Raw genomic sequence first — 576716 nt, forward strand, 5'->3', positions numbered from 1 at the left:
AAACAAGCAAGTGACAAGTCTGGGTCTGGACTTGGTCAAACTTCTTGTGCTGCCATTCTTGAGGGTGAAAAGGAGAACCTAAAACAGTGTTAGAAATCTTCAAACAATATTCAGCATGCTCAAGGCCCCTGGTTCACTCCCCAGCACTGCAAAAAAAGAGGCAGGTGAGAAATCTTCAAACAATAAATTTTTTAGCTCAATAGGCCACTGAGGATGGGATGCCATCATTCACCCATCAGAATGGAGAAAACTAAAAAGACTGAAAATACCCAGTGCAGGCGGAAACGTAAAACAATTGGAACTGAGTGGAGACTGGTGAACCATTTTGGGAAACTGGCCCTTTTTCACGTGATTCCACTCCCATGGTATATTTAAAACAAATTAATGTTCACGTCCACAAAAGACTTGTACGAGAATATACATGGTGACATTACATTAGTCTAACAGTTTGGATTTGTTCCATGTGTCTCCTTTTTTTAGAATGAGTGACTTCCCAGGACATAATTTGCTCAAGGTGGAGTTCAGAGTACAAGAGGGCAGAGGAAATTTCCCTTGTCTCTGAAGCCTCATGCAGAACTGACACATGATCACGTCTGTCCTCTTTCTATTGACCGAAGCAGGACACATGGTAAAGCATTTACTGAACATTGAGCACAGACCTGACTTTCTCTGCATTTTAATCTTCTTGACAATGCATCAAGATGGCCACAATTATTATTCACTTTTATAGGGAATTAAACTGAAACAATTTTTTGAAGGTCACAATACTAGTAAAGAGTGGGATTCCAGGGCCCCTCATATTGACCCAGGAGTTAAAAGATCCTAGATCCAACTTTTAATTCACTGTAGAGGCATCACAAAAGTCTGTGACATAAATTTCTGAGTGACTAGAACAAGTCACTTAACTGATCCAACCTTCAATTTCTTCTTGTGTAAATTAAGAGTTATACTTGATTGATCTTTAATCTCATTGCCAGGTATAAATTGAATGCCAAGATTCTGTGAACTTTTACCATTACCCTGATAAGAGGTGTGAGTGGATAATGTGCTACCTCTGACTTTAGTGTGAGCAGCCATGTTCTTGGAAGTCACGATGAGATGGTGAAACCTTTCAATGCAGAATAGATACCAATTTAATTCCCATTTTTTTAAATATTGTTTTTAAATATTGAAGTTTGAATTTTGGGTAATCCTAAAAACACTAGGAAAAAGTAATTCATTGTAGAATTAAATTCTTCTGTTAATGCAAGATTTTCTTCAATTTGTAACTGAAAATTACAATTCCCATGGAAGCATTATTATGCTACTGGCACCTGAGTACTATCCTCTGCACTTTGTACCTTCCCCACAGGAAAAAAGTAGAGTAAGGTCGATATCCAGTAGAGCTGCCTCTGGATAGTCAAAACAGACAAATCTCATTCCCATAAGAGCAAAAGCAAGTATTGAAATTGCTTCACCTATCATTACTTAAAATAACCTAACATTTTTTGAGGATTTTTTCCAAATATACTTCTCTGATCTCCTCAAATGGACTTGCAGACCTAGAAAACAAAGATGCTTGCTTCATCAAGCAGTGATTTCAGTACATTTGTTACTATATTGTTTTGTAAAACCGGATGGATGGATGGATGGATTCATGGATGAGTGGGTGGACAGATAGCTGGATGGACAGGTGGGTGGATGGTTGGATAGGCAGATGGACAGACAAACATATATGCTAACACACACTGTACCTCTTTAAGGAGCATTCTTTCCACCTCACTCCATTCCTTTCACTCAACTGACTTTTAGTCACATGTTGGTTCTCAGCTCAAGTATTGCTTTCTCAAGGAAGCTTCTGTTAATCCCCACTCAAGGTTAACTTTCTTCATTTTTGTCTTGCAATAGTACAGTATTCCTTCCTTCAGAAAATTAATATTGTGCAGCCATGTATTCATCAGTATGATCAAACAGATTTTTAATGTTCACCTCATTTAGGCTATAAATTTCATGACCACAAGGACCATGTATGAGATTTTAAAAATGAATAAATCAATGGTTAGGCAAATGTATGAACAGCTGGTTATGAACTTATAACTTGGTTACAAAGATGTTTCTACCATAAACATAGACTTGTAGTATTTAAGAAAAGAAGGATGCTTCAGATTCAAAAGGCACTCATAGAATAAAAGGGTCTTAATTTGAGGCACCTTTGGTTCAGCTCTCTACATACATAGGAATAACTGCATTGTAAAGATATTTGACATATAAACAGAATAACTTAAGGGAGATTTGATTTTTGGAAATAAATGTTTAATTCCTTGGGAAATGTTATTTGCTATGATATACTAAAACTGTGAGATGTTTAATTTAGTTCACATGAGTGCACATTTTATTCTAAGGGACTATTTTACACATGGTTTTTCAATTAATCAGTTTAGAGGTCTACCCAGCACAATGCAATGTATACACACACACACACACACACACACACACACACACACATATATATATATTCAATATACAAAATGAATAATGTGAAAAACATTTTCATCAGTAAAATCATTTAAACTATAGAAAAATCATTTACTATATAAGAGGACTTTAAGGTAAATTTTATAAAACAAAGAATATTGTAAACTTCAGACTATTTGACCTCGAATCTGTTATTTTGTAAATCAAGATTTTTAATCTAAACATTCTGAAAATGAGTCACACATACAAAGGTGTCTCCAGTACTGGATTTTGCAATGGAGAGATTTCTTATGAAAATGACAGGAGCATTTTATTATCACGCAGATTTGAGGATTAAGTTCGTTCTCTGGTATATTCCAGAAGTCATACAGAGACAAACTTCAAATTCCTCCCTTCTTCTGTTCCCTTCTCAGATTAGTGCTGGCTGATGTCAAGATTCTGTTCTGATGCTGTCTCAATTATTAGCCTGAGCCTTACACCTGACACCATAGTCCTTACCTATTTTGGTTGGGATTTTTTTTTTTTTTTTTTTTTTTTTTTTTGGTGGGAGTTTTAGAGACAGGGTCTCACTGAGTTGCTTAGGGCCTTACTAAATTGCTGAGGCTAGCTTTGAACTTGCAATCCCCCTGCCTCAGCCTCCAGAGATGCTGGGATTACAGGCATGCACAGGTCCTTATCTATCTACATATGCCTATGAGGACAGCTCTTACAGCACCTGAGGCAGTCTAAAGAATTAGCTCATCAGCTATTCCTCCAACCTGATGCCAGACAGATAACTATAATATGGAAGAAAAATAATGTGGCAACACCACCAGTCGTTGCTCACCATCTCCCTTGCTAGCAAAGTGCAGAGTGTCCAGGCAGCATTGTGCCCAATTCCAGAAGCAGACTCAGGGTTGATCCACAAGCTACGCATGTCAGTCTTCTTCTCTTTTGCCAGTGATGAGTCTAGGAAGGGAATGTGAGTCAGTTTTGACCAGAGATGTGAAGAGAAGGCACTTGGGGGTTGACAGGAAGGACTTTCCTCCTGAATGGACAGAGGGCTGGAAGGACATTCTTTTTCATCCATACCCTTCTTCCCTTTGTATTTGAGACACTGTCACATGAGGACATGACTCTTTGAGCACCGAGAAAAGAAGTTTCACCAACACGTGCATGTTAGCAGAATATAAAGGCCAAATGTCTAATCTTTAATGTTTTCAAGCCACTGTGCCAACCCTGAGACTGTACATCCAGGTAAGTGAACTATAGATACCTTTGTGATTTAAGGCACTGCTAATCCAGTTCTCTGTTACTTGAAACCAAATGCAAATAATTATATAGTCAGTGTCCTACATCAGCATGGCACTTCATGTTCTTCAAAGTACTTTTACATCCTTTGTCACATGTAAGCCTGCCAACAATCTGGGGAGATATATTGCAACTACTAGTATCCCTCATTTTTACACATAGAGAAGTCAAGACATAGAAAGAACTGGTCCTGTGTAAAACACCATAAGAATTAGAACTGATTCAAGATGCTTTGCTTTAGTTCAGGAGATGCAGACGGTGGTCCACAAGCCAAAGTCGTGGCCAGCAAATTAAGAATATATTTCTGCATTCTTAAATAGTTGAAAAAATATTGAAAGAACATTATTGCAGGGCACACAAAGATGAACCGAAATTCACCTTTTAGTGTCCTTACTAAAGATTCGTTGGAATACAGCTGTGCTCATTCCTTTACATATTGCCAATGTCTGCTTTGGTGCTGCAACTGCACAGAATGGCTGTGACCACTATGTGGCCCAAAAGCCTAAAATATCTGCTATCTGGACCTTTATAGCAAAGACTTACAATTCCCTGCTTTAACCTTGTCATGCCCATTCAAACAACTCATGCTCATATAGAGCTGTTAGGCTACCATCTTTTATACCCTAGCAGGGTGAGCTGAGATTTGGTTTGCTGATGGTCAGTTTTTCTTTTTTTCATCCTCTACAACCTACTGACAGTATCATAATCCTCACACTACCCCGAGAGAAGCAGGGAAACATCTTGACTGTTAATCTGACTTGAATTCTTCCCTCTGTAAATTCCAGAACACATCTGTTTGAGACAATGTTTTGATGAAACAGTTCCTCAATCAAAAAGAAAAATCTACCATCCCATGAGTTTATTCTTCTCTGAGACTTGCCACCATACAAATGAAAATGAACTGTGCTAAATCTGGTGTAAAACCTCCAAAAGAACTTCCAGGGAGATCATAGTCTACCATATTATGCAAACCAAGATTATGCAGACAAAACAAAGCAGATAAAACAAATCACTTTATTTCTTAGTTGTCTTCTTGTTTTGATTTGTAACATAATATTTAATGAACAGTGGATTTTACTGGATGAGAAAATATATGTACACACATTTAATAAAGTACCTACTACATTTTGTGCTTGTTAAAAATTAGTTGAAGGCTAAGAATGTGGCTCAGTGGTAGAAAGCTTGCCTAGCAGGAATGAGGCCCTTGATTTGATCCCCAACACCACAAAAACAAACAAACAAACAAATTAGTTGAAACTGAAAGTCCACAAACCATGAGGAAGAGTATTTTCAAACCACATAATTGTTAAAATAGAAAAAAAATTGTATCTATAGCACATAAAGGCTAGGAGTTGGCAATCTACTAAAATTCAACTGAAAATATTTTTTTTCACATTTTTGTGGCTCTAGTTTAAACCACTTCATAGAACCCCCAAAATATGTCTTGAAAGATACAATGCCAGCTTTATTCCAGAGCAAGCCAACATGGTTTTGCACAGTTTATAAAACTTTGTGTTGTTGTAAAACAGAAACAACATGCTGGTCTGTAAAGATTCCTTTAAGAGTCTTAAATTAAAATTATACTCACCCCACTATCATCATCAAATGGAGAGCATGGATTCTCCAAGATAAAAGGTTCTTTTTAGGATTTCAGAATTCCTGGCTCCCTGTCACCTGGAGAACTCAATGTTCTGAGTTTATCTGCTCCCTCTGCTGCCTGGTTCCATGGTAATTACCAGGCTCCTGGAACTAGTATGACATCTCATGTGATAGAAGAACACAGCAAAGAAATAAACACAAACAGCTGCATTAATTCCAGCAGCTTTCAAACCTTGCACAAGCTGGGGAAAGTTGCTGAATCAAAAGGGAACCAAATCAGGGGGAGAAGCTCTCAAAATATCCAAGCAAAGAGTCTAAGGCTGCATCCAAGAGGCCCAGCCAACCGCAAGAAAAGGAACTGTAAAATGTGCAGATTTAAAAAAAAAAAATAATTGTTGAAAATGTTCTTTCTTTCCTAGACAAAAGCTTATTTTAATGACTACACTCTCTGAAAGAATTGATAGGAAACTGGTAATAGTGTTACCAGGGAAGTGAAGGTTTAAAGAAGGCATGAGAGAAAGAAACGTTTATTATTGAAAACACCTGAGCATTTATTTTAATTTTTTGTCTTAGTTATAGATGCACACAATATCTTTGTTTTATTTTTATTTATTTTATGTGGTACTGAGGATTTAACCCAGTGCCTCCACATGTGCCAGGCAAGCACTCTACCACTGAGCCATGACCGCAACACCCACCTTTGCATTTTTTGAAAGATGACAGGTGTATCTATGTACTAGCCAAAGAATTGCATGAATTGATTGTGTTTTTAAGATTATATATACACATCAAACACAAGCTTAAACCGAAGTTAGTAAAAACACAACTGCTAGAAATTATCATCTATGGGACAGACACTAAGGAGGCAACACTGGAGGATGTGGCTTCTCCCCTTACAGAACAGTTTGTTCAATAGCGCCATGGCTGCGCAATCATTTGCCTACAGTAAGCACAAGATACAGGAATACAAAGGAAGGATACCCAAAAAGCATGTGGATATATAGGGCCAAATGTAGGTTACAGCTTCCTACTAGTCACCTGAAAACATCATTCCCTTATCACAGCCATGTTAATGATAGTTCAGCATTGGGAGTTTCTCTTTTGGAATCCATGTATAAGCTATATCAGTTATCTATTATCATAACAGTGCTGCATAACAACTGCAAAGTTCCAGCAACATAGGACAAGTATTTATTATTCATCTATCTAGAATGGCTAGCAAAGCAGCTCTGCTGATCTTTACTAGATTCACTTGCATGTCTGGGGCAGGGTGAGGAGTGTCAGTGGCCTCTCAGTTTATCTAACTGACCTTAGTTGTGAAAAGTGGAGCAAAACCGCTCAGTTCCACGCATGTCTCAACCTCCAGCAGGCTAACCCAGGCAGGCATGGTCTCATGGCAATGGGCGAGGTTTGAAAGAGCAATTTGGAGCATGTTAACCTCATGGGTCTTAAACTGGTCTACACTCACTACTACCCTGTTCTACTGGCCAAAACAAGCACAATGCCTGTTCAGTTTCATGGGACAGGGAAATAGACACTGTCATTTTAGCAAGAACTGCAGTCACAGTCAAAGAACATGGATGCAAGAAAGAATGAAGAATTAGTCCATCACTGCAATTCACCGAACCAGAAGAGCAGGCTCTAAATTACCTTCTCTTGGTTTTAACTCATCTCTTTCACTAGAATTGTTTTCAGATAGTTTGGCCCTGAAAAGCCAGATAATTGCTCCTCCTGGATGTATGGATGCTCCACATACCCTTTAATGAACCTCAGCAACTGCTCACACAGCGACTCATGAGTTGGATAAATGAACAACTATGTTTGCATGTTATAATAGTACTTTGAAAGATAGCTGACTATTAAGATATGCAGATAGTCTCCTCTGATGATCAGTTTGAAATGGATGTCACATTCTAAGAAAGCATCCTGAGTTCGTAATTAAAAAAAAAATGATTCATTATATGTAGGACACATTCTTACTATTCAACATTGTAGAGCAGATACTTATATTTACCTTACTTTTACTTTACTTTTTGACTCCAATTTCTAAAATGCATTTCCCAATCTTTTACCCATTATTTTTCAAATAATGAAGTCATTCCACAAATATGCTATGCCCTAACCTCATACGGGGTATATTATGGACTGATTTTTCATTGGCTACAGAATGACTCTGGAAAGGGTAACAATGACCTACCTCACAGAATTGTTCTGAGGAGTTACATGATAGATTCCTTGAAAAATAGTCTGCAAATGTGCTTTGTATAATATTAATTCTTTACATTTCTAGAGCCGGCTTTTTCTCAAAAGACTTCAAGCACTTCACATATGGTTAGCCAGATCCTCCCAGAGTGTAAATTATGCCCCAGGAGTAAGTTAATTGCTTGGCAGGAGGCATTAACTCTTTCAGGTCACTAGAGTTCCACTGTAGGAGGGCAGTGATTTGCCAAATAGGACCCAAGTGGCAGCAAAGAATATGTGCAATATAAATTATTCCCAGGGAGTAATTCTGGAACTCAGAAAATCTGGTTTATTTTCTCATCTATTCACATAGTATCCCAGTGAGGGAGGACAAAAGGAGCAAGAAAGAAAAAAAAAAAAGTGGAAAATAGGTGAGGCTGGGGATGCTAGAAATTTCCCAAGCTCCCACAGCTTGTCAAAGGCAGGGCTCCAACTCAAATTGCTTGATCGTTCAGCACGACTTCTTCCCAATTGGTGCTTCAGGGTCGCTCTCAACTCGAAATTTCTGCCGAACAGGCCTGGGACTAGGGTGAGGTGAGGTGCCTAGGATTCAAACTTAGGGATGCTGGTCATGGCCCTGCTGCAAATTTAGCAAGGGAATGATTAGCTTGAAGCACTCAAGGGTCCACAAAATCCACACTAACTTTAACCACTTGCTTCTATTAAATCCATTAATATTGACAAGGATTCACTAATGGATTAGTTTTCCCACGCTGAGGAAAGTGAACAAGGTAACATCGGAAGGGGTGTGAGAATAGAAAGGAAAGACCTTCCTATTGTTCTGTTGCCATAATTTGAAATGGGCAATAGTTCATCTATTTCAGTAAGGGGAAGACAGTCTAGATTGAAATCAGTTTATTGTGCAATTAGTACATGGCAAAGATGTCCCTTGGACATTTTGGCTTGAAGGTTCAAATACTGACTCCTTATTCCAGAATCAGTTATTCCCAATGGCAGTATCTCTACTACCACTTGTGAATTCCAATTCTTGAAAAAGGGCCCCCAAAGCTTTGCAATAGGCACTAAATGTTCTGCAAAGGAATCAGGACACAGGCATCTTGATTCTCCACTCAAATCCTCTCTTTCCTCTTCCTCCTCCTCTGCACTTTTGTGATTTTGTCTAAAAATCAATCACAAAATATAATAGCCTTTTAAACAGATTTTTAAAAATATATATTTAGTGCTCTGCTCTCCCTGGGAGGCTTGCTACGTTCCAAAAGGGAGCAGTCAACTTCTTTTCAAACCTGCTCCCCATTTGGCCTGACAGCAACCTCTGCCACCAATAAAAATTCCAGTTCACTTTTCTCTGAATTTGGATTCACTTATTGCTTCAATAAATTATACTAAATCACAGTCTCAAAGAAAGATGACACCACACCCTTCCATAGGCTCCCTCACTCTCTCTCTCTCTCTCTCTCACACACATACACACACACACCAGTGAAGTAGTTTGATCCCACATTTACTTGGATGGTAAGGGTGTGTCATTTACAAAGTGACCTTGGATAAATCACTAAACTACTCTGCCTTTGCTCTACTGGCAACGAGGAGACTGGACTAGAAGTCTCAGGTCCCTTCCAGCTCCAAAATTTCATAATTCCATTAGACCATTTGCATAGTTAAAAAATCTGCAGTAAACAATGCTCTCACCTGATTGAAATTTTATTTCTGGAAAAGAGGAGTCTCATAAAGCAATCTCAAGAAACAAAAACAAAATTAGTGGATAATTAGACTATCTGATCCTTAAGAAGAAACTGCTAGAAATCATTGTTAACTACCATGCCAATAGCAGGCATGATTAATTCTGAAAAAGTATTTGCTACAAAGAATTTGTCTCTTCTCGCTGCAGTGCAAAAAGGCCATTACAGTGCCTTTTCACCCTTTCGTCCCCCACCCTTTCTTTTATAAGTGATCTGAAGGCAAATTTATCTTCTCTTCACGAGTAATAGTATCATTGGTGAAAATGGCTGTTAAAGAGCAAGCAAGCATGGAACAAATCCCTACCCAATAAAGCAGAGACTTTGAAAAGGAAATTGCCCTGCTTAAGTGATGGATTCTGTTTCAGTTGTCATGACCCAAGATTATGAGGGAGTCCAGGGATTCAGGTCCTGCCCTTATAGGCAAAGCAGCTGCAAAGCCCCACTGGGAGCTTGCTGGGGACTTTGCAAATGGCCCACCCCACCACCTCCAAAGGCTGCAGCCCACCAGAGCCATGCATGACACTTTGAGGCTATGGAATTATTTTTGGTCATTTTATTTCTTTGCCACTTCATGTTCATGTTTTCTCTTCCCAGGGACTGTAAGATCTTGGAGCACAAGGGCCCCAACTATTTAGACATCTTTCAGTTAGAGAATCATGAGAAATTCCAATGAAGACTATGACACAGGTGAAATAGGAAATGGAGAGGGACTGGGAAACTCTTTTCTCCAGGAAGAGATAGGAGGTCTGAATTACACTTGCTCTGTCCCAACCTCAGGCAGGGTTTTCTAAGTGAAAAGCTGAGATGTGGAGATGAGGTCAAAATTCTAGCTGCTGTTGTCCTTGCTTTGTCAGAAGACACTCTGCTGTTGAGCCAAAGCAGTGCTGTGAATTGTTCCCTTCAGGACTTGGCCAAGGAGCCACTTCGAATCACACTCATCTTTGTGTCCTTGAGAAGATGGAGCCTCAGAGCTGTGAGGGTCCCCACTTTCAACTTTTGGGATTGTGGCAATTGTGACAGCAAGCCATCACCTTGTTCCCAAGACACCAAGTACTTGCTTCTTATTTACCCATGTTTGAGACATGACTTCAAAAAGAACTTTTTCTGCATTCACCTGCACATTAAAATCTTGAAAATAAATGTTCTTTCAAAACATTTGAAGCAAAACATTTAAAGCAAAGAAATGTTTGCTTTAATTCTAAATTAAATTTTATGGTTTCCTTTATATTACTGTTGAAGATGATTAGTATTTCAAAATGAATTTATGTTTATGTTTTCGAAGAGTCTGAGTCAAGACTCCATTGAAATATAGCGAGTTTCTTAGTTTTGCTTTCAAAAGGAACCATAAAAGGATTACACCCTTTGAGAAAAAATAAACTAACAAATAAACTTAAGAAGCATTTAAAATTTATCAGCTCCTGGGCTCCACCCCTCAAGAGATGCTGACTTAATTGTCCTGGATAGGGTCAAGATCTGGATACTTTTAGTCATCTCCCCAGAGTTTCAGGGGCCATGTGAACATCAGACTATAGTACATGGGCACCTCATGTATACTTCTGTGAAGAGTATATATCACTTTATACGGTACCAAGGTTATTTGTGTATATGTCTTCCTCTCCTTATAGACAGTAAGCTTATGCAGGGCTAGGAGTCATATCTTAGTCATCTGAGTCTTACAGTGGACATGGGCTGTTAAAACTCCAAGTGCCTGCCATTAACACAGATCATTAACACAGAACAGCCATTGTGAAGAGAAGGTGGGAAGGAAATTTCCCAAGAAATGAGGGCCAGGTTCTGTACCCTGTGATACCAACAACCTGAACATAGATGATTGGTCCAGAAATAGGTCCCTGACCTAAGGTCTGCCACCTACACAGTGACCAGCCACCTCTAAGGAGGCCCAATACAAAAGTTCAGCCCAACTCCAGCACTTGGTGAGTGCCCAGTGGGGCCAATTAGATCCTTTCACTAAAGGAGTTTAAATGTGAGATCAACAGAGAGCTGAGCAGTTGGTAGCAGGAGCAGAAGCCAAAGGACGCCCAGAGAAAAACAGGGAGAGAGAGGAGCTGAATTACCTTGGTGGTTAAGCCTGTTAGTAGGGCCAGCAGATGCCTGCCGCTGAGGGGGCAGCGAGATAACCCAGTCCCAGAGCCGTATCCTGAATGACCTTCCAGTTCCTGAACTTCAATCCAGTTTTCGTGAGGCCTGGCCCGGTGGCCTTTCCGGAAGGCTTTTCGGAGACACGTGGCTGAGTGGTGGAGATTCCGGTCAGCCTTCCTTCCACAGTAAACTCCCCATCACTCAAGGTTAAGTCAGTGTATCTTCTCCTTGCAACCCCCCAAAACCCAATCACCACAATTCCCAGGGTCAAGCCTTTGGCCAGTACACAGCTAGTACTAAATAATTGCAGGTGTCTGGACAGCTTGACCATTCCAGCAAAAAGTCTACTTAAAATGAAGAAATCATTCACGATAAAAACACTGATTAGGGCTGTCTTCAAATTCCAAAAACAATGACAAATTGGGATGAGTATATCAAGTTTAGTCTGTCCTCCCACTTCCAATTCCATTTACACTGCTACCACAGATCTATCAAAGAAGGAAAAGCCACCTTTCACAGAACTGCGAAAAGCATCCTGATTTCAGGTAAGGTATGTTTGGATGACTTGATTTTTACTTCACTTAATCTTAAATCACAGTAATGTTGGTGAGAACAATTTCCCGCCCACACTAGCTTCACTCTCAGACCTCCAAAGCAGCTCATCTTTGACTTTTAAGAAGTTTAATGTGATCCCCTGGAAAAACACACACAGTCACACACACACATTTCCCCTATCTATTGTCTGCATCAGCAACCTGAAGAATGCATACTGCCCAACAACCGGATGAGTCATAAAATAAAAGATACCTGGATGTAAACTGAGCCTGTTTACATTTTCCAGGTCCTTAACTAATAAAATAAAAGAAGTCCCACTGAATTCAGGTCCAGTCACTTCCGGAAAACAGGATTCTGCTTAGCCAAGACATCCCTTATTTAGTTCATTATTTTCCATGTGAATGGAACGTATTTATGGTAATAGCCATGTACAGGGTGTGTAAGGACTTGCCCTCCTCCTGTCCTCTACAAAGGAAGGCTCCTGGCTGCTTCTGGTGGTAAGCTAACCAACAAAAGGAATGCCGAAAAGGTCTCACCTCTCCCATTCAGAGCTCTGAAATGGGGGCTGCATCTCTGCTCGCTGGTAACTCAGCACCCAACGGGGTACTTGCTTAGGTTTCCCATCAGCATTTTCGAAAATCTGGATAAACGCAGGTTTTGCCCAACCTCCCCTGACCTCTTCTTGATAAAGTGATCTTATGCCTCTGGAATTGGGATTTTGAATGTATGTGCCTACCCCATGTCTGGTATTATATTACAACAGCATGAAAATGGAGCCTAGGACTGAGGAGCCGGCCAGCCTCAGAAGCCTTCTTCATTGCCTGCCATGTAATACATGATATGCAAAGCCTCTGACTTCAGCCAGCAGATATTTGGAGACTGTGTTGGCCCTAGCATGGGGACTAAACTAATGTGTGTTTAGGTCAGAAAGCGAATCAGAAAAGCCAGTGGAGGGCACGTCACGGAGAGAGAGTCCTATAAATGCATCCCAATCGCAGCGTCCCCTGGCAAACACTCGGCTTCCCTCCCTGGGCCGCTCCACATCTCTCCTTCTTGGTGCTAGGAGAACTCCGGCAGACAGCTCCTTGTCTTGCCGCTGCCTTCTGCCCTGCGGAAAAGAGAGAAGGCAAGACAGCCGAAGAGGAAGGAACGCCTTCGACAGGCGCGAGGAAAGCCCAGTGTAGCCCTCCACCTGGCAGAGCGCGGGGCACACAGGCGAAGCCCGGCGCGGGTGCAGCCGCCAAGTTCCGATTGCCCCCTTCGGTTGTTCCGAGCCGAGCTCCGCACATTCCTCCGGATCTGCCCCGCGAGGAGAAGGCGCGAGCCCGGCGGCGTCTCCACGCGCTCAGCGCTCTCCCTGAACCCCGGGGAGGGGCGCCTCGCGTCACCCACTCGCACCCCGCTCGCCGGCCTCCCAAGCTCCGGCGCCTCCGCGCTGCTCTCCTCTCCCTCCCCCACCGCCGGGCCCGCCGCAGCCTCCCGACCCCTCCCCGCCTTGGGCCCCGAGCCTCCCCTCCCCCACCCCGGCCCCCCGGCCCGGGCTCCCGACGACCAGCCTGCGCTCCTGGCGCCCTCATGTCTTCAAGGGACTGCCCGCGCGGGTTGACGTGGTGTCTGATTCGGATCTCCAGGCAAGACCTCAGCTCCCGCCGCAGCATCAGACAGGCCGGTCTCATACTCCCAGCCACTGCGCCCCGAGGAGGCGCAGAGTGCGCTGGCTGCCGCTGAGCCGCCGGCAGTGCCAGGGGCCGGTGCAGCCCCAGCCAAGAGCGCCGCGCGCGCAGCGGTGTCACCCCTCACCCAAGGAAGGGGCGGCTGCTCAGACTTCGGCTTCTGGGGGTGCGGGAGACCTGCGGAGGAGGTGTCGGCGGCCCTCGCCCTTCTGGCGGCGGCGGCGGCGGCGGCTGGAACCTTGGCCGCCGCCTCCTGCGTTCCCTCGCTGCCCCGCGCGACCCCAGGATTTCGAACTCTTGCCCCCGACCTGTTGGGCGGGGCTTCGCCCTCCTGCCCTCGGCCCGGATGGGTGTCTTGGCTGGGACTCGGGCCACCTGGAGTTAATGTCCACCTGGGGGTCTGCGGAGACCGGATCCGAGGTAAGCTGGGTGGGGGAAGTCTGGGGTGGAGGGGGTGAGTCTGTCTGCGGACACGGCTGGATGCAGAGTGCTTAGGACAGAAGGGCGCGGCTGGACCCCAGAGCTTGCAGTAAGAATGGAAAGTAGACTAGAGGGAGCGGAGGCTCCGGGTGGACTGAGAACAGAGAAGTTGAACGGTGGAGAGGCTGGCCTTGCGGAGGGGCGGGATCACTTTTCCACGTGGGCAAAGATCTGTGGAGCCCCTGATGCCCCTGGGCCCCGAAATGCTTGAAAGGGGAAGTTCCCCTCCCCAACTTGACAGGGCGCTCCTCTGTCACGTCCCGGAACGAAGTGGGGCTTGGGTCATCTTCGAACCCGCCGTAGCCAAAATGTCTTTTCCAGAAGTGCAGCTGCAGAGATATTTACTATTGCCCAGAATGTAACTTACTATTGAGCTTGTTTGAGTCTGTTCCTAGAGAAAGCTCAGGCCTCGGGAGGGACTGCTGCAAAGGTCCCGAGAACCTAAAAATAGAGGGCTCACCTCCTCCGGGCGATGTCTCGCAAAACTACATTCCTCGCCTTTTTCGTGGCCCATTTGCTTGCACTTTCCTAATGCCCTCACTCGGATCGAGGTTAGGAAAGCGGCTCCGTGGACAGTCCGGGCTTCAGGGCTCGGTCTCGAGCAACCCTCGGGGCTCCTCAAGGTCTCCACTAGGCCAGGGAGAGGATTATTTCCATGCCCTTTTCTCCTCCGGTGCCCTGTGCCTCCTTCCCGATAATACCCTCCACTACTTTGCACCACCTGGGGTTTGACTCCGCGGAGGTTTGGTTTTTCAGCCCCACCCAGTGAAAAGGAACCCTCAACCGGGCTGGAACGGACTTTCACCGGCTCCCTCCAGCCTCCTGGCGCCTCACTGATTTCCGCCCGTGGCAGAATCCGCCTGCAGAGCCTTTGCGCGCGCCCCGGGAGGGCTGTCCAGCCGGGAGCTCGCCACGTTTGTGCTCACTGGCGGGGACAAATACAACTCTCCCAGCCCCGGCTGTAGATATGTTAGAGCGCAATAGACTCTTCCTCCCCATTTTGAATATATACCTAAGTGTTTCAAGGGAAAGATGCGACTTCCACCCCCCTGCGCGGACGACCTCCCGCAAAGCTCTGAAAGTGAGATCCGCTGGGTTTCCTTCTTTCCCCGAGCAAGTCTCACTGTTTCACTGCACCTCCGTTTTGGTGGGGAGGTGTCGTCTTTCCGACAAGTGCAAGTGTCGGGTATGCAGGAAGCCCACCACGTCCTTTAGCCGACTCCTGCAAGAGAGCCAAGTGCTCTCGGAACCCTCTCCCAGCTTGCTTGCCAGAAGAGTCCCACATTATTTTTCCTTCCTTCGTCTTGGGCCCTGCAGTTAAGAGAAGAATAAATCCTCCATCAGTCTAGGATACTAGACAAGAGGAAGAAAAGCTATTGCTTTCAGTAATTTCTGTCCCTGCCCCCCAAAGAAAACCCCCGAGTCTGTAGCGAGCTCCTTTCCCCGCCCCACCGCCTCCTTTTTCTCTTCCTGAGACCTGGATCTTGAAGGCAAAGCCCAAACAAACCTCCCAGCCTGCCAGCACAAGAAAGTGCGGGGGCACTGGCGGCGGGAGCGCTCGCCCGCTGCAGAGCTGTCTCGGTGACAAGGAGAAGCGGGTGTCTAAAAGCAGGTTGCCAAGAAACCACTTCAGATGAAGTGGGAAGACCGAAACTAGGGAGAGAGAATGGAGGGGTAGGAGACTGTAAAGCAGGGATGCTTGTAAGAACATCCACGGGTTCCCGGGCTAATTCGGATTTGGGAGGTTTGTAGAGGGAGTGGTTGTTCTCCGGTTTTGTACTTAAAATGACAACGCAGCCTCCCGGCCGCGTGGGCACTACGAAACTCGGGCGGTTTCTGGTGCCCCCTGGTGCCGGGAACTCAGAATCGACGAGCGGCCGCTTCTACAGACACTCCTTAAGCATTCCTGGGCGTCTTCTACACCCCAGGCCAGGGAACCCCTGGAGGGCAGGCGTCCGCGGCGTGCTCTTTTTGCCCTACGGGGTGCATTGGTCCAGGACCTAGAGTTGGTGGAGCCTGGTAATCACGAGAGTGTGGTGTCACCTGGCGGAGCCGACGTGGGGGTGGGGCAGGGGGAAGCCTGGTTCCCACACGTGGCAACTTAAGCTGTTCTCACGCATTGCAAAGGCCGATGATTGCAGAGGAAACACGTGCAGCAGATGTAGATGAGTTTTGGGAAAGCGACAAAGAGACAAGAGGTGGCGCTGGGTGGGGCCCAAAGGGACTCTGAGAAGAACGTCCCGCCCCTGTGCGCGGATTCCCCAGACCTCCCCGCCCCAATTCTGCCGCCCAGCAAATATGGGCTCCGATTGTAACCGGCCCCTGCGGCACTCAGAGGGGAAAATATACCCGGTCGGGTGAGAGGAGGAAGCTCTTTCGGGGCACTTGCAGCACCCGCCCGAGGGCGGGAACTGGGAGCCTCCTCCAGCGAGGCGGGGAGTATTCCACTGTTTCTTTTGCTATCTTCTCCACACTTCTAATCAAGGATCTCCACATCCAATTTTAAAAGCCCTCCATCAGCCAAGGGGGGGTGAAAGGAAAACCCTCTTAATGCGGAAGGGAAATCTGGTGCCTTTTCCTGCTGGCGGGCACCACGATTTGGGATGGCGCATTAGCCCCGCTCCTCCCTGCTTCTCGCGACCGCCAGCCATTTCTCACGCACCCGGGAGCTGGCAGAGCTGACACCAAGGGTTGGGAGGTCTCGCCTTCCCCGGGTCCCCGCTGCCAAAGCGCCTCTCTGAGCTCATTTTGCACGGCCTGGTAGTTTTCCTGGGCCTGCGCTTTTTACCGGGTTTGCCAGCCAGCCCACGCAACAAGAAGTGCAGGGAGTTCTGGTCCGAGTTCTTAGTCCCTACACACACAGTCCTGGAGCCCAACAGCTGCACAGAGAACAGAGGCTCAAAGGATGGAAAATGCATTCATCTTCGCAGCGGTGGGAGGTGGAGGCCGGAATTCAACGCTTCTCTGGGGGCCGGGACTGGAGTTCTTGATAGAGATTGGGGCGGGGGCGGGTTCGGGGGCGGGGGTGTCCTGGAAGGAAGGCGGGCACACTAATTGAAAGGTAGGATGCTGAGGTTTTTTTACATTCACCTGGAAAATGTCTTCCCCTCTCCCATGGAAAAAATTCAAGGAAGTTTTCCGAAGAATTCGTTTTATTGGGGAATGCAGGGATAGGAAATGATCTACTGTAGGAATCTCAGAGTTTAAGAATTCTCTGCACTCACTAGTGCCCTGGGGCCTAGGACACTGGGATTAGGAAGGGACAGGGTAATCGTACACCGTGGTGCCTCTGTCTCTCCGCGCTTCTTCTTTGGGTGGGGCTTAGCCCCAAGTTTACAGTGTCTTTTTCTCACTCACCCCGGACCGTGTGGCCCTCCTTTCTGAGAGTGTGAGGACTGAAGAGTCAAAAGGAGTCTCTTCGCTAGGAGCCGATTCCCCCACCCCCACGTAGTCATATTCTGGGCCTTCTGGAGCTGGTGCCCGCCTCCGAGAACTTGCGTCCCGGACTGGGTTCTGAAGTGGACGCGTAAGAGGGGCACAGAGAGCTAGGGACTCTTCTCCGATGGGGAGCGATTAGGGCCAGAATCTCGGAAAGCTGCAATAATAAAATAAGTAGTTCTCGCTTATACTAGGGAGGATCTAAGACAAATTCGATTCCTCTAGAACGTTTATTGAGCGCTTACTTTATGCCCTGCTGAACCTTTTCATGTGTTATTTAATTTTCATAACCTTAAGAGGTGGAACTGGTATTTTAAGACAAGTCGATGCTTTGGAAGTTAAGTAATTTAACCAGATATTTTCATACAAGCCAAAAGTCTCCAAGTGCCTACTAACTTGTTCCTGCGACCAAACATTTATTTAGGTAGGAAGATTGAAGCGTGGGCGGCGGTGAGTGAGTGGTCGCCCCCCGTCGGCTACCTTAGAGGAGAATCACAACCCGGGCAGACGGGTGCGCTTCATTTTATTCCCAAAGGGAAAGGCTTGTTGCTTGCTTAGTTTAAGAACTGGCTCCGAGGGCCTGGGAGAGCTATCAGGCTGGGAGGAAAGGTTTTTAAGACTGAGGCCAAGGACACAGAACTGCCCCAGGAATTGGGGTGGGGGGTGTCGCGCGCCAGCACATAGGACAGACGGGAAATCCCCGTGTCTCTGTGTTGGAAGGTTTACCGGCGGGAACAACGGTAAACCTGCTCGGAAAATCTAGCCCCTGGGACAGGGTGGCGGAGGAGAAGGTCAACTGTGGCCTGGACCCCGAGTGCAAGCTGCACCTGGGACGCATCTGGGAGAGGGAACGAGCGCGGCACTCGGAAAGAGGACTTGGGACTTCCAGGGAAACGCTGGCGAGGAGGATGGTGACGAGTTCGGAGCGGGGCGCAGGGACAGGCGGGGATGCCGCGCCCTGGGTAGCGCCGGGCCCTTGGCGCCGTAGCCTAACTTGCATTCTGCGGTTCTCTCCCCGGCCGCCCGCCTCACCCGCGCAGGTGCAGCTGCCGGACGGGACTCTAAGATGAAGTTATGGGATGTCGTGGCTGTCTGCCTGGTGCTGCTCCACACCGCGTCCGCCTTCCCGCTGCCCGCCGGTAAGAGGCCTCCCGAGGCGCCCGCCGAAGACCGCTCCCTTGGCCGCCGCCGCGCGCCCTTCGCGCTGAGCAGTGACTGTAAGAACCGTTCCCTCCCCGCCCAGGGGCCGCTAGCGGACCCCTGGCACCCCTTCCTGCCGCACGCACGCACCCCAAGCCAACCAGAAAGGCTGTGTGCCTCCTGACCCGCCGGCGAAGCCGGATGGGCGCTGAAGCCCTTAGGGGTGAGTGGGCCCACAGCTGCCCCAAGGCCCTGGACGCCTTGCCCGTTAAGACGCAGTGATGTTTGCCCAGCACCGAGGGTATCCAGTGTTCTCTGTCATTCCGATGAACAAATATTCTCCCCACCACCACCACCACCACCACGGAACACACACAAGCTGTCTCCTCTCCTCCCCCATTATGTATACACCCCCCCCTCTTCCCCCCCCCCCCCCCCCCATTCCATAGCCCTTTTATCTGTGCCGGGCCGCCCTTAATTCTGAAATCTATTGAACTTACATCCTTAACTGCGCCTGCAAAGGAGAGGTCAGGTTTTCACAAGACCCAGCCAGAAAGAGAAAATACAGAGGAGCCTAGATTTCCAGAGCAAGCATCTGGGTAGTGTCAAATGTGTTCAGAAAAGTTCCCGTTCTAAAAAGACAAGGGTAAATAGTGCAGGCTGGGTCTAAGAGAAGCTGGAGTTCACACTACATGTGTAGTATGTGTAGTTCTCTCTCTCTCTCTCTCTCTCTCCCTTTCTCTCTCTGCTAACTCTTAAGAAAAAAACTGGTCATTCTTACTAAAAGGACTGTGATTTGCCGCTCAAAAATTAGCATGTTCTAGAGGCAAGTCAATTTGGGCATGTCAACTATGGTTTGATATAATTTACCTTCCTCTCTTCAGCAGTGTATCTGTTGCATAGAATGAGGTATGCTGATTACAACTTGTAGACATTGTTGGGGATGTATGTGGGTAACAAGGTTGGCAACAGAAAATTTAACACAACTCCAAAATAAAGCGATAGGGAATGTGTGCAGCCAAGTTGGCACACTGGCTGCTCCTCTTGCCCCTCAGTTATCCCTCTAGCTGTTTTGCTCTTGGAGTATACTGTGTTCATACACAAGTCAGCCTTCTGCTGAGAATCTCTACACACATCTGGTGGCCTCGGGCTAGGAAATACTCTCATGAGATGTGACATGTTTTTAATACCTAATTACAACAACAAAAGCATCTTCCTGCACAAGTTCCAAGAAAAACCAAAACAAGTGCATTTTTAAAAAGGCAAAATAGGACTTCCAGAAGTGATTTAAGATTATAGGAAGGGACTGATGCCTTGAAATTCAAGTACCTATTTTGAGTTTCCATCAGTTATAAGCATAAACTTATCCTCAAAGGCTTTCATTTCAATCCCAAATTTAGTGTCTCCAATAAAAAATAAATTTAAAATGCCCTTCCTGCCATTGTCTTCAGAGCAGTAGGCAATGAGAGCTGCAGATCAAACCCAGGGCCTCATACAGTCTAAGCAAGTGCTTTACCACATCACTCCATCCCCATTCCTACTTAAGTTTACTAAATTTTGTCTGTGCTTCCAGCTCACTCCATGATTTTGAACAAGTTAGTTACTTTAGCATCTGATGAATAGTTTACAACTGTACCATAGAGTTAGGACTTTCTACTCCAAAATGCCATGAGATTTGCCCCTCGATCCTCATACCTCTGTCCTAACTGTCCTTTGGCAAGAGACTTATAAGAAAAGACTGAAATTGCATGGGGAACTAAAGTCTGATGCTGTACCTCACCTCAGGAGATTCTGACTTAATTGGTTTAGGGCATCTGGACTTTACAGTGCTCCCCAAGTAGGTCTATTGCACAGCCGGGGTTGAGTCACTATAGCATGACAATACCCTAAGACATTCTGTGGGTCATAATAGGTACAACCAGCCACAGAGCAAGCAAATTAGCATCACTCCCACCAATAGTAGGCAAGAGGGCTTGATATGTGACAGGGGATTACTTCCTGTTTCCCAAACTGTTGTTAAATCATCAGTGGACAAGAATCTGACCCCTATATTTATATTCAAACCAACAGAACACACCCAGTTCTATTTTCTCTATGGGAAAACCCAATAGATCCTAGAGGAAGCTGGACAGTAATGTTCCTAAAGAGAAACTGACTGCATTCTAAGCCAAATTGACTTTTTTCCAGGTACATTCAATGCAGTAGCAAGCTGTCAGTGCAGGGAAGGCAAAATAATGACAGTGTGCAGACTGAACACCCAACCAGTGTCAACACGCCCTGTCACAGTGCTGACATTTATATCCTGCACTGTACATGGTGCAACTGGTTAAGGCTTAAAAAAAATACATTTAGTAATTGCATTTCATTTGAAAATAGAAAGTACCATAAATTCTGGTCCTTCTAGTTCTCTTTAGATGCTCGAAACTTTGAGCAAAAGAACTTTCATCACGTTAACTGTTATTATGCACTTTCCAAAGGGCAATGGAACCATTTCCATTCCCACACTTACCCTTAAGACTGCACGTGTTTTCTCCATTCAATGCAAATGAAACATCCAGAATTCTATTTCTACATATTTTAAACTAACCAAATAGAATTCATAATTGGCTAACTTGCTTGGCTATAAAGAAAATGGCCCATGGCTGCCTCCTGTAGCAACTTCTAAGTTGTATATACTTAAGGACTTGTGATATGCCTCTTGGGACATCCAGGACTTTTCTCTTTAGCTACCTTGTTCATTTGTTTTTCTTTCTGCTAGTATCTTCTCCAGAAGGAGATTAGAGCAGTTGTGAGGAATCTATCTACAAGGTGACACTCACAGGTGTTACAATATTTTTAAGTATTTGAGCTGTTTCTTGTTCTGAGATCTAAAGATAAAGCAACTTGGCCATGGCACCAGAGGTTCATGATGGCATGAGGCAGGACTGCTGAAGCTGAAGTCAGAGTTTCCCCCAAACCTCTGAAATGTACTTTATGAGAGGAAGACCTTCAACCAATGACTAAATCCTGAATTTCTTAATGTTAGTTCATTGTAGCTTTATTATATATCTCAATTCTAAATCTGTTTTACAACTGAAAGCTTAAAGTACATGTAGTTTAAAAAAATTGCTATCTAAACACACATTCATTTAGCAAATAGTTCCTGTGTGCCTGTGTGTGCCAATTACTCTCGAGGTGCAGGGAGTACCTTGGTATATCTAAGACTCAAGTCCCTGTCCTTGTGGAACACACTTTCCAGTAAATGTACATGTGTGGGTCACATGAAACCAACATGAAGGAAACTTGGATTTGTCAAGTGGGCTTAATTTTTTATGCAACTGGAAACCAGCCAAAAGAGACATTGAGCATTGTTTTGTTAAATTGTAATTACCAGTAATTCCTTGTAATATGATGGAATTATATTTCACCAATTTCAAAGCAAGTCATGAAACTTCCCATAGAAACAGTCTTTTAGTCAAGCTATCAAGTTCTCAGATTTGTAAACCATGATGCAAGTAAACTGTAATTCACAAGATTACCAGTTGACGTCTCTGTCCTGGTTGACCTATTCCATAATCTATAGGAGAGCACACAGCAAGAAATCAGGGGATTCAAAGAAAGAACACAAATTAGCACATTCAGCTCAGACTAGAATTTCTATTCCAGCCTTGCTACTTAACCAGACTTAACATCTCTTAAACCATGATCTCCCATCTGTAAAGTAGGGTTAACATTAAACGAGCTATTGCTTTGGAATGCTTGCACTCCATATCATAGTTGTTTGCCACACTGCCACTTCCAGTGGCCCCCTCCCCAGGCACCCAAGGAACTCCCTTCTGCCACAGCTTCTGCCAGGACATCACTCTAAAAGATGAAATTTTACATAGACTAACTTAGGAGGGACTATGTGAGAGCTACTTTGGTTCCCTTGGTTGGTTTGTTGGGTGGCCTGCCTATGTGCTGGCCATGGGTCAGTTGTCCTTGGCCTTTCCAAGGTTTCACAAATCCATCCCTTCCCCAGTTGTAGAACCTGCTTCCCACCAGACTCCCATGCTCCTGTGAGAGAACCCCTTCTGCCCCTGGGAAGAAGTGGGCCAGGCAGAGTAAGATCCTTCTGTGTGAGTGGTAAGCAGGTTGTGAGCTGGAAGCTCCCTTATTGAGAGGGAGCATTTCCGTTTTAATTGATCCCAACTGGACATTGAATGGAGAATGTTTTTGTAAACCCAGGGAAGGGAGGGACTTCTAGTAAATGGTCAGTCCCCCACACAGCTGAAGAAGCTTCTGGTGCTGGATACATGTTCATCTTTCAAATTCAATGTTATAAGATGCAGAATTTTGAATAAATAAATACCATTCATCATTGCTTCCCATTGCTTTGGGACTGTGTGGAGGAACAAAAACTATACTAATTACATAAGCTGGAAAGGGGCTCTAGAATTAAGAAACTGCACACCAGACTTTTTTAGGAGGCACTGATCCCTTATTGAGATCTGAGACCAGCACCTCCCTCTGGCCCCAGTTTGGAGACCTATTTCAAACCATTGCTATTTAGAGAATTGCACTGTAGGCCCATTTTGAACTGGCCAGTTCAAATACACCTGTTAATACACACCCTTACACTAGCCCAGCAGCCCAAGCAATGTGCTCCAAAGAGTCTGCTTTTGCTGACAAAAATGAAGGGTATCTGGTATTTTTCCCTCCTAACGTTCTTTTTACCTTTTTTTTTTTTTTTTTTTTTTTTTTTTTTAGCCCTCACGGCCTTCACTTGATGAAAATACTTATTCTGTAATTAATCACTTGAGCCCAATCAAGAAGCAGTTATTAAATACCTGTCAGGTGCTGGGTGCTGGGCAGCACCAAAAAAGCAACATAGTAAATGTGAATAGCTTGTGATGGAGTTGTGAACTATAGATAGGCAGACGGCCGGATGGACAGATGGGTAGACAGTGTCAGTTGGACAGACAGATGTGTCTATCCCAAGGGGTTCACCATAGCTAAAGTCATGGCAAGAATTCCTAGCAATGAGGCCAGTGGAAAGCAGGAAAGAATGCATGGAAAAGGGAGAATTCTCCAGCAGGTACTTGAAGATGGGTATTGAGAAGGGAAAGGTCAAGGGGACATTCCAGACTAGGGAACAGAATGGGAATATTTGTGACCATGATATGGGGAAGGTATAGGTATCAGCTACAAGGACAGACCAGCGTCCAATACTGGGAGAGGCATTGAGAAGTGGTAGGAACGGTAAGCTATCTTGACAGGTGATGATGAGATACCGTAAAATCCAGGAAAAACGAGGGTTTGCTCTCTTTTCTCTGGCGGTGGAGAACCTTTGAGCAGGCAGGCAATAGCAAGTAGGATCTTGCTTCAGAGCTGTCTTGCAAAAATGTTAAGTGGGGTCTATAGCATAGGCCTGTTTTTTTTTTTTTAAATTTTATTTTACAGTATTGTTCTTTTCTTTTTAAAAAGGTTCTAGGCATAGGCAAAATGGAATCAACCCACAAGTACGTAAATAGCTGCAAATAAAAATTCATTATGTTAGTGCCATAGCACCTCTTAAATATCCACATGGTTAACCCAGTTTTGAACAAATAGGTCTATATCTCATCCTAAAATTGAGTAAGTTTGAACTCTACTGAATAAGATTATCTCCATTTTACAGGTGAAGAAGTGAAATCTAAGGAATTGTCCAAGATCACAAATCTAGTAAGTGGTGAAATCAGAGTTCAAACCTCAGATATCCAGTCCCCAAGCCAGTATATTTTGGATTAACATAGACTGTGCTCCCAGATTCGTAGATTAAGCAAACACAAACATTTGACTTACTGAAAATACATATGCTAACCCTAAAACACAGATTTCCAGAAAAACTCACCATCAAGCTCATACAAAGGAGAAAAAAGAATATTAAATTTATTTAGGTCCCTTTTTTGATTTTCCCTGGGGCCAGAGTGGGCCTAGATCAGTATTATTAATCGCTATTTCAAAGCACAGATCAGGAAGCTTTAAGGAAATAAATTTGGATTCCTTTAAGAATTCCCGTAATACTGATGCTTTTGCAATTAAGAAGTTTCCCTGACTCTCCATGACGAAGCAAAGTCTCAAGTGGCTGACAGGCAGACAGACAGCCCTTGGGAGGCCTTGTGGCAAATACTTGTTCTCAGATCACTCCCATTCTGCCCAGAGGCAGGGGACATTCACATGGAGACCAAGCGTGACCACAGCAATTGCCTGGTGGGGACAGGAGTCGGTTTGCATAAGCGGCATGTGTCACCACTGGAGCAGTTACAGTAGCTAACTCCATAGAGGCAAAACCCACTCTTGCATGACTTTATTAAGGCAACTGAGGTAGAAAGTCACAGCTTTAAAACCATGATCTTCAAACCTTTTTACCTGCAAACCTGACACTGAAGATATTAAGTTCTATTGCACACTTTTAAGTTGATACCTAAAATTTTTCATCATAAGTTTAAATAGTTGTGTCAGATGTCATTCCCAACCCCTTCAGGAATTGTGTATAGGCTTTAAATATCTTTTTGTCCAAACCTGTACCTGCCAATTTCACTTCTTCAATTTATAGCAAATTCTCAATCTAAGGAACCTAAATAAATTGACTTTTTGATCAGAAAAGATCTGACTTAATTTTCAATTCCAGTACACCTGTTAATACACACCCCATGACAGCAGTCCCACTTCCTGATTGTTAGATAAATAGATTGACAGACAGACAGACAGATAAAACACCCTGACTTTCCAGGAGCACCTGGCCAGGGTGAAGTACAGAGCCAGCTGCTTCAATATTTCTTGATTTATTCTTATGACCCGTCCCCTAGTAAGTATCCCTAGAATGTCATATACTCTTTATTAAAATTGACCTCTATGTAGTATTTGCCTCAATGTTTTTGGATCCACTTGAGAATTCACTGCAAACATCATAACAGTAAATACTTCAGCATGTATCCTTCAGAGTAAGGATAGTGTCCTACATAAGCACAATTCATTTATCAGTCTCAGGAAATTGAACATTGATGTAACACTTATCTAATAGTGCACATTCGGATCTCCCCAATTATGGCAGTAGTATCCTCTATTTTTTTTTTAACCCAGGATCTTATATTGCATTTGATTACCTGGTCTCTTTATTCTTCTTTAATCTGAAGTTATTCTCAAGCCTTTTTCTTCCCATGACATTGACATTTTTTAAAAGTATGGGCTCTCTTGCTGAGTATGTTCTGGACAGCCCTTTAACTAGGATTTATCTAATTATTTCTATATAATTAGATGTAGGAACATCACTGTTCACAGTGTCATGCTCTCACATCAGGAGGCTCCTGATGTCACTTGGTCCCAAGGAGCCCATATGTCTGAGTGTCTTTGTATGGCACTGAGGATGTTCATCCCTCATTCAGGAGCCCAGAGGAAAATAAGTGAGATGGGTTAGAACTGTGCCTCCTGTGGCAAGGCACAAGGAGAATTGGAAAAGGGGACACAGGGACAGAAAGCCAGCAGCAGGAGCATTCTCAGACTCAGTTTTAGGACATAACACATGTGGAAGTTGAGAAAATAGACATTGGTGCCCTTAAAACCACCCACAGGCACTGCAGAAAGCCTTCACGTATGCCCAGAGGGACACATGATACCTCCGTTTGAAGACAGAAAAAGTATTCATGAGAATCTGTTGAATCTGGTGGTGCTCACATGCTTCATTGTCAGACATTTCTAGGGACCCAGGATAGGCAGTCCTAACCCCCAAGACTGGCCTGATCCTTCTGCCCACAGACCACCATACCAGGGAATTCAGGTTCTGGATAGAGAGTCTCTCCACTATAGAATATGCTAGACTAAAAAGAGACCTGGGTCTGGATCCCCTCTGGGAGAATCTTGCCATGTCCAGAGTAGTACCACTGCCCACTGTGTAAACATTGTCAAACAATGATACACTGCGGATCACCCTCTGGGCTTATTCCACCCCCATTTTTTGCATGCTTTCTGTGGCACTGAGCTCAAAGCATTTCTTGTATTAACCTTGACTAAGGTGCAGGTGTGACTGTTCCTGTTTTGAGATAGAGAGACTAGGGCTACCAGGTGAAGCAATTTAACCACACTGAACAGGAGCAGGCTGAATTCTATACTCATGATGGTCGCTACCCCACAAGGTCAATTCCTGCCATTCCAGGACATTCTGATGTGACTCTTCTGATGCCACCAGAAAGTCAGCAAGGAGAAAAATCAGGCACTGGGGTTCTGCAAAGGCGTCTCAGAATGATACCTATACCTGATTGTCTGAAGTCCTTGAGATCCTGGCAAACTCATCTGCTGGGGGTAGAAAGCCCCTCCTACCAAACGTGTTCAAATGATAAAGAACACATTTTTTTATCCTCTTTCTTTTCCCGTCATCTCTTAGTCCCTTCTTATTCTTGTCCAAGGGCCCTCAGCTGCCTTTTTATTCACTGCTCTCATGGTCCCCTGGGAAGGGCGAAGGGAAACTCAGTGTAGACTCCCAGGGATCCTATGGCCTTTGGGGCTGGGGACAGTGCTGTGTGCAATGGGGAAGGCAGACCTTCCATCAGGTTCCTTGGAGTCCCCTGCCACACACACACTCACCCGCTTCCAGTCACACCACAAGGGCTTATTTATCATGGTGGTTTTCGTGCACATAATTTTACTGGGTAATTTCTCGCCCTTCCCTGTTAAGTTTTTTATAAGGGCAGTAGCAGAGCTCCTGGGGTGTGCTTGTTAGTGTGGGGTGTTTATGGCTGGCTGTGAGTGCTTTTAGCTCACACCAGGTGTTCATGGCTCAGCTTACAAATGGACACCCTACTGGGTGTTTTCCTGACTTAAAAGTGGGAGAATGGGCATTTTCTCCCCTGGGAGCCATTCTGCATTACTGTAAAGTCATTAGCATAACTATAATAAAAGCATGGACCACATACACAGAAATCAGAGCAATTGGGAAATGAATAACGAAATTAATATACTGTTAAATGAATTTTTTTTTTTTTTTGCCTATTTATATTCATGAAGTAATTGCCTGTACATTTATCTCAAGTTTTCTTAGTTGGTTATAGGCTCACAGTACAAAATATGGTATAACAGTAAGCATGTGCCATGTTGATTAAAATGGGTGAAGGTGATCGATAAAATGGCATTTCGGTGGGCAAAGTGACTTTTAAAAACTTAACCCGGGTTCCATTGTTCTATATTCTGAAGTGGTTTGCATTCTGGTTGGTCTTTTTCTCCTGCCTTGAGAGAATCCAGAAATGCTTTTTTATAACAACAAAACACTGGTGTTTTTACAACGCAAATACTTTTCAAATAAACTGATGTCATGCCTTACTGTCAACAAACCACTGGTCATGGAGAGAATGTACTGGTAGCTCTGGAAAAGGTCACAGTGACTTTGTAAATTGTCTGAGTTGGTGATCATTTTAGGAAAATAGATGCTGTGGACCCATCTTGAGTTAACCTAAGAGTCACCTATGGAAGGTCTACCTAACAGTAGATTAATTGTGGTGGTCATTGCATGATGTGAGGTGCATTAGCATTCAAGACCCAGTGAACTAGAGGCATTTTTGTTTAATTAGTCCAAATATGTGATAAAATCATCACTTTTAAATAGTAACAGACAACAAAACTTTACAATTTTTTTAAACTTGAATATCCTCCAGTCTATTCATATCAAAGCATAACACAACAGAAGATTTATTCCCTTTTCTACTAATTTTTATGGCCAAATGGAAGCAACTCAGTCCAATATAATCCAAGTGGTAAAACAGATCTTTTTTTAAATTTTTTTTTACTTTATTTGTTCTAATTAGTCATACATGACAGTAGGTGCATTTATACATTTTGATAGATCATACATAAATAGAGTATAATCTCTCATTTTTCTGATTATATATATTGCAGGATCACATAACTCATGCAGTCATACATGTACATGAGGAAATCATGTGTGTTTCACTCTACCATCTTCCCTACCCCATACCCCTTCCCCGCCCTTCACTCCTCTCTACCTAATATAAAGTAACTCTGAAATGGAACATTCTCATGGATTCATGCTGCACATTTCAGAGGTCCCTGAAGGTCAAATAAGAACAAGGTTGGCAGCCCATAGATGGCCTCCTAGGACAAGCTGTGGGCTCTTGCCTTTCATGTTATGTCATTGCAATAAGCGATTCTAACCTAGCATTCGTGATCTGGGAATAAACTAAACACTCTTCTATCAGCAAAAAGCATTAAAAATGAATAAAATCAAGCTTTTTAAGAAAGGGGAAAGGTTAGTGTTTGATTTGGGTGATGGAGACTGAAGATATTGTGGCACTATCCTCTCAGAGGATAGTGGATGCAGCTCTGCTTTTGCAGATGGAAACCGAGGTTTAAGAATTAATCACACTGCAAGCTGGGTATTTTCAGATGCAAATTCAGGGTCCTTTCTACACAAATTAATAGGGCAGGGTACATGACTTCACAATTTGAGAAAGGATTTGCAATGATTATTTCAAATGTAACAGATTGAGCCTAGAGTAAACTGAAGAGGTTAATATGCTAGATCCATAAAATACCTCCTGTGCAGCTTCATGGGTCCCTTAGTGGAGTGGCTTGAGCTGAATGCTGCTCCCCGCCAGAGGTGGCTGAAAACCAATGTCTAACATTACTCTGTGGCCAGTTTGGACTGCCCGCATCTTAGGGCTTTAGAGCAAGGAAAGGCCTCAGAGGACATCAAGTTGACCTCAGAAGGGTTAAGTGACTAGTCTAAGGTCACGCGGCTGGTCAGGGACTGACCCAGGCCTGGAATCCGGGGGTTCTGTCCTCTCCAACTCTGCAGCAAGAGCCTTGTTCTTTGGTGCCAGACTGAGCACGAGGAGCTTCCGGAGATGGGCCTGTCTGTCTGAATCTGCGGCCACTGCTGGCTGCTGGTGTTCCGGTTTTGACTGGGAAATGGCCAGAAGGGCCTTAGAGTGATATGCAGGAACCAGGATGTGGGAGAGATGCCCCTGAATGGCATGGCTTTTTCTTTTTGGAGACTATTTGCTGTATTCTGTGGCCCATGGCATCTAACTTTGGGATCAACTGAATGTACCTAAGTTTATACTGAATTTTTCAACAGAATGTGTATTTCTCACTTCCTGTTGTGAGTTGGGTAAATAGGTGAGATGAAATCAAAATATCTTGTGCTTGTTTCAGAGTCAGTTACCCTTCACCACAGGATTTGAAAAGCTACATGACAGTAGAATTTTTCCTTAAAAACAGAAAGGCCTTATGGAGCACTAAAACTTTGAAATCAAACCAACCAAGTCCACATTTGGTAGCCATGTGCCTCTCAGGAAGTGTTTGCCTCCTCTGAGCCTCAGCTTCCGTTTCTGTAAAAACATAATGTTCACTCTTGCCTTGGTCTTGCAGAGCTGCTTGTAGGTTTAAACTTAGGGCTTGTAGATGTGAGCATGCACTCTGCCTTTATGTTGAAAATATTTTTAAGTACTCAATGAAAGCTATTATTTCAGATATTGATGAAGTTTCATAATGTGAGTCTTTTTAAGGGTGATACCCAACCATGCCATTCTTATAATAATACTTGAATATTAATGAAAGAAAAATTGTTTGTATTTTATTGAAAGGTGAAAGTTGATTATTACAAAAAGCAGTGTCATACTTGAGAAGTTATATGAGTCCTAGGCTGATCTTTTCATGCAAATATGAATGAATGTGTGTCTATGTGTAGACACATGTATGTGTATCTGTGTGTGTGTGTGTAGATTAAGAAAGGATCTTATTTTTCAGATACATGGCCTACATGGCAATTTGTACTTTATCTGCAATATAGGTAGGCAAAGAATACCCGGCTAGGTGTCTCCCGCCCCCAGGAAGTTTCTCTCTTCCTCCTGTCATGTCGGAGGCTCTGCATGTCAGAATGGACCATCCGGCACTTGGGCAGCCCCAGGTGCATCATTCTGTGACCTCTCACCTGAAGTCCAGTCCCATGCCAGAAGGGGGCTCTGCCCTGAGCAAGGGCATCCAGGCACTGACTCTAGACATACCTGTCACCTATGTGACCCGGCCCAACCTCAGCATGTCAGCCCGTCCTGGATGCAGAAGCTGGGTGCTTTATAGTGCAGTAGAGAGGAGGCCTCTCCCCAGAGGACGAGACACCTGCGTCTTCTCCAGGGCCCCGCATCCAGCCAAAGCCGGCCTGGCAAATCTCAAGCCTGACCTGGAATATCCTCCACTTGGTGAGGGCACTGTGGAACCTCTCTATTCTGGACCCCTCACAGCCTCAGAGACCTTCCCTCCATCCTCAGAGTCCACTCCATGTGGACGCAGAGGCACGTCCTCAGACTATGTGGACAACCTTGTGATGCCTCTCTCCGACCCACAGGTTACATACTTAGACTGAAGTCCAGCTTGGATTCTCAGCCCAGCCAGGATAAGAAGGACAACCCAGCCACAAGTATAAAAATGACCTTTTCATTAAAATATGGTCAACCTAAACTGTTTTAAAAAGAAATCTGACATTTTAGGAAAATACTTCGTCCTCCAATGCCAGCTTAATCAAGATCATGTTTTGTCATTTTTAGTTTAGCTCTTACAGGGCTGTTGGAGTCCTCACCCTTGTTTCTATGAAAACTCAATTAACTCTACAAAATAGTCACTATCCCAGTCCATTGTCCCTAAGGTGACATAACTTCTTTTTTTCCCCATAATAAAGAGAAGCAAAGTCTCTGCAATGAGGTTTGTTCCCAGAGTGGTGTCCCGGTATGGATTTCATTTGTTTGAATAACACTGTTTATATAAAGGACACATCAAAGTTAAAATATTTCAAATAGAATAATACCAAAATATTTGGTTGCACTCTGAAGGATGACTTAAGTTCATTAAAGCGTTTCGATTTTTCAAAAACTTTAGCTTTGAGACAGACATGTTTTCCAAGATCTATTCTCCAGGTGTGTCTGGGAAATGAACAAATGTTTGGCCTACCTGTTTGTTTTAAGGATGCTCTTCTTTTGTGGTTTGCAAGTATTTTATGAACAAAGTTAATCCTAGCGAGAGCTGTTTGTGAATCTGACACTCTGCCACACCCTTTATTAGATGAAGAAGAAAGTGACAGGACTTAAATTTTAACTTAGGAAACTGATCCAAACCCAAAACCCTTCCCCCTCAGCTCAGTGAATTCCAGGAAGATTGAGGCAACTGTGGGCTTCTCAGTTCTTCGTGGGGAGTTACTTGCCTGCGTTGGGCTAAAGGTTCCTGTGGAATTCTTAAGAACAGGCTCAGTGGGGCTTGCCCAGCACCCTTCTGCAGAGATACATGGCTCCTAATGCCCCCCAAGTGCCCAGTATCGATCAATTGAGGCTCTCCCTTTGAAAGAATTCAATGGCATTCAAAGGTCTGAAATTAGGAATTTAGTCAGAGGAGACAGGACTATTGGCTTTGTGGTTTGGAAAATACAGTGTTGTCCATTCCTGGTTTCCAGAATTTATCTGTGTGAAATTTTCTGTATAAATATTTTTGTTCTAGTTTTTGAGAATACGCAGGGAGGAAAAAAGAACTTCAGCTCCATAAGACTTACCTGTAACCTGAACTTGGAGCTTAAGTAATATTTCTACATTAGCAACAAGGTAGGAGGGAGATTTCCCATCAAAGGGAGCAGTTCTCAGTAGCTACAGCCTTCAGTCTAACCAGTGGAACATTTATCCTCCCAGGTGACAGAAAGTACACCCCCCTCCTTTTTTTAAACTTTACTTTTTAGAGCAGATTTAGGTTTATTGAAACTTGAGAGGAAGGTACAGAGATTCCCCATACACCTCCTGCCCCCACACCTGGTGTCGTACATGGTATGGCTTGGGACAAATTTATTTTGGTTTATACTCCCCACCCCCAGGCATCCTTTTAACTCAGGGTTAGTAACCTCTTACCACCTCATCTACAATCGCGAGTAGTTTGTACTTTCACATTCTACCCTAGGTCATGGGGAAGCCAAGTGGAATTTAAAATAAGGAAAAGGACACTGGAGTTTCTCATATAGTGTAAATATATCCCAAATATTGCAATATTTGTCCCATATAGTGCCTTAAAAAGAGGGGGAAGTATTTTTTTAAGAATGTTGGAAGTATTAGAACACTCAGTGCTGATTGGAATCATAACTCTGCCTCTAACCATATGGAATTATATGACATAAATGAGTCTCTAAACCATGGTAACTTGAACTTTTGTTCCTTGAATGTTTTGCCATGAGCTTAAGTTAAATTTTAGTAATGTTTTAACCTCATTTCTGATTAATCTTCAGTTGATTGTTAATCAATCATAACATTCAATATTCCCAGGTTCCTAAGTTAATGATCTATTCGGGAATTCTTGAGTAACGCCTGGACCCCATGTGTGAGTTCTTTGGTAAAACAGTTTTTTGTTGTTGTTGTTGTTGTTGTTGTTTTTTTAATTTAAAGACTCCTTTGTATATTGACTAATCACCTCAAATACATTCCTTTTAGAAGTTCATTTTTCTATACAAGCATTTTTTTACTATTACAAACAAATATTTATTTTTTAAATAAATACAGGTTCGCATTTATTTAAGCAGCTTATTTTTAGTATATGTGCTGCCAAAGCAAGCACAGCAGCTTATTTTTAAAGATAGTGTGTTTTTTTTTTTTTTTAATTAAGGTTAAGGATTTGTTGTTGTTGCTGTTGTTCCTGTCTTTAAGAAAACTTCCTAAAGGAAGTCCAGTTAGAAAGCAATTCAAAGGAAATGAGGAATTAGGAATGCTGCCCCCTCCAACTCTGTCAGGCCCCTTGAGTAAAGGACCCCCAGAAGCCCTTTTGAAGCCCCAGATGACGTGGGCATGGGCATGAACTATAAGGTTGTAAGCTCATGGGCATGAACTGCAAGGTTGCAGGGGTGGTGAGGAAGGTGAATTTGCAGATGGTCCTTCACTCTCACCTGGGAGACAACAGTGCCATGCAGGGCATCCCAGGTTTCCCATGTGCTATGGGCTGTTTATTTTGGAGCCTTTCATTTCATAAAGATGCAGTTCTCAGTGGAAGTCCCCTTGAAAAACTAAGAACTCTTCCTTCCACCCCGCAAAGCAACTGATTCATTAAACAAACAGTTATCAGGGTCTCCAGGGACCAGAGGGTGCTGCCAGCCCTTGTTTGTGATCCATCAGTAAAGAGGCCAAACACAAGTCCTGCCTCTTGGAGTTGGCATTCTATCAGAGAAGATGATGAATAACACACCTGAGACCTCAGTTGGGTGTTTTGGCATACAAGGATTATTATGGTGGGGGTGTAGGGGAACAGGGCACAGGGACTGCAGGCTTCAGAGGGACTGCATTCTAAGCCAAGAATTCAGGGCAGGACTTGTTGAATCATAACATTTGGACAAAAACTTGAAGGAGACATGGGTGTGGCATGGGGTGTTCTGGAGGAACAGTGGCCCAGGCAGAGGAAACATCCTGCACAAAAACCTGAGTCCCCAGCTGTGTTTTGAGCTGTGGTTCTCAGTCCAGATGATTTAGAACCCTGGGAACATTTGACCACATCTAGAGACATTTCAGTGTGTTATGACTAGGATGGGGTAGGGGTAGGGGGTTGCTCCTGGATTCTCCTGGGTAGAGGCCAGGGATGCAGCTTGACATGCTACGATGCACAGGACAGCCCAAACTGTCAGCGGTGCTAAGAATGAGAAACCCCACACTGGGGGCACAGCAAGGGAACCAAGGTAGCCAGAGGGAAGCGGGTAGCAGAGAAGTTGGAATGAGGTCAGAGATAACAAAGGCTGGGGACAGAGGAGGTGGCCAGGTCAGGTTAGTCTTTAAGCCAGTGAGGACTTTGGCTTTTACTGCAGGAGAAATAGAGAATATGGAGGGTTCCGAAAGAAGGAGGGAGATGATCTGAGTTAACCTTTTTAGAGTATTCCCTGGGCGGAAAATAGATAGAAAGGTGGAGCGGTGGGGAGGGGGGACACCAGTTCAGGAGCTGTTGTGGCTTCAGCCAGGATGTGCCTTCTGTGCAGCTGAACAATCCAGTGCTAAATTTCAGATATCAAGCAACAACATCTTCATGGATTCCAATCCCTAATCTTTTCATTATTATATGTGTACCTGAGTATATACATATGAAATCTAGCTAAGGTGCCTTAACCATACACACATATATATGGTTAAGGCACCTAAACTAGATTTCATTCTACACAGTAAGAATATCTGCTACTTTAATAATTAAATTGGTTAGGTTTATTTCATTTGTTTATTTTTTTGCACTGGCTGAGTTATGGATCCAGCTCATATGCAGTGACCTTGTAACTTTAATAAGCATTATCTGCAGAAACATCCCAGCTCCCTACTGGAGGTGACATGCAATACTCAGAACAGTTATCATATTTGGTCTTTATGTAAATAATAAATGTTTAAGATTGCCTACGTATACCATTTTGAGCCATTTCATTCCACCACAAAATAGCTTAGGTTTAGATAGAATAATTTGAGGTGGGAAAGACACAATGTAATCTTTCTATGCTTTAACACAATCCTGGCCAAAAAAAGAGTTCTCTTGCTAACATCTTTCTCGAGGTATATTTTCCTAAGCCACATGTAACCCTAAATTTTCTAAGTTGCCTGAAAATGGAATGAAGAGAGAATAAAAGGTCTTGTGCCTAATGAAGAGGAGTTTGATTTGCTTTCCTTTTAGAAATGTATTAAATTGTTTCAACAGTTAATTTTCTCTTATTCAGTTCACCAAAACAAATACCGCAATACTCAGATAACAAGAGTTTGCAAATTCATACTTTCACCAGAGGGCGCAGACATCTTAGTGCCTCTCACCTCCCCTGTGGGATCTCCCTGGTGCACAGCTGCTGTCCTTTTGGGGGCCAGAAGGTGAGAGCCCTGGGACAGCCTGCAGCAGAGATGGGGCCTCATCCCTGGGGTCGGGGCTGTATCCATCCCCAAACAGCCTCTGGTGTCCTTTATTGCTGTGATAAATTTATATCATTGTACTTTTTTTGTAAAAGCCATACCATCCAAAAGAAGAGGCAAACCAGTCTCTTTCTTTGTAATATGTAAGCTGTTTTTCTGATCCATAATTTTTTTTTAAGGAAGTTTTAAAATAGAATTGAGTTCCAGAGTTCTGTACTGTCAGAATGGCTCTTGTCCCACTTACACACGAAGGGTCAGGGTCAGTTTCAGGGACAAGCACATACAAGTAACAGAGTTGGAAGATATCACCTGTCATCATCAAAGACAGTGTTTCTCAAAGTTCAGTCCATGGGTCATGGACATCCAAATTCCTCAGATCTTTTCTTATCAAAAAGTCAATTTATTTTGGCTCCTTAGTTTGAAGAGTTTGCCATGAACTGAAGAAGTAAAATTGGCAGGTACAAGATTTGGACAAAAATATCTCTAAAACCTATACACAAGTCCCAAAGGGGTTGGAAATGACATCTGATAACAACTGTGTAAACTTACTGCAATGATCATAGTTGTCTTATGTGACATTTTCTGTTTTCTTGTTGAACAGCAAATATGCCAGAGGACTATCCTGATCAGTTTGACGATGTCATGGATTTTATCCAAGCCACCATTAAAAGACTGAAAAGGTCACCAGATAAACAAATGGCAGTGCTTCCTAGACGGGAGCGGAATCGACAGGCCACAGCTGCCAACCCTGAGAATTCCAGAGGAAAAGGTCGGCGAGGCCAGAGGGGCAAAAATCGGGGTTGTGTCTTAACCGCCATACATTTGAACGTCACTGACTTGGGTCTGGGCTATGAAACCAAGGAGGAACTGATTTTTCGGTACTGCAGTGGCTCATGCGACGCAGCTGAGACAATGTATGACAAAATACTCAAAAACTTATCCAGAAACAGAAGGCTAGTGAGTGACAAGGCAGGGCAGGCGTGTTGCAGACCCATCGCCTTTGATGACGACCTGTCGTTTTTAGATGATAACCTGGTTTACCATATTCTAAGAAAGCATTCCGCTAAAAGGTGTGGATGTGTCTGACTCCCGCTCCAGAGACTGCTGTGTATTGCATTCCTGCTACAGTGCAAAGAAAGGGACCAAGGTTCCCAGGAAATGTTTGCCCAGAGCGGAAGATGAGGACCAAGGAGGCGGAGGCGGAGGAGAGAGTGGAGGAGAAAGTGGAGGAGGAGGAAGGCAGCCATCCATCGTGGGAGCCTGGTAGAGGGAGGTCCAGCTACAGAAAACTGGATAGGAGAGAGAAAACAGCCGCCTGGGTTCTCCAGACGCTCAGGGCTGGTGTCCCCGGTGGGCTGTTGTCATCGCATCATCTGATACAATCCACCATCACCCATCATGGTGGCAGTTGCGGATGCACTCGAAGAACCAAACCAGTGTGTCTCCTGTGGTTTGTTTTCACATGTCTGAAGACACCAGGGGAATGATAATCCTGGTGTCACTCCTTGTCATTACGTTTTACTGCTGAAAGTAAGGAAGGTTTATTTTTCTGTCACTCAATGGAGTCATACCCTGGAGAGTGGGGGAAAAAAAAACAGAGACGCAAAAGATCCTACATAACCTTTGAATTTGAAAGCTGAGGCCTGAGGTTTACTCCAGCCAGCCTTTGGGGGAACAGCTGGCAATTGATTGTGAACATGGTGTGTGGGGTGGGAAGAAGATGGCTAGGAACCAAAAAGGCTGTCCTCGTGATTAAAAACAAACCTGAAGGTCTTTCCTTCATGTCCTCGGAAACAGGAAGCGAGTTGTGGTTTTCGGTAGCATCTTGTAGGAGAGCAAGTGGGGGAGGCCCCCAGCTGCCCCAGGACGGGGAGACACCCCCCATCGGGGCCTGTCAGTTTACAGAGAGACGGTTGTTACATACCCAGCTCCGTTTATGCGTGGTCACCCGTGACCAGAGAAGCTACTCGATGCAATGCATCTGTTTCAGATACAGAAATATAGAGAAGATATTTATTGAGATTTAAGTTATTGTTATTTATTATGGTTCACTAATGAGTTTCTCTTTTCTTCCCTTATTTATTAAAGTTTCTTTTCAAAGGTGCCAAAGTATATGTGCTTGCAAAATGCAAAGAGGGGTGACAAAAGGAAATTTCAATTGGGAACAAGGGCCCGTACTTTTCCAAGTATTAAATTTTTTTTTTTTTTTTTTTGGCTAGGCAAAAATCACTTACTTTACCTTTTTAAGAAAATCCCCCTTGAGTGTCTCCAGCTGTCAGCATTTTCCCCTATTTTAATTTATGGATTCTTTCAGATCTGTCAGAAGAGCATATCTGGCCAGCCCCTTTTCCGGGAGCAGTGTGCAGACCTCGGGCAGTTGTCGCCTGTCGTTCACCCCTCCTGTCATTACTGCCATACTGAAGCTCTTCTTCCCCTCCGTGTGTATCTGTCTGTAATATGCATAACCGTATGTAGGAAAGGTCAGTTCCTTTTAGCCAGTAGTCCTGGGCTAAGAGTAAAGGACTCTGTCAGGCAACCAAGCTTTGCCCCACCCGCGGCCCCTTCCTCCATCCTTACCCAGCCACTGCCTTCCTGAAGGACACGCACCTGCCCAGTGCAGCCAGGGGCACACCCGTGGCCTTCCAGAAGGCAGCTCCGTCTGCTCCTCTTCAAGCCCCTGGGATCAAGACTTCCTGCACCTGTTCCCTTGATGACTCCCTGGGCAGAAGGTGGCTGAGAAGGACGATGAGGAAGAGGTGTCCGGCCTGGCCACGGCACACACAAAGAAGCCCCACACTCTCAGCGTGCGATGCAGGAGTCTGGGAAGGAGAGGGTAGCGGGAAGGACCCTGCCATGGGTCCCCAGTCGTGTCTTGTCTGGCAGCTGTCATGTGGGCGATACTCTGGGCCTTGTTACACATGTCGTAAAAGGGACATTTATCCAGGAGACCATCTATCACTACCTTAGTGGCTGCTGGCCAGAGAAGTAGGACAGATTAATCAGTAAGGACCTACTGACCTCCCTCAAATAATCATGTTAATTTTACAAAGTAACCAAGAAGTGGCAGTTACTAGACATCCCCTCCCCGACCCCAAAAAGACCCAAGTTCTCCATCATTCTGCCCTTTCTGCTCCCCTGCGTGACTGGGACATGGAGGAAAAGGGCTTCTCTGTCACCATCCTCCGCTCAGAACGGTGACAACCCCAGCTTTCTGGCACAACTTGCATGTAGTCCCAGGGTCATCTGTCCCGTCCAGAGAGTCCCTGGCAGCTGTGGTGTCTGATGTTCCCAGGTTTCAACCTCGGTCCCCAGCACCCCATGGAGAGTCCCTGCCGAACAGGGCCGAGGGTCCTGTGGGCATTGTCTCATTCCCATCGTCACCCACACCCACAGGCAGGTTCCAATGGAGGCAGATTGCTCCACCAAATCCACAAAAGGGTAAAGTTTGTGATTTTTCTTTATCGTTGTGATTACCATCCGGTTCCGTAGGAGTGCACTTCTTTGAAGTTCTGACTTCTCTGATCTGTCTCAGTCGTTTGTGTTATACAACCAAAGTTCTCTACAGACTTTATTTTTGTACAATATCATTTTGTAACTTTTTACAAATAAAAACTCATTTCTATTGCTCTCTGTGTGTCTGTACTTCCTCAGGTGCTTGTGGACCCTGGCTGGGCCAGGCAGCCTCCCACACACTTTCCTGGAGCTACCCCCTTCACCACACAGCCCACTGGTTGATCATCAACCATCACCACCCACATGGGGAAAAACTTGCAAAGTTTACTCATTCATTCAACAAACATTTGTGGCATGCTTATATTATGCTGGGCACTGTTTGAGGCACTGGGGATCCAACTGTGGCCAAAATGACAGATCTCTGCCCTTTGTAGAGTTGACATTTTGGGGGGAGAAGATAAACAATATTCAGAAAGGTAAATGTATAGTAATCTAGGCGACAATCAGTCTGTGAAGAATACAAACAGAATGCTATCACAGGAAGTATCAGGTGGAAGGGCTGCTGGATTAAGAGGTGACGCTGAGGCTAAACCTAAGAAATTGTGCCAACAAATGAGAATGTCCTAGCAGAGGAAGCAACTTGTGCGAAACCCTGAGGTGGACGAGAGCTTGGGTGGAGCCACCTCTTCACACACAGTGACACCTTTCATGTTGATTCTACAGGCAATGTGGCAGAATCCCTGGAACTTGGTGCCTCTGGTGTGAATAGAAAGAAGAGAGGAAACACGGCTGCCCTGGGCTGAGGGAGGGACACACACTTCCTCCTCACACACACATCCCATGTTGTGCCACCGACCACAAGAGTGGCTTGCACGTGGCTCTGGTGCGTGGTCACTGGCTAAGGCCACCTACTGGACAGCACGTGGTGCAATGCTAGGTGTTGCCCAAAGGGCCTCCCTTCCTCATTCTCCTTCCTGCCCAGGAGACTCAGAACCACTGGGACCCAAGAGTGGGCTCAGGCGTGCGCGGCGCTTTCATCAGGGCTGGCTGGATGAGGCTGAGGGATCCAGGGTGATCACAACTAGTTCCGAGCATCACCTACACAATAGGAGCGGGGTGCTGAGGCCAGCAGCGTTTTCTCCAAGCTAAAATCTCCGGCATGAAGTAAGTGACTTGGAAAGAGAACCCCTGGAAGAGGTGGTAAAACCTAGCTCAACTTTACCCCTGTCTTGAGAGCTATGCTCCTTAAAGCTTGTTCCCAGCATTACTAACAGCATTGAGATGCTCCTTAGAAACCGGAAGAGAAAGAAGGGCGGGGGGGGGGGGGTGGAGAAAGAGAGAGAGAGGAAGGAAGGAAAAGAAAGGGAGGGAAGGAAGGAAGGAAAGAAAAGAAAGAAAAGGAAGGAAGGGAGGGAGGGAGGAAGGAAGGGAGGAAGGAAGGAAGGAAAGGCAACAGGAGGAGGAAGGAGAAATTAGTTCTCCGATCAAATAATTTTGGAAAACTTCAAATTAAACAACATCGCCCCATTTTTAAGCTAAAGAGATCACTGTTCCATAGAACTTATCGGAGTCTTTACTAGACTAATGAACAGTTTCAACAGTCCCGAAGGGGTGTAGCATGCAGAATTCCCCACATGGATTTGACCTCAATACTGTTGTTTTATTTTTCTCATTACACCTGGGAACTATCCCTGGAAACTATTTTGGGCTGTGTCGCTTTCTCCTTTAAGCTTCAGGGTGAGCTAAGAGCTGGATCACAGACTACTAAAGGGGCAAGAGCTATGGGGTAGCCCCCATCATAAGGATACCGCTCCAGGAACACATGTGCATGCACACACGCGCGCACACGTATACACACACCCTGGCATTTGAGCACTGTGGTTTCTTGCTCACCATGAATAACAAAAGAATTAACCAGTGGTCAACTTTTGGAAATTTCTCTCAACCAAGATGTGCTGAAAACTGGGAAATCCTTGGCAATAAAAAAGGGAACTTTCACTGAGCTTTACAAACCTCCCTTCGGGCTCAAGTTGTTTCAGACCGCTAGTGCTCCGCCTGGCCTGAGTCCTGAGGGCTGGCGTCCCCCGCAGCCAGGCCACAGGGAAGGCTGCTGTTGCAGGGTGGCCAGCTCGCATTCCTTGCTGCTGAGCGTGCAGGAAGAGCACTGGAGTAGGGACGCCAGGCCCCATGGTCTCCTGTGACTTGTGCCCACATCTTCCCAGTCTGCTGTTCTATGTGAGGGAGGTGATTTGAGGTGTAGGGAGCATTGAGTGAAGTAGGTTTAAAAGAACTTTTAAAATAATCAAGTCACTCCCACGCTTAGAGATGCAAAATCATACTTCCTGAACCTGCTCGGGTATCAGAAACAGGAAGACTCCCACACAGGGTCCTGCTGGAGCTGATCACCATCGGACACCAGCATCATGGAGAAGGGGGAGCCCGAGACACCCCCACTCACACACTGTCCACCTTGCACATGGCAGAGAGGGACACAGGTCCCTGCTAAGGCCCTTTGGCTTTTCTTCCATCATCGGTTATTGCATGTCAAGCCTGGAGTGTCTTGTTGGGACACATCTTTGTTAGCAAAAGTGCCGCTGTAGCCCCATTCAATAGTTAACTCATCTTTAGTCTCAGTCACTGGACATCCTGAATGAAATTAAAACCAAATGCTGCCAAGTCATCCCTGGAAATAAGCAGACAGTCGGGGAAATAAAGGGAAAGCACACGTTTACTCAGATGTGAGACTCAGGCACTGCCACGTTCCCCGGCCAAGGCAGCCTGTGTAATCATGGGAATGCAAACTGGGGCGGAGGCATGGTGCCCAGGTGGATAGACAATGTGAGGACAGGTCGGTGGGAGCAGCAGGTGGGGAGAACAGCTGGACTGAAAAATGAGTTAGAAACAGCACAGAGCAGGGTTGCCAGATAAAATACAGAACGTCCGGTTAAGTCTGAATTTCAGATAAACACACATAACTTCTTCGTATAAGCAGGTCTCCTGCAATATGTGGGACATGTGACATGTGAGACATACTTGTACTAAAATATTTGCTATTTAGCTGAAATTTGAATTTAACTGGGCATCCCGTGGTTTAATTTGCTGAAGCTGGCAAGTGCCATTCTGGCTGGACCTTGGGTATGGGTGACTCTGTCAGATGGGTGGGCAAAGGGTGGAGTGGGGGGGGAGGGCTGGGCTGGGGAACTGGCATCCTAGGCAGAAGGGACATTGTTGCCCAAAATGACCAAAGGGCACCATACATTCAAGGAACAGTGAGCAGGAATGTGGGTTCCAGGCAGACCTAGCCATTAGGCAAAGCACCTGCAGTGCTGGGGGAACACACGAGTTTTAGGGGCCCCCTAAAGATGTTTTAATTTAAGTATGTATTTAGTTTTATTATCTATTTAACTGACATAAAAATCATTGTACAAATACATGGAACACAGTGTGATGTATCAATGAACATGTATATACAGTGTGTAATGATCAAGTTGAGGTAATCAACATTTATCATTTCTTTGTGGTAAAACATTCAAATTCTTCTCATGCAGCTATTTTGGAGAACATACTACATACTGTTAACTGTAGTCACCTGCTGTGCAATAGGACTTTATTTATTTTATGTATTTATTCCCCTTAGCTATTTGTACTCCTTTAATATTTTAAACATTAGAAGAAGAAACAAACAGAACACAAATAAATACATGTTAATGATTCCAGCCTGCATTATACTCATCTCTATAGCAACAAAGTCATATAATGGGGTTTTTGTTTGTTTGGCAGGTTTTTGTTTGTTTGTTTGTTTGTTTTGAGAGAAGAGATCCACAAAGGCAAAAGAGAGCTTAGAGCCCACAAAGGTCAAGGTCAAGATCATCATGTGGCCCTGGGAGAGCCTCTGACAACAAACTTCATGCATACCCCTCTTCCTTTCCTTCTGGTTTTCCCTTTGTTGTCAAACATTAAAGACAACCTCACCCTTAAAAAGCACCCTTCTTCCTACCCTTCAAGTTAGATGATCTTCTCAAGATATTTGCATTTATTTCCTACTTAGGAAAACAAGCCTGAGGGCAGGCCACAGATAGTCCAGGACTCATTCAGGATTTTTGAGAAAGGACAACACATAAGCCAGGTGTCCCAGAGCAAAGTGGAATCAAGGACACCATGACAGAGGGAGCAAGTCAGGCAAGACCAGATGAACGTACAGTGAGGGAGGCTGAGGGAAGATGGAACCTCCAGGAAAGCAGGAGGCCAGTAGAGTTGGTATTTTAGTCAGCTATTTCATTGTGACTGAAAGATCCAACCAGCACGATTGTAGAGGAGAAAAGGTTTATTTAGGGGCTCACGGCTTCAGAGGTCTTAGTTCATAGAAGGCCAGCTCCACTCCTTGGAACATCATGGCAGAAGAGTATGGTGGAGGGAAGCAGCTCCCATCATGGTCAGTAAGCAGAGAGAGAGACTCCACTGGCCGGTTACAAATATATACTCAAGCCACACCCCAATTCCCACCTCCTCCAGCCACACCCCACCCACTTCAGTTACCACTCACTTAATCCCTGTCAGGGGATTAATTCATTGATTGGGTTAAGACTTACAACCCAAGGATTTCTCCTCTGAACCTTCTTGCACTGTCTCACACGTGAACTTTTGGGGGACACCTCACATGCAAACCATAACAATTGGGCAGGACAAACCAGGATGAGGTTCTAAACATGCAGAAGAGATTCTTTTGATTTGGGAAAGTCTTCAGAGTCATGCATGTAAGGAATTTTAACCCACTCCCAGATCTGTGACCGGGTCTCACTCAGTCAGTTAATCATGGAGCACCTATTTCCTGCCAAGGGAAGATACAAAGATCCAGACAAGGCCCTCCAGGAACTTAGAGCGACAGAAAGGGAGTCTGAAAACATGGTGAGGGCAGTGATAAGGATGGTCAGGATGTGATGGGCACTTGGGGAAGGAATGATCAATCCCTGGCATGGCAGGGCCCTGTACAAGCTGTCAGGGACAGTTGTCCAGAGATGGCTGCCTAAACAACTGGCTGTTAAAGGATGCTAAGATCATTGCAGAGGGAGGCGGGGAAAGAGAGGCCATTCCAGCCAGAGGCACTGTCAGAACTGGGCTGTGAAGACCAGAAGCAGCCTGGGTGCTGTTGGCTTAGAAAACACACACAAAGCAGTGTGCCCTTAACCTTGACCCTAACCTCACCCAGGCAGGAAGGAGAGACGGAGAGGCAGAGGGGCGGGGCTGTGGGGTGGCAAAGGTGCCCTCCCTTTTGACCTTCTCACCTGTCCCCTTCCTCTGAGACCTTCTGCCTCCCCAGCCCCTTTCTCAGCCCACTCTCTCAGCATCTCGTCTAGGCAGACCTCATTCTCCCTCACACAGTGCCCTCCACCCAGGGACGTTAACTTTATGGAGGCACTCAACAGAACTGAAAAGACTCCAGACGATCATTTCCCAAACTGCCCAGTTGAACCCCAAGAGCATTCCTGGAGGCGGAGCTTGCTTGAATCTAAAACTCTGGGAAATGCTGCACATTTCAGTCCCCTCTCTGGGAGTAGTGACATACACGAGCACATTAAGCCAGGCTCTGAGGAGGTCTGTGGAGGTAATGTCCATTACCAACCCACGTTTCACAATCTAATATGACCGAGGTGCCTCTGCTGGGTTCTCACAGAAGTGCGCTGTACAAAACATAGGAAGTGCTATTCTAAAATGAAAGAAATGAATCTCTAGTGGAAGAATTACAGAAACTGGAAAGGTAAGTTATTTCTGGGCAAGGGTCTGTTCCTAACCCACCATGAAAGGCACCCTTGGCTTGAAGGACCTGAAAAATGGCTACCAAGTTTTCTTACACACATCATTAGGAATGGGCCAGTGAGCAGCCAGACTTAGATTCTCATTTCTCCCTGAGCTTAACCTAAGATAATGAACCCTCCTCACCTGAACTCAACTCTACCTACCTTCTACCCTAGTCCACCTGACTGATCCTGTCATATTCACAGATGTGGATATTGAAGCTGTTCACCAAATAATACAGATCTCTCCTACTTTGGACACATGGCAAGATTGTACTTTGAGGTTCCCTTGTGGTTTATTGAGGTTGGTGACTGACCAAAGAGTATGAGCAGAAGTAACATGTGTTTCTTCTGAGTCAGGTATTTTAATACCATTGTGAGATCTTTTAGAGACTCTTGCCTTCTGAGATAGCAGCTAACAATATTCAAAATGGTGGGTGCTCTGTCAACTTTAAGTGGCTATGATGAACTGAGCCTTTCTACCAACTCACAACAGACATGACAAAGTGAATAAGAAATAAACCTTTATTATTTTGAACCATTGAGATTGGGGGCTGTTTGTTACTGCAGCATATACTGACAGGTACATACCTTTATGATGATGAGGCATGTTATGGGACCTGATGACAAAAAGAGCCACCAGCAGAGGCAAGGAGAATAGCAAGCACAAGGGCTCTAAGAGATGGAGGAGTGGCAGGAAATAATGTTTTTTTAAAAATGTACCCACAGGGTCAGAACCTATAGAGTCGTTTGGGTCATGGTAGGGATTTAGGATTTCATTCTAAATAAGACAGGAAGCCAACAGAGGTTTTAAGAAAAGGGGTGACAGAATCCAGTGTGTTTTTAAGGATTATTTTAGCTGCTTTGTTGAGGACAGACTACAGGGGAACAAAAGAAGAAGCAGGGAGACCAGTTAGAAGACCAATGAAAGAATCAGTGCAAGTGGAGGACGTGACAGGCATGCTTAAGGTTTGGGTGTGAGGACAGCAAAGAAGAGGAGTTCAGAAGTGACCAGAACACCCAAGTCTGAAACCAGTGCAGGAAATCCTTCACGAGTCCAAGCTACACCTGCCTCGTGGGCAAGGGTTGGGGTCTCATCCAGGACTTTTTCTATGGGGAAGGTTAAGAAGATAGATGCTCTCTCCTGACACCCTAACTCTAGGTAAGACAGGAGCCAGTGCAGGGGCAAGGAGCTGAGGGAGTCTGCCAGGCCTCCAGCTCTGGAATGCCATTAAAAGTGTACATGCCAGGCGGGCTGGCACACGTTCCAGGATGAATCTGCCACTGCTCCCTCTGACAATGTTTAGCATGAAATAAAAAGTATGGCTTTCAAATGATACCACAAGGAAGATTCTTGAGCAAATATGGCCAGAGTCTCCTGAAGAATGTTCTTGGGGGCTGAGACTCCAACCCCCTCCAGTTTTCTTTTTCCACTGGTTCTTTCTAGCCCTGCACCAAGGTTCAACTGGATGACTCATTGACCTTCCAACAGGGTTCCTGCTTCTGCTGCCAGTCAGAGCCCCAACAATGTGCTTCTCTACTTATTTTTTCTTGTTTTAACCTAATCTTTACCCTCACTACACTATGAATGTCCTATAGAACCCCAAAACACACCCTGAGCTTTTGGCACTTTCTCACGGTTGTGCCTTGCCTACACCACGTCCTCTGTGGGGAAGGATGTCTTCAGGACTCCAAATCCTCCCCTGCTGGTATTTATCACTCAACTCACTGTGATCCTATAGCCAAAGCTCTTCATGTGGGGGACAAGTTGATGACATGGACACCTTTACTCGTAGAGATGTCTTGCAGATATGTAGGTGAAATAGGCACTGATCTTGTGTCCTCTGCTAAATTGAAGGCCCCTGGACTATGGTCCTGTCTGATTTGTCTTTAAATCCTAAGGAGTCCAAGCCAATGCCTCACAGGTAACAGATAATCATCTGTATTCATCAGGGCTTTGGGTAACAAGTAACAGAAGCTCAACCCCAGGTGCTTAAATAAGGAAAGAGAATGGATTGATTAGCTTTTGCAGTTGAAAAGTCCTGAGGTGGATCTGGCTTCAGAAAAAACAATGATCCATTGATGTCCACAAAGAATAGCGCCCTCTCTCTCTCTCTCTCTCTCTCTCTCTCTCTCTCTCTCTCTCTCTCTCTCTCTCTCTCTCCCCCCTCTCTCATCATCACTGCCTTCTGTATTGACTTCTCAGACTCTTGCCCCACTTTATAGCAAAGTTGAGCAGAGGAAGCTACAGATTTAGAGCCCATTCCCTGAGTTATCTCAGTAGACAGAATGAGTTTCTTACTTGATAATTCTAGCAAGAATCCTGGGGAAATGCTGATTCGACTAGAACCAAATGCCAATTTCTTGACTAATCACCATGGTGTAGCAGACTGCCTATTGGGCGTGTCCTCTTCCGGTGAGAGCAGAAAGGCTGACCCTATCTAAGTTGCATGCATTAAGAAAAAAAAAGGTGAGATTCTACAAAGGAAGTATGGGGGTTATGACCTAAAAAAGGGGTGAAGAGGGCAGGCAGCAAGAGCAACAGACATCCATGACGGAGTCATTTTTCTGTGATGGCACATTCCAGCAATACAAATTGGCATCTCTCTTTTCATATCAATTTTGACAACATTCTGCTCAAACAAATTAATGTTTCTATTTTAGCTGAATGGTTGAGTCATAACATCAATGTCACATAACAATTTAAACAGTAGCAGCAAGTAGGAAACATGGCTAGTTCAGAATCATTGGAGAAAAATGAATATAGCACCTCAATTTTTTACAAAAGAAAAAAAGAGAGTACATGGATGGATGGGTAGATAATGGAGAGATGAATGGATGCAGTATTTTATTTGTATTTATTTGATTGTGCTATTTATCATATTAAAATTTTGTCAAAATGAACCCCATTAAAAAGACAATTCAAAGAAGGTTTAATTAATGGAAAACCCTACTGCAGCAACTTGAATAAGGGCTTGTTATCTCACACAATTGAGTGTTTATGAACATATTCATGGTGTATGCCACAGCAATGCCTTTTGAAGGCAGATCTACCGATGGATATTAAAGTTAGTAGGCAGATATTTGAGGAGAAATGAATATTTGCATAATCTTAAAGTATCTCCCCCCAAATATTTGTTAATCACAAAAGGGAAAATCATAACTTATGGCAAGGAAACTGTCAGGCATGAACTGAACCAAATGATCATAGCTAAGATGGTCAATATGTTTGTATCACATTCCCTAATATAACGGTGCTCTGAGAAGGCCCAACCTCAGTTCTGTGTTCCTTTTACACAAAATGCAAAACCTCTCTAGTTTTGAGAAAACATCACACAAACTCAAGTTAAGAGTCTACAAAATAACTGAACAACACTGAAGTATATGAGAAAAGATAGAAGAGATGTTTCTAGGTTGAAAGAAACTCAGAAGACATGACAATTAAATCAATGTGGTGTCTTGGATTGGATCCTGGAACAGGAAAAGAACATGTCTTAGTCCTTGGGCTGCTCTAACAAAAATACGATAAGCTTGGTGACTTATAAGCAACAGAAATTCATTCCTCACCATTCTGGAGGCTGGGGAGTCAAAGATCAAGGCACCTGTGGGTTCAATACCTGTTTAGGACCTGCTTCCTGATTCATGGAATAGAACAGTGCCTTCTCACCCTGTCTTCACATGGTGGAAGGGACAAGGCAGTTCTCTTGGGCCTCATTTTTAAGGGAACAATCCCACAGATGAGGATTCTACTCTCATGATCTAATCATCTCTTAAAAGTTCCCATCTCCAAATAGCTCTGCCTTAGGGTTTAGGATTTCAACATATGAATTTAGGAGCACATGAACATTCAGACCATGGCAAACATTAGTAGGATAATCAGGGAAATCTCAATAAGCATATAGTCTAGTTAACAGTCTTGTATTAAAGTTAATCTCCTGGTTTTGATCATTGCATCCTTACTATGGAAAATGTTAACATCAAGGGAAGCTGGGTGAAGGACATATGGGAACTCTCATTATTTTACAACTTTTCTGTCCATCTAAAACTATTTCAAAATTGAAAGTTAAAAAGTAAAACTATTATGTGGATCCTTAAAAGTGATAATCCATTTACAGACAGAATACAAAGGTCCATTGGATTTAGTACCCAGATCATAATAACGGACAAATGTTCTTAGATTTTTGAGGAAAGAGCAGTGGGTCTTGGTACCTTTGACATCTCTAGGAATGATTTCTTGTCAAGGAATATGGCTTCAGCTAAACCTTAAAAGCATGGATCAAGGGACAAATGAATGTCTATACAGAACTCCAAAGGAGCAAAGATGCAAACATGTGAACAGATGAACATGACATGTTCTGTCCAAACTACTTTCCCAAATAGAGAGATGGACTTTGGGCTCTGACCTAGAATTCTATAATTTCTGGCGTTAACATGGTTATGCTAGAGCTGAATTCCTTCCATGGCGAGGCTAGGTCATCATGCACAGTTAACACTGGAAGCTGATGACTTAGTACACATCACCTACTGGGCAGGTCAAACCAGTTGGAAGAGAAGATGGAGCCTGCCTGCCCTCTGGGATCAGAAAGTCCAAAAGTGAATTCGTCACATATTTAACACTATTTGAACCAGCCCACTGAGCATAGTTCTCTGAAACACAGTAGATGATCCAGGACCTTTTAGAAGCATGAGAGGACCAACCAAGTGGAGGCTTCCTGATCACAGCCTCACTGCCCAAATGCCCTTGGTCTGCCCTGTTTGCACTGTGAGGTCTGGTGAGCTGGACACTCCCTGGTTCTTTTCCCCTGATATCATATATCAGGTCTCTTTCACTTCCAACTCAAACATCCCCATTATCTACAAAAGCATCTTCCGAACCTCACAAAAATACCAAAGAACATTTATACCAAAATGTGTGCAAAAATGCAGTAACTGGGAGGGGAAAAGAAGGGATGACCTCTGACTTCTCCTAGTGACATAGTCACTGTACCACATGGGTGTTAGTGCCACTTCCTGTCCCCACTAGGCGAGTCAGGAACAGCATTTCCAGCACTCCACTGGAGGGTATTCATTTTCTTTGGTATCTAGCAGGCAGTTGTCTTTTTTAAGCCAGATCAGATTCCATCTTCACAAAGGAACACAGTGAATGAACTTTTCCTGCCTGTACTGTGAGGTGACCAAGACAATCTCTGTGCTTAAGGTACTGCATTCTACTGGGAAAGAAGGACATACAGGTAATCATCCACAGTACAAGGAAAACCTGAAGGTGGAACCAAGGGCTCCAGGAGCCCAAAGAAGAGAATGTTCTGCGGACTTGGCTTCGACATTTCTAGTTGGAATCTTTGGGAGTAAAAGTTGGAGAACTTCCTGAGAGCAGAAAATTTGTATCTCCGGTGGCCATAGCAGTCGTTGCATGCACATTTGCAGGACAGATGAATGAGTCATCATATTTTCTGGTCAATTCAACATCCTTATTTCAGAAAAATGTAGTAATAATGGAGTTCCACCAACCATCAGCAGACAAAACTTGAGGTTTGTTTCATCTTCGTCAAATTCTCATCTCTTTTAATTTGCTTTTTCCTTTTAATCGAGATAAAATTCACCATAACATACAATTCACATTTTTTTAAGTTTTCAAATTTTTATTTATTTTTTACTAACTGCATTTTGATTCATTGTACACAAATGGGGTAAAACTTTTCATTTCTATGGCTATACACAATGTAGATTCATAACATTCATGTAATCATATATGAACATAGGGTAAAAATGTTGGTCTCAGTCCACTGTCTTTCCTACCCCATCTCCTCCCACCCCATTTCCCTCTACGTGATCGAAAGTTCCTCCATGCTTCTCTTACCCCACCCTCCAACCCCCTCGTTATGTATCATCATCCACTTTTCGGAGAAAATATTTGATCTTTGGTTTTTGGGGATTGACTTATTTCACTTAGCATGATATTCTCCAACTCCATTCATTTACCAGCAAATGCCATAATTTTTATTCTTCTTTATGGCTGAGTAATATTCCATTGTGTATATATACCACAGTTTCTTTATCCATTCATCAATTGAAGGGCATCTAGGTTGGTTACACAATCTAGCTATTGAGTAGTTGAGTAGTTATGAACATTGCTGTAGTTACTTTACAGCAGTTTACTGATTTTAAGTCCTTTGGGTATAAACTGAGGAGTGGGATAGCTGGATCAAATGATGAGTCCATTTCAGGTTTTCTGAGGAATCTCCACATTGCTTTCCAGAGTGGCTGCACCAATTTGCAACTCTACCAGCAATGTACAAGTGTGCCTTTTTCCCAACATCCATGCCAACACTTATTACTGCTTGTGTTCTTAATAATAGCCATTCTAATTGGAGTTAGATGAAATCTTAGGGTGGTTTTGATTTGCATTTCTCTAATTACTGGGGATGATGAGCACTTTTTCATATATTTGTTAATCACCTGTATATCTTCTTCTGTGAAGTGTCTGTCCAGTTCCTTAGCCCACTCATTGATTGGGTTCTTTGTATTTTTGGTGTAAAGTTTTTAAAGTTCTTTATAAATTTTGGAGATTAGTGCTCTGTCTGAAGTTTGTGTGGAGAAGAATTTCTCCCATTCTGTAAGCTCTCTTTTCACATTATTGATTATTTCCTTTGCTGAAAAAAAGCTTTTTCGTTTCAATCCATCCCATTTATTGATTCTTGCTTTTATTTCTTGCATTCTGGGGGTCTTGTTAAGGAAGTCTGGTTCTAAGTCAACATGATAAAGATTTGGGCCTACTTTTTCTTCTATTTGGTAAAGGGTCTCAGGTCTAATTGCTAGATCCTTGATCTATTTTGAGTTGAGTTTTATATAAGGTGAGAGATAGGGGTTTAACTTAATTTTACTGCATATGGATTTCCAGTTTTCCCAGCACCATTGTTGAAGAGGCTATCTTTTCTCCATTGTGTCTTTGGTTCCTTTATCTAGTATGAGGTGACTATATGTTGGTTTGTCTCTGTGTCTTTTATTCTGTACCATTGATCTACCTGTCTGTTTTGGTGCCAATACCATGCCATTTTTGTTACTATTGCTCTGTAGTAGGGTTTGAGATCTGGTATTGTGATACCTCCTGCATCACTCTTCCTGCCCAGGATTGCTTTGGCTATTCTGGGTCTTTTGTTCTTCCAGATGAATTTCATGATTGCTTTCTCTATTTCTATGAGTATTCATTGGTATTCTAATTGGAATTGCATTGAATCTGTATAGCACTTTGGTAGTATGGCAATATTAATTCTGTCTGTCCAAGAACATGGAAGATCTTTCCATCTTCTAAGGTTTTCTTTAATTTCTTTCTTTAGTGTTCTGTAGTTTTCATCATAGAGTTCTTTAACCTCTTTTGTTAGATTGATTCTCAAGTATTTTGTTTTCTAGGCTATTGTGAATGAAGTGGTTTTCCTAATTTCTCTTTCAGAGGATTCATCACTTATAAATAGAAATGCATTGGATCCAAGATGGCGGACTAGAGGGTGACTGCATCCCCAGTCGCCCCAGAACCCAGGATTCACGAAGGGGAGGCATTGAGAGACTCGGACTAAAATAGAACCACAGGGTGAGTCTCCCCCACCTAGCGAAGCTCAGCTGGGTGGCAGGCCCGGATTCGAGTGGCCTATTAGAGTGGGACAGGGCAGATAGCGTCTCCCCCAGGCAGCTCTGTGCAGTCTGGCGGTGGGCTCCTCCCACAGGGACAGATCCTGCAGTCTCTCGGAACAGGCCCCCCAGTGAGAGCCCTTCTGCACAGAAGCAGCGTGGCCAGCTCCGGCCCGCCCAGCTGCCAGCTCGGGCCCGCCCGCAGGTTGTTCAGTGACCAGCACAGGGCGCCAGGGACTTCCCCAAGCAGCCCAGCCCTCTCCGGCGGGAAGCACCTCTCTAAGCTAGCTTCTCGGGGCAAACCGCCCAGTGAGAGCCTGTCTACACAGACCCAGCCACAAGTCCCCAAGCCAGTGGAGACCTCCGACCTACAACCAGCCTCTGGGACCAGGGCTGGGCAGCAAGAGACCTCTCCAGGTCTCTCTCCCTGGAACCAGTAGCGGGCTAGGGGCAGCGTTCTTCGGAAGCACTGCATTATCAAATTAATCCAAGACCTCTGGCTTCTGAAGGCTGGTAGGTGATACACTGGAAATCTACAGGGACACTATAAGCCAATAGAGGAAATCTACAATATCACAGAGGCCCACTGATATCTGACCAATATGAGAAAACAAGGGAAGAAAATGTCAGAAACAAACCTAGATACTATATCAATAAAACCCAATGACAGCACAGCAGAAGAAATGTCCGAAAGGGAGTTCAGAATGTACATAATTAAAACAATCAGGGAAGCAAACGGGGAGATGAAAGAACAAATGCAGGCATTAAATGAATGCACTAATCAACAGTTAAAAGAGCAAATAAGGGAAGCAAAAGAGCATTTCAATAAAGAGAGATACTGAAAAAAAACCAAATGGAAATCCTTGAAATGAAGGAAACAATAAACCAAGTTAAAAATGCCATAGAAAGCATAAACAATAGGATAGATCACCTGGAAGACAGAACCTCAGATATTGAAGACAAAATATTTAATCTTGAAAACAAGGTTGACCAAACAGAGAAGATGGTAAGAAATCATGAACAGAATCTACAAGAATTATGGGATATCATGAAGAGGCCAAATTTAAGAATTATTGGGATTGAGGAAGGCTTAGAGAAACAAACCAAAGGAATGAACAATCTATTCAATGAAATAATATCAGAAAATTTTCCAAATCTGAAGAATGAAATGGAAAACCAAGTACAAGAGGCTTATAGGACTCCAAATATGAAAAATTACAATAGACCTACACCAAGGCACATGATTATGAAAATACCTAACATTCAAAATAAAGACAGAATTTTAAAGGCCACGAGAGAAAAGAATCAGATTACATTCAGGGGGAAACCAATAAGAATATCAGCAGATTTTTCAATCCAGACCCTAAAAGCTAGAAGGGCTTGGAACAACATTTACCAAGCCCTGAAAGAAAATGGATGCCAACCAAGAATTTTATACCCAGCAAAACTTACTTTCAGATTTGACGATGAGATCAGATCCTTCCTTGATAAACAAAAGCTAAAGGAATTTACAAAAAGAAAGCCAGCATTACAGAACATTCTCAGCAAAATATTCCATGAGGAAGAGATGAAAAACAACGATGTAAATCAACAACCGGAGGAAATAGCCTAAAGGAATAGCCAAATAAAGGAGAAACCAAATCATGTCAAAAAACAAAAATGAGTCCAATGACTAGGAATACAAATCATATCACAATAATAACTGTGAATGTTAATGGCCTGAACTCATCAATCAAAAGACATAGACTGGCAGATTGGATTAAAAAGAAAAATCCAACAATATGCTGCCTGCAAGAGACTCATCTCATAGAAAGAGATACCCATAGACTAAAGGTGAAAGGATGGGGAAAAAACATACCATGCACACGGACACAGCAAAAAAGCTGGAGTATCCATCCTCATTTTAGATAATGTGGACTTCAAGCCAAAACTAGTCAGAAGGGATAAAGAAGGACATTACATACTTCTTAAGGGAAGCATAAATCAACAAGACATAACAATCATAAATATCTATGCCCCAAACATTGGCTCATCCATGTACGTCAAACAAATCCTTCTCAATTCCAGAAATCAAATAGACCACAACACAATAATACTAGGTGATTTTAACACACCTCTCTCACCACTGGATAGATCGTCCAAACAAAAATTGAATAAAGAAACCATGGATCTAAATAACACAATCAACAATTTAGACTTAACTGACTTATATAGAATATGCCATCCAACAAAGAACGAATACACTTTCTTCTCAGCAGCACATGGATCCTTCTCTAAAATAGACCATGTTTTATGCCACAAAGCTACTGTAAGCAAATACAAGAAGATAGAGATACTACCTTGTACTCTATCAGATCATAATGGACTGAAATTAGAAATAAATGACAGAATAAAAAACAGAAACTTCTCCAATACTTGGAGATTAAATAATACACTATTATACAATGAATGGATAACAGAAGACATCAGGAGGGAAATTAAAAAATTCTTAGAAGTAAATGAGAACAAAGACACATCATATCAAAATCTCTGGGACACTATGAAAGCAGTACTGAGAGGAAGATTTATTTCATGGGGCGCATTCAACAAAAGATGTAGAAATCAACAAATAAACGATTTAACATTACAGCTCAAAGCCCTAGAAAAAGAAGAGCAGACCAACACCAAAAGTAGTAGAAGACAGGAAATAGTTAAAATCAGAGCCGAAATCAACGAAATTGAAACAAAAGAAACAATCGGAAAAATTAACAAAATAAATAGTTCTTTGAAAAAATAAACAAAATTGATAAACTCTTAGCCACACTAGGAAAGAGAAAGAGGGAGAAAACTCAAATTACTAAAATTCGGAATGAACAAGGAAATATCACAACAGACACGAGTGAAATACAAAACAATAATAGAACAAAAAATAGAAGCTATTTTGAAAATCTGTACTCCAACAAAACAGAAAGCCTCAAAGACATCAACAAGTTTCTAGAGACATATGAATTACCTAAACTGAACGAGGAAGACATACTCAACTTAAATAAATCAATTTCAAGCAATGAAATAGAAGAGGTCATTAAAAGCCTACCAACAAGGAAAAGTCCGGGACCAGATGGGTTCTCAGCCGAGTTCTACAAAACCTTTAAAGAAGAGCTCATTCCAATACTTCTCAAATTATTCCATAAAATAGAAGAGGAGGGAACCCTCCCAAACTCATTCTATGAAGCCAATATCACCCTGATACCTAAACCAGACAGAGACACATCAAGGAAAGAAAATTTCAGACCAATATCCTTAATGAACATCAACACAAAAATTCTCAACAAAATTTTAGCAAATCGCATACAAAAATATATTAAAAAGATAGTGCACCACGATCAAGCGGGTTTTATCCCAGGGATGCAAGGTTGGTTCAACATCCAGAAATCAATAAATGTAATTCAGCATATCAACAGACTAAAAGTTAAGAATCACATGATTATTTCAACAGATGCAGAAAAAGTATTCGATAAAATACAGCATCCCTTCATGCTCAAAACACTAGAAAAAATTGGGGTAGTGGGATCATTCCTTAACATTGTGAAGGCCATCAATGCTAAGCCCATGGCCAATATCATTCCAAATGGTGAAAAACTGAAAGCATTCCCCCTAAAAACTGGAACAAGGCAGGGATGCCCTCTTTCACCACTTCTATTCAACATTGTTCTTGAGACTCTAGCCAGAGCAATTAGACAAACCAAAGAAATTAAAGGGATACGAATTGGAAAAGAGGAACTCAAACTATCCCTGTTCGCTGATGACATGATTATCTATTTAGAGGAACCTGGAAATTCCACCAGAAAACTCTTAGAACTCATAAGTGAATTCAGTAAAGTAGCAGGTTACGAGATCAATGCTCATAAATCCAAGAGGAACCTGGAAATTCCACCAGAAAACTCTTAGAACTCATAAGTGAATTCAGTAAAGTAGCAGGTTACAAGATCAATGCTCATAAATCCAATGCATTTTTATACGTAAGTGATGAATCTTCAGAAAGAGAAATTAGGAAAACTATCCCATTCACAATAGCCTCGAAAAAAATAAAATACTTGGGAATCAATCTCACAAAAGAGGTGAAAGACCTCTACAATGAGAACTATACAACACTAAAAAAAGAAATTAAAGAAAACCTTAGAAGATGGAAAGATCTTCCATGTTCTTGGATAGGAAGAATTAATATTGTCAAAATGGCCATACTACCAAAAGTGCTATATAGATTCAATGCAATTCCAATTAAAATCCCAATGATGGACCTTACAGAAATAGAGCAAGCAATTTTGAAATTCATCTGGAAGAATAAGAAACCCAGAATAGCTAAAGCAATCCTCAGTAGAAAGAGTGAAGCAGCGGGTATCGCAATACCAGATCTTCAACTCTATTACAAAGCAATAGTAACAAAAACGGCATGGTATTGGTACCAAAATAGAAAGGTAGATCAATGGTACAGAATAGAGGACACGGACACAAATCCAAATAAATACAATTTTCTCATACTAGACAAAGGGGCCAAAAATATGCAATGGAGAAAAGATAGCCTCTTCAACAAATGGTGCTGGGAAAACTGGAAAACCATATGCAACAGAATGAAATTAAACCCCTATCTCTCACCCTGCACAAAACTCAACTCACAATGGATTAAGGACCTCGGAATCAGACCAGAGACCCTGCATCTTATAGAAGAAAAAGTAGGTCCAAACCTTCAACTTGTTGGCTTAGGAGCAGACTTCCTTAACAGGACTCCCATAGCACAAGAAATAAAAGCTAGAATCAACAACTGGGATAGATTCAAACTAAAAAGCTTTCTCTCAGCAAAGGAAACTATCAGCAATGTGAAGAGAGAGCCTACAGAGTGGGAGAATATCTTTGCCACTCATACTTCAGATAGAGCACTAATCCCGTATCTATAAAGAACTCAAAAAACTCTACACCAAGAATACAAATAATCCAATCAACAAATGGGCTAAGGAAATGAACAGACACTTCACAGAAGAAGATGTACAAGTAATCAACAGATATATGAAAAAATGTTCCACATCTCTAGTAATAAGAGAAATGCAAATCAAAACTACCCTAAGATTTCATCTCACCCCAATTAGAATGGTGATTATTAAGAACATAAGCAACAATAGGTGTTGGCGAGGATGTGGGGGAAAAGGTACACTCATACATTGCTGGTGGGGTTGCAAACTAGTGCAGCCACTCTGGAAAGCAGTATGGAGATTCCTCAGAAAGCTTGGAATGGAACCACCATTTGACCCAGCTATCCCACTCCTTGGCCTATACCCAAAGGACTTAAAATCAGCATACTACAGAGATACAGCCACATCAATGTTCATAGCTGCTCAATTCACTATAGCTAGATTGTGGAACCAACCCAAATGCCCTTCAGTTGATGAATGGATAAAGAAACTGTGGCATATGTATATACAATGGAATATTACTCTGCCATGAGGAATGACAAAATTATGGCATTCGCAGGCAAATGGATGAAATTGGAGGATATCATGCTAAGTGAGATAAGCCAATCTCAAAAAACTAAAGGACGAATGATCTTGCTGATAAGTGGATGAGGACATATGGGGGGTTAGGAGGGGTTAGTGTTAGGGTTAGGGTTAAGTTTAGGGTTAGGGATAAGGAGGGTGGTAAGAATGGAGGAAGAAAGGAATGTATAGAGGGAAAAGAGGGGTGGGAGGGGAGGGGGGAAGGGAAAAAATAACAGAATGAATCAAACAACATTGCCCTATGTAAATTTATGATTTTTAATTAAAAAAAAAGATAAAACATCTGGAAAGTAAAACAACTCTACATATCTCACTCTCTATGTATAGAATCAAGAGACTTTAAAAATACACATGCTTGAAATTCACTCTGCAAAAAAAAAAAGAAATGCATTAATTTATGCACGTTGATTTTATATTCTGCTATTTTGCTGAATTCATTTGTTCTAGAAGTATTCTGGTGGAGTTTTTTGGATCCTCTAAATATAGAATCATGTCATTGGCAAATAGTGACAGTTTTAGTTCTTCTTTACCTATTTGTATCCCTTTAATTTCTGTGGTCTGTCTAATTACTGTAGCTAGTGTTTCAAGGTCAATGTTGAATAGAAGTGGTGAAAGAGGGCATGCCTGTCTTTTTCCAGTTTTTAGAGGGAATGCTTTCAGTTTTTCTCCATTAAGAATGATGTTGGCCTTGGACTTAGCATAGATGGCCTTTACAATGTTGAGGTATGTTCCTACTATGTATTTTTTCTAGTGTTTTGAGCATGAAAGGGGGTTGTAATTTATCAAATGCTTTCTCTGCATCTATTTAAATAATCATATGATTCTTTACCTTAAGTCTGTTGATATGGTGAATTACATTTATTGATTTCCAGATGTTGAACCCACTTTGCATCCCCAGGATGAACCCCACTCGATTGTGGTGCACTATCTTTTTAATGTTTTTGTATGTGATTTGTCAGAATTTTGTTAAGGATTTTTGTGTCTGTTCATCATAGATACTGGTCTAAAATTTTCTTTCCTTAGTGTGTCTTTGTCTGGTTTTGGTATCAGAGTGATACTAGCTTCATAGAATGAGTTTGGAAGGGTTCGCTTCTTTTTCTATTTCATGGAATACTTTCAACTCAATGGCATTTAGTTGTGTATCCACCTTTTTTTTGTTTTGTTTTGTTTTTCAGATGCGTATTTATTTTATTATGCTTATGTGTTTGAAAGCCTATAAGTAAATATTTTACATGCATGAAGTTCAAAATTATACTGTGAATGGCAGTAGCAAAAAAAGAATAAAATCGGGTGCCTGTGGTCTTCCATGATTTATATGAGAAGTGTTTTGTGGTTACACTATTCCAAGTTAGGGGCCACTCTTTAATACAATTAAGAAAAGTTGCCTCCATATGACAAGCTGATTTTCAATACAGACTATCCATCTTCCATACCTTTCTATCGCAAATGCAATCTTAGAGGTAGGCAGCTACTGAGTGTCTTTATCTTGTTTAACAGTCTAGGAAATAACTCTCAATAGCACAAACTAAAATAGGTCAATTAAAGAACATGAGGAATAATGCAAGTGACCTTCTGTTTCTGGTTTCTTTTGCTTAGTATGTTTTTGAGTTTCATCCATGTCTTAGCGTGTGGCCAGACTTCATTTTGTTGTGATATTGCTCTCCATGGATACCCTGCCATGTGTGTATCCCTTTATTCATTGATGAACATTTGGGTTGATTCCACTTTTTAGTTGCTATGAATGATACTGCTGTAAACATCTATGTTCAGGCTTCTATATGGACATACGTTTTAACTTCTCTTGGGTATAAATGCCTCGGAGTAGATTGCTGGAAAGTGTGGTATCTGTTTAACATCTTTTTCAGAACCACCAAACTATTTTTCACAGCAGCTACATCATTTTATTCTTCCTTATTGCCATCATAATCCTCAGATTATGGCAACTATTATTTCCTGGGTGCTTGTTATGGTTTGAATATGAGGTGTCCCCTCTATTAATGCAGGAATGTTCAGGTGTGAATTGATTAGATTACTAAGTCTATAACCTACTCGGTGGATTATTCCACTTGATGGGTTCAGAATTTGAATGGACTTCTGGGTGGTGTCCATGGGCCGGTAGGGTGTGGCTAGACTAAGTGGGTCACTGGGGCGTGTCATTGGGGATTATATATTTTGTCTCTGGCTCCTCCTGCTCTGTCTTCTTCCTAGCTGCCATGAATGGAGCAGCACTCCTCCATCATGCCCTTCTGCCACGATGCCCTGCCTCACCTCAGGCACAGAGCACTGGAGTTCATGAGTTCAAAATCCCTCTAAGTTGTTCTGGTGAGGTTTTTTGGTCATAGCAATGAAAACCTAACAAGCACAGTATTTAAAACAGACCAAGCCCTGTGTCTCTAAACAACGTGATGAAATCATTGTCATAGATGAGCCTCATTTCATAGATGAGGACATTGCAGCCCAGCAACTTACCCAAGATCATAGAGGTAGGACATGGAACCCACTTTTCACATGAATAAAACCCTATGTGCAGGTGGCATAGGGGACACAAAGGAAGGAGATGTCTAGGACAGCTCTGTGAAGGAGGGGATCCTAAACGAAGCCTGGAGAGACACATGGATATCTCCAGTAGATGTGGAAAAGTTTGTAGTCTCAGGGGAGCAGCAGACAGAACTAAGTGAGCAAAGGCACCTGCTTGGAACAGCCATATCCAGGAACAGTCCATGCTTTAGTGCAGATGGATTGTCAGGTTCAAAGTGATGCTTCTATTGACCACTACATCCCCAGCACCTAACACAGTGCCTGGTACAAAGTAGTTACCCAACTAACAGGTGTTGAGTGAAGAGATTAGAAAAGTGAAGTAAAAGAGAAATCGGTACCCAGGGTCTAGAACAAGGTGAGTTCTTCCTGCCTTAGTAAAGACTTTGGATTTTATCTTGTAGATAATACAAAGCCTGCAACAGGCAGTATCGTGGTTACATTTATGCAGCAGTAGCATGGAGTATGGCTTGGAAGAGTTAAGGGCTGAAGCAAGGACACAAGCGAGGAGGCAAATGCAATAACCTGGGAAAAAGAAGAAGGTTAAAGTGGAACCAATGCAAAAAGAGATGAGGTAGGAAGAGGAGGAGAAACCAGTATAATAAAGGTAAAGAAAAATGAATCCATTGGATTCAGACACAGGTTAGATTTGAGAGCAGGAGGAGACGGTGGAGCTATGTTTGGACAGTGGAATCAATGGAGGGGCCAGCCACTGGTGGTCACACTGCTTGGTGATACATTCCCTGTGCCAAATGTGGTGTTTTAAGAGGTCTGAGAAGAAATGCACAGAAGATGGTTGAGTCCCAAGCCTGGAGATGGGGAGGGTTGCTAGCACCTGAGTGATCTCTGATATAAGAAAGGATGACATCCCAGGCCTGAGGGTATCGGGAGAGCTGGATCTGAAGACAGAACCCTGGACACCAGCATTTCCTCTTCTAGGGCTTACATCATGCCTTGCATTCACCAATCCACTGAGATACCCTTTGCTTGGTTCCTCTTACTCAACAGTTTAACTGAGGCTACCCAGAATTCAGTTTTCACGTGAGATGCCACCTTCTTTCCCCCTCAGCCCTACGTGCCAGCATCATCACTTGCTGTTGCCATGGTTTGAACATGTCCCCAAAAAGTTCATGTGTTGGAAACTTAAGCCCCAAATTCATGTTAATGATATTTACAGATTTGGCCCTTGGGGAGTAATTAGGATTAGAGAACGTCATAAATATGGGACCTCCACTATGGCATCAATGATTTTATGAGAAGAGGAAGAGAGACCTGAGCTAGCACCCTTGCTCTGTTTCACTGCATGATGCCCTCCGCCATGTTATGATGCAGCAAGAAGGCCCTCACCAGATGCCAGGGCCATGCTCTTGGACTTTCCATCCTCCTGAGCTATAAGCTAAATAAATCTGTATGCTTTATAAATGACCTGGATCTGGTTATTGTGTTATAGCAGTAGGAAACAGCCTAAGAGAGCTTTCCTTTCCTTTGCATCTAGAAGCTATTTCAAGGATTATGTAAATACCTTTTTTTTTCTCTTTTTTTTTATTTATTTATTTTTTTATTGTAAACAAATGGGATACATGTTGTTTCTCTGTACATGGCGTAAAGGCATACCATTTGTGTAATCATAAATTTACATAGAGTAATGTTGTTTGATTCATTCTGTTATTTTTTCCCTTCCCCCCACCCCTCCCACCCCTCTTTACCCTCTATAAAGTACTTCCTTCCCTCATACTTGCCCCCCTCCCTAACCCTAACTCTAACCCTAACACTAACCCTTCCCTCCCCCCCATTATGTGTCATCCTCCACTTATTAGCGATATCATTCGTCCTTTGGCTTTTTGAGATTGGCTTATCTCACTTAGCATGATATTCTCCAATTTCATCCATTTGCCTGCAAATGCCATAATTTTATCATTCTTTATGGCTGAGTAATATTCCATTGTATATATATACCACAGTTTCTTTATCCACTCATCAATTGAAGGGCATCTAGGTTGGTTCCACAGTCTGGCTATTGTGAATTGAGCAGCTATGAACATTGATGTGGCTGTATCTCTGTAGTATGCTGATTTTAAGTCCTTTGGGTATAGGCCAAGGAGTGGGATAGCTGGGTCAAATGGAGGGTCCATTCCAAGTTTTCTAAGGAATCTCCACACTGCTTTCCAGAGTGGCTGCACTAATTTGCAGTCCCACCAGCAATGTATGAGTGTACCATTCTCCCCACATCCTCTCCAACACCTGTTGTTGCTCGTATTCTTCATAATTGCCATTCTAATTGGGGTGAGATGGAATCTTAGGATGGTTTTGATTTGCATTTCTCTTATTACTAGAGATGTTGAGCATTTTTCCATATGTTTGTTGATTGCTTGTAGATCTTCTTCTGTGAAGTGTCTATTCATTTCTTTAGCCCATTTGTCGACTGGATTATTTGAATTCTTGGAGTAGAGTTTTTTGAGTTCTTTATAGATTCTGGAGATTAGTGCTCTATCTGAAGTATGATTGGCAAAGATATTCTCCCACTCTGTAGGCTCTTTCTTCGCATTGCTGATAGTTTTCTTGCTTAGAGAAAGCTTTTTAGTTTGAATCTATCCCAGTGGTTGATTCTAGCTTTTATTTCTTGTGCTATGGGAGTCCTGTTAAGGAAATCTGATCCTAGACCAACAAGGTGAAGATTTGGACCTACTTTTTCTTCTGTAAGATGCAGGGTCTCTGGTCTGATTCCGAGGTCCTTAATCCATTTTGAGTTTAGTTTCGTGCATGGTGAGAGATATGGGTTTAGTTTCATTCTGTTGCATATGGATTTCCAATTCTCCCGGCACCATTTGTTGAAGAGGCTATCTTTTCTCCATTGCATATTTTTGGCACCTTTGTCTAGTATGAGAAAATTGTATTTATTTGGATTTGTGTCCATGTCCTCTATTCTGTACCATTGATCTACCTTTCTATTTTGGTACCAATACCATGCCGTTTTTGTTACTATTGCTTTGTAGTAGAGTTGAAGATCTGGTATTGCAATACCCCCTGTTTCACTCTTCCTGCTAAGGATTGCTTTAGCTATTCTGGGTTTCTTATTCTTCCAGATGAATTTCATAATTGCTTGCTCTATTTCTGTAAGGTACGTCATGGGGATTTTAATTGGAATTGCATTGAATTTGTATAGCACTTTAGGTAGTATGGCCATTTTGACAATATTAATTCTTCCTATCCAAGAACATGGAAGATCTTTCCATCTTCTAAGGTGTTCTTTAATTTCTTTCTTTAGTGTTGTATAGTTCTCATTGTAGAGGTCTTTCACCTCTTTTGTGAGAATGATTCCCAAGTATTTTATTTTTTTCGAGGCTATTTTGAATGGGGTAGTTTTCCTAATTTCTCTTTCTGAAGATTCAGCACTTATGTATAAAAATGCGTTGGATTTATGAGCATTGATCTTGTAACCTGCTACTTTACTGAATTCACTTATGAGTTCTAAGAGTTTTCTGGCGGAATTTCCAGGTTCCTCTAAATATATAATCATGTCATCAGCAACAGGGATAGTTTGAGTTCTTCTTTTCCAATTCGTATCCCTTTAATTTCTTTGGTTTGTCTAATTGCTCTGGCCAGAGTCTCAAGAACGATGTTGAATAGAAGTGGTGAAAGAGGGCATCCCTGCCTTGTTCCAGTTTTTAGGGGGAATGCTTTCAGTTTTTCACCATTTAGAATGATATTAGCCATGGGCTTAGCATAAATGGCCTTTACAAAGTTAAGGAATGTTCCCGCTATCCCAATTTTTTCTAGTGTTTTGAGCATGAAGGGGTGCTGTATTTCATCAAATGCTTTTTCTGCATCTATTGAAATAATCATGTGATTCTTGACTTTAAGTCTATTGATATGGTGAATTAAGTTTATTGATGTCCTGATGTTGAACCAACCTTGCATCCCTGGGATAAAACCCACTTGATCATGGTGCACTATCTTTTTAATATGTTTTTGTATGCGATTTGCTAAAATTTTGTTGAGAATTTTTGTGTTGATGTTCATTAAGGATATTGGTCTGAAATTTTCTTTCCTTGATGAGTCTCTGTCTGGTTTAGGTATCAGGGTGATATTGGCTTCATAGAATGAGTTTGGGAGGGTTCCCTCCTCTTCTATTTTATGGAATACTTTGAGAAGTATTGGAATGAGCTCTTCTTTAAAGGTTTTGTAGAACTCGGCTGAGAACCCATCTGGTCCCGGACTTTTCTTTGTTGGTAGGTTTTTGATGACTTCTTCTATTTCAGTACTTGAAATTGGTCTATTTAAATTATTTATGTCCTCCTCGTTCAGTTTAGGCAATTCATATGTCTCTAGAAACCTGTTGATGTCTTCGAAATTTTCTATTTTGTTGGAGTATCGATTTTCAAAATAGCTTCTAATTATGTTTTGTATTTCAATCCTGTCTGTTGTGATATTTCCTTGTTCATTCCGAATTTTAGTGATTTGGGTTTTCTCTCGTCTTCTCTTTGTTAGTGTGGCTAAAGGTTTATCAATTTTGTTTATTTTTTCGAAGAACCAACTATTTATTTTGTCAATTTTTTGTATTGTTTCTTTTGTTTCAATTTCATTGATTTCAGCTCTGAGTTTAACTATTTCCTGTCTTCTACTACTTTTGGTGCTGTTCTGTTCTTCTTTTTCTAGGGCTTTGAGCTGTAGTGTTAGGTCGTTTATTTGTTGAGTTTTACTTCTTTTATTAAATGCGCTCCATGAAATAAATTTCCCTCTAAGTACTGCTTTCATAGTGTCCCAGAGATTTTGATATGATGTTTCTTTGTTCTCATTTACCTCTAAGAATTTTTTAATTTCCTTCCTAATATCTTCTGTTATCCATTCATCATATAATAGCATATTGTTTAATCTCCAGATGTTGGAATAGTTTCTGTGTTTTACTCTTTCATTTATTTCTAACTTCAATCCATTATGATCTGATAGAATACATGATAGTGTCTCTATCTTCTTGTATTTGCTAACATTAGCTTTGAGGCATAATATATGGTCTATTTTAGAGAAGGATCCATGTGCTGCTGAGAAGAAAGTGTATTTGCTCTTGGTTGGATGGTATATTCTATAAATGTCCGTTAAGTCTAAATTATTGATTGTGTTATTGAGATCTATGGTTTCTTTGTTCAATTTTTGTCTGGAAGATCTGTCCAGTGGTGAGAGAGGCATGTTAAAATCACCTAGTATTATTGTGTTATGGTCTATTTGGTTTCTGAAATTGAGAAGGATTTGTTTGACATACATGGATGAGCCACTGTTTGGGGCATAGATGTTTATGATTGTTATATCTTGCTGATTTATGCTTCCCTTAAGCAGTATGAAATGTCCTTCTTTATCCCTTCTGACTAACTTTGGCTTGAAGTCCACATTATCGGAAATGAGGATGGATGCTCCAGCTTTTTTGCTGAGTCCATGTGCATGGTATGTTTTTCCCCATCCTTTCACCTTTAGTCTATGGGTATCTTTTTCTATGAGGTGAGTCTCTTGCAGGCAACATATTGTTGGATCTTTCTTTTTAATCCAATCTGCCAGTCTATGTCTTTTGATTGATGAATTCAGGCCATTAACATTCAGGGTTATTATAGAGAAATGATTTGGTTTCCCGGTCATTTGGTTCATTTTTTAAATTTTGTTAATTTATTTGTTTGACACAACTTGTTTCCTCCTTTATTTGACAATTCCTTTAGGATAATTCCTCCCTTTGCTGATTTGCTGCTTTGTTTTTCATCTCTTCCTCATGGAATATTTTGCTGAGAATGTTCTGTAGTGCTGGCTTTCTTTTTGTAAATTCTTTTAGCTTTTGTTTATCGTGGAAGGATTTTATTTCATTGTCAAATTTGAAGGTAAGTTTTGCTGGGTATAAGATTCTTGGTTGGCATCCATTTTCTTTCAGGGCTTGAAAAATGTTGTTCCAGTCCCTTCTAGCTTTTAGGGTCTGGATTGAAAAATCTGCTGATATCCGTATTGGTTTACCCCTGAATGTAATTTGGTTCTTTTCTCTCACAGCCTTTAAAATTCTGTCTTTATTTTGTATGTTAGGTATTTTCATTATAATGTGCCTTGGTGTGGGTCTGTTGTAATTTTGTGTATTTGGAGTCCTATAAGTTCTTGAACTCGATTTTCCATTTCATTCTTCAGATTTGGGAAATTTTCTGATATTATTTCATTGAATAAATTGTTCATTCCTTTGACTTGTTTCTCTAGGCCTTCCTCAATCCCAATAATTCTTAAATTTGGTCTTTTCATGATATCCCATAGTTCTTGTAGATTCTGTTCATGATTTCTTACCATCTTCTCTGTTTGTTCAACTTTGTTTTCAAGGTTAAATATTGTGTCTTCAATGTCTGAGGTTCTGTTTTCCAGGTGTTCTATCCTATTGGATATGCTTTCTATGGAGTTCTTAATTTGGTTTATTGATTCCTTCATGTCAAGAATTTCCGTTTGGTTTTTTTTCAATATCTCTAACTCTTTATTGAAATGATCTTTTGCTTCCTGTATTTGCTCTTTTAACTGTCGATTGGTGCGATCATTCAATGCTTGCATTTGCTCTTTCATCTCATCGTTTGCTTCTCTGATCATTTTAATTATGTACATTCTGAACTTCTTTTCTGTCATTTCTTCTGCCATGCTGTCATTGGGTTTTATTGATGTAACATCTAGATTTGTTTGCAGCATTTTCTTTCCTTGTTTTCTCATATTGTTCAGGTATCAGTTGACTGCTGAGATATTGCAGATTTCCTCTATTGACTTACAATGTCCCTGAAGATTTCTATATATATCCCCTCTTAGCCTTCAGTAGGCTGAAGTCTTGGAGGAAGTTGATAATGCGGTGCTCCACAAGGAAGCTGCCTCTCTAGGAGTGATGGCCTTCAGGTGGGGTATAATCCCTGCTAGTGGGCAGAGGTGCCTCCACTTGTTGACCAATGGCCATCCAAAGGGGACCTAGGCTGCAGGCTGAGGCAAGGCCTGTTTGGGCTTGAGTCTCTGGTTTTACCGTCCTTGTGGGGAAACCTCACCCGGCAGGGAAGACTCACCCGGTGGGGAGGTCTCGCTGGTCAGTTCCCTCCTAGAGGTTCCCCTCAATTTACAGCTACCACCTGGGCTGGGCTGCCTTCCTCTGCAACGTTCCCAGGGGCCCGGCCCTACCTCCTGGGCCTGGGAGCCTCACCCTTCACAGATGAATCTCCTTAGGCTGCCCCTCCTCAGAGAATCTGCCCGCAGGCCTGGAACCTTCGCTCCGCCCTAAGCCTGTCTCTGTGCGGCTCTTCCACCCAGAAGCCTCCTAGATCCTGGGACCCTGCTCTGCACCTAATTGCCTGGCTATGCGGCCCCTCCTCTGAGCAGCCACCTGGGGCCCCGAACAATCGCTCTGAGTCCCAGAGACCCGCCACACGCCTCTTCCTCCAGACAGCCGCCCAGTATTCTGGTGCGGTCACTAGGAGTCCAAGAAACTCACTTTGTGCCTCCTCCTCCCACCAACCACCCGTAGCCCTGGGCAATCAATCACTCCGAGTCGAAGTGACCCTCCCCGTTCCTCCTCCTTCTCCAGATAACCCCCCGGGTGTTCTGGAGCGGTCGCTCTGAGTGGCTCTGAATCCACGTGACCCGCTGCACGGGTCCTCTGGGCAACCGCCCGGAGCTCTGGTGCAGCCACTCAAGACCAAGCGACCCACCACGCTCCTCCTCCAGGCAGCCCCCCTGTGTTCAGGAGCTGTCACTTTAAGTCCAAACAACTCACCACTCACCTTCTCCTCTGAGCAGCCGCTTGGAGCGCTAATGCAGTCACTGCGAGTCCACACGACCCGCCGCGCTCCTCCTCCTCCTCCTCCTCCTCCTCCGGGCAGGCCCCGGGGTTCAGAAGTGGTCTGAGTCCAAACAGCTCGTCACGCAGCCCCTTCTCTGGCAACCGCCTGTAGCTCTGGTGTAGTCACCCCGAATCCAAGCGGCCGCGCTCCTCTTCCTCCTCCTCGTCCTTAGGGCAGGCCCCGGTGTTCAGAAGCAGTCGCCCTGAGTCCAAACAGCTCGCCACGCAGCCCCTCCTCTGGCAACCGCCTGTAGCTCTGGTGTACTCACTCCAAATCCAAGTGGCCACGCTCCTCCTCCTCCTCCTCGTCCTCAGGGCAGGCCCCGGTGTTCAGAAGCAGTCGCCCTGAGTCCAAACAGCTCGCCGCGCAGCTTCTCCTCTGGCAACTGCCTGTAGCTCTGGTGCAGTCACTCCGAATCCAAGTGGCCACGCTCCTCCTCCTCCTCCTCAGGGCAGGCCCCGGTGTCCTGAGTCCACACAGCTCTCCTCGCCACTCCTCCCCTGGGCAGCCGCCGGAGCCCCAGTGTATTTTGGCATTTCTATCAAGCTTGCTTGGGAGTTCTGTAAATACCTTAATTTCTTGCCCATCCTGAATATCTTATTTATTAATTTGAATTGATCAGTTTCAATCCTTGGGGATTTATGACTATACAACTTTATGGAGGAAAGATATATATTCTCCTTAGAGAAAAGGATATGCCCTAAATGGGTTGGTTGGCAATGAGAGCAGAGAGTGAGCTCTCAGGGATGCAGGTGTGAGCATTGGCCACCCAGGGAACAGGAGTCATGGCTTGAGGACTTCAGATCAGGTCCAGTGGCAGGGCTGACTCAGATGCTCTCTCACCCTCCCCATTAGACATTTGATTCCTCTGACTACTCAACTGTCTGTGTCTGTCTGATGCACAGAGGGAAGGAGCTTGCTATGCCAATGTGAGATTCCAGACCTTGCCATGGTGATTTCTCGGTGGAAATTAACTAATTCAGCTTCTGCTTTCATCTCAGTTTCAGGAGCTTGGGGCAGATGGATCTGCCTCTGGACTTGCCCTTGATATGCAGAGAGAATGCAATGACAGAGTCCGCAGGCTGAGCTGCAATCCTTGGACCTAGTAAATCCCCCAAGGTATGACTTCTGCCTACTTGCAGGCTGCTGGGGTGCCAGCTCCTGCTTATATTTCTCTAGGAATGACCTGGGCTCTTTATTTATTTACTCATTTATTTCTGCAGTATTGGAGTAGAACCCAGGACCTCGCACATTGAGCTGGATCCCCAGATGTTTTTTTTTTTGTTTTTTGTTTTGTTTTTTTTTTAATTTTAAGACAGGGTCTCACTCAATTGCCAAGCCTGGCCTTGAACTTGTGATCCTCCTGTCTCAGGATCCTTGGTTGCTGGGATTACAGGTTGTGCCCTGGGAACACAGCTGCTGCTTGCTCTTCTTCCTTTTTATTTTTTTAAACAGATTTTCTATGATTTGATCACTTGGCACCTCTTTCTGCAATGTTCCTTCCTTCTCCTGAGTCTGCCATGAAATTATAATTTCAATGTGGATAATGAAAAGCTGTTCTAAATTAATATTCCCTAATTTAACATTTAGTTTTTCAAACTTCAGCCTGGAGACTGAGAAAAAAGCTGTATTCACATCTCAGTTGAATCAGTTGCTAAAGCACCTTTTCTGGATAAATTTTGTAGAGCTTCAACTTAGAAAAACAAAAGTTCTCAAATGTCTTAAAGAATGAAGCCCTTTTCCGATTAGCAATCAGATTAACTTATAAACATTTTCTCACATTTATTCTTTATAAACTTCCCCATCGAAATGCAAAGGAGGCAATGTTATCTGTGTAGAAATATAGGATGCTGTTGGGGGTCTGGGGAGTTGTGGGGACTTAGCTTGGCCCCTGCTCCCACACATTTCATGAGCAAGCACATATGCGTGCACGCGCACACACACACGAGGCATGGCACATGAGAGTGCAGGCTTGCAGTTAGGAGTGACCACTGGCGCTAGCAGCTAAAGCACTATCCACATCAACCTGCAACCCTGCCCTTTTCTAATCTTACCCTGGATCCACCTTGCCCTCTAACAACTCCTTGTATTTTTTCTGCCCAACAGGTAGACTTTTCTGATATTCATCTTCTTAACTAGGTTGCTTTAGTCGTTAGGCTAAATCATAAGGAGAGAGAATGTTGAATGTTCTCACCACAAAGAAATGGTAAATGTTTGAGGTGATATACTAACTACCCTGATTTAGTTACTGCATGATGTATATATTCAGTCCTACAAATGGTTAGGTCCTGCATCCAAAACCTCAATCAACCTTGGATAGAAAACACTTAAAAATAATTCCAGAAAGTCCCCAAAAGCGAAACTTGAACTTGTCACACACCAAGCACTAGGCTAAATTCCACGAGTGAGGTGACATGTGGGCACCCTCTGTGTGGCCTCCCTCTCCACTCTGCAGTCTCTCTCCTGTACTATTTGAGCATGTTCACCTTGGTAATATTCAATGTCTCTTGGTCTCAGACCCCCAATTTGTAAAATGTGACTATTGGGTTCATTGGCCCCTGGGATCCTTCTTAGTTCTGACAATTCACCATAAGTGCTCACACATGGCTGGACAATGGTGGAGTCTGGACCAAACATGTACAACATACAGACTCTTTTCTCTAATCATTATCCCCTAAACACTACTGTATAACAACAATGCACACAGCACTTACATCATATGGCATACATATTGTAAGTAATCTAGAAATGATTTGAAGTACACAGGAAGGTGAATGTAGGTCATACGCAAACACAGTATCATTTTAGGAAGGGGACTTGACCATCTGCAGATTTGGGTAGCGACAGGGCAGTCCTGCAATCAACCCCCATGGATATCAAGGAACAACTTTATATGTATTAAACAAAACACAGTGTCCCATAAGTGTGTGCAATGATTATGTGTCAGTTAAGAACAAAATAAAAAGTATTTCTGGAGTCATAAGCAGTATGTTTAACCTTGAGCAAACCTAGGGGAAGCCAATACATACCCATATTTTGCAAAGGAGCCCCTAAGGCTCAGAGACGTTCTGCAACCTGACTGGGTCACCCGCTGTGGGCAGCAGAGCCAGGGATTACACTGGGTGACTCTGACTCGGGAGCCTCTGCACTCTCGCCCGTTGAGTCCTCTGACTTGAAGTCCATTGAGAAAATGGAAGAACAGGTAACACAAGTTGGAGCCAACCCAGGAGGAGCAAGGAGAGAAGGAAGCAGTCCTTTCCTTTGCTCATAGCTGTTGCCCCCTGATCATATATCTCCCTAGAAGTGGAGTGGCCCAAGAGTGTATTCAGGGCAGAGCTGTACAGTGGGAAGGACAGTCACACGAGAAGCACGAGCACAGGAAAGCAGTCAGGCTTTGGTGTCTCTACACGGGCTGACCCACTTAACTCACCCACATTCTCTGCTGTTTCCTTATCTATAACAAGAGGATGAACAATACCATCTTCTCAAGGCTGCTATGAGGAGCAGTGAAGAGAGAGAAATGAAAATTAGACATTTTCCATATATCATTTCATGCATAAAGGCAGTCTTTGTATGTACATTTCCCTGATGAGAAGAACATTTCAGGGATGTTGAATCCATTCCTTAGCTCTGCTCTTCGACATATTGTTCAGTGCCTCTTGGCCTTGATCCCCCAATCTATAAACTGACTATAGGGTTCATCAGTCCCTCGGCTCCTTTTTGGTGCTGATGGTTCAGCAAACTGATGACTTTTACTCACTTCTACCATTCTCCAACCAGGCCTTGGTGGCTAAGAAACCCTCCCAAGGAGCCATGACTCTTCTCCAAGAACACAGACTGGAGACCAGTAGTGAAGATCCTCCTCAAGGATGTTCCAGTGCAAAAAAGCAACAGTAAAATTCAGTTCAGAGATGAACAATAACTATGTTCTCCACGGGTTTACACCTGATGTTAGGTGCCCCTTGGCACACTAAAAGAAGGTCAAGTCCAAGAGGCAATCTAGAGGGAAGACAGATTTTGAACAAGTATTTACCCAGGTAATTGCCTCACTGGAATTGTGGAATGTTCTCTGAAGGAGCAGAACTGATTGTCAGGAGAATACAAAATAGGTGTGGGAGTCTCAGGAGGATTTTCCAAGGAAGTGACATTTCAAGCTAATTCTGGAAGAATGACCTGAATCAGTGGGCATGAATGGGGCTGGAGGTATGGAGAATGTACTGAGCAGAAGCAAATTTCATTGCAAAGGTCTTTTAAGGAGGAGAGCTCTTGACTCATTTGAGTGGCTGAAGAGAAGATGCTTTGGCTAGACTGTAGTGGGGAGGAGAGTAGAAGGAGAAGCCTGGAGATAGAGAAGAGCACAGAGTTGTCACTGCAAGGTTCTGAGTTACAGAATATGCTCCAAGTGACCATCAACAGAAGCCATCATTTTATTAGAAGCTTGTAGTGTATGGTGTAACTGGTCAAGGGGCCAAGGCAGTGGTCTAAGGCGATGGCCAGAGTGGTGGGCGTGGAGACAGAGAAATGTGGAAAGAGTCACTTAAGTGCAGAAATGCACAGGATGTGGGGTTAATGGAGTGTGGGAGGGAAGGAAGAGGCGGGTAATTAATACACTATACATTACAGTCACCATGGAGTAAATGTTTTCCCCAGAGTTCATATATTAGAAACTTAATTCCCAGCTCAGCAGTGTTGAGAGGCAAGACCTTTAAGGAGGGATTAGGTCATGAGGACTTTGCCATTATGAATGGATGAATGCAATTATCACAGGAGTGGGCTAGTTACCATGGAGTGGTTCCTGATCAAAGGATAAGTTTGGGACCCCACCTCTCTCACTTTCCTCCCTGGAATGACATAGCAAGAAGGCCCTCACAGATGCCTGCACCTTGATACTGGACTTCCCATCCTCAGAACTATATGAATTTCTTCTTCTTTTTTTTTTTTAATGTATATAATTCAATGAACCAGTCTGTAGTATTTTGTCATGGCAACCCAAAATAGACTTGGACAGTTGGACTTGCTGGTACCATGAGCCCCACCTTCCAGATAAAGAGAGTCTTTGAAAGGCTGAGTGATTGAACAGCTAAAAAGTAGGATTCCCAGAACTCCTGTCACTTGGGCCATAATTTATTTCAGGTATGTACCAAGTGATTCACCCTAAATGCCATCATTACTTCACAGAATACTCCTGATCTGACTTCATGCGTATTAAATTCCAGCCACACCACAGCAAAGGCCATATGATGAGAAGGGACCAGAGTGAGCAAGTGACATCATGAGCCAAATAGAGTTGCTATTCAAACGTGCACTGTGGACTCCTTACACAACCACCTAATTATAGCTCCCAAGGAAGTGCGGCACAATAACATACTGTACAGATGCCAGTGAATAATTGTCAGCAGGTCAGACAGTCCTTTTAATCTGAGTTGATGTTGGGAAGATAACGTGTAACAAACTCAATGAGGTTTTTGTGGAGGGGCTTTCGGCTGAACAGGTCATAAATCTTTCATGTCTAAAAGAAAGGCCTACCCAGCTTGTTCATTGAACAGGCCCTTCCAAACTCTGGAACAAGCACAATTAGAAGTCTGACCCTTGAGCTTTCTCTCCCCAGGTCCCGAAGAAAGGGAACAAAGAGGTGATAAAGTTCATGTAAATATGTGCATATCCGATGTACAAGACATCCACACACCACAGCACCTCTGACAGTGCTGATCCAATGTGACTGACAAACAATGACTTCTTTCCAAATATTCTGGTTTCAGTGATTATAGTTAAGTAACACAAAGTCCCATAATTAGAAAAGTCAAAATGTGGAAACCAAGATTCTCTGAACACAGGGCCAGGATTTTCCACTTCACTGTGCTGCCTTATAGCCAGTTCAAGTCTCCAGCTCTTCCCAGGTACTAGGAGGACAATCTGCCTCACAAGGCTGCCATGGCAGCTACCAGAAGAGCAGGTCTTGCAAAGCACTTGGCTCCCTGCAAGAGCTCAACACAGGGCCTGTGAGACAGAGTACATGAAAAATTCAAACTGGAATTAAAATGTATATAATAGAATACAAGTAGTGGATTCTGGTTTATTCAGTATCACTAAGACTGATATTGGAGGATCACACACATAGTTGAGCTATTATTTAATGCAAAGCCACAGTCAATTCCCTACTGTCAATTACTATTCTATTTGTTTTACCTGCTCTCCCTGTATGACACCATCTTTGCTTGTGGTTTCTCAAGTACTCCCAGGTCTTGCCATGCTTTGGAAAGCAGTGTGGTTGTGGGAAATGCAAATAATACTGTTTCTGACCTGTCCTGGATTTTGCCTTCCTTCAAATGATGAGTATTTATTGAGCAAGTATTTGGGCCAGATGTGGCTCTACAAAAAAAAGGTGGAGGGGGGAGGCATGGTCATTGCTATCACATGGTTTGCATTCTAGAAGGGAAAGAGGATTGCAGGCCAATTAGGATTCTAGTAATAAGAGCCTATACAAGCAGAAAGTTCCAACTGTGGGAGAAAAGAAAGAAGGACTCTGCCTTTTCCTCCAGTGGGGGGAATTTATTCAAGAAGAGCCTGCCTTCCCCTCAAGTCCACCCACTGGGGAGACCCAGAAGTAAGCCATCAGTCAGTGCAGTGAGAAATGGGTTTGCCCAACTGAGCAGGAGGAGAGTGCTGCGGAGCAGGGCAAGGAGCCCCAAATGAACCCCACAGTGATTTAGTCACATTCAGTTCCACTTCAGACAAACAGGCGAGGCAAAGCTGGCCTCCCTCAGCAGACGGAGAGGGGCCAGCCCAGCCTCTTCTCCTCACCTCACCCCGCTCTCCTCAGTGTATCACTTTCTTTCACCCTATCCTTAGCTCCTGCCACCCAGAAATTTTTCTCCAGATGGGAGGACTGGCAATCAGCTTCCCTTCCTTGTGTAATCAAATATCTCACCCTGCTCAGGCTCAGGATATGCTCAGGCTCTCTGGACTCAGCTCAGCATTCCCAGTGTCCAGCCAGCCAGCCAGCCAGCCAGCCAGCCAGCCCAGTGCCCACTGGTTTCTGATTTGAATGGAACAAGTATCTTTCTGGACACGTTTTCAAAAGGATGAATAGGTTTTATTAGAATTATTATTAATTACTACCATTATTATTTAGCTGTACTGCTACCTGATGCTGACTACAGAGAATTTAAATGTTTTTGAAAAGACATTCCATGGATTTAAACAAAATCACATAATGTTAATGTGTTGGAGTGGCAAAAATAAAAAATAATTTCCTATCTCCCTTAGGTTATAAAATTTTACATAATCCTCTCCAGATTGACCACATTCAGCACCATGCTATGGAAAAGTAAACACTTCTGAAAATAAATGTCTTTATAATTAAAGACTTGGGGGCAAAAAGTCAAATCAAGCCCCAAAGCCATCTGGATTGAACCTATCTCCGCCCACGGGGCCTTAGCTGCACTTTCCTGTTTGAGGAAACCAGAACGGCCCAGTACAGAGGTCACATGTAGATTTCATCCCGAAGGTGATGTACAAAGTATTTAACAAACATTATGGCCCAGGGTAAGGACTAATCAGAAACTGGATGTTGGACTTAGTTTTGGAGCAGGGAGCCAGAGGCCCTGTGTTTCCAAATGGATCTTCATTATGGCCAGATTCTAGGAAAGTAGGCTGGGGAGAGGCCCTTGGGGAATGGCCCAGAGCCTGACAGACACTAAGGGAGCTCCGGAAATTATTTACCAATCAGAACAGAAATATTTTTGCCAATTACCCATTCATTAAATATTGGCCCTACCCAAGCAAGACCTGAAATGAGGGAAATGAGCTGGCTAACAGATGGATGGCCCACTAAGGGGGCAGCCATGACTCAGCTCCAGTCCATTGTTGCTAGAACTTCTGATTTTTTCATGAGCTCCTCAAAATTTGTATTTCACTTTGGCAAGCAATGCACATTTAAAAAAAAATTAATGCCATGTGAGTTAAACCAAACAAGTCTGCAGGTGAACATTTTATGATCTCTGGTAAATAGTACAATATCAGTGATCAAGAGGGTCAACACCACCTGGACCATGGTCACACCAGAAACATGATCCCATCAAGTTCTTCTGAAAGCCTATATTTCTCTCCACCCCCACAGTCCCTGCCCTGGTCTAGGTCACCTCGAGCCTCACTCACATGCTTTACCACAACAGATTGTACACGGTTGATCTCTTCTAAACTTCCACTTCCTATTGTGGCAACTTGTCTGTCTCACCCAGAGGCTTTTCCTTGTTTATTGCTATATCTGCAGGGCTTACCATATGACTTAGCACCTGGCAAGCACAGAAAGAGAAAGAAAGAAGATTTTTTTTTTTCCCAGTTTCTTTACAACCATGTCAAACAGCAACACCTACTGGTGATATGCAGAATTGCAACCCAGCTTTATTTGATCCAGATCATGTTCACTTAACCTAAGAGGAAATAAATATGAATATGATATCTAAGTATTTCATATCATAAGAAAGATAGTCATCAACCTCTCTCCTTCAGAGGTCCTTGTAATGAAGACAGTTGGCACTAACACAAGATAAAGAATGATAAAGAGAAATCAAGGTGAGGCCCTTGATCCTGGTATTCCACGTTCCAATCTTGAGATGCAGTGCTCAGCCATAGTTTGTTTCTCTCTAGTTTCTGTTATCCCATTCTTCAGATATGTTCACTAATTACAAATGTGTTTATTGGGTGTGTGTTACTGAGTTCTCTGAGAATTTCATTAAAGTATAATCTCTGCCACTAACTTTAAGTTCAGATCCCAGTAAATGTACTTCCAATATACTTGAAGTTGGAGTTGGAATAGGTACTCCTAAGGTTCTGTCTCTCTGTCTGTGATCCATTGGTCCTTACAAACATTCCCACACCTGATCACAAGATCAAGTGGTTATAGGGGAGCTCCAAGCCTACCTGTATTAGAGATGGCCACCATGTTCTCAGCATTTCTAGGTGTAGAAATACCCAATTCCACCTCATTAGTTTCCCTCTTGTAATACCCTGCTCTGACTGCAAGAGGTTCTGGACTTCCCTGAAGTAGCAACACAAAAGCAGAAGGTGGAGGCAGTGGGCATCTATACAAGCCTACTGGGCAAGAAAAGGTAAACATGCCTCTGCTCTCATGTCTTCCCCAAGTCATGAGCCCTTTGCTTTCTCTACCTCTGACAATTCATCAACAAGTGGTGTCTTCTTATTCTCAGTCTGGCTTCTAGGGAAGGTACTCACTCATATATCCTTAGCTTTTCCAGTGGCTTTGTGGGAGTTAGGGTAGATAATACTAGACCCATAAAGTATAAACTTAGAAACTTCATAGAATAAATGAGCAAACTGAGAATCCAAAAAATTGGTAAATTTTCCAAGATCACAGCAAAACATTGGCTAAGCCTAGACTGACTCCTACCATAGTCTATGCCAAACATGAGATGGCTTCATTAAGAGAACAGAGCTACACTATTCAGTTATAGATGGTTCAATTTCAGGAAGGAGAATTTGGTCTCTTAATAGTCTTAAAAGATTTTCCTGGTCATTTGAAATGTCTTTAGAAACTGGGCAGTAATAGTGGCAACTCCTATGCCCCATAATCAGTACCAATAGCCACACGATATCAAAAGAATTTTATACAGAAAGGTAGGAGGGTCTAACAGAATACTGCCATCCTGGTGATTGGACGTATCCCATCCCAAGTCTAGTTCTGTGATTTCTTAGGCAGACAAGAATGCAAAGAAATTGAAACATCAGGACCAGATTCTGAAGACTCCTCATAGCCAAACACCACAACCCTTGGTGAAGCTGTCAAGCAATAGATTATTCAATGGTCAGTTTAAAGAGCAGGTCCCCAGCTTCAAGTTCAACGTTTCAGTTAATGAGATGATATTGACTCCAGAATAATTCTCTGTACCTCCAGCTTCTTCTTCATGAGTGAAATAATTTATTGTGAAATTCTAGTGAGGTTATAGTGAGCATCAAAAGATAAAGTGAAAGCTATGGACAAATGATACAGAGTTTAAGGTAGTAGAGCTTTTATCAGTATTATTTCTGTTATCATACATTGTTCTTCCTCTTAAAACTCAAAGTATGGGGTGCTCCATTTTATAGGTAGAAAAATAGAGGATCAAGGGGTTTCAGGAGTGGGGGGGCATGGTCTTCTCAGATCAGGCACCTGTTCTCCCAACTCAGCCAAATTGTCCACAAGTTCAGGAACAAAGTGTCACAGATTTATTTAAATTCAGAATCAGAAGAAACATGAATACCTGGTGTTGTATTGAGCAGTGTTTCATGGAGAAGTGTTCATGACCTCCTGTTTCAGAGTTAACTGGGAACCGTTATTGTAAGTTCAGATTCTTGTGCACTGCCCCAGGAACTTTTTGAAGATAAATGGTTGGGGATAGGGCCGAGAATTTGGTATTTGTAATCACTGTCCCCAGATAACTGATTCAGGCCAATGTTTTTAGAATGAGTTTTTCCCTTGTATTGGATCACGCTTTTATGTTGAGACGGTCCACTAGAGGACTGAATCCATCGCGTGCCTTTACCCAGAGAGCCTCCCTCCAGGCAACATTCTTTCAGTAACTTGTAAGACACCACAAGCCATCAGAATGGGCCATATGAAGAAGGACATCACTGGTGGCATTTTGGATTTCAGAAGGGGAAACAGTTCAATTCCCATTTCTCAAAGAATGACTGCTTCAACAAATGACTGAGCGAGAAGTTAGTAATGCAGCCATGACCACAATTATGTGCCACCCAGACAGATGCTGCCCGTGGGCATGACTTACACCCCAGTCACAGCTCTGACTTTTGCAGGGTCTCTGGTCTACATTCTTATAAGACCAGCTCACTTTCTCTGTATTTGAGATATTATGAACAATGCCTATAAAATGCCACCTTGGCAGTACAGAAACTCTTGATCTCAGGGTCAGCTTATCCCCACCTGCTACTTTAAGTCTAGTTTAAGTCCCTATGCCTTGGTATCTTTAGAAGCAAAACAGAAACTTTTGCTGCCCTGCTTCTGAGGGAAGTGGTCAGGATCAAGAGGCAGGATTTGCAGAAAGCCGAGTGGTGCAGAGGAGAAACCTCAGCCCACACTCAGATGCCCGTGTGTGAATTCTACTCTCCGGGATTTGAGTGAAATTCAAAATGGGCAAGTTATTCCACCTGCCATGGCTCATACCCTGGGTCTTGCCAGCACACCCATGGAGTAGAACTGAAGGGGAGCCAGCTGCCTCTTCTCATCCTACACAAGAACTTTTGGTGTTTTAGAGCTTGGCCTTGTACTACTCAGATCATTTGTCATACTTGAATTCAACAGCCCCACCTCCCTGCTCAGTTGGTGCCTTCAGTCTGTAGTGGTCCACAGCCAACACTGAACAACACTGGAGGAAGTACAGGGGCCAGTGCGGGGGGGAGGAGGTGACTTCAATGATCACTGATGGAACACATGGGATTTGGTCCATTTTCACCAAGGCAACCAGCTGGCATGTCCCCTTCTGTACTTGCATTTCAGGTGGTCCTGGGATGTTCTTTATTTCACTTTCACTGCTACCATAGCAGCCTTGAAACTGTGGGTGATTTTAAAAACAGCCAAAAGGAATAGATTTGAGAGTGACCCAGGCTCAAAATCCTCAAGAATCTCAAGTCTTCAGTGAGGCCTCTGAATAATTTGCATTTTCTAATGTCTATTTTTAAAAGAACAATCTGAATTTTAAGCAGATGTCTCAGCTTTGTGAAAAGACTCCAATATGACTAATTATGGCAGAGAAAGTTATCAGGGTAAAATAAAGAGACAGGTTTCAGTTTCTTTGGTCTGTATTTCAAAGACAAATGACAATCAGAGATAATCCAGATCTAGCTCCAAAAGCTTTTCAAAAATTGATAGAGGGTAAACCAAACTGAGAGAAACTGGGTGCTTAGTCCAGAATTACAGGCAAATTCATTTTAGGCCAAATTTATGTCACAGTAGAGTGATTCATGTATATTTTACTTGACCCTTTTATAACCATCATACCTGTCACTTACTAAGCATTTACTGTGTCTTGGCCTCTGGTTGAATCTTTTTCTTAGAGTTATTATCCCATTTAATCTTGAAAACATCTCCATGAGTTAAGAATTCATGTCTCAGTTTTATGGATGTAGGCTATATTCATTTGCTAGGGCTGACTTAGCAAAATACCACAGAAATTTATTTTCTCACAATTCTGAAAGGTACAAGTCCAAGATGAAGGTGTAGATGGGTTTTATTTTTTCTGAGACCTCTTTCCTTGGCTTGCAGATGGCCACCTTCTCATTGTGTCTACACATGGCCTCTTCTCTATGTGCATACCTATCCCTGGCATTTTCTCTTGTATTCCAATGTCCTCTTCTTACAAGGACACCAGTCCAAACAGCCTGGGGCCCACCTTAATGGTATCATTACCTTAAAGGTACCGCTACCTTAAAGGTCTATATTAGTCAGCTTTTTATCACTATAATGAAATACCTAAAACAACTGAAAAGGTTTATTTTGGCTCATAGTTTTGGAGATTTCAGTCCATGATCAATTGGCCCACAACTGGCCCACTGTTCTGGGCTTGTCCAAAATGGTGCACTATGGTAGGAGCAACTTGATGAAATAAAACTGCTTACCTCATGGCCAGGACGCAAAGAAAGAAGGAGAGAGGGGCTGGAGTCCCACAATCCCTTTCAAAGGCATGCCCTTAATTACCTAAAATCCACTCACCAGGTCCCACCACCATCCCAACAGTGTCACCTGGAGACCAAGCCTTTAACACATGGGACTTGAAGGGACATTCAAGATGCAAACCATAGCAAGGCCCTGTCTCCAAGTACAGTCACATCCCAAGATCAGAGATTCGACATATAAATTTAGAGGAGATACAATTCAATCTATAGCAGGGACATAAATGAAATAATTTGCCCAAGTTCACACAAAACATGGCAGAGCTAGGATTCCACTCTAAGTCTGTCTTATTCAAATGAATGAGTATAGAACACTGACTCTCCAGTGTGGCAGACCTAATGAACACTTGGCAAGGACTTTGGCTATGATCCCAGCTCTGCCATTCATAACAATGTGTCCTGGTACCAGTGGCTGCACCTCAGGGCCCCACTTTCCTCATCAGTAAAATATGGAGCTCAGAGTGAAGAAATCTAATAGTCTTTACAGGGCTAACAATCTCTATTGCAGCTTTGTTCTCTCTCATTCTTCTAGATGCTTTTTTCTGCCTTCTCTGGATTTTGTGATATATGGTTGGTCTTCACTATGACTTACAGGATGCTCAGTCCTTGACCTCTTCCACCTCCAAATTACGACACTGTTCTTACGGGTAAATACAGACTGCTTGACGGTGTCTGCTTTGCCACAACGCAGGTCATGAAGCAATTCCCAAGGCACACAGAGGCAAAAGTGAGGCACTGCTTGCCAGGCATCTCCAGAGATGAAAGCAATAGCGTTTGTTTTTTGTGCTATTTGGTCTTTTTTATTTATACTTCTGTGATTCTGAGTAAAGGAGGAAAGTTGAAAGCTAACTACATGTCAATTAATAGAATAATGTTGATTGCTGTTGACTATTTATAATGATCGAGATTTTGGAAGATGTGAGGAATTCCAGTCACAGATAGGTTAGGACCTTACATTTATCCCTGAAGGAGATTCACAGGTCTCACCTCCAGTATACATTGTCAGGCAAAATAGTCATCACATGTTTGGGTTTCGGTCAGCCTGGGACCTGGATAGAAGGAAGACCATAGTCACTGGGGCACACCCGAAGGAGAAAAGCTCAGGGCGTGGCTCGGAGGCAGGTCTCCAACTTCCAGGGGAGGCCATGACTGACTGCTGGTGGGTACTGAGCAAGCAGGGGCTATACTTCAAAAGCACGGTTGAAAACTTTTGAGATGAAGAATTAAATCTACAACATGTTCTTTAGAACTTTCTTGTTTCAGACCAAACACGTAAGCCATGATACAGCATTCCTGAAAAATATTCTGAACCAGAATCTGAAAAGCCTACATATTCTTGCCAGGACTCCTCTGAAAAGAGACACAGTAATAAAAAACATTTACGCAGTGTTATGTTGCTTTCAAAGTGCTTTCACACTGTGATCCACATAGCATAACTGAGGCTCCAAAGAGATTATGTAACTTGCCCAACCTGGAACTTGAATACAGGTCTTCTGCCTCCAAAGCTTTCTCTACACCATGAACCTCTGAATAATAAGACTTTTTCCCCCAAAGGAAAAAGTAGGTATCTTATTTTTAAAACAAAACTAGGGAAAGAAAAATACTCTCTGTATTTTGGAGGCAAGATTACTGGTGGCCATTTACCATGGTTGACTTGATATTTTTCATAAACAAGAGGCAGTAGAGTCAAAGGGAAAGACCATACAGCTACCCATGAAATGAACACAATAATTTTGAATACTGGGAAGAATCAAGGGAAAAAAGTCAGTATCAAAATATCCTATGAGAAATACAGAAGACAACTTTCCCATTATTCTAAATCTGGAAAGGTTTCAAATACTGTCACAGCCAGCACCATGAGGGCCATTGTGTCAAACATGGTCAATAGTGAGGTCAACTGGAGCTAAATCAGGGTCCCTATTGGCTCCATGAGAAGCTGTATCAACCACACCAGAGCCCCACCCAATTTTAGCCAAATCTTGGGGGTAACTTCCACATTGGATAACATCCTCTCAAACATGTAGAGTCAAATTCTCCCTGTTAGTAGACTATCCTTTCAGCCATCACAATAATTCTTGATTATGGGCTGATACAGACTTGGGCTTGTTGTCTGAGAATATGTCTTTCATGTACATTCATTGAGGTACTAATAATAAATAACCACAAGAGACAACAACTATACTAACATTTCATAATTTGCAACGCTCTCCACCACCCCATTATTTGAACCATAACACTCTTCTGGTGGGCTACATGGCTAAATAATCTACAAATGAAGAAACAGGTTCCTAGTTTACGTGACTTTCCTAAATTTACAGAATTACCACATGACAAAAGAGGAACATGAACCCAAAACTTCTGACTTCATCTTTCATGCTCCATCCAAGATACCAGCATACCACCTAAGACAACTTGATTAATGTAGTAAATAAAATTTCATCATATGTTTATCCTTTGCCATGGTTGATGAACTTCAGAGATCTGAGGAGCAGCATTAGACTTCTAGGCATGACAGGCAGATATGAGAGTCCAGTTGTTGTCAGCCACCCACGCTTCAGAGTGACTTAAAAACAACAAAACCATCATCAGTGATTCAGCCATAGATGTCTTAGGATAAAAAAGTCTTGAGGAAGACTTACTTATAAGTTTATAAGATCATGAATACTGGGCTGGGGTTGTGGCTCAGTGGTAGAGAGTTCACCTAGCATGAGGCACTAGGTTTGATTCTTAGCACCACATATAAATAAATAAATACAATAAATGTCCATTGACAACTAAAAAAATATATTAAAAAAAGATCAGGAATATTTCGGATGAGGAAGCTATAATTCTGGGTATCTATTTGTCCTGAGGATAGAGGGATAAGACCAAGTATGAAAGCTATAGCAGCTTAGGAACCCATGCCAGATAAGTTGTGAAGGGAAAACAGGAAAAAAGACAGCAACTTTCTGAAGGAACAGAAGGAAAAAATATTACAACTACTTCCTTTGGCCATAATCTCGAGACTCACCCAAATAGTTCATGACACTTCTCCTATCCTATAGAATAAAGGCTGCCCCTCACTCCTATTTCATCAAAAAAAGTCAAGTGATCTCACTGTCTTAAGACAAATTCTTAATGAGTCACCCTCAGAAGACTAAGCAGGAAGTCATTCCAGAAAGTGGTGGCTAGCTAATCAAAACAGAAAATGAATTAGATAAATTAGAAACTGTACTAATTGCCTACTGCTGTATAAAAATTACCTCAAAATTTAATGGATTAAACCAACCATAACCCAAGTTCATACTGAGGGAGGGGGGAGAGAATTCTAAACTTTGGTGTTGTCTAACACCAGAAGATTATGAATCTTATTGTGATTTTATTGATTTATTTTTTTCTGAGTCCTTAGGGACTGAGAAGCCCCATCTGGATCTACATGTTCTTCATATCTTATTAGTACATTCATGTTCTAGGACTTCCTTAACTGCATGGCTTAAAACAACAGAAATTAGTTCTTTCAGAGTTCTGGATTCCAGAAGTCTGAAATCAAGGTGTTGGCAGGGCCAAGTTGCCACAGTAGTTACCAGTGATGGATCCCGACAGAGAAGAGATAAAGCAGCCCAGATACAGACTGATCTTCAGTGCTAATGATCCTCCTTCCATCTGTGAGGCAGAAGCACTTCTCACACTTCATTCCCATCTCTTCCTCATCCTTCCCTGCTCCTAAGTGCCACATAAACGGATTAGAACTACCGACACACATCCCCTCAGGAAGACTTCAGGCAAAGGAATGAAATGCTAGATTTTGGTGTCAGGAGGCAGCATGAAAGATGGGTTAGATAAGTCTCAACCGTAAAACAGGGTCCATTAGTTGGGAGGGAGACTGCTGAGTTATCCTCATGACGTCCAAAAGAGGGTCTGCATCCTACAAAGGTGGCAGGGAGAGGGAGGGTGAATATGAGAGATTCAGAAGAGCGTGGGCAGAAATCGGTGAATAACTACATGGGGTGGGAGTTGGGGGACAGAGGAATCATTGTGACTTCTAGGTTCCTTCTAGTTCTAGCAACTAGAAATGTAGCTGAACAAGGTAGAAAATTCAGGTTGTATGGGGACAGATAACAAAGCCTGAGAGCCATGCAGGTTGTGAGGGCCTGAGGGATAGCCAAATGGTGATGTCCACCCTGGTGACAGAACTTCAGGCCAAATGAATACTTTCTATTTGTCCAGTCTAGTTCTAAGATCCTCTCTCACCAAATTAAAAACTAAGTCTTTACCTGTATTTTGCCAACCTTCTGTGGAAAAACAATTCTTTACAAAACTCTCTAGAGTGAGAATGATCACCTCGAACATGAAATGACCTACTTGTGGCCACAGTGAGAAAATCATCTGCATGCTGAATTTGCCTTTCTCTGGCCTTACATCATAGCAGACTCCGCCAAGACCACTATGATCAAGTTTTTATTCCTCCCTCCAACCTTCCACTGCAATTTTTATGTGTAGAAGACGAATATTTCCATATGGTGCAAAGTTTATGTTAAGACGGGGAAAATGTGAAAGATTTTCAGTAAATTTTATCCATGAGGCAGTAATACATTTAAAAAGCCTAAGCAGTTAGAACAAAATATTGGTCTGTAATCGATTTAGGATGAAGTGCATTTTGACAGAAAAAGGAAAGTTGAGGCAGTTTGTTAATTATTGATATTTAGAGTCCTTGAGTGTTTTCATATAGCCCTCCTTGACTATGACCTTAGACAGACTGTTTGACATCTGGAACCTCTTTTGCCTCATCTGTCAAGTGGGTTTAGCAATTGTACCAACTCATAAGGGTTTGGGGAGAATTAAATCAGCTAATTCAAGAACCTGGGATAGCACTCATCATACAGCGGGAACTCAGCAGATGTTAGTCTTTTTTTTTTTTTTTTTTTTGGTGAAGGGAGGGTACCAGGGCATTTAACCACTGAGCCACATCCCCAGCCCTTTTTATGCTTTATTTTGAGACAAGGTCTCACTAAGTTGCTGAGGATGGCTTTGAACTCATGATCCTCCTGCCTTAGCCTCCCAAGTCAATGGGATTACAGGTATACACTACCATGCCCAGCAGTACTTTCTCTTATTACCTATCAGCTAAGTCACAAGGGAAGGGGAATGGATGAAGATGGGAGTGAGAGGGAAAGAAAGACAAAAAACACTGTATGCAAAGTCTTTAAGGCTCTATTTGTAGAAAAATATCATTGCCACCCCAGAAACCATAGCGAAAAGAGAGCTGTGTATTAGTTAGTGACTGATAAAGATGGCAGAGCAGGGCTGTGAGTGAAGCTTGTAGAAGCAGGAGCTTTCTGACATGCTTTCTGGATCATCATTCACTTCTGGAACTACTTAATTCACTAGAACAAATGAGAGCAGGAGGGTGAAAGGCAAGTACTGAGAACCTAAATGGTCCAGAGGGAACTCCTTATCATGCAAGAGTGACCCCTGTCTTTGTGAGATTAGTCCATAGAATTTTATTCTACTGGCCCATTATTACTTTGAACAAATTGCCAACTTGTATTTTTGTTTTCTAGTCATAAAAGGATCTTTTAGGATGATTTTTAATGTCACCTATTCACATAGTCATTACTTTTACCAAGCATTTCTTTTATATATATATATATATATATATATATATATTATTTATACATGGTGCTGAGAATCAAACCCAGTGTCTCACTCATGCTACGCAAGCACTCTACCACTGAGCCACAACCCCAGACCCTACCAAGCATTTCTATACCTATTTGATGTAATACTAATGAAAATCAGGCAAAGTCATATTATTAGCCCTGTTTTAAAACATCAAATATTTAGTGTGTATTAATTATGTTCCAAGTACTGTACTAAATGCTGTATAAGAAATGTCTTATTTAATCCTTTTGACAAACCTGCAAGGTAAGAACTGCTATCATGAGGCCAGAAGACAGAGGTTAATAATTCTCCCAAGGTGAGCCAGACAGTGAAGAGCAGAGTCAGGACTTGAACCCACACTGGTCTGACTTCAGAGCCTGCTCTTCTGACCAGCCACTACATTCTACTGTGGAAAGATAATCAGACACACATTCTTCTTTCCTAGTATGGCAAAGCTTTGGTTTGAACTTGGCCTAATTATTTACAGTCATGTAAACAACTGTCGTGACATTATACAGAAATATTAAACTTTTTGATCTCTATTTCCATGGTATGTTCCTAAAATTGCTCCAGACAGATGTACATCTCAATGTACATTTTCTCCTCTAAGGTTATAAGAATCCATATAGGCCACTGATTACTGAATGAAGTCTTCAAATACCTAAAGTACTTGGTAATAGGCTAACAATCTGTTTCTGATTTACCTGTAATACACTTTAATAGTGGTAGGTAAAGTACAATTGAAGAATGACTATCAATCTTTTGAATGGCTCAATGGTGGGAAGGACAAAATCTATTCATAAAAATGCATTTTTTATTCCATAAGCATTAAAGAAAAAAAAAAAAACAAAACAAAACACTGTTCCACATCCCCCCACCCATGCAAATGGTTCTCAAATAAGATTCTTCAAATTTTACGTTTTTTCCATTCTGGTTCATTCTTTGCTTCCTCATCATCGGATTCAACTTGGGCAAACATGGTTTTGGGTTGAGTCCTAAAAAAAAACAGTTTAAAAAGAAGAGGAAAAAATGAGTCAGCAAGTGTTTATTATATTAGACTTTGCTTCTTTCATCAAGTGGGAATAAAATTGGGGAAATGATTACATCTCAATTATTAAATATAAATTGCTAAATTTCTGGCAAAGAAAAGGATAACGGACATTTAATTATGTTCAGGAAAAGAGCCAAAGATTCTGCTGAAGGTTTTTCCTTTGTGACAGACTATGTACACTGTCTTTTCCTTAAGTAAAATGAAAATGCACCTAATTCAGTGGAAGCTCACACAACATAAACCTCCACCTCCAACCCAGCAAGCTGGAAGGATGAAGAAGAGCCACCAAGTGAAAATATACTAATTTTTATGTATAGCTCTCTGGGTTGATCTAGGCATAAGTATTCCAAATACATGTGATTATAGCACATGCTAAGAGGAGTTTCTGAGTTAGCAGTTTTCTTATCTTATGAGTTTAAAATAATAACTAACCTACAGATAGTAATTTGATCCAGTAAAAGTAAAAAAAAAAAAAAAAAAACTAATTAACATCCCTTTCACTCCCATATCAAGACCAATGCATGGAAATACCAGGCATTATAGGATACATCAATGAACATGGCTGTAATGTTGCCACTATAATATCATTGCTATAATACTGCTACAGTACATCAAGCAATCTGCATGAGAAACCTCTATGCTTTTTAAACATACCTGGTTCAATGGCATTCCTTTTTACACTATTCACACAGAAAATAATTCCAAGAAAATGTCAAATGGTTATAATGTATGCTCCTATAATATACGCTACTACTGATTTCCTGCTAAAAACAGCTCTATTACATTGTGAAAAAGCATTACAGCATAATATCTGAAGATTATATGACATATTTTGGCTTGCGTCTTCATTTTGAGTTCAATGCATTATATCATGGTAATCCCAGAAAGGTAAAGATAATAGTAACAACAATAATTCCTTTTATCTGGCAAGTGAAAGCAGGGTTAAAACTTTACATTATCTCTGACTGTTTATTATCCTGGGGAAAAAGAATAAACCATCCACAACTCATAATGATGTTGTCTGACATGAGTCATGCTTTAGAATTCTTCATGCATAAGTTGTTCACAATTCTGTCTCTCCAGTTACCTCACACACCTACCCAGAGCCCAAGCTGTCCCCACACCAAATCCAGTTGGTTACAGTTCTTGTTGTCACTTCAAGACACTGTTATGACATCCTCACACAGGTCATACCTCTAACATTTCACGAAGCAGCTGCAGAGTTTCATAGGCCCTGGGTTGCTGAATTACTAGAAAGCAAGATCCCTGGCTTTTGAATGTGCTATAACAAAGCAACTGGTGTTTCTTACAAATTTTATCTCGTGGCAAAGATGTTGACCATTAAGTTATAGACCAATCTGAATGGGAACAAAACCTTGAATTCAATATTTGTTGTGTAAGGGAAATAAAAGGAACATGGCCGTCCAAAGATATCTGGCAACATTTCATAAGACATTATTAGCTCACCAGTGTTAGCCATAATGTGATGTAAGTACTAAGTTGCAATGCTGCTTTGGGATATAAAAAAAGAAACTGAATGGCAGATCACAGGAAGAAAATCTAGAGGTTGAAAAGGATATTTCATTTATGGGGTTACATTTTATATGCAAAGTCAAATCCTGACATCTAGCTTTCAAGTTGCTAATGCCCTCTTTTTCAAATTGTCATAATTAAGGCATAAACCCAAGTTCGATATTTCCCAATGCTTTATTACCATTTGTTCTTCCTTTCTGTACGTTAGGTAGAGAACTATTGATCATGGGAAGTAGGCTCCTATCAACTCACTGTTTTGGCAAAACTGTACATTCACATGCAATGAATGAAGCTGGATCTTTACCTTATACCATTACCTCAAAATGGATCAAAGACCTAAGCATAAAAACGAAAACTACAGAACTCTTAGAAGAAAACATAGAGAAAAAACTTGGATTTGGCAATGATTTCTTAAATATGACACCAAAAGCACAGATGGTATAAGAAAAAAAAATAGATAAAGTAAAATATATCAAAATTTCAAAAATTCTGTGAATCAAAGAACACAATCAGCAGAGTGAAAAAGCGACCTATGTAATGGTAGAAAATATTTGCAAATCATGTACTTAATAAGGAAATAATATCCAGAATACATAAGGAACTTGTACCAATAACACCCTCATTTAAAAAATGGGCAAAGAACATGAATAGACAGACATTTCTTCCATAGATATAAAAATGGCCAACAAGTATATGAAAAAATGCCCAATATCACTAATCATTAAGGAAATACAGAACTAAACAATAATAAGACATCTTATACTCATTAGAATGGCTATTATCAAAAGTATGGCCAGGAAATGAAGAAACCAATATCACTGCATATTGTTAATGGGAATATAAAATGGTACAGCAACTATGGAAAACAGTATGGAGATTCCTCAAAAAATTAAAAATAGAATTACCATGTAATCCAGCCATTTCACTTCCATGTATATACTCAAAAGAATTCAAAGTACAATCTTTTTCTTAAAGTTTCTTTTTTTAACATTTATTTTATTTATATATATTTTTTATGTGGTGCTGAGGATCGAATCCCATGCCTCACACATGCTAGGCAAGCACTCTACCAATGACCTACAATCACAGTCCCTCAAAGCACAAATTTGAAGAGATATTTGCACCCCCATGTTCATGTCAGCATTATTCACAAGAGCCAAAGAGTGGAAGCAACCTGAGTATTCATTGCTGCATGAATGGGCAAGAAAATATGTTGCATATATAAATGGAATATTATTCATTTTGAAAAGGGAATTCTAAAATGCTGCAACATGATGAACCCTGAGGACATTTTGCTAAGTGAAATAAGCCAGTCACAAAAAGACAAATACTGTATCATTTCACTTACATGTGATACCTGCAGTAGTCAGACTCATAGAAATAGAAAATGGTGTTTGCCAGCAGCTGGGCAGAAGGGGGAAAAGGAGAGTTTCTGCTTACTGGATAGAGTTTTAGTTTTGCAGGATGAAAACTTTTGGAGACTGGCTGCATAATAATATGAATATATTTAATGCTACTGAGCTGCACACTCAAAAATAATTGAGATGATAAATTTTGTTATGTGTATTTTACCAAAATTGGATTTTTTTTTTAATTAAAAAAAAAATAGCAAACTAGGCTCTTGGGCTTAGAAGTAAGGAAGAATGAACCCTATTCCTGGGACACAAAGGAGGCATCATGGAGAGAGCCTTTGTCTCGGACCTGGAGTGTGCCTAGGGCTGTACATCTCAAACCACTAGGGACCAGAGCCAGTGTTTGTTTTCTTACTTCCAATCCCTTGCATACACATATTACATTTACTTCTAGGAAAATATAATTAAAAGACTACAAATCCAAATTTTTATTAGATTCCACACATGTCAAACTGCTATAAAATTTCCTAAGTGCTTACATTCCTTCCTCAGCACAGGTTGGTAGACCACAGTGGGTATTCTATGAAGGGCTCCATCCCTCCCCTAAATTGGGAGAGGACAGAGAACACAGGGCTCAGAAACAAGGCTGTGGCAAGACTCTGTCTTCTTAACATGAAGACATTACAGACTTCCTCAACCGTGGGAAAATATTTCTCTCTCTGGAGATGTTGGTTCCACATGAAGTCACTAAAGACTGTAGAGAGTAAAGTTTGTGGTTACAAGTTTGGGGTTAAATCTTGTTAGGCATGGGTAGGTCTACAGAAATAATTTTCTTGCATCCCAAACCATCCTGCTCTCAAAACCCACAATTCAAGGGCTGGGGATATAGCTCACTGGTAGAGTGGTTACTGAGGATGCATGAAGCCCCAGGTTCAGTCCCCGGAACTGCAAAAATAAGTAAGTAAGTAAATAAATAAATTCTTTAGTATAATTGAGACCCTCTAATAAGAGCTATAAGTCGCTGCTAAATAAAGACTTAGTTCTTTAAAAAAGATTATTCAACTTTAGCACATTGACTATATCTGTCTAGCCTAACAAGTGCCAGTGTTTTATAGGAGCACAATGAGAAAATCTTAGCTATAAGCCTTCTTGTAGCTATTCTTTCTTCTCAGCAATTTTTATCATTGATTTTATTTCCAGAGTTATTCTTTTTTTTTTTGGTGGTGCCAGGGAGTGAACCCAGGGCCTTGTGCATGCAAGGCAAGTACTCTACCAACTGAGCCATATCCCCAGCCTCCAGGGTTATTCTTTTGAGAAAGCTGGGAAGCTCACACATGATAAAGATTTTAAAAATTGAATTTGGGACTATCTGGGCCATTTTGAATGAATTTGTTTAGTCGCTACTTTATGAACACAATGAGAAACAGAGATGATTAGGTAATCACTAGCAAAGTTAAAAATAAAATCAGATTTCTTTTCTGGGGAATGGCCTATTGTGCCCTTAGCATGGAAAACTCCTACAAAAATAAATCAACAACGTCAAGCAAAGGTAAAATGACATAGGCAAAAAGATAAAATAGGCTATTCTAGAAATTCCTGATATTAAAGTCAACAGGAAACAAACAACAACAACAAACCCTCTAAGTCTATAAATAACATCATCACTGGCCACAAAACATGCTTGAAATGGAATCTGTACTCTGATATTAACACAGACGCTATTAAGTGCTTCTACAAGAAAGAGCAGAACAAACCAAACCAAATGGACAATGAAGATAGAGCAGTAACTCAGAAGACACATACATGCACGCATACAGTGCAAGATACATCCCACCACTTCAAGAAAGCATTTCCACCGTTCCTTATCTTTTATATTCACCCAAATAAAAGCCTATATAGGGACTGACTTAGAGGAAATGGAGATAAGGGAAACATTTCATTCAGCAAAATGTATAATCACTGTGGGTGCCCAATAGGCTAATGGGAGTACGTAAGCCTCACTGAAGAACCAGCAAAGTATCCAGCTTACTGAAGTCAGCTTCATCCAGACGGTTTCTTTTACTGGTTTAGGCACATACTTACCCATTTTTAATACTTACCCAGTGTTAATTTAAAACCTAAACTTACAGAGGACTGTTGTAAAAATTGTGTTTTCCAATTTAATTAATTTATTTGGGGAATAGTAAACATTTTTCATTTGACTACCTATGTCAATTTGTTTATTAGAGTTACCAAGGAGAGTAGGTTAGGTTTCAATATAGTTGTTTTACCTCCAGTAAACTCTCATTTGCTAATAGTAAATATGATTGCACAAGGCAAAGATAGACACTTAAACAAATGTCTTTCTCAAATTTACAAATTCTTACTAGCCAATACTTTGTGATGATTGATTTTTCCCTTGATATTTAAAAGAATAAATAAGCTGGTTCTCAAGGTTATTGTACAAAGTGAGTCTTTTCCAGCAACTGTGTGCTATAGAAAAATGACAGAAACTCCGTCCCACCCTCATTGTTTCCATCCAAGGGAATTTTATGTCAAGTAGCTAGCAGTGAGTAAAAATTCCCCCTGCAATCTTCTAAAAGGGATTTTTTCGGGTGCATCGTTTACAGGAGGGATCCAAAGTGTCAGGAGGACTGTCTTTTCTCCTGTGACTAAGCTCTAACCTTAGGCCTTCTGCACTCCTTCTCTAGCACTCAAGCCAGAGTGAAGTCATCGAAATGTTTTCAGCTGCAATGGAAAGTCCACAGGTCACATTCTTTTTAATTATGGGTGTTCTTCTAATATGATTCATTCAAGAAGCATAAAGTGAGCTCCTGGATAACAGAACGAGTAAGAGGGGAAATCACTTGTATTATTTAATCATCAGTATGTGAGTGTAAACCACAAGCTTTTTTGGCTCAGGGCCCATTGTTTATTATGAAGGAAAACCTCAAAGCCAAAGTCAATTATAGCCATGACTTGACAATCTGACACACTTGTTAACCCTGAAAGAATGAATACAGCCCAGATGAACTCTGACCCAGTCATCACAATTGCAGAATTATTAAGATTAAATAAAAGGCTTGACCAAAATATTTCACTTGAAATGGTTCCTTTTGTCTGTGAAGAGCTAATCAAAGATTTTTTTTTTTTATATTAGGGACACATAAGAAGAAGAAAATTAACAAGATGTTTCCAGATAAAGATTTTTCTATTTTATTTAGGAAATGAATTAATATTAACATAATGTTTTGGAAAATAAACAAACCCATCTCAGACTCAATTTGGGCTTACTAATGATGCTATGTATGAGAGTTTGAAAAGGGACATATATGAAATCTGTAGGAATGGCAGGAGCAGAAAAAACAAAAGGGAAAGGAAAAGAAAAAGAGAGAGAACCCCATAAAATCACCATTACCTATCCTATCATCAAGTGGGTAAATGCATTAGAATAATAAAACCTCTGAAGAACATACAGACTAGAGACAGGCCAGGTATCATTAAAGCCCTGTCCAGGTTCCTATTTATAAAATCATAACTGTATGCCACAATTTTTATTCAAAACATACATGAAAGTCAGGCACTGGTATAACCCTATCCTCTTACTTCATGGATAAGGAAAACAGCCTCAGTAAAGGTAAAAGACTCACCAGGTAGTGGCAGAGCTGGAACTCAACCCAGGACTTGTGACTCTTGGTCTAATGTTCCCTCTGCTAGGCCAAGCTAGCTCACACAATTATCTTTTCAGCTATCTCTCAATTTTTTTCTAAAAAGTACTACTAGCTGCATTGTAATGAGAAAGAGTACAGTGTAATAATTAAAAATCACAGACTTGACTCTGAAGTCAGACTCCCTGTACTCAAACCCCAATTCTGTCATCTGCTACCTGTGGGGCTTTGGTAAAGTTAAAAGCCTCAGTGTCTTTATCTATAAAATGAGAACAATAATATCACTTACCTGATACAGTTGTTGTGAGAATTATATGTATGTGTATGTATATATAAATATGCATATATGGATGAATAAATAAATAAAATTTTAAAACAAGCCTGGCATAATATAATAGATATACTTCCAAAAAGTTGTATGCAGGAAACATTTAGTAAAATAATTCATATGTTAAACACAACATAGCAACTTGTTGCTATTCAAAAAAAAAATCCTGGGGCAAATTCTTTTGTGGTAAAAATAATTCACTATGAAGTTCTATAATTAAAACAATCTAATCTGTAAGTGTGAATTTTCTTAAGGAGGAATTATTTGTGGTTCGTTTTATGTAGCTACATTTGTATTATTACCAAATGTTAGTGTGCAAAATGATCATTTGAGGCACTTCTCAAAATGTAGATTCCCAGCCCCAATTCCATGACATCTGAATTCGTCTGGGCTGAAGCCTAGAAATCAAAATTTTATCTTCTCTCCCTCAATAAACACACACGCCCAACTAGGATGCAGGCAATTCACAAAGCCACTCTTAGAAACATTGGCCTCTACACAGGAATATGGTAGACAGTGACTAGTCACCTAAATATAACTCGAGGGGGAAAAAAAAGTTATTTTTCTCTCTCTGAGTATGTCTGTCTTCCTGACACAAATAATACATAAACCTTCACTCAGTCACAAAGTTACCTTTTTAAATGTTGCTACTAACTTAACATGTTTTTAAATGGATCCTTTATAGATGGGAATGATATTTTAATACATATACAACCACATACACAAGCACATATCTTGTATCAGACAAGACATGTACACCAAAAATTAAACTGACTGAACCAGCAATAATGGAAGCTTATCTGGCAGGCAAAGTGGCCATGGTTGACAGAGCTGTCAGACTGGCAGACTGCTGGCCAGGCTCCAGGCTCTCACACACATCCATCCCTGTCTGACGTGAAAGCTAATAGCATTCTGGATCCACATCCTGCCCACTACTCCCCAGCCAGCTCCTTTCCCCTCCCTTCAACAGCATCTTTTAAACAAGAAACTGTAACTGAATCTGCCCATGTGTGGCTGAGCAGAGTCCTCTGTGATCCTGCTGTGTTTGAAAACTTTCTTGGCTATATCATTGCTAATGTAGGAATGAAGCTTAGACATTCAACTGATACATGTAAAGTGTTTAAAGACTCTTGATTATCATCACTGGAGAATACAGATGAGTATATATCATTAGTAGTCAGGCAGATTTGTAGAATGTCTAATAGTTTTTCTGTATGAAAGCAAGATACAGTAAATAAATCTTTATTTCATCACTGACAGAAGTCAATTGCAGTGAAGAAAAACAACCACACACACATTCTCAATTACAGTGACCTTTATGAAAAGATCCCTTTAAATATTAGCTTCCCTTCAAACACTTTGCCACTTGGCAATAAACAGCATGCTCTAGCAGGTGAACACAGGAGAAAGAGAACTGTGATCCTGGTTAACAAATTATATGCTACAGACAGTGCCATGAACTTAGTTAGTATGCAGTAAATGTAAGGTGATGAAATTGGGTGGAAGGAAAGAGATGGGAGCAAGGTGCAATGGGAGAAAGGTGTACACCAAGTGGGAACAGAGTCTCTGCAAGGCACACTAGATCAGGGATCAAAAGAACTGGTAGTTCTAGTTTTAGCCACTGTTAACGGCCGATCTCTAAGCTGTACTCTCCTCATAATTAAGGTGCACATAAGACAATACTTGTTTTACCCTCCTGGCAAAGCTACTATTAATTCAACACATTATCCAATTATAAATATAAATCACCTACAGAGTGGAAAATATCTTTAGGCAAAAAGTCATCAGTAAACAAAAACCAACTTCAATTAATTCTATTTAAATAAAGCTGAAAATCTGGATGAATGACTATCCAAGAAAATATTACCAAGCAGCTCTAGAAGAGTTAGAAACTCCAAAAAGACTACTTGCCATGAGGGAATGGGAAAGAAAGAAAGAAATTAAGGAATGTATGTATCTCATGCTCCACTTCACAGAAGCACCAGTCTTTGGTAGTTTCAGAGGTGAATTAAATCAAGTCTTTTCAAAATAGGTAAGTTTCAAAACAGTCTGAGTGCATATACAGAAAAGAAAGAAAGAAAAAAAAAAAAAAACCCACAAAACTTCCAGAAAGACAGCCTAACACCCAACAAAAATAAACAACCACCATGTAAGAGTCAGATCAAAGATGCCAGGATGGTCTGGTATCAGGAAATACAGTAATATAATTATTCATATTCATAGAGCAAGATAGGAAAATCATCTGGTCACCTCATCAGCAGAGAGAAAGGATTCAGTAAAAGTCAGCCTCTACTTTGGATGTACATGCCTCTGACCTTTGAAGGGTGTTTTCTCTGCATGGGATGCTCTTCCCCAGGGTATCTGCATGATTCAATTCCTCATTTCACTCAGGCCAAAGATCACTTTAGAAGAGGTTCGACACTGACTACCATATCTAAAATAGCACCATTCCTCCACCACCCACCCCTATTATTTTGTGTTCCTTATCCCTATCTTAGTTTTCTTCTTAGCACTTACTATGTCTAACATTTATGGATTTGTATATTGAATGTCTCTATCAGAATATAAACTCTATAATAACAGCTACCTCCCCACATCCTAGAACAATATCTGACACAAAGTAGGTCTTTAGTAAATCTGAGTTGAATAAATAAAATAGAGATGAATTATTCTTAAACTCTTGTATGTATGTTTTCAAAAGTCACCATGTTTTATGGAGATATACCATTAAATTGAACAATATAAAACTGCTATTTAACTTTTTTTGCTTATAAAAATAAAAATTTCATATGGTTTCATCCAACAGAATTTTATCTATTAAAGTTCAAAGTGAAAAAAGAATGTGTACTATCATTGATATAATTTACTATTATTCTGGTGGCAGACAATGCAATTAGATAAGAAAAAAATTCCAGGTATAAAAATTGTAAAGGAGAAGATAAACTTATCATTATTTGCCTATGACATAATTTTATACCTGTAAACCCCAGAAAATTGGATAAAAATTACTTAAAACAATAGAAAAATGCAATAAAACAGCTGGATACAAAACAAATATATATATAAGACAAAATATACAAAACAGCAAGATATAAAACAAATAAATATATTACACATATATGTAGCCACATGGTGTTTCCATGTACAAAGAAGTTATAAATTCAGCAGAAGAAAAGATTCTTTTTAAAGAAGCATAAAAAAGAAAAAATAAGCAGAAATAAAAGGAATATGAAAGATCTATATGAATAAAACATAAAATATTACTGAGGGATAGTGACATGACTAAATATAAAGATATCTTCTGTGGTTGGTTTGAAAGAATCACTATTATAGAATTCTATCTAAATTAATATATACATGTAACTCAATTCTACTAAAAATACAACCAATAATTCAGGGGAAGAGAGGATGCTAGGTAATTAGAATAAAGTCATGCAGATCTGCAAGAGTAGATAGAATGTTCTGATAAGATAAATAATGAGAGCAAGGGCTGAGGTCGTTGCTCAGTGGTAAAACGCCTATCTAGCATGCGTGAGGCACTGGGTTTGATCCTCAGCACCACATAAAAATAAATAAAATAAAGGTATTGTGTCCATCGACAACTAAAAAATAAAAAGAGCAGGCAGTCCTACAATAATGAAGACTATTTGATACTAATACTTGAATTAACAGAACAGAGAACCTAGAAACTGACTAAAACTCATACAAAAATTGTGGGGCTGGGGTTTGGCTCAGTGGTAGAGCACTTGCCTCGTATGTGAGGCACTGAGTTCGATCCCCAGCACCATATAAAAGTAAATAAATGAAATAAAGGTATTGTGTCCATCTACAACTAAAAAAAAATATTTTGAAAATACATTGTATATAACAAAAGGGTCATTTCAATTCAATGAGGAAATTTATATTATCTAGTAGTAAGTGTTATAAGAACTGGCTAACCAACTAGAAAAAATTAAATTGGAATTCTACCATGGAACAGTAAAAAATGGTTCCACGAGCTGGGCGGGGTAGTGCACGACTACAATCCCAGTGACTCATGAGGCTGAGGCAGGAGGATCATGAGTTCAAAGCCAGCCTCAGCAACTAAGTGGGACCTTAAGCAACTCAGCAAGTTGATATTAATTTCAGTGTTATTTATGAAACCTAAAGACTAAAAACAATGTAATTGTCCTTCAAGAGGACATTGGTTCAGAAAAGTATACTATATTCATACAGTGAAATAAATGAAGAAAGTATAAAGAATGAGCTAGATATGCATGAATGGATCCAACCTGCTCTCCAGATGTTCACCAAGTAAAAAACAAACACCAAAAGCCAACTTGAAAAACATACTATACACCTGTTTTTTCACACAACAAATGTATCTATATACATACCTGCACATTTGTACAGGAACTCTCTCTGGGAGAATAAACAAGAATTTTCGTGGTTAGTATCTCTAAGTAGAAGAATGAACTGGTGGATAAGTGAAAGGATGGTTTTCAGATTTCCATTGTCTAACCTAAAAAAGTCTAAGTACTGCTAGATTTTTTTTTCTTTTCTGTATGAATACACTGCTTAAAAACTCAGGCCTGAAAACTATATGCTAAATTGAAATTGAACTTTTATCAAAGTTATTTGTTGTCAGATGTAAGAACAATAACCTGGAAATTATAAGTCCACGTTCTGAGATGGTTGCAGCAAGCACTTGCCATGGGGTTCTAAAGGTCACCTTCCTAGTGTTTCGTTTTCATTGATAGTAAATTAGGTTTTCTACACTTTTCTTTGATTTACATATTGCTAATATCCACTGATAATCAGCAAACAGTATTTTTACAATAATTGTAGTAGAGACATCTCAATGATTTATTTTGGGTGTTTATATACACATGTATTTGCAGCAGTTAGCCATCAAAATTATGCTCACCACGTTTAACAAATTTAATCTGATGGCTTTCTCGTCTTTCTTCAATTAAGCTTTGGTGTATTTCTAAACAAGATTTTTAAAGTACAAAGGACCCCTTTATTGTAATTGAAAATAACCACTTCATTACAAACAGAAGTGTTAACATGGACATAATCTATAAGCTTATCTGACTGCCAATGATGTGCTGATATATATTAGCTAATACATAAAATTCTATACAAGTAAAGTATAAATGTAAACTATTTAGTTAGCCAGCCTTGATATGACCCTCTTAGCTTTTGTAATATTATCCAACTCACTGTTCAGAGATATTCCATCTGTACTGTGCAGTTATTAGTACACACTGTGAACAACCATCACTGAAAGTGCATAGTAAAGCCTGTTCTGCCACAGCACATACAGCAAGGACATAAGCTCCCTCCAGATCCCCCCAAATGTCTTCAGTTTTTATTCATTTATCTATTTATTTTTGGTGTGCTTTCTCTCACAGCAGCAGCAACTATCTATGAAACTCTGGAGAGCTGGCAGCATCTGGAAATGTCTTTTCCAACCCTAACTCCATCCATTACCAACAATCAACAGATGAGGGAGGATACTTTAGCTGCCATGCCTCTGACCAGGACAACCCTGACCACAGTCTCTGCGGTTATGCTGTAGGACTAAGCTGAAGCAGCTCTCCATGAGACTGGTTTTGACCCTGCAGCCTTGCTTCTTTCCTTGCATCTTTCCATCCTTCCATCTTTCCTGCTGGTTTTCTCTAGGAATATGCCCTCGTGAGTCCCCTTTACATGAATCGTTACCTCAAGATCTACTTCTAAGGAACCCAAGCAAAGACACTGTTTTTCTTTTATACAAAGTAGCTCCTAATGATCAGCAGATAGGGGATTGATACAATATGTATGTTGAATTGGTTCATAAGGAATTTTTCCTAACACCTTAATGTATTGAAAAAATGACCGGGGTCTAGTTTTCTCAAAATTAGAGAAAACTTAAGCAATATAAAAACATCAAAAAAAAAAAAAAAAAAAAAAACAAAAAACAAAAAAAAAAAAAAAACTTAAAATAAAAAAAAGTAAAGAAATTAGGGATAAAAGGAACTTACCTAAATATCATAATGACTATATATGACAAACCCAAAGCCAACATCACACTTAATAGGGAAAAACTGAAAGCATTTCCTGTAAAATCAGGAACTCTCCTCACTCCTAATCAATGTGGTGCTTGAAATTTTAGCCAGAGCAATTAGTCAAGAGAAAGAAATAAGATATAAATGGTAAAGGAAAAAATCAAATTATCACTGTTTGCAGATGATATGATCCTATGCTTAGAAGATCCAAAAAATCTTCACAAGAAGACTAGAACTGACAAATTCTAGTAGCAGAATACAAGATCAACATACAAAAATCAATAGCTTTAATATATACGAATAATGAATCTGCTGGAAAAAAATCAGGAAAACCATTCCATTCACAACAGTCTCAAAAAAAATTACATAGGAATAAATCTAACCAAGGAAGTAAAAGACATCTGCAATGAAAATTATAGAATGCTGAAAAAAGAAATTGAAGAAGACACAAGAAGATGGAAAGACCACCCATGTTCTTGGATAGGCAGAGAAATATTGTTAAAATGGCCATACTACCAAAAGTGATATAAAGATTCAATGTGATCCCCATCAAGATACCAGAGACATTCTTCACAGAACTAGGAAAAACAGTCTTAAAATTCACATAGGTGAATAGAAGACTCAGAATAGCCAAAGCAACATTAAATAATAAGAGCAATGCTGGAGTTGGGTGTGGTGGTGCTCACTTGTAATACTAGTGACTCAGGAGGCTAAGGCAGAAGGATCACAAGTTTGAGGCTAGCCTCAGCAACTTACAGGGCCCTAAGCATCTTAGCAAGGTCCTGTCTCAAAATGAAAAATAAAAAGAGCCAAGGATGTGGCTCAGTGATTAAGCGTCTCCAAGCTCAATCCCTGATACCAAAAAAAAAAAAAAAATTTCCTCACGTCTAATTATACTACAGAGCTATAGTAACAAAAACCACATGGCACTGGCATAAAAATGGACACTCAGACCAATGAAATAGACTCAGAGGCAAACCCACACAGATACAGTCATCTGATCCTTATCAAAGGAGTCAAAAACATGTTGGGAAAAACAAAACAAAACAAAACAAATGATACTGGGAAAATTGGATATATAGAAGAATAAAATTCTATCCCTATCTCTGACCCTGCACAAAAGTCAACTTAAAGTGGATCAAAGACCTAGCAATTAGATCTAAAACTCTGCAACTTCTAGAAGAAAATGCCAACACTCAAGTATATTGACCCAGGCATCCATTTCCTCAATAAGGCTCATAAAGCTCGGGAAACAAAACCAAGAGTTAACAAATGGATTGGCATGAAATTTAGAAGTCTCTGCATAGCAAAGGAAACAAATAAGAGCATGAAGAGAGCTACAGAATGAGAAAAAAAGCTTTGCCAGTTACTTGTATAATAAAGAATTAATATCCAGCATATACAAAGAACTCAAAAAATTTTCCACCAGAAAAACAAACAACACAATCAATCCATGGGCAAATTAAATAAACTAAATTAGTGAAGAAAAAAACATAAATATATTGAATAGGTTTAGCAATCAGGAAAATGCAAATCAAAACTACACAGAGATTATATCTCTCTCATTAAATGTCACTTATTAAGCATACAAAAAATAATAAACACTAGTGAGGATATGGGGGGAAATGGAATACTTAAATACACTGTTAGTGGGACTGTAAATTAGTATAACTCCTGTGGAGGTCGGTATGAAAATTCCTCAAAGACTAGTAATGGAATCACCATATGACTCAGCTAAACCACTTCTTGGTTCTTAACCAGAAGAAGTTTAAAGGTAGCATTCTATAGAGGTGTATGCATACCCATGCTTACAGCAGCAAAATTCACAATAGCCAAGTTATGGAACCAATCTAGGTAGCCTTTAACAAATGAATGGGTAAAGAGAATGTGGTATATATACACAATGGAGTTATACTTGGCCATAAAGAAGAACAAAATTATTTAATCTGCAGGAAAATGGATGGAACTGGTGAGCATCATACTGAGATAAACAGAACTCAGAAAGTCAAGGGTCATGTTTTCTTTCATATGTAGAAGCTGGAAAGGAAAAGAAGAAAAGGGACTTCAATAAGTGAGACCAGTAGAGAAAGGTAATGGGGAGAGAGAGGGGGAGAGTTAGAAAAGGAAGGATAGGGGAGGAACAGGGGAAATGAAACAGGCCAATTTATACTACGCGCATGTATGAAAATGTCACAATGAAATTCACTATTACATATAATTAAAATGCACCAATAAATTTTTTTTAAAAAAGAAAACCCTGACTATACCTCCAACAATACAAAATTATATACACACAAAGAATTCATTCATTATAGCATTGATAGTAATTACAAAATACAGGAAACAAACTAAATACCCATATACAAGGGAATGAATGGCTAAGTAAATTATGCTATACCCCCAGAGTAGAGTACTATAGTACTGTGAAAAGGAATGAGAACAAGCCCTATGAACAGATGTAGAGTGATTTTTCAGTCATACCACTAAATGAAAAAAAGCAAAGCCCCAAAGACTATATCAACTCATACATACATACATACATACATGTATATATATAATTTTATTTTTTTTAATTTATAATTTGTTCTAATTAGTTATACATGATAATAGAATACATTTATATACTTTGATATATCATACATAAATGGGGTATAATTTCTCCTTTTTCTGATTGTACCTGTTGTAGAATCACATCAGTCAGGCAGTCATATATGTACATAAGGTAATAATGTCTGTTTCATTCTACTATCCTTCCTATCCCCATATCCCCTCCCCTCCCATCACTCCCCTTTACCTAATCTAAAGTAACTATTCTTCCCTAGTGCTCTCCCTTTATGAATTAGCATCCAAGTATCAGAGAAAACATTGGGCCTTTGATTTTCTGGGATTGGATATTTCACTTAGCATGCTATTCTCCAGTTCCATTCATTTACCAGCAAATGCCATAATTTCATTCTTCTTAAGGCTGAGTAAAATTCTATTGTGTATATCTACCAAATTTTCTTTATCTATTCATCTGTTGAAGGGCACCTAGATTGGTTCCATAGTTTAGCTATTGTGAATTGAGCTACTATAAACATTGAAATGGCCGTGTCACTGTAGTATGCTGATTTTAAGCCCTTTGGGTCAATCATATATCAACAAAGATGGAGAATAAAAAAAAGAAGTTAAAGCCATAAACTGATAAATTCAAATTTCAAAAGTCAACAACAACAAAAAAAAGTTGACATATTTGTAAATACTGCTCCTGAAATTAATTTAAAATTAAACTTCATATTGAAATTTCAATGAAGAAACTTTTAGAGAACCAACTACTTAGTGAATAATCACAGATAAGCAATAATTTTATGAAAGTTTGATGTGGGCAGTATCTGTACTTTAAAAATATTGGCATTTTACTTCACAAATCTGTTCATATGTTATAATTATAATTTACTATCGATTTCAAATATCTTGGATAAAAAAAGTATTTATGATACAGTACCCTTCATATAAGAAAGAAGGGATATAAGAAAATACTCAAGTATCTGTTCAATTTTGTAGAAAAAAATACAGCAAAGATAAACCAGAAATGAAAGATTGGTTTACTAAAGGGGTGGGGGTTTGGGGTGGGGCCAAAGGAAGGGAAAACTAAGAATGTCAACAGGAGTGTGGGATGAAGAGAGAGAATTCTGAGTATATCTCATGCAAGTTTTTACTCCTAGCACTATAGTAATATTCCACATATCCCGCAAAATAAAAAAAAAAAATGTGGGGAAAACTGGAAAAAGGAATATAATACTAATGAATGAACTTAACTTCAATCCAAAGGAATAATGTAACACTGATGGGGTGGGGAAATAATCTAATCTAAGTAACTTTGGAAAACAGTATCTTGACTAAGTACTGCAAACCCAAAGACAAAAAGAACTGTACACAAATGCTGCAATATAATTAGGGAAAGTGTGTCTTCCAAAGGTATGGGTTAGCCTTTCTGAAATTACTTTACATGTACACAAGGACTGAACAAGAGCTGGTTTTCTTACTACTGAAGAAAGAAGTTATAAATATAGGTGGAGAATGGTTAATAAAACCCTGTGATCCAAGACTGAAATGAGGCTTCAGTTCAAACTCATGTTTTTAAAATATAAATACAGATAGATAATATAGAAATAGAGATGTAGTACGTGTGTAGGTTGGTATACACATGCACATCTCCAAGCTTTGCCAGCAGGACCTAGAAACGACGGCACTTGAGCAGCACTGAGCATGTCCAACACCCAACTCTTGGTTTCTGAACGCCATTCTCCAACAAAAGAAACTAGCGCTCTTTGGAGAAGTGGTTGATTCCAGGTTCGGGGGAAGAAAAAGAAAGATGAGCCTGGAATATTTTTTGGTGCCAGAAATTAGAGGAGCACTCAAAAAAGCAAGGGAGGGGGTGCTGTTGAAGGAAGAAAAGATGCATTCTGAAGGAGCTTCTGTTGGCCAAAGCTGGAACGATGTGAGCAGCAAACTAAATGACGGTATTAGATTTTAAACCATAAAGTAGGTATTTGAGAATTTCTATGAATATTTTTAAAAACTTGAAAAATAAACAAGTATGGGTAAGGGGACAACTCTTCCTTTTTTGATAAATTTCCACTTAACAGATATAGAAGAGAAGGAACAAGAGGGTGGGGCAGGAGGGTAGGGAGGGAAACTGGAAGGGAAGTTCCCTCCCTGGGGCCTATTTCCATTTCCTTCACTCTCCACTGGAGTTTATCCATCTGTGATCCAGGAGCCATCTTGGGACTGCAGCATGGCGGAGCCCATGGAAACTGAAACCCAGATTTGTGAGGTACTAGAAACCTTCAGGGACACTATAAATCTACAGGGTAGAAACTGTCCTACCTCAGATCCCCACGGCTAAATGGGAAGACACACAAACAAAATGAAAAAAAAAAAAAAAAAAAAAAAAAAGGGACTAAAGCACTCCAAATGAAAGAATGGACATTTTTTTAAGCTGTCTGTTTTATCTCAACTCCCTAGGGTCTCCCTCCCAGTGATGGGAACAAAGCCCTTAAAGCTGTTCCAGGAAACAGCCCCAAACAGAGAGTAAAAGGGTAAATTGAGCAAGATAGTGCTCAGACAGTTAAGATATATAGGATATAAGATTACCAGAAACTATTGACCAGAATCTATGCCCTGTTGTAAAACATTGTGAAACATGTTGTATGTTATCAGCAAACCCAAACCCCCTTTGGAATTTCCCGGCGGCTTTGTTCCCCTTTTCCCTTCCGTGTGCGACCCCTCCCGATGTGTGGTTTCTGCCTTTATAAACTTGTAAGATTTTCTGTTAGGGACTTGACTCCTCAACTCCTGCGTGAGTCACGAGTTGGGTCCCAGCGCGCTGGAATAAAAGCCTCTTGCAGTTTGCATCAAGTGACACCTCCTGCGGTTGATTGGGGTTGCCGTCGATCCGTGGGACAGAGTTAGGGTCTCCTTTTTGGGGGTCTTACACAAACAAACCAGGATGCTCCAATTATAGACTCCATTGACAAACCAGTAGAAGAAATGTCAGAGAAGGAGTTCAGAATTTACTTAGTAAAACTGCTTCACGACTTTAAGGAGAATATAAAGAATGAAATCAGAGCTATGTTTCAGGAGAAGGAAGATAACTTAAAGAAAGAGATAAAGATCCTGAGAAGAAATCTAGAAGAAATTTTTGAAATGAAGGAATCAATAAACCAAAATAAAAATTCAATGGAAAGTAGCACCAACAGAGGAGACCACTTGGAAGACAGAACTTCAGGCAATGAAGACAAAATATACAATTTTGAAAATAAAGGTGACCACACAGAGAAGATGATAAATTGCATGACGTTCCCTCATCCAGACACAATGTCTGAACAGCAGCTGCTGAAGCCAACTGAGTGGAGCTACTGTGACTACTTCTGGGCTGATAAGAAAGACTCCCAAGGCAATGGCACCGTGGCAGGATTCGAACTGCTGCTCCAAAAGCAACTGAAGGGCAAACAAATGTAGAAAGAAATGTCTGAATTCATCCGAGAGAGGATAAAGATTGAAGAAGAATATGTAGAGAACTTGGCTAAGCTCTCTCAGAACTTGTTGGCTGCACAGGAGGAAGGCTCCCTGGGAGAAGCATGGGCTCAGGTGAAGAAGAACCTGGCAGATGAAGCAGAAGTGCATCTCAAGTCCTTCGCCAAGCCTCACAGCAAGATAGAGAAGCCCCTAATGAACTTTCATGAGAACTTCAAGAAAGACATGAAAAAGGTGACCACCATATCGCTGACCTCTGCAAGCAACTCGCCAGCTGTATGTATCGGTGGAGAAAGCCCGGAAAGCCCTCATAGAGCGGCAGAGAGACCTGGAGATGAAGACACAGCAGCTGGAAATCAAGCTGAGCAACAAGATGGAGGAGGACATCAAGAAGGCACAGAGGAAGTCCACACAGGCTGGCGATGACCTCATGGACCTCTACAACCAGGCCCAGTCCAAGTGGTTTGAAGAGATGGTGACCACCACTTGGAGATGGAGAGACTGGAAGTGGAGAGGGTGGAGGTAATCCAGCAACATTTGTGCCAGTGCACACAGCTGTGGCACCAGATGGACATATTCGACCAAAGCACAGTTGAGCCTGTGGACCAACTGCTTCGAAAAGTGGACCTGGCCAAAGACAGAGAGCTGTAGATCAGAGAGCACAAAACAGGCAACATTCACCTTGTGGACATGGAGATCTAGACACGCCTGTGTGGCCCCAGGGGTCCTGCCCAGGAGAGGGGCTGGGTGTCCCCCGGAGAGGAGATGGTGTCAGTAAAGCTGCCCTCCCACTCACTCTCCTGTCCACTGAGAAGAGAGGAGAGAGCTGGCGATTTCAGAAGAGTGATCCGGATGGCCCAGCTGGGGGATCCAAATATTCTCAGGCCAAGAAGACAGACCTGCAACCCTGCCCTTGTCTCCAAGACTGAAGCCCCCAAACCCCGTGCTATACTTGTTGCATGAGAAGAATTCAACACCACTCATATGTTATTGTTTGCCAAAAGTGCATAGCTTCATTCCAATTATGAGAAAATACCAGCAAACCCAAACTAAGAGAAAGTCTACAAAATATCATTAAAATATCATTAAAAGCATTAAGGTCATGAATGGCAAAACTGTTACTGGAAGAAACTATGAAGAAATAACAACTCACTGCAACACGAGTTCCTGGAACAAAGAAAGAATATGAGTAGCAAAACTAGTGACCAAGTGAGGTGTGTAGATTGGTTAACAGTATTGTATCAGTATTGAGTTCATGGCTTTAATAATTAACTGAACTATGGTTGTATAAGGTGAAAAAATGAGAAGAATATTTATGATCTCTCTGTATTTGTTTTTAAACTCATCTAAAATAGTCCTAATAAAAAGCTCACATATTTAAAATCTGAAAATTCTACAATAGTTCCCTTCTTTAGTGTAAATACAACTGGTTTAGTAGTTTTAAGAACCCCTACACATTCACTCGCATATCCATGTTAAGCTATCCAAAAGAATCCAAGAGGCTGGATCTACTGTGCAGTTCTCCACGTACAAATTAGTATATGAATGACTCTCCTTTGCTTGCTTTTAATCCTCCTCCACTAAGATAATGTAGTGACTTTTTCCCACATAATAATTTGTACTATGCTATAGCTCTGACTAAACCGGTATAGTTTTAAAATTCACTATTTTAGAGTCTTTTTTTTTTTTTTTTAATTTTCAGGGGTGGTGGAGTGGTGGTACTGGGGGTCAAATCCAAGGCCTTGAGCATGCTAGTAAAGTACTCTACCCCTGAACTATATTATAGCCCTTAAGAGACTTAAGACATAAACAAATGCCTGGGCTTTAAGACTATGAGTTTCTGACCTATTTTTCATGCTCAAGTATGAAATAAGAAATGGGAGAAGTTAGAACTTGAAAATATCACTCTTATGTTCTTCCCAATTCATTAAACAACCATTTTTCTGTTTTCAATTAATTAATTAATTTTTAGGGCTGGGGATTGAACCCAGGGCCTCATGCATGCTTAGCACATGAGCTACACCCCAAGTCCCCAACATTCCTATTAAAAAAACTACTTTCTTACTTGGAATAAGCTGGAGAAACCCAATATGGGTTGTCTTCTGCTGCTTTGGCATGACGCAAAATGGCTTCCCTGGGATTACTGTCATCTGTCTTGTCCAGAGCGATGTTTTTCACAATGTAGGATGAAAGAGTGCCCCCATGGGTCCCAACTCGGCCACCACGACCTGTTTCAGAAGGGGAAAAAAATCAGAAACAAAACTAACATGACAACACATTGCTAACCCATGCATCTGCATTTACCTGAACACCATCTGAAACACTAACATGACAACACATTGCTAACCTGGGCCTCTGCATTTACCTGAACACAATCTCAAGAGCACTTGAGTATCATCCTTTCAGCATTCATGATAATCAGAACCAGAGAAAGAAATCATCAAACTGCAATTTTCCCATAATTTTTTTAAACAGGAAGAGACTTTAAAAGATTGTTACATCTTAGTACCTTAACTTACAGAATGATACCAGTAAAGAATTACATTTGCCTTGAATTATAATTTGCCTTAAAAAATTTTCTCCAGCACGAACACTAAAATTTTATAAATAATCAATATTCATTAGATGCTATTTTAATTTTAAACAAACTTATCTTAGGGCTTGCCATGTTTTCAAGTACTTTATAGGTAATTTCCTGGGCATTATTAGAGAAAAGCAAAACAGGTGGACATATGGATTAACATTATTTTAGGGTACTGTAATTGTTCTAGCAGATAGGAATCTCCTTAAGGGCAGGAATTTGTTCCTAACTGAATCTCTAACCACTAGCATGGTCCCTGGTACCCCCAAAATGTCTGACATTTTAGAAAGATATACACATGAAAAGTCAAATAACATTGAAAGATGAATTTCATAAATCAAGAAAAAACTAAAAAGAGACACAGAATAATTTGCTGTTGGAGAAGTTGGTGTGGCCATAACGATTAGAGCACTTAGAGAAAGTACAGCACTTGAGACTGGGGTGGTGCACAGGTCTTTCTGAAAGCAATGGATTCATTTCAGGGAGGCTCAGAAGGCAGGGAATGCCATTTTCAAAGAACAGAATGGGTGAAGCACAAAAATGTAGAGAGGGAAGTTCAAAGAGGGGCCAGAAGGGAACCAACAGTCTATCAAAAGGGCAGAATAGGAGAGAAGTGAGGTTTAAAGCTACAAAGATTATTAGAGTAAGACTATGGAGAACTCCGGCTCTCCGGAAATAGAAGTGTACAGCAGGAAGCTCATGAAAGTTTGGGGACAGTAGCAACATGAAAGTTAGAGGAGATGGAGATTAAAAGCTGTGTATAAGATGAATGGAGGTGGAGAAGGAATAGGGAGTGACTGGAGATAATGTGCCTACATAGAAGGTCTGCAATAATCAGAGCAAGAATGTTATTTAGAAACTTAAATTAGGACGAAAATGAAAAAAGTTAATAGAAAACATGAAAACATGTGAAATGTTTTCAGTGCTGAAAGGCCAATAGATGGAGGTCCAGAGCTCAGACTCAGATGAATGTACAAGTCAAAATGTGCAGACGTGGGAGCATAACACCAATGGAAATTGCACAGGTGATAGCACAAAATGGAATTCCAGTGAGGGTGTGTGCTGTACAATAGCCAATGCTGCTTCTCTTAATTCTGATACCAAACTCTACAGACTTTTACTCATCTTCAAGTGATATGGGCAGCTCCATTTTCTCAACACCGAACAGAATCATGGCCACTTTCTGCCTTTTATGAAACAATCCAGCCTAGATTCTGTTCAAAGTGCCCCATGTTGTATAGCAAGCCAGTATTAGAGGAATAGTTTTAACACCATGTTCCAAGGAGACCCACAATTCTACTGAGGTCACCCACAGGATTTAAGTTGGAGAATGGGCAGAAAGGGCCCCAGGCTTCCTCCCCACTTTAGCACAGTATCTCCATCTTTACCAATTCATACACTGCAATTCTGCATTAGATCTGTAGAGGAAATGTTCTGGCACGAAAAAGAAAATATTTGAAAACCACTATCCAGTAAAATCTCTCTGAAGGTAAGCAAACAGAACCAAAAGATCTTCCCATCTCTGCATCAATTACCTCACCCTGCCCCTCACCCCTTCTGCAGGATACTAGCTGGATCACAGTCACCTGGGCCTGCTACAGGAGGTTCAGGTTTGTGCGACTTTAGGGGGTCCAGTCTGTCCTTCTCCAGCTGTTTCCTGGTACTCCGTTGGCGGGGCTCGCGGAACATAGGCAAGGCATGAGCTGCAAGAAGTCACATTTGAAAAATTTCATTATAATAACAACTTTTCAACCAAAAACATAGCTAAAGCATGACTAACTGAAAGATGAAATGGAAATCATAATGACAGCCTTCATCTAATAATAAAAGACAGTCATACTGTAACCAATTAGCCAATTTTGTCTGATCCAGACTCATTGTTCACCTCTCCTGGCAGCTAATGGCACTCGGCAAACACCATCAAATTCTGTCACGGAAACACGGGTGAGGCTCCCTGTCTCCCAAACAATGGGTAGCAATTAAACTTAATTTCTTTGGTTTTGAAAAGAAACACTTAATGGGGACTGCCTCTTATTTTTCTCTTACAGGACCCAAATGTGAGTAACGCCAACAGCTTGCCTGTCAGCCCAGAAGTTTCCTCAGATGCCTCATAAACACTGGACTCACTTCACACGTTTCTGAAATGTGACCACCTCTCAGGAGGAGTTGACAACACTGAGTAACCGGAAGGGAGGAGCACTTATCCCACTGAAACTGGGATAAAGGTTGCCCTGAATGCAGGGGTGCCTGATTCTCCTGGCATGGAGACTGATGGGGCCTTACCTCTCCTTTTACATGATACATAAAACAACATGATAAAAATCAAAGTCATATTTGTTCAATTGCTATTGGGTGTTTACTCAATGTCAGAATTAAATTTCAGAATACAAAAGAGGATAAGAATTTAAAAGGTAACTAGAACAATATTCTGGGGGAGAGGGAGAAGATTACTGGGGAAAATATTTAACAACCATCTTATTCTTAACCATAAAAAGTACCAGCATAATTTCAAGCCTTACTCACAGATTAAAACCTCTTTTTAAAGAAGAGTAACAGAATAGCGAATGGAAAGGATAAAGGAATTTTTTAATATGAATGAACTGTCTCTAATACCTCAAAAACAGTTCCAGCATCCCCTCCTACCCCTATTGCCAAGCAGGGCCCGACCATATCATTCTCAGGAAAACATGCTTGCTTCAAGTCAGGGAAGCTGAGAAACAACCACCCGTCACTCTGTCGGGCAGCACAACACAGTATTTTTAGGAGGGGGAAAAATAGCTTTTCACTTCAAACGACGGGAGGAATTTAAGTAGGCCGCGTGTAATTACATGAGCTGGGCTGGTTATGACACTGACTTTAACACTTCTACTCTTGCAAAAAGTGTCATGGGATCTCTTGACTGATCATAAGCTCCAAGGGACTTGGTCTCATGTGAGACCCACCACCAGGGAGAAATCCAGCAGTACAGCGCCCCCTGGGCTTTACAGTGAGACACTGATAAAGTCTACAGGGCCACTCATTAATAACTGCTGTCTCGTCCTAGATTTCCTTCCTAGACATCACCTGTTACAGGTCTGAGGCCATGGCTCTGGGAATGCAGATCTGCCAGATTAATAAGGTTGTGTGACAGACCTGAGAGAAGTCACTTTTCCCTGGTAAGCTTTCAGCTCATACCCGCGGTAGTTAATTTTAGATATAAGGCCTTCAGATTGGTCTAGCACGTGGTCAAACGTTTCAGAGGGAACTGGAAGACACTCTTCCTCTAGTTTCCTGGCTCTTCTGATGAATTTCAGTCACTCAACTTCACACTGCCAGTCCATGGCGCAGCAGGACAAACCCAGGACTCCTGATTCTTTTTTTGATACTGCGGTTTGAACCCAGAGAAACTTTACCACTGAGTTACATCCCCAGACCTTTTTTATTTTTTATTTTGACAAAGGGTTTTGCTAAATTGCTGAGGGCCTTGCTAAATTGCCAAGGCTTGGCCTTGAGCTTGTGCTCCTCCTGCCTTAGTTGTCTGAGTTGCTAGGATTACAAGCATGCACCACACCCAGCTCCAGGCCTCCTGATTTTAAGACCAGCACTCTTACTTGTTAATTCATAGAACAGACTGTTGTTCTTTAAAAAGCTTCTATACAGTAATGCAGTAGGCTCAAATAGGCTCTTCACATTTGTGTTGAAAGTTAAACAAGACAATCCTGTCCCAGTGATGAGTCACAGCTGAAGGGGTTAGGGGTTACATGATTTGTACTTCTATGCATGCTGGGAGATTCTGTGATATACACCTGAACTTTGAGGGTTTTTAAGAGAGAGGAAGCGAGACGTACAACTGAGAGGTATGCTAACTTACGGGTGATGATGTAGTCCTGGGTTAGAGTCTCAGCTTGTTTTGCCTTCCGCTGGGTTTTAACCACGCATAATTTTGCTCCCCTGAGGGGTAGATAAAAAAATATTTGATTTGTTTGGTCTTAGGAACAGAAAGTCTATGTTGAAAGCATCAGATACTTTTAGGAACATACCCTGTGCACGCTGTCTTGTCAAGTCCTTGACTTCTGAGGGGAAATGACAGATGGGGCCTCAGCGATAGAGATTATTAAACTAACAGACATGCATGTCTGTCAGAGGTCACTACCAAGCAAAAGGGCTACAATGGTGTGAGGGCACCAGGATAAAAGTTTAAAAAAAGAAAACATATGAAACTAACTTAAAAACTTAATATGCTAAAGAAATACTAACAAAATTAACTAACCTTTTCACTTTAAAGGTCATAGGGTTCAACATTTTATATCCCAGATGAAAGCAGCCTGGGTGGTCTACACCCCAAATGGCATATGTCCACATCTCAAATATAAAAAGTACAAGTGTCTGGAACAGAGCTGGTTTGGCAGCGTTGCCAAGGGGTTACAGTCCAAGAATGTGTGGGATCAACCAAAAGTGTGCTTAGAACACATTACTTCACCTTAGCCATGCTGAACTATCCCTTTCAGGAGAAACAAATAGAATTAAGTAAATTTCTTAAAGATTCCAAGTAAAGATAGCACCCTTCTTAATGAGTTTTTCTCAAGTAAGGTTTATCATCTTCTCAAGTGAAATAGACTCTCGCTTATACTTATTACATTAGCATTTTAAATCTGTTAAGAAAAAAATCTTATTTATTCTTAAATACCATAACATATAACTTCATTTTATAGGGTTGGGTTCCAACTCTAGCCCAGAAAAGAGTAGGGGTGTCTGCTTCCACATACAGAAAATTATGGTCAATGAATATTCATTAATAAGAAGATGGCTTTCCTTTCCACAGAAAGGACATGAGACTCAAAACAGGTGAATTCAACATGTGAATTTTAATTCCAGCTAACTGATGATTACTCTAAAGAAAACTCAGTGACTGTACCTTAAAAGACAGAAATAAATCATCTTTTTGAGGGTGGTGACATAGGTCTATCCTTGTGATCAAGGAAAATGAGAATTCCTGAAGGACTGACAGCCTCTCCTGAAGTTTTCAGATCTTGGAAAAACACTAACATGCTTAAGTTTGACATTTGGGTAGGTATGAAGGTTGAGGGGCAAGCATTTGTGCTGTACCTTTCTGCTAGCAGAGAATAACCTTGCCTAATATCCAAACTGGTTAACTACTAAAAGCCAAAAGGAGAGGTAGCAAAATGGACAAGCCATTCCCACTTCCTGTAAGTGGTTAGTTGCCTGCTTTGTTAATCCCTCACATGCATCACTGCTAATGCCACTGTCCAGGGTGGTATGCAAACTGAGCAGGACTTATTCCCCCCTTGCACTCAACATTTCAGCTGAAGAACTGCAAATCCCCAGGAAACTATCACTTTGAATTCAGTATGGATCAAGGGTGATATCTAAATCCTCTTTAAAGCACATTGCTAGGAGTTTGAGGCTTTATTCTGTGCCAGTTGCATTTTTTAAAAGGGTAGCTCCCCATCAAAGGGGGAAATAAATAAAAGCAGGGGTGAAAAGAAGCCCTTCCCCCAGTTGTTGTCATCCATCTAAAACAGGCAATACTTATGAAATACCTCTGACTCTTATTGGGATCATAATAGACTTTCGCCAATCCATTTCCAGTTCCAACCATGATCTGGTTCAGCTTTGGATGCCACAGACAGCGCACAACACTCTGAAAAGGAAAGGCATGGGAGTCAATAAAGAGGCCAAATAAAAATGGGGAAAAACCAGATATCACTCTGATGATAACCTGTAACTATCAGGACATCTTCTAATCATACAGCTGTATGCTTGAGGCTAGATTCCATTCCATCACTTAAGATGCTCCCTTCCTGACTTATGCCTGTTTTCCTGGCAGCCCTGAAACCACAAAGTTAGGCTGCCCGGCTCCATTACCATGTGAGGCTGGCATCAGGGACCGCTGACTCCATGTGACTCAGTTAGGCTTACCATTACAGATTCAGATCTCAGTCTTTCACGCTTTTACACATACAATATGTCCCTCTGGACTGCAGATTGAGACCAGGTGGTTATTGTTTTTAGCTCACAAAGATTCAAATCTCATAAAGCTTTATTCACAAGAATACATATTGGTAGGCATTTAATAATCTTTCTGTATCTATGAGATAAAACGGCAGGACAATGGCAGAACCAAAAGAGATATAGAATACAAAACTTGGTATTACCATAAATGAAGAGCTGCTTTATAAAAAAAAGTTTACGGAAGTTATGATTCTCTGAATTCATTTCTCATGAAGAAAATAAGTGGTGTTCTAAGGTCACAAGACCCTCTGAATGAGAACTGCAACCTGTTTTTAATTTTTGTCTGCGGTGAGAGGGCAGAGGTGTGAGGGATAGCATGAACAGAATTAGAGGGGAAAAAGGTGAAGTTAACACTGGCAAGCAGAAACCCCATGTACTAGTTTCTGCAGCATTACTCTGGTACAGCAAGAAATGAGTAGAAGCATTAATTCAATTTATTAATTAAGTTATTTAATTAATTTAAGTTATTAATTTATTATTAAGTTATTTATTAATAACTGCTTACTCACCAAGCTATGCAAAAGGACTGAGTGGTAAAGGGTACCAATTAGATATTGCCATTTTATGGCTCCAATGGTAAAATGAAAATCATACAACTTTTGTGTCCTATCCACCTTGGGCTAATTTCCTTCAATTCCTTGTCTCTAACCATCCCACAATTTCATTAAGAGAGATTATCTGGGCATCTCTAGATCCCTTTTGATGGAAATTCTCTCATCACACTGGCAAAAAATATGCATATAGTTAAATGGCTACAAATCCTCTGAGATTCCAGAAGAGGCAAGGAGGAAGGTAAAAAGAGCCTGTGCAACTATTAACTCCTATCTGACAACACTCCAGGACAGTGGTTCTTATTCTGCACCAATGAAGAGAACTGAGTTGTTCTATGGAAAATATCAAACAAAAATGTTTGTGCTTTCTCCATTAGTGGGGGAGAATGTTTTCAACATTTCCGGAGGTTTTTTCCCTACAGTTTTCTTTGAATCTATGGTGCCTGATGCCCAATGTCTGCCAGCAAGTGCTTAAAGATGCTAAGATAAACAATAGTGACTTAGTAGCAAAACTTGAAAATAATAAATTATATTTCATCTGACAGTTTGGTTTTTCCTTCCTTTTCCTTTTTTGTTTTTGGTTGTTGCTGCTTTGGACATGTGTTTACAGAATCAACTTTGATAGGTATGTGTATAAAAGTCAAATTTTTCTAATAAAACTGCTCCTGCTGGTAAGATGGAACAGTTTGGTATACCAGTGGTTCACAATGGATTGGTATACCAATGGTTCACAATCTGCAAAGTGCAAACTGACTTCCAGGTGCTCTGCCACTTTGACTAATTTGAGAACCATGCCTGGACCACTGGAAATTTCCTGATGGTCACAGCCAGGTATACGGAAACATGAGGAGAGTCACAAACATAACTTCCTAACGTCATGCTTGCGTAACCCTATCTAGAATAAGTTCATCTGAGCCAAGACTCATCTCTTTAATACTCTGCTTAAATGTCAGCACTACTCAGACCACCCTATTTAAAACTGTGCCACACAACTTCCCTTACTCTTTTTTTCTTCATACTGTGCATCACCTTTTAACATAACATTTGCTTATTAATTTGCTTGTTGTTTGCCTCCCCCACTAGAATATATGCTCTATGGTCACTGATCTTGGTCAGTTTTGTTTAGTAATGTATTCAAAGTGCCTAGGGTAGTGTCCAGTGCTTAGCAAATGTGTGCTGAAGGAATGAATTAAAAGCTACAGTTCACCCTAAATCCATGCCTAAATAGGATGCTTTGCTAGGTATACTGGGAGATAATTTTCAAATTCAAATCAGTATGCTCCCTGAGGAATAATTTGATTTCTCCATTTCATTATTATATTCAGATACTCTATAAATGCAGCCAGGTTAGTTCATCCTAATGTGGTCCTAGAGAGAGGATGTACACGAATAATAGAAGACAATGAAAGGGGCTTTCAAATGACTTTAGAAATCTCAGTCACATACAAATGGCCTCAGAACATTCTTAAAGAAATAGTATTAGAGTTATTTCTCCCTTGGTTCTCCAAGGAAGGTCTGGTGAAGCATCTAAGATTACTGGTTCTCAAATATGTTTTCAAGTGAGCAGGGTGCAGATTTGGAAAAGATCCACAATGTAGGCCTGATAAATTCCAAGACACCCAGCCAAATAGGCAGTTTCCAGGGGCAGCAGGTTACTGTTACTCTCTCCCTCTTTGCTGAGGGTGTAAATGTTAGAGAGAGGCAACTGCTCAGGCCAACAGACCAATATCTGATTGCTTTCCAGGGAGTCCAAGGACACTGCACCTCTATTCCTGTTCATATCCTTCATCCTCCAGAGCTCTAAGACACACATGACTGGTAAGCATAAGCTCTTCCAAAGAAACACATTTACCCTCTTTCCATTGCAAAGCAGGGAGAGGCAAATAAGACCCCTTGAACTAAACAGACATTCCAGAGGTCTGCCCACTGTGGCAATGAGTCACCAAAGCAGCTAATGAGGGGCCTGTGAGCAGTCTAACTTAGGCAAAGGATACTTAAGGCTCAATTACCCTAAGACTGGTTATTAATCAAATACTGCAGGGATTCCAAAACACAGAAGGAAGAAACAGAATTCAAAGTCAAAGGTGGGTGGGCCTTTCTTGTTTATTAATATTTATTGTGTGTGTTTAGCTAACCTTTGTAAACTTTGCAGCTAATGCGGCTCCACACTTTGTCCTGTCAAGGAAATGCATCTTATAGCAGAGAGCTGGCCATCTGCCAAACCAAACAAACCCTGAGACAGCAGTAGGACTGAGGAGCAAGCAGAGCTGCCACGCTGCTAACTTGTCAAACATACATACTGGGCTTTGCTCAACAACAATGGACACGTGCCTGCGAGAAGCCTAGGGAGCCATTAGAAGACCGATGAGGTATAAATACTGAGTGCAATCACTCAATCAACCAACCACCCCAAACTCCTTCATCCTGTTTCTCAAGAGGTGCTTCTTTGGCAACACATTCAAACCTACAGATTTATTAAGCAATGCAGCAGAGGGAGGGTAGGAAGTACACGTGAGTCAAAGGATCAGAAATGAACATCAAGACATGAGATCTATAAGATCAAAGACAAGACCTTTTTACAGTATCATGAGATTCAAATGGTAGAAGGCCACTGCAATGCAAAGAAGCAGATTCTGAAATTAGCTACATATTTTAATATGCTGATTTATTTAATTAAATTGATAAAGCATTTATTGTGGCACTAATCTACTTTATCTTACCAAAATATGCAGCTTCCTTTAGCTGCCAAAACTGAATTCCTTTTTAATACAAAATTAGTTTTATTATTTAAACCAAATCCTGCTCTCATTTTAGTCTTAGAACTTGGTGGTACAGAATAACCACAAATGACCCAAAACGTACTTAGCTCCAACAGCCACTAGGACATGATAACCAGGGTTGGAGGCTGTAAGAAAGATGGTCAGAAGGAGTTATAAGACCTAAGTGTGCTCAACACAGAGATCTCCCCTCCTTGAAGAGACCAAAAGAAAGGGCGGGGACTTGGGGACAAAGGAGCACAGTGTACAATCAGCAGTGGCAAGATTCCAAAACGGGAATTTTGAATTATTCCTTAGCAAAAGTGAAATGGCCACAAAAATTCCAAATAATTTATTTCTGTGGTTTTTGGTTTACTTTAAGTGAAATCATGGAAGCAAATAAGGAGAGGAGGATGAGGAAACCAAAGAAAGAAATGGACTTATATTTTAGGACATAGTAGAAAGGGAAATATTAGATTTCTAAAACTTTATTTTATTTAATGTAATTGAACCCTCACAACAATACTACAAAATTAATAATCTCATTTCAGTTAGATGAAGAAACTGAAGCTGCAGGAGGCAACTTTCCCAACTTATACACAGGGGAGCTGGATTGGATGGGAAGGCTTCTCCCATTCCATTTTTCATTCCCTTAAAATCCTTAACCAAGCAAAGTCCTTTATGAAAGATGGGGAGGAAGGAAGTTTGGGGATTTTTTAATCATTTCCAAACTCACCTAACTTAGAAATCTTTACAAGTTTATATTAAAATGTACTTGGGGGCTGGAGATGAGGCTCAGTGGTAGAGTGCCTGCTTAGCATTTATAAGGTCCTGGGTCTGTTCCCCAGAACTGGGAGGCAGGGAGTAGATAGTATCACTAAAACCATAAAAGCAAAAGCACACCAGTTCACAATGTTACTATAAAAGAAGTCAGTGCCTGTGCAATATCTTAGATGTCTGTATTGTACATATCTAAACACCACCCTCATTCTACTATACATGCTAAAAGAAATCCAACATCCTTCATAATTTTATGCCTTAAACATGATTATGTTGAAACACCATTTCCTGATCCTTCCCAGCTGCTGACCCACACTGTAAACCAAACTCCATCTGGTTTTTTCATGTTTGGTTTCTGTCATAGAGTACAAGATAGTTAAGCTAACACAATGATTCCTTGAGAGAACAAGCATTTTTAGACTTTTCAAACAAAGACCTTGACACCTGTCTGTGAAGTAGACTGTCACACAATTTTTGTAGACTTGTCTAGAAGAAGTCCTTTACAACAGAAGCCTTAGAGTTATGGACTTCCTTAGGACTATCCAATATATTTGAATGGCCACATGTGCCAATCCCCAAGGCTGAGAATGCAGATTGAGATCTGAGGCCCAAACAAATAAAAAGGTGGCAGATTAAACCAGGAAGGTACTGGAGAAAGAACTTTCTTCAGTTTTCCACAAGTCTGAGACTTACTTCATGGAGAAAGAAAAATTATTTTCTACACTAAATTATTGAGCCAGGGAAATTTTCCAAGGTATTTGTCCTGTCCTTATTCCCTCCACTCCTTCTCAAAGCCTGGCTTTTTCCAAACTTCGGATGGCTTTGCAGCCTGAGTGGACCAGGTAGTTTGGCCTCTTTCCTCCAAATTCAGACAGAAAATCTGATGAGTAAAACTCCACCATCAATTAATAAGACTCACAACACCCACCTGATCTCCATGGAGACATCCCTGAATGCAAGCGAGTAAAGGCAGACATTTTTTGTAAAGGAACACATACCTTTTTCCCTTCCACAATCCTTCAACTCCAAGAAAGTCCTACCACCATGCATCAGACTTGTAGCAACTGTCATCTTGCTGGAAATCTCTCATATCAGTCCCAAATAATTCTCTCTCTGCTAAGTCAGCTGAAAGCCCAATAGTGACAAGAAAAAAATGCCACAGATTTTAATGTAGAGGTTAGTACAGAAAAACCAAGAAAGGATGTTGTTCAGCACCTGCCATAAATATTTGATACGGATGCACATATTATCCTTGTAAAATTGGCATCTAATTATCAAATTAATTCCCCAAAAAACCATGGAAAATGCATTTATTAAAATTTATTTACTCACAGTCTATGCTCTAAAATTAAGGTAACTACAAAATCAGCAAAAATCTGGAACCTGGTAGTTGTCCTTGGCAGCAAATAAATCACATCTGTATCTGATAAACTTGACTAAAGAATTTCATCACAAGAAAAAGTTCTCAGAGAAAATGGAAGGTCTCTTGGGTAAGAAAATTAAACACAATTTTCTTCATCTAATTCAAAACACTAAATGTTAAATTTGCTTCAATTCTGTTACTGGAGAATTTATGAAGGCAAAGAAAGCACAAATAATGACTGAAGAAAGTCTGGTAATTACTCTTATTAATGACAGTCTGGGAACAGGAAACAAACAGGAGGCTGAAGCTGGAGTCCACAGGGTGCGCGGTATGGGTGGGTGGTCTTTTTCAAGTCTCATACCCTACAGACCCCATACTGGGAACCCACTTAGAAGCAGCAGAGCTTCACACTGGCAGGCACAGAAGGGTTATAGGACAAGGAGCCCTCACGCATGAGTAGAGCCTGGGGCACTGGAACCTCAAGTTAATTAACTTCCAGCAAAGATCAGTCACATCTGTGTATATCACACATTACCTGTCGCAGGGACCAGGTTGTGAAAAAGCTTGGAAGGACTACCTAAGCCCATCTCTCCCAATCCAATCTACATAGTTTCAGGCCTCTTTACCTTTCTCCGTTTATCAACAGTCAGAGATAGGAACGAATAATTACCTCACTCCTCTATATGAACCAAGCACAAATATATAAAGCTTATTAAATTCCTAGATGCTACATAAGAACTATGTGAGTGATCAGATTTTGAAAATCAAGTATGTAGAACCAAAAACACAGGAAAAGCTGAACCTTCCTGTATAGATAACATACAAAACATTATATATTTTTGTAGTACAGACCAAAATGTTTTATATATCATATTCTTTTATCTAGTCTTTTGGGGGTCTTGCAACTCCTCCTAGACTATGATCTATCATTCCAGGAAGGACAATCACCATCCTGGGATATGTGCTAATTATAGCCCTCGTTCTTCCCCCACTATATTTAATTATGCAAGTTTGGCCAGAGTTCTGATAGAACAGCTGGAAAACTTATTATCAAAGATCATTTATCAGGTTCAGGTTGGGAGAGGAAAATCTGTCAGAAAATCCTACAAGACACAAAGTTCTTTCCTTGGCCCATCAGTGAACAAAACATATGATGCTGGGATTAGACAACAGAGCATTAGTCATTATTGTATTATATGTTTACAGATTATGTAAAGAAAGTGTGTCTTTCTGAGATCTTTAAATTTCTACACCACATGTTTTTCTCTCTCTCTGATATTTTATAGGGAGTTAAGTATATTTGTCCCTCAGGGCTATATTATCTAGTAGTTGATTCTTCATCAAGCTTTGCCATTCATGGTCAATGTGTCTATATAAGAAAAAGTAGGTAAGTTTAAATACCTGTCAAATAAAACATCAGCTCTTATGCAGAGAAGTAGAAAAAAGTTTCTGCTTAATGAAAAGAGACACACTGACTATTTAAATGGTCCAAAAAAACCTAGAAATCGAAGCAAAAAACACTTACATGGAAATATTGACACCAGTAAGTAGCTTGTTACTGATAAAGGGTGTTATACCACTAGGAAATTTGTAAATTATGAAACTGGACAAGCCCTCCTTCTGGTCCTCATTCTTTTGCTCATGAAGACTAAGGCTGCACATGACTGGCCCTTCACTTCACACTGTAACTTCCCAAATGTCAAAGAGATGAATACAAGAAAAGATACCTTGTTATATAAGATTAAAATCTGGAATCCTATAGCAAATATTTCAGAGAAGAGAATGTTGAATAGAGAATCTAAGTAATTGCAACTACAAATTAAGCTACTGGTTAAAAGACAAACTTACAAAGTTGTTTATTTTCAAGAGAGACAGGAAATAAGAAAACAAATGAAGTGATAAATCATTATATGTCTCCAAAGGAAGGATAATGATTAGACTTTTTTAAAAAGTGCCAAATACCAACAAATAATTTTTACTTCAAAGCACTAATATGTTTTACCAAATATATTCATTAAGAGTATAACAACCAAAACAAATTATATTTATTAGAGTTTACATTACCAACATTTTAGGCAAGGTTGGCACATTTGGGTTTCCTTCATTGAACTCAAAACACAGCTATTTTTAGTAAGTGTGAAAAATGATCATCAATCTCAAGTTTTAAAGAAGCAAACAAAATTAAATGTGCCCATCTTTCATGAAATCTAGAAGTAAATATATTTATTCTTTGAAATTTCAAGTTAATTTTTTAAAACTATAGAAAAAGAAACAAAAATAAGAGAAAGTAAGAGGGAATAGGTCAACTAGCATAATTCTCAATAAGAACATACAAGAATAAAATGGTAAAGCAAAATTAATAAAAACATTTTCACCAAATACCAACTACATGCCCTGTATTATGCCAAGCATTAGGACTATGATGCCTTTTTTTTTTTGGTGAGGGCGGGCAGAGGTACCAGGGATTAAACTCCGGGACACTCAACCACTGAGCACATCCCCAGCCCTATTGTGTATTTTATTTAGAGACAGAGTCTCACTGAGACGCTAAGGGCCTCGCTAAACTGCGAAGGCTGGTTTTGAACATGCAATCCTCTTGTCTCAGTCTCCCAAGCCACTGGGATTATAGGCATATAGGAATATGATGTCTATACACACACACACACACACACACACACACACACACACACCCCACTCTCAGCCCGAGATCCTTATTCTAATTTGTTCACAGGAGAATTTAGAAATGTCTTGAAGGACAATATCAAAAATAACAGGAGTCCTGAGAAAATATGATCTACAAAGGAATGTTAATAGAAAAAAAAGAAAAAAGAAAAATTGAGTTGGTTCACTTGACAAGAGAAGACTGAACAGCAACTTTATAATCTTCAAGGAAACAGAGGATATTGACCAGCTGTTCTCCAAATCCATGAGGACTAGAGTCAAGGATGTGGGCTCTGAACATGAGAACGTGAGGCTAAAGTAGAGGGGGGAGGGAAATGAACTCTTTAGGGAGGTCGTAAAATCTCCTGTTAAAAGTAAGTCTGATTCTTATATAGGAGAGTTAAGTCAGTTCTCAGGTAGGCAAAGAGATAGACCTAGAAAACACTGAGAGCAAAGTATGCCTGACAGCAGGCAGCAGCTAATTAAGCAAAAGTCAGTAACTCTGCCTGTGGCACAGTTGGTCAAGGAAAAAACTGCCAGAGTAAGAGAGGTGACTCACCCCAGGATCAATGACATTATTTTATTTCCTACCATGTGAATATCCCTCCAAAGGTGCAGCTAACTCACAGGCTTCCTCCTGGGACATGTGCTGGAATCTGTACTACTTCATTTTGTGTTTTTCATTACCACTGTAATGTTTTTAGTGTAAAAAAAAAAAAAAGAGCTTCTCTCTGGTTCTAGGTAACAGAGAAAACACCCCACTCAATCTCTCTCTCTGAATGAGGTTATAAATCCTTGACAGGAGGCAAAGTACTAATGTAAGAACTCTGAAAAGTAAAAGCAGTAGGTAGACCTGGGAAGAAGTCAATCAATTATCACTAAAGCAGAAGTGAGTTTATCATTTCCCTAACTCTGGTCCTCCATTTTTAAAAAATTTAAAAATTTAAAAATAATAACATCTATGATGTATAAAATATCAAAATTTTAAATAAAGATAGGATCAGTCCAACTGAATTTTCCTTTTTCCTCAGACTCCAAAAAGGTTAGTACAGCATTGTTAATGATCCCATTTTTATTTAAAATGTTAGTATTTTAGTAATCATGAATGTCTCACATTAACAGACTCCATTATTTTAACAATAATAACAACATCTATGATGAACAAAATACCAAAATTTTAAAGATAGTTTTATGGCACTCCCTTGCTTCACCCTAGTCTTGTCTCTGGCTTAACTTATATCTTACTCTAGTATAGAAAAATTAGCTTAAAATGGGTTATAGACCTACATGTAAATCTATGTGACCTGGGGTTACTCAAGTAGTTCTGTGACCTGACACTAAAAGTACAATCTACAAAAGAAAAAATTGATAAATTTGATTTCACCAAAATTAAAAACTTTTACTTTGCAACACACACTATTAAGAAAATAAAAACAAGCAACTGACCAAGAGAAACTATTTGCAAATCGTGTATCCAACAAAGAACCAGATTATCTGGAATATAAAAAGAAATCTCAAATTTTAGCAATAAGAAAACAAACAAACCAATTTTTAAAAGGACAAAAAACTTGAGTAGTAATTTCACCAAAAGGATATAAGAATGGAAAACGTACACATGAAAGTACTCAATATCATTAGCCATTAAGGAAACACTAACTACATCCAAGGTGAGATACTAGTCCACATGTATTAGAATAAACAAAATAAAAAACACAATAAAAAGTATTTCGGAAGGATGCAGAATACTGGAAAGTGCATATTTTACTGGCGGGAATACAAAATGGCATGGCTACTCTGAAAAACTATTTGGCAGTTTCTTATAAAACTAAACATACACTTACCATATACCCAGCAATTCTACTCTTATTTCCTACCTAACACTTGAGCTGAGTTCCAGTTGTTTAAATCATGCTTACCTCAGGAAAACTCAAGAAAGGGTTTGGTGTCTTCATGGTGGCCTACTATTCCAAATTATGAAAGCAGCAAAAATACAAGGTTGTTTCACTAACATCTCTTTTTTTCAGTAACTAAAACAAACAAACAAACAAAAACCCAAAACAACAACAACAAAAAAACTCCTACAGGAAGTAGCACTGACTGACCATTATGCCTTTTGATAGCAAATATTGCCCTACTGGTCATGCTGGAAGCTAGCACTTGACCTGGAAAAAGACGGCTAGAGAAGGAAACACCTAAGTGCTGTGCTGGTAGATGTACCCTAAAACTCTACCTTCATACACCTAGGTTTCCTGCCAAACGCCCACACATCTTAGAAGACCAGGAAACAACCAGTGCTCTCATACCTTGCCTGTTCTCAATGAGCAAATGCTCTATATTCCCAAGTTGAGTATACTGTCCTACTACTTAGCTGTAGGCAGACAGACACATTTTATGAAGTACAAACTTGCCAATAAGGTTCTTTCTAGGACCTTTTTTGTTTAATACTCCTAAAAAGAGTGAATTACAGTAAAATTTCAATAAGCTGATATCACTTTTTCAAAATAATACATAATTCAAAGCAACTGCTGCTTGATTGTTCCATAATAAAAATCAGATAATGGAAAGCTAGTTAGTTCAAAACCCATTTTTTCCATCTCCTGTGTTTTGCCTTAAGATTTTTCTATATCTTATAAGGCAGAAAAATGCCAATACAGTCTTTCAAGTTTATTTTCAGTTAGCATTTCGACTGCTGATAGCTCAAGTTCTCTCTGTGTGCTATTCATTGTATGATTCTGACTAAGCAAAGACATTGCTTGAATCCTACATTTATTGAAAATGTGCAATTCTACCTCAACTGGGATTTTATATCAGTAAGACAGATGATTAGTGAATTCCCAGTACAAAGCAGAACAGATGAGTTCCTCAGCTCCTTCAGGGTCAAGCTTTCACAGGAATAGCTTCAGTAATTTGTTTGAAGTGAATTCCCAGATCAGATATATCTATACTCAAATATAAGAACAAAGATGTGTTCCAAAGCCAATTCTCAGGACTTCTGGAATACCCATTAATTTGAGTTACTTTTCTGCTCTCCTACACAGGTACAATTGAAAGAGCGTGACTATGGTCTGAATGGTCAGGATGTTTCTTTATATTTATAAATTAAGATAAATAGTTAGCTTTATGATCAAATAATTTTTATAGCCTTGTATATATCCATGTATCTTCCTCCTCAATCTCTTTGGATTTAAAATATCAATCTCTCTCTCTCTCTCTCTGTACCAGGGATTGAACTCAGGGACACTCAACCACTGAGTCACATCCCCAGTCCTATTTTGTATTTTATCTAGAGACAGGGTCTCACTGAGCTGCTTAGGGCCTAACTAAATTGCAGAGGCTGGCTTTGAACTTGAGATCCTCCTGCCTTAGCCTCCCAAACTGCTGGGATTTACAGGCATGCACTATGGCGTATGGCTCAATCTTCTCTACTATAAGAATAAAAACTTTTTATATGAAATAAGAGTGGTAAGACTATGTTGTACATAATTATATGTTCAATATATTTAGGTGCAACACTTTCATTTTATGCTATATGTCATTTTATGCACATATGGTAATTTTCTTGAACATCAAAATTGATTAAATGTCATGTTTGGAATATGGTGGGTAGTAGAATTAGATATTCTATTTACTTTATAATTTTTTCTACCTTTGTCAACTTTTTTAAATGTATTAATTTTAATAAAAATACAAGTAATATACAAAAAGTTAATCTAATATAGTTCTCACTGAACTATATATATATATATATATATACACATATATATATGAAGAACTAAATCTTACAAGATGAAGAAAAGTAATGTGATGTCAAGTCCTCTTCAAAACTTCACATAATTAAGGAAGGAAACAGTATTTTCATGGAAAATATTTGATTTTTAAAAGAAATCTTTTTGTTTTTAAATACAATATGGACTTTACTTTTTCCTCAGTAAATATAGTAGACTATCTCTATAATCAGACAAATGGGTACTACTTAAGGACTTTGCCTTTCTTTTGGTTAAGTACATGAACTTTGACTTAACATAATTTTAACAATAATTATGTATATTTCTACCAATTCTCATGAAAATAAGGGGCAGTGATAAAACTTATAGTAACTTCAATGGGTAAATAAACAAATCTCAAATCTCAGTGTAGAAAAATTTAAGATTCTCCTTAACTTATAACAGAAGGCCAAAGTTAATATTAACAACAAATAGAAAAGTCACTTTTTTTTTCCAATTTTCCTGCCCTTGATGAAGATGAAGAAAACCGATACAGTTCCAGGAAGACAGGTTCAGAAAATACATGTTCTCCAACTAGAGTTAGCTCCATAAAGACAACTACTGCCTTCAAACTCACTGAAGGTACCTAATACTTAGACATGCCTGCTGGCTCTCAAATCACTGCCAAAGAGAATGAAATGAAGAGGCCACCACCTTGAAACAACACCAGTTCAAACAACTTTATTAATCAGGCTTAGGTCTAAAAAAAAGTAAGTGGCAATAGATTTCTACAACTAAATAAAGCATGTCCCCTTGGTTTATATTTTTAGAGAAAATGCTATTAGCCATTTTACAACAAATTACAGTTTGAATAAAAATTACTAAGTCAATAAAACTTTATGTTATTTCTGAGCATTTCCCTAAATAAGTGAGTTTTAGAAAAGATTAAAATTTATTATGATTTATTCTAAATATAATTCTTTTTTTTTTTCTAAAAATTGCTAGGTCATCTCCCAATTCTATTTTATCCATTCTTCTTTGCCTATATTTTTATCATACAAAAGTAATGAAAGCCTTTTAAATAATATTTCAAAAGCATTATGCCCCATCTACACAAAAATAAGAGTGAGTTTGTAAACTCAAGATTTGAGTTATATCCTAAAATTCACCTTAGAAAAGAGGCCAAGCACACTTCTCAAATCACAAAGAATTGGGTAATAAAGAATATGTGTGTGGGCTTGAGGAAACACAACTGAACTACAAAGGAAGCTTCGGAAAATAATTGTGACAATTGTAAAAGGTGTGCAAATATCACTGCATACAGTGAAAGTAGCCAAGGCTAAACATTACCATTCTCCTAGTGAAGGAGTTGAGCTCCTACACTAGAGAAAGGAAATTTTTCAGCTACAGACACTCCAGAAAACAATTAAAACAAGTTCTTTTTAAAACTTTGTTTCAAATAAATATGGAAAATATACTCACTATATTTTTAAAAGCTATTTTTGATGAAGATTATAGGATTTTTAAAAAATTAATAACATATCAATTGCATAGATTAACATCCCCTGACTGAAAATAATGTTTGACTCCATATATTTAACACATTGAACTTGATGTCCTAGAATAAAATTATCTAAGGATTTATTCTGTTTTAGAAGAGGGTGTTAGAAGAATACAACCAATTGTCCTTTATTAAGGTGACTGAACACAGAACCACCCTGCCTGAGCCTAGCAACCAAGCGTACTACCAACTATTATTGCTGAGAACATGGAAAGCTGCCTTTGTGCAAATCAAAACTCAATATATATAAGTGCCGTGCTATAGTAGAATGTGGTATTACTAAAAGAACAATGCCTATTTTGGTTGTTAATGACAAAAATACAACAGAAGAGGGTTTTTTTTGCTCTGTTTCTAAAGTGTCCATCCTTTGTCCATTCCGAGGAATGCATTAGTTTCTTTTACAATCCAAGAAGACTTAAAACTCAAGGCAATAGGTCAAAAGGGCAGTTTAAAGCCCCTTTAACCTGCTTTCTACTATATAAACTGAAAGTAGTGCAGTCTGATGTTAACAATACCTCCCTCCCCACAATACCACAACTAACCAGTGATGTGAAGTCCCCTCTAAGGTGTGAGCTTTTGTCCCTATTTAAAGTTCTTCTTCATATATCCATTTGAATGGATCTCAAAATCTGTTTCCTGATTTTTCTAATATGATCCAGTATATGGTATACTCTACTCAATGAACTTTTGTTAACTTCTTTTCATTTGCTCATTCCTTAGATTCTGTGGGCTCATTTTTTCTATCCTCTATGCCCTATCCTTACTCAAACTCATTAGCAACTAACATTGCAACTGTAAACTATAAATGCTTCTCCGAAAACTTTGTTCTTTCTCTTAAGTACCAAAGTCATTTGCTCATCTGCCTACCAAGCACCAAAAGTCCTACAAGTATTTCAAGCTCAACATATCAACAACAGAGCTCACTGTCTTTCTTCTAAAATCTGTTTGTTTTCTATAAATATATTTTTATCTGGAGGAACATTCACCCAGTCTTCCAAGTTAAAAACCTCAACCTCCAATAGAGAACTCTAACAAATCTAACAAACCTAAATTTTTCATTTCAACAAGATTAATTAACTCTTCCAAAACCTATGCCTAAATGTGTCATATCTATGCTTTAAAAACACAGCTACAAAATAAAATAGTTTCATATTTCATGTAATCATACTTATACATTCCAATACTATAGTATTTGAGGCCAGTTTATCTTTCTAAATATAAATACATTTCACCTTCTTTACTCATCACCCCAATGGCACACCTGTGTTCTGCAATATGCATAACTTGCACTTCCAAGTATAATACCCACTCATTCACTAAATATTAAGAGTTATCTATGTGCCAGGCATTGTTCTAAGCACTGAGGATACCACAGTGAACAAAATGTGTTTCTGCCCTTATGTGACTTACATCCTGACAAAAGACAAATAACCATATAATACATGATGTGGTGGTAAGCGCTATGGAGAAAAATATCCAGCTAGAAAAGCAACTTAAAGAACAAAAATTTATCAAATTAAGGGACACTAATTTTTCCAGCAAATAGCATGTTCCTCCTGTAAACTATAGAAGTTCAGCATATCTTTAAAAATGTAATCATACTTCTACATTTCTTGATTTATTTACATTTCAACTTAAATTACAATTTAAAAAGGCAAGAATAATACTGAAATGTACAGTCATGGAGAGGCAGGGCGAAACAGATTACTTATGGAACAACCAATTATAATAATTTTACTTTTTGAGATTAAGGTTGATGGAGTCAATTATTTTTCTTTTGATTCTAGTGTTTTGGTTGGCTCTTGGATGCACACCAAAAAAGTATTGTAAGTGCTGGCAAATTTCAAACTACGTCATGAGATTAGAATCTATAAAACTTGAATAATCATCCAAAATTCATTTCATTGTTACTTTACTTTTTCTATAATATTCAAACTACCATGGTTTCAAATTTGGGGCCTACAAATTAAGACTCCATAGTAATTCTAGAACATTAGAGACAAGAGCTTTTTACCAGTGATTTAAAACCATTGTTTAACTGTCTGAATCACTCAAGCACATAATACATCTCAACTATTTACAAAGAGCTGAAACAACTGGAGAAACTACATAAAAGTGGTGTTTAAGATACAGGACATTACTAAAGGGTGTGACAACGAGCGAAAGAAAATTTATGCAGACATTAATTGGCCCATTTCATACTCAGAAAACAGAATGATTTGCCTTCCCATCTAAATAATAATACTCACTTAAAGAGAATTTAACTTTTCCTCTGGGAATCTTCACCATTATTATATTATGTGTGGCTCCAATCTCAGGCCATGATGGAATGAGTGAGTGAATGTTGGTATTTTATTGTTCATATAAATGTGTAAAGAAAATAAAAGATTCTGGATTTTTTTTTTTTTAAGATACAGAAGTTGAATCTGGAATGTTTTAAGCTTCCCAATAACTGGACAGCAATTAAATTCAGTGGAAGTGGAGCCTTACCTTAATGACCACAACCTGGAAAGCAGAATTCTATCAAAGTTTGCAGGGTTTAGGAAATAAAGATAAATGTTATCACTCTCTAAGGTCAGCTGTCCACAACCTCTGGATCCTTCCTAACATGCACGTTATGGAATGTTCCTTTCTGTACCCTACATGACTATCAGCTTCTTCCCTCCTCAATATGGTTGGCACAGAAAGGGAAACCACCCAGGCCCAGCTGAAATTCTGACTGAAGTCTGGGCCCATAAGAAAATTAGATCAGGGGAAGGGATAGGGTAGATCAACCAGTTTACAATATACTAATAATTCCTGTGTTGCAGAAAAATGCAGTTATCACTACATGGTAAGGGCTAGTGTTTACATTCTATTTTAAAAACAAAAGCAAAACAAAAGATAGCTAACATGAAAACTTCACTTTCTCAAGGCTGCAGAGAAGAAGACACATACCGCATCAGTGATGTCTATTTCATACACTCTTTGGAAAGTTCTGCGCTCAAAGAAAACGAGTTTGCCACTGCCACATCCCCTTTGAACAGAGGTACCGGTGACTATGAGTTTATCATCTGGACTGAAACAGCAGTCAGTCCTAAAAACAAAAAGAGTTCATAAGTATAAGCTTATGTTCCCTACAACAGTACAGTAATGAGTAGATTAAATAAAACACAAACATCACTGTAAAAAGAGCTAACTCCTCGTTGATCTTCATGATAATCCTGAGGGAGATAGTATTCCCATTACAGATGAGGAAACTAAGGCAAAGAGGTTAACCAAACCATGTCCATGATCACACAAGGAAGTGGTACAGAAGGGATGGAAACACCGGCAGCCTGACTTCAGAACCTAAGTTTGTTTGTTTTAATTTTTTTAGTTGTAGATAGATACAATGCTTTTATTTTATTTATTCATTTTTATGTGGTGTTGAGGATCAAATCCAGTGCCTCATGCATGCTAGGGAAGTACTGAACCTATGTGTTTAACTTCTAAATTATAAGTTTTCATGTAAGGGAATGTGGGGAAAAACTCATGCAGACATTGAGGGTGTCTACAGACAGACATAAATGACTGATTTCTAAGTAGAGATTATTTTAGGCATTTTGGGGAACTATTTTCTATTATTGCCACCACTGCCACCATCTTCAAATCATTTCAGTTGTTTAAGTCCAGCATCATAAAACAAAGAGCAGGTTGCACTGTTGGAAGCTAACAGATAATTGGTGGCACTGATTCAGTGGTTTTTATTACCAGGGGTCTGGTCACCTGACTGAATAATCTAAGACATGGCTCAAAGAATTCATGTAGTTAGCATTATTTGTAGCAGGCATTACAATTCCAAAGTTCTCATCCACTATAAAGTCGTGTATGTTTTTTGATGTATTTTAACAACTGATGCATGGGCAGTAGAGCATGTTAGAGACTGTTAAATAGCTTCCTCCAGTTGATGCTTCCATTACTTTCACTCTCTCCCAGTTGATCATTATTTATCATGAACATGAACTTTCATTTTACCAAAATGGAAACATTGCCTAGGTACTAAGGACTTGGAGGTTAAATCCCACCTTAGCTGCCTCAGAAAAATCTTCAAAAGTTCCAGCTGCCAACTTAGTAGAATGAAGTAACAGTGTTTAGCTATCCAGAACAAGACGGTCTGAATACTGAAGGGATTGTGTGTGTACACAACATATATACAATAAGACACAGGAACATACACACACGTCATTTGACTTCAAAAAAGTTTTTAGTCTGAAGAATGTGCAAAATTTAAAAAAAAAAGCCTCTTTCAAAAAACAGATTTCAATCTTTCTCTCAAGTCCCTTTTCTGGAAAATATAAAAGACACGGTATAAATTAACATTAAGGTACAGAAATTTCTTTTCCATTGTCCTATGCCAATCAAATCACTTACATTGGGAACATGGTGGGAAGACCCGAGGCTGAAAACAGTGGCTTATTAAATTGTCGGACGTCCCATAATTTTAATGTATCATCACCTGATAGAGGAATGAGGAAGGAAAAAAAGTGAATTTCACAAAAAGAATTCAAGTCAAAGTTAAGATCTGCTAAACTCAGTGTACAAGTGTAAGGAAGGGAGAATAAGAACAGAAGGAAGGAGAAAAGACAGAAAGAGAAGCCAGGTACACATATTTTACCTTTTTAACCATTAAGAAAATTTGAAAGCAGTAATAAGTGCAAGAACAGTAGAAAGTTACATGATAATGAGTCAGCCTTCTAGAAATTACTTTCCAGATTGATGTAGCATCTGTATGCTAGAAGAATCTACTCTAAAGTGTGAATTTTAGAGCAGATGGCAGTTCCCCATGGAATGTTTGAGCATAACCTGACTTGAGAAGATATCAATTTCAGGACTGAAAATAGTTCAATTTACAACAGATTCTTTTCCCCACTAGAACGTGGACAGAACTATCCATTAGCATTAATGAGAATGAGCCATGTTATTCCCTGCCCTCCCATGTAACTCTACCTGTGGCTATCATTCTTCACTTTGCTGGGGAGTACTACTTTTCCAAGTCATTTAATATAAGAATCACTTTTATGTTTCTATAGGGTTACTAACAAATTCCTGACCAGAACAAAAGCCAAATTCATATAAATAATGTCTTTGCTATTCTTGCCTCATAGTGCCCACAGTTGAGGTCTGCCTCATCCACTTAGGTCCAATAAGGAATCAGGATCAGGTACAAGTCAGGTGAGTAGAGAGTTCAATAAAAAACCCCTTCTCTCTCCAGTGACCCTTCTGTCTAAAACCCACTTTCTGACAGGTACACTAATCCACAACTGCTAGGCTCTGAACCTGCTTGTACTGAAGGAACTTTGTAAGACTTACCTTTGGGATTGTTACCTTATTATTTTTAATGTTAAAAAGTTACATATTCTTATAATTCTCCAACAATATGAAAATACTAATCTGCATTAATTCCAGTGAACCCAGTAGGTTCTAGAACTAGCAGGAACACCTAGTAACACCTTTGGGACTCTGCTGAATAGACTTCCATCTGTCATTTCCTATAAATCCAGGAAGAAAAATGATGGAATACAGTATATATATGGTGTTGGTCTATTAAGTTATCCAATAGCTATTATACAATGGAAGAGGGGAGTTAAGAACTATCACCAAAATGGCTTTCACTGAAATAGAGTGAGTCCTATACTTCTAAGACAGTACTTATCAACTGGATGAAGGCTGGCCTATTTTAGAATATGCTGGGAAGAATTTTCAAGTAATCCCCTCTTTTTTCCCTTCTTCTCTCTCAAATCTAATTTAGAAATTTAAGCATACCAACCCAAAGAATGTGACAATTTCTATGTGGAATTTTATAATTTGAAAAACCTTTCAGGGGATTAAGACACACTGTTGGAATGAGAACCACTGTTTTTGAGTAAAGAATATGTGTAGCTTTAATTAGAAGACATCTCAGAACTCAAGTTAGAATTGATGGAACAAAATAAATATTTTACTTAAATCCACACTTACTATGTGTACCTTAAAGAGAAAATTATATGTACATGTGTTTTGATTTTTTTTTTAAAGAATGCAAGTAAAAGTAGTTTGTATGCACTGGATAAGGCTTCCTTAGAGGAAAGAGAATCTGAATGGAGCTTCCAAGAGTAAAAGGGCATGGACCCATTGAATGGGGGAAAATGGTGCTAGGTCTCTTCATCTGTCCTCACTTCCACTACCCTATGTGCCACATCATAAATTATTTCAAGAAAGGGACCCTGTATGATATTCACAGTCTACACACAGATCTAGAATAATGCTCACAGTAGGTGCTCAAAATATATAGTAGTTAAGTGAATAAATGAAAAAATAAACAAACATTACTAGATTTGTCCATGCAAAGTGTAGATCCTTCTTTGGCCTACAGAATGCACACAATAAATCCTTTATGTGATATTTAAAGTCATCTGTTACATGGCTCCAAACTATCCACCCTGTGCACTATTTTCTTTTCTTTACCCACAAATGGGCCTGCAAGAAGAATTTCAGTCAAAATGCAGAGCTCATAAACCTGCCCCCACTATTACTCTTCTCCTTCTATTAAGGAAGCCTTATACCATGTGAGAAAGATGTAGCAAAATATTAGAGAAAAAAACCCATAGAAATGTGGATAAATAAATTTAAAATATGACCATCTAGCATTATTTTAAAAATAACATCTAGGTATACAACTTTTTTAAACTGAATTGAGGTAGTGTTTGAACTGGAAAAAAAAAAGTCACTGGTCAACAAAGAACTTTGAAACACCAGATACAGAATTATAAAATGGCATAAAAATGAAAAAAATGTAGGCAATCCTTTAGAAAACTCTGAAGGCAGAGGCAAATTTCATCCATGGAGGCATCAAACTCTTAAGCAAAGAAGTCTCTTTCTAAATTTTACTTGATAACTTCTAATACAAACAATGTTGCCAAGTTGGAAATGAATTTTAATGAAAAAAAATCAGACTGGTATAGTTACATTAACAAAAGCACAGCTAACTTTACTAAATGCTAAGATATTAGTGCTGCTTCTTTAAAGGTTAAATACGATCATCTTATATGTAGAAACACATCAAAAAGAAAGTTTTAACTTACCTCCACGAGAGGCAAGGACATTACCATCATAGGAAAAAGTCACACAAGAAGTGTCTGTGCCTGGATCATGAGCCTGTTTATAGTGGAATTTAGGATGAACCTGTTTGTAAAAACAAAGTGTTAACATCTCACTTAAATTCAGATGAGAATATTTTTGAGGCAAGAATGCTTCACTTTATCATACAGAACATTGTATACACCTACAGATAAAGTATTAATTTCACCTGATTATAGTTTCTTTCCAAAAAAAAATTCTGAAAGGCTTTTCAAAGTATCCATTAAATAAAGAAAAGATAAGGTAAGTTCCAGCAGGAAACAACTTTCCAGACAACTTTACGAAGCCCTGAACAACACAAGATTACAACTTCATTTAGTTCTTCATGTTATACTTAGAGTTATTAGAATTATTTTCTAAATTTAACTGAAAGAGCAAATATAAATACAAATTACGAATAAGCATACAATTTATTTGCTCAAAAATATTTCTGGGTGGGCTGGGAATGTGGTTCAGTGGCAGAACACTTGCTTGCCTACCATGTTTAAGGTTATGGGTTCAAACCCCAACAATACAAAAACAAACAAAAAAAGATATTTATCATATTCCTAGTATATGCTAGACACTGTGCATATGGTTGTAGGTTTTGAACTATTATTAACATGCCTACTAGATAATAGTTATGACAATAATAACAGCAACTAACCCTTATGCAATGCTTTTTAAATCTTGGGCACTGTATCTTTTACTACCTTGCCTATTTATTCCTCATAATCACTCTGTTAGGTACTGATATTACCATCTCTATTTTATAGTTTAGGAATCTGAAGCACGGAAGCAAGTGTTTTATCCAAGGCCACATAGTTTGTAAGTGGCAGACAGGTATGTCTGAACCCAAAAATCCTTCTCTTGAACACTGCACTATAACCCCCCCCCCCTTTTTTTTAAATCTCATCTATCTTCATCTTTTTACTTTTTTTTTTTAAATTAGCCTTTCCTCATCTAACATTTTCTTAAGTTTTGAAGGGAGAAGTTCAACACTGAATCTTTACATACATGGATCCAAACAAGATGAAAAAAAAAATGATTTAATATTGTAGGTTCATTTACTTTCTCTTATTTAAAAAAATCACTGCAAGTAAATGGTTATAACTACTGAACAAGAGAGGTAAGATGAAGGCAGATAAGTAGACTCCTAATGTCACTTCTCCACAGTTGATGATTTGTAAATCTACTAGACCAATCCTGCCACTTAGTTATGATTCAATAACCAGCACAGGCCAAGTACTAGGAAGTCAATTATCTCCAAAAGTAAGGACACATGAACAAAGTCTGGTCCTTTAAAAACTTTATCCCCTATATAGCTGCTACTGATAGAGTACTGTCTGTGATGGCCAACTGTGTGTGTGTTTGCGTGCACCTGTGTATGTGCATGTACACATTAATAGTTCTGGGCCATTACCAATTTTCCTAGAGTCATTCCATGGCAGAGGACACAGATACTGCTGGTAATGATAGCATGTGGGTCTCTCTAGGGAGTTAAAGGTCTGGGAATGCAAATGACCCCCATTATCTCTGGTATTGCACCAACTCTTAGCAAAGAATAAGTCACAAAACAGAACTTATGCACTTTGCCATCCCAACAATATCACTGACACCCAGTCCTTGGGCTTACAACTAAAAGCTTCTAGTAATGAGGAGCACATATCTCACAAAAGTAGGCCAGTTCATTAAAAATAATAATAATAATAATCTATACCTACTAAGTAAAAATTGACCTTAGTTATTTCTCTGGGTGAGAATAAAATTTGTATTAATTATCATGTTTCTATCTTTTATTGATATAAATGATTCACTGATTTGACATTTTATTAATCGGGCTAATAACTATCTGGCAAACACTATATTAAGCATTGGAAACACAACATGTACAGAAATAAATAAGGCTTCTTTTCCTCAAAGAGTTGACATCCCCTGAGAAGATATGGATGAGCATACAAAGTGACAAGTGCAACAATGGAGAAATATACAGTAATATATAGCACTGAGAGAGGTCCTTAACTCAGATTTGAGAATGGGGGGAGGGGAGGGAAGGAGCAAAAAGAAATCAGAGAACTAACTGATAAAGTAAAAGCAGATGAAGGAGCAGGAACAAGAAAGTGTATTCCAGAGAGAGGATACTACATTGCAGTAGGAATTATATATATTTATATATATATATATTTTATATATATAATATATATGTATGTATGTATGTATGTATGTATGTATGTATGTTTAATCCTTTATTTAAAAAAATATTACCTGCCATGTATCCAGAAGTATGTTAAGGTGAAAAAAGTAGGCAAAGTCCCTGTCCCTGTAGAGGTTTAAATTTAGCTGTAATGAGAATGATATCAAATATAATCCTGTAAATTACCAATCAGTTGCCTAAGGAATATAGTGTGAAAAATATGTGCAGGAGTTCAGATGAGTGTCAATTCTCTGAAAACAAAAGGCTCTGCAGAAAAGGCTACACAGCAATGTGTTCCCCAAAACAGGGAGTATTTAGCTAAACAGACAAGGGGAAGACACTCCAAGTAAGGAGAACATTAATTTGGTAAGCACCCAAATGTTACAGCATTTAATTCTGGTTAGAATTCCAGACAGCCCCAGCTCCATGGGCTGCATCCCCAGCATGTCTCAGTTTTGAGAATAGGCTTTTCTCCAACTAGCACCTTTTATCTTTACCTCTCCCAGTAGCTCTGACTATTATTATTATTATTATTATTATTATTATTATTGATAATGGAATAGTTGGCACAGTTTTGTGAAAGCAACTTGTCTATGTACTTTTATATAAATATACAACATACAACCATGAGCCCTGGAAAAGCCAAATCAACCAAGATTTGCTTCCAGAATCTCAGAGTTATATCAGCACAGGTATCCTTAAAGAAGATACTGATGAAGGTTGGGAGAAGACTAAATTCTCTAAAGCTAAGCTATTATTATTTATTTGTTTATATTACTTTACTTGACTAGAAGCTTACTACAGAAAGGCCTGGATTATCACATCCTTATCCCTGGAATTCTCAGTAATTATTTCTTTTTCTTCTTTATCACTGGTTGCTAACTTGGCCTCTGTCTAAATATTCAGCACATTGCTTTCTTATAGTTTAAGCCATTTTTTGGAAAGTTTGGGCTCTATCACAGTCATTATCTTATAACATATTGTTGGGATAGACACTATGACACGAATGGTTGCCCTAGAAATACCTTCACTAAAAATCATAAAATATTGTTCCAACATTCTTTGTCTAAAAACATTAAACACCTGGAGTTTACATGGTTGTATCATTTTTAAGACTTGGTGAATTGGTTTTCTAGGACTGCTTTTAAAAAGTACCACAAACTGTATTGTTTAAACAACAGAAATTCATCATCTCATATTTCTGTAGGTTAGAAGTTCAAAATCAATGTGTCAGCAGGGTTGCCTCCAGTACTGGTCCAAGTACTGGAGATGACCTGGGTGGAGGAATGTCTACAAAAACAAGTGTCTGTTGGTTACTATTAAGTTTTACTGATGCTTGCAGAGGGAAAATAAGAAAATGGGAGGCATTAACAGGTAAAGACTAGGTAGACCACTTCAGCAGCTTCCAGAGAGGCTGTTATCTCCCTGAAATGTCAGAGTATATTTGGACAGATGTCCCATAGGATGCTAGATCTGTAGACATTCCACCCATCCTCTCAAAACTCCAGGACCTCCCACAGTTTAAAGAGGTGACTTCCTTTTGCCTAGTAAGAACTAGAATTTCCTCCTCCTGCAACCCCCACCCCCAAGGGACCAGGTACCACCTCTTCTTAGGACCTGTCACTACCTTCTCTCTTGACTGCCAGAATAATAATTAGGGTTAAACTCAGTATTACTCAGCTGGGTAAGAGCTGGGCATAATATAGGAGGAAAGAGAATATATACCAAAAGAGATTCAAAAATTAGCTAGCAGCTACTGGCAGGAGTCATAAAGTACAACCTGAGTTTGGATTTTGGGGGTGCTTGATCAAGGAAGCTGGGATATAAGATTATGTAAACAAGATTCAGTGATTTGGGGACCCATTTTTGGACACAAGGTTTAACATCCTAGCAAGGATCTCAGGGAATAACTTTGCTTCTAGAATAATACTAGAGGCCTAGAAAAGTGATGGTCAATGTTGAGTAAAGCAAAAATGTCCAATTGTAGAAGATTAAGAAAAGAATAAGAAAGATGAGAGAAGTGAGCATGCTGAACTGGATATATTTTGTCAAGTCAGAAAACACAGAATATTATTTTTCAAGGGATAGCCCAGAGGCCACACCATTCAACAAGGTCATCAGGAATGTACAGGTCAGAAATGGAATCAGCATCACCAAGAAGTATAGTGGCAACTCTCCTGTGCAGCCCAGGTCTAGTCACAGAGCTGGGGGAGTAATATCCATGGAAACATGGGGCCTGAAGTAATACAGGCACTTTTTTTTTTTTTTTTTTGGCGGTGCTGGGGAATCGAACCCAGGGCCTTGTGCTTGCAAGGCAAGCACTCTACTGACTGAGCTATCTCCCCAGCCCGGGGCCTGAAGTAATAAAAGTCAACTTTCAGGGTTTAATTACTAGTAGCAAGAGGCTGCAATTGCTATAATGACTGGCAAAATCAGAGAGGCATCCAACAGGGCTTGATGCATAGGGAGCTTCAAAGATGGTAGACACTACAGAGCATCCCTAGAGGCACAATAATGGGCAACCAACAATGAAATAGAGAAAAAAAATCTACAGTGAAAAACAGGGATGAATGGGAAAGCAGGAGGCTGAGGGTGGTTACCCCCAATAAAAAGTCACAATCTTTTGCTCTGTTCCCATATCTGAACTAATTTTCAGATCAAATGCCTACTGATGTCAAAGGCAGATTCCTGAAAGAAAGGACACTGCTACATACTAGGGCAAGTATGTGTTGTGGTATTTCCCCTAGTCCTTCCACAAAGGGATTGCTGACTATTATAAGCTTAACCAAACAGTAGTCCCAATTTTACTGGTACATATAATAAACACTCAGGGTGACTTAGACTCAGAACTTCCCACTGACCTGGCCAAAGCTTTCTTAGAACTATGCTGTGGTCTGAGGTACTTCCTACCCTCCTTTCCCTCTTTCTTTCCTAGAGGTCAGAACTGCATCACCATCAGTTTCTCTCCAGCCTCCTTTGGCTATGTACCAATTTTCCCTCATGGCATTTTGGCAATAGAATTCCTATATATCAATGCTGCCATGGGATCAGCTTCTCAGAGAACATTAGCAAGTAAGACACAAGAAAAGGTCTGCAAAGAAATGTACATTGTGATTGCTCTCTTGCTGCTTCTGGACATAGCCATCAGGTGAAAAAAGTATAAACTAGCTTCCTGGATGATCAGTGACATGTGCTTGCTCATCCTATTAGCACCAGCTGGCAATTAGGCAAGGGCAAGACATTTGAGGGAGGCCATCCTAGACCCTCAACCACAAGTGAGCCATCAGCTGCAAATACAATACAGAGCCCCACAATCAGCCAAACCTGTCCAGACCAGAAGCACCACCCCCAAAGAACTCCACTGACCCACAGAATCTTAAATAAAAAATGTTTTAAATCACTAAGTTTTAGGGGTAGTTTGTTATATCGCAAAAGCCAACTGACACAACATAAAGAATAAGAACCATGCCCATCATAGTAAACATTACATGGGGGCATTATTACCAACTTCTTAAAAAGGTTGATTCTTTCTCCTCTACTTAATATTCTACCAAATAATATCCATCATATTCTAGTCCTGTGACCCTGTAATTCAAATTTATTCTACTTTATCCATGTCTCATACTTTATAAAATCATTATGCTCCTCCTCTTTACATTTTCTGTACCTATGAGAATTCTCTCTAGCAATGTTTTTTAATTCTTGTCATGGCTGGCTTCAGATAGATAACTATTGTCCCTAGGAAGTTGTAATCTGTTTCCAAGGACTTATAACCATGATTTCTTCTACATACTCTTTGACACCAACTGAAGTAATAATATTACTTCAGTTACTCTCCTTCAGTTACAATTATTTGCAGATGGTAATACAGAAATGGGACAGGAGAACACTTGGAAATAGCTCATTCTTAGAGGTCAAGTGAGGGAAGGAAGGGTTGTACTTCAGTTGCTTTTCTTTATGGTACTAGATGAAAGTTCATTTTCCACATTTCCGATGCTTTCTTTCAAGTAGGTCAGCTTCAGATTATTTTCTTCCCAGGCACACCATCTGAACTTGAGAACCCAGTGACAGTCTTAGAGTACAATGTCATACATCACATATCACGGTGCTTATAAAAGGAGCATACTTAATATAGAAAATGAAACTGAACTTTTGAGCATGTTGCAAGGAAACAATATGTTTCGTGGTAAGTTGACAGCTTTCTAAGTTTCTAACTTCTTTTAAAAATTAAGTTTCTGCCATGTTTTTCCTTCCCCTCCTTCCTTATTGTTTTTCGTCCTTTCTTTTAAAGAAATAATTTAAAGGCAAAAGACAATGGATATAATCAAAGTCCATTCATCATTCTCCATGATGTAAAAGTGAGATATGAAAACTTTAGAATCCACATTTACAATGTCAACCACATTTATTGACAACCCGGTGAGACACATGACACTGAGAAGAATTAAATTAAAACATGGGGTACTCTTGAAGTGATGTGCAAGCTGGGAAAGGGGGAAAACACGTTTGACCTCTTTTCTTTCATGGAACATTTACTGCACCAACTATAAGCCAAGCACTGTGTCAGGTTTGATGGGAAACTGACAAGTGAGAGAGGACAGTGCATTCATGGCCAGGCTGCACTTCACAGCAAAGTTCTCCACTCTTAGTTGAGGTTCACTGGTACAACCACTAAGATTCTCAGCTATGACTTAGCATTTATTTATCATGTTTGCCAAAGAGATAACCCAGCCTTCATTCATAACTGGACTGTGTTGTAACTATATGACTATTTGGTAATCCCCAACCAGGTGACTGCAGGGTGTGACTACGTAAGGCTCTATCTGATGACCAGCTGGAAACTGCAGCTGCAGAAAAAAGCTCAGCCACTGAGATGTGTGAGTCACAGGCATAATATGACGACAGTGCTCTGGAATCTTCTGGCTCCCCATGTGCTTGCAACTTGAAATTCAAGGTGTTTACTTTAGTCTATAAAACAAACCCCTTATGGCTAGGGCACAAGTTACCTTCACATTAATCTCTCTTCTTATAAATCCTAGCTGAGATCAGTGGGTATACCAGTTAGGCATTCTAGATTTATGTTTCAGAAATCTGGATGCAAAAAAGTTTTAAACCCCTACAGAGGGCCTGTGCTTTTAAAATTTCAAAAAGGCATGAAATGAAACAGCCTGTCTTTCTTGGACTTTGAGACTCTGATTTATAATCCTGAGACATACAGAATCATTTAAAGATGGGAATATTATCTGATTAGACAATTTAAATAACTGGTAGATTATACTGTTGCTCAATTTAAGCAAAATATAATTTTTACTGGGAAAAATAATGAGTTAACAAATAGAGAATCTCGTATGATATTCCATAGGCCTCCAGATGAGGATGTCACCTAAATCACCAAGAAGAATGATTTAAGATGAAAGTCCTTCCAGAGAGATAGCCCAAGAGCAGGGTTTCCCAGAGAATATTTGTGTAATATTATCATATTGGGGATGGGGGTGGGGGCTATAGCCAAGTAAGCCTGGGAAACTAGAGTTTATTTGCATACCATGGCCTTGCCTTAAAGATTCACAATACATATCAGTATATTAAAAGCCAGATCTTTTAAGTAGGACTCCTGGAATAAATCAGGCTCTTTAACATTTCCTAAGCTTATTTGACTATGGAACCTTTTTTTTTTTTCCTTTTCTCCAGATAGCACATGTAGGCATGGATTGAAGTAACATTCTCTGAATCTTTTTTATTGGGGAGGAGGGGACCAGGGATTGAACTCAGGGGTACTCAACCACTGAGCCACATCCCCAGCCATATTTTGTATTTTTATTTAGAGACAGGGTCTCACTGAGTTGCTTAGGGCCTCAATTTTGCTGAGGCTGGCTTTGAACTCATGATCCTCCTGCCTCACCCTCCCAAGCCACTGGGATTACAGGTGTGCACACCCAGCACATTCTCTGAATCTTAATTGGGAAAACACATATCTAGAGCAAGGGTTGGCAAACTTCCTGGAAGGAAACAAATGGTAAATATTTTAGGCTGTGAGGATCTCAGACTATCACAACCTTCCACTTCTGCTATTATAGGATGAATGCAACCACAGACAACACATAGACAAATGGATAATGCTGTGTGTTCCAATAAGACTTTATTTAGAAAAAGAGGTAGCAGACTAGATTTGGCCCCAAATCAGCTCAACTTTAATCTAGAGAGAACAAAACACCTTAGGGAAAGGCCCTCTATTTCTCAGATCACTGAGGTCAATTAGAGGCTTTCTTGTGATCCTATAACATGTAACCCTAATGGGGGTAGCAATAATAGTGATAATGATAACACCAGCAGCTATTTTTATCAAGCATGTTGTGACTTAGGGTGATAAAACATACATTTTCTAATTTCATTCTTTAAAAAAGCCTCCTAAGTTATACGTAATTATCTCATTTCACAAACAAGGCTGAGTGAGGCTTAGTGAGATAACTTGCCCAAATATATATGGCAAGAAGTTGTCAGAGCAAAACCTCTAGCCCTGATTCTAACTCTAGGAGATATCCTCTTCGTCAAAACACCCCTTTATGATAAGCTGCCACTTATCATATTTCCCAGATATGTACAGGAAAATGTTATAGTAATGGCCTTCAATGAATCAAGTCTCCTTATATCCCCAAGGCAGACAGTGCAATAAGAGGGATCAATAATATGAAATAACTGCTTTCTCCTTCAAATTACATAATACCTTATTTTATACTATTAAGGATTTTTCAAAATATTCTATTACAAATTCAATCTAAGACAGAGAGTAGCAGTCTTTTATTCATGCAGGGAGAGTAAACATTACAAGCCAGTCATTTGTCATTTCCTCCTAGTTCCAGTCAATGGAAGCTGGTACATAATAATAACATCTAACATTTATTGCATACCTACCATGGGCTACATACTGTCCTAAGTGTATGGTGTCTGTTAACCATTTAAATATTTTCAACAGTCTTGTGAGATAAGTACTATCATTACCCTTACTTTCCAGGAGAGTATGAGATACAAAAAAATGCAAAGTCAGTTGCCCTAGGCCATATGGCCTGTATGCAGCAAAGAAAGGATTTGAACTTTGGCAGCCTAACTGTAGGGTCTGCGCTATTAGCCACCAGTATACCCAGCATATATTCTGGCTTTTCTGATTTTAGGCTCCCTTTACTCTGAGCCCCATTTGCAACTAAAAAGTGAGCCTGGACTCTGTTCATACAACATCTTGTTCTTTCCCTACTAGTCCCATTCTCTTACCAACCACTGGTGGAATTCAAAGGTGAAAGGTGGGCAAATGCAGCAAGTGTGTGACAGTAGATGAGTGCAATACCCATTTCTGTAAACAGATAAAACGATCACCATGGCTCCACTTAATTCCAGGTCACCAGCTAAATTCAGTGCATAAGTATAGGCTGATTAGCCTTTATTCAAGATCACACCAGAAGTCCCTGAAGTAATTTAAAACTGGGTAAATAACAGTGACAAGCTGATAATAAGGAAATCTCATGGCTGTGGATCTCCCTGGTTGCCCTTTATGAGATGTTACCCTTTCTCCTTATCTTTAACTCTTAAGTTTAGAGTGATAGGGTAAGGGGGCTTGGATTGTCTGTAACACCTAAGAAACACACATGTGAACGCAAGTGCAGCTCCCAATTCAGTTCCTTTAATTGAAGAGGAACTTGGAAACCACCATGCCAACACCGGAAGCACAGCACCACGGAATGACCTGCCTAGACGGGAGGGAAAGCCCGGCGGTCCCCTCTTTGAAGTCCAGCTGCCTGAGATTCACTGGCAGCCGACCTTCAAAGAGAGCCGATGCTTCCTTCCCTCAGCCTGGCCGCCAAGCTTCCCGGGCAGCTGGGCGATTTAGCCACTCTCTGCCCAGCTGTCTGTGAACTCTGGCAGCCAGTTCAAGTGAGGGATAGTGAGAAGGTGGGGACGCGGGAGGAGGAAGAGGGAGGGCAGGTTGTCAGGCCTAGTGGCGCCACAGAGTAAAAAGGATGCTGAATTTCCTTGGATCGACCTTATCAAAGTTAGTCAAAAGACCAAGTTTCCAAGTGGTGCACAATTCAACTGCACTACAAAGCAATTTGCCAGTGACTCCAGGAAGATTCCAAGTACACTTTCCTACAAAAGCTGAGTGAACCTCAAATGACACGGTTGCTTCAGAGAAAAGTCCTACATGGGAATGTAGGAAACCAAGTCAAAGTTAGGCATCAAAAATGTGATTTTCCAGAAGCATGAGTTGATGCTTTTTAGGTATTTGGGGGATTGTTTGTCAACTGTGTTGTGGCAACCCTTCTGTTCCCCTGGCAGCCAATAGTTGAAACAACTTATCTGTTTCTGCGCCTGTGCAGCAGATGCATGGAAAACATGGGCTCATTTAACATAAACACTACCCATGTGCTATTATGTTTATCCTCTTGAAACCACATGCTCAGAGTAGAGAAGAGTGAGCTTTACAGTTGCAGGTGCAAAAGGGGTTGGAGAATGAATGGCTCTGTAGCAAAAACAAACTTTCCAGAGAAGTCTGCTGAGAACAAGATTTTGAATTTGGTAAAGTGGGAGATTATCAAAGTAACTAGAATATAAGTGAATGGGAAGGAAGAACTGAGGGGTCATGAGCAGAAGACTAAATAGATTGCATTTTAGACAACTTTGGAAGTTATATGCAGATAAAGAGGAGGGAGGATGGATGCTAAGAAAAAATGATCATAAATTACATGAAAACTTTTCTCTAACTTGTTATGATTTAATTAGAAAAGGAATGCATGGATGAGCTAGTAACGTATTCTATTACAACATGAATGAAAGACCTACATATTTAGATAGACTACCTTATCTAGTTACAAATTTATTTTTCCTGTTCCTTAGAACTATAAGCTACATGACACAAAGCCTGGTACAGTAGTGCATGTCTATAATCCAAGCAACCTAGGAAGCTAGGCAGAAGGATTACGAGTGTTCAAGGCCTCAGTGACTTAGCGAGTCCTTCTCAAAATAAAAAATAAGAAAGAATTGGGATGTAGCTCATTGGCCAAGCACCCTTGGGTTTAATCCCCAGTACCATAAAAAAAAAAAAAAAAAAAAAAAAAAAAAGGAATATGATACAGCAGCCAGTAGTAAGTTCAGTGGTATTAAATACATATGACCCAAAACTTATAATCTAAATTTGAAAGTATAACATTAAGCCTATAGAAGAAGGATCAAATAATATATGCTGAAATTTGCTAATTCTATGAACACTTATCAAGCCCTTGCTATGTGAGATGCACTAAAATAGGTGTGGCAGATGGCAGAATGAGAAAAAATGGCTCTTTACTAGCAAGGAGCTCTGTCTAGAAAGGGAAGTAAACATAAAAATAAATATTTACAATAAACTATATAATTGATAATGAAAGTATACACAAACTATAGAGTAAAACCAACTGAAAAAAGTTCACTTTACAATGGTAATATAATGGTAACAGGTTGGGAAGGGAGGAAAGAGAAGTTCAGTAAAGCCTAGTAAGGATGCCTGGCCATGGTCTTTGAATCTCCTTTGAGGGTTAAGTACGAGATTTCTAGGGATAGAGGACGGACATACTACTCTGCTAGAGGACTCAGATATAAGAGTCTCTGCTATAAGAGGCTTGAAAGTGTGAAATAGCATATAACTTGGGAACTATGGGTGGGACTCAATAATAGAACAATAGTAGATAAGACTGAAGAGTTAGAAGTCAGATCATTAGCAGCTTCATATTCCCTTCTACAGAGTTTGGATCTTTACTTTGTTGGAAACATTGAGGCTCTGAAAGGTTTTGAGGATAGAGAGGTAAGGTGATCATATCAGTATTTTAAAAAGTCACTCTGTTATTTGGTGTTAAGAAAAGTAAAATAGAAAATGGAAGACTGAACAGGGAGATGAGTCAGAAACACTTGCAGTGGCCCAGGTGAGAGTCTGAAGCTGGGTTATAGAGAAGTATGTAAAACAGTAATTTAAGTTGTACTCAGTAACTTTGGTAGGGGTGGTTCTGTTAACTTGTGAAATGGACCCAGCAAATAGAGTCTACTTTGGGTAGAAACCTGGGAATAAAAGAAGAAGAGCTGAAGGAGGCTTCTGTTAAACCAAATAAATGAAAAGCAGAAACTTGAGCATATTTTCTAGGAGCCAACAGGAATGAAAAGGATAAAAACACACAGGAAAGGAAAGTAACTGATAGAATTATGTCTCAGAGGAAACAGGAAAGGACATGATCAAACGCACAGGTGGAAGGATTAGACAGGAGCTAGGAGAAAAAGACCTCTTCCTTGGAGACTGCAGGGAACAAGGCTGAGAAACTAAGGCAGGATGAACACGTTTATATATACGAGTCCAGTCTATTGTGCTTATTTTTCTATGTAAAGGAAAGGAGGTTACCGAATAGGAATTGGGCTCGGGGCAGGCGGAAGGTTGTAATTTGGACCAAAGAAGAGTTGGAAAAGTTCAAAAACACCCAAAGAGATGAATGACAAACCTCTCTGCATAAGAAGAAAGAAAGAGATTGCAAAGGTGAGAAGAACCAAGGAGAAAACATATATTATAAATCCAGAATGGCACCAACCTGCAAAACTGTGGCTTTTCTCAAGTTGGACGTAGAACCAGAACAAAGGAGCAAAGAAACCACACTGCTGGGGTTGCAGGGAAGAAAACAGAAAATAAAGCAATTTAAAATCTAGGTAAAATATATATTATAGAAGTCAAATGATCTTTTGCATTTTCTTCAAGGACTATGCTTCCAAGTTAACTGGTTCGAATTTGCCTTTTTACCTCAAAAGTCAAAGTTGCAGTCAGTGTAATGCAACTTTAACTTGGTGGCTCTTTTACAAAATTAAAATCAGTTGCCCTTTTCAAAATGTATAGTTTGTTAGAGAAAATGCCCTCATAATAACTAAAAATGAGAATACCAATATTCTGTTTATTCTAAGCATTGTATTAATTAATTTGAAAAAATCAGTTCTAATTTCACTAACTTAAGAATCAATTTGAAGCAAATGTTTACTGGTTGCCTTCTAAATCCATGGCATTGTACCATGCTTATGAGAACAGATGTAGAACACAATCCCTATCTTTAAGAAGAAATGAACTATAAATCATATTCTAAGAGTGTTTTAATAATTTTTTCTTGTTCAAATCTTATTATATTTGATAATGATCCTAATGATGTAATATTTTAATCAAAACAACAAAAACAATGACCTAATAGTACCTGTCACAGCAAAACTAAAAATAAAACTGTATTTTCACTTATATTTAATTTGAAGAAAGAGAAGACGGAAGAAATGAATAGGAATGTATAACAATCCACAGCATTCAAGAAACTGGGGAGGATTCCAACTATCTACTATTGACAAGGGAAGGGAACCTTCCTATCCCTTCCCTCCTCAGAGAGAAAGAGGAAAGATAGGACACTTGCTCTCTCCCAAGACTTCCCATAGACATGAAGCAGAGTTTGAGTGCCATGAAGGAAAGGGGCAGGAAATCCACCTGTGTTCTAGACCCACACTGTCTGACACTGCAGCTGCTTGCCATATGTAGCCACCAGAGTCGTGAAAATGGCTACTGTGATTAAGAAACTGATTTTTAAATTTTGTTTTAATTAGTTTAGATTTTAAAAGTCACATATACTGGACAGCAAGACAGAAATGCTCCAATTAAAAAGCAAAGATTTTTATATGTAATAAAAAAGCAGAACTCAACTATATGCATCTACAAGAAACTCATGTTAGTTTAAAAGTAAAAAGAGTGGGAAGTGATAGACCAGGCAAAAACAAATCAAAAGGAACCTGGAACAATTGTTTTAGAGGACAAGAAATATTTCCAGAAATCAAGATGTGTTACATAATGATGAAAGGGTCAATTTAGCATGAGACATAATTCTAAATGTGTATGTACCTAATGAAAGAGGCTTAAAATATAGAAAGAAGAAAAAGAAGAACTGAAAGAAATAGACATCCACAATTATCATTTAGATTTCAATTTTCCTCTCTCAGTAATTGATAAAATAAGTAGACATAAAATTAGTAAAGATAGAAGAAACATGATCAATACCATCAAACAAGTTGACCTACTGACATTTATAGGACACTGGATCCCAGAACAGAATATATTCTTTCAAGTTTAAATGGAACAGTTCCTGAGACAGACTATATTCTGGACCAAGAAATACATAAATCTTTATAAAATGAAAAGTTTTGAAATCATACAAAGTATGATTCTCTGACCACAAAGGAATTAAAGGAAATAAAATAGAAATCAATTAATAATTTAGAAAACAAAAACATTTGGAAATTATGTCACATACTTCTAAGTATTCTATAGCTCAAATAAAAATCACAATAGAAAACATTTTATATTTATTAAAAACAAATACAATGCTGTGCAGTGGTGCACACCTGTAATCCCAGTGGCTTGGGAGGCTGAGGAGGATGATCAAGAGTTCAAAGCCAGCCTCAGCAAAAGCAAGGTGCTAACCAACTCAGTGATACAATAAGGTATCTGTATGTGACATGATCAAGGTGTGTGTACCATGGTATTTGTTATGATAGAGAATGCCAGAGTGAAAGTAGGCAGCATTTATTAAAGGAAATAAAACAAAATGTTATGCCTTTAAAATTTAGATTTGAAGACACTATAGTTTCAGTGGAAGACAGATTGGACAGATGCTATTGCTCCATATCAACACTTAGTTGGCTCCTCCATTCATACCATCTCACAATTACTGAATTTTTACTGTAAGAGAAAAACAGTACTTTTGGTACTCTGGGGAGCAAGATGACTAGAACAGGGTCCTTGACCACAGAGATCTCCCAATCTTACAAAGGAGACAAATATATACAGGTGTGAATAACAAAGAATGAAATCATTGCTTTGGTTACAAGATGTAAACAATAAATACCGTACAAGATCATTTATTAAACACTCACTCTGTACCACACCTAGGCTAAGCCCTATATTATATTATTTTATTTTGTTGTCACATCCATTTCAAAAATGAGGAAATAGGTTATATATACTTAATTAGAGCCAGGATTTAAATCTACACAGTCTGATTCTGGCATCTGATCTCTTATCTATACCTGACACAAAATGTTTGGAGTACGAAGAAAGAAGCAATCATTTTTCTCCCAGTAGACTGATGAAGAGAGATAACTCAAGAGAGCTGCACCTTGGAGTATGGTTTTCCATGGCCATAGGAAGAACTCTCAAGACTGGAGAAACTACCTACTCGAAGGTATGGAGGTAGGTAAGTTTATGGCATATTTTCCTCAAAACACACTGTTCTGGTGAGAATATAGAAATGCAGAATGGGAGAGAAGACTCACTGGAATTATATCACAAACAATAGGGAACATCCTGCACAACTTTACTTGCTGTCACTGCACCAATGGCCCCACCAAGGATGTGGACTACAGGAACTGTCTTGTCCCTAAGACCATCTCAGCCAAATGATTGTCAGTTTCCTCACTATTGAGACTTGCTTAATAGTATCCTCTTCAGATCAGTACAAATGAAGTGGGAGAGGGATCTGTTCAGAGATAAAAGGCCCTTTCCCTTTCAAAGCTAGTGGGAAGTAGCCAGTTAATTTTTTAACACTTTGCCCCTATTAAAATGAAGTACATTCTGTTGCTTCATATTCTGAAAGCCCTTAGGAAGTATTGTTAAAGGAAGTGTTGTTGTTTCAAGGCAGAATTAAAAAACAAAAAATGGGTGTATGGGCAGTGGAAAAAGATAAAGGAAAGTTTATTTTCCTCCTCAAAATAGGGAGGGAGGGTTGGAGATATAGCTCAGTTGGTACAGTGTTTGCCTAGCATGCACAAGGCCCTGGGTTCAATCCCCAGTACCACCAAAAAAAAAAAAAAAAAAAAAAAAAAAAAAAAAGGAGGGAAATATGAAAGAGTATGTGAAAGAGCAAACATGTACATGGTTTTGCCCTTATATGTCTGCCCTCCCCTCTATACTCACTGCCCCAAGAGTTTAACAATGCACAAGGCTTCAATTATCTGCTATGCAAACAATCCCCAAATTTCAGTCTCACTGTTTCATACCTTGTTCCTTGTTCAAGCAATCTTTTATATCTAATGATACTGGACATCTTTATTTAGATATACTATCATCTCCTCCAAACAACATTCCTAGAATTATACTCATACATTTTTACTTCTAAACCTGCCCCTAATCTTGACTTTTTTAAAAATTCATTTAGTACACTGCTCAGTCACTAAGCATTATCTTTAACTCCGACCAAGTATTCCTTAAGATCATCTTTCTCTCACATCCAATACCTCCTTTTGTTGACTAGTATATCTATACTCTCTGAACTACCAATAAATGTTGATAATTAGTAGTAAAGCAGGCTAAATATACATGAGCTTCACCCCTTACAAAGCACTTTTATATATACTACAACATTTTATGCTTAAAACAATTCAGTGAGACAATTAGGAAAGACCCTTGTGTCATATCTATTTTCCAGAGAGAAAAACCATGAAGGATCAAAAAGGTCAACTGACCTTTCTTAGGATCACAAGTGCCACTTCCCATGAAGATTCTGCCCTTCTTTCTAATTTTTATGATAACTGAATGTAAGGAGCAATCTCCTTGCCCCCATCCCATTCATTCTGTGTGCCTCCACCAAATTAATGTTCTAAAACTTTTTATTGATCACATTACTTCTATATGTACATATCTTCCTGAACTGACATTGCAAAATATACAAGTAAACAAATATCTAAAAAACAAGCCCTATAACTCATAGTTTGGTCCCAACCCAGATTGCTGGTGTTAGTTCCTACCTCCCAATGAAAATCCTTAGCTTCAGAAAACCTTGAATGTCACTATCTCTTGGAAAGACTTCTATCTTCCACTTTCTGCTTTGCCTAAGCTCTTCTTTCTGGGGAACCTGTCTGTTGTCTCTATGCCAGCCTTATAGTTAAACTGAATGTCTTCGTCCAAGCACTTTTCCTACATGAATCTCTTCTGGTGATCACACAGAACTCTTTTTACAATATATTTTTAGATTTTAAATTTTATTTTCATCAAGTAGGGCACAGAACTTTGTTTTTAAGAAAGCTTACCACTGAAAATTGTACCACATTGTGTAGTTTTATGTCATTTCTAAATGATTTCTAAAGGTCATTTCAAAAGTCACTTAGTGGCCATTGACAAGTTATTAATGGAAAACAAATTGATATCATAATACTAACTAGTAGAAGTAAAATTCAACAGGATCAATGCAACTGAAAAGAGATAAAATTTAAAAACTAGTAGTGAATATTCTTGCTCCAAGTTATCATTTTTATATATGAAATAATATCTTCATATTTGAAAATTCATTACTTTTCCTTTCAGTAAGAGAAATTCAAAATTCCATGAATAACAAACTACAAACAAGTTAAGTAATCAACTTTATAGAGTTGTTTAATTCAAAACTGAAGAAATAGTCCAATCTTCTATTTTTTTAAATTTTTTATTTGTTTATTTATTTATTTATTTATTTTTGCAGTGCTGGGGATTGAACCCAGGGACTTGTGCTTGCAAGGCAAGCACTCTACCAACTGAGCTATATCCCCAGCCCCCAATCTTCTATTTTTGTCCATAAACTCAAGATGACACAAAATTGGTAAAGAGAATGTCTGCTGATATTTTAGTTGCCAACAGATTACCACTAAAAGAATAGCCCTCTTTCTCTGGAAAATGTTATTCTAAAAAGAAAACGTGTTATTTACTAATTCAAGTCAATATAGGGATTAACATGTGAATTTCTAAGTTACGACATCACTCTAGGGTGGAATGAGAGCATAAGGGTAGATGAAAACAGGAGGAAATTCAACATGCCTGAAAGACCTGGTATGATGCCTTTCCTGAAGAGAACAGAATGCAAGTGCTTAGAGCTGGAGATGGAGCAAGGACAATAAGACAGACAAGGTCCCTGCTCTCATGGAGCTCACAGCATATCCTGATGTTATCTGTCCTTTGCTTTTGAAATGAAATACATTAAAATACTGTGCATGGCTATTTATGTTATTTTAACATTAAACTTAAATATACAAAACAGCTGAGCCCCACCCTATGTGAGACTTTTTCCTACCACAGATAAAGGACATGCCCCCACATATGTTCTCTCTCTCTCTCTCTCTCTCTCTCTCTCTCTCTCTCTCTCTCTCTCTCTCTCTCCACACCCACACATCACCCACATGATGTAATAGCTTTAGCACAGACTGGTGTCATGATACTCTGAAACATTCAGAGTCAAGCCATGTCCTAATACTGTATAAGAAGACAAGAAATGATATTTTAAAACATGTTCCATAAAAGTAGACAAAATAGGGGATTAAAAGAAGCAAATAGTTAAAACCAGCAGTAAGTAGATGAACTGTTCCTGTAGTTTTCTTTAAAGAATCACTAATAGGTTTAAAATTTTGGTTTTTATTTTATCTAATTTGGAATCCAAATCTAGACATATTAAATAAAGATGTTCTAAAGGTATTTCAATGTACAAACTGCTGACAGCAGGTTTGTGGATACCAGAATATCCAGGAAGGCATTACTAGTAATATTTACTAAATAATGAATTTCAATTGAAGAATCTAAACACTTGTACAGATACCCAACAAATCAGATTTGGGTCAAATATTTCTAAATGTAAATTCTACAACAAAGGTACATTTGAGTAAAACTGAAAGAATGTCCTCTTAAAAGAATACAGAGACAAATTATAAAAACTGAAGTTTCAGGAATTCAATAAGGAACACATCTCTTGATGTTGGAGAACACCAAGTGGAACCAAAAGTTCACTGGTCATGTTCCTGACTTTCAGGAGCACACTCATAGTTAAAATATAACTTATTTTCATCAGAGAAGTTTGACATTCAGTAAATACTTAATCACACAGTTAATGTGTGGACATGTGGATATTTAGCTGATGTAGGACAGCATGAACTAGGGAAAATGGCCAGATGAGTTTAAGAGTGTCACAGGCACAATACAAAGACAAGACATTAAATTTATTCCAACTGGTAATTATCTCGTGTTTTGTTTTTATTTTTCATAAATATCATGTTCCTAAGTTCATTTTAACATAGAGGCATAGTTTAGTAAGACTGCAAGTATCAACAGGCTATCAAAAGTAGAGCTTTTGTTTTTCTTTTATGAATTATAAACTATCTGGAAGAGCAAGCACTGACTATGGTTTTAGGCCTCATGAGAAATTTCACAAGGCTACCAGGGCAGGTAGCCTTGCACCGGATGTATCTGGCTACAGTCTGCACAGTGTCATGACAGTCACACTATAAAAAACATGGCTGGAAAAGACTTCATCTTTTTCACTACTATTTAATTTTTCTCTGTTTAATGGCAACAACCACCAAAACAAAGTTTTAGCCTTTGTAAAGAAATGCTAAAAAGGGAACTATTTCTTATTTTATCTTTTCATGTGGATAAGGGTAGAAACATTTTTGAAAAAATCAAAACATTATTTCCCTAAATATGAAAGAAAGACACAAAAATTGAGACCTAACAATTTTTTAAAAGCTGTAATGTTTGTTTCCTGAAGAACAATGACTTACATCTTATCTTAACACTATATTTGGTGGAAGACCTGTTACTTGAAGTTTAAGATATGTCTAGGTATACTAATTTATTAGCAAACAAGATTTCATTTCTCTTTAAGAAAACACATTCTATATACTTAATGCTCACTAAAATACAACCCCATCCTCTTTCCCCTGAAACACTACTAAATCAATGCAAAAATCAGTTTTGCATTGATTTCACAGTTTGAATTATAGTATTATAAAGATAATGAACTAAACAATAGTATTTACTTAGTAAATGGTTTAATTGAGGATGTTGGGTCATATTCTCCATTTATAAAGCTGAATGAAATTAATTAAAGCTGGAAGTAAAAAAATGAACTTCTGAATTATTAAAGACATAAAACCATCCTTGTGATGAGTGTTCACTCTCTAGTTATATTCTTCCTATGCCATTCTTCCTATTACTTTCTTTGTTTCTCAGATAAACAGGACAGAGGCAGCTGTCTCATTTTGTCAGTCAATTTAAAATTCATGTTCACTGTGTACTCCTAGGCATTGTACTTCCCTCAGGATTCTCCTTTCATATTCTAATTATACAACCATTTCCTGGTTATCCTTTGTACCTGGTATGTGTCATATCTGGACAGTTTCATGCTGGAAATATTCTTTTCTTAGATCATCTTAAACGGGACCCCTAAAATATCTGGCTATAGGACTACAATCTACATGACTCATTTTCAACTGTCACCCTATTTTAAATTTTGGCAACAGAATTCAAGATCATTATGTCAAAAATAAATAACAATAATGAGAATATAATTCTTATTTTCTAAACCTAAAGAATTTAAATTATTTTTCAGTAAATTAAGACAGTGAAAAGATAGATAAAGAAAGGAAACAAATAATAAAGTCTAGCAAGCATCTGAAAGAAAAAATAGAGTTAATAGAGCAAGGAGCAGAAAAGCAGAGAGGGTAACTGGGGAGGAGTGGGGAGGAACAATACAATACACTAATAGAAATTAAATGTAAAATAAATCATCATCAGATAGTTAATTCTGAAATAAATACTTATTAAATGAGTTTTACTAATAAAGGGATGCCTGCTCTAAGAAAACAGAGACCGCACTTCTTGGCAATCATCATCCTTTTGAAATTCCTATAGGTATTTTAAAATAAAACATTATGCTGAAAGTTGCAAAATCTGAAGCTTTTAAAGTCACCTTTAATAAAATTCCATCCCCACAGATGGCCCATAGAATAGGCCTTTCTAAAATAGTGGTTGTATAAAATAGTGGGTAAAAAAAATAAAATTCTATACTACTGTAGAATAACAACCATTGGTATTTAGTCAACATACCTCTAGCAGAGAAACAAGCCTGATATTTTTACTTATTAGAACTAGGCAGCTATTATAGTACAGGAGAGTCTGCAAGAGCAATTCTAAGTATAAGAAAGGATGTTGTGCATCAGAGAAATAAAAGGTTGAAGTCATGTTCTTTAATGGTTTATAGTGGTGGCAGAACTGAGAAAAAAATAGTTCCAAAGACCCACAACAGTTTCCTTGTAATGGACAAGGCAACAGGAAACAAGTGAATTGACAATTATGCTAACTCAGTGAAGCAGGCTGTATTGAGGGTGCAGCCTTCAATATCTTCAGACTCTACTCTCTCTTGTTGAAGAAAAGTCACCCTGTAGAATTTTAACAGTGGTACCCTACCTATACTTCAATTTTATTCAAGTGAACATCAACTTTTATATTTTTAACTATCTCATATTTCTAGCTTAGATTACTGATTGAAGAAAAGTTCTAATTCTTCAAGGAGACAGAAGAGTACTGAACTTGTTTCCTTAATTTCATCCTTAAAATAACTGGTGATTTTTCATTTCACACAGTATTTCCAAGTTTGGAAGGACAATTTAAAATTTCCTGAAGTCAAGAATAAGTGCTTCTTTAAGATCAAAAGGTAAGCTAATACAGAGAGCAAGTATCTGCTCAGAGTTTCAATCTAAAATATGACCTACTTTCAAGACTTTATAGCCTAAAGAAAAAAGTCTTTAGATCTAAATGTCAGCATGTTCTTTTAAAATTATTATTGTGATTATTTTTAACTCCAACATTCTCTCAATGAAAAAAACACACACAATATAGTCTATTTATCAAAAACTAGTGAATACCACATCAGAGTGACACATATCTATAGAAGAATTATGAAAATATGAAATACAGCCAGCAGTGACAATTGACCAGAACCTTCACTACCATATTCTAAATGGCATTAAAGTTAAAATAGCAGGCTTTTCAATGAAACAGTTACTTGTGAAGTTTAAATGGAATAGTTACTTAAGAAGTTCTTAGAATTTTTGACTAATAAATTTAAAAAAACAAATGAAAAACTTAGTTTTTCAAGGTTATGCTATTACAATCACAGTAACTCTCTGTTAAGTACTGTATAAGAGAAAGGTGTTTAAAATACAGATTTCAAAAAATCTTTTTAAGTATATGATAAATATATGTACATACATTTTAGTGGGTTTAACCTAGTGAAATACAGCAGCAAAGGAATGACTTTCCTATTCTTTGTTCTATTTAGTTACACATGACAGCAGAATGCATTTTGATTCATTGTACACAAATGGAGTACAACTTTTCATTTCTCTGGTTGTACATGATGAAGTAAAGAATTTGATCCTTCCCTAAAAGAGTTCTGCTGTTTGCCATTAGGTACTGGGAAGGGTCTGTGTCATGCCTGAGAGTAATGTTTTTGTTTAGGTTGGTAGCTTGCAACGCTGAAGCTGCCATGCCAGAAGGACCTACCACACGAGGTAGGAGGGGGCTTTGTGTCACCATATACTGGTTTTCCTGATGTTATAGACTGAATATTTGTATACCTTCTAAAAAATGTATATATTAAATCTAATTAACTTCCAAATGCATGTGGCTTTGGGGAGGTAATCAGCTGAACTTACATTTCCTATTGAAAGTCTTAGAAAATTGTTTTCATAAACCTCACAATTTGTCTAATTGTGGGAAGCATTTCTTTTTATCTGTGAGAATTGATATTTTTTAAGTTGAATTGAATTCACATTGTCATGTTATTCATTTGATTTAGCTAATTAGCACATTAATGTATTTTTATGATTTTTGAAAGTAATAAAGCAAGACAGAAATTTCAAAATAAAAAATGCAGATTTCAGAAACATAAAAGAAGCAATAGCACATGTAAATGTCCATAGGGACTCAAAGAAAACATGATGCAGTGATTGAAACCAATGCACTGTAAGTCAGACAAAGCCTATAATTTATTTTATATTATATTTATATTATAAAGGTTGTAATATTTCTAGTTGTATGACAGTAGGCAAGTTACTTAACATCTCTTTAAACCTTAGTTCACTCATTTGTAAAATAAGAATAAGAAGAACACCACCAATTTCAGTGAGTTGTGGTAAGAAATAGATGAAATAATAAATGGAAAGTGCTCAAAACACTTCTGGTACCCAGAAAATGATCAACAAATGATAGCTAATATTTTATTGTAATATGATACAGATAATTTAAAAGTAGATAGTACCAAGAAACAGCTGCCATATTATTAATCTTCCCAAGTCAAGGGTATATTTCAAATTAAAGAAGCAAACCACTTTGTCACCATGATCACCACCAAAGAGTGTTATAGAACCAAAGTCAAAAGAGCTGCTGCCCTGAAGGCATCTATAATCCAAACCAGAGGACACTGGCTCAACCAACATGTGAACGGCTAGGGCCACTGACAGAGAATTATGTAACAAAGTTTGACCAGAAAGAACATAAGAGCCAAGAAAGTGTAGGAATTGACTTAAAATCCATACATAAATAAATTCCTCAGGTCAGAGCTTCTGGAGCCACACATGAGATAGAAAAAGTGCTTCGAGAGTAATTTTAAACTTTACTATCTTACCAGCAGTCCCAGCGAGAACTGGCTTTCCTTTAACAGACGGCTAACTGACTACAATAAAATTTCAAGGAAATTTTGATGAGTCTTCAGAGATAGATAATGATGTTCACATCCACTGGGAAGTAATGGTCTTATTATACTAATTAAAACTGCCTCACTAATTCTTAGTCACATGATCAGAACATTGATGTCGTGGGGAAATTTCTCAGGTCTTTCCATTATAGTGTTATGAAATTTTTTCTCCAACGGGCAACTAGGGAAAGAATTTCAAAGCATTGACACAGCAATGATGTTGTTTATTATTTAAATAAATACTCCTGCTAGGTTTGTTTTTGTGTTTTCCATTTCTTCCAAAAGTTTTAGTTTGCTCATCCATTGGGCAGGCAGTGAATAGCCTAATTTTGTTCTCTGGGTTTTAAAATATTCATTTAATCAAGTCAGATATATTTTTATCTTTTAAGAACCATGTATATGAAATTATTCTAGTAATACCTGAAGATAATTAACTAAAGCTAATATTTTAGTCTTGTTTATGAAAACAAAAGGTCCATTACCTTCTAAAGCCTGGGTGTCAGATATCACCTTCCCCTGTAAGCAAATCAGCTAAAAATTCCTATGCTGGATAGATTCCAATAACTGTCAAGAATAAAATTGTTTCACTAATAATTCACAAAATCTGATCTTAGATCTTAGTATCAGTGTGAACTTTCCCCTATAAGATATATGCTAGAAAGGCTCAACAAAAGGAAAGGTATTACTGACAGGAAGAGGGTGTGAGAATTTGGCATATTCAAGTCAATCAAGTCAGGGGAAGACGGCCAAGCAGATGCCCAAGTTGGCACTGTGTGAATCTGGAGAACGTATTCCAATCACCCACTATAGAAACAGTTCTCAGGAAACTTGTAATTGTTCAAAACATTTCAAGTACCTAAAGGACAAATAGTACAGTGACAGGCACATATCCTGAAACAGAAAGCCCTCTTTATCACTGATGGCAGAACTGCATGAAGAAGCATGGTATTCCCATGAATCACACTGCCCAGCAGATTAGCCAAGAAGACTTTACACATTTGACCATATTCTATGTATGGATGAAAGCAATCTGAGAGAAAAGTAATCAAGGTAAAGACTATAAAAGCTAAAACTGAATTACTTGGGAGCTATGATCCACAAAAACAGAACTCTACTCCAGCAATGACTCTGCTCTTGAGGCAGTGTACCAGCAATGTACCAGGTGCTGCAGAGCGTTCCTGGAGAAGACCACTAAGGAGAGAGGTCCATGCCCTGATGAAGGCCAACGGCAACTCACCCCCACACTAAAGCTCTGCATCTCTTGTGTGCTGAAGTGTAATGATGTTCCACAGCCCAAGGCCCTGCCCATTTCTTTAGTTGACTTGTTTCTTATCTTTTTAAAAAAATTAGAAATTGTAGATTGAAATAAGTTGTGTTTGGAAGAAGTTAAAAATCTTTGATTTAGAAACTTTGTGGGAATATTAAGTGTTTTGGGCCAGCTGAATCTCCCATTTCCTCCAATATTAAAAATAGTGGAACAGGGGCTAGGCTCACTGGTAGAGCCCCTGCCTAGCCCATGTGAGGCACTGGATTCTAGCCTTAGCACCACATTAAATAAATTAATAAATGTATTAAAAATAGTGGAAAAAGAACATATAGAACAACAAATCAGAACAGAATGGAAGAAAACACAACCTGATGGCCCAGGTCAACATCTGAGCCCAGTTAAGACTTAGATAATCTCATCTACCTCATGAGTAAATTTGTGTAGACAGCTGAGGCAGCACAGGTGCCCTCTGCTCACCTGTGCAACCTCCCTCATTCTGCCCTAGAGTCCTTTGTTGAGTAACAATAACCTCATTCACAGAAACTCATTCTAGGTTAGAAGTGATTTTAGTGATCAGAATGATAATTCAGATGAGATTGGATTTTAATTCACACATTCCTATAGTACACATGGAATTCATCATTAGCACCTTTAATACTTCTTGATTCTTGTTTGTTTATCTCAAGGGAAGTCAGCTTATCTGAACCACTTTGTCCATGAAAATTTAATTATATCCAGAAATAAGAACCCTTTGTGCTGGTTTATCTTATGGCCACTTAACGAATGTCTGTTTTACATATTCATGTAACCTAAATGTTAAATATAAATTGGCTTAGGTGGAGAGTAGTTTGGTTTGTTTTGAGAGTAGTTTTCTGTTTGTTTTGTTTTTTGGTAATAGGGATTGAACCAGGCATTTTACCACTGAGTCACATCCCCAGCTAAGTTTTTTAGGATCTCACTAATTTGCTAAGGCTGTCTTCAAACTTGTAATCCTCCTGCCTCAGCCTCCCAAGTTGCTGGGATTAAGGAGTGGACTACTGTGTCCAAAGGTAAAAATAATTTTAAAAGTTAGAAAAGGTTCTACTATGTTGGTGTGGCTAAATATGTTGAAATGTTTGTAAGTATAAATTTATAAGCAAATATAGGTAATTTCTGTGCACTCTAAGACAACTAATCTCAAATTCATATTTATATCAGGAAAGGCTGTTTTCAAAATAAGCTGAGGAGTTATAAAAATACAATTAAGATATCAATCAAAAAACAAACATAAGCTTCTAAGCCAAGTGAGAATCAAAACAATACTACCTATTAAGTATTGCTCTAAGTACTTTGTGTGTGTGTAGATATATCCATTTGTCTTAGTTCTCGTAATAAGTCCTGGGGTAGGTATTATCCCCATTTTATAACTGCAAAAACTCAATTAGTTAGTAAGTGGCAGAACTTGGATTTGAATTCACATATGTCTTCAGAGTCCACACTGTTAACCACTGCACTATGACTGAAACTCAACTTACTAGCTCATAAATATATATGAAGTGCTGAAAAGAATATCCAACTCAAAAGAACTCTTGCAACATAAATTCATTCTAGTGGAATAGAGATAGAAAGATACTACATCTAAACTTCTATATATCAAAATATATTGGTTGGAATCCTCAACTGTAGCAGAAAAGTAGAAAGAAAGTAATCCCCAAACTGCTGGGAGAGCCACAGAACCAAGTTCAGAAAACATGTGAGAATAAGGAAGGCTTGGCTCAGCCCAGATGGCAGTCAAATTCAAGACCCAGTACTAGCCTGAAGGGCACCACTGGCACTCCACAATGGGGATGTGACACCCCTGGCAGCACTGCTAACCCCGAAAACTGGATTTTGCCCCTACTCCTGCTGACACACCAGAATGTATTCTCCCCTCTCACCAGTTCCTGAATGAAAGCCCAGAGTTGGTGGATTGGATTAGCCAAGCCTAGGTTGGACACCTGATTTCTAGTTGCACAAAGGAGCCCCTGAAAAGTGAGCATTTGGCCTTTTTGGCTCTTGGAGTGGGAGCTGTGCCCTGCTTCCAAAACTCATGTGATCTACAACCCACTTAGTAGCACCAGGAGACGTATCTATACTCTAGAAAGTCACTTTCAAAAGGTAAGTTGCAAAAAAAAAAAAAAGGTAAGTTGCTTATACATACATAGCCTTCTTGAATGTATTTCTATTTTAAGCTTTTATTAATCCTTAGGAATATTAAAGACCAAAAGTTTACCTCTCTATTTATTAACTAGACCTTCATACTGTCCTAAATTATCTCTTTCAAAAAGCTATTAATGTTAACATCTGCAGGCTTAATGTGTAGCTATATGGAAGAGGAAGGTTCAAGTAAGCTCACTTAACATGTTGATACCTAGGCCATTTCAAAAACATTTTTAAGGTTAAAATACAATTTCCATCTCTTTAAAGTAATTCTATACTTATGTAGGTTATTAAAAATATTACAGGGCATTCCCATATATATGGTAACCAACTTCTAATGTTACATCTACCATAATCATAACACAACTACAAAAATGCAGGAAATTAACACTGATAGAATTCTATTAACTAACGTATAAACTTGTTCCTATCTCATCAGTTTCCCCACTAATGTGCTTTTTCTGACCAGATTGAATCCAGATCACATTGCCTTTAGTTGTCATGTCTCCCTAGTCACCTTCAATCTGGGATATTTAGGATTCTGACAAGTATAAAGAGTACCAGATGGTTATTTCACAGACTATTTCTCAAGTTGGATTTGTCTGATGCTTTCTCATTATTAGGATGAGGTTTTACATTTTTGCAAGAATGTAGGAGAGGTACTGTGCCTTCTCATGCACAGGAAGAACTATGTGATGTCAATATGTCCTACTATAAGTAATATCTAGTCACTTGGTTATGATGGTGTCTGCCAAGTTTCTTCAGTATATGGTTACCAATTCTCCCTTTGTAGCTGATAACTATCTTGTGAGGAAATACCCTGTTTCTCTTCATACCTTTGCCTAAATAATCTGAACATTCATCAATGATTCTTGACAGCAATGATTTCTGTGATGTTTGCTTCACAGTGTTTTTCTATTTCAGTCATTCCTTCTATAATTATTGATTGGAATTCTATTGTAAGTAAGAGTTGTTTCTTTAGATAATTTATATTAGTATTTGTTCATGGAAATTTAATTTATCCTAAGTTTATAGTTCATGGACTGTCACCACTGAGGACTCCTTGAAAGTGGTTCCTGTGTCCTTTTGACACATTCCCACTATTTTTCAAATCTATTTTAATTTATTCTGACTATTATCAATGGGAAAATATATTCCAGAATGACCTCTATCAGACTTAATTCCTTTATTAATTATCTTTGCATAACAAAAAATCATTTCTAGTTTTATTCCCTTTTCAATGTGATTTTACTGAAATTTTTCTCATTGAGATTTATTCTTCCATTTAAATACACTGGGAATTTGTGTGTGTGTGTGTGTGTGTGTGTGTGTGTGTGTGTGTGTGTCTGTGTGTGTGGCCACAGTTCTATCATATCCAATTCTTTCAGTTCAAATATCACAGATGTAAATTTTGAGATGACTTTTTGCACCTGGAGATGAAGTTTTTTAAAATTTGTTTTAATTAGTTATAGATGACAGTAGAATGCACTTCAATACATCACATATAATGGAGTATAATTTCTCATTCTGGTTATACATGATGTAGAATCCCACCAGTCATTTAGTTATATATATATATATATATATATATATATATATACACACACACACACACACACACACACACACACACAAAATGCAGGAATTACTATATATATTTAGTAATAATGTCTGACTCATTCTATTATCCTTCCTATCCCCATACCCCTCCCCTCCCTTCAATCTCCTCTACCTAATCTAAAGTAACTACTCTTCCCTAGCACCGCCTTTATTGTGAATTAGCATCCGCATATCAGAGAAAACATTTGGCTTTTGGTTTTGGAGGATTGGCTTATTTTGCTTAGCATGATATTCTCCAGCTCCATCCATTTACTGGCAAATGCCATCATTTCATTCTTCTTAAGGCTTAGTAATATTCCATCATATATATATCACATATTTTTAATCCATTCATCTGTGGAAGGGGTTGGTTCCATAGTTTGGCTACTGTGAATCAAGCTGCAATGAACATTGACATGAAGGTGAAGTTTTAAAGTTCATTTAGCTCTACTCATTTTACAGAACTGAAGATGAGTTTAAGCAATTTACCTGAAACAGCTACTTTTGAAGTAGCAGGGGCACAAGATCTAGTGCAGGGCTCTTCCCCTAAACTACAGTGTTGTGTCCGCTCCCACTCTTGTCAAAACTAGTCCACTGTGAGAAAGAAGTCTCTAATGAGATATGCATCCAGACATAAATCTGATCCAAAGTTGACTACAGCTGGATGAAAGCGAAGGAAGATCATAGTCCAGTGAGGGCCAGAGGTTCAGAGCAAAGTGACATTACAAATATAGGAAGCACAGCATCAAGACATGCAAACAATTAGCAAAGAGAAGGAAATTAGGTCAGGGTACCACAGAGGAAAAACATCGGATCACAGTGAGGTTTTGGAAACAGAAATCCAGCCCCAGGCCAAAAACATTTGGGTGATTTTTAGTCAGGTTCCAGGGAACAGATTTATGGGCATGGATACAAGCCCCAGGAATTAGTAAATTAATTCATGTACTTATTGAACTGAGTTGGATATGGAGCTAAAGATCTTATGACTCAATACATCTAAAGTTTTCTCTTCTCCCTCCACTTTGCACAGGCAAATCTCCTACCTTAACAGGAGGCCTGGATCTCCAGTTACTCTATAAGTCACTCATCCCCCACTCCTTAAATACAAAACTTACCAAGTCACATAGCAGGTTCAATCTCTTCAGCCCACTCTCTGCGCTCCCTTCTCACTCCACATACTTGGCTACGCTCTCACACCTCTTATTTGGGACTGGACTCACATGTACCTCTTATTTATCCTGCCTTAATTTCCTCCAATCTATCGTCCATATAAACAAACAAACAAAAAAAAAATGATTATCCAAAAACAACAAAAAAAGCAAGGCTGATCATGCATCACTCTTGCATCCCATCCCAAAGGCACCATGAGGCAGGAAGGGCAAATCACTATGTGGGGCAAAAATGGAGATCTGTTTAAAAAAGCACATTTAATCTATCCCCTGCTTTTGTGACACACAGAATACAAAAAGTAAAACTTAACAGTCTTCTAGACAATTGGAAATCACAAAATATATACTAACTGTTTAAATGCTGAAAAATGTTCCTATAGTACAAACTTGGTCCAAGTCTATCTTTGTAAATGGGAAACCTCACACTTGTTGGGAGAAATCCTACTTCTTGGCTGGCAGCAGTGAATTTCTCAAGTGGGTAAACCTGCAAGAGGAGCATTCCACTTCTCCTACCTAGGAAAGTAAACAACTGCCCCAAGTTGACCTAGTGTTACCAAGGGAACCTGTATAGGAGTCTGGTGGTCTGACCCCCTGTGGCACACTTGTGATTCAGCAAGAAACTTATAAAATGTATACCTGTTCCTGCAATAAATGAGTTTGCAGGCTGCTCACCACAAGCCTGCTTTCATCCAACTCCCGGAGACTGGGGATCTTGACTCCACCGCCCTTACCTGCGCCTGAGCTATCCCGGCACTCCTACACACACTAACCACCAGATACTATCAATCTTGAATATACACACATAGCTGTATATTTGTGTATATCTGCAGCTGTATACAAAATGCTCCTCAACCTATGCTGAGGCTATGCCCCAATAAACCTACCATAAGTTGAAAATAAGTGAAAAATGTAGTCAATAATGACAAACCCACCAAACCTCTTTGTTCAACAACACAGTACCCTGTAAAATGTGGCTTGTTTACCCTGGTGACCACGTGGCTAACCAAAGCTATACCTCATGAGAAAATCTTATCACAAATCACATGTAATTAGCTCAGGAAAAGATCAAAATCTCAAAATCAAGGTATAGTTTCTGAATGTACACCATTTTCACACCGAGTAGAGTAGAAAAACTAAGTCAAATTATCATGAGTCAGGCACCATCTGTACAATTCAGATTTCTACGCAGAGAGCTACTTTCTAAGAATGTGGATACAGGAATAAAATGGAGAATATGTTTGGCTTATCACATCTTGTCTAACAAAAGTATTCTTAATTTATCAACATAAAAATAATAACTACTGTGTATCCTCCTTTAACTTCAAATTATATTTCAGTGAAATGTCTAAAATATCTTTTTCCTCTTAGAGACACACATTTTATGTGTGGGAAAACATTCAAGCCCCGTCCAAGTATCTTTAGTATCTCCATATGTTTTAACTCTGAGCATTTGGAAAGCTTGTCTTGCTACTAAATGGTTTATAGGCAAACCTTACTAGGCTTAAAAATAAAAATAGCAAAACTTCATCTGGCTACTAGATCTAGTCAATGACAAAGAATTTCATTTAAGCTATGGCCACTTAAGTTTAGCAAAATGTCTTAATTTTATGCCATTTCTATAGATCTTGATTCACTATCTCAGTAATAAAATATATCACACACAAATACAATACAGGATGGATTATTTCCTTCAATATATGTGAACTTGTTACTCTTTTTTCCTTAAGGGAATATATGTAAAATTTAGAAGTACATTTAGTGTAAGTGATAGCACTTGGAAATACAGCTAAAGGAAAAGACTTTGGTCACTTCTTGCCTAATTACTTGAGTTTGAACTGATCTCTCTTCTTTAATCTTTATTCCATTTTAATTCTCCTTAACTGTTATTACTTCTTACTATGCTCCTTTCCCTTCTCTCCTGCATCTACCCCCCCATTCACCTGGTTCTCTGTGGGTTAGCACAGAAGAAGTAGGATTTTTCTATGTATACCAGATCCTTGATAATATGCATTTCCTGGTTTTTCAACAACTTCTAAAGGGAAATGAGTCCTCAGACTCTTCTTTGCTGTCAAGGCCTTCAGTTGGAGCAGATAAATGGGATCCTATTCTCCAAAAGGCCCCAGAGATCATGGTTAAAAGTATAGGCTCTAGAGCCAGATCACCTGAGAGACATCCCAGATCTACTCACCTCTTACAGTGGTACCCTTAGGTAAATTACTCAATCTCAGTTCATTTAACTTTAAAACAAGAATAAGAACACAAACTTCATAGAGCTGTATAGTAAGTAAGTACTCTGAAAGTATTCAGAATAATTCACACTGAACAACAGATGGGCAATATTAACTGCTACTATAATAATTATTACAAGTACTATAACTAGTATTACCATCATCACTGCCATTTCCAGCACTGAGGTAGGTAGCACTGGAAAGTGGTAAGTTCTCTGGTCAAGCTCGGTGTGACATTAGAACAAAGGCTATAATGTGAGTGACTCAATGCACACTTATTGACCTTCAATTAAGTACCAGGCATTGGGCTGTGCACTTTGGCAAAGCTTATCTTATTTGATCCTTATAATCCAGTGGAAATGAAGCTTATTATTTGGGTGAGGAAACTAAGGTTTGTGTGGGAAAGTATTCTTTTTATCAATCAGAGCTACCTCTGGGAAATTTGATGAAGAGACAAGCTACATTGCATAAGTCTGGAATATTCATAATATTAGTTAATATTAAAAATTTCTATTTTAAAAACTATATAAGTTCTACACAATTTAAATGAGTGCACTTTTTTAACACAACACTTGTCTGTTGGCTATTACCAGTTTTAGTGTAATTTATGCATAAATTCGTTTTCAGGACAAAGATTTATGTTACCTGAAAGTAGAAGCTGTATCTTTTCTTTAAAATTCTCAAAGCATCTAATTTGCTGTTTGGCAAATACTTGATTTTTTTTTTTAAATAAAATCAAGGACAGGGCTGGGGATATAGCTCAGTTGGTATTGTGCTTGTCTTGCAAGCACAAGGCCCTGGGTTCTATCCCCAGCACCACAAAAAAAAAAAAAAAAAAAAAATTAAGGATAACATTGAAAACTGCAATTAACCATAACTAGCAGAACACACACTCTTGAATTCCAGGGATACAGTTATAGAAGATCCAGGGATAGAACTGCTATCCCTTTAATACTGAAGTAAAGAAAAGGATGAGTTCATATGCACTGTGAGATAGTTTAGATGATACAGAGAACAGTATTAAATAGCTGTGAATCTCACAGTGAAAAGGTTTGGTTTTTTTAAATACACTTTTAATTCTTCTGAGTATACCAAGCAGAAGGTCTTGATTTAGTGCTATTTTGTCTTTAAAAACCTTCAAAACACTTGCTAATATCCCCTTTTAACACAGAAAAATCTCAGAGGCTGAACACTGGCTGATGGTAATATCTAGCTGGTATTTGTAATTGTTTTGTTCTTGATGCATTTTTCAAAATTGCTACATTTTATATTATGTTTGTTATTGTTATAATGTTTCTTTTAGGAATAAGGGGACAAAGAATGGTAACTGGCTAGATATGGGATGTTTCTATAGGTTCTTGAAACAGTTTAAGACAAGAGAGCTGGTAGTTACACAACACTGAATACACTAAACACCACTGAATTGTGCACTTCAAAATTTTTAAGTAAGTCCATTTTTAATAATGAAGTAAGTAGTAAGGTGGTATATGCAAAACACTCAAGTATCTTCAGTCTTGATCTCTTTTCATTAATGCCCAGTTTCTTCTGTCTTTGATTCTTCTTCCCAAGTTCTATGTTGTTTTCTTTGGTAGTACGAGGGACTAACCCGGGGCTGCTCTATCACCAAGCTACATAGCCAGGCCTTTTAATTTTTTTATTTTTTTTAATTTTGAGACAAAGCCTCACTCAGTTGCCCAAGTTGGCCTCAAACTTGCAATCCTCCTGCCTTAGCCTCCTGAGTGGCTGAGCTTACAGGTGAGTGCCACCACTACCAGCCCAACTTCTTTTTTTTTTTTTTTTTTTTTTTTAAGTGTAGGCTTTAGCTATGATTTAAAAGGATTAACACTAGTTCTCCCTATTTCACAAGGCTGCTGGCAAGAGATTGAACTTGGGCCATGCTGTAGATTTGTTATTCTAACTCATTAGTAAGTCATAAAATCAATTCAATAGATTATAATTGACAGTTTAAAATGGAATACAGTGGACTGAAAAACATCAAAATGTATTGCACATGGTAAGATTAGAAATTATTATGATAGACTTCTTCAAGGTTCTTTGTCTTGTTTTTTGCTTTTACTTTGGTGCTGGGGTTGAATATATTACACATTGTAAATACAGTTCTACTACTGATCTACATCTCATTCCCACTTTTTTCACTTTTATATATCTGAATCTGTGCAAAGACTAGTATATAACTGATCACAACGAAAAATGTAATTTTCTGTGGTTAAAAAAAACTTTGCAAGTAAGTCTTTTCTGTTATATTTTCAGATGGAAAGTACATAGCAACTGCTTTTAAGAATTTTTTTTTTTAGAGGATCACCATATGATGAATGAGGTGCTTGGCTCTTCAGCTACTTGTACCAGGAACACCAGTGTAACATCAGTTTTCCACCCAAAGTAACACTTAGACAACAAAAAGGAAAGTTCTTTATGAGACCCCTATCGTGAGAACTGTCCATTCTATAACTAACTATAAAGAAATTTAGACAATAACTTTAAAAATACATATGAATTAAGACTTGACCCGTGAATACCTTGTAGTATAAAGGTGAAAATCACAAAACTCTGATAAAAGAACAAAACTGGTAAATACTAAAAATATTTTGAAGTGCTGAAGTTTAACAAAATCTTGTAATGCCCTTTGAGTCTAACATACAAAAATAAAACCTCTGACAAGTTTCAAGAAATGTGGTAAATTATAAGCCTGGGGTAATTAGTAGAGAGAAACAAAGCAAAACAAAATGGGAAGAACTCACTGTAGCACCAAGAATTTGGGAGCTAAATTATCACTGGCTGCATCACTTCTCCAGTTGCAATGAATCAAAGAGTGGGTTAAAAAAGAATACACACAGACCAGAGAACTGTTTCACATTTTGGCTCAGACTTTTCTTTCTGTATATAAAAACCCTACTAGTGGCTCTATTAAATGAACATTTAACATTTACTATTTTGTTTATAATGGTTGAAACAGTAATGTTTGGCCTCATCAGCTTACAAAATAAATCATAGCTGTCCTGAAGCTGAGAAACATGGCTTAGGAAATACCTCTACTAGAGAGAGGCACCCCATATATAGGCTTTCTAGAGACTATAGTCATCCTGTGGAGAGTCTGACCATTTTAGACAGCATAACAGCCTGACCTAGACAACTTCAGAGGACTTCACTCATGTTTTGTAAGATGCCAAGTCTTTTTCTTTGTCACTTTTTAAGATTAGAGAATATTTACTACATGTTGCACACCAACAGAAAATACTAATAAAAATAAAATTAACTGTTCAAACTTAACTAAAATAGCACAAAATAAAAGCATGTTTCCCCTGTTTCATAAAATCCAAATTCTCAACTTTCCAAAAGCTTACTTACTATTTGAAAATGAGGCACTATGACAGGGGATGAACAAATGTGTTTTAGGTAATTTTTTCCCAAATTAAATTCTCTATTTTATACCAATATACAACTCTCTAAAAAGGCATAATTTAAAAATACTATGAAAAAATGACCTTTACGTTAAATACCAATTTGTCAACTTTAGGTTCAAAAATTATTCAGACTCTAAATATCACCTCCACCACCACCCTAAGAAATTACCTGGAATTAATGTCTGAAATTTCCCTAACCAATCTCTCTGCTTCTACCTCTCTTTACCAGTTATTCTCTAGGCCGAGTGGCCAAAATGATTTCTTACTAAATGTAACTTGAATCTTGTCATTCATTTACTCACATCTCTCCATGACTTCCCACAGACCTCAGAGGTCCATCCATACTCCTTTACACACCCCACAGGGCCATATTTGATCTGACAGCACCCCACCCCAATGTGTGCAGAACAACTGAGAATGCTTGGCTCAGCTGGTTGCTTTTCCTTCTTAGGTGCAAGGTGCCTTTAGAGAGCAATTCTCTGTTCCTCCCCATCTCCTCTTTCTGGGGCAGCCCTGGCCAGGACCAGACAGGACCTGATCAGGGTGCACTTCTGGCTTTCCTCCTCCTCCATCTGGCCTTTGTCTATCATGCTTCAGTGATTAGTGTTATTTTACAATCTGTTTAGAATCCAGGCAGGGAAGATGGGTGCTAGTAACAAGGGTTAACTAAAACCCTAAAACACCGAAACACATACACATGCAGGGCATATATATCTTGTACCTGAGTACAGAAAATAATCTAGAAATGATCTTCTATGGATGGGGCACTTACAGGCAACTTATTCTTTCCTATTTTTAGATGAATTTTGTAAGAAATAAATATGTGTTACTTTCACAATCAGAAAAAAATAGTCAAGATTAACTTTCTTTGTGGTCATTAAATAGGACAAAGCTTGGGGCCAGATTTTCAGAGGAAATCATGAGCTATATCTTGGAGACACAGTCTAATGAAATGAAGACAGAGTTCTCAAATGACTGTCTCTAATCATGATTACACAAAATGCAGATAAAAAGTCTAACCTTTTGAAATATATTTTAATTTTTATATTTTGCCTAAATTCGAGTCACCAAAGCGACAAAGAATTACATCTTTTGAATCTATATAATCCCTTCTACCTCTTTATTCAACATAATGAAAACATAAGATTATACTAACTGCTTATTTATAATGTTTATATATTTGATTCCATAGCCATATCTCCTATCCAGATAGTTTTATTTTACCCACATATTTTAAACTGGAGTTTTTGGTTCATGAGTAATTTCTACTTTTTCTGTCCTAAATATAAACATACATCCATAAATATCCTTGGACATTTTCTATTCCTACCATATATAGCTATTCCTATCATATACGTTCTAATTCTTCTAACTTTGAAATATTTTAGGGTTACATTTTAAAAATACTTATAAGCAAATACCCATTAGTTCAATTTTGTTTTCAGCATTCCTCAAACAACTCTGATTAGTATATAGTATCTAAGCTTTTTTCCACAGTTTCATCAGTTACATTTTTTTCCTTCTAAATATTAATATCTATGTATCCAGGGTATGCATAAGTTTTGCCTTTTTAAGGAAACTGTACAAGGTCTATATTTCAAAATTAGATCCTGAAAACAAGAATTTTTTTGACATAATCAAAATATCTAGAGTGCAGGTATGGAAGCCATTGAATTTTAATTCAACAAATATTTATTAAGTCACTACTACATATGTTTGGCACACCAACAAATCCAAAGATAAAGAAGAAAAAAATCCTTGTCCTAAAGTTGCCAACAGTGACACATGAATGTTTGTCATTAGCCAACTTAGGCAAGGCAAAAGATTATATACCTTATCAATTCCCATATTCTAGTGGCAAGAGAACTCAGAGTTAAGTTTGTGTATGTGCAGTTTTGAAAAAATTGTAATCCAAAATAATAAAAATGTGGATCATTCTCTTTTAATCACCTTTATTAAAGTATATTTTAATATGACAAAATTCACCCATTCAAAGTGTACTATTTACCAGTAAATTGCACACCTGTAATTCTGAGTGTTCAAGAGCCATGGAGGGTATGAAATCTGATCTGGCTTTTTTCAATAGATGGGACTTCCACCCACCATCAGTTGGGGGCTTACAGGAGAGGCATGTAAGGCACAGTGGTAATACTAGGAGAGGCATCAAAGAAATAAACTGAAGGAAGATCATAAGGAAACAGTATAATCAAGCCTAGTTAAAAAATGAAGTTTTCTATGTATGCATAAAGAAAACATCTATTCAAAGAGTAGATAAAGAATAAATGAAAAGCCCAAAGAAATAAGTTTGAAGAAAGGTGAACTTGATTCTATTTTATGGTATGTGGTAAGCACTGAAGCGTTTAAGTGCTGCATTTAACAGAATTTAAACTGGAACTACGTATATCACAGGGGACGGACAGAGAAGGGGGAGGATATCCAACTACACAGGCAGAGTGAAGGCAAGAGAGATGAACTCAAAGGGGAAGATCTAAGAGAACGAAAACAGAATTTATAAGACTGCTACTGGTTACAGGAAGTATAAAATATTCCAAAGCCTAAATAGAAAAAAATTAAGAAGAATAACAATGTCAAAAGGAAGAGTGAGTTCTAAAAACGATGTGGAGAGTGTTTTGGTACAGCAAGCTTAGGCTGTGGAGAAGGCAGCCTTGAACTCTAAGAACAAAAGGGTAGATCACAGCTACCTAGGGGACCTGGACTTAGAACAAGAGTTAGCAGGAAAAGAGGCTGTTTCAAAGAACAATAGCATTAATAAGGGGAAAAAGGACAGAAAAAAAAGGTGAATTTAGTGCTGAGAAAACCTTGTTTCATTCTTAAAAACACTAAAATAGATTGAATAATATCTTCTTATCAGGAGACAAAACACCAATTTTCTAGTAATTCAGGGTCTTTCAAAGCAGTGTACAGGGTCTCTGCTTCCTTAACTGATATCCCAGTACCCAGAACAGTACTTGGACCAGAGATGGTGCTTAACACTGTCTGTGGAATGAATGATGATTCTCTCTACTTTCTATCTGTCAGACCCTCCTGTTCTTTGTTTCCCTCTCTAATAGCTAAGTTCCTGGTATTACATTTTTTTTTAGTTCTGAGACAGATTCGGTAGCTATTTCTTACCTAATTCTATCTTCCTGCCCCCACATATTTTCTTTCTAGAACTTTCCAAGTATTGACCCCTGAATTGACCATTTAAATCTATTTTGTCTCTCCTCCTGTCTTTTATTCTACTTTACAGGATATTTCCTTCACTATATTTATATCTACATTTTAGGAGATGTCAATATTCCTATATACTTTCCCTCCCTGCTATCACCTATTTGTTTTCCAAGAGTTCTTTCTTGATTTCTAAATTTTCACATTTTTAACAGTATTCTGCTCTAGCTTCTTTGTTGTACTAGTCTTTATTTATTTATTTTTTTTCTGAGACTATTAATTATAGATGGGGATTTTCCTGGAGAATTTCTTCCATTTTCCACATTCTCTCCCTCTGCTTTGAGTTACTTTATCTGTTTGCTTTAGTCTCTATATTTTATGCTACAGTGTCAGGTGACACTTGTTTGTTCATTAAAATTTAAGAGTAAGGCGCTGAAAAGCAGGTTAGAAACACTATGCCAAGGGTCATGATCTTTTTCTATTAAAGGTTAGATAGTAAATATTTTAGACATTGAGGGTCTTATACTCCATTGCAACTATTCAATTCTGCTATTGTAGTGCAAAAGCAGTCACAGAAATAAACAAATGAATGACTGACGTTGTTCTAATACTTTATTCTTGAACACTGAAATTTGAAGTACACATAATTTATGAAATATTTTTCTTATTTCGATTTTTTAAAACATCTTGAGAGAACAACACCTCCAAAGATCTTCACATGCTACTCCCTGGAATCTGTCAATATATTATTACCTCATGTGGCAAAGAAGAAATAAGGTTTCAGATTGAATTAACATTGCTCATCAGTACACTCTAAAATAGGGAGATTATCATAGATTATCCAGGGATGTTCAATATAATCACAAGAGTCTTTTAAAAGTGACAAAGGGGAGTAGAAAAAAAGATCATGGTGTTGAAATGTGAAGAGGACTCGACCCACTGCTGCTGGACTTTAACATGGAGTAAGAGGCCCATAAGCCAAGGAACAGGGGTAGCCTCTGGCACTTGAAAGAGCAAGGTAAAGTATTCTTCTCTGGAGGATCCCAAAAGGAACACAGCCCTACCAACACCCTATTTTTACCCCAATGAGACTTCTCACCCACAGAGCTGTAAAATAATTCATTTGTATTCTTTTAAATCACTAAATTTGTGGTAATTTGTTATAGCAGTCATAGAAATATAATACAACAATTTAAAAATGCAAAATTTATTTTCAGCTTGCAAGTAATACAAAAACAATAGTGGACTACATTTTGTGCATGAGCCTTATGTTTTTGACTTCTGGCATAGGCTCCTGAACCAGACTGAGCAGGATTAAACCCCAGTTATACCACTTACTAAATAATATTGGGTAGGTAACTCAATCTCTGTGTGTCTGTTTACTCTTCTGTAAATGACAGTAACAGTATTTACATCATAGGACCATTGTAAGGATTAAGTGATATATTACACATAAAGTGTTAATTGCTTGAACCATGGTAAATACTCAGTAAAAGCAATAATGATAAGAACAATAGAGGAAGGGGGAAGGAATACAGTTCTACGTGAATCTCTCACAGGCTTCCTCCATGACTAAGGTCTCAGTTTTCTCTAGTTAGCTCTAAAGTCAGTTACCATTCATGTATCTGGTTTCCAGAATCCATATGTGTCTTAGCCTCTTTTTTTCTGCTGTCATCTCTCTAATTCTCTTTGTCCATGTGGGTTTCTGCTTTAAAATATGCTTTCCTTGCTATTTCAGTGGGGTTTCAGGAGGGATTAAGGTTTAATAAATGTGGTAAATTACCATGTTTTACAGGACTTCTTAAATTCAAAGACTTTCAGTAAAACATCAAGGAACAAGGATAAAAATCATCTATATTTTTTAAAAAAAAACTTTTTAACTTTTTCAAAAGCCAGTATTAGATGTTGCTTCTAACAGTATATAATACTTTATAGGGATATTACAAAAAAACTTTATAGCTTTCATTAAAATAATTAATAGATTAGAACTTAAGTTTAGAGCCTGCAAGTAATTTTGAATAATTCTGATGACTATTTGTGTTTTGAGTCAATGACATAACATTTTGAAAAGTAATCACTGAAAAACATGCATGACAAAAACACTATGGAACAGTTTCTATGACAGATGTTTTCTCTTGAATATTTGCAAAACATAATTCTAATTCATGTATCAATTCAAGCATAACTAAAAATTTGGTTCACAGCATCCCAATTAATTGATGGTGGTTGTATTTTCATACAGTGAATGACTAGTTGAAACAAGGCACCTACATTCTTATCTTGCTAAACCACACCTTCAGTCACCAAGTAGCCTGTCAAATTCAGATTCATAAAACTTTCAAAGCCAAAGGTAAACAGTATCCTGAGTTCTAACTTCAAAATTCTACAAGAACTATAAAAAGATAAAGAAGGAAGACAACAGTTATTAGAGGCCTGTCCTGTCCTGGTACCTAAAATACATTATCTAAGATAATCTTCACAATAACCTGATAAGGTGGGGATCAAGTCCTCATTTCATAAATTAAAAAAATAATGTATGTAGAGCTTAGGAAACTCAGGATGGACTAACAGACAGTCCAAAGAAATGTATACTGTAATTATATGTCTTTTTGTCATTTATGTTATTATGTTATAAAATAGACTTTAACAGTTTCTAAATCGTTGGGTATTTTTAAAGTTTTAGATAAAATAGTTTTTCCCCACTATAACTTACTAGTACTCTCCTACTTTATAGTCAATATTGTGCTACTTTAACTTGAACACATAATGGAGTAGAAGTTGTGAACTATTATTAAGTGATCAGTTTTTGTGAAAAAAAGGAAGGCATTAGCTTGAGCTACAAGAATAGTCTTTCAAAAAACATGCATACAAAAATAATCCAATCAATAAATGGACAAAGGAACTAAACAGACACTTCTCAAAAAAATAAATAGAGGTACTGTGGTTGTAGCTCAGTGGTAGAGCACTTGCCTAGCATGTGTGAGGCATTGAGTTCAATTCTTAGCACCACATATAAATAAAAAAATAAAATAAAGGTCCATTAATAACAAAAATATTTTATAATAAATAAATATAAATGGTCAACAAATATATAAAAAATGTTCAACATCCCTAGCAATTAGAGATATGCAAATTAAAACTACGTTGAGATTTCATCTCACTGTAATCAGAATGGCAACTGTCAAGATTATAAGTAATAAATGTTGGGAATGATGTGGGGGGGAAGGTACACTCATATATTGCTGGTAAGACTGCGAATTGGTACAACCACTCTGAAAAGCAGTATGGAGATTCCTCAGAGTATTTGGAATGGAACCACCATTTCACTCAGTTATCTCACTCCTCAGCATATACCCAAACGTCTTAAAATAAGCCTACTACAATGTTGCAGCCACATCAATGTTCATAGCAGTTCAAATTACACTAGCTAAGTTAAGTAAACAACCTAGGTGTCCATCAACAGATGACTGGATAAAGAAAACGTGGTATATATACACAGTGGGGTATACTCAGTCATAAAGGAGAATGACAGAGAATGGGTTTTTAACTCAAAGGTAGAATGCTTGCCTAGCACCTGTGAGACACTGGGTTCAATCCTCAGCACCACATAAAAATTAATAAGTGAATAAAATAAAGGTATAGAAAAAAGGAATGACATGGCATTTGCCGATAAAAATGGATGGATCTGGAGACCATTATACTAAATAAGTCAGTCCCCAAAAGGCAAAGGTTGAATGTTTTCTCTGATATGCAGAAGTTAATCCAAAATAAGTGTGGGGGGAATGTAAAACAAAACAGAAGATCAGTGGAGAAGATGAAGGGGATTGCATGGGAGGGAGGAGGAATGGGAGGAAAGAACAGTGAAATTAATCTGACCTAACTTTCCTAGGTACATATATAAATATACCACAGTGAATCTCACCATCGTGTACATTCACATATGCTATTAAAGAAAAAAACTAAAAGTAAACAGCATAAAAATCAGTAGAGTAGATGGAAGGGAAAAGGGGAGGAAGAAGGGAAGGGTTAAGGGGAAGTACTTGGGACTGAATTAGAACAAATTATACTTCATGATTTTATAATTATGTCTCAATTAATCCTTATGTGTAAGTAAAAAGAGCCCTAAAAAAGGGGGAAAAAAGGAATGGATTTTATAGGTATTTTTATATGAAGTGAAGAGGTCAGTAGGTATTCATAGGACAATATATGCTGAATTATTTTAAGACTCAGAAATTATACTTGAGACACAAAAATCATTTTTAAAATTCACCCATAATCCAAAATCAGTCAAATATGTAGTACATATGTATTATATATTTACATATCATTAAAAATATATCCAAACTTACCCCAATGTGTTTCTTCTCCCCTAACCACGATACACATACATCTCTATTTATTTTCACAAAACTAGGATAGTTTCTTATGCTATTTTTAACATCTTCTGAAAGAAACTGACCATCTCATTTTATGATTCTTTTTTAGAATACATGGATTCATTCATTCATTCAACAAAGTCAGAAGATGTTAAAAAACAGTAGCATAAAATGAATGAATGAATGTCATCGTGTATGAGGCATTGTTCTTTGCTCTGGGGATTTGGCAAGGAGCAAAAACAATCATTTTTCTTGGGCAGCCAATAAAGAGGTGGAATATTTAGTACCGCATGCATCAGATGGTAATCAGCACTACAAAAAAAACAGAGGCACAGAGAGTCCTCTGGTGGGGAGAAGGTTGCCATTTTAAATAGGGTCTGGTCAGAGAAGGCCTTGCTGAGGAGCAAAGAGGTGAAAGAGGTCAAAGAAAAGTCAGGTGACTATCTGGGAGAAGAGAGCTGTGCACTAAAGGGTTCAACAATGTGCAAAGGCCCTGAGTCAGGGTGCATCCTGTTACCTCTCCAATGTCACCTCCCACTATTCTGTCTCTTCCTCCCCTTACTCCAACCAGGTACTGACTGACCTCTTAGCTTGTGAATATCACACTGAGGAGTGAGAAATGGGGAGCCAGGGAGGCAGTGCAGAACAACAGCACCTCACAGGAGGCCTTCTCAAACAGAAAGGCAGGCCATCATCATAAGAATAAAAAGGACCCTGGCAAACAACCATGCCTCTTGGGCAGCAGTGTCCAACAGAACTGTGATAGGAATGTTTTATACCTATGTTATCTAATAAGCAGTTGTTAGTCTCCCAGGGAGCTAAGGCATTTGAAAAGTGGGCATTGTGAAGGAGGAACTGATGCTTAAATTTATTGAAAATTTAAATAGTCAAATGCGGCTAGCTAGCATACTGGTCTTCATAATTCTAATGTGAAGGTAAGTCTGGAGAACACAGGTATTTATATCATTTGATCTGTTAAAATTCAGGTTGGTCAAATAAGAATTCTATGATTAAATGTGACAATTACAATAGTTTTACTTAATCATCACAAAACATGTATTAACCATATGCTACTCTTTGGCTCCTGTGTGGAAAAGCTGCTGCTTGCTATTGGGCTCTCTTTCTTCAGTTTTAGCATTTACCTGTAGATTTTACTTGAATAAATCAAGTGGTATTTCCTGCAGACAAGATTTTTCTTCTTAGTTTGATTTCAGTTGATACACATTAATATGCAAATGTAAAAATACAAATAAAGTACAACAAGTGGGATATAGTATAGTAACCTATACATTCATGTTATACTGAACTCTAACAGAAAAGAATTAAAGATTGTGATTAGCAGAATGGCTTAGGATTTTTTTTTTTTAAACTAACATTCATATTGTTTGTCCTCCACAAAACTGGAACTAGGAAATAACTTATTATACAAGACCAATCAATTTCTAAAACCTATACTCAACATTATAAAAATACGTGGGTTCTAAGAGAATATATGCCCTATGCCAAAAATAGGACACATATATGCCCTATGCCAAAAATACTACTACTAAAGCTACACCAGAAAACTGTATGTTTTAGAATTTCTATATTTAATTCAACTGCTCCCAGAGACGATGAAAGCCAGTAACCAAAAAATTTACTGCCTGGTTAGAACTCAGTTTACAATTCAAAGGACTTTTAAAATCTCTGTGCTGTTATGAATCTTTATGGGGTTTACAGCGGGGATGAAAACAGAAATGAAAAGATCTGACAAACAGAAAATGCCACAGATATTTCCAGCATTATCAGCATGAATTTTCTCTCTATCATTACTTTTTACCTTATTCTAATACAAATGACTTTAACTGTCTAAAAAGAGAACTTTGCTTCCTGAAGTCCCATTCAAAATGCCAAGTGTCTGAAGGATAAAGTTGAGCATAATAAAATTTGTACAAAAATTAAAAAAAAAAAAAACTAGAATGTAAACTCCATGAGGGCAGGAATTTTTGATACATACCCTCAGTATGTAGGATAGTGCAGGGTATATAGTACTACCCAGTGAACAAAATAATTATTGAACTAATAATACACCAGATCTTTTTATTAAAATAAAGAGTCCAAACTGTTTTATAAATTTGTGTAGAATTTTATCTTAAGATTGGTAATTTGGGGCTGGGGTTGTAGCCCAGTGGTAAAGCACTTGCCTAGCATGTGTGAGGCACTAGGTTTGATCCTCAGCTCCACATTAAAAATAAATAAATAAAATAAAGGTATTGTGTCCATCTACAAACTAAAAAAAAAAAAAAAAAAATTAAAAAAAAAGATTTGTAATCTAGACTCAATTTACTTTTCAAATATTTTCATTTTACCATCTCTATAAAGGTCATTGGTAATTCACAGACTTAATCAAAGGTTTTCATGTTCATTATTTCTACAAATTTTAAAATTCCTTTTAATTTCAAAATATATTTATTCTAGCAATGATCTAAAACTGTATAGGGAAAACCTGAAACATGCTGAAACGGAATAACACTGAATATTAAAAAAATATTTTTTAAATTTCTACTGAAATAATTGCACAATTGATGGGTGATCTTGGACTTTTTGTGGTTTTCTTACATCTTTGAAAGGGTATTTTCTAGTTTTCTACTTAAGTCTTATTTTATATGACTGTCAAACTCTTCACTGAATTTCAAAATCAAATACATCATGATGTTATATAATGATTGGATTGTGTTTTCCAAATTTTATACCAAAAGAATTAATTTATTTTAAAATTGGAATCTAACACACACTGGAAAATACTGAACAGGAATATTTGCTGAAATGCTGTTTACAGCAAAACTTCCAATGTTTCATCAACTAACACTAAAGTTTAAATTAGGTCTAAACTCAGGAAATTGACCTTCATAATATTTTAACATGATGTTTGTCTTTCTAAGGTAGCTGTCATCTACCGAAAGGTTTAAATGTCCTTGACTTACAGTTAAATTGCGATCCCAGATCTGTATGCTTCCGTTCTGGCAGGCAGCTGCTATGAGGTTTCCATCTCTACTATATGTGCATGTAGTAGGAATGACTTTTTTACCCTGCATTGTCCGTGGTTTAAACACACTTTTCTGCTTCCTTGGATTTTCAACTTCCCATATCCTCACAGTCCTAAAAAGAAAAAGGGATTTTTCATTTACAATTTTAAAAAGGAGCTTAAAATAGATAAGGGTCTATAAAGGCTACCTCAACTTTTAAGCACACATGTGCTTAAAATATCTAATAAATAACATCTAATATTAAAATATATTGATATTATATATAATTAACATCTAATTAATATTAAAATAGATATTAATATTAATGTGTAATAATTATTATTATATAATAATTATTTTAAAATAATGGTACTCCACTAATATGTGCAATTTTTATGTTTCTATGTATCAGCCAAAAATGAATTTTTTAAAAAAATGTTCAGAAGCAACTGTAAGAGATAAAATTTCTCACTCCAGTCAGAATGGCAATTATCAAGAATACAAGCAACAATAAATGTTGACAAGGATGTGGGGAAAAAGTACTCTTACACTGCTGATGGGACTGCAAATTGGTGCAACCACCCTGGAAAGCAATATGGAGATTCCTCAGAAATCTTGGAATGGAACCACCATTTGACCACCTATCCCACTACTTGGTTTATACCCAAAGGGCCTAAAATCAGCATACTACAGTGACACGGCCACATCAATGTTTATAGCAGCTCAACTCACAATAGCAAAATTATGGAACCAACCTAGGTACCCTTCAACAAATGAATGGATAAAGAAAATGTGCTATATATACACAGTGGAATATTACTCAGCCATAAAGAAGAATGAAATGATTGCATTTGCCAGTAAATAGATGGAACTGGAGAATATCACACAATGTGAAATAGAGTTGTTAGTTCATGCCCTCTAAAGCAGTAACCTTCAAACTCTTCTGACAATATATTTTGACCAGTAAAATTGTTCAACATATGCCCCCTATATATACACATTAATTTGCAAATTACTCACATGTGTTAAATGTACTGCTCTATAACATATGCCAGAAAACACACTGAAAATAAGTCACTAAAAAAGAATGATATCCTGTCTGGAGAAAAAAAAGCTCATGCCTCTTGGGAGGAGCAAAAACAGAGCTGTTTGTGCCTGAACTTTTACAAAGTAATGAGCTGTCTAGACCTGGGAAGAAGGCAGCTCTTACTCATAGTCCCAGGAAAAGGAACACTGCCACTTAGGGCAGGGAGAACAAAAACCATATGACCCAGAAGGAAAAAAAAAGAGAGAATAAAATAAGAACAACAAAAATTACATCAGCAGCAGCATGGTAGAAAGTATGCATGCCAACACAATGGAATATTACTCATCCTTAAAGGAGAATAAAATTATGGCATTTGCAGGTAAATGGATGGAGTTGGAGAATATCATGCTGAGCAAAATAAGCCAATCCCCAAAATCCGAGGGCCAAATGTTTTCTCTGATATGTGGATGCTGATCCATAACGGAGAAGGGGGGATGAATGGAGGAACTTTGGATAGGGCAGAGGGGAGTGAGGCGAAGGAAAGAGGCAGAGGGTGGGAAAGATGGTGGAATGAAATTGACATCATTAACCTAAGTACTTGTAGGATCACATGAATGGTATGGACTCTATATCGTATACAACCAGTGAAATGAATAGTTGTGCTCCATTAATGTACAATGAATCAAAATGCATTCCATGTCATGTAAAACTAAATAGAAAAAATAAAAATTGAAAAACATATAGGCATGCCAAACCACTGCAGAGCAACACTTTGAAAGTCCTGAAAAAAAAAAAAAGCCAACCCAACATTCCATTGCCAATCAAAATATATTACAGTAATAAGATGAAATCAATCTTTTTTTCATATGAAAAAGTGCTAAGATAATTCATTGCTATCCAATATGTATAAGAAATGATAAAAGTATAACAAATGACACAAATGAATCTGAATCTATATAAAGAAATGAAGAATGCTGCAAAGAGTGAAGATGAAGATAAATATAAAAGATGTTTTTTAAAATGTTTAAATTCCCTTAAAAAACAAAAGTCTAGAAAGCAAAAACAATAACAATGTATTGTGAGGTTTATGATACATCCAAATAAAACATATGACAATCACAGCAGAAAGGTTAGAAGGGAAGAATGGAAGACAGACATCAATGTGTTAAAGGTACACATTATAAATTGTAGAGCAATCACTAACACATTTTTACAATAAATATGTAATAAGGGAGATAAAGTTTAAACAAAAATTAATTATTTTATAAACAGGAAAGGATAAAAACAAAAGCAATATGAAAAACACAAACAAATAGAAACATGATAGATGTAAATTCAACCTAATCAAAATGGTCCAAAATTCTGGCAAACATTAGATAAAAGCAAGACCCAGGCATATTCTGTATTTAGTATAGTCAGATAGATAAGTTAATAGTAAAAGGATAGAAAGAGAGGAACACACAAACAATTTTTAAAGAACTGGAACAACCAAAGTCAGACAAGGCAGGTTTTAAAACAAAGACTATAATCAAAGGCTAAGAAAAAAACTTCATCGTAATAGTCCATTGACCAAAAGACATTAACAATCCTAAAGGTATATGCCCCTAATAACAGGGTTTCAAAATACAAAAGTAAATTTAATACAAAGAAAAGGTGAAATAATAAATCCACAATAGATGCACACTTCAAGACTCATTTCAATAACTAATAGAAAAGTAGATTCCTTTGCACCCCCAAATCAGTAAGTATATAAAAGACCTGAAAAGTACTACCAATCAATGTGAGCTAATTAACATCTTCAGAACATTCAACAAATGGATGAACAGTCTTTTCAACTATGTGCTGAACACTCATCAAGCATACCTTATTCTGGGTCATAAAACAAATCTAAACAAAATAAAAATGGCTGAAGTCATATATCGAATCATATATTACTATAAAAGATAAAATTAAAGAAGCAATCAATAACAAAAATGTAACTGGAAATGTATCTTTTTCCAAATATTTGGAAATAAAGGAATATGCTTCTAAATAATCCATGAATCAAAGGTAAAAAAACAACAAGGTAGCCGGGCACAGTGGCACACAACTGTAATCCCAGCTGCTTGGGAGGCTAAAGCAGGAGGATCACGAGTTCACAGCCAGTCTCAGCAAAAGTGAGGCAGTAAGCGACTCAGTGAGACCCTGTCTCTAAATAAAATACAAAATACAAAATAGAGCTGGGGATGTTGCTCAATACCAAGCGCCCCTGAGTTCAGTGCCCAGTACCCTCACCAAAAATGGGGGTAGATATTAGAAAATATTTTAAATCTAACAAATATGAAAATGCAATATCAATATATCAAAATTCTTGATATTCAGTTAAGGCAGAGAATAAAAGAAAAATATAGAATTAACTGTACATATTAGAAAAGAATAAAAAAAAAAAACCTCCAATTTCCCAAGGTTCAACCTTATGAAACTAAAGAGGGAGGAAGCAGGAGGTGAGGACAAGGGCGGAGTAGAGAGAATATTAAATCCGAAGCAAGCAGAGGAAAGCAGGAGTGCAAATGAATCAAACAGAAAGCAAACAGGAAATAAACAGAAATCAAAGGCTGTTTTCATTAGGTCAATAGAATTAGCTGGATTAATAGCTGGACTGTTGATTTACAAAAGAAAATTGGAGACAATATAAAACACCAATACTTGGATGAAAAAAGGATCATCACTATAGAACTTAATAATATTAAAAGGCTAATAGGAAATTTTGTGAACAACTATATACCAAAAATTTGATAATTTAAATGAAATGAACCTATTTTCTTGAAAGACACAAAACTACCAAAGCTCACTCAATAAAAAAAACTAGAATATTCCTTTATCTATGTAAAAAGCTGAATACATTATTAAAAACTTTTCACCAATAAAACTCTAGAGGATTCACTGTTGAATTCTATCAAATACCTAAGAAAGAAATACAAATTGGGATCCCTAATCTGAAAATATAAAATCTGAAATGCTCAAAAATCTAAACCTGTTTGAGCACCGGCATGGTGGCACAAGTAGAAAATTCCACATCTAATCTGTGTGAAAATTTGTTTCATGTACAACAATATTTAAAATTTGTATAAAATTACCTTCAAGCTATGAGTATAAGGTATATCTGAAGCAAATGAATTTCCACTATAGATGTGGGTCCCACAAATACACCAAAATTCCAAATTAAAAAAATTCAAAATCAGAAACACTGCTGGTTCCTTATTTTAGATAAATAGTCAACCTGTAGTAGTACCAATTCTACAAAACTCCACTCAAAAAGGAAGAGGAAACTCCACCCAAATCATTCTACAAGGCCTCATCTGATGCCAAAACCAAAGTCTACATGAAAAGTACAGACAAATATTCCCAAAGAGTAGATACAAAAATGCTTAACAAAACACTAATAAATTCAAACTTGCAATCTATCAATAGGATAAAGCATCATGATTAAGTAATATTTAAACTAGGAGTGCAAAGAAAGATTGAAAGAAATAAAAAAACAGATAAAAAAGAAAAAAGATATTTGATCATTTCAATTGATACAAGATAAGAATTTGAGAAATTCGACATCTATTCATTATTAAAAATTTTTTTTAATTTTAAAAAATTTAAATTTTTAAATTTTTAAATTTTAAAAAAACTTTAGGTAAGGGCTGGGGATATAGCTCAGTTGGTAGAGTGCTTGCCTCACATGCACAAAGCCCTGGGTTCAATCCCCAGCACCACCAAAAAAAATTAAAAAATAGATAGAAATGAAATAAAATTAGAAATGAAATAAACTTCCTCAATCTAATAGAGAACAACATCTATGAAAAACCTGCAGGTAAAAAGTATGGGGAAAAGCTGAAAACTTCCCTTCATGCTTGAGAAAAAAAGCAATTATGTCAGCTCTGCTTACTTCTATATACTGAAATTGCCAGCCAGTGCAATAAGGAAACTAAAAGAAAGGAAAGGTTTATGGATTGGAAAGAAATAATATTAAATGACCACATAATCATCTATACAGGAAATCTCAAGAATAGATAAAAATGCTTCTAGAACTAATGAATAAGTTTAGTAAAATCAAGAGGATACAAGATCAGTAATCATAAATCAATTTTATTTCTACTAACAACAATGAACATACCATTCATGATAGAATGAAAATGAAATATGAGAAGATATAGTCAATGTTTGGACAGTAAAACTGATAAATTCTGAGAGAAATGAAAGAAGATGTCATAAATAAAAAGATATACTCATGAACTGGAGATCAATATTATTAAGATTTCAATTCATACCACACTGACCTTTAGATTCAATGCAATATTCAAATTTCAGCAGAAATTTGGGGGTAGGAATTGGATAAGCTGATTCTGAAACTTACATGAAATTGTAAATAACTTGGAATAGCCTAAACAATTTTTGAAAAAGTATAAAACTGGAGAACTCACTTAACCCAGGTGGCATAAGTTATAATTACACATAGTAACATTTATTCCTTTTCCAAGAGCTCCTTGAAAGCAAGAGATTTTTTTCCTTTATTAAATACATGTATAGTGTACGCATGAATGAAACAATTTCACTACCTATCTATGCATTTATGGTTCAATCTATATGCAACAAAAAGGAAATGATTTTTTTTTTGGCAATGAGGATGGCTGGGTTTTTTTTTTTTTTATTTGCTCTAATTAGTTTTACATGACAGTAGAATGCACTTTGACCCATCATACATAAATGGAAGTATAATTTCTCATTCTTCTGGTTGTACAGGTTGTAGTATCACACTGATCATGTAGTCATATACACATGTGTTTAGATTTGTTTTATGACCCAGAATATGGTCTGTCTTGATGAGTGTTCGGCACATACTGGTAGTTTTCAAGTTTTCATTGTAGAGGTCTATCACCTCTTTTGTTAGACTGATCCCCAAGTAATTTTTTTAAGGCTATTGTGAATGGGACAGTTTTCCTAATTTCTCTTTCAGTTGATTCTTCATTCATGTACAGAAACACAATTGATTAGTGCATTTTAATTTTATATTATGCTACTTCGATGAATTCATTTATAAGCTCTAGAAGTTTTCTGGTGGGATTATTTGGGACTTGTAAATACAAGATCATGTTGTCAGTAAATAGATATAGTTTGAGCTCTTCTTTTCCTATTGTATCCCTTTAATTTCTTTTTTTTTAATCTAATTGCTCTGGCTAGAGTTTCAAGGACTATGCTTGAATAGAAGTGAGGAAAGAGGATACCCCTGTCTTATTTCAGTTTTTAGAGGAAATGCTTTCAGCTTTTCTCCACATAGAATGATGTTGGCCTTGGGATTGACACATAGTTTTTACAATGTTGAGTTATGTCCCTTCTATCCCTAGTTTTTCTAGTGTTGCAAACATGAATGGACACTGTATTTTGTCAAATGCTTTTTCTGCATCTATTAAGATGATGATGTGATTCTTGTCCTTAAGTGTATTTATGTGGTGAATTATAATTTATTGATTTCTGTACACTGAACCAACCTTGCATACCCGGGATGAAACCCACTTGATCACGGTGCACTATTTTTTCAATGTGTTTTGTATATGATTTGCCAGTGTTTTATTAGGAATTTTTGCATATATGTTCATCAGGAATTTTGGTCTGAAGTTTTCTCTCCCTGATGTGTCTTTCTCTGCTTTTGGTATCAGGGTAATACTAGCATCATGAAATGAGTTTGGAAGGGTTCCCTCCTTTTCTATTTCATGGAATAATTTGAAGGGGCTTGGTGTTAGTTCTTTAAAGGTCTGCTAGAACTTGGCTGAGAATTCATCCAGTCCTGGGCTTTACTTTGTTGGAATTTTCTATGCTCTTCTGATTCAATTTGGGTAGGTCATGTGTCTCTAGAAATTTCTCAATTTCTTCAAAAGTTTCCATTTTATTGGAGTATAATTTTCAAAAGTTTCTGATCTGTATTTCACTAGTGTCATTGGTGATATTTCCTTTTCATCACTGATTTTAATAATTTGAATTTCTTCCCTCTTTCTTTAACTTGGCTAAAGTTTTATCAATTTTATTTATTTTTTCAAAGAGTCAACTTGTTTAAAAATATTTTGGTTGTCAACACACCTTTATTTTATTTATGTATATGTGGTGCTCAGACTCAAACCAGTGACTCACACATGCTAGGCAAGTGCTCTAACACTGATCCACAACCCCAGCCCCATCAAAGAGCCAGCGCTTTGCTTTGTTCCAATTTCACTGATTTTGGCTCTGATTTTAATCATTTCCTGTCTTCTGCTTCTTGGTGTTGATTTGCTGTTCTTTTTATAGGACTTTGAGATATAAGGTTATTTATCTGGTGATTTTCCATTCTTTTAATGAATGAGCTCGATTCAATGAACTTTCCTCTCAGAACTGCCTTCATAGTGTCCCAGAGATTTTGATATGTTGTGTCACTGTTTTCATTTACCTTTATGTGCTTTTTTATTTCATCCCTGATTTCTTATGCTATCCATTGATCATTCAATAGCATATTATTTAGTCTCCAGCTGTTAGAGTAGCTTGTTTTTTATTTTATCATTGATTTCTAATTTCATTCCATGATGAACTGATAGAATGCAAAGTATTATCTGTATTTTTTTGTATTTGCTAAGAGTTGTTTTGTGCCCTAAGATCTTCTATTTTACAAAATGTTCATGTGCTGCTGAGAAGAAAGTATATTCAGTCATTGATACATAGAATTTTTATATGTCTTTTAAGTCTAAATTATTAATTGTATTTTTTACTTCTATAGCTTCTTTTTTTACTTTTCGTTTGATAAACATATCCAGTGATGAAAGAGGCATGTAATGTCATTCAGGATTATTGTGTTGTGGTCTATTTGATTCTTGAAATTGAGAAGGGTTTATATAATGTATGTGAATGTTGGGGCATAAATACTTGATTGTTATATCTTGTTGCTGTATAATTCCCTTAAACAGTATGAAGTGACCTATGTCTCTTCTGATTAACTTTGCCTTGAAGCCCACTTATCTGATATGAGGATAGAAATTCCTGGTGAATGTTTTTTTCCCATCCTTTCACCTTCAGTCTGTGGATGTCTTTGCCTATGAGATGAGGCTCTTGGAGACAGCATATTGTTGGGTCTTGATTTTTAATCCAATCTGCCAGTCTATATCTTTTGATTGATGAATTTAGGCCATTTACATTCAATGTTATTCAATAATGATTTTTTATTCCCCACCATTTTGATTTACTTCTGCTTTTAAATTTGAATTTGTTTCTCATTTGACTGATTATAATGTAGTTGCACCCTCTGCTGGCTTTCAATTTTATTTATTTCTTCTTCATGAAATATTTTATTGAATATGTTTTGTAGTGCAGGCTTTCTAGTTGTGAATTCTATTAACTTTTGTTTATCATGGAAGATTTTTATTTCGGCATCAAGTCTGCAACTTAATTTTGCTGGGTATAGTGTTTTTGGCTAGCATCCATTTTCATTCAGAGTTTGACATATATTATTTCAAGACCTCTTCAATTTTAGGGTCTGGGTTGAGAAATCAGCTGAAATCCAAATTCGTTCATCTCTAAATGTGTACTGTCATTTTTCTCTAGCAGCCTTTAGAATTCTATTCTTATGCTACATGTTACACATTTTCATAATAATGTGCCTTGGTGTAGTAATTTTGTATGTATGGAGTCCTGTATGTCTCCTGTATTTGATTTTCTGTTTCATTCTTAAGGTTTGGGTAGTTTTCTGAGATTATTTCACTCAAAAGATTGTGCTTTCCTTTAGTTTCTATTTCAGAGACTTCATCTATCCCAGTATATCTTAAATTTGGCCTTTTCGTGTTATCCTATATTTCTTGAAAGTTCTGTTCATGGTCTTTTAACATCTTTCTCCATGGTCAACTTTATTTTGAAGATTATATATTTTATCTTCATTGCCTGAAACAACATCTACCAAGTGGTCTTGTCTGTTGGTGATGCTTTCCGTTGAATTTTTAATTTGGTTTACTGATTTCGCCACTTCAAGGATTTTCATGTAGTTCATTTTTCAAAATCTCTCTCTTTACTAAAGTGATCTTTCATTTCCTGTATTCTCTGATTTCACTCCTCATATCATCTGTTACCTCATAGATCATTTTAACTATGAACATTCTAAATCCCTTCTCTGACATTTCCTCCACTGTGGTGTCACTGAATTCTGTAATTGAAATATTTGGGTTTGTTTGGGATGGTTTGCTGCCTTGCTTCTCACATTGTGTGTCTACCCATTTATCAGTAGGAATCTGAGGTGGCAGAGCTTCTACCCTATGAACTCATATTGTCCCTGAAGGTTTCTAGTATTTCATGGTTTAGGGGAGACAAATAATAATAACAAACAATGCCCATAAAATACAGCATCAAACTAAATACTTTGTTCCTATTATGACATCTACACTGTTAACTGGCACAATAAACAGAAATGGTATGGTAAATATCTGCCAAGAATTTGCTATTTCAAAGGAAAACAGGGAGAATGCAAAAGAGATGTAGAATGTGATGATTATGAGGGAGGAAGAGAAAAAGTAGAAGTGAAAAACTAAAGGATGAGTGAAAGAGAACAATACACTTTGGCTGTTAGCAAAAGAGAGAATCAAAAGAAATAGGTGAAACACAATACAAAACAAAATTGAAATCTACTAATCGAAAGCATCAGCCTTCAAAAGACAGACTCATGAAAAATAACTACCTTCAAAACTGCTAGAAATTAGAAAAGTGAGATAAATATGTATATGTACAAATGTCCACAAACCATTCAGCGCACAAACAATAGGCAGACAGGGAAAAGGGAGGGGGGGGAAGGTTCTTGATGAAAAATTACAAAATTGTTTCCACTGTGGAGATCAAAAATTGTCACTGATAATATATGTTGGTTGTCGATTCCCAAGTGTCTCTCATTTTTTCTTGAGGTATATATTGTGCACAAGACTAGTAGCTGCAGGAGGTCACTTCCCCTTTTTGTGTTGCTCGTCAAGTGGTCAGCTGGAGTTCAAAAATTCTTGGCTTCCCTTCTGGGCAGTATAAGGTGGGGCTGGTTATAGAGTATTGTGTGCTCCACTCCCAGGATGGGGTCACGGTACATTTCTGTGAGAGGAATTCTCAGAGATGGAGCTCCTGAAGGCAAGGTTTAGATCTAGTTAGTCCCCTGGTACTATGTTCAACAGTGATTGGTCTGAAGATTTTCAATTGGTGCACCTCCAGAGCCCAGCAGCTGCTGGTCCACCCTGGGAGCTGGCACCCCAGAAGTCTCCCCTGAGTTCCTCTTGTTGGGCAGGGGAGTCAATCCTTCACCCCCTCCACCACCTTTCACCACCCACAGGTCCTGTCCTCTACCTCCTGGGCTTAATCCCCATGGACACACTCCCACTCACCTGACTGAATTCCCAGCCTGCCCAAGCTGGTCCTGAGAGCCACCAGACTCAAAGGGTAAGAGAGACCTGGGATTTCTCATATAGGAATGTCCCATATTCCCCTGGGTAAAACAGTCTCCACACCTGAATTCCTCTTGGTTTTCTAGTCACACATTAAGTCATGTGGTAGCCTCTGCCCAGTCTGGTTTTTGGACCCAGTTCAGATTATACAGGTCTGGGCACCGAAGTTGGATCCCACAGCCTCTAGCTGCAGCGGTGTGGTGGGGAAAATGACATCTGTCTTGGCTTTCCATGGACAACCAGAGATGTACAGCATCTTTCCTGCACAACAATATAATCTGTTGTGCCCCTATTTAGAAACCATTTCCCTCTCCACCTTTAACTTTTGGCTATTACTGACCTATCCTGGAGCACTACAGTTATAATTTTTCCATAATGTTATACAACTCAAACTAGGGCAGCATGTAACCTTTTAAGTCTGGCTTCTTTAATTTAGTATGATGTATTTGAGATGCATACTTATCTCATATATACTCTGCTCCTTTTTGTAGCTGAATAAAATTGCACTGTATGAAAGATCACCATTTTTTTTTAATCTGATATTCACCAAATGAAGGATATGGGGTTGTTTTCAGCTTGGAGTGATCACACAGGAAGCATATGTTTACAAGAAACTGCTTTGCAAAGTGACCATGTGTTCCATTTTGCACTCCCAACAGCAATGTATGACTATTCCAATTGTTCCACATCCTCATTAGCACTTGGAATCATCAGCTATTTGTTTTAAAGCCTTCTAATAGGTGTGTAGTGGTAGTATATTGTGGCTTTAATTTAAATTTCCACAATGACTAGAGATGTTGAGGATCTTTTGACATACTATTTGTCATAATTTCTCTTCTTTGGTGAAGTATCTGTTCAATCTCTTGCCCATTTAAAATACTGAAGTGTTTATTTTCTCATTGCTGTTTTTTTGTTTTTGTTTTTGTTTTCGTTTTTGAGACAAGTTCTTGCTAAAATGTGGAGGCTGGTCTTGAATTTGTAATACTCCTGCCTCAGCCTCCCAAGTAGTTTAGATTACGGACATGCACCACCATGTATGGCATCATTATTGAATTTTTACAGCTCTTTTCTTCTGGATACAAATTCTTGATGAGATATGTGTTTGGCAAGTATTTTTCAAGTCTTTAACTTGTCTTTCCATTTTTTAAAAGTTTTCAAATAGCATATAACTTTATAGTTTGATAAAGTCTAATTTATCATTATTTTGGGGTATCATATCTAAGAAATCTTTAAGTCATGGTCATAGAAATTCCCCTGGTTCCTTCTACGAGTTTTATAGTTTTAAGTTTTACAAATAGATCTATAATATATTTTAACTAGTTTTCATTCATAGTATGAAGTATGGGTCAAGGTGATTTTTTTTTTTTGTATATGGATAATACGGTTGTTCTGGTACAACTTGTGTCTGATCACTATGGAGTCTTCCCTTTATTGAATATACTCTGCATTGCTTACTTGTTTCTCATCTCTTTTCATTGTTTCCCATAGAAAACAAGTAAAAAGAGTTGGGAATACTGCATGTGTTGTTTCTTTTCACTATCAGCACTGAATAGTGGGAATAAATTATGATAGTTTTTCTTTTTTGTAACTGAACATCCCAGATGATACTTTAGAATTACGATATTCTGAAAGGCCCCACGCAAGCATAAAGTATCATTGTCTGACTTGTTTAAAGTTCTACATCTCTAAAATTGGGAATGATAATACCAACAATAAGGGACTGTGAGGATTAAATGAGATTAGGGATGTAAACATATCTAGGACAATACTTGGAACACAGTAGGCACTCGATAAATACTAGTTTCTTTCTGTTCTTATTCTTAGACCATAAATAAATTATCAAAAGTTAATAAAGCCAACAACTAAGTATTTCCATTTATTTCAGTGGTTTATTAACAGGTTGAGCTAGCTATCAAGATAATGGGAAGGGGGAAAAGGCAGTTTACCTAGCATATAGATGTATGAAGTACAAATTTATGCAACATCTGATAGTGACTACACTGTAGTTTTATGGCTCTAATTCTTTGCATCTAGGCCTAAAAAAATGGATGTTAAAGTGCTAGGCCATTAGGTATCTGTCAAAACATTTTATGCTGAAGAACACATATTTTGAAACTTGGAGTGAGATCTGGTCTTGTAAAATTAAAACTGTGTTTCATAAAAAGTTTTAAAAATAGAAGAAGGATCTGTGTTGGCCTTTCGGGACATAAAATGAAAACATCCAGAAGACAAGAAAAAGACACAGGTGTGGTCATTACATTGCCCCAGGCACAAATGCTTTCTGTCTTAGAATTTTGAATTCATTCCAAATACAAGTTCTAAACTTTCTGGCATCTGCTGCATAAATGCATCACAGCATTTGGCAGAAGTCAAGGGAAGCATTAATTTTGTATGGAAATCACTTAAGAGATCTTGGTTTAATTTTTCTCGAAAGACTACACAAGCAACTTGAGTGATATAAGAGTCTGAAACCTGCTGGCTCTCTCAGCAGAACAATACAAAAAAAAAAAAAAAAAAAACTTTAAAAAAAAGGCTCTAGTATTAAGGTACTGAAGTTCCACAGAAAAAGGGGGAAATGTTCTACCTTTAATGTAAATCCACAATCATTTTTCCAAACACACACTTGACACACAACTCATATACATATGCTCAGTAACTGTAGTAAGAATACAACTGTATTTGGAAGAAATCTATTTGGTGCTAATGTTTTACATTTACTGAAGCTATATGGTTCCAGAAAAAAACTCTGAATATGCAATTAATCAAAGGACTTGAAAAAAGGACTTGAAAAAGGTTTTATAAAGTCTAGAATTAAAATGAGGAGTGAAAGCTACAAGAAATAACTATTTTATACCTTTCCATCTATGGCCAATTGATTTTCAATAAAAAACAATTCAATAAAAAAAGATAGTCTTTTCAACAAATGATACTAGAACAACTGGTTGTTCCTATCTAAAAAAAGTGAATTTTGACCCTTACTTCATGCCACATAAAAATTAACACAAAACAAATCACACAACTTAAATATAAAAGTCTTAAAAGAAACAAGAGTAAATCTTCATGACTTTGAACTGGGCAATGAGTTCTCTGATACAGCACCAAAGGCATACATGAATGGAGGGGTATAGAGTAAGATTTCACCAAAAATTTAAAATTTAGATATTTATTTGAAAAATATCAGCAAGACCAGGCGTGGTGGCACACTTGTATTTTGGTGATTCTAGAGGCTGGAGCAGGAGGATTCCAAGTTTAAGGCCCACCTCAGGAACTTAGCAAGGCCCTAAGCAGCTTAGCAAGATCCTGTCTAAAAATTTAAAAATAAGGAAAAGGATTGGGAATGTACCTCAGTGGTAAAGTGCCCCTGGGTTCATTCTTCAATACCAAATTTAATTTAATTTAATTTAAATTTAAATTCTAAAAAAAGTGAAAAGACAAGCCACAGACCTGGAGGAAATATGTGCAATGCATACATTTGATAGGTATTTGCATTCAAAATACTTAAAGGATATTTTCAAGTCAGAAAAAAAACACATTACCCAATTTTGTAAATTGGCAAACGATTTTAATACACATCTTATTAAAGAAGATACACAAAAGCCCAATAAGCATATGAAAAGAATCTGACATCATTAGTCATTAAGGAAATGCAAATCAAAATCACAATGAGATTTTCCATAACTGCTAGAATAGCTATAATCAAGAAGATAGACAAAAGGAAATGTTAATGAGGAAGCAGAGAAACTGGAACCCTCATATCTTACTAATGAGAATATGAAATGGTGCAATCACTTTGTAAGAGTTTGGCAGTTTGATAAGATATTAAACACAATTTTGTAACCTGCAACTCTGCAGAGTGTATCATCAGTTCTAACAGTTTTATTTTTGTTGGTGTCTTTAGGGTTTTCTATACACAAGATCATGTCAATAGTAAATATAAAACTCCATTTTACCCTTTCCTGTTTGGATGCATTTTGTTTCTTTTTCTTGCCTAATTGTTTTGGCAAGGACTTCCAGTACTTTGTTGAACAGAAGTGGTCAAAGTGAAAGGACGAATGATATTGCTAATAAGTGGATGATGACACATAATGGGGGGAGGAAGGGGTTAGTGTTAGGGTTAGAGTTAGGGTTAGGGAGGGGGGCAAGTATGGAGGAAGGAAGGACTGTATAGAGGGAAAAGAGGGGTGGGAGGGGTGGGGGGAAGGGAAAAAACAACAGAATGAATCAAACAACACTACCCTATGTAAATTTATGATTACATAAATGGTATGCCTTTACGCCATGTACAAACAGAGAAACAACATGTGTCCCATTTGTTTACAATAAAAAAAAAAAAAAAAAGTGGTCAAAGTGGGCATCCTTGTATTATTCCTGATCTTAGATGAAAAGCTTTCAACTCTTCACCACTCAGCATGATGCTAATTACGGACTTGTCATATATAGTTGATATTATTTTGAGGAACATTGCTTCTATATATATTTCTGTTGAATGTTTTTTAGGTAGTGATCCATGAGCAGGTGAACAGGGGGAGGAGAATGAAAGGCAGTAACTTATAGTGGGGACGTTTACATCAGATATTTACATCAAAGAGAGTCCATAAGTCACAGGACTGGGAATAACAGAAAACTTTATCCAAGCACACAAGCATCAGGAAAATTGGTATTTCAAACCTCTCCCAGCCATAGTTCATTATAACCCCTTAAGGGAACTATTATTTTAAGACCACATCACAACTGTTTGTTGTGACCAAGTCATCATAACCCTCCCCTTGTGACCAGGTTGCCAGCGAAACCACCACATCACAGACACCCCTTATGACCACATTACCATGACCTTCACAAAAAAAAAAAAAAAAAAAAAAAAAAAAAACTTGCAGATCGCTATACAAAGGGCAAGGACTATAGTAGGAAGGGAAATAAACCACTTCAGGAGGTATGAGAAACTAAAGCAAGAACAAAGGAATCCAAATTCCTTTAAAACCGAGAATCAAGAATCGAGAATCGTAAGAGCAATGCTGCTCTCTTCAGAGACAGTTCACTCAGTGCCTGTACTGTGCACTCACCTTGCTTGTCTCACTTTTACTAATAAACTCCTGCCTGTTCTTCTTTGCAACTTGCTTGAAATCCTTCCTGTGGGACTGCAAGAACTAGTCACTGTGAATCCCCACAGTTGCTTCATTTTACAGGTGTTTCACAGATGGATGTTAAATTTTATCGGATATTTATGGGCATTTATTGAAGTAATCAGGTCCTTCATTTTGTTAACATGGTGCATCACATTTATTGATTTACATATGTGTAAAGCATCCCTGGGATAAATCCCAGCTGATCATGGTGAATGGTCTTTTGAATGTGCTGTTGAATTTAGCATGTGTTGAGGAGTTTGGCGTCTGTGTTCATCAGGGATTTCGACTCAGGGATATTGCCATGTAGTTTTCTTCTAGCATGGAGTCTCATCTGACTCTGGCCTCATATAATGAGCCTAGAAGTACTCTTTCCTATTCAGTTTTTGGATGAGTTTCAGAAGGATTGATATTAGTTCTTCTTTAAATATTTGGTATAAATCAGCTGTGAAGCCATTGGGTTCTGGGCTTTTCTTTGATGCAAGATTTCTTTTATATTGATTCAATCTCTTTACTCATTATTGGACTCTACTTGTACACTAACAATATTCTTACTTCTATACTAACGATGGTCTATCTAAAGATGAAAATAAGAACACTTGTAAGAAAATTGAAAAATTAAAAACTTAGGAATAAATTTCATCAAAATGAAAGATTTGCACACTGAAAACCACGAAACATTGATGAAAGAAAGTAGATACAAATAAAGATACCCCATGTTCATAGGTTAGAAAAATGATATCATTAAAATGCCCACTGTGCCCAAAGCAATCTACAGAATCAATGCACTCCCTATCAAAATTCTAGTGTCATTTTTCACAGATATAGAAAAGATAATCTGAATTTCATATGAAATCAAAAAAGGATCCTGAACAGTCAAAGCAATCTTGACCAAAAAGAACAAGGTAGGAGGCATCGCACTCCCTGATTTCAAAACATATTATAAAATTATTATAATCAAAATAGCATGGTACCAGCATAAAAAAAAGATACATCAACAAATGGAACAGAGTCAGAAAGTCCAGAAATAAACCTAGGATTTTTTGATCAATTAATGTTCAATAAAAGTATCAGAAATACACAATACAGAAAAGACAATCACTTCATTAAATGATCAGCTGGTAGAAATGTCTTATAAGCAATATAAGGCACAGGACTACAATTCAACAAATATAAATATTTTTTATAGGCCATGTACATTAGTAGATCATGGGAATACCAAAGTGTCTGTTCTTCAAAGCATACAATCCAATGGGGAAGACAAAGTGGGAGAAATGCCATCATTTCATGAAGCAACCAGTCACAGAAGAGAAGGAGATGATCAAGGGCAAATAGCTGGGAAGGATTTCACAGGGATATGACTTTTGGAAGAGTTGAGATTCTGCAGGTGACATTAACAAATTAAGAGTAGGGGAGAGGTGGAGAATAAATCCTAGAAATTTATTAGAACATGCGAAGAAAAGAGAGCTTGAGAAAGCAGTCTATTCAAGGAGCAAAACAGTAGTTTGTTTAAACAGGAGGATGAAGTGTACAGTGGGCCTAAGAAGAATATGAGACCGTAAAAACTACTGGCAAGAACAAGATTATAAAGAGTACCCAATGAGATGTATTGAGATGTGGGCTTTGTGCTCTAAGAAACTCTAAAAAGAGGAGTCACTTAAGTTACATGATCAAACTTGTATTTTAGAAAATTATTTGTATGGCAGTGGAGAAGTCTTCTTAGAGGGGATAAACCTACAAGTTGGGTAGTACAGGTGAAACATGACCTGTACTAAGGTAATAGGATGGGGAAGGTAAGAAGAAAAAGTAACTTTAGGTAGGCTCACAGGGTGGTGCTATTCAAGGAGGTAAAGCTTTTGAAGGGAGGTGGAGGTATCAGACTGTCAGATAAAAGATGATAACTTTGGTAGAAAAGGCAATAGAAGGTTAAGATTCAGGTACCTATGTGACATCCAGGTAGAGAATTTCATTGTAAGAGGCTGGGTAAAAGAAATACAATTAGGAATCATTAAAATGTATTGTGAGATATAAAATGGTGGTAACTGCAGAAGGCAGACCATTGGGAAACACGCATTTAGATGATAGGCAGCAACAAGTAAAAGGAGCTTCACAGGAGATGAGAGGAGTCCAAGGAGAGGAAGGAAAGGGAGGTGTTAGGAAAGGAGCAAGTTTAAAAGAAAAATGTGCTCAGGAATGTCAGATTCCACAAAGATGTAAGGTTTAAAAAAAAAAAAAAAAAGTCAAAAGACCTTCATAGAGTTTAACAAACAAGAGGTCACAGATAACTTCTGTAAGAGCAATTTCAGTGGAATGTCAGGGGCCAAAGTCAGAACTAGGAGTGGGAAGTAATTAGCAGGAGATGGCAGGTGAAGAGGGCTCATGCATAAAATGCTATTTAAATACAGACAAGAATCCATAAAACCTGGCTAAGGTGAAGAGGATGGAACTGAAGAAGAGAAGCTACACAGAAGACGTAATATCCAATTTAAATACAAAATGATAAGAAGGAGTTGTGAAGCAGATTTTAAGAATAAAAATTCATGGTAGAACACAAAACATGAGCAAAGACCTTAAAAGAAATGGTGTATAATCTGACACAGTTACAGTGGTAGAGCGCACATGTGTGCGCACATGTGTGGGCACATGTGTGATATAGAGTGCACATGATGAAAGTAGAAGCAGGATAGGGCTAGATTGGGAAAGGCATTTCAAGTTATTATGTTTTGGATATGAGATGTCCAAGCTCATGTGAGAAAATGAAGGAATACTCAAAGGTAAAATTATTAGATTGTGAGAGTTGTAATGTAATCATCAAATTGAATCACTTGATGGATTAATAATTTTCCTGTGCTAGATGATAACTGTGGGCAGGTAGAACATGGCTAGAGAAGCTGGGTCACTAAAGGCATGCCCTTGGGGATTATATCTTGTCTCCCTGGCTCTTCCCTGTCTCCCTCTCTGCTTCCTGGAATCAGTTGGCAGACCAGTGCCCCACCATGCTCCTCTGCCATGATGATCTGCTTTATGTTGGGACCAAAGCAAGAGAGTCCACTGACCATGGACTGAACTTCTGAAACCATAAGCCAAAATGAACGCTTCTTCCTGTTCTTGTTAGGTCTTTTGATCACCATGAGAAAAAACTGATTAACACCTGACCCATGGTTACAAAGTATGGAATCAAGAAAAAATGAAGACAGTGTCCCAGACAAAGGTACTGGGCCAACAGGAGAATAATGCTGCTAATTACATAAATGGAGAATTTGAGAAAGAGAATGATGCTATAAAATAAAAGTAGTACAGTGAAGACCCAGTGCTTCTAAGAGTACATGTTTCTGACTAATTGGAAATGAAAATGAAGAAGTCACTGATGGAAAACAACTGGAAGGGAACTGTGAACAGAATTCTGTATTTCCTCACCTGCATTACTACATACTTGATTAGGGGCAAGAAACTCAAATGAATCCATTTGGGACATAAAGTAAGTCACTCAGTTCTATTTCACTAAAACCTTGGCTTGTAAATCATACCAAGATAAGAAATCATTAATGTAGGTTTGGCCTTAAAATGTAGGCAAAGATATGATGTGCATATGATTACTGATGACTTTTATTCACATTAAAAAGTAATGTTATATTACTACCTTCTGACAAGAGCAAAATAGCACAGTTGGTGGAAGTAAGGGATAGGAGATATGGGGGCAGAAGAAAGAGATTGCGGTGGCCAGAACAGGATAAAGTGGGTATGACAAAGCTTAGAGAAATCTGCCTCCACCCACCCCTTTACTGCAGGTGTTGCCAAGGCTTGCTAGTACTTCTGGAACAACTTCTCCCTGATATCAGCTGGTACAGGCAGGCTTCCCAAAAAGTCACTGAACTTTAACATGGATACAGCCATTACTCTATTTTTTAATGCCTCTGAAATATAATACATATACAGAATTTTCTCTAAACCAACCAAGTTTAAAAGCAGCAGACTTCACATCTGCAAAACAGATTCTAAAGATAAAATTTTATGTGCCAAAGAGTGATTCAGTGCAAATTTGAAAATGAGATAAATATTCTTCCTTTGAAAGGGAATAAATAGTTTTTCTGACTGAAAAGTTAAACAATACTTAGTCACATTTTAAGTAGTGAAGTCAAAGTTACTTTAGAAGTTTACACTAAAAATAGTGAAGCTTTTCAGTATCTCTAACAAATTAATCTACAAGAGAACTCTTGCACTTGCAGGATTATTCCCAGAAGTTATGAAATGTCAAAATGAGTTTGATGATAAATTCAAAGCACTGGACTCATAATCTGAATAAAAAGTAAAATTCGGACTTATAATCTTGATAGCTAACATTTAAGTGCTGCTCATGAAGCAGGCACCATACTTTATCATTGAATCCTCACAACCCTAAATCAGGTACTATTAGTATCTTTATTTTACAGAAGAAAACTAAGGCACAAAAAGATTAATAACCAGCATCAACACTCAGTTGAATGGATTAGTCAATGACTGGACCAGCTGTCAAGGTACATTACTGTCTATCTCATATTTCATATTGTTATCTACCTATATAGATCCAAGATAACAAGTAAGGTCATAACAACTTTGGATTTACACGTAAGTACTGATGGTTACAATACTTTTACTTGAGAAGGAATAATGCAAAATCCTCATCTATAAAGCTAATGCAAAATAGGCTGAATATTTATATTTTTATCTTTAAGAAATAAGCAGTTATTTTGAAAGTTTCACTACTGTAAAGTGTGTTGTGTTACAGATATGCAGTCCTAACTAACAAAACAAATGCCAACTTTTCTTCTGGTAATGAAGATGATCAATGAGAAGCACTTTCCAAACCATAGAAATATAAGTCTTTCTACCTATGATTGCCTGTCTCTATCTTCAACTCCTCACACTTTCTCTGTCCTCCACACCTATGACACATTTATTCATAAGTCAGGCATTCTCCCCTGAATAAGCTCTGTTCTACTCCCATAAATACTTTCGGGAGATAAATTATCTGTTTTGAGAGAGGAGGAAGAGCAAGAAGGAGCATCAGCAGGAGCTGAGGCAAGGTCAATAGGGGCAAAAACAAGGTGGATGGAGAAAGGTTTAAACGCTCACCGTAACACAGTTTAAAACCTTAAACAGAAGCTATGAACTATGAGGGTCAACAGAGTAAATGGAACCAGCCAACATTTTTCCATGAGAAGAAGACTATTTGAGGAAAAGCCCTGGTGACATCATGCTACACACTTCAGCCATGCTGAAAACTGAGGTTGAAACTTGGCATACTCTCTTTGCACATGCTTTCTGGTTACTTACTGCCTGTGCAGTTCCACCAACAAGCACAAAGACATGTTTTCTGCCTGTCCATTTAGGACAATAATATTAGTGAAAACTAGGCTTTTATTAGATCTGTATTATGCCAGCACCACATCAAGGGTTTTACACATAATTTCCCATTTTAACATTACCATTATGCAGTAAGTACCATTACTCCCATTTTACAGATGAGGTATAAGAAGTCAAGTAATTTGTCCATAGCACACAGTTAATGGTGGCAGAGTTAGAGTCCTAATCCAGATCAACCTGGTTGTAGAGTACTACTACCTTAACACCTAAAGGGTAATTGAGGGTGGAGCTCTGGTTATATAATGCAGAGACTTCCTGAATTACTTTGCTAGACATCTGACAGACTTCAAGAAATGCTACTTACAGTGTTGTTGGTCTAGTTTTCAGGGACTAGAATTTACTGTGTCTTCCTAAAATATTAAAAGGTTTGGTTTCATAAATGAGTTTTTACCTAGCCCTACAGTTAGTCTAAATAAACTTAAATTTACTCAGAAAAATGAGGAACAGACTACAACTGCAACAGTGACCAGTCCTATAACTTAGCAGTTAGACCATCAAATGTCAAACGTTCTACTAAGGCAGGTACTGCTTTAACAGATTTTCTAAAAAATGTTTTCATACTTTTGTTCTCCCCCAGAAATTATCTAAAGTACTATAATATTTAGGTTTTGGAATCTGGTGAAGTCATCTCCTAATTTAGGTCTTAAGGAGGTACACACCACTTAATATTCAATTTAGTTGAATATTAAATATTCAATTAAAGCAAAAGGATCCATCCCCATTCCACACACACAATATTCATCAGAGTAAACTCTGACAGCCTTGGTCTCTCTACTTCCCAACTCTAAATTCTCAGATTTTTTTTGCATTTTTGTGCAATGGATGGGTAAAGGACCTGTGAGTTGCCTAAAATAATATGTATGTGTATATTTTGCAAAGAAGGTCTACAGTTCCCCTAGATCATCAGAGATCCAATAAAGATTAAATACATAGATCTAGGTAATCTAAAGTTTACTCCAGGTTCATGTAAAACTTTCAGAGAGTTAATTTTACATTTAGACTGCATTACTTTGATCCCCTCCTAGAATGACTATTCTTTTTTGGGGGGGTGGGTACCAGGGATTGAACTAAGGGGCACTCAACCACTGAGCCACATCCCCAGTCCTATTTTGTATTTTATTTAGAGACAGGGTCTCACTGAGTTGCTTAGCACCTCTCTTTTGCTGAGTCTGTTTGAACTCTTGATCTTCCTGCCTCAGCCGACCAACCTGCTAAAATAGCTATTCTTGAATTCAATTTTTAGGTTCAGCTTTGACTTATATTGCAGTGTGTGCAACAAAAAAATAGCAATATGCTTATTAATTCAGAAAAAAAAGGTTAAGAGTGAGGGCATCAAAGGCATATTTGCCTAATTTTGAACTTTCTCTCCCAACTTAGCATGTGATTTTGGGCAAGTCATTTAACATCTCAGAGCCTCAGTTCTTAATCTGAAATAATACTTCATAGAGTTATTTTAAGGAATGGAGAAAATATAAAGAAAGAACTTAGCACAGTGCATTGTCCATAGTAAAGGCCCAATTATTATAAAATCTACTGTTATGTTCATTGTTAAGGGTAGTGTCTACATTAACCATTGTTCCCTATATGAGGATATTTTTCTCTTCTAACTATGGATAGATAAAGGTCTATGTTTTCCCTGGGTAGTCCTGGTACTCTTAACTGAGTATGTTTCCATCTACCCATTTATGTTTTGGTCACTGGAAAGTTTAGAACTGAACCTACAACCTGCTGTTGTTCTTGTTGTTGTTGTTGTTGTGTTTTAGTTATTTGGTTGTTGTTTTTTGTGGAGGGGGTGTCTATTTTTTGTTGCTGTTGTTTTGGTACTGGGGACTGAACTCAGATATGTTCCTCCACTGAGCCACATCCCCAGTCCTTTTTATTTTTTACTTTTAGACAGCCTCACCAAGTTGCTGAGAGTTTGGCAAAGTTGTTGAGACTAGCCTCAAACTTGCAATCCTCCTGCCTCAGTTTCCCAAGTGGGAAAAAACTTCTCCGAATACTTTCTTGAAAACTAACTATATCCCTTAACCCTTTCCATGGCCCTGAATGCTTTATTTTTTTTTAATCATCTTATGTTACATGTATTATTTTGAGCTCCCTTAAATTCTTTTTTTTGGAATAAGGTAAGGTGCATAAAAGCAAATGAACAAAGAAATTAACTCAGCTGAAAATAATGTTTGTTTAAAAACAAGTTATTTTCCTCATTCACAGAAATTTGACTACATAGGAAATATATTCTCTTTTAATTTCCAAAGGTATGATTGACCCTAGACTTTAATCTCTAAAAGGAAAGCTGAATAAGAAGTCAGAAAGTAAACAAAAATCACTGGTATGATCATGAGAACTCAATATGAAGAATAATAAAGTAACAGGGGAGTGCAGCAACATGTTATTCCTTTGAGGTAAATGCTTATATTCTGAAAGTTAAGTAACTCATAGAATTCAATGAGGGACATTTCAGAAAGAAGTTACTCACAGTAATGGGTTTCTTTGCATCTATTACCGGGAAAAACAAACAGAAAGGTTTCTATCTTTCATTGTATTGGACCCACAGCAATGTCAGGTAATACCCAGGCTGACTTATGGGCCTCTTTTTTTCTGACCCAGCTATATGGAAATGTGCCATAGTTGTTGTATGTTAAGCAGATGGGACACCAAAGGGGTTGAGCTGTTGGCCAAAGACAAAGGAAGAAAATTTCAAAATGTGAGCCAAAGATGCTTTCCATGGCTGCTTGGCAATACAGCTTCCAAATAAACTATCTTAATCTGATTCGCATGTGAAGAGCAGAAAATTAAAAACAGGGTAGTGAAAAAAATTAAGTGAATTCATTAAATAATAAAATTTTAAAGCAGTTTCACCACTACATATGCTCATATCAGTAATGTGTAGGTGTCTATGGATACTATAATTTCATATTTATAATAACTTGTATGTTATCTTGGGCATACAACAGACAAGATACTAATTTTTGAGAAGCAAATGTTTTACTAAGAAGACAAATGTGACCTCTAAAGAACAAGGTAGAATAAAATGCAATCATTTTTAAGTATATTATCTGAAAATCCTAGAGTGCTAAGGAATTATAAAAGAATAGAAACTGTGACAGCAAAGTAGAAACTATCTAAAGAAAACAATACCATAAAACGTTTGGGGATTTCTTGTCTGTAAGAGCTGTTCTTTATCATAAAAATTCCACTGTGGGTGCCCAGTCTGCTGAAAGCCATAAGAAAGAAAAGGAGACCATGTTGGATCATTCACAATAATAAAATAAGTAACAGTTAAATACATCAAAATTCAGCTCCCTTCAGGCTATAATCAAATTTCTATTTTAAATGTTTACTGGCTCTAAAATTGTTCATAGTCAGAATTGAACTTTGGGTTCTTTCCTTTATTCTTCCAAAGGGAAAAATATTAAAAATTTCCGGAAATCCATATGCAGCAGAATGAAACTAAACCCTTATCTCTCTCCCTGCACAACACTCAACTCAAAATGGATCAAGGACCTCGGAATCAGACCAGAGACCCTGCACCAAACAGAAGAAAATGTTGGTCCAAATCTTCATCATGTCGGCTTAGAATCAGACTTGCTTAATATGACTCCCAAAGCATAAGAAACAAAAGCAGGAATCAATAATTGGGATAGATTCAAACTAAAAAGTTTTTCTCACCAAAGGAAACTATCAGCAATGTGAAATGAGAGCCTACAGAGTGGGAGAAAATATTTGCCACACATACTTCAGATAGAGCATTAATCTCCAGAATCTATAAAGAACTCAAAAAACTTTACACCAAGAATACAAATAACCCAATCAAGAAATGGGCTAAGGAAATGAGCAGACACTTCATAGAAGAAGATCTACAAGCAATCAACAGATACATGAAAAATTGTTAAATATATCTAGTAATAAGAGAAATGCAAATCAAAACTACCCTAAGATTCCATCTCACCCCAATTAGAATGGTGATTATCAAGAATACAGGCAACAATAGGTGTTGGCAAGGATATGGGGGAAAAAGGTACACTCATACATTGCTGGTGGGGTTGCAATTAGTGCAGCCACTCTGGAAAGCAGTATGGAGGTTCCTTAGAAACCTTGGAATGGAACCACCATTTGACCCAGCTATCCCACTCCTTGGCCTATACCCAAAGGACTTAAAATCAGTATACTACAGCGATGCAGCCACAGCAATGTTCATAGCTGCTCAATTCACAATAGCCAGATTGTGGAACCAACCTAGATGTACTTCAATAGATGAATGGATAAAGAAACTGTGGTATATATACACAATGGAATATTACTTAGCCATAAAGGAGAATAAAATTATGGCATTTGCAGGTTAATGGATGAAGTTGGAGAATATCATACTAAGTAAGATGAGTCAATCCCAAAAAAAAACAAAAGACGAATGATCTCTCTGATAAGCAGATGATGATACATAAAGGGGGGTGGGAGGGAGGCAAGAATAGAGAAAGGATGGATTACATAGAGGAAAAAGAGGGGTGGCGAAGTGGGGAGAAGAAAAAAATAACAGAATGAGACAAACATCATTACCCTATGTAAATGCATGATTACACAAATGTACTTCGTGTACAACCAGAGAAACAAGTTGTACCCCATTTGTTTACAATGAATCAAAATAAATAAAATTTTTTAAGGAATTCCTGTCTACCTTCTCTCCCTCTCTTCCTTTCATTCTGTCAGGAAGTATTTATAAGGGGCTGGGGTTGTGGCTCAGTGGTAGAGTGCTTGCTTAGCACGTGTGAGACACTGTGTAACCCTCAGCACCACATAAAAATAAACAAACAAACAAAATAAAGGTATTTTGTTCATCTACAACTAAAAAGAAAATTTCTTTTAAAAACTGTTTATGAACCTAGAGATATACCAAGCACCACTCTAAATGCTGAAAACACACTGACAAATACATCCTTCTGAAACAACCAGTCTATCATAGGAAAAATATTAACTGATTCATTTGATTATTTCTTCATTTCAGTATTTCTCTTAACTGTGTGCCTTCAAGGAAACACACTAGGAATCAGGAAAAACAGAACTGAATAGCAACTTCAGGGTTAAAATTAAAATCTCAAACAGGCTACATAAATGAAAACACAGTATATGGAAGACATGGTTTAAATTCAGGTCATGCCCATGTGGGAAGCAACTCCTGACTTCCTCAGGCTAAGAGAATGCTCACTCTTCTGTGTTTCCACAGGGTTCAGTGTTACACTCCTTATATAAAACTTGTCATGATATATACACATTTTTGTACACACATATACCTACATATATATGCATTTTTCTCTCCCACATTACATTGCAGCAGGTTTATAAATCTTTATGTCTCTAGCACCAAGTTTTCCTGAATCTATAGTGTTTGGTTTTAGGAAGAAAGTTATCCAAATATTATGACTTAATCATTAAATTAAAAAAAATCACACAAATTTGTTTTGATCATCAATGAAACTAAAAAACATGAGGTATACAGATGAGAAATCAGTGTGTGAATAAAATTTCATAAACAGGGTGTAATTCCAGCTGAATGGTCAACTATTGGAAGACCCCTTCTTCCACATGTTGATTACACTACTACTCTGCACCTTTTTGACATTTCCAGGATCTCCACCAATACCATGTTTGTTACACTTAAAGCTGTGAAATAAAAGATAATGCCCTGATTTGAAGCCTGAAGAAAGGGTAACATGAAATCTCTAAAATGTCAACATCATAGTTATCTAATCAGTAGCTTCATTCCTCCTCTTCCCTCTGCTATATTCATACACCATCTCTGTTGACATTTCCCTTATATCCACCTTGCCAGCCCTTTTCCTTCTTCATCAACACTTCTTTCATATTTCCTCTGTAGTCCTGTTTTTTAGTTTCTGGCTCTTTATTAAAATTAGATTCTGTGAGACCAGCAACCAGCCCCTGGCTGACAGATACAACATATTTTTTTCTTTGAGGCCTTTTCTTCTTCAGTCCTTGTCTCCTGTCTCTTCTGATGAACTGCATCTGAGTTTTGTCTTTAAAAAGCTGGTGTTCACAATGTTCTCAGATGATTGTGCAAATTATTACAGCTTCAAATGCTACCTCTATAAAGACTCTCGACCATGTTTACTACCCACATATCTATCTATTGCTGGGGCTGCAATCATGTATTTCCAAATACCAACAAGATATGATTTTCCTGCACACACCTGGAACTTAACAGGTTAAACGTAGCCTACGTTACCTTTCCCTTCAGACCTGCTTCTCCTCCTACCTTCCTTGTCTCACCAGGGAGAACCAGTATTAATGTAACTGCTTAAGGAAGTTCATCTCTGATTCCTTCAGCACACACAATGCACCCGTGGTTCCTTTTGTCTACAACATCACCTTATCTCACAGTTGTGTCTCTCTCCTCTAAAATGTCTTCTCTTTGACAAAGTCTTCGCTGAACTCTCTCCAATCTCTAATAATTATTATTTTATCACCTTCCTTTCCCTGTTTCCTCCTACACCATTTTACCCTGTTTGCTTCAAAGGATTCAACCATATTATTACTTCACTAGTGTCTATCTCTCCCATTAGACTGAGAGCTATTTTGTTCCCTCACATCCCCTAGAACCTAGACCACGCATGACATATACTAAGTACCAATAACTCATGACTAAATAAATATCTGATCAGATGGTAAATTCAGATGAATTCCATTCTGAAGCATGCCTCACATCTGTGCCTTCTTTACCACCAACTCACCAGACTAGACTTAGAATTAATTTATGACTGAGTTCCCAGTCTTCATCCTAACTCTTCTTTATTCTGTCATAAATGTGTTTTTTTTTTTTTTTTTTTTTTTTGGATATATTGATGATGTTGCTGTCATGAGAAGCCATGAAGGGCTCAAAAAGGCTACAGAGAAAAGTTCCACATGCTTCTAACTCAACTTACAACAGGATTCCTAAAATTATCACAATTGAAACTCGGTTTTCTCAGTTCTAGTCAAGTTACTTTGGACCCTTTAATTTACATTGGAGGTTAAGAAAGAATTGTTTGGTGCACATATGGAACCAACTTAGATGCCCTTCTACAGATGAATGGATAAAGAAACTGTGGCATATATACACAATGGAATATTATTCAGCCATAAAGAATAATAATGTTATGGCATTTGCAAATGAATGAATGGAATTGGAGAATATCATGCTAAGTGAAATAAGCCAATTCCAAAAACCCAAAGGCCGAATGCTTTCCCTGATAAGTGGATGATGATATATAATGGTGGTGAAGAGTGGGGGTGAGAGAACTTTAGATTACTTAGAGGGAGTTGGGGGTATGAAAAATGGTAGAATGAGATAGACATCATTAACCTATGTACATGAATGATTACATGAATGGTATGAATCTACATCATGTACAACCACAGAAACAAAATGATGTACCCCATTTGTGTACAATGAATCAAAATGCAGTCTGTAAAAATAAAAATAAATAAATAAATAGAATTAATTAGTATAAAGAAATTAAATAAAAGGGTTTGACAAAATCAAGGGAAGGGGAAATGTAAATTACAAGCAATGGCCAGGCAATTTATGACTGAGGCCTTGGCATTCTTGAGTTGAGATCTGACTGATAAGGAGCTCTATCTTGCCTTACTGTATTACCCGGAAAGGGACTCAACTAGGGAAATGTCCAAATGTAGAAAAGAAAGTGGAAAGAAGGGTGAGCATGCTGTGATATGAGTCACGGTTACTGGAGTGGACAGGAGCGAGATGACGTAGAGTCTTATAATATCTGGATTCTAGTATAAATTGGTAAATCACTGATGAGTTTTACATAGGTAAAAGGAAAAAAAACTGTTTTCCTGTACTTGCAATGTTTCTAACACCAAATATGTGGATGTTTTCCACACCAACAACCAGTTCTCCAATTCAGTTCAATTCTGTCACCACCTACGTGGAGTTAGCATCAGACCCCGTAGGTCCCACAAGACTGGCCCAGTTCACTGCCAGTCAGGACCTCTAGTACTCCTGACTGACCTGGCTACAATCAGGAGTCCCCATGATCCCCTCCTCAGGTTTGACAATTTGCTATAACAGCTCTTGGAACTCAGGAAAACCCTTCATTTATATGTACCAGTTCATTATAAAGAATACAGATGAACAGTCACATGAAGAGGTACATAAGGTGAGGTCTGGATGGGTCCTAAGCATAGAAGCTTCAGTCCCCATTGAGTTGGGGTGTACCACTCTCCCAATATGTGGATACATTTGCCAACCTGGAAGACATGAAAATCCATAGTGCTATCGTTTGGATCTTGTATGTCTCCCAAAGGCTCATGTGTTGAAGGATTAGTCCCCAATGCAGCAATGTCCAGAGGTGAAGTTTTCAGTAAGCAATTGGATCTTACTGGGTCTGATCTCACCAATAGATTAATCCATTGATAGCCGAACGGATTATTGGGCAGTGGCAGAAACTAGAGGAGGTGGGAGTTGAAGGGAATGGGTCCTTGGGAGGTTACCCTCAAGAACAATATCTCCTTTTTCACTCATTTTCTCTCTGCTTCTTGACTGCTTTCCTTTGCCACGCCCTTCTGCTATAATGTTTTGCCTTGCTTCAAGCCCAAAGCAATGGAGCCAGCTGACCATGAACTTGAAAACTCTGAAACCATGAACCAAAATAGGTCTTTCCTCCTTTAAGTTCTTTTTCCTAGGAATTTCATCACAGTAATGAAAAACTGACTATCATAGTTTAGAGGTTTTTATGGTGGCTTCATCACACAGGCATGATTGATTATTGACACTTTCCCGTCCCTCTCCCTTTCCAGTCCCTCTCCTTCCCTGGAAGGGGCTGAAAATTCCAAATTTCTCATCATGGCTTTACCTTTCCAGTAACTATCGCCCATGCTGAGTTATCCAAGAGCCAACCAAAAGTCATCTCATTTTAACAAAAAATGCTCCTATCACCCAGGAAACTACAAGCAATTTAATTTTTATCTAAGATGCTCTTATCCACTCCATAACTCAAGAAATGACAAGGGTTTTAGTAGCTATGTATCAGGAACCAGGAGCAGAAACCAAATACATGGGGAAAGGATACAGTCTGATTTATGTCATAAATTCCTAGGGAAGAACTGATTCATTCATTCACTCAATTCATTCATCCCCTCATTCAACAAATATTTAATAAGCATCCACTACATACCAGACACTATTCTGAATAAGACAGGTAACACCCTTCCCCTACTAGAGCTCTCATTTTAAAAGATTCTGGAAAGGCAAAAAGGTAATAAAGAATATAGTTAGGAGACCAGTGCAGAGTGTACTTGACTATGATGGCTTGGACAAGATGGGTTACAATGAAGAAAAAGAAAGAAATGAAAACATATGAGTCATATTTTAGAGGCATAACAGATATGACTAAGGGATTCAGTATGAAAAGATGAAAGAAAAAAAAGTCAAGAATGACTCTTTCATCTCTGATCCTGACAACTTACATTGATAATTGTGATACAATTTACTAAAACGGGGAAAGAGATTCTGGTTAGGGAAGAAATAAGAGTTTATTTGGTCATATAGAGTAAGGTTTCTGTTAGACATCCAAAGGAATTATACAGAAGACTGCTGGATTTATGAGTCTAGAGTTCAGTGGAAAGGACAAAACTAAAGATGTAAAGCTAGGAGTCAGGCACAGAGATGGTATTTGAAGACAAGGGGCTTAAAGAAGAGAATACAAAATGGAGAGGGTCTAGGATCAAACTCTGTTATATTCTAACTTTGAGAAGTTGAGCAGAGAGAGGAGAAGGTAGCAAGGTATGGGGAAAACAGAAAGAAGCAGTCACTGTGACAAAGAAAGGTATGTTGCTAGGATCTCCCTTCAAGAAACAACCTGCCATTCAGCCATATGAAGTGTAGTTAACAGTCAACCTTCATTGAATAAAGGACACAGGCAATCGCTGAGCACACTGTGGGTGATCTGATCATGTCTACCTACTGTAAGTTTCCTCTAATGAGCAACCTTTGATCCAGGGGTTCCAATAAGGTGTCAAGACTGTTAGATGGGCATAGTAACCTGAGGTTTTGCATGCCCACTACAGCTTCCTCCTCTGTCACCTTTCACAGAGTGTTGCATCTCGATCAGAAGACTTGATTAATCCTTCTCTCTTTCCCTGGTATCTTTCACAGGGAATCTCCTGCCACCACTAAGCCTTTTGCCTTCCTTACTCCATCTTAACTAGATCCTGGCAGATCACATTAAATAGTCACAAATGCCAAGAGGAAAGTGCTTCAAGGGAGAAATGGTCCACTATATTGAGGGTTGGAAAGAGAACGGATGGGTGAATTTGGCAAAGTACCAGTCTTTGAGAATCCCAAAGAGGGCAACTTCAGTGGAACTGTGTGGATCAAATCTTAATTGGAGGGTTCTAGGGTGAATTACAGATAAGGAGACAGAGACTACTGACAACTAACTTCCCAAATTTTCCTGTGAGAAAACAACCAAAAAAGGCAGTAACTGAAGAAGAATGTAGAATAAAAGGGGATCTTTTGTTACTCTTACTGAAGAATCTTATTATGCTGACTGAGATGAGCCAGTGAAGAGAGATGAGGACTTGAGAAAGGGGAGAACTGTAGGGGCAAAGCCTTTAAGAAGACAAGACACGACAGTATTCTGAGCTTCCAAAGAAGCAGCAGAAATCACAGGAAAGATTCTAAGACTAGCTTATGTAACTCCCAGCTATAACAAGTACTGTGAAAGAACAAAAATGTTTAAAAGTATAAAAAAGAAACTTAATTTAGATTGAGGAAGTATCTCTAAGGAACTAAAAATTATGAGAAAGCTGGGAAAAAAAGAGCATTCCTGAAGGAGGAAAGAACAGGTGCTAAAGTCAAGGGATGTGAAAGAGCATGACTTACCAGGGAACTAGAAAACCAGTGGCTCTGATGAAATAAAGAGAGCCAGACACAATTATGCAAGGTCACATAGGACAGTGATAAACATTTTGCATCTTAGCCTAAAACCTAAGTTTTAAGTTTAGGGGTTCTGTAATTTTTAGAAAATATCACTAGATTTCTTAAGAGGGAAAAACAGAAGTGAAGGATTTGAGAGCTGACAGAGAATGGAACTTGGTAGTTGAACACAATCACTCATTCAAATAAGCTGAATAGTGAGAGGGGTTAAATGATTCAATCTGTATTTTTTGAGGTTGATTCCTCAGGACTGATGAAAGTAGTTAAAAGAATGGGAGTTATTGAGAATAACTTCTAGGACTGACTCAATCAACTGAGCAGAATTGGTTATATAATGTGCAGCAAAAGTGCACCAACTTCTCAGGAACTCCCAAAACCATAAACAACTAGGAAGTCTCTTTGCTTCAAGGTATACCAGGGCTTTCACAGTCCCACCTCAAACAACATAACACCAAATGAATTACACAACCCAGGCTTACATAGCACATTTCTCCAACAATGTTCAACTATCTCATTTTATGCCTGAGGGAAGGGATTGTCTACTAAAGTTGGAATCTGGTCATGCATATTAATGCTGCTCTCTTGACCTTTACATATAATTTTACAGATATTTCAGTGGCAGACCATAATTCCTCAATATAGCAATTTATTTATGGGCATTTTCTGAAGCTGTTATCACTGACTTCTCCTTTTGGCTTTCATGAAATTAGAAATCCTCATGTAGCAGGAGCAGATCCTTGCCTCTGTTACCTAGAACAATATTCTACTCTATAAAGTAAATTTTTTTTTTCTTTTGTAGGGGAATTGAACCAATGGGTGCTTAACCACTGAGTCACATCTCCAGTCCTTTTTATTTATTTTATTTTGAGACAGGGTCTTGCTAAGTTGCTTAGGGCTTCATTAAGTTGCTGAGGCTGGCCTCAAACTCGCAATCCTCCTGCCTCAGCCTCCCAAGCCTCTGAGATTACAGGCATGTACCACAGTACCCACCTATAAATGAGATTTTAATACCCTTAGCCTTTTGGTTTTCACCACAGAGGTCATTCTTTTTGCTCCTGTAATTTAAAATAACCTTTACATAGAAATGCACATCAAATGATCAAATTTCTATCACCCCTGCAATAAAATATCAGAAAAGTGTAGAAAAGAAATATTTGAGTAAATTAAGTACATTTAAGTTACCAGTAAGGAGGAAGAAGGAATGTTATCAAATTTCCAAGTTACAACCAAAAATGTAAGGCATATATTTTCTTTCATTCAACATTACGAGTATTACACGCTGAGTCAAAGGTACCTACTATCCCAGTACACTTCATTGGATTTTAAGAGTAATTCTCTTTTGATAAAAAACAAATCAGGCAGCTTAATTATCCAGCACAAAGTGGTTCAGTGTACTTACCCCAAATGGATTCGTGGACTTAATCCCCTAGAAGTTATCACATTTATTACTAACCTCCTGGCAGGAATAGATTCTTTGACTGACTCTTACATATTTTGGTACCTTCCTGAACGATCACTTTAGATCCAGAGGTTTACTAGAGAGAACAAGTCTAGTCTATTCCTAGCCAATTATAGAGACCTACCTATCTTTCCCCTTATCCAATGTTATATAATAATGCATATTATGGAAGAGGATATAATTTGTGAATGTGATTAAAGAAAAGGGCACATGATAAAGTTCATCAAACAGGCCTCTCGATTTAGAAATTTTTGTTTTGCAGTGACTTTACTTTTTCATTTTAAATGTTGCTTTTGCCTAGGACTATATATAAAACAAGTACTTAAATCCAAAAACATTTATCAAGTACTACCTAATTGCCAGACACTACATGGAATGCTAAGAATAAAAAGATGAGAACACAAGATGGCAATTCAAACTTCATGAATTCAGGAACTCACTACCTTGTCAGGGCACACAAATGTGCCCAAAATCAACTTTAAGAACTTTATAAATGCTACTACAGCTGTGAAACTAGGACAAGGAAATAATTTTGCTGATACGAGTCATCACAGATTTAGGGACATTTGAAAAATATCTTGAAAGAAGATTTTGAGTTCAAAAAGAACCAAAAAGGGTAAAGAACACTCTAAGTAGAGGGAACAACTTGTGCTTAGAAACTAATGGTATGTGCACATTCCTAAAACCAAAGGACATTCTTAGACTTCACTCTCCTTGGTTTCACAGATACTTTTGATCCTAATGACCATTTTTCATATCCTTGACACATTTTCTTAAGTTCTGTGATACTACACTCTCTTAATTTTCCTCCCATCTCTGGTTGATCTTACACAATACTCTTGATGGACTGTTCTTTGTCTTTTAAATACTGTCATTTCTTCAGCATGCAGTCCTGGATCCTGTTTTCAAAAGTGAAAAGCCCCTGCCTGGTTAATTCATCCCTTTCCACAGATTCGTGGCTCTCAAACAAGTATCTCCACAACAGATTATTTCCTCTGTTTCAAAGCAAAAAACCCAGAAGTCTTCTGGATACTTCTTACAGATTTCACAAGTACCTCAAACTTAATACACTGCAAATTCTTAATTCATATTTTGCCAACTATTTCATTTTATTCAGCCATTTCTCTTGCCTTTCAGTCTTTCCACATATTTTTCCCATACATAAAATACTATTTCTGTTCTCTTTTTCTGGCTAATTCCCACTCATCCTTTAGAGCCAAAATTATACAACATTTCCTTGAGGAAGCCACTGATAACCTCAACTGCTTCCTCTTACGTGTTCATATCATAGGAATCCCTAGTTCATTGTATTTAATTTGCTGTATGCTAGTCAATATGTTTCTAGACTATAAGCTCACAAAGGCTTTTAGCCCAGTACTACGCAGGTCCCAACTACTCAGAAAGTATTTGTTATTTAAAAAAAGAAAAGACTGAGTAGAGTGGCACAAGCCAACTATCCCAGTTACTCAGGAAGACAAAGCAGTTCCAAGTTCAAGATCAGCCTAAGAAACTTAATAAGACTGTATCAAAATAAAAAGTAATTAGGGTTAGAGATGTAGCTCAGTGGTGGAGTGCTTCTGGAATCAGTCCCCAAAACCAAACACACATACAAATATGGCTAAACAAATGAGGAACTCCATAACATACTTCATGAAAACAGTATGAAGAAGGCATAAGACTGAAAAATGGGTACCAGATAACAGAGGACTTCCTGTGGTTCTCACTCCCACTTCTAATTAGGTCTACAGAAAAAGTAATATATAAATACTATTTTTAAAGGACACCAAAACAACAATGCAAAGGGTTATTTAGCAAGAGGGCAGTTCAGTTTAACAAATACTTGGGAGTGGCCAACAGCAGGAGAAATAATTCACTTTTGTCTTCTGGTCAAAACAAAAAAACATTCAAGACAATTTTCTAAGAAAGCAGCAAGTGACCAAAAAGTGAACTGACATCTGAAACTTTTCTCCAAAAAAGAAACATTTTTATTATTTATAGGTGGACCCTGATGCACCTCAAATCATCCCAAACCCCCATTGCTTAAAACAAGAAGCATTTATTGCTCCTAACTGTACAGGTCAACTAGCAATTGCATCTGGGCTGGGCCCTCTCATGATTCTGCAATAGTCTGACAGGTTAGCCAAGATACCTTATCCTGAATGGCCTCCCTCACATATATTACAGTAGGGGACCATTAAGAGGAATGACAGGCATGCTGGGAATACAAATAGCAGGCTTGCCCAAGCTAATTCTCAGGTGGAACAGGCAAGGTTCTATGAACAAATACGTACAAGGCCAATTAGGGCCCAGCTTAATAATTGACAAACCATTCCTTCTGCCATTTCTATTAGATAAAGTAAGTTAAAATGCCAGTAAAGATTCAAAAAATAAGGAAATACATTCTGCTTTTACAGTGTCACACTGCAAGAATAACCAAGGCTATTTTTTGCAATCTATGTGCTACACATTGTTTAAATCAGTGCCCATATAGCCCTTACACATGCACCTACCTTGAACAATACATATGATATTCAATACATATACGATATTCATAATGATGATGCTGATACAGCAAGGAGTTAAATAATAGTCAGTACAGGCAGAGAAGTATATTGTAAAAAGCTCCAAGATCAGAATAAGGGTTAAAAGATTTACCCTAGATAACTTTATCATAATGTTATTTCTCATTAATCTCAGATAATAATGATTGGACATCATATTCTGTTTGCTCACTACACATGCTATCAATAAGGCTTAAGAAAATTAACAGGATAATCCATTATATAACTGGTGAAAAGATTCAGTTAAAATAACTCAAATTTAGATTTTTTTTAAATATATAGAAAGAAAAAGTATATATATTTCAGGAAAAGGACAAGGCCATGCAATCACGTTCCAAACACCTGCCACACAAATAAAATTCTCAAAAACAGTCACTGAGTCACTCACTACACCCTTGTTTTACCAGAAGAAACTAGTTGAGTGGGTGTAGTGCTCCTTGCAACCTACTAGAAAGAAGATTAGAAGAAAATAGAAAAATATGTTTGTGTGTGCAAACTGATACTAATAAAGCATATTTCAGCAGCCACAAAAACTGTGCTGGCTCGAATAGGTAAATAGAAACCAGACCAAATTACAGATAAGCTTAAAAGCATGCAGATCTTCAAATCCAAGTGATATTACTGGGTGCACTTGATCCTTGGACTATGTGGCCTAGTTTTGCTGGATGACCCTCTAATTTCTGAAAAGTGCTACAGGATCCTCCTGACAACAACCTCTCCTAACTCCAGCATAGGAACTCTTAGCATTTCCGATGTGGATTTTGGAGACAAAGATAGAACACTGAGAACTGCCAAGGCTGAAAAGGATATCACTTTCAAAGGTTAAAAAAAAAAAAAAAAAAAAAATCCCCCTCCCTTTTTTTTCCTGATGACTACCCAATTACACAAGCCAGGCATGATATCTGGGAGCCATGAAAGAAGTCTTCTATAGGCATGGACAAATCTGCCTGTTCAAACACAGTAAAAAAGCGCATGAGACACCAATTAAACGTATTTGGGGGCGGGGTAGGGGTTCACACAGGGTCACTAATCTAACATGGTAAAAAATTTTAACATAAAAATCTCAGAGCTGGAATATATGGTTATCACTTCTTACCATAACTTTTTTGTGATTTTTTAAAAGCACGACTTTTCATTTTTATTTTACATAAGGGCATTAAATTATACAAGAGATATATTCTTAAAATTCTGTAGGCAGAACAAAATTTTGTAAAGTGAAACCCATTCTTCCTCTGAGAGCGATTATAAAATCCAACATGTGTGTCTATATATAAGCATTTTCCTGAGACCATGGATTTAGGTTATATTTTTGTGTGCCACAATAAAATTATAATGTGAGTCCATTCGTGTGATGATATTCACCACTCGCTTCCCACCTGCCCAGTTGATCTAGGCTCTAAGCATCTGTTGTCAACATCCAGAAATGATAATGTTTAGCCCTTTTGTTTATTCACAACTCAAAAGTAATATTTTGATCTTTAAATCTACAGGAGAAACCTAAGGCATGAATTCAGGAATGAAATACATGTTCAACCTGTGGGTTCTTCTGGTATCTTACCGTTGAAGGTAGGTACCATTGCTTATTACTACAAAGATAGTGAAAAATAGCCATTACAGGAATAATCCCAATAATAATTATTATTATTAACTTTTGGAGACCCCAGATTCTGTCATTGCTTTCCAAAAGGAGTCAGAGAAGTCTTACAGTGAAGTTTCTTAAAACATGTCTCCCAGAATTTTTATATAATCAACTTCACAACTCCCTCCTCATTCCATATACATTGGAGTTTTATACAATAACAATAACAGGATGATTCTGACAGTTATCACCTGAAATAAATCCCAGGTGAACTCTAAAGCTTATCTCTACACTAACAGAATCCTCCACACAATTGCCAACCTTCAAAAAATATTCCCTTTACCTCTCACTCTCAACCCTTGGATTAAACCAGATAAAAGTGGACTAATTTTGTATGATAAGTACATACTTGTGATTATCAAACCACTGGTCACTCAGACCATCAGGGGCCCAAAGTGGCACAACTATTCCAGGAACATGAAAGTCTGTTCCAGTGAATAAATAAGCGTGATCTGTAAAGAATGTCAATTGTGTGCAGAAAAGGAGTGTTTCTAAGATGGAGAAAAATTGTAAAGTTTATTTTAAAGTGCTTTAAGCATAGCTTCTATTAAAACTATTATCTAAATATTTATTTGCACCATGAAAGAAAGGTATTTTAAGCAAAAAATGATACAATTGAATTCAATGAATATATCCCAACTTGGGAGCTAAAGGAAACATTTATTTCAAATACTCAAAACAGAAAAGATGTAGATTCAACAAAATCATACTAAATAATACTAGGTAATTAACGACATTCAACTATACCTACTAAGGCACATAATGATGATAATCTATTGTTTACATAAGAAAATAAAACCTTAGAAACACATTACTATGTTTATTACATGTAGCATTTAATTACATAATTTCATCAATGTGAAGAACCAAAGGTACTAAAATATTATTTATTTCAATTTCAATGTATCATTTTAAAATTCAAAAACTAACAAAAAGTAGATTAGTGGTTACCACAAGCTAGGGTAAAGGGAAAATGGAAAGTGATTGCTAATTGGTAATGGGGTTTCAATTTTAGGATAATGAAAATTCTAAAAATTAGATTGATGCTGAATAGCTCTGAGTATACTAAAATCGACTGAATTATATATATTCAAAGGGTGAATTTTACGGTATGTAAATTATATTGCACCAAATGTGTTGTAAAAAGCAAGTAACACTAATGATTTTATTAACTGTGAATTCCTAAAAAGAAAACAATTATTTATTCCAGGGCAATATAATGAGCATATTCAAATCTTCTATCTGTAAACTGTTTCTTTATTATTTTCTAGAAAATCTTCTCCTGAAGGGTTACTCTAACAATCTAAATATCCACAGACTTCTAAAATTTTTTGAAAACAGAAATGACTATAACTGAAGAGTTTGACATCTTGATGAATTTAATTAAAAAAAAAAAAGATTTAAATTCCAGAGGGCTACATAATATAAAGACACCTGTTTTCCTGGGAATTAACAGTTGTAAATACAGACAACATAAGTAATTTCACACATCGAGTTGATATGTAATAAAATAAATTTACTCAAGGTTCTTCTTTCATCAAGATAACAGACTCTAACGATAAATGACTACAGCTCATCTTGTTGAGATCAAAAGGGAATGACTTTTGCAACAAAATATGCCTACCAGCTAAGCTATTTCACCAGCTCAGTTACTCATGACACAAAAGCAGTCTTACATGAAGCAGCAAAAAGAAGAAATATACATACCAGAAGGGATTCTTAAAAGATCAACTTTGTAAAAGATGTAAACTGCTTTATAACTTTTACTTAGATTTTAAAGCTTTCTGTACGCAGAGAAATATGTCTGATTTCTGTTGACAAACACCACAATAAATTTTCCTTAACCGTAAGTTTGCTACCAATATCTCAAATTTACCAAAACTATAGTTGTATTAACAGTTCCCTCTTACTAATACTTTCTAATATCCGAGTCATTTTGTCACTACCAGGAAATCAAGAAAAGGCAAGATCTATAAAATCACCATCTTATGCTTTTATACAAAATGGTTCAGTTTTATAAGGATGCTGTTTGAAATAAAAAAAAATTTGTATTTAAATCTCAACTACATGAGTTACTACAAATGTTTATGTATAAAAACATGAGCAGTACTTACATAACCTTTGAAATAAAACAATTAGAAAAACATCAACTAAAAATATAAATTAAAAAATCTTTTCTGAAACCATAATTCAGGAATATTCTGAGGTACAAGTCAAAGAAACAGCCTTACTTTTGTATCACAAATTGTATCTGGTCCACACAGATAAATTGAGCAGTAAGGGAATGTTTTTATCTGCTCTATCAATGGAAGCCTCACAATTTCATCTTTAAAAAGGAAGTGGAAATATTTCTATCTCTGGTCTAAAGAGCAAAGCTAAACAATCTAACTTGCTGATGAATGAGATAATTAGGCCTCAAAGTCACTGAACTTGCAGATTTCAAGTTCACTTAACTACACAAAATTTGAACAGGCATTAGTGTCATATGCAGACACCAAAACTGAGTGCATCTTGGGTGCCTTACACAGTGGATAGCTGGAGTGCTTACCTTGTCCTTTCAAATATTTCTTTTCCCTTTATTACTGTTTCCTTCAGTCTTAATTCCCTAAATCCTCAAGTTCTTTTTTCCTTCCCTTCACTAACAGGTGAAATAATGTTTACAGGCTTTATTAAATAGTTTTTATTTTATAAAAGTTAATATGTACATTACAGGAAACAGAAAAACACAAAGAACAGTCATCCAGTCATACATATGCAGCTAGTGTCCCACTAGGTTGTGCAGATACATAAACAACATCCCTTTTGGGAGACCGAGATAATAGTGTGTATTGTGCTTTTCCACACATCATGAATATTCACCAATTCAAAATCCCAAAGCTAAATGGGTATTTTTGATAACCAAGAATACACTACACCAAATCAATCTGTTAAAAAAAATTGTAATCCTTTCTTTGGGACAAATATGACAGAAATGACAACAGGCCTCTAGACAGACATATTGGCAGACTTACATCCCCTTAATGCTTGATTCAAAATAAAACAAAGCAACAAAATACACAAAGCATGTTTCTAAAAGCGTTCAGTACCAGATTTCTAATAATAAAATATTAGCAAGAAAATATGTTCCAATGAATTCAAGTAGTCCTATAGTACAGCCAGAAGATGTACACACATCAAAATGTAAATCACTGAGCACTTGCTCCCATCAGAACATCTAGAGATGAAATCATTTCTATACATGTAAATAGTAAATGCACTTATAACTTCAGATGCCATCTTTATATTAAATCAACAGACAGCCTTTCTAGTTTACTACTAAAAAAGTAACATGTCATATTATGAATTATAATAAAATGGATTCTACCTACCAGATTGTTTTGCGAATACAATGAGATTGTTTTATAAAATAAACCTCACAATGATGTGACACATTTCTGAGACCCTCCTACAGCAGATCCTGTCCTTGTTAAAAGATAAAACAAGCCTTAGCACCATGCCGACACAACAGCTGCCAAAAATGAATTCTTCCTGATTCTAGAGAACTATCATTCCATTTCCTCATTAAGGTGACTAACCCTATCTGTTGCTTCTATGTGTTTTGACAATGTATCACATATACATTTTATGTAATTTTAATTAAAGTTGGTTTTAGCATAGTGTTTGCCATCTCTGTGATATCAATCAGTGAGAAAGATTTTATTTCTAAAAGAATGAAAAACTATGGATCTACAGAGTGACTGTAATAATTTAAAGAAAAAAATTTTTACAAGATCTCATTATATTGTCTAGGCTAGTCTGGAATACATGAACTAAAGTGAACTCCAGCTTCAGTTTTCTGAGTAGCTAGGATTATAGGCATGGACCACCCAATGCTCACCCATGACCAAAATAATCTTACCCCTCAGTTATTCATATCAATTAGTTATACTTTTCTAGCATATTTGAGAACACCAGAAGTACAAAATATTTCTTCAGGGTACTTACAGAATTATTTAAAGAGATAATGTTAAAGGAAATGAAAGAAGTAGAAAATCCTAAGGTCCAATACCATAGGTTTTATTTACTAATGATTTTTCTTCTATAAAACCAGTGATGTGAGATACAAGATACCAGAATAGAGGGAGGCTGTGTTCCTTTTCACTCCATAACTTGGGATTCAAGCAAAGGAAAAATCTGTTTGTGAGGCAGATTTTGCTACTCATTGATCCCCTGCTGTTTACCCCATTTGTCTATCTCGATCACCCACCATCTGCCAGCATATCAACTACTTTTTGAGTGCAGATCACTCACTGACTGCTGTCTATCATCCACCATTTGCTGGTTTGCCTGCCTCTTGCCTGTCCATCGCCTGCATTTCACCTACCCATCACCCACTGCCCAAGGTCCACCTGCCAATTGTCTGCTGGTAGGCTTCAGAATGCCCGCAGACTGCCAGCAGATCACTAGGTACCTGCTGTTCCCTGGAAGTTCACTGTCACAGTACCCGCAGGTTTGGTTACACGTGGGACAACAGCCAGAACCTGCAGGACCCCCCGCCCAAACGACCATGACCCACCTCCAGGACCCCCAGCCCAACCGACTGCACCCCACATGAACTCAGCACCCACACCCCACACGACAGCTTCCCATTTGCCAACATGTTTGGAAGTCGGTGCCGCCATCTTGAATTACCTGGAAGCAGAAGCTACCATCTTTAAATGGGGGAAAATCCCATCCTGACACTCCTGCTGGAGAATGGAAGCTCATTGTCAGGTACCTCTCATGCATCAGGCTACTGAAGACTGGGAGGATAGTATATGACTGTTACAGTGTAGTGTGGGGTTTTTTTCTCCTTTTGGAAAATTTTTAAGTTTTAATTTATTTTTCTCACTCTATTTTCCTTTTGTTTACCTGTTTCCTCAGAGTCTCCTTCTCCCTTTCTCATGCCAACAACTAACTTCTTTTCATTCTGCTTTCACACTTCCTACAATCTAGCACTTCTATGTACTCTTTTCTTATCCCATTAACAGCTACATCCCCTACACCCCTCCCCATCCTCTTTGTCAACCACTAGAAACTGCAGACCTCATTGCACATCTACTTGTTATACTATCAGATAATAATGGAACTCATCCTCTGTGTTTATTATGACAATATTTTTCACATTTTCATAGGGGCTATTTGGTTTAGGGCTACATATTGTCTTTACTTGGTGGTGCTAATATTGATCTCCCCCTTAAATAAGAGGTTTTGGAAACTTGCAGGGTCACTATAAGCCTATAGGGGGAAAACTGCAATACCCCAGATCACAGTGCTATAGGGGAAGATACATGAAAAACCTGAAAAAACAAGGGAAGAAAGTGTCCAAACAAACCAATATTCTATATTAATAGAATCCAATGACAGCATGGTAGAAGAAATGTCAGAAAAGGAGTTCAGAATATAAAGCCTTAAAATGAATCCTAAAGCAAAGGATGAGAAAAGAGAGCAAATGCAGGCAATAAACCATCACTCCAATGAACAGTTGAAAGAGAAAATGCAGGAAGCATAAGACCATTTCAACAAAGAGAGAGATACTCTGGAACAAAAAAGAAAAAAAAGCAAAAATCTTTGAAATGAAGGAAACAATAAACCAAATAAGTAACTCAGTGGAAAACATCACCAACAGACTAGATCACTTGGAAGACACAATCTCAGACAATGAAGACAAAATATTTAATCTTGAAAATAAAGTTGACCAGAGAAGATGGTAAGAAATCATGAATGGAACCTCCAAGAACTATAGGGTAGCATAAAAAGACCAAATTTAAGAATTATTGGGATTGAGGAAGGCACAGAGATACAAACCAAAGGAAGGAACAACCTATTCAACGAAATAATATCAAAAAATGTCCCAAACTTGAAGAATGAAATGGAAAATCAACTACAAGAGGCTTACAGAACACCAAATGCACAAAATCACAGAAGAGCCACACCAAGGCACATTATAATGAAAATGCCTAACATCCAAAATAAAGATGAAATTTTAAAGGCTGCAAAAGAAAAGCATCAGATTACATATATATATAGGGGAAAACCAATGTGGATTTAAGCAGATTTCTCACTCCAGACCCAAAAAGCTAGAAGGATCTGGAACAGCATACTTCAAACTCTGAAAGAACAGGGTTGCCAGCCAAGAATCTTATACCCAGCAAAACTAACCTTCAGATTTGAAGATGAAATAAAATCCTTCTATGATAAACAAAAGTTAAAAGAATTTACAAATAGAAAGCCTGCACTACAGAATATTCTCAACAAGATATTCCATGAGGAGGAAATGAAAAACAACACAAAGGATTCAAAGAAGAATTGTTTCTTTGAAAAGATGAATAAGATTGATAAGTGCTAAGCCAAACTAACCAAAAGAAAAAGAAACAAGCAGCAAATTAATAAAAGTAGAGATGGTAAAGGAGAAATCATCACAGATATCACAGAAATCCAGAGAATAAATACAGGATATTTTGAAAACTTACATTTCATAAATTGGATAACCTGGAAGAAATGGATAATACTCTAGACATATGACCTGCCAAAACTGAATCAAGAGGACATGGACAACCTAAACAGATCTGTAACTAGCAATGATATAAAAGAAGTAATAAGAAAACCTTCACACAAAGAAAAGCCCAGGACAAGATGAATTCTCAGCTGATTCTACCAGATCTTTAAAGAAAAATTAATATCAAAGTTCCTCAAATTATTCCATGAAATACAAAGGGATAGGACACTTCCAAATTCAGGCTATGACGCTATATCAACCCCATGTCAAAATTAGATAAAAACACATTAAGGGGAAAAAAACTACACACCAATATCCCTGATGAACTCAGATGTAAAAATCCTTAAAAAAATATTAGCAAATCATATTCCACAACATATTAAGAAGACTATACATTATAATCAAGTTGGTTTTATTCCAGGGTTGCAAATAGGGTTTCACATATGCAATTTAATAAATGTAACCCACCACATAAATAAAATTAAACACAAAAATCACATGGTCATCTCAATAGATCCAAAGAAAATCTTTAATGAGATTCAGCACCCATTGATGATAAAAAACTGAAGAAACAAGGGAGAGAAGGACCTTATCTCAATATCAGGTAGGCTATGTATGAAAACTCCAAAGCCAACATCATCTGTGAATGGGAAAAACTGAAACATTTCCTTTAAAATCTAAAACAACAAAAGGATGTCTACTCTATCCACTCCCATTTAATATAGTAATAGAAATTCTAGTCAGAGCAATTAGGCAAGAGAATGAATAAAAGGGGTAAAAATAAGGAAGGAAGAAATCAAATCATCACTGCAAATGATATGATCCTATACTTAAAATATTAAAAAAAAAAAAGTTCTACCAGAAAACTACTGGAGCTATATACATATTCAGCAAAGCAGCAGTCAACAAACTCAACATAAAAAAAGCAAAGCTTTCCTATACACCAATAATAAATCTAATGAGAAAGAAATCAGGAAAACAATCCCATCTGAAATAACCTAAAAAAATAAACAAATAAAACACCTAGGAATAAATCTAATCAAGGAAGTGAAAGTCCTCTGCAATAAAAATTATAGAACACTGAAGAAGATACTCTTGTTCACGGACAGACAAAATTAATATTGATAAAATGGCCATAACCAAAAACAATATACAGATTCATTGTAATCCCCATCAAAATACCAATGATATTCTTCACAGAACTAGAAAAAATAAAGTCCTAAAATTCATTTGTAAGAATAAAAGACCCTGAACACTCAAAGCATTTCGAAGTTAACAATGTAATGCTAAAGGAAGCATCACAATACTAGACTTTAAATTATACTACAGAGCTTCAGTAACAAAAATAGCATGGTATTAGCACCAAAACGGACATGAAGATCAATGGTACAGAACAGAAGACACAGAGACAAACCCAGATAAATACAGTTCTCTCATACTAGACAAAAGCATCAAAAACATACACTGGGAGTTTCAAGATGGCGGCCTAGAGGGTGGCTGCATTTCATGTTCCTCCAGGACTCAGGATTCAAAAGAGGAGATATTGAGAGACTTGGGACCAACTCAAAGCAGTCAGGTGAGTCTCTCCCGTAGGGGAGGCGTCCCGGATGGGGTGGTAGTCCTGAAACGCAGGGAACTTTGTGAAGTAGAGCTACCGGCGAGACGCCCCTCCCCCCGCTGAAGCAGTGAACTTGGACAACTGGGAGCGTCGGACAGGAGGCCGATCAGCACAGCGCTGGGACTCGGAGCACCAACTAGGGCTCCGGTGGCTACCCAGGGGAGGAGCGGCGAGGAGAGCTGTGTGGACTCAGAACACCGGGGCCTGCCCTGAGGAGGAGGAGGAGCGTGGCCGCTTAGATTCGAGTGACTATACCAGAGCTACAGGCGGTTGCCAGAGGAGGAGCGGCGCGGCGAGCTGTTTGGACTTAGAGCGACCGCTTCTGAACACCAGGGCCTGCCCTGAGGACGAAGAGGAGAAGGAGCACGGCCGCTTGGATTCGGAGTGGCTATACCAGAGCTACAGGCGGTTGCCCGAGGAGGAGCTGTGTGGCGAGCTGTCTGGACTCAGACCACTTCTAAACACCGGGAGTCTGCCCGGAGGAGTAGGAGGAGGAGGAGGAGGAGGAGGAGGAGCGCGGCGGGTCGTTTGGACTCGCATTGACTGCATTAGAGCTCCAGGCGGCTGCTCAGAGGAGGAGGCGATTGGTGAGTTGTTTGCACTTAAAGCGACAGCTCCTGAACACAGGGGGGCTGCCTGGAGGAGAAGCGTGGTGGGTCGCGTGGTCTCGAGTGGCCGCACCAGAGCTCCAGGCGGTTGCCCAGAGGAGGCGTGCAGTGGGTCACGTGGATTCAGAGCCACTCAGAGCGACCGCTCCTGAACACCCAGGGGGTTACCTGGAGGAGGAGGAGGAACGGAGAGGGTCACTTCAACTCGGAGTGATTGATTGCCCAGGGCTACGGGTAGTTGGTGGGAGGAGGAGGCACACGGTGAGTTTCCTGGACTCCTAGTGACCGCACCGGAATACTGGGTGGCTGTCTGGAGTAAGAGGCTTGCGGAGGATCTCGGGGACTCAGAGCGATTGTACGGGGCCCCAGGTGGCTGCTCAGAGGAGGGGCCGCATAGCCAGGGATTAGGTGCAGAGCAGGGTCCCAGGATCAAGGAGGGTTCTTGGTGGAAGAGCCGCACAGAGACACACTTAGAGGTGGAGCGAAGGTTCCAGGACTGCGGGCAGATTCTCTGAGGAGGGGCAGCCTAAGGAGATTCATCTGCGAAGGGTGAGGCTCCCAGGCCCAGGAGGTAGGGCCGGGCCCCTGGGAACGTTTCAGAGGAAGGAAACCCAGCCCAGGCGGTAGCTGTAAATTGAGGGGAACCTCTAGGAGGGAATTGACCAGCGAGACCTCCCCACCGGGTGAGTCTTCCCTACCGGGTGAGGTTTGCCCACAAGGACGGTAAAACCAGAGACACAGGCCCAAACAGGCCTTGCCTCAGCCCGCAGTCTAGTTGCCCTTTGGATGACCATTAGTCAACAAGTGGAGGCACCTCTGCCCACTAGCAGTGAATATACCCCACCTGAAGGCCACCACTCCTAAAGAGGCAGCTTCCTTCTGGAGCACTGCATTATCAACTTCCTCCAAGACTTCAGCCTACTGAAGGCTACGGGGGGATATATATAGAAATCTTCAGGGACATTGTAAGTCAATAGAGGAAATCTGCAATATCTCAGCGGTGCACTGACACCTGAACAATATGAGAAAACAAGGAAAGAAAATGCTGCAAACAAATCTAGATGTTACATCAATAAAACCCAATGACAGCATGGCAGAAGAAATGACAGAAAAGGAGTTCAGAATGTACATAATTAAAATGATCAGGGAAGCAAATGATGAGATGAAAGAGCAAATGCAGGCATTGAATGATCACACCAATCGACAGTTAAAAGAGCAAATACAGGAAGCAAAAGATCATTTCAATAAAGAGTTAGAGATATTGAAAAAAAAACAAACAGAAATCCTTGACATGAAGGAAACAATAAACCAAATTAAGAACTCCATAGAAAGCATATCCAGTAGGATAGAACACCTGGAAGACAGAACCTCAGACACGGAAGACAAAATATTTAACCTTGAAAACAAAGTTGAACAAACAGAAAAGATGGTAAGAAATCATGAACAGAATCTACAAGAACTGTGGGATATCATGAAAAGGCCAAATTTAAGAATTATTGGGATTGAGGAAGGCTTAGAGAAACAAACCAAAGGAATGAACAATCTATTCAATGAAATAATATCAGAAAATTTCCCAAATCTGAAGAATGAAATGGAAAATCAAGTTCAAGAGGCTTATAGGACTCCAAATACACAAAATTACAACAGACCCACACCAAGACACATTATAATGAAAGTACCTAACATACAAAATAAAGACAGAATTTTAAAGGCTATGAGAGAAAAGAACCAAATTACATACAGGGGGAAACCAATAAGAATATCAGCAGATTTTTCAATCCAGACCCTAAAAGCTAGAAGGACCTGGAACAACATTTACCAAGCCCTGAAAGAAAATGGATGCCAACCAAGAATCTTATACCCAGCAAAACTTACCTTCAAATTTGACGATGAAATAAAATCCTTCCATGACAAACAAAAGCTAAAAGAATTTACAAAAAGAAAGCCGGCATTACAGAATATTCTCAGCAAAATATTCCATGAGGAAGAGATGAAAAACAAAGCAGCAAATCAGCAAAGGGAGGAATTATCCTAAAGGAATTGTCAAATAAAGGAGGAAACAAGTTGTGTCAAACAAATAAATAAAATTTTAAAAATGAACCAAATGACCGGGAAACCAAATCATATCTCAATAATAACCCTGAATGTTAATGGCCTGAATTCATCAATCAAAAGACATAGACTGGCAGATTGGATTAAAAAGAAAGATCCAACAATATGTTGCCTGCAAGAGACTCACCTCATAGAAAAAGATACCCATAGACTAAAGGTGAAAGGATGGGGAAAAACATTCCATGCATATGGACTCAGCAAAAAAGCTGGAGTATCCATCCTCATTTCAGATAATGTGGACTTCAAGCCAAAGTTAGTCAGAAGGGATAAAGAAGGTCATTTCATACTGCTTAAGGGAAGCATAAATCAGCAAGATATAACAATCATAAACATCTATGCCCCAAACAGTGGCTCATCCATGTATGTCAAACAAATCCTTCTCAATTTCAGAAACCAAATAGACCATAACACAATCATACTAGGTGATTTTAACACGCCTCTCTCACCACTGGACAGATCTTCCAGACAAAAATTGAACAAAGAAACCATAGATCTCAATAACACAATCAATAATTTAGACTTAACGGATATTTATAGAATATACCATCCAACCAAGAGCGAATACACTTTCTTCTCAGCAGCACATGGATCCTTCCCTAAAATAGACCATATATTATGCCACAAAGCTAATGTTAGCAAATACAAGAAGATAGAGACACTACCATGTATTCTATCAGATCATAATGGATTGAAGTTAGAAATAAATGAAAGAGTAAAACACAGAAACTATTCCAACATCTGGAGATTAAACAATATGCTATTATATGATGAATGGATAACAGAAGATATTAGGAAGGAAATTAAAAAATTCTTAGAGGTAAATGAGAACAAAGAAACATCATATCAAAATCTCTGGGACACTATGAAAGCAGTACTTAGAGGGAAATTTATTTCATGGAGCGTATTTAATAAAAGAAGTAAAACTCAACAAATAAACGACCTAACACTACAGCTCAAAGCCCTAGAAAAAGAAGAACAGAATAGCACCAAAAGTAGTAGAAGACAGGAAATAGTTAAACTCAGAGCTGAAATCAATGAAATTGAAACAAAAGAAACAATACAAAAAATTGACAAAATAAATAGTTGGTTCTTTGAAAAAATAAACAAAATTGATAAACCTTTAGCCACACTAACAAAGAGAAGACGAGAGAAAACCCAAATCACTAAAATTCGGAATGAACAAGGAAATATCACAACAGACAGGATTGAAATACAAAACATAATTAGAAGCTATTTTGAAAATCTATACTCCAACAATATAGAAAATTTCGAAGACATCGACAGGTTTCTAGAGACATATGAATTGCCTAAAGTGAACGAGGAGGACATACACAATTTAAATAGACCAATTTCAAGTACTGAAATAGAAGAAGTCATCAAAAGCCTACCAACAAAGAAAAGTCCGGGACCAGATGGGTTCTCAGCCGAGTTCTACAAAACCTTTAAAGAAGAGTTCATTCCAATACTTCTCAAAGTATTCCATAAAATAGAAGAGGAGGGAACCCTCCCAAACTCATTCTATGAAGCCAATATCACACTGATTCCCAAACCAGACAGAGACTCATGAAGCAAAGAAAATTTCAGACCAATATCCTTAATGAACATCGACACAAAAATTCTCAACAGAAGTTTAGCAAATCGCATACAAAAACATATTAAAAAGATAGTGAACCATGATCAAGTGGGTTTCATCCCAGGGATGCAAGGTTGGTTCAACATCAGGAAATCAATAAATGTAATTCACCATATCAATAGACTTAAAGTCAAGAATCACATGATTATTTCAATAGATGCAGAAAAAGCATTTGATAAAATACAGCACCCCTTCATGCTCAAAACACTAGAAAAAATAGGGATAGTGGGAACATTTCTTAACATTGTAAAGGCCATTTATGCTAAGCCCATGGCTAATATCATTCTAAATGGTGAAAAACTGAAAGCATTCCCCCTAAAAACTGGAACAAGGCAGGGATGCCTTCTTTCCCCACTTCTATTCAACATCGTTCTTGAGACTCTAGCAAGAGCAATTAGACAAACCAAAGAAATTAAAGGGATACGAATTGGAAAAGAAGAACTCAAACTATCCCTGTTTGCTGATGACATGATTGTACATTTAGAGGAACCTGGAAATTCCACCAGAAAACTCTTAGAACTCATAAGTGAATTCAGTAAAGTAGCAGGTTACAAGATCAATGCTCATAAATCCAATGCATTTTTATACGTAAGTGATGAATCTTCAGAAAGAGAAATTAGGAAAACTACCCCATTCACAACAGCCTCGAAAAAAATAAAACACTTGGGAATCAATCTCACAAAAGAAGTGAAAGACCTCTACAATGAGAACTATACAACACTAAAGAAAGAAATTAAAGAACACCTTAGAAGATGGAAAGATCTTCCATGTTCTTGGATAGGAAGAATTAATATTGTCAAAATGGCCATACTACCTAAAGTGCTATACAAATTCAATGCAATTCCAATTAAAATCCCAATTGTGTACCTTACAGAAATAGAGCAAGCAATTATGAAATTCATCTGGAAGAATAAGAAACCCAGAATAGCTAAAGCAATCCTTAGCAGGAAGAGTGAAACATGGGGTATTGCAATACCAGATCTTCAACTCTACTACAAAGCAATAGTAACAAAAACGGCATGGTATTGGTACCAAAATAGAAAGGTAGATCAATGGTACAGAATAGAGGACACGGACACAAACCCAAATAAATACAATTTTCTCATACTAGACAAAGGGGCCAAAAATATGCAATGGAGAAAAGATAGCCTCTTCAACAAATGGTGCTGGGAGAATTGGAAATCCATATGCAACAGAATGAAACTAAACCCATATCTCTCACCATGCACGAAACTAAACTCAAAATGGATTAAGGACCTCGGAATCAGACCAGAGACCCTGCAGATTATAGAAGAACAAGTAGGTCCAAATCTTCACCTTGTTGGTCTAGGACCAGACTTCCTTAACAGGACTCCCATAGCACAAGAAATAAAAGCTAGAATCAACCACTGGGATAGATTCAAACGAAAAAGCTTTCTCTCAGCAAAGGAAACTATCAGCAATGCGAAGAAAGAGCCTACAGAGTGGGAGAATATCTTTGCCAATCATACTTCAGATAGAGCACTAATCTCCAGAATCTATAAAGAACTCAAAAAACTCTACTCCAAGAATTCAAATAATCCAGTAGACAAATGGGCTAAGGAAATGAATAGACACTTCACAGAAGAAGATCTACAAGCAATCAACAAACATATGGAAAAATGTTCAACATCTCTAATAATAAGAGAAATGCAAATCAAAACCACCCTAAGATTCCATCTCACCCCAATTAGAATGGCGATTATCAAGAATACGAGCAACAACAGGTGTTGGCGAGGATGTGGGGAGAAAGGTACACTCATACATTGCTGGTGGGGCTGCAAATTAGTGCAGCCACTCTGGAAAGCAGTGTGGAGATTCCTCAGAAAGCTTGGAATGGAACCACCATTTGACCCTGCTATCCCACTCCTTGGCCTATACCCAAAGGACTTAAAATCAGCATACTACAGAGATACAGCCACATCAATGTTCATAGCTCCTCAATTCATAATAGCCAGACTGTGGAACCAACCTAGATGCCCTTCAATTGATGAGTGGATAAAGAAACTGTGGTATATATATACAATGGAATATTACTCTGCCATGAAGAATGATAAAATTATGGCATTTGTAGGCAAATGGATGTAATTGGAGGATATCATGCTAAGTGAGTAAGCCAATCTCAAAAAGCCAAAGGACGAATGGTATCGCTAATAAGTGGATGATGACACATAATGTGGGGGAGGGAAGGGTTAGTGTTAGGGTTAGAGTTAGGGTTAGGGAGGTGGGCAAATATGGAGGAAGGAAGCACTGTATAGAGGGAAAAGAGGGGTGGGAGGGGTGGGGGGAAGGGAGAAAATAACAGAATGAATCAAACAACATTGCTCTATGTAAATTTATGATTACACAAATGGTATGCCTTTACGCCATGCACAGAGAAACAACATGTATCCCATTTGTTTACAATAAAAAAAAAAAGAAAAAATAACAAATAAATTTGCCATGTACTGCGTCATAGACACTTAGGAAAGAATAATTTAGAAAAGAAAAATAATGTAGTTTAATATCCAAGTCTCAGGATAAAGAAACAAAATAAAAACTTCAAACTTGACTTACAAAGTCTATAATTACAAAGTCTATAATCTGAAAATCCCTTTTATTCCCATCATTGTAACTAAATTCATGAAGTTTTGCAGAAACAACATTTTTCTCCATATACTACAATGCGATATATGGCCAATAGGATTGGCATACACCACAAAAGTACTGGTGTATTTACCTTGTATGCAGATTCATTTAGCCATATGTAGAGTGGACTGGCAGTATTGATACTACCTTGCCTGACTTAGAAATCCCCAGATGAAATACTAACTGCCCTCCATCAAATCCTCTGTTAATGGAATACCAATAAACAAGTATATCCTTCAACTCTTTAGAGTCTTCTACATTCTTTTTTAAAAATAAGCAAATTAATGGATATTTTTAAATCAAAATAATGTAATACTTAGAGATGTACTAATGATGATATTCTTAAAAATTGTTTTTCATATGAATCTCAAGTTAAAGAAAATGCTAATCAGCATCCTCCACAGTTTATAATCCTTCCATAGGAATTATTATTCAATATTGACGTGCCCTAGTCAAAATAAGTTATTGACTAAAAACTGAAAAAGCCAGCCACAGTGGTTCATGCCTGTAATCCCAGCAGCTCAGGAGGCTAAGGCAGGAGGATCACAAGTTCAAAGCCACCCTCAGCAATGTCGAAGCTCTAAGCGACTCAGTGAGACTCTGTCTCTAAATAAAATACAAAATAGGGCTGGGGATGTGACTCAGCGGTAAAGTGCCCTGAGTTCAATCCCTGCTACCCTGCCACCGAAAACAAACTGTGAAAAGTATGCAAATGTAGTAAAACATAACAAACTTGGACTTCAGGAAACTTTCCTACAATGTTTTTGAAGTTGTGAATATGTTACCATTGTGACACATATAAAACACATGAACGGTCCATGTAAAAATTACATAAAACTCACAAGGTTAACAATACATCAATTTTTTTTATCCCTAGACAAATGAGGTGATGATAAAAATATGTCTAAGTTAAAAGTATGAGGAAATTATAAATAAAACAGAAGTCATTCAAGCATAATGGGAATAGTCATATACACAAAATTAAAATGCTTAATTATAAATAATTCTTGCCTATTCAGTAAATTCGACTCCCCAGTAATATTTTATTCACTTATTTTGAATTACAAAGTACAAATATTAATAATTATAATTACATGGAAAATTATTACAGTTTTTTTGAGATATTTATTAGTTTAGTAGTGGCCATATTATTTCATCAGTACACACAGTATAATAAAACTATAAGTCATCTCTAAATCAAGTATAGATATCATCTTCCTTTGCCTCCAGCACTTTCACAGTTTAGACCAACATACATTTACCTTAACACAAAAACTAATAAACCAAGCTGGAGTTGTGGCTCAGTGGTAGAGTACTTGCCCAACCTGTATAAGGCCCTGGGTTCAAACCTCAGCATCACATATACACATATAAAATTTTTAAAAAGATCCATTGACAACTGAAAACTATGTTTAAAAAAACTAATAAACCTCCAGATGTTTTTCTGATGCATTGTTTTCAAAACCCTCAAAATGACCAGTTAAATAAAGTCCTATTTTATACTCTTACCAATCTCTAAGGAAAATTTTTTTCTAGAGTTCCAAACACTACATGATTCTCAATAATTGTCAATTTCAATTTCCCCTTAAAATGGCACTATTAATTTTGATAATAAATTTTAGCAATTTTTTTCTCACAGAATTTTGAGTTTCATAGTATCATTTATTTTGACAGAAACTGAGGACATTGACATTTTAATTTTAAAATGAAAGAAATAACAAATAAAATAAACAAAACAAAAACCTAACCTTTGTCTTCAATGTAACAACTTAGCCCACATAAAAATTAACAAATAACTCTTCCTATTTTACTAGAACTGGGGATGTGGCTCAGTGGAAGAGCACTTACTTAGCATGTGCAAGGTCCTGGTCTCAATCCCCAGTACCCAGGAAAGGAAAAAGGTCCTCTTCCTATATTAATCAAACACTATAATTCAAATAATAAGTTTTTAAAATCTGTGGCTGAATTGAGGATAGAGTTAAAATTGTGATGTTCACAAATTAATATGAATGGTGATAAAAGGGCAGCCACAAGCATAAATCCTAATCTAAGTATTAAGACCCACCTTATTCCCAGTCCTTTTTGTTTGAGACAGGATCTCACAAAGTTGCTGAGGTTCTTACTAAGTTGCTGAGTCTGGCCTAGAACTTGTGATCTTCTATCTGGTCTCTGGAATTAAAGGGTATGCCACCAAGCCCTGTTCAAAAGCTAAGAATTGGGCTGGGATTGTGGTTCAGTGGTAGAGCACTTGCATGTGTGAGGTTTGATCCTCAGCACTACATGAAAATAAATAAATAAAATAAAGGTATTGTGTCCATCTACAACCAAAAAAAAGCTAAGAATTTTGAGAGGAAGAAATTTTTTTTGACCTTTTAAAAATGAACACATATGAATTATACCCATTAATGGGGTCCACTTGTGATATTTCCATACATATAACATGCACCAATCAAATCCAACCTTATAGTATCTTATGGGTTGGATAAATGTATGATTACATTAAAAGATGCTACCTCTTTCATGCATTCAAGCCTTCAGGGAAAATGATTTGTCAAGAGAAGCTAAATTAAAGTACTACCAGTATATGTACATCTCAATTACATCAGTGATTGGGAAGCAGCAGATTCTCATTATTGCCAGAACTCAAGCAAAATATGAGCTTTACAATGTGTCTGAGCAGCCAGGTGTGGTGGTGGGCATCCGTAGTTCCAGCTACTCAGGAGGCTTAAGCAGGTGCAACACTTCAGTCCTTGAGTTTGAGATCAGCCTGTGCAACATAACAACACCCCATTTAAACACACACACACACACACACACACACCTGAGTAATTTTTTCTTCTACTGTATTTTGCTATAACCAGCATGTATGAATGTGAAAATTTGCAGGATTTGGGCTCTAAAAATAAATCCTAAGGAATTTTCCCCCCAAAGTGACCTATTTCATGTAAAAATTCTATTAACAAATGCTTCAAACTATGTAGATACATTAAATTATCTACTCGACAAGAATAAGTCGTTTATTTTTTAAATGTTGGTTTCTGTAAACACTTTAAAAAATCCTTACAGTTTTAAAATGAAAAACTGATAGTATATTTTAAAAAATCAGAATTAAATAACAGAATCAAATAAATTAGATGAAAGTTATGCTAAATATTATAGAAGCATGATCTAAAAAGTATATTTCCTGTTTCTGTGAGGACATCTAGAAAAAAGAACCACTGTGACTATAACACCATTTTACTTATCTGACAGCTTGGACAATATAAAACCCTGGCCAGCATCAGCCAAATAGGATAGCAAAAACCCATATGCTTAAAAAAAGAAACTCATACACACTATAATAGCTGCTTATTCCTTCTTCTTGTTCCCCAATTCTAAAAAATTTAGGCCATCCCTACCTAATCCCCAGCCTCTAGTTTTTTAGAAGCAGAAAACCAAAGCAGAAACTGAGGTATTACTATTCAATGTCATACATACAACAGCAAGAAGTAACAATAGAAAGGGAAAAATCAAAAAATACAAATAGCAGTGAGGAATTCAAACTATAAATAGGCCTACATATGCCAAGGCATTCTGAGTCATACCATAACACAATGAAATAATTTATAAATTGTGAAAATGCTAAACTACATTCAAAACTCACATAAATAACGTAGGAAACTAATATTTTTAGACCCCCCCCCCAAAAAAAATACTTAAAACTGAGAAGAAAAAATTTTCAGTTACAGAAAATTTACTTTCATGAGATCCATTTATATGAATCATCATTCTTTGGCGAATTTTACAATTATGTTTACATATGTTATTGATTATAAAAACTAAGTGAAATCTGCCTAGCAGCCTTCCAGCAAGTTTCTGAACATGTTCCACACATGTTCCAATAAGGGATGCTCACCAAGATGTAAGAAAACCCTCATATGAATGAATCCAAGGCTAGTCCTATTTTAGTCATACGCAAGACTATACATTTAGTCCAGATTAGAATCTTATAAATCAAGTATTACTCCATTTTATAGGAATCTAAACTTGGGGCTGGGGATGTAAATCAGTGATAGAGCACATGCCTAGCATGTGCAAAGGTCATGGGTTCAATCCCCACCACTGGAGGGAAAAAATGGAAAAACAAAAAAAGTTTCTCAGGAATCTAAATTTGATGATAAATTACTTGCTTAAAGCTACTGGTAGAGTACCCACCTTTCTCTGGTTCTGATTACAAAGGGCATGCTATTTCCATTATGCCAGGCCAATACCTGTCAATGCTTTTAATTGTATAATTCATCTTCACAAGTTATAACCAAATTTTAAAATATTATAAGTTACTGAAGTTTACCATCAAAAGCATTTAATCATAACAATTTTCATTTCCCAAAGAGTATTCTTAGAATACAACAATACTACCCCAAGAGTATAAAACGGGTCATCCACTGTGGGAGAGAGGACTGTATCAATATGTCTGGAAAATGATGATTTCTTCTATTAATATACTTCATAGGCCCTTTAAAGTAATTTTCCCTTTGACTGTAACTCTAACTGAAGACTAAAGGACCCTTTCTCCACCAACATCTGACAGTTACTAGCAGACTAAGGCACACACAGGAAATCCTGCAGTCTATAATCCAAGGTAGATAATCCCTCTACTGAATTCTCATAATCTAAACTAGCACCAATGTGCATAAAAATTAAAATATCCTGAAAAAGTATCCAAGAAAAAACTTAACCAAGTGAAATGCAATTAACTATAATTTCCATGACCCTTTTACAGGAAAAATGGTGAAGGGGGGAGATGACAGGCATATGAACAGATATTAAGAAACTCTCAACAGGGCATGGTGGCATAAGACTGTAAACCCAGTAACTCAGGAGGCTGAGGCAGGAGGATCACAAATTCGACGCCAGTCTCAGTAATTTAGCAAGGCCCTAAGCAACTCAGTGAGACCCTGTCTCCAAATTAAATACAAAAAAGGATGGGAATGGGGTTCAGTGGTTAAGTGCCTCTGGGTTCAATCCCTGGTACCAAAAAAAAAAAAAAGAAAAAGAAAATTTTCCCTAACTTTTTATTTTGAAAAACTTCAAAGTTACAAAAAAGTTAAAATAGTACAATAAACACCTTTTGTAAGAACACCAAATATAGTAATGATTTGTCATATCTGTATTTTCAATCTTTTTCCACATACCTATTTATTCATATTCTCATTCTCTCCCTCTTTCCCTCCTTCCCTCCCCCATCCCCATCCCATACCATTCAAAAGTACGTTGCTTATATCAATATTCTTCATTCTTATTCTCCAACTGGTATCTTCTAAGAACAAAACCATTTTTCATCATCATCATATTTCCACATAACATAATCTAATAAAATCATCTCTACCATTTTACAACTGATACATAATGAATTATCCCCAAAATTCAATGGCTTAGAAAAACAGGATGTTATTAGTGCTCCTGAGTTCACCATGCAGCTGGTTCTCTCCCAGCAGGATTAACTCAAGTGTCTGTGGTGGTTCTGGTGACCTAGGCTGAGCTCTCTCACAAGTTTGGGAGCTGGCTGGCTATAAGCTGATCTGGTATGGTCTGAGCTGGGACAAGTGAATTGTCCTCTACTTCCATCCTGCAGAACAGTAGCCAAGGCTTGATCAGATAGTAATGCCATGGTTCCAAAGGAAAGGAAGCACACAAAAACTCTTCAAAGGCCTATGGTCAGAATCTGTACACCATCATTTTGGCCGTGTTCTGTTGGCTAGCTCAGATTCGGGGTGGGAAAATAGGCACCATTTTCCTCATAAGGAAACAAAAAACTGTTGCCAAATTTGATATCATTCATCCCACTCGTCCCAAAAATGTCTCTTTAGTGCTGTTTTGATCCTTTCTTCCTGTCTTTCCTTCACAAATTACATGCCATGATCCTTTCACAGAGTAGCCCCTCACCTTTTCTGTCATAATAGTGACATTTCATGACATTCAGTCGCTCAAAAGAAACTAGATTTTAAATATAAAATGATCTAATTATCATTCACTATATTTTTTGCATATTCTATATGGTAATATCTTTGAGGATCTAAATTAGAATTTCCATATATTCTTCAATAAGTTCAGGTCCTCTCTCATTAATTTCCAACTTTTCCACAAAAGTAATTTACACTGATACACATATTTCAAACTCCTATGGGAAGATTTTCCCAGATTCTTCCGAGCAAGCAGCGTTGGCAACCCTTCCTGTCTGTTCCCTGCACACATATGTCGCCACTGCCAATGAATGGTGTTTGTTTGTTTGTTTGTTTGCTTGGTTGGTTGGTTGGCTGGTTGGTTTTTAGTACTGGGGACTGAACCCAGGGTCACTTAATCACTGAGCCACATCACCAGACCTTTTAGATTTTTTTATTTTGAGATGGGGTGTCACTAAGTTGCTGAGGCTGGCCTTGAACTTGTGATTCTCCTGCCTCAGCCTCCTGAGTCGCTGGAATTATAGGTGGGCTAATGTTTTTAATACTACATGTTCACTCTGACTTTGTCCCACACCATGGAAGCCTGGAGTAAAAATTGGGCCTCACTGTGATTTGCTGGTTGGTTGATTTAGCAATACTGGAAATCAAACCTGAGTATAGAAGAACCAAGCACTCTACTGCTGAGTTACGTAATAAGTCTCTGGTTCTTATTTTTTACCAGCTATTGCAAAATCCTACCCCTCAAAGATTTATTCAGTCATTTTTCACAAATGGTTACATCATCACACTCAGTGGTTCTTCCTTCCACTCCACCCTAAATCCATTTCTCTGTGCCCACCTTTTTTTCTTTATTTTTCTTTTTTTCTTTATTTTTTTATTGCTATTCATCTATATTTCCTCCTCCCCCAACTGTGGAAGAAGACAGTTTTCTACTTTCTCCTCCTCACTAAAACTTCTAAAATGCACAAACATTTCACAGTGAGTCACTACAGAAAAATCAACAGGATTAGCAAGGACTAGCAAACACTACAGAGATGACAAAACTTCATAAAAGTTGTTACTTTTAGCTCAATTAAAGAAATCTGGAACAAGAATATAATAATATCCAGTCCCATTTATGCTAATGAGATCTTTTATTTAACCCAGTACATTGTTCTCTTTGTTTAGTTTTTACTTAGGAATGTGTTAGGGATACCCACACCAACTCCCAAAATTGTAAGAGACATTATGGAACCATTCTTGACCTGAATAGTGTATACCACTAGTTATATCAGGTCATTCTTCCAGCACAGCCACAATGACTCCATGCCTCAGAAAGCAATTAGAGTTTCCTGGAGGGTATAAAGACCCATTCATGCCCATAAGGTACTTTTCATGATCCTCCTCACAGGTAACATGGGAGCCTCATCACAGTGGTGCCCTATAGGAGAACTTCAAGGCAAAAGGAATCTGTCCTCCAATGGGGAGAATTCTGCAGAGTGCTCTTTATAAGGTGAGGTCTTATATCCATTCCTTATATAAAAGGCATTTGTGCCCTGTAGTACCTATATCTATAAATGAATCACCATCATCTTTGTGATCACCACTCAAAAACTTGTGTATAACCATTCACAGTACTTTAACATTCTGGCTCAGCCACTTAAAATCATATGTCCCTGGAAAAGCCATAATCAGATCTTCATCTAGAATACATAATAAAATTACTGCCTACCTACCTTACTGCTAAAATGTAAGACAAAATGCTTAGCATACATAAAGTGTACTGAGTACTTTTGGCTCATAAAAGTACTAAATAAATATTAACTATCATTAGCTATTATCTCAATAGTATCTCACTGAGAATGTTAACACCATGTAAAGAGACCATTCCTATTGACTGAATTTTCAGTATCATGAAACAGATTAGGTATTTTTCAATGGCTTGTCTCATCATTACATTAAAATCCTAGTCTTTTACATTTAACCTACAACATCCTATATGACTGGTCCTTGCCTTCCTCTCCAAACTCATTTCCTATCATTCTCACCTTTCCCAACAACCCTCAAAAATGTCAACGACACTGATATTTTTTTCCCTCAAACATGTCCCATTGCATTCTCATCTGAAGTTGTTTTTTTTTTTTTTTTAAGCTACTAGAGATTGAACTCAGGGGCACTCAACCACTGAGCCACATCTCCACCTCTATATTGTATTTTATTTGGAGACAGGATCTCATTGAGTTGCTTAGCGCCTTGCCATTGCTGAGGCTGACTTTGAACTCTTGATCCTCCTGCCTCAGTCTCCAGAGCCACTGGGATTAAAAGCAGGCACACCACGCCCACCTCATCTTAAGGATTCTAAATATGTTATTACTTTGGCCTGGAAAACTCTTTTCCTGTGGTGGTTTCCTTTGCATGATTTAAGTCTTAATCTCAATTTAAGTTTCTCAGAAACTTTCTCTGATTGTCCTATGTGTCCTTTCTCTCTTATTTGCTCTTTTTGCTTAAACTGAATTTTTAACACTAATTACTACATAAAACAATATGTAGAAGAATGAAACTAGATTCGTGTCTTTGAACTTCCACAAAAATCAACTCAAAGTGGATCAAAACCTAGGAATTAAACCAGAAACTTTGCAACTGCTAGAACAAAAACATAGGGTCAACACTCCAAGACCCCCACAGGTACTGACTTCCTTAAACTGACCCCTAAAGCTTAAGAAACAAAATCAAGGCTTAAGAAGTGAGAGAGCATCAAATTGAAAAGTTTCTGCACAGCAAAGGAAACAATTAAGAATGTGAAAAGAGAGCCTACAGAATGAGTCAAAATCTTTGCTAGTTACTCCGCTGACAGGGGATTAATATTCAGAATATATAAAGAACTTAAAAACTTAACACACACACACACCAAATAACACAAACAATAAATGGGCAAATGAATTAAACATACTTATTAAAATAAAAAATACAAATGGCCAACAAATATATGAATAATGTTCAATATCTCTAGCAATCAGGGAAACACAACTTAAAATTACACTGAAATTTTTATCTCACTCTCATTAGAATGGCAATCACTAAGAATATAAATAATAATAAATGCTGGTAAGGATGTGGGGAAAAAGACTCATACATTGTTGGTAAGACTATAAATTAGTATAGCCACTCTGGAAAGCAGTATGGAGATTCCTCTAAAGATTGGAAATAGAATGGCCATCTGATCCAGCTATCCCACTCCTTGGTATTTATTCAAAAGAACTAAAATCAGCATACTATGGTGATAAAGGCATGTCAATGTTTATAGTGGTGCAATTCACAGCAGTCAGGTTATACAACCAGTCCAGGTACCTGGCATCAGATGAACAGATAAAGAAAATGTGGTATTTAGACACAATGGAGTATTACTCAGCCATAAAGAAGAATGAAATTATGGCATGTGCAGATAAATGGATGGAATTAGAGAACATCATGCTAAATGAAATAAGCCAGACTCAGAAAGTCAAAGGTCAAATCTATTCTTTCATATGCAGAAGCTAGAGCAAAATAAGGATTAAAAAAAAAGTGTGTGGGGAATACTATGAAAATATAAAGTAGATCAGTGGAGTAGAGGAAAGGGAACAGAGGGAAGAAAAAGGACAGGAAAAGAGTAGTATCAGGGACTGAAATGGAGCAAATTATATTCCATGCATATATGATTAAGTCAAAATAAAACCCACTATTAAGTAACACTATATGTACTTACAAAAACATCTTTAAAAATAAAACTTTGAAAATTAAAACACTACTGTATTATTGATTTTTTGGTGTATCTGTACACTGTCTGTTTCCCAACACTTGCTTCCATTGGAATGTAAGCTCCGTGAAGGCAGAAACTTCATTGACAGTGTACTTGCACACAGTGAACATTCTACACATACTGAATGAACCAAGAATCTGGGCTGATCTTCCACAGATAACCCTCAATTACTATTCTCAGAGACAAAGGCCAGAAAAAGGTAAATCAAAATGAAACCACCTTAATTTATTACTGTCATTCTCCTCTAAAACGTGGTAAAAATATATTTATATAATGGCAGTCTATAGTTAAAAGTTCACTGATCTCTCATAGAACTATGGCTGAAGAAAACCCAACTTTGTGTCAAGAAAAAAAAACTGGTGCATATTTTCCTTTCAGATAAGTCTTTACTATAAGAAGCAAAAAATTATTAGTCACAGCTTCAAAGTCACTTACCTGTATCAATCTGATCCTTCAGGCCCTGTAACAAAATTCTATGGGATTCATACCAATTCTCATTTTCAGTGTCCATATTTAATTAAAGATTAAGAATATATAAACATCAGAATTTCTGAACTCTATTTCTTTTACTGCATTTTTTTACTGAAAAATACTGAATTAGATAAATTATCAACAGTACTCACGCATCATTTGAGCAAGTCATAAATTCTCCCTTTATTTTGGGATGCCATGAGCCAGTATGAAGCATTGCTGTGTGACCCTTGGAAAAATAAAGACAAAGGGAATAAAAGAGGTTTTTAAAAGGTAAACAATAAACTCATAAGAAACTGATATATGATATTTAAAACTTTTTGTCCCCTCAAAAACATAGTATTTTTATTATAAGCTGATACTATTTTACCCCAATTTTATCTCATAACATGTTTTGCTTTTTTTCCACTTTGTTTAATCCTATTGTGCATCACCCCCTGCCCACTCTCAAAATTAGCACAGTGCTTACCTGCAACAGGTACTTAATAAGGGAAAGAGAAAAATAACATACTCTTGCAAGGAAAGAAAAAAAAATAAAACCATAATAAGAAAGACAGATGGGCCCTTCTTTAAAGATCATGATTCTTTTCTACAATGAAAAATAATTAAGAATAATAGAAAGCATTTACAAATAAGTAAAACAAAAGCAAGAAATGGGGCGTCCATATTTCCTAAAAAATGTGTCTATAATCTTGATTCTATAATACATCTGTTAAGAGTAACTGAAAAAAATATGTAAAGTGATTTCAGGAAATTAAATCAACAAAATATACAGAACATAAAAATACTAGTATTATGAAGTTAGTATAAAAATTGATATATACTCCAAATCAACCAGAGTACATATTAAACCGTGCACACACACACACCCATCCCTATCCCTCCCAGGAAACAAAATTCACTAGAGTGGTCTCATATGGTCAAGTCAGATTCAGATGGAGCAAATAAAAGCCTAATACTTTCTAGTGTAATAGTGGCAGTGTCTCTTACTCTGACAGGGTCCAAAATAAAGCTATCCTAAAAATAGCAAAATTACATATTAAAGTGGTTTAGAGGGAAAACAATAGTACTAGAAAGAATGAATTAATATAAGTGAATATAGTGGGCCCAGAGATCATCTCCAGTCCATGTTGCCCACAATGTCTCAAATTGTATTTGGCCAAGACCTGCATTCTGCTCAAGTTTACAGGATATAAATGGGAGGTACTACAGAGGTAGCGACTCTTAGCCTGCAGTAGGGAGGCATGAATTAAAGCAATGCCCACAGGGACCAATTAGGAAGTTTAAGATTCCATTTTCCACATGTGAACTTAAGACCTGCATATCTAAGCACCTACCTAACATTTCTACCTGCATATCATAAGCATCTCAAACACAATATATTGGTCCAAAAAGGAGATCTGAATTCTTACTATCTAAATCATTTTAAAATTTTCCCCAGGTGCTCAAGCTAAAAACTTTGGAAGTCATCCTTAAATAATTCCATAACCCTAATTCCAAAGCTTTCTACCCAATCAGAATCAATCCAACAGCTATTCTTGCCAATTCTATACACAATATACCTCAAATCTATCCACTTTTCTCTTTTTCACTACTATCACTTGTCTATGAGTCAACATTATCCTATGCTTCTGAATCAGTTATTATACTGGAACAGACTTGTTACTACTCTCTCTACTTTTACCTTAACCTTCTGTTTCACACAGCAATCAGTACAAGCCTTAAGAAAATATAATTATAAATGTGACACTCCTCTGCTGGTTTTTCAATCTCTACAGTTTAAACAAATTACATTTCCTGGCTCCTGCTTTTCTTGCAAATTCACTTATTTTGTGTTCATTCCTGCCCAATATATACCACCCACTGACCTCTTTTCCCAAATCAAATACAGGCTTTTCCAACTACTAGAAAACTTTTCATTCCCCTTTATCATGATAGCTCCTTCTCATTATTCCAATCTCAGGTACAGGTCAGTGGTTCAAATAAGTATTTCCTGACCTCAATTTAAGTAAACAGGGAGCACCTCATTGTTCTTTACCAAAGCACCTGTCCATTTCCTTAATAATAGCTATCATAATTTGTAAATCTTTATTTATTATTTGTTAAAGGATGTTACAAGTTTTACATATTCATGAGCAAATATAGATGGGTAAACCTAACATTTTTTTAAAATTTTTTTTAGTTGTTGTTGGACCTTTATTTTTTATTTATTTATATGCAGTGCTGAGACTCAAATCCAATGTCTCACACATGCTAGGCAAGTACTCTACCACTGATCCACAGATCCAGCCTGGGAAACCTAAAAGTTAACATAAACAAAAAAAAAAAAAAAAAGAATCTTACAATATTTAAGATAGGTAACACATACATTTTAAGACTAAACAGAAGGTAGTAAGTAACTATATACCCTGTAGTGAGCTGAATGGAGACCACAAAAGATATATCTATATCCTAGTCCATGGAACTTGTGAATGTAACTTCATTTGGAAAAGTATCTTCAGACATAAGTAGGAATCTCTAGATGAGTTATCTAAATCCAATGATATATATCCTTATGGGAAAGAGAAGAAAAGACACCAAAATAACACTATGTGAAGCAGAGACTGGAGTTATGTACCTATAAGCCAAGAAACATTTGGAGTCACCAGAAGCTGAAAGAAGAAAAGAACTCCCCTCCCCCTTAGAGTCACTGAAGGGAATGTGACCCTGCCAACACCTTGATTTCTGACTTCTGTACTACAGAATTTAAAAAGTATAAATTTCTTATTTATTAAAATTACCATGTTTGTTGTAATTTGTATAGTAACCCTACAAACCTAGAAAATATTCTCAGTCTGAAACCAAAAGGATTGTAAACAGTGAATTCTAGTTAGCACATTTGTTTCTTTTCTGCAGTGGTATGCATTAACAATGATGAAACTGCTTTCAATACAGTGAAGAATTAAGCCAATGAACAAATATGTTGAGGATAATAGGAATAAAATTTCTCATGGTTGGAAAAGATAGTTACCCTGTGGTATATGTTTGAAATTAGGGACAACTTGATTTCATGATTCTTAATAAGTAGATGTGAATAAATGTAGTTGTATGTGTGTATATGTTATCCTTCAGCTCTATATGCTGAGTATGATTAAAACAATACACTCCAGAAAAACTAGCACAGAAATTCTGGATTTTAAAAATTATTCCCCAATAAAAGGAACCTGGAGAAATTACTGCTTATAGGATCAAGATAAGAAAAGGACAGAGGAACATAGAAAATGCTGTTGTGTCAAAAAAATAAGAAAGCACTACGAAAGTGATGGGGATATGTCAATAAGATAAAATAACAGTCAAATTGGCTTTCACTGGCTAAATCAAAAACAGCTGGGACATCAAAATACATGATGATAGTAAAGGATTATAAACCATTGACTAAAGTAAGAAACCTTGAATGCATACTCATATAATGAATAAATAAATAAATAAATAAATAAAAGAAAAAACTCTTCCTCACAATGAAATGCTACCTGAAGAACGTAAAATGAATGATAGAGTTAGAAAGACCATTATTTTATAACCATCACAGTAATAACTGACTCAGGCAAGAATCATTAATGGATGCTAAAACTAATGGAGGAAAGTCCAAAAATGAACAGGATATTTACATGGCCTCAAGATCTCTATGAAAATTACCTGATAATTACAAAAATGGAACTAGCCTTCTAGCAAAGAAACCTGCTAGACACCATCGTAAACAAGTGATCCAGGTTAACATCACTAATAGTGACACAAACTAATATCACATACTTACTGATAGGAATAAGTACACAATATTGTTTCTGTGATAGTTCTTCTAAAAATGCAAAACCTAACTCAATTATGAGGAAAACCAGGTAAAACCAAATTCCATATTCTATAATATAACTACCCAGTCTTCCTAAAGGTCAAGATAAGAAAACACCAAAAAAGGCAAAGAAGTTTTCTCAAAATAAAGGACACAAAATACATAATAACTATACAAAATGTATACTCTGCAGATATAGTTATAAAGATTGCTGGAACAACCAGTGAAACCTGAATATAAAGAATGATTCCGCACATATAGGCCAACTAGAATAGCACTAGAAAAGCTCTGAAAATTAAATCAATGTTAGAAAGTAAAACAGCTTATAGGTGGCACTTCAGAATCTGAAGTCTAAAACTAATCAGGTTGACTACAAGCTACAGACACACAAGCATGCACACACTAATACCATCATGATCAAAAACCAAAAATGGCATTGTGCAGAGGTTTCACAGAGGACTCAGAATCTCTTAACACAATTTAAAATATCAAGGCTACAACCCAAAATTAAACATACAAGGAACGAGGAAAACCTAACCAGCTCTCAAGAAGACAAAAGATGCTACAAGATAACCAAAATGATGGAATTACCAGAAAAAAGACTTCAAATCAGTATTTATACCCATACTACAAAAAGAGAAAGCAAACACTTTTGAAACAAATGTGTTATTGCTGTTGTTATTTTTGGAGACAGGGTCTTGCTAGGTTGTTTGAGGTCTCACTAAGTTGCTGAGGCTTGCTTTTGAACTTGTGATCCTTCTGCCTGAGCTTCCCAAGTCACTGACATTACAGAAGTAAGCCACTGTGTCCAGTAAATATGTTATGGTTTTAACATATTTAACATATGGTCCCCCAAAAGCTCCTGCTAATGCAGGAATATTCTAAGGTAAAACAGATTTTGAGAGATCTAACCTACTTAGTCCATCCTAATTTGAATGGACTAGCTGCCCCATCTGTAGGCAGGTGGGACAATGGCTGGAAGAGATGTCACCAGGGTAAAGAGTTGTTTATTATTTTCCCTGGGTGTGTGTTTGTGTGTGTGTGTGTCTCTCTCTCTCTCTCTCTCTCTCTCTCTCTCTCTCTCTCTCTCTCTCTCTCTCTCTCTCTCTCTCTCTCTCTCTCTCTGCCCCTCCCTCCCCCCACTCTCTCTCAGCTTCCTGACTTGGCCATGAACTGAACAGGTCTCCTCCATTGGGCCCTTTCCCCATGATATGCTGCCTCATCTTGGACCCAGAGAAATGGAATCAGTTATCTATGTACTGAGACCTCACAGTCTGAGTTCACTCAGTGGTTGAGTGCCCCTGAGTTCAATCCCCAGTACCAAAAAGGAAAAAAATGAAAACCACATTACATATAGAAAAAATATTTTAATTATTATACTCATCAGAAATAATGAAAGCCAGAAGACATCAACACAAAGAATTTTAAGTACTAAAAGAAAAATAGTGGGTTTTTTTGTTTTGTTTTGTTTTGTTTGTAGTAGGGATTGAAATCATGGGTGTTCAATCTCAGAGCTACATCCCCACTTCTTTTTTTTAAGTTGTTGAAGGTCTCATTAACTTGCTGAGGCTGATCCTGAACCTGTAATCCTCCTGTCTCAGCCTCCCCAGTCACTGTGATTACTACCAAGTGCCACAACTGGCAAATACTTCCAATTTAAATGCTAAAAAAAAAATGTCCTTCAGGACTAAAGATGAAATAGAGACATTCTGAGATGAAAGAAATATAAAATGCCACGACCACTAAATCTGTTTATGAAAAATGCTGCAAAAAAAAACTAATCAGTAATTCCTGTGGAAATAGACAAGGACTAAGAATAGGTAAAATATACTTGAAAAGGAATAACAATGTAAAAAAAATTTTAATAGAGCAAAGATATGGAGATTTCTCAAAAAAACATAAACAAATGGCCAATATGTACACAAAAATCACACAATTGGCCATCAAGAAAATGCAATCAGGCTGGGGTTGTGGCTCAGTGGTAGAGTGCTTACCTAGAATATGTGAGGACCTGGGTTCTATACTCAGCACCAGATAAAAATAAAGGTATTATGTTCACCTACAACTAAAAAAAAACCATTTTTTTAAATGCAATCAAAACTATATTAAGGAACCACTTCACACAAACTGGATGTCTATAAAAATGTGACAGGTAAAAAAGAGTGTTATCAATAATACGGACAAATTAGAACTAGTTTGCTGGTGGGTATGTAAAATGATAGTCACTTTTATAAGCATTCTGGCAATTCCTCAAAAGGATAAACACAGAGATGCCATAAAACCCAGAAAATTCCACTCCTAGATATATACCCAAGAGAAATAAAGACTTCTGTTCACATAAAGATTTATAAATGAAGACTGGGGTTGTGGTTTAGTGGTAGAGCACTCACTTAGCATGTGTGAGGCACTGAATTTGATTCTCAGCACCACATATAAACAAATAAAAACAAACAACGAAGGAGGAGGGGGAAGAAGAGAAGGAGGAGGAGGAGGAGGGGGAGGAGGGGGACGACAACGACTGAACAGGACTCAACTTAAAAAAAAAAGGATTTATAAATGAATGTTTATAGTAGCATAATTTAAAATAGCTAGAAAGTTGAAAATGATACAAATGTCCATCAACTGATGAATGGATAGAAAAATGTGGTATGTCCATACAACAGAGTACTACTTGGCAATGAAAAGAAATCCTAACACATGCTACAATAAGAAAACTAAGTGAAAGAAGACAGTTACAAATGTCTACATATTTTTCATTTCTATACCCAGAAGAGGGAAATATATAGACACAGAAAATAGACTTGTGGTTGCAGTGGGCTTAGAGGAATGGGATGATTACAGATGATGCCTGAGGGGTACAGAGTTTCTTTGGGGGATGATGAAAATGGTCTAAAATTGATTGTGGAAAAAGGACTAGGGATATAGTTCAATTAAACCCAAGGGTTAAGGGCCCTTGGGTTTAATTCCTAATATAAAAAAAAATCCTAATTATGTGACAAGATCTGAAAATATTTAATGAGCTCTGAATAAGTCTAAGAGTTATGAGACAGTATTATTTTCTTAAAATTTCCAATCTTCTTAGTTTCCCAAAGATGCTGAATTACTTCTTTACCTGTTTCATTTTCTCTTTTCCCCAATACTGGGGGGATTGAACTAAGGGGCGCTCTACCACTGAGCTACACCCCCATTTCTTTTTATTTTGACAGGGTCTTGCTAAGTTGTTTAGGGCGTCACTAAGTTATTGATGCCAGCTTTGAACTTCTGATCCTCCTGCCTCAGCCTCCTGAATTTCTGGGATTATGGGTGTGTGTCACCATGCTAGGCTTCATTTTTTTCTTTGTTCAGAAATGCTTCACCACATAATGATATTTCAGTCAACAATGGACCACATGGACGATGGCAGTCCCATACAAGCATACTGCCTAGTGACATCATACCCGATGCAGTTTCTATGATAGTCATACGAACAAGCTCACCTGACAGTGCATTTCACTGAACACACCCCCAACATATGAGGTTCTATGGAACTAGTTTTTGTTTGTATGTTTGTTTTTGTCATACTGGGGATTTAATCCAGAGGCACTTACCACTGGGATCCATCCCCCAGCCATTTTTATTGTATTTTGAGACTGGGCCTCACTGAGTTGCTAAGAGCCTCCCTGAGTTGCCCAGGCTGACCTTGAACTTGTGATCCTCCTGCCTCAGCCTATGTCGCTGGAATTACAGGCACGCACCACTGCGCCCAGCCTCTGTTTACATATTTCAATGGAATAAGAAAAACATTCTACATTAAACATTTCTGAGATTAAAAAAAAAATTGATTGTGGAGATAGTTGCACACTATGAATATGCTAAAAGCTACTAAATTGTACACATTAAATGGGTGAGTTTTTTGCTCAATAAAATTAAAATGGAAATGCTACAGGAAATTTTCAAGTTAAAGGAAAATGATAACAAAGGGAAACCTCGAAAAGCACTAAAGAAACAAAAACAGAAAGAGAAAATATCTGAATAAATAAAACACTAGTTTTCACCTTTAATTTTGTTGAAAACCAAAATTATACCATTTCCAAAGTATGTGGATATTGGGGCAGGGAGGGGAACTTATGTGGTTATATAATTTCTATTTCTTACTTAATGGTAAGACAGTAATTTTAAGTAAATTGTGTAATGTGAGTGTGTGTGTGTGTGTGTGTGTGTGCATGTGCACACAAGCACAGAGTTAGCCTTTCATATCTGTGGATTCCGCATTTGTGGATTCAACCAACTGGGGATCAAAAATATTTGGAAAAAAATTGCATCTGTACTAAATATGTACAGACATTTTTCTTGTCATTATTCCCTAAACAATACATTATAACAACTATTTACAGAGAAATTACACTATATTCAGTACTCTAAGCAATTCAGACATGATTTAATGAATACAGGAAAATGTATAGGCTATATACAAACACTTTGTCATTATACATAAGAAACCTGAATAGCTGGGTGTGGGGGTGTTTCTGAAACTAATTACCCAGATATACTGAAAGATGACTGTCTGTGTATGGTGAGGAGAGAGACCAAGCAGTGGCATAATATTCCTCAGAGCCACCACTTGAAAAGAACTATGAAAAGACAAAAAGTCAGCAAGTAAGCTAAACAGAATTTGAAAAATATTAAAAGAAGTTGAAAGAAGTCAAAAAACAGTGAAGCAAGGAATAAAAGAAAGGCAAGCAGAAAACAAAATGGCAGAAATGAATCCAACTGTATGAATAATTAAAACACCAATTAGAAAATAATGGTACATCACGTAGAGAGCCTGCCTCCTATGCTCGCGACCAGGGTTCGAGACCCCAGCACTGTTAGATTACCGTAAATTACAAACAAACCAACAAACAAGAAAATAATGGTTATAATTACAGATTTAAAAAATAAAACAAGGCCCAATAGGCTTTTTCACAAATCCCATCTGAAGCATAGGCATATAGTTTAAAAATTGAGGATGAAAAATGGACATGGTGGTGCACACCTGTAATCCCAGCCACTAGGGAGACTGAGGCAGGAGGATCTCAAATTCAAAGTTAGCTTAGGCAACTTAGTGAGAACCTATCTCAAAATAAAAAATAAAAAGGGCCGTGGATATTGCTCAGTAGTAGAGTGTCCCTGGGTTCAATCTCCAATACCAAATAATAATGGAAAAGGATACAGCAAACACTTTGACTCATGGCTTTGCAATTACTATCCCCTGTTCCTACATGGCTCTTCTGCAATAACAAACATTTTTTAATTTATTTTTTTTAGACATGCATGACATTAGAGTACATTCTGACAGATTATACATACATGGAGTCCCGTATTCTAATTAGGATCCCATTCTTGTGGTTGTACATGATATGGAGTTTCACTGGTGATGTGGTGGTGTATTCATCTATGAACATAGGAAAGTTATGTCCAATTCAATCTACTATCTTTCCTATTCCCACTCCCCCTCCCTTCCCTTCATTCCCCTTTGTCTAATCCACCAAACTTCTATTCTTCCCACACCAGGCCTTACTGTGTGTTAGCATCTGCATATCAGAGAGAACATTCAGCCTTTTGTTCTTGGGGACTGGCTTATTTTGCTTAGCATAATAGTCTACACAGATCCATCCATTTACCAGCAAATGTCATAAAGTCATTCTTCCTTATTGAAGAATAATAATCCACTGTGTATATATCACATTTTCTTTATCTATTCATCTGTTGAGGAACACTGAGGTTGGTTCCATAGCTTAGCTATTGTGAACTGCTGCTATAAACACTGATGTGGTGTGTGTCAATGTAATATGCTGATTTTAACTCCTTTGGGCATATGCCGAGTAGTGAGATAGTTGGGTCAAATGGTGGTTCCATTCCAAGTTTTCTGAGGAATATTCCATACCACTTTCCAGAGTGGTTGTAAAAAATTGCAGCCCTACCATCAATGTTTTTCCCCACACTTTGCCAACATTTATTGTTACTTGTATTCTTGATAATTGCCATTCTAACTGGAATGAGATAAAATCTTCGTGTAGTTTTAATTTGCATTTCTCTAACTACAAGAGAAATTGAACATTTTTTTCATATATTTGTTGACCATTCATATTTCTTCTTTGTGAAGTGCCTATTCAGTTCCTTTGCCCAGTCATTGAATAGGTTATTTATTTTTTTATTGTTAAGTTTTTTGAGTTCTTTATATATCCTAGAGATGAATGATCTGAGGTATAGGTGGCAAAAATTTTCTCCCATTCTTCACATTCTTGATTGTTTATTTTGCTGTGAAGAAGTATTTTAATTTGACACTATCCCATTTAATGATTTTTGATTTTATTTCTTGAGCTTTAACAGTCTGGTTAAGGAAGTCAGTTCCTAAGCCCACGTGATAGAAAATTGGATGAACATTTTCTTCTAGTAGGTACACAGTCTCTGCCTAGGTCCTTGCCTAGGTCCTTGATCTACTTTGAGCTGAGAATAAACATTAATTTTTCATAGTTCTAGGGGTTGGTAACTCTAAGGCCAGTGTGCCAGCAGATTTGTTTTTTAGTGAGTACTCTCTTCCTGGTTGAAGATGGTTACCTTCTTTTATATCTGACAGTGTGGTGTCTCTTCCTCTTTTCATAAGATACTAATACCAGCATGGAAGTTCTACTCTGTTGATCTCATCTAAACCTAATTACCTAATTATCTATCCTAATACTATTACATTGAGGGCTTTGTATGTTGGGGGCTTCAACATACAAATTTGGAGGGGGGGGCACAAATACTCAGTACACAATAGTACAGATAAAAACCTATAGCTAAGACCTATAGCTAAGGACATATTTGATGGGAAAACAAACACACACACACACACACACACACACACACACACACACACACACACCCCTACCTGAATGTTTCCCCCAAACAGAACTTAGGCAAGGATGTCTACTAGCACCATTCCTACTCAATGTCATAATGTCTCTCTGGAAGTCTTAAGTATAGCAGAAAAAGAAATAAAATGCTATAAGTTGTAATGTCTATGTAGAAAATCCCAAAAATCTACAAAAATTCTTTAACTGATAAGTTTAATGTAAGATTTCAGAAGATAAAGTCAACATACCAAAAAATCAATAGTATTTCTATGTATTGCCAAAAAACAATTAGAAGCCAAAATATATAAATATATGTGCAGACATATTGCACACATAGTATTTATAACACGGAAAGTAAAAACTTAGGTGTAAATTTAATAAAATATGTTCATGATCTCTATGCTGAAAAGAAAAAAAAGTGTAAAGCCAGCTGAAAGAAAGAAAAAAAATCTAAATTAGTGGGGAGATATACTGTGTTGACAGAAGACTCAATACAGATGTCAATTTTCTCCAAATTGGATTTTCACATTCAAAATAATACCAAATAATTCCAACAGAATTCTTTGTAGATATAGATAATACAATTCCAAAATTTGTGCAAAAATTAAAGAAATTAAAATAGTCAAAGCAATTTTTAAATAGAAGAACAAAGTTGGAGCAATCATGCTACCAAATTTTTAAGAAATACCAAAGAGTTAGAGTAACAAAGAGGGTAATATCAGTGAACGAATAAACACTATAGAAAACAGAATAGAGAGCCCAGAGATAGACCTACTCAAATTTAATCAAATGATATTTAACAAAGATGCAAAGTCAATTCAATAAAGGAAGCAGTCTTTTCACCTAAAACAACCAGTGATTCATATGCAAAAAAGAAAAAGAATCTCCACCTATTCCCCATCTTATATACAAAAATCAAATCAAAATAGACCACAGTCCTGAATGTAAAACATAAAACAGTATACCTCCTATTAGGGTTTGTATATGAGGTATCCCCAAATGCTCACGTGAAATAATGAATGTTTAGGGTAAAATGATTAGACTGTGAGAGGTATAACCTAATTGGTGTATTGATTCACTTATATGAATTAACTGGGTGGTAACTGTATGCAAATAGTGTGTAGCTAGAGGAAGTAGGTCACTGTGGGTATGATTTTGAGATTTATATTTTCTCCAAGGTGAGCAGAAAACTCTGCTTCCTGGCAGTCATGAACTAAGCAGTTTTCCTCCTCCATGCCCTTCTGCCATGATGTTCTGTTTCACCCAGGCCCAGAGATACACGGTTAGCCAACCACGAACTAACTTCTGAAACCATGAGCCAAAATAAACTTTTCCTCATCTAAGTTTTTCTTGTTGGGTCTTTTGGTCACAGTGATGAAAAGTTCACTAATATAACTACTAAAGTACAAATTGGAGAAAAATCTTTGCGACATTGGGTTTGGTAGAGTTAAACACCAAAAATAAGATCCATAGAGAAAACAAATGATAAACTAGACTGCACCAGAATTAAAATGCTTTTGCTTTACAAAGTGATCAAACAAGTCACATACTGAGAGAAATATTCACAAAGCACATATTCAAAATAATTTCTATTCAGAATGTGTATTTTTAAACTCTGAAAAACTCTAATAAGACATGCCCCTCCTTCCCCAAAATGAGCAAACATATTAAATAGACATTTCACCGAAGAAAATATAAAGATGAGAAACTTGAAGAAATGCTCAACACTACTAGTCATTAGGAAAATGCAATTTAAAACAATGAGATTCATTAAACACTTATTAGAATGGCTAAATTACAGAATTCTGACAATATTAATTGCTAGAGAATATGAAGAGCAACAGGAACTCTCATTTATTCATGGTGGGAATTCAAAATGGTCTAGCAACTTTGTAAGAGAGCCAAACTGTGTCTCACAAAGCTAAAGAAACTATGACCACAAAATAAGCAATAAGGCTCCTAGGTATTCACCAAGTGATTTGAAAATATTCATAAAAAACCCACATAAAATTGTTTAACAGCTTTATTCATAAAGCTTTGCAGGTAAAACATGTTTTGCCAATGATATAGATATGAGGGAAGACCAGGAGACAAGTAGAACTCAGGTTTTTTGGCTTCATCAACTGATCAAATAGGATGTAATTTATTGTGATCAAGACAACTGCAGAAGAAACAAGTCTAGAAAGAAAAAAAATCACAATTTCATTTTTTGACAATGTTAGGTTTCAATGTCGACATCTAAATGAGATTGTTAAATTGGAGTGGTGAGAAGACAAGACTAGAACTATAAATTTGTAAGGCAACAGTATCTATAAATAGCATTTAAAGCCATGTGAGGGTCGGCTTTAGCTCAAGCGGTTACTTCCTCATGCCGGACTTTCCATCTGTCTAAAGCCATGTGACCAGATGAGGTCAATCAGGGAGCAAATAAAAATTCTAAAGAAGACTCAGCTTTGAGCCCTGGGACATTTCAATATTTAGAGACTGAAAGGAGAATGGAGAAACAAAATCCAAGAATGGAAAGGAGCATTCAGTGAGATTTGAGGAAAAACCAAGGGACTACGGTAAATTGCTGAATGTAGTGGCATATGCCTGTAATCCCAGTGACTCAGGAAGCTCAGGCAGGAGAATTTCAAGTTCAAAGCCAGTGTGGCAATTTAGTAAGACCCTGCCTCAAAATAAAAATAAATAAAAAGAAAGGGCTGTGATATAGCTCAAAGGTAGAGCACCCCTGGATTCAATCCCTAGTACTACTGAGAGAGAGAGAATAGTAAATTGGGAAGTCAAGTACATGTGTTTCAAGGAGGAGAGAACAATCAACTATATTGAATGTTCAGAGAGTTACAGTATTATAGGAACGCAGAACTTATCATTGAGTATGGCATAATAAAATGGCAGAAATACAGAAGTGAATTAAATTCACCTCAATCTGGTACAACTAAGGTTCTGAGACACATTAAATGATTGGTTCATTAAAATATATAGGATTGTCAGGGGTAATATTAATCTCTTTTCAAAAATAGAAATTTATCTGCTAATGTTTAAGAAAACATTCAATTACTAGCAGCTAACAAGTATCTGGTCTAATTTTGTCCCATTTAACAGCTAACTTTGGACCAGGAAAAATAGCTCATGATTTGCAATAAAAATAATCCCCAATAAGTGAAGATATGCCCATCTTTTGAGAACTTAGATTCTAAACTGTCTTGGCTTTTGCCATCTGGCACACTAATCCACACTCTTAATTCCCCTCCTCTGCTTAATTCTACTCCATCTCCACTGACATCCCTACCTGGTCTCTTAATCTGAGGTACAGTCTGCTTACTTCCTATCAGTTCCTGGTTTACCAAGTTCCCTCTTCTCACTAAGGGATTCTATAGATGGCTGCTACTCTATTTGGTCCTTCAAAGCTTACTTTCTGTTCTCTGTTCAAACAGCAACCCAATATCCCATGCAGACCTTGAAGGCAAACCCCAGAACACAGATCTTTTACTGATATTTGTGGATAAGAGGTGAATAGCACCCTGGAATATAAAAAGTACTTTTAAGAGAACCAAAAGAAAATAACCTCTGTTACAGAAGATGTTAAAATAGAGACACCTTCACTAATTAAGAACCCAGAATAAGAACACAGATAGTAGGTTAAATTGAAAAAAATCCAAAGGACTGAATGCTGTTTCTTGTTTGTAAAGACAGGAGCATGACAAAGGCAATGGGAATGTTAAGTGGCCCTGTGTGAAAACAGTGACCAAAATTAGTCATAACAAAATGAAGTTCAACTAAGGATTCTTACATGGATCTAAACAGATTCAGTACCACGGCTAACATTTGTGGAAAAAATTTTTAAAGTGACACCTATTAAAGAATAGTTAGTGACTAAACACTTTTTAATCAAATAAACTAGTTTTTCTCTCTCCCTCTTTATTTAAACATAGACCTTTAAAAAAAAAAAAAAATCCCTCTATTTAACAGCCTTTACTGGAAATAGCCCCAAAGACAGAATTAACTATTTGTTTCTCATAATACACTATGCTTTGCATAAAAAGAGGACATTACTTATCCATGGCTAATACTCCTTTCCTATACACACACAATGTAACAGGGGTTCGCTTGATGCTTTGACTATATCTCTTGTCACTTTGAAACTTATATGGTTTTTTCCTTTTTCCCAATCTTTTCCCTGACCTTTTCCTAGATCTTCTTTTCCCTAAACTTCTCCTCCCTAATCATTTCCTTCCTGATCTTTCCTCCCTAATCGCATTTTCTCTGAATCACTTTTTAAAATCCCCCTATTCCTGCTAATGGGCACAATCACAGCCTTTGGGACCGGAGTCCTCTGTGTTTCTCCTTTGCTAGCAAAGCAATAAACCTTCTTTTTCCTTTTTCTCAAAACCATGTCCTCATTATTGGATTGGCATCAAAGACAAGGACCAAGCTTTCAGCAACAAGAAGATGTGCTGATCTGTACTAAAGTGTGTATCTCTTGTGACAACATCTATAAAACAGCTTCAGACTAGAATGTCATTTGTAGTCACATAATAATGTAAGGTTCCATGATCCTCAAAATGAAAGTATCCATGTCTTTGGCATGGTGAGCTAAGTAACAGAGCCAGCTCCCATGAGGAGACGAAATGCAGGAGAGACTATACTTTGATCTTCTTAAGCAGAGCCCATTCACAGGCTTTTAGGAACCACCAAACTTCTTGAAACTGTAAGCAAGCTTTTGTGTAAGTACATTCCACTGGAGCATATGTGCATAGTATTAATTCAGTAACTGGCGTACATTTTTCTCCAGAGTCAGATACTTAGTATTTTAGGTTCTATGGGCCACCTGGTCTCACTGCAAGTACTCAACTCTACCACTGGAGTGAGTATAAAAGGAGACACAATGTAAATTAATGGAAAAGGCTGTGTTCCAAAAAAACTTTTAATTACAAAAACAAAGTGCAAACTGGATTGGATCCACAGGTCATAATTTATCCAACCCCTACATAATCCATCACTCTTGGTCATTTCCTTCCATCAATCAAGACTCTAAAGTCCAAGTACTTCTAAATTCTGAGCAATTTTAATAGCCATTTAAATATATCAAAAAGATAAATTCCTTATTTGACCTACTCACTTTCAATGACCTGTTCTAACATATTTCATCAGCCCTAACTATGGTTAATTCTGCCATTATCACAAATGATTTCTCTTCTGAAATCATGAGCTCTCAATATTTATTTAACAAATATGGATCACCAGATATTCCCTAGGTTCTAGGCATTCCATTTATTTGGTCCACATAACCTCGTATATTCCAGTTCCTTAACTTTTTTTTTCAATATCCTAAACTTCAACTATTTTTCTCAATTTCATCCTAAGTGTAAGGTTCCATATGCAGTCCGATCCACACCAAAGATGGCCCCTGAGCGGCTTCTTCTTCCCATAAGTCTCGGCTTCCCGCCACCTATTTTCCCACCGGCGGCAAGCCGGACCAATCAGAAACCCACACGTCACTTTCTCCCTTAACCCGGAAGCCCCAAGAGTATATATGTAAGCCTCATCTTGTAATAAAGCGGACTTCTCCAGTGACTTGCCAACCGTCTCCATCTTTTACTAAGTCTCCTTTTGTTGAACTTCAATAAAGCAACCAGAGCAACCTCCTACACTTCCTTGATCACTGATCCAAACATTCGGCATCCTAAATAGGACTCAAGAATATCACATGAATATACAGAATAATTACCTCTATGAATTTACATTCTATTATCTTAATGGTCCTACATTTCTTCTAGTAATTTTTCTCTCACAACCACAGTTATTCTAAGTCTTCATGATCCTACTGAAGGTCCCTTCATGCTATCTTCCAGCTAACCTATGAAATGACTGCCAGAAGATGGTGATGCTTTCCATTCCCAATGTGAAGCCACTACCTATAAGAAAATAAGGCCATCCTTACCTCTTCCATTCCCAATGCCAGCTCCCACCCATAGCTAACCTCTGCTCTTATGCTTGATCACAATCCCTACCACCTCTTACGGGACTTTCATCATTAGTTACTATTTTTGATTTTGGAGAATTGTGTTAGTTTTCTAGACCTGAAAACTAATAGCAACAACTGACCATAAACTTAGGGGCTTAAAACATCCCAAATTTATTACCTAACAGTTGTATAAATCAGAAGTACAGTCACAAAGTGGCTAGATATTCAGGGTCTCACAAACTGAAATCATAATGTTAGCAGGATAGCATTCCTTTCTGAAGGGTATGAAGAGAATCTACTTCCAAGTTCATTCAGATTGTTGGCAGAATACAAATTCCTTGTGGTTGCAGGACTGAGATTCTCATTTTCTTGCTGGTCTATCAGCTGGGGACTACACTTAGCTTCTAGAAGCCTTATGTGTTTCTTGCCAAATGGATCCCTCCCCATCTTCAAAACTGGCAAAGAAAAATCTTTCTCAAGTTGAATTCCATTAGATAAAAGTCATGCCCACAAATGTTTAAAAAGTCTCTTCTTGAGCTAGCTCTTGTTGAAATGGTTAAGGAGCAATGCCTTTAAGCTTCTTAGAAGCCATTTGGTTTGGTTAAGAAGATTTATGAGACACACCTTTAATATCTTGGAAAAGACCATAGTGTGAATGATTATGGTGACCTTTTGGTCTTTTTGAGGTTCTAGAGTCATGATGTTGACTTCTTCTCTATGCCCACCCACTTAGATAGGCTAAAAGTAAACCAAACTGCCTAGTCTACATTCCCTTTTAAGACTTCCCTAAGTTTATCTTTCTTCTCTCCTATTTCATAAGTAACAAGAAGAAAGAGGACAGTACCCTCAACACTGCTTAGAAACATCCTTAGCTATGTATCCAAATTCAGCACTCACAAGTTCTCATTCCATCTTCAAAACCAGCAGTACACACTCCCTCACATCAAATTCTTCTCATTCTTTTAAAATCTCTTCTGCCGGGAATAAGTGCTGACTTGATTAGTCAAGGGTGGATGTATCCTTGATTAGGATGGATCAGTGTCACAATACAATCTAATCACAGGAGTAAACAGCCCATTATACTCACAATTTACATCCACTGGAAAAAGAAGGAGCTCCTAGGGGCCATCTTAAAATTCTCCCTATAATAAGTTATGGGTGTAACAATTCTGAAACTACTTTCTGTACACTGTAGCACTTAACAAATGAATAAATATAGCTATGATGTTGGAAGCCAAATTTCTCACTGTTAGAGAAGTGAATTAGTAAATAATTATAAAAGACTACAAAGACTACGAATTGGAATCAGAATTGGATCTATCGGTATATACTTGTGACTTTTTGTATTTTTTATTTATCTATTTACTTATTTATTTGAGTAGCTGGTTTATCCCCTCCTCTTTCTTCTGAATCTAGAAGCAAATATATCCCAGTAGCAATGAATATATCTAAGACCCAGATCTTCATTTCTAAATTGAATTCCATATTAAAAGCAGCTATGGATCATTAGAGAAATAAGTAACGTCAAAGTCAGAAAACTACAAAGTGAGTCTGGGACATTCTATTGTGTTACAATATAAGAAAGTAAAAACAATAGAACAAATCAAAAGGACAAAAGTCAGTGTTATGGAGTTTCTGTTAGACAAAAAGTACAGGAACTATTTAGAAAATGGAAAGAAATACTATGTACTACACCTCATTCCACTTTTTAGGGTTATAGCTGTGATTAAAACTTTCAGCTAAGCCAGGCACAGTGGTGTATGCCTATAATACCAGTGACTTAAGAGACTGAAAGAGCAGGATCCCAAGTTTGAGGCCAGTCTTGGCAACTTAGTGAGATCTTGTCTCAAAATTCTAAAAAACTAAATAAAAAGGTTGGGGATGTCGCTCAGTGGTAGAATGACCCTGACTCATTTTTCTTCTTACTTTTTTTTTTTTCAAACAAACAAAAAAAAAATCAGTTAAACCTGCCTAAAGAAACAAAAATATACCAAGAACTCAATTACTTTGATTAATAAAAAATATTTTACTTCTTAGGAAAAAACATTGCCAATGAAAAGATATGACTACTACATTTCATCTGCAAATAATAAGGGCAGTTTTTTGAAATCACTGGATATCAGAATTGTTACATATACTATCTAAAAATAAAGAATTTAAAAACAGGTTTTCCTATAGTTTGTTATAAATCTTTTCTTTTCCACAATTAAATCTACTCATGGAAAAATCTCCCACTCTAAGGTTCCTGCACTCTGGGGTCCCCTGAAATCTGCCTTCTTCACTTCAGTCTTCTAATTAAGAAACAAACAGCACAGAATTACTTGATGGTGAAAGGGGCTGGAGACAATCCTGGAGAAGGCACTTAATATCAACCTGAGATGAGCTGAAAAACTAAACTTAATAGCACCTCCATATCTGGAAGACATCTTTAGATTATAACCATAGATCTGTATGTGCATTTTTGGTAAAATACCTGTATTTATTTTGTACAAAGTTCATACTTTACTTCACAATATCTAAACTTTCTAGATGTCCTGACAATGTATCATAAAAGTAGAGCTAATGAATAAGCCAACTTGTATACATTTTTGTTGTAACTGATATGGAAGATGCATTTTGGACATAGAATTGTTATACCTCTGGGCCGTGTATATCAGGACTTTTCATTGAAGTGGCAAGAGAGTGTCAGACAGAAACACACAGGGAAAGATGGAAGCAAGTGCTCAAGGATTTGCATTTTTATGTGAGCCATTGATGTGTGTGTATCACCTAGCTGCACTATAGAAATACTTTCACTGGAAACATGCTTTCTTGATTGTATTCTAGTAATAGAAATCTGATAATGAATTCTCTTAGAAACATTATGCTTGGTATACTCTGCTATTTTATGACTCAGTTTAAATTAAGTATTAATGGAATGCAGTACTTTAGTTGTAACTCTGCCAATACATCTATCTAGAAGCTTTGTTGCCATTTCTATCTTCGGTGAAATTTTTCTTCCCAAGAGAGGCAGAATTACAATATTTTCAAACAATGTAGTCTTGGTTATCAAAAACATTCATGTAGCTTTGGGATTTTGAATTGGTAAATACTCAAGATGTGTGTGAAAGCATAATACGCACTACAACCTCATTCACACAAATTGGGATGTTGTATTCACAGGACCTGGAAGGACATATCCAACTAATCTGCTTGTGATTGGTTGATTTTGTTCTTTAATTGTGTTTTTCTGTTTCCTATAATGTACATAAAAACTTTTTTAAAACATAAAAATTATTTTAAAAACCTGGAAAAAAAAAAGAAAAATGAAAGCTTAATAATGAGACTATAAGAGTATTACCATTAAGTATTCATTTATTAGTGACCTACTAAAATATCTTTGATTTTAATTTAATTAAAAAGTTGATTAGTTATGGAGTTGTGATTTATAGGAATATACTGGCTTAATAATCACAAATTTATGAATTCAAGGCCAAAGAGTCCCATATGAATTTTGAGCAAAGTGTGTGCCAAACAATTGGAAGTAATAGAGGAAAATACTTCCTCACTGGAAGTAATGTACAAAAACATTGTTTAGGATAAATGACTTTTAGATGACACTACAACTATAGTTTTTGTTTTTGTTTTTGTTTGGGTACCGGGGATTGAACTCAGGGGTACTTGACCACTGAGTCATACCCAGCCCTATTTTGTATTTTATTTAGAGACAGGGTCTCACTGAGTAGCTTAGTGCCTCACTTTCACTGAGGCAATCCTTCTGCCTCAGACTCCCAAGTCGCTGGGATGACAGTCATGCACCACTGCGCCCAGCTATAAACTACAGTTTTCTTTTTTTTTTTTGGGTGCTGGGGATCGAACCCAGGGCCTTGTGCTTACAAGGCAAGCACTCTACCGACTGAGCTATCTCCCCAGCCCCTACAGTTTTTAATAATTCTTTTGAATGGTTCAAAGATGGATTATAAATTGATTCCTGCTTATTCTTGTCCCACCTTCCTATCCTCTCAAACCTGAAAAAGTTATGTGCCATTTTCCTAGAAAAATAACCAATATGTTCCAGACCATAACTCCAGACCATTTGGTCTTCATATTTTAAAGCAGCAGCAAAATCTGATTTTCAAAAACTAACTTATGGAGAACTCCAACACATAAGACAGATGAAACTGAACTTTTTGGCTAAAGTAGAAGGCCCTTGCACATCATTCCCATACCCTCCTCTGAAGCCCCTGAGGTATTTGCGCATAATTTCTAATACTGTAAAACATGCAAAAACATGACTCCAAGCAATCAGTGACAAAGGTTCTAGTGTGATCCAAAAACATTTTTCAGGTGTATAATAAAAAGACAAAGAAACTGAAATTTTAATAGAGATTGTATTTAAATAAAATTATGAATAATTTCCCTTATTTTCTATTTTTCACGTTTTCTATATTCAACAGGCATTACTGTTAGAAGTGCATTAAATTTTATTTGTAGAAAGTACAAATATAATTGCTTGAGGGCTGGGGAGATAGCTCAGTTGGTAGAGTGCTTGCCTTGCAAGCGCAAGGCCCTGGGTTCGATCCCCAGAACCGTCAAAAAAAAAAAAAAAAAAAAGTAACATGAAGTTGTTGGCTTTGTTACAAATATAATTGCTCTCCCTGTAATGTACTGTTACATTATCTAACAGAAAAAAGTAGTTCTATGCCCCATAAGTACTCTTAAAATATAAACATATTTACATATGCATAAACATAAATGATGTAAAGAATTTTAGAGAAACAAGTCTAAGGATACAAAATTTAACATATAATAACAAAAGCCTGTTTTCATTTCAATTATATAATATTTTATCATGATAGATCAAATACATAAAATCTTTAACATCCTATTCATAGATTTTCCAATAAAACTACCAATTATTATTTTCTCTTTGGAATCAGAAAAAAAGGTTTAAAAGTTTGTTTTTAAAGTACCATATGGAGCTGAAGAAATAGCTCCTTATGGAGAGCATTCGCCTAGCATGCGCAAGAACCGCGGTTCGAATTCCTGGCCCCTCAAGCAGAGGAAAAAAAAAAAAACAAGTACCATATGAAATTTACTATTTTCAAATAATACTATTTGCATTACTAAAACCCATCACTCAAGCCAATGACTATTATTAAGATTATCTGTAACATTTCCTAGATAAGTAGTCACTTAATTACATTTGCTTTTGTGAAATGTAGAAAAAAAAATACACCATGAATTGAAATTAAAATACAGATAATATTGGCAGCATGGGGGAGTGATAGTATATAAATTACACTGTATAGTAGTTTTTATATATTGGTGAATAACATTTGTGCTTTCCTGTATTTCTACCTAGATTTTTGCTATCCTTGACCTATTTTCCTAAGCATTTTATTACATAAACTCTTTTATATATATGTCTGAGAAGGCAGAAAAAGTCAGATACAGGACCAATCAGATTCTTTTCTTCTTGAAACTTTCTTACGTAAATCTGAATCCACAAAGTCTTAGCCTTTTTTTAACGTAAGCCAGGGTAGTTTAAAGTAATTAAGAAGAGTTTAGAGACTGGCAAAAAATCCCCTTCTTCATACTTTCTTAGAAGGACTATCTAGCATAACTAGAAATTTTAAGGACAGCTGACTTAGTACATATTGTTGTTTCATTAATATTGAACTCACAGTCAAGGGCACTATAGTTTATGCCTAGCGAACTTTATCTAACACATGTATTTTCTCTATAAGGAACATCACAGACTTCTTGCACTTGGAAACAAGACAACACTACAGCACTTCAGCACTAATAAGCAAGAATTCAGCACTTCAATAATAAGCAAGAAAATAAAAGTATGACATAAAGTAGACCATAAAAAGAATACTGGGTTACAGCATGAAAGCTGAAACAAAATGAGTGTCATCTTGTTCAAACTCAAATTTTGTGCCATTCTGTGCAAGCATATATCCATATGTGACCATGAAGGTGCCATGAGCATTGATTCAGAGGCAAGAGAATCAAGTAGACAAGTTTACAAATAGGAATCCACAGCTGGGCATGGTGGCACAAGACTACAATCCCAGCAACTCAGGTTTAAGCAGAAGGATCACAAGTTTGAGGCTAGCGTGGGCAACTTAGCAAGACCTGGTCTCAAAATAAAAAATGAAAAGGGTTGGAGATGTATCTCAGTAGTAAAGCACCCCTGAATTCAATCCTGTGTGTGTGTGTGTGTGTGTGTGTGTGTGTGTGTGTGTGTGTGTATGTTATACACACACATATATACATATGTGTACATATATATGCATATAAGACAATCCACTCTCACGCAAGATCTTGATTAGGCACAAGCCATGAAAATTAGTGTATTGAAAGAAAGAAATACATAGGCAGGGGGGAAAAAAAGAGAAAAAAATCAGAATGAAAATGAAGGCTCAGAATTCTGCATCAACCATATCCACTGTGGTAAACTACACTACTATTCCCAATCTATCACCACTTCCAGCATCCACACCCTCTCCCACATGACACAGTTTCTCCCACTACATACTTGAACACCTTTCTCCACACTACTGAAATTAGCCATGACCATGGGATTTTCTTCAGCTGGTGGAAGAAAAGAGATATGATAGAGATATGATATGATAGAGATATGTTAGAGATATGATAAAAGCAAAGGCTTGAAATGTACTTCCAGAGTTGGGGGTTTCCTTGTGTTTGTGCTATCTCTGTGAGAATTATCACTACTATATAGTAGTCCACTGGTCCAAGGAAGAACAGAGATGCATGGGACAGACTTAGAATTCATCTGCAGCATGAAATCCAACCCAGTCAAGAACAATCAATCGAGATACATTAGCAAGAATAAATAACTGTTATTTCACACCATAAGTTGTATAATATTAATTGGGGCTAAAATAAACTGATATTTATACATTAATTTTAAGATATCATTATCCTATTTAAAATCTTTATTAAAAGATGCTAATGACACTCTCTTTCTTCTTATCCTAAAAACCTAGATCATAATTGCTGGGCAGACTGTGTTTCCAACATTGGTTGCATCAATATCTCCATCCCACATGATCTTCGCAGTTGATCTTGTCATTCACCCATCACATGGCAAAGTGTCCCTTTCCTTCCTCCAAATATGGGCTGTTCCTATGATATTATGAAAACCTGAAGCCAGACATTAAGAAATCTACAGTTTCTATGTTCATTCTTCATAGAACCCAGCCATCAAGTACCTCAAACCCCACTGTGAGAAGGTCTGAACTAGACAAGTGAAAATAGAGAGCAACTGCAAGAGTAAGATTGAGAGCAAGAGTAAAAGAGAGCATCTGAGTGCACAAGAGGGGTGCATTTGGGGTTAGTAAAAAGGCAAAGAGAGATGACATGGGACAGCATTCTTAATGTAAGCCATGTGAGTGAGTCAATCTTGAACCTTGCGGCCATCCTAGTCACCCAGCCAGGAAGAAGAACCTTCTAATTGATCCATACAATAGTAAAAAATAATAAATTATTGTTTTATGACACAAACTTTTGGAATGTACTTTATAAATCAACTCAAACAAGTTTTTAATATAAATGTGTGCTAAATTAAATTCATTAAAATATTCTGTTTAATGCTTACCTTTGTGTTGGCCATGTCCACAATATACTGGTCTCCCTTTATACATTCCATTACTTCAAAACCATCTCTATCAATCACCTTGGCCTGTGAGCTTCCAGATACAACAAGAATCATGTCTCCTGTGTTACTGTACTGTAATGACTTGATCTGATGACTATACAAAAGAAAAAAACAGTCTAATGAGATACTGCATAATGTTTACACTTTCACTGCACTAAATGCTGCCAGAAGAAAAAGGTTACACAACTGTACAAATTATAATTCTACTAATCAGGAACAACAACCTCAAATGAGCCCTCAACATCCACTGGATATTCTATTAGCTCCCTCTTCACAGCAGTCTAATACAACCTTTTGGACTTACCTTATACACTAAACCCAACCAACTATCCTCTATCAGCTGTTGAATCATCTGGCTCTCTTCCAGAAGAAATAAATAACTACCTCAACTTCCTCCCATGAATGTTACAACTCATCTGCCCCTGAACTCCTCTCTTCCTCCTCTTTAATTACAGTGGTAAAAAGTAAGCTCCTCCAGTCCAAGGCAAATTGTACCAACTATATACTCAATCCCATCCTTCCCAGTCTCCATGTTGGAGAACTATTTAGCAATTCCATATATAATTAAACATGTATCTATCCTATGACCCACTAGGTCTATTTCTAGGTATATTCAAAAACCACAAAAAGGCTTATAAAAGAAAAAAATGTTCAAAGCAGTCTTATTATTGCCAAAACTGGAAACAATAATCCAACATGTGTATTTAATACATTGTAACATGTGTATTTAATACATTGTGCATATAATTATTACATGTTCATGCAATGAAAACACATGCTATAACATAGATGAATCTCAAATACTGAACTGAATAAAATAAAAACATGTAAAATACATAAATTCAAATACATGAAGTCAATTAATAGGAAAATACTATATCAATAAAAGTTAAAAAGTGCCAGGCATGGCAGCACATGCCTTTAACCCCTGCTACTTGGGGGAATGAGGTACGATCACAAGCTGTAGACCAGCAGGGGCAACATAGCAAGACTATCTCAAAATAAAATAAAAAAGGTCAGGGATATAGCTCAGAGGTACAGAGCTTACCTAGCATGCATGAGGCCCTAAGTTCAATTCCCAGAACCAGAGGGGAAAGAAATACTTCCCTTTATGAGGAAGAAGGACATGAACTGGAAAGGGGATCAAGAGAATTTTCTGGAGTGATGGATATATTCTTTCTTTTGTTTTGAGTGGCGCAAATATCAAAACTTATCAAGTTGATCCCTCAAGAATGACAAAATATTGCATGGAAAACATTTTTACTTAAAATTTTGAATGTCCATTAGCAAATTTTTAAAATATCCTGACAAACTGGAAGGGAATATTCTAAATCTGATAGACTATCATTAAAAAAAACTGTAACAAAAATCTTCCTTAATATTGCCATGTCAAAAGCTTGCTTTCCAATACCAACAACAAAAGAAATAGATCTATTTTCACTACTTCTAATCAACTAATAATAGGGGATCTTGCCACTACAATATAACAAGAAAAAGACCACTTGATTTATGACAAAGGTGATGAGAAAAAAATCTTTTCACCTAAATGATGTTAGGTTAATTGAATAACTAGATAATTTAAAAAAGCAAATATTAGTCCCTATTTTATACTAAACATTAAAATCAATCTCAAAAAAAGTATATGCCTTGATTATTATTTTAAAAGTTAATATAACTAAACTTTTAGAATGTAAGATTGATGACATTTGATTAAGGAAAGCTTTCTCTTAAACAAGGCACAAAAAAACTCTCATCAGAAAGGATCACAAATTTTAACTTCATCAAAATTAGGAACTTCTGTCTCTGAAAAGACAGTGAAATAACAAGTTACAGTGAAATAACAAGTTCAGAGTGAAAATATGCCTAATATTTAACCAACAAAAGTCCTCAGATTTGCAATGAAAATTAAAGCAAAAAACTCGTAAAGTGATAAGAAACAATAGAAAAACTCATTAAAAACCTCAAAATAATTCAAAAGTTAAAAAAACTCTTAAAAGACTCATAAAATGGTAAGAAACAATAGACTAATGATCAAAATAATTAAACACTTGACAAAGAATATCCAAATATTCTGTCACATAAAAACTTGCCTAATCCCATTTTTCATCAAGAAAATTCAAAATAAGACTAGAATGAAATACCACTATATATCCACCAAAATCACTAAAATTTAGAAAGTTGACAATACAAAGTGCTAGCAAGAACACAGGGTAACTTTTGTTGATTAAGGGCAGAAGAGTAAACTAGTATAATCACTTTCAAAATGTGTTAGGAAGAACCTACTAAAGCAGAATATATGCACAACCTATGGCCTAGCATTTCCCCACAAGTATATACCAGCAGAAATGCAAATATATGTTCCAAAAGACACACAGGATAGTATTCACAACAAAACTAGTCATAGTAGCACAAAAGTGAAACAATTCAAATGTCCGTCAGCAGAACATAGGTAAGGGGATGTACATTTATAGAGTAGAACACAGTGTAGTAATTAAAATAGAAACAAATTTCTACCATATACAACATGGACAATTACCAATATAATCAAGTAAAAGAAGTCAGGCAAGAACATGGGCTATATTTCTCCATTTTAAGTTAATATTCAAATACAGACCAAAGTAATCTATAGCTTTGTAAAGGAGTCAGGATGAGCAGTGCAGAGTTATTATCTGGAAAATAAGTGTCTGCCACTGATATAAACTATGTCTTTGACCTAGGTAGCAATTACAGGGATGTATTCATTTTATGATTAGTCATCAAGATATAACATTAAATCAATATGTTTTCTAAATGTCATGTTTTAACTTAAAAAATATAAAAATGAGAGACAACTAAGGCAATTTTACCTTAAGGAACTTCAATTCACCAGAAAGGACATCCAATGAGGACACCACCACATTTTATAGTATAATTTAATCCTTAGGACTAGAAAGTTCTCAAGATAAACTAAGAAAGCAAAGTACATGTAATACTTATATGGATTAAAAATTTTTGATGCTCAAATATGCATAATTCTATTTTTAAGAAATATGTGAAAAGTCTACCCATACTAAATTAATCTGAGATTTTATACTATAAAAGGTGAACTTTTATTCATTAAAGAATAATTTAACCAGAAACAGCTAAGCAGAAGAATATTCATTATCAAACAGGAAACAAACATTACCAAATATTCATAAGCACCAAAAAGACAAGAAATAAAAGTCTAACAGAGTTGGGGTTGTGGCTCTATCAGGAAACAAACAGCAGAGAAAAAGTTTAGGTTAGAAACCACTCACTTACTCAGGGTTTAAAGATCAAATGAGATCATCAGGAATAAAGAACAATCAGAAGAGCAGTTCAGCCTGGCCTCACAAAGAACTCTCTTCATTCAGCAGTTTTAGTAATATAACAAACTGCTCTGATGAAACAAGAAGTAACTCCACCAACTACTCTTTAGTAGTTATTGCTCCCAACTCTGCTTTGCCATTATGCATCTCAAATATTCTGTCTCTGCTGCCACTGCTTCTGTTACTTCGAGTTAATTTCCCTCTATTCCTCTAGTCTGTTTATTTAAGCTTTCCGCTGCCTTGTGACATTAATTCCAGAGTTACTCATACTTTGTTTTTCTCATTGTACATCTTTGCTTTGCTCATGCTGCTGTCTGATTCCTTACCAATTATTACACACTCAAAGTCCCAAAGGAAGAGAATAACAAAGACCCCATGAATCATTAGACAGTAGAGTCACAACCATTATGCTTTTTCAAAAGCCCAAGGCCAGCCTATCAATAAGATCCTTTAGGGATATTAATTTATTACTATCCCAGCCCTGCTTATAATATAAATTAGTTTTATGTTTAGACCTGGGTCCCATAACCAAGATATCTCAATAAGTATATGAAAATATTCAAAAGTGCAAAAAATCAGAAATCTAAAACACTTGGTCCCAGGAATTTCAGATAAGGGATATTCAGTCTAGAGTTAGTCCTACTCCATGAAGTAGGAGTAGGTATAATTTGAAGAAAGGTGTGTTGGGGGAAAGGGGGCAAGAGCTATGACATTGTGTATTGATGAAAGTAGCAAATTTAATTTCCTGTAAGAACTGCTCCTTTGTATTCACAATTTGGCTACTTGGTGCAAGAGGCCTAGCTTTCAACCTATCTCAGTTTTTGATATGCCTTAATTCCTAGCTTCTGATTTAAAGTAAGATGTTTGCAACTTTTCCTTTCACTTGAACATTTAGAGGCCATTATAGGGTTATCAATTGGCCTAATTTCAATATTACAATGTCTCAGGGAATGGGGAAGCCTCAGTAGAACAGCCAGTTGGTAGAACAATCCACCAGGTTCACTGACTTATACAGTCATATTTCTTGTAGCCCTCAAACAAATACATTAGGAATATCAAAGGTCATTGGAGCTGGAGATGTAGCTCAGTTGGTACAGCGCTTGCCTCGCAAGCATAAGGTACTGGGTTCAATCCCCAGCACCGCCAAAAAAAAAAAAAAGTCATTGATCACAGATCACTACTAACAGATAAGAATAAAAAGGAAAAGTCTGAAGCATTTCAAAAATTACTAAAATGTGACATACATGAAGTGAGTACAGGCTGTTGAAAACAATGGTGCCAATGGACTTCCTCAACAGGTCACCACCCAACCTTCAATACATTAAAAAAACAGTATCTGTGCAGTATAATAAGCAAAGCACAACCATAAGGCATTCTGTAATGGCAATAGAGAATAGAATAATACAACAACTAAGGAACCTAATTTTTAAGTTTATTTAAATTTACATAGCTACATGTGGCCATGCCTGGTACACTGAACAGTGCATCTGTAGACAATGTAAAATAAAGTAGTTTCACCAACAGAAGATACTTACTGGTCACATATTCATATATGAACATAGGAAAGCTATGCCCAATTCATTCTACTGTCTTTCGTATTCTCATCCCTCCAACTTTCCTATGTTCATATATGAATACACAACCAGTGTAACTTCAACATCATGTACAATCACAAGAATGAAATCCTAATTAGAATAAGTTATACTCTATATATGTATTTGTCAAAATATACTCTATTATCACGCATATCTAAAAAGAACAAATTTTTTAAAATCCTTACTACCTCACAATATAGATGGAAAAAATCTTAAGTAAAGTAAAATATTCTCAAAAACAAAAAAAAATGAAATTCATAAAAATTCATGTAGGTAATGATGCTACCTACTAGTGTTCTTTCTTTCTTTCTCTTTCTCTCTCTTATCTACACCCCCCCCCACATCTCTCTCTCTCTCTCTCTCTCTCTCTCTCTCTCTCTCTCTCTCTTTCTCTCTCTCTCTCTCATATCCCTCTCCCTCCCACCATAGTGATAGGGCCAAGTGACCATGGATTGAAAACTCTGATACCATGAGCCAACATAAACCTTTTCTCATTTTAAGTTGACTTTCCTGTCACAGCAACAGAATGCTAACACAGATATTTAACACAAAAAGACATAAAGAATTCTGGTGGAGAAAAACAGAAAGATCAAGCCCATAATATAAAAATTTCCCACCAAAAATAAAGAACATTTCTGAAAGCTGTCTTCATAACTTCATAAATGTTGGCCTTAGCCAAAATTAAAAATCAGGTGCTAGGCACAGTGGCACATGCCTGTAACCCCAGTGGTTCAGGAAGCTGAGGCAAGAGAATTACAAATTCAAAGCCAGTCACAGCAACTTAGTGAAACCCTAAGCAACTTAGCAAGACATTGTCTCTAAATAAAATATAAAAAATGGTTGGAGATGTGGCTCAGTGATTAAACACCACCACTGGGTGTTTAAAAAAAAAAAAAAAAGTAAAAGTCAGTTCCTTTGTTTAAACTAATAGGCCAATCTCAAAATAAGAATGATTATAACAAAAATTGAGGCTAATTTAGTTCCATTTATTTTTTAAGTTCTTAACTCCTAAGCTGAGGGATCAATGGATTTAAAAAAAAAAAAAAAAAACCATTAATTCATAACACTTTTTTTTCTCTTTTCAAGTCTTGCTTATCTTTTTTGATTTTTTTTATTATTATAAACAAATGGGATACATGTTGCTTCTCTGTGTGTACATGGAGTAAAGGCATACCATTTGTGTAATCATAAATTTGCATAGGGTAATGTTGTTTGATTCATTCTGTTATTTTTTTCCCTTCCCCCCACCCCTCCCACCCCTCTTTTCCCTCTATACAGTCCTTCCTCCATTCTTGCCCACCTCCCTAACCCTAACCCTAACCCTAACCCCTCCCACCCCCCATTATGTGTCATTATCCGCTTATCAGAGAGATCATTCGACCTTTGTTTTTTTGAGATTGGCTTATCTCACTTAGCATGATATTCTCTGATTTCATCCATTTGCCTATAAATACCATAATTTTATCATTCTTTATGGCTGAGTAATATCCCACTGTATATATATATACCACAGTTTCATTATTCCTTCATCAATTGAAGGGCATCTAGGTTGTTTCCACAATCTGGCTATGGTGAACTGAACAGCTATGAACATTGATGTGGCTGAATCTCTGCAGTATGCTGACTTTAAGACCTCTGGGTATAGGCCAAGGAGTGGGATAGCAGGGTCAAATGGTGGTTCCATTCCAAGTTTTCTAAGGAATCTCCACACTGCTTTCCAGAGTGGCTGCACTAATTTGCAGCCCCACCAGCAATGTATGAGTGTACCTTTTTCCCCACATCCTCGCCAACACCTGTTGTTGCTTGTATTCTTGATAATTGCCATTCTAACTGGGGTGAGATGGAATCTTAGGGTAGTTTTGATTTGCATTTCTCTTATTACTAGAGATGTGGAACATTTTTTCATATGCTTGTTGATTGCTTGTAGATCTTCTTCTGCGAAGTGTCTATTCATTTCCTTAGCACATTTGTCAATTGGATTATTTGTATTCTTGGTGTAGAGTTTTTTGAGTTCTTTATAGATTCTGGAGATTAGTGCTCTATCTGAAGTATGACTGGCATAGATTTTCTCCCATTCTGTAGGCTCTTTCTTTGCATTGCTGATAGTTTCCTTTGCTGAGAGAAAGCTTTTTAGTTTGAACCTATCCCAGTTATTCATTCTTGCTTTTATTTCTTGTGCTATGGGAGTCCTGTTAAGGAAGTCTGGTCCTAAGCCGACATGTTGAAGATCTGGACCTACTTTTTCTTCTATAATCTGCAGGGTCTCTGGTCTGATTCCGAGGTCCTTAATCCATTTTGAGTTGAGTTTCGTGCAGGGTGAGAGATATGGGTTTAGTTTCATTCTGTTGCATATGGATTTCCAATTCTCCCAGCACCATTTGTTGAAGAGGCTATCTTTTCTCCATTGCATACTTTTGGCACCTTTATCTAGTATGAGAAAATTGTATTTATTTGGGTTTGTGTCTGTGTCTTCTATTCTGTACCATTGATCTACCTGTCTATTTTGGTGCCAATACCATGCCGTTTTTGTTACTATTGTTTTACAGTATAGTTGAAGTTCTGGTATTGTGATACACCCTGCTTCACTCTTTATACTGAGGATTGCTTTAGCTAATCTGGGTTTCCTATTCTTTCAGATGAATTTCATGATTGCTTGCTCTATTTCTGTAAGGTACATCATTGGGATTTTAATTGGCATTGCATTGAATCTGTATAGCACTTTTGGTACTATGGCCATTTTGACAATATTAATTCTTCCTATCCAAGAACAGGGAGATCTTTCCATCTTCTAAGGTTTTCTTTAATTTCTTTCTTTAGTGTTCTGTAGTTCTCATTGTAGAGGTCTTTCACCTCTTTTGTTAGATTGATTCCCAAGTATTTTATTTTTTTTCGAAGCTACTGTGAATGGGGTAGTTTTCCTAATTTTTCTTTCCAAAGATTCATCACTTATGTATAAAAATGCATTAGATTTATGAGCATTGATCTTATATCCTGCTACTTTACTGAATTCACTTATGAATTCTAAAAGTTTTCTGATGGAATTTCCTGGTTCCTCTAAGTATATAATCATGTCATCAGCAAATAGGGATAGTTTGAGTTCTTCTTTTCCTATTCATATCCCTTTAATTTCTTTGGTTTGTCTAATTGCTCTGGCTAGAGTTTCAAGGACAATATTGAATAGAAGTGGTGAAAGGGGGCATCCCTGCCTTGTTCCAGTTTTTAGGGAGAATGCTTTCAGTTTTACACTATTTAGAATGATATTAGCCATGGGCATAGCATAGATGGCCTTTACAATGAACTCATAACACTTTTTTCTTCTAGGAACAGAACATACAGAAAAAACTAAAATTCATGCCTATCTGTTCACACCTCAATAAAATTATTTTTCCTGGCTGATTCTTAAATTCAAATCAGATACTAATCAATGAAACTGGTTTTCTGCACAGCCACCACTAGTTATAAACTACTATTCCAAATTTATACCTACCACTTCTCTTAAAATATTGAAAATATAGCTAGTAGCTTATGGCTGGGGTTGTGGCTCAGTGGTAGAGCACTTGCCTAGTATGTGTGAGGCACTGGGTTCAATCCTGACCACCACATAAAAATAAATAAACAAAATAAAAGTATGTATCCTTCTATAACAAAAAAATATTTCTTAAAAAAGCCATTCTTAATATATAGAATACGGGTTTCAATGACAAAGACAATTCAAAGAAAAATCTGAGTGGGCTCCAAGATTAGAATGTGTGACAATACAAGGCATTTCATTATAAGGACTAAGATCAGCATGTCAAGGCACATGAGAAACTGAAGCTCCAAACCAGACACCCAGGAGAAAGGAACCTAGAAAAGCAAGGGTGGAGCCACTGCCCAGGATCTCCAAAAGGAAAAGCACCTCTGACCTCATGGCATCCTTTCTAAAATACTGGGAAAGAATAAGGTCCTTAGCAAAATTCTACTAAGATCACAAATTTAAATGTACCTTCTTAGGAGGTAACTTATTGGCCTTAAATTTGTCCATTAGAGAGAAAATTATATGTTTGACCAAATTTGCCAATTATCCATCTATTGTCTCTCAGATCCAAATTCACCCATCACTACATGCTCTGACAAAATGGATTTGAATATTTTACTTTGCCAGTTGACATGATGCTAATTTTGTCAGTAGAAGGTACTAGAAAGAAACTGTAGAAGGGGGTTTCCTTCCAGAGTCTAGTGTGCTCCTCTTGGCAGGCTTCTGTATTACATATGGCCTTTTTAGCGTTCAGCTCTAGCAACGTGTGTAGTTTTCTCGACCATCAGGCTCCTGAAGTGCACAGCAGTCGCCAAGACCTAGTAGCTTCCCCAGTACCTCGCTCAGGCAGTGCTACAGCAGAATCTGGTGAGACAGATTGCTGGCAAATTCTGCCATCACAGCACCATAGCCATGTCCCTATGTTCTGTGTGCCACATCATGTTCTCTCAGAAAAGATCTAGATCTCAATCCCAGAGGCTCTTCTTTTAATGCTATATCTCTACCCCAGGGGTATACACATATTCTTTTATCTCATATTCTGTAGAGTTCTCTTTACTTTTTACCAGCTAATCCTCGTTACTCTAAGCCTCTGTTATGGTAATTCTTTATATTAAACTTTTCCTATTCAAATTACATGTGATTCATCTTAATCTTTATCCTAATCAACGTATCAAATATCAGTCAATCAATCAGGGAACTGAGAAAATGAGAACCTATTTGAGTCTGATTTGATTTTTTTTATATATATACACAAACACAGCAGATCTTTGATCATTACAAAGTTCAGACGAGTCAAACAGGTCTTTAAGAATGGAACAACTTGCTTAGTTCACAGGACATATCTTTATGAATGGCACTCCTATTTGGGAAAAGTATTCATTTCTTCACCAATAAGAGACTGAGTGCTATAAATGATCACTATTTTTTCTGGTGGTTAATTATTTTTAGCGGCAAATAAAAGTCTAAAAAATAGGAAAATTTAAGAAGAAGGAACAGAAAACAGTCAGTGGTTTCATTTCTAATTGCTCTACCAAACTGTTCTATTTACATTTGAAGGGAAACAATCAGCAACCCCACACTAATATTCACTTGGCTTCTTAACTCTTTAGGAAAACTCTGAATGGTTTCCCTTTCTCTCACAGTCCTTGGGTCCTTCATGTGCTCTCTAGTCCACTTTGCCAACATTAAAATGAAATGGAAACATTCAGCATCAAGCTTACCATTCCTGTCCCACTTCTCTCTTAACTGCTTAAGAGAGTTAAGAGGACAGAGTTAAAAGGACAGGATTAAGAGTCATTAGGCACAGTACTAAGGAGAATTAAAGGGCTTGTTCAAGGGGTACAACATCTGCTCTCAAATTCCTGCCTAAACAACTAAGATTCGGATCAAAGAGAAGAGAGGGAAAGCCAATCTGACAGTAAACTGGAGTCATGAGGAAGTGAATGTTCTCTCAGAGAGTAACTCTGACACCAGAGAAAGGCTTAGTGACATTACACAATTCCTTTCTGTGAAGTTACTCATGGGGAAAGGGGGAGTATATGAGTGTAAGTAGAGGGGTGTGGGAAGGTGAAGACTAAGGATCCTTTTAAGTAGTTTTTGCTCAGCTAGCAAAACAAGCTGGGACATGCAAGACAGATAAACACAGCTGTCTGGGGTTGTCACTTGGGGCTCAGGAGCCAAGGTGTCCTGCCGTAATGAAAAGTGCACCGGAATGTGAGTCAGAAGTCCAGGGATCCAAGTTCTCTCTCTGCTAACCATCTATGTGATGATAAGCAAGTCCTTCAACTTCACTAGACTCGGTCTCCCAGTTTTACGGAAAATCAGTAGATGAGACTAAATGGCAGCATTACACCAGAGTGTTCCGGAGTTGCAGAGTTCGTGCTTGGTTATATAACTTTGCTGAATCCTGGTTTACCCCACTGAAAAAATGGAATAATAATTCTTAATTTATAGAACTGGGACAAGGATTAAAATATATGTTAAAAAGGCACCTAACACAGTCCTTAAAATAAGTAGTTACTATTGCTACTTCCATTAAAGGCAGGAAGCCTTAATTATTCAGTATTGACATCATTTTTTCCAAATATTTTTGATCGGCAATAATTGAATTCACAGATAAAGAACCTGCAGAAATTGGAAACTTAACTGTATTTGATCAAACAGCCTATTCCTTTCCAGGTGAGTGTGTAAGGGTGGGCATGTGTGTATACACAATGTATACCAAGACACACACACACACACACACACACACACACACACACACACACACACACACTCAGCACTTCTATACTAGGAGAAAGAGAGAAAGAGGGAGGGAGAAAGAGAGAACCCGGTACCGAGACCAGGCCAAGAATATAAGAAAATCAGAAAATACTAATTTATTCCAGTCTGAAATAAATCTTCAACATTGTAGATCTTAAATGTGAAAAGATTTCCAATGCAAAACTAATTTAAAACATATCACCTATTGGTTTAACTGACTAAAGATTAGTAAGCTAGGAGCAACCTTAAAAAATCATGTCAAATAAAATAACAAAATTAAGCCACATAAACTTTTTATTCAGGACTATGTGCAATTTTCCTAAAAGTCCACAGTATTTTCTTTACTTTAAAATGGACTATAAATGTGATAAAAGGGCTGGGGATATAGCTCAGTTGGTAGAGTGCTTGCCTAGCATGCACAAGACCCTGGGTTCAATCCCCAGCACCACCCCAAAAAAAAAATTGTGATAAAAATTTATCAATCACTCAATCAGATTAATAGTTCTATTACTTTACATAATTTCATAGTCAAGTTTCATACTAAAAATAAGCTAAGTCCCAGAAACAAGGGACCTAAGTAATAAATAACAGATTTTGAAGTCTCCTGAGGGTTAGAGAAGTATTATCAAAAACAGTCGACTAAGGCTGGGATTATGGTTCAGTGGCAGAGCACTTGGTTGGCTTGTAGGAGGCACTGGGTTCAATTCTCAGTACCACGTACAAAAAAATAAAGGTTCATCAACAACTAATGAAAAAAATTTAAAAAGAAAAACAGTCAACTAATGAGGATGGCTAATTAACAATTAAGTATTTTTTTCTAATCATTTCAATAGTTTCCTTCATGACAATATTGATACTTGGAATAATCCCTAAGTCTTACTTCTAGCAGCAGAACAATAGGGGCCTCAGCATTTAACAGTGAATAATAAGTACCAGTGGAGCAAATACAAGGAAGACCCTACTTCAGAGAGTCTCTCTGAAAAAGAGCTACTTAGGTGAAGCATGAGAAGGAGCTAACCATGTTTGTGAGAAGAGGAGCAGGTAGAAGGTGGAATGGAAGAGCACTGTAAGCAAAACACAATGTGCTCTATAAAAATGCTACAGTCATTTGTTCTAGAGCTTATGAAAACAAGGGAGAAGAAACAGAGATTCAGATCAGAAAAGATTTTACAAAACATGCCAAGGCATTTGGATTTTATTCAAAGTGCATCAAGAAGACATTAAATGAATTAGGCATGAATAGCAAGGAAAACCCACAAAGAGACTGCTGTAGTATTCTAGGTTAGATATAAGCAAGGAAGGCTTGAGGGCATCCTGAAGGAGAGGTTTTAAAGAGACTAGAGAGGTGGGAAGAGTGTACCTGCATGGAGTACAGGTCTGAATAGAGAAGGACTAAGCAATGGAGGAGGAGGAGAGTGGGAATACTGAACTGACTGTAATGAAGCCCTCACGTGAAGAAGTAATAAGTATAGTCAGAAAGATGAAAACGTTCATAAAGATCTTTCAAAGATCAGAAGAATATAAACCTAAGACTTTAGAAATTAAAAACTTATAAAATGTCACCCAAAATATTTTATCAATATAAGGTTGCTTCTGCAGAGGGTGCAAAAAGAATATGAGTAAGAGGTCCTTGAGAACTTAAAAAGAGGAAATATAATCGATTTCTATGGAAAAATTGCTGTGTGTGGAAAATATCAGGCCTTCCCTATTCCAAATGTAAATAACACAAAACCTACAAAAATAAAAATGGGTAAAATAAAAGGACTATTGAAGGTAGAAACTATCCTGAAATTTGTTTGAAAAAACCAGACTGATTAGAAAAACACCTCAACACTTTCCAAAAGGTTCCAACAGCCTTCTGTGAAATTATCCCAGAAACCATGAATTCTTAAGGAAGCACATTCTCAAAGCAACAGGCTGTCCTTACGGAAACAGTTATTCCAACAAACATTAGGCAGGTGGCAGCTAAGAAAGATGTTCACAGAGGATATGAGGGTTGATAAAACAAAATTGTACCATCTAGCCAGGAACAGCTTCCACAAAAAGCAAGCATCTGTCATATTGAAAAGAGACTCCCCTATACATATTACTCCCAGACCCAGCCCCATTCCCCTGACAACGAGCTAGGAAAGTAAAGAGATGTAACAAGAATCTATTTAGCCCCTTCTTACCAAGCAGGGAGAATAAGTATGATGATTAAAATAATAAAGGGTTGTGAAGAAGATTCTAGTGTAGAGATCAGCAAATTTTCTGTACAGAGCCAGATAATCAATATTTTAAGCTTTGTAGACCACCTATGATCTCTGCCATACATTCATTGTTTTGTTTTGTTTTTTTTTTTTTTAGGTTTTTATTTTTCACGACCCTTGGAAATTGTCAAAATCATTCTTAATTCAAAGGTCATACAAAAGTTGGCCATGCATAAGAGCTAGCCATCTGGCTATAGTTTGCCAATCAATGTTCTAGAACATAAAAGACAATATAATTGTGAAGCTTTTTAAAAGGACAAAGACATTTCTGACTGTTTTATTTTGTGCTAAAAATAAAATTACATAAAACATACCTGTGGCTATTATACACAAAGCTATGACGGATAAACTTGTTTCTTGGTCATTTCCACATAGGTGAGTATATCTCTAAGAGAAGTTTCTAAAAGTGGGTTTCTGGGTCAAAGCATATCAGGTGTTCATAATTTGAAAGAGAATGACAGATTGTTCCCTTAAGATGATAGCAATTCACACTCCCACTGGCAGTGGGATGCCTGAAAATCCTTGTGCTATGATTTGATTATCCCCACCAAAACTCATGTTGAAATTTAAATCCCCATTGTGAGCTATTAAGTGATGGGATATTTTAGGGGTGATTAGAACTCTCATGAATGGATTCATCCATTCATGGAACAATGGATAAATGAGTTATCTTGAAAGTGGGTCTGCTACAAAAGTCAATTTGGCTCTCTTACATATGCACCCCTCTCCCCATGTGATGCCCTATACCACCCTGAGACTCTGTAAAGCCCCTACCAGTCCTGTATAATACATTTCTATACTCAGGACAAAGCCTCTCAAACTTTCCCCAATAATCAAAAAACATAAAATAAATTATATATTACAGAAATGGAATTTTTCTGAAAACGGCTTTTCTTCCCACTTAACAAGTATCTGTGGAAATTTTTCTATCTAAAACTCAAGAGAACACGGTTTATACTTATATAAACAGAAAACAGACAAGAACAGAAAATAATATTTTAAAGTGCACTAATACACTTCTTCAAAAGACACAATTATTAAGAAAATGGAAAGCAAGTCACAGGCTGGAATATTTGCAATATGTATATCTTATAAAGAACTCTAACAAGCAACCCAAGAAAAGTAACCTAAATTTTAAAATGGGCCAAAGTATAGGGCTGTTGCTGTAGCTCAGTGGTAAAGCATCCACCAAGCACATGCAAGACCCTGGGCTCAATCCCAAGTACCACTTAAAAAAAAAAAAAATGGGGTTAAAGAATTCAAATGGACATTGATCAGAGAACATATATATAAATACATGAGGACATAAAAAAGTGTTCATCATCACTAAGCATCAGAGAAATTCAAATTAAAACTCGATGATATATCACTATATACCCAAAAGAATGACTAAAGTTTAAAATATTGATGACCTCAGTGTAGGTAGGGGTATGCAGTAACTACAACTCTTATACATTGCTGCTAAGAAAGCAAAAACAATACAGCGCTCTGGAAAAATTAAGCAATTTCCTATAAAATTAATCTGCACATATCACACCAATTGCTTAGGTATTTACTCAAGAAATGAAAATATTTGTCCATATAAAAAGCCTGTACAGAACTATAGAACCTTCAGTCATAATTTCTAAAAACTGGAAATAAATCAAATGTCTATGAACCGGTAAGCAGATAAACTGTGTACACTCATACAAAGGAAATTCATACAGCACTAAAAGGGAACAAAACTACTGATGCAGTCAACAACAAAATCAGATCTATGGTTGCCTGGGACTCAGGAGAAAGGATTAATTGCAAAGTAGCAGGAGGGAACTTTTGAGGATAACAGACATTTTCCTTGGTTGTGATGGATGTAATATGACTGCATTCATCAAAATTCATAGAATTGTATATTTAAAAAGAACGGATCTTACTTTATGTAAATTATGCCTTAATAAATGGCTGGGGTTGTAGATCAGTGGTAGACCACTTACCTAGCACATGTGAGGCCCTAGGTTCAAGCCTCAGTACCACATAAAAATAAAAGTAAATAAAAATAAAGGTATTCTGTCCATCTACAACTAAAAAAAATTTAAATAAAAATAAACTTTTTTTTTTAAGAAAAGTTCATTATGGGTTGAGAATGCAGCTCATTAGTAGATTATGTGCTCAGCATGTACAAGGCCCTGGGCTCAATCCCAAGTACCAAAACAGAATGTATACACGTGTATTACATACATATACATATGCAAAATAAAAGTTTATTAAAAGTAGTAAGAAATTTAAGGGCTGGGGTTGTGGCTCAGTGGTAGTGTGCTTGCCTAGCATGCATGGGGCCCTGGGTTCCATCCTTAGCACCACATAAAAATAAAGGTATCGTGTCCACCTACAACTAAAAAAAAATTTAAATAAGGAACTTAATTAAAAGAGTAGGAAATTAATAAAGTAGATTGGCTTAAGAAATATTCACAAATTGTAGCAAAAAAAAAAAAAAAAGTAAAGAGAACAGAGTCACAGGGAAATGGAGAATGGATAACAGAGAGCCAAAACTAGATAGTCCAAACTTTAAAAAAGAAAAAAAAAGACAATTCTGATTGTCAGAGGTACAATCCAATTTTGTTTGTTTGTTTTTCTTTCTTTTTTTTTTTTTTTTTTTGTGGTGCTGGGGATCAAACCCAGGGCCTTGTGCTTGCAAGGCAAGCACTCTACCAACTGAGCTATCTCCCCAGCCCAATCCAATGTTTCAATACTAATAAAATCTCAGAAAAAGGAAAGATAAGTAATAACTTGAGAATTTAGACATTGGAACTCCCTCATATTAAATAAATACTAAGCTGTTACTATTTTCTGAATGCTTAGGTGGTAGGCACTGTGCCATGTACTTTATAAACATCATTTCATTTAATTATCACATCCAAAGAAAAGGATATTATTAATTTTATTTTACAGACAAGGAAACCAAGGATTAAAGTAATTAAATAACTTGCTAAAGCCATATGGCAAATGAATTGGCCAAGAAAGAATTCAGATTCAGATTTATGACTCAGAATCCATGTTCCTATGTGAATAGAGCGCCTATAGTGTGTGTGAAAATCTTTGCCATCTGCACCTTAGATAAAGCACTAATCTCCAGAAGAACTCAAAAAACTTAACACCAAAAAAATGAATAAATAACAATGAATAAAGGGCGAAGGAACTGAACAGATACTTCACAGAAGAAGAAATACAATTGGTCAACAAATTCATGAAAAACAATGTTCAACATCTCTACCAATTAGAGAAATGCAAATTAAAACTACACTGAAAAAGGAAAAAAAGCTATATTGAGATTTCATCTCACTCTAGTCAGAATGGCAATAATCAAGAATACAAGTAACAATAAATGTTGGTGAGGACATGGGAAAAAAGGAACAATCATACATTGCTGATGGGACTGTAAACTGGTACAACCACTCTGGAAAGCAGTATGGAGATTCCTCAGAAAAGTTTGAATGGAACCACCATTTGACACAGTTATCCCAACTCGTCAGCATATACTCAAAGGACATAAAATCAACATACTACAGTGATGTGGACACATCAATGTCTATGACAGCCCAATTAACAAGAGTTAAGTTATGGAACCAACCTAGGTGCCCTTCAATAGATGAATAGATAAAGAAAATGTGGCACATAGGCACAATGGAATATTACTTAGCCATAAAGAAGAATGAAATGATGGCATTTGCCGGTAAATGAATGGAACTGGAAACTATCATGCTAAATGAGATAAGCCAATCCCAAAAAACCAAAGGCTGAATATTCTCTTTAATATGCAGATGCTAACTCACAATAAGTGGGGTGGAGAAGGAAGAACAGAAGTTCACTGGATTAGACAAAGGGGAATGAAGGGAAGGGAGAAGGGAGAAGAGATGGGAATAGGAAAGACAGTAGAATGAATCAGACATAACTTCTCTGTGTTCACATATGAATACACAACCAGTGTAACTCCACATCACGTACGACCACAAAAATGGGAAGTTACACTCCATGTATGTTTGATATGTCAACATACATTCTATCATCATGTATGTCTAGAAAGAACAAATAATTTTTTAAAAATTCATGTTTTTAGCTATTATGTACATTTGACTCTATAGTAACATTTAACTGAACTAAATTTAACATAAACCAAAGTGCTATGGAAAAGAAGGCGGGGAATACTTCAATGGCAATCTGGGAGAGAATAAAATTTCACCCCTTTACAGTAAGGCTAACACAGAAGACAGTGTATCATGGCTGAGGCACTGACTCATCATTCTTATGTCTAGTAATAGGAAATAGTTAATTTCTGAATGTAGGACTGACTTAGAAAGGCAAAGTAATAGATAAAGGTGTTTGGGGTTTTTTTCCCTTTGAAGTCTTGAACTGTTTAATCAAGAAACTGATATATACATGCCAAGAAATGCAAATGTTATTTAAATAGTGGAATCTGCTCAATGACAATTTTAATATAAAATTAATGAAAAAGCATAAGACACAATAAAATTCATCACCAATTTCCTGAGAATACATGCCCTATCTTTGTTTTTTAAAAACTAAACAGATGAGTCTTAAGCTGGTAGCTTAATGCATCACCAACAGTGCAATCAAAAGCCTTCTGTTGTTTATGACAGTCAGGGTGTCCCAGGCTTATAATCTCAACTACTGGGGAGGATTAGGCAGGAGGATTCAAAACTAAAAGTCATATTGAATAATTTAGTGAAACCCTGTCTCAAAATAAAAAATACTAGGTGTTGTGACTCAGACCTTTAATCCCAGCAACTTCTGAGAATGAGGCAGGAGAATCACATGTTCGAGGCCAGTCTCAGCAATTTAGCAAGATCCCGTCTCAAAATAAAAAAATGAAAATGACTAGGGATGTAGCTCAGGGGTAAAGCACCCCTGAACTCAATCCTTAGTACAAAAAAATTTTTTTAATTTTTTTTCAAAGCACATTCTGTTCTTTTTTTGCCCCAAACTAGTAGGGTTTAAGCCAAAGATTTTAGATCTTCCTCCACAAAAAAAAAGAAAATTTAATGCTTCCTCTGTTCTCTAAGAGACAGGTTCATAGTGCTCAATTACCTTTTTGTACACAACTAAAAATTTTTGAAGAAAAACAGGAAGTCATTGAACAATTATATATAATAGAATATTTTCTGAAAATTTTGTACTATATGGCAGCCACTGTTCTAAATGGTGGGATACAAGTAAACAAAGACAAAAATACATCATCTCTGCCAGGTGTGGTGGTGCTGAACCGTTTATAGTCCCAGCTGTTCAGGAGCCTGAGGCAGAGGTATCATTTGAGTTCAGAAGTTGTAGGCCAGCTTGAACCGAGGAAGGAAGGAAGGAAGGAAGGGAGGAAGGGAGGGAGGGAGGGAGGGAGGGAGGGAGGGAGGGAAGGAAGGGAAGGAAGGGAGGGAGGGAGGGAGAAAGTGGGGGAGGGGGGAAGAAAGAGAGAGAGAGAGTAAAGGAAGGGAAGGGGGGAAAAGAAGAAAGGAAATAAACCATTTCTAAGAGTTATAAGTGCTGTTCTACAAAGAAATAAATCAGGGTAAGAATCAGATGGCAGTGGAGATAAGAGAGTAATTGTTTCTGATAGGCTAGATAGGAATGGAACTAAGACATGACCCAAGAGACGGTAGTGCTGGTTCTTAGTCAATAAAATAAAATTCTCCAATTATATAACTTGAAGACAGTTATAGAGGGCAGCAATTACTAAGAAATTAAGTAAAAAGCTTTATTAAGCTTTATTAAGCTTTTTACAACAAAAAAAAATAAAAAAACAAAAAAATATATTCAGGTAAATAGTGTATACCTATTAACGCTTTCTACTGAATAATATAGATAACAACTCCACAATGACCTCTATGCAGACTATGCCAACAATTCCTCTCCAGTTACTAAACCATAAGAAAGCCCTTTCATTCCCAAGACTATCCTGGAAACCCACTCATTTTTAAACTGACAGCATGTTATCTTCCAATTGTTTCTTTCCTATTGGTGATATCCAAAATTAACTGCAAACAAATAAAAGCTTGGTGCTAAATAGAGTAGTTAGATGAATTTAATTTGCTTCACAAGTAGATCTCAATCAACAATGGGTAGTGATATCTGTGGGGAAAATGCCACATGTGGCCAAATGGTTACTAACTCTGTAACAGTTGCGAAATTTATTAATTTCAAAAAACAAAAATTAGTAAGAAAACTTATAAAATAAGTCTACCATTCACTAATAATTATTAAAAGTTCATTTAAAAATATTTTGTTGGTGGCGCATGTCAGTAATCCCAGCGTCTCCGGAGATAGAGGCAGGACAATCACAAGTTCAAAGTCAGCCTCAGCAAAAGCGAGGTGTCAAGCAACACAGTGAGACCCTGTCTCTAAATAAAATATAAAATAGGGTTCAGTGGTCGAATGCTCCGAGTTCAATCCCTGCTACCCCAAAAAATAAAAAAATTAAAAATTAAAATAAAAATATTCTGTCATTAATCTGGACTCAATGAGTTCTTATTGAGGAGAAGAAAGTCACAATGACATGATTTCTGAAATTTATATAACTGTTTCCTTATACCATCAAATAGTACAGAAGAAAACAGACGTACAGGAGGAATATATGTATTATATATACAATGGTAGATCACCAGACTATAAAAAGAAAGTGTTGATGCATGCTACAACATGCATGAACCTCAAAAATATTATGCTAAGTAAAAGATGTCAGACACAAGAACCCACATATTATATGATTCCATTTATATAAAATGTCCAGAAAAAGCAAATCTATATAGACAGAAAATAGACCAGTGGCAGTCTAAGGTTAAAGGTAAAGACTGACCACCAATAAATGAGGTTTGTTTTATAGATAAAGAAAATTAGATTGTGGTAATGGCTGCATAATTCTAAAAGGTTACTAAAATTGAATCACACTTCAAATGAGTCAATCTAATGGTGTATAAATTAAATCTCAATAAAGTTATTTTTAAAATATTCCGTGATTGTATGATTGTCAAAATTAACCACAATATATGCACTAATAAAGAAAGAACAAGTAAAATATTTTGCAAACAATTTCATATTGATTACATGTTGAAAGAATAAAATTTTAGATGTTGGATTAAATAAAATATAATATTAAAATTTAAAATAAAAGTAAATATTAAAACAAATAAAATTCAAATTGACTTAAGATGTTATTTGCTATAATTCACAGAATGAAATAATATCTTTACTGTAGAATAAAATGATCACATCTTTCTACTGTAGTCCTCAAATCCATCATTAGATCAGAAAGTTAATGAATTACTACTCATTGCTTGCCTTATGTAGGCACTCATAGCTATAACCTTTCCTCTTAGAACTGCCTTCACAGTGTCACAGAGGTTCTGGTATGCTATATCATTATTCTCATTTTATTCTAGGATTTTTTTAATTTCTTCCTTGATGTGAAATAAAATTTAAAAAACAAAAGGGCATGGTTCACTATCTTGAAATTTTAGTTTAAAAAGAACAATTTCTTCTTAATATTGTAATTTATCAATCAAACTCGAGTTGCCAGGCACAGCAGTGCACACCTGTAAGCCAAGTGACTTGGGAGGCTAAGGCAGCAGGATCAAAAGTTCAAAGCCAGCTTCAACAATGGCAAGGCACTAAGCAACTCAGTGAGACTCTGTCTCTAAATAAAATACAAAATAGGGCTGGGGATGTGGCTCAGTGGTTAAGTGCCCCTGAATTCAATCCCTGGTACCAAAAAAAAAAAATAATTGCCAGGCACAGTGGCACAAAACTGTAACAAAACTGTAATCCCAGCCAGTCCTACGAGACTGATGCAGGAAAGTTGCAAGTTTGAAGTCAGCCTTAAACTTAATGAGACCCTGTCTCAAATTTTTTTAAAAAGGGAGGGTGGCTGAGAATATTAGCTCAGTGGTAAAGCACTACTGGATTCAATCCCCATTACTCAAAAATTAAAAAAAAAGTCAACTGGTGATTGGTCATTGTGCTTTTGTTATTCAATTCATGTACATACAGCAAAGCATGTTGTTTTGATGCTCCTTGTCTCCCAGGGATAAATCCATGTGAAATCTTCCAAAACGGATAATCAAAACTGAAATTTTGATTTCAATTGACAATTTGACAATACCAAAAATCTTAATACAAAAGAAGTCAATTAGCACTGCTTGTGGATGATATGATCCTATACTTAGACAATCCAAAGAGCTCCCCACCTGAAGATTTCTAGATCTAATAAACAAATTTAGCAAAGTAGCAACTTACAAAATAACATAAAAAAATTAATAGCTTTCCTACATTACAATAACGGATCTGCTAAAAAGAAATCAGGAAAACAATTCCATTCACAACAGCCTCCCAAAAGAAATGAAACATCTAGGAATAAATCTAACCGATAAAGTAAAAGCTCAACAATGAGAAAGAAATTGAAGAAGACACTAGAAGAGAAGATGAAAAGACCTCCTTGTTCATGGATAAGGAAAATTAATATTGCTTAATTTGCCATATCACCAAAAGCAATATACAGACTCACTACAATTCCCATCAAAATACCAATGACATTTTTCACAGAACTAGAAAAAAAAGTCTTAAAATTTGTTTTTTAAGAATAAAAGATCCAAAATAGCCACAGCAATTCTAAGGGGGAAAAAATGCTGGAGGTATCATAATACCAATTTTACACAAATATGTTACTAGCATAAAAATGAACACAGAGACCAATGAAATACAGTAGATTAAATATAGTCTCATCTGATCCTTGACAAAGTGCAAATAATATATGCAGGAGAGAAAACAGACTTTTTAACAAATAGTGCTGATAAAACTTTATATCCATATGTACAAGAAAAAAATTAAACCCCTTTCTCTCACCCTGCAAAAAAAAAAAAAAAAAAAAAAAAATTCAAAATTGATTAAAGACCTAGGAATTAGACCCAAAACTTTGCAACTGCTAGGAGAAGGGAAAAAAAACAGGGTCAACAGTCAATATTCCAACCCCCTCCATAGGACTCCTAAAGCTCAGGAAATAACACCAAGAATTAATAAATGGGACAGCACCAAATTAAAAAGTTTGTACACAGCTAAGGAAACAACAGTGTGAAGAGAGAGCCTACAGAATGGGAGGAAATCATTTTCAGTTTCTCTTCTGAAAAAGGATTAATATCCAGAATATATAAATAACTTGAAAAACTTACTATGAAAAAAACAACCAATCACAATCATACATGGGCAAATAAACTAAACAGATACTTCCCAAAAAAGGAAATATAAATGACCAACAAATATATTTAGAATGTTCAATATCCCTAGCGATCAGGGAAATGCAAATCAAACTATACTGAGATTTATTTCCCTTCAATTAGAATGGTAGTTAGCAAGAAAAAAATAACAAATGCTGGCAGGGATGTAGGGGAAAAGGAATACATAGTATTGGTGGGACTGTGAATTAGTATAACTACTATGAAAATCAGCATGTAGGATCCTCAAAGAACTAGGAATGGAACTACCATATGACACAGCAATACCACTCCTTTATTGGTATTTATCCATACTCAGCATACTATGACAATACATGCACATCCATGTCTATAGCAGTACAATTCACAATAGCCAAATTACGAAAGCAGCCTAGGTGTCCATCAACAGATGAATAGACAAAAAAAATGTGTTATATATACACAATCAAGTTTTATCCAGTCACAAATAAGCACGAAATTGTCAGTTGCTAGAAAATGGATGGAACTTGAGAGCATTATGTTAAACGAAATAAGTCAAACTCAGAAAGTAAAAGGTACTATGTTCTTTCTCATAGGTGGAAAACAGAGAGAAAAAATTGGGATGTAGGAAGAGGGAATCTCATGAAAATAAACAGGAGTCCAATAGAGTAGATAAAGGGGACTGGGGGAAGAAACGGGGAGTTAATGGAATTGACCTAACTATGTTATGTGTATTACCAATATATAACAATGAATCCCACTATTATTTACAATTATAATGCACCAATAAAAGAATATATAAAGGAAAAATAAAGTGAGCATACTAGTGTTAGCAATACATGCACACTCATGTTTATAGCACAGAATTCACAGTAGCCAAATTATGGAAGCAGCCTAGACGAATGGATAAAGAAAATGTGGTATATATGCACAATGGAGTTTTGTCTGGCATAAAGAATGAAATTATGTCATTTGCTAGAAAATGGAGAGAACTTGAAAGCATTATATTAAGGGAAAAAGGCAGATTCAGAAAGTGAAGGGTCATGTTTCCTCTCATATGTGGAAGTTAGAGAGCAGAAAGGAAGAAAAATTGGGAGCCCCATAGAGGAAAGGTACCAGGTGGAGGGAGAAAAGTGGAAAAAAGGAATGGAATCAACCAAATTGCTATGTGCACATACAACTGTGTAACTACTATGTATAATTATAATGCATCAATTAAAAATGTATAATTATAATGCATCAAGAAAAATTGTAATGCTGCACAACAGGGATTTCACTTCTTGCAATCTGCTCTTGAGAAACATTCAATTCAAGTGACCAGTGGAGTACAAAGATAATCATTATATCATTTATTCACAACAGTGAAAAAGTAGTCATAATTCTACAGTTCATCAATGAAAGAATAACTAAACAAGGCAAAGGTTCTAGAAGTATGACCCTCAGACCAGGTGTACCAACAGCACTTGAAAATTCTTATAAATTCTCAGAGCATACTCATATCTAAAAACTTAAATACTCTAAAACTTCTTCAGATGGTTCTGATTTCAAAAATCACTGAACTGTTATATGTAGTATGCTGTGTAGCACTTAAAAAGTATGTATGTACTTTTATTAAATAATATTAAGCAATATTCAGTAGGGAAAACATTTTAGAATAATCATCTGTTACCATTTTTATAACAAATACTGAATAACCATCTTTGATAGGTACATATGTCTTTTGATAACAGCATGAAAAAACTTCGAAGATTATACATGATAAAACATTGATGACACCTAAAAGCAGATTAAAATGCAGATAGTCAAGACAAAGCTTTAGTTTTAATTTCTATATGAGAACATATTTATGTATTGCTTGATTAGTTAAGTTTTTAAAAGATGGGAATAGAGCATAGAGACATTTTTTAATTGGCCCCATATAAGAAATTCATAACTTCAATTACTTAAGTAATTAAAAACTCTTTAATATTATATGAAAATTGCATTCCATTTACATTTTTCTGTATAGAGGACATATCAAAAGATCTGTAAACTTAGGATTATGACTCTTGAACCGACGTATCTAACTATAGGTCTATTATTGAAAATCTGCAAGGAAACAAGGAAATTGAAAGGTAAGTGACTAACAGATGGAATTAGAGAAAACAGTACTGAGCCTCACCAATGGGACAACAGAAGACTAAAATCTAGAAAACCACAAATCCAGTACTAATACTGGACAAAGGTATAAAACGAATTATTATAAAGATTTCGAAAATACCAAAATTGGAAGATACAATAAAATCAAGCTGTACATACCAATGTCTGACTGCCATATTCAATAGGCTATTAATTAAATGAGAACTTATGGTACATTCATCAAATTTTCAATTGGTAAAAAAACAAGGATTGATTATTAATATGTTGAGTCCTAGAATCAGAAGCTGGAATAATGACCCAACAAAACAAAGACAATGAAATCGAATGAAAAAATATAAATATACATCATGCACTACTACATTTTACTTTTTTCTTTATTTAAAAATATGCATTAAGTTTGTGGCTCTTTGGTGGTAGTTTTCCTGTTTTTGACCTTACATGACATATTTTTAAGTTCAAGCCTACTTGTTTCCATGATAGTTTGTGTGTGCTGGATTTGGCCACTTAAAAGTCAACTCAAGGGCTGGGGATATAGCTCAGTTGGTAGAGTGCTTCCCTTGCAAGCACAAGGCCCTGAGTTCAATCCCCAGCACAACCAAAAAAAAAAAAAAAAGTCACCTCAAGATATGCACTGTCCAACACCATAGCTAATTGACCAAATGTATTTAAATTCTAGTTAAAATTAATTTTTTTTAAAAATCATTTACTTGAACTTAGTAAACACATTATTAAGTATTCAGTAACCATGTGTGACTACTGACTACCATAACAGATGGTAAAGACATAAAATACTTCCATCAGCACAGGAAGTTCTATTGGATAACCATGCTAGATGACTGGATATCAAGGGATGACCAACAATGTCAATCAATGAAAAAAGCTCTTTTTTTAGAAGAATATCAGTAAATAACTGTGCATGAAATTATAATTAGAACATCACCAATTTATAACTGATTCAGGTAGGAATTCTCAATGGATGATAAACTCATTTAAGTGAAAGGATGACAAGTATATGGATATTTACATTATACCAAGGTATTACTCCACAAAGTTCTTGCCTAACTCAAGTATAAAACAGTCACTTTACAATGAAGGAATCAGATATTATCAACTTAATCTAGGAATCAATCTTAATTTATTATTAATAACTGAACTACTTAACAATAGAAGCCACTTGATATGATATAATATGAATTATGATCAAGTTTTTGATCTTCTGTAGGAAATACTGGAGAAGAGACAAAGGAACAAGTAAAACTATAACATAAGGAAACAACAATATGCAAGATCAGATATGATAAAAAACAGATAAAGAGGGTTTACTAATGGTAGCAATATATAAGGCCCTTTCTGACATAAAACTAGCTGACCACAGCTGGGCACTACTGCATGAATCAGTACTTGGACACTGACTAAACATGTCATAGATAAAAAATAGGATTACAAAATGTTTACTAGAGTTTTTTTTTTTTTTTTTTTAAAGGTACAATTTATAAAAACAACAAAAGACATAAAATGCCTTTAAAACATCAGTTAATAAAACTAAAGGAAGAAATTTTAGGTTCATTTTACTTTCATTTGAATATTGATAGCGGTATACAGTCATCTAAAGTTATATTTTGGTACAAATCATTAAAGATGAAATTCAAATGACAACAGCACTACCTCCAAATATAAAGACTTTAAGTCAAATATGAAGATATTAAGTAAGTGAATTCATACCATTCACAGGGCTGAAGGGATCGAAATGCCTTAAAAGAAGCATCCATTCCAGCAAAGTCCCAAAATTTAACATCGTAATCATATCCTCCAGTCACCAAACGGGCACCTGAGGGATCCAGACCCAAAGCAGAAACCTGTTAAAAACAAACAAACAAAAAAACCTAATTGGAACAAAACCACCTTCAGTCTATTATAACCATTCCTTAACCTTACCCCCTATCTTATATGAACAGGAAGCACAGACAACCAACTCCTGTTACTTCTGGAAAGTGAAAATGAACAGCACCTTCTATATTATAACTTTTTATTATAAGCATTTTTTTAAATTAAAAAAATAAGTTTTTAAATTTAATCTAATTGGCAGTTTTGTCCCAACTAATTAACAATGCACTCAGAATAGCTGCCAGCACTGTAATTCTACATGATAGACTAAATTGCTTTAGTAAGTAGAATTCTCAGAAATAATTCATCTCTCTTAACACAGTTTTGAGGTTTAAGATAATTTAAATACAATTGAATGAAGACCACATGAATCTAAAATCACCAAATTGGGCTGTTTTAGTCAGATATTTTACTGCTGTGACTAAATCATCCTACCAGCACAACTGCAGAGGAGGAAAAGTTTATTTGAGGGCTCATGGTTTCAGAGGTCATAGTCCATAGAGGGCTGGCTCCATTCCTTGGGGCTTGAGGTGAGGCAGAACATCATGGTAGAGTATATGACAGAGGGAAGCAGCCTCACGTGAGATCAGGAAGCAGAGACTCCACTCACCAGAAACAAACATAAACCCTATAGCCATACCCCCAATGAACCACTTTCTCCAGCCACACCTCACCTCCTTCCAGTCACCACTCAGCTAATCCCATCAGTGATAATTTCACTGATTAGGTTAAGACTCTCACAACCCAATCATTTCTCCTCTGACCTTCTTGCATTGTCTCACAAGTGGGCTTTTGGAGGACACCTCACATCCAAACCATAACATGGCTAAGGGAAATATTTAGTGGTTGAGCACTTGTCTACCTTTCCTGAGGCCCTCCCTCAGTTCAACTCCCATCACTTCTAGTTAAATAAATATATAAAATCATCAAAATGAGCAATTCCACAATGGGAGCTTTAGAAATCTACTGAAGAAACTAGGAGAGAATAAAAATTATCTTGTGCATATGCTAATTGACAGTATATTCACCTTAAGCAATTAGTTTTAAAGTTTAATTTATAACTTACTATAATAGTACTTATATCAGTTCCACAAAATATTTGCTTCCCATGTGAATTTTTACAGGTCCAATTTGTATGTGAATACCCAATATGTAACACAGTATTTCTGAGCTATATTTAAGACTGTCAAGGCAAGAAATCCCTGGATCTACTGCCCTCTCAGAAGGAAAGAACTGTATCAGAAGTATTTAATGTAATTACTACTTGTGAGGTAGTGACACTACCAACATTTTAAATAAAGGAAACTTCTAAAAATAAGTCCTCCTAATAAATATACTTAAAATATAATCACTGTATATAATTAGAATAATCAAATAGAGGCAAAATAAATTAAACTCATTTCTATTACTACCTACAAACACTGATTTCAGAATGTAAGGGAATTGTATATAAGTAATAATTTATTACATGTTAAAATTAGAAATGAAGTAAAGCATACAAATGAGAAATGATTTTTTAATGTTGAACAATAATGTCTTTAAAAAACAATCAAAAATCGGAATAGCAATATTCAAGAATACAAGCAACAACAAATGTTGGCGAGGATGTGGGGAAAAGGTACACTCATGCATTGCTGAGGGAAAAGCAAAATCTGTGCAACCACTATGGAAAGTGGTAGGGAGAATCATCAGAAAACTTGGAATGCAATCATCATTTGACCCACCTATCCCACTCCTCAGTTTATATCCAAAGGACTTAAAGTCAGCATATCACAGTGACGCAGCCATATCAATATTTATAGCAGTACAACCTACAAGAGGTAAACTATGGAACCAACCTAGGTGTCCTTCAACAGATGAATGAATAAAGAAATTGTGGTATATATCACAATGAAATATTACTCAGCCTTAAAGAAGAATGAAATGATGGCATTAGCTGGTAATTGGATGGAGTTGGAGATTATCATGCTAAGCAAAATAAACCACTCCCAAAGAACCAAAGGCTGAATATTTTCTATGATATGCAGATGCTAATTCACAATAAGCAGGAGGGGGGTGGGGGGGGTGTCTGGGCAAAACAGAGGTACTTTGGATTAGGTAGAAGGTAATGAAGAGAAGGGAGGGGCATGGAACAGGAAGGGCAGTAGAATGAATCTGACATTATTACTCTTTGTACATATATGACTACATGATGTGATTCTACATCATGTACAAGCACAAGAATGAGAAGTTATACTCCATTTATGTATGATGTGTCAAAGTGCATTCTACTGTCATGTATAACTAATTAGAACAAATTTTTTAAAAGGTAACAAAAATCAAAAATAGAAGTAAATGAACAGTAGTTTTGAAAATCTAAGAAATTACTTCTGCTACCAATAACAACAAAATTCCTTGTTTCCATACTCATTTGCTGTCCTTCTTCCCTGTTGGTACAATTAAAAAGATATTCTTTCTTCTGATAGGGCTAAATTCACCAAGAGTTCATCCCACTCAACAATTTGAAATTGAAAAGTCATTTATGGCTCCTCATTCAATGCCTGTCCTGGTCCTCAGGAGTGTAAGCACAGGGTTGGACACATAGGTCAGTGGTATAGTGCTTGCCTAGCATGAGTAAGGTCCTAGGTTCGATCCCCAAAAACTAGAAAAAAGAATAACCATATCCATCCTAGTACAGGGCCTGGTACAAAACAGAAACTCTACTAAATATCTGCTTACAAGAAAGAAAAAAAAGACTAAAAATTTTTAGAATTTATGTAATACAAACAACATTGCAGTATGACCCCCTATGAGATAAATTCCCCTTGACCAAGAAAGAAAAGCGGAATAATTCTCAAAGTTGATTACTCTAAACACAAAAGAAAGATAGCAATTATTCAACAAAATGACAAAGTGATGTTTTTAATGCTAGAATTGTGAAGTATCAGGATCCCTGCTGCTGCTCATATACATTACTGATGAACAAGACAGAAAACAGAGTTCAGAGAAAAAGTACATGGTTAGAGAATCCACATCCTTCCACAGATCTGCTAAACTAATTCTCAAGCCCTGTATCCCTAAGAGCTGAAGAACACAGGAAGGCTAGTTAATTCTCAGGTGAATTTTAATCACATTGAAAGAAAACAGGAGCTCATATATAAATGCTGGTACAAAACAGCAGTGATTTATAATAGACTTGGAAGAATTATTATTTTAATTTTAAAAAATTATTTTAATTAAAAAAATTAAAAACTGTTATCAAATTTTCTAGGTAATGGTCTTGACTTTTTTGACCAAGAAATAAAATATTTTAAGTTGTTCAATGTTTACTACATGAAATATCAAATCATGTTAAAATAAGTCTCATGTTCCAACCTAGAAAGAATACAAAGAGTACAGATTTGACCTTAATTTTGAGAGAATTTTTATTACCCTCTCCTTTCAAAAAGTTTTAGATGTGAGTTCACAATTAAGCAGTTAAATTGATCAGATAGCACATTAACTTTGTAAATATTTGAATACTTAAGTTTTTCCAGTGATGATAAATTCTTTAGAAAATAATTTCAAATATTTTTTAAAATTTAAATGGCTATAAAACCATAGTTCAAGTCTTGCTCATATGGGAAGACTAAGGAAAAAAAAAAAAAAAATCCTACAACTGACCATAAACTGTTTGTCTTCCAAAGCTTATTTACAACTCAAGACTGAAAACACAGACTACCTAATTCCTACTTATTAATATTTCTGTCTTCCTTGTGGTATGCTCAAAAGCATCCATTTTTCTATTGCCTGAAGTAAACTATTCTTTGAAGGAATATATAAAAAATAGATATGTTTAGAGCAAAAAGCATAAGCATGAATATCTATGTTAGAAAGGAAAAGATATCTCAAATCAATAACCTGAACTCTATCTTCAAAAACTACCAAAAGAGCAAAACAACCCAAAAGAAGCAGAAGGAAGGTATTTAGAGCAGAAAGTGAAACAGAAGTTTTTTAAATACAGGAGGGGGGTGGTAAATGTAGAGAACCAAAAGTTGATCATTTGAAATTTTCAACAAAATTGATAAAATTTTAATTAGATGCCAAACAATAAAGAATTACTAATGTCAGGAATCACTAATGACATTAGTAAGGCTAGTAACATTACTGAAATTAAAAGGATTATAAGGGATTTCTATGACCTTGTATAACAACCAATTAGATAACTTAAATGAAATGAACAAATTCTTAGAAAGTAAAAATTACCAAAGGTGACTAGGGAAGTGAAAGAAAATCTAAATGGACTTTAAAAAAGTAAAGGGCTTCAAACAGGAATCAAAAATCTTCCCAGAAAGCAAAGTCTAGACTCACTAGTAAATTCTAAACAACTTTAAAGAACCAATGAATATCAAAGTTTCACAAAGTCTTCTGGAAAAGACAAGGAAAAAAGGTTTCCCATGTCCTTCTTTGACACTAAAAACAAAAATGTCACAAGAAATCTGCTATGACCTTTACGATTATAAACACAAAAGTCTTCAACATGATAATAGGAAACTGAATCCACCAATACATAAAAAGGAATATACATCATTATAAAATGAGGTTTATTCCAGGATAAAGAATAAAAGCGTGGGGCTGGAGTTGTAGCTCAGGGGTAGAGCACTTGTAGGTGTTGTCTATTCCATTACTTGAAATTGATCTGTTTAAATTGTGTATGTCCTCCTGATTCTGTTTGAGAATCAGATATTAGATCAAATGTCTCTAGAAATTTGTCAATGTCTTTAAGAATTTGTTTTATTGGAGTATAAATTTTCAAAATGGTTTCTGATTATCCTTTGTATTTCAGTAGTGTCTGTTGTGATATTTCCTTTTTCTTCTTCTGTTTATTTCTTAGTTTTTTAGTTGTAGATGAACACAATACCTTTATTTTATTTATTTATTATTTTTTATGTGGTGCTGACCATCAAACTCAGTGCCTCATACGCGCCAGGCAAGCGCTCTTCCACTGAGCCACATCCTGGTATTTCCTTTTTCATCATGTACCAATCAAGAAAAGCCCAGGACTCAATGGAATCTCAGCCAAGTTCTACATGATCTTCAAAAAAGAATTAACACCACTACTCCTCAAATTATTCAATGAAATAGAAAAGGAGGGAACTCTTCCAAACACATTCTATGAAGTCAGTATCACACGGATACCAAAACCAAAGACACATGAAGGAAAGAAAACTTCAGATCAATATCCCTGACAAACATAGATACAAAAATTCTCAATAAAATTCTGTCAAATTGCATAAAAAACATATTAAAAAGTGCAACAGGAGCAAGAGGGGTTCTCCCAGGGATGCAAGGTTGGCTCAACATACAGAAATCAATAAACATACTACATCACACCAACAGACTTAAAGAAAAGAATCATATGATTATCTCAACAGATGCAGAAAAAGCATTTGACAAACTACAGCACCCCTTCATGCTCAAACACTAGACAAACTAGGAATATTAAGAACATACCTCAACATTGTAAAAGCTATCTATGCTAAACCCAAGGACAACATCATTCTAAATGGAGAAAAATTGAAAGTATTCCCCCTAAAAAATGGAACGTGACAGGGATGCCCTCTTTTGGCACTTCTATTCAACATTGTCCTTGAAATTCTAACAGAGCAATTAAACAGATGAAAGAAATTAAAGGGACACGAACAGAAAAAGAATTCAAACTATTACTATTTGCTCATAACATGATTCTGTATTTAGAAGATTCAAAAAATTCCACCAGAAAACTTCAAGAACTAATAAATGAATTCACCAAAATAGAATACAGAATGAAACAGATAGTATTACCTTATGTATATGTATGATTACATGAATGGTGTCATTTCTATGATTGTGTACAATCATAGAAAAGTTGTGCCCTATTTGTGTACAATGAATCAAAATGCAGTCTGTAAAAATAAAAAAGATTTTAATAAAAATATTTTAAAAAATAAAAATAAATTTAAAAAAATTAACACCCATAAATCAAATGTGTTCCTATTATCAGTGATGAATCCACTGAAAAAGAAATTAGGAGAACCACCCTATTCACAATAGCCTAAAAAAAAAAAAAAAAAATAAGGTAAAATACTTAGGAATTATTCTAACAAAAAAGATGAAAAAGCTGGGGCAGAGGTGCACACCTGTCATCCCAGCTACTGCTGGGGAGGCTGAGGCAGGAGGATCTCAAGATCAAAACCAGCCTCAGCAAAAGGGAGGCACTAAGCAACTCAGTGAGACCCTGTCTCTAAATAAAAAAATACAAAACAGGGCTAGCAATGTGGTTCAGTGGTCAAGTGCCCCTGAGTTCAATCCCCAGTACCCCTCCCCCCCCAAAAAAAAAAACAGATGAAAGACCTCTACAATGAAAACTACTGAAAATTGTTTTAGTAATCTTTTGCACTACTGTAAGTAAAAGTACCCAATCAGAACAACTATAGAGGAGGAAAAGTTTATCTGGGCGTTCACAGTTTTAGAGGTCTTAGTCCATAGAAGGCCTGGCCCATTCCTTGGGGCCCAAGGTAGGGCAGAACATCAAGGTAGAATGGTGTGATAGAGGGAAGCAGCTCACATAATGATCAGAAAGAAGAGAGAGATTCCACTCTTCAGATACAAAATATATACCCCATAGCCACGCCCCCAACCAAGTAGTTCCTCCAGTTGCTCCCCTCCTGCCTTGTTACCACTCGGTTAATCCCATCATTTTTCCTTCAAATCTTGCATTATCTCATATCTGAGCTTTTGGGGGACACTAAATCTAAACTAACAACACGAAAGAAAGAAATAGAAGACCTTAGAAGATGGAAAGATCTCCCATGCTCTTGGAGAGACAAAATTAATAGTGTTAAAATGGCCATAGTATCAAAAGCAATAATCAGATAATGCAATTCCTTAGAAAAAAATCCTAATAACATTCTTCATAGAATTAGAAAATATATATAGAAAGAAAAAAAAAAAAAAAGAAAATATAATCATGAAATTCATTTGGAAAAATAAGAGACCCAAAATAGCCAAAGCAATTCTTAGAAAGAAAAGTGAAGCAAGAGGTATCACAATACCAGACATTATACTATAGAGCCACAGTAACAAAAATGGCATAGTACTGGCATCAAAACAGACATGCATACTAGTGAACAGAAGACACAGAGACAAACCCACATAAATATGGTTATTGCATACTATACAAAGGTGCCAAAAACATATATTGGAGAAAAGATAAACTCTTCAGCAAATGGTGCTGGGAGACCTGAAAATTCATATGTAGCAAAAAGAAATTGGACCCCTCTTTCTCACCCTGCACAAAACTCAAAGTGGGTCAAGAATATAAGCCTTAGTCCAGAGACCCTGCACCTAATAGAAGAAAAATAGGCCCAAATCTCTATCGGCTTAGGAACTTTACTTAAAAAGACCCCTAAAGCACAAGAAGTAAAATCAAGAATCAATAAATGGGATTTTATTAAACTAAAAAGCTGCTTCTCAGCAAAGAAAATGATCAAGAACAAGAACAGAGCCTAAAGAAAGCCTACAGAACAGGAGAAAATCTTTACCACATGTACCTCAGATAGAGTATTAATCTCCAGGATATATAAAAAACCCAACACCATTGCACATTTTTGGCACCTTTGTCCAGCATGAGAAAATTGTATTTATTTGGGTTTGTGTCCATGTCCTCTATTCTGTACCATTGAGCTACCTGTCTATTTTGGTACCAATACCATGCCGTTTTGTTACTATTGCTTTGTAGTAGAGTTGAAGTTCTGGTATTGCAATACCTCCTGCTTCACTCTTCCTGCTAAGGATTGCTTTAGCTATTCTGGGTTTCTTATTCTTCCAGATGAATTTCATGATTGCTTGCTCTATTTCTGTAAGGTACATCATTGGGATTTTAAATGGAATTGCACTGACTCTGTATAGCACTTTTGGTAGTATCCATTTTGACAATATTAATTCTGCCTATCCAAGAACATGGGAGATCTTTCCATCTTCTAAGATTTTCTTTAATTTCTTTCTTTAGTGTTCTGTAGTTCTCATTGTAGAGGTCTTTCACCTCTTTTGTTAGATTGATTCCCAAGTATTTTATTTTTTTCGAGGCTACTGTGAATGTGACTACTTAAAGTTCAATCCTGACTTAACATTCATTTGTAAGTGAACAAACTCAGGCCTCCTACTGATACAGAAAAAAAAGCTGAGGGTAATAAGAAGTTTTCCCACACCATTAAAAAAAAAACTGTATTTGAATTTCTTCTCTTTCCACCACTCGTAAAGTTTCTATGTTTCTATGTCAAAGAACAAGAGGTTTTAAAAGTCAACAAAAACACTGACAATAATTGTGCCCACTTTAAATGAAAGGCACTGGCTATTGGGCTGAATATAAAAGTAATCTTTCTAGTTTTTAAATATCTATAGTTTTATGACATCAGTTGATTGTGTAATAAGCTTTAGTAAAAAAGTATTGTATTAGTTCATTTTTTCATCAGAGCCCTGTTAATATGAGAAAAGAGTCAAATTTGTTAAACTTACTGTTTTAGTGCCATGCTTCAGTGTTATCTCATGCGAGTCAGGAATCTTTTGGACAGGATTCTGAAACAAGAAAATTCCATGACATCAATAATAATGTATTTGGTGGGAACTACATATCACATTCACAGGAAATATATAATTTTTAAAAATTACATTACAGGCTTTTTAACACATAGCTTAAAAAATAGAAATGAGATTAACTGAATTATGTGCATATACAAATAAGGCATAATGAATCCACTAATTACATATAATTACAATGTACTGGCAAAAATAAATAATTTTAAAATAAAAAATGTATAAAATAAAAAATGTAAGTTGATTTTAAAACTCTAAAACAATAAGCCTAAGACTAGGTAATATAAAATTATTTGTTACCATAAACTAAATAGTTAACATAATCTAAAAATAAATCAATAGTTGCTGATAATATAATTCATATGGGAGAAACTGGGAATTTGTTTCTGGAAATCAAAAAAAGCAGCAAGGACTGGGAATGATAGCTCAATGGCAAAGCATTTATAAGAATGCACAAGGTCCTTCTGCTATAGGGAAGAAGTAGGGAAGGAAAAGGAAAGGAGAACAACATCAGTCAAATTATACTACTGCATTGTGTGCATGTTCAAATATATAACAACAAATTCCATCGTTATGTACAATTATAAGGCACCAGTTTTAAAAAAAATGGAAAAAATATGCTGGAATCCTAGCAACTCAGGAAGCTAAAGCAGTATCACAAATTCAAGGCAGTCTAGGCAAACTGGAGAGACCCTGTCTCACACAGGCAAGGTCCTGGGTTCAATCCACAGTACTAAAATAAATTAAAAACTGGAATAAAACAAAAAGACTTTCCATGTTTTTTCTTTTCATTGAATGTATTTTAGAGTGAAGAAACCTCAAAACTTTTGGGGGGTACTTTTGAAAAGTCTATGTTACAAAAATCAAAGAAAATTAACAGATATAAAGAATAGACTATATAATCATTATTAACTGCAACTGGCATTTTAAAATGCCCTGAATGCCCTGTCATTACATCACTGACAATTTTAAAACAAGTATTTCATATGAAACATTGTTCCCCTGGTAATAAACACTAAAACAAAATCATAACTTACATTAAAATCTGATTACATTTAACTAAAACACAATCCTATATTTTCCTGTTTGCATTGCCTCAAGAAAATCTTATGAAGATAAACTGAAGGAAATTAATTAGGATACCACCACTTACTGTAATTTCAAAAATTACTTTGACACATACTGTAACCTATATAAAATAATCATTTCAGATTTCCTTAACAATAACCATATTTTAGATTTCAGCATCTAAAATATTAGAAGTCCTCTTTATACTTGGGCATACCTTCAAGTATTCTATACTTTATTTTTAAGAGATAAAATGTTGTTACATGTAGGTATATACTTTTTTAACACTTAAAAGCTAAAAACTTAAAAAAAAACTTGTTCAGAAATGGTACAAATAAAAAACTCAGGGATATTCACCAATTTACTGATTCAAAAAGCATTTACTAATGTGTGATTTATTTATTATATTATTTATTTGTAAAGTGTAATTTATTGAAGTGCATTAGACAGTCTCTATTCATTTCCCCTCCCAAGAAGCCTATGTTCTAAGAAGCAGACATCAATGATTATTTCAATGCAAAAAATGCTACAACAGTCCAGAGTGAATAACTTGGTGACAATAAAGAGGAGAGCATAAATCAGAGGAGGTCAGAGTGATCATCTGAATAAGAGATTTCATTGTTTATTCAAGTCTCCAACCCAAGAGCAAGATAAGTACACTAAAATTCTATGCCTGTTTCAACTTCATGGATTATTTTGCAATCTACTGAACTAAACATGTGGGGTCTAACAGTTCCTTCTTTAGAATCTCAACCTTTTCCCCTGTTATGTCCCTTAAATACAGTATTTCCAATATTAAAATAAAACAGACCTCCAAGCTGCATAGGAAGAGGGAGCAGTGAAAGCCTAAGGCATACACACCTCAGCCTGGGTCCCGTGCCTGGTCTGTATTATGAATGGGGGATGTGGAGTTGAGGAAAACAACAAATAAAAAAAGCAGGCTCGTGGATATAACTCAGAGGTAAAGTCCCCCAGATTTAATACCCAGTACCCAAAGAAACAATGAAGAAAAACAACTAAGAAAACAAATAGACTACTGATTTCCCCTACATTTATTGCCGAATTGCTATCTTTTCCTTTGTAATCAAGCTTTTCTAAACTATGATTTCAATCAGTATGTCTACTTTCCTTCACCCTTGACCTCTACCACTTTGGCATTTGGCATTTTATTCCTAATGCCTAACGCAGTTCTAGACACATAAGAGACTGTCAGTAAATATGTCTTGAATGAACAAACAAGTCACTATGAATGCCCCTGGACACTTTCAGTACTTAGCCTATATGCCTGACTTTTCAACAACATGAAACTATTTAACTTTGTACTCCATCTTGAAACTGTCCTTTCCTAGGATGGAGGCCTAGACAAAAAAACAGAAAAGCCCAAATTTTAAAATATAACTCTTGCATTCTTGCAAGAACGAAGAGAGCAGCTGAAATGTTTTGCTTAGACAAGAATCTATTATAGTCTGTGTCTCATTTCATAACTAGTTACTTTTTCATCATTTAGCAAATAGAAATACTGTCACAAAAAAAGCTAGGACAAAAATTATTTAATTCAATGCAGAGTGTGCTTATATACAGACAATTTCTAACATTTAAATAAAAACTTACAAGAACACAGAACTTAGTATTTACGTTTTGAATGAATAAAATGTTTAAGTAAATGTTGTTTACATATAAAAATCAAAGTTTTATTGGAAATCATGTAGGGTATAACTCATTTAATAAAACATATAATTGGCACAACTAAATCATCTAAAATAGTAGCAATTCATCTTTTGGTAGCATATCACTTGGTAGTGACTGTTCTTTTTCCAGAACTTTTACTAATGACATTTTGAAATATGGCTTAGTGTGAAATTTGCCATAACAGTAAAATATTTTCAAGATTTTCCTGCCAATGAACATCATAAACTATGTGACTTAAATGAAGTAATTTATTAGGGAATTCATAACAAAAGTTACAATCTTAATGGAAATGGGGGAAATATCACTTTTGCTTTGGCTTGATTTTAAATACCAATTAAAGGATTATTTCCAGACTCTTTGGTCTACCCTCAATAACAATAATAGTAAACATAGCTGTAATAATAGGAGCAATTCTCTCTGATGATAGAAAGAATCTTCCAGTCTTTCTTTGAATCAGGAAATATGATTCACTCAAATCTGGACAGAGAACTTTGTGAGGTGGAAAGGAAACAAGAAAAAGGAATAAAAAGATTAGTATTATTTAGTTTCCCATGTGTATAGGATTTTAAAGCACAATTCAAGGTTCTTCCATTTGTTAGCTGTGTGGTCTTATCTCAGTGGTTCTCACCAAGGAGAATTTTGCTCTCCAGGGGAACTTTATCAAGATCTGGGGACATTTTTAAAGATCACAATTGGGAGAGGTATCACAGATGTTAATAATCCAATATTGCACAAGACAGCTCCCACAACAAAGATTTGTCTAGACTAAAATGTCAATAGCACCAGGGTTAAAAATGACAGTGATTTTAAGCATCTTTAAAATAGAAAACAATGATACTAATATTGATAACTTCTCATGACTTTAACTTGGACCAAAAGAGAATATATATGTAAAACTTATTCACAATTATTCAATCCACAGTAAAGGGTGGCAATAGTTATTTATTTATGCCACCCCTTATCTCCAACTTTGCATAGTATTTGGTTTTAATTTGTAACTCAATTACACCTCCCTCCTAAGCCTCAACCATTCTCACCAGGAACCTCTTTCCAGTAACCTGTAGTGTCAGTTGTCCTCTTGCCCAAAATTCCTTCCAGACTTCTGGATACACACACCCTCACGGAGACCTGCCACAAACCATTGCTGTGATTGTAAGCAGGCCCATTAATGGGACTGAAGCATATGTTTTCTAATGATTTTTCACCTATAAAATCATCTGTATTTTTAGACCTTAGGAAAAAGTAATGTTTCTTTTTTGATTGATGAAACAGATGCTATAGGGGTGGATTTCTCAATCTGTCTGGGTGCACTGTAATCTAAACACATTGAAACCTTGCTAATTAAATTCTGAGCAATATTCCAGGAACTCTTTCTACTCCAGATTTGTTTATCCAATGATTTAGAAATGATTCTCCTTTCTTGTTCTCTAGTTTTCACATAGAAAAACACATGCCACATAGGGAAAAACTGAAAACAGTGTCAATGTTGGGGAATATATAACTACTTAAAATAATGGTGAAGGACGAGACTTCTGCTTTCTGGGAAGCAGAAGCATATAAAACAGATTAAATGTATTTTTTCCTATTTCTTCTACTATGGGCAACTAAACCATGGATTATATGAAAAACAAACATAACACTCTAAAAAATGGAGAGACGAAAGCAGACTAGCTAGAGACCTCAGAACACCTTTATGCTGAGTTCCCTCAGTTTGTTCTTTGTCTCATACATTCCAGATTTAAGTCTAAAGACAGTCATCAAAAACTGCCACTGGCACTGACAGGGGGATTTAAAAAAAAAAAGTCCTAACAAAGGCCTACTCTCTGTAGTCAAAGGGCCAGGAAATGGGCAGCCTAGCAAGCCAGAACACTTTTAGACAATAAATGCCCTATTACAGTCAGTACTTCAGAAAGAACTGAGACTTCACACCCATCCATGACAGCTAAAACCTACAGTTCCTCTCCTACCCATGAGACCATCCCCTCTTTGTCTGCCAGAGCAGTGTCAAATGAAACCAGTTAAAATAGAAGGTTTATATAAGAGACAGAGTAGAAAAACATAATAATAAACTCTCCAGGTTTCAATTTAAAATTGCGTATCAAACCAAGAACCAGAAAGATCTCAACTAAATGGAAAAAGAGGCAACCAAAATATGCCAACACTGAGACAACAGAGATGCCAGAGTTATCTGACAAACATTTTAAAGCAGCCATAATTTTAAAAAAATTTTTTTCAATGAGCAATTATAAACATATGGGAGGGGTGGGAGGGGTGGGGGGGAAGAAAGAAAAATAACAGAATGAATCAGGAACTGTTACCCTAGGTAAATGTATGATTGCACAGATGGTATACCTCTACTTCATGTACAAACAGAGAAACAAGATGTATCCCATTTGTTTATAATAAAAATGAATTTAAAAAATAAATAAATATATGTGAGTAAAAAGAAAAAACAGCCTCAGCAAAGAAATAGAAGATATAAAAAGTCAAATGCAAAGTTTAGACTTGAAAAATACAGTAACAAATATATAAAACTCAATGAATGAGTTCAACAACAAATGGAAGAATTAGTAAATCAATCAAAATGATAGAAATTATCAACCAAAATGATACAGAAAATAGAAAAAAAAAAAAAAAGGACTCAGAAATCTGCAAGACTGCAACAAAAGATCTAATAATCTTTGTGTCATCAAAGTTTCTGAGTCTCAGCCTGGTTCAGTAGTGCACACCTGTAATCCCAGAGGCTTGGGAGGCTGAGGCAAGAGGATCAGAATTCAAATTAAATAGTAATTTAAAATGACAACAAATTGCTCATAAGAAAGTGTGGCAACCAGAAGGAAATGACATAATATTTGAAGTGCTAGAAGAAAGGAATGTCAACATAGAACCCTATAAAATATCTTTCTAACAAAGAGAAGACGAGAGAAAACCCAAATCACCAAAATTCGGAATGAACAAGGAAATATCACAACAGACACGATTGAAATACAAAACATAATTAGAAGCTATTTTGAAAATCTATATTCTAACCAAATAGAAAATTTCGAAGACATCAACAGGTTTCTAGAGACATATGAATTGCCTAAATTGAATGAGGAGGACATACACAATTTAAATAGAACAATTTCAAGTAATGAAGTAGAAGAGGTCATCAAAAGCCTACCAACAAAGAAAAGTCCAGGACCAGATGGGTTCTCAGCCGAGTTCTACAAAATCTTTAAAGAAGAGCTCATTCAATACTTCTCAAAGTATTCCATGAAATAGAAGAGGAGGGTACCTTCCCAAACTCATTCTATGAAACCAATATTACCCTGATACCCAAGCCAGATAGAGACAAATCAAGGAAAGAAAATTTCAGACCGATATCATTAATGAACATTGACGCAAATATTCTCAATAAAATTTTAGCAAATCGCATACAAAAATATATTAAAAAGATAGTGCACCACGATCAAGTGGGTTTTATCCCAGGGATGCAAGGTTGGTTCAACATCCGGAAATCAATAAATGTAATTCACCACATTAATAGACTTAAAGTCAAGAATCACATGATTATTTCAATAGATGCAGAAAAAGCATTTGATAAAATACAACACCCCTTCATGCTCAAAACACTAGAAAAAATAGGGATAGTGGGAACATTCCTTAACATTGTAAAGGCCATCTATGCTAAGCCCATGGCTAATATCATTCTAAACGGTGAAAAACTGAAAGCATTCCCCCTAAAAACTGGAACAAGACAGGGATGCCCTCTTTCACCACTCCTATTCAATATCGTTCTTGAGACTCTAGCCAGAGCAATTAGACAGACCAAGGAAATTAAAGGAATACGAATAGGAAAAGAAGAACTCAAACTATCCCTATTTGCGGATGATATGATTATATACTTAGAGGAACCAGGAAATTCCACCAGAAAACTGTTAGAACTCATAAGTGAATTCAGTAAAGTGGCAGGTTACAAGATCAATGCTCATAAATCCAATGCATTTTTATACATAAGTGATGAATCCTCAGAAAGAGAAATTATGAAAACTACCCCATTCACCATAGCATCGAAAAAAATAAAATACTTGGGAATCAATCTCACAAAAGAGGTGAAAGACCTCTACAATGAGAACTACAGAACACTAAAGAAAGATATTAAAGAAAACCTTAGAAGATGGAAAGATCTCCCATGTTCTTGGATAGGCTGAATTAATATTGTCAAAATGGCCATACTACCAAAAGTGCTATACAGATTCAATGCAATGCCAATTAAAATCCCAATGACGTACCTTACAGAAATAGAGCAAGCACTCATGAAATTCATCTGGAAGAATAAGAAACCCAGAATAGCTAAAGCAATCCTTCGCAGGAAAAATGAAGCAGGGGTATCGCAATACCCGAACTTCAACTTTATTACAAAGCAATAGTAACAAAGACGGCATGGTACTGGTACCAAATAGACAGGTAGATCAATGGTACAGAATAGAGGACACGGATACAAACCCAAATAAATACAACTTTCTAATACTAGACAAAGGGGCCAAAAATATGCAATGGAGAAAAGATAGCCTCTTCAACAAATGGTGCTGGGAGAATTGGAAATCCATATGCAACAGAATGAAACTAAACCCATATCTCTCACCCTGCACAAAACTCAACTCAAAATGGATTAAGGACCTTGGAATCAGACCAGAGACTCTGCAGATTATAGAAGAAAAAGTAGGTCCCGATCTTCAACATGTCAGGCTAGGACCAGACTTCCTCAACAGGACTCCCATAGCACAAGAAATAAAAGCAAGAATCAATAACTGGGATAGATTCAAACTAAAAAGCTTTCTCTCAGCAAAGGAAACTATCAGTAATGTGAAGAAAGAGCCTACAGAGTGGGAGAATATCTTTGCCAATCATACTTCAGATAGAGCACTAATCTCCAGAATCTATAAAGAACTCAAAAAACTCTACACCAAGTATACAAATAATCCAATCGACAAATGGGCTAAGGAAATGAACAGACACTTCACAGAAGAAGATCTACAAGCAATCAATAAACATATGAAAAAATGTTCAACATCTCTAGTAATAAGAGAAATGCAAATCAAAACCACCCTAAGATTCCATCTCACCCCAATTAGAATGGCGATTATCAAAAATACAAGCAACAGGTGTTGGCGAGGATGTGGGGAGAAAGGTACACTCATACATTGCTGGTGGGGCTGCAAATTAGTGCAGCCACTCTGGAAAGCAGTGTGGAGATTCCTTAGAAAACTTGGAATGGACCCTCCATTTGACCCAGCTATCCCACTCCTTGGCCTATACCCAAAGGACTTAAAATCAGCATACTACAGAGATACAGCCACATCAATGTTCATAGCTGCTCAATTCACAATAGCCAGACTATGGAACCAACCTAGATGGCCTTCAATTGATGAGTGGATAAAGAAACTGTGGTATATATACACAATGGAATATTACTCAGCCATAAAGAATGACCAAATTATGGCATTTGCAGGCAAATGGATGAAATTGGAGAATATCATGCTAAGTGAGATAAGCCAATCTCAAAAAGCCAAAGGACGAATGATATCGCTAATAAGTGGAGGATGACACATAAAGGGGGGGAGGGAAGGGTTAATGTTAGGGTTAGAGTTAGGGTTAGGGAGGGGGGCAAGTATGGAGGAAGAAAGTACTGTATAGAGGGTAAAGAGGGGTGGGAGGGGTGGGGGGAAGGGAAAAAATAACAGAATGAATCAAACAACATTACTGTATGTAAATTTATGATTACACAAATGGTATGCCTTTACGCCATGTACAGAGAAACAACATGTATCCCATTTGTTTACAATAAAAAAAAAAACCCTATAAAATATCTTTCAAGATTAAAAAAAAAAGAATTTGTATTTGTCACCAGCAGACTTACCCAAAAAGAATGGTTAAGGGAAGTTTTCTACACAAATGAAAAGGGAAGAAAGGAAGGAAAAATAACACAATATGCAAAAACATCAGGAAATATACTAGTCTTTCCTCCTCTGCTTGAATTTTCAATATTATGTTTGGTGGCTGAAGCACAAACTATAAAACTCTCTGATGTGTATGTATACAGAGGAAATGTTTAAGATAATTACATTATAAATGAGGGGAGGTAAAGGGAGGTAAGGGTTCTATATTCACTCCAATAAAATGACGTTAGTAGATGTGACAAATTGTGTATATATAAGGTAGTACTTAGAGCAAGCTCTAGAAAACCCAAACAAAGAGCTAAACTCAAAAACACTACCCTCATATATGGTCGAATGACAAGGATGCCAAAACCATTCAGTGGTCAAACAAGTCTTTTCATAAATGGCACTGGAAAAAAACTGGAAACCCAAATTCAAAAGAATAAAGTTGGACCCTTACCTTACATCATATAAAAAATTAACTCAAAAATAGAGTAAAGAGATAAAACTCTAAAAATCTTTAAAATAAAACATAAGTAAAAAGTTTCATGACATTGGATTTGGCAATGGATTCTTTGATATGATGCTAAAAGCATGGGCAAAAAAAAAAGGGGCTGGGGAGACAGCTCAGTCAGTAGAGTGCTTGCCTTGTAAGCACAAGGCCCTGGGTTCGATCCCCAGCACCCCCCCCCCAAAAAAAAAAAAAGAATAGGAAAATTTAATTGCAAATCATATTTCCAATTAGGTCAGTTATCTAAAATATATAAAATAAATAAAGAATACCTGCAACTCAATGACAAAAAAAAAAATTAAAAATGGGCAAAGGACTTGAATAGACATTTCTCCAAAGAAGATATAAAGACAAACAATAAGCACAGGGAAGAATGTTCAACATCACTAATTATTTGGGAAATACGAACCAAACCCATAGTGAGATAACACTTTACATGCATTACAATGGCCTTATTAAAAACAAAAACAGAAAATAACAAATATAGCCAAGGGAGAAATTGGGGTCCATTGTACATTGTTGATGGGAAGGTAAAATGTTGCTGCTATGAAAAACAGTATCGAAGTTCCTCAAAAATTAACATAGAATTACCACATTGTCTAGCAATTCCACTTCTAAGTTTATATCTAAAAGAACTGAAATCAAGGTCTCTACTTGCATACTAATGTTCACAGCAAAATTTTCAATAACAGCCAAAAGGTAGAAGTAACCCAAGTTAACAATCGACAGATTAATCAATCAACAAAATATGATATATACATATAATAGTACTAAAACTTTAAAAGCAAGAAAATTCTGACACATTCTACAACTTGATTGAACCTTAAGAACATGCTAAGCAAAATAAGCCAGTCATTATAAAAAAAAAAAAAAAGTTACTCTATGACTTCCCTATATGACATATCTAGAGCAGTCAAATTCAGAAACAGAAATCAGAATGACTGTTGTCCGAGGCTAGGAGAAGGCAGAAATGAGAAGTTGTATGATGGGTTATGAAGTTTCAGTTTTACAAGATGAAAGAGTCTAGAGATCAACTATTATTTTAGTCAGCTTTGTACAAGTCACTGTGACCAAAATATCTGACAAGAACAACTTAGAAGAAGATAAGTTTACTTTGGCTCTTGGTTTTAGAGGTTCAGACCACAGTGGGCAGACTCCATTGCCCTTGTCCCAAGGTGAGGGAGAACATCATGGCGAAAGAGCATGGCAGAGGAGCACTGCTCTGTTCATGGCAGCCAGGAAGCCAGGAGGTGATGAACCCTTCCAGGGCATGCCCCCAGTAACCCACCTCCCCCAGCCATGCCCCACCTACCTACAGTTACCACCCAGTTTTCACTCTTAGAGTTCAATCATTTAACCTTATTACTCCTGCATTAACACAGGATCTTTTGTGGGCCACCTCATATCCAAACAATAACACATATACAATAATATGAATATATACCACTTCCCATATAACCATATACTTGGTTATATATTCCAAGACCCCAAGTAAATGCCTGAAATTGCAAAGAGTACTGAACACAATAATCTAATGCCTTTTCCATCTTAACTAAGCACTTACCATGTACTGTGGCCATACTATAGAAGCAAGAGGTAAGATAGCAAAACAAGCCTGAATTTTTCCTTCTTCACATTTTATGGATAGAAGATTCATTCTTACCACAGACTTAAGCAACTTTAGCATATAACTCTTTTTTCTTTTCTAAATAAGTCAAGAACTTTCACCTTTTCCCTTAAAAGAAGCATTCCTGCCTTCTCTTTAGTTTAGCTAAATTGCCAGCATCACTACTCTTATACTTTGGGGCCAATATTAGCAAAAATGAGAGTTATTTGGATAAAGTGATGATTCATGTCAAAGAATGCAAGGCGCGATTTCATCATTCTACTCAGAAAAGTATGCAATTTAAACTTATGAAATGTTTATTTCCAGAATTACCATTGAGTATATTTGGATCACCATTGACCATGGGTAACTGCAACCACAAAAACCAAGATCACAGATAAGTGGGGACCATGGTACTTAATGCTGCTAACCTGTACCCTTAAAAAATGCCTAAGATGGTAAATTTTATATTATATGTACTATATTTTATTAGCGACAACCCAAATAAATAAAAAACTTTTAACATATATAATCTTAATCCTAAATACTTACAAATGCTTTAATAAGTTTTAATTAGGTTTCAAAACGAACCATTACATCAAATGTTTAAAACCTTCCTTCAAAAAATTTAAAGTTACATGTCTAAAATATTGCAGGGAGTCTAGTTTTCACAGCTGGTTCCAATCCTTCAATTATTAGTAATCCCAAACCACCTCTAAATTACTTTAAAATCATTCTTGTCCTATTGAAAGCTCTAATCTTGGAGCACATTTCTCAGTAACATGACTTAAGGATACATTTTAAAATAATTTTTATACTTATGTGAAGACTGAGAAACTCAGAGAAATATATTAATTCCTTTATTGATCAGAAACTATATTATCTTTTAAAAATGCATGATACTATCAATAAGCACAAAGAACATTTTTTATGTTTGTGTCATTCAACAATGGCAGATAATAAGCCAAGAGAATTTATACCAAATGATACATTTGTTTTCAAAAGCTACCATAAACATGCCTAATCATTTCCGGATGCCCTATAATTTTATGAGCATTTTGGCTTTTATTCTTATTTGCTCCGTAAGCCTGAAGCCCTAGAATCTGGACAGAAATCTCCAACAATTCCACACATAACCATCATAAGTCTTTCAACTGCATAGAACCTCAGTTTTTTCACTTACAAGAAAGAGACTAGATAAATCATGAATTCTAGAATGGCATGATTTACCCTAAACTTTTCACATCTACAACTATAAACAGTACCCGATGTCACTGAAAAGGCCTTACCTGACTTCCATCTTTTTCACTTCTCTTCACATTGACCACCACAGCAATAACTCTTCCTAGACCATTTTTCATCAAAAACCATCAATGGCTATCTACTGCCTTTAGTAACAACCAGTAATTTTTCACAACATTCATATATTTTAAAATTTTTTCTACATTTGACTAAATGATAATTCTAGTTAAAGTTAAACAAAATTAATGTTTAATGTATCTTTCTTTCCTTTTTTTGCACGGGGGCAGGGATTGAACCAAGGGGCACTCTACTTCCGACATAAATCCCCAGCTTTTTTTAATTAAAGCTTTATAGTTATTCATAGTAGTTATGTTTATCTTGACAAATTTGTATATGCATGAAACTCTATTTCAGTTAATGTTCTCCCCTTTTTCCCTCCTCTCCTCTATCCCTCCATTCTCCTTCCCCTACTCTACTGATCCTTCTTTCATTAATTATTTTTTATTGGTCTTTCTACTTACATGTAAAGGTGAATATTTCTGTGTTATATATGCACATAGCTTGATTTTTTAAAATTCATTCCACATTATGTCCCCTTTCCCATCTCTCCTCTCTCCCTTACAATATCCTTCTTCCACTCTACTGATCTTCCCTATATCTTTATGATATCCAATCCTCCCCTCCTTCTTCCCTTTATTTTGCTCTAGCTTCCACATGAGAGAAAACATTCGACCCTTGATTTTGTGACACTGGCTACTTTCACTTAGCATCACGTTCTCTATTTCCATCCATTTACCTACAAATGCCAAATTTCATTCTTTATAGCTGAGTAAAACTCCATTGTGTACAGATACCACAATGTATTAATCCATTCATCTATTGATGGGCATCTGCATTAATTTGGCTATTGTGAATTGTGCTGTCTATAAACAATGAATTGGCTGTATCACTATAGTATACTGATTTTAGCTCTTTTGGATAAATACCAAGGAGTGGTATAGCTGGGTCATATGGTGGTTCCATTCCTAGTTTTTTTGAAGAATTTCCATATTGCTTTCCAGAGTGGCTGTATTAGTCTGTAATCCCACCAGGAATGTTTGAGTTTGAGTGTATTTTTTCCCCAAATCCTCACCAGCATTTATATTGTTTGAGTTCTTAATAACTGCCATTCAAACTAAAGTATGATGAAATATTAGTAGATGAAATATTAGTATAGTTTTGACTTGCATTTCCTGATTGCTAGAGATGTTGACCTTTTTTTCATATATTCATTGGTCAGTTTTTTGTTGTTTTTTTGTTTTTTTGGTTTTTTGGTTTTTTTTTGAGAAACGTGTTCAGTACTTCTTGGGACTTTAGAACATCAGTCATGGCCCACTTCTTCCTGCCGGGAGAAGTCTGTATTATTACCTTTAAATAAAACCTGCTTAATATGCTTAAAAAAAAAAAAAAAAGAAAGAAACGTGTTCAGTTCTTTTGTTCACTTATTGATTGGGTTATTTGTTTTTTGGTGTTAAGATTTTTTAGTTCTTTGTATATTCTGAATATTAATTCCCTGACAGAGAAGCAACTGGCAAAGATTTTCTCCTATTCTGTAGGATATCTCTTCATGCTCATTTCCTTTGCTGTGCAGAAATTTTTTAATTTGATGGCATCCACTTATTGATTCTTGGTTTTATTTCTTGAACTTTAGGGATCTTTTCTCCAATAAATAAAGGTCTTTTCTCCAACATATATTTTTGGCACCTTTGTCAAATATCAAATGGCTATAATACAGTACATGGCTTTTTCTGAGTTTTCTGTCTTGCCTATTTTGATGCTAATACCATGCTATTTTTTTTACCACTATAGCTCTACAGTATAATTTCAGATCAGGTATTGTGTTGTTTCTTGCATAGTATTGCTTTGGCTATTCTGGATCTCTTATTCTCTCAAATGCATTTAAGAATTGTTTTTTTGAATCCTGAATGTCATTGGTACTTTGATGGGGACTACATTGAGTCTGTGTATTGCTTTTGGTAGTATGGTCATATTGACAATATTAATTCTGCCTATTCAAGAAAATGCGATGTCTTTTCATCTTCTAAGTTCTTCAATTTCTTTTTTCAGTGTTCTATAATTTTCATTGTAACAATCTTTTACCTCCTTAGTTAGATTGATTCCTAAGTTTATTTTTGTTTTTTTAGTTTACTGTGAATGTGATGATTTTTTTTATTTCTTTCTCAAGTATAGGAAAGTTACTGATTTATGGATATTGATACTGTATCTGATACTTTCTGAATTCATTCATTAGCTCTAAAAGTCTTCTGGTGGAGTTTTTTGGATCTTCTAGATATAGGATATGTCATCAGTAAACAGTTTGACTTCTTCTTTTCCTATTTGTACCCGTTTAGTTTCCTTCTCTTTGAGAACTATATTAAATACAAGTGGTGAAAGTGGACATCCTTGTCTTAGTCCCGATTTTAGAGGAAAGGTTTCAGGTTTTGTTCATTCAGTATGAGTAGGTTTGTCATAGATAGCCTTTATATCACCATAGACACTTCTGAAATACAGAGGGTCATTAGGAACTATTTTAAAAATTTATACTTCTATAAACTGAAAAATATAGAAAACATTAACAAATTTCTAGTTGCACATGACCTGCCCCAATTTAACCAGGAAGATATAGAAAATATAAACAGACCAATATCAAATTATGAAATTGAAACAGCAATTAAAAGTCTTCCAACAAAGAAAAGCCCAGGACCAGATGGATTCTTAGCTGTATCAGACCTTCAAAGATGAACTAACACTAGTCTTTCTCAAATTATTCCATGAAATTGGAAGGGAAGAAACACTCCCAAATACATTCAATGAACTCAGTATAACCCTGATACCAAAACTAGACAAAGATACATCAAGGAAAGTTAGTTGCAGAACATAGATATAAAAATCTTTAATAAAATATTAGCAAATCACATTCAAAAATACATTAAGAAGCAGCTGGGCATGGTAGCACACACTTGTAATTCCAGTAGCTCAGGAAGCTGAGACAGGAGGACAGAAAATTTGAGGCCAGACTCAGTAGTGAGGCCCTAAGCAAGTTAGTGAGACCATGCCTCAAAATTTTTAAAAGAGGCTTGGTATATAGCTCAGTGGTAAAGCACCCCTGGATTCGATCTCTAGTACTGAACACGAACACACACACACACACACACACACACAAACACACACACACACCAAGAAAATAATACACCATGATCACCATGATCAAGTGGGTTTAATCCCAGGGATGCAAGTATGGTTCAACATTTTCCAATCAATAAATATAATTCACAACTTCAATAGAATTAAGGACAAGAATCCCATGATCATCTCAACTGATGCAGAAAAGGACTTTGATAAAATCCCATACCTACTCATGTTAAAAATGTTGGAGAAGCTAAAAACAGAAGGAAATTACCCCAGCCCTTTTGATTTTTATTTTGAGACAGAGTCTCACTAAGTTGCTGAGACTGACTTCAAACTTATAATCCTCCTGCCTCAGCCTCCCACATTGCTGGGATTTCAGGCATGTGAAACCATGCCTGGCATAAGTTTCTTATAAAATTAAAAAGCAGATTAGTTCTTCATTACACTCCACTGAAAAGAGCCTAGCAATGTTCCTATCATTTGCTGGGGGTACTTATTTTGATAACTCATTAATGCTTGTATTAATAACACACCTTTGTGTCTCATCCATAGTGTTAACCATTCTAGATGGCAATGGAAGAAGAGAGGAGTTAAGCTTGCCATAGATAGGGAGGCCTATGACAGAATTGGGAAGTAGCAACCTGGCTTTCAGAGACCCCTATAATTGAACCCCCGCCCAAAAGAGAAGTCTTTCTTTTACTATATAGAGAGAATTTCACTTGCCCAGTTGGATCTCATTTTTGCCATTATTCATATTCTTAAAAAAGACTCACCTCTTCCATACCAATGTCAATAACATAAACACCATTCTCACAACCTTACAACCTGGACTAATTATCCCCTCAAAGCCTCAAGTCCAGGGCTGGGGAGATGGCTCAGCTGGTAGAGTGCTTGCCTTGTAAGCGCAAGGCCCTGAGTTCGAGCCCCAGTACCAAAAAAAAAAAAAAAAAAAAAAAAAAGCCTCAAGTCCTTGACCTTCTGTCTACAAAACATGGGTATTTGTTGACTGATTCATTTGAGAAACAAATTATCTTTGCATCAGTGTAGTGAAGATCAATACATGCCTCCGCCTAATATTTCCTCGGTACTCACAGAAGCTAAAAACATACTCAAATCATTGCTACTCAAAATGTGGCCCACAGAGCAGCGCCATGGACACCAGGGAACCTGTTAAAACAATCAGAATCTCAGGACTCTTAAAACCCACTAATAAACTGGACTCTGCTTTTTCACACGGTTCACAGGAGATCTATATATTTGTAAGAGACAAAAATTTTCTAAGATGGTCACTCAATTGCACTCCATTACAGTTCCATTATAGCTTGATAGTATGCTGTCTAGGCTACCGTTTACATCTTAAGATAATTTTCATAATCTAAGAAAGATCTACAACTGGAAAATCTTAGAAGTCAATTTTCCTTAGCAAAAATCTTACTACACAATTCAATTTCCCAACACTGACAGGTAATACGAAATACATTTTCAATTCCTGCAACCACTTATTCTATAGCCACTTTCAAACAAAAAAACCCATTGTGTTAAAGGGACAGGGTAAGAACAGAACAAGAAACTGGATTGTAATTTACGTCCCTCAAAAACTACCTTACAGGTACTATTATCACCTTATCCTAAAAATGAGGAAACTGAGACAAAGGAACTTTAAGCAATTTGTCCAAGGTCACAAAACTAGAGACAGAGTTGGAATTTGGCACAAGGTATGCTCTTAATCATAACATCATAATGCTTCCTCTATAGTCCAGTTAGCTTCAGAGTTGCTATGATAATCAAATAAGCTAATCCAAAAAATACTATATAATTATAACCCATAAGATTTTACTATGAGCCTACCAAGGTTTTATTCTAAAAGTATAAATTTCAGAAATTGTTTGAGGCCAAATATAAAATGCCTTGAGAGAAAAAGGTTTCAGAATATTAGGTAGGCAGTGAATAATTAGTTCAATATGGGTTATATACTATAGTATTTTGGGTTATCTTTAAGGTTTCATATCTGTTTTTTACAAAAACTGACTTATTGCTTGGGCAATCTTTTTTATATTTAAAGATACATAAACTCTACTGAATTTAACTATAAGAGTTATTATCAAGGTATCAGTCCAGTTCAGTGAGATTTAATTTATTTGGGAAAACAAAAGAATATTGAATCATAATAGATTTTTATTAAAAATACTGATACTGAGAAACAACATGAATTTATCCTTCATCTCTGAGACAGCACTTTTAAAACCCTAACACTGCAAAACAGACACCATATCTGATTCAATATAACTTTCCACATATGCCAAAGCACACTTATGCTTCACAACTGTCAAAGGATAGTGAAAAATTAGAGAGATCTCAAAAGGTAATTTGTATAGATTCTCTAGGAATCTGTTCTACAGATTATATATCCATTTGTCTCATCAAATATGAAATGAACACATTTCATCCTACCTTCTAAAGCATTCACCACTACAACCAAATATTTTAAATTGCTCTTGGACACTTCTTACTAAAGAATCAAAACAGATTCTGTTCATTTGCTATCACCCAAATAATTTGTTCAGATCCTTGAGGGCAGGTACTCTGCTTTATTTGATCAGTATCATCAATATCCAGAACAGCTACTGAGCAGATGCTCAAAATACATTCATTCTTAAATAAGATATAAAGATTACCTAGTAAGCCAGGTGCAGTGGTGCATGCCTATAATCCCAGCTACTCTGGAGGCTGAGGCAGGAGGATTGCAAGTTCAAGACCAGCCTGGGCATTTTAGTGAGACCCTATCTCGGAATTTTAAAAATAAATTAATAAAAAGGGCTAAGGATGTAATCTGTGGTAGAATGCCCCTGGGTTCAATCCCCAGTACTAAAAATGAAGATTGCTGAGGAATGACAGTATTTAAAAAAGAAAACAAATATAAAATCTGTAAGACTCAGCAGCTCTACATCTACATACACAACACCCCCCCAAAAAAATATACACCATACAAAAACTTATACATAAATACTCACAGCACTGTTTTCTATAATAGTCAACAAGTAGAAACAATGTAAATGGCCATCAACTGATGAATGCAGAAATGTGGTGTATCATACAATGGAATATCATGTGGCAAAAAAAAGGAATGAAGTAGCGATTCATGCTACAGCATGGATGAATGCTGAAAACATGCTAAGTGAAAAAAAGCCACACAAAACAACACATATGTATAGTTAGTTAGATGAAATGTTCAAAATAGGGAAATCCATAGAGAAAGAAATTAGAGTGGTAGGTAAAAGAGCTTGCCTAGCACAAAGGAGGCCCTAGGTTCAATCCCCTCAGCACCACAAAAACAGAAAACAACAATCATATGGTTCTTATCCCTGAACTGGAGATGCAGCTCAGTGATAGAGTGCTTACCAAGCACGTACAAGGTCATGGAGGCACAGGAAATTAAAGCAAAAGGTTACAGGATTTCTTTGGGGGAGATAAAAATGTTTTAAAATTAGAAAGTAATGTTATACCACTCAGTCAATATACTACATACCATTAAGCTATATACTTTAAAATGGCGAATTTTGAAATATACAAATTATATCTCAATAAAGCTCTTATTAAAATATAAAATAGAGAAAGACAACAAATGCAGAGGTAGCACAAACAAGGAGGGACTGAATTCTACTTTTTGAGTTTTCACAGTAAGAAAGATGATACACATTCACAGGGAAAAAGAACTAGAATCAGAAAAATAAAAAGATCCCTCCTTGATGAAGGGTCACTGCTTACATAAACCACCACGTGAATGAAGTTGTATTAAGCATTGTCTAGCACCCAAACAGAAGGAAAAGCATGTTGGAATGAATAAAACAGTTCTAATCAAAGAATGAATGAAAGGGGCATGAGGCAAGTATATGAAAGTCAAGGGATGACCCTGAAGGGAGGATAGGTCACAACTAGTAGTGAAGTATGGCATATGGTAAGTACATGGATTCTAGAGCTGAGACCCTCAATATGAAATCTTGCTCCACTATTTACTACTGAATGGATATGGGGAAGGTACTTAATATTTCTGAGTTATCAATTTCTTTATCTGTCAAAAGGAAATAATCATACTTTCACTTCCTAGGGGTACTAAGTTCACTTTAAGTGCCTGGAATATCAGTACACAAAGGAAGTATCCACTGTAGGTACTATCATTTCAGTCTAGACTTCAGCTTTTACTTATTTCTTTATCACAAATCAAACAAAAGACTGTGGCTTAACAGTGAATTCCTGACACCACTTTTTAAGATAGTGAAATCCAAGATCATGCCACTAATTTCTTCACTTAATAAAAAAAAAAAAAAAAATGCTTAATGCCCATTTACAGTGTCCCAGTCATTGTGGGATGCAAAAGTAAATAAAGACTTCCTGATTCTAATCCAGATCAGTAGTTAAATGGCAAACTCACTGTCCAACAGCTGCCTGGTAGGCTATACAATTCAACTTGGTGGTCTTGGTCTCATTTCTAATTCATAATTAGTTACACTTCTAGCCCTCAGCAACAAATAGTATGAACAAAGTATCTTTCCAAATAAGAATCAAGGTCTACAGATGAATTTTTAAAGTCAGTTCTGTTGGTGCTGCTTTTACATGTATGTGTGCTAGTCTATCAATTTTGTACTTTAAAAACACAAAATTTATTCAAGACAAACCTTATAATCATGATAACAGAAAGTGCCCCCTTCCACTAAAGGATAAATTCTATCAATGTTGGTAAAAATTCATGATTTTAGAAACACTTATTAAAATTAAAGCATTAAGAAATCGTATAACTGACACCTGCTAATATTCCACTTTTATAGATAAACAGAAAGAATGAACAATTAAGGAAGCTATTTTACTTTCAAATATCGTGTTTACAGCTACAAAACTAACCTGATACTTATTTCTGTGGCTGTATTCATTATCATAATTTAGAAGAGCACATAAAGTAAGCATGTGATTTTGAGTTCTTTTTTTACTTTTTTTATTTTTGTTTTTGTTTTTAAAGACTGCATTTTGATTCATGGTACACAAACGGGGTACACATTTTCATTTCTATGTTTGTGCACGATGTAGATTCATACCATTCATGTAATCATACATGTACACCAGGTAATGATGTCTGTCTCATTCCACCATTTTTCATACCCCCGATTTGGTATTCTTAAGAATACTTAGTAGTTTGGAAAGAAGAAACAAAATCAGATTGACAAATAATCAGCCCAAAATAAATTTTAAAAGTAATAAACTGAGAGTAAGAAACAAAGATAAAGATGCAATTATATTGAATTCAGTTAGAAAGAAAAGCTTTCAGGTAATATGAAACTTGCGTCAAACAGTCAAGAGGTGCGCCATCTACAGGAAGACAAAGAGAACTGGAATTTCTAAAGAGAAATGAAAGAGAAAAATGAAGAGGAGTATGCATTCCATTACTTTATAGAAAGTACAGACTGTAGGAAATATCCTTGGTTTAAAAGAAAAAAAGAAAAAAGTTTTTTGAGAAAACAGTAGGTATGCCAAAGGAGTTTTGGAGAAATTAACATAGATTATTTGAATAGAAAATAAGGTTATAAGAAACACTTTAAAATTAAAGCACAGGATTTTTTTCATGACTGTAAAATATATGGTCAATTGAAAAGGAAACTCAAATTTTTAGAAAAGAGTGGTTAGAAAAAGGAGTAATAAAAATACCTTAAAATGAAATTTAAATTTTTAGATACTAGTTTAACAAAATGTCATAAATAAAACAAATCTCTTAGTATGTTAATTGTTGGAATCCACCAAGAAAATGAATCAGGTATTATTTTATGGAAAGTGTGGGGTAATTTTTCTAACTAAAATTTATAACACGGTATCCTGAACTTTATAGGATAGACTCTGAAAGAATTATTATTTAGAAAGCTGCTTTGAAAAATATTCAAGGCCTTTGTCCATTCTTTCAAAGGCTCTGAATCCTATCTAGTTTTTAAAATATTTTTCAGTTGTAAATGGACACAATACCTTTATTTTATTTATTTTTATGTGGTGCTGAGGGTCAAACCCAGTGCCTCACATGTGCTACGCAAATGCTCCACCACTGAGCCACACAACCCCAGTTCCTGAACCCTATTAAAATCATTTATCATTCTTGTCAATTTTCACTTCTCATTTAGGAACTGGTCTAACTCAACTAGATCCCCACTTGACAATGACACGAGATGAAGTACAGGACTTTTTAAACATCATTTCCATAGACTTAATGAAATTTTATATCAGCAAGATTTGCAATTCACTGTACTATATATACTAGATTGACATATGTTTAAATGTTTACCAGAGTATAATGCTGAATACTTACATATTAAAACAATTTGTAACTGAGAGCTCAGCCAGATAATAAAGTTTGTCTTCCTTATTGCACTTACAGTATGCCTTCTATTACCTGTATAAATTAGTACATCTTCCCCACAGCATGTTAATTACTTAGAATAAAGAAAATAATCCATACAAGTAGTGTCCATTCACCTAGGAGGTGCACAAAATGTTTGTTGAGCAAAATAAAGACCACTGCTCAGAGAAAGAAAGTGCCCTTAAGAGGATACAAGCCAGGCAAGATAGTGTATACCTGTAATCCCAGCAGGCCTGGAATCTCAGTGGCTCAGGAGGCTGAGACAGGAGGATGTCAAGTTCAAAGCCAGCCTCAGCAAGAGTGAGGCACTAAGCAACTCAGTGAGGCCCTGTCTTAAATAAAATACAAAATAGGGTGGGGGATTTGGCTCAGCAGTCAAGTGCCCCTGAGTTCGATCTCCAGTATTCAAAAATAAAAAAAAATTTTAAAAAGACAACACAAAAGCCCACCTGGCAATGGGAAGTCCCTGTGCTTCCTCAGAGACTGCCCAAAACCCACAGCAGGGAAGTCTTGCCCTTGCTGGTATTGCGGGTGACGAGCAGGCTCGGCCCTCGCAGATCTTCAGGTTCAGGTCCTTGACCAGGGGTATGTCAGAGGAGGGGGTAGAAAAGCTGTGTCTGCTGGCTCTGTTGCCAGCCATCCTGAGGCCTTGCCCGAGTCCCACTCACTCTTATCCAGGATCTCTCAGACCTGAATCTCCATCAAGGACATCTCCATCAAGGCCTCCTGAAGCTCCCCAATCCTGTATGTGTGACTGGTCACATCTGAGAGCATGGTGTAGAGGTCGATGAGTCGGGTGAAGCCATTAATGAGGTACAGGCACACAAAGGCATTTGTACAGTCAGAGCTCCTTGGACGTCAGCTCCCTCTGGTCTGAAGGAGTCTCTGCAGCCTTAGGTCTGTCCTCATGCTCCACACGCCCAGCTGGGATGAGAAAGGCTGGGATGTCCGTGGGCCCTGCCGCCAGCTCCAGGCGCCAGCTCCAGGCGCCAGCTCCGGGCACCCAGGACCGCCATGACCTGGGATCCGACTGACAAGGGAAACTTGTCACCCCGAGGTAGGCTCTGGGCAGAGGCTGCCAAGCTCAAGACCAGTCCCAGGGAGGGGCGGGGCTCCCCACAAATGTAAATCTTAAGAGTTTATCCTTAGAATTCCTGCTAGTAAGTCTTATCCTGTTACCTTAAAAAGCTTAAGATAAATTTTAAATGCATTTGTTGTAATACTGTCAAATAACAAAACAATATAAAATTAATTATGCCACCATTAATCTCAATCTAATTCATTTATTCCAATTTGTAGAAGACATATAGAAGATTCTCTTTTTTCCTTCCACTGTGGGCAGGTGACCGAAAAAAAATGGATTTTTGCCAAAATGTTTCTACTGCCCTCTAGTGCCCATTTTAAAAAATGAACGCCTTCACACAGCAGTTTGAAAATTACTAAGGAACATATTCACTGAATTTTGGAACAGAGCTTCTAGCATCCTCTGCTGACAGGATTTTGCAGGTATAATTAAATGGCTCTGCTTTAAATAATACTAATTTTCCTTTGAAGTTAAAAATCATTAAGCTTTCTCACACTTTTTAAAAAACCTTTCTTTTTAGCTCCAATTAAATCAAAATTGATCATTAAATCAAAGATTAATAATGATGATGAAAATGATAAAAACCCTGCAACTGTGAGTGTTCATTATGTGCCAGTTCCTGTTAACTGTTTCCATGCATCATTTTATTCTTACATCAACTCCTTAAAACTAAAAGAAAAGTTGGTCACGGTGGTATACATCTAAAATCCCAACGACTCGGAAGACTGAGGCAAAAGAATCACAAGTTCAAAGCCAGACTCAGCTACTTATGAAGACCCTCAGCAATCTAGTAAGACCCTGACTCAAAAAATAAAAATAAAAAAGGCCTGGTAGTATAGCTCACTGTAATCCCTGGGTTCGATACCCACTATCAAAATGTGAATTTTGAAAAAAGAGAGGTTTTAGCCACTTTTTATTCTTCAAACTTTCCCTATGTATGAGGACAAGAGACTGACTGATACAGGTGGTTGGCAATGACCATTGCCAACAGGATGAAAAGCCTCAGACCAGAAAGACACAGAAGAACGGTATTGGCCCAAATTTGGACTCTCAACCACAGAACGTGCCAGCCAGGGAGTCATATAAAGTTCATGAAAAACAGGTGCTCATAACTAAAAACGCACTGTTACATCCAGCCCTTAGTTACGGTCATAAAAATTCAACTTTCACTTTATTGTAGTAATGGGAAATAAGATAGCTGAGATAAGAATAAGCCCAAAGCTTCCATTTAATCATGAGTTACAACCTCCTTCACCTTTAAAAAAAAAAAAAATCTGATTCATGTACAATAGAAATGCTTAAAAAATGATTTTTCACCTCCTTTCTCTAACCTTTCCCATCTGAATTTTTATTGCCTTGTCCCATTACCAAAAAAAATAATAATGAACCTTCAAATTCTATTTGAAAGAACAATTTTATTACAATAGTGGATAAGTAAATTGAAATAAACAATGAATGATATACATTAATGTCCAATCCAATGATTTAAGCAAACTAAACCTTTTACTAACCAGTAAGTAAAGCAAAATGTATATGTATAAAAGTAGTCAGGCTGGAATTGTGGCTCAGTGATAGAGCGCTTGTCTAGCATGTGTGAGGCACTGGGTTTGAGTCTCAGCACCACATATAAATAAATGAATAAAGGTTTATCAACATCTAAACAATATTTAAAAATAAAAATGAAAAAGAAATTTTTTTAAAGTAAACACAGTCACAGTTCAGGAGTGCAGTTTACAACATACCTACTGATATGTATTCTAGCAATTTTCCTTCAAATTCCAGAATTATCAAAAACTCATATTGAATAGCCTAAAAAATAAAATAAAATAAAATGCTTGGAAATCAATCTAACAAAAGAGGTAAATAGGGCTGGGGAGATAGCTCAGTTGGTAGAGTGCTTGCCTTGCAAGCACAAGGTCCTGGGTTCAATCCCCAGCACCGCAGGGGGGGGGAAAAAAAAAGGTAAATGACCTCTACAATGAACACCACACCACAGAATACTAAAGAAAGAAACTGAAGAACTTAGAAGATGGAAAGCTCTCCCATGCTCTTGGACAGGCAAGATTAACATTGTCAAAATGATCATACTACCAAAGCATGATACAGATTTAATGCAATTCCTATTAAAATCCCAATGACATTCTTCACAGATTTAGAAAAGGCAATCATAAAATTCATTTGGAAAAATAAAACACCCAAATAGTCAAAGTAATCCTTAGCAAGAAGATGAAGCAGGAGGCATCACAATACCAGACCTTAAATTATACTACAGAACCACAGTAACAAAAATGGCATGGTATTGGCACCAAAACAGACATGAAGACCAATGGTACAGAATAGAAGACACAGAGACAAACTCACATAAATACGGTTATCTCATACTAGACAAAGGCGCCAAAAACATACATTAGAGAAAAGATAGCCTCTTCAACAAACAGTGCTGGGTGAACTGGAAATCCATATATACCAAAATGAAATTAAACCCCTCTATCACCCTGCACAAAACTCTCCTAAAGTGGAGCAAAGACTTAGGTACTAGAACAAAGACTCTGTGCATAATAGAAGAAAAAGTAGGCCCAAATCTTCACCATGTTGGCTTAGGAACTGACTTCCTCAATAAGATTCCTAAAGCACAAGAAGTAAAATCAAGAATCAATAAATGGAATGGATTCACACTAAAAAGCTTCTTCTCAGCAAAGGACACAATCAAGAACATGAAGAGAGAGCCTACAGAGTGGGAGAAAATCTTTATCACATGCACCTCAGATAAAGTATTAATCTCTAGGATATATAATGAACTTAAAAAACTCAATGCCAAAAGAAAAACCCAATTAATAAAAGGGCTAAGGAACTAAACAGATACTTCACAGAAGAAGAAATACAATCAATCGACAAATATAGGGCAGGGGTTGTAGGTCCATGGTGGACTGCTTGCCTAGCATGTATGAGGCACTGGGTTCCACACTCAGCATCACATAAAATTAAATAAAGAAGCACCCTAAATCTGGAATATCCTGAACCTGCAAATCAGTCTGGTCCATTTAATGACTAATTCATTGAGAGAGAGAAAACACTTCTGTCTTGTTTAAGCCACTGCTATTTTGAATTTTTGGTTACTGGCAGCCAAATTAATAATGACTACATAATATAGAGACTGGCAACTTAAAACAAGCTCATGGTTCAACCTAACAGGCTTCCAAGTATAGGGGATAGCATAGTAATGTTAAAGTACCATTGACAGTCTAGATGTAAACAGCAAATTCTACAACTTAATAGACAGGTTTAGGTGAGGAAACAAATATGTTGGGTCAATTAATTTCTGTGGGGTTAAAAAAAAACAGAAATATTTGCTGATTATTTAATGCTTCTTATTCAAAATCTTTTATGTAGTAAAAAAACTTTATATTCTTAATATTCAGAAACATCTTTTCCTAATTCTTGTTGTTGTTCTTGTTGTGAAACATTATCCCTTTCATTTTTTTTTTTTTTTTTTTTTTGCGGTGCTGGGGATCGAACCCAGGGCCTTGTGCTTGCAAAGCAAGCACTCTACGACTGAGCTATCTCCTCAGCCCTATCCCTTTCATTTTTAACCCTTAAAAATGCACACTATTAATCTGTTATAACAGTTCTGATTAATTACTTTTAAGGTACAGCCAAATCAACTCCAATAATATTCTCACTTCTATATAGTCCTGATCATTTCATTTATATTTAATTGGCAAAAATGCCTATATAAGCCAGTCATGGTGGCACACACCTATAATTCCAATGGATCAGGAGGCTGAGGCAGGAGGATCACAAGTTCAAAGCAACTTAGTGAGATCTTAAGCAACTTAGAGAGATCCTGTCTCAAATTTTTAAAAAAAGGTTGGGGATGTGGCTCAATGATTAAGTACCCCTGGATTCAATCCCTGGCACCAAAAAATCAAAATAAAAAATATTTAAATGTCTGTCATATTAGTAATGTGGCAGCTGTGATCTCTATTTCATTCCTCATTTTAAAGAGAATATCTCTATTGTTCCTTAATTATTGCAATCCTGACTGTTATGAGGGAGCATAAATTATTAACATAGTATGAAATTTTCCTTTTAGTTTCATTTTTAAATGTTTTTTATTATAAACTATTTTTTTCAATTACTTTTTGCTACCTGTTAAAATAGATGACCCTAATAAAAGTAGGAAACATTGAATACTTTAAATATCAGATACCATTCTAAAGATTCTGTATGTATGCCTTCACTCATTTAAAAGATCCACAGAATTTGAGTTGATAATCAGTCTCATTTTATAGAAGAGGACAGACAGACACAGAGAGGTCAAAATTTGCCTAAAATTAAAGTTTTAAGGTAAAAGAGCCCCATGTAGCTCTGGAAACTACTCTCTTAATCGCTACTCTATGTTGCCTCCCTGTCTGTGTATTTTACTACTGTTCATTCGCTAAATGACTATTATAGTAGTCCAATCAAAAATGAAAGCTGAGAAGCCAGGCATGATGGGACATGCCTGTAATCCCTGCAGCTTCAGAGGCTGACGCAAGAAGATCGCAAGTTCAAAGCCAGCCTCAGCAACTTAGCAAGGCCCTAAGTAATTCAGTGAGACCTTGTCTCTAAACAAAATACAAAAAAGGGCTAGGGATGTGACTCAGTGGTTCACTGGCCAGTACCAAAAAAAAAAAAAAAAAAAAGAGTGAAAGCTAGAAGTGCAACCTATGTTAAAAGTGGCCTGGGATAGTAGAAATAGAGACAAAAAGGTACAAGGTTAGTACATGCTTTGGAGATGAAGCTAGTAAGACTTATTAATTAATTAGAAATTGGATATGCAATAGGAGAAAAAGAAAAACAAATGACAGCAAATAGGTTTGTGGGCACCCTACAATGAGTACTTAGAGTTCTATTTCCTATATTTTATATTAATTTTATGTTTGTCAAATTTTGCCTTTTCTCTTCATTCTAATTTATGCTTTCTCATAACATATCATGTTATTAAATCATTTTGGAGCATGTAAAATATAAATAAGTTTATTCACTGCTACTTAAGATTTATTGTAGCCATCTACAGTGGTGCATGCCTGTAATCCCAGTGACTCTGGAGGCTGAGACAAGAGGATCAGAAGTTCGAGGTCAGCCTCAGCAATTTAGTAAGACCCTCTGCAACTTAGTAACATCCTGTCTTAAAATAGAAAATAAAAAGGGTTGGGGACATAGCTCAGTACTAAGGTGCTCCTGAGTTCAATCGCCAGCACACACATACACAGAAAAAATCTTATTCTATAGTTATGCTCAATATTGTCCTGCTTGAATTTTCTTCTTTATCTATTCTAGATTTTTAAGTTTAGATCATAATTGTCATTAAAGGATACTAACTACAATATCATTATTTCTAATTATAGGCACTGCTTATGGGCAATGTAGAAACCCAAAAGGCATAGAAAAATACACGGCAGAAATAAATATTATCCTTACAATCCAGGAGCAAGCAATGTGAATACTTTGCTCCAAACATATCATTATCAGAATTGTTGAAATCATACTGTCTTTTCTGCTTTACATCCTTTCCTAAAATACTAAAATATTTTTTAAACACGTTCAATGATTTATATATATGACTCCACTACAATTTAGTTGTCCTTCTCAATATTATTATTTTTATTTGTACTATTTCCAATTATTTTATACCTTCTGACATGGAATCCTGCCATCAAGAGAAAGCTCAGAAGAAACCTAATATAAAACAAAGCTGACCTGGTAAAAAACTGATATGGGGACCCAGTCACCACACCTCACTCTCTGACAATGTTCCACAGAACACATTCTGAAAACCACCACTAGAAGTAGTATTGTGGTGAATATCTTTGTGCAGAAAGCTTTGTCCAAATGTTTTCTTCTTTCCTCAGAAAAGAGTTCTAGAAAAGATATTAATGAGTTTAAAGGAAATCAATATTTTAAGGCTGATATTCAATATCAACAATAAAATAATTTTTAAAAAACAGTAATTGCCAGTGCTTACAGGGTCAATTCCGAGATCTACTTGTTCACAGCCCTTCAGAGAATGTAATGGCTATGATTTAACAAGTATAATTCAAGTCTGGCACTGAAAAGATATAAAAATGAATGAGATTCAAAAGTCCAGGAGCCTACAGTCTTTCCTATGTGGCAAAAGCAATCACACACTAACATTTCACATATTTGGGAAGAAAATGTTTTATATAAAATAACAAAATAAATGTTAACTCTGACCTTTTGGGGAGGAAAAATACTCATAAGTTTTGTGTGAAAACTTCAAAGTGACTTCACTATCATAGAGAAACAGGACACCAATTTTACATCCTTTTTAAGAAAAAATATTTTTTAAACAATAGCACATAAAGACCGAAATATACAAAGGTACCTTAAATACTTAAATTATGACCCCAAGTGTGATTATTTAAGTAGCGACAATAAAGAGGTGCATCAGAATTAATGGTGGAACCATTTGTTAAAACACAGGTCACAGTAGTTCAGGGAGGGTCCCCCCTAGTTATAATGAATTGATCTCCAAAGTGCAGGACCTAAACATGCATATTTTTAAATTGCACCAAAGATGATTCCTGCATTTCAGTTAAGAAATACTGGGTTAAAGAAAGTTTTTTTAAAAAATATTCCTATTAAATTTAACAATACTTACTGGAATATTTAGTCCCTCAAGTATGTGAACTTGGCTGCTTCCCCATTAAGCAGAATGATTCTCTAAAGAGGTACATTTCTTTGCAAGTTTCTGAATAACAAAAAACTCCCCAGAAGTTCAGTTACCATTTTGTTATTTTATTCAGAAATGCACAGAAGGAGTCCTGCCTACTGTGGTGGTTTGTTTTCCCTAGTTTAGAGAATGAGTACTATTATTTGCAATGACTTGTATTACTGATAGTTTAACCTTACAAAGAGGAAAAAAGATTAAAACAGAAGATCCCAGAGGCAAAGGGTCCAATTAAGTCCCTACAACAGAGTTTAAGCAGGAGAAACCAAAACACTGTTTGATCTTAGATGTTTTAAATTCAGAATGCTGTTGGAGCTTAAAAATGGATGTTTCCTGGACTATTACTCAGCCACAAAGAAGAATGAAATTATGGCATTTGCTGGAAAATGGATGGAACTGAAAACTATCATAGTAAGTAAAATAAGCCAGTTCCAAAATCCAAAGGCCAAATGTTGTCTCGGATAAGTGGATGCTAACCCATAACATGAGAGGATGGAAAGGGGAAGTAAAGGAACTCATTGGATTACACAAAGGGGAATGAAGTGAAGGGAGGGGGGACGGGAATGGGAAAGACAGTAGAACGAATCGAACATAACTTTCCTATGCTCATATATAAGTACGCAACAAGTGAAACTCCACATCATGCACAACTACAAGAATGGGATCCTAATTAGAATGGGTTGCACTCCATGAATGTATAATATGTCAAAATACATCCTACTATCCTGTATATCTAAAAACAACAAATAAAAAATTATTTTTAAAAAATGGATGGATGTTAACGAGGAGTTAGAAAGCTGGATCTGAAGTTAAAATGAGATGGGGCCATATCTCCAGTTGCTCTGAGTGGACAGGAGTAATGAGAAAAGAAAGATGTAAGGAACTCTACCCAGGCCAAATATGAAATAAGGTAGGCAAGCACAGATCCTCAGAAAATGATATGACTGGAGTAGCATAAGGTTATATGAAGCAGCAAAGAAATATAATTGTAAGGCATACAGCCACTCGCCTTTCCGTTACAGGAATTTCCGGCCTTCCCACCACCTGTCAATCGGCGCTCTACCCGCCTCTTACAATACAGGAATTTCTGGCTTACGCTGCCACCATCTTGCTGCCTCCCACGTTACATCGTAACATGCTATTGGCCTGCAAGAATTCTCCTCCGCGATGGTTCCTCCCAGCCCGCGAGATTCCAATATCTGGGAGAAGACACACGCCATCTTTCTCTTTCGCCCCTTCTTTTCTCCCTGAGCGGACCACATAAATAAAGTCCCTTCTGTGAGACCTCGTATCTGCAGAGCATTTTTCTGGGAGCTATCAATGAGCCACAACTGCCCCTAACATCTGGTACTGCATTTTTGCATTTTTTTTATTTTTCCTAACAATAATAAGAATTATCAGAGCCAGGGTTGGTCTGCTTTATCCACTACCGTATCCCCAATGCCTAGGAAGTGCCTGACTCATAACAAGTGCTCAATAAACATCCATTCAATAAACCATCAAAAAAATGACAGCAAAAATAAAGAACCGACATAAGCAGCAAACCAAGAGTATAAAGAAACATGAAAAAGTTTTGAAAAAGAGGTTAATGATACCCAATATTGCAGAAGTTGTAGAATGAGATCTGAGAAAGGGCCTCTGGATTTGGTTATTTGGATTAATCCCTGGGGGATCTCTGAGAGAAGAGTTACAATGAAAAGGGAAGAAGGTGACAACAAAGACTTAAAGAGAAAATGTATGATGGCAAACGTAGTCCCTGCTTTTAAGGCATTTGGCAATAAGGAGAAAGAGGAGATGGAACAATAACTTGGAGAAAAAACAGTTTCAGGAATATTTTAGTAAGTTTGCAAGCTGTGAGGTAACAGTACATAGTAAGGCAAAGACTGAAAACAAAAAAAAGGGGGAGGAGGACATAAAAGATAGATGGTGATGAAAGCAAACATAAAAGAAGAAGAAATCAAGGGCACTATAAAATGGCTAAACCACAATAAATAAATGGAATAATTCTGATATATTCCAAATTGTAAAAGTATAACTAGCATCCTGATAAAACAATCTCTTGATTGTTTTGAGATATTGCTGAGTAATACCTCCAAGTGATTTCTTAGAAATAACTGTTTCTTAAACAGTTACAGAACTACTAGACCCTAAGTCCAACTGAGAATAACAAACAACAAAAAATATGAGGCCAAAAACATTTGAATTCATTGTTTAAATATAGGCCAGGGCTGGGGTTGTGGATCAGCGGTAGAATGCTTGCCTAGCATGTGTGAGACACTGGGTTCAATCCTCAGCACCACATAAAAATAAATAAGATAAAAATAAAGAGGGATCTAAGATGGCGACTACAGGGAGGCTAGTTCCTTGTTGCTCCGAAACTCGGGTTTCAAGCAGAGGATATCTGTTTCTTGGTGAGACAGTTTTTGCTGCTTATCAATCCCCTGCTGTTTACCCCATTTGTCTACTGCAATCACCGACAGTCAGCCAGCATAGCGACACCTTTTTGAGTGCAGACTGCTCACTGTCGGGCGCCTATCATCTGCCATTTGCCTGCCTCTTGCCTGTCCACAACCTGCCTTTCAGCTATCCATCACCCACCACCCCAGCTTCACCTCCTGATCATTCGACAGCAGTAAGCAAACTGACCAAATACACTGAGTGGAGCACCAGCTTCCTGCTGTTGCCTGGAAGTTCACCTCCACAGTACCTGCAGGTTTGGTTACACGTGGCTGCTGCCATTTTGAGACAACAGCCAGGCCCTGTAGGACCTCTAGCAAGACTGAATGCACCCCGTCTCCAGGATCCCTCAGCATGACCAATCACTCCTTGCCTCTGAGTCCCTCACATTGAATGACTGCTCCCCGCAACCAGGAACCCCAGACTGATATCTATGCCCTATTACCAGGACCCCCAGACCAACTGATTGCACCCCACCACCAGGATCCTGCAACCAGACCGAACACACCCTACCTCCAGGACCTCTGCATGACCAACCGCACACTGCCTCCAGGACCTCCAGCCAACCACACCAACTCCCCAAGCTGCAGCTCCCCATTTGCCAACACACTTGGAAGTCAGAGTGGCCATCTTGATAGTCCTGGAAGTCGTAGGTCCCATCTTTAGGTGGGGCAAATGTCATCCTGAGACTCCTGCTGGAAACTGGAAGCTCATTCTCAGGTACCACTCATACATAAGGCTACTGAAGACTGGGAGGTTAGAATACTATATGACTGTTATAGTATACATTTTCTTTTTTCTCCTTATTAAAAAATGTTGTTTTTATTTCTTTACTTTTCTCACTCTCTTTTCCTTTTTTTATCTGTTCCCTCAGAGTCTCCTTCTCCCTTTTCACATATTAACAACCAACATCTTTTGATTACACACTTACCCTTTCTGATATCTAGAACTTCTATATATTCTTTTCTTATCCCATTAACAGTTACATCCTACACCCCTCAGCATCCTCTTTCTCCTCCATTATAAACTGCAGACCTTATTGCAAATCTATGTGTTATACTAAAGATAATAACTAAACTCATTCTTTTTATTATGCTAATATTGTTAATGTCCTCATAGGAGCTATTTGGTCTAGGGTTGCATACTGTCTGAACTGGGCACTGCTAATATTGATCTCCCCCTTAAAGAAAAGGTTTTGGAAACCTATAGGGTCACTATAAGCCTACAGGGGGGAAACTGCAATACCCCAGATCTACACTGCTAGAGAGAAAGATACATGAACAACATGAAAAAACAAGGGAATAAAATGATCCAAACAATCTAGATTCTATATAAACAGAATCTAGTGACAGTATGTTAGAAAAAATGTCAGAAAAGGACTTCAGATTTTACATGATTAAGATGATCCATGAAGCAAAGGATGAGATAAGAGAGCAAATGCAGGCAATGAAAGATCATGCCAATAAGCAGTTGAAAGAGCAACTGCAGAAAGCAAAATATCATTTCAACACAGAGATAGAGATTCTCAAAAAAACAACCAAACGGAAATCCTTGAAATGAAGGAGACAATAAACCACCTAAAAAACTCAATGGAAAGCATCACCAACAGATTAGAACACTTGGAAGACAGAACCTAAAACAATGGAGAATATTAAATCTTGAAAATAAAGTTGCACGAACAGAGAAGATGGTAAAAAATCATGAACATACCCTCCAAGAACTATGGGACATCATGAAAAGACCAAATTTAAGAAATATTGGGATTGAGGAAGGCACAGAGATACAAACCAAAGGAATGAACAACGTATTCAATAAAATAATATCAGAAAATTTCCCAAGCCTGAAGAATGAAATGGAAAATCAAATACAAGAGGCTTACAGAACATCAAAACCACAAAATCACAACAGATCCACACCAAGGGACATTGTAATGAAAATGCCTAACATACAAAATAAAGATAGAATTTTGAAGGCTGCAAGAGAAAAACATCAGATTACATATAGGGGGAAAACAATACAGATATCAGCAGATTTCTCAGCCCAGACTCTAAAAGCTAGAAGGGCCTGGAACAATATATTTCATGCTCTGAAAAAACATGCTTGCCAACCAAAAATCTTATACCCAGCAAAACTAACCTTCAGATATGAAGATGAAATAAAATCCTTCCATGATAAACGAAACTTAAAAGAATTTACAAATAGAAAGCCTACGCTACAGAATATTCTCAACAAAATATTCCATGAGGAGGAAATGAAAAACAACAATGTAGGTCAGCAAAGGGAGGAACTACATTAAAGAAAAATCCATTCAAAGGCGAAACCAAGCCAAGGTAAAAAACAAAAATAAGCCCAAATGACTGGGAATACAAATCATATATCAATAATGACCCTGAACATTAATGGCCTAAACTCATCAATCAAAAGACATAGACTGGAAGAATGGATTAAAAAGAAAGACTCAATAATATGCTTCAAGAGACTCATCTCATAGAAAAACACATCCACAGACTAAGCTGAAAGGATGGGAAAAAACTACCACACACATGGACTCAGTAAAAAAAGCAGGGGTTTCCATCCTTATTTCAGATAACTAGACTTCAAGCCAAAGTGAGTCAGAAGGGACAAAGAAGGATATTTCATACTGCTTAAGGGAACCATAAATCAGGAAGACATAACAATAGTAAATATTTATGCCCCAAACAACAGTGCATCCATGTATGTCAAACAAATCCTTCTCAATTTCAGGAATCAAATAGACCACAACACAATAATTCTGGGTGACATTAACACACTGCTATCACTACTGGATAGATCTTCCAAACAAAACCTAAACAAAGAAACCATAGAACTCAATAACACAATCAATAACTCAAACTTAAAACAAATATATAGAGTACACAGGGCGATCCAAGATGGCAGACTAGAGGGTGACTGCATCTCCTGTCGCTCCAGAACCCAGGATTCAAGATGGGGAGGCATTGAGAGACTCGGACTAAAATAGAACCACAGGGTGAGTCTCCCGCAACGGGTGAACTCAGCCTGGGTGGCAGCACCGGGTAAGGGCGGCTTCTCAGAGCAGGGCAGGGCAGCTAGAGTCTTCCCCAGGTAGCCCTGCTCCATCTGGCTTTGGACTCCTCCCACATGGCCACCTTCTCGGAGCAGGCCCCCTGTGAGAACCTTTCTGCATAGAACCAACTCCAAGTCCGAGAGCCAGCAGCGAGCCCCGGCCCACAGGCAGCTTCAGGGACCAGGACAGGGCAGCCGGGGACTTCCCCAAGCAGCCCTGCTCCCTCCGGCGGCAGGCTCCTTTCACAGCCAGCTTCTCGGAGCAGGCCCCCCAGTGAGAGTCTTTGCACACAGAGCCAGCTCCAAGCCCTGGAACCAGTAGCGGGCTAGGGGCAGCTTTCTTCAGAAGCACTGCATTATCAAGTTCCTCCAAGACTTCAGGCTACTGAAGGCTGGGAGGTGATACACTCGAAATCTACAGGGACACTATAAGCCAATAGAGGAAATCTGAAATATCTCAGAGTCCCACTGATATCTGACCAATATGAGAAAACAAGGGAAGAAAATGTCCCAAACAAACCTAGATACTATATCAATAAAACCCAATGACAACACAGCAGAAGAAATGTCAGAAAGGGAGTTCAGAATGTACATAATTAAAACAATCAGGGAAGCAAATGAGGAGATGAAAGAGCAAATGCAGGCATTAAATGATTGCACCAATCAACAGTTAAAAGAGCAAATATGGGAAGCAAGAGATCATTTCAATAAAGAGTTAGAGATACTGAAAAAAAAAAAAAACAAATGGAAATCCTTGAAATGAAGGAAACAAAAAACCAAGTTAAAAACTCCACAGAAAGGATAACCAATAGGATAGAACACCTGGAAGACAGAACCTCAGACATTGAAGAAAATATATTTAATCTTGAAAACAAAGTTGAACAAACAGAAAAGATGGTAAGAAATCATGAACAGAATCTACGAGAATTATGGGATATCATGAAAAGGCCAAATTTAAGAATTATTGGGATTGAGGAAGGCGTAGAGAAACAAACCAAAGGAATGAACAATCTATTCAATGAAATAATATCAGAATATTTCCCAAATCTGAAGAATGAAATGGAAAATCAAGTAAAAGAGGCTTATAGGACTCCAAATATACAAAACTACAACAGACCCACACCAAGGCACATTATTATGAAAATACCTAACATACAAAATAAGGACAGAATTTTAAAGGCTGTGAGAAAAAAGAACCAAATTACATTCAGGGGGAAACCAATACGGATATCAGCAGATTTTTCAATCCAGATCCTAAAAGCTAGAAGGGACTGGAACAACATTTTTCAAGCCCTGAAAGAAAACGGACGCCAACCAAGAATCTTATACCCAGCAAAACTTACCTTCAAATTTGACGATGAAATAAAATCCTTCCATGATAAACAAAAGCTAAAAGAATTGACAAAAAGAAAGCCAGCATTACAGAACATTCTCAGGAAAATATTCCACGAGGAAGAGATGAAAAACAAAGAAGCAAATAAGCAAAGGGAAGAACTATCCTAAAGGAATTGTCAAATAAAGGAGGAACCAAGTCGTATCAAAAATAAATAAATAAATAAATAAATAAAATGAGCCTGAGCCAACTGACCGGGAATACATATCATATCTCAATAATAACCCTGAATGTTAATGGCCTGAATTTATCAATCAAAAGATATAGACTGGCAGATTGGATTAAAAAGAAAGATCCAACAATATGTTGCCTGCAAGAGACTCACCTCATAGAAAAACACACCCGTAGACTAAAGGTGAAAGGATGGGAAAAAACCTACGACACACATGGATTCAGCAAAAAAGCTGGAGTATCCATCCTCATTTCAGATAATGTGGACTTCAAGCCAAAGTTACTCAGAACGGATAAAGAAGGACATTTCATACTGCTTAAGGGAAACATAAATCAGCAAGACATAACAATCATAAACATCTATGCCCTGAACAGTGGTACATCCATGTATGTCAAACAAATCCTTCTAAATTTCAGAAACCAAATAGACCACAACACAATATTACTGGGTGATTTTAACACACCTCTCTCACCACTGGACAGATCTTCCAAACAAAAATTGAACAAAGAGAGTGCTGGGGTTGTGGCTCAGTGGTAGAGCACTTGCCTAGCATGTGTGAGGCACTGGGTTCAATTCTCAGCATCACGTACAAATAAATAAATAAATGAATAAAGGTTCATCAACCACTAATAAAATATTTAAAAAACATTGAACAAAGAAACCACAGATCTCAATAACCCAATCAATAATAGACTTAACGGACATTTATAGAATATATCATCCAACAAAGAGCGAATACACTTTCTTTGCAGCAGCACATGGATCCTTCCCTAAAATAGACCATGTTTTATGCCACAAATGTACTGTTAGCAAATACAAGAAGATAGAGATACTACCTTATATTCTATCAGATCATAATGGATTGAAATTAGAAATAAATGACAGAATAAAAAACAGAAACTTCTCCAATAACTGGAGATTAAATAATACACTATTATATGATAAATGGATAACAGAAGACATCAGGAGGGAAATTAAAAAATTCTTAGATATAAACGAGAACAAAGACACATCATATCAAAATCTCTGGGACACTATGAAAGCAGTACTTAGAGGAAAATTTATTTCATGGAGCGCATTCAATAAAAGAAGAAAAAAAATCAACAAATAAATGACCTAACACTACAGCTCAAAACCCTTGAAAAAGAAGACCACACCAACACCAAAAGTAGTAGAAGATAGGAAATAGTTAAAATCAGAGCCGAAATCAACGAAATTGAAACAAAAGAAACAATCGGAAAAATTAACAAAATAAATAGTTGGTTCTTTGAAAAAATAAACAAAATTGATAAACCCTTAGCCACACTAACAAAGAGAAAGAGGGAGAAAATGCAAATTACTAAAATTCGGAATGAACAAGGAAATATCAGAACAGACATGAGTGAAATACAAAACATAATTAGAAGCTATTTTGAAAATCTATACTCCAACAAAACAGAAAGCCTCGAAGACATCAACAAGTTTCTAGAGACACATGAATTACCTAAACTGAACGAGGAGGACATACACAACTTAAATAAATCAATTTCAAGCAATGTAATAGAAGAAGTCATCAAAAGCGTATCAACAAAGAAAAGTCCAGGATCAGATGGGTTCTCAGCCGAGTTCTACAAAACCTTTAAAGAAGAGCTCATTCCAACACTCCTCAAAGTATTCCATAAAATAGAAGAGGAGGGAACCCTCCCAAACTCATTCTATGAAGCCAATATCACACTGACACCTAAACCAGACTGAGACACATCGAGGAAAATCTCAGACCAATATCCTTAATGAATATCGATGCAAAAATTCTCAACAAAATTTTAGCAAATCTCATACAAAAATATATTAAAAAGATAGTGCACCACGATCAAGTGGGTTTTATCCCAGAGATGCAAGGTTGGTTCAACATCAGGAAATCAATAAACGTAATTCACCATATCAATAGATTAAAGTTAAGAATCACATGATTATTTCAATAGATGCAGAAAAAGCACTTGATAAAATACAGCATCCCTTCATGCTCAAAACACTAGAAAAAACTGGGGTAGTGGGAACATTCCTTAACATTGTAAAGGCCATCTATGCTAAGCCCATGGTCAATATCATTCTAAATGGTGAAAAACTAAAACCATTCCCCGTAAAAACTGGAACAAGGCAGGGATGCCCTCTTTTACCATTTCTATTCAACATCGTCCTTGAGACTCTAGTCAGAAAATTAGACAAAACAAAGAAATTAAAGGGATACGAATTGGAAAAGAAGAACTCAAATTATCCCTGTTCGCTGATGACTTGATTATATATTTAAAGGAACCTGGAAATTCTACCAGAAAACTCTTAGAACTCATAAACAGTAAAGTAGCAGGTTACAAGATCAATGCTCATAAATGCAATGCATTTTTATACATAAGTGATGAATCTTCAGAAAGAGAAATTAGGTAAACTACCTCATTTACAATAGCATCGATAAAAATAAAATACTTGGGAATCAATCTCACAAAAGAGGTGATCTAAGACCTCTACAATGACAACTACAGAACACTAAGAAAGAAATTAAAGAAAACCTTAGAAGATGGAAAGATATCCCATGTTCTTGGATAGGCAGAATGAATACTGTCAAAATGGCCATACTACCAAAAGTGCTATACAGATTCAATGCAATGCCAATTAAAATCCCAATGATGTACCTTACAGAAATAGAGCAAGCAATTATGAAATTCATCTGGAAGAATAAGAAACCCAGAATAGCTAAAGCAATCCTCAGTAGAAAGAGCGAAGCAGCGGGTATCGCAATACCAGATCTTCAACTCTACTACAAAGCAATAGTAACAAAAACAGCATGGTATTGGTACCAAAATATACAGGTAGATCAATGGTACAGAATAGAGGACACGGACACAAACCCAAATAAATACAATTTTCTCATACTAGACAAAGGGGCCAAAAATATGCAATGGAGAAAAGATAGCCTCTTCAACAAATGGTGCTGGGAAAACTGGAAAACCATATGCAACAGAATGAAATTAAACCCCTATCTCTCACCCTGCACAAAACTCAACTCACAATGGATCAAGGACCTCGGAATCAGACCAGAGACCCTGCATCTTATAGAAGAAAAAGTAGGTCCAAACCTTCAACTTGTTGGCTTAGGATCAGACTTCCTTAACAGGACTCCCATAGCCCAAGAAATAAAAGCTAGAATCAATAACTGGGATAGATTCAAACTAAATAGCTTTCTCTCAGCAAAGGAAACTATCAGTAATGTGAAGAGAGAGCCTACAGAGTGGGAGAATATCTTTGCCACTCATACTTCAGATAGAGCGCTAATTTCCAGAATATATAAAGAACTCAAAAAACTCTACACCAAGAATACAAATAATCCAAACAACAAATGGGCTAAGGAAATGAACAGACACTTCACAGAAGAAGATGTACAAGCAATCAACAGGTATATGAAAAAATGTTCCACATCTCTAGTAATAAGAGAAATGCAAATCAAAACTACCCTAAGATTCCATCTCACCCCTTTTAGAATGGCGACTATCAAGAACACAAGCAACAATAGGTGTTGGAGAGGATGTGGGGAAAAAAGTATACTCATACATTGCTTGTGGGGCTGCAAATTAGTGTAGCCACTCTGGAAAGCAGTATGGACATTCCTCAGAAAGCTTGGAATGGAACCACCATTTGACCCAGCTATCCCACTGCTTGGACTATATCCAAATGACTTAAAATCAGCATACTACAGAGATTCAGCCACATCAATGTTCACAGCTTCTCAATTCACCATAGCCAGATTGTGGAACCAACCTACATGCCCTTCAATTGATGAATGGATAAAGAAACTGTGGCATATATATATACAAAGGAATATTACTCTGCCATGAAGAATGGTAAAATTATGGCATTTGTAGGCAAATGGATGAAATTGGAGAATATCATGCTAAGTGAGATGAGCCAATCTCAAAAAACTAAAGGACGAATGATCTCGCTGATAAGCGGATGAGGACATATAATGGGGGATGGGAGGGGTTAGCGTTAGGGTTAGGGTTAGGTTTAGGGTTAGGGTTAAGGAGGCTGGTAAGAATGGAGGAAGGAAGGACTGTATAGAAGGAAAAGAGGGTTAGGAGGGGTGGGCTGGAAGGGAAAAATATAACAGAATGAATCAAACAACATTACCCTATGTAAATTTATGATTACACAAATGGTATGCCTTGACTCCATGTACAAATAGAGAAACAACGTATATCCCATTTGTTTACAAAAAAAAAAAGACATATACAGAATATTCCACCCATCAACGAGCGAATTCACTTTCTTCTCAGCAGCATATAGAACCTTCTCAAAAATAGACCATATGTTATGCCACAAAGCAGCCCTTAGTAAATGCATAAAAATAGAGATACTGCCTCGTCTTCTATCAGATCAAAATGGAATAAAATTAGAAATCAATGACAAAATAAAAAACAGAAATTACTCCAACACCTGGAGTTAATTACTCCAACAATCCATGCTATTGAATGAAGCATGGATAACAGAAAACATCAGGGAGGAAATAAAAAAATTCTTAGAGGTCAATGAGAACGATGATACAACATATCAAAATCTCTGGGACACTATGAAAGCAGTACTAAGAGAAAAATTCATTGCATGCAGCGCATTCAAGAAAAGAATAAAAAGTCAACAACTAAACGACCTAACATTACAGCTCAAAGCCCTAGAAAAAGAAGAACAGAACAACACCAAAAGTAGTAGAAGACAGGAAAGAATTAAAATCAGAGCTGAAATCAATGAAATTGAAAAGAAAGAAATAATTCAAAAAACTGACAAAACAAAAAGTTGGTTCTTTGAAAAAGTAAACAAAATAGACAAATCCTTAGCCACACTAACAAAGAGGAGAGAGAAGACTCAAATTACTAAAATTCATGATGAAAAAGGAAATATCACAACAGACACCACTGAAATACATAACATAATGAGAAGCTACTTTGAAAATCTATATTCCAACAAAATAGAAAATACCAAAGACATCAACAAATTTCTAGAGACATATGCTCTCCCCAACTGAACCTGGAGGACATACACAATTTAAACAGATCAATATCAAGCAATGAAATAGAAGAAGTATCAAAAGCCTACCATCCAAGAAAAGCCGAGGACCAGATGATTCTCAGCCAAGTTCTACAAGACCTTCAAAGAAGAACTCATTCCAATATTTCTCAAAGTATTCCAGGAAATACAAAAGGAAGGAACCCTACCAAACTCATTCTATGAAGCTAATATCACCCTCATATCCAAACCAGACAAAGACACATCAAGCAAAGAAAATTTTAGACCAATATCCTTGATGAATATAGATGCAAAGATTGTTAACAAAATACTGGCAAACCATATCCAAAAACATATTAAGAAGATAATGCACCACAATCAAGTGGGGTTCATCCCAGAAATGCAAGGTTGGTTCAACATCTGTAAATCAATAAATGTAATCCATCATTGTCAAGAGACATAAGGATAAGAATCATATGGTTATTTCAATTAAATGCAGAAAAAGCGTTTGACAAGATACAACACCCCTTCATGCTCAAAACACTAGAAAAAATCGGGATAGTAGGAACATACATTGTAAAGACTATTTATGGTAAGAGCTCATGGCCAACATCATTCTTTAATGCAGAAAAACTGAAATCATTCCCTTAAAAAAAGAAACAAAACAGGGATGCCCTCTTTCACCACTTCTATTCAACATCGTACCTGCAAGACTAGCCAGAGCAATTAGACAGAAAAAAGAAATTAAAGGGATACAAATAGGAAAAGAGGAACTTAAGCTGTCACTATTTGCGGATGACATGATTCTTTATGTAGAGGATCCAAAAAAACTCCTCCAGAAAACTTCTAGATCTCATAAATGAATTCAGCAAAATAGCAAGTTATCAAATCAACACGCATAAATCTAAAGCATTTTTATACATAAGCAATGAAACATTTGAAAGGGAAATGAGGAAAACAACTCCATTTGCAATAACCTCCAAAAAAAACAAAATACTTGGGAATCAATCCAACCAAAGAGGTAAAATAACTCTACAATGAAAACTACAAAACATTGAAGAAGGAAATTGAGGAAGACCTTAGAAGATGGAAAGATCTCCCATATTCTTGAATAGGCAGAATTAATATTATCAAAATGGCCATACTTCCAAAGGCACTATATAGATTTAACGCAATTCCAATTAAAATCCCTATGACATTTCTCATAGAAACAGAAAAAGCAATCATGAAATTCATCTGGAAGAACAAAAGGCCCAGAATAGCCAAAGCAATCCTGGGCAGGAGGTATCACTATACCAGACCTTAAACTCTACTATAGAGCAATAGTAATAAAAACGGCTTGGTACTGGCACCCAAATAGACAGGTAGACCAATGGTACAGGATAGAAGACATAGAGACACACCCACATAAGTACAGTACCCTCATACGACACAAGGGTGCCAAAAACTTACAATGGAGAAAAGATAGCCTCTTCAACAAATGGTGCTGGGAAAACTGGAAATCCATATGCAATAAAATGAAATTAAACCCCTATCTCTCACCTTGTACAAAACTCAACTTGAAACGGATCAAGGATCTAGGAATCAGACCTGAGACCCTTCATCAAATAGAAGAAAAAGTAGGCCCGAATCTCCACCGCTTTGGCTTAGGACCAGACTTCCTTAACAAGACCCCCATGGCGCAAGAAATAAAAGCAAGAATCAATAAATGGGATAGATTCAAACTAAAAAGTTTTTTCTGAACATAGGAAACAATCAATAATGTGAAAAGAGAGTGGGAGAAAATCTTTTCCACACACACTTCAGACAGAGCACTCATCCAAAGTTTATAAAGAACATAAAAAACTTTACACCCAAAATACAAAGAACTCAATCAATAAATGGGCTAAAGAAAGGAGCAGACACTTCACAGAAGAAGATATACAGATGATCAACAAATATATGAAAATGTGCTCATCATCCCTGGTAATTAGAGAAATGCAAATTAAAATCATCCTAAGATTTCATCTAACTCCAATTAGAATGACTATTATCAAGAACACAAGGGGATCCAAGATGGTGGTCTAGAGAGGGAGGCTGGGTTCCTTGTCACTCCGCAACGCCGGATTCAAGTAGAGGATATCTGTTTCTCGGTGAGGCAGTTTTTGCTGCTTACCGATACCCTGCTCTTTACCCCATTTGTCTGCTGTGATGACTTGCAGTCTGCCAGCATATCGACGCCTTTTTTGAGAGCAGATTGCTCACTGTCAGGTGTCTATCATCTGCCATTTTCCTACCTCTCACCTGTCCATCGCCTGCCTTACTCCTATCCATCACCCAACGCTCGAGGTTCACCTCCCTATCGTCAGACACCTGCCAGCAGACTGACCGCAGACCGCCAGTGGAGAACCAGCTGCCTGCTGCTGCCTGGAACTTCACTGTCACAGTACCTGCAGGTTTGAATATACGTGGCTGCTGCCATTTTGAAACAACAGCCAGGCCCTGTAGGACCTCTGGCCGGACTGACCGAGTCCCGTCTCCAGGATCCCTCAGCCTGACCAATCACTCCCTGCCTCTGGGGCCCTCTCATCAACTGACTGCTCCCTGCCGCCAGGACCCCCAGACCAACTGACTGCGCCCTCTCACCGGGACCCCAGACCGACTGATTGCACCAGCCTCCAGAATCCCACAACCACACCAAACACACCGGACCTCCAGGACCCCTGCCAGACCAACTGCATCCTGTCTCCAGGACCTCCAGCTGACCACGTCCACCCCTGAGCTGCAGCTCCCCATTTGCCAACACATTTGGAAGCCAGAACAGTCACCTTGGATAATCCTGGAAGCCATAGCTCTGATCTTTGGGTGGGGCAAATCCCATCCTGAGACGCCTGCTGGAGGCTTGAAGCTCATTCTCAGGTATCTCTCATACATCGGGCTACTGAACACTGGGAGGTTTCATTACAATATGACTATTATACAATAGATTTTCTTTTTTCTCCTTTATTTAAAAAAAAATTTACCTTTCTTGCTTTCTTTTCCTTCTGCTTACCTATTCCCTGAGAGTCACTTTCTCCCTTATTTACATGATGTTATTGTCCCCATAGGGGCTATTTGGTCTAGGATTGCTTAGTGTCTGGTTTGGGCACTGCTAATATTGATCTCCCCTTAAAGAAAGGGTTTTGGAAACCTATAGGGCCACTATAAGCCTATAGGTGGAAATCTGCAATACCCCAGATCTGCAGCACTAGAGGGGAAGATACATGAACAACATGAAAAAACAAGGGAAGAAAATGATCCAAACAAATCTAGATTCTATATAAACAGAATCTAGTGACAGTATGTTAGAAGAAATGTCAGAAAAGGACTTCAGATTATACATAATTAAGATGATTTGCGAAGCAAAGGATGAGATAAGAGACCAAATGCAGGCAATGAATGATAATACCAATAAGCTGAAAGAGCAACTGCAGGAAGCAAAAGATCATTTCAACAAAGAGATAGAGATTCTCAAAAAAAAACAAACGGAAATCCTTGAAATGAAGGAGACAATAAACCAAATAAAAAACTCAATGGAAAGCATCACCAACAGATTAGACAATTTGGAAGACAGAACCTCAAACAATGAAGACTAAATATTTAATCTTGAAAATAAAGTCGCCCAAACAGAGAAGATGGTAAGAAATCATGAACAGAATCTCCAAGAAATATGGGACATCATGAAAAGACCAAATTTAAGAATTATTGGGATTGAGGAAGGCATAGAGATACAAACCAAAGGAATGAACAACAACCTATTCAATGAAATAATATCAGAAAATTTCCCAAACCTGAAGAATGAAATGTAAAATCAAATACAAGAGGCTTACAGAACACCAAATGCACAGAATCACAACAGATCAACACCAAGGCACATTATAATGAAAATGCCTAACATTCAAAATAAAGATAGGATTTAGAAGGCTGCAAGAGAAAAGCATCAGATTACATATAGGGGGAGACCAATACGGATAGCAGCAGACTTCTCAACCCAGACTCTAAAAACTAGAAGGGCCTGGACCAACATATTTCAAGCTCTGAAAGAACATGGTTGCCAACCAAGAATCCTATACCCAGCAAAACTAACCTTCAGATTTGAAGATGAAATAAAATCCTTCCATGATAAACAAAAGTTAAAAGAATTCACAAATAGAAAGCCTGCACTACAGAATGTTCTCAACAAAATATTCCATGAGGAGGAAATGAAAAACAACAATGTAGGTCAGCAAAGGGAGGAACTACCTTAGAGAAAAACCACTCAAAGGAGAAACCAAGCCAACTTAAAAGCCAAAAATAAGCCAAATGACTGGGAATACAAATCATTTCTCAATAATAACCCTGAACGTTAATGGCCTAAACTCATCAATCAAAAGACATAGACTGGCAGAATGGATTAAAAAGAAAGACCCAACAATATGCTACCTGCAAGAGACTCATTTCATAGAAAAAGACATCCACAGACTAAAGGTGAAAGGATGGGAAAAAACCTACCACGCACAAGACCCAGTAAAAAAGCGGGGGTTTCCATCCTTATATCAGATAAAGTGGACTTCAAGCCAAAATTAGTCAGAAGGGATAAAGAAGGACATTTCATACTGCTTAAGGGAACCATAAATCAGGAAGACATAATGATAGTAAATATTTATGCCCCAATGGTGCATCCCTGTACATCAAACAAATCCTTCTCAATTTCAAGAATCACATAGACCACAACACAATAATTCTGGGCGACTTTAACGCACCGCTGTCACCACTAGATAGATCTTCCAAAGAAAACCCAACCAAAGAAACCACAGAACTCAATAACACAATCAATAACCGAGACTTAATAGACATATATAGAATATTCCATCCATCAACGAATGGATACACTTTCTTCTCAGCAGCACATGGAACCTTCTCGAAAATAGACCATATGTTATGCCACAAAGCAGCCCTTAGGAAATGCAAACAAATAGAGATACTGCCTTGTGTTCTATCAGATCATAATGGACCGAGAGTAGAAATCAATGACAAAGTAAAAAAAAAAAATTATTCCAACACTTGGGGACTAAATAATATGCTATTGAATGAAACATGGATAACAAAAAACATCAGGGAGGAGATTAAAAAATTCTTAGAGGTCAATGAGAATGATGATACAACATATCAAAATCTCTGGGACACTATGAAAGCGGTACTAAGAGGAAAATTCATTGCATGGAGCGCATTCCAGAAAAAAATGAAAACTCAACAATTAAATGACCTAACATTACAGCTCAAAGCCCTAGAAAAAGAAGAACAGAATAACAGCAAAAGTAATAGATGACAGGAAATAATTAAAATCAGAGCTGAAATCAATGAAATTGAAACAAAAGAAACTATTCAAAAAATTGACATAACAAAATAGATAAACCCTTAGCCACACTAACAAAGAGAAGGAGAGAGAAGACTCAAATTACTAAAATACATGATGCAAAAGGAAATATCACAACAGACACCACTGAGATACAGAACATAATGAGAAGCTACTTTGAAAATCTGTATTCCAACAAAATAGAAACTACCAAAGACATTGACAAATTTCTAGAGACATATGCTCCTCCCAAACTGAACCTGGAGGACATACACGATTTAAACAGATCAATATCAAGCAATGAAATAGAAGAAGCCATTAAAAATCTACCATCCAAGAAAAGCCCAGGACCAGACGAATTCTCAGCCGAGTTCTAGAAGACCTTCAAAAAAGAACTCATTCCAATACTTCTCAAAGTATTCCAGGAAATAGAAAAGGACCGAACTCATTCTATGAAGCTAATATCACCCTCATACCCAAACCAGGAAAAGACACATCAAGGAGAGAAAATTTTAGACCAATATCCTTGATGAATATACATGCTAAGATAATTAACAAAATATTGGCAAACCGTATCCAAAAACATATTAAGAAAATTGTGGAAGGTGAGCCTTGCGCAGCGGCGTGTGTGGGGCCGTGTGCAGACCCACGTGTGGCCCAGGCAAGGACCCTGAAGATAAACAGCCGCTACCTTGCTAGCCGCCTTCCCCTGGCCTGCGTCCGAGTCTCCGCTGCTGCGGACCCGCTCCGATGCCAAAAGATTGACCTGCAGCCATGAGCAGCAACGAGTGCTTCAAGTGTGGACGATCTGGCCACTGGGCCCGGGAGTGCCCTACCGGCGGAGGCTGCGGTCGTGGAATGAGAAGCCGCGGCAGAGGTGGTTTTACCTGGGATAGAGGTTTCCAGTTTGTTTCCTCATCTCTTCCAGTCATCTGTTATCGCTATGGTGAGTCTGGTCACCTTGCCAAGGACTGTGATCTTCAGGAGGATGCTGAAGCCTGCTATAACTGCGGTAGAGGTGGCCACACCGCCAAGGACTGCAAGGAGCCCAAGCGAGAGCGAGAGCAGTGCTGCTACAACTGCGGCAAGCCAGGCCACCTGGCTCGCGACTGTGACCACGCCGATGAGCAGAAGTGCTACTCTTGTGGAGAATTTGGACACATTCAGAAAGACTGCACCAAAGTCAAGTGCTACAGGTGTGGTGAAACTGGTCACGTAGCCATCAATTGCAGCAAGACAAGCAAAGTCAACTGTTACCATTGTGGCGAGTCAGGGCATCTTGCACGGGAATGCACAATTGAGGCTGCAGCCTAATCATTTTCCTTTGTCGTCCCTCCTTTTTCTGACTGATGGTTATATTATTTTCTCTGAATCCTCTTCACTGGCCAAAGGTTGGCAGATAGAGGCTACTCCCAGGCCAGTGAGCTTTACTTGCCGTGTAAAAGGAGGAAAGGGGTGGGAAAAAAAAAAAACCGACTTTCTGCATTTAACTACAAAAAAAAAGTTTGTGTTTAGTTTGGTAGAGGTGTTATGTATAATGCTTTGTTAAAGAACCCCCTTTCCGCGCCACTGGTGAATAGGGATGGAAGAATGGGAAGAGTTCAGTCAGACCAGAGCGCCCGTTCTGGGTTTCTCGAAATGTTCCCATGTAGGAGGTAAAACCAGTTCTGGAAGTGTCTATGAACTTCCGTAAGTAACTTCAATTTTAGCATAATGATGGCCTTGGATTGCCTGACCTCAGTAGCTATTAAATAACATCGAGTAACATCTGTATCAGGCCCTCATCGAACATACAGTTGAGTGGGAGTAAACAAAAAATCCAACATGCGTTAAATGGCTAGGTGAGAGAAATCGGGATAAAAGCCCAAACAGGAGCTTCATCGCAGCGTCGATGCCGGACACGCAGATGGTGCCGCAGAGTTAGCATAATTTGGAGCTATTCAGGAATTGCAGAGAAATGCATTTTCACAGAAATCAAGATGTTATTTTTGTATACTATATCACTTAGACAACTGTGTTTCATTTGCTGTAATCAGTTTTTAAAAGTCAGATGAAAAAAGCAACTGAAGTCCTAGAAAATAGAAAATGTAACTTTAAACTATTCCAATAAAGCTGGAGGAGGAAGGGGAGTTTGACTAAAAAAAAAAAAAAAAAAGAAAATTGTGCACCACGATCAAATGGAGTTCATTCCTGGAATGCAAGGATGGTTTAACATCCGTAAATCAATAAACGTTATCCATCATGTCAATAGACTTAAGGATAAGAATCATATGGTTATTTCAATTGACACAGAAAAAGCATTTGACAATATACAACACCCCTTCATGCTGAAAACACTAGAAAAAATAGGGATAGTAGGAACATATCTGAACATTGTAAAGGCTATTTATGCTAAGCCCATGGCCAACATCATTCTTAATGGAGAAAAACTGAAACCACTCCCTTTAAAAACGGGAACAAGACAGGGATGTCCTCTTTCACCACTTCTATTCAACATTGTCTTCAAAACTCTAGCCACAGCAATTAGACAGACCAAAGAAATTAAAGGGATACGAATAGGAAAAGAGGAACTTAAGCTGTCACTATTTGCGGATGACATGATTCTATATTTAGAGGATCCAAAAACCTCCTCCAGAAAACTTCTAGACCTCATCAATGAATTCAGCAAAAGCAGGCTATAAAATCAACACGCATAAATCTACAGCATTTTTATACGCAAGTGATGAAACAGCTGAAAGGGAAATGAGGAAAACAACTCCATTTGCAATAGCCTCAAAAAAAATAAAATACTTGGGTATCAATCTAACCAAAGACGTAAAAGATCTCTACAATGAAAACTACAAAACACTGAAGAAAGAAATTAAGGAAGACCTTAGAAGATGGAAAGATATCCCATGTTCTTGGATAGGCAGAATTAATATTGTCAAAATGGCCATACTACCAAAAGTGCTATACAGATTCAATGCAATTCCAATTAAAATCACAATGACGTACCTCACAGAAATAGAGCAAGCACTCATGAAATTCATCTGGAAGAACAAGAAACCCAGAATAGCTAAAGCAATCCTTAGCAGGAAGAATGAAACAGGGGGTATTGCAATATCAGAATTTCAACTATACTACAAAGCAATAGTAACAAAAACAGCATGGTATTGGTACCAAAATAGACAGGTAGCTCAATGGTACAGAATAGAGGACACGGACACAAACCCAAATAAATACAATTTTCTCATACTAGACAAAGGGGCCAAAAATATGCAATGGAGAAAAGATAGCTTCTTCAACAAATGGTGCTGGAAAAACTGGAAATCCATATGCAACAGAATGAAACTAAACCCCTATCTCTCACCCTGCACAAAACTCAACTCAAAATGATCAAGGACCTTGAAATCAGACCAGAGACCCTGCATCTTATAGAAGAGAAAGTAGGTCCAAATCTTCACCTTGTTGGCTTAGGATCAGACTTCCTTAACAGGACTCCCATAGCACAAGAAATAAAAGCAGGAATCAATAACTGGGATAGATTCAAACTAAAAAGCTTTCTCTCAGCAAAGGAAACTCAGCAATGCGAAGAGAGAGCCTACAGAGTGGGAGAATATCTTTGCCACTCATACTTCAGATAGAGCACTAATTTCCAGAATATATAAAGAACTCAAAAAACTCTACACCAAGAATACAAATAACCCAATCAACAAATGGGCTAAGGAAATGAACAGACACTTCACAGAAGATGATGTACAAGCAATCAACAGATATATGAAAAAATGTTCAACATCTTTAGTAATAAGAGAAATGCAAATCAAAACTACCCTAAGATTCCATCTCACCCCAGTTAGAATGGCGATTATCAAGAACACAAGCAACAATAGGTGTTGGAGAGGATGTGGGGAAAAAGGTACACTCATACATTGCTGGTGGGACTGCAAATTAGTGCAGCCACTCTGGAAAGTAGTGTGGAGATTCCTTAGAAAACTTGGAATGGACCTACCATTTGACCCAGCTATCCCACTCCTAGGCCTATACCCAAAGGACTTAAAATCAGCACACTACAGAGATACAGCCACATCAATGTTCATAGCGGCTCAATTCACAACAGCCAGACTATGGAACCAACCTAGATGCCCTTCAATTGATGAATGGATAAAGAAACTGTGGTATATATATATACAATGGAATATTACTCAGCTATAAAGAATAATAAAATTATGGCATTTGCAGGCAAATGGATGAAATTGGAGAATATCATGTTAAGTGAGATAAGCCAATCTCAAAAATCCAAAAGAGGAATGATCTCACTGATAAGCGGATGATGACTCTTAATGGGGGGTGGGAGTGGGACAAGAATGGAGGAAGGAGGGACTGTATAGAGGGAAAAGAGAGGTGGGAGGGGTGGGGGGAAGGAAAAAAATAATGGAATGAATCAAACATCATTAGTCTATGTAAATTTATGAATATGCAAATGGTATGCTGTTACTCCATGTACAAACAGAAACAACATGTATCCCATTTGTTTACAATAAAAATAAATTAAAAAAAAGAACACAAGCAATAATAAGTATTGGTGTGGATGTGGGGAAAGAGGCACACACATACATTGCTGGTGGAGTTGCAAATTGGTATAGCCACTCTGGAAAGCAGTATGGAGATTCCGCATAAAACTTGGAATGGATCCACCATTTGACCCAGGTATCCCACTCCTTGGTTTATACCCAAAGGACTTAAAATCAGCACTATAGTGATGTAGCCACATCAATGTTCATAGCAGCTCAACTCACAATAGCTAAATTGTGGAACCAACCGAGATGCCCTTCAACTGATGAATGGATAAAGAAACTGTGATATATACACACACACAATGCAATATTACTCAGTCATAAAGAAGAATAAAATTATGACATTTGCTGGTAAATGGATGCAGTTGGAAAATATCATGCTAAGTGAAATAGGCCAAGCCCAAAAAACCAAAGGCCAAAGGTCTGATAAGTGCATGACAATATATAACAATGGGGGGTGGCAGTGGGGAAGAGAAGAATGAAGGAACTTTGGATGTTGTAGAGGAAAAAGGGGAGGGAGGGAGTGGGGATGGAAAAACAGTAGAATGAAACAGACAATATTACCCTATGTATATGTATGATTACATGAATGGCATGAATATACATTGTGCACAACCACAAAAAAATTTAAAAAAAATAAAGGTATTGTGTCCATCTACAACTTTAAATATATATATATAATATATATAAATGTATATATGTCAAACACTGCTATACAAACTACCTAAAATGAATCATGTTAATTCATTCATCTATATCCCACAATAATATTCACATTCAGGAAGTGAATTCACATTCCCATTCACATTCAAGAAGCAGATTTCCTTTGCCTACTACCTCTAATTCTATAATTATTTCATCTAGAAGCCTGCAAATATCCCACATATCTGAATCAACATGAGAATACAACAAAGCAGAAAAGTTACTGTTCTTACTCAGAACCTAAAAAACGGCCTGAGGTTACCCTCATCAAGTATCAAATCACACTATCTGAAAATTGAAAGCCCTCATTCAAAGCCAAAATAATGTCTTGGGGTCTAGGAAGATCACTGCAAAGCTACATTGAGAGCATCAAATTCACAAGTTATCTGCTTCACCCATCATTTCTTCCCTAACTTTAGAAATGCTGGTTGAGCTGTAAATCAGAAAAAGAAAAAGGAGATATGGAAAAGAACCACAAAGGATTCTAAGTTTTGCATTACCACTTGGTGTACACAATTGAGACAGCTGACACACATTACTGCCTTGCCCTGACCTTAATATAATTTTAGCAGCATTTTCTTTTTACTTAGTTTACAAAAGGCAAATCCTAAAAAGACTTAAAGATTTGCCAAAACAAGGACTTTGGCTTACTTCCCCAAACTTCACCCTCTTTCAGTAGAAAGCAGCTTGGAGATGTTGTCACCATTTTTCCATAGAAACAGAATGTAGACATTGACAGTGGGGAAATTCAACAGTGTTCTATTTCATGTTTTGAATGCAGCCCTTGCTGCTCTACCACTGCAACTTATTTCTAAAATAGACAAGATTCTTTTTCTTCCTCTTCCCCTGCTCCTCCCCAATCACCCCTCTCCCTAATCTCAGGAGAAACAGGATTACCTTTCTTCCCCATTTTAGGCATTTATCTGTCTTTGAGTACACACCCCATAGGAATGAAGTAATCCAGACTTTGGGGATGGTACCACATCTCAGAAAAGACTATCTCCCAAATTAACAAGTGAACTACAACTCCACAGCCTTTTGAATCACCTCTTTAAAAGCCCCCTGTTCCTGCTGATGGGCAGAATCATAGCCCTTCGGATAGGAATCCCCTGTGTTTCTCCTTTGCTAGCAAACCTTCCTTTTCCTCAAAAACAAACAATCAAAAAAAAAAAAAAATTTGCCTCCAAAAAGAACCAATGTGCTAGGGTTGGGGCTCAGTGGTAGTGTGCTTGCCTAGCACGTGAGTCACTAGTTTGATCCTTAACACCACATAAAAACAAATAATAAAATAATTATTTAAAAAAGAATAAATGTACATAATCCTATAAAACCTAGACAGCTCCTATGCAGTTACCTGATAAGCTTGAATCACAGCTGGGAAAGGCTAAAGCCCTTATCTAGCCATGCCTTTACTTCTCTACAGAGCTAGCAGCACATTGGGTATACTCACACATCACCTGTAATGAAAAGTCTGATCTTCTCACCAAGTCTATGTTCTAGAAAAGCTTATTTTCCCATCATTCCATATCTAATCTTGTACCCTATGCCTTTGTTACTTCCCATCACTCCACCTAAACATGATCCCAATCATGCCCACCAAAATGTACTCTCCACACACTTACCAAATTCTATCTCTTCCTGAAAGTAATTCTAAATGCTTTCTGGTTTTCATCTCATCAGCCTCATCTTCCCACTTGGCCCTAGTAAGAAAACTCAGTCATGCACTAATCACAAGACACCTTCACCAAATATCTGTACTCTCACGCATCTAGGCCTTCACCGCAGCAATTATTTTCCTGCTGGCAACATCCCTCTTCCTTCCCTTCTCTGTCTTTTGTGAGACTTGAAAATCTATGATCATTAACTCAGACAGCCATAATAACCAGTCTGGTTAAGTACCCTGACTGGTTAAGTACCCTGACTTAACTAATTTATTTTTCTCACTGTGCTAAAGGCTAGAAGTGCATAATCGAAGTGCTGGCAAATCTGGTTTCTGGTGAGACATCTCTTCCTGGTATGTAGACAACCACCTTCTGCTATGGCCTCAAATAACCATTCTTCCTTGCATAGGGAGTGGAGGGTTGAGTATACACTTTTCAGTGTCTCTTCTGATAAGGACATTAATCCTATGGGATCAGAACCTTATAACCTAATTTAACTTTACAGGCCTTATCTCCAAAAAAGGTCACACTGGAGGCTAGGGCTTCAATGTGTGAATTTTGGCAAGACACAAACATTCAGTCCATTACAAAACCCATTCTTGCATTCCATGGTACTCTATGGACTATCCAAAATAATCCACCACATTTTCCTCAAGGTTCCATAGCACTTAATGTTTCCACAGCACTATGTGACCTAGATACTTCTTGTTTTATGATTGTCCACAAATTCTGTTTAATAGATCAAACTTATTTTTATTATTCATCTAACATTTACTAATTTGTCTTAATTTCTGAATCTCCCATTACGATGTTATATTTGTGCATTTCTCCTTGTAATCCTGTAAATTTTTTCTTTATACATTTTGAATCTTTTTTTTTAAACTGGGAATTGATTCCAAGAGTGCTTTACCACTTAACTATATTCCCAATCCTTTTTACTTTTTTTTTTTTTTTTTTTTTTTTGCGGTGGTGGTGATTAGACCCAAGGCCTTGTGCATTCAAGGTAAGCACTCTAACAACTAAGCAATATCCCCTGCCCATCCTAGCCCTCTTTATTTTAAGACAGGATCTTGCTACGTAGCTGAGGCTGGCCTCAAACCAGTGATCCACTGGCCTCAGTCTCCCAAGTCCCTAGGATTACAGGTGTGCACCACCATACCCAATAGATTTACACACTTTGAAAATACTGTATTATATGCACAGAGACTGGGGACTGACAATTTTTCCTGGAGAGTAAATTGTTCCTTTTACCATTAAGCCATGTCATCTTTACCCTGATCAGGATTATGACTTAAAGATTATATTGTCTGAACATAGCCTGGTGGTGACACACACCTGTAATTCTAGCTACTAAGCAGGCTGAAATAGGAAGATCTCAAGTTCTTGGTGGCCAACATAGCAAGATGAGATCCCTTCTCAAAAAAAAAAAAAAAAAAAAGATTATTTCGTCTGATATAAATTTTATAACATTAACCAGCTATCTTTTGGTTGGCATTTTTCTGCTATATTCATTTCTATTTCTTATTTCTATTTTTCCTCTGTAGTGCTAGAGGTCAAATCCAGGGATTAATGCATGCAAAGTAAGTGCTCTACCACTGAGTTACAACACCTTTTCAATTCCTTTACTTTCAACCTTTCTATGTAATTATATTTTAGATGTATCACTAATAAATAAAATATACCTGAATTTAAAGTTCAATCCAAGTATTTTTCTCTTATAAGTAGCAAATTTGGTCCCTTTACATCTATTGTGAATACCAACATATTTGTATTTATGCCTACTATCATATCATTTGGTATCCATTTGCCAAGATTTTCCTCTACTACTTTTTTCTCCTTTCCTGACTTTTATGGGAATAACTGAATTTAATGGCATATCCAAAGAATTACAGTGGAAGTGATACCAATAAAAAGAGCATATATTTTCTGTGGAAAACTTAAAAGCAATAATAAAAACAAAAAGGGTTGAGGATCTAGCTCAGAGACACACTTTTGTGCTTAGTCTCACAAAAAATAAAATCTAAAAAAATAAAATCAACTACAGATAAATCTTTATTATCATCATGCAATAGCAATTAAAAACAATGTCAGTTTAGAAACTAGTTTTTTTTTCATTTCTGCTTTTTTGCTATAGTTACTGTTAAGTTTTAACAATACAAATTTAAGTTTCAATTAACACATTTTTACTACTTAATTTAATTTGGAGAACTCCCTGTTAAACAGTCTGCACCACACTTATGCATGCATATACTCAGCTACACAGATTTCCACAATGCTCATAATGGTTCAGAATCATTCAATCTTACTTTGAGGGTAGTTTTCTATCTCTAACCACTCTTATAACATGCATTTCTGCATTTAAACAGTGGATTCAAAATAAACAATGATTATAAAAAATAAAATTTCAATTCTATTTTCTATGAAAGCCAGGAAGAAAACAAATATGGAAGATGGCAGATTATATAGGCAGAAGAATTCAAAACAGTAATGTCTGAATGCTTCAATTGTTTTCACCAAAAACATTCTAAAGTAATACATTCTTTAATAACAATGTTTGCCATAGTTAGACATTTTCTCTGATTTTTGCAGAAAAAAGCTTCATAAGTTTTTACCAGATATAATGAAAAACGAATTTTACATTTAAGTGAAAATACTTAAACTGCAAAGATATATTTAAAAGTCACTATAATTTATATCAAAAAACACAGAATCAACATTGTAATTTGTAGAATTTATAATTTATCAAAATTTTCCTTATGTTTCTTTTCCCAATTTTATGAAGTCTCACACATGTATATATACATAAATGTGTGTATACATACAAACACGCATATGTTGTTTTATGTGAAAAAGATGACAAAATTTAAATTAAAAGCTTTAGTTGGTCAACTGTGAACATAAATTGACAAATGTTGTATAGTGTGTTCCTGAACATGAAATCTCTGACAGACTGAAAAAAGCTATTTCTTTTCTTATCATTATTATTCATTTCATTTCTTAATTACTACTGAAAATGATTTGTCACATAAAGGAGGTATTAAAAAATCATCTACTCCTAGTGTCAAATATGTACTTTTACGAAGTTTCCTTTCACTATTTTGGAGGTTATATATTTTACTTCTAGTCTTTGGGGAATTATTCTTAAAATTATAACTCATACATTGAACTTAAACTAGTATAAAGTTAACAAATATCTCTACTCTCCTCCAACATAATACAAAGATGTCAAAATGAATGAATTCCAATCCCACTCTCCCATCTTCCACTTTATTGTTGATGATAATTTTAGATCCAATTTGTTTTTAAATGTCCCCAAAATTTCATTTATACTGAATGCTTAAATAGGCTTAACAAAATGTGATATTAATTTCTTTTTAACACACTATTTTCTGCTCTCCACTAAACTATTTTTTAGTTTTCTTCTTCTTCCTAGGGTTTGTTTAGATTTTTTTGTTTTGTTTTGTTTTTTATTCTTATAATTAACAGTTTAGCAGGAAATTGATCTCTATAATATCTTAAAGATGCCACTCCCATGAATTCTTAAATTACACCTGAATACTTACTTCCTCTTCTCCTTCATCTTCTCCTTCATCATCATCATCTTCTTCTTCTTCATAAAGCGGTGGGGGTAAAGGTCCAAGGATATCTTCCTCCATGAGATTAACTGAGTCTTCTAACATTTTAGGGGGTAAAGGAGGGCCAATTAACTCATCAGAAGAAGAATCAGAACTGTCTTCATTTTCACTGCTACTGGTGTCCCTAAAAATGAAGAAAAAAGATTCTTTGCCTCTGCTGCTATAAAGTCTTTGCCTCCAGATATATTATATTGTTGGGAAATCCTGCCTTTTCGTTTTTTTTTTTTTTTTTTTTTGGTACTAGATATTGAACTAGGGTACTGTAACACTGGGCCACATCCCCAGTCCCTGTTTTGTATTTTGTTTAGAGACACAGTCTCCATGAGATCCTGAGCACCTCAATGTTGCTGAGGCTGGCTTTGAACTCGAGGTAGTCCTGTCTCCATCCCAAGTCACTGGGATTACAGGCCTGCTCCACCATGCCCAGCTTACCTCTTCTTAACAACTGAGTTTTTAAAGTGTTTTTAAATTTGCAATTCAAACATTAAATGTATAACTATTATAATTTGGATATGTAATGTCACCCAAAGGCATGACATGTTGAAGGACTGGTCCCCAATGCAGCAATGTTCAGAGGGGAGGCACTGGGGAAATGAATGGATCATGAGGGCTCTGATCCCATCAATAAATGAATTCACTAAAGAATTCATAGGTGAATGGGGTATTAGAAGGTAGGGCAGTCCAGCTAAAGGAAGTGGGTCATAGGGGTGTGCCTTTGAAGAGTATATCTTGTCCCTTGCCCCTTCCTCACTCTCCTTGCTTCCTGGCAAGATGAGTTGAGTATCTTTGCTTTGTCACATCCTTCCCCCATTTTCTGTCTTACCACAGACTCAGAAACAGTGGAACTAGCTGACCATGAACTAAAACCATAAGCCTAAATAAATCTTTCCTGCATTTGAGCTATTTATGTCAAGTATTCTGTCACTATAATGAAAAGCTGACTAGCACAAACACGTTTTGAGGCTGGGTTTTTTTTGTTTGTTTGTTTGTTTGTTTTGGTACCAGGAATTAAACTCAGGGGCACTGGACCATTGAGCCACATCCCCAGGCCTGTTTTCTATTTTATTTGGAATCAAGGTCTCACTGAGCTGCTTAGCACCTCGCCATTGCCTGAGGCTGGCTTTGAAATCGTGATCCTCCTACCTCAGCCTCCTGAGCTACTAGGATTATAGCCATACACCACTGTGCCCAACTCAAATATTACTTTTAATCTTAATTTTTAAAAATCCCTAATTATCTTACCCAAACATAATGTCAAAGATAATAGGTCACAACAATTGTACATTGGAGTTTCACTAAATCATTATCACTCATAAGAAGACAGAACAACAGAATGTAGAAGAAAAACTACAAAATACTAGAACCATAAGAATGGAAACCTTTGAGATAACCAATGCCTCTATTACTATATTTGAATTGAATCTCTGCCACAGAAGCAAATGAAGCCATTCATGTAAGAGAGTTAATTTTACTCCTAAAATGTTTGAATACAAATCCTACACAACAAATTATTTCTGAACCCAGAAGTCAAAGCAATCCTGGGCAGGAAGAGTGATGCAGGAGGTATCACAATACCAGACCTCAAACTCTACAGCAATAGTAACAAAAAACGGCTCGGTATTGGCACCAAAATAGACAGGTAGACCAATGGTACAGGATAGAAGACACAGAAACAAACTCACAAAGTATAGTTGACCAATGGTACAGGATAGAAGACACAGAAACAAACTCACAAAGTATAGTTAGCTCATACTAAACAAAGGTGCCAAAAACTTACAATGGAGAAAAGATAGCCTCTTCAACAAATGGTGCTGGGAAAACTGGAAATCCATATGCAATAAAATGAAATTAAACCCCTATCTCTCACCTTGTACAAAACTCAACTTGAAATGGATCAAGGATCTAGGAATCAGACCTGAGACTCTTCATCAAATAGAAGAAAAAGTAGGTCCGAATCTCCATCGCTTTGGCTTAGGACCAGACTTCCTTAACAAGACCCCCATAGAGCAAGAATTAAAAGCAAGAATCAATAAATGGGATAGATTCAAACTAAAAAGTTTTTTCTCAGCATAGGAAACAATCAATAATGTGAAAAGAGAGCCTACAGAGTGGGAGAAAATCTTTTCCACATACACTTCAGACAGAGCACTCATCTCCAAAGTTTATAAAGAACATAAAAAACTTTACACCCAAAATACAAAGAACCCAATCAATAAATGGGCTAAAGAAAGGAACAGACACTTCACAGAAGAAGATATACAGGTGATCAACAAATATATGAAAAAGTGCTCATCATCCCTGGTAATTAGTGAAATGCAAATTAAAATCATCCTAAGATTTCATCTAACTCCAATTAGAATGACTATTATCAAGAACACAAGCAATAATAAGTATTGGTGTGGATGTGGGGAACGAGGCACACACATACATTGCTGGTGGAGTTGCAAATTGGTATAGCCACTCTGGAAAGCAGTATGGAGATTCCACATAAAACTTGGAATGGATCCACCATTTGACCCAGGTATCCCACTCCTTGGTTTATACCCAAAGGACTTAAAATCAGCACGATAGTGATGTAGCCACATCAATGTTCATAGCAGCTCAACTCACAACAGCTAAATTGTGGAACCAACCGAGATGCCCTTCAACTGATGAATGGATAAAGAAACTGTGATATATACACACACACAATGCAATATTACTCAGTCATAAAGAAGAATAAAATTATGACATTTGCTGGTAAATGGATGCAGTTGGAAAATATCATGCTAAGTGAAATAGGCCAAGCCCAAAAAACCAAAAGCTGAATGTTTTCTCTGAAAAGTGGATGAAGATACATAACGAGGAGTGGTGGCAGTGGGGAAGAGAAGAATGAAGGAACTTTGGATAGTGTAGAGGAAAATGGGGTGGGAGGGGGTGGGGGATGGAAAGATAGTAGGATGAAACCGACAGTATTACCCTATGTATATATATGATTACATGAATGGTGTGAATCTACATTGTGCACAACCATAGAAATGAAAAGTTGTACCCCATTTGTGTACAATGAATCAAAATGCAGTCTGTAAAAATAAAAAAGATTTTAGTGCTGGGGAGATAGCTCAGCTGGTAGAGTGCTTGCCTTGCAAACACAAGGCCCTGAGTTCGATCCCTAGTACCGCAAAAAAAATAAAAAAAATTTTTAAAAATAAAAAATAAAAAAGATTTTAATAAAAAAGAAGGGGGGGTTGCAAATGTGACTCTGGGGTTAAGCACACCTGGGTTCAATCCCTAGTTCCCAAAAAAAAAAAAATTATTTTGAGTAGTAATCCAAGTTTGCCAAACCATCAACATTCTAAGTTAAAAGTAGCAATCTTGGATTCTAAAACATACCTTCTCTAAGGCATATACTTATTCCCATTTATTTATTTTTCCCCAGTACTAGAAATTGAATCTAGGGTCTCACACATGCTAGACAAGCCCTTCCCACTTCTTTTATTTTTGTGAAGCAGGGTTTCACTGAATTGCCCAAGGTGGCCTCAAATTTGCAATCCATCTGCCCAGTTCCTGAGGAGCTGGGATTACAAATGTGCACCACCTCACCCACCCATTTTTTTTTAATCTAAATATTTTAAGACACTTATGACCTCATTTAAGGTCTCTAATCAAACATCTCTAGGCATTTTGAGAGCCACCAATATCCACCATACCTCCATCCCATCCTCAGAGAGTTGAGAATTCAGTACTCCTAACAGTATCAATTAATCTTTTTTAATCTTTCAAATATTTTGTAAGATTAAAAGCATCAGAACCTTCTAACGAAGTATCTCAGGTAAATTAACTCCATGAAAGCAGAAACTTATGTTTTGTTCATTGCTCTTTCCAGCATCTGTATATTTGACATACAGAAGGTACTCAAAATTACTGAAGGAAACGATGGGATTTTCCTTTTTATTTTCATAAAGGTTCAACATTGGAAGAAATACATTCTTGCATACATGTTATCCTTACACAAAGAGCTAGAAAACCTCCTGAAACGTTTGAGATGTAATGGCCAGTTCACTGTATCCAGCCCCACAGGTCTTCTTTCTTAATTGTACAGTTGAAGTTTGATTCACCATGAGGGTCTCTGCACAGCAGTTCTCTTTGCCAGATCACTCCTTCCATAGTTTGTTAAATGGCACAACTTTATCATATAGGCTTCTTCAAATGTCACCACCACCAACAGGCCCCAGAGGACATCTTTTCTAAACTTTCACACATTCCCAAATCACTATTAACTTAATTACCTTACTTTGCTTTCCTTTCTTTACATAGATGCTAAATTATCTTATTTGATTATTTAGTTGTTTATAGTCTGTTGTTCACTCCCTAGAATACCCCACCCCAATATGAGCTCAATGAGAACAGTTCTTACCTGTCTGCTCTATCCCTAGTGCCTAAAACAGTGTCTACTCCACAATGCTTAATGAATAACCATTGAATGATTTGATAAAAATATATTAAGCTAGTCTCATCAAATTACCTTCATTGTGATTAAAGCACAACTTTCCAGCTATACACATTTAGAAATCACAGAATTTTTTAGTGCAAAATTGCTCAAACCCTCTAGAGTTCTAAACTAAAATGTTGATCCTTAGCATTCATGTTAAGTAATTCAGAAATAAGCATTAAACTGAGAACTAAACTGATCCATGCTGGTTTCAGGGCTGATTATTCAGCCCTAATACCCACATAAAATCTGGATAGAATACATTAGGTTTTATGCGGCTTCTAACTCCATGTCTAGTATTTTGTTTCTAATGTGCCCACACAAAACAAAGTCCATGAAATTATTTCCAAAAATGTCTCTAACAGAAAACAGAATATATTCCATATTTTGAATGTGTCCTAATTCAATGTGTTGCCAAAACATGAACTAGAGCCTGAGAAATAGCATATATTGGATGAGAAAACAGATAAACATCAAATCTCACTTATTCCCAGAAGACTTTTTAAAGAGATTTTAAGTAAGCATTATGTCTATGGTTGTACGCTTTCAATTTAGGAACTAACTCCATTTTAATAATTGTGTTTTCCTACTAATTTCTTAAGAGGAAATGCAAATGCCTAACATTTTCTACCTCACAAATTATGAGTAGGTGCATAAACATTTCTCTCCTATCCTAAAGCAGTATTTCATAGGATAAAGGACATATTCCTTCACTGTATTTTTTGAGTAGCAACTTGTATCCATATAATACTTCTTTAAGAGCAATAAAATTGGCAGTGTTAGGTCAACTTTCTCTGAACCAAATTTCAATAAAATTGCAGATTTCTGAAAATCATTTACATGTTTTGAGAAACAGACTCTCAACATACCACAAAGGAAAAGAAACTAACCTGATAGCCATTTAAAATATATAAATAAGTCAGAAATAGTAGGGCACACCAGCAGTCCCAGCAACTCAGGAGGCTGAGACAGAAGAATTACAAGTTTGAAGCCAGTCTGAGCAACTTAGTGAGACCCTGTCTCAAATTTTAAAAAAAAGGTGGGGGGGAGTGGTGTTGGGGATGTAGCTCGGCTGTAGAGCACCCCTGGGTTCAATCTGTAGCACTGGAAAAAAAAAAAAAAGAGTAAAGATCCCGGCAAGGGGACACCATAGATAGAAATCTACTGTGTGAATGAGAGGGCTGAGATCAAGATGGAAAACAAGGGGAAATCCCTGAAAGGAAAAAGGAAGAAGGAGGAGAAGGAGGAAGAAGAGGAGTAGGAGGAAAAGGAGAAGGAAGAGAAGAGGAGGAGGAGGAAGAAGAGAAGGAAGAAAAGAAGGAGGAGGAGGAGATTCTGCATAAAACTTCTTCCAAATCTCTGTTGAGTTCTTAAAAATACATGCATAGGACATTCTCCAAACAGCCCAAGAGTCTAAAAGTATTTTACACACTTCAGTTTTAAGATGCTGAAATGAGGGGATGTCATTAATTTCAAACATTTTTCTCTGCTTAGTTATATTGTTACTTTTTTCTTAAAATAAAAGATCTTTTTAAAAAAAACTAATAAGCATTTTGAAAGTCTGAGTTAGGGCCTTTAAAAGTCCTTAAATAATGTGCAGTGTCCGATTATTTGTATTTACAAAAGTTATACAGAGAATTCCCTTTAATCAGTGATTTCCCCCTAAGGAAAAAGGTCACCATGCCCCTTTTCAAAAGCAGTAAAGACAGCTCCCCACAATGCCAATGCATAGTACTTTTGGTGACCCACAAAAGAAGTGGCCACTTGCCTGATCTCTCTAGAAAACTAAAATCTGATAGTGTTTGTTTGCCAATCTCTAGTTAGAACTAAATATCTTTGAAAAGAAAGATAATCTTCTTAGAACAAAACAAAATTGTTATTTTTTATCCTCCTTTCTTTCTTTGCAACAAGTAACTAGGTCGGTTTTATTATCTCATGTAAACATAAACCCCTAAATGCGATCGAAAGAAATAATCTAGTAAGAGCAATAAAGAACTCTTTAGCTGGTAAATTCTAATGAATGGGAACCCTGTCTTAAATGCTCTTGTTTCTTAGAACCTAGAGCACTATATGGTCCACTGGCAGGACTTCTTAAACTTTTCCTAAGAAATAATCCAGACAGGCCAAAAGTTAGCATCAGTCATTGACTCCTAAGGCCTTATAAAAGTTATTTGATTTCTGGACATTTATATGTATTACCCAATTTGAAAACTGTTAAAAGTCTTAATTTACTAATGAATTGAGTAATGAAAAGTCTCAATACATTAGGGATAATGAAATACTCCACTACAGGCGGTTCCAATAATTCCCAGAACATGAATCATTCTCAACTTGTCAGTGTCCAAGTTCCCTACACCAGAGTTTAGAGATGAGACAGTCATACAATTGAATTCTAAGCTTCCCAGGAACAGCAGTACCAGTATTCTGTGTCTAATAAAAGAAGTATTTAGAAAGAAAAGGGATTTTTTTTTTATCCAGATGCTAAATTCTAGAAATAAGATATTATATGCATTCTACTAAAGTAAAAATCACTATGTATTGCATTCTTCATCAATACAATCCTGAAATGCACATTTCTTTAGACAGGCTTTAACTAAGCCACAGAAAGGGTTTTTTTGTTTTTGTTTTTATTACCAGGGACTAAACCCAGGGGCACTCAACCACTAAGCCACATCCCCAGCCCTTTTTTGTAGTTTATTTAGAGACAGGGTCTCACTGAGTTGCATAAGGCCTTGCTAAGTTGCTGAGGCTGGCTTTGAACTTGTGTGATCCTCCTGCCTTCACCTCCCAAGCTGCTGGGATTATAAGTGTGTGCCACTGCGCCCAGCTCAGAAAGTTATTTAAATAGTACCATGATTCAATACACAGAAACAGCTTAAAGAATCCTATAATATAGAAAATCTATATTTAATATATTTGATATTAATATTACCAACTGAGCTTTTGACAAGTCTATTTATCTGCCATGTACTATTCATTTGAAGCTTTCTGTGATAGTGGTAAGTAAACTTCCATTCCTTGATCAATGAAATGCAGTAGTATTTGTATTATATTTTCTTGATTATTATTTCAATCTTTGTATTTTATACTTATAATGCCAATCTTCTTCAATTTAAGTCACTAATGGCAAAATACTTGGGTTTTGGGTTAGCTAACTTGGGTGCGTTACTTGTTTTTAAAGTTTTATTGGAATATAGTCACACCAATTCCTTTATGCTTTACCTATAGCATAGCTGAGTTGCTGAAAAAGAGATTATATGGTTTCTAATGCCTAAAATTGTTACTATCTGTTTGCTATGATTTAGATCTAAAATTTTCCCCAAAAGCCATATGCTAAAGGCTGTCTCCAGCCTATGTCACTACTAGAGTGGTGGAAACTTGGGACCTAATTTGAATAGGTGGGTGTATTAGTCAGGGTGCTCTGGAGAATCACTGGCAGAGTCCACTTTGGAAGAGTAAAGAAGCGAGAGTCCAATATCCTCAGATGATTGGCAATCAAGAACCTGTTCAAGAAGAGTCGAGCTTGCATCTGCATCTGCTTCCTTGTTCTTCCAGCTTTTAGTTCATCCTATTGAGTGGTGGGCCCATGCTTAGAGAGGGGCTCCACTTCAGTTCACTATCCCACATTTCAATCATTCCTAGATATGCCCTCATGGACACACCAGAGGCCTCTTAATCACCAGCATCTCTTAATCTAGTCAAGTTGAGAATTCAAATTAACCATTACAAGTCCACCCCTTGTCAACTTGATATCCAAAAATGACTCTTACCATCATACTTAATCTCCAAATCAACACATTAACAGTTCATAATTCTACCTAACACAACTATCCTTCATACAACTGAAAACATACTAGTTCTCTCCCCAGAATAGAAAAACAGAAACATTACTAATGTTAAGTCAATCAATACTACATTTCATGATGAATAACAGGAGAGTGACAAATGTTTCCTCTTAATGAATGTGTAGGTATGCATAAGCATATTCTTAATGGAATAGGGAAGAAATATCCATGGTAATTATAATCCTCAGTTCTGTAACTGGTCATGTGGACATAGTTGGTATTTATGACTACCTTCTTCTACTACCCATTCTATATTCCCTTAACCTCCAGCAAGCACCTCAGCAGGTCTTGGCTCTACCTGGAAGTATGACCCCCACCTTCATTCCTGAACGGTCTGAGACATTTGTTGTCTTGCCTGGATTGGGTGTTTTAATTACCAATTGACCTTAATAACAGGAGAGGGTAACGTTAAGAGATACCGCAAGAGATCTCCTGCACTCCAGGAGTATGCTTCCTTACTTCCACTGTAGAGTAACAGTTCAATGTTCCCTTGGCAATCTGGGTCAATCATCCCCACCAGCACCCTAACTCCCTTCATAGTCTGTTGGCTCAGAGGCATGAAGAGCCCAAAGTGGCCAGGGTGAAGTCTTAACTTCCAGTTTAATGAAATCATTGTTGTATTTCCTAGCTGAAACATTCCTCCTTCTGGAATTAAGACTTGTAGGTTTTCAGATCCTAAGGTTGCAGGGACAGGAAGCAAAAACTTTCCTAGTGGGTTACTAGGGGTAATGGTGAGTAGTACCATTCCTATTTCCGCCCCTTGATTCCTGAACCCATGAATTCTAGCAATAGGAGACATTGTACCATATAGTAGATGCTGATTCAGAATAGACAGCCTTCTGAAGAACCTTGCCCTAGCCCTGCAAGGTACTGCTACCTAGCTGACACTGTAATTGCATCTTCAAGAATCCATTCCATTGTTCTATCAAACTAGCTGCTTCAGGATGGTGGGGAACATGGTAAGACCAGTGAATCCCATGATCATGAGCCCTCTGCCTCACTTCTTTGGCTGTGAAATGAGTTCCTTGGCCCGAAGCAATGCTGTGTGAAATACCATGACAATGGATAAGGCATTCTGTAAGTTCATGGATGGACGTTTTGGATAAAGCTCTACGTGCAGGGAAGGTAAATCCATACCCAGAACAAGTGTCTATTCCTGTAAGGACAAACCGCTGCCCTTTCTATGATGGAAGTGGTCCAATATAATCAACCTGCCACCATGTTGCTGGCTGATCTCCCCGGGGGAATGATGCCATATCAGGGGCTTAGTGTTTGTCTCTGCTTTTGGCAAATTTGGCACTCAGCAGTGGCTATAGCCAAATCGGCCTTGGTGAGGAGAAGTCCATGCTGCTGAGTCCATGGATAACTGCCATCCCTGCCACCATGACCACTTTGTTCATGAGCCCATTGGGCAATGACGGGGTAGCTGGGCAAAGAGGCTGACTGCCGTCCACAGATAGGGTCATCCTATCTACCTGATTATTAAAATCCTCCTCTGCTAAGGTCACCTTTTGATAGGCATTTACATGAAACACAAATATCTTCACATCCTTTGCCCATTCAGAGAGGTCTATCCACATACCTCTTCCCCAAATGTCCTTGCCACCAATTTTCCAATGATGTTCTTTCCAGTTCCCTGACCAGCTAGACAAACCACTGGCTAGCATATGACAGCACATGAGTCGATATAGTCACACACCTGGCCATTTTTCCTTCCAGGCAAAATGCATAACCAGATACACTGCCTGAAGTTCTACCCTTCACCACTGTCCTTCAGGGTTGTTCCAGAAAGGGGCGACAGTGCTACAGCTGTCCATTTCCGGGTGGTACCTGCATATCATGCAGAACCATCCATGAACCAGGCCCTGGTCTTCTCTTCCTCTGTTAATTGGTCATAAGATACAACCCATGAAGCCATAGGTTCACGCTGAGGTACAGAAGGAACTGCGGCTGGAGTAGGAACCATGGGAATTTGGGCCACTTCTTCATGCAATTTACTTATACCTTTGGGTCCTGCCCATGCCCGAGCACGTATGTACCCCTTCCACTTGATGATGGAGTGCTATTGTGCACATCCAACTTTATGGCTTGGTGGGTCAGAGAACACCCAGTTCATGATGGGCATCTCAGGTAGCAGAGTAACCTGGTGACCCATGGCCAAGCATTCACAGTTTCCACTAAGGTCTAGTATCAGGCCAAGAAATGTTTTTCAAAGGCAGAGTAGTTGTCTGAAGATGATGGCAGGCCTTGCTCCGAAATCCCAATGGCCTCCTCTGTGATTCACCTAAGGGGGCCTACCAAAGGCTCCAGACAGCCTCCCTATCTGCCACTAATACTTTGAGTACCACTGGACTGCCAGGTCGTATGGCCCAAGTGGCAGAGCAGCCTACAAAGCAGCCTGGACCTGTTGCAGAGCCTTCTCCTGTTCTGGACCCCACTCAAAACAAAAAGCTTTTCTAGTCACTGGGTAGATAGGCTTAAGTAACACACCCAAGTGAGGAATGTGCTGTCTCCAAAATCCAAATAGGCCCACCAGATGTTGTGCTTCCTTCTTATTTGTAGGACGGGCCATATGCAACAACTTATCCTTCACCTTAGAAGGAATATCTCAGCAGGAGCCACACCACAGGACTCCTAGAAACTTTACTGAAGTTAAAGCCCCCTGAATTTTAGTGGGATTTATTTCCCATCTTCAGACATACAAATGCTCCACTAGCGAGTTCAAAGTGGTGACTTCCTCCTGCTCAGTTGGCCAACATAATGTTATCAATATAATGAACCAGTGTATTTCCTTGTGGGAGAGAAAGATAATCAAGATCTCTACAAACTAAGCTGTGACACAGTGCTGGAGAGCTGACATACCCCTGAGGAAGGACAGTGAAGGTATATTGCTGGCCTTTGCCAGCTGAAAGCAAATTGTTTCTGGTAGTCCTTATGCACCAGGATAGAGAAAAAAGCATTTGTCAAATCAATAGCCCATACCAGGTACCAGGAGACGTTCAAGCAAAGAAACCACATCTGGTGTAGCAGCTGCAATTGGAGTCACCACCTGATTAAGCTTACAATAATCAACTGTCATTGTCTAAGACCCATACATCTTCCACCCAGGCCAAATAGGAGAGTTAAATGGAGATGTTGGGAGAATCACCACCCCTGCATCCTTCAAGTCTTTGATGGTGGCACTGATCTCTGCAATCCCTCCAAGAATGCGGTAATGCTTTTTATTCATTATTTTCCCAAGTATAGACAAATCCAGAGGCTTCCATTTGGCCTTTCCCACCATAATAATATGCCCTCATAATAGCCCTCACTCCACAGGTAAGGAAACCAATATGGGAATTTTGCCAAGTGCTAAGTATATCTATCCCAATTTTACATTTAGGGACTGTGGAAATCACCACAGGATGAGTTCAGCGCCTACTGGACCCACTGTAAGTTGGACCTTGGCCAGAACTCCATTGATCACCTGACCTCCATAAGCCCCTACTTTTACTGGAGGGCCACAATGACGTTTCAGGTTTCCCAGAATCAATGTGAATTCAAAGCCTGTGTCTAGTAGTCCCTGAAAGGTCTGATCACAGCCTTTCCCCAATGCACAGTTACCCTAGTAAAAGGCCTTAGATCCTTTTGGGGAAGAATGGGAGAAAAATTAACAGTAAATATTTATGGAACTATAACAGGGTCTTTCTTCAAGGGATCTGGCCTCCCCTTCTTTCAAGGGATTCTAGATCGGTAAATTGACTCAAATCCAGGAAGTGGTTGAGGGGCCGTGATTCTGCTCTTATGATCTAGGGCAGACTTTTATACATTTGCCCTAGCCTTTTTCTGCTCATATAAGTCAAATAAGAATTAGGTGGGTTTCCCATCTATTTGGCTTCTAAAAACATCATGATTAATTAGCCAATGCCAGAGATCTACACAAGTCAGAACACTGGGTCCATTTCTTCCCCTTTGCTGTCCATTATGGCAACTACAACCACCCTGTCTTTGATGATTGAGGACTCCAACTTGGCCCCTTCTTCCCTGAGATCCAATCAATCCCATTGCATTGAATTCTTCCGTAGCCCCCACAGTAAGATCTGGCATACAAAGAAGAGCAACAACAGAGCTCTTCAAGGATGCTGGTGCCCCCTCACAAATTTGTTTCCTATAGTTTTGGTGAAGTTCACATCTTCTGGATCCCACAAGTATGGAGGAAAAGGTTGTACATGACAGACCCACTCCAGCATCCCAATCTCTCTGAGCCTCTGAATTCCCTCATCAACAGTAAACTAAGGGATGTCAGGCATTTCTAGTTCATTTATGGTACACCATACTTCACCCAACCAGCCAAACAAACTATTAGTACCTTTTTTAATACTGTGAGCGATTACATTAAATCTAGAATCTCTGCTTAATGGGCCAATATCAATAAATTCAGTCTGATCTAGGTTCATGTTTCTTCCACCATTATCCCACACCCTTAAAATCCATTCCCATGCATGTTCCCCAGACCTCTGCTTGTATGAATTAGAAAACTCAAGAAGTTCCTTCAGAGTGTAGTGTACCTCCTTGTGGGTCACACTCTGTACCTCACCTCTAGGGACCTGCTTAGATCTGGATCTAGTTATAGACCTGGAGGCAAAAGTGGGTGGTGAGGGTGGGTTCTGAGTAGTATCAACATCTTCATGCTGAGTAACAGAATCACAGGTCTTTACAATTTCCATAAGCAAAGCAGGATTAGTTCACTCCAGGGAGGGTGGAGAAGCCAATGCCACAAAGGGTGGGGACAGGGATGCCTCAGTTGTGGCTAAGGGTGGGGACTCAACAACTTCTGGCAAAATAAACTCATCAGAATATGGGAGTTCAATGTCCCCATTCCCTTCAGGCTCCTCCTCTACATTGCCATCCCAACTTGCAGGATCCCATTCTTTTCAATCAGTGTTCTCACTTTAACACAGACACCTTACAAGGCTGAGAGTTAAACTTTCATCTTAATTCAGTTAATTGCAGGATGAGAGTTTGTGTCTGGTTTTCAGCAACCTCAGTCCTATGACTATAAGACAGAAAAGTCTCCTTCATAACAACTTAGCAGCTTTCAGATCAGTTATGCACGTCTGCAGCTGAGAAACTGAATTTCTGAGCTCATCATTCTCCTTTGTTACTTTGTCCAATGAAGCAAGAAGCAACCAACGAACATCATATTTCTTAGTTTTCCAGAACTGTTCAAAGGTATCATGTACAGAGTCACTAAATGCCTGGCTTTTTATAAGCAGTGAATTGGGAGCATCAAATGCTTTGTGAATCTCATTAAACAGTTCACACCATGGATTATCAGTGCTCTCCACCAGCAGGAGAGACTTTAGTAACGTTAGGTCTAACCAATTTAGACAGCCAACTCCATAAACCCACAAAACCAACTAAGGAACTTAATCCTTACAATTCTGTTTCTACAGAGCCACTCCTGGTACCAATTTCTGTATTAGTCAGGGTTCTCTGGAGAATCACTGGCAGAGTTCGCTGTGTAAGAGTGAAGAAGAATCCAATATCCTCAGATGATTGAAGTAGCAATCAAGAACAACGGAGCTTGCATCTGCATCTGCTTCCTTGTTCTTTCAGCTTTTATTCCATCTTATTGGGCAGTGGGCCCACATTTAGGGAGGGGCTCCACTTCAGTTCACTATCCCACATTCCAATCATTCCTACACACTAAGAGGCCTCTTAATCACCAGCATCTCTTAATCCAGGCAAGTTGACAATTCAAATTAACCATTACAGTGGGTCACTGAGCATGTATCACAGAAAGGAATATCTTGTCCCAGGGCCCTTGCATCATTCATTCTCTCTCTCTCTCTCTCTCTCTCTCTCTCTCTCTCTCTCTCTCTCTCTCTCTCTCCCCATCCTGACTGACAGAGGGCAAGACACTTTCCAGTAAACCACTTTCCTCCACCATACATACCTTTGGGCCTAATATTCTATCTCATCTCAGGTCGAAAGCAATAGAGTCAGGCAACCATGATCTGAAACCTCTGAAATAGCCAAAATAAATCTTTCCTCCTTTAAGTTTATTTCCTCTGATATTTTTGTCACAGCAATGAAAAGATAACTAACACACTAGTCTTTGATAGAAAAACTTTGCTAACCCCTGCTCCTTACTAATATATTCAAAGATACCCATATGCTCCTGAGAAAACACACAGGTATTGGGGTTGCATTGTTATAAAAAGGAAGACTCAGGGCAAGCACAATGATATACACTTGTAATCCCAGCAACTCAGGAGGCTGAGAAAAGAGGACCGAAAGTTTGAGGTCAGCCTCAGCAATTTATCAAGGCTCTCAGTAACTTAGCAAAATCCTGCTTCAAAATAAATAATAAAAAGGGCTGAAGTGTTGCTCAGTGGCAAATTTTCCCTGGGTTCAATCCCAATACCAAAAAATTACAAGGGAGACTTGGATTTCGAGTCCCATTCTGTTTCCCTGTAGAAACAAACTCTAGAAAATGCCAAGATTATTATAGAGTTAAGATTCTCCTCAAGAGTCTACACTGAGATACTAAAGATCTACACCAGAGAAGACATGAGCAAAAAAAAAAAAAAAAAAAAATGAAACTATATAGTATGAGTGATATTTTTGTATTTACATGTTTTTCTCCAAGGAGAGAAAAGTCAATTCAATGGTACTTTTTGCCCAGCATATTATATTTAAACAATGAAAAGTTTATAGAACCAATTTGACAATTAAAAATGTATCTAGGACAGGGGATATAGTTCAGTGATAAAAGGCTTACCTAAAATGAACAAGACTCTGGCTTTGATTCTCAGCACCACAAAAATAACAGTAATAATAATCTAAACATTCGAGTTCTTTATTATTCCATCCAAATTTGGTATCTATCCTATGTTCATGCTCTTTAAAGTTCTTAATAATTAGATTAGTATTAAATTTCACTTTAAAGTAATTTTTAAAATGCAAAGATTTAAACATTATATCATATGAAATACTTTTTTAAAATCCCATTGAACTGGACAAAGTGGCGCATGCCAATATCACCAGCAACACAGGAGGCTAAAGCATGAGAATCACAAGTTCAAGGCCAACCTCACCAACTCAGTAAGGCCTTAAGAAACTCAGTGAGAACCTGTCTCAAAATAAAAAAATATGAAGAGCTGGGGATGTAGCTCAGAGGCAAAGTATCCCTGGGTTCAATCTCCAGTAATAAATAAATAAATAAATAAATAAATAAATAAATAAATAAATATCCCATCAATATCTATAGGACATAGCACTTTTTCATGGCCTAGGGATAAATAATTGCCTCTTACGTAAGTTTTCTTTTTTGGAGGGATGGGGGTGGGTACCACGGATTGAACTCAGGGGCACTTGACTACTGAGCCACATCCCCACCCCTTTTTTGTATTTTATTTAGAGATAGGGTCCCACTGAGTTGCTTAGTGCCTTGCTTTTGCTGAGGCTGAACTTGTGATCCTCCTGTTTCAGCCTTCTATGTAAGTTTTTAATACCAGGAACTTTGTATAAATTGTGTTATGAACATCCAGAAAAACAACAGTTTAATAGAAGCCTTCTGAGAGAATCAGGCACCTGGATAATGATTTTGAGCAATCTCTGGCCATATTGGAACCTGATGGTATGGGTTCAATATCTTCACTTTGTCTTCTTAATTCTTTCTCTCTGTTCATTTCTTCTTCTTTTTCTCTTGCTTCTGAAAAGATTTTTTTAAAAAAATTCCAACAGTTAGTCTTCAAAACTTAAAATGTGACTTAGAGCATTACCATTAACAGCAAATTAGTCTTGGCCCAGCCACTATGGAGAACAATGATAGTTCCTTAAGAAGTTAAACACAGAATTACCATGTGATCCAGCAATTTACTTCTGGAAAAAAAATCTATTCAGAAAAATTGAAAGCAGGATTTTAAGAAGTGTTTGTGAATCCATGTTCATAGCACCATTACTCGCAACAGCTAAAATGTGGAAGGAAAAAAGTGTCCATCTACAGAGGAAAGGATAAGCATGTGGTATATCCATACAATGGAATATTTTTCAGACCATGAAAAGGAAATTCAAGTTGGGTGAACCTTAAGGATGCTGTGCTAAGTGAAATAAATCAAAGAAAGATAACTACTGTATGATACCAATACAAATACTATATGATGCATAAGGTGATACAGAGTAGTCAAAATCAGAGACAAAAAGCAGAATGGCAAGTTGCTAGGAGTTGGGGGGAGGAGGAACAAGAAGTTATTATTTAATAGGTATAAAATTTTAGTTTTATGAGATGAACAGAATGGTGTTAATAGTGCACAAAACTAAACATTTAAATAATGGTTAGAATGATCAATTATCTTATATTTTACCACAATAAAGTTGAAAAAAATTACTAACCTAAATGATCAATGGGAAAAACTGAACAAAATTACTGCATACCAACATAAAATGCAACCAGTAAAAACAGATGGAAAATGTAGAACTGTGGAAAATAACAGATTTGCTGTGTAAAATTAGCATGCGAATAGTCTATAAACCATGAAGGCACTACATAAATTGATAAAGAAGGTGATATGTAAAAAAGACTCCAGAGGTAAGATTCTAGATAATTTACTTGTAACACTTTAAACCAGAAACTGTGCTTTGTTCATTTATGAATTGGATTTTTAGTCAAGACTATCTACCAAAATCCTAAGAAATTTTCTCCTCTATTAAATTTCTAGAGTTGTTTATTTTTAAAAGGAAAAAAAGTTATTCACAATATTTCAATTTTTTTCCTCTGATAATCTCACTTGGCAACCAGGGAAGGCACATAGGTAGGAAAAGAATTATATGGCACATACTTCTAATCTCAGCTACTCAGGAGGCTTAGGCAAAAGAGGATCACAAGTCTGAGGTCATCCTTAGCAATTTAGCAAAATCCTATCTCAAAATAGAAAATAAAAAGGACTGGGATGTAGCACAGTGGTAGAGCACCCCTGAGTTCAATCCCCAGTACTGAAAAGAAAAAGAATTACATAGTTTGATTCTCAGTTGCTACTTTTCTCAATAACCTGAGATAATCTTTAACATTATGTCCTTCATTTTGATAATGAAATACAGTATTGTATATCCAGTTAAGCAGTAGCAAACAGCGTTTATTAACTGCAATGTGTATTCTTTAGTGTCTTGTGGCTGGAATGTGAAAGACGTACAAAGAAATAATCAGCAAGTATCAACAAGGAACAAGTCTTTCAGGTAGAATATGGAAGACAAAAACCCTCCAGGAAGAGGCAAGGCAAACACTACAGCTCCAGTTCATGCTGATTTTTTCCATTGAACTGATGTGGGTCAACAGTCAATAATTCTGTATTCTTCTATAGATGGGGCTGAAAATTTTTTTAAACAGAAGCATAGTGTCCAGCTTTTAGAATGAGCCAGCTTGACTCCTACCCTCGTCCTGCTTTCAGTCATCCCTCCACCACTTACGGGTTGAAGGGACATTCGTACTCTCAGCTTATCTGGGTCTTAGGGCCAATTCTGTCCATAATGAGGATGATTCTGAGGCAGAAATTATTAGCTGTGTACAGTTAAGCAATAGCAAAGTGTACACAGCTAATAATTTGTGACTCAGTATCTTTTCCTTGCTAAGAAAATCACAATTTTCTCCAGATGGGAGGCAGCATTATGCTTCAGATAAAGCTGGGCTCCTCCTATAGCTATTACTTTGGGGTAACCATTTCTGTTTAAAAAAAAATTTTAAAGCATCCCATATCTATTCAACTTTAAGTTAACAGCAAACTATCCAAAACTACCATGTCCCATCTGGACTGAGTCACAGAAACTACAAATTCCAATAAATGTAATTCAGCACCTAAAAATTTCAGAGCCAATCACTATAATAACTACATAATTAGGAAGAAATGGGTTAAGATAAACTGTAAAGGAAATAAAATTACTAGAAATATAAGTTAAAAATAAATGTTTTCTAATCATTATGTTCCTTTATCCACAGGACTTAAATCCTGCTGAAATGTTTTATTTGGATTTTGTTAATTTTTAAGAACTCATTGGCCTACCAATTTCACAAAATTTTAATTTTAAATCTGTTTAATGATAAAATATTAAGAAATAAGAAACTAGATGAGAATGTTTTAATTACATTAACCACATTTCTCCATTAAATATTTAGGGATGTAACTACTTCGGATCAACCTGTCAGGCACTGTACATAAAAAAACAAAGAACAAAATTGTAGCCTCAGACAATAACAATATTAAAATAAATTTTATAATATTTCTTAAAGTTTTATAAAAATACAGGCAAGAAACAATTATGATGCCAAGAGGTATTAAAACAATTCCAAGAAAAGGTAAAACATAACATAGACTCATAGGATGAGGAAGAATTTAGCTGGACAGGAAAAATGTTTCAGGAAAAATAAAATTCTTCCAAAAATTGTCTAATTTCTGAAATTTCTGCAACAATATCTCTCAGGATCATTAAGGCATTCATTGAAATTATATTCAAATCCTACCTTAAAACAGTTTTTTCCAGTCAAGTAACAGAAAAATTTATAATTCATCCAAAGCATAACCACACCCAAATTAAGCATCTGAATAAAAGAAAATTTTTCTTCCCCATTTATTTCCTCACGATTTTTAAAAGGGTCTATGTCTTTCATGTTTTATAGCTTTCAGGAACGTAAGGGACATTTTTAAACAATTTGTACAATTTCTAGACACTTTATAACACTAAGATTTTATAGTAATTCACCCTTCCTACTAGAGCATTTAGCAACCAAAACAGCTCACACACACATACAAAGACAATTAAACTTACTATTAAAAGTATTTATTTTTTATTTTTTACAGACTGCATTTTGATTTAAAACATAGCCTGTAAAACTATACGTGTATCAATGCAATTTTTTATATGATGAAAATTGCAAAGTATAATTATACTTTTCTTGCAAAACACAGTTATACTGAGTTCTATTTCTAATTGTGTCACTAACTAAAAACATCTTAAGAGAAAAAAAAAAAAGTGTTAAGGTCTTGTTTTCCCAAGTACGAGCCAATGCCTAGGTAAAGACCCCAATACCAGTCATAAAATTAATAATGCCTATATTAAAATTTGCCATTTTTAAAGTCAAATTGTACATCAATCCTATTGTCTGAATATAATTTAGTTGCCAAAATTGTGCAAACTCAAAAATAATGACTCCCAATGAATAATTTCCCCGACAGTGATGACAGTGAAGATTATCCCAAATCACATTTCCATTTGCATACTAAAGCTAAGCAGATCTTTCAAAGAGACGTTCAACACAGATTCATGTTAAAATCAGGGGTAGAAACAGCAGTCCAAAAATTAACACTAAATCAAGAAAGTTTAATATAGTTAACTTGTTCATAAATATCTAAGAATGGTCTTGAAACAATTTTTCAGAAATGTAAAAAGCTAATGACTCTGAAATTTCTCTTAGGTAGAGTGCATACATACTTTTTTTTAATATACTTTTTAGATGTTGATAGAACTTTATTCATTTATTTATATGTGGTGCCAAGAATCGAACCCAGTGCCTCACACATGCTAGGCAAGCACTCTACCACTGAGCCACAACCCCAGCCCACATACATGATTTATGAAGAAAAATAATAGAAATTAAAAATGATACGTAAAAGGTATACTCTACTATTTACAAGATACTATGCCCAACACATTAATCCCTTCAAGAACCTTCTAAGATAGATCTGATCATATCCACCTAACAAGGAATTTAAGGATCAGACATCAGATAACCCATCCAGCTTTATTCATCTAGTAGACTGTGGGGCTGAACTTCAAACTCAGATTCTCCAACTCCATATGCCAAGTTCTTTCCAATGGATTGTGTCACCTTAAAATAGTCTCCGGATAGGAAGGTTTTTTTTTTTAAGGGTAGTATTACAGTTCTAAATCCAATTCAATTTCTCAAATATATACCAAGAACCTATTTTGCCGGGACTACAAAACTTATATGGCTAAATAACATATATCCCTGTTCAGAGCATTTTGTATGACATTCATAAAGAACTAAATACAATATACCAAAATTGTGACAGCATAAGTACTCATGAAAAATGTTTATAAATGCTTGAAATGGTTGTAAATATACCTCAGAGAACATTCTTGTATCTCGCCTGATATTAAAACTTTGATATTTTTTTTAGATGTGATAATAGCACTGTAATATATAATATGAAATATATTTGATCTTTATCCCCCTACTACAGAGCCCTTAAAACATTTGGAATTTTCTGAGTGATAGGAACTGTCTTTTGTTATTCATTAGGAGCCCCTTTTGATTACACCAGTTTATGCTGAGGTAAATTAGGGTAGGTCCCTAGATAGCCTCAGGACAGAACTACTCAGAACTACTCGGAAAAAAGGGGGGTTGGCTAGAGATTAAGTTCTATTAAAATCTCTTGAAAACTGCAGTTGAACTTCAGGGTTACTGAACATGTGGAGGAGCTTAGGGATTGGTGTACCTTGCATCTACCCAAACCCCATAACTTGCCCACTATATCACTTCACCTGGCTGTTCATCTCTATCCTTTAGAATATCCTTTATAAACCAGTAAAATGTTAAGTGTTTCCTGAGCTCTGTGTTGTCCTCACAGAGGACAGTTAGAGGAGGCAGGGGTCATCAGAACCCCAATTTATAGTCAGTGAATCAGAGACACAGGTCACAATCTGGGACCTGCAATTAATAGGTGAAGTGGTGGCAGTATTGTGGAGGTCTCCAGGTAAGTAGTTTCAGAAATGAATTGAGTTGCTGAAAACCCAGTTGGTGTTCATATAAGAACTGCTTGATGTTTAAGGAAAAACTTCCACACATTTGGTTTTTAAGATGTGAAGTGAGAAAAGGAAAAACGGTTTGTTTTTTCCTATCTTTTAGAAAGTATTCTGGTTAAGTTTTTATAAGGATCCTTATTGCTTTATGATACATACTAAAATATTTACAGATAAAACAGTATGTCTAGGATTTGCCTCAAAGTAATCAGAGACAGGAAGTAAATGGAACAGCTCTTTTTTTTTTTTTTTTTTTTCTGTTTCTTTTTTTTCCTTTTTGGACTGGGGATTAAACCCAGGGGTGCTTTACCACTAAGCTACATTCCCAGACATTTTCTATTTTTATTTTGAGTCAGGATCTTGCTAAGTTGCTGAGGGTCTTGTTGAGTTTGGCATTGAATTTGTGATCCCTCTTTCTTAGTCTCCCAAATCACTAAGATTATAGGCCTGTGCCACCAAGCGTGGCTATGAATTGTCACAGCAGTTAAAATCTGAGTGATAGGTAAGTAGTAGTTAAAAACCGTACATATGGATTTGAAATCGCACATAATGAAGGTTAAAAACAAAACCAAAATAGTCTATGTACATAGCTGCCTTTTTACCACACACACAGTTTTCTTCCAGAGACCAAAAATATTTTGTTTCAAGCTCACAGCTTAAATGTTAGATATTGCTACTAAACCACTTATCATTTTTACCAACAATGACAAGTATGATAACAATATTCATTTAAATTAAATTTTTCCAGGAGTCCTGTCTGTCTGATTGCTAGCCCCTTCTCTAGCGTAAGAATGAGCTGAATCAGATCCAAAGAAAGCAGAGGAGTCAGTCTTCTCCAAAGACCCGGAGGTGGTACCCAGAACTGCCAACCATATGGTATCAAACCAGTCTGGAAATTAAGGCCTTCATTAAATGTCTGATACAACTCATTAAAGCTGGGATTCAACAGCAGCAGCCACATTCACTGTATGTCTCAATTTTCTATACTGTCTGGGTCAACAGTCAGTGGTGTATACAGCTCTGAGAGCCACCTCTGGCCCAGCCTTCCAAATACTGGTTCCGCTGTAAGCAGGAAAGAAAAAAATGAAATGAGAGTCAGACAGAGGTGGGAGGAGAGGTAATAAAGAAACTGCTATTCTGATTCCTATAAATTAACTGAGAATCCTTATTTGTTCACAGAACACACTTTTAAAAGACTTTAGAATGCAGACCTTTCTACCCTAGTTAGGTGCAACTTTTACAGTGTTTAAAATTAAAATAAAATAAAAAATTCAAGTTCTGCTTGCAAAAGAACCAGCACAAGTGGTCCTTTAACAACTTTGAAAGTTTTTTTCTCTTTTAACTGTCAAAATAGTTTTGTAAATGATAGACTGTATTTAAACCAATAAAAGGAAAAGGACAACTATCTAAACTGCTTACCCAGTGTTTTCCGACTTCTTTCCACAGCTGTTCTTCGAGTTTGCTCAAACATAGCTTCCAAGTCAAATGTGCGGGCTTTTTTTCCTAGAACAGGAACAAGTAGCAGACTATGACTGTCTTACAACAAGCTGGACAAACTTCGGGTAACTAATAATTACTGACTGATCAATAGCTACTTAGGCTGTCTATTTTCTTTCTATCATGACTCCAAAATAAGAAGAAAAAAAATCAAGAAATTTAACCTTTTAGTTTTTATTTATTTGCTTTTGGATTTTTTTTGTTTGTTTGTTTGTTTTAATGTGGTGCTGAGGATCAAACCCAGTGGCTCGCTCATGCTAGGCAAGTGCTCTACTACTGAGCTACAGCTTCAGCCCTACAGAGAATTTTTAATGGCAATCTCATAGACTAGGTATAGGTTAAATATTCCTTATCCAATCCTTGGAACCAGAAGTGTTTCAGATTTGGGACGTTTTCAAAGTTTGGAATATGTACAGACTTTACTAGTTGAGCATCCCTAATTCAAAATCTAAAACTTTTTGAACACTGTCATAATGTTCAAAAGGTTTGAACTGTCTGAATTAAGAATACTCAACTGGGGCTGGGGAGATAGCTCAGTTGGTAGAGTGCTTGCCTTGCAAACACAAGGCCCTGGGTTCAAATCCCCAGCACCACAAAGAATACTCGTCCTACAACATTAAATGGCCAACTTCCTTATCCTCCCCTAATTTATCTAGATCCCAAACCCTGGTATGCTGAGTAAAATGGAAAATGTCACACCTTAATCCCTGGAACATGAGAAAATATTCCCAGAGCATGGAAAAGGGATTTTTTCAGATATAATTAGATTATAGGCTTTAAAATGGGTAGACTATCCTAGTCAGCCCATTGTAATCACAGAGCCCTGAAAAGCAAAGATGCAGAATAGATATGGCATAAGTCAAAGAGATTCAAAAGTAGGAGAAGGGATCAAGGCACTGTAGTTGGCTTGAAGACAAAGGGGACAATATGAAGAGAAATCCATGCATTCTAAGGAGGTAAAAGACAGTCAAGACAAAAAGGCTGCAAGGAACTGTATTGAGCATAGACTCATTCTTACACACACACGCACACACACCAGATCCTCCAGACAGGGGAACAGGCCTGCCAACACCACACTTCTGCCTTGACATCTGAAGCAGAGAAATCAGCGTAGCTCACCTGGACTTCTGACCTATAGAACTAGGAGATAATAAATCTGTGCTGCTTTAAGATGTTAAATTTGAGGGCTGGGGAGATAGTTCAGTTGGTAGAGTGCTCGCCTCGCAAGCACAAGGCCCTGGGTTCAATCCCCAGCACAGCAAAAAAAAAAAAAAAAAAAAAGATGTTAAATTTGTGGTAATTTGTTACACCAGGGGAAAAAATACAAATAGCAATTATACTTTTAAGCACATTAACTTAAACATAGTATTAAAACTCCCAAAGAACCAAACAGTAAATGTGAAATGTAAAGTTGTAGAAATGGGGGATGATCCCCATAACTTTCCCCTACTTGGCATAAACACCTGGACCATCCTTCTCACCTTTGAGTAAAGGAATGTGATACTAGAATACAGGACTTAAAAACTAGAGACCAAGTAATAATGAACACAACCAAAAGCCTTCAAGTTAAGTCCTCAAATTTTGGCCCTTAGTGTACCTGCAGTCCCAGCTGCTTCAGAGAGTAAGGCTAGAGAAATATTTGAACCCAAGAGTTCAGTGTCAACCTGGGCAACATAATAAGACTCCCCATCTCAAAAAAAAAAAAAAAAAATGGTCCTCAATGTGTAAGTCCAGAATCTAATTATTAGCAATACAATTAATATATAATAATGAAAATAGGACACTAAAAATATGAGAGAGGATCAAAGACATTAAAAATAGCCCCTCTTAGAAATCACTCTACAGAAATACATAAAAAGCCTTATAGAAAAAGAAAGGTGTTATTCATAAAAAACGTACTTTTAGCTTTATTAATAAAAATTTAAATTAGAAACCATGTAAGGGAAAGTTAAAAATATTACAAATTATAACACTATTGGTCTATTATCCAGTCATTCAAAATCATGTTTTGGGACAGCAGTATAACTCAGTAGTAGAGCAGGTGCTTAGCATAAATGAGGTCCTCAGTTTGATCTCAAGCACTATTAAAAAAAAAAACTTGTTTTGGAAGAACATTTTATAATACAGGAAAATCCTCAAAATACTGCCTTTAGTAATAATATAAATTGCTGGGCATGGCTGGGGAGATAGCTCAGTCGGTAGAGTGCTTGCCTTGCAAGCACAAGGCCCTGGGTTCGATCCCCAGCACCGCAAAAAAAAAATAAAATAAAAAATTGCTGGACACAATGATGCATACTTGTAATCCCAGCAACTTGGGAGATTGAGGCAGGAGGATCTCAAATTTTAGGCCAGGATTAGCAACTTAGGGAGGCCCTGTCTCAAAATAAAAGATAAAAAGGTCTGGCGGTGCTGGGGTTGTGGCTCAGTGATAAAGCAATAGCCTGGCATGTATGAGGCACTGGTTCAATCCTCAGCAACACACAAAAATAAATAAAGGTATTGTGTTCATCTACAGCTAAATTTTTTTTTTTTATAAAAAGGGCTGGGGATGAAACTCAGTGGTAATGGACTCCTAGGTTCAATCCTCAGTACCTAATAATAACAACATAAATTTACACATACATGTGTTGATTTTCTCAACACATAACATAAAAAAACTGAGAAATTTTGTTTTGATTTCTAGATTATGAGTGATTTTACTTTCTTGTGATTTATTGTGTTCTCTAGATTTTTCTGCTATAAATAAATATTGCTTTTGAAATTAGAGGTGAAAGTTTTAAAATAAAAAAAGATCTGAAATGAAAATAAATACTATAGTTACCTATTTATTGATCTGTGCTCACCAGAAGATAGTAAACATGTGGCTGAAGACGTGAGCTGAATAAATGAATTAATGACTAAAAGACCTAGATGCACTTGTCTGACATTTGTTCCCAGCAAAAATGGAATGGGAAAACAACTTATATTTGAGTTTTAACGAGGGCAATACTTTCAACAAACGACTACAACTTTTTGAGATCCTTTTCTTTACCTTATAAAGTGACATAAATAGGGTCCACAAAAAGATTGAAGATTCAGGAGGAAAAAGATGAAGCAAAATAGACGGAATAACGATTATAATATTATCTAATGCAACCCCCCTTTATTCCCAAAAGGGCCATCTTTTAGCTGTTCCAGGACGCAAAGAGACAACTCCTTCCACCAAAGCTGTCCCTTTCACTCAAGACTTGTTAAGTGTCGTGTGAACTGGTCCCAACAGAAAGGAAAGTTCGAAGACGAATGAGAAAAATGTCGAGAAACTAGAAGGACTACGCTGAAACGAAAACGAGTTGGCACGTCACAAGTGCAAGGCAGAAGGGACAACTCCGCCTGCTCTCCTACCCTTCACCTCTTAAACCCTCTACAAAAGGAGACGGGGCTCTGCCCCGGCCACTCACCGAACCCTGTGAAGCCCATGGTAACCGCCAGCTCTGGGTCGGGTCCCGACGCGTCTGAACCTGTCACTGTGGCAAAAAACAAGAGGAGTTTCCCGTTAGTACGGCGCCCCGGTACCAGGGCTGCACGCCCGCCCGCCCCGGATCGCCTTGCCCAAAGCACCTTCGCTGGGCCCCGAGCGCTCCATGGCCGGCACACCGGGAAACGTCCTGCAGCTGCAGCCTACACCGGTGCCGCACACAGCCTGCAGTCGGGGAGGAAGTATCGCCTCCGAGTGTCAGCGTCGCCGCAGCGCCAAGAGCGGCGCCTTCCGCTAAGGCAACGAGAATTGCCGAACAGCGCCGCCCTAGCGGGAAGGCGGGAAAGCGCCGCCAGGGTCGCCCGCCTGCTCAATCCACTGGTGGGAAAAATGATTTGGAATTTCTCTAAAACTCACGGCTCTTATTTTTTTTTTTTTTTCTCCTCTCCCACTACTGGAGATTGAACCCACGGGTGCTCTACCTCTGAGCTACATCGCAACCCTTTTTATTTTATTTTGAAACAAGGTCTCTTTGAGTTGCCTGGGCTGGTCTCCTACTTGTGATCGTCCTGTCTCAGAATCCTGGGTGACTGTGTGTGCCTCTGCACCGGGCAAAACCCTTGACTTCTTCAGAAGAGTTCGCCACCCAAGTGACAGTCCTCACAAAATATAAAGAAGTCAACAGTCTCTTGTTCTTTGTGTTTTATCTTTCTTTATGACAAAATTCCACAGTTCTCTAATTTTGAATATGTATTAAGGAAGAAAGGAGTATCTATCTGCTCTATAACAAAAGAGAACTCAGAAGTCCAAAAATACCCCTTATGGCTATGAGTTGTCAGAAAATGCTCTCAAGTTCCTGCCCTTAGCCAGACTCCCACTTAGCAATGCTTGTTTACAGAACAAGGGTTCCAAAATGATTTGTTCATATATTTATTATATTTCCAATTCACAACAGCTTTAATTTCTTTACAGTTTGACTACTTATCTATACTGTGAATTAATGGTGTATTATTTGTCTTTATATTTCTGGAATTTATTAAAGCTGTGTGTACTCCCAATAAATTGCTAAATGAAAATACATTCATAAAGGTACTCATTAGCCCCACTATTACCCCTAGTCTCCTACATCAACTTATGCTTTATCTGTACATACTAAATGATAATGATCAAGTCTAATATAATTTCCATTTTTTCTTAGAATAAAACTCAAAAATGATTACATGGGGGCTGAGGATGTACCTCAGTGGTAGAGCCCCTGCTTAGCATGAACAAGGGCTTGGGTTTGATCCCCAGGACCAGAATAACAGTTATTATCTTGGCCTCCAAAACTTTCCTGCACTTCTGACTTCATCTTCTTCTATTTTCACCATACCAACTTTCTTTTAATTCTATAAGCAGTCTCAAAATATGGCACATATATAATTTGGAACAAAGTATGGTTTCGTCTCAAGAGATTACTTAATTCAGTGTGACTTTCAATCAATAAAGCTAATTCATTTTGCTTTTTTAAATATTGCTTATAACTCTATTTCGTTTATTTATTTTTTTTAATGTGGTGCTGAGGATCGAACCCAGGCAAGCACTCTATCACTGAGCCACAACCCCAGCCCCCATTTTGCTTTTATGAAAACAAGTTTAGTAATACCAAGCCTCAGTACAGCTAAGCAAGCATTAGGTACTTAAATAGAATTTTATGAAAACAGTTCAGTAATTAATCCATACCCTTATAAATATCTATTTCAGTTTCTTAATAGCCAACAGTTGTAGGTGAAGTATTGAGATGATATATAAAAATTTAGACTACAACATATTAAAGGAAAAAGAGAAAGGGAAGATAGGTATCAATCAGTAGGAACAGCTATTCATGATCATTAGAGAAAAATCACAAGATGTATTTGCTTTTGATAAAGAATAGAGACAATAATTGCACTAGTAGTGACTTCTACATTAAAGTATTTCTTTGTGTGAAACAACTTCATAATCATAACTCTTAAGGGTAGCAGGGCAAATTTGATTTTCTTGGAGCAAATGAATTTATACATTAATCAAAATATGAGAAGTAATATAAAATAGTATTACATAGATGAGTTCAATAACCATAATGTCTAGGTTTAAATCCTATTTGTTTTATTTGTTTTCAATTCTGGGGATCGAATACAGGACCTCTGGCAAGCCAGGCAATCACTCCATCAAATCCTTTTCATTTTAAGATGATACCTTGTTGAATTACCCAGGCTGACCTTGAACTTGGGATCCTCCTGCCTCACCCTTCCAAGTAATTGAGATTATGGAAGTGCAACTCCATGCCTGGTTTTGCTGAAATAATCTTGGGTGAGCTGCTCTCTGTGAACTTCAGTTTATTCATCTGTTAGGTAGATAACTATAGCACCCATCACATCACAGGTTTTGAATGAGTCAATCCTCATAAAAGAATTAGAATAGTGCCTGGCATACATTACACACCCAGACGCTAAATAATACAATTTCCATTCTAATGAAGAGATTCTTTTTCAAAAAAAAAATTTTGTAGTTGTAGGTGGACAGAACACTCTTATTTTTATGTGGTGCTGAGGATCGAACCCAGGGACCCACCCATACTAAGGGAGCACTCCACCACTGAGCCACAACCCCAGCCCTAATGAAGAGATTCTTTAAAACCTAAATACCTATCAGAAGCTTAATCAGATTCAGTTAACTTAAACCAGGAATAAAGGAAGCTACTTGAGCAGTGATTTCGGAGTGTGGTCTGTAGACCTGTTTAAGGATGTTCATGAGATCAAAACTATTTTCAAAATAATGCTAGGACATCATTTACTTTTTTCACTCCATTGACATTTTCACTGATGGTGGTGTTAAAAGATAAACTGACACACATTTAAATATGACCGTTTGGGGCTGGGGAGATAGCTCAGTTGGTATAGTGCTCGCCTCGCAAGCACAAGGCCTTGGGTTCAATCCCCAGCACCACACACACACACACAAAATGACAGTTTATTTCAGCAAACAATGATTCATAAACTGAGGCACACAAAACCACAAACCATTCAGATCTTCACCCAAGAGGCACAAGGGAACAGTTTTTACAGGGTGAACATGGAACCAGAGCAAAGGAAATATTTGACTGGTTAAAGTGGAGCCAGTAGCTTTATTTGGATCATTCTAATGGAAAGTCCTCTTTAAAATTTATTTGACAATTTGTGATTTGTTAAGCTTAAATGATCTCTAGTTAGAAGCCAGCAAATTTCTGACTGGTGTAGAAAGTGACTGCACGGAGTCGAGTTTTGCTTTGTGAACATAAGAACTCAGGGGGTTCAGAACTACCTCATCTAGTGGCCTTCCAATTAATCATTTTAAAGGTGGGTAAAACTACTAGATCCATAACATAAATCAAGGCAACAGCAAGAAAAATGCTTAGTAGTCACTGTATTCTTTTCTGTTGCATACCCATTACAAACAAAACCAGTTCCCTTAATAGTATACTTAATAAAGCAATAAGAAATTAGAACAAATTAAAAAAATAATTAAAAATAAAGCAATAAGCATTAATTTTATTAAACTTTGATGCTTGAGTATATGTCAGTCTAATACTTGGGTGGTAAAATGGGAGTACTTATCATGTCTGAGACATATCAAAATATCATGGTTATCTAAGAAGAAAATCACTTGTATTTGGATTGTTAGAATTTTCATGAACTATCACTTTTGCCTGATATGGTAACTCACAAAGTACAGTTATTCAGATATAAGTATTTAGCAAATATTTTCTCCAGAATTAATGGAATGAGTTTGTCACTTCAAGGAAAATGCCAATGACAGTATTAGAATTTTCAAGAGAAAACTGGAACCTTCCAAAACTCAATAGCCCCCATCAGTTTAACAGTTTCCAAAACTTTTTTTTAAACCAGGGATTGGGGATTCAACCAGGGACAATTTACTAAAGAGCAACATCCTCAGATCTTTTTATTTTTTATTTCAAGACAGGGTCTTGCAAAGTTGTTGAGGCTGTCCTCAAGCTTGCAATCCTACTGTCTCAACTTCCTGAGTCACTGGGATTAGAGATATTCACCACATCTAACTTTAATTTTTTGTATAAGATAGGTGGTGATATTAACATGATAACCTTTTCTATTGGTTAACAAAATATGTCAACATTGGAAGTTCTACATAACTCAGTAAACCAATATTTCCCAAATAAACAACACATAATATTACAGAATCATGTGGGGATAAAACATCAATTCAAAGTATAAGAGAGACCAGTGGATTTTAATTTAACAAAATACAAAAAGAACTCACTGATGGGAACCAGGGAGGGTGTGTGTCACTGACGGTTTCAAATTCCACATTGCAGTTAATCTTTAAGAAACTACCACTTGGAAAGTCTGATGTAGTGCCAAAGAATATTCACAAGTATTAAAATACTTCTTTTTCTATTTACATAATTGAAACCAGCTTTTCTTCATGTACTTCAGCTAAACATGTCACAACCTATTAACAGCAGACACAGACATAAAAATCCCGTTATGTCTTATTACGCCAAATGTTAAAGACATCTGCAAAAATATGAAATAATTCTGTTCTTCTTACTAGTGTTTTAGTTTTAAAAAGCATATGATTTCTCATAAAATATGTGTCATTTATATTAACATGGATTTGGTTTGTTATACTTTTAAATTTATTTTAGTTTTGTTAAAATGTTCTTTTTGAGCTATTAACAAATATTAATAAACAAAACCCATACAAAACAGAGCCTCCTTGGAATCCTGAATCATTTTTAAGGTAATAAAGAGATCCTGAAACCAAGATATTTTAGAATCTCTGTTTTAGGGAGGAGGTCAGCAAAGCAAACTTTTCCTTTAAAAGGCTGGAATGTAAGTATTTCAGGCTTTGTGGTCTTGGGTCTATGGACTCAATTCATCAGTTATGGTGGGAAAGCTGGAATAGACCATAATGTAAACATTACATTAACCCTCAGGAGCATTGTTTCTGTAAGAAGTATTAGCTAGATCATCCAACTTGTAGAGATGAAAATTCTTAATAGTCTATTTTGTGTCAAATTAAAAACAAGCTGCATGCCAAACAATCACGTTTCAATTTAAGGTCCACCAAATATAAGTAAGTTGACAGCAGGAGAACCAACTCCCTGTTTATGCATCAATAATAAATGTTCTGATTTCCCCGCTCCTAACCCATTTCAGTTTCCACTTTCTCAGTTACCCATAGGGCAACCGCAGTTCAAAAACACTCAATTGAAGGTGAGTGCCGTGAGGAGTCTTTGGGCGGAGTCCAGGCCAAGGCCTGCTCCTGTGAAAGTCTTTACCACTTTGTCATTTGCCCTTGCTCTGGGCCATCATCATGCTGGCACTCATCTGCTGGATGGGTTCCGTTCACTGTTCTGGAAGGAGATGGAGCTGATGCTGGTAGGGCTGCAGTACTCAGGCAAGACCACCTTCATCAATATGATCACGAAGCACGCACCTCCCAGAAAAATTTACAGCCTGTTCTTTCTGCACCAGACTTTTACCATGACCCCTTGACTGACCCAAAACATTCCTAAAAAGGAAACTCAAACTACTTGCCACATGTTACCCCCTCTTAGCCTGAAGCACCAGAGCAGTCATTGCCCATTTCTATTATTCAGAGTGGGGAATGAGACTGGGGCAAAGGACAGATAGCTGATTATTAAAGAAAAGGCAGTAAGTGGATAGCACTTCCCCATCAACTGCTTGCTAACACCTCTGGGGAAGGGGAAGAATCGAACTGTCCAACACAAGCAATCACCGCCTGGACAGCTCTTTTTCTGCCTTTTGGTCAGTAGGCCTTAGAAGAAAGAAAACCTAAAATCTATAAAGGGGTAAGACACCCCAACTCTCAGGGATGCCAGCTTTGGGTCCCCTCCTCTTCAGTTCTCCAGAGGAGTATCCCCCACTTTCTGTCTCTTAAAATTTGCTTTTGTACTCTTGCCTTGACATTTCTTGGATGTTTAATCTTCAATGCCAGAGGAAATTAGACCCTATTCTAATTTTCAAGATCAGTATCTCAACCATACAACTAACTATTCATTCTTCCTTTCTTCCATCCATCCATGCTTCCACCTACTTGTTTATCTGTCCATTCATTTGTCTATCCGTCCACCTGCCCACTCAATCAGCCAAAATAACCCATTAACCAACATTAAGTGCAAAACTTCTAGGTGTTAAGTTCTTATTAAGGCATCCAAAATTAAACAAGATCCAGTTCTTGTTATCACTTGATAGTTCATAGGCTAGGAGAAGTGCTTATAGCATAGAAGTTTGACATGTGTTGGGGGTGGGCTTTGATGTTTATCATGGCCCCTGGTTCATGTGATTTGTGTCCTTATAAGGAGATGGGGTGGAGTCCTTGGGTCAGTGTGACTAGTGTCCTTACAAGGAGAGCAGCACAAGCTTTGATTCAATGTGACTTGCTTTGTTAATGTGATTATCTTTCCTCCTATTTAGCTGATGATTGTAGTGAAACATTTTAATTCCCTTGCCTCTCATTTTGGGTATGTTCTACCAGTATTTTACTGTGCTTCCCATGGGGGTTCCATTTAACATGAGAAAGAGATGCCACTCTGATGTGAATCTATAGTAACATGACTTCAGTTGTGTACAGATGTGGCTGCTGTACCTCTCCAACCCTTCCCCTTCAGTTAACCCATGTTACAGTGTTATATATGGTATTTATTCAATATTGTAGAATAAAATTGGGTGTTATGATACATTATTCTCTTACATCTTGTAGGAAACAAAAGTAGCACTAGCTTTTATATTTGTCATGAATTTGCTTTACCAGATCTGAGTTCCTATCTAATGTCCTTCCATACAACCTGAAGGACTCCCCTCACACAGGGCACATCTAGTGGGGACCAGCTCCCTGGGTTCTTGTTTATTGGGTGCTGTGGTTTGAATGTGTGTCTCCCTCCAAAATTCCTGTTGACAGCTCAGCCTTAATGTAACAGTTTTGAAAGCTGGTTAAGCCAGAAAGATTCCAACCCCAGGGATGAGATGTACACATTAAGAGATCTTCTCCAGCATGTGCAAGGACCTGGTTCAGTTCTCAGCACTACACACACACACACACACACACACACACAAGTACATTTGTCAAGCTGGGAGCAATGACAGCAAGTATGGCTGTGTTTTAATTAGTTTTTTTGTAACTGTGACCAAAATACCCAACAAGAACAATTTGAGAAGGAAAAGCTTCTCTGGGGCTAACAGTTCCAGAGGTCTCAGTTCACAGATGGCAATTCCATACTCTGCTCAAGGTGAGGTAGTCCATCATGGAACAAGGGCCCAGTGGAGGAAAGCTGCTCAGTTCAGGTCAACAAAGAAGCAGAAACCGTGAGTATAGATATGATGAGGTCTTTCAAAGTCACAAAGCTATATGGATTCCAGACTCAAAATGACAAGACTGCTGAAGTATCGTACAAATTTTAATTTCTAAACAAGTAAATATCGATCTCCACAACCCCAAAAAGCAAAAATCCTTCCAGAGTCCTTTCTTATTATTATGAAAGTGGAAAAGTTCCTGGAGGCCCAAATGTGAGATGACCACTGGGGGTTATGCCCAGGTATGACTGGGTCATTTCTTGCTCTGGGAATTTCAAACAGCAGATATATAAGAGAGTGGCAACAGCGGGGTTTTTTTGTCCGTAAGTACAAGAAGTTCTTGGTGGTGACCTGTCGGACTCCCAGATAGCACATTTGGTTGTGGTTGGTGGCTGGTGGTTGTGGTCTTTGGATATTGTTGTTTTTTTTTTTTTTTTTAATTTGGGTTTTTTTTTAATTTGGGTTTTTGTTTTAGTTTATTACTATTAATATTATTTTTAGCTAGCATTCTTGTTCCAGTTTAGGATGAACAGTTTAAGGATAATCAGAGCAGTGTAGTGTTCAAGGGGCAGGGCTCCTCCTATGAGCTCACCTTCACAGACAATGTTCCTGCAGGACATTAGAGAGGGGGGCTTTGCCCAGGTTAAACTTTTCGGCAACCTCCTCACTGGGACAGATGTTGCAGTGAAGGTTTTGGCAAAAGTATCCTCGAAACTTCCCCTTCCTCTCTGGACTGGATATGATGGTGGGCTTGGACAACCCAAATATGATCCACCTCTTCCAGGTCATCCAGACCATCGAATATATCTACTTTATCATGGAGCATGAAGGTTGGGGACAGTCACGGAACCACATCTCAGAACCTAGTGGCATGCAGGAGGAGGAGGCCCACACACTGTTCAGGCAGATCTTATGTGCCATGCAGTACTGCCACAAGAAGGGTACCATGCACCTTGACATGAAGCTCGAAAATGTGGTGGTGGATGCCAGTGTCAATATCAAACTCATTGACTTTGGCCTGAGCATTCACAGCTGGGAAGAAACTGCACAGGTTCTGGGGCATTCTCCTATATGATGCCCCTTAAGTCATTGAGAGGAAGGAATATGAGCAACCCCCCACCACATCACTGACATGTGGAGTCTGGGTGTCATTCTCTATTTTATGCTCACAGGGAGACCCCCATTTATAGCAAGCACTGGTAAGCAGGTCAGGAAGCTGATCATGCAGGGAACACGTGGCATTCCCCCATGTTTTCAAGGGAACACAGAGCCTGATCAGTGAAATACTGACAGTAGACCCCATGCAGGGCCCACCATAGAGAGGTAATGGGGCACCCATGGTTGAGCCAGGCGAGGAAGCTTCACCCACTCCTTCTAGTAAGGCACTCCCCAAACTCCTGGATCCTGCAATTTTGAAAAATCATTATCGACATTGCGGTGGCTACGTACCTCATACTCAAGCACTAGAGATCCCAGTGGGAGAGGTTCAAGGTCCAGGTGAAGCATGAGCTTTGCCTTGGCCCTATAGATCCTCCCAGGGTATGCCCCAAGAAGTGTTCCAGTGGGCCGCCCTTCCCTTGCCCTGTGAGCAGCAGCAGCCTGAGGAGGCCAAGCAGTGCTGGCGGAAAAGTGGTGGAAGTGCCAGCGTGTCTGCCATTCTCCTCTTTTGCCACATGGACACCCCCACCTAGCCTATCCTCCCAGCATGACTCTGTGCCCAGCAGGCCAGTCCTCTCAGTGGGGGCGGGGTAGGTCACAGAAGATGGCAGTTCATCCTCCCAAGGTACCTCCATAGGACAATCCCATAACAGCAGCAGGGGTTAGAAAAGGGTGAGGAGGAGGATCGCTGCCTGCATTTGACAACTATGTTGTATACCACGCTTCAGTGGCATTCAGGAACAGAGAGGCTTCCAATGGAAACACCAAGCCAAGACAGACAGAACCAATGGACAGTCAGAAGACCGTGAGCTCTGTGGATGCTGACGTCATGGTGTGGAAGTGAGTTATGCCAAGTGGCTCACCTTCTCCACATGGATTCCAGGCAGGAGTGCGTCTGGATCCACCAGGTGTCTCCTCTGCCTCCATCTGAGAGACACATCATAGAGACTTTTTCCTGGGACACTTCCCCGTCTTGCTCTTTGTCCTTTTGCCCATGCTTTGGGAGAAATTTATTCTTAATTTCTTTTTTCACAAATTGTGTAATAAAATTGATGTTTCAAAAATTAAAAAGACAAAATACTAAACTGAAAATACCAGAAATAAACAATTTGTAATTTTTAAATTGAATGTTGTCATGAGTAGTGATGAAATCTCACATCAACTAAATTCTGTCCTACTGTAGACATTAGTCACCCCTTGGTCCACTGTATCCACACTGTATGTACTACTGTTATGGTATCACAGTACTTGTGTTCAACTAACTCTTATTTTACTTAATAATGGCTTCTAACTGCAAACTTTTTATTATAGTAATTGTTATAACTGTTCTATCTTATTGTTATTAATCTCTTTGCCTAATTTATAAACTAAACTTTATCACAGAGAAAGTATGTGCACGTGTAGTTTGGTACTACCCATGGTTTGAAGCATTTACTGGGGATCTTGGAACTATTGCCTTCAGATAAGGGGGAATACTGTATATTTTCCATGAGGTAAAATTTTAAGTGTATAGATCAGTAATGTCATAGAACTTTCAATATTCAGAAACAGCCAAGACTTTGAGGCAGTTAAAAGTAATTCAAGCTGGTACGGTGGCACACACCTTAATCCCAGCAGCTCAGGAGACTGAGGCAGTAGGATTGCAAGCTCCAGGTCAGCCTCAACAACTTAGGGAGACCCTGTCTCAAAATCAGTACTGGGGATAAAAGCACCACTGGATTCAATCCCCAGTACTGAGGAGTGGGTAATTCAAATGGCAAATGATCAATTTAGAGTATTTCAGTTATTGATTTGCCAAATTATGAGGAACTGGATGACACAGGTGAGATTCAGAATAAGGACTGTTTTTTGAAAATGGGTCCATTCGATTTGTCTTTTTTAGGAAATAAAGCTACTCTTCTGTCTTTGCTTCTATCATCGTTATACTGTAGTTTTTACACAAAAATTAGAAAAATTATATTGATGCATTTGAATGGCTTCGTCTGTGTGACGCACCCGAGAACAGGATGTGTGTTTGATATTGTCGGTGGCAGGCACAATGTCAGATACAGAATGGATTTTCAGTTTCCTAAAAGCACAGCCTACTTTATACCAATCCATATACTATGTACTGGTGGGGAAAAAAAGGTGAATTAGAACGGTCTTTTCCATCTGCGCAACGGGAGAGAAAATGTACGCAGTGACCCACGTGTACAAACCGAATAACTCCTTAAACACCTAATGTTTTACAATAACAAAGCCCAAAACAAAGATATGCAAACGGGAAACCCTAACGAATTTTAATTTACTTCACCGTCCATGGAGAAACACAGGGAGAAGATGGTTCACAAAGTAACCCGTTTCTAACAATTTACCAATTCCTAGCTACTGTTAGAGAAGTTTTAGAGCACGCACGTAACTGATCCGCCCCCACCCCAACACGCCCCCCACGCGTACTCTCAAATAACTGCAGTTGCTGGATTCGGACCCGCGACGCTCGAGGCCAAGCACCAGCACGCGCTGACACCAACCCGAACCAGAGCAGCCCGGTCGCCCGCCTCAGTACCCGGCTCCCACTTCCCCGGCTCCTCCCCGCTTTCCTCTCCCTATCCCTCCCGACCCCACCCTCCCCGCTCCTTTCCGAGTCCTTCCCCTTACCCCCTTCCCTCCTCTCTCCCCCGACGCGCTCTCCCGATTTCCCCCATCCCACCCTGAGGGCCTAGACTCGGTTCCCTCCAAAGTGCTCCCGGCCCCCTCGCTCCGCCCCCCAGGTTCCGCCCCCTCAACTGCTTCCTCCGCCCAGCCTCAAAACGGCGTCCTCCAGCTCCCTCCCGGGCGAGCCGGAAGTGCGTCATGACCAGGCGCCCGGGAGCTCGTTAGGCGCGCGCGCCCCGAGGAGCCTCTCCGAGTTAGCTTCTTGGGTCTTCTCTCTTTTCTCCTTGGGATTTGACTATTTGTCGAAGCTGTTGTCTGCGGGTTTCGACATGCCGTCCTCTTTGCTGGGCGCGGTGATGCCAGCCTCTGCGTCGGCCACAGCCCTACAAGAAGCTCTGGAAAATGCAGGGCGGCTTATCGATCGTCAGTTGCAAGAAGACCGCATGTACCCGGACCTTTCCGAGCTGCTCATGGTGTCTGCCCCAAGTGAGTGATCGGTGCCCATTTGGTGCCCCTGCTTCCTCAGCCGAAAGCACTGTCTCTGGCTCTAACTTGGTCTTTATCCCCAGAATTCGTCCCAGCAAAGACATCCTGAGATTTGGAGCGCGGTTTACTGCAGTTTTGAAAAACAACAAATAGCATCTTTTCGGTTCTTTTCCTGTCCTGTTTCTGCATTGTAGATATTTGAAAGGGTAAAAGTGAAGCGCAAGCTTCCGGTTGAAGCATAAAGAGGCAAAGATCCCACCCCTAGCCCAAATGATCCTCTTACTGCTCCCAAGTGTTTATCACCAAGGCTAGATGAGAAAGAACTCCTGATCAGAACCCCATCTTTGTTCATTCCTTGGATTAATAATTGAGCAAATCGGAAGAGTAAACGAAGTTAATTTGGAAATTTACTACGTTCGTTCAAAGATATGTTTTACTGTGTGCCGTTGGTGTGATGTGAAGTGCTGGGAGGTGTTCAGAGATCTGCCAGTGGAATAAAGGAAAAGAACAGGGAAATGGGCAGTGTAAATACACAGGGAGGGTAAGGCAAATGTGTGTCAGCAAAAGAGAGAAGACTGGAAAGTAATTCGTTTAACGGTTTTAAATTCTAACCGGCTCCTTAGGGCTTAAAGAGTTTCATCAGTTGATCAAAAGAGGCCTTTGTCAGATGGAAATTGGAGAAAAGCAGAGATGTTTAAGAAAGGTAAAGATAAGATTTTTGTTGAGCAAGAACCACGGTTATTTAACTGAAAATACCTCTGACAATTCATAAAAATCTCTAATTGAGAGATTTGTAATCAGAAATGATGGAAACAGACAATATTTGCCCTTAGCAGCTATTTACAAGCGGACTTGTCTTGTACAGCCTGATTGGCCTATTAGCAACTGTTCACATTGACCTTCTTAGGTTTGGAAAGAAGACATAAAAAGAGTCCCTGTATGCTAGTCCTTTTAAATATCAGATCCCTTTACAAACACTGTCCTCTTTAACCTTATCTCATCCCCTTCTTTTCCATCTGATTCTCAATGCCTTGCTCTAGTCACCCTGAACTTAACATGTCTTGTATAAGAAGCCCTTTCTTCAGGATTTTATTATATTCATCATTTCTAGCATATTCATTTTTCTTTGTCTTAACAGACTTCTTCCAGACTCCCTGGAAAGGCCTCTCTGAAATCTTTCTTAATTATTTCCATCCTCACAAAAATTATTAATTCCTCCTTCTGGAATTTCATTTCCATTAGCATGTGCACTGTTCTTTTGAAACTGTTTTTTACGAAATGGGATGTCTAGAATTGGCTTTTAAAAGAATCCATTGGATGAGTGGACATAAACATGATTGTGGATTTTATTGGTAATTGTTGAAGGTGGATAATCAATACATAGGAATTGATTGTATGTGTTTTTTAAATTTCCATAGTACATTTAAAAATTGTTTTATATGTCAACTTCCTCCAGAATCTTTGTATTGTATTCTAGAGAGCCTGAAAAGCTGCCTGGGATAATTTCAGTTGGGTCTAATGTTCAGGATCAGTAAGGACAAACTGGAGGCTAATTCTTAGTGATCCGAGTCTTAGAACAAGAGAAAGGTTGCCCACTGAACACACTTTTTAGAGAGAAGTCTGTGATTTTTTTCTTCCTAGTAGGGTATTGATCATGTAGTATTATTAGCATTTGGCTTATTGGTCTGGGGCAGAAATCCAAATGGAAGAGTCATGAATTGTTTTAATCTGTAAATGTTTAAAGTAGAAAAGGCAATGAGATTTTTTTCCTCAGTATCTTTGAATTACATTGCAGTTTTATAAATACTTTGCCATTTCAGGTTAGTAAAATAACAAAGACATTAAGTTATTAAATTAAACATTTCCTTTGTTATAAAGTTTTTGTGAACTGTAACTTTCCTGTCAGGTTGAAAATACTAACTGCCCATTCAGCACTGAAATTTCTCAGGCCCGGTTTATGTCAGACAAGACTCCTTTATTCTCTTTGTACTTTTAGATACACCACATGCACATTTTGTGTGTGTGTGTGTGTGTGTGTGTGTGTGTGTGTGTGTGTGACTTAAAATGCTTCTGTATACCCAGTTGATGAGTATTACATTATGATGGTAACTAAATGCTTCATTTTATTTTTTGTAGGTAATCCCACTGTTTCGGGCATGTCAGATATGGATTATCCTCTACAAGGACCTGGTTTGCTATCAGTACCCAACCTTCCAGAGATCAGTTCCATCCGAAGAGTTCCTCTCCCACCTGAACTTGTTGAACAGTTTGGACGTATCCTATTATTTCTTATTTAATTATTTGAAAAAATGTTAAATTTGGTATTTTCATTATTAGAATCCTTGATTCAAGTTTGAATTAGTATTGCATATCAGTTCATTTAAGAGTTTTATTTAAAATACATTTAAGTACATGGATAGTTTGCTCTTCTATTAAAAGTGGGCAGAACCCAGGGCCTCACTTATGGTAGTTAAGAGCTTTGCCATTCAGCTACATCACTAGCCTCCATATCATGATTTTTTAATTGTAAACTTTAAATCAAAAGCTATTGAAACAAGTGGAAGAGAAATGAAATTGAACTCTTTCTGCCTTACATTTGTACTATATCAGATATGCAGTGTAACTGCATGATGGGTGTTTTTCCTGCCATCAGCAGAGCTTGGCTCACAATTGACAGTGATATATTCATGTGGAACTATGAGGATGGGTATGTATTTAAAGTTGGTTTGCTTTGGTGTGAATTCAGATAACCTTTATTGTTTTTTTGCAGCTAGTGTTCTACTCATCAGAAACTTCCTGGTTTATCTTTTTCATGTATCTCAGTCAGTGTTTCTCAAATCATTGGGGATGTTAAAATATGGATTGTGTTTTTAGAAGTTCTGAATTAGACCCAAGAATTTTCATTTGTAAAAAGTTCCCAGGTGATGGTGCTAGTCTTAAGTACCACTCTGTTTTTCCCCCCTGTGCGGGTGATTGAACTAAGGGCCTTGCATATGCTAGGCAAATGCTCTAGCACTGAGCTACATCCGCATCTCTAAGTATCACACTTGAGTAGCAGAGTCTAGGTCCCTAACTCTTATCCTGTATTAAATAGAGTATATTGGCAATTTTTTGACAGATGATTTCAAAGACCCCTGTTTTTCTAGCATTTCTATGAAGTAGGCATCTGATAACTTATTGAAGAGACTTAAACATTTTGGCCAGTATGGTGGTTGCTTTTGTAATACCAGCAGCTTGGGAGGCTAAAGCAGGAGTATTACAAATTTAAGCCAGACTCAGCAACTTAGTAAGGCCCTAAGCAACTTAGTGAGACCCTGCATCAAGATAAAAAATTTAAAAGAGGCCTGGGGATGTTGGCTGAGTGGGTAAACACCCCTAGGTCAATCCCCATACCAAAAAAAAAAAAGTTCTGTTATCATTTTGTAGTCTTGACTTTGTGTGCAAATTAAATATATACAATAGAATCTCAGTGAAGGTCCAAGGCAGTCTTAACTTTAATAAAGTGTATTGCTTTCCCTCTTGGCCTTTTAGAAATAAATTTTTAAATTTTTGTAGTTTTAGGTGGACAGTGTGTTTTTTTTTTTTTTTTCTTTGTTTATGTGGTGCTAAGGATTGAACACAGTGCCTCACATATGCTAGGCAAGTGCTCTGCCACTGAACTACAGCCCCATAAATTTTATTTTGCTTCCACTTCTCCATCGTATTTTCCTTAAGTGAGGTGTTAGATAACCTTCAGAAGGCCCATGTAATTCAGTCTTGCCCCTGAGTAATTAGCGTTCTTTTTAAGAACAAAACATATGCATTCAAAGACACTGTGTCATTGGATCAAAATTGACACTCTATGACAATCTGTAGTTTAGCTGAAACAGGGTTTTAAACTACAAGTTTCCATAGCTCTTTTTATCATTGAAATGTTATAGCCACAATAGAGTGCTTGTAATTGTTGTTTGTGTACGCTGAATGTTGCTCCAATATGTTGTTACCAGAACATATTCATTTTTATACTGAAGAATTAAACCCTTTTGTTTAGGTATGTATATCTTTGAGAAAATCCAGTGTAGAAAACTGCAGGATAATTAATTGTGAAAATAATCATTTTATTTAAAAAGATTTTTTCACTTTAATAAAATATTTGAACTTTGCTTAACAGCTAACATATTTATTTAACAAACAACTGTTATACTAAGAATAGTACTGAATGAGCTCACATGGAACAAATAGCCAAACTTTCCTATGTATCTTAGTTTGAGTCACTATTTCAGAATACCATAGACTAGGAGACTTAGGATTGACACAGATTTATTTCTCATATTTTTTGGAGGCTGGAAGTTTAAGGTCAAGGCACCAGTAGTTGCAGTGTCTGATAAGGGTTCACTTCCCAGTTCACAAGTTCCTTTATCTTTACATGGAAAGGGGGAGAGGACATCAGTAGATGAATGGATCAAGAAAATGTGTTACATACACTATGGAATTTTTCTCAGCCATAAAGAAGTATGAAATTATGGCCTTTGCTGATAAATGGATGGAAATGGAGAACACCTGCTAGTGAAATATGCCAGTCTCAAAAAATCAAGGGTTGAATATTTCCTTTCATATGTGGAAGGTAGAGCAAAAGAAACAAAAGAAGGTGGTGGGCAGATCTGATATAAACATACAGGGAAGATCAATAGAGTTAAAGAAGGAAATCAAGAGGGAGGGAGGGAGGACTGGTTAAGGGAGGAAATGTGGGCTAAATTTAACAAAATCACATTACATATGAATATGTGACAGGGAATTTCACTATTATGTATATGTAGATAAGTGCCAATTAAAAAATAAATAAATGAGCAAAGGGAAGATCAGTAAGTGGAGGAAGAATATGGGAGGGAGGAGGTAAAAAAAAAAGTTGGGAGTAACAGGAATTAAAGTAAAATTCCATGTGTGATTTTTGTCAAAATGAACCCAACTACTTTGTATAATTATAAAACTCTAATTAAAGAAAGAAAGAAAGAAAGAAAGGAAGGAAGAGGGGCAAGAGAGCTCTTGAGAATCTTGTTTTACAAAGCTACTAATCCTATTGTGAGAAATCCATCCTTAGCTCCAAATACTGACACATTGGAAGTTAAGATTTAAATGAATTTTGGGAGGATACAAATATTCAGTCTATAGCTCTGTGCATTCAAAATAGAACTTTTTAAAGTAAACCATTTGAAGAATATAATTGTAGAAAAAGGCATGAATGTGTACTGAGTATAGATTTTTAGTCTAAAAATTCATTTCTGTGCTGGGCATGATTGCACATGCCTGTAATCCCAGTGACTTAGGAGGCTGAGGCAGGCAGATCACAAGTTTAAGACCAACCTCAGCAACTTAACAAGACCCTCATCTCAAAATAAAAAATAAAAAGATCTGGGGATGTGACTCAGTGGTTGGCTCCTGGATTTAATCCCTATTAACAAGCAACAACAACAAAAATTCAAGTCTATAAAAACTTTAGACTTTGTTTCAATTATTCAGTTACCTAAGTCTTTTTTTTTTCTTTTTTTACAGACAGCATTTTGATTCATTGTACACAAATGGGGTATAACTTTTCATTTCTATGGTTGTACATCATGTAGATTCACACCATTTGTGTAATCATAAGTCTTAATTCCATTTGACTAATAGAAACAATCATGTTCAATTAATTGTTCTCAAACCTCAACTTTAGCAGTATTGGGTCTTAGTTTCAAGAGGCTATGCCAGTTATCAAAGGGCCCTGTGTAATGCCAGGCATGGGAGAATGGGGAATCCTGGTCCATATACACTGCCAGTTCTGCTTGTATAGTACTTTCAGTTCAACCAGAACCTTTTCTTTTTTAGAGGGTGGGTAACCAGGGATTGAACTCAGGGACGTTCAACCACTGAGCCACATCCTCAGAACTTTTTTGTATTTAAGAGTCAGGGTCTCACTGAATTGCTTAGCACCTCACTTTTACTGAGGCTGACTTTGAACTCCATGATCTTCCTGCCTCAGCCTCCAGAGCTGCTGGGATTACAGGCATGCACCACCAAGCCTGGCCAACCAGAACCTTTCTTCAAGGTCTTGATCATATATTTTTTCTTAGCACTTGTTTGGTGTTCTCGATGAGTTTCTTAGATCTTTGGGTTTGATGTCTTTCATTACTTTTGAAAATTTGTTAGTTGTTATCTTCAAATATTTATTCTGCCTCATTTTATTCCCCTCTCTTGAGATTTCAGTTGGATTTTTGTTGTACTAGTTGATGTTATCTAACAGATTTTGGAGGCTCCGTTCTGTTTGTTTTTCCACACATTTTAAATCTTTTTGTTTCAATTTAGATAATTTTATTGACCCAACTTCAGGTTCACTAATTTTTTTCTTGCCTGATCTATATGATCTTTATTTCTGAGTGTGTGTGTGTGTTTTTTTTTTTTTTTTTTTTTTTTTTTGGTTTGGTTGTTTTTTTGTACTAGGGATTGAACTTTAGGGTGCTTAACTACTAAGCCATATCCACAGCCTCATTTATTTTTTATTTTGAGACAGGGTCTCACAAAGTTGCTGAGGTTGGCTTGGAACTTGCAATCCTCCTGCTTCAGCCTCTTGAGCCACTGGGATTACAGGCATGCACCACCATGCCCAGTTCAGATTCTTATTTCTGGGCTGTGCTCCTCTCCCCTCTTTTCCTGTACAGGGGATTGAACTCAAGGGCTCTTAACCATTGAGCTACATCCCCAGTTCTTTTTAGTTTTTGAGACAGGATCTTTCTAAATTGCTTAGGGCCTCACTAAGTTTCTGAAGCTAACTTTGAATTTGTGATTCTCCTGCCTCAGCCTCCTGTTGAGCTGTACTTTAAAAAAAATTTTTAATATCTAACATTTCATTGGCTCCTATAATTTTCATCTCTGCTGAAGTTCTGATTATGTGTATGTGGTGCTGGCAGTCCAATCTAGGGTCTTGTACATACTAGGCAAGCGTGCTACCACTCAGGTACATCCTTAGTGCTCTGCTGAAGTTCTTTATTCATTTACACATTTTGTCCATTAGAAAATTTGTCCATTAGACCTGGGTGCGATGGTGCATGCCTGTAATCCCAGCGGCTTAGGAGGCTGAGGCAGGAGGATTGAGAGTTAAAAGCCAGCCTTAGCAAAAATGAGGCACTAAGCAACTCAGTGAGACCCTGTCTCTAAATAAAATACAGAAAAAGGGCTAGGGATGTGACTCAGTGGTCTAGTGCCCCTGAGTTCAACCTTTGGTACTATTCTACCCCCTCCCCCCACCAATTTTTTTTTTTTTTTCCTTTAGAGCCTCTACCTTATTGATTATAGTTACTTTAAATTCCTTGTCTGATAGTTTGGATTATAGTTGTCTGCTTCTGTTGAATACTTTGTTTCTCGACAGTAGGGTTTTCTTTATTTTATTCCACTTTTTGTGTCTAATTTTTTAATTGAAAGTCAGACATCATGCATAGAACAGTAGATACTGCATGAAGTAGCATTTGTTCTTAGAAATGGGCATGCCTCTTCTCTTGCTAAGGTATAGTATGAAGGCCTTTGCTGTGGAAGGAAGTTAATTTTTTAATTGAAAGTCAGACATCATGCATAGAACAGTAGATACTGCATGAAGTAGCATTTGTTCTTAGAAATGGGCATGCCTCTTCTCTTGCTAAGGTATAGTATGAAGGCCTTTGCTGTGGAAGGAAGTTACTTTTTCAGGGGGAGGGGTACTATGGATTGAACAGCCCAGGGGCTTTTGACCACTGAACCACATCCCCAGTTCTTTTTATTTTTTAATTTACTTATTTTTGAGACAGAGTCTTGCTAAGTTGCATAGGACCTCACTAAATTGCTGAGGCTGGCTTTGAACTTGGATGCTCCTGTTGTTAGCTTCCCAGACTGTTGGGATTACAAGTGTGCCTGTGCCCAGTTTGGAGTTGACTTGCATTTGGGTTTTGTGTGTTGTTATAGTTACTCTCAGAGTACTATAGGTACAAAATTCCCTTAGGTTTAGGATGTAGGTTGGGTTACTCGAGATTTTTTTTCTCAATGTTCCTGTTCTACCCTCATCCTTAGACTTTCTCTGTGAACCCCTCCTTCTGAGAGGGTACTTTCTACATTCTCTTTTTACCCCGCTTTAGCAATAGATTGATGATAAAAATGTTTGCAGCCTAGTTGGAGAGATATTTGCAACATGGTACAGTTTTCCCTGTTTTTCTGTTTCAGGCTTAACCTTAGGCAGGTCTGTGTCCCTAGGTCTTGGGATAAAACTAGTTTTGTTTGCTGGTTTATTTTTTTCATTATAGTCTATGTTTAAATTTATTCAACAATAAAGAGCATTGTAAAATAAGACTGTGTTTTCTTTGTATGTATAACATGTTTTTCTTCAATTATTGTCAGAGGAGACCTTGCCTATTTTGATGGACTTAGTGAGACTATTCTTGCTGTAGGACTTGTGAAACCAAAAGCTGGTAAGTAATAAAAATGTAAGAGATGAGTGCAAATATGTGTGTGTGTGTGTGTGTGTGTGTGTGTTTGATGAGGTTATGTTTGTATATACATAGACTGAATGTCTTAGTACCCAATAATACATTTTAAATATTTTAATTTACCATTGAGGCTTTATTCTGAATTACTTCTAATTAAAATTACAAATAGAAAGTGATTAAGAATATTTATTTATTTACTTTCATGGTTTAAGTTTCTCTCTCTCTCTCTCTCTCTCTCTCTCTCTCTCTCTCTCTCTCTCTCTCTCTCTTTTGTAGCAGTGCTGGGATTGCCATCTATCATTGAGTTACATCCCTAACTGTATTTTACTTAATTTTTCTACTTTCTAATTTATCTGGAACTTTTAGCATTACATATTTTTCACCAGTTAGTTAAGTTAATGTAAAAAACATTTTGTCTTTGCTTTTTTTGGAGTCTTGATAGCCCATAGAAGTAGGAACAAAGTTCAGAATAAACCTTAGAGAAATTAAAAGCATTGTTTAATTTAATACCATCAACTTTGTAATGCCAAATGTTTTAAAAATGGTTTGGTTTAAATTTAATATATATCCCATGAACATACCTTCAAACAGAAGAGGCAGCAGTAGGCAAAATTTACTTCTTGACAAAGACTAAAAAAAATTTAAGATTGTAGCCATTTTGAAATTGTAACTATTCATGTAAATAGAAACATTCATTTTTATACACTGTTTATTTGATTGCTTTGGAAATGTTATTTCCTTATGTAGAATCTGAACAGTCTTTACCCTGATGTTTTTATCCCATTTTTCTTAATTTAAAAGTTTATTCATATAAAAATCAAAGATCATTTCTGCCCTCTGTTGTAATAAATACAAATCGTCCATCTAAAACAGGTAAGTTGAATGCTAATTTACACAATTGAAATTGTGGCAGTCTTTAATTTGGGAAAAATGTGTTATCTTTGATGATTAAACTCTTCAGAGCTTTGCTACTAACAAGTATTGATAACTCTGACTCTCAAAAATATGTTATAAGTTAGGCATTGTGGCTCCCATCTATTATCCCAGCTCGAAGGCTGAGGCAAGAGGATATCAAATTTGAGGCCTCAGCAACTTAGACTTTATCAAAATAAAAAATAAAAAGAAAGGAAGATATAGATCAGTGATAGTGTAACCTGAGTTCATTCAGTAGAACCACAAAATAAATGAACAAAGATTGATAAACCTAAACTATTTTGTATCGTAACACTGCTTTTAAGTGACATTAAATGCTGAACTCAATGTTTCCTAAGGTGGTTATTTTCGAGTATTTACTGATTTAAATGATCAAGCACAGAAATATTTTTACATCAGAATTAACTAATTCAGATTTTTTAATTTACTATTTAACTAGTAGCTCATTTTAAGGGTAAAGCCATATCTTATATATGCTTTCATGCAAATAATTCCTTCCTGTGTGTACCTTACCTTAGGCATCTTTCAGCCTCATATACGACACCTCTTGGTTTTGGCAACCCCTGTGGATATAGTAATTCTTGGACTCAGCTATGCCAATTTGCAGACAGGTATGGTAATCCATATTTTGGTTTTTAAAATGGCAATATGTTGGGCAGTTAATATAATTAAAACATAATCTGGGTGAAATATTGATTTCCAATGACTCAAATTAATGATTATTACTGCCAAATCCTTAGAATCTTTGCCAAAATGTTATAATTTGGATTATCTTGTTGCTTGATGTTTTACTACATAATATGTGTATATTATTGCTTCTATTTAACTTGAATTATCAAATTATTTGTATCACATTTTATAGTAATTTAAAAATGTATGCTATAGAATCTTTTGAGTATATTAAGAATTCAGTAATAAAGTCAATTCTGAAGATAATGCAAAGATCATTTTAAAATTAAACTAATAGACTGATTCTTGTACTTTTTCTTAAAAAAAAAAAAAAAATAGGTTCTGGGATTCTTAATGATAGCATGTCTGGCGGAATGCAGTTGCTTCCAGATCCTTTGTATTCTCTTCCCACTGATAATACTTACCTTTTAACAATAACTTCCACTGATAATGGAAGAATTTTCTTGGCTGGAAAGGATGGCTGTTTATATGAAGTAGCATACCAAGTAAGTTTGACACTTAGAAACATTCTGTTTTCCCCCCTCCCTCTTGATGAAGTAGGGAAAGATAAGCTTTTAATTTTCTAATTGTATAATATATTCTGATGGAAAATATTGAAGCATACAATTAATGCTGTAGTCTTCTATTATCACTCTGTGTCTTTAAAATCCAGCTCTTTTCCCAAAGTCAAAAACTGTTATCAGTTTTCTTTTTTATAAGAAAAATTGAACCCAGGGCCTTGAGCATGCTAGGCAAATGCTGTGTATGTCTTTGCAGAACATTATACCTCCACTAATATATGTGTATATATAGCATTTATATAAGCACATGTACCTATGTGTGTGTATTCTAGTAAATACATAGTGTATTATTTTTATATTTTCTCTTTAATAATATGTCACTTAATAATATGTCTTGAAAGTCTTGATTGCCACTATTTGGTAGATATTTTTAATTATAGGACTTAGGTCAGTAGTTAATTTCGAATGATCTCACTTATTTGCAATCCTTGTTATTTCATGAAGATTAGGATTTTTAATAAATAGGAGTATTCAGTAGTTGTTGTAAGTTACATACCTTTACAAGTCTTCTTTCGTTTGTTTTAAGGCAGAAGCAGGTTGGTTTAGTCAAAGATGTAGGAAGATAAACCACTCAAAGAGCTCACTTTCTTTCCTTGTTCCTTCTTTGCTACAATTTACATTCTCAGAAGATGGTAAGTAGGAAACAAGTTTGGCAAATGAAACAAATTTTTACTACATTGTTGACTTAACATTTTCTTCAGACATTCTCATTCTTTTTAATACATTTTTTAGTTATAGATGTACATAATACCTTTATTTATTTTTATGTGGTGCTGATGATTGAACCCAGTGTCTCTCTCTCATGTGCGAGGCAAGTGCTCTGCCACTAAGCCACAACCCCAGCTCCTCATTCTTAATTAAAATACTTTGTCATTTTAAGTAACATTATGTTCATAAGATCTCTTAAAAAGATAAAGGGATTACAAAATGTAGAGAAATGTGGGTTTTATTTTCAAGTTAGTTATTTCTTATACATGTTGAATCATGAAAAATGTGTCCAAAACAGCTCTGCATATTTAAGCTAAAATACGGGGCGGGGGGGGGTTTGTATGTGTGAGAGAGATTGATAAATTGATTCATACATCTAATATGGTTTTCAGTCTAGAATAAATTCCCAGTACAAAAAATATGTATCTAAATCTTTAATAGACTGAGGAGTTTAAACAGGGGAAATTATTTTAAATGCTTTGGTAAATAAGACAAATATACCTTAAATGACTGAATTTTTTAGTCATGATTTGCTTAATGTTGGGGATGTGTTCTGAGAGATACCTTGTTAGGTAATTTTATATTGTGCTAACATCATGGATTGTATTTATACAAACTAAGATGCCTACAACATCATGAGGTGATAATAATCTTATGGGATCACATTGTGCATATAGTACCCATTGTTGGCTAAAATGTCCTAATAAAGTACATGACTATATAATTTATTCTCCTTCACACAATGAAATATTAAACTGGAAGTTTCCTGAAAAAAAAAATTATGTGTTTTCAGCATAAAATAAATATTGTTGATCGAAGAACTATTCTAGAACTTGAATTTTATTTTCTTTAAGATTCATTTAGAAACAGGCACAGTGACATGGCCCTATAACCCTAGTTGCTCAGGGGGCTGAGGCAGACAATTGCAAGTTCAAAAGCAGCCTCATCAACTTAAAGACCTAACCTCAGAATATAAAGGACTGGGGATATTAGCTTAATGGTAAAGTGCACCTGGGTTCCATCCCCAGTACAAAAAAAAAAAAAAAAAAAAAATTCACAGTAAGTTATCCTTGATGCTCTTACCCTGTCGTAGTATTTGACCTCTGTTGTCTGATCTAAATGCTTCCTGACTTGGTCCTTATGGATTTACATGTCCTGGATTTAACTCCCAACCAAAAGAAAAGAAAGCCCCATGAATGGAGAGTTCTAATTTAGCAATCTTAATTTGTTATACATAGCTACTGTGTTCACTTGGTTAATTGTTGGGGTTTTTATTTCTTTTTTTTTTTTTTTTTTTTTTTTTCTGCCTTTAGATCCTATTGTTCAAATTGCAATTGATAATTCAAGAAATATTTTATATACACGATCAGAGAAAGGAGTAATACAGGTAAGAATTCATGTTATACTACTGTTTAAGAGTAGAAAAACATCCCTGTTTAAATAAGTAAAATTTAGTCACTTTAACTTTTTCTGTTAACTGTGTGTATGTTTTATTAGAGCATTATAGTTATACATAGTAGTTGCATTCATCTGGACAAATTTGTACTTGCATGGAATTTTATTTTGGTTCATGTTTTCCAACTTCCTTCCACTCCTCCCTTTCCCCATTCTTCTTCCTTTCCTCTACTGATGTTACTTTTACTCATCTATTTATGTATTTATGATTGGTCTTTCTACTTCTACATAAAGATGAAATTCCCTGTGGTATACTTACATATGCACATAGCTTGATTTTTAAAATTCATTCTGCATTTCCTCCCCTTTCTTTTCCCTCCTCTCCCCCTCCCAACTCCTTGTACTCTACTGATCTTCCCTATACCTTCTTGCTGTCCAGTCCTCCCTTCCTTTCCTTTATTTTGCTCTGACTTCCACATATGAGAAAAAACATTGGACCCTTGATTTTCTGAGACCAGAATATTTCACTTAGCATGATGTTCTCTGTTTCCATCTGTTAACCAGCAAATGCCATAATTTCATTCTTCTTTATGGCTGAGTAAAACACCATTGTGTACACAATACCACAATTTCTTAACCCTTTTATCCATTGATGGGCATCTGGGTTGATTGCAAAATAGTGGAACTGTGCTGCTATAAACATTGAGGTTTCTGTAGTATGGTGATTTTAATTCTTTTGGATAAATAGCAAGAAGTGGGATAACTGGGTCATATGGTGGATTCCATTTCTACTTTTTTGAGAAATCTCCATACTGCTTTCCATAGTGGTGGTGCTAGTCTGCAGTCCTACCAGCAACATTTGAGCGCACTTTTTCCCCCAAATCTTCTCTAGCACTTATTATTGTTTGTATTCTTCATAATTGCCATTCTCATTGGAGTGAGATGAAATCTTAGTATAGTTTTGATTTGCATTTCCCTGATTAAAAAAAAAAAATTTACAACTATTTCTTGGGATCTCTTTTTTATGAGTTTTCAAGTCTCTGAACATTTCTGTACTTGTATTAAGTAAAAAAAAATGGAGGGGCCCTAAAAGGAAAAGTGTATCTAACAAAATAGACACAGTATATAATCATGTTAACTAAGAGTAATATTTTTATTCATAGGTTTATGATTTGGGCCAAGATGGACAGGGAATGAGTAGAGTTGCCTCAGTTTCACAGAATGCAATTGTCTCTGCTGCTGGAAACATTGCAAGGTAATATGTAATTTGTTGGCAGACATTTCATTTGCAGACATAACTATGCTATTTATGTGTTGTAGTATACTAAAATTAAATTATCCCCTCAAAATATCTCCAAAAGATAAATATTGAAGGAAGCTGGGTACAGTGATGCATGCCTATAATCCCAGCAACTCAGGAAGATTATGCAGGAGGATCATGAGTTTGAGGCCAACTTTGAGACCCTATCTCAAAATAAAAAAGGGTTCAGTAGTAGAGCCCCTGGGTTCAATGCCCAGAACTGGAGAAAAAAAAGGAAAAAAAAAAAAAAAAAAAATTGAAAGAGATGATACTCCAGGTTATGTTTGTAATAGAACTATTAGAGACTTATTTTATCTTTTTTTTTTTTTTTGAGTGCTGGGGATTGAACGCAGGGCCTTGTGCTTACAAGGCAAGCACTCTACCGACTGAGCTATCTCCCCAGCCCCACTTATTTTATCTTGACATAGGGCAATCCCCAGTGCTGGAAATGGTAAGTTAGTTTTTAACTAACTTTAAAAATGTTAGTATGACTGAAAAAAAGTGTTCATATAACCAGATTTTTAGTCATGATTTGCTTCATGATGGGGATGTTCTGACAGATGCCTTGTTAGGCACTTTTGTTATTATGCTAATATTATAGACTATACTTACACAAACTAGGATGTTTACAGCATCATCAGGTGATAAAGGATTTGGAAGCAATAGTAAAGCTGTACTTTATTGTGTAAGGTACAGCTTAATTGTGTCTTTTTTTTTTTTTTTTTTTTTTTTTTTTTGAACTTTTGTTTTTTGCAGTGTTGGGGATTGGGGCTGGTTGAGTGGTAGGCAAGCACTGTACCACTAAGTCACATCCCCATCCTTTTTTTCTTTTTCTTTTTTTTTTCTTTTTAACTTTAAGCTTAGGTCATCTATTATAAGCATCATAGATCTTGTAACTAGGATATCGTAAGTCTTCCTCATGTCACTAGTTGGTCTGATTGTATAGAGGTATACATACAGAAAGTAGAATTCCACAGTCATTAATATCTCCTAGTGTATGTGAACAAAGTAAAGGATGTTATGATTTACCTGAGCTCTCACTCTTAAATAAGAGCTAGAAGCCAAGGAATTCTGTATTGGAAACTTGTACTATCTTTCACTTATTTTCCACCTACCTTGGTCAGCTGCAGATATTCTCTTTACATGATAAAGGCCTCATTGTCTTTGTACTTGGGTAATTGCAGTGATCAGACATCATAGTAAAAAATCAACTTTTATTGTTTTTGTTGTTGCTGCTTTTCAGTGACAAAATTCTGACAAAAAAAAACCAGGGTTTCCTGTTTATTCCCCTACCCCTAATTTTCTTTGGAAATTTTTCCAAGTTCACAGAAAAATTAAAAGAAAAATGTGGTAAAAACTGATAAACCCACTGCCTTAAATTCACTAGTTGTTAACATTTTGCCTCATTTGTTCGCTCTTTATTAAGGAACCATTAGCAAGTACATTCGAGACATAATACCTTAACTTCCAGCTTCTATGTAGGCCTCATATTTAACCATCAGTACAATTACCACACCTAAGAAAATTAACAGTAATTTTGTAATACTTGCAATTATAACTATAATCATATGGTTTATATTAAAATTTCCCCAAACCCCCAAAATCTTCTGTAGCTGTTTTTCTTTTTAAATTCTGCAACTGGAATTTATGAATTGCATAGGTCATTCGTGTTTTTAATATAGAGCACCCCCCTTTTGTCTTTCATAAATGTTGACATTTGGGAGGGAGAGACAGGAATTCTTTATGGCATATGCCAATTTCTGATTTTCTTTTTTCCCTACAGTAGATTAGATTTTCAGTAATAATTTTTTAGACAATTATTACATAGGTGATATGAACTTACAGATTTCTTCATTACATCTGGGCATGGTGGCACGTACCTGTAATCCCAGTGATCCAATAAGTGAAAGCAGGAAGATTTCAAGTTTAAGGCCAGCCTGGCCAATTTAGACCCTGTCTAAAAATTTGGAAAAAAAAGAAAGAAAGAAAGAAAACAGAACCAGGGACATAACTCAGTGGTAGAGCTTCCTTTGGTTCCAAAAAAAAAAACCACAAATCTCTTCATTACAAAAATTCATTTTTCCCTTTTACTTTAGTGGTAATCATCACAATGGTAATTTGTTGCTCTGAGAACCTTCGTTCCCCACAAACCTTTTACCCAGTGGTGTTATCCTGTTTTGTTTTGTTTTTTTTTTTAACATTAAAATAATATTTTTTTAATTTTTGATTTTACAGACTGCATTTTGATTCATTGTACACAAACAGGATACAACTTTTCATTTCTGTGGTTGTACACAATGTAGATTCACACCATTCATGTAATTAACCATGTATATAAGGATGTCTGTCTCAGTCCTTTTTTTTTTTTTTTTTTTTAATCTTTGAAAAGAGAGTTAGTCTTAACAGTATTAACTTAAATATTGCATGGTTGAGTTTTTGCTGCTGTTGTATTTTCTAAGAGGTTAATTTATGTTAGTTTAGCATATTTAGACACGTGAATATAATGATGGGAAATATATCTTATAAATTAAACACAGTTTTGAAATACACTTTTTTTTTTTTCTTTTAGGACCATTGATCGTTCTGTTTTTAAGCCAATTGTTCAGATAGCAGTGATTGAAAATTCTGAATCATTGGACTGTCAGTTATTGGCCGTCACACATGCAGGTAGGTTTTTAAATTTCTGTATCTGCTATTGCTATTAGTTTGATAATTTTTAGATTTGGAAATTTATGATTAGAAATGTTTTTAAGTCATATTAATAATTCATAAAATTAAGAATTTTTTTAAAATGGAAGTTTTTTCTGATTCTGTCTCTTCATTTTATAGAAGTATAACCAGATCTGAAAAGGTTAAGTGGCTAACACTTGGTGATAGCCTAAAGTGGAACACAGTCTCCCTGGGCTTGTTCTTTCAACCGAAATGTGTTGATTCATTTGTCAATTCTGAGTGACAGTTTCTTAGAAATCTGTTTCAACTGGTAGGCCAAGTAATAATTTAAGTTCAATGAGGAAAGTGATTTGTGGTTTTACCAGTTCTGTTTCTATGTGGAATTGCTTTAATACACATGTACTTTAGGTCCTGTTATTTTCTGTTACTGATGCATATTTTACCCCATCATTAGGTATCAGGTTATATTTCAGCACTTGTCCATTTAGACAGCCATTAGCACGGCCTAACACACTGACTCTGGTTCACGTTCGCTTACCTCCTGGATTCTCAGCATCTTCAACAGTGGAAAAGCCTTCAAAAGTACATAAAGCTCTTTATAGTAAAGGTAAGCTCTGAAATACTATCAGATTTAAGATGGAGTTCTTAAAACTGTTAAAATTATATGGCATTTTGAGGCATTTGAAAATAACATTAATACAGTTTTCAGTGAAATTTGGAATGTTTTAGGTTTTTTCTAGGTGTCATTCTTGCAACTTTTGATTTTTTTTTCTTAAGATTGTTTTGACTTTTCTCAATTTCTTGTATTTTCATATGAATTTTAGGATCACTTTGTCAATTTCTGTATTTCAGGCAGGTGGAATTTTGATAGTTTAATTTACAGATCAGTTTAGAACATGTTGCATCTTTTTTTTTTTTTAATTAGGTATTGATGGGCACCATACTTCTTATTTATTAATTTTTTATGTGGTGTTGAGGATGGAAGCCAGTGCCTCACATGTGCTAGGCAAGCACTCTACCACTGAGCTACAACCCCAGCCTTATATGCTTTACCTCTCCAGTTATATGTTTTACAAATGAATTGTGACTTCTTGCCTAAAACCATTCAGTGGACTCAAGACTGACAGCACGAAAATCAGTGTAAAGGGAACTAATTAGCAGGAAAATCTGAAATTGAGCATAGGAGAATATATTTTAAAATCAAACTGTAATATTAACTAGCTTTGCTGGGATGCTGCTTTTAGAGTATATTTATCTCTGACATTGCACTAGCACATTCATCGCTTTTATTCATGGTATGTTTGAATTCACCAATACATAAATTATTTCATTTTGTGTTAGATACCATTGATTGTAGGCACATTTTTTATGTCGTAATAAGTTTTTATAAAGTTAATTAAATTGACAAAAGCACCAATTGCAAACTGTATTTTACTTCAGAGATGTTAAAACATGAAAAAAAGTAAATTTTTACCTGAACGAAATACAGCGTAAGCTTGAGATTACTTAACAGTTCTACCCTGCTTTTCTTATTTTATTTTTTCATGGTTCTGGGAATTGAACCCAGGGGTACTCTACCACTGAGCTACAAACCCAACCCTTTTTATTTTTTATTTTGCGGCAGGATCTCACTAAGGTGTTAAGGCTGACCTTGAACTTGTAATCCTTCTTCCTCAGCCTTCCAAGTCACTGGGATTATAGGCATGTGTCACTCCACCCACTCTACCTGCTTTCAAGGAATTTTTTTTTGCTTATTTTGTAACTTGTTTGCTTAAAAAGATCAATATATATTAAAGTTACTGATTGTTGTTATTAAGTTATTGTTGGGTGCATTTTATTTGATATGAAAAAATTTTGTATATTAAACTTGTAGGTATCCTATTGATGGCAGCCTCAGAAAATGAGGATAATGACGTTTTATGGTGCATCAATCATGATACGTTTCCTTTCCAAAAGCCAATGATGGAAACCCAGGTAAGGTATCCACAGAATTCTAAAGAAACTATATTTGGGTGTGTATACATATATGCATTTAAAGTTAAGAATAATATGTTAAGGAACTTCATCTTCTAATTTTTTTTTTTTTTTGCTTCTGGTAATATTAATGATTAGAAATCATATTGAAAAGAAATGTACCTAAAAATAAATGATTGTATCTCTTCTGAAATTATCCTTGTCCCATTTAAATATGTTGTGTTTTTAGTTATTTAACTATGAGGACGTCCATTAGAGTTATGACTTAGAGTTTTATCTTGGAAGTTTTGCTCAAATTTTTATATTATAAACTAAAAAATTTTTTTTAAAATTATAGAAACTCAAATGCCAAATTAGACCCCACAAGAGAGAATTAACATTTTTCTTATTTTATTACCTCTGTTTTCTTCATATACAAAGTATACCAACGTATAGCTGTGTCTTAAATACATATACAACCACATTTTCCATGAAGTTGATGTAGTCATCCTGGGTGATGGGCCTACTGGTCCTACCGGGGCCATCCATCCTAGTCTCTTGTCCCTAATGAGCTGAGGTGTACCATCTCTTCCCCTTCTTGTGGTGTCCTCTGCCCAGCCCTATTTGTCCTAGTTATCTCTGCAAAGCCCTCTGACCAGCCCTGTTGATCAAACCAGATTAAAAACCCCATTGGGGTGCTGGGGTTTAGCTCAGTGGTAGAGCACTTGCCCAGCATGCACAAGACACTGGTTTCTATCACCAGCACCGCAAAAAGTAAAAATTAAAAAAAAAATTAAAAACCTACTGGGGTGTAATAGTTCACTTTTAAGGCCATCTCTTTATAGACTTTTCAGTTCTAGCTGTCACTAGCTATGTCCTGGTGATTCTCAAATGTGATCCTTTTAATTTGGGAGAAGTGGGAAATTATATGTAAGTGGGAGAAGGAAATACCCAACTCCCAAGAACGGGAGCATGGTTTGAATCAGTTCTACCAAGTTTTTGACCTGGTTCTACTGTGGCTTACTGTAGAGTACCACTGGATTCAATCTTCAGTACCAAAAAAAAAAAAAAAAAAAAAGGGAGAGATTGGGAAAACAAGGGATTTTATATTGGCTGAGCATTGGATTATATTAGAGAATTTTTAACAAACTTAAATGTTATAATGGCATCATAGTTATGTAAGAAAATATCCTTATTTTGGGGAGGTGTATGAAAAATATTTAGGGGTGACATGATGTCTATAACTTTCCAATGGTTCAATAAAGAAAAAGATGCAGAAGAGAAAAAGCAGATATGGCAAAATGGTAATAATTGTTGGAACTTCGTACTGAGCACATAGGCGTTCCCTTTATTTCCAACATTTTTGGATGCTTGAAATTTATTATAAACATTTGAGAAGATTACAACAGTTTTAACATCATGTACAACCATAGAAATGGAAAGTTGTACCCCATTTGTGTACAGTGAATCAAAATGCAGTCTGTAAAAATCAAGGATTTTTAAATAAAAAATAAAATACCTTAGAAAGCAACAAATAGAACTTCAGAAGAGAACAGAATCCACATGTCAACAAAAACTAAGCACTGAATCTACTAGTGTAGATTATCTATCCAGAAGATTTGGTAAAAGATAATCATTCTTTGGTTTTGAGAGAATTATAATTCTAGAAAATAGAATTTACAGTTCATTTTCAGAAAACTTTGCATTTGTCCTTTATTATGAAAAGATAATTTGTATAAAAGATTGTTGATTAAAAGAATAGGAGAATAAAGAGTTAAATGCATACTTTTGAGGACATTTCATAGAGATTAAGTATACATTTTATTTTCAGAAGCTTTTGCTTTGTATAACTTCAGTATGATTGTAAAAAGTGTATTTGTTTTATATAGATGACAACCCGCGTTGATGGTCATTCATGGGCTCTTTCTGCAATAGATGAATTGAAAGTAGATAAAATAATTACACCTTTAAATAAGGATCATATTCCCATAACTGACTCTCCAGTTGTTGTACAGCAACACATGTTACCTCCAAAGAAATTTGTTCTCCTCTCAGCACAGGTATGCACATATTCTCTTGTGGTAGAGGCAAAAAGAGAAATAATATTTAATGTTTTTGTCAAATATTCTGAAGTAGTCACTTAGTGGAGTCATTGTCTTAAACCCTTTGGAGTGGTTATTCTTATATTTTAAAGAATGTTTGTAAATACCAAATATGCCACAAAAAGAACTAACTCTTTTAGTAGTTACACTTCTAAAGTATCCCTTCTTTAACTGGTGTTCAGCAATGTAAAATGTACCATAAGCTAAGTTTTATTTCCTTTTTTTGTTTTTGTTTTCCAGGTATTGAACTCAGGGGCACTCAACCACTGAGCCACATCCCTGTCCCTATTTTGTATTTTATTTAGAGACAGGATCTCACTTGAGTTGCTTAGTGCCTTACTGTTGCTGAGGTTAGCTTTGAACTCACAATCCTACCTCAGCCTCCCGAGCTGCTGGGATTACAGGTGTGCACCACTGGGCCCGGCTTATTTCTTTTTTTCACATTTTTTATTGGTACATTATAGTTGTATATAATGGTGGGATTGTTACATATTCATACATGCACACAATATAACAATATAATTTGGCCAGTATTATTCAAGCTAAGTTTTATTTTGAAAAACAACCAAGAAATATTTCTTATAGTTCTCACTCAATTAAAAAATATTTCTTAATATTTTAACTTTTTAATTAATTCATTGAGAATTCAAGTGGTATAGCATAGAAAATATATACAATAAACTCCCCCCTCCTAGTCCAGAGCCCTTCCCTTTAGACATCTTTGTTGTCAGTATCTTAAGTATACTTCCGGGAATATATTTTGAATATACAAACAATGCAAATGTATTTCTAAACACTTGGTAACATATAATATATACACTGTTCTGTGACTTGCTTTTTATATTTCAAAAATACATCATGGAGATCTTTCCGTATATTTAACACTATTTATATATTTATACATATAAAATACTGTTTTATATTTGAAAGTTATTTGTGTGGATATTCCAATCCCTATTAATGGATTATCTTTTGCCCTTAAAAGTAATGCTACAGGGGCTGAAATTGTGGCTCAGTGGTAGAGTACTTGCTTAGCATGCATGAGGTACTGGGTTTGATCCTCAGCACCCCATACAAAACTAAAGTCATTTTTTTTAAAACATTTTTTTGTTGTAGACGGACACAGTGCCTTTATTTATTTTTATTTTTTTTATGTGGTGCTGAGAATCAAATGCCAGTGCCTCACACATGCTAGGCAAGTGCTTTACCACTGAGCCACAACCTCAGCCCTAAATAAAGTTATTAAAAAAAAACAAAAGTAATGCTAGTCTTGTGTGCATAAGTCATTTTGTATATGTGTGAGTAAAGCTGTAGGATTGTATCTTCTTGGTCAAAGAGGATGTGTATTTATAATTTCAATAATTACCAGGTTTCCCTGTGTACATTTGCTAATGATATTTGTGAATGCCTATTTCCCATCCCCACCCCCATAATATTACACTCTCTTATTAAAAATGAATTTGGGTTGGGGTTGTGGCTTAGTGGTAGAGCGCTTGCCTAGCACTAAGGAGGCACTAGGTTTGATCCTCAGCATCACATAAAAATTCTTAAGTAAAATAAAGGTATTGTGTTGATATATACAACTAAAAAATAAATTTAAAAAAGTGAGATTTACTGTCTTTTTATAATTCTTTGAACACTCTGTTTCTACTATATACAGTAGTACCCTGATCTAATTTTCACTTTCTAAGGTTTCAGTTGCCCCTTTAGGCAAATGGAACTTGAAAATAAGTAGAAAATTCCAGAAATAATTCACAAATTTTAAATTGCATGTTCAGAATAGCAGGATGAAATTTTGTGCCTTCTGGCTTCAATCCACTTGGGATATGAATTTTTCCTGTAACCAGTTTATCCACGCTGTATGTACTACCTTCCTGTTAGTCACTCAGTAGCTATCTTTGTTAATATATCAAATGTTATGGTTTCATAGTGCTTGTTTTGGTACAATTCATAGTTTTAGGCATCCACTAGGGGGGATCTTAGAATGTATCTAGTGAGGATAAGGGGGGACAATTATACTTCTATTGAGTTGCCCTTTGGAACTGTAAAAGAGAGTATTGAAATTTATGAATCAGGGATGTTTTTGTGATTTTAGCCTCATATTTTTCCTGATTTGTCATTTGGCTTTGTTTATTAAGATTATTAAGTGGTCTTTAGGAATTTATGTCATATTTTGCTTCCTTACTCTGAGATATATAAGAGAATTCACCTGTAGTTGCTTCCGATTTTCTTCTAGTGTTAGTATGGTTTTATTTTATCCTTTAAATCTTTTATATGTTTGGAATTTATCCCAGTAAAAAGTATGAGTATGGATCCAGCTTCATTTTTATTCAAATGGGTATCCATAGTGCTAACATAATTAATGAATAATCTGTCTTTAATCCTCTGGTTTGAGGGGCAGCATGAGTAGGGCAGTATATTTTTCTCTAATTTTTCTCTGTAGATATATAGATCTCATGTAGGTTGGGAGTTGAAATGTGGACAGTCTTTTTGACCAGTTTATTTTGTATTCTTGAAGTTATTTTGTTGTTGTTTGATTTATTTGATTTAATAAGGTACATTGTCAGTTGCTACCAGCCAAGTTTGTTAAATCTGTTATTCATATTCTTTCTTTTTAATTTCTTAGGGTAGTCTTATGTTTCATAAACTTAGACCTGTAGATCAACTGAGGCACTTACTCGTGAGCAACGTGGGTGGAGATGGAGAAGAGATTGAAAGATTCTTTAAGTTGCATCAGGTAATTATTGATATACTTTTTTAAGGTTGATGATATTTTAAACAGTGAAATAATGGAGTACTAGTCACATTTTGACATAAAATGGAACTAAAATGTAATAAACAGATAGTCTTCTTTACCTGAGTCACTATATGAATATTGACTTTTGAAAGTAGAATAAGATTTCTTTCAGATTTTTATTCTCTGATTTAGATAAATTCTTATTAAAGTATACTCTTAAAAAGTCTGATACTCAGGTTAGACAATAAATTAATTTTTTTTTTTTTTTTTTTTTGCTATGCTGGGGATTCACCTAGGGCCTTGTGTTTGCTCAGCAAGCACTCTACCCACTGAGCTACATCCCCAGTCCTAAATTAATCTTTATGAGAAGCCTGAGACATTACATTTATGGCCTGGTATATTCTTGTATGCACATGTGCTCACTCTTAATGATCTGAGGAAGAAATTTGAGGGGATAATGTGGGGGCATTAGTATTTCAAAGCTACACCTAGAATTGATGAGGTTAAAACTGGTAGTGCTTAGCTTAAAATCAAGAACAGATCAAAATTAAGTGTATATCTGGGCGCAGTGGTGCCCACCTGTAATCCCAGTGACTTTGGAGGCTGACAGGAGGCTCACAAGTTTAAGGCTAGCCATAGCAACTTAGCAAGGGCTTCAGCAATTTAGTCAGACCCTGACACAAATGAAAAGGGTTAGGGATATATGTCAGTGGTAAAGTACCCCTGGGTTAAATCCCTTGTATCAAAAAAAGAAAATTAAATGTATAGATCCTGCATACAAACCAACTATTAAAAATCTTAGTTCCACCACTGGGTAAGTTACTTTAATTCTCTAGGGTTCAATTTTTTTTAAAATGTAAAATATGCATTATTATCAATATGTGGTATAAGGGATAACATATGCCAGACTCTTAAAATAGTGCCTGGCACATGATGCATGCACAATAAATGTTAGCTCTTAGCTGGGTGCCATGGCACATACCTATAATCCCAGTGACTCAGGAGACTGAGGCAGAAAAATCACAAGTTCAAGGCCAGTCTTGGCAATTTAGCAAGACCCTGTCGCAAAATAGAAACTGAAAAAGGCCTGAAGATGTGACTGTTAGTGCTCTTCTGGGTTTAATCCTCAGTACTAAAATGAAAACAATAGAAAATAAAAGAGTAGTGTTTGCTTCTCTTTTACTACCAGCTAATTTCATTCAGTTAGCCATTATTTATAGACCACCTGCTTTGTGCTAAGGACAGATTTAAACAAAATTTCTTTTAGAATGTTTACATTTAATATACACATATATATTTATGTTTTTTGTTTTTTTCTACAGGAAGACCAGGCTTGTGCAACTTGCCTTATCCTAGCTTGCTCTACCGCTGCCTGTGACAGAGAAGTATCTGCTTGGGCAACGCGGGCTTTCTTCAGGTATGTCAGGTTTTTTTCTACCGGGCCACTCTTTTAAATGGTTGCTTTGCTAGTGTGATAGTTTAAGGCCTCTCCAAACAGCTGAATAACCACATAGGGAAATTACTAAAATTCATTTGCAAAAGGTACAATTCTGGAAAGCTTATGATGCTGATGAAATAGATTTGCCTAATTTATGAATTTTGTTTTCTAACATTTTCTGTCTAGTCTGTTCACACTTCGGTCTCATTTACTTTCTCACCTTTTTTTACTTCCTCAGACACTACCAGTTCTGCTGTCTGTGTGCTATTGTTTCTGAGGGATTCTGAATCACATTAAGGAAACTTGGTTTCAAAGAGATTGTATTAGCCAGATGTGGTGTCATTCACCTGTTATCCCAGTGACTTGAGAATCTAAGGCAGGAGGTGCAAGTTTGATACCAGCCTCCGCAACTTAGCAAGGCCCTAAGCCATCAAGCAAGACCCTCAAAAAAATAAAAATGAGTAGGATGAAACTCAGTGGTAAAGTACCCCTGGGTTCAATTCTACAGTACCCTGCAAATAAAGGAGATTTTATTATTAACTTTTGAAGTACTGGGGATTAAACCCAGGGCCTCATATATGCTAGGCAAGTGCTCTATTGCTGAGCTATACTCCATACTCCAGCCCTCAAAGAGATTTAAAAAAAAAAAAAAAAATTAGCCAGAATCTGTTAGGAAAATAACAGTACCATTTCCTCACTAAATAAACTGTGTGTTGCCAATGATATTTTAGAAGTTATCGGAGTCCCTGGTAACAGTTTTAAGTCAACCTTTACTAAGTAAGTACTTGTTATGTATCCTAGGAATATATTTCACTGTCAGCATCATACATTAAGTCTTTAGCATTTATTTGGAAGCTAAACGGGAATAGGAACAATTCGAGCTTTTAAGATAGATAACTTTACTGAATAAATTCAGCCTCTGTTGTCATACAAATAGGTACGGTGGTGAAGCACAGATGAGATTTCCAGCTACTCTTCCCACTCCGAGTAATGTTGGTCCCATCTTGGGATCTCCTGTTTATGCTAGTGAGTATTAAACATTGAAGTGAAACTTTATAATAGTATGAATTTTAGAAACTGTGATATTTTAATCAGTAAAGCTTTACATCTTGTTTTATTGCTACCGTATTATTAATGGATAAGTCTATAGTTTGTGACATGTAAAGTGATGATATTACTATGAATTCTTATTTTATGAAGCAAAAGAAGATATAACCAATAGTATTTACAGATCTCATTTGGTATTTATTGAATGGAAAAGAAATGAATGATTCAATAACAAGAACTTCATATTATCAGTGTTTTCCAAAGTAGGGATTTTAAGAATTTACTAGAATGAAATGAGTAACTTTCAAATATCTCATGGGTGGTTCTGTTCTTCATTCACACTTAACAAATAGCTTCTGTACCTCATTTTGATTAGATTCAAATGATTGGCATGTTATTTTATAACTATTTGTATTCTTTTTTAGGTTCTCCTGTTCCCAGTGGTAGTCCATATCCAAATCCATCCTTTTTGGGAACACCATCTCAAGGTACCACTTTTCTTTGTTTTGGATCACTATTGCTCTTCTTTTTTTTTTTTTTTTTGTGGTGCTGGGGATTGAACCCAGGGCCTCGTGCTTGCAAGGCAAGCACTCTACCGACTGAGCTATCTCCCCAGCCCTGCTCTTCTTTTTGAAGAGCTAACATGGTTTTAATTTTTAGTGTGAAAAAGATTAACTTGCCCTGTTCTCTTGGGAAAAAAATGTCATTTAATAGATGTCATTTTATTGCTTGACATCTAAACAAGTACTGGCATTTGGCCATGAATGACTTTATTTAGGAGCTCCTCAAATATTGTGCCTAGATATCCCCTTATTGGATTTTAGGATTTAAGTGGGCCCTGAAATTAGTGTAAATAGTTTTGTTTCATTTGTAGTATTAGGAGCTATGATAGCAAGTTTTCTTGCCTTTTCATTCTGCATTTTCAACACTTGTAAGTCTTAACTGGGAGAATCCATCCAAATCTGTCACTCTTCTTGGCAAGAAAAAGTATCTATTTATTCAATTATTTTTATAAGTATTCCTCTCTTTGTGTCTAGAAACAAAAAACCTGAGTTATTGAGAATTCTGAATATTTAAAAGATTTGTTTTTATTCATTTATAGGTATACAGCCTCCTGCTATGTCAACTCCTGTGTGTTCCATGGGAAACCCAGCAGCTCAGGCCACAAGTATGAGTTGTATGACTGGCCCAGAGATTGTATACTCTGGAAAACACAATGGTATTTGCATTTATTTTTCTCGGATAATGGGGTAAGTTTTCAAGGAATTCTTAACTATTGCTCATTTGTCCTTTTGTTTTTTTCATCATGATATAAGGAATTGAATGCAGGGGCATTCTACTACTGTCTTTTTGAGACAGTACCTTGCTAAGTTGAAGTTGCCAAAGCTGGCCTTGAACTTGCAGTCTTCCTATTGCAGCCTCCAGTGTTACTGGGGTATTTTTCCTATTTTGAATAGTGAAATATTTTTAACTAAATTTGGGACATCATTTATTCCTATTAAATTTTACTTCTAACTCATTTATCCATTGATAAAATTAGTGTCTAAGCCTTTTTATTATATGTCTGTTAAGTACTATGTTTTTATTTGTGTGTGCTTAGCATCAGAATATATACATATTAATAATATACATTACAAACCACCCCATAATTCAGTGAGAAGTGTCTAGATGTCAGCTGGGTAGTTCTGGATTTGTTTGGCTCACACATGCACAGGCATTCAGCTGTGAGAATTTTTTTATCTTGGAAAGACTCTCAAACATTTAGGGGCATGACCAGAATGTCCTCAGTTGAGATAGCGTGGTTGTTCTCCACATGGTCTCTCATCCTTCAAGAGGCCATTCACTTGTTGGTGGCAGGGTCCTTGAGAAAGAGTAGAAAATTGTCAAGCCTCCCGATGCCTAGGCTCAGAACCAGCCCATCATTCACTTTTCTGCCTCATTCCCTGGGCCAGAGGGCCAGATCTAGCAAATCCAGGTAGAGAAGTTGGGAAATAGACTACAGCTCCTCAAAAGAGAGGTATTAAAGTCATACTCTGTATGGAATAGGAATAGGGTAAGAATTTCCACTATTTTTGCAATCAATCTACCATTATCATCTAATTAGCTATCAAATCTAGTACATATTTTTCATAGATTTGAAATATATGCTTTCATTCATATCATTTGCTTAAAAATGTGAAAACAGTATAGAATTCCTTTATAATTTTTTTAAAATATAAATTCCCTGTTTACAATTAATTACCCAGAGCCTTTTGATTATTCTTCAGAAGAATTTCATTATCTGAAATAATGGGTAAATTTGGTTTTGAAAATTTCCCATTTTCCATTTTTTTAGCTCACTTAGTAAATGTTAAATACTGTTTTAAAAACTGAATAAAGCGGGCTGGGGAGATAGCTCAGTCGGTAGAGTGCTTGCCTTGCAAGCACAAAGCCCTGGGTTCGATCCCCAGCACCGCAAAAAAAAAAAAAAAAAACTGAATAAAGCCATTACATTACTACAGAAAGAAATTTATTACATACTGTAATTGTTCTTATTCATTAACAGCACAATTATTAAAATATTTTTTGGTTTCAGAAATATTTGGGATGCTAGCTTGGTTGTGGAGAGGGTATTCAAGAGTGGTAACAGAGAGATCATGGCAGTAAGTATATGCACTATCATCCTGCTCTTTGTATATAACCAGTTGATAGCAATAATGATTATTAAATTGTTTTACATTTTTCTTCCTTTTTAAAATATTTTTTATTTGTCAGTGAACCTTTATTTTATTTATATGCAGTGCTGAGAATCAAACCCAGTCTTCACATATGCTAGGCAAGCGCTCTGCCAATGAGCCACAACCCAAGCTCTGTTTCATATTGATGTTGTAAATAAGATTATTCTTTTCTGTAGGTTTTTGTGTTCATGTCTAATAAACCATTCACTCCCTGGTTTAAATCTCATCTTTATCTTTTTTTTGGGCAGTGGTGGGGGTAGTACCAGAGATTGAACTCAGGGGCACTTCCCAGCCCTATTTTGTATTTTATTTAGAGACAGGGTCTCACTGAGTTGCTTAGCGCCTCATTTTTGCTGAGGCTGGCTTTGAACTCACCATCCTCCTGCCTCAGCCTCTCCTGAGCTGCTGGGATTATAGGCATCTACCATTGCACCCAGCTTAACGTTACTATTTATTAACTGTCTGATCATGGGTGAATTTCTTAACATTTCGGAGACCAATGCCTCACTGTAAAAAGAGAAGAATAATACATCTTCCTTATATGGTTGTTATAAGGAGTAAATAGAGTCAGTGCTATTATGTTAAATCTGTCTGAATTTATTATTTTATACTTTGGTTTATATGCACAGTACCTCCAAGGACCCAGCACTAATTTCCGTGCATGAAATACTTCCCAGACTGTTTTAAGAAAACATCTTTTAAAATTTTATACTATCACAGATTTGGGTAGGAAAACTTTCTTTAAAGAATCTGAAATATAGCCAGGTGTGATGGCACAAGTCTGTAATCCCAGCAACTCTGGAGGCTGAGGCAGGAGGACTGGAGATGTGACTAAGTGCTAAGTGGTTAAGTACCCTGTGTTCAAACCCTAGTACAAAAAAAAAAAAAAAAAAAAAAGAATCTGAAATATGCAAATGTTTTAAGTTATTCTTTTTAAAACAGAAAGGTACAAAATGCCTTTTTAACTGTGATATTCTCTTAAAGCCCACATTTGTAAGAATAAGAGTTCATTTATCTCATGTACATGAAGTTTAAGAACAAGTAAAACTAATGTGTATGATAAAAATAAGAGAGGTTGGAGGTGGGATGTCAAAGAGCCAGTAAAGAACATTAGGAAACTTCATTGGGTGTTGGAAATGTTCTGTACTGTGGTCTGGATGGCAGCCACAAAATGTAAAAAGTAATCAAGATATTTACTTAATGTTTGTGGGTTTTTTTGTTTGTTTGTTTGTTTTGTGGTACTAGGGATCGAACTCAAGGCCTTGTGCTTGTGAGGCAAGCACTCTATCAGCTGAGCTATCTCCCCAGCCCAATGTTTGTGTTTTACTCTACATAAATTATACATCAGTCTTACCCAGAGCAGGAGAGGAGAGACACTAGTGTCCTTCATTGCACTATATCCTGGTCATCAAGAAGTGAATTGATATAAGAAAGAGCTGTACTATTTACAAAAATAGGACACTGCAAAATTAAAATTGTACATATACAGTTATAGCTATACAGAATTTACACTTTTTATGTATACACACTTTTCTAGTATTTAACTTTTGAAAATTCTTTGGTTCTTACAGATTGAAAGTAGTGTTCCCTGCCAACTTCTGGAGTCAGTGCTACAAGAATTAAAAGGTTTGCAGGAATTTCTAGACAGAAATTCCCAATTTGCAGGAGGACCATTAGGAAATCCAAAGTAAGGATAAATAGGGTTTATTTATTTCTTCACTTTTTTCTTTTTTTTTTTTTTTTTTCACTTTTTTCTTTTCATTGTATTTTTTGTTGTTGAGATATAAGTCACTATCATAAAAGTCATACTTTTTAAAGCATAAGTTCAGTAGTTTTTAGTGTATTCACAAGGTTATGCAATCACCACTATTTCAATCCAGAACACTCATCATGCCATAATGAAACCCTGTGTCCATTAACAGTTGCTCCCCATTTTCTTTCTCCCAATGCTTAGCAACTAATCTACTTTCTTTCACAATGAACCAACCCATTCTTTTTAATTTATTTTTAATTTTTTTAGTTGTAGGTGAACACTATACCTTTGTTTATTTATTTTATGTGGTGCTGAAGATTGAACCCAGTGCCTCACATATGCTGGTCATATGTGAGTACTTTGCCTCTGAGCTACAACCACAGCCCCTGAACCTACCTATTCTCGATATATTATGGAAATGGAAATATGCATTATGACCCCCTATATCTGGCTTTTTTCCCCTTAGTATAATGATAAGAAAGTATCCATCCATTTCTATTTTAAATTGAGTATTTCTATATGAGTATTGAAGTTTGTTAAATTCCTTTCTTGCATTTTATTGATATATAATTTTTTTCTGACCTTTGATATAGAATTATATTAAAGCATGTACTTGGGGCTGGAGTTCTGGCTCAGTGGCAGAGCACTTGCCTAGCATGTGTGAGGCACTGGGTTTGATTCTCAGCACCACATATAAATAAACGAATAAAATAAAGGTCCATCAACATCTAAGCAATTATTATTATTATTTTTTTAAGTATTTTTTTTTTAAGATGTTGATGGACCTTTATTTTACTCATGTATTTTTATGTGGTGCTGAGAATCGAACCCAGTGCCTCACACATGCCAGGCAATCGCTCTACCACTGAGCCACAACCCCAGCCCCAAGAAATTATTATAAAAAAAAAGTACTAATTCAGCCAGCCCTATCGTGTGCAACTTTAGTTTCATTCAGTATGGAAATCTTTTTTAGCAGTGTTTTGAGATCTAGTTTACATAAATTTCACTCATTTTAATGTTCAGATCAGTAACTTTTCCTTAGTATATAGAAGTATGTAACTATCACCACCACAATCGAGTTTTAGAACATTTCTTTTTTATTTTGTTTTATTTTTGTAACTGAGATTAAACCCAGGAGTGCTTTAAAACTGAGCCACATTCCCAGCCCTTTTTATTTTTTATTTGAGACAGAGTCTCTCTAAGTTGCTGAGGCTGGCCTTGAACATATGATCCTCCTGCTGCCACCTCCCAGTTGCTGGGATGACAGGGTTGCACATCACATCTGACTAGTTTTTGAACATTTTTGTCACTGAGATGATAGCTTCTGTTCATTTGCAATTATTACTTGCTCCACTCTCCAGCCCCAATTAGCAATCTACTCCATCTTTATAGATCTATTTAGTCTTAACATTTCATAGGAATGGAATCATACACCATGCAATTTTGGAGACTGACTTCTTTCACTTAGAATTTTTTGTTGTAGTTTTGTGGGTTTCTTTGTTGCTTGATTGGTCGGTTGGTTGGTTGATTAATTGGTACTGGGGATTACACCCAGGGATGCTTTGCCACTGTGCTACATCCCCAGTCCTTTCTTACTTTTTCTTTTTGAGACAGGTTCTCTAAGTTGCCCAAGCTGGCCTCAAACTTGGGATCCTCCTGCCTCAGCTTCCCAAGTTGCTATAGGCACGTGCCACCTTGCCCAGCACTTAGCATGTTTTTGAGGCTTATGTTTGAGATTTATGTTGCAGCATGTATTAGTACATTCTTAACTTTTTAAAATATTCTCTTTGTCCTACGTCTTATCCTATTCTCTTTGGAGAATCATATTGACTCTCCTGAATCTAGCCTCAGTTTCTTCTATTACATCATTTCCTTCCTTTATCTTCTCTTTGATATTTTTTCCTCCAGGTTAGGAAAATTTCTAGTTGATATTTTCAGTCATTTAATTGATTTAACCGCAGTCATTTTCAGTAGCATCTGTTCAGTCTCTGATAAATTTTCTTCCTTGTCATCAATTTTATTTAATTATGAACTCTTTCTTATTTGAACACTTTTTCATTTTTCATTGCAACCAGCGCTTGTGTTGGCTGCTCAATCCCATAGATAACATTTTAAAATCTGCAGTAGTACATTTTAAGTGGTTAATGGTATTATATCTAAGTTACATCTGAAAAAAATTATTATGTACACACAGACATGTTCTATAATTTGTTTCAGTGCTACTGCCAAAGTGCAGCAGAGGCTGATGGGATTCATGCGTCCTGAAAACGGAAATACTCAGCAAATGCAACAGGAGTTACAGAGGAAGTTTCATGGTAAATTGTTGCTTTTATTTATTTATTTTGTAGCTGTAGATGGACAGAATGCCTTTATTTATTTGTTTGTTTATTATGTAGGACTAAAGATCAAACCCAGTGCCTCATACATGCTAGGCAGGTACTCTGCCACTGAGCTATAGCCCCAGCCCAAATTACTGCTTTTGATCCATTACATGTACATGATCCCACTAAAGAATTTTATTACTTGAATAGTAAACAATGAACTTGTCTTAAAAAGATCTAGTTTGAAAACACAAATGTTTATTTAAGTATTAATATGATTGGGAAAATGGGACAATATAGAAATTTTTTGTTTCCATAACTCTTATAGCCCACAAATTTTTGTTCTTTCCTCCACCAGTAAACATGATACACACATTTTTTATGATTTTGTAATTGTCATATCACTATATGTGTATAAACACACACACACATTTTTCACTTTTTTTTTGGCAGTACTAGGGATTGAATCCCAGAGCCTTGCACATGCTAAGCAAGTGTTCTGTCACTGAACTACACCCTCAACCTTTTTTTATTTTGAGACCAGAGTCTCACTAGGTTGCCCAGGCTGGCCTTGAACTTGAGATCTTTCTGTTAGCCTCTCAAGTATCTGGATTGTAGGCATGCACCACCACACCTGGCATTAAAGTGGCATTCACTATACTCACATCATAGTACAACCGTTAACAACGTCACCAACATCCATCTCCAGAATGTTTTTATCTTTCTAAAGTGAAATCCTTTACCCATGAAACAATAACTTCCTATCTTTCCTATGTCCAGACCCCAGCAGCCACCATTGTACTTTTTATTTCTGTGAATTTGACTACTCACAAGCACCTTCTGTAAACAGATTAATGTAGTAATTTTCATTTTGTTACCTTTTTATTCACTTAGAATACTGTATTTAGGAATTTTCTCTCTTTTTAAATCTGAATAATATTCTGTCATATACCATTTTGTTTATCTACGGGTGTTTTTACCACTGTTCATTGTCAGTGAGTACTGGGTTGCTTCCATCATATCCACTACAAAAGAAATAGCACTTCTTTTTAAGCACTTTTTTTTTTTTAAGACCAGGCCTCACTTTGTTGTTCAGGCTGGTCTCATCTTATGAGCTCCAGCAGTCCTCCATCCTTATCCTCTTAAGTAACTGGGACTGCAGTTACACACCACCACACCTGGCTTATTTTTAATTTTTTGTGGAATTGCCATATTGCTCTCCATGATGGCTGTGCCATTTGTACACTCCCACTACCAGTTCACAAGGTTCTAGTGTCTCAGCATCTTTGTTCACATTTGTCATCTTCTGTTTTTAACATTGTGTGCCATTGTAGTGGATATGAAGTGATATCCCATTTTGAGTTTGATTTTCATTTTCCCACTGGTTAATGATATACCTTTGTAGTTATTGATACTTTTTTTTTTTTTTTTCCTGAGATGGAGGTCTTACTAGGTTGCTGAGGCTAACCTTGAACTTGTAATCCTTCTGCCTCAGCCTCCCAAGTAGCTGGAATTATAGGCATGTGCCACCATGCCTAGCTAGTAATATGTCTTTTCACAGAACTAAAAACATGAATTATTTGATTATGCTTTGTGTCCATTAGAAATACTAACAAGAAAGAGCAAAAAGAACCGAGAAGTTCTTATAATCATCAATTATTTCAGGTGTGAATTGGAATAATAGATGTTTCCAGAAATTTTCCCTGCCTTTCAATTTTTTCTGAGTTCCTTTGCCTTCTATCAGTATTGTTATTGCCTTCTATTGTTTCTGGCTGATAGAACTATCTTAATTAAGACCCAGCCATTTACTTTAGCCCCAACCTACTTTCTTCCCTTTCTGATGGACCTAGATTTCTGTTCACCATTTTGTATATTTTTTCAGAACAGCTCATGATACTTCATTAGGATGTTAAGTTTATTACCAAGCATTGATGAGGATTTGTACAAATGGGAGCATTTGAATTGCTGACAGTTTATACTTTGAACCACATCGAAAAGCAATTTGGTCAGATCTAGTGAGAGCTGAGAATGTAAACTCTTAGAACCAACAGTGTTACTTCTAAGTATACATCCTAGACTAGGTTTGATCAAACATTCTTCTCCTGTAGTAAGATATGCATTTTACATTATAACTCAGATTTTTATTTTTTATTTTTTTGTAGGGGTGCTTAACCACTGAGCCACCACATCCCAGCCCTTTTATTTTTTATTTAGAGACAGGGTCTCTTGCTTATGGCCTCACTAAGTTCCTGAGGCTCCCTTTATATTCATGATCCTCCTGCCTTGTCCTCCCGAGCCGCTGGGATTACAAGTATGATGTTTATGATTTGTCTGTCCCGCAGTAATGGGGATCAAACCCAGGACATGACACATGCTAAGCAAACACTACCACTGAGCAACAACCTGAGCCCAATGCAGATGTTTAAAATCATACACATAGATAATTGAAACAAAATTTCTTACCTGTTTCATACTCTATTTCTTTCCTTTTTCATTTTATTCTATTTCCTATTTAAGGGATGAGTGTGTATTATGATGGACTGAACTGATTTCATGACCCACCAACATGTATTAATCCAGGGTTGAAAAATGCAATACTGGAGAAACTTGACTCTGCTTTCCAGGAAACCCTCATTAAAAATATTTATCATAATCATTTAGTAGCAAAACACTGGAATCAATCTAAATGTCCTTCAGGTGGAAAATGGGCCAAACTAGAGTAGCTGAAACACTTAGTGACAAAAATAAATATAGTTGCATTTATCACCATGGATAACCTGTGAACATAAAACTGGGCTGAGAAAATAATGGTGTGATTATTAAAAACAGAGCAACACTTTTATTTTTTATATGTACTTATAGATGCACATATTTATAGCAAGAAGATAAAAACATAAATATAGCTGGATGTGATGGCACATGCCTATAATCCTAGTGATTCTGGAGACTGAGGCAGGAGGATTGCAAGCTTGAAGCCAGCCTCAATTTAGTGAGACCTTAATTAAGCAACTTAGCAATACTTGTCTCAAAATGAAAAATAAAAAGGGCTAGGGATGTAACTCAGTGGTTAGGCACCCTTCAAAATAACCCCCCAAAACATAAATACAGCAGCTGATGATTAGTTGCCTTTGATGGGGAGAGTGAGAATAATGGCATTTAAACCTTATCTATAGTTTTACTTAAAGTAAACAGTTCAATCTTTGTCATTTTATAAAACTCCAATTGTTGTATTTTGTTATTAGAGGCTCAACTGAGTGAAAAGGTGTCACTTCAGGCAATTCAGCAGTTGGTTCGAAAATCATACCAGGCCCTGGCTTTATGGAAACTTCTTTGTGAACACCAGTTTACTGTCATTGTAGGAGAACTTCAGAAGGTAAGGTTTGTGAGGTTTTTGTTTAAAAATCTGTGTTAATACCAAGTTTGGAGGGTCAGTATCGGTTGCTTTTCTTTGTCATTTCCACAATTGCTCAGTGCTGGGGACTCGAACCTGGGCCTCCAGCATGCGAAGCAGGCACTCTACAAGTTGGGCTATATGGCCTGCACTAATACCAAGTTTGTTTTCTTTTGCATAAGTGTTTTTTTCTTTGGGGTGGGGGGTACCTGGGATTGAACACAGGGGCACTCTACCACTGAGCCACATCTCCAGCCCTATTTTATATTTTATTTAGAGACAGGATCTCACTGAGTTGCTTAGTGCCTCACTTTTGCTGAGTCTGGCTTTGAACTTGTGATCCTCCTGCCTCAGCCTCCCAAGCAGTTGGGATTACAGGTGTGCACCATGAAGCCTGGCTCTTTTGCATAAGTTTTAATCTTACTCTTGTGTTTGGGAAGCATTACATTATGATAAAGTTAGTATGTTATAGGATGATTGTAGGCAAATGTGGTAACTTGAGAGAACCATTTTGTCAAACCACAAGTTATTCACTATATGGGAACTTCATATCTGGGATGTAAATGAAATCTTGGTTTATCAAAAATATATTTTTTATAACAATGACTTTTATTTGGGCTACATATCCCTTTAAGAATGTGATAAAAGCTGTTTCTCCCCAGAAATCCAGTTGGTTTACTCTTTGAATTTTATTGTTGTTTCTTATAAATCTCTTTCAATATAGAGCACATCTTACCCTCATTTTAGTGGGGAGGGATATATATATTTTTTTCCTTGCTATTGCCATGCGAAAATCAGATCATCAGTCCTATAGAAAGAATGTCCAACATTCTCATGTTTTTTTTTTTGTTTGTTTTTTTTTACCTTCCTTAGAGAGTGAACTTGTTATATCACCTATGTTTTCTGTAAAATAAAAGTTGAGTATATATAGGCTTGATTAGGTTCAGGATCATTTATTTTGGTGAAGAATAGAAATTTTTCGTAGGTGTTGGTTTGTTCATCAGACTAACAAAACACAAAAATTTTGTTTTTCCTACTTTTTAGTGGAACTAAGATTGGTTGCTGGATTCAAGTGTTAAGTTTAGTTTTACCATTGTAAAATCTTCCGTGAGACTTTAATTAGGCCCATCACCACTCATTGTCTGATTTGGTTATTTCATTTAGGATTGCAAATCATAATATTCTAAACTGATTCCTTCCACAGTTATTAACTGCAATTCCATAAAAAATAACTTTTCCTTGTTCTCTAGGACTATTACCCTGAAATGCCTGATTCTTGACTTTTTTTTTTTTTTTTTTTGGTGGTGGCACTGGGGATTGAACCCAGGGCCTTGGTGCATGCTAGGCAAGCACTCTACCAACTGAGCAACATCCCAAGCCCCCTGATTCTTGATTCTTAATTACCGTTTTTCAAAGTTAGGTGATCCCAGTTCCTTTTACTAGTGTCCAGTGAAGAGTTTTTGGTTGATAGTTTTATCAGCACATACTTTTTTTTTCCTTATTAAAAATTCCACCTACTGTATTTAGTTATGAAAACTTTATTTTTCATGCAAGGTAGAATATTGATTTTAAGTTTTGTTAGGGGTGATAAACATAATGTAGGTAGTTTTTTGGCTTATTTGTGATTATCTTCAAAACTGTTTTCTTGCATCACCAACTATGTGCTCAAGGAAAGAGATTAAATATTTGGGCAAAAATCTGAATGCAGTTTGGACATTTTGTTGATATTTAGAAAAAGGAAATAGTCATATCACTAAACAGCATTTTACTATAATATAGATCACTTTCATACTTTTGAATTCCATTTTAACAAGCAGATCTGTTAAAAATGTAGAACAAATTCCAATGTTATAAGACCTCAAATAACAGAATTTTAACATTATTCAGGAAAAACAAGCTGTAAGCTCATTATGTTTTAAATGTTCTTTACTGGTTATAACTGAAGTCAGTTGCCCTGGCCCTAATTTTAGCTCTACCTGGGATTCACTTTCTCAATTGTAAGTAAACAATTGAAACTAGACCTACTATGGGGTGTTTTCCAGCTCTATATGATTTTATGCAATAATTTGTTTCTGTAGCATTATTTTCTTTTTATCCCCGCCCCCCCCGCCCGCCCCCTGCCTGTCCCCTGCCCGTTCAGGGAATCAAATCCAGGTCTTTACACATCCTAGGCAATAACTATACCACTAAGAGTCTGTTAATTTTTTAGTTATTAAAGAAATTTCACTCTGTGTGGAAATACAATGTTTCTGTAATTTGATAGAAAGGATTTTTCTCTTATCCTCCTAGGAATTTCAAGAGCAGCTGAAGATCACCACTTTCAAAGATCTGGTAATCAGGGACAAAGAACTCACAGGAGCATTAATTGCTTCTCTTATCAACTGCTATATCAGAGATAATGCTGCTGTTGATGGCATTAGTTTACATTTACAGGACATCTGCCCACTTCTGTATAGCACTGATGATGCAGTTTGTTCTAAGGTATGATGCTTTATTACCTATTTCAGTGTTTTGTTTTGCTTTTTTTACAGGAAATTTCATGATATGATGAAAAGCACACCAGATTGGGAGTCAGAAACTGTTTTGTTTTACTTAATGTGTGATCTCCAGGGAATCTCTTAATATGTCCTGGCCTCAGTTGTCTTAAGCAAGGGGTTGGATTACATGCTTTTCTTTAATCTGTGTATGCTTGTAAGTTTGTCATATAAATAACATTTGATAATATTTTTAGGTCTTGCTAAGAAATAAAAAGTTTAGAAAGTAAGGAAAAACACTAAATTTAGAAATTTAGTAATAAGGGAATTTTTCTCCTTAGAAATTAAGGAAAATCACTAAAACTTTAAGTAAATCTGTTATGAATTAGAGTTAATGGAACAATTTTTATTGATCCTTTCCTACAGGTTGAAAAAATAAATAAATCAGTGTCACATGGACTGCCTGCTGAACAATAATGTATTGACTAGGCAAGAGAATTACCTGACAAAACTGTCTTAACATATTTGTGAGAGGAATTAAGAATAGCTAGGATATTTTTGATCAAAAACTTTTCTGCCTAAAATTAAGAAGAAGTAAGTTTGTAGAGTTGTTTTTATTTTTAATGGTGGTAAAGCACATATAAATTTAGACATAGACTTAAACTTTTGTTGAGAGCATCATCCACTTGATTGTATATATTTTTAAGTCCTTATCATCTCTTCTAGGCGAATGAGCTGCTCCAGCGTTCTCGACAAGTTCAAAGTAAGTCTGAAAAGGAAAGAATGTTAAGGGAATCATTAAAGGAGTATCAAAAAATCAGCAATCAAGTGGATCTTTCCAATGTTTGCACTCAGTATAGACAAGGTAAGAAATTAACTGTTCAGCTTATCTTTCACTTAACTCAGAGGATAGATGACAGTATGTGAATGAAGCAAGATGATGATGAGCTCTTCCTAGAGGCAAATCCTCCTTCATTGTCAGTGGCCTAAATGATAACTTGAAATATGTAACTTTTATTTTCTAGGGGTTGAACTCAGGACTTTGAGTTTGCTAGGCCAGGGCTCTACCACTGAAGTACACCCTCAGCCTGAAATTTGTAACTTTTTAACATTGGAGTTTCAGTTCTTGTCTAGTTGAACTATTGTAATATTTATTTTTTAGATGCTTAAATTTTTTTTTACTAGTTTCCAAAATAAAGCATGCCTCCTTTCTTTGAAATTACTTTAAATCAGATCTAACCTCATGTAAAGGCTGTTGCCGTTAGTACAGTTACTATTTTGTATCCCAAGATTTTTTTCCCCCAACAAAAAACTGAAATCCTAATTTCTGTTATTTTAAATATGAAAAAAGACTTTTTGACTATCTGCCTGAAAAGCATGTTAGGACCTTTTCCTTTGATAGGCTTTCCAGAAACATTCTATATTATCACCAGGGAGACTAATATATCTTAGGGGTATGGCTTTTATGATTATTCTAAGGAAAATTACATTCAGTTTAATAGGCCTAAGTCTTCATCCTTTTCTTTCCCATTAGTGCGTTTTTATGAGGGTGTGGTGGAACTTTCTCTTACTGCTGCAGAGAAGAAAGATCCTCAGGGTCTTGGACTTCATTTCTATAAACATGGAGAGCCAGAAGAAGACATGGTTGGACTTCAGGCTTTCCAAGAAAGGTGAATGCTATTACCTTAGCCAATTGTCAGCTTTCAGATACAGGCTTTTCTTTGTGTAAAGTTTTGATTGATAGTATTAGGGAAATAAAATTCCAGGTACAACCCTTATAAAATTTAATTTTGCCTTCACTTGATGGTTTTAGAAAGACTTGCATCAGTATTAAAATTTTTAGCCCAGAGATAAAATTTTAGTTTGAAGAATATTCTTCAGAAATTATGTTTTTAGACCTACATCTGTGGGTTTTTCTTTCTTTTTGTTTTTGTTTGGGTGGTTTGGAAGGAGTTTTTTGGAGGTTTTGAGACTTTCTTGATTTTTTTTTTTTTTTTTTTTTTTTTTTTTTGGCGGTGCTGGGGATTGAACCCAGGGCCTTGCGCTTGCAAGGCAAGCACTCTACCAACTGAGCTATATTCCCAGCCCTTTATTGATTTTTTCAAAGGGGAAAACATTTGAAAACAAAAATTGGATTTTCATTCATGATAAATGTAAATATTTTATTTTGAAGGAGAAGTTTTGAGACTGTTAAAAAGTATGTGTTGGGGCTGGGGAGATAGCTCAGTCGGTAGAGTGCTTGCCTTGCATGCACATGGCCCTGGGTTCGATTCCCAGCACCGCAAAAAAAAAAAAAAAAAAAGGATGTGTTTACAAAGAAAATATAAAACCTATTTAAAACATGTTTTTTGGTTAATACATTCATTTTTATGACTTTACCCTTCTGCGTTTAACCAAACATTTCTCATATATATGATTTGTATTATTTTTATTTTGTCGTCTGTTTTTGAGACAGGGTCTTGTTATATTGCCCACACTGGTCTCAAACTCATGGGTTTAAGTGATCCTCGTGCTTCAGCCTCCCAAGTGCTGGGATTACAGGCATGTGGCTCCACACCTGGCTTGATTTTTTTTTTTTCTTAAGTTGTAGGAGGACACATACCTTTATTTATTTTTATGTGATGCTGAGGATCAAACCCAGTGTCTCACACATGCTAGCCATGCATTCTTATTGCTGAGCCACAATTGCAGCCCCTTGATTTATTTTTAATACTAAATACATATTGTCTTATTCAAAGTAGACTTCAAATTCCTGTGTATACTATTTTCTTTTATATATTTAAATTTTATAAAGTAAATCAATTGCTTTCTAGTTAAATAACATGTTCCCTTTTCCATTCTATTTCAGATTAAACAGCTACAAGTGTATTACAGACACCCTTCAAGAACTTGTAAATCAAAGTAAGGCTGCTCCTCAGTCTCCTAGTGTACCCAAAAAACCTGGTCCTCCAGTGCTGTCATCTGATCCCAATATGCTGAGCAATGAAGAAGCAGGACACCACGTAAGGGACATAGCATATTTTCATTATGAGAGTACACTGTGTTTTAGAAGTTTTGCAAGGTAGTGGTGGCATAATCACTTGGGGAAAGGGAATAGCTTTTAGAAGTTCAAGGATTTTTTATTTCTTACTCAGGGTTTAGAGCTAAAGTGTTGTGATGCCCAGCAATGAAGTCTTTAACTATGCTAATTTTTGCTGTTTTATTTATTTTAGTTTGAACAAATGCTCAAATTGGCTCAGCGATCCAAAGATGAGCTCTTTAGTATTGCTCTTTATAATTGGTTAATACAAGCTGACCTTGCAGATAAGCTACTACAGGTAAAAAATGTTTATTATTGCAATATTATTAATTTATATTTTTAAGTAGCATAACTCAATAATTTAAGCAGATATGTAGTTGTAGGAAATTCCATTTCTCATCCTATACCTACCATCAGTTGTTATATAAACCTAAGTATATAATATCTTTTCCTAAGAGGCCAAGTAGACTGTTGCTTTAACTTTCTTCTTGTTTAGAAGTTGTTTAGGATAATGTATATTGTGGAGTACAAGTCACTAGATTATGAATTATGAGCTTCATCTTATCTCTGCAATTAAGGTATTGTGTGACTTTAGACATGTCCTTTTACTACTCTCAATATTACTTTGTCTATAAAATGACTATCTGACATTAATTTCTTTCTTTTTTTTTTTTGTGGTGCTGGGGATTTGAACCCAGGGCTTTGTGCTTGCGAGGCAAGCACTCTACCAACTGAGTTATATCCCCAGCCCATGACATTAATTTCAAGGGCATCTTTGAGCTCAGAGCCTATTATTTATTTTAATTTTTTTAGTTGTAAACAGACACAGTACATTTATTTTATTTATTTTTATGTGGTGCCGAGGATCAAACCCAGTGCCTCACACATGTGGGTCGAGTACTCTACCAGTAAGCCATAATCCCAGACCCTGTAATTTTTATTTTTATCAACCTAATTGAGTTGTTATAGAAACTCATGAGCTGTTAAAACAAGAATCATTTATAATGATAAAAATTGCCTGTTCTTTTATCTATTAATGTTGGATTCTAATTTTGCTTATTTCATGCAACAAAGCAAAATTGTAGTTGTTTTAGAAATACTGCATTTTTGACTTAAAACAACAGGTGTTCAGAACATTTTTCTGAGTCACCATATAATTTCTAGGTTGCTTCTCCATTTCTGGAGCCACATCTAGTCCGAATGGCCAAAGTGGATCAAAACAAAGTTCGTTACATGGATTTACTCTGGAGGTATTATGAGAAGAACAGAAGTTTTAGTAATGCCGCGCGTGTCCTGTCCAAATTAGCTGACATGCATAGGTATGGCATAATATTCTCACTGTGAATAATGTTTGAATACTGAGCTATATGTAGTTATATCCAGATTTCACAGATGAAGTGAAATCTATTCAGGTTATACTTAAGTTGAATTTTTCTGCTTTTACTTGGATTTACCAATAGTTTATAATTCTCTTTTTTTCAATAATGTATGGTAGGTAATAAAATAATCCTCATTAGGCCCTCTTTATTAAAACTATATTAAATTTTTTTCCCTTAGAGTATGTCTTTAGACTCTTTCCTAATAACAATAGTTAATTACTATTCTTAATTAAAGATCAAAAACTATTCCTCACAGCCTTTATAATTTTAAATGCTTTGCTAATTCTGAGAAACTTTCCTCTGTTCTTTTGTTGGTTTAAATTATTGAAAATGTCTTAGGCTTATATATTAAGGATTAAGAATTTCATTAAGATAATCATGGAGATTTAAATTATATTAGCATATCAGAAGACAACTTGATATAATATTGGACGATCTTTAATTTAACCTATTTTCATATGTAATAATGTAAGTGCTATTTCTAAAAACTGGGGATTGGTTGATTTAGCAAAAGAAGGTACCAAGACAGAGCTGTTATCAAATCACATTGATGAGAATTATTGCTTAAAGAGCTCATTTATGGATCTAGGTGTTTGGCACAAATCTATAATCCCAGCAACTCAGGGAGAGGAGGCAGGAGGATCACTTAAGTCCAGGAGTTCAAGGCCAACCAGAGCATCATGGTGAAATCTTATCTTATAAGAGTCAGGGTGCAGGTGTGGACCTAAGGGTGTAACTTACTGGTAGAACACAAGTTTAATATGTACAAAAACCTGTGTTCGATTTCTAGCACCAAAAGAAAAAATCCAGTTATGGCTAATAGGAAGTGTGATTGTGCATGCGTTGATTTGCAAATACATATTATATTGTACATGTGGATCCAAAGCTTTCTTGGTTTTCTCTCCTTCCTTAGTCATAATAGTTATGTGAATTTTTTGATGTTCCCTTCACATGCAAAAGATGAAATGACTTTAAATTCCTAAAAGACAATTTCCAGTAAAGGCCTTGGTTAATTTATAATTTTTATAATTAAGAATTAGCATTATTAAACTTTAAATTAATTGTAGCTACATATCTTAAAGTTATGTAATCTCGTGTTTGACTACCTGTTACATGCTATACTTTTAATAGAGTAACATATGGTCTGTGCCCTAATCCAGACTTTTAGTGTTTCATTTCTAATAGATTACTCTTACCATTCTTATGTAGTCCTAGATACCATTACCATATGGATCTCTCTATGCCATTTTTATTGTGCTATATTGCTTTAAAACTAACATCTTTAGCCATGTATGTTGGCACACACCATAATCCTAGCTACTTGGGCAGCTGAAGCAGAAGGATTGCAGATTTAAAGCCTGGACAGCTTGAATGTAGTGAGACCTTTGCTTCTTTTTATTTTTATTTATTTTTATTTTTTTGGTGGTGAGGGTACCTGAGTTTGAACTCAGGGACACTCAACTACTGAGCCACATCCCCAGCCCTATTTTATGTTTTATTTAGAGACAGGGTCTCACTGAGTTGCTGGGTACCTCACTTTTGCTGAGGCTGGCTTTGAACTTGAGATCCTCCTGCCTTAGTCTCCTAAGCTGCTGGGATTAAAGACATGCACCACTGCACCCAGCTAGTGAGACCCTTTCTCAAAATAAAATTTTAATGAAGAGCTAGGAGATGTTGTTCATTGGTAGGATGCTTGCCTAGCATGTGTGAAGCCTGAGGTTCCATCCTCAGTACCACAGAAACAAAATAAAATGAAAACGTAAGATCTTTTCTCTTAAGTGCCCATTTTTAATAGTTCTCTACCCTTTATCTTGTTACAAAAATCATTATATTCTTGGATTTGAAAACTCCCTTTTAAGAACATTCATTATCCACACACACCACACACAAACTAATTTCCTCCTCATTTGAGATGCCCTGTCCATTGACCCTTAGTTCTCACTTAGTCATTTTCCACAATAAGAATATTTTTCCAACTATTGCATTACTTGTTGCTCTCTTCCTCACTACATTCTTCTTGTATATATGGGCTGCACCAAATTAATTGGCAGCCGTAGAATGTTATAGTTTAAATAACTTGGTAATGTTACTTGCTTTTTAAATGTTCAGTTGGAAGGAGGTTAGAGTTGGAGGGGGGAATAAATATCATTTAGTAATTGGGCCCCTTAATGTACAGAGCACTTTATATTTAGCCTTAAGGGCTGGTCAGTGCTAATTAATTGCCATGCATACACAGTTCTGCTTTGAAAAACAGAAGAGAGACAGTTCTTTTAAAATTTGGTTTCTTTTTGTTTGAAGAAAAAGAACCATAACTATACAGAAGGACAGTTTAAGTAAAGCCTTCTTGAGAGTAAAGAAAGCCAATTTTTTCCTGACACTAATTGGAAAAAATTGGTCTCAAAAGGTAAATTTAATGCAGATTGAAATGAGAGGTTCCCTATAGGTAAAGAATCGGTTTGCTTTTAATGACACATTAATTTATGATGTCAAATTAGAGGAATATAAAGGACTAAAGCTGGCCACTGTGAGACTTTCTGATACCTTTCAACAGGTCAGCAAACAAATGTGTTTTGAGTGCCGGTGTTCAAGGCATACACAAAGCAGTCCTGAACAAGACAGGCAATAACTCTTTTCTCACATTCTAGTAGGCAAATACCATAAATAAATAAATAAATTCAGGTTCTATAAATATAATAAAAATGGATAATACAGTAGCAAGTGCCTGGCTAGGAATTAAAAAAAAAAAAAAAGACGTCATTCAAATTCAAATTGAGACTACAAGGGCAACAAAGTAGGCAACTGCATAGAAATAGAAGAGAAGTAGTCAAAGCACAGTGACAAGTCTATTCAGAAGTACTGCAGAATACAAATTTGTTGTGTTTGGGGCACAAAAAAGAAAGCTGATATTGGAGATAGTGAACAAAGAAGTGACTAGAAGGAGATGAAGTTGGGGGAAGTTAGGGGAAGGTGATTAAAGGGTCTTAAGAGAATACACGTCATAGTCTGAATTTATTTTAAGTGGTCATTCTGGGTCATATATGGAAAATTAAATGTAATATAGGTTTCTGCCTTAATAGAGTCATGAAGAATATGAGGAAGAATTAAAAAAATGATTTTCCTTAATTTTAGAAGAATCTTTTAAGTTTTTTGGTGGTGTTATCTTCATTTTCTTTGTTCAGTTTGGGTTTTTTTGAGGTCAGGTCTCCCTATGTTGCTCAGGCTGTTTACAAACTCTTGGGCTCAAGCAATCCTTTTGCCTTATGAAATAGCTGAGTCTATAGGCTCACACCACTGCACCCAGCTAGAATCTAAGCTTTAATATCCTGAAATTTTAAAATAGAAAGTTACTTTTTAGATATAGTCATAGAATTTGTTGTCTAAAACTGTGAATCTCTCATTAAAAATCTAAAATAGATTTATTAGGAAAAATGTATATTAATTTTTTTCATGTTTCAAATGGCCTCTTATGTTCATTTGGTTTAAAATAGTACCTCCTACTTGGCATTATTTGTATCTTCAGTCCTTCAGAAATCATATAACTAAAAATAAAGGGTTTTGCCTCCTAGCACTGAAATTTCACTTCAGCAACGGCTAGAGTACATTGCCCGAGCCATTCTTAGTGCCAAAAGTTCCACTGCCATTTCATCAATAGCTGCTGATGGTGAATTCCTTCATGAATTAGAAGAAAAAATGGAAGTAAGTACTAAAGATACTTAAGCTGTACCCTCATAAGAGTAGTAGCCACAGTTACTCCACTTTCCCTTCTTCCCCTGGTAAATGGTAGGTCTGTGGAAGTGATTATTAATAATTCTAGTCTCTTCTGCTTATATGTATTTATTTTCTTGTTTGGGTATAAATCAAAGCGATTTTAAGTGTACCAGAACTTGTAATATACGTGCATTGCTGTAATTAAACTTATAAATTTTAACTGACATTTCTGTAGTTTTTTTCCCCAAGTGGTTGAAACAGGAAGTTTGTTACGTTATATTCACCATTGATTCTGTAAACAAATAAGTAAACATACTGAGTAAACTACATTGCCTTAACTAAAAGACTAAAAAACTTAACAGTTGTCTAAGTGCAAAAGCTTATTTCTTATTCACAAAAATTGAGTGGATGTTCCTGATTGGCAGGTGACTTTCCTCCACATGGTTGATTTAGGGACCCAAGTTCTATTTTCTGACACTGCCATTCCTAGGGCCTTGGCTTTACCTGACAGAGGAAGAGAAAGAAAGAATGTATAAGAAGCACATTTATATTTGGAAAAAAAACATGGCCCTGAAGTGACATACTTCACTTCTGCTCTCATTCTATGAAGAGAACTCACTCTTGTGGCCATACCCCTTGCATAGTTGACTGGAAAGGCTGGTCTAGTTATGTGTCTGGCTCCATTCATGGGAGGTGCTAGTATTGGTGGGCAGCAAAGGCTTTCTGCTGTAGTACACATCCTGTGACACCTGATATGTTGAAATGAAGTGTCTTAACAATGATGTTACTCTATTATAATAGAGGTCTTTATAATATTATTTTTATTTTAGCAAATGTTACCAGGAGTCACTCTTTCAAGTACCTGTTGACTTATCATGAAGAGATTAAAACATTATTTTCTGTCCAAAATAGGTTGCTAGGATTCAACTTCAAATACAAGAAACACTACAAAGACAGTATTCCCATCATTCTTCTGTACAGGATGCAGTTTCTCAGTTGGATTCTGAGTTAATGGACATAACTAAGGTAATAAAAAAGCCGGTAAAATTCCTGTAATAGTCATCTTATTTTTAGGAATTCCTTATTTGTTTCATATTTTGCCCTTCGTTTCCTGAGAAATATGATTCTATCTCTACAAAATAAGAAAAGCCATCCTTGATACTTGTCAATGGATGGGTAGGTGCCAGCTATGGCATCTGACTCCTAGAAAAGGCTGAGCTTCCCTGCCAGACTTATAGCTGAGAAGAACATATTAGCTTCACCTGGAGGCTGTGTTAAAATCAGCTAATTTATGACCTTGTTTCTTGCCTTGGAAGAAGTAACTTATATTTGCTTAACTCTCCATGCTTCCCTCAATCGTACCCTTCTTAAAAGTTCCTTCCTCAGTTATTCTTAGACATGGTTCCAAGTACCCTGAAACATTCCCAAGATTTATCAGTATTCCCTTAATTCTGAACATCTGGTTTAAATAACACTAATTCTAAAAGAAGTGTCGTTACAGCATCTCTGTCCTGGCCAAGAAAGAAAGGGATACATATTAAAGTCTACTAGAATGTATTTATCTTGCATTCATCATTTTTAATCAGGAGTTACAGACATCTTTATACAGGTTGAGCATTTCTAACCCACGGTGCTCCAAAATCTGAAGCTTTGAGCACCAACCTGACACCATAAGTAGAAAATTCCATGCCTGACCTTGTGATGTGTCAGTCAAAACATACAAAATTATTAGAAATATTATACAAGATTTTGATCAGGCAAAAATCTTTATTTTGTACATAAAGCATGTAAGAAACATTAATGAATTTCATGTTTAGACCTGGTTTCCATCCCTAAAATATATCATGGCATATATTTACATATTACAAAATCTGAAACACTTTTATTCCTAAGCATTTTGGATAATGGATATTTACCCTGTATCATGGTTTAGATACATTTGATAAAATCCTTGATTATTTTTAATTTTGAAGAAATGCTCCAATATTAATCTCTGATTGGTTGTTTAATTTTGGGATTTTCTCCCACAGCTTTATGGGGAATTTGCTGACCCATTTAAACTTGCAGAGTGTAAACTTGGAATAATTCATTGTGCGGGTTATTCAGACCCCATATTGGTGCAGACCCTTTGGCAAGATATCATAGAGAAAGGTAAGTGTTCAATTATAGTAAACTAACATACATTATTTAGTGATATAGTAGAGGAATGCAAACTTCTAGTAGCTAGTATTCCTAGGACTAAGGAAAGAGGTATACCTAAGAAGAGAGAAAGTGGGGGCATGTGCATATAGTGGAGGGTGATCATACAGACAGTGATCCCACTAAATATTTGGGGATCCCCTCAGTGGAAACTGTCATTTCTAGGATTTATGCTACACAACATGGGATATTGGGCTGGGGATATAGATCAGTTGAGTGTGTGCCTCGCATGCACAAGGCCCTGGGTTTAATCCCCAGCACCACATAAACACTTGCCAAAAAAGGAATATTGAGACACTTTGCTCAGATCTCATAATCTTGTAAGATGAGAGCATTTATCATTAGTACCAGAAACACAAAATCTGCTAATTAATGTGAATATCAATTCTAAAGTATTTTGAACCTTGAAACAATTAAATAGCCAATATAAACATTTTACACTAAAAATAATTTGGGTTTCTACTGACATGTCTCTTTCTTACAGAATTGAATGATAGTGTAACATTGAGCTCCACAGATAGAATGCATGCTCTTAGTCTGAAGATCGTCCTCCTTGGCAAAATTTATGCTGGCACACCTCGCTTCTTCCCTTTAGGTAAGCAGTAACCTTAGGTGCTGTCATGTTCTATTTTCTGATGATTTTCTTCACTTCATGACTTTTTTCTTCTTTGAGAAGTAATCATCTTTAGAGTAAAATAGAGAGTCTTTATTGCTATTGAGCTCAGCAGTTTAATTCTGCCTCCCAAAAAAAAGGATCTCAGAAGATATCAGAATTTGTTCATGAATAGTTGAATATGAAACACCAACTTTCCAAGTTGATATATATTTTTTGAGATTATGCAGATTATATTGTTGGTAACTCAGTACAAGGTTGTGAAGAGGAATGGAAGATTGCTGATGTTCGGTGATTGATGTAACAACTTTTTGTTATACAGAACATATTTTTCTTTAAAGTAGCAAATGGTTATGTTACAATTTTAATTATTTGAACCCCTTTCCTAACCAAATATGCTGACTACAATTGTTATTGTAGGCAGCTGTTGTGAGATACTTGCCAACCTGTAGGTTTTCCTCAATTTTAAAACAATAGAAGCACCAAAACTACATCCATGAAGTAGAATACTAAGCACCTTTATGTTATTGAAAACTACTTAGAAACATGAAAATGCTCATTATATAGCATTATTTCTTTACCTTTATTCATACATTTATTTACATATAGTGCTGGAGATGGAGCCCCGGGTCATACGAGGCAAGTGCTCTATCACTGAGCTATACCTCCAGCTCTAAATTTTCTTAACAATTGGTTCTTTTTAGTTATACATGACAGTAGAATCCATTTTGACATAATTATAAAAGCGTGGAATATATCTTGTTCTAATTCAGACCCCAGTAGCTCTTCTTCCCCTTCCCTCTATCCACCCCCTGCTCCTTTCCCTCTATTGGTCTTTCTGCCATTTACCATAGTGGTTTTTTTTTTTTTTTTTTAAATTAATTTCTTGTGGATGTACACAATGGTGAGATTCAATGTGATATATTCATATATGTACATAGGAAAGTTATTTCAGATTCATTCCAGACTTTCCTTTTCCCATCCCCCCTTAATTTTTCTTTTTCTTTTCAAATGTGTTTATAGACCACCTCAGATGGTTAGCATCTACTCCTTGAACATAGTCAGAAGTAATACCCTTATTTCTTGTAGGTATAGTATTAAGACTATACTGTGCCATTTCACTGATACAGAAATAAAGAAAATAAAAAAGCAAGGGCTAGGGATATAGCTCAGTGGTAGAGCACTTGCCTAGCATGTATAAGGCCCTGGGTTCAATCCCTAGCAGCTTAAAAAAATAAATAAGCAGATATAAGCTAGGTGCAATGATGCATCCATATAATCCCAACTACTCCAAAGTGTAAGGCAGGTCTCAATGTTATGTATAACTATAATGCACTAAGAAATTTTTAAAATTATTTTTAAATTTAAAAAAATAGGGCTTGGAATGTAGCTTTGTGGTAGAAAATCCTTAGATTCAATCCCCAGTGTACTGCAAAAAACAAATGAAAGAGCAGACATATATATTTTTTCATATTTAATATTGGTACATTAGAATTATACATATTAATAGGATTCATTGTTATATATTCCTTTGTGCACATGAGATAACAATATATTTTGGTTAGTATTGTTCCCTAATATTTCCCCTTTTCCTCCCTTCCTACTTCCCCGCCTGATCTTCCTTTACTGGTCTCCCTTCAATTTTCATGAGATCCCCCATAGTTCCCCCACCATCACTTTCTGGCTACCACATATGAGAGAAAAACCTAACAACCTTTGGCTTTCTGAGTGGTTTATTTTGATTAAAAAATACTATCAAGTTCTATCCATTTTTCTGTAAATGATTAGAATTTCATTCTTCATTATGATTGACAAAAACTCCATTGTGTATACATGCCACATTTTCTTTATCCATTTACTTTTGACACAACTCAGCTGGTTCTATAATTTGGCTATTTTGAATCGTGCTGTTTGTTATAAACATGGGCATGCATGTATCACTATAGTATGATGACTTTTAATTTTTTTTGGCTAAATACCAAGGAGTGGTATAACTTGGTAATATGGTGGTTCCATTCCTAGTCTTTTTAGGAACCTTCATAGTGATTTCCATAGTAGTGTACCAATTTACAGTCCAGCCAACAGGGTAAAGTGTTCCTCCCTCCATCCTCTCCAGCATGTATTATATTCTTGATTATCACATTCTTAATGAAATAAAATCTCAGTGTAGTTTTGATTTGCATCTCCCTAGTTGCTATAGATGTTGGACATTTTTTCATATATTTGTTGGCCATATATATATATATATTTCTTTCTTTCTTTCTTTCTTTCTTTCTTTCTTTCTTTCTTTCTTTCTTTCTTTCTTTCTTTCTTTCTTTCTTTCCTTTTCTTTTCTTTCTTTCTTTCCTTTTCTTTTCTTTTTCTTTCTTTCTTTCTTTCTTGTGTTTGTCTAGTTCATTTGCCCATTCATTGATTGGGTGATTTAGGGATTTTTGGTGTTAAGTTTTTTGAGTTCTTTGTATATTCTGGATATTAATTCTGTTTCAAAGAGTAGCTAGCAAAGATTTACTTTCCATTTGTAGGTTCTCTCTTCATGTTGTCTGCTGTGCAAAAGAAGCTTTTTAATTTGATCCCCTTTATTTAATTTATTTATTTTTTTAATATTTTTAGTTGTAGATGGATTCAGTGCCTTTATTTATTTATGTGGTGCTGAGAATTTAACCCAGTGCCTCACACGTGTTAGGCAAGCACTCTGCCACTAAGCCACAACCCCAGCCCTGATCCCCTTTGTTCTTGATATTAATTCCTTAACTTGAGGAGTCCTGTTGAGGAAGTTGTTGCCTGAGCCTACATATTAGAATGTTGACCTTATGTTTCTTCTACAAGTTGGAAAGTTTCTGGTCTAATTCCAGGGTCCTTGATCCATTTTGAGTTGACTTGTGTAGGGTGAAAGAGAAGAGTCTAATTTTATTCTACATCTGGATAACTGTTTTTTCTCCAACAAATGTTTTGCTTTTGTCAAGGATTAGGTAACTGTATCTGTGTGGGTGTGTCTCTGTGTCTTCAATTCTGTTCCATTGGTCTGTGTTTGTTTTTATAGAAGTACCTTGCAATTTTTGTTCCTATGGCTCTTTCATATAACTTGAAGTCAGGTATTGTGATGCCTCTAGTGCTGTTTTTTTTTTTTTTTTCCCCTTGAAATTGTTTTGGCTATTATGGGTCTTTTATTCTTCCAAATGAACTTCAGAGCTTTTTTTCTTTTTCTAGTTTTATGAATATGTCCTCGGTGTTTTGATGGTAATTGCATTGAATCTGTATAACATTTTTTGTAGTATGACCATTTTAAACAATATTAATTCTGCCTATTCATTGACGTGGGATGTCTTTCCATCTTTTGATGTCTTCTCCAATTTCTTTCTTCAGTATTCTGTAGTATTCATTGTAAATGTCTTTCACCTTCTTGGTTAGATTTGTTCCTGAGTTTTGTTTAGTTTTTTGAAACTATTGTGATTAGGACTGTTTTCCTGATTTTTTTCCTCTGCAGGTTGACTTTTGGTGTCTAGGAAAGCCTGTTGAGTTTTGTATGCTGATCTTTTTTATCATGTACATTTTTTTTAATAAATGTTTATAAATATGTGAAACTAATACTTTTTTTTCTTTTTTGGTGGTGCTGGGGATTGAACCCAGGGCCTTGTGCTTGCGAGGCAGGCACTTGCCAACTGAGCTATATCCCCAGCCCTAATACTCTTAATAGTAATACTTTTAATAGTTTTTTTAAAGACCATGTTGTACACAGTCCCTTTGATGGTATTTATGCTTTGCCCTAGGGTATTAATTTTTGAACCCTATGAATTTTAGAGTAGAAGAGACCTTCCTTTTTCAGTCAGTTTCTCAGTAGGAAGCAAACATCAAGGGGCTTTGAACTGGATCAAAGTTAGAAGTTTTTAGAATTCTTATTATTTCCCTAAGTCTCTGAATGGTGAATTCTACAGTACACACAGGTTCAGTGGCAGTTCTTTCAGTGATTGCTCTTACCCATGGACATTTACATTTCAATTTCTAATTTTAGGTATTATAACTAAATTTGACAACTGTAACTGTCAAGATCCTTTTTTTTTTGAGGTGGGCAGAGGTATCGGGGATTGAACTCAGGGGCTCTCAACCACTGAGCCACATCCCCAGTCCTGTTTTGTATTTTATATAGAGACAGGGTCTCACTGAGTTGCTTAGCACCACCTCACTTTTGCTGAGGCTGGCTTTCTACTCATGATCCTCCTGTCTCATCCTCCAGAGTCACTGGGATTACAGGCAAACACCACCATGCCCGGCTCAAGATCTTATTTATGAGAAGTCAGGTAATAAAAAGTAGATTAGAACACATCACAATTAGAACCATCAAAATAATACAAACCTAAGGAATAGGGCATTACATTTTTTTAATATTTTAAAATCAGAATGCAGTAGCCCTTTCTGAAAAGCTATTAAATTGGAGATAAAGATTTTTTAAAATATAGATTTTTTTTAAACTATAAGATACTCTCCTCTAGTGGGATTATGAATAGTCTCTATGTTCTTCTTGTATCTTTTCAAATTTTCTGAGTTCCTTAGTTTTTTTTTTTTTTTAGTATCTTTAAAGTATACAACTTAATGGTTTAAGATGCATATTCACAGAGTTGTTCAGCCTTTATCAGAGTCTAGTTTTAGGTTATTTGCATCATCCCAAAAAGAAACCCTATACTACCACTCCTGTCATCCTAGCAACTAAGGAGGCTAAGACAGGAGGACTGCAAGTGCAAGACCAGCCTCAGCAACTTAGCAAGACCCTTTGTCAAAAAACAGAAAGGCCTGAGGTTATGGCTCAATGGTAAAGCACCCCTGTGTTCAATCCCTAGTACTGAAGGAAGAAAAGAAGAAAAACCTCATATTCATTAGTTGTCACTTCCCATTCCTCCCCACCCTCCAGCCCTACTTTCTGTCTCCATATTTGCCTGTTGTGGTACATGAGTGTGTTTATCAAAGTTTGGAGTTTTTAGAATAAATAAATATATAGAGAGATTTTCTTTTTTCTTTCTTTTTCTTTTTTTTTGTTTTTGGTGCTAGGTATTGAATCCAGTGACTTGTACGTACTACAAACTAAGCATTCACTCTAACACCAAGCTATATATTCCCAGCACCCTACATATTTTTCATTGGTTTCAGAAGATTTCCCCCTCACAACTACTCAGCTATGAGTAAGACCTAACTTTTAGTATCAAGAGTTGAAAACTCCCAATTTCTGATCTTTTTCTCTCCCCAGATTTTATTGTACAGTTCTTAGAGCAGCAAGTATGTACTTTGAATTGGGACGTAGGCTTTGTAATACAGACCATGAATGAAATTGGAGTGCCATTACCTAGACTATTAGAAGTTTATGATCAACTATTCAAATCAAGAGTAAGTAAAAACATTAAGATAAATTATTCAATATTAATTATCATAATTTTTCTAGATGTAGAGTGGGACATTTTGATTTCAACTGTCATATCACTTAGTCTATAGAGTTACAGCAGAAATTCACACCATTGACTATTGGAAACTATACTTAAGACTTAAAACTGCTGAGAGATGTTTTGCTACATATCATGATTAAAAAGAAATGTTAATGTTTTTAATATTAATAAACGTAATTATATATACTTAGTGGAATGGGCTAAGCCAGAGTATGCACCAAACGTTTAAGAATTGTCAGTTATTGCTTTTTGGTGGTACTGGGGATCAAATCCAGGGCCTTGCACATATTAGGCAAGTACTGTACTGTATCACTGAACTACATCCCCAGCCCAGTTTTTTTGAAAGAATAAAATCACAGTGTACTTATTCAGTGTAACCTAATCAAACCTATCAGTGCTTAGTGATTATTCTCACCCATATTGAACCTTATGAAAGTAATTATGATTTTTTTTACTAAGAATAAAAGATCCAAATAAAACCTTGTTGAACCAGATTTTTTTGTTTGTATTTTTTTTTTTTTTTTTTTTTTTAATAGTAGCATCACACAGTGCTTTTCAAGACATCTTCTACATCTTTCTTATTTGAGCCTCACAGTACACCTATGGTGGAAATGAGCAAATAGTCGTATCTCCGTTATCTGTTGCAAAAAGACAAGGGCAGAGACATTAACTAACCTTCTCAAGTCACATGACTAGCAACTGTTAAAAGCAGAACTAGAATTAAGATTCTAAGACTGCGTAAGTTCAAAGTAAAAATGGTATCACAACCCATGGATAAATTTCTTTTTAATATCACATTCCTTTAAGCAGGACATTCACATGCTCCACAAAGTACATCAGTACATCAATCCTCCTAAAAGATATTTCAGTTTGGTTTTTAATATTCAGAATACTGAGCATAGTTCACCTTAATTTTTAATTTTTTATATATATATTTCTTTATAGGATCCATTCTGGAACAGAATGAAGAAGCCACTACACCTTTTGGATTGTATCCATGTACTATTATTTAAATATGTTGCGAATCCTAGCCAAGTTTCAAATTGTGAGAGGTAACTATGATTAAATATCATATTCTAGCAAAAGCTTTTAAATGCTTCTAATATCCAGGTAACAAATTTTGGAGAAAATGTGGGAAAATATGGGGATTAGAGATTATGTTCTGCATATACTAGCAATAACTATTTGAATGCTGTCAGCATGTATAAAAAGTAGGAACCTTTTAGTTTTTTAACCATTATCCTAAGTCCTTTCTACAGGTGAACATCACTTAATGAATGACTTATAAACTTTCTTGGCTTTAAATTAAAGACCCAGGACTAAGACATTTCAATTATGTCTTTGTGATATGGTTGGCCATTTTCAGGAATAGTATTCTTTTTAAAATTTTTTTTAACTTTTCCTCATTTTCTTATTGGTCCATTATAATCATACATTATAATGATGAGATAATAATCAGACATGCACACAATATAATAATATAATTTGGTCAGTATCCTTCCCCAATATTTCCCCTTTTCCTCTTCCCTTTCCCTCTGGCCCCTGGTCCCTTTCCTCTACTGTCCCTTTTTTTTTTTTTTTTTGGCGCTGGGGATTGAACCTAGGGAGGGCCCTGTGCTTGTACGGCAAGCATTTTACCAACTGAGCTATCTCCCCAGACCTCCCTTCAGTTTTTGTGAGATATTCCCTGCTCCCACTTTCTTTCCTTTTTCTTCTCCACCTTCCACATATGAAAGAAAATGAGCAACTCTTGACTTTCTGAGTTTGCCTTATTTCATGTAATATGATGTTCTCAAGTTTCCATTTTCTGCAAATAACATAACTTCAATATTATTCTTTTGATAAAGCCAAAAGGATATATTAGTAGGAATCATCCTTTACTGACTTCTCATTATAATATTCTTCAAAAGGAAAATTGTGGTTATTTGGTAATTGACATCCCTATTAGGTGTCCACAGTTTTCAAGTATTTGCCACTTAATGTGATCCTTGCTTTTCTGTGGGACTGTAAGTAAGATTAGCAGACTTTGGATAGAAGAAACCCCATAGGAGGTAATGTTTCTAAGTATAGATTGTTGATCAGATGTTATTTCCTTTACAGGAGAAGATTTACAAATCTCTGCCTGGATGCTGTTTGTGGTTATCTGGTTGAGCTCCAGTCTATGAGCTCTTCAGTAGCAGTACAAACCATCACTGGGAATTTTAAATCTCTTCAAGCAAAGTTAGAACGACTTCACTGATGATTGTAATGTATTTTCATTCATGCATTTTGATCTGTAAAATAAAAGCTCAGCTGGGTCCAGGTATCAAGTGTTCTAAATCTAAGAATTTAGATGTAATTTTAATAGAAATGTGTTTTTAATAAGTGGCTATTTACAAATAGCACATTTGCCAAATGAATTCTTTTATGTGACTACATTTTGGTTTTTAATAATGGGTTTGGAACTAAATAAATAATTAAACAAAATAATTGGTGTGGGCTGGGGTTGTAGTTCAGTGGTAGAGGGCTTTTTGTGGTGCCCTGAGTTCAATTCCCCTGCACCAAAAATAACAATAATAATGGTAATTGGTTTAAGAAATAATAAATTAGATTATATTTGAATTTAACACAAGGATTTTTAAAAAATTCTTGTTTTGAATTTTACTTCAGGCAGAAATTTTGAGTTTATATTATTCTTTTTCAAGTAGGATATTTATGCCAAAATTTCAAACAATAGTCCTTAAATAGGCAAATGACTCTTGTTTTTAAAGTTCATTTTTAGAAAGAAATTTCTGTAACTAGTAATTTTATCAGGTACAGCCCTTGGAGTTTGAAATATATACTTAGTTATCTGAGCAGGTGATAAACTTGCAACTAACGTTCTGTGTCCTCTGAACCTACATAGGGAGATACCATTTCCTTTAAGTGTCCACCTGGCTCCTCTTTGGTTTTGTAATTACTGTTTCCACTAGAGCCATGGTTCTCAAAGTGTGTGCTTCCAACCAGCAGCAGCAACATCACTTGGGAATTTGCTAGAAATTCAGATTCCTGGGTCCCTCTCAGACTACTGAATCAAAATCTTTGGGGGTGACACCCAGATTTCTGTTTTAACAAACCGTCCTGGGGATTCAGGTGCATGTTAAGTTTGAAAGCCACTCCATCAGCAAATATTACTGCTTTCCATAGTTTAAGGATTGGGTTACCTGATTCCTTCACCTCCTTTCCTTATCAGTAACCATAACAAATGAGTTTTGCCCAAGACATGTGTAAAGGCAGAATTGTTAGTAATGTAGTTTTTGTCTTTAGCAAATTGCAATAACTAAATTAAGTCTTAACAAAGTCATGGCAACAAGAAGAAAAAGAGTGAGAATAACTAGAGTTAATAAAAAAGCAAAAATACTGACCTTTTCCATTCTCCTTTTATGCCAAAGTAATTAATTACCTTCTATTTCCTGTCACTAGTGCATGTCTAACAATTTTTAAGTACATTTTGAATATAATTTTACTTCTACTTTTTGCTTTCCCTAAGATCATAGGGGTTCCCTTCTCTACATTTTTTCTCATAGAATGTAGCTCCCCTTTCTCCTCTAGTCTTCAATTACATAATATTTATAGAATGTCAAAATAGCACTCACAGGATTTTCACTACCTCTCATTTTTCAGCTTTTCATTTCCTTAAGTTTAGCTTTTTGAATATGTAAAGTGGATGTATACTATATATTATCAGTTTTGTAAATTTAAAATTGTCATATCTACTTAAAAATGAAGGTCTTAAAATCTTGTAATTTAGATTTGACTCCATTTCTGCTAAAATGACATATTTATAATTTCAGTTTTGTTTTAAGCACATTTACATATAAACACATTAATATATGTTTTGAATGTATGTGCTCAACTCACAAAACTGGGTGTGTTCGAGTACATTTTTTGAAGGGCTCTAGACTACTACGTCTATCTGGTCTGTAAGAGTCAAAAATCTGAACCTTGCCCCATTTATTCACATAGCACACTAAGAAGGTTTAATTCTAGCCCTCTGCAGATGTTTGCAATACCTTCTGGAGGTAAGGTCCCTAAGAGAGAGGAAATTAAGTCCTCTCATTTTTAATCCTCTAGAACAGTGTTCCTAAAACTAGCATTCAGAAGAATCATCTGGGTAGCCTATGAAATCAGATTCTTGACTTCCACCCCTAATGGGATATTGATCCTGGCAGTTCAGTGATCAGACTTGCAGTAGTACTGAAATAGCACATTCATTCAATGCATAAATACACTTTGTATGAGCTCTTTGATCAGCACAAACACATAGGCAGTGAGTCCTTGGTGGAATATATGTTATGAAACAGTGTGTTCATTATGGGTAGTCAGGAGTCATTGAAGGTCTTGGTTGTGATGAATTTGTTTCTTTTATAGATCACTTTAGGGCCTGAGGTTGTGGCTCAGTGGTAGAGCACTTGCCTCACATGTGTGAAGCATTGGTTTCTATTCTCAGCACTGCATATAAAGAAATGAATAAAATAAAGGACCATCAACAACTAAAAATTTTTTTAAAAAACATGATTTTAGTAACTAATTTCATCTTGACTTTTTCACAGATTATTCATTCTCAGGATGCTTTATCTCCATATTTTTTCTCTTATTCATGGAAGAAAAATTATGCTAATAATCCAGTCACATCATGGAAATGAGGCACTGAAACATCAAATCTAAAGGTTTTGAAAGAGTTTATAATTTCCTTTTATTCTCTATAAATATCTTCATTTCTTCAGAATATTTGTGAGTCCTCTAGTATATCTTTTTAAATTTTTTAAGTTTTATTTTCCTCATATATAAATGAGGAAGTTGAAGCTGACTTAAATCTAATTTTATAAGAACTGTGGCTATTTTTTATTTTGTTCTACTTAAATACTAGTTACAATACTATTTTATTGTTTTTTATTTGAAATAAACATTTCTACATCATTACAGCATGTTTGAAGTTAAAATTTATTTTAAAACTATCTCATGTGTTTTATACTTTTGGCAGTTTCTCTCAACAAACTTTGGAACTTTTTGAAATTTATCTGTTTATCCTGTGGGATATCATGTCCCCCATATCATGTGTCCACCCCACACCTGAATGACCTTCTAAAGCACCTCCATCAAAGGATAAGTCTAAGCTCATCCCTCTCTCCCTGTCCCCTCTCTACACTTGTTCCTTCTTTATTTTCTATATCAGTCTTTATAATCTAATTACATAAGAGTTTCTAAATTCTTCCTTCTTCCTCCAAATTCTTTAACAATATCTAATCATGTCTCTTTCTTGTATGGTCCACATTTGTCCATTGTCTTACTAGTTTAGCTTTTTAGAGTTTACCATTTCACTTGGATGTCTGCAATATGTCTGAGTGGTCTGTCTTTTTTTGTGGGGGAGAAGGTACTCAACCACTGAGCCACATCCCCAGCCCTATTTTGTATTTAAAGACAGGGTCTCACTGGGTTGCTTGGTACCTAACTTTTTGCTGAGGCTGGCTTTGAACTCACAATCCTCCTGCCTCAGCCTCCCAAGCTGCTGGGATTACAGGCATGTGCCAGTGTGCCCAGCCAAGAGAACTGTCTTTTAAAAATGTAAATTTAATACATTATTTCCCCACCTTTTCCCTCAGAAGTTACTTATGGGCTGGAGTTGTAGCTCGGTGGTAGGGCACTTGCCTAGCACATGTGAGGCCCCAGGTACAATTCTCAGCACCACATAAAGATAAATTAAGGTATTTAAAAAGGTTACATATTCATAGGATGACATATAAGGACTCCATTGCAGGTGAATAAAAATTAAAATAATAAAAATCTCAAGTTAGTTTTATCACAAGAAGAATTTATTGGTCTCAAAATTAAAATGTCCAAGCATAGAGCTATTTCCACATGGCTAGATCCAGAGCCCAGTATCTTCAGGGCTTTCTTTAGCTCAGCTCTGCCCTTCTTTTCATGTTCACTGTCTACTTTTGCAGACAGTTTGCTCTGTTACTCCTGGGAGAACATGGGGTAGTGTTATCCTGTTAGCTGTAACCCAGAAGTGCAATTAACAGAAAAGACCTAAGATGGGCTCTGATTGACCAGCCTTTAGTATTGGACTCAGTGTCAGGGGAAGATGGGGGTACAGTATCATCATGGAACAGGAAAGAAGTGCTTCCCTGAAGAATTGGATGGTGGACATATGAGTCCACTATGTCTGTCCACTTGAATTACTTAATATTCACTTTCTGTGATTTGATGAAAAATATAAAAAAGCCAGGCCTGACCGAGAAGCTTGACCCAGAGCAGGATCTACAAGCCCATTCCAAGGCACACCATAATCAAATTCTAAGCAAACTAGGAATAAAAAGAAACAGTCTGATAAAGGATCTCTGTGAGAAACAAACACAGTGGTAAAAGACTAAATGTTTTCTTCAGAAGTGCTGAAGTAAATGTCTTTATTTGCAAATGACAGTTGTCTCTAGGAGAATTTATAGAGTACAGAGAAAATACTAGAGCCAGTAAACAAAATTACTAGAACTAAGTTTAGCAAAGGTCATAGGATATAAGGCCAATGTACCAAAGTGATTTCTGTATTTTAGCAATAAGTATTCAAAATTTTTACAATGTCTGGCATAGTGGTGCATTTTCTGTAATCCTAGTCTCTCAGGAGGCTGAAGCATAAATCCGGCACTGTGGCGCATGCCTGTAATCCCAACAACTTGGGAGGCATGAGATTTGCAAGTTCAAGGCCAGCCTCAGCACCTTTTGAGGCCCTAAGTAACTTATTAAGACCGTGTTTCAAAACAAAAAAATAAAAAAGGGGGGCTGGGAACATAGCTTACCAGTAAAGAACCCCTGCATTAATCCCCAATACCAAAAAAAAAAAAAAAAAAAGATGGCTTCGGCCCAAGATTCCAGACCAGCCTGGGCAACAGCAAGACCCCATCTCATGCTACTTGGAATTGAACCTAGGGACTTTCACATGCTAAACAAAGTACTCTATCACTGAGCTACATCCCCATTCCTTTCTATTTTTAGACAGAGATTTGCTAAATTGACCAACAGGTTGGACAGATTTTTATATCATTTTTATGCATTTAGCATTAAAAAGAAGCCAAATAAATTGGTTGAGATATTCCCAAGACAATTTTAAATTGATAGTTCAACTCTTCTGATAATTTCTAGTCTCAGATATTGATGTCTGATTTTCAACACAGTATTCTAGGAAAGGCAATCAGCATGAACCCTGAGTGTCCCACTCTGACAGGGTATGCCAAGAATGCAGGACACTGACCATTCTTTCCCTGGGCCATTTCCAAGGGTTGTGTTTGCTTAGGTAGTGTCTCAAACAATGAGCCTGGCTATTTGCCTCTTACTATAAGAACACTAAATCCAAAGAAGAACTCAAACTATCCTTATTTGCTGATAACATGATTCTATATTTAGAAGACCCAAAAAAATTCCACCAGAAAATTTCTGGAACTCATAAGTGAATTCAGCAAAGTAGCAGGATATAAAAATAACAGCCATAAATCAATTGCATTCCTATATATCAATGATGAATCAACTGAAGGAGAAATTAGCAAAACTATCCCATTCACAATAGACTAAAAGAAAATAAAATATTTGGGAATCAATCTAACAAAAGAGCCAAAAGAACTCTACAGTGAAAACTATAGAACACTAAGGAAAGAAACTGAGGAATTTAGGAGATGGAAAGATCTCCCCATGTTCTTGGATAGGCAGAATTCACATGTCAAAATGGCCATACTGCCATAATCGTATATGTGTGTGTGGTGCTGGGGATTGAACCTGGGGCCTTGTGCATGCAAGGCATGCACTCTACCAACTGAGCTATATCCCCAGTCACATAATACAGATTTAATGCAATTCCTATTAAAATTCCAATAACATTCTTCATAGAACTAGTAAAAGCAGTCATGAAATTCATTTGGAAAAATAAGAGGCCCAGAATAGCCAAAACAATCCTCAGCGAGAAAAGTAAAGCAGGAGGCATCACAATGAGACCTTAAGTTATACTACAGAGCTATAGTAACAAAAATGGCATGGTACTGGCACCAAAATAGACAAAGACCAATGGTACAGTATAGAAGACAGAGACAAAACCACATAAATGCAGTTATCTCATACTAGACAAAGGCACCATAGACTAATACATTGACAAAAACACATCCTCTTCAACAAATGGTGCTGGGAAAACTGGAAATCCATATGTAACAAAATGAAATTAAGCCCCTCTCTCACTCAAAGTGGATCAAGAACACAGGCACTAGAGGCACTAGAACAAAGACCCTGTACCTAATAGAAGAAAAATAGGCCCAAATCTCCATCATGTCACCTTAGGAACTAAATTCCTCAATAAGAACTGTAAAATCAAGAATCAATAAATGGGATGGATTCAAACTAAAAAGTTTCATCTCCGCAAAGGAAACAATAACATGAAGAGAAAGTCTACAGAATGAGAGAAAATATTTGCCACCTGCACCTGAGTGAGATAGAGCAGTAATCTCCAGGATATATAAATAACAAAAAAAATAATAAAAATCAAAAAATTAACCCAATCAATAAGTGGACAAAGGAACTGAACAGACACTTCACAGAAAAAAATACGGTCAACAAATATATGAAAAAATGTTCAACATCTTTAGCAATTAGAGAAATGCAAATTAAAACTACACTGAAATTTCATCTTACTCTAGTCAGAATGGCAATTATTGAGACAGTAACAATAAATGTTTGTGAGGATGTAAGAGAAAAGGTACACTCATATATTGCTGGTGGGACTGAAAATTGGTGCAACCACTATGGAAAGCAGTATGAGATTCCTCAGAAAACTTGGAATGGATCCACCATTTGACCCAACTATCCCACTCCTCCGCCTATACTCAAAGGACTTAAAATCAGCATACTACAGTGATGTAGTCACATCAATGTTTATAGCAGCTCAAGAGATGAATGGATAAAGAAGATGCGGTACATATATATAACAGAATATTACTTAGCCATAAAGAATGAAAATATGGCAATTGCTGGTAAATGGATGGAACTGGAGACTATCATGCTAAGTGAAATAAACCAATCCCAAAGAACCAAAGGCCAAATGTTCTTTCTGATATGCAGATGCTAACTCACAATAAGTGGCAGTAGGGAACAGAAGTTCATTGGATTAGATAAAGGGGAAGGAAGGAAAAGGAAAGGGATAGAACTAGGAGAGATAATAGAATGAATCAGACCTCACTTACCTAAGTTCATATATGAATACGTGACCAATGTAACTCCGTATCACGTACAACCACAAGAATAGTAAGTTATACTCCATGTATGTATAATATGTCAAAATACATTCTACTGTCATGTATAACTAAAAAGATTAAAATAATTGGGAAAAAAAAAAAAAACAGTAAATTTCCCAGCTCACTGTCTCCTGTTACACAATCTGCTTTATCCATCTAGGTAACTGCCCCAGTGGAAACTGGGAGACATGAAGAACCTTAGGGACATCGTAGTTGTCACTGCCTACTGCTTTTGCTTTAAGAAATAATTGTCCTTTTTCTCCAACCACAGGAGACTTGTGTTTTCTGCCACCATCCATGACAGAATAGAATAGTTTGTTGGGAGTTGGGAGGGTAGATCAATGGTAGAAGCACAATTGTGCAAGACTCCGGGTTCAACCTAGCACTGCTAGAGGGGGGGAAAAAAAAGGACAGCTCATTAGCTTGCAAAAATGGTAAAATCCCAGAGTCTTTCCAGACCCTAACAGTTAACAACCTCTGCCAATCAGCATGCTTGTAATCCCAGCGACTCAGAAGGCCGAGACGGGGGACCACAAGTTCAAGGACAGCCTCAGCAACTTAGCAAGACCCTGTCTCAAAACTTAAAAAAGGGCTGGGGATGTTGTTCAGTGGTAAAGCACCCCTGGGTTCCATCCCTGGTATTTAAAAAAAAAAAAAAAAGTTAGGATGAGGCATTTCTCAAGGGTGTTCTACGGCTGATGGCCATTCTACAGGTTTTGATGCGCGTGTACAGGCAATCACTGTCACCTAACAGCTGTTGTACAATGTTCTCCTTCGGAAGGTTAAAACAGGAGGGAGGGGGAAATGCATCTTAGAAGGGATGAAAATGGTAGTTTTTTGTTTTTAAACTGGGGATGGAACCCAGGGGTGCTTTACCACTGAGTGACATCCCCAACCCTTTTTATTTTCATTTTGAAATAGGGTCTCCCTAAATTACTTAGGGCTAAATTGCTGAGACTAGCCTGGAATTTGCAGTACCTCTGCTTCAACTCCCAGGTTTCTGGGATTACAGATGTGGGCCTCCATGTGCACCCTCTATCAACTTTTTAATGAAGTATTTAGATTTCTCTATGAAAATAGTCATCTGTAACCATGGATAATTTTAACTTCTTCCTTTCCAATTTAGATGTCCTCGATTTCTTTCTCTTGCCTAATTACCCTTGCTAAGACTTCCAGCACCATGTGAAATTAGTATAGTAAAAGTGGATATCCAGTTCAAATAAGCCAATCCCAAAAAACCAGATATCCTGTTTCTGATCTTAAGAGGAGTCTTTCAGCTTTTCCCCATTCTGTATGATATTGGCTATGGTTTTTCATATATAGCCTTTAGTGTTTTGAGTTATGTTCCTTTTATACCAAATTAATTGAGTTTTTAACATGAAGGGATGTTGAATCTTACCAACTGCTTTTTCTACATCTATTCAAATTATCATATGGTTTTTGTCCTTTGCTCTGTTAATGTGTTGTATCACTTTTATCAATTTGCATATGTTGAACCATCCTTACAACCCTGGGAGGAATCCTACTTGATTATGATGTACGATATTTTTGATATGCTGTTGAACTCAGTTTGCTAAGTATATTATTAGGAATTTCTGCATCTATGTTCAGAGATATGGGTTTGTAATTTTTTGTTGTTGTATCTTTGTCTGGTTTTGGTATCAGACTTCATAAAAAGTTTGATAGAGTTCCTTCCATTTCAATTTTTTTGAATAGTTTAAAGATAGTTGGAATTAGTTCTTTAAATGATTGTAAAATTCAGCAGTAAAGTCATTAAGGTTTTGAACTTTTTAAAATGGGACACTTTTAATTACCACTTTAATCTCATTCCTTATTATGTCTGTTTAGGTTTTTCTATTCTAGATTCAATTTTGGTAACTTATACATGTTCAGGAATTTATCCATTTCTTTTGTGTTTTCCAGCTTTTAGCATTTAATTGTTCATAGTAGTTTTTATTATCCTTTGTATTTCTCTGGTATTAGTTGCAACATCTCCTTTTCATCTCTGATTTTATTTGGACCTTCTCTTTTTCTTGGTTATTTTAGTTAAAGGTTTGTCCGTATTGTTTATCCTTGCAAAAATTCAACTCTGTTTCATTCAACTTTTATACTTTACTTTTGATTTTGCTTATTTATGCTTTTATCTTTATTATTTCCTTCCTTCTATTAATTTTAGTTTGATTTGTTCTTGCTTTTCTAAGGCCTTTAGATGCATTGTTAGGTTGTTTATTAGAGATCTTTCTGTTTTTCTAATGTATGTATTTATTGATATAAACTTCTCTCTCAGTACTGCCTTTGCTTTATCCCACAGATTTTGGTTTGTTGTGTTAACATTTTCAGTTGTTGCTAGATGTTTTTTAATTCCCTTTAAATTTCTTCAATCACTAATTAATCATTTAGGAGCATGTTACTCAATTTTCATGTATTTGTATAACTTCTGTACTTCTTGATTTATTTATTCCATTGTGATCTGAGAAGACATATAATATAGTTTCAGTTTTTAAAAATTTAATGAATCTTGATATGTAGCCTAACATATGAACTGTCCTGGAGAATATTTCAGGTGATGGTGAGAAGTAGCCAATTGCTACTCTCTGTAGTCATTGGATGAAATGTTCTGTAATTGTCTTATTAGGTCCATAGTCCATTGCTCTACAGTAACACTAAGTTCAGTTGTTTCTTTGTTTCTGTCTGAATTATCTGTCCATTGAGGAAAGAGATGTGTTGAAGTCCCCCACTATTAGGGTATTATAGTCTATTTTCCCTTTAAATCTAGCAATATTTGCTTTATATATTTAGGTGACCCCATGTTGGGTGCACATGTATTTACAGTTATTATAGCTTCTTGCTGAATCAGTCCTTTTATCAGTATATAATGGCCTACTTTCTTTTTACCGTTTTTGATTTAAAGTCAGCTTGATCTACATACATGTAGCTACTCTTCTTGCTTGTGGTTTCCATTTGTGTGATGGATATTTTTCCAGCCTTTCACTTATAGTCTTCATGTATCTTTACCAGTGAAATGAGTTTCTTGTACGCAGCATATAGTTGGGTCTTTTTTTTTCCCCCCTTCAGCTAGTCTTTTGTCTTTTGATTGGTGAACTTAATTCATTTACATTCAAGATTATTACAGATAAGTATGTACTCCTTCTGTTATTTTATTAATTATATTCTGCTCATTTTGTATATTATTTTCCACCTCTTTTTTATATTTGTGATTTGTTAGTTTTTTGTACTATTTAGATTTTATTCTCTTATTTTTCTCTTTCATTTATCTGTTTCTATAATGAGTTATGTGTCTACATATGTTTTTTCATGATAGTAGTTATTGTCCTTTCGTTTCTAGTGATGGATTCTCCAAAAAATTTTTGTAAGACTGTTCTGGTGGTGGTAAATTTCCTGTATCTGCTCATCTGCAAAAGACTATTTCTTCTTCAGTTTTGAAGGGCAGTTTTATTGAATATAGTACTATATATTGGCAGTTTCTTTTTTTCTTTCAGCATTTTTAATATTCTCTGCTAGCCTTTAAGGTTTCTGTAAGAAATCTGCTATAAGTCTAATGGACATTCCCTTATACAAGACAAAACTTTTGCTGTTTTTAGAACTCTGTCTTTGTCTTACACTTTACACATTTTGACTATAATATGCCTTGGTGAAGGTCTGATTTAGGTGAATCTAATTGGGGCCCTTGGAGCTTCTTGTATCTGGATGTCTGTATCTCTTTGAGTATTTAGAATGTTTGGTGCTATTATTTCAAAATAGTTTTTCTTTTGGTACTTGGTATTGAAACCAGGGGCACTCTACCACTGAGCTACATCCCTAGAACTTTTATTTAATTCTTTTTATTTTGAGATAGGGTCTCACTAAGTTACTGATACTGGCCTTGAAGTTGTGATACTCCTGCCTCAGCCTTCTGAGTCACTGGGATTACAGGTATATACCACCATGCCCAGCATGAAATGTTTTCAATACCATTCCCCTTTTCCTTATCGGGAATTCTCATATTGAAAACATTTGTTCACTTAATGGTGTCCCATATGTCATAGGGGTTCTTCTTTATTCTTAATTCTTTTTTATTTCTTTTTTTACCTTGGAGGTAAGACCCCCATACTGTCCAATGCTTAGTATACTGAGGGCTTCGGCTATGGACAACTGCCTTTGTGAACAGTGGTGACTATGGAGCCAAACGCAGATACTATCTGGTTTGATACCAGTACAGGACAAAATAGCCATATGAGTTGAACTATACACCATCTGGATGGTAGTGGCAAATGAAGTATCCTCCATAGTGATATGAACTGATAGCTATGCTGTATATCAAGGAGCAAGAATTCTGGGAGCCAGGCCACCAGAAACACATGACTATAGGGCATTGGCCTCTGGGGTCAAGCTATCTGGCATAAGCCATAAGCCATGAAAAAGATGTAGTGTATGTTAGTGGCCATGCTCCCTTGACTAGCCCAGGGAATGATGAGGCAGATGTTTTGACTAGGATGAAGTGATTACAGTGGGCACCTCCCACCAACATGGTGACTTGGTTGCACTGCCGCCTGCAGCATGCAGATGGGAAAACCATGTACAATGTAATCAAACAGGGTCTGCCTTTAACACGGAGCACCCTGGTAGATGTGCAGGAGTGTTCTCACCCTTACCATTTGGAGCTACCGAAGGCCAGGTAAAGTGTGAACACATCCCCTTGACATGATGGCAGGTTGACTACATCTGCCCTTTACTGAAGTCAGAGGGGGCCAAGTTCACCTTAATGGCAGTTGATTTGACCACTGGGTTTTATTTGCCTGACCTAGTAGCCAAAAGAATCAGCATACTACAATTTTTACCCTGATGGTGTTAAAAGCCTTTGTGTGGCCAACCCATCACAACAGAGTGATCAAGGCACCCGATTCATAGGTCAGGATGTGCAGTGATGGGCATTTCAGTTACAGATTGAATGAAGGCTGCACGTCTCATATCACTCACAGACTGCAGGCATGATAGAACAATATGTTGACCTGCTTAAGCAAGGACTCAAAACTGTAGTCAACCTACCTTCTAGAAGGGGTGGGCACAGTGTTTGTGGACAGCTGTGTGAGCTCTGAATGAGCTTCCCCAATGAGGGGGCCAGCTCCTGTGGGGGCTTTGCATAGAAGCACCAATACAGGTCCAGGCAACAACAAAGGATATTTTATTTAAGCCTGGGTTTGGGTAGCAAGGAAATGTTTTCTTGAACTGGGGACAAACTGTAGATTGGACATGGCCCTGGACAAAATAGGACCTCCACTTCTACTGGACGGCCCATTAGCCCCGTGGGGGAAAGGTTTGGAATGTGCTCTCCTTGTGACAACTAGTGAATGGTCGTCCTGGGTATGTGTTACTTGGTCAGGTCCCACAGATGGGAAACAGATTTTAAAGGGCACTTTTGTCATTTCCCTTTGGCCATTTATGAGTTCCCCAGTGCTGGTACACACAGAGCCTGCTGAAGTTCAGGATCAAGCTATAAGAGTGTGATATGGCTCAGGGAAGCTGCCATAGGCAGCCACTGTGTTTTCCCAGAACTTAAAACAGGCATGCATTCTCTCATATGAACATGATTAACCTGTACAAGTGTCTGTAACTGCTTTGTCCTTTTGACTGTAGTTGTGTCCTTACCAACACCATTGTCCTTGGGCACACACCTACACCAAAGTAGCAAACACCTCTGCCTGCTGGGCATGCAGTGAAGTGCCTGGGAGTTCTGCTGCTGGATTACCCTGGCAAATCCAGCCTACTTCCCATGACAACTGGATATGTCTGAAAAAGACTTTTGATGTCACTTCAATTTAGGATGAAACTAATTTTTAGTAATTGTGGGTGATGGGGCTTATCTTCTGGTTTTACATTGCTGAAGCTTATACTGTTGTGGCCTGTGGCTGCAGGGCTCTACCCTCCTTGCTAAGGGGTCTTTACAGAAGACATCAGCCATGTAGACTTTATGGTGAGAATTCCTAAAGGGGTGTGGATTGTAGGGCAGGCCCAAATGGCTGTATTTAGGCACCTTCACTGAGACTTCCAGTCAGCTATGTTTTAGTATGAAGTCAGTCATAAAAACCCTGATATAGCATATGTACTCAAGGTCATAAACATCTGCTTGTAAGCATATGCTTACTTATGTAACCTGTTGCACGGTGCCTTCTCTGGTCTGCATATAAAAAAAGCCTGTGGAAAGATCCAGAAACTTAGGGGTGGCTGCCACTTCCGTATAAAGCACATCTACTATCCTAACAGCACTTCGCATCTTCTTTCACCTGTTAGCTTCTTTTACCTGCCAGGAACCCAAATCTGTTTCCCAGGGTCTGAGCCCCTTCTGGACACTGAGGCTGGTCTCAAACTTGTGATCCTCCTCCTCAGTCTCCTGAGTCACTGGAATTACAGGCATGCATGCACCACCAAACTGGGCTCTTCAGTGTTTTTTGTTTTTGGTTGTGGATGAACCTTTATTTATTTATTCTTATGTGGTGCTGAGAATCGAACCCAGTGCCTCACACATGCTAGGCAAGCACTCTACCACTGAGCCACAACCTTGGCCTCTCTTCAGTTCTTTTTGACTATAGTTTTGCAGCTTCTATGTGTGACCTAGCATTTTTGTGACCATTGGATAAACACATGCTAAGCTTGATGGACTTCTAACCTCTCCCAGTCTAAGTCTGCAAATGATATGGTATTTGTTCTTTAGGGGATTTCTTTCCCCTGCCTTGTTGAAAACAACATCTGAATCTCATAGGAGATTCCCTCCCCTACTCTTTGTAATTTATAAAAGCTTCTGTAATCTCCTTCAAGGGAACTATGTTGATATCCCTCAAAAGCTCATGTGTGAGACAATGAATGAATTTTCAGAGGAGAAATGATTATAAGATGTGTAACCCTAATCAATGGATTAATCAACTATATGGATTCACTGGATGGTAACTGTGGGTAGGTGGAATATGGCTAGAGGAGGTAGGTCACTGTGGACTTTTCTCCCTGTTGAGCAGAGTCAGCTCTGATTCCTGATTGCCATATCCTGAGCAGCCTTCCTCCCTCATGCCCTTTCACCATGATGTTCTTGCCTCACCTTAGGAACAGATGGTGTCAGCTGTCCAGGGACTGAATCTCCTGAATGAGGAGCCCCAAATAAACCTTTCCTTCTCAGGTTGTTTTTGTCAGATCTTTTGGTCACAGCAAGAAAAAGGTGACTAAAACATACGTCTTTCTAGGGAATTTGAGTTCTCAGGGAATGATCCACTCATATTTGCCCCAGATTTCTTATTTCCTCAGAGTTATTTTCCTCCACACTACCCAAAGTATACAGGTTCAATGCAATTACTAGCAAAATATCAATATCAGTGTTCACAGAATTAGAAAACATAATACTCAAATTCATGAAGAAAAAAAAGACCCTGAATAACCAAAGTATTCATGAGAGAGGGGGAAAAAAAAAGCTGGAGGCTTCAGAGCTGATTTGAAGATATACTACAAAACCACAGAAACCACAATACCATAACAATAGCAATGTCAATCAAGAGGACAGAATGGAGAACCTAGAAATAACCCATGCATGTACAGCAAAGGCGTCACATATTGGAGAAAGAACTTCATCAGCGGGTGCCAGGAAAACCGGATACCCATCCGCATGCAGAAGATTGCAACTTGACCTCTCTTACACTCTACAAAAACCAGCTTACCATGAATCAAAGACCTTAATGTAAGACCTGAAACTCTGAAATGACTAGAGGAAAACAGGGGAAATACTGATTTTTACAGCCAATGCTTCTCTGGACAGGACTCCAAAAGCACAGGAAACAAAAGACAAAACTGACAAATGGGGTTACCTCTGCAAAAGAAGGAGTCCAGAGTGAACAACCTACAGAATGAGAGAGCATATTTACAGGTATTCATCAGACAGAAGGCTAATATCCAGAACATATAAAGAACTTAACAACCACAAAGTAAGTCATCTTTTAATGGATAAAGGATTTGAATAGGCACTCTCAGAAGAAGAAATACGAATGGCCAATAAATATATGAAAAAATGCTTAAGACGATTAGCCATCAGGGAAAATGTTTCGTAGGGTATTCTAAGGCGCCTACCTGATCTCGGGGGCAGGGCGCAACCCCTTCATTTTCGGGCCTGCGGAGGGCTCCACTGAGGAGGCGACAGTCCGTGAATTAGGGTGGTCGGATATTACACGGTTCTGCAAACCTCCGCACAATGCCTGGGCACTGGGAAGAGCAGTCAGAGGAAGGCGCGTATGGGGAGCGATGCAGTGGGACCAGCCCCAGCTGACCCCGGGGACGAGCCGAAGAGGGGACCACCCGCGAGGCCGGCAGCCCGCGGGCGCGCAGGAACCGCGGGATCCGGGAGCCGGCCGAGGAGGCGCGGGGAGGCGGGGGAAGGGGAGGAGGCCGCGCTCGGAGCAGGCGCCTCACGGCCCCGCCCCGCCGTCTCCAGGACGCAGGCTGCGTCGGGGCGCCGGCCGCCTCTCGTCTTCGCCCAGCCGCAGAGCATCCCGCCCGGCAGAGGTAATTACTGCAGCTCCCCGGCCTCCGGGCCCGCCCGGGGCGTCCTCGGTCCCCGGCACACTCCTGCCTAGCGCCCCCGCCGCCTCCCGCGGCCGCCGCCCGGGCCCTGGTTTCTTCGCGCTGCGGCCGCCCGCCGGTTCCTCCGCCAGTCTCCTCAACCAGGTCCGCCCTCCACCCCGGGCCTAGTCCCTTCGCGCTGCGGCTTCCCTAGCTTCCGCCAGCCTCCTCAGCCAGGTGCGCACGCCCTCCACCCCTCGCCTTGGTCCCTTCGCGCCGAGGCCGCCGGGTCCTCCGCCAGCCTCAGCGAGGTCGGCCTCCCGCCTTGGCCCCTTCGCGCTCTGGCCTCCCTGTCCTCCGCCAGCCTCCTCAGCCAGGCCTCCCTCCTCCCCCTCCCCCCGCCCTGGTCCCTTCGCGCCGCGGCCGCCCGCTCCTCCGCCAGCCTCCTCGGCGAGGTCCCCTTGCGCGCCCGCAGGCTGACCCGGAGCCGCACCGCTGCAACTCGCGGCTGCCGCCGAGCCTCCTCGCAGGCCCCGAGGGACGCCCGGAGGGTTCCTCGGGGTGATGCCGCCGCGGCGTCACCGGGAATCCCATTTGTGACCCCAGCTGGTGATAAGTTGAACCCTGAGGTTTGGGCGCGATCGTGTGTGGTGGAAACCAGCGCTTGTTCTTCGAAAGTGCATTCGCCCATGTTTTACCGAAAGGCGCGCCCCCGGAGGCTGTGCAGTACTCCTAATGCATTTTGTGCGATCGATTTTTCTTAAGTTTAGTTGTTCAGTGAGGTTTGTTTTTATCCATCTAGTAGCATTAGCGTTGAGAGGGGTGCAGTATGTAGCGGAAACAACTGCTACCTAACGAGAGGTGATTTTTGGAGTTCTTAAAGATGGAAGGCCATCCGTCAAGTCTCTTCATTTTTGAGTTTTCCCAGTTGCCCGGTATATTTTCCTGTATGATATAGTGGTGAAGTCTGCAGTTACTCGTTGCATTTAGTTGTCTGGTCTTTTGCAGTCTGTTTCCTCAGCCTTTTCTTGACTTTCATGACCTTGACACCTTTGAAGCTTATAGATCAGTTATTTTGTAGCATCCCTTAGTTTGGACTTACCTGATGTTCCCGTATGATTGGGTTCAGGTTGTATATCTTTACAACATATGTCACAGAGGTCTCATTTTACCTTTCAGGTGTCACATGATTTCCATTTGTCCCATTTCTGATTGTGTTCGTTTTGATCATTGAATTAAATGGAGTCTGCCTTGCTACTGTGCAAGTGTCCTGTTTTCTATCAAATGTCTTATTCATTTTTATGAATACAGTTTCCTGTTTTAATCCATTAGTATAATATTTTGTTTGTTTGTTTTTAGAGATGGGATCTTGCTCTGTTGCTCAGACTGGTGTTGGACTCCTGGGCTCAAGTGATCCTCCTGCCTAAGCCTCCCAAATAGGTGGGACTACAGGCAAGTGGTAGTGCACTGGCTTATAATTTGTTTTGATGCTCAGTTATTCTCAGCTGGGTCAGTGAAACTCCCTTTCACAGTGATTTCTGTGTCCTCTTCCTGCTTGGGCTCTAGCATACTGTGCTGGGCTGTCCAACCCTGCGGTCATACTCCCAAGGTTCTCCTAATAATGGGCCATTCTCCTAAGATTATGCTCTCCCACCCTGCCTGTACTCTCATGTCTTTACCTATTAGGACCTCTCCCTGAGTATCCTCTTCACCCTGCTTGGCTCTAACAGACTGCTCTTGGCCTCTCCCACAGCCATACCCCCTCCCCCCCTCAGTGTGAGGCTAGTCAGTCATTTCTCACTTAATGCTGTCTCAGGGCTTTGTTTTTCTATGACCTACTTGGGGGCTTGGTGGGCTCAGGGCATTTGATGACTTATGTAGTGATTGGGACTTCATGAGTGATCATTCCTGGGAGCAAGGTGGAAGGTGTATTACCTTCTATGATTTAGCCTTGGAAAATGCATAGCATCACTTCTGTTGTACTCTCTTGGTCATAGAATCACAAAATCTGGCCCTACATCAGGGAGGAGGCAAAGACCCCAGCACTGAAATGGGTGCAGTATCAAAGTCAATACAAGCTTTTGAGATGCAAGATTTTGTGGCCATCTTTGCAAACTGTAGTCTGCCACAGTGAGAAAAGGAAATCATGTAGAAACTTTATCAAAATCCTTCCCAGTTTATATTTATCTTTATTGGCGGAGAGAGCTTATTAAGAGAGTCAAGGATTTGTCAGTCTTTTACCTTAAAAAAGTTAACTTACTTGAGCTATTGAAAAACGTAATTAGGGGCTAGGGTTGTGGCTTAGTGGTAGAGCACTTGCCTAGCACTGTGTTCGATTCTCAGTACTGCATATAAATTACAAAATAAATAAATAAATAAAGGTCCATTGACAACTAAAAAATATTTAAAAAGATCTTCAAAACTTTATGAAAATTCTAAACTTAAATGCTCTATAGACAATTTATTATTACTATTATTTTCAGCATCTTATGATTGGTTTTACTTAATTGACCATTGATATCTCAACAAGCATGGAGATAAGATTAGAAGTTTTGACATCAACAAGTATCAAGCAGAAAAAACCCTGGCCGAGAGTTTCCTGGTTGGGACAGGTGAGTTTTTCTTTGATTATACAATACCAGTTTATATATGTTAAATGCGTGTTTTTTCTGTAAGTCATAGGATATCCTAGGAATTTAAAGAAATCAAGGAGCAATTTTAGAGAATTTCATGCCCCCTGAACAGGGTTTTGCCTGTTTTGTTTTATAATAAACAAGTTAGCTTTTACAGAAAGTTAGGGGGTCTGCCTAGAAGAAAATTTGTAACTTTCAGAATTTTTTTTTCTTTATATTATGTTTAAGTAGGTTAAGCTGGTATATATTAAAAGGAACTGTTTAGTCTCCTGAAATTCTGGTACTGGAACGGTCAATGAAGTGTTTCTTACTACTGTGGTTTTCATGAGTGCATGCTTCTCAGAGCTAGGGCAGAAGAGATGAGCCACAATGTGTCAGTGATCCAGGAACACCATTCATAAAATGATACATAGGTTCTTCATCTTAGGGAAAGTGAGAGAAAACATGTATATATATATGTGTGTGTATATATATATATATATATATATATATACACACACACACACATATATATGTATATATATACACACACACATATATATGTGTATATATATATAAAATATGTAGTGATTAATGAAATAAAATGTCAAGTTTTCTGTGAGAAATTTTATCACTAATTATCAGGAATTTTCAAACTTGATGACACATCAGAATCATTTGGATAGGTTATTAAAACAGATTGTTGAGTCCTACAATCTGTAGGTTTTTTGGAGGGGTATGTAGTTTGCATTTCTAAGAGATTCTCAGGTGCTGCTTGCTGCTGCTGTCTCACAAATGATTTTGAAACCACTGCTCCAAGATATACAAAACCAAGATTCATTCAAAACAACCCTACTTTTGCTGAGCACAGTGGCACATACCTGTGATCCCACTGACTTGGGAGATGAATGCAGGAGAATCACAAGTTCAAAACCAGCCTCTACAATTTAACAAGACCTGTGTCAAAAAATAAAAAGATCTGGGTATGTAGCTCAATGGCAAAGTGTCTCTGGGATCAGTCTCCATTACTAAAAATTAAAATAATAAAAACAACTTACTTTTTCTAATCAACAGATGATCAGCATCAAGGATTTATAAATTTCTGAAGCCATATCCTTGTTAATCTAGTTAATCATATTAAAACTTACCAATACTATTTTTAAAACTGATAAGAGATTAAGTAGTACGTAATGGAGTTTGGGATAGCAGAATTGGAAGTCACTCCTATAATGTTAAACTTCAAAGAAATTTCAGTGCAACTGTTAGGCCATCTTACCTAGTAATTCTATTTTGTTTATTTTTTATAGTTGCTGGGGATGGAACCCGCGGCCTCAGACATGCAAGTCAAGAGCTCTACCACTGAGCTACACTCCCAGCCTAATAGAGGTTATTAGAGTGAAAAATCTTTAGGTTACTATAGAATAGCAACCTTAGTGTTTTTGATTTGTGATACAAACTACAATCTTTCCCAAGTGTTATTTTGTTTTCCTTTCTGGGATGATTTATTTAGACAAGAAGTTGAATTAATTTCTGGAATCACCTAGTCCTTCCCATGTTTTTTCTTTTAGGAAAATGAAGCTGTTTTTCTTTTGGATGATAAATTCATAAATGAGATTAATTTGCTGTCAGGAAGAACAAAGAAGAAGATTCCTAGTCTACAGCCCTTGTTGAAGGATGTTTTTGTCCTAACAACATCCAGTAATGGTTAAGTAATACAGATATTTTTAAAAGGCTAGATTTACTGTGTTTTTTAATAATTTAGGGCAATATTAAGGGAATCATTAGGTTAAAAATTGCATTTCTTTTGAACACAGATGCCTGGCTGGCTGGGGTACTCACTACAGGGGAACTTTTCCTTTGGAACAAAGATCAAGATTGTTTGAAAACTGTACAAGTAACTGAACAGCCTAAGGAAATGATTAAAGCCTCAGTAGGTGGGAACTTTTTATTTGTTAAATTGATTTAACTGGGAAAAATAAAAGGAAAAGAAGATGAAACGTTTTCCTATTCTTTTGAAAATGTACCTCTGTGTGCATTTGCATATATTTATTTCCATATATATATTTTAAATTTTTTGGTAGTGCTTATGAAACCTAGATAAAACGTGAGAAAAGTCTGGCATGCCAAACATTCTGTAGTAACAGTGGGTTCCTAATATAATATAGGAAGTCTGGGAGAATTCAGACTTCAGAGATTTAATTGGGTGTTTTTTTGTTTTGTTTTGTTTTGTTTTGTTTTTGTTAATTAGGAAACTCTTCAAGACTGCACTTGTTTGTTTCTGGAAATGGAAAACGAGTTCTACTTATAGCACCTTCTGGCTGTGTATTTCTTTGGGAATATTTGGAATTAAAGAATATTGTATCTTTGAAAAACCTCTTATTGGTGGGTCATTGGTCCCAGATCATACCTGAAGAAGCAGTTCTTTTGCCTTCCACTGATGATAAAGAAGCTGTAGTGAATGCTGTTTTTGTAGAAAATGAGGTAAAATCCAAAGCAGACAGGATGTGGCAGGAGTTGAGATCTCAGGCTCTAGGAGCAGATCCTCTTTAGTGGAGGGTATGATAAGATAGCTGTGTATCTCTAATCATTGTTAATTATCATATATGTCATGTTATTATATGGAGAAGATATACTTCTTGAATCACATTTAAAAAAATCTTTATTAGAAATGAGAACTTTTTCCCCCTAATTTAAAATATAACTTGCTTTGTAATTTAGCAAGCTAGAATTAGTGATATTAAATAAGCCAGTTAATTCTCAGGAAACAACAGATTCATTAAATATAAAACATTTAATATATAGCTGTGTGGTACTCTGCATGTGTGACTCAACATCTAATCTAATCTGTTATTAGAAATTGCATTTTGAAGTTTTATTGCCACCCCTAACTGGGGTGATGCTCTAATATAAATAATATAAAACTAGTAAGAAAGAGAAAAATAGCTATTTAAGAATCTTCTGAGTATTTACAGAGCATGTATAAGACCCTGGGTTCAATCCCCAGCACTACCCCCAAAAAACCACCAAACTTTTAACTTAGAGTCACAATAAACAGCAGTATTTAATTTTTTTTAAATTGAGATACTATTTGGGCATTTTTAAGGGGATAAATTATGGCAATGGCAATTTGATACATGTACATATTATATAATAAAGATAATAAGTATATGTGTTCAAAAATTAATAATGTTTATATGTTGTGCATTTCATACTCTCATTTTGAAATCTATCATAGGCTATTTTAATTTTAATTAACCTTATGTGCTACAGAAAAACCAGAACTATTTCCTCTTCTCTAGCAGTTTTTTGGTATTCCTTATTGAATTTCTTAAGAAGATAAACTGCAGCCTGAGGGACTGGGCTGTTGCTCAGTAGTAGAGCACATGCTTAGCACGTACAAGACCCTGGGTTCAATCCCCAGTACCAAACTTCTACCTGACCCCTAGCCCCAAAATCTGCCACCTGATTTCCCATTTGGGATCTGCCTCTGACTCAGAAAAACATTACTTAGTTTTTAGTTTAATGTTAAGAATAAAAATATAGGGCTGGGGATATAGCTCATTTGGTAGAATGCTGGCTTTACAAGCACAAGGCCCTGGGTTCCATCCCCAGCACCGGAAAAAAAAACTATACATATATCGTCAGGCATGGCAGTACACCTGTAATCCCAGCTACTTGAGAGGCTGAGGCAGGAGGATTGTATGTTCAAGGCCAGCCTCAGTGACTTAGTGAGGCCCAAAACAACTTAGCAAGACTCTGACTCAAAATAAAAATAAAAAGTGCTAGAGATAGGGCTGGGGAGATAGCTCAGCTGGTAGAGTGCTTGCCTTGCAAGCACAAGGTCCTGAGTTCGATCCCCAGTACTGCAAAAAAAAAAAAGAAAGAAAAAAGTGCTAGAGATGTAGCTCAGTGATAAAATGCCCTGGGTTCAATCCCTGGTACCAAAAAAAAAAAAAAAAGAGAAGTATAAGTAGGGTCCCAATAGTTTTTATTTGTTTTATTTATGATGAGAAATATGTTTTTTTGTACCTTGATTTACTCTCAGATTAATTTTATACTAAGATATTTTAAATTTATCTACAGTTATTTGGTGACTGCTGCCTATGTTCATTTACATTTTATTCTGGGGAATGCCTGAAGTTAACATTTCTAGCAATTCGGTGGCACGAGAATGTATTTACCCCTTTAAGGTGAGGTGAATGTTTGCTTCTTATTTTTTGTCCCTTTTAAAATACTCTTATCTTTTGGCTCATATGTAATTAAGATTTGTAAATGTTAGTATGAATTTTAGTTTCTGACTGAAATTCACAGTTTATCTTCTTGGAAGTGAGAACGTGTAAAAGATAAGGCAGGCTATGGTTTTCCTTCTCTTAAAGCTATGAAAACAACTGTATTATAGAAAATAACTTATACTGTTGTACTGCGGTGCTGGGGATTGAACCCAGGGCCTTGTGCTTGGGAGGCAAGCACTCTACCAACTGAGCTATATCCCCAGCCCACTGTTGTACTTTTTAAATGCTCAAGGGCTTTTTTTGGTACTGGGGGTTGAACCCAGGAATGCCTAACCACTGTACATCCCAGTCTTTTTTATTTTTTATTTTGAGACAGGACTTCGCTAAGTTGCTGAAGCATATGACTGTAACCTCGGCCTCCTGAGCTATTGAGATTACAGTCATATGCCACCACACCTGACTCAAGTGCTTTTTAATTAAAATAGTTTTATTTGTTCTAAAAAGTTCAATAAAACAGCCAAATACATTAGAAGCTTATAAGGTCTAAGATTTAATAAAATGATATGATTAAAAAAATTTTCATGCCAAAAGTTCTTTATTAAGACTTTATTAAGATAGTTTATATACTGTAAAATGAAAAATCTTTTTTTCAGTCAGGAAATCTTCTTTTTTTAATTTGTTTTTTAGTCGTCTATGGACCTTCATTTTATTCATTTATATGTGATGCTGAGAATTGAACTCAATGCCTTACACATGCTAGGCAAGCACTCTGTCACTAAGCTGCAATCCCAGCCCCTCAATCAGTAAATCTTAAGTGTACAGCTATATGGGCTTTGAGAAATAATACATCTATGTAATTATTACTCAAATGAAATGTAGAACATTAACACTACCAAAAAAATTTCCTCTTTTTTTACTTCTTTAATCCTTGTGAAAATATTTGCTATAATTTCAAAATGTGGTTATCTAAACATTTAATCGAAGTAGGTATATTTGGGGTTGACTCTGAAACTTGGCTTTACTAACAAAACTCTGATATTGAACATGTTTAATTGACTGATAGCTGCTTTTTTGTGCCCTGGATTAAATAACTCTCTTTCTCCTTCTCTGCTCTCCCTCTCCCTCCCTCTCCCTCCCTCTTCTCCCTTTTCCTCCCTCTTCCTTTCTCCCTCTTCCTCCCTCTTCCCTCTTCCTTCCTCTTCCTTCGCCTATTCCTTTCTCCTCCATCTCTAAGAGGCACAGTTGTGTGTTTTTAAGAATTTAGGTGGACCCTTTAATTTTTTGTAATGAACTGTGTATATCAGTTTCACAATTAGTACACAAGCTAGGTATGTGGTGCATGTCTGTAGTCCCAGCTACTCAGGATGCTGAGGTAGGGGGATCTCTTGAGCACAGGGTTTTAAGGCCATCTTGGGCAGTATAGTGAGAATTCATCTCAAAAACAAACAAACCAACCCCCCAAATAAATAAATAAATAAATAAATAAATAAATAAATGTTGTTATACTTCCTGTATTCAATTATTTATTACTTTCTTAGATCATCTCCCTACCATGTTCATTGGGTACAACAGGACTGTCTTCTGAGTAGTCTGATTCCCACATGTGAATCCATAAAGTCAAGAGGAGCTCTGATTTCTGCATTTTCAAGAGATGGCCTCACCCTAGCAGTAACTCTCAATCAGACAGACCCAAAGGTTAGTAAATCTTATCTGTCTTAGGAAATACTCTATAAAATAATCTACTCCATCTTTGAGACTTATTTTCCTTCATGACAGTTTTTCTTTTTTTTTCTTACTATTATTTAATGTTCTTTAAATTGATGTCACCTCCTCTGCCCCCCAGGATTGAACGCAGTGACACACACATGCTAGGGAAACACTCTTCCACTGAGTTATACCCCCAGCCCTAAATTGGTATTTTAAGTTTGCCATGTAGATTGGTAAAGTTATTTAAGTTAGCTGCCATAATTTTCAGAAATTGTTCTTCAGAAGTGAAAAGAGGATTAGGGTAAAGGAGGAAAGAAGAGTAGAGCAATAACTGTTCCTAAGGTGGAATAGAAAAGAGCAAGGACCTGAGGGAGGTCGGTATTGTCTTATCAATTGGAAAGACTTCCTAGATGGTTCATAATATGATAAAAGATCTTTATGTCTCTGGAGTTGTATTTAATGATTATAGTAAAATAATTAAAATGGTTTTGTGGTATTTTTTTTCCTTCTAGGCAACTCAGGTATTATTTATACACACAGTGAATTTCGTTACTCTCTGTGGTAGCCTTAAAGGATGTAGTAATAAGAATCCTGTGGTTCCAGCTACACTTGTCAGGTACAGACTCTTATTATTTTTCTCAGTAGTACTTTTATTTTCATTTCCAACAGTTTAAGAAGTTTAGCAATAATTCTCTAGGTACCATTTAGCCAGGGACTGCACCTTCCTTCAGCATTTTTGCTTGATAAATTATTAAAGTTGACTTACATAAGGAACGCCTTAATAACTGGTGGAGGTAGAAGATACACAAATGTGTTTTCTTCTCTTGTCATTGTTTTCTGTGTCATCTTAGAAGGAATGGGATCACAAGTAGGTAGAGCAGTATTGGGTTTAATTGGAGAGGCTGAAATGAAAAAGTCTGGGCTGAGTAGATCATTTTTCCCTGAGGGATGCTAAGGTATTTATAACCTTCTAAACAGTTGGAATCCTATGATGCAGCAACATGGGTGGCTATTTTGGATGGCACATGAGCTACCAACAGGACTTATGCAGGATTCTAGAGTATGAAGATTTCTTCCTGGAGCTCCTTTCTTTTCTCAACACTTTTCCATGCTGTTTCTGAATTTTCTGAGTTTTGAGGTCACTCAGTCTTCTTCATTTTCTTTCCCTCTCCAATAGTTTCTTCCCAAAAGTATCACTGATCTCTGGTCAGTGGTCTGTTTGAGTTAGTTGTCAGTCATTTTCATGAGGTGGAGCTGCTTTTTATTCTTGTGAAACATTAACATTACCAGATAGTTAAGAAGTGGTGATAGTGACAGTCTTGGGAGGAGACAAGAGTCTGCTGCTGAGCTGTATTCCAGCAAGCCACAGGACAGGCACAGCCTGAAATCTGTCTATAGATCTCAGTTGTAGACTTCACTAGAAAATTCATTCTAATTAAAATATGACTATACGCCTCACTCCAGGGAGTATTTCCATTTTGAGTTGCTTAGGAATCTTAATAAATTTCTTGTTTTTTTTTTTTTTTTTTTTTTTTTTTGGTGGTACTGGGGATTGAACCCAGGGCCTTGTGCATGGTAGGCAAGCACTCTACCAACTGAGTTATCTCCCCAGCCACTCTTAATAAATTTCTAATCAGAATATTGTTGGAGTAGATGTCTATGAGCAAGCTCCTTTTTTCTAGGAAGTAAAATTCATGCTTGTGTGACAGTTGCTTACTATCTATTCCTTTGCCCTCGTGTTTTGAAATGTTTCAATCCTGTGTGGTACAGCTCAGTATAAATTGTTGAATACATTGTAGAGTCCTGTCTAAACATGTTGTGTCTTGCTTTTTCTAGGTCCTATTGGGTAGGTGATGTCAGCTGGACACATGATAGTCTTTTCCTTGCTTGTGTGTTAAAACGTGGTTCCATGCTGTTATTGACCTGCCAAGGTGAATTGCTAACATTAATTACATTTGGTTGCTCTATTGAATTTGGGCCAGCAGAATTTATTCCTCTTCATCCACTAATAACATACAGGTGAGACATTTGAATTGTTTTATTTTCAGAAGTTTTTCTCTTTTGGAAGTACTTTCACTGTATATTTTCAAAAATAATTTCATCTTCAAATTGTCTTTTTCTTTCTTTGAGTTTGTCATCTCAATATCTGTTTCTTATTTATAGTTTTCTTCTATTTCTTTTTGTGGCTTAATCCTGGTGAAAATTTGACATTGTGACTCTGAGTATATTTAAATATTCAATAGCATTAAAAATTTATATATTTTTTGATATAAGAGATAATAAAAGTGTGATATGACTTTCATTGTTGTGAAAGAGTAGCACATAGGTAAGTTAATAACTCAAAATTACCTTGACATATGGATTTATCTACTTTTTCCCCAAAGGGTAAAAGTTTTTGGTAATGGATAAAAGACTTTAGATTTTAGCCTTATTTTAAAATTTTAATTGTGAGATGAGGTAGTAGTTTGACTTTGGAGTCAAATAGATCAAGATTCAGATATTGGTTTTTCTACTTTGTTGTATTACTCAGTTGTTCTTTAAGCCTCTTCTCCCACCCCTTATGAAATGAAGGTGAGGAAATGCAGTAAGATAATATAATTATTTAATTATAAATCACCAAGTGCAGTTCCCATTTAAACTGTATAAATATTCATTATTTAAAAATAAACTAGAAAAGTATAGAAAATGATATACTCCTGTAACTCTACTCCTTGAAGAACAATTAATATTTTAGTATGTTGTCCTCCTAATTAAAAAAAAAATGCAACATTTATAATAATAGCAATGTTAATTTCTTTTTTAACATAAGAACTATATGATATATGCTCTTTATTATTTTGCTATTTGATGGCATCTCTTACATATCTTTTCATGTTAGACATTATTTCTAGTGGTTCTGTAGATTTCTGTGGTGTGTACATACTACAGTTAACTAGTATCCTGTTGTTGGTCATTTAGTTAATAAAAAAAAAGCTGGTTAAGAAATCTGGTTAGTTTTCTAACAAGAGAAACATTACCATTAGTTTTGATTGTTTTTCTGCCTTTATATTTATAAAGTTTCAAACTTTTAATAAGCAGTGATATTAAATGATTAGAACCAGGAATACCATTAAACAATAAATATGTATATTTATGGAAATTCACTCAAAATTTAATTTTAAGCTGATAAAAAATTTTACTCACCATTATCCTTCCCAAACATCTGTCTGAGTTTCCTTTTCTTACCCCTTAATAACAAGTATACTGAGAATTCTTAATTATATTTCTAAAAGTATATTTAAATATATGGTTTAAAATAAAGTTAACTATTTTTCTTTAATAATAAAAATAAACTACCTTAATTCTTTTCTGAAATAGATTGTATTTTATTAAAAACAAAGTAGTAAATGGCATCATTCCATTTACTAAAAAAAAATTAAAAACTTATGAACTTACGTTTTTAATCACTAACGTTATATTTTCTTCGCAGATAAGTGTACATTTAATACTTTCATGTGTTTTTCTTCTGTTTATTATGTAATTTTTGTTATTTTGCTTTTTCTTTGGAATAATATAGTTTTTTTTAAGATCTTCCCTTACTGATTCTTGAATTCTAATGTTTGTTTGCTAGACCACAGCAGTTTACATTTCAAGATTCAAATAATTCTGTAGATTCATCAGCTTCTGATAGTGACCCTATGAGACAGAGGTTTTCTATAAAAGCACACTCGCGGTTACCCTACCTCATTATTTCTGATGGATACATGGTCACAACCCTTCGATTTCTTGATAACCTGTCTCCATCAGTGCTCATGAGATCACTTCTACTTGATTCAACCCAGAGGCTTGAGAAAACATACCAAAGTGTGATGTTGTCTAAGGTATAGTGCTTTTTGGTATCATTGGTAATATTGCTTTCTTTTCAAAGTCAAAACTATACTAACAATAAAGTTCTCTATGTACAGTCAACCAGAGAATTTTGAATTGCTTATAATGGAATTACATATAAAATTTTGTACTTGGGAATCTTTTCTCTTTTCATCTATAGCCAAAAGGCAAAGGACTGAACTTGCGATCACTGGATTCCCTAAGGTCTAGCCTGTTAAAACACCAAGGAAATGAAAGTTCAGCTGATTCTACTGTTCCCAAATTTTTGCAAACAGAAGAAACAATAAAGCCAAATGAAAAAACAGATTTTCAGGTACTTAAAAGCAGTGTTTCATTTACTTTGAACAATTACATATTGACCTTTTTCCAAGAAACACATTTTGTTTTTCATTTGTTAGAGGGAAGAGAAATTTGAGAATATCACAGTGATTCTACTTGTAAGGTTTAAATGGTATTAAGTACAATCTTTTCCTTTATGTTTAGGATTTTGAAGCAGAAGAAACTAATGAAGGCAAATACTTTCCAAATACCTTATTTCCTTTATGGAACCAAAAAAGTGATCCTATGTTTAGCAGTGCCAATGAGGGAAGATTGGAATTTGCATCTATGTTTGATACGATACATGCAAAGGATGACACCAAGAAGACAGACAGAACCATTACAGAACTGCATTCTATCCAGAAAAATCTACTTGCAGCGTGGACTGTAGGAACTTCAAAAAATGTGACAGAAAAAAGTTTAATGTTAAATTATACAGTAATTTGTATCACCCATTTTTTCTATATTCTTCAGTTTGTAAAATGTCCTTTTCCCAAACTTAATCTTTTTTTAAGCAAGATCCCAAAACATAACACATGGGTACTTTGTATCTTTCAACTTTTTCATCAGTGTTTATCTACCCAGTATTGGGATATAAGATACAGGCAAGATGTGAGACATTTGATAAAACTGACTTCAAATACTATAAAGCTTTTGCTGACTCAGCAACAGAAAGGTTACTTGTTCTCAGAGAAACTTTTTGCCTGCTTTTATTTACTCAGAATGGTAGCTGACAATTTAAATGGCATATATAGGCTTCAACCTGAAGTTATTTCAGCATCGGCTGATGGAAGTAGTACAGCAGATCAAGACTCATTGGTGGTATCTGTTTTTCAAATGTTTCAAGACAGTGATTCTCAGGAAAACTGGTCTTGGAAGTCATCTTTCAAGATTCATCCTCAAGTAACAAATCTTGTTCAACAGCCAAGTCACAGGTATAATTACCTACTATATTACTAAAATACGATTAGATTTTCCATACTGTAAAATTTACCATTTTAAAGTATACAGTTCAGTGGTTTTTCATTTAAGATTGTGAAACTGTTAGTACTAATTCCAGAATATTTTCATTACTCCAGAAAGGAATTATGTTATTTTAAAAATATTTATGTACATATTTCAAAACATGTTATACCTGATAAATTTGTACAATTTTTATTTGCCAATGAAAAAATATTTTAGGATTTATGCTAAATGTTATACAGCACACTCCTTTTTTAGGTCTTGGGAAACCATGATGTTAAAAGATTTGGACTTTTAGTTAAGTACTATTAAAAAAGTGACCACAGGCACATAAAACTGTGAAGATTTTTTTCATATATATTACGCATTTTCAGTCGTACTTTGTAATGTATTTAAATCAGATCAGTATATGTTATTACAGCAGTCAAGAATACAGGCAGAAAAATAGGATATAAGGGGGCTAAACTCATTACTGATTTGAAACTTGGTTTTGATGATTACCTAATTTTATGTGCAGATTGATTGCTCTCTGGAGAATATTGTACAAAAAAACTTTATGGTATCAAGCACAATTAAGTCAAAGAATTCCTGAAGGTGACAGACAGTTAGTTGAAAATATAGCAAATGAAGCATCTACTGTCAAGTCCTTGTTATGTCATATACAGGCTAACTTACAGACTGCTGGAGACCACTTGAATCAGACCTTAGAACTTACATCAATCAATGGTCAGTATCTTATAAAGAATTTCTAACTCTGTGAATAAGCTTTGGTTTTTTAATTGGTTGCAATTTATTTGTTCAAAATATTTTCTGGCTGAGATGTATTTATTGAATTTTAGAACCTAGTAAATTTTTATAAATTAATATGATTAACATGGCTAATTGTGGTTAAAAACTTCCTAGGTGAAGAATGTTTCCTGTTAGGATCTTATGAAAAGTCTGTTCAACTGTGGAAGAAAGCTCTAGAAGAAACCAAAGAGACAGGTAGGGGGGGGGTATTAAAAATGATATAGGCCATGCTATTGATAAGAGTATGTATTAACTTGTTGCAGAGCTCTGAAATAATTCCAGCATTCAGTGCTCACAGTATCTTAATGCCCAAGGAGAACATCTGTTGTTGTCAACTTGACTATCAGTAGTACTTATTTAAAATTATTCTTAGTCTTGAAATTCATGACCCCAGGAATCCCTTCAGTGACCTCTTGGGAAATCTCTTGTCCTTTTTTTTGTTGTTGCTAGAGGTGAAATGTGTGGTTGATTTTTAATGAAGACCAATGAGATTTAGAACCTAAAAAATACTGTTTACTTTTTGTTGTTTAGAGGAGCTACAGGTGTCTGAATGGGAAAATGTAGATTAAATATTTTGCCACCTTTTTATAAACTTGGAGAAACCTGGAGCTGAGGCTCTTTGCCCTTAACTGATTTAAGAATATATGTTGGTACATAAGTTGCTGGGTTAAGTATGATTTGCATGGGGTTTTTGATATGCTTATAAAGACTCTAGAAACTGATGACATCTTTTATGATACAGGGCTCAGGGTGTGGCTGAGATGACAGACATTCTCAGCTGGTAAACCTGGAGCTAGCCCTGATTGTAACTACTGCATGATTGGGCCAATTATTACTTTTTTGGCAGAGGGAACTGGGGATTGAACCCAGGGCACTTAACCACTTAACCACTGAGCTACATCCCCTGTCCTTATTATTTTTTATTTTGAGACAGAGCTTCATTAAGTTGCTTAGGACCTTGCTAAGTTGCTGAGGCTGGCCATGAACTTTCGATCTTCCTGCCTCAGCCTCCCCAGTCACTGGGGTTACGGGTGTGTGCCCCCCGTACTAGCTGGGCCAATTATTATATTTATTTTCTGGCTCCTATGACTTTGTATGCCTCATTTATTCATCCACCACTTAATTAGTATTTATTGAGTGCCTGCTGTGTGCCCACAACTGTATTGGGTACTAGGGATAACTGAAATAAAAAAACAAATTTGCCCTCAAATTACCCACGCTTACTTTTCTCCTTATGTTGTGTGGTAAGTGCCTGAGAGCAAAAAGAGCATTTCATGGAATCTGGGGCTAGAGCATAAGCATTAGTCGGGAGAAAGCCTGGGAATTAGCATTTAAAATTGAGTAGAAATTGGCCAGTTAAGGCAGTGGAGTTGTTTTATCAGAGGAAATAGCATTCTAAAAATAAAAGACCTTAGGAACTAACACAGTTTGATGAACCATAAGTAGTTTAGTAGGACTAGATTATGTGACACGTGTGTGATGTTGGCGATAGGATGGTGAGAGATACATGGAGAACTGATGATCGAGAAAGGTCTTGTGTAGAGTGGGATCAGTTAAGACATTTTTTTTTGTAGGAAAGGGACCTGTTCAAATGAATGGAGATCTTTTACTACAACAGTTTGACTTAAGATTTTTCAACTTTATGATGGTGTTGAAGTAATAAACCTTCAGTAGAAACCTTACTTCAGATTTTGCATTTTGCTCTATTCTGGGCTGGCAGTACATGGTGTAAAATACACTCTTCCTGATGCTGGGCAGTGGCAGTGAGTCACAGCTTCCAGTCAGCTGTGTGATTATAAAGGTAAACAACTGATGCTCTGTGGTGTACTGTGTTGCTACACTGTGATGTTCCATAGGTTGGGTGTATAAGTGCATTAATTGATTTACTTGTGGTACTGGGGATTGAACCCAGGGCCTTATGCATGCTGGACAAATACTCTACCAGTGAACCACACCTATACTTGTAAGCACATTTTTGACTCCGAATATTTCTGAAGATGGTTTTGTCATGATGTGACCTTATGGTAAGTCAAGGAGTATCCATTTAAGCCATTTAGAAAAGTCACTTTGATACATTGTGGAGGGTCAGTTGCAGGACTGTGGTGTAACAAGGTGAGTTTTACCTAAAAGAAGGGAAATTAGTCAGATGAACCAAAGCATGTCAAAGGTAGTGAAATGGAGGTCACATTTCACAATTATTTAATCAGTTGAACTTGTGATTGAGTACATTTAGAAAGTTTCATGTAGTTCTCAGATTTAGGAATTGTCCAGTTGAATGAAGGAGGGTGGCATTCAGTGAAATGGGCAGTTCTAGATGAAAAAAAAATTCATTATGAGTTCTGTTGTGGGATTTTTATAACTTTTAGCCATTAGGACTGGCTTCTAGTAATAAAAACTGAAAGTGCCAGAGGCTTCATAAGACTATTTTTCTTTCTTTTTTGTTGAAACATAATTTCACTATATTAGCCTTGAACTCCTGGGCTCAAGTGAATACTTCTGCCTCGTCTCTTCAGTAGTTGGGACTACAAGTGGGTGCCTCCATGCCTGGCTACTTTCTTATGAAAGGAGACCAGAACTTGGCAGATTGGGGCTGATTTGCTGTTCCCAGGTATCATTAAGAACCCAGGCTCACTATAATCCAGCAGCTCATGAGGCTGAGGCAGGAGGATCATGAGTTCAAAAACAGCCTCAGCAACTTAGCAAAACCCTGTCTCTAAATAAAATATAAAAAAAGGGTTGGGGATATGGCTCAGTGGTTAAGTGCCCCAGGTTCAATCCCTGGTACCAGAAAAAAGAGAAAAAAGAAGAGAAAAGAACACAGGCTCCTTGTTGGGCATGATGGCACACACTTGTAATCCCAGTGGCTCAGGAGGCTGAGACCAGAAGATCACAATTTTGAGGATAGCCTCAGCAACTTAACAAGGTTCTAAGCCACTCCGTGAGATCCTGTCTCAAAAAATTAAAAAGGCCTAGGGATGTAACTCAGTGGTAAAGCACCACTGGATTCAATTCCTGTTAACACCCCCCACCCCCACAAACAAACAAAAGAACCCAGGCTCCTTTGATTTTTCTGCTCTGTCATCCTTAGTGTGATATTAAGACCATTACATGGGATAAATGGCTGCTGGAGTTCTAGGCATTACATCCATGTTCTAGGCAGCAGGCAAAAGGAAGGTGAGGAAGGTAGGAAAGGGGGTAAAGGGTTTGCCTTTTGGCTGAGTTACCTTTCTCTAAACACTTTGGAAGTTGTGCATGCTATTTTATCTTGGTTCACTGTATCTAGTGAGAAATTATGATCTAGGTGCATCGCAACTTCAAATAAAATCTTAATTCTTTTGTTCAGGAAGAATGGGTAAGTGATGGGCAGCCAACTATCTTAGTTCTTAACACCCTTCAGGTATTTGAAGGCAATTGTCAGTTGGTTCTTGCCTTTTGGATAATTGTTTTATCTCCTTTAGGAGGACTCTTTGACCATCTCTTGGATATATGAATGGCTCTTTGGGGGTTTTGTGACATGTTTCCTTCTGTTCCATTCTCTGTGTACCTGATATAGAAGTCATTTGTGGACCTCAGTTCTGAGATGATGATAATCTGCATCTCCCTTTGGATAAAATCTTAGTCATTCTAGGGCTTAATGAAAGAAAATAAAACTGAAAAAGTCAAAGTATTGCTGTCCTATTGTTAAAAAATCTTTTATTAAAGTTTAAAACTGAAGTATTGGCAGTATGAAACTGAAAGTTATTTCTCTGAAACCATGTCTTCCCAGCTACTCAGGAGTCTGAGGCAGGGGGATCACAAGTTTGAAGCCAGTCTTAGCAAATTAGGAATGCCCTGTCTCAAAATAAAAAATAAAAAGGACAAGGGTTGTAGCTCAGTGGTAGAGCATCCCTGGGTTCAGTCCCCAGTAACACAAAAACAAACAACAAAAACCAAAACAAGCAAAAATCATATACTGAAAAGTATATACATTGCAAGTGTGCAGCTTGATGAATTTTCACAAGTCGTGTACTTCTGTTTGCCTAGCACTAGACAAAGAGCGTTCTTTGTTAACTTGCTTTTAAGGTAAGCTTAATTCTTTCCATGTTTCAGGAGGAAGAAGGAGCTGTTTTCTTCAGATACGATATTACCTCTCTCTTTTATACTGCCACCTCTATAGATACAATTTAAATGATGCTCAAGGATTATGTGATCAGCTAGTAAGAGAAATACTGAGATGGTCCCAAATGCCTGTTAAAGAAAATGAACATTGTTCAGGTATGCTTTTTAAAACTCAATATATTTAATCTTGTTAATTCCTATTTATGGGATTTTATAAGAAATTGCTTATACATAAAAGTCAGCTGTCCTGCCTCAACATTATAAGTTACATTACATTTTGGACTCTTAAGTTCTCAATAACAAGGATCATACTAAGTTTTTTGTTTTGTTTATTTTTAATTGTAAGAATTCCCCACATTATAGCAATAATTGCCTGATGAATTGATATAACTTCTCTCACACCCTCTTTATTAGATTTAATATCAGGTATCCAAGTATTCCTTACTGTGTTTATATTTTCTTTAAATATTACTTAAAGTGGTTTAGAATAGTCATGAAAATCACTTTCTGAGATATTCTGAGTCTTCTTTAATTTGTGTAAGAGATTGTGTAATTTTCTTTATACTTTTTCTGGATTGTGTGTTTTCAAGGCGATATATTTAAATTAAGCAGAAAGCCAAAGGGAAGAGATACATGAATGAACCCTTAATATATTTATAATGATTAAAGGACATTTGACTGTTAGCTATATACCATACATATGAATGTGCCTGAAAGCCCAAAGTAGCAGAACTTTCTAAATAGATCAGGACTTTTTAAGTGGAGTCCATATTATTTTTAATATGGAAGCCACATATTTTTATTTATGTATTTATTATTATTTTTATTTGCAGTGCTGTAGATCAAACCTTATACATGATAGACAAGTGCTCCGTCACTGAGCTACACTAGCAGCCCCATCTTTTTAAATTTTTAAAAAAATCTTTATTTGTTTTCATTAACTTTTTTTTAGTATTTTTTTATTTTTACAGACTGCATTTTGATTCCTTGTACACAAATGGGGTGCAACTTTTCATTTCTGTGGTTGTACACAATGTACATTCGCACCATTCATGTAATCATACGTGTATATAAGGTAATAATGTCTGTCTCAGTCCACTATTTTTCCTTCCCCCACCCCCTTCCACCCCATTTCCCTCTTCACAATCCAAAGTTTTCCCATTATTCTCTTACCCCCCCTCTACCTCACCTCATTATGTATCATCATTCACTTATCAGAGAAAACATTTGGCCTTGATTTATTTCACTTAGCATGATATTCTCCAGCTCTGTCCACTTACCAGCAAATGCCATAATTTTATTCTTCTTTATGTCTGAGTAATATTCCATTGTGTATATATACCACAATTTCTTTATCCATTCATCAATTGAGGGGCATCTAGATTGGTTCCACAATCTAGCTATTGTGAATTGAGCAGCTATGAACATTGATGTGGCTGCTTTACTGTAATATGCTGATTTTAAGTCCTTTGGGTATAAACCGAGGAGTGGGATAGCTGGGTCAAATTGTGATTCCATTCCAAATATTTTGAGGAATCTCCATACTGCTCTCAAAAGTGGTTTCACTAATTTGCAGTCCCACCAGCAATGTATGAGTGTATCTTTTTGCCCACATCCTTGCCAACCCTTATTATTGCTTGTATTCATGATAATTGCCATTCTGACTGGAATGAGATGAAATCTTAGAGCAGTTTTGGTTTGCATTTCTCTAATTGCAAGAGATGATGAACACTTTTTCATTTTTGTTGATTGATTGTGTATTTCTTCTTCCTTTTAAATTTTAGTGTTTATTTTGACATGTTCATTTTAGACAATTTTGAAAACTGAAAAAATATAAAGAAAATTACAAGTGTGATTTTTGTTTAGTGCCCTTCAATGTGTGTGTGTTTGTGTATTTTCCCATTATTGTACATTTTAAACTGTTGCCATATATTTTCTGTTTTAAAGAATGCTGCAGTGTATATAATTCTTTTAGCATCTGAGTACCTGCAGTTGAAGACTTTCTATTCTGTTTTTAAGGTACCCTCTAGAAAGGTTGACTAGCTATGTATGAGTGAGACTTTTGTGTATTACTTTTTTGTATTGAGGATTGAACCCAGTAGTACTTTACCACTGAGCTACATCCCCAGCCCTTTTTAATTTTTAAAAAAAATTTTGATACAGGGTCTCATGAAGTTGTTTAGGGCCTCACTAAGTTGCTGAGGCTGTCCTTGAATTTGTGGTCCTCCCTCCTTACCTTTTGAGCTGGTGTCATTTTAGACGTGCACCACTGTGCCCAGCTTTTTAAATGATTGAATGGTCTTCATTTTCTTCATCAATATTGTCTTTACATGATTTAGCTTTCAGTAGTTCATTTATTTTAATTTTTAATCATGCTTGTTTAAAATATAGTAAACATATACTTTCTGAATTGGGGGTCCTCATGACTGCTCCCTATTTTGATGATTCATTGGAGGACTCACAGGACTCAGCAGACAGTCAAGCTCATAGCTGTTATTTACACAGTGAAAGGATTTAGAGCCAACTCAGCAAAGGGGGAAAACGTATGCGGTGAGGCCTGGAGAAAGCCTGACACGTGCTTCCAGAAGTCCTCCTGGTGGAGTCACATAGGATTCGCCTGTTTCCTTCAGTGAGGAGTGTGACAGCACATGTGAGAGTTATCTATGAGTGCTCATTAGAGGTTCTTTTCAGGGTTTCAATTATGGCTGGTCACATAGCTCCCATCTCGCGTGGCACATAGCAGCATTCAGTACTCTCAGAGGGAGGACAGGTGTTCAGCAAAACCACATTGTTTTCACAGTATAGACCCAGTGAGCTACTCTTAGCACAGTGAAAATCCTTCCAAAATCTAAGCTTCCAGATGCCACCCAAGGGTGTTTCAGGCTGTGAGTCCTATTACATTAACACTTCTTCACACCTGCTTTATTAAATCATTGTATATCATTAATTTCTATTGTATGATTCACACCTGCTTTATTAAATCATTGTATATCATTTAATTTCTATTGATGAGGCTGCCATTATTAATATAATTTTACCAGATTCAGAATTGCCTTTTCTCTCTCTTTCTCTCTCTCTCTCTCTTTCTCTTTTGGTGCTGGGTATTGAACCCTTGTGCTTTAGAGTATGCACTGTACCACTAAGCTACCCCAGCTAGGCTCCAGAAATTTTGATGTACTCACCTCTACTACCACTAACATCTCTCCTCCACTCTTTCCTCTACATTTTGCTACAGCCTCCCAAAAGAATATAGCCATTATGTATAACTAATGGGAGTATAACTCCCAGACCTGATATTATGGAAAAAATGCAGTGTCCCCCTATTTTGATGTTTTTTAGATAATCTTCATAGTAAGCCCTACCCATGTCATTAAACAAACGAAATAAAACACAAAAGGAAAGGAACTGTTAAAGTAGTGTACAGTTTGTAAGTATATTTGCTTATAGTCATGAATAATTATTTTTGTTCTTATTGTCTTCAAGAAGTGTGGATACCTATTATAATTTACCTTGTATAGGCCATGGGTGCTCATCTCAGAAAAAACTTTAATTATAATTTTCTTCTTTTAATGAACTTAAATATTACTACTTTTTGATAGTTTGGACAGAATCTCCTTTGGCATTTTCTTTATTCCTTAGACCCTGAGTGGTCTCACTGTGAGTCTGCAGTGTCTGGACGTGTCCATCCTGAGGCTGCACTAAGAGTCATCCAGGCTATGGCTCGTTTCATGGCTGCCTATTTCACCAATCAGCTGCTTTGCATCTTCCCCCCTCACAGTGTGAATGTTCTTCCTCCACTTCATATTAAAGCAGGTAATATGGTAAAATGTAATTTTCTCACCTTTCATTTTGTACATAATGTTTAGTTTACATTATACAGAGATCATTATTTTAGGGAAATGGTACTATTCTAGCACAGCACCTGGCACATAGGAGATGCCCAGGGATAACCTGTGAACAAATCATATTTGAGAAAAGTAATTACTTAGGTTTGTTTTTATTAAATATGTACACAAAATATGTACACAAAATTTGGGCAGGTTGATATTTATAAAGTTTCTACTTCCACTGTGAAAGAGCTGCTGTCTTCATTTATGTAAAAATGCATAAATTTAACAAATTTTGCATCTACTGATTTAGAATTTAATTTTATTTGGACTGGCTATTTTTTTCTGCTTATTTTATATTCATGGATTGATTGATTAATTGCAGTATGGGGGGTGAATCCAGGATTGCTTTGACACTGAGCTATATCCCCAACTCTCTTTTATTTTTTTATTTTGAGACAGGACTTCTTAAAGTTGCCCATGCTGGCCTCGAACTTGTGATCTTCCTGCCTCAACCTCCCACATAGCTGGTATTACAAGTGTGCACCACAGCACCCAGCTAAACATTTTATTTTCTTTTTTAAAATTTGTACTATTAACTGGGTATGATGATGTAAACCTATAATCTCAGCAACTTAAGAGGCCTAGACAGGAGGCTCATAAGTATAAGTCCAACCTGAGGAACTTAGTGAGACCCTGTCTCAAAAAATGAAAAGGACTGGGATGTAGCTCAGTGTAAATCACCCCCGGGTTCAATTCCCAGTATTAAAAGTGAAAGAGAAGAGGGGTTAGAAAAAAAACTTTGTTTTATTTATTTATTTAGTGCTGGAAATTGAGCTCAGGGCCTCAAACATGCTAGTCAAATGCTTCAACACTGAGCTACAGCCCCATCCCAACTTTTGTCTATTTAATTATTTCATTAATAGAGTCTAAATGTACTTAATCCTCTGCTAGATAACTGCCCTTGCCCTCTTAGAGAAAAATACATAAATGAACTATGACATTCACTAATTTTAAAGAGGTTAATTTTTAAACAACAATGTGATCGATATTGTAATTGTATACATTTATGGGGTACAATGTGATATTTTCATATATGTTTATGTATAATTATGTCAAGCTAAGTTAATATCCAACTCATCTTTCATTTTTTATGGTGAAGCATTGGACATTTACTCTCTTAGTTACTTTGAAATATAAATGCACTGTTATTTATGGTATTCATCTGGCTATGTAATCCATCTCAAAACCTGTTCTTCCTGCTTATCTAAAAGTTTGCATCCGCTGATCAGCAGTCCCTCGTTTCTTACCCACTCACTGTCTCCAGCCTCCGGAGACCATAATTTTCTCTACTTCTATGCAGTCAGCTTTACTAAATTCCACATATAAGTGAGGTAGTGTAGTATTTGTGTATTAAGTTTTAAGTGCTGACTATATCGGTATTGTCCTGAGAGTTGCAAATATAGTCATGTCATGTAAGTAAGGATGGGGATATACTTTCAGAAATGCATTGTTAGATGGTTTCAACAGGTGACTACCGTAGAGTGTCTGCACAATCTGGGATGACTTGGACTTCACTAGGTCATGTAATAACCATTAATGTGGCCTATCATTGACCAAAATAACATTATGCAGTTCCTGACAGTATGTTAGCTTATACTACATGAAATTGATCATATGAAAACAAATGTAGAATTTTTTTGTACATAAAACAGATTTGTTCTGACTACTGTGAACAAAACATATTATACCAGTTACTTTATGGTGTTTACATACAATAGTTTGAGACAAAAGATTAAATAATTTAATACATAAATAAGACATCAAGTATTGATTCTTGTTATGGAGAGAATTAAAATAGAATAATGCACTGTGACTATTTCAGATTGGAAAATTAGAGGCTATATTTACAGTTCAGTGGTAAAGCACATGCTTAACATGCAAGAGGCCCTTCAGTCCCAGAATCAAAAAAAAAACCCAAACTGAATTCAGACTGGAAATTTAGGGAGGATCTCTCTAAAAAGGTGAAATTAAAGCTGAATTCTTAATAACAAGAGAGTATGAACCTTGGATAACTGAGGTCAGAGTGTTCCAGTCTGAGTTGTGTAAAAACCCTGAGGCAAGAACAGCTAGATGTGTTTGAGACATTGAGACTGGTGTAACTATAGACTAGAAACTTAGGTGGAAAGTGACAGGAGATACAGTCAGAAAAGGGTCCAGATGGTATGGTAAAGAATCTGAATTTTGAGTTATGTTGGGCTTAAAACAGGAAATGACATGAATTTTGGAAAAGTATGTGGGTAAGGCACACATGATAGTATGAGAGTGTAATTAGAAGTTTAATACAATACAGGACTTTCAACAAGTAGCTCGTCACAAAACAATGGATTTTGGACCCTTTATTTAGACTCTTATGTTCTGAGATTGTCTTGGGATGTGGGTGGGAGTGGAGGACCATCCTCACCCAGCTGGACCTCCTCTACTGCAATGTTCTAGTGCCAACTGGGGTTCTGTGGGAAGTCCTGGGTCCCTGGGAAATCAGGCATATAAGGTAGAATCACAAAGGAAATTCTTCAGTGGTTCCTTTCTAGTGGACCTTTACTTCACTGAGAAAGAAGTGAAGTAGCCCTTACTGGATTATGGCTTTTTTTAGGGGACTGGTGGGAGCAGACAGGGAACCTCTGTTTCCCCAGAATCTGTATCACTCTCTTGTCCTTTCGGTAGACCTCCGCTGTAGCTCCCCGCTGCTTGCTCCTGAGAACAGCCTGCACTCATTTCTCTGACCTTTATGCCTCCCTCCAAGACACCCAGATTATGTAACTTATTTTCTCATATGCTTGACATTATTTGTTATCAGTATAGTGGTTTTATATTCTTTTTTGTTGTAGTTTAGGAATATATCACTATTGTGTTCTCTGTTTATTATAGTATGTTTCTGACAATTTATGTCCTTAATCCTTGTTATTATACTAACAAAGATGGGTGCACTCCAAGTGGTTTTCAGAAAAACCTAAAAGAAATAAAAAATAAAATCCTGGTCTTTAGAAAATCCATCTCAATTTTTTATCTGTCTTCTATAAACTTATTGGACTTTTGCTGTTTGCTTATGATCCTCATCTTTACAGATTGCTTGATAAACCTAAGTAGGACTGGTCTTTATCCCAGTTTAGGAAAAATGGTGATAGAATCATTAAACTGTTTCCAGACATGCTCATAACACTCATAAAAGCAGAGGTACACCTTTTTATTCCCCACATAAATGTCCTCCTGGTAAGACGTGAGAGTGGGGGAAAGGAGGTTTTTGCATTCTCTTTCCATGCTTTGTTTGTTTACTTATTTATTTTGCAGTGCTGGGGATTGAACCCAGGGCCCTGTGCTTGACAGGCTAGCACTCTACGAACTGAGCTATATCCCCAGTGCCCCTTTCCATGCTTGAGATTATGATTATTGAAAATTTAAATACCTGAAATTTTATATCTATGCTTTAGTTCTTTTAGTTTCCCAGTATGTTGGAAAATTATAAGGTAAGCAGTCTTAGCATCTGTTTGATGTTACTTTTTCTAGTCAGAGCTAATGGCAGTATGTATTAGGGATTTGAATAGCTTATTTGATATAATATTATAAAAAGTGGTTAACTTTTAAGTATATATATATATATTTTTTTTTGTATATTAGATATTGATAGACCTTTATTTTATTCATTTATTTATATGTGGTGCTGAGAATCGAACCCAGTGCCTCACACATGCTGGGCAAGCACTCTATCACTGAGCCAGCCCCAGTCAACTTTTTTTAATGTGTGAAAGTAGTATAATTTTCAGAATATTAAATAATTCAAATTATTTTAATAGCATAGTACCTCGCTTACAGTGAATAAAAAAAAGAAAAAAATTAATCTCTTGACTCTTTTGCCTACATAGAATCAGATATCCTAGTGATTGAAAAAGTTTTTGTATTTATCCAGATGTTTTTCAAAGAGCTAAAGTGTTAGTGCCTAACATAAGCTTGCCCTGTATAGTCCACATAAGAAATTAATCACTTCATACTTCATTTCAAGGGGCAGAAACCCATGTATGCCATTGAACAATTTTATTTTGAGTGAAGAAGTGAAAATTTTTCAACATAGTTTGTTTTCCTTCTTCATGGCACTGGGCATTGAACACAGGACCTTGTGCATGCCAAGCAAGTGCTCTATCTCTGATCTAGATCCCCAGTCCTTTTTATTTTATTTTGAGACAGGGTCTCACTAGGTTGCTCAGACCTGCCCCTGAACTTGGGATCTTCCTATCTCAGCTTCCCAAGTAGCTGGGAATACAGGCATGAACCACAATGTCTGTCTTCAATGTGTACATTCTAATTATTTTTTAGTTGATATATTATAATTCTACATAATAATGGATATATTGTGACATTCACATATACAAATAACATAGTTTGGTCAGTTTCATTTCCCATCAGAATATGTGTATGTATGTATGTATGTATGTATGTATGTATGTATTTAGAGGCACTGGGGATTGAACCCAGAGGCACTTAACCACTAAGCCACATCCCTAGTCCTTTATATTTTTTTTTGCTTAGGGCCTAAATTGCTGAGGCTGACTTTGAATCATGATCTCTCTGCCTCAGCCTCCCCAGCCACTGGGATTGTAGGCAGGCACCACAATCTGACCAACATGTATATTTTTAATAACATTGCTGTCATCATATTTTAACTTGCTTTAAGTTACTTTAGGGAGAGGTATAGAAAGGGAAAGGTTGAATCCTGAGCCAGACTAGAATCTTGTCTTTATTCAGAAGTTATTGAATATTATATTTTTTATTCTTTTGTTTGTTTTGAAATGAGTTCTCACTATGTTACCCAACTTCTCAAATTCCTGGGCCTAAGTGAATTTCCTACTGCAGTCTCCTGATGAGCTGGGACATAGGTACGCGCCACTATACTGTATAAAACTTTCCCTTTCATTTATTTCTTTATATATATTTTAAAGTGCTGGGGATCAAACCCAGGGCCCTGCACACGCTAAGCAAATACTCTACCACTGAGCTACACTCCCAGCCCTTTCACTTATTAACGAACACTAATATATTGAACACATTGTATATTTATTACCTGAAATCTTTTTTTTTAATTGTATAACACTGTGGGTAATGCAAAATCAGATAAAACACCTTCTCAGTCCTCCACATTTCATAATCTGATATGAAAAATAGGCCTGTATTTCTAAGCAGCCTGCAGTAACAAATTGTGCATTGAGACCTGGTACATATTAATATGTATACCTGTGTACATGTTATCTTGACACAAATGTCTCATTAAACAGTATTTACTTTTATTTGGAGTTTAATAGACTCATTCTGTGTGTTTCTTTTCTGTTCTGTTCTGTTTTTTAAGAATTCTGTTATTTCTTCCATGACTATGAATGAAGCATATTCTCCAGTGTTGAAAAAAACTGTTCTAGAGCATAATTAGTATTATTGTATACCATTTTGTATGTATCTTCCTTTCTGTGGTGTTGTTTAGAAGATACTAATTAAAGGGATACATATAACATGTAAGGAGGCTTGAATTTGGATGCATGTGTGTGATTATAATATCCATTTTCTTTAATTTACTCACAGAGCAGTCCCTTCGACTTATTCCTCTGCTGCACTCCAAGGTGGCCAGTATTGTTAGAGATCAGAATCTTTCTAATGTGTGGACAGTTGAGTATGCCCTTGAATTATTGTTCATTGGTGGCCTGGTTCCAGAGGCAGTGTGGTTAGCATATAAACTTGGAGACTGGAAGACATCTGTTGCAATTGGTGTGGCTTTCCAGCTGTTCTGTAAACATGATAGCAGTTTTGTGAGGTATGTATTTTTAGGCAAGCTTAAGTATAACAGTATCATATAAAGTATTTTATATTTCACTTTTTGTTGGTGTTTACATATATGGAATTCTTTATTCAGCATTGGCCAAAAGAACTTACTTTTTTTTTTTTTGTTGGGGGCTGTGCCATGTTGACCGCGCCAGAACGGTGCCTGATCACATTGGCAGCGAGGAGGTTAATTGACATAAGCACACTCAGGTGATTTATTGTCCACGCACACAGTGTATGTGCATGTGTTCTCAAGCACTCCTAATTGTGCTTGCTCGGACATCTAGCATCTGGCCTAATCTTTGCGTAAGAGGTGTGGCCCTGCTCTCCGCCTCCTGGAGGTGATATAAGTGTAGGCGGAGCGAGACAGTGCAACACACAGCAGCAGCGAGCAGAAGAAGTGGCAAACAGAAGACACACAGCAGCTAGTAGAAAGAAGAACACAGCAGCTAGTAGGGAAAAGCGGCGGCAGCTAGCAGACACAGCAGCTAGCAGGAATAGGGCAAGAAGAAAGAAAAGACAGCAGAACAGCAGCTAGGAAGAAGCAGCGGCTAGCCGATAGAAGCAGTGAGTAGGGGCAACGGTGGAAGGCAGATCGCAGAGCGGAGAACTGAGACACATCACTAAAGCACCTTAGGTAGATGCACCAGTAAGAAGCAGCAGACTTTAAGGCGTAGCAAGTCTCTCTTCCTCTAAGCTCTAAGAAGTCTCTCTTTCTCTTAAGCAAAGTCTCCCTTTCTCTCCGATAAGCAAAGTCTCTCTCTCTCTCTCTCCTCTCAAAGCAAGTAAACCTCATTTCCTCTATCCTCTATAAACAAACAAGCAAGAAAGCAGTGCACTAAAGAGAAAGAAGTAGCTCAGTTTCCAGTCCACCACCCATAAGACCTGTGCAAATTGTTGCTGCAAGTGGTGACAAATATCCACGGATTTTGTACCACAAAGAGCCAGCGACATTTTTTTTTTTTTGTGGTACTGGGGATTGAACTCAGGACTTTGTGCTTGCGAGGCAAGCACTCTACCAGCTGAGCTATCTGCCCAGCCCCCAAAAGAACTTTCTAATGGTAGAAGTGTTCTGTATGTGCTCAATGTCCATGTGGTAGCCACTAATTACAAGCAACTATTGAGTATTTGAAATATGGCTAGTGAAACCAAGGAGTTTCATTTTAAATTTAATTTCACCTATATTTACATAGCCACATGCTATTTAATGTAGTGATTACTGTGCTGTATTGGCTCAGTGACTTGCTTATTTGTGTTAAAACATTTAGCGTATTTGTGTTAGTAATGCCCTTAATGGGCATGTAGTCAATGGGAGAGTTTATGCCAAATAAGATTTGAGTTTAAATTAATTTAAACTGATCTTTCATTTTAACTTTTCTGAGTATCATGGCATTGCTGTGTTTTTTGTGTATTTTTTAATTCAGTTGTTCAACATATATTCATTTTTTTAACTAACTGCCTTGTGCAAAGCTCTATGTCAGGTATTTTAGTAGATATGAATCTAAATGTACATAGTTTCAGTGATTTAAGGCATTTAAACTTTAATAGAGAAAACAGGACAAAGCATTATTATAATTTACATAGTATCCATAGTGTGGTAAATAAAGGTCAGTGATACCACAGGGAGAGTGATATTATTAAGTGGGGAAAAGACAGGAAATACTATGTAGTTGTCATTTGCAATGGATATTGAAGGGAATATAGGATTTGGATGAATTAAATAACTATTCAAAGAAAACATCCTAAGCTTGAGCAAAGGCTTTTGGCAAAAATAAGTTTTGGTTCAGCTTGGATAAAGTATATATGTAGAACAGCAATAGGAAATAAGAATGGGAAAATGTATTAGGATCATAATCAGGGAGGACCTTAATACAGTTTCCTTTTTATATGTAGGGTGAATAGAGCAGGTGGATGCCATTGTTTCTTTTCTTTTTGGTACTGGGGAATGAACACAGGGGCATTTAACCATTGAGCCACATCCCCATCGTTTTTTATATTTTATTTAGAGACAGGGTCTCACTGAGTTCCTTAGGGCCTCCCTAAGTTGGTAAGTTTGGCTTTGAATTTGCAGTATTCCTGCCTCAGCCTCCTGAGCTGCTGGGATTAGAGATGTGTGCCACCACATCTGGCTTTCCATTGTTTCTTAAATTTTTATGTTTAGTTGTTGTTTGTTTGTTTTTATGACACTGGGTATTGAACTCAGGGCCTCACACATGCTAGGCAAGTGTCTGCCACTGAGCCACATTCCCAACCCTTATGTTTAGTTCTTGATGTGTGAAATTGTCTTTTATCAAAATTTGGATTCATTTTCCTTAATGTGATGTCATTTCAGGTCCAAGAAAAAGAGTCCAAAGCTGCCATTAAGTATGACTCCAGCTCACATTTTTCAGAAAAAATTGCAGTGTTTTTTAGGTCAACCAGCCTCTTTGGAAGCAAAAAAGGAAATGGGCTCAAAATATAAACAATTTACAGGTGTGTTACATACATAAGGTCTGACATATGTATCAAGTTAATATAACTTTGTGATATAAGAAGTTTATAAGTACCTGGAAATGTTTTAATACTTTGTAATAAACTTTAAAAATATAAGGATATTTATACTTAATCATGGAAGCATCTAAAATTGATGCCAGCTCAAAACATGAGTGTTAAAAGCTATGAGTGATTTTCTCCATACATATCTTTATATAAATTTTTTTTATTTTTTGAAACTAAGGTCTCACTATGTTGCTGAGATTGGCCCTGAATTCCTAGGCTCATCGAATCCTCTCATCTCAGCATCCTGAGGAGCTGGGACTATAGGCATGCACCACCATGCCCACCTTATTCTGATTTTAATTTTACTTTATTTGGATCATTTTCTTTTGTTTCCATAGAATCATAGAATCTCAAACCTGGTTGGATGCTTAGAAGCAATTTAGTTCACCTCTTAGCTAGTATGTAAATCAGATTTTTTTTTTATTTGAAAAGTTAAAAACCAAAAAACTCAATAAAGTTATTAGACTAGCTCAAATGGTATTACAAAATATAAAAAATAGTATATAATTATGTATATCATTCAGATTTGCTTAGAAATCCTACAAAATGTTTGTTTTACAAATGGAGATATTTAGACAAAATAGTGTGAAATCAATAATTGAAAGTCACATATTTAATGGTAAAGGATGACTAGGGCCCTTGTATTTTTTTTTAGTGCTTTATGCCATGGTATCTGGAAATCTAACTATGAACTTTCCTTTGACAATTTTCAGTCCAGGTTTTTTTTTTTTTTTTTTTTTTTTTGTTTGTTTGTTTTTTTGATAGTTATAGATGGAGAGTGTGCCTTTTTTTTTTTTTTTTATGTAGTGCTGAGTATTGAACCCAGTGCCTGCCAGGCAAGCACTCTGCCACTGAGCTGAGCCCCAGTCCCTGTCCAGATTTTTTAAAAAACTAATTTGTGTTACTACATAAAAGGTGGATTTGAAAACAGGAACTAAAAAAAAGCCTGTCTGAGCTCCCAGTTGTGGCACTGTTGTTAAATATGATCTGAAATCTCTCTCCCACAGTAAATACATAGATAAAATGTATTTCTAGGTAAAGTACAATATCTTCGAAGTCTAAACTTTAAAGAAATTAAGGGGGAATTCCTAAAGATCAGAAACAAATCAAGTTTAAACTCAAAGGGATTCCATTCTGTAATGTTATCCAAGAGAAATAAAACAGGCCCATCCAAAGATCAGTACGTGAATGTTTAGAGCAGTTTTTTCATAATAGCCCCAAATTGGAAATACCACAAATGCCTGTCAGTGGAAAAGCAAACTGCAGTATTTCTGTAAAATGGACTTATAAAAGAAGATACTGGGTTCATTGACTCAACACCTATAATCCCAGTGACTTGAGACATTGAGGCAGGAGGATTGCAAGTCCAAAGCCATTCTTGGCAATTAAGCAAGAATCTGTCTCAAAAAATAAAAAGGACTGGGGACATAGCACAGTGGAGTCCTCAGTACCAAAAAGAAAAAAAAAAATAGCAAACTACTTTTTAAAAAAAAATTTTTATGAGTACTCCGTCTGTGTTAGTCAGCTTTTCATCATTCAGCAAACTACTTATAATATGTGACAACCATGGTTGAATTGTATGACCATAATACACTAGATGAGAGAAATAAAAAACAGACTTTATATTGTCTGATTCCATTTATATGAGTCTACAAAAAATAGCACTATAGGAACAGGAAATAAGTCAGTGGTTACCTAGGAGTAGTGGGGGAGGATTTAATTAACTACAAAGGGGATGAAAGAACTTTGTAGAGTGATGGAAATGTTCTTACAGGCCTGTGCCAATATATCAAAAGTTCACTAAACTGTACACTTTGAAAAAGATGAATTTTACTGAATATAAATTATGGCTCAGTTAATCTGATTTAAAAACAAAAACTCCTCCCAAACTCATTCTATGAAGCCAATATCACACTGATACCTAAACCAGACAGAGACTCATCAAGGAAAGAAAATTTCAGACCAATATCCTTAAAGAACATCGACGCAAAAATTCTCAACAAAATTTTAGCAAATCGCATACAAAAACATATTAAAAAGATAGTGCACCACGATCAAGTGGGTTTCATCCCAGGGATGCAAGGTTGGTTCAACATCAGGAAATCAATAAACGTAATTCACCATATTAATAGACTTAAAGTCAAGAATCACATGATTATTTCAATAGATGCAGAAAAAGCATTTGATAAAATACAGCACCCCTTCATGCTCAAAACACTAGAAAAAATAGGGATAGTGGGAACATTCCTTAACATTGTAAAGGCCATTTATGCGAAGCCCATGGCTAATATCATTCTAAATGGTGAAAAACTGAAAGCATTCCCCCTAAAAACTGGAACAAGGCAGGGATGCCCTCTTTCACCACTTCTATTCAACATCATTCTTGAGACTCTGGCCAGAGCAATTAGACAAACCAAAGAAATTAAAGGGATACGAATTGGAAAAGAAGAACTCAAACTATCCCTGTTCGCTGATGACATGATTATCTATTTAGAGGAACCTGGAAATTCCACCAGAAAACTCTTAGAACTCATAAGTGAATTCAGTTAAGTAGCAGGTTACAAGATCAATGCCCATAAATCCAACGCATTTTTATACATAAGTGATGAATCTTCAGAAAGAGAAATTAGGAAAACTACCCCATTCACAATAGCCTCGAAAAAAATAAAATACTTGGGAATCAATCTCACAAAAGAGGTGAAAGACCTCTACAATGAGAACTATACAACACTAAAGAAAGAAATTAAAGAACACCTTAGAAGATGGAAAGATCTTCCATGTTCTTGGATAGGCAGAACTAATATTGTCAAAATGGCTATACTACCTAAAGTGCTATACAAATTCAATGCAATTCCAATTAAAATCCCAATGACATACCTTACAGAAATAGAGCAAGCAATTATGAAATTCATCTGGAAGAATAAGAAACCCAGAAGAGCTAAAGCAATCCTTAGCAGGAAGAGTGAAACAGGGGGTATTGCAATACCAGATCTTCAACTCTACTACAAAGCAATAGTAACAAAAACGGCATGGTATTGGTACCAAAATAGAAAGGTAGATCAATGGTACAGAATAGAGGACACGGACACAAACCCAAATAAATACAATTTTCTCATACTAGACAAAGGTGCCAAAAATATGCAATGGAGAAAAGATAGCCTCTTCAACAAATGGTGCTGGGAGAATTGGAAATCCATATGCAACAGAATGAAACTAAACCCATATCTCTCACCATGCACGAAACTCAACTCAAAATGGATTAAGGACCTCGGAATCAGACCAGAGACCCTGCAGATTATAGAAGAACAAGTAGGTCCAAATCTTCACCTTGTTGGTCTAGGATCAGACTTCCTTAACAGGACTCCCATAGCACAAGAAATAAAAGCTAGAATCAACCACTGGGATAGATTCAAACGAAAAAGCTTTCTCTCAGCAAAAGAAACTATCAGCAATGCGAAGAAAGAGCCTACAGAGTGGGAGAAAATCTTTGCCAATCATACTTCAGATAGAGCACTAATCTCCAGAATCTATAAAGAACTCAAAAAACTCTACTCCAAGGATTCAAATAATCCAGTGGACAAATGGGCTAAGGAAATGAATAGACACTTCACAGAAGAAGATCTACAAGCAATCAACAAACATATGGAAAAATGTTCAACATCTCTAGTAATAAGAGAAATGCAAATCAAAACCACCCTAAGATTCCATCTCACCCCAATTAGAATGGCGATTATCAAGAATACGAGCAACAACAGGTGTTGGCGAGGATGTGGGGAGAAAGGTACACTCATACATTGCTGGTGGGACTGCAAATTAGTGCAGCCACTCTGGAAAGCAGTGTGGAGATTCCCTAGAAAACTTGAAATGGACCCACCATTTGACCCAGCTATCCCACTCCTTGGCCTATACCCAAAGGACTTAAAATCAGCATACTACAGAGATACAGCCACATCAATGTTCATAGCTGCTCAATTCACAATAGCCAGACTTCCGTGGAATCAACCTAGATGCCCTTCAATTGATGAGTGGATAAAGAAACTGTGGTATATATATACAATGGAATATTACTCAGCCATAAAGAATGATAAAATTATGGCATTTGCAGGCAAATGGATGAAATTGGAGAGTATCATGCTAAGTGAGATAAGCCAATCTCAAAAAGCCAAAGGACAAATGATATCGCTAATAAGTGGAGGATGACACATAATGGGGGGGAGGGTAGGGTTAGTGTTAGGGTTAGATTTAGGGTTAGGGAGGGGGGCAAGTATGGAGGAAGGAAGTACTGTATAGAGGGTAAAGAGGGGTGGGAGGGGTGGGGGGAAAGGAAAAAATAACAGAATGAATCAAACAACATTACTCTATGTAAATTTATGATTACACAAATGGTATGCCTTTGCGCCATGTACAAACAGAGAAACAACATGTATCCCATTTGTTTACAATAAAAAAAATAAATAAAAAAATAAAAACAAAAACTCAACAAAGTTATTAGAGCAGTTTAAGAGCGAATTCATTAATTGAAAGATAAATCTGAGCTATTTATTTTTTGGATACATGTATAGCCATAAAATATGCATATGATAATATATATCTTTATAAAATATAGAGATAAATATAAACAATATAGAGAGATATCAAGAGTTGAAGAATACAAAAGTAAAATTAAATTTTTTAGCATGTAGAACAGATGTCTGTTAGGAATTCCAGTTATATTTCTACTAAATTCTGGATAATGGCTACCTCAAGGGATGGAATATGATTGATTCTCAAGAAATTTCAGCTACATATGTAATATTTTATTTTTATTTATCTCTTGTATAGTTTTAGAAAAAGTCTAATGCTCTAAATGCTTATAATCTTAAAATAACAGGATAGTTCATAATTTTTTGTAAGTTTGGATGCTTTGCTTGTCAACCATTTTATTCTTGAGAATCTACTTTTTCAGATTAAAAAATTTTATCTTACAAAATAAAATGTGAAGTCGAATATGAATTTTGACTATTTTATCAAATTTTATGTTTTGTAGATCCCATTGAAGAGGAAGATGCAAATCTGCTATTTGATTCAGTGCAAGAAGTCCTGAAAGCATCAGTTATGGCCGATGCAGATGTTCTTTCAGACACATTACAGCATCTGATAGACTCTGCTAAGGACTTCAGTAAGAGACTGTGGGGCTTAGTGCCTGCTGGCTTGTATCTTCCGGCTCCTCCATTATATTGTCCCCAGCCAGCTATTCTTAGTGAAGTAAGCTTATGCATTATTCTTTTAATTAATTGAAAATTGATTTTGGCCAGTTTTAAAAACAGTCAACCTAAAACCAGACATGGTGGTTCATGCCTGTAATTCCACAGACTAAGGAGGCCAAGGCAGGAGGATCACAAGTTTGAGGCCAGCCTCAACAACTTAGTAGGTACCTAAGTAATTTAGTGAGATTCTGTCTCAAAATTTAAAAAAGACTGGGAATGTACTCAGTGGTAAAGCACCCTGGGGTTTAATCCCTAGTACCAAAAAACAAAACAACAAAAATCAACCTGGTAATAATAATCACATTAAAAACACAAGCTCTGAAGACAGACTTCTGGGTTCCAGCATGGCTATTACTAGTTGTGTAATCTTAGGTAAAGTACCTGGCTGCTATTTAAGTTTCCTGATCTGTAAAATGCAGATGCTAATAGTACTTCTTATAGCATTGCTGTGAGGATTAAATGAGATATCCTATGAAAGCTTTTAACTCAGGACCTGGAGTACATAATAAATAAATATTAAAATTATTATAATAATATGACAAAATCAAGAGATTTCTTAACTTTAAGAATAGGTTTTTATGTAGTGTAATAAATGACATAAACAATGAGAGAATTGGAAGTCATACATTATTTCAGTCTTTATTCACCTCATTGTCTTTGCCTTTTTAAAATACTTTTGTCTTTGATTTTTTTTGGTTTGTTATTGTTTTACTTTTTTCTTGTGTACTGTTCAATTGATAGTTCTGTCTTAGAAATAATGATTGTAGTCCTCTCAGGGGAACTTCCCTCTGTTATTAAAAACTGTTAACCTTATTGTTAGCTGGTTTTAAGATTTAAAGGGTTACTATAAATTATTTACGTTTAGATTTTTGAAATATTTAATACTTTAAAGTGGTTCTGGTATCATTTCTTTACTATTTCCTGTTTCATTATTTCCAACTTCTATCTGCATTTGTTTTTTTTATTTACTTCCCATTTGTTATATTTAGAGGTATGTTTCAAATAGGTTAAATATTTCACCTATTAATATTACGACTGTACTGTTATATTTAAATGGATGGAATAAATAATCCATGGCATTTCTTAATAATTCAGCTTTCCTTTCAGGTCTGAGTCCTCAATATATTGGTTTAGAAAGTAGAAATGGCATGTAAGGTCTTTTTGAATATCCTGTGTTGATCTTAACTTAGTTACTCTACCCAGTAGTGCTACATTTTGTTGTTTTTTGTTAAAAGTAATGCTCAGTGGTAGAATTTCTCCTAAATTTCACTCTGTATCAGAACCCCTTGTGTTGCAAATAATAGAAAACTTGGTCAAGATGATTTAAAGGTATTTATTGACTCACATAATTGAGAAGCTCCATGGTAGGACAAGCTTCTGACTTAGTTATGCAGCAAAGACTTGGGCTCTTTTCTTTCTTTATAGTGTGTCCTCTAAAGTGGCATCCTCACCCAATGGCCCCCTCATTTGTGTGAACAGAATGACTTGTCCACACCCACAGGGAGAGGGAAAGGGAGAGGAAAAAAAAAACCAAAAAAACCAGTGGATTTATTTCTTACCTAGCATCCCACCCAAGAGAACTGAGATTCCCTGGACTGCCTTAGATCACATGCCTGTCCTTCAATCACTTGCCTTGGCTGCTTGGTAGTCATTAAGGCCTTGCCTAGAAGCTGAAGATGTATAATCAGCTTTTCCTACGTCATATGGACTATGCAGGAGAGGGGCAGTTACCCATATAAAAATTGAGTACTATTAAGAAGTGGACAGGGAAGAGGAATGTTGAGAAGATGTTTATAACACATTGTGTCATTCTCTGGGAAAATAATCTTTTGCTAATGTGTGTGTGTGTGTGTGTGTGTGTGTGTGTGTGTGTGTGTGTGTGTGTGTGTGCATATGCATATGTATGCACACACACCAGGGACTGAATCCAGGAGTGTTCTCCCACTGAGTTATATCCCCAAAACTTTTATTTTGAGATGAGTAGGTAGGGAAGGGAAAAGATATTCTCCTTTGAAGGTCCTCTTGCTGTGGTAGCCTGCTAGGAATCTGAGGTGGTGGGCTTTCCCAGTGGTAGGGGAAGACCAGGAACTGGGGTCCCTTGAGCCCTATACACTAAAAATAGAGAATTATTTCCTCAACCCCACATATAACCTTAGTTGAAATCCTACAACCTGTGCCTTAAAATTTCCTTTCTGAATCTCCAGGAATGTTCTGGTTGAGAAGCATTGACAGCATTAGCCTATCTTTATTTTTCCTTTAGCATTTTAAATTTATTTATTGTCACTAAAATTGATTGTTTTATTGTTTCCAGGAAGATGGAGATGATCTTCTTGTAAAAGCTGAAAAAGACAATCGCCAAAAGGTATCTGGAATCCTTCAGCGAGTTCTCTTGCTCTTCCGGGCAGCTCGGTGTTCTTTTCCTGTAGCACAGTGGTACATTCTGCAGCTGAGGTGGGCAAGAAAAGTCATGCAAAAGGTATGGAAATGTTTTATTTGTGTGCTGTGTTAACTGAAATAAACTGATATTTATACTGTAATAATACTGTAATATTGTAATAACTGTAATAACTTTTCCAAGGAGTCCTGCCTTGAGGATCCATATGGTTCAAGCAACATAGAGCAGATTCTTTCTGCTAAAAGATGAGAACTTTGAATTGGTTTCCAGGTTAGTTACATCCTGTCTGACAATAGGTAGTGTAGTCTAGTCAGTTAAGTGGGAACTACACTTACTTCTTTATCGAAGATATACATTCAGTTCAGTGTGGGAAGTGTGGGAGGAATTCACTTCTCTCTGAGGAGAGATCTGAGTTCTGTTGGGGCTTCAGAGTGTTACTGGAGAGTTGTGTTGTATATTCTCAGCTCTGTGTCTTCACAAGAGAAGAGTTTAAGCAAGACACAAGGCGCGATAAAAGTATATAACAAAGTTTATTAGAAGAAAAAGAGGAATGGTAGGGGGAAAAGTACCCTCAAGGAAGATTGTGGGTCCTCTCAGAGAAGAGAGAGACAACTCCTGTCATTTTGTGCTAGCTTTTATTACAGGTAAGGGGTAGTTTTCAGAGGGTTTTCACTATCTCCTAGCTCTTGATTGACAGTTGGATTGTATTAGATTTCTAAATCCCTGTTGTGTATATCTTGGTCACAAGTGGCTAAGTGAAACCTATGGGGTGAGAATTTATAATTACGGTAAGATTAAATGATACATTGAGGACCTAAAGGCAGCTTTTGGTCATCTTGGCTTCACCTATTTTATCTGGAACTTGATTTCATAGACCTTGAGGCCATTGAACTCTCCAGCCTTCAGTCAGAGCAGTCCATCTTCCTACTTATCAAAGGAGGACTCTTGTGCAAACACTCCTTGACCCTGTAATATGTTGTTTCAGGGCTATTTTCTTTTTTTTTTTTTTGGGGGGGGGGGGTTGGTTACTGGGGATCGAACCCAGGGCCTTGTGCTTGGGAGGCGAGCACTCTACCAACTGAGCTATATCCCCAGCCCCCAGGGCTATTTTCTTACATGAGTAGGGACAGGACGACTTTATTTAGCACTTAGGTTTAGTGTGTAGATTTAACCTCTCTCTTAACTCCCATGTTCCTACTGCTCATGTCCACCTGTTTCCTAAGTGGGTCCAAAGCATTGAAAGTTAGAGTGAGTACTTGGCTGTGTGCTTGCAAGAGTGTCCACAGCTCAGGGTCTCCCTTTGCTATCTTCCAAGATATGCATTTCAGTTTGATTCTGGTGCTGTTCTGGACATCCATGAGGACTTCCACTGAGCAGTAGCTGTGTTCTTATCTGCTTTCCAGCTGGGTAAGACATCAGATATGTCTCTTTATCCAGCTGCAATTCCTTTTTATCATATATTTTTGAAAATTAGCCTTTCTAGAGAGAAAGGTTGGTACGATTTGCATACAGCTCTCATAAGCTAGAAGTTAAAACTGCTCATTCTGTATCTTTTCATCACAATGGAGAGATAAAGTAGTGGTTACCAGGGGCTGGAGAGAGAGGGAAATAGGAAGTGACTATTAATGATTTTCTTTTAGGGTGATCAAAATGTTCTGAAATTAGATAGTGGTGATGGTTGCCTAATTAAACTGACCAAAACCCAGTGGATTGTATGCTTTTTTGGCTGTGCTGGGGAGCAAACTTAGAACCTTGTGCCTACCAGGCACATGCTCTGTCACTGAGTCACATTCCCCACCCTTGAACTATGTACATTTAAAAGGTAAGTTTTATGGTATTTGAATTTTATGTCAGTTGAAAATGATACTGAAATAAAGATTATGCACAATGTTAGTTTATTTTCTCTCTCCCTCTCTTGCCCTCTCTCGCCCTCTCTCTCTCCTTTTTTTTTTTTTTTTGGCAGTACTAGGAGTTGAACCCAGGGACACACTATCACTGAGCTACGCCCCCAGATCTTTATTTATATTTTGGTACCAGGGATTGAACTCAGAGGGGCTTTACTACTGAGCCACATCTGCAGCCCTTTTTCTTTTCTTTCTTTCTTATTTATTTATTTATTTATTTTTGAGATAGAGTCTTGTTAAATCGCCCAGCTGTGTTGGAATTTGAGATCCTCCTGCCTCACTGTCCCAAGTCACTGGGATTACACGCATGCACGACCCACCAGTTTTCTGTTTTCACTCTTAACAAATTACCACAAATTTAGTAGCTTTAAACAATAACCCATTTATTATCTCATCATTTCAGTGCATCTGAAGTCTAGGCAAGGAATAGTTCAAGAGTCTTATGAAGCCAGTCACAGATCACTCTCAGCTCTAGGGGAAAATCATTCAGGTTATTAGCAGAATTCAGTTCCATTGGCTGTAGGCTTGGTGGTACTAGCTCCATCTTTTAGTCCCATCCTGCTAATAAATGCCATTGAAGTGTATGTCTTTAGCATGCTTACAAAGGGATCTGATAAGATCATGTATTTCTGGAAGTAACTAGTAGAGGGAAGTATAGATTGCAATCCTGCTGCTGACCCACCCTTCCCAGGTTTATGTCTCTTATATTCCTTTTCTTTTATCTATAACAGCCACCCTCTTTTTTAAAAAAATTCTTGATTTAGATAAACAGGGTAATTTTCCTGTACTATAATCTAGTTTTGTCTAATGGCTTTTTTCATTTAGCATCATTTAACTAGTTTGTTTCCTTTTATTTCCTGTACACAGGTGAGCAATCTGACTTGTGGAGGTAGGGAGGTTTGATTATATTCAGAAATGAACTCTCATAATGCTGTATACTTCCTGCTGCACCATGTTGTGTGGCACATGTGGCACTTTTGGTGTAGTGAGATTGATCAGTGAGTTTGGGTTTATGTCATATCTTCCATCAAGTTCCCCATCAGCCATCCAACTTTTAATCTCAGTTGGCATTTACTGATGATTCTTGCCTAGAGTCATTATTTTTTTAAGGGTTGTCACATGAGGACTTTCTATCTCTGTCTTGTACATTAGTTTCTTGAAAGTTACATATGAAGTTAAATTTTTTGTATTTGGTTTTGGAGTCTATACAAATGAGATTTATATGCCCGTATTTCTTTTCTTTTTTAAGACTGTCGAGTATGCCAGGGATGAATAGCCTTAGATTGTTTTTATACAAGCAAAACTGAGTGACAAGGGAGTATAAATGATTTAGTTAGAACTTTTTTTTTCTTTTTTGAGATTATAATCTTATGAAATTCTTGAATTAAATTTGTGAGCTAAGCTTCTGAAAGTATAGCTGATTTCAGGACTGTTTTCCTTCCATAGTAGAGGAATTGTGCTATTTGCCATTTTATATGGTTGATCTTAACTGCCTTGTTCTTTTGTAGTTTTCTTTCAACATTATTTATACACTTGAAGATTAATGTATTGTCATTCTTTACTTTCAGATTCGAATGAAAGGGTCTCTTCCATCATTGAGTCCTTTCCCCCAGTCCTTACTTAATTACTGTAAAGGAGGAGTAGCATTCTTCAGACCTGGAGCGACTGGGGACCACAAGCTTGATGAAGTTTCCATTAGAGCAATTGGTTTGTTTACAGTGAATTACTTGCTTAGAAATTATCCTAAATCTGAATAGTGATATATATTTCATTTGATTTGGCAAAATTTTTGAACAATTGGCTTTTCAAAGTATAGAATGGTGTATAATATTTTCTTAGTGTATACAAGTAAATGCTATAATTATAACAGTAATATATGTACATGCTTTGTATGATATTAAATTAGGAATTTATTATATAATATAAAACATTATTTTTGTTGCTTCATTATTTAAATTTGAAATTTAAATGCCTTTCTTGCCTGGTGTACTCCCCTATAATTCCAGCTACTTGGGAGACTGAGACAGGACGATCGCAAGTTTGAGGCCAGCCTCAGCAACTTCAAGAGATTCTGTCTCAAAATGAAAAAAGGGGTAGAGTACCCCTGGGTTCAATTAAAAACACCTTTCCTGTGGTCATTTTCTTAAAGTTAGGGTATATGGCCAAACATTAACTGGGTAGGCTTTGACCTTATCAGGATAGACTTACCAATTTTGTTTTCTGTTTTTCTAACTTAACACATGCTGCCTAAACATTTTTCCATTTTAAAAACTTTAATATCTATTAAAATTTTAAATTTCTATTAGCAAATATTAAAATTTACCTCAGTTTTTATACTTTTAAGTTGCCTCTGACACATAAATTTCTTTTTTTTTGTATTTTAGAATAATTTCCTTAGATTCTCAGCAATAAAATTGCTGAGTTGAATGAATATGCCTATTTTTATATTTCATGAAATAGTATGCCAAATTTTCTGATTCCTTTGGATTAATTTGATGGGTTAAAATGATAATTGTATGATAATTGTATGTGAATATATCTTCAGTGTGACTAATTATATTGAGTTAGTTTTGCATTATATTTCCTATTATAAATTCATTTCCTATTCGTAGTCTATGTCCACTTAGCTCCATTAAAAAGTTTAAAAAGAAGTAAAACTTTGGATGCCATTCCACTCATTTCTCTTTAATTATTATTATTTGTTTTTTTTTTTTATAAAACCTTTCTTTTTTATGTATATATATTTTAGTTGTTGATGGATCTTTATTTTATTTATTTACATGTGGTGCTGAGGATCAAACCCAGGGACTCACATATGCCAGACAATCGCTCTTTCACTGAGCCACAACCCCAACCCCTCTTTAATTATTAATTCTTACCATTCTGTTTGTATTAAGTCCTGATCTCATCTCTAGACTTTGATTGAAATGGTCCTTTTTAACTCATTTGTTCTTTGTATTAATGTTAAATAGTAAATATCCTTGGGCTCAGATTGTCTGTTTTCAAACTATATGGCATCAAATGCTTTTCAGTTGCTTTTCTCAGGTGTTATGAGCTTAGTGTATAGAATTTTCATTCACCCTAAGAAAAGAAAGGGCCAGGCAGGTGTCATCTAGAAATGTATGTACAATCCTATTTATTTTTTAAAAATCGGGATTTTGTAAGTAATAAGTTAAAAGTCATAACAATCCTGGTTAGAAGATTGTTTCTCACAAATAATACATGAAACTGGGTGTGATGGTGCCTATAGACCTACCTACTTGGGAGGTTACGGTAAAAGAATCACTTGAGCCTATGAGTTTAAGACCAGCCTCAGCAGCATATCTAGACTCCATCTCAAAAACAAAAAGAAGAAGAAAAAGTATGCAAATGATTTAAAGAAAGATTTAAACATACATTTTTATCTTTTAAGAAGTAATTTACTGAGTTGAAATTAATATAACAATTAACCATTTTATTATTTTTTTAAATATATTTTTTAGTGTAGGTGGACACAGTACCTTTATTTTTATGTGGTGCTGAGGATGGAACCCAGGGCCTCATGCATGCTAGGCGAGCACACTACCACTGAGCCATAACCCCAATCCAGAATTAACCATTTTAAAGTAAATAATTCAACAGCATTTAGTACATTCCCGGTGTTGTATAATCACTTTATATTTTCAGCTCCTCTTGACCATTCAGTAGTTTCTTCTCACTTCCTCCCCTTGAGTGCTAGTTTCTTTCACTTAGCATAATGTTTTAAAGGCTCATCCACATTATAGCATGTGCCAATATTTTATGCCTCATGTGGGTGAATAAGACTCTATGTATGGCTACACCACAACTTGTTTATCACTTAATGGACATTTGAGCTCTTTCTACCTTTTGACTCTTGAATAGTGCTGCTGTCAATGTGCATGTATGTATACTGGTTTGAAAATCATTTCTTTAGGGTATATACCTGTTAAGGGAGGGGCAGGAGAGTGAATGTGGGGAGGTGGGCAGAAGAAGAGAATAGTAAAATCATGAAGTAAGAAATCCCTTGTGTTGGCTGATATGCTTGCTAAAATAGTTCTAACTAATTCAACTTTGGGCTTCTGACATTCTTTCCAGCCATTTCTATTCACTGATAAAAAGCAAGAAATTGTGCTAAATTGTCATGAGACTGTGCAATAGGATAAGTGCTTTGGTAAGGCAAATGGGTCAAAAGACTCTGGAGCTGAGAAGTTACTGGAGACATACCTTACTCTTGGTTGTGTTAGATGTTGAATGTATTTTTTTAAAAAATTTGTGTTTTAGTTGTATTTTATTTTGTTTATTTTTATGTGGTGCTAAGTATCAAACCCAGTGACTCACACATGCTAGGCAAGCACTCTGCCACTGTGCTACAACTGTAACCCCTGGAACATACATTTTCAATAGTTTAATTTTGTCTCTGAGGGTTACTATTTAATTTAGTCTGGTCTTTCAGTTGTTGAGAAGTGATTCAGCTAGATTAAAAAGTTTGCATTCCTAGTTTGTTATCTAAAATAGTGACTTTCAAACTTTTTTGAAGCTTCTTATAGAGAACTGAAAGAAAAAATAAATGTAACGAACTTTCAAGTACTTGTCCACCACCTGGAACAGTGGTCAACACATGAAAGCAAATCTAATACATTACAAGATTTTATCCATAAGTACTTCAGTATATGTAGTCAACACAACAGGAAGTTTTTGAAAGCACAATTCCATTATTATACCTGACAAAATTAATTAAAATCCTTTAATATTATCTATCCTGTGTTTATATTTATTTGAGTATCTCAAGTATGACTTTATCAGTTACTATTTTCAAATCTGGAACCAAACAGGATCTTTCACACATTGCATTTTCATTGATATGTGATTCTCTCTTAAGGTATAAAAGTTTCTCTTTCCCCATTATTTTTTTCAGGCCACTTATTTATTAAGAAAACCAGGTCATTTATAAGTAGAAGTCTTCCCATTCTGGTTTCAGTTGATTACACCTTTTTGGTATTCAAACTTTTATGACCAGGACTTACAATAAGATGCAAATATTACATCAGTACCATACATAACCTTATGGAAAAAATTTAAGGAGCTATCCTTATTGTGTACAGTGCATTATTGCTATTTTCTGTTGTATTCTATTTTTAAAAAATAGTTGAGATTCATTGGATGGATTTTACAGCCTAATAGCAAGCTACAGTTGGAAAAACCCAGAGAAGGGATGTTTTTAGATGAGTAACTGCGAAGTATGTTGCTGCATTTAACTTGCTGATTCTTGGCCCTAGCTCTGTCCTAGCATGCATGTGAAACAGTGAAGCACATAAGTTGGTGCCTTTGCAACAGATTGAGCCACGCTCTCCTGGTAGAATCATCGGAATCTGGGGTGTGAGGTTGGAGCATAGTGCAAAAATTCCCACAGATGATCCTGAGAGTCTTAAGGGCATTTACCCACCACTCTTCTCTTTTGGGGATAGTTTAGTAGAAGATGTGTTTTCTCCTGTTTTTGTAATATATAACTACTTTGTGGCTTTGAGAGTTATTTTTAAAATAAGTAGCTTTCTAACAAAAATGATCACTAAAATAAAAGTTAGTTTACTGTAAAAATAAGACTCATTATAAAGATTAAGGTTTAAAGAAATGACTATTAAATTTTAGGGATTACCTTTGTCCCTCCACAGGACAAGACTGTTAGCTATTGTAGAGAAGATGGGTCTTACTTATGGACATAGTTAATTATAATAAGGGAAAGTAAATTTAGCATTAGCAGACAGTTGAAATTCTTTTTTCTTGTACTGTGAGTCCTTGCACTGTGTATAGTTAAATTATTGATACTCCATATAATGGAGTACTATATTAGCGATATAAACCCCATGAAATTATAAAATGAGTAAACTGATATTAAATAGAGAAAGTTATATACTTTATGTTTTCAAAATTTTCATTAACTGATATGCATGAAATATTCTATAATCACATTAAAATTCTGGAAGTATCTATGACTTTCATATAAGGTATTTATGATAAACGTGTTTCCTTTATAATTAACAAAATGAAAACATTTTGAAAAAAATAACCAGCAGAGGTGAAATTGTTCTATTTCATGTACATACTCATATGTTTTTTTGTGTGTTTTTATTCCTACCTTAGGTTGCTTCAGAGAACTTTGTGCTTTGTGCTGGGTGCTACATATTCGTGACAAATTATCCTATAATTGCAGGCAATATCAGAAAGCAAGAGAAAATGTAATGGGAGAAAAGGTATTTGCCAGCACAAGAATAAGAAAAATGAAGGAACATTACTTGGGAAATTATTCTTTAATGGAAGATTTTATTCTTTGTAATAAACTTTCTTTTGAACTCATTCTGGTCTATTCATCTAAACTGAAAAGGCAGTTAATCTTTTCAATATCTCTTTAGGACTTCGAAGTGGAGTTTGATTCCTGTATGGTTGAGCACTGTCTCAGCGCAGTGGAATGGGCTTATAGAATGCTACCTTTCTCTCGGTTTTTTAATATTGAAGAACTTATTCAGGATTTAATTTTGAGCCTTATTGGAGAACTGCCACCAATCAGAAAGGTGATGTGATTGTAGGTGAAAATCAACTAAATCTGAATTGGAGACTTTGAAGAATTTTTATTTTGTCTTAGTAAAAATTAATGCTCTCTATATCTGGCCTGTTTCTTTTAAAAAAAATATTTTTTAGTAGTCAACAGACCTTTATTTTATTTATTTATTTATATGTGGTGCTGAGAATCAAACCCAGTGCCTCACACATGCCAGGCAGGTGCTCTACCACTGAGCCACAACCCCAGCCCCTGGCCTGTTTCACTTAGTATAATATCCTTCAGACTCAGAGATAAATACTGTATGATCTCACTGTGTAAAACCTAAAAAGTTAAATTAATGGAAGCATAGAGTATTAGAATAGCAATTTTCGGGCTGGGGGTGCGGTGGAAATGGGCAAATGTTGGTTATGGGGTCCAAACTTTCATGTATGAAAGGAGTAAGATCTGGATACCTAATGTGCAGCATGGTATCTGTAGTTAATGATTCTGAATTGTTTACCTGAAATTTGATAAGGGAGAGTGTAAGTGTCTTCACCACCATTTCCCACACAATGATAACTATGTCTGGTAATGGATGTATTAATTTGTCTGGGATAATCAGTACATAGTATATATGTATATCAAATCATCATGATTATAATCCCAACTATTTGGGAGGCCAAGACAGGAGAAGGCAGGAGAATTGCAAGTTTGAGGCCAGCTTTGGCAACTTAATGAGATTCTGTCTCAAAATTAAAAAGGACTGGGGATATAGTTCAGAGATAGAGTACTTGCCTAACATGCACAGAACCCTGGGTTCAGTCTCCAGTACTGCAAAATAAAATAAAAGTTAAAAACCATCACATTGTGCATATCGAATGTACACAATTTGTGTTTATTAAATATTTTAAAATTTAAAAAAATAAAAAAGGCAAAGTAGATGCTGAATTCTCATTAGCGAGCTCATGCTTAAAGAAAGGATTTGACCTGACATCAAAAAGTTAGTAATAAATATGCATTTATGTTTGAGTTGGAATGTTAGAGGAATAAAAAGGAAAAAATAAGAATAATGTTGCTTATAAAAATTCCCAAAATTTTTTTCTGAAGGTGGCAGAGATTTTCGTGAAAGCATTTCCCAATCCTGAGGAAGTAAGAGTTCCATTAAGAGAGAAGTACCACTCTCTTCGACAGAGACTCAGACGCTGTGTTGTAAAAGGTATTTGTTATTTCTTAGATAGCTAATGGATAAATTGCTGGAGATGCTCCTCTTGTTTGAAAGCATTTATTTTCTGTTGTTTATGTGTCTATGCATTTCTGTCTTTCCTTAGAGGTATCTGAGAAGCTTAGCCACACTTCCCCATGGCAGAACTAATTCTCTTGCTTTGGAGCCAGGTTATGGCTCTGTCAGTTATTAACTCTGTGACCCTAGACCAGTTGTTCAGTCTCTCTGAGCTCATTTCTTTATTTGCAAAATAGGTATCTTATTCTTATTTTATGAATATGATTGAGGGAAGACTAAACAAAATGAGATATAAATTGAGCATATAAGCCAGGTATGGTGGTGCCCACCTGTAGTTCCAGCTACTGAGGAGGCTGAAGTGGGAGGATTGCCTGAGCCTATGGGTTCAAGACCAGCTTGGAAAACTTAGTATGATACTGTTTCAAAAAATAAGCATACAGTGCTTAGCAAACTAGTATTTATATACTATATAAATAGTTTATACACACACATATATGTTATATATATGTATATAATCTTTTAAAAAGTAGTATTCTTTTCATTTGTGGCTATTTTTTACTATATATTCAAGATGACCTTTTGGATTTTTAAAATTATAGCAAAATATTTATCATTTTAACTTTCTTTTTTTTGGCATTGCTGGAGATATATCTTAGAGCCTCATGCATGCTGTGTGTGTGCTGTAATACACTAGTAGACATAGAATTATTATTAACATTATTTTAGGTGCTTTGATTGAACCAAGGGACTTGCCCTTGCCAGGCAAGTGCTTTACCACTGGGATACATCTCCAGCTCTTTATTTTGAGACAGTGTCTTGCTGAGTTGCTGTGGCTGGCCTTGAACTTGTGATGCTCCTGCCTCAGCCTCCCAAGTACCTGGGATTACCACACTGGACCCATCTGGAAATTTTTAAAGAATTCATGTTACCTTTTTAGAACTACAATTCTCTACTAAAGTCTAGTTATGTCCTGTGATCGTACATTATTACATTAACAAACTCGTTTTTGTGATTTGTATTTTTCTTTTTCTTTTTTTTATTTTATTTTAGTTGTCAGTTGATCATTTATGTATTTATTTATTTACTCGTGGTGCTGAGTATTGAACCCAGGGCCTTGCAAATGCCAGTCAAGCACTCTACCACTGAGCCACAACTCCAGCCCCCTATATTTTTCTTAATACATATTTTACTGTCTTCTAAAATGTCCTGTTTATGTATTAATAAAAATGCTTAAATTTTTTTCTATAAAATTTCTATAGCTAGTCTTAAAAAATTTCCCTTGCCGTTATTATTCGCTACTTGCAATAGGAAAGGTATCCTTGTTATTTTGGATAAAATTATACTCATTTGCTCTTGCATCTCCACTCTATAGAAATAGAAAATATTATTATTCTTTTTATAATTATTGATTTGATTTTTGAAATAGACTTTCCAATGAATATTGAAGAAAATGTAATCTGTAAGAATATGGAAATAAGCCTTAACTGGTATTTATGTTTCAGGTTCCCAGGAGGGACCAGAAAGGTCTCCTTTTGTCTTGTTGAAACATTGTAATGAACCACAAGCCCTTTTCTTCTTTTCTTCCTAGGTCCCCAGACTGAGGAAATGATGTCTGTTGTCATGCATTCTATCCATAAAGTGAGGGTAAAAGCTCTAAAACGCGTGCAGAGAAATATAGGTTCTTTTGAGATGAATGTGTGGGAACCAGTTGAAGAAGAAAAACCAGATGAGACTGTGGGTTTGGACAGGTTTTCCCTGGGGGCTAGCCTGAGCAGAAGCACCCTCACAGAACTGGGAAATTCTGTGATCCACAGTGAAGCAGATACAGCAGATACATTCTCTGAAGCTTTGTCGGTTGAAGAAAAAACTAGGATACCTTTCTGTCAGAGGTATTGAACTCTCTTAATAACCATTCATTTCCTTTCAAAGAAAGTTAAGAGCTGATTTCTAGTCCCAGCATCCCTCACTGATTGTGCTCTTAACATTATGAAAAATAAGTACTAACCTCCCTACTCACAAGGATAGATATGAGACTGTATCATTTGAAAATCCACTTCATTTACCTAGTATTGAGAAATGAAATAATTTATCCATCTGTTTATAAATTAAAATTGTAGAATTCACTAGATGTTTTGTTCTTATAGTTATCCTTAGACTTACAGACAAGTTGAGCATCCTTAATCTGAAAATCCAAAATTTGAAGCTATTTTGAGCACCAACATGATTCCACAAGTAGAAAATTCCACCCTGATCCTGCAGTCAAAATGCACATGCACTAAAAATATTGTATAGAATTACATTCAGGCTGACCTGGGAACATAGCTCAGTGTAGAGCATATACGAGGACCTGGGTTTAATTCCTAATATTGCAAAGTTTAAAAAAAAAATTACCTTCAGACTATGTGTATAAGGATTATATGAAACAAATTAATTTCTTCTTTTTTGAGTGTTGGGGCTTAGACTTGGGACTTTTTTTAATTTAAATTTTTATTTTTACAGACTGCATTTTGATTCATTATACACAAATGGGCTAAAACTTTTCAATTCTGTGGTTGTACACAGTGTACATTTATGTAATCATACATGTACATAGGGTAATAACCTGTCTCATTCTATTATCTTTCATTCCCCCACTCCCTCTTGCCCCATTTTCCTCTACACCATCCAAAGTTCCTTCATTCTTCTCTTCCCCCCACCCCATCAACCCCCCTTCGTTATGTATCATCATCCAACTATTAGAGAAAACATCGGCCTTTGGTTTTTTTGGACTTGACCTATTTCACTTAGCATGATATTCTCCAACTCCTATCCATTTACCAGCAAATGCCATAATTTTATTCTTCTTTATGGCTGAGTAATATTGCATTGTGTATATATATCACAGTTTCTTTATCCATTCATCAGTTGAAGGACATCTTGGTTAGTTCCACAATCTAGCTATTGTGAATTGAGCAGCTATGAACATTGATCTGGCTGTATCACTGTAGTATACTGATTTTAAGTTCTTTGGATATAAATTGAGGAATGGGATAGCTGGGTCAAATGGTGGGTCCATTCCAAAACTTGGGGCTTTATACATGATAGGCAAGTGCTCAGCCACTTAGCTACTTTGCCAGCCCCAAAATATGAATGAATTTTGTGTTTAGACTTGGGTCCCATCCCCAAGATCTCATTATGTATATATAAATATTCCAAAATTTAAAAAGAATTCAAAGCACTTCTGGTGCCAACCATTTTGGATAAGGGATACTTAACCCTTAAAGCTGTGATTGAGCCATATTGTTTTTAAGGGTTTCCAGAGTAGTACTTGAATATTCGTTTTTTTCCTTCCATGTTTTTTATTGGTACATTGTATTTGTACAGAATGATGGGTTTTGATGTTACTTATTCAAGCATGCACACAATTTAACCATATCATTTGGCCAATATCACTCCTCAACACTTACCCCAAGCCTCCCCACTCAGCCTTCACCTCCTCCCATACCCTGATCCCTTTCCTCTATGAATCTCTGTTAGATTTTGCATATTCATTTTTGAAACTTGTTCATAAACTTTTGGGAAATTCTTGCTTTTATTTTCTAAACTCATGTCACTGTGATTTAAGCCAATTTTTCTTCATATATCTAATAACTGCAACACAGTTTATTCTCCTCATGACTTATAATCAGCAATAATTTTGCTTAAGTGAAATGATCACATCTACTCCAAAATTGTGCTTAAACTGTATCTAATACCATTTTAAATGTTGTGCTTGTTTCACAAAACAACTGTGGTTAAATATTAGCACAGGCATTCCCTAAAAGCTGCTTACTGTGCATTCACAGAAGAATAGTGCTGGTTTCAACTTCATCTCTTATTAAGGGATCTAAGAATCTCTTCTGCCTTAGGGACGGTGTTGAAAAGAAACATTTTAAAGCAATTGTTGTTGGCAGCTAAGTTTCTTGCCTAACAGTTTTCATGGCAGCTGGAAGTGTTTAAGTTCCCAACATTTCTTTGGTAAAATAAAAAAGGGGAGCCTCACTTGTTGCACATGGTATGTATAAGGGGGCTGAAAGGGACAGCCATAAAAGAGAAATAAGAATACCTAAATTAAGATGCATATTGTTAGCTTGTGATTTTTAATTGACTTTATATTCCTAAAATCTGATTAGAGGACCATATTTTACCCCCAGAAAAATTATTCATAGTTTCTATGCTGAAATGTCTGTGGAATTTTCCCTCTGATATTAGTATATTGTATTTGTTGAGCTTGTAGAATGTTTCACTCCTTAGAGATCATTTTAGTTTTCTTTTTTTTTTTTTTGGGGGGGGAGGGTGCTGGGGATGGAACCCAGGGCCTTGTGCTTACAAGCCAGGCACTCTACCAACTGACTATCTCCCCAGCCCCATTTTAGTTTTCTTCCACATTTGAGAAAGGTAGTTGAGGAACAAAGATGTTGCAAGACTTATCAGTGCAGATATTTTGTATGTCAATTCTGAGATCAGTTTTAATAATTCAGTGATTATTAATTTTGTCTTTTTCAATTTTTTTCTGTAGAAATTCCCCAGCTAACATGGAATCAACACTGATTGGTAAGCCCAGTGATAGAAAAAAAATATGTAATCAGAGCAAAAAGCCTAAAAGTAAAGAAGATCATGAAAAGCTATCGCAAAGTACACTTCCTGTAATAGGTATTTGGGAATTTGAACGTGATGATGATGAATATATTAAATTCCTTGATCTCTTCTTGAGTTATGTTCTTGAAAGAGACCTACTCAATTCCAGGGATCCTGGCATTCCATTTCTTACCAGCTTTTCTGCACAACTTAGAGAACATGAACTTAATTCTTTACTTTTTGATGTACATACAACATTAAAACGACGTCAGGGCAAAACTAAAAGCCAGAATGTGTTTAGAGCTGGCTCTTGCTTTGTCGTTGCTCCTGAGTCACATGAATCTGGAAAAGCATCCTCTTTAAGTGATGGATATACCGTAACTTTAGGAAACCACGCTCTTTCAGCTTCTGACCTAGTTAGTCAAGGGATCAGACCTTTTTTAGAGAACCCTTTGCATGAAGTCAGTAAAGATGAAGGAAAGAATGGATTGTTTGGTTTAAAAAAAAACTCAATTTACAGAATTCAAGATGGTAATCGAGAGAAACCTCTGAACCAGAGATCACCAAACCACATTTTTTGGTCTCCCAAGACCACTAAAACTAGAAGATACAATTTCAAAGCAGTTGAGTGCAATGATATTAACCCTCAGGAAGATATTCCTTTGATACTAAAGAACGCATTTGGCAGTATAGGAAGACTGTTGGAGTGGATGATAAGGTGGTCTGATCGAAGACTGCTCTGTGATTCTGGTATCACTCAGTCACCCTGTGAATACAGTCCAGTAATTCGTGTAAAGACTTCTACAGCTGCCATTCTCACCTCATTGTGGCTTTTGGAGCAACCCTATTATTTTGCTACACATGAGGCAAAAAATGTCATTATTAAGGTAAATAAATCAGTTGTTTATTAGAAATAAGAAGTGTCTTTTTTTATTAAAACTGTTTATATTTTACCCTCTACTAAAGAATCAGTAATTAATGGAAAATTAATAGTAGTGTTGATTATATTCTTTATCACCTATTTTTTTTTTTCTTCAAGTGGTTCTTTTAATTCTTAAAAATAACTGGGGTTGGGGATATAGCTCAGTTGGTAGAGTGCTTGCCTCACTATCACAAGGCCCTGGGTTCAATCCCCATCACTGCAAAAACAACAACAACAACAACCGGTTGGGGTTGTGGCTCAGTGGTTAAGTGCCCCTGGGTTCAATCCCAGAAACCAAAAAAAAAAAAAAAGTGGACAAAAATACAGGCCTCCAAAAACATAAGGGATGTATATCCTTTTTGTCTCACTTAGAAATTTATGTATGTATTTATGTGAGGCAAGCACTCTACCAATTGAGTTGTATCCACAGTCCCCCATTATGTTTTATTTAGAAACAGAGTCTTACTGAATTGTTTAGGGCCTTGTTTAGTTGCTGAGGCTGGCTTTGAACTCATGATCCTCCTGCCTCAGCCTCTTTTTTTTTTTCTTTATTGTAAACAAATGGGGTACAACTTATTTCTCTATACATGAAGTAGAGGCATACCATTTGTGTAATCATACGTTTACATAGGGTAATGGTGTTTGATTCATTCTGTTATTTTTTCCTTCTCCCCACCCCTCTTTTCCCTCTATACAGTCCCTCCTTCCTCCATTCTTGCCCCCCTCCCACTTCCCATTATGTATCACCATCTGCTTATCAGCGAGATTATTCGTCCTTTGGTTTTTTAAGATTGGCTTATCTCACTTAACATGATATTCTCCAATTTCATCCATTTGCCTGCAAATCCCATAATTTTATTATTTTTTATGACTGAGTAATATTCCATTGTGTATATATACCATGGTTTCGTGGGTTTTTTTTTTTTTCTTCTCCTTTGAGTGGCCGGGGATTCGAACTGCGGTCCTTGTGCATGCTAGGCGAGCGCTCTCCAAAGGGAGCTATTTCTTCAGCTCCAATACCACAGTTTCTTTATCCATTCATCAGTTGAGGGGCATCTGGGTTGGTTCCACAATCTGGCTTTTGTGAATTGAGCAGCTATGAACATTGATGTGGCTGCATCACTGTAGTGTGCTAATTTTAAGTCCTTTGGGTATAGGCCGAGGAGTGGGATAGCTGGATCAAATGGTGGTTCCATTCCAAGTTTTCTAAGGAATCTCCACACTGCTTTCCAGAGTGGCTGCACTAATTTGCAGCCCTACCAGCAATGTATGAGTGTACCTTTTTCCCCACATCCTCACCAACACCTATTGTTGCTTTTATTCTTGATAATCACCATTCTAATTGGGGTGAGATGGAATCTTAGTGTAGTTTTGATTTGCATTTCTCTTATTACTAGAGATCCTCTTAAGCCAGTGGAGTTATAGGCATGTGCTGCTGTGCCCAACCACTGTGTCATTTTGAAATAACTACTGAATGTCTTTATTTGATTTTTTTAAAATACTTTGCCATTCATTCATTATTCTGGGGATTGAACCCAGGGGTACTTTACTACTGAGTTACATTCCCAGTTCTTATTATATTTTGTTTTGAGACAGGGTCTAAGTTGCTGAGATTTGCCTTGAACTTGAAATCCTCTTGCCTCAGACTTCCAAGTCACTGGGATTACAGATGTTCACCACAACACCTGGCTAAATGGCTTTATAATTGCAAAGATAGTGAAATGAGAGCATTCCATTTTCATTGCCATTGCTTGGTGGCCTGAAAGTAAATTCGATATACCTTAAGAATTTAGAGGGTCAGTTTCTTTGGTATACTATGTAGGAAGTCATGTGTGCTTTTTCCAGGTGGAATAAATACTTGCCATTGCTTCAGTAACAAATATTGAGTTGTAAAAATGCAATAAATACTTGGTAAATGAATAAGAGAATTAATCAGGAGAAGTTCTGTAGAAAACAGGAATAATTTTAAACATAAAAATTAAGGGATTCAGGGCTGGGTTTGTAGCTCAGTTGCAGAGCGCTTGCCTAGCATGTGTGAAGCACTGGCTTCAATTCTCAGCACCATATATAAATAAATAAAATAATGGTTCATTTCCAACTTAAATTTTTTTTTTTAAATCGAGGAATTCATTTTTTTAAAATTTATTTTTATTGTAAACAAATGGGATACATCTTGTTTCTCTGTGCATGAAGTAGAGGCATACCATTTGTGTAATCATACATTTACATAGGGTAATAGTGTTTGATTCATTATGTTATTTTTTTCCTTCCCCCCCCGCCTCTCCCACCCCTCTTTTCCCTCTATACAGTCCCTCCTTCCTCCATTCTTGCCCCCCTCCCACCCCCCCATTATGTCATCATCCACTTATCAGTGAGATCATTTGTCCTTAGGTTTTTTGAGATTGGCTTATCTCACTTAACATGATATTCTCCAGTTTCATCCATTTGCCTGCAAATGCCATAATTTTGTTATTCTTTATGACTGAGTAATATTCCATTGTATACCACAGTTTCTTTATCCATTCATCAATTGAAGGGCATCTAGGTTGGTTCCACAATCTTGAATACAAAATACTATAAACGGTTTGTTTCAGGAACTAGAGACTCATATTAAGTCTCAGATTGGTTGCAGTATGGAGAGGAGGAGCAACAGTGATGCTGACTGTTCAGCTGCAGAAGTAATTCAAGGTGGAACTGAGGAGAGAAATGATCATAATGAAGTTTGTCAAAGTATCTTGAAGTAAGTTGCTCCTTATGCTCTTCTTTCCAGTAGAAGATGACTGATTTTTTTTGTTTGTGGCTTAAAGGGAAGAATTGAACCCTTAAAAGTTAAAGGAATAAGCATTTCTTTGAACTAGAAAAATTAAAAGTGAACTTTCTGGTACACTACAAAGATTCATTGCAAATTATGTCTCTTTTCTGTTTTCTGGCTTGTATCTTCTGTAGAGAGGAGCTAATTCATCCTGACAGATCCCTTTATTCTATTAATTTATTGACCCTGTCAGAGGGAGTTGAATTAATCCATTTATCAATTTTTACGTATGAAGCAATAATAATAGTAATATATCTTTGAATACTGGGTTAGTCAGTTTCCCATCACTGTAACAAAATACCTGGGATAACCAACTTATAAAGAGAAAAGGTTTGCCATGTGATCTTGACTATAGCAAATATCAAGACATGAAGATTCCTTTGTGAGAAAAGTTGATTTTAGATTATTTAAAATTATTCTACTTTTTTGTATAAATGAATACTAGAATGTTCAGTTATTTGTTGATCAACATTTTGCTGAGCCATGTACCAGAAATGTTAAAAAAAAAAACTTGATAAATATGAAAATAAAGTTTATAGTTGTTAAAAAATTGGAATCAAGTGGAAGCATGCTCTTTGTTTCCAAGAATGAGTTGTAATTTTAGTTGCTCCATTTTTCAGTGGAAAGCCAACTGAAGCAGAAAATCCTGAAATAAAAGAAATCAATGATGAGATTATTTCAGTCACTCATAATACTGAAAAAGAATTTATAGATACCAATGAGAATCTTTCAGAAGTAGAAACATTTACACAGGATGAAATGGATATGCACATGTCAGACTTTGAAGGTAAGTTATATAGATCATCATTTACTTTGACTTTTTAAATTTGAAATTCCTAAGTGATATCTGAAATTTTTTAGCTTTATATCTAAGTCAGTATGTTTACAATAGCCCAGAAATTAAAAGAGAATGTTGTTTATGAAATATTGAGTGTATATGTAGCCTTAAGTTTTAATAAAACCAAGAAGATACAAGGCATTTGTATGTTAGTAACTCTTTTATAATTATGGGGCCTCTAGCCCTACCTCTGTAATAATGATGGATCTCTTAATTCCTGTGAACTGTCCCCATGAAACAGATGTCAGCAAAACAGAAACTCTGAGAGCTTTATAAATAGAAACGCCTTCCAAGACTTACCTGGGGATTTACTTGATGAAGGAGGAATAATCTTTAGATGTTTTTAAAAAATAGATTTTGTTAGTAGGGTAGAAAATGTTCCTCTAATATTCCTGAAACCCTTAAATAAATTAAGATTATTTTTCAAATGACCAATTTTCTTTTCCTTTTATTTTCTTCTAGAACAATCTATTGGACGTCTCAAAAGTCTCAATATTGCCAATAACGTGCCAACTTTACCACAGCAATTAGAAGAGGTAAATCAATAGTGGATAAAATTATCTAACTTTTGTCTAAAGTTTAAATCTAAGTGTAATCCACTGTTACAAAATATGTCAAAGCAAGGATATTATCTTACAAGTACACTATGGAGCTTAAAATAGAGCTGCGCCTTGCAGAATTTGTCTTTCACTAAAATTGTCCAATAATTTTAGGCAGTGACTCTCTTCATAAACTGCTTTAGCAAATTAATCAAGAGTGGCAAAAATATTCATTATTTACCAAATATGATTCAATGTAGGATGTAGTTTTTAATACTATATGCACTTTCTATATTAATTTGTTTTCTCAAAATTCTATATACATTGAATTTCTAGGTGGAACAGAGTTTTCCAATTATTGTAACAGTTCTTTTAGAAAGGAGTAGCCTTTTCTGATTTTGTAGTTGTTTTCACAGATTAATTAATAATCATGCAGTGATGAGTATATGTAATTTATAATGTGTTAATCTACTCACATTATTTTGTCTTTATACCTGAAAATGCTCACTAGCTCAGAATGATGCAGTTTACATAGTATACAGATCTGGTCAGAGCAGGACTGGGAGTACATTTTAGTATTTGATTTTCCCTTGTTTTTAGACTGATGGTACTCTGGGAAAGTGGCTAATATGAAACTCAGAATACCCAGCACAGTTAATTCCTATTTGTTTTACCTCTTTTCATTTTGGATACTATTAATTTTTACAGCATCTGACAGAAGAGGTTCAGTGTCCAAGGGAAGAACCATGGGAGACAAATATGAAAGAAAAATCAGCTGAACAGACAGGGTAAGGGGGAGATAGTGCGAAATGATGTCACTGGCTTTTTTTTTTTTTTTTAAATTTTTTTTTTAGTTGGACACAATACCTTTATTCATTTTTTATGTGGTGCTGAGATTCGAACCCAGTGCCTCATACATGCTAGGCAAGCGCTCTACCACTGAGCCACAGTCCCAGTCCCATTACTGGCCTCTTTAACTCCATGAAACTTCAGCTTTTTTTTTTTCTGTTAAGTTGCAGTACATGTTTTATGGTGTTATTGTTTCTAATGAAATTGGTAACTTCAATTTATAGCTAGAGTAAACAGTAATTTTTGGTAAATGTTACATTTTCAAGTTGTACTAGAGTAGAATAAATAATGATATCAAAAATACCTTTTGTGTTCTCATCACTATCAGCCTTATCAAAATAAAATATAACTGTAAATAGAACAGAGTATATTCATCTGCTAATCAGGGAAACACCTTTCCGTGGTTATTGAGTTAAAGAACCATTATGCATCATGATTACACATGATCTTTTTCCCATTGGCTCTACAGTAGAGCTATGACGAGCACATGCTCTGCTGTCTGGCTGGCTTATTACTGTTTCAAGAAGAAGAGCTGAGGGCAGTTTTCATATGTTGCAGTTTGAACATGAAGTTTTAGAATTTTCGGATTACCTTGAATTAGAGAGGCAACATAGATTTTCTTTTTTAGTATACAAATTCTGTTTGGTTCTGCTGTGAAAAATCAGCAAAAAGATTTTTTTCCCCTCAAGGCTGGGGATCAAACACAGGGCCTTGCATGTGCTTTACCTCTGAGCTCTGCCCCCAGCCCCCAAAATAATACATTTAATGTGACATGCCTTTATAAGTAATTTAGATACCTCCATTCATGGAACCTAGTCTTTACAGTTTCACACACGACAAGTCTCTTTAGTGTTCTAAGCAAAGTGTCCACCTATTCTAAGGAGAAATTTGGGTCCCAGCCAACCTCATGTCCCCTTGTTCTAAGTTCTGGTGTTTTGTTGCTGAGCAATCAACAATGTTTAAGTCACACAGACGTATTTTTTGCTTTTGTCTGAATCTATTTCTCATCACTATGGAGACAGGTGTAAACAGATTATGATTATGAGTCAAGCATTACAGAGTGTTAGAGGATGTGTAGACTCTTAGATGGCTGATCCTTAGATCACTTGTATCTTAGATAATGTAAACAATATCTTGCTTCCTAATCACTTAATAACTTTTATTTATAGTATGACCAAAGCCTTTTCAAATCCTGAACATATGGTTTCTCACTCGTTTTGTATGGATACAAATTTGGGAATTTCTAGGTAAGAATTTTTGTCTACTACTTTAAAAATGATCATGTTTCACAAGTAAATAAGAGGATGAATTGATGCCTACTGAACTAAAATTCGAAATAATTGCTAAATGTTTTGGAATAAATGAAAGCATCATGCAGCATTGGAAGAGCAACATAGCACATATTTCTGACATCTTAGTTGATTATTCAAAGATTTTTCTTTACTAGTTATTAAGGACATACAGGAACATTTTTTTCCAGAAAAAACAGTAGTGTATATATTATTGAACGATGTAATTAATTGTTGCTATTTTCAGCTTCTGATTTCTAGTAGCATTTGAAATGCTTTTAATTCTCTTCAGATTTATCCAGTTGATCTTCTGAATTTCATTTACAGAGGTTAAACAGAGTGCTTTGTGTTTAGAAATCTTGCTGAATTAGGAGGAAAACATAGAACAGCTTTACTTCAGGAAATTTTTTACATAATTAATATTGGTCATCTTGCTAGTTGTTGAAAGCAAAGCCCAATAAAGTTTTCTTTAAATAGTCATGTATATCATAATGGTTGTTTTTCGTGGATTTGCCATATGAAGTTTTGTTACTGAGCATATTGGATGCTCATAAAAGGCAGACATTAGCTGAGAGGGAACAACTGTAAACCCAAATAAACCTTAAGTGCATTTTTTTTCTAAGTGCATTTTAATATGTTGTTTTCTTTTTGGAAACAATGACTGATTTATTTGAATATAATTGCCTGTTCCTTTAGTTTATGAAATTTATTTGCTTAGAAAACATTGACTACTTGCTATGTTTAAGGAATCAGTTCCCAACAACCATTTTGTTTAAAAAACAAGAAATAGCTGGGTGTAGTTGTTCAAATCTGTAATCCCAGCAGCTAGGGAGGCTGAGGTAGTAATATCACAGTTCATGGCCACCGAATCAACTTAGTAAGGCCCTGAGTAATGTAGCAAGACCCTGACTGAAAATAAAAAAATAAAAAAGGGTTGGGGGTGTGGCTCAGTGGTAGAGTGCCACAGGGCTCAATCCCCCATACCAAAAAATAAAGTATGTGTGTTCTTTTTTTTTTTTTTTTTTTTTTTTTTTTTTTTTTGCGGTGCTGTGGATCGAACCCAGGGCCTTGTGCTTGCAAGGCAAACACTCTACCGACTGAGCTATCTCCCCAGCAAAATGAAATAATTAAATTAAAAAAATGAATAAATAACAAAACCAAAGAACTAGCTTTGATCTTTAATTTTACTTTTAAATAAATATTTTATTGGTGTTTGTTTAATTTGTTTATTTAGAAAAATGAATAAAGAAGGTTTATTGCTTTGGTAGCAAAGGAAAAACACAGGGGACTGTGTCCCAGAGGTTGTGATTCTCCCCATCACAGGGAACACAAGGGGGTTTTTAAAGAGGTGAGTCAAAGGCTACATTCCAGGTGTTCCCAGGTCTGGAGTTGTAATTGTTAGGGTTTCTTTTAAATGGAGACTGATTTGTTTGGAAATGTTCACCACACTGTTGTTTCATGTTGAATGATGATCAGCAGCTACTTGCTGTGTTGATCCCAGAATTAAACATTTTTTAACCTATTTTTACCTTAGTTTTCTTAACTCTACTCTGAATCATTAATTTTAGTCAAAAAACTTATTCCTAAGCCAAATTACAGAGTCTATACAATTAATCAGAATGATTATATACATCTCAAACTCGGATACCTGCAGGGACCTTTGCTGGACTGTTCTGTGCTGTAACAGCACTGGGAGGGACCGTCACTGACTAGGACAGTATATCCCTGATATAGGCATTTAGATGAAAAATGATGGGTACTGAAGAGATCCTAAAAACTGCCAAAATAACCCCTAAATTTGAAGAAAAAAGTGGGCCTAAATATTCAGGTTATAGATTTTTAAAAATTAATGTGGGTTTTTTTTATATTTAAATGCTTCCATATAGTGCACAGATTTCTGCATTTAAAGATAAATCTCCTTCATTTCTGCCTCTGGTATCAACTGGGGTCAATGTTGCTTCAGAAACACCTGCTTCAACACCTGGGGAAACCCAGAGAAGTGAACACAAGGCTCAGTTACCAGATTCTGCAGATTCTGTTAGACAGATGCTCCAAGATGAAATGTTTAAATTAGTTCAGGTGAGCATATCTCTATGTAAGTAAGTAAATCTACAAATTATTGCGTAGGATTTAAACTTAATAAACTTCTAGAAATGAATTCCTCACCGGTGTGCTGCTCTTTCCTATTTTCTTTCTTGAAAACTTGTTCAAAACCTACCCATTATGGGAGTCCTTCTTTATCCTTGGCCTTCTCCATTGGATCACTCCTTTATGATCCCTGGATGGGTTTGTGAACTGGTTCATAGGTTTATGCATAGTCTCAGGTTTCACATGTTCCCAGATAACAGGAAGCTATACCTTTTTGTACTCCCTTTTTAAAAAAACCTCTCCTGACCCTGCCTTCCATTCTGCATTTATAAGTCTGACAAAGGCCAAGGCAAAAGTATAGCTGTCAAAAAGAATATTCAGGTGCTTATTATTGATTCCTTAGATTCTTTTCATTGTTTTAAGCTATCTCTTTGATTCTTTTTGTTGTAGCTGCAGCAAATCAACTTCATGAGTCTAATGCAAATAGTAGGATCATCTTTTGCAAACCTCCCAGATATGCCTCAGTTTCTACAGCAGACTCAGATTGGGCATTTGGGGACAAGCCAGGTTTCAAACCCCACAGGAGGGAGTGATGATGTTGAAGTCAACAGTAGTAGAAATCTTAGTCAGAGATATTTCATTAAACCACAATCCATGGAAGAGTACACCGGGGAGCCTGGCAAAAAAAACTCACATGGCCATGAAGAAATTATCCATTCTGATCAAAATAATAATGGAAATCTTCAGGTAATAGGAATAAAAATACCGTTAATGTCCTAGTAGTGTGATCATTTTTCTTTTATTATTTGAACAAATTATTTTTTAATAATTTTCTTAACATTCCACTTCCTCCAGAATAAAATATACTTAACATCATTTACCAAATAAGGAATTTGTAATATATTCTAAACTTACATTACATCCTTTTTTTTTTCCTTCCCAGAATGTTCCACATAGGAGTGTATCTTCATGTCAAGTAGACGGCAAACCCCAAAAGAGAGGACTAACCCCAGCATTTCAAAGGGTGGCTCCCCCTTCATTTTCTCTAGCTCCTGCTGGAAATACTCCCCTTCATCTTTTGTCCACGCCTTCTGCTGTCTGGAAGACACCTAGGCTTATCCCACCTGCCAAAACATTCAGTCCTGGTTCTGGTTTTCCTTTGCTTCAGTTTCAGCATAAGCATGAATTCAAGCCCCTTTCCTTACAAGCAGGAAGAGTTCCACACATTCCCTTCCAGCCTCTGGCACAGCCGAGAGAGGCTTGGGGGTTGTCTGGTGGCTTCCAGCATTCTTTGCCACAGGGAAAAATACCCACTACCTCAGGATCCCACTTGAACTCAAGCCAGTGCAGTACTGAAGCCACAAACAAAGCAACTGAGCAGAAGAGATGGGCAGAAACTGTAATTACAGACGTTTGTACAAATGTGAACTTCAGTTCATATATTGGAGAAGAAAATGTGACATCTCAACAGGACTCTGTAATATTAATAAAGCCAGAAAAACTATATGATGCTAAGCAAGGGTCTCTTAAGATATCTCCTGAGAATTCCTTTGGACTTCCATTATTGCACCTGCAATTTAAATCTCCTTATATGTTTTCATCAGCCACAAAAGCATCAATTACAGTTTGCCCAAGACCTATTAGAACTGTAGCAGAAGAAAGAAAATACCCACAACTATCATTATTGCATTCATGTCTGTCTGCAGATAATATGGTAATTAATTTTTGTGCAGTGATACAGAGGCAGAATTCTACATTTTTTGTAACAAATTCTTTATGTTCAGTAAAAACTCTAGCGTATTTCTCTCAAAATAATGCTTCTGGGATTTTTTTGTTTTTTAATTTTGTATAAAAGGAATGTCAGGTTTGAAATTATAATTGTGTGTTTTAGAGATTTTTAGGTCTTTTTTATTATTACCAAAATTTACTAGAATCTTTCATAGTAATTTCTTCTACTTGGGGAAGAACTAAAAAATAAAATACAATTACCAGGTACTCTTGTTTGCATGTAGATGTGTGCATGTGTTGAGAGAGCAAGAGTGAGCCAGTGAGGTTCCCAGTAATTGTGATATAATTCTCTTCTAATCTGCTATAGGTTAAATTGTTAAATTGACCCTGCTGTGTCAGTAGTTGTGCATGTAATTAAATGGTAGCATTAAAACCCACCACATCATCATTTGCTTTATGAAATGCAAATTGTTTAGGTCCTAATTTTATAGGTGAATAGTACCATCTTAGGGAGAGATTCATTCTGTTGTATGCTTTAAGATTTAAAGATAATATTTGGGAAGAGAAATGGCTATTCCTTAGTAAAACTAGTTACCATGCCTTCTGAACATACTATGTAAAGAAGAAAGAGGAATTAAAGAAGTGGAAAAGTTGGCATTTTGAAAATAATTTTTTTAAATTTTTTATTAGAATATTATAATAAACCCCCAAGTTTCCATCACACTACTTAGGGATTGTCAAACTTGTTTTAGAAATTAAACTAGAAGTCTTCAGCCACATCAGTGTTTATAGCAGCTCAGTTTACAATAGCCAAGCTATGGAACCATCTTAAGTGCCCTCTAACATGAATGGATAAAGAAAATGTGGTATGTACACACAATGGAATATTACTCAACCATAAAGTAAAATGAAATTATGGCATTTGCTGGTAAATGGATGGAACTGGAAATTATCATGCTAAGTGAAATAAACCAGTCCCAAAAAACCAAAGGCCAAATGCTCTCTCTGATAAGTAGATGCTAACTCAACAAGAGTGGGTAGGGAGGGGAAGAATAGAAGTTCACCGAATTAGACAAAAGGGGAATGGGGGGAAGGAAGAAGGGAGAGAAATAGGAAAGACAATAGAATGAATCAGACAGAACTTTCCTATCCTTACATAATGAATACACAACCATTGTAACTCCACATCATGTACAACCACAAGAATGATATCCTAATTAGAATAAATTATACTCCACATATGTATACTATGTCAAAATATACTCTACTGTCATGTACATCTAAAAAGAACAACAACAAAAACTAGAAGTCTTGAGGGCCAGGGATGTTGCTCAGTGGCATAGTACTTGTCTACCACATGCAATTTAGTATTGAGTTTGATCCTCAACATGTGAAGAAAAAAAAAAAGACCTGGTTGAAAATTTTACCACTCTAAAATCTAATTCTTCGAGATATGGGTACTTAGCTTAGCAGTCTTAAGTTGTTATATTTGATTTTTTTCTGTTTTTTACATATTTTAGTTTAATCAAATATTTTCCTCAATTTGTCAACATACTGCATATTTGAGTTTGTAAATTTTCATTATTTTGTTTCATGTAGTACAAGAAACCACAACTTATCCCACTTGAAAACCTCATTGCATTTAAACAAAGGCAGCAGAAACACACACATGCTTTATTGGAACAAGGGGATTCTGGTTGCCTTCAGCTTCTCAATGTCAAAGTAGAACCATCTGGAACAAGACAAGGAAAGAACAGTCAAAAAAGGCAAGTTCTAAGTTTAATTTTATTTGATAATATGTATCAGCAAGTTATTTATAACCCATATAGTCTTTTTTAACCACAGGTTTATTGATGGATCTAAGAATACAACTGTAATGGGACAATAGGCACAATTGTAATCCATATACTCTTAACAATGGAAGTCATCTGGTTCAACCTCTTGGTCTTTATTACACAATTTCATTCTGTTTCCCTGCAAAGTGTCATGTTTTTGAACATCTCTTGTAATGAGGAAAAGTCCTACATTAGGAGAAATGCTATCATTTTTTCCAATTTTATTAGGGAATTTGTTCCTACCATTGATAGGCTAGAGGATTCTTTTATGTTTCTGTAATACAGTGAGTAAAAGATGCCTATCCTTTACAGCAAAAAAATTTGATATCAGGTCGTATTCCAGGTCCTATCTAAACTTTGAACCAATATTTATTGTTATTGATCTTATCATATTCTGCAGGCTCTCGTAGTATCATGGCACTAAAAAGGTGCATGTACAAAGCAAGGCTGTAACATCTAATGAAGAGTGCAGGTTTTACCTGTATGGATGTTCAAGACATGTACTAACTGATAGTTTATTACTAACTCTAGAAAATACTTCTAGAATTTCACTTTATCAGCCTGTAAAATTTGTTCTGACTGCTGTTTCCAGAAATGATTTACTCCGTTCATCCTTTCTATGTATTCCCTCTTCATTGTAAGTCTTCCCCTTAGGTTTTTGGGACCTCTTTTCCTCCTTGCTGGGATTTCACTGAGGCAGCTAAATGTGCTTAAGCATTATCAAATAGGCTAATGAATATATCTGATAGGGTTTCTGGTACAGCTTCAAGTCTGCAGAAAAGACAGTCTGACAGTTAATTAAAATGTTTAAACCTGTCCTAAGATTCTGTGGCCACCAAAGAATAGTCAATTAAGTAGTAGAGGAACTAGGAATAAATATCACATTTTTTTTGTTTATATATGTTTATAATTAGGAGAATATCTTACTAATTAAATTAAATCCTATTAAATTTATTAGCATGATTTCAGTAACTTTCTGTATAGCATGATACAAACAACAAAATTAAGTACTTTTTTTTTTTTATGGTACTGGAGACTGAATCTGGGGCACTCTACATGCACTTTACCACTGGGCTACATCCCCAGTTCTTTTAATTTTTTATTTTGAGGCTAGGTCTTCCTAAGTTGCTGAGGGACGTGCTAAATTGCTGAGCCTCAAACTTGCAATCCTCCTGCCTCAGCCTTCTGAGTCTCTAGGATAATGGGCATGTACTGCCCAGGCCTGGCTTAAGCTGTTGTTTTTAACAGGCAAAGAAGACGAATTGAGAAAGAGTTGCAAGAAAAAAGATCTGGGGAACTGAGGACAAAAACAAGTGTGAGTTTCTGGCCAGAGGATTCCTTCATTAATAATGATAACTCAGAAATTGCCATGAAACCCAAGGTATAGTAGAGCTACTATTGACTCTTCCCTAATTTGCATGTTCAGAGTTTGGTGTTTCTTGGGGCTTGTCTAATAGTGCTAGAAGCTTCAGGCTGTGATTAGGAGTCTCTCATTCAATACACAGATCTCTGCTGCTTCCCTCCACAGAACAACAGAGTTGTGAAACAGAGTTGTGAATGTCATAAGCTACTTAAGGACAAATTAAAAATTGTAACCTAGAGCATCTGCCTCTGGGACTGTGTTTTGTTTTTTTTTTTAATAATAATGAGAATTGGGTGATCCAAGATGGCGGACTAGAGGATGACTGCATCTCCAGTCGCTCCAGAACCCAGGATTCAAGAAGGGGAGGCATGAAAGACTTGGACTAAAATAGAGCCACGGGGTGAGTATCCCCCACCTGGTGAAGCGCTGCCCGGGCGGCAAGCCCGGATTCGAGTGGCTTATTAGAGTGGGACAGGGCAGATAGCATCTCCCCCAGGCAGCTCGGTGCAGTCTGGCGGTGGGCTCCTCCCACAGGGACAGATCCTCCAGCCTCTCGGAACAGGCCCCCCAGTGAGAGCCCTTCTGCACAGAAGCAGCGCAGCCAGCTCTGGCCCGCCCCGGCCAGCTCCAGCCTGCCCCACTGCCAGCTCCAGCCCGCCAGCAGGTTGCTTCAATGACCAGCACAGGGCACCAGGGACTTCCCCAAGCAGCCCAGCCCCCCTCCAGCGGGAAGCGCCTCTCTAGGCTAGCGTCTCGGGGCAAATCACCCAGTGAGAGCCTGTCTACACAGAGCCAGCCACAAGTCCCCAAGCCAGTGGAGACCTCCAACCTCCAACCAGCCTCTGGAACCAGGGCTGTGCAACAAGAGACCTCTCCAGGTCTCTCTCCCTGGAACCAGTAGCGGGCTAGGGGCAGCGTTCTTTGGAAGCACTGCATTATCAAATTAATCCAAGACTTCTGGCTACTGAAGGCTGGGAGGTGATACACTGGAAATCTACAGGGTCACTATAAGCCAATAGAGGAAATCTACAATATCACACAGTCCCATTGACATCTGACCAATATGAGAAAACAAGGGAAGAAAATGTCCCAAACAAACCTAGATACTATATCAATAAAAACCAATGACAGCACATCAGAAGAAATGTCCGAAAGGGAGTTCAGAATGTACATAATTAAAACAATCAGGGAAGCAAACGAGGAGATGAAAGAGCAAATGCAGGCATTGAAGGAGGAGATGAAACAGCAAATGTAGGCATTAAATGAACGCACTAATCAACAGTTAAAAGAGCAAATAACGGAAGCAAAAGAGCATTTCAATAAAGAGAGATACTGAAAAAAAAAACAAACGGAAATTCTTGAAATGAAGGAAACAATAAACCAAGTTAAAAACACCATAGAAAGCATAAACAATAGGATAGATCACCTGGAAGACAGAACTTCAGATATTCAAGACAAAATATTTAATCTTGAAAACAAGGTTGACCAAACAGAGAAGATGGTAAGAAATCATGAACAGAATCTACAAGAATTATGGGATATCATGAAGAGGCCAAATTTAAAAATAATTGGGATTGAGGAAGGCTTAGAGAAACAAACCAAAGGAATGAACAATCTATTCAATGAAATAATATCAGAAAATTTCCCAAATCTGAAGAATGAAATGGAAAACCAAGTACAAGAGGCTTATAGGACTCCAAATATGCAAAATTACAACAGACCTACACCAAGGCACATTATTATGAAAATACCTAACATTCAAAATAAACACAGAATTTTAAAGGCCGCGAGAGAAAAGAATCAGATTACATTCAGGGGGAAACCAATAAGAATATCAGCAGATTTTTCAGTCCAGATCCTAAAAGCTAGAAGGGCCTGGAACAACATTTACCAAGCCCTGAAAGAAAATGGATGCCAACAAAGAATTTTATACCCAGCAAAACTTACTTTCAGTTTTGATGATGAGATAAAATCCTTCCACGATAAACAAAAGCTAAAGGAATTTACTAAAAGAAAGCCAGCATTACAGAACATTCTCAGCAAAATATTCCATGAGGAACAGATGAAAAACAACGATGTAAATCAGCAATGGGAGGAACTAGCCTAAAGGAATAGCCAAAATGAAGGAAAAAACCAAATCATGTCAAAAAACAAAAATGAGTCCAATGACTAGGAATACAAATCATATCACAATAATAACTGTGAATGTTAATGGCCTGAACTCATCAATCAAAAGACATAGACTGGAAGAGGGTTGCAATCTAATCTATATTTGTGAAGAAATTTTATATAAGATAAGAGAGCTGTGAAAATAAATTTTAACCTATCAGAAAATACCTCTGAATTCCTATCTATGAATTCACTCATATTCAGTGGACTAAGACATGGAATTCCAGACCAAAGTGCACTGAGATCTGCTAAATGCATCAAAGATATTTGGGGGCTCCAGTGGCTGCCCAGGGGAGGAGCAGCGAGGAGAGCTGTGTGGACTCAGGACACCGGGGCCTGCCCTGAGGAGGAGGAGGAGGAACGTGGCCGTGTGGATTCGGAGTGACTGCACCAGAGCTACAGGTGATTGCCAGAGGAGAAGCTGCGTGGCGAGCTCTTTGGACTCAGAACGACTGCTTCTGCACACCGGGGCCTGCCCTGAGGATGAGGAGGAAGAAGAGAAGCGTGGCCGCTTGGATTCGGAGTGACTGCACCAGAGCTACAGGCGGTTGCCAGAGGAGAAGCTCCGCAGCGAGCTGTTTGGACTCAGGGCGACTGCTTCTGAACACCGGCGCCTGCCCTGAGGACGAGGAGGAGGAAGAGGAGCGTGGCCGCTTGGATTCGGGGTGACTACACCAGAGCTACAGGCGGTTGCCAGAGGAGAAGCTCCGCAGCGAGCTGTTTGGACTCAGGGCGACTGCTTCTGAACACCGGCGCCTGCCCTGAGGACGAGGAGGAGGAAGAGGAGCGTGGCCGCTTGGATTCGGGGTGACTACACCAGAGCTACAGGCGGTTGCCAGAGGAGGGGCTACGTGGCGAACTGTTTGGACTCAGACCACTTCTGAATCCCGGGGCCTGCCCGGAGGAGTAGGAGGAGGAGGAGGAGCGCGGCGGGTCGTTTGGACTCACAGTGACTGCATTAGCGCTCCAGGTGGCTGCTCAGAGAAGGCGAGTGGTGAGTTGTTTGGACTTAAAGTGACCGCTCCTGAACACAGGGGGGCTGCCTGGAGGAGAAGCGTGGTGGGTCGCTTGGTCTTGAGTGGCTGCACCAGAGCTCCGAGTGGTTGCTCAGAGGACCCGTGCTGCGGGTCACGTGGATTCAGAGCCACTCAGAGCGACCGCTCCTGAACAAACGGAGGGTTATCTGGAGAAGGAGGAGGAACAGGGAGGGTCACTTCGACTCGGAGTGATTGATTGCCCAGGGGTACGGGTGGTTGGTGGGAGGTGGAGGCACACAGTGAGTTTCTTGGACTCCCAGTGACTGCACCGTAATACTGAGCGTCTGTCTGGAGGAAGAGGCGTGTGGCAGGTCTCTGGGTCTCAGAGCGATTGTATGGGGCCCCAGGTGGCTGCTCAGAGGAGGGGCCCCATAGCCAGGCATTTAGGTGCAGAGCAGGGTCCCAGGATCTAGGAGGCTTCTGGGTGGAAGAGCCGCACAGAGACAGGCTTAGGGCGGAGCGAAGGTTCCAGGCCTGCGGGCAGATTCTCTGAGGAGGGGCAGCCTAAGGAGATTCATCTGCGAAGGGTGAGGCTCCCAGACCCAGGAGGTAGGGCCGGGCCCCTGGGAACTTTGCAGAGGAAGGCAGCCCAGCCCAGGCGGTAGCTGTAAATTAAGGGGAACCTCTAGGAGGGTACTGACCAGCGAGACCTCCCCACCGGGTGAGTCTTCCCTGCCGGGTGAGGTTTCCCCACAAGGACGATAAAACCAGAGACTCAGGCCCAAACAGGCCTTGCCTCAGCGCGCAGCCTAGGTCCCCTTTGGATGACCATTGGTCAACAAGTGGAGGCACCTCTGCCCACTAGCAGGGATTATACCCCACCTGAAGGCCACCACTCCTAGAGAGGCAGCTTCCTTGTGGAGCACCGCATTATCAACTTCCTCCAAGACTTCAGCCTACTGAAGGCTAAGGGGGGATATATATAGAAATCTTCAGGGACATTGTAAGTCAATAGAGGAAATCTGCAATATCTCAGCGGTACACTGATACCTGAACAATATGAGAAAACAAGGAAAGAAAATGCTGCAAACAAATCTAGATGTTACATCAATAAATCCCAATGACAGCATGGCAGAAGGTATGACAGAAAAGGAGTTCGGAATGTACATAATTAAAATGATCAGAGAAGCAAACGAGATGAAAGAGCAAATGCAAGCATTGAATGATCGCACCAATCGACAGTTAAAAGAGCAAATACAGGAAGCAAAAGATCATTTCAATAAAGAGTTAGAGATATTGAAAAAAAAACAAACAGAAATCCTTGACATGAAGGAAACAATAAACCAAATTAAGAACTCCATAGAAAGCATATCCAATAGGATAGAACACCTGGAAGACAGAACCTCAGACATTGAAGACAAAATATTTAACCTTGAAAACGAAGTTGAACAAACAGAGAAGATGGTAAGAAATCATGAACAGAATCTACAAGAACTATGGGATATCATGAAAAGGCCAAATTTAAGAATTATTGGGATTGAGGAAGGCCTAGAGAAATAATCCAAAGGAATGAGCAATTTATTCAATGAAATAATATCAGAAAATTTCCCAAATCTGAAGAATGAAATGGAAAATCAAGTTCAAGAGGCTTATAGGACTCCAAATACACAAAATTACAACAGACCCACACCAAGGCACATTATAATGAAAATACCTAACATACAAAATAAAGACAGAATTTTAAAGGCTGTGAGAGAAAAGAACCAAATTACATTCAGGGGGAAACCAATACGGATATCAGCAGACTTTTCAATCCAGACCCTAAAAGTAGAAAGGCCTGGAACAACATTTTTCAATCCCTGAAAGAAAACGGATGCCAACCAAGAATCTTATACCCAGCAAAACTTACCTTCAAATTTGACGATGAAATAAAATCCTTCCATGATAAACAAAAGCTAAAAGAATTTACAAAAAGAAAGCCAGCATTACAGAACATTCTCAACAACATATTCCATGAGGAAGAGATGAAAAACAAAGAAGCAAATCAGCAAAGGGAGGAATTATCCTAAAGGAATTGTCAAATAAAGGAGGAAACAAGTTGTGTCAAAAAAATAAATAAAAAATGAACCAAATGACCGGGAAACCAAATCATATCTCTATAATAACCCTGAATGTTAATGGCCTGAATACATCAATCAAAAGACATAGACTGGCAGATTGGATTAAAAAGAAAGATCCAACAATATGTTGCCTGCAAGAGACTCACCTCATAGAAAAAGATACCCATAGACTAAAGGTGAAAGGATGGGGAAAAACATACCATGCGCATGGACTCAGCAAAAAAGCTGGAGTATCCATCCTCATTTCCGATAATGTGGACTTCAAGCCAAAGTTAGTCAGAAGGGATAAAGAAGGTCATTTCATACTGCTTAAGGGAAGCATAAATCAGCAAGATATAACAATCATAAACATCTATGCCCCAAACAGTGGCTCATCCATGTATGTCAAACAAATCCTTCTCAATTTCAGAAACCAAATAGACCATAACACAATAATACTAGGTGATTTTAACATGCCTCTCTCACCACTGGACAGATCTTCCAGACAAAAATTGAACAAAGAAACCATAGATCTCAATAACACAATCAATAATTTAGACTTAACGGACATTTATAGAATATACCATCCAACCAAGAGCGAATACACTTTCTTCTCAGCAGCACATGGATCCTTCTCTAAAATAGACCATATATTATGCCACAAAGCTAATGTTAGCAAATACAAGAAGATAGAGACACTACCATGTATTCTATCAGATCATAATGGATTGAAGTTAGAAATAAATGAAAGAGTAAAACACAGAAACTATTCCAACATCTGGAGATTAAACAATATGCTATTATATGATGAATGGATAACAGAAGACATCAGGAAGGAAATTAAAAAATTCTTAGAGGTAAATGAGAACAAAGAAACATCATATCAAAATCTCTGGGACACTATGAAAGCAGTAGTTAGAGGGAAATTTATTTCATGGAGCGCATTTAATAAAAGAAGTAAAACTCAACAAATAAACGACCTAACACTACAGCTCAAAGCCCTAGAAAAAGAAGAACAGAACAGCACCAAAAGTAGTAGAAGACAGGAAATAGTTAAACTCAGAGCTGAAATCAATGAAATTGAAACAAAAGAAACAATACAAAAAATTGACAAAATAAATAGTTGGTTCTTCGAAAAAATAAACAAAATTGATAAACCTTTAGCCACACTAACAAAGAGAAGACGAGAGAAAACCCAAATCACTAAAATTCGGAATGAACAAGGAAATATCACAACAGACACGATTGAAATACAAAACATAATTTAGAAGCTATTTTGAAAATCTATACTCCAACAAAATAGAAAATTTCGAAGACATCAACAGGTTTCTAGAGACATATGAATTGCCTAAACTGAACGAGGAGGACATAAACAATTTAAATAGACCAATTTCAAGTACTGAAATAGAAGAAGTCATCAAAAGCCTACCAACAAAGAAAAGTCCGGGACCAGATGGGTTCTCAGCCGAGTTCTACAAAACCTTTAAAGAAGAGCTCATTCCAATACTTCTCAAAGTATTCCATAAAATAGAAGAGGAGGGAACCCTCCCAAACTCATTCTATGAAGCCAATATCACACTGATACGTAAACCAGACAGAGACTCATCAAGGAAAGAAAATTTCAGGCCAATATGCTTAATGAACATCGACGCAAAAATTCTCAACAAAATTTTAGCAAATCGCATACAAAAACATATTAAAAAGATAGTGCACCATGATCAAGTGGGCTTCATCCCAGGTATGCAAGGTTGGTTCAATATCCAGAAATAAATACACATAATTCACCATATTAATAGACTTAAAGTCAAGAATCACATGATTATTTCAATAGATGCAGAAAAAGCATTTGATAAAATACAGCACTCAAAACATGCTCAAAACACTAGAAAAAATAGGGATAGTGGGAACATTCCTTAACATTGTAAAGGCCATTTATGATAAGCCCATGGCTAATATCATTCTAAATGGTGAAAAACTGAAAGCATTCCCCCTAAAAACTGGAACAAGGCAGGGATGCCCTCTTTCACCACTTCTATTCAACATCGTTCTTGAGACTCTGGCCAGAGCAATTAGACAAACCAAAGAAATTAAAGGGATACGAATTGGAAAAGAAGAACTCAAACTATCCCTGTTCACTCATGACATGATTATATATTTAGAGGAACCTGGAAATTCCACCAGAAAACTCTTAGAACTCATAAGTGAATTCAGTAAAGTAGCAGGTTACAAGATCAATGCTCATAATTCCAACGCAATTTTATTCATAAGTGATGAATCTTCAGAAAGAGAAATTAGGAAAACTACCCCATTCCCAATAGCCTCGAAAAAAATAAAATACTTGGGAATCAATCTCACAAAAGAGGTGAAAGACCTCTACAATGAGAACTACAGAACACTAAAGAAAGAAATTAAAGAACACCTTAGAAGATGGAAAGATCTTCCATGTTCTTGGATAGGCAGAACTAATATTGTCAAAATGGCCATACTACCTAAAGTGCTATACAAATTCAATGCAATTCCAATTAAAATCCTAATGACGTACCTTAGAGAAATAGAGCAAGCAATTATGAAATTCATCTGGAAGAATAAGAAACCCAGAAGAGCTAAAGCAATCCTTAGCAGGAAGAGTGAAACAGGGGGTATTGCAATACCAGATCTTCAACTCTACTACAAAGCAATAGTAACAAAAACGGCATGGTATTGGTACCAAAATAGAAAGGTAGATCAATGGTACAGAATAGAGGACACGGACACAAACCCAAATAAATACAATTTTCTCATACTAGACAAAGGGGCCAAAAATATGCAATGGAGAAAAGATAGCCTCTTCAACAAATGGTGCTGGGAGAATTGGAAATCCATATGCAACAGAATGAAACTAAACCCATATCTCTCACCATGCACGAAACTCAACTCAAAATGGATTAAGGACCTCGGAATCAGACCAGAGACCCTGCAGATTATAGAAGAACAAGTAGGTCCAAATCTTCACCTTGTTGGTCTAGGATCAGACTTCCTTAACAGGACTCCCATAGCACAAGAAATAAAAGCTAGAATCAACCACTGGGATAGATTCAAACGAAAAAGCTTTCTCTCAGCAAAAGAAACTATCAGTAATGCGAAGAAAGAGCCTACAGAGTGGGAGAATATCTTTGCCAATCATACTTCAGATAGAGCCCTAATATCCAGAATCTATAAAGAACTCAAAAAACTCTACTCCAAGGATTCAAATAATCCAGTGGTCAAATGGGCTAAGGAAATGAATAGACACTTCACAGAAGAAGATCTACAAGCAATCAACAAACATATGGAAAAATATTCAACATCTCTAGTAATAAGAGAAATGCAAATCAAAACCACCCTAAGATTCCATCTCACCCCAATTAGAATGACGATTATCAAGAATACAAGCAACAACAGGTGTTGGCGAGGATGTGGGGAGAGAGGTACACTAATACATTGCTGGTGGGACTGCAAATTAGTGCAGGCTACTCTGGAAAGCAGTGTGGAGATTCCTTAGAAAACTCGGAATGGACCCTCCATTTGACCCAGCTATCCCACTCCTTGGCCTATACCCAAAGGACTTAAAATCCGCATACTACAGAGATACAGCCACATCAATGTTCATAGCTGCTCAATTCACAATAGCCAGACTGTGGAACCTACCTAGATGCCCTTCAATTGATGAGTGGAGAAAGAAACTGTGGTATATATATATATACAATGGAATATTACTCAGCCATAAAGAATGATAAAATTATGGCATTTGCAGGCAAATGGATGAAATTGGAGAGTATCATGCTAAGTGAGATAAGCCAATCTCAAAAAGCCAAAGGACAAATGATATCGCTAATAAGTGGAGGATGACACATAATGGGGGGGAGGGTAGGGTTAGTGTTAGGGTTAGAGTTAGGATTAGGGAGGGGGGCAAGTATGGAGGAAGGAAGTACTGTATAGAGGGTAAAGAGGGGTGGAAGGGGTGGGGGGAAGGGAAAAAATAACAGAATGAATCAAACAACATTACTCTATGTAAATTTATGATTACACAAATGGTATGCCTTTGCGCCATGTACAAACAGAGAAACAACATATATCCCATTTGTTTACAATAAAAAAAAAAAAAAGACATAGACTGGCAGATTGGATTAAAAAGAAAAATCCAACAATTTGCTGCCTGCAAGAGACTCATCTCATAGAAAGAGATACACATAGACTAAAGGTGAAAGGATGGGAAAAAACATACCATGAACACGGACACAGCATAAAAGCTGGAGTATCCATCCTCATTACAGATAATGTGGACTTTAAGCCAAAACTAGTCAGAAGGGATAAAGAAGGACATTACATACTGCTTAAGGGAAGCATAAATCAGCAACACATAACAATCATAAATATCTATGCCCCGAACATTGGCTCGTCCATGTACGTCAAACAAATCCTTCTCAATTCCAGAAATCAAATAGACCACAACACAATAATACTAGGCGATTTTAACACACCTCTCTCACCGCTGGATAGATCGTCCAAACAAAAATTGAATAAAGAAACCATAGATCTCAATAACACAATCAACAATTTAGACTTAACCGACTTATATATAATATACCATCCAACAAAGAACGAATACTCTTTCTTCTCAGCAGCACATGGATCCTTCTCTAAAATAGACCATGTTTTATGCCACAAAGCTACTGTTAGCAAATACAAGAAGATAGAGATACTACCTTGTACTCTATCAGATCATAATGGACTGAAATTAGAAATAAATGACAGAATAAAAAACAGAAACTTCTCCAATACATGGAGATTAAATAATACACTATTATATGATGAATGGATAACAGAAGACATCAGGAGGGAAATTAAAAAATTCTTAGAAGTAAACGAGAACAAAGACACATCAAAATCTCTGGGACACTATGAAAGCAGTACTTAGAGGAAGATTTATTTCATGTGGCGCATTCAACAAAAGAAGTAGAAATCAACAAATAAACGACTTAACACTACAGCTCAAAGCCCTAGAAAAAGAAGAGCAGAGCAACACCAAAAGTAGTAGAAGACAGGAAATAGTTAAAATCAGAGCTGAAATCAATGAAATTGAAACAAAAGAAACAATTGGAAAAATTAACAAAATAAATAGTTGGTTCTTTGAAAAAATGAACAAAATTGATAAACCCTTAGCCACACTAACAAAGAGAAAAAGGGAGAAAACTCAAATTACTAAAATTCGGAATGAACAAGGAAATATCAGAACAGACACGAGTGAAATACAAAACATAATTAGAAGCTATTTTGGAAATCTATACTCCAACAAAACAGAAAACCTCGAAGACATCAAGAAGTTTCTAGAGACATATGAATTACCTAAACTGAACGAGGAAGACATACACAACTTAAATAAGTCAATTTCAAGCAATGAAATATAAGAGGTCATCAAAAGCCTACCAACAAAGAAAAGTCCAGGACCAGATGGGTTCTCAGCCGAGTTCTACAAAACCTTTAAAGAAGAGCTCATTCCAATACTTCTCAAAGTATTCCATAAAATAGAAGAGGAGGGAACCCTCCCAAACTCATTCTATGAAGCCAGTATCACCCTGATACCTAAACCAGACAAAGGTACATCGAGGAAAGAAAATTTCAGACCAATATCCTTAATGAACATCGACGCAAAAATTCCCTCAACAAAATTTTAGCAAATCGCATACAAAAATATATTAAAAAGATAGTGCACCACAATCAAGTGGGTTTTATCCCAGGGATGCAAGGTTGGTTCAACATCCAGAAATCAATAAATGTCATTCACCATACCAACAGACTAAAAGTTAAGAATATGATTATTTCAATAGATGCAGAAAAAGCATTCGATAAAATACAGCATCCCTTTATACTCAAAACACTAGAAAAAATTGGGGTAGTGGGATCATTCCTTAACATTGTGAAGGCCATCTATGCTAAGCCCATGGCCAATATCATTCTAAATGGTGAAAAACTTAAAGCATTGCCCCTAAAAATTGGAACAAGTCAGGGATGCCCTCTTTCACCACTTCTATTCAACATCGTTCTTGAGACTCTAGCCAGAGCAATTAGACAAACCAAAGAAATTAAAGGGATGCGAATTGGAAAAGAGGAACTCAAACTATCCCTGTTCGCTGATGACATGATTATCTATTTAGAGGAACGTGGAAATTCCACCAGAAAGCTCTTAGAACTCATAAGTGAATTCAGTAAAGTAGGAGGTTACAAGATCAGTGCTCATAAATCCATTGCATTTCTATACGTAAGTGGTGAATCTTCAGAAAGAGAAATTAGGAAAACTACCCCATTCACAATAGCCTCGAAAAAAATAAAATACTTGGGAATCAATCTCACAAAAGTGGTGAAAGACCTCTACAATGAGAACTACAGAACACTAAAGAAAGAAATTAAAGAAAACCTTAGAAGATGGAAAGATCTCCCATGTTCATGGATAGGCAGAATTAATATTGTCAAAATGGCCATACTACCAAAAGTGCTATATAGATTCATTGCAGTTCCAATTATAATCCCAATGATGTACATTACAGAAATAGAGCAAGCAATTATGAAATTCATCTGGAAGAATAAGAAATCACGAATAGCTGAAGCAATCCTCAGTAGAAAGAGCGAAGCAGGTGGTATTGCAATACCAGATTTTCAACTCTATTACAAAGCAATAGTAACAAAAATGGCATGGTATTCGTACCAAAATAGACAGGTAGATCAGTGGTACAGAATAGAAGACACAGACACAAACCCAAATAAATACAATTTTCTCATACTAGACAAAGGGGCCAAAAATATGCAATGGAGAAAAGATAGCCTCTTCAACAAATGGTGCTGGGAAAACTGGAAAACCATATGCAACAGAATGAAATTAAACCCTTATCTCTCACCCTGCATAAAACTCAACTCACAATAGATCAAGGACCTCGGAATCAGACCAGAGACCCTGCATGTTATAGCAGAAAATGTAGGTCCAAACCTTCAACTTGTTGGCTTAGGAGCAGACTTCCTTAACAGGACTCCCATAGCCCAAGAAATAAAAGCAAGAATCAACAACTGGGATAGTTTGAAACTAAAAAGCTTTCTCTCAGCAAAGGAAACAATCAGTAATGTGAAGAGAGAGCCTACAGCGTGGGAGAATATCTTTGCCAATCATTCTTCAGATAGAGCGCTAATTTCCAGAATATATAAAGAACTCAAAAAACTCTACACCAAGAATACAAATAATCCAATCAACAAATGGGCTAAGGAAATGAACCGACACTTCACAGAAGAAGATCTACAAGCAATCAACAGATTTATGAAAAAACGTTCAACATCTTTAGTAGTAAGAGAAATGCAAATCAAAACTACCCTAAGATTTCATCTCACCCCAATTAGAATGGCGATTATCAAGAACATAAGCAACAATAGGTGTTGGCGAGGATGTGGGGAAAAAGGTACACTCATACATTGCTGGTGGGGTTGCAAAGTAGTGCAGCCACTCTGGAAAGCAGTATGGAGATTCCTCAGAAAGCTTGGAATGGAACCACCATTTGACCCAGCTATCCCACTCCTTGGCCTATATCCAATGGACTTAAAATCAGCATACTACAGAGATGCAGCCACATCAATGTTCATAGCTGCTCTATTCACTATAGCCAGATTGTGGAACCAACCCAGATGCCCTTCAGTTGATGAGTGGATAAAGAAACTGTGGCATATATATACAATGGAATATTACTCCGCCATGTGGAATGACAAAATTATGGCATTTGCAGGCAAATGGATGAAATTGGAGGGTATCATGCTAAGTGAGATAAGCCAATCTCAAAAAACTAAAGGACGAATGATCTCGCTGATAAGCGGATGAGGACATACGGGGGTGGGGGGTAGGAGGGGTTAGTTAGGGTGAGGGTTAGGTTTAGGGTTAGGGATAAGGAGGGTGGTAAGAATGAGGAAGGAAGGACTGTATAGAGGGAAAAGCGGGGTGGAAGGGGAGGGGGGAAGGGAAAAAATAACAAAATGAATCAAACTACATTGCCCTATGTACATTTATGATTTTTAATTAAAATTAAAAATTAAACATCATGAACAGAATCTACAAGAATTATGGGATATCATGAAAAGGCCAAATTTAAGAATTATTGGGATTGAGGAAGGCATAGAGTAACAAACCAAAGGAATGAATAATGTATTCCATGAAATAACATCAGAAAATTTCCCAAATCTGAAGAATGAAATGGAAAACCAAGTACAAGAGGCTTATAGGACTCCAAATATACAAAATTACAACAGACCCACACCAAGGCACATTATTATGAAAATACCTAACATACAAAATAAAGACAGAATTTTAAAAGCCGCGAGAGAAAAGAATCAAATTACATTCAGGGGAAAACCAATAAGAATATCAGCAGACTTTTCAATCCAGACCCTAAAAGCTAGAAGGGCCTGGAACAACATTTACCAAGCCCTGAAAGAAAATGGATGCCAACAAAGAATTTTATACCCACCAAAACTTACTTTCAGATTTGATGATGAAATAAGAGCCTTCCATGATAAACAAAAGCTAAAGGAATTTACTAAAAGAAAGCCAGCAGTGCAGAACATTCTCAGCAAAATATTCCATGAGGAAGAGATGAAAAACAACGATGCAAATCGGCAACGGGAGGAACTAGCCTAAAGGAATAGCCAAATAAAGGGGAAACCAAATCACGTCAAAAAACATAAAAATGAAGCAAATGACTGGGAATACAAATCATATCTCAATAATAACCCTGAATGTTAATGGCCTGAACTAATCAATCAAAAGACATAGACTGGCAGATTGGATTAAAAAGAAAAATCCAACAATTTGCTGCCTGCAAGAGACTCATCTCATAGAAAGAGATACCCATAGACTAAAGGTGAAAGGATGGGAAAAAACATACCATGCACACAGACACAGCAAAAAAGCTGGAGTATCCATCCTCATTTCAGATAATGTGGACTTTAAGCCAAAACTAGTCAGAAGGGATAAAGAAGGACATTACATACTGCTTAAGGGAAGCATAAATCAGCAAGACATAACAATCATAAATATCTATGCCCCGACCACTGGCTCATCCATGTGCGTCAAACAAATCCTTCTCAATTCCAGAAATCAAATAGACCACAACACAATAATACTAGGCGATTTTAACACACCTCTCTCACCGCTGGATAGATCGTCCAAACAAAAATTGAATAAAGAAACCATAGATCTCAATAACACAATCAACAATTTAGACATAACCGACTTATATAGAATATACCATCCAACAAAGAACGAATACACTTTCTTCTCAGCAGCACATGGATCCTTCTCTAAAATAGACCATGTTTTATGCCACAAAGCTACTGTTAGCAAATACAAGAAGATAGAGATACTACCTTGTACTCTATCAGATCATAATGGACTGAAATTAGAAATAAATGACAGTATAAAAAACAGAAACTTCTCCAATACATGGAGATTAAATAATACACTATTATATGATGAATGGATAACAGAAGACATCAGGAGGGAAATTAAAAAATTCTTAGAAGTAAATGAGAACAAAGACACATCAAAATCTCTGGGACACTATGAAAGCAGTACTTAGAGGAAGATTTATTTCATGTGGCGCATTCAACAAAAGAAGTAGAAATCAACAAATAAACGACTTAACACTACAGCTCAAAGCCCTAGAAAAAGAAGAGCAGAGCAACACCAAAAGTAGTAGAAGACAGGAAATAGTTAAAATCAGAGCTGAAATCAATGAAATTGAAACAAAGGAAACAATTGGAAAAATTAACAAAATAAATAGTTGGTTCTTTGAAAAAATGAACAAAATTGATAAACCCTTAGCCACACTAACAAAGAGAAAAAGGGAGAAAACTCAAATTACTAAAATTCGGAATGAACAAGGAAATATCAGAACAGACACGAGTGAAATACAAAACATAATTAGAAGCTATTTTGGAAATCTATACTCCAACAAAACAGAAAACCTCAAAGACATCAAGAAGTTTCTAGAGACATATGAATTACCTAAACTGAACGAGGAAGACATACACAACTTAAATAAGTCAATTTCAAGCAATGAAATATAAGAGGTCATCAAAAGCCTACCAACAAAGAAAAGTCCAGGACCAGATGGGTTCTCAGCCGAGTTCTACAAAACTTTAAGAAGAGCTCATTCCAATAGTCCTCAAAGTATTCCATAAAATAAAAGAGGAGGGAACCCTCCCAAACTCATTCTGTGAAACCAATATCACTCTGATACCTAAACTAGACAGAGATACATCGAGGAAAGAAAATTTCAGACCAATATCCTTAATGAACATCGACGCAAAAATTCTCAACAAAATTTTAGCAAATCGCATACAAAAATATATTAAAAAGATAGTGCACCACAATCAAGTGGGTTTTATCCCAGGGATGCAAGGTTGGTTCAACATCCGGAAATCAATAAATGTCATTCACCATATCAACAGACTAGAAGTTAAGAATCACATGATTATTTCAATAGATGCAGAAAAAGCATTCGATAAAATACAGCATCCCTTCATGCTCAAAGCACTAGAAAAAATTGGGGTAGTGGGAACATTCCTTAACATTGTAAAGGCCATCTATGCTAAGCCCATGGCCAATATCATTCTAAATGGTGAAAAACTGAAAGCATTGCCCCTAAAAACTGGAAGAAGACCGGGATGCCCTCTTTCACCACTTCTATTCAACATCGTTCTTGAGACTCTAGCCAGAGCAATTAGACAAACCAAAGAAATTAAAGGGATACGAATTGGAAAAGAGGAACTCAAACTATCCCTGTTCGCTGATGACATGATTATCTATTTAGAGGAACGTGGAAATTCCACCAGAAAGCTCTTAGAACTCATAAGTGAATTCAGTAAAGTAGTAGGTTACAAGATCAGTGCTCATAAATCCATTGCATTTTTATACATAAGTGATGAATCTTCAGAAAGAGAAATTAGGAAAACTACCCCATTCACAATAGCATCGAAAAAAATAAAATACTTGGGAATCAATCTCACAAAAGAGGTGAAAGACCTCTACAATGAGAACTACAGAACACTAAAGAAAGAAATTAAAGAAAACCTTAGAAGATGGAAAGATCTCCCATGTTCATGGATAGGCAGAATTAATATTGTCAAAATGGCCATTCTACCAAAAGTGCTATACAGATTCAGTGCAATTCCAATTAAAATCCCAATGATGTACATTACAGAAATAGAGCAAGCAATTATGAAATTCATCTGGAAGAATAAGAAACCCAGAATAGCTAAAGCAATCCTCAGTAGAAAGAGCGAAGCAGGGGGTGTCGCAATACCAGATCTTCAATTCTATTACAAAGCAATAGTAACAAAAACAGCATGGTATTGGTATCAAAATAGAAAGGTAGATCAATGGTACAGAATAGAGGACACGGACACAAACCCAAATAAATACAATTTTCTCATACTAGACAAAGGGGCCAAAAATATGCAATGGAGAAAAGATAGCCTTTTCAACAAATGGTGCTGGGAAAACTGGAAATCCATATGCAACAGAATGAAACTAAATCCCTATCTCTCACCCTGCACAAAACTGAACTCAAAATGGATCAAGGACTTCGGAATCAGACCAGAGACCCTGCGTCTTATAGAAGAAAAAATAGGCCCAAACCTTCAACTTGTTGGCTTAGGATCAGACTTCCTTAGCAGGACTCCCATAGCCCAAGAAATAAAAGCAAGAGTCAACAACTGGGATAGATTCAAACTAAAAAGCTTTCTCTCAGCAAAGGAAACAATCAGTAATGTGAAGAGAGAGCCTACAGAGTGGGAGAATATCTTTGCCAATCATTCTTCAGATAGAGCGCTAATTTCCAGAATCTATAAAGAGCTCAAAAAAACTCTACACCAAGAATGCAAATAATACAATCAACAAATGGGCTAAGGAAATGAACAGACACTTCACAGAAGAATATGTTCAAGCAATCAACAGACATATTAAAAAATGTTCAACATCTCTAGTAATAAGAGAAATGCAAATAAAAACTACCCTAAGATTTCATCTCACCCCAATTAGAATGGCGATTATGAAGAATACAAGCAACAATAGGTGCTGGAGAGGATGTGGGGAAAAAGGTACACTCATACATTACTGGTGGGGTTGCAAATTAGTGCAGCCACTCTGGAAAGCAGTTTCGAGATTTCTCAGAAAGCTTGTAATGGAATCACCATTTGACCCAGCTATCCCACTCCTTGTCCTATACCCAAAGGACTTAAAATCAGCATACTACAGAGATACAGCCACATCAATGTTTATAGCTGCTCAGTTCACTATAGCCAAATTGTGGAACCAACCTGGATGCCCTTCAGTTGATGTATGGATAAAGAAACTGTGGCATATATATACAATGGAATATTACTCTGCCATAAAGAATGATAAAATTATGGCATTTGTAGGCAAATGGATGTAATTGGAGGATATCATGCTAAGTGAGTAAGCCAATCTCAAAAAACTAAAGGACGAATGATCTCGCTGATAAGCGGATGAGGACATATAAAGGGGGGTAGGAGGGGTTAGCATTAGGGTTAGGGTTAGGTTTGGGGTTAGGGATAAGGATGGTGGTAAGAATGGAGGAAGGAAGGACTGTATAGAGGGAAAAGAGGGGTCGGAGGGGTGGGGGGAAGGGAAAAAGTAACAGAATGAATCAAGATTGCCCTATGTAAATTTATGATTTTTAGTTAAAATAAATAAATATTTAAAAAAATAATGAGGATTGAACCTGGGACACATCCCCAACCCTTTTTTGTATCTTACAGATAGGGTTTCACCAAGTTTCTTAGGGCCTCACTAATAAGACTGGCTTTGAACTCTTTTTTTTTTTTTTTTTTTTTTTTTTTTTGGGTGCCTGTAATCAAACTCAGGGCCTTGTGCTTACAAGGCAAGCACTCTACCAACTGAGCTGTCTCCCCAGGCCCTGGCTTTGAACTCTTGATCCTCCTGCCTCAGCCTCCCAAGCCTCTGGGATTACAGGCATGCACCACCATGCCTGGCCTTTGTGACTTTTTTATGCTTGAAATCATTCTTCGTTTTTACCTCTGTTATCTTAATGCACATGGCTTGTGATTTAGGCTCCTTCTATTACAGTTTTACCACTCTGAGATGCCTCTAATATTTCCCAAACATGGATTTGTTCTGTAACCTGTAAGTTTGGTCTTTTTAAACATTCTTTCAGAATTTGGTGACTGTTTAGCTACTTGGGTAACAACAGTTTAAATAAACAGAGGCTCATTCACATGGATTTTTAACAGGTTTGATTTTTCAGTAAGTTCTTGTTTTAGTCAGCTATGTTCTTGCTGTGAGTAAAGAATCCAACCAGCACAATTGTAGAGGAGGAAAAGTTTGAGGGCTCATAGTTTCATAGGTCTTAGTCCATAGAAGGCTGGCTCCATTGGGGCTCAAGGTGAGGCAGAATATCATGGCAGAAGAGTGTGGCAAAGGAAATCACCTCACATGTTGATCAGGAAGAAGAGAAAGAGAGACTCCACTCTCTGGAGACAAAGTATATACTCCATAGCCCCACCCCCAATGAACCACGTGTTCCAGCCACACCCCACTTGCCTTTATTTACCCATTAATTAATCCTGATGGGATTAATTAACTGATTAAGTTAAGGCTATAATCCAGTCATTGCTCCTCCAAACCTTCTTACATTGTCTCCCATGTTAGCTTTTGAGGGACATCCCATCTAAACCATAATAGTCCTTAAGAGCATGTCTAGAGGCACTTAGTGAAAATGTTTGTTGTGTCCATTGAAGATTTTGACAGGATTGGGATCTTATTAGAGTACTGAAACTACTCTGCAGTGGATAATTGCATATACTGTGTTAGTCATCTGTGCCTTGCTATGACCAAAATACCTGACGATAACAATTTAGAGAAGGAAAAGTTTATTTTGGCTCATGATTTCAGTCCATGGTTGGCTAACTGTTGCTCCGGGCATGAGGTTTAATGGAGCATCATGGTGGAAGGGTGTAGTGGAGGAGAGCTGGTTAGCTCATGGCAACCAGAAAGCAGGTAGGAGGCAGAGACAAGATAGAGTCCCCAGGGGCATACCCCCAGTGACCTACTTCCTCCAGCCATATCCCATCTGCCTACCGATTACCATCCAGAAGTTCATTCAAATTATGAATTCATCAGATGGATTAATCCACTGATGAGGTTACATCCCTCAAGATCCAATCATTTTACCTCTGAACATTGCTGTTTTGTGTAACACATGATCTTTGGGAGATATTTCAAACCCAAACCACAGCAGTAACTTAGTAACTTTGTGTTAAATTGGTAATTCTCTTTTTAAATTTCTTGGCTTGTGAATTTCATGAACTCATTTGTAGAGTTAACTTTGACAGAGTAAATAACTTGATAGAATAAGTAATTATGCTTAGAATGATAAAAATTGAACCCTGTACTTAAGAATTCAACATTCTTCATAGTTATTGAATTTTTTTTTCCAAAATAAATGTCTTTGAGTTAATCATAAATTGATACTTGGAATTCATTTAGGAACATGAAGAACATATTTCTCAACCGTTGGAGGATTTCAGCATTCCTTTTGGTATGTATATGCATGATTAATGTAATGTTTAAATTTAGAGTTAAAATTAGCTTTGTAGGAATAGCTATAACATAAAAAATGAGAATAAATTCTTTTCATGTTATCTTTGACAAGATGCAGTGTGTGTATGTTGATATCCAGTAGAGCGATGGGTGACCAGCTGTGCCCCACGGGCCAGATCTAGACTATGCTTGTTCTTATAATCAGGTTTTATTGAGCATAGCCATGCCCATTAGTTTATGCCTTGTCTGTAATTAACTTGCACGCTGCAGCAGGGGTAGCATAGATGCAGCAGAGAGCATATAGCCCACAAAGCCTAAAATATTTACTGTTTGGCCCTATACAGATTGCCAACCCCTGCTGTAGGGTAATGTGATCAATTAGAATCTCAAAAACGATATAAAAAGTCTAAATGGAAGTTATGGAAGATTATGCCTAAGATTTAATTCAGCATAGAAATATGAATACATTAAAAATAGAGAAATCATTTTAAAAAAAAGAACTTACCTATAAATAGTAAATTATTTTCTTTCTTGAACTGGTCAGTTTATTTCTTGCCCCTTAAGTACTGTATTCCCTATGTCTTTCATCTCAGTAATTCATTTGTTCACTCGTGTGCTCATAAGGCCATTCATTTTAATGACTTGAGCTCCTAAATTTCTCTGACGATACTCAAATAATACACAGTCTCTCATCTTTCTTTACTACTTTCCCCTTATTAACATGTGCAAAGTTTAAATTGACATCTTCCTGATAGTGATATCACTATCCCGAGTCTTCTCCTTGCATCAGGCCTCCTTTTAGCCACCTCCTAACTGACCTGCTCAGCTTGTCTTTCGCTTCCTAACCCTCTGCAATTTTTTTTGCACTGTTATAAACTATTTTTCCCACTTTTATTTATTTATTTTTTTAAATACAGGGTTAAACACAAAACGTAGCACATGATCGGCAGATGCTCTGCCACTGAGCTCCATCCCCAGCTCTTTTTATTTTTATAAGTTACTGAGGCTGGCCTTGATTTTTTTTTTTTTTTTTGCGGTGCTGGGGAATTGAACCCAGGGCCTTGTGCTTGCTGAGGCAAGCACTCTATCAACTGAGCTATATCCCCAGCCCTAGGCCTTGAATTTTTTGATCTTTTTCCTGCTTCTGCTTCCTGAGTTGCTGGGATTACAGGTTTGTGCCACCATACCTAGTGACATTTCACTTTTAACATATTTTTTTACTTTGTAAAGATAATACATATTAAAAATTTAGAAAGGACAAATAGGGAATAAGAAAAATATTAAAATTTCCCATCATCTTTCTATCTAGAAATAACAGTGGTAATTCTTTTTGACTTTGTTTTATGAACATCCCTACACATTATCTGTCTGCAAATACTTCTGTATTTGTAACTAACTTGTATATTTACATACTAGCGTTAAAGGTAGATATTTTCCCCATGTCCCTAGATGTTCTTGTACAAAGTTATTTTTTTTTTTTTATTTTTGGTACCAGGGATTGAACTACTCAGGGGTACTTAAGCACTGAGCAACATTCTCATCCCTTTTTATTTAGACAGGGTCTCACTGAATTGCTTAGGGCCTCACTAAGTTGTTGAGGCTGTCTTTGAACTGGAATCTTTTTGCCTCAGCCTTCTGAGCCACTGGGATTACAGGAGTGTGCCACTGTGCACTGGCTACATTGTTATTTTTAATGACTGCATAGCACTCCAGTGGATGTGTGTTTTATCATTCCAAACAATTCTCTGACCCAACCAAGTGTGCTACAATTCAATTCTCTGCTGACACTGACTATTGGAGTTAGCACTGATCCTACAGGTGAGGAGCTTAGTTCCACAAGAGTGCTTCATTTGTAAACAAGATCCCCAGGACATGTGCATTGTTGCCAGCCTCTTTATAAATTCACAGGTTCCTTTGACAGCTCCCTTTCTGTTCCTGCCTTCAATAATTCACTAGAACAATTCACAGAATTTGGGAAAGCACTTTACTTAAGATTATGAGGCCATTTATAAAGGCTACAATTAGAAATTGCCAAATGTAATGTTTAGGGCAGCGAGGAAGACAGCACAGTTCCCATGCCCTCTTTACGCAGGCCGCTTTCCTAGCACATCCATGGGTCTACCACACCCCCAGGAAGCCCCCTTAGTTGTTTGCTTCAGAATTTTTATTAGTTTCAGTACATAGGCATGACTGATCACAAACCTGACCACTGGGATTGAACTCATTCTCTACCCTGCCCTCCCCCAAAGGTAAGGGTAGGATAGGTGGATAGGGGGCTGATAGTTTTAACCCTGTAATCATTCGGTTGTTTCCTGTGGTAACCAACCCCATCCTGAAGTCACCTCATTAGCATAAATTCAAGTTTGATCAGAAGGGCTCATTATGAATAACAAAAGACACTCTTCATATATACATACACACACATATATATACATATACCTTTCTATCTACAGATATAGATACACATAGGATATAAAAATGACTGTGCCTAGAACTAGGGACAACGACAAAATTTATGTTTTTTATTATTCCATAGTGTGCCAGTCTCCCTGTGTCATCTCCCAGAAAAATCTAAATCTAAATCCAAACTGCTGTTATATGCTTCAAACTTTGATTTCACTGAGCTTTCCTGCCTGGGTGGAAATAACCTAAGTCACATGTGAAATCTGAATTTATTACCTCCTCCCACCCCAGCAGGTTTCTTCGATCTCTGTTCTGTATCTTGATTGTGTGGATGCTAGCCTAACCAAAAAACATATTTTTCTGAATTCTGCCTTTCCCCTTCTCCTCTCATCCAGTCAGTAACCAGTTTCGGCCTATTTTATCTCCCTCGTAATTCTTAAATTCATTTTTTTGTTTGTTTACACTGCTGCAGCAACCTCATCTAATTGAAGTAAAGCATCTGATTGCTTTACTTCAATTTTACCTACGCAAATCTTTTTTCTACATACTTGTTGAGGCCTTATCACTTCTCTGGGTAACCTTCAGCTAGATCCTCATTAGTGAGAAGAATCTCTAGGTTTTTGGGCTGAACATACAGATTTCCTCAGTTTTGGTTTTGATTCCTCTGTCTTTGAGATTTAGCTCCTGCCACCTCATGCAGAAAGTCCACTTGGGTAACTTCTAATCCCTTCTTTTACCTTCTTTGACTCACTGGGCCTCTGGGCTCCCCGTGACATGTGGGCTGCTCAATGATTACTTCCAATGTTTTGCTCCTTTTAAGAAATGCTGAAAGATGATGTTAATACTTCAGCTGGATTGCACTTCATGGCCTCTGTACAAAAGAAAGCTATAGGAACTCAGGATGTAAGCACAAACACAGACCCAGGTAAAGTGCTATTTTTCTTTTTTTAAAAAACTCATATGTTTTAATGTATTTAAGATAATCTATATGTTTTCTTTAAGGCAGTGATTTAAAGTTATGGAATTTAAAGTTATGTGATATTAGTTGCTTAGCCAAGTTCTTCTCCCCAACCAGGGGAAATTAGAGATTGAATTTATAATAATTTTAGTAAAACATAATAGAGATTTTCTTCAAAACTGATAGAGACTACATCCCAAGTTAGTTAGAAATAATGTTTTGAATTGGATTCTCAGTGCCCTGAGTTTCGTTCACTTAAATTTCTTTCCTAAGGTTGAGAGGCCTGGGGATAGGGTGAATAAAGTTGAGCTTGGTAAAAAATGAGATTGGGGCTAGTTTGGGAGGGTCTTGTAACTCTGTCCAAGAGTGGAGGAAGTGAATGTTCAAGGATCTACTGTTAATTGCTTGTAAAACTTCTTCATTGATATTACTAATCATTAGGAACAGTATCTTGAATAGTACTCTGCCCATATGTCACAGTAATTCATTTTTTATGACATTCAGTGAACAGTTTCTTCTGTGTGCAGAATATTTTAAGTACTTTTCAAACACATTCTAATTTTGTCTTTTAATAAAATATTTGCTTACATCATTTTAAAATAATGATTATTATAGAATATTTGGATAATAACTATGATAGAGATGAAAATTAATTATACAATTTAGCAATAATGTTTTGGTATGGTTTTGTCTTTTATTCTTTTGTCATTTTCTGTAACTAGATACAATACTTACATAGCAAGTGTCCCCATTTTTTGAACTCCCCTTGTCCATGTATTCCAGTCTTCCCTAGCTTTTCCCTAAGAGTTTAATTCTCAGGAATCCCAATATTGTTATAGTTGTTTTCCAGATATCTTGAAACTCTCTTAGAGTGGTTTTGTTTGTTTGTTTGTTTGTTTGTTTTTTGTATTGGGGATTGAACCCAGGGGCATTTTACCATACCTCCAGTAGTTTTTATTTTTTATTTTGAGACAGGGTTTTACTAAGTTGCCCAGGCTGGCCTTGAATTTGTGATCCTCCTGCCTCAGCCTGTGAAGTCCTTGGGATTCAAGTGTGCACAACCTAGCCTAATTAGAGTATATTTTTAACATATTACTTCATTGTACTGTATTTGCATTACAGTAATGTTGCATGTAGTCCTTGCAGCAGTGTTGAAGGTAATTCATATCTATGCTCTACACTGCAGAGCACATACTACTAATGAATTAAGGAATGTTAATTAAGTGATATTTAAAATGCCTTATATTAGCTGGATACCATGGTGTACACCTGTAATCCCAGCTACCCAGGAGACTGAGGCAAGAGGATTGCAAGTTCTAGGCCAGCCTTAGCAACTTATGGAGACCCTATCTCGAAAAGGATAAAGGATATACTTCAGTGGTAAAGAGCCCCTGGGTTTAATCCCCAGTCTGGGGGCTATGGGAAGAAAAATGAAAGCTACAATGTTTTTCCTCATTTGAAATAAATCTTCTGGTATCCGAAAATTCAGTCCAGCATATTTTCAGGAGTAGATTAAATTTGGATAACAAGGTGTAGCGGGTGTATTTTATATCCTTTTTATTTGTTTATTTATTTGGTACCAGGGATTGAACCCAGGGGCACTTAACCACTGAGCCAGATCCCCAGCCCTTCTACCCCCTCCCCCAGTTCTTTTTATATTTCATTTAGGGATGGTGTCTTGCTAAGTTGCTTAGGGTTTCGCTAAATTGCTGAGGCTGGTCTTGATTTTGAGCTCTTCTTGCCTCAGCCTCCTGAGCTGTGGGATTACAGGTGTGCACCACCATACCTGGCTCACTTTGTATCCTTTTTGTTTTACTTTGATTTCAACTTACGCCAGACTTTTCCCTGTATCATCAAAAAAGTACTTTGTAAGTGTATTCCTTTTTCTAGCTGTGCCATAAAATATTTAACCAATTTCCTATTATTGGAGCTACTAGGCAGTTTTTAGTTTTTTCTGCTCTACAAATAATGCTTCAGTGAGTATCTTCCTGCATAAGAGCCCCTCCACCCCTTTTTTGTCATTAATATGATTTATACAGCCTTGACTTTCCTGATCTGATAGGTCACAAAAAGTCATTATTTTGTGTTTATTTCTGATTGAGGTTGGGTTGATCATGTGTACGTTGTTTTTGAGTCCGATCATGGTGGTGAACACCTATAATCCCAGAGAATCACAAGTGTGAGGTTAGCTTCAACAAATTATTAAAGCCTTCAACAACTTAGACCCTGTCTTAAATAAAAAAATATAAAAGGAGTAGGGATGTAGCTTAGTGATAAAGTACCTTTGGGTTCAAAAAGATGTTTTTGAGATTAATAATGAGTTTGGTTTGCCTTTGAGAAACATTCTTTAAATGTTCTTATCTAAGTATGTCTTTGAGAAAACCTTGAAGATACTTTGCCTTGCTGCTGGGTAATCTTATAAAGTTGGCAGGCTATTTGCCAAAATTCATCTGGAGAAAGGCCAGGGGATACATAATACTAAAACTCTAAAGTTAAAATTAAATTATTAAAATTAAATAGTTGTCAGTCTTTACCACTTTTTATACATAATGTCTAATTATCTGTATTCATGTATTTGTTTCCTGTGTTTTTGAAATTCTCTGTTTTTTCTTTTTGCTTCAAATCTGATTTACAAGATAAGGAAGTTGTTTCTCAAGAAGTTGTTTCTGAATGTGATAAAAATCAGCATATCATTTCTTCCACTTTAGGTATGATTTTTTTTTCTTTTCTGAAAACAATTTGACTGATAATAGTTATATGATGCCAAAGCTGAAGTCACCAACCCCATTTAAAAAAGCAATTAAACCAATCAGCTGATTTAATAGAAACAGAATGACAGTTGAATTATTTTCAGTTTTCTTTTTTCTAGTTTTTTGGTTAATTCAAAACTAACAGCAAGTTTCCTATTCTCATTATGATCATAAGTTGTATTTTTAAACATGAAATTTGAAAGTAATGCTGTAATAAAAATGAAATGCTGGGAAATAAGATTAGAGCCCAAGAACAAAAGGCACAGACTTATACTGCCTGCTAAGAGACATGTGACAAGCTTATTTTACTGCTGAATAAGAAGCAAGTAACTTTTGTGAAATTTAGATGTTGAAACATTTTGAGTGTAAAATTTAGCTGTGGGTTCTGAATATACTAAAGACCACTTAATAGCACCCTTTTGAAGGGTATGATTATATCTAAATGTGAGAAACTTGCTCACCTATCTAAACCCAAAGCATGGATTAAGAGACACAAGGTAGAGCAAACAGTGAGACTTTACTGATGGTCTTGCAAGATCAGGTATCTGGGTAGTCAGGCACCCCCCAGAGCGGTTACAATCAGCATATAATCCCCTAGTGCACAAGATCCCTTCCAGGTTCCTCATTGGCTGAGTACTATGGAGTACACAGTCTTCCCCAGCATCTCCTAGGGTTTACGTCTTCTACTGGGTTATTTAAAGAAATATCTTTAGTTGTTTCCACCTCCTTTGTTCTCTCATGATGGGAAAGTCTTCTCAGAATGAATGTATTCTGACACATATGCAGTTCTTACTTCTTTATCTAAGTTAGTAATTCCTAACACAGAGATTTCTATCTCTGTTGGTCAGGCCAGCCCCTTCATCCACCTCCTGTTTGTCAAGGGGCTATTCTGGTACATGGATTTTGGACCTGCCAAATCCATAAGCTATGGTGTTGTGTGAGTTAATGGCTTGTGACTTTCCATTCTGCTCTATTTTCTCTTCAGCTGCCTTTCTTACATCTGAATTTTACATTTAAGGCTAAATACTGTATTCTGAAAATGGACTTTCTATTTCTCACAAGTTCCCCTTTTTCTTTTATACATTTTGGTCTTAATTTTCTTTTTTGTACTTGTACCCTTTAGTATTGCCCTCCATCCTAGCCATATTATCTTTTTGAGGTGGAAACCACCCATTTTTAATTGTCATTGTATGACTGTGCTTTAGTATTTAAAATACTCTCCTGCCAGGTATCTAAGCCCAGATTGGTCAAAATTGATCTTTTCCTCTCCATTGTTAAGAGTCAGCTGATTGTTAGAGATCATTTTTGGGGACTTGTGAGAAGTTTCTTGATTCCTTTAGATTTCCTTTACCAGTTGTGCCATCTGCAAGGATGGGTCAGAGTCTTACTGACCACATGTAGTTTCCATCAAGGACATTTCCCTCTCTAGTGACCATCCTCTTTGCAGAATGTGCACTGATTGACTTCTTGTTCTCTATGGTCCTCAGAATTCCCCTAGTCCAGAAGTCAGGTGACTCCCCAGAGTTGTGGGTCCCTTCGATTGGTCCTGTTATTCCCTGGGTCCTTGTTGACCTTAGAGAGCAAAGGTCACAATATTGGCTACTTTTTCCTTTGCCCTTTTACTTCCTTGACTTTGGTCTCCAAATTTTGGGTTTAAATATCTAGCAGGCCAGTTTCACCAGTCTTAAAGTAGGAATACTGTATTTTAACTTTAATTTTAACAATTTTATAGTTACCCCTTCCATTTAACTGGAGTCAGCAACATTAGTTATATCCTGTCTGTCCTACAGGTAATGACTTATTATCTCAAATTAACTCAGATTACTTTATCAGAAGCAGTACTTCTACAAAACACTAACAGGCAATAGTTAGAAAATTTAACAAGGAAAATACAACATGAACTAGAACAAAAACATTCAGATTGTATAATAGCTTCAAACCAAGAAACATAATCTCTATAATTATACTCATGTATATTTGATATCTATTTTGCCTCTCCAAAGACCCATATCTGTATCGATTCATTCGCAAGATCCTTGACAAATTTTACTTTCTTTTAAAACTCTTTTACAACCTTTAAATACCTTTTACAATTTATCCAATCCTTTACTTAGTTTTAAATTTGTATTCTATCTTCTGTTTATTTTTGAGATCACAGTAACCTTTACAACAAAAATATATCCTTTGGACATAACTTTAAATAAGCTTAATTCTGGCCTAATTTGGAGCCATCCTAACATAGAATAAGGTGAGAGGCAGTCTTAGGTCAGGTGGGGGGGCTCTTGGCAAATCTTAGGTAACCTATTTTATTTCTGAAGTTGATCTTTGCCTCATTCTTAAATATCATTTTACAAAGTTTTCATATATTGTTTCCTAAGTCTAAGTGAATATCATTTAACACAATATGACATCACATATAAAATATGAATCAAATAAATGCTAAGAGAGCTCTTAACTTTTTGGGGGGGAAAAAGTGGCAAAATTTTTCCATGTACCACATTGTGAACTTTTAAACAGATTAGGCTCTCTTTATTATTTTTCAAAAATATATTTAAATTTGCATTCCAGTATAAAGCGTATCATAAAATCTTTATATATAACTTTAAAATCTTTATCCAGTTATAGAACATTAAGTGATATAAATAAATTCCCAGTTAAATTTGCTGTTTTTCATATACGTCTAAAAGAAATTTCCAGTAGAGAGTACTTCAGTTAGGAGAACACCAGCTTGGTAAAGTTCTCTCCTAAGCTCTCAAAATGTATACTCTAGGCACAAATATTTGGGGATGTCAACTATATTGTAGTAAGCTAAAATAACAGTTGTTTATTTAACCAGTTACAGAGTAATCATAAAAAGACATGAAAACAAGTCCTTTAAGACTTAATTTCCCTAAGTAAGACACAAGAAATTATCTTGATAGATAAGAGCAAATCAATGTTTTAAACTTTTTTTTCATATCAGTGAATTAGAATTTGAACTTCAGAAAAATCCCTTAAATACATGGACTAGGGTTGTGGTTCAGTGGTAGAGCACTTGCCTAGTATGTGTGATGCACTGAGTTTGGCTTTCAGTCCCGCTTATAAATACTGAAATAAAGGTCCATCAACAACTAAAAAAAATATTTTTTAAAAAATCCCTTAAATAATGACTGTTGGTGCTTGGGTTGTAACTCAGTGGTAGAGCACTTGCCTGACACATGTGAAGCACTGGGTTCAGTCCTCAGCACCACATAAAAATAAATAAATGAAACAAAGGTATTGTGTCCATCTTCAACTAAAAAAGTATTTAAAAAGTAATGGTTGTATTAACTATAGCCAGCTTAGTCACATACACAATCTTTTTGAGGTTTACCTTCCACAAAACTTCTATAACTTATTATGACTTACTTACATCCTTAGTTTTCTTTCTTCTTCAACTTTAGTACAAGAATATTACTTTACCCTACAAAATACTTTGTCATCTAGAAACACACATTTTCATTCTTATAACTTTTTATATCTCTCTTCTTCTAGTTGTTCATTCTTTTTTAAATTTACATTTTGAAATAATCCTTATGAACTTTCTGAATTTAGACAAATGACTCCTTTTTAATAAGATGAAATACTTTATGCTTTTTATAGTACTTTAATCAAAACTCAGCTGAAACTTTTTGTACTTCTTGCATATAGAATTACACTTGTTAGAATTTTAACTTTTAGTAACTTTGCTTTTAGTTTAGGCCCAGAAGTAAAGCAACCTTAAAATTGCTTTTCCATTTACCAACTTATAAGAACACATGTAATAGACCCATATATATTTTACCTTATGGAAGTTAAGAAGCCACACTTCAGTTTATATTTAGCGGTTGATGTTTTAGTATTTTAACTTTGCAAATTAATCAGACATCTCCTCTAACAAACACATTTATAAATGTTTATCCCATTCATGTTAAATCTCATTTACCCCTTTTTAACTTAGGTTACCCATGGAAACCAACATATCAGACAAGTCTAGTTAACATTTTAAGTCAGTTATTCTTACCAAAGAATAATTCTTAAAAGCAATGAACATTGCATTTTAATCATTTTATAATGTTTTCTTGATTGACTGTTCAACTAGAAAAACTTGTAGGTTAGTAATTTTAAAGACATCTTTACTCTTGCCAATGTATATTGACCCTTGAGAAATGTAAACAGCCTGTCACAGGCTTTTTTTACACTATGACTCAGACATGAAGTGGATCTGTACAATTGGTAATAGAGTCTGACAGTTATGATGGATGCTGAAATCAAAGGTTTAGGTGGCCACTTGTCCTCCATGGGGAAGATTTACTCCTACCATTGCCAGTTTATTTTCCTTCTTAGGACTCTCCAAAGGAGAAGATCTCTTTCCTTTTTCACTGCATTTGAGAGTTGACTCTTGAATATTTGACTTCTGAATAAAGAAAGCATGAAAACAAAAATTAAACAAACAAAACCAAAAACAACAAAAAACTTGTTAGAACAAATCAGAACAAAATATCTTACTTTAGATGTGCAGGACCAAAGGTGAATTCACCTGAAAAATCATGAGCTCAGGAAATGACAGAAGCTTCCATGGGAGGTGGGGGTGGGGGATAACATGACTGTAACTACTTTAGTAAAGAGGTGCATGGAACATCTATATTAGACCAGAGTGTGCTTTGGGATCAGATTAGTCGGTACAGATATTTAAAGAATGTAAGAACCCATGAGTTCCTCAGGAAAAAGTTCTTAAGGGAAAGCAGACTTGTACATATGAGATCCTTCCATTTTCTTGAATGTTTCTAGGCCTAGAATTTTTATTCCTCTTTTTCATTAGGTTCCTATAACTGAGTTTCCCTTTGTACTCAGTCTTATTGAAGGTTTCTCAGATACCCTGATCTCCATGCGAGCTCAGTACCCACTTCACTGGGGATTTCTTGCACACCCTGAGCTCCCACTGCCATTTCCCTCCAGGGAGAATGGGCTGTTGAGGTGCATGGACTTTGGATCTGCCACATCCATAGGCTATGGTGTGACTGTGTGAGTTAACTGCTTGTAACTTTCCCTTCTGCTCTATTTCCTCTCTTGCTACCTTTCTTATATCCAATTTTACATTTAAGGCTAAATACTATCTACATTCTGAAAATGGACCACTAGATCTTCTATTTTTCACATAAATAAAGCTATTACTAAAAATAAAGACCTAAATAACAAGAAACAAAATTTTTAAAGAATTTTTAGCCATAGGTTTATTTCCTAAAATCTGGCTTTACTGAAAGCCAGATTATAATATTTTCACGACATAGTTACTTTGTTGTTCTTATATTGTGAGAAAAGCAGTACTTAATCTTTATTAAATTATGAATTACTCTAGAGTAAACTGACCACAGAATATGATAGAATTTGCTTTAATTTGCTTATACCCATGAAGCTTCTACTTAGATTTTCAGGACATACACATTTATATTGTCTGTTGCTTACTGGTTCTTACAGAATTAATGATTTAGGGCAAGTTACAGATATTTTTACGTTTCTAATTTTTTTTTTCTTCATTTTCAGAATATGAACCTTTGACCGTTCCTCAGTTGTCGGTTCCAGATGTACATCTCAATGTCAAACTTCCCACTGAAATATCAGAGAAATCTTTGTCACCTTTAGCACCTCGTATGGTAATAAATTATGTATTCAGAAGTTTGAATAATGTCTTTGTACTAAAACTTGTTATGGTTTTTCCAGATATTATACAATTGAATGACTGAAATGAAGCTAAAAATCTCATCTGTGTAGCTTTGTAGGAAAGGTCAAAAAAATCAGTTTAAGTATTATGCCCTAGAATATTGTAAACTAAATCCAATGAGGCTTACTTCTTGCAGCTTCCCTAAGATTAGGCACATAAAAGCTCTTCTTGCTTGTTAGTAATAAGAATGAAGAATTTAGCCTTTTGGAGGTGGGGGTGGGGCAAAGTGGCTATCTAAAGAAAAAAGCATGGTTTTTACGTGCTCTGTTTAACTCAGGTTGAACACACTTATATAAATGTGATCGACATTGAAGCTGATGATCTACAGGAATTACCTGTCAGAGCAGAGTCTTTGAATGAGAATGTTATCAAACAGCAAAGTGATCATCTGGAGGTCCCATCGTCTGCAGAGTTACATTATCTGGCAGCTTCCGTTACCAGTACTTTTCCCATACACAATTTTAAAAGTCAAGGTAATAACTTTTTTCTACTTTAAAATAAATACATTTTGAAAAACTCTACAATATAGCATTCATTGTTATTCCTACTCAAATCTTGTAGCTCTCTTCCTGTAAGCCCGCTGCAGTTTTAGATGTTTATGTTCACACTCAGAAATGATCTCTTAATTTTTCAGTTAACCTTTTTTAGAAGTTTAGAACCAATCTTTGTATGTCTTTCATATTCTTGATAGAATCTGCCAGTTCTGTGGATTTACTTTCTGAACCTGCAAAAGTGACTCCAGCCTGTCTGGATGAAAAATCCTGGAGAGCAGACTTAACAGAAGTGAAGAAACCTGGGATCTCTTCAGTTATTCCATCAGAAAGACATCAGGACCAAGGTGAATAACCAAGATGTATAGTGTGACTCTCCCTCACAAATTCCTGTTATAATAGAAACTAGCACTAAGACATGGTAATTGGAAAATAAACATGAACAAGATTTGTCCTTTGTTAAGTGGAGAGGCCAGGTAGATAAATGAGCTTAGCCATGTTTCTGAGGTTAGCACTGTTAGATGTTTCACAAGGAGACTAAGATGTACAGGTCTTCTCAATTAATGAGGCTAAAATATAAATATCCTGTGGGAGTTCTTGAGTATTTTGATGTTTAAAATGAATTCTTATGTTTAGAAAGGTGGGAAATTCTGCAACAGCACAGAGACAATGCACAGGTATGATAGTCAACTGTATTTAATCAGTGAAATACTCAGTTTTATAGTTATACATCAGGTTACATTATGGGAAATTTTTATAATATTTAAAAGAGTATTTGTCCATAATCTAAAGTTATTACATTCTGTGAATGGTTAGATCAATTCAATAGGTAATCAGACTTCCTGTAGCACAGCTGATGTCTTTTCCAGGTTCCACAAAGCTAGACCCTGCTTTGTGGTTGCAAGATGCTTTTTCATTGTCTATCAACAGTGGGCACTCAGGAGGTATGAGGAGCAAGAAAGGGCTGGGAGGAGGGAGACATTACTTTAGGATGCTTGTGGGAGTGGGGATGTGCATGGTAACTGCATAAACAAATAAGTGCCAACATTTCCAATTTTGAAACCTTTGCCTTCTCTCTGTGCTGTCTAGGATGGTAGTGTGCACAGTGGTGGAGGTAGGATTTAAGAAGCTAACAGTCTTTCAGGCTGGGTAAGAATGTAGAAATTCAAGTGAAAGGAGCTTGGATTTTAGATTCAAATAGAACAGACCTAGGTTTCTGTCCCAGCTCTATAACTACATAGCTTGGAGGTGTTTTGCAAATTTACTAATGGTATCTGATCTTTGTTTGTATCTCTTTGGGACACAATTGCAGTCTCAGGGTTGTCCTGATGTGCATTTCGACAAGTGTCATGGCTGCTTAGATACCCTTAGTCTCCCTTCGTTTTCTTAATTTCTGAAATCCTGGAAAACTGGAAGCAGAGTCATCTCCCTGAGACTGCCGAATAGCTAAAGCCAGCCTTTCAAAGATGATAAGCTTCTGGGTAATTTCCTTTATCAGAAAGATCAGGTCTCCATTTGGAGACTCCTGTCTTAGGGAGAATGTCTGTTTGCAAAGATATGTTAGTCCCATCACTTTTTAAGAGAAGAACTTTAAAAATGCATGTTTAAAAGGAAAAGTTTTGCATTTTTAAATGTTATATCCATCATGATATTTATAGTAATATACTGTAAAGACTCAGAATATAATTGCACATTAGAGTTGAGTGAATTTGCTTGACAGAATGATCAGAGAAGGAAGAAACAGGGTCTCTAGGTATGACGAATGAACAATAAGTTCCTGTTTTAGTGAGACCTGCTCAAAATTGTGTATGACAGTAGTTTCCTATTTTAGAATCCTCTTCCCATGAGGAGTAGCATCAGTAACAGCAGGCAGAGTTTTGCTGGGCCTAGGAAGAGCATTGCAGGCCTGTGAAACCAGTTTTAACCCTCCTATGTGATTTTCTCTTAGAGAAGTAGAGCAAAGGAAGGGAGTCTGAATTTTAAGCATGTTCATCTCTTTTGCTCTCTTTATTTGAAGTGTGTGTGCACCAAATCTTTCTTGAGAGTGTTAAAGGGGATGTGTTTCAGGCTGTTGAGAAACACAGAGGTTAGACAGATGGTAAAGTATTATGAGAGTCACTGAAAGAAGTAGGGAAAGGTGACATAACTGCCAAGGCTAGTGTTGCGTTTACCATTGTCTTCTCATGGACAGGTGCACCTTAGATTGAGACTGAAATGTAATAAGCACTGTTTATATTTGTTTATTAATTCACATTTTTCAAATAACTTGTTTTTAAATTTGATCTTCACAAAATTTCTCTGAGTTAAGTAAGTCAGGCATTATAATTCACTTTATTCTTCATTCTACAAACACTAAGTTAGGAACCAGATACTGGGACTAAAGAAGAAAGGAATACCTTAAATCTGTGAGCATGCCTATAGGGGGAAGAATGACTAATAAATAAGGGGATGATTATAATGTAGCTTGGAAAGAACTGTGACAGTGGCAGGGATGAGACGTTGGGTAATACAGCATCTCATCTATCTTAGGAGAGGATTGGGGCCATTTACAGGAGAGAAACTATAGTAGAATAAAAGAGAGTAGGATTTAGAGAGGAAAAAAGGGCATTCAGACTGAGAAAATTGATATGTGCAGTGATTCAGAAGTTTGATGGAGCCTGCTGAGTTTGAGACAAGTGAAGTTCAGTATTGGAGTCAGAGTGGTTTTTGTTTGTTTAAAGAAATAGCAAGAAACTGGGCAGGTGGTGCATGGTTATAATCCCAGTGAATCTGGGAGGGAGGCTGAGGCAGGAGGATTGAAAGTACAGGGCCAGCCTGAGCAACATAGACCTCATCCCAAAGTAAAAACTACAAGGGCTGGGGATGTGATGGTAGAGCATTCCTGTGTTCAATTCCCAGTACCAAAACAAGAAAGGGAAAGAAATAATAGTAAGCGGTGAGTGCTACTGTCTGTTATATTGAGGTATTTGGGCTTTTGAAGTGAAGGCAATGGATAAACACAGACAGGTATTGGGAGGAAAAGTAAATATATCCAGTTGATCAGTGGTGGTAGGATTGGAGGTGTTTAGGAGGTATAATCAATACTTGGTATCACTTTGACTCTGAAGGAAAGAGAAGAACCTTGAGTGATGCTCAGACTTGTGACTTGGGAAACAGGGTGAATGGTAGTGCTGTTCACTGAGTTGAGAGGCAGGGAAGAGAGTTCAAACTGGCAGAAAGCAATGAGTTCAGTTTGCTGTGCAACTGGAGTCTAGGTTATAAGGATCTGGATCTCAGAGGAAGCACCACATGGCCTTTAGGAGTCATCTATGTGACATCACTCAGATGCAGTGAGAAGAATGAGAAGAGATGTGTGCTGAGGCTGGCACCCTAAAGGTACCAGTGGGTAAAGGAGTGGCAGGAGGGAGAACGCAATAGGATGAGTAACACAGGAAGGAGCGACTGAGATACCAGAAAGAGAGTTCACTTTGAAAAAGAAGGTGTCTCAAACATGGGTTGGGAATCAACTGGTAGAGACAGTCACTGGCTTTGATACTGGTCTTGGGAGGTTTACTATAATATCTGAGATCCCACATAAAGTTAGCAATAGCCATCATTGTACCTAGTGTGTGATGTTTTAGTTTTCAGTGGTTTCAAAAAGTCATAAAAATGTTAAAGTTGCTAATTTTGATGAATAATCTGTAATGGGATAAAATAACACTCAGACTGCCTCGTATGTAGGACTTGTGTTACTAACATTGTTAAGGGTCCTTATTTCACAGCAGACAAATTGCTAAATCTAGAAGCTGAAACACAACTTTTTTTAAATTATACATTTAATATATGTATTCTTTTTTTTATTAAAAATCATAAATTTACATAGGGCAATGTTGTTTGGTTCATTCTGTTATTTTTTTCCCTTTCCCCCCCACCCCTCCCACCCCTCTTTTCCCTCTATACAGTCCTTCCTTCCTCCATTCTTAACCACCCTCCTTATCCCTAACCCCAAACCTAACCCTAACCCTAACGCTAACCCCTCCTACCCCCCTTTATATGTCCTCATCCGCTTATCAGCAAGATCATTCGTCCTTTAGTTTTTTGAGATTGGCTTATCTCACTTAGCATGATATCCTCCAATTTCATCCATTTGCCTGCAAATGCCATAATTTTATGATTCTTCATGGGGGAGTAATATTCCATTGTATATATATGCCACAGTTTCTTTATCTATTCATCAACTGAAGGGCCTCTAGGTTGGTTCCACAATCTGGCTGTAGTGAATTGAGCAGCTATGAACATTGATGTGGCTGTATCTCTGTAGTATGCTGATTTTAAGTCCTTTGGATATAGGCCAAGGAGTGGGATAGCTGGGTCAAATGGTGGTTCCATTCCAAGCTTTCTGAGGAATCTCCATACTGCTTTCCAGAGTGGCTGCACTACTTTGCAACCCCACCAGCAATGTATGAGTGTACCTTTTTCCCCACATCCTCTCCAGCACCTATTGTTGCTTGTATTCTTGATAATCGCCATTCTAATTGGGGTGAGATGAAATCTTAGGGTAGTTTTGATTTGCATTTCTCTTACTACTAAAGATGTTGAACATTTTTTCATAAATCTGTTGATTGCTTGTAGATCTTCTTCTGTGAAGTGTCGGTTCATTTCCTTAGCCCATTTGTTGAATGGATTATTTGTATTCTTGGTGTAGAGTTTTTTGAGTTCTTTATAGATTCTGGAAATTAGCACTCTATCTGAAGTATGAGTGGCAAAGATATTCTCCCTCTCTGTAGGCTCTCTCTTCACATTACTGATAGTTTCCTTTGCTGAGAGAAAGCTTTTTAGTTTGAATCTATCTCAGTGGTTGATTCTAGCTTTTATTTCCTGTGCTATGGGAGTCCTGTTAACGAAGTCTGATCCTAAGCCAACAAGTTGAAGGTTTGGACCTACTTTTTCTTCTATAAGATGCAGGGTCTCTGGTCTGATTCCGAGGTACTAGATCCATTGTGAGTTGAGTTTTGTGCAGGGTGAGAGATAGAGGTTTAGTTTCATTCTGTTGCATATGGATTTCCAGTTTTCCCAGCACCATTTGTTGAAGAGGCTATCTTTTCTCCATTGCATATTTTTGGCCCCTTTGTCTAGTATGAGAAAATTGTATTTATTTGGGTTTGTGTCCGTGTCCTCTATTCTGTACCATTGATCTACCTGTCTATTTTGGTACC

At 37.2% G+C, this 576716-nt stretch overlaps 5 protein-coding genes, 2 long non-coding RNA genes and 1 pseudogene across 26 annotated transcripts in view; 5 read left to right on the top strand and 3 right to left on the bottom strand.

Annotated features, from left to right (window-relative positions):
* Positions 1-13582: 13582 nt before the first annotated feature.
* GDNF (glial cell derived neurotrophic factor) lies at positions 13583-39183 on the top strand. Of its 2 annotated transcripts, none has more exons than XM_079145490.1 (3): positions 13583-14032; positions 18571-18747; positions 36158-39183. In XM_079145490.1, exons 2-3 carry the CDS (start codon positions 18597-18599, stop codon positions 36640-36642), a joined length of 636 nt encoding a protein of 211 aa, XP_079001616.1. In that variant the 5' UTR covers positions 13583-14032; positions 18571-18596; the 3' UTR covers positions 36643-39183. The 2 variants fall into 2 exon arrangements, with proteins under 2 accessions (XP_079001616.1, XP_079001617.1); XM_079145491.1 differs by having other exon boundaries at positions 18571-18669.
* Positions 39184-87420: 48237 nt separating this feature from the next.
* WDR70 (WD repeat domain 70) lies at positions 87421-388161 on the bottom strand. 2 transcript variants are annotated; one of them, XM_079145747.1, is made up of 18 exons: positions 388031-388161; positions 387871-387936; positions 384356-384439; positions 377717-377837; positions 361751-361946; positions 304312-304371; positions 295636-295769; positions 269041-269194; positions 244933-245009; positions 181808-181982; positions 135641-135740; positions 132951-133035; positions 131496-131634; positions 114711-114811; positions 113021-113100; positions 110757-110873; positions 108655-108817; positions 87421-87623 (listed from the first exon to the last, which is right to left on the bottom strand). In XM_079145747.1, exons 1-18 carry the CDS (start codon positions 388053-388055, stop codon positions 87536-87538), a joined length of 1965 nt encoding a protein of 654 aa, XP_079001873.1. In that variant the 5' UTR covers positions 388056-388161; the 3' UTR covers positions 87421-87535. The 2 variants fall into 2 exon arrangements, with proteins under 2 accessions (XP_079001873.1, XP_079001874.1); XM_079145748.1 differs by lacking the exons at positions 87421-87623; positions 108655-108817; positions 110757-110873; ... (10 more) ...; positions 361751-361946; positions 377717-377837 and adding an exon at positions 383096-383998.
* Positions 106056-107356, top strand: LOC306664767 (growth arrest-specific protein 7-like; annotated as a pseudogene). The gene has a single exon. The product of its transcript is annotated as a growth arrest-specific protein 7-like (transcript).
* LOC306664723 lies at positions 317881-321431 on the bottom strand. Its single transcript, XR_013764787.1, has 3 exons — positions 320556-321431; positions 319822-320443; positions 317881-319777 (listed from the first exon to the last, which is right to left on the bottom strand). It is a non-coding gene; the product is annotated as an uncharacterized lncRNA (long non-coding RNA).
* LOC306664717 (CCHC-type zinc finger nucleic acid binding protein-like) lies at positions 351894-353180 on the top strand. The gene has a single exon (XM_079145769.1). It carries the CDS (start codon positions 352046-352048, stop codon positions 352583-352585), a length of 540 nt encoding a protein of 179 aa, XP_079001895.1. The 5' UTR covers positions 351894-352045; the 3' UTR covers positions 352586-353180.
* An 11061-nt stretch (positions 388162-399222) lies between the features above and the next one.
* Positions 399223-459459, top strand: NUP155 (nucleoporin 155). Of its 4 annotated transcripts, none has more exons than XR_013764782.1 (36): positions 399223-399520; positions 401657-401794; positions 402131-402227; positions 407894-407964; positions 409434-409526; positions 409924-410090; positions 410692-410797; positions 412187-412260; positions 413432-413523; positions 416138-416235; positions 416693-416845; positions 418112-418212; positions 420081-420251; positions 422920-423030; positions 424353-424447; positions 425406-425494; positions 425941-426003; positions 426618-426765; positions 428091-428157; positions 429804-429919; positions 432203-432300; positions 435549-435679; positions 437987-438178; positions 438898-439036; positions 439706-439841; positions 441020-441173; positions 441384-441488; positions 442355-442509; positions 446136-446265; positions 447190-447303; positions 448308-448428; positions 448961-449071; positions 454326-454462; positions 455464-455570; positions 456619-456820; positions 459090-459459. XR_013764782.1 is itself a non-coding variant. In XM_079145738.1 (36 exons), exons 1-35 carry the CDS (start codon positions 399364-399366, stop codon positions 456755-456757), a joined length of 4176 nt encoding a protein of 1391 aa, XP_079001864.1. In that variant the 5' UTR covers positions 399223-399363; the 3' UTR covers positions 456758-456762; positions 459090-459459. The 4 variants fall into 4 exon arrangements, 3 of the variants coding, with proteins under 3 accessions (XP_079001864.1, XP_079001863.1, XP_079001865.1); XM_079145738.1 differs by having other exon boundaries at positions 456619-456762; XM_079145737.1 differs by having other exon boundaries at positions 456619-459459.
* On the bottom strand, positions 438761-472239 carry LOC306664720. The gene is made up of 2 exons (XR_013764785.1): positions 471906-472239; positions 438761-438940 (listed from the first exon to the last, which is right to left on the bottom strand). It is a non-coding gene; the product is annotated as an uncharacterized lncRNA (long non-coding RNA).
* A 128-nt stretch (positions 472240-472367) lies between these two features.
* The window catches only part of CPLANE1 (ciliogenesis and planar polarity effector complex subunit 1), a 173225-nt gene continuing 68876 nt past the window's right edge, over positions 472368-576716 (top strand). For 8 of the 14 annotated variants that reach the window (XR_013764779.1, XR_013764780.1, XM_079145730.1 and 5 more), the window contains exons 1-43: positions 472368-472571; positions 473694-474946; positions 476515-476650; positions 476761-476880; positions 477195-477427; positions 479030-479136; positions 480717-480873; positions 481398-481501; positions 482722-482904; positions 484496-484745; positions 484913-485065; positions 485236-486005; positions 486551-486759; positions 486937-487017; positions 490912-491076; positions 494560-494733; positions 500370-500598; positions 502939-503078; positions 508171-508388; positions 510702-510866; positions 514258-514396; positions 518828-518937; positions 519097-519255; positions 520332-520440; positions 522053-522353; positions 525002-525947; positions 528577-528722; positions 529415-529581; positions 530095-530168; positions 530880-530959; positions 532190-532267; positions 534196-534388; positions 534848-535144; positions 535341-536111; positions 537725-537891; positions 539209-539341; positions 559147-559198; positions 562424-562528; positions 565198-565269; positions 570853-570962; positions 571308-571503; positions 571722-571868; positions 572391-572465. Coding sequence is in view for 11 of the 14 variants with exons in the window: in XM_079145730.1 (XP_079001856.1) it covers positions 474866-474946; positions 476515-476650; positions 476761-476880; positions 477195-477427; positions 479030-479136; positions 480717-480873; positions 481398-481501; positions 482722-482904; positions 484496-484745; positions 484913-485065; positions 485236-486005; positions 486551-486759; positions 486937-487017; positions 490912-491076; positions 494560-494733; positions 500370-500598; positions 502939-503078; positions 508171-508388; positions 510702-510866; positions 514258-514396; positions 518828-518937; positions 519097-519255; positions 520332-520440; positions 522053-522353; positions 525002-525947; positions 528577-528722; positions 529415-529581; positions 530095-530168; positions 530880-530959; positions 532190-532267; positions 534196-534388; positions 534848-535144; positions 535341-536111; positions 537725-537891; positions 539209-539341; positions 559147-559198; positions 562424-562528; positions 565198-565269; positions 570853-570962; positions 571308-571503; positions 571722-571868; positions 572391-572465 (8302 nt within the window). In the remaining 3 variants the exon portion in view is untranslated. The remainder of the gene's footprint in view (positions 472572-473693; positions 474947-476514; positions 476651-476760; positions 476881-477194; positions 477428-479029; positions 479137-480716; positions 480874-481397; positions 481502-482721; positions 482905-484495; positions 484746-484912; positions 485066-485235; positions 486006-486550; positions 486760-486936; positions 487018-490911; positions 491077-494559; positions 494734-500369; positions 500599-502938; positions 503079-508170; positions 508389-510701; positions 510867-514257; positions 514397-518827; positions 518938-519096; positions 519256-520331; positions 520441-522052; positions 522354-525001; positions 525948-528576; positions 528723-529414; positions 529582-530094; positions 530169-530879; positions 530960-532189; positions 532268-534195; positions 534389-534847; positions 535145-535340; positions 536112-537724; positions 537892-539208; positions 539342-559146; positions 559199-562423; positions 562529-565197; positions 565270-570852; positions 570963-571307; positions 571504-571721; positions 571869-572390; positions 572466-576716) is intronic. The other 6 variants (XR_013764781.1, XM_079145729.1, XM_079145726.1 and 3 more) reach the window with 4 other exon arrangements.

The sequence above is a fragment of the Sciurus vulgaris genome, assembly GCF_902686455.1.
Source record: "Sciurus vulgaris genome assembly, chromosome: 6".
NCBI classification, from domain to species: Eukaryota; Metazoa; Chordata; class Mammalia; order Rodentia; family Sciuridae; genus Sciurus; species Sciurus vulgaris.

What these genes read in the sequence shown, in the direction of transcription:
- LOC306664717 (XM_079145769.1), top strand. Translation starts at nt 352,046, where the DNA reads ATGAGCAGCAACGAGTGCTTCAAGTGTGGACGATCTGGCCACTGGGCC.
- GDNF (XM_079145490.1), top strand. Translation starts at nt 18,597, where the DNA reads ATGAAGTTATGGGATGTCGTGGCTGTCTGCCTGGTGCTGCTCCACACC. An exon ending in CTTCGCGCTGAGCAGTGACT is followed by an intron (nt 18,748 to 36,157) that starts GTAAGAACCGTT and finishes CTTGTTGAACAG; the next exon opens with CAAATATGCCAGAGGACTAT.
- WDR70 (XM_079145747.1), bottom strand. Translation starts at nt 388,055, where the DNA reads ATGGAGCGCTCGGGGCCCAGCGAAG. An exon ending in GCGCTCGGGGCCCAGCGAAG is followed by an intron (nt 387,937 to 388,030) that starts GTGCTTTGGGCA and finishes TTTTTGCCACAG; the next exon opens with TGACAGGTTCAGACGCGTCG. An exon ending in TCTGGGATCGCAATTTAACT is followed by an intron (nt 135,741 to 181,807) that starts GTAAGTCAAGGA and finishes TTTTACAAACAG; the next exon opens with GTTCATCCTAAATTCCACTA.
- NUP155 (XM_079145737.1), top strand. Translation starts at nt 399,364, where the DNA reads ATGCCGTCCTCTTTGCTGGGCGCGGTGATGCCAGCCTCTGCGTCGGCC. An exon ending in TTGTAGGAGAACTTCAGAAG is followed by an intron (nt 435,680 to 437,986) that starts GTAAGGTTTGTG and finishes TTATCCTCCTAG; the next exon opens with GAATTTCAAGAGCAGCTGAA. An exon ending in AAATTAGCTGACATGCATAG is followed by an intron (nt 442,510 to 446,135) that starts GTATGGCATAAT and finishes TTTGCCTCCTAG; the next exon opens with CACTGAAATTTCACTTCAGC.